Consider the following 567403-nt stretch of genomic DNA (forward strand, 5'->3'; position numbering starts at 1 on the left):
GTAATTTCTTTGTATCACTCATCTTTATAAATGTGTATAAGCACAGGAATACTGCTCTTATGATTCTTTGTTGGTTTCTCTTAAATGGATTTTCCAAGTTTTGTGAATACTGTGAATAATAGTCTAAAATACTAGAATACTGAACCTATCAGCCAACTGCATAAACCTATTTATGCAGTTGGCTGAGTGGCCACCAGCAAAGATGTGAACGGCACAGAGGAAAATGTATCCTTCCTTAGAACAAAGTGTCCTCCCTTAGAACAAAATCCCAGCTACCAAAAGAAAACAAAGACCATCACTGATAAGAAGCAATGATGGTCTTGTTTCCTTCTGTAAGAGTGCATGGAGCTTTTCGGTATCCCAGCCTCCCAGTGGGAGGCTGCCTGCTTTTGACCATGGGTAAGAGATCAAAGTTACATGGGATAAGAGTCTCCCATCCCTCTATCAGTGCCACTGAGAGAGCACTCAAGGGAATTGTGAATCTGAACCAGTTGTGATCACTGAGTTGCTACAACCCTCAGTGTAGAGATACCATTGATCACACCAACTAAAGCAGTGAAGCAGTAAAGCGTAGTGAAATGGAAGGAGCGTGACATGTAATCAACAGACTTGGTGTTACAGCCCAGGCCAAGCATCCGTCTCTGATTGCATGAGTTACTTGACCTCTCTGAGCCTCAGTTTCACCACAGAACTCAGATAAAAGAAACACCTCATGTGTTAAAGGAAATAATGCATGTAAAACTCAGAGCCCAGTTTCTGGTTTATAATGGGTACTCAGTAAATGGAAGATCTCTTCCATCCATGACCCCTGCCCCCATTATTTTTCTGGAAAATTCTTTATCTTTTGGAAAGACTGAGTGCAAATAAAATTTTTGCAAAGATAGTTATTTTTGTCGAATTTCTCAAATCTGGTAAAAAGCTAAAGTCACCTTCTAATTATCTTTTGGAAAGAGACGTCTTGCCCCTAAACCATGAAAAATTGTTGATAAAGGGAAACATTTTCAATTAGCTGAGTAAATGATCTACATCAATAGTGCATGTGGCAAATGGATTGTCATTTAACACATAAGAATCAACTTGAAAATTCAGGAAAAAAGATATTAGAGCTCTTGAGATTGTTTGGTGTAAAAAAGGATTGACATTTGCCTGGTGAGCACACTAAGCTTCAATAGATAATCACCACTTTCTTCTGTTCATTGAATAAGGGAAACACTCCATATGGAGCAAAATGCTTTCATAAACTGTTTAGGTGTGGTAAATCAGCTTGGACATTACGATATAGCATCCCATGTCCTTCCAAATAGTATTTTTTTCTTGCCAATGTGTAAATGAGACTCCAGTCTCTCAGAAGGTGATTCAAGAATAGAAGTACAAAAAAGGAAACTCAAACTGGAGAAGACTCTCTGTCCAAAAAATAATCAATAAATTTGCTACTGAGAAATTGCTACCATCCTTATCCAGGAAGGGGTGGAAAGGTCAGACCAAGTTAACTTGTGTCATAAATGAGTTTATAAAGTAGTCTGTATCAGGAGGCTAATTTAATTGACTCCTTTAAGTATGATAATATACTATACTTCCTGCAATTTTTTTTCCTTTATTAAAATCTTGAAATCAAGCTGAGTATAAAGCACATCATGTCCACTTTCATGGGACAAGCAGTACCAACTGCTGCTGGAGCATAAAAGCACTAACTATTATTATTACCAATATATATCCCCAAATATTTTTTAAATCAGGTACTTTTTCTTCATGACATTTTAGACAATTCCAAGTCATACAAGCAGAAAGGAAACATTTTTGTTTTACTACCTACACCGCTCCTTGACCCTGGACACTTGGAACCTCACTAACTGTCCAGTATTGTTGTTCCCATATTAAAATTAAATAGATATATGTTAAGGACTTTTGACCATATAAATTTATAAACACCTTAAAAGTGCATTCTCAAGTTTAAAACGATTTCTTTCATCACAACTAGTTGTATGTTATCAATGTAGTTCGTATTCCACTGGCTGTCACTTTCTCCATTAGGAGAGAGATAAGTTATTTGGAAGATGATGGATGTCAATTTTAAACAAAATTTTACACTTTTCCTACCACTTTTACAAGAATAACTGGTATTCATGTTGATGTATGGCAGAAGCCATCACAATACAAATGATCTATGTCAATTAGATTTATGTCAGTTAGTAATTGTCCTCTAATTAAAATTTTTTTAAAAAAGAGAAAAAGAATAATTGGTAAATGAAACACAATGGATTAGGAAGACAGTTGAAAACATTAAAGAAAATGCAATCCAGGCACCATGTACCTCCTAGAATACTAAGAGAAGGAATAGTCAGTGCACGATTAAATCCTCATGAAGTTCTCACAAAGAACTGTGTGGTGCACTCAGTAAATGGCCCTGAACTTCAGTTCAGCTCAGTCGTGTCCAACTCTTTGCGACCCCGTGAATCACAACACGCTAGGCCTCCCTGTCCATCACCAGCTCCCGGAGTTCACTCAAACTCCTCAAGCTCTATACATGAGGGAAACAGAGAAAAGCAAGAAGAAAAAATCCAGTGAAATATTAGATCTTGTTTGCTGGTAATCATTGATAGAGTTGGTAATAGGTGTTATACAAAACAACATCAAAAAAATTTAAAGTTCAACTAAGGTTAGGAAACACTGTATTCAACAGAGTGAAACAGTTTTTATTTTTCTCTCCTCTCTCCACCCTCCTTTGTTTTTTAAGTTGAATAATCCCCTAAACCTCTAATAAGCTAAGGTGCACTGAAATCTTCAAACGGTAACAATAATAATAGAATTTTTCTTGTGCAAGAAAAAGTTAAGTTTCCATATTAAAACAGATAGCCTGCTGAACACTTTCCTGAATTTTCCAAGTTTTCTGTAGTGAACCCTGTATTAAACTTTTCATCAGGGAAAAAAAAAAACCTCTCTCTTTTCCTAACCCTTATATTCAGTCCAACAGTAAGTCCTATCCACTCTGCTTCTGAAGTATACCCTGAATCTAACTTCATACTATCTCCCAAGGTCACAACCACAGATGAAGCCCCCACCTTCCTTTTCCTGGATTAAGGCAACATCCCCAATAAATGGTCACTGCCATCAGCCTTGCCAACCTTCAGTCCATCTGAGTCCTCCACAGACCAAACAGATGGAAGAATCTTTCTGAAACATAAAATTGGATTACATATTTCCCCTGCTTGAAACCCTCCAAAGGCCTCTCTCTGAACCAGAATAAAATCCAGACTCCTGCTCTTGGTCCCCAGAGCCCTACCTGACCTGGCACCTGTCTGTCCTCTAGCTCTCAAGGTCACCCCGCTCCCTGACTCCTATGCTCCAATCACTGTCTCCACACAATCCAAGCCCATCTCACTTGTGGGACCTTTGTTCTTGCTGTCTTCTGCTAAGGATACGCTTGTCTGGGATCCTCGCCTGACTTCCTCGTTTTCTTCTTTCAGATCTCAACTCACATGGTCACCTTCTCAGAGAACTTTTCACGGACTTCCCCAAATTAGCTAACGTGCCCCTCCCCCATCTATGTAATCCTCTTCATGGACACTTATTACCAGCCCGGGGTGGTTATATTTATCTCTCTGCATACTTGTCATGTCTTTCTTTACTAGAATATAATCTCCTTGAGAAAAAAGACCTTTACTCAGCTATGTGTCCACAGAGCTTAGAATGAGGCATAGCACACAGTAGGTGCTTAGTACATCTTTGAAAGAAGAAATTCTGGGAAAAAGAAATTTATTGTCCTGCATATGACACAATGCTAATTATCTGATTCTCTGCATAGACTTGTCAGCTGTATGTCACCTTCATTTTTACAGAAAGAGAAACCAACACAAAGAAACGTTAAGCAACATGTCCAGCTCTTAGAGCGAACTCCTGTAGGTGCCCAACAATAACTGGGGAGAAGATAACTACTTTAAAATTTTGCTTCATAATTCCCCAAACCTCAGCAGTACAAACTCCCCAACTCAATAACTACTACCACAACAAAACTTACAGTTTCTCTCTTCTTGCTATTGCAAAATATATTGATATTTCATTCATCAGGCACTTGACTATTCTAAATAAGGGAGTAGTCATTATTTTCAGATAATGTAAGTTTATCAGTTATATTTCAACACTTCATTTAATTATGTTAAGATGTTTCTGTATATTTCTCAGTCTTTTGAAACAATGTATGTTTAGCAGAAGTTTTTTTTTCTGAATAATGCATTCAGAAAAATTTTTGTTATTGTTCTGAGCAAAAGGATTTTTTTTTTAAATCATAATGGGATCAGCTACATAATGTGTAGGGCCCAGTGCAGAATGGGCCCTACACAAGAAGGCGTCTTGTTCAAGACTTGATAAGAATTTTAAGATGATGACAGCAGAGCATTAAAGCCAGGCCCAGGGCCCTGTATGACTGCCCACACTGTGCACCATAAAGCGGACCCTGCATCAAACCTCATATTGTGCTTTAAACATAATAGAATTTCGTAAGCATTTACTGATAATGAGTATCTTTAAGCCTCAGTGGGCAGGGCTCATTTATCTAAATGAAATCAGATGTGATGAAAATAATAATAATAACATTAATTATGTTATGTGTTAAGCGCTGTTTTAAATGTCTTACATGCATTATCCTATCTGATCTTCAGAAACCCTTATGAGTTTCATTTAGGATTTTATGACTGCATGTAACAAACTCAACTGATGTGGTTTAAGCAAACTTATACATTTGGTAAGGGTCGAGTATCCAGAAGGTGTAACTACATAAAGAATTTTAGCAATTTTTATCCATCAGAGTTCTTCAGAAAAACAGAACCAATAGGATTATATATATATATATATAAAACCAATAGGATAAATATATATATAGTGTGAGCATGTTTGTATATTATGTATGTGAAGGAAATGGCAACCCACTCCAGTGTTCTTGCCTGGAGAATCCCAGGGACGGGGGAGCCTGGTGGGCTGCCATCTATGAGGTCACACAGAATCGGACACGACTGAAGCGACTTAGCAGCAGCAGCAGCATATATATATAAACATACATATATATGTACTTATACATACATATTATGTTATATATGTATTTACACACAAATGCACACACAGACACATACTTGCTTATGAAGACATTTATTTTATGGAATTGGGTCACAATATTATTGTGAGTCTGGGGTCTGGTCTATAGGCTGGACGCGTGGGTGGGATTTCTAGTCTTGAGGCAGAATTCTTTCTTCTTCAGGAAACCTCAGATTTTGCTTTTAAGACTTATGGAATTGAGGTCTACTCACATTATCAAGGGTCATCTCTTTTACTTAAAGTCAACTCTAAATGGTAATCACATGTGCAAAATACCTTCATATCAACACATAGACAAGTGTTTGACTGAACAGTTGGGTATAGCCTAGCCAAACAGAACCATGAAATTCACTGTCACACATCTCAAGAACAAAACAATAGACAACCCAATTTTTAAAAGGAAAAATTACTTGAATATACACTTCTTCAAAGAAGCTATACAAGTATCCGATAAGAACATGAAAAGATACTTAATATCGACAGTCATCAAGGAATGAAAATCAAAACACCAGTAAGGTGATTCACCTTATTTCACTTCACAGCTTTGAGGATGACTGTAATAATAATAATAATTTTTTTTAATGGAAAACAGCAAGTACTGGAGAGGATATGGATAAACTGAACTCTCATACAGCATTGTGGAAATGTGAAATGGTAGAGCTGCTATGAAAAACAGTTTGGCAATTTCTCAATAAGTTATACATAAAACCACCACATGACCCAGCAATTCTGCTTCCAGACATATACCTAAAAGAATTTAAAACAGGTGTTAAAATAAAAATCTGTATACAAATGTTCAGAGCAACTCTATTCACAATAGCTAATAGGTGGAAACAACCCAAACGTCCCTCAAAAGATGAATGTCTAAACAAATGTGATATATCCATACAGTGGAATACTATTCAGCTGTTTAAAAAAACATACTAATACATGGTACAACATAGGTAAACCTTGAAAACATTACGCTGAGTAAAATAAACCAGACAAAAAAGGTCACATATTATCTGATTCCATTTTACACAAAATATCCAGAATAAGCAAAGTCACAGAGACAAAAAGTAGATTAGTAATTGCATAGAGCGGAAAACATGAGGGTTTGAAGACTGACTCTAGTGAGTTTAGTGTTTCATTTTGCGGTGATGAAAATATTGTGAAATTACGTAGTGGTGACAGTTGCACAACAATGTATAACCACTTAAAGGATTGAATTTTATAACATGTGAATTACATTTCAGTAAAGCTGTTATAAAAGACTCAAAGGCCTAAATGTTGTGCAAGTCATTTTGACATTTTGGGAAATTTAGGGGCCAGGGCTTTTTTTTTTTTTCCTACTCAACTTCTGTGTCCTATACATAGGTAAGCTGTCTGATGTAACTGCAAAAGGGTGCTCCAGGTAAAGGAGCTGTTTCAGAATAAAAGTGGAAAAGTCTGAAGGCACGGGGGAAGAGGAGAACAGTTCCTTTTGATGGGGTCCTTGACTCTGCTCCATTAACTCCTGTAATGCCCTCAGAACTGCCTCTTGACCTTTCCAGATTCTATAATTAAATTTGAGAAACTTTGGTCAAAGCCATTTGGTAGAGCCAAGATAATGTGTATCAGTGCCTCATATTTAACCTGAAGGACTCTATCAGGTCATCTGCAAGTATTAGAGACTTCCCAGGTGGCGCTAGTGGTAATGAACCCATCTGCCAATGCAGGAGACATAAGAGACATGGGTTCGCTCCCTGGATCAGGAAGATCCCCTGGAGGAGGGCATGGCAACCCATTCCAATATGCTTGTGTGGAGAATCCCATGGACGGAGAAGCCTGGTGGATTACAGTCAGTAGGGTCACAAAAAATCGAACACAACTGAAGTGACTGAGCATACATCCATGAAAGTATCAGAAAGGGGCTAAGGTTTACATTCTGGTCCGAGACCTAGCGATGCAGACAGACATATTGAAGGTATCAAATTTCCTAGACTCGTTAAACTTATTTGTAGTTAAATATCTCAGTTCTATACTTTAAAAGAAAACAACTCGCAGTCATTCACAAGCTTCAGAGAGGAACTTTAATGATAATGAACTGAAACTCACGGATAAAGCTAGAGACTCATAGCTTATGATGAAAGAGACGAGATTTAAAAAGTGACTTATTCCAGGGAAGAACTCAGAGGAGACCATTGTTGATCATGAGCATAAGCTTCTACACCAAAAGGAAGCTCAAGGGGAGAGACCCACGTCACCAAGAAAAGAGGTATTGCTGGGAAACATCCTCTTTTAAGTAAAGAGGTTTACTTCTACTATCGCAGAGAAACAGTTGCTTTTGATACAGGGAAATTTAAAATTATGTAACATAAAATAGTAACATCTTTGTGAACAAATGGAATGAATGCAGATTCTGAAATTGCTTCTGAATTTATCAAGAATATCAATTTCAAAGCTGGTATGTTATGAATTTTTAGAAATTGTTTAGTTGCTAAATCATGTCCAACTCTTTGTGACCCCCATAGACTGTAGCCCACAGGCTCCTCTGTCCCTGGGATTTCCCAGGCAAGAATACTGGAGTGGGTTGCCATTTCCTTCTCCAGGGGATCATCCCATCTCAGGGATCGAACCTGTGTCTCCTACTTGACAAGTGAATTCTCTACTCCTGAGCCACCTGGGAAGCCCTTTTAGAAATCGGATTTTGCTATCACCTTTGTCACTAGCAAAGCCCACTAGAGTCCTTGGAAAAATAAGATGGAATCTAGGTGATAAGATATAAGGTCTAACCACTTCTTTTGCTCTTAGTCTAGTTTTGCTTGCCTATAGGGGACCCTGCAGAGGCCTTGTACTTAAGACATGAGATTAGGGTTCCCAACACAGAGATGTTGCACCTGGCACTGAGATCTGGGGTGCCTTTCACAACACACGCCCTGACCAGACACCACCCCTCCCTCCACAGATGAACCCACAGATAAAACAGTCCCACCAACAGCCTGTCTCGGAGAGTGTGTTCTCCAGAGTGGGAGTTCCCACATCTTCATTTTTTGATTGACGAGCAAAATTTTCTTTGCTTCTGAACCAAATTTGGTCTCCTTCCATTAGCACAAACAACACCCTATAAGGGTCCTTCCCCCACTCTGGAAGGTCAGTAACACTATATGTTGCCACTTTTAGCTGATAACTAGAAATACTTGTTCTTTTTGGGTCATGATTAGGCTGGGATTAAAGCTTTGAATCACACCAGATCTTCAGAAGTCCCTCTTTCTTGAAATGCTACTGTCCTGTACCTTGAAGAAGAGACTGATCATGGGAATTCTTTAGTCTTTGGAATAATGAGAGAGGAAGTTCCACAGAGACCCTTTAATCAAATGTAGTCAGGACAAGGAGTTGGTTGGTTAGAGGTAGATGTTAGTCAAAGAGATGAATCATAAAAATGACATGGATACATACATCAAGTTTGTATTTTTATTTCAGTTCAGGTCAGTTCAGTCACTCAGTCATGTCTAACTCTTTGCAACCCCATGGACTGCAGCACGCCAGGCCTCCCTGTCCATCACCAACTCCCAGAATTTACTCAAACTCATGCCCATTGAGTCGGTGATGCCATCCAACCATCTCATCCTCCGTCATCCCCTTCTCCTCCCACCTTCAATCTTGCCCAGCATCAGGGTCTTTTCCAATGAGTCAGCTCTTTGCATCAGGTGACCAAAGTATTGGAGTTTCAGCTTCAACATCAGTCCTTCCAATGAATATTCAGGACTGATTTCCTTTAGGATGGACTGGTTGGATCTCCTTGCAGTCCAAGGGACTCTCAAGAGTCTTCTCCAACACCACAGCTCAAAAGCAACAAAAAAGCATTTTTATTTAATTACTTACCTTTGGTTGTGCTGGGTCATTATTGTTGCATGCAGGCTTTCTCTATTTGCTGTGAGCGAGACAGGGGGTGGTGAGGAGTGAGTGGACGGCAACTCTTTGTTACAGTCTTCTCATTATGGTGGCTTCTCTTGTTTCAGAGCACAGGCTCTAGGCTTGTGGGTTTCAGTAGTTGCACATGGCCAAGTAGTTGCCCCTTGGCATGCAGAATCTTCCCAGACCAGGAGTCAAACCCATTTCCACTGCATTGGCAGATGGTTTCCTATACACTGTGCCCTCAAATTTGTATTTTAAATTAAAATAGCTTCATTCTTTTGCTAAGCTTTTGACACAAAGGTTTTTTCTTTGAATGTTGGTCAGTTCCTTGGAGTTCTACCTCATTTTTCATGCATAAGCTGCACCCCTAATATATCCTGTACTATTTCCAATTATAATTTCTTTAAAAGGAAGAAAAAACTTAGACATCTGTTGGACAAACTGAGTGCAGAATGCATCTAGATTTCTATAATTGTTTTTCCACCTTACCCATTGCCTAATAGCTTACTTTTTGTTGAATCTTTCCAAATTTTCAACCAAGTTTTCATAGAAACAACTTCTGTTTTTGTGTTCACATTTCATTTTTTATGTAATATTTAATTTAATTATTAATAATAATGACATGTTTAACTAGCATGAAGTAGTCTGAAGAACAAATAACTTGAGTCTTGGTGAGTGTAGATTTCCGCTGATGGTAGCAGTAGTTCTAGAGTGTGACCTCTGGCTTTGAGAGCTCAGGTGCTCTAAAAGTGAGTCAGTTTATTTCCCTGAAGTATTGGTCAGACTCTCAGCAATGTGTCTCAGGGCCAACTGGAACTTCCTTACACCTCCACTTTGGCTACCCAATGTTAAGAGCCAAGTCACTGGAAAAGACCCTGATGCTGAGAAAGTTTGAGGGCAGGAGAAGAAGGGGGTGACAGCGGATGAGATGGTTGGATGCATCACCAAGTCAACGGACATGAATTTGAGCAAACTCCAAGAGATAGTGAAGGATAGGGGAGCCTGGCCTGATGTAGTCCATGGGGTCACAAAGAGTCAGATACGACTTAGCAACTGAACAACAACTACACCACCAACTCTGCGCTGCCCAGTGTCTCCCTTTTCTTTACTGCTGGCAGTTTCTTTGCAAGCCCAAGGCCCTCTTTCCTCAAACAGCTTAGCTACTAGTAGTGGCCAATTGAGTGCTCGGTGCCTCCTCAGCTCCAAGGTCCATAGGATGTATGAAAGCACAGACTGGTCATCATCACAATGTTGTGATGCAGCTTTTTATGCACATGCCCAGAGTTTATTTTATAGTCTGTGGCTGGTTTGGCAACATAGCTCTGTGACCTGGAGGAAACTTTCTGAAACCTGAATGTTAGGTCCAGATGATAAGGCTAGCCCAGAGCAGTTTGTGTCACCATGTGAAGTAATTTGTTCTTAGAATGAAATAGTAGGAGCACAAAATGAAGTGAAAACCCCTTTGGGGGCTCCCTCAGCCTAGCTGACTTCACATCCTGGACAGCTGACCTTCATTACCAACCTAGTACATTTATTTCCCTTGGTGGAACAAGGAAACATGGATGTACATTCATTGAATCATGGCAAACAATACTATCTCATATCTTTGTTGACACTTACATCATTTAAATACGAAAGGGAAAAGTCAATTTGCAGAGTATTATGTGACAGAATATATGGTCCCAACCATGCTTTAACCCATACTTGGAGCCACCTGTTCCACAGAATACTAGCTTCCCTTCCATTCCTTTTCTAACCACCTTGCTGAATAGCTACCCTGAATTTTCTTTTGGAGAGGGGTGCAGAGAGAGGACAGGGGAGTGGGCAGATACATTGTGCAAGGTTTAATGTGAGCATTCAGGGAAAGGGAATTCAAGAGGACCAGGAAATTCTTGAGAACCACCAATATTAAGAGTGGAATGAGGTTTCAAAATGATGTGTATATAATAGGAAAGAGGTTAGAAATAAATAGCAATTACACATGTCAGAATATCAGAGGAGGAATAACAGACGCAGAGAATGTATAGGAAATACTGGGTTGGCCAAAAAATTCGTTCAAATTTTTCCATAACATGGAAAAATCTGAACTTTTTGGTCAATCCAATAGTTAAACCAATAAGCCAAGGGCTGCTAGATTGAAGGTGATCAGGTCAGTGGGTCCTGAGTGCCCCAGGATGCACTTGCAACAGAGAGAATAGCTTCCGGGTCACAGGCCAGGGTTCCAGGTCCTCATTCCACATTTTCCCTTTGCCATCTTCTTCAAACCCTTTTCAAATTACAGCACGATTTTACATTTACATTGATTTACATTTACAATGATTTACATTGGTTTTGTGCTCTTATTTGCCTCTCTTGTTACCAAAGAATATTCTTCCCATTTTCTTATTTGTCCCTCTTTTTTTTTTTTTGCTTTGACACTTATATTTCATTTTATTTTTAATTAATTTATTTTTTATTGAAAGATAATTGCTTTTCAGAATTTTGCTGTTTTATGTCAAACCTCAACATGAACCAGCCATGCTGCTGCTGCTGCTAAGTCGCTTCAGTCGTGTCTGACTCTGTGCGACCCCATAGACGGCAGCCCCAGGCCCCCGCGTCCCTGGGATTCTCCAGGCAAGAACACTGGAGTGGGTTGCCATTTCCTTCTCCAATGCATGAAAGTGAAAAGTGAAAGGGAAGTCGCTCAGTCGCTCTTAGCGACCCCATGGACCGCAGCCCACCAGACTCCTCCGTCCATGGGATTTTCCAGGCAAGAATCAGCCATAGATATACATATATCCCCTCCCTTTTGAAACTCCCATTTCCCTCCCCATCCTACCCCTCTAGATTGAAGGACTGATACAGAGCCCCTGTTTGAGTTTCCTGAGCCATACAGCAAATTCCCATTGGCTATCTATTTGTAACATGAAAACTTATGTTACCCCATATTTGTTCCTCTTAAGGACAAAGTTTGTTTTCTGGATCTTTGTAATACTAACTACAAACTTCCTAGCCCCAGTGCTCCTAACAGTAACCCAGTGAACGTTCCACTTTGTCCCTGTGTGAAATCCCCCCAGGAACACCTCTTCTTCTCTCCTAGCCCAACTCTAGCTAGATTCACTCAGGCCTTATCAGCCCACAGACCTATGTTACATATTCAAATGAAGCCATCTCCAGTCTCTATTCTGGTCTTTTGCTGTTGTTCAGTTGCTAAGTCGCGTTTGACATTCTTGTGGCCCCCATGGACTATATCCCACCAGGCTTCTCTGTTCTTATACACCTGCACATTCTCCATTAACTGTATAATAATACATAATATAACACATAGAAAAAATATATAACGCACAGCAACTGTTAGCTCCTCCCTCCCTAGCTTCTAGGAGTCTGGTCACCCACACACCTCATGATACGTATGGTTCTGTTGGTAACTGATGGAGAAGGGTCACTGCATACGATGACAGCATCTCAACAGAGACACCCCTTTACACACCTCTTCCCAAACCCCAAGTGTCTCCTCCTGCTGACAGCTGCCACAAGGCCCCTTCTCAGACTATCCTGAGGGTACCCAGGTTATTTCTGGTTCTGTCTCTTGGTTATGCAGAACAGCTCTCTTTTCTTTTATTGATCTCTCTACTTATCTATTTACTTATTTTTGGCTATGCTGGACCTTCTTTGCTATGCTCAGGCTTTCTCTAGGTGTGGCGAGCAAGTGCTTCTCTTCATTGCAGTGCACAGACTTTTCATGGTGGCTTCTCTTGTTGTGCGCTAGATACATGGACTCACCCCCATGGCATGTGGAATCTTTTTGGACCAGGGATCGAACCCGTGTCCCTTGCATTAGCAGGTGGATTCTTAACCACTGGACCACCACTAGGAAAGTTCAGTTCAGTTCATTTCAGTTGCTCAGTTGTGTCCGACTCTTTGCGACCCCATGGACTGCAGCACACCAGACCTCCCTGTCCATCACCAACTCCCAGAGTTTACTCAAACTCATGTCCATTGAGTTGGGAATGACATTCAACCATCTCATCCTCTGTCATCCCCTTCTCCTCCCGCCTTCAATCTTGCCCAGCATCAGGGTCTTTTCAAATGAGTTAGCTCTTCGCATCAGGTGGCCGAAGTATTGGAGTTTCAGCTTCAACATCAGTCCTTCCAATGAATATTCAGGACTGATTTCCTTTAGGATGGACTGGTTGGATCTCTTTGCAGTCCAATGGACTCTCAAGAGTCTTCTCCAACACCACAGTTCAAAAGCATCAATTCTTCAGCTCTCAGTTTTCTTTATAGTCCAACTCTCACATCCTTACATGACTACTGGGAAAACCATAGCTTTGACTAGACAGACCTTTGTTGGCAAAGTAATGTCTCTGCTTTTTAATATGTTGTCTAGGTTGGTCATAACTTTTCTTCCAAGGAGCAAGCATCTTGTTTATTTCATGACTACAGTCACCATCTGCAGTGATTTTTGGAGCCCCCAAAATAAAGTCTGACACTGTTTCCCCATCTATTTGCCATGAAGTGATGGGACTGGATGCCATGATCTTAGTTTTCTGAATGTTGAGCTTTAAGCCAACTTTTTCACTCTCCTCTTTCACTTTCATCAAGAGGTTCTTTAGTTCTTCTTCACTTTCTGCCATAAGGGTGGTGTCATCTTCTTATCAGCAAGATTGCTGGGAGAAATATAAATAACCTCAGGAAAGTTCAAGCAACTTTCTTTTCCAGGCCCTGAGTCTTCTTTTCCACCTTGTAGAGGGCTCATCAAAGCACCTCAGTTGGAGACTGGTCATCTTCAACACGGATATTAAACTGAAAACTTCCTTCATTCAGTTCTTCAGATGAGCTCATGCTTCTGATTCCCACTGGTTGGCCAACTTCTGTTTTGCCCACCATATCCAGTTCTTAACTGGCTCTTTCACATGAGCTTCTCTTTCTCCCTCTGCTGCACCAAGTCCTTTCTGGACTTCAAATTGGAGGCAAATCTCCTGTCTCTACTTTTAGAGGTCTTCCTCAGCCTCAACCCAAACTGTCACATATTGCTACCTTAATATAGTTTATGATAAGATTTATCAGCAGTAAGAATTGTCACTCAAACCAGACAGCAAAGTCACTCTCCGGGGTGTCGTTCTTGGTAACAAAAGAAAGTGGGGATTTCATTTAGTTTGCAATAATGAGCTTTTCCCTTCCACCGTCACCCAGGTTATCTCTAATGCTCTCCACAAGCTATCCCCTAGGGTTGCTTGGTATACTTCTGGGTTGCATCCTGGTTATCTTACTAAATTCTTTAATTACCTCAGAGTCAATACCATATCCGTGATCACGACACCCTCTTAGGAAACCTATAAGGAACTCTTTAACTATAGGCTGAGGAAAATATCCCAGAGAGTGTATTTAGAAGGCCACTTTCCCGGGCCCCTTACCAACAATTGCACTTCAGGAAACTAGGAAACTGCCTCTTTGTCTGAAGCCCATATTAGAGAACTATAGTCTGTCCCAAAGTGGCTATTCATAATGTAGTTGGCAAGGAGACTACAGGAGTTACGTATTTATATTCATTTACATTTTAAAAATACATTTATTGTTTCTGTTCAGTCACTCAGTCATGCCAGACTCTTTGCGACCCCATGGACTGCAGCACCCCAGGCTTCCTTGTCCTTTACCATCTCCCAGGGTTTGCTCAAATTCATGTCCATCGAGTTAGTGATGCCATCCAACCATCTCATCCTCTGCCATCCCCTTCTCCTCCTGCCTTCAATCTTTCACAGCATCAGGGACTTTTCCAGTCGGTCAGCTCTTCACATCAGGTGGTCAAAGTATTGGAGCTTCAGTTTCAGCATCAGTCCTTTCAATGAATAGTCAGGGTTAATTTCCTTTAGGGTTGACTGGTTTGATCTCCCTGTAGTCCAACAGACTCTCAAGAATCTTCTCCAGCACCACAGTTCAAAGGCATCAATTCTTCAGTGCTCAGCCGTTTTTTATTGTCCAGCTCTCACATCCATAAGTGACATGGCAAAAACCACAGCTTTGACTAGACAGACCTTTGTCAGCAAAGTAATATCTCTGCTTTTTAATATGCTGTCTAGGTTTGTCATAGCTTTTCTTCCAAAGAGCAAGTGCCTTTTAATTTCAGGGCTGCAGTCACCATCTGCAGTGATTTTAGAGCCCAAGAAAATAAAATCTCTGTTTCCAATGTCTCCCCATCTATTTGTCATGAAGTGATGGGACCAAATGCCATGATCTTAGTTTTCTGAATGATGAGTTTTAAGCCAGCTTTTTCACTCTCCTCTTTCACCTTCATCAATAGGCTCTTTAGTTCCTCTTTGCTTTCTGCCATAAGGGTGGTATCATCTGCATATCTGAGGTTATTGATATTTCTCCTGGCAATCTTGATTCCAGCTTGTGCTTCATCCAGCTCAGCATTTTGTATAATGTACTCTGCATATAAGTTAAATAAGCAGGGTGAGGTGAAATATACAGTCTTAACGTACTCCTTTCCCAATTTGGAACCAGTCTGTTGTTCCATGTCCAGCTCTAACTGCTGCTTCTTGACCTGCATAGAGTTTTCTCAGGAGGCAGGTAACGTGGTCTGGTATTCCCATCTCATTAAGAATTTTCCACAGTTTGTTGTGTGCTCTACACAGTCAAAGGCTTTAGCATAGTCAATGAAGCAGAATTCAAGATGGTGGAGTTAAAAACCCATACAATAGCAAAGTATTATTTATAGATATTACTTCAGTTCAGTTCAGTTTAGTCGCTCAGTCGTGTCCGACTCTTATCCTCCTGCCCTCAATCTTTCCTAGCATCAGGGTCTTTTCAAATGAGTCAGCTCTAGAGATGTGTTAGGGACCCTAGAGCCAGTGTTTGAGACATAAACATTATCAGGGAACCCTAATAATAACAAAATGCCCTAGAGATTGTTTGGTGATTAACAAGTGTCTTCAGGGGCCATATTTCTGGGTATAAAACAACTGGAGAGTAGGGGAATGGAGTTTCAGTTCAGTTCAGTTCAATCACTCAGTCGTGTCCGACTCTCTGCGACCCCATGAATCACAGCACGCCAGGCCTCCCTGTCCATCACCAACTCCCGGAGTTCACTCAAACTCATGTCCATCGAGTCAGTGATGCCACCCAGCAATCTCATTCTCTGTCGTCCCCTTCTCCTCCCACCCCCAATCCTTCCCAGCATCAGAGTCTTTTCCAGTGAGTCAACTTGTCGCATGAGGTGGCCAAAGTATTGGAGTTTCAGCTCTAGCATCAGTCCTTCCAATGAACACCCAGGATCGATCTCCTTTAGAATGGACTGGTTGGATCTCCTTGCAGTCCAAGGGACTCTCAAGAGTCTTCTCCAGCACCACAGTTCAAAAGCATCAATTCTTCGGCGATCAGCCTTCTTCACAGTCCAACTCTCACATCCATACATGACCACTGGAAAAACCATAGCTTTGACTAGACGGACCTTTGTTGGCAAAGTAATGTCTCTGCTTTTTTAATATGCTATCTAGGTTGGTCATAACTTTCCTTCCAAGGAGTAAGCTTAGGATGCAAAATAGTGATTTAATTGAAAGGAGTATTAAGTAAATGAAAGTGGCACGTACATGGAGAAAGAGTGAGTTGATGACTAAGTGTGCTTCTATGAATATTTCTTTTATATATAATTTTTTTAATAAAAGAGTGCTATATTTTCACTGTAGAAAATTTTTAAATTTCATAAAAATAGGAAGAAGAAGATAAAATTATTGACAAAGCTTATAAGCAATTATCACTGACATCTTGCATAGTGTCTTCCTATCTTCTCTTGGGTTTGCTCATGTTTGCTTTTTCTCCCTCAGTCCTTCTCTCTCCTTTAATCGTTGTATTTTTAAAACTAGGAACATACTGTGCATACATATTTGCTGTTTTTAATTTTTTAAAACACTTTACCATGCTGTTAAATGGCCTAAAGATTATTTTAATGGTTTAATAACATCTCAGCAAAGAACAGTAGATAAGAGGATGTGGGCCAGTTTGCCTGATTTCAAACCCTGGCTCTGCCTTGGGTAGTTTATTTAACTGCCTTGTGCTTTCATTTCCCCATAAGTTATATGGGAATAGTAGCACCTAACTCATAGAATTAGACTAAATGAGATAAAATACTTGGAACTCTGCCTGCCTGGCACATAGCAAGAACTTGAAAGGTTCAACATTATTATCCCACATGTATTATGATATTTAAAGCCCTCATTTATTTTTTGATGTTTTATGTTTTTTAGAATGTTTGTGATTCCTATAGGACCTGATTTTAGGGTCAGAAAATCCTTGTAGGTGAAGCAAGAGTTTATATGTTCAGTAATTTCCATGGCCCGTCTGCTTTGGCTCTTTGGTATTCACATTTATCCTAATACTTTTGTTGCTGTTGTTCAAAATGCCTTTCCGTTCTAGATTACTAACATCTGGCGCAAACAATTAAGACCATGCTCTCATGACAGAGGCAGCAATCACAGTTTTTATTCCCTTGATCCTAAGACTATAGGACACAGATAACACAGGTAGGGATTCAGTTCGGTTCGGTTCAGTCACTCAGTCGTGTCTGACTCCTTGCGATCCCATGAATCACAGCACGCCAGGCCTCCCTGTCCATCACCAACTCCCGGAGTTCACTCAAACTCATGTCCATCAAGTCGTGATGCCATCCAGCCATCTCATCCTCTGTCGTCCCCTTCTCCTCCCCCCCCAATCCCTCCCAGCATCAGAGTCTTTACAGTGAGTCAACTTGTCGCATGAGGTGGCCAAAGTATTAGAGTTTCAGCTTTAGCATCAGTCCTTCCAATGAACACCCAGGACTGATCTCCTTTAGAATGGACTGATTGGATCTTGTCGCAGTCCAAGGGACTCTCAAGAGTCTTCTCCAAAACCCCAGTTCAAAAGCATCAATTCTTCGGCGCTCAGCTTTCTTCACAGCTCTCTCACATCCATACATGACAACTGGAAAAACCATAGCCTTGACTAGACAGACCTTTGTTAGAAAAATAATGTCTCTGCTTTTTAATATGCTATCTAGGTTGGTCATAACTTTCCTTCCAAGGAGTAAGCGTCTTTTAATTTCATGGCTGCAATCAGCATCTGCAGTGATTTTGGAGCCCAAAAAAATAAAGTCTGACACTGTTTCCACTGTTTTCCCATCTATTTCCCATGAAGTGATGGGACCAGATGCCATGATGTTTGTTTTCTGAATGTTGAGCTTCAAAGCCAACCTTTTCACTCTCCTCTTTCACTTTCATCAAGAGGCTTTTGAGTTCTTCTACACTTTCTGCCATAAGGGTAGTGTCATCTGCATATCTGAGGTTACTGATATTTCTCCCGGCAATCTTGATTCCAGCTTGTGCTTCTTCCAGCCCAGCATTCCTCATGATGTACTCTGCATATAAGTTAAATAAGCAGGGTGACAATATACAACCTTGACGTACTCCTTTTCCTATTTGGAACCAGTCTGTTGTTCCATGTCCAGTTCTAACTGTAGTTTCCTGACCTGCATACAGGTTTCTCAAGAGGCAGGTCAGGTGGTCTGGGATTCCCATCTCTTTCAGAATTTTCCACAGTTTATTGTGATCCACACAGTCAAAGGCTTTGGCATAGTCAATGAAGCAGAAATAGATTTTTTTCTGGAACTCGCTTGCTTTCTCCATGATCCAGCGGACGTTAGCTATTTGATCTCTGGTGCCTCTGCCTTTTCTGAAATATGCTTGTACATCTGGAAGTTCACGGTTCACATATTGCTGAAGCCTGACTTGGAGAATTTTGATCATGATTTTACTAGCGTGTGAGATGAGTGCAATTGTGCGGTAGTTTGAGCATTCTTTGGCATTGCCTTTCTTTGGGATTGGAATGAAGACTGACATTTTCCAGTCCTGTGGCCAGCGCTGAGTTTTCCAAATGTGCTGGCATATTGAGTGCAGCACATTCACAGCATCACCTTTCAGGATTTGAAATAGCTCAACGGAATTCCATCACCTCCACTAGCTTTGTTAGTAGTGATGCTTTCTAAGGCCCACTTGACTTCACATTCTAAGATATCTGGCTCTAGGTGAGTGATCACCCCATTGTGATTATCTTGGTCGTGAAGATCTTTTTTGTACAGTTCTTCTGTGTATTCTTGCCACCTCTTCTTAATATCTTCTGCTTCTGTTAGGTCCATACCATTTCTGTCCTTTATCGAGCCCATCTTTGCATGAAATATCCCCTTGGAATTTTTAATTTTCTTGAAGAGATCTCTTGTTTTTCCTATTTTGTTGTTTTCCTCTATTTCTGTGCATTGATCACTGAGGAAGGCTTTCTTATCTCTCCTTGCTATTCTTTGGAACTCTGCATTCAGATGCTTATATCTTTCCTTTTCTCCTTTTCTTTTCGCTTCTCTTCTTTTCACAGCTATTTGTAAGGCCTCCTCAGACAGCCATTTTGCTTTTTTGCATTTCTTTTCCATGGGGATGGTCTTGGTCCCTGTCTCCTGTACAATGTGGGATTATTCTCTTAAATAAGACTTGTTATCTTCATCTTCTGTTTTTTACTACCACCAAAGGACGTTCTTAGTTTGAAGAAGAAGAGAATTAACTAACACAAACTTGGCCAATCTGCTGAAGAGATGAAAGTGTCTTAATCAACCCTATTGGTGGAAAGTCACCCTTAGCTCACTGTTGTTATATACAACAACCTTGTTGTCTGTGTATACTTTCTGATCTTGTTGCTTGGACTGTATCTTAGAGTTTCCCTTAATATGAAGGCTCTCTTTCTTATATGTGGATATTGGTGATAGGACTGTTTTGTGAGATGCATGTAGAAAATGTCTACAGCTTCCTTCAGTTCAGTTCAGTCGCTCAGTCACGTACGACTCTTTGTGACCCCGTGGACTGCAGCACACCAGGCTTCCCTGTCCATCACCAACTCCCAGAGCTTGGTCAAACTCATGTTCTTTGAGTTAGTGATGCCATCCAACTATCTCATCCTCTGTCATCCCCTTCCTCTTCTCCTCCTGCCTTCAAGCTTTCCCAGCTTCAGAATCTATTCCAGTGAGTCAGTTCTTCGCCTCAGGTGGCCGAAGTATTAGAGCTTCAGCTTCAGCATCAGTCCTTCCAATGAATATTCAGGACTGGTTTCCTTTAGGATTGACTGGTTGGATCTCCTTGCAGTCCAAGGGACTCTCAAGAGTCTTCTCCAACACCACAGTTCAAAAGCATCAATATTTCAGCACTCAGCTTTCTTTATGGTCCAACTCTCACATCCATACATGACCACTGGAAAAACCATAGTTTTGACTAGACAGACCTTTGTTGACAAGGTAATGTCTCTGTTTTTCAATATGCTGTCTGGGTTGTCATAGCTTTTCTTCCAAGGAGCAATTGTCTTTTAATTGCATAGCTGCAGTCACCATCTGCAGTAATTTTGGAGTCCAAGAAAATAAAATCTCTCACTGTTTTTCAATTGTTTTCCCATCTATTTGCCATGCAGTGAGGGGACTGGATGCCATGATCTTAATTTTCTGAATGTTGAGTTTTAAGCCAACTTCTTCACTCTCTTCTTTTACCCTCATCAAGAGGCTCTTTAGTTTCTCTTTGCTTTCTGCCATAAAAACGGTGTCATCTGCATATCTGAGGTTATTGATAACCTAACTAACTTTTCGTAAAGAGACCAGAGTTTCCAGTGTGATATCTTTGCCCTGGTCATGGTAACACCTTGTGATTCTGTTGTGCTTGAGTTGCAGGGACCACCCTATTGCTTTTGCTCTGTGGAATCTCCCTTGGGAAACTTCACCAGAGCAAGCTCTTCCTCCACTTGGCCTTTTGACCTTTTTGGTCAGAAAACTTCTGTTGAACTTTTAAGTTTTAACTGGCTCAGTAAAGACTTGTGTCATATGACTGCCATCTACCTTATTTTCTCTTGTAATTCTCATGTCAACTTTTTGGCCTGTTTATTTTTCCTAACAGTCTCAGTGATGTACACATGCATGCTAAGTCGCTTCAGCCGTGTGCACCTCCTTGCGATGCTATGGACCATAGCCTGCCAGGCTCCTCTGTCCATGGGATTCTCCAGACAAGAACAGTGGAATGGGTTGCTGTGCCCTCCTCCAGGGGATCTTCTGCACTCAGGGATCAAATGCACGTCTCTTATGTCTCCTGAATTGTACTTCAGGTTTAAGTACTGTATCAGGCATTTGGTGAGTAGCTTAATATTCCATGCAGTTAGTGGGAATTCTAGCAGGAGCCCCTGAGGCCCTGTCAAGAGGTTTGCTCTTTGATATGTCTTCTTCCACTATCAAGTTTCACTAATATCTTTACTGCGCAAGAAGGAAGTCTTTGGTTCTTCATGTTGTGCTGAGGTGGTGGTTTAGTCACTAAGTTGTATCTGACTCTTTGAGACTCCCATGGACTATAGCCCATTAGGCTACTCTGCTGCTCTGTCTTACTTGGGATTTCCCAAGCAAGAATACTGGAACAGGTTGCCATTTCCTCTCCAGAGGATCTTTCCAACCCAGGGATTGAACTCCGGTCTCTTGCATTACAGGCAGATTTATTTTTTTACCCAACTTGAGCCACTAGGGAAGCATATGATCTACTAGTGATGGCTATGGGAGAAACTGCATGTGATAAAGTAAGCAATCCAACACTGCACAAATCTGTGTAATAGCAAATTAGGAGGAACAGTACCTAGACTGTAGATATACATTTATTTCTCTCAGCTTTTATTTTGAAAAATTACAAACCTACAGAAAGTTTTCAAGTACAATAAAGATCCATATAAACTTTATGGAGATTCCCTAATTATTTTGTCACATTTTATTTCTCTCTGTCTCATAATATGCTTTTATATATCCACACATAAATATAAACATTGTTATTATTGTTTTGTTGACACTTTATCCCTGAGAATAAGGATGTTCTCTTACATAATCATACAACTGGAAATTTGACATTGATATGATAACATTATATACTATACAGACCATGTTCAAGCTTCTTCAATTGTCCCTTTAGTCTCTTTTAACTTAAATAATTTCCCAGCCTTTCTCTCTTTTGCAACATTGATTTACATATCTTGTTGTTGATGATATTGTTGTTTTACAGACTGCTTCTCAATTTGGATTGCTCTGATTGCCTTCTTATAATTAGATTCAGGCTAAACTGGGACTTGGGGAATTGAAGCAGGACCACTACACAGGTGACTTTGTGTGCAGTAAATAGGGACCTGCCTCCTGATGCCAGCTCGGACCTCACTGGTAGTGCTCCATACAGTCTATTGGTGAAGACAGACCATATTTCACCATTATTTCTCCATTGTTAAGGGTATATTTTCCTTTTGTAGTAAACAAGAATCTATCAGGTGAAATTGTCTGAACATCCCATTCCCCAATTTTCTTTCACCCAATTATTTTAGCATCCATGATAATTTTTGACTAAATAATTGTAATTATTATGGTGATTTTAAAATGATAATTTATTATTTTTTCTACATTTATTAATTGGCTTTTTTTTTTTGCTAGAGAAGAGCCTTCCCTTTCCCCCTCTCTTAAATTTATTTCCTATGCATATGAATTCATAGATATTTTAAACATTTAATGCATTTTGTCAATTCTTGTCATTATTCATGCTGATGCTTGAATTATTCCAAATTTGGCCAATAGGAACCCCTTCAAGTTGGTAGATATGCTTTTGAAGAAGACTCTACTGAAAGTCTGGATTTTGGGCAATTACATTCAAACAAGAAGATGGCATAAAGAGGTAAATCTCATTAGCTCTGTGAATTAACACTCCATATGCATTTTTTCACTAATTCTTAGAAAAGCCTATAAAATAAGCACTATCTGCATTTTTAGGAGTTTAAAAATTTGATAATTAATATAAATGCCCTGATATGTAGAAATTACAGCACAGATTGACATTCAGGGTAGAACACTCAAGAATATCAACAGCATATAAATGGAAGCTCACAACAAGGCCAGAACCAACATTTCCTTTCTTCACACCTGAGAAAAATACCTTTGCTTTTGGTATGTGTATGTCTGTATGTGTTTAACCATTTCTTTAGTGATGTTTATCTAGAATCACATAGCGTATTTTGGGTAGTTAAATACACATTAACTGCTTAGCTAACTTTATACAGTAGAAACTTGCAACCACTTCCACTTAACTAACTTGCCAGATTCACAGATGATCTTCATTCCCTCTATGGACTCAATTTTCTGATCTGCACAACAGGCCAAGAACATGTGGGCAGTAACTACTGTTTAGTATACCCAGTTCCCACTTCTGCTGTGGTTTACTAACCAAGAGTTCATTGTGTTTTTTTCCCAAGCCTGTTTGGGTTAATTAGAATTGTGATTATAGTATTTTTTAATTAAATTAAGCATATTTTAATTAAATATTATGAAAATCAACAAACTAGGATAACAAAAAATGAGAGTAATTGTTATTATAAAAATTAAGTTGAATGCTTTGGAAAGTCTTAATAACCCCAGATCACTATATATATATAGTTAAAATAAAGGTCAGCAAAAAAAGTTTAAAAGACCACAGTAGGAATCCAAAAAGTCCCAAAAAGTTCTACACTCAGACTGCTTCAGAAATATCTGCTTTACTTTAAATAAACTGAAACGAGAAATAATTGCATTACAGATGTGATTTATGCAAGAAAGTCTTTAAAATACAGATTTACACTTAGTGGGGAAAAAAGACCTTGACTCTACATCAAAATATCGCCTAAGCATATTTTGTCATTGTATTTTTTAGGATTTGGGACTTTAACCAAATTTTTTTATTAATTGACACAGTGTTGCTCTGATCAAATCAGAGTTGTATACTATAAAGTTCTCAACCCACAGGGATTTAAGTCATTCTTAATTAAGTTTTCTGTGTCTTTAAAAAAAAAAATCCAGTTAAAGAACCATTTTAGGTACTGTTAAAAGTCTGAACGTGGACTATAAACCCAACTAACCCCTGCAGCCTAGCTTCTGGTGCCCAGAATAGACACACAGGGCAAACAGTCCCCTGGTAAGATGATGTTTAAACATGGTTTATGTATGCTGAACATAACCCAGTAGAAAGCACTCTGGAACTTTATATGCTACCTATATATCATGTTACATGGTGCATATCAGTGATAGGTTAAAGTCTCTTGAATTTCTGTGTTTCTAGAATGGCAATCACTTCTTATATCTTGCTAAATTCCTAACACTATCTTTGCTTCTCCTAAATAAGAATGTAAAAAAATAAATGTCTATTATATAATGGTGCAATTTTGCAAAGGCAAGGATTCCCTAGCCTACGGATTGGGTGCACCATCCTTAGCTTTAGTCCTTTCCTATTCCAAGTTCAAGCTTTTATTTAGCCTCTGGCTAAGACTGGTATTTTACCACCAATCTAGAGCAGGGCAAAACTATTGCTGTTCATCTAGTAGGTGAACTTAAAATGTATTTTTTAAAATTTTATTTAGTTTATTTTAAATTCACACAAAAAATACTTGTGACCGATGATGACTTTTCCCCTCACTTCTGAAAATATTCTTATTCAGAGGCCACGTTCAGCATCTAGATTGTCCCTGGGGGAGTGAGAGGAATGTACCTAAATGCCCCCTACCACACTCTGCTCTCTAAGTGAATCTGTAGTATAGTACCAATCTCTCCCCCTGGGCTGGAGAACTAGCCTCGCTCTTTCAGCAGGCAACTGTGACTGATACAAAAGCTGGGGCATCAGAGTGTGAACAGAGCAATGTCATGTCACATCATGTCACATCCACCCACTTCCGTGGAGCCCCACTGTTGGCTGAATGGAGTCCAGCCTGCAGGCTGACATCCAAGTCCAGAGACTCCAGGACTGCTGCTCACCTTCCAGCTTTAGTCCAGCTACTCCCGCGTACATACAGCCTGCCCCAGCAAAACAGGAAACTCTCCTCTCAAGTCCTGTCTTTCCCTGAACTGTTTTCCCCACTCAGCTCTTAGCAGTCTCATCTCTACTGATGGAAATTTTATCCATCCATCAAGGCCTCAAGGTTCTAGGTCATATATTGCTTTTCCTTGAAGCCTTCCTTGATTTATCTAACCTATGGTCTTCTCTCTCTCCTTTGAACCTTTCAGGCACTGAATATATTCTGTGTCATCTACTATCATTTTTTACTTTGCCTCCAGTGGTATTTGGGAGGAAGCACTAGATTTTCCTCAGTTTACATTTCCTGCTGTATGTTGCCCAGTCAGCACGTTAAACACAGAAGGTACTTAACATCTATTTGATATTTGATAGATTTTAGATGAATTGTCCAAGATCTTGATTCCATAACCAAGTAGTGAAATGCTGGAAGAGTTTAGGAAAAATTTTTAGCAGGTAAAGGTACATAGATTTGGAATGAAATTATTCCTCTACGAACCATGAAATTCTCTCAGCTGAAAGATAACACTTAAAATTCAGATAGAATAGCTGACTTCCAGAGATATTCCTTTATGTATGCTATAAATAGATTCAGTGTTTATTCCAAGGCAATTTTTTAATTTATTGAACTCTAGAAAATACATTGCTTCTCTTCTTTTTTCTTGATACTTTTCAATTCTTGTCTTTAATATTTTTGACTCATACTATTACATTAATTAATTATTAAAATGCCAATAGTTGCAAAAAATGACTTAAGATTGTCCACTTTTTTTTTTGGCATTGAGTGGTCAAACACACAATCCTAAAGATTGATACTTCAAATAAGTACAGGGAACTACTCTTTATATAGAAGACATTTCTATAATTTATTTTTGATACATTCTATAATGATATATCTATTTCTGCCTAGCTTTTCTGTCACAGAGTTGGGTGGCAGGCAGCTGAACAAGCACTAAAGAACTTTCTCTGTTAACTTTATTCTGCTGTTCGGGATGAATTGTGACATTGACAACATTATGGATCATGCAACATCCTCCCTACCACCCCCTTAATTTTTTCTAGTACTTTTTCCCCTAGGGGCTGAGAGGCATTTCAAGGCATGTTCAGTGCATTAAATATATGTGTGTGGTCTGACTAAAGTTTCAGGATGGTATACACTAATGATCTCATTCCAGATTCTGGCCTCATTTTTATCTCTGGGTGTGCAATGCACTCAGCTAGACCATGATCAGCCAGATACATTCTCAGTTTCACTCATCTTGCTTATTTGCTGAATGGCTTGGACTTCCCCAGTGGCTCAGTGGTAAAGAATCCGCCTGCCTCCTGCATTGGAGGCTTGATCCCTGGGTCAGGAAGATCCCCTGGAGGAGGAAATGGCAACTGACTACAGTATTCTTGCCTGACAGGTTACAGTCCATGGGGTGGCAAAGAGTCAGACATGTCTTAGGGACTAAACAACAACAACAATGATCTATAAAAGAAGATCCTGTCGCATACTTTTAGACAAGTGACTAGAAGTTCTAAATGATATGTAACAGGTGATCAGTATTTCTTTAGGGCAATGCCTCCTTCATATAAATATGGGGAACTAAGTCTTAAATCCCTCTCTTTTGTCATCTTAGGGTTTTCAGAGCTCTCATATAATACAAAGGGCTTTGCACTATTCCTTCTGCTTAAAATTATCTTCCTACAGATATCCACATGTCTTACTCTCCCCTCCTTCAGATCTTTGCTCAAATGTCCCCTTCCTTCCCAATGGGAGTTACAATATATATGGAATGAAGTGGTCAACCAATTGCAAAGAACGTATCTATTTTCCTTACCTGCTTTTATTTTCTCCACAGAACTTTTTACCACTCAGTGATTATATACATATATTTGTTTATAGCCTGCCCCCTCCTTAAAGCTACATGGGGGCAAGAATCTTTGATTATTTATTAATAGCTCAATGATCCTCAACCCCTAGAAGATGCTTGGAATATGACAGTACTCAATAAATATTTGCTTGGTGAAAATGAGTGTATTTAGTCTTTTCCCCCCTTTGCTTATTTTTCCAGTAGTCTTTTCAAAACATAAATCTGATCATGTTACTCCCATGCTTATAAGCTTTCACTAGCTTCCCATTACCTACAGAGTACAATTCAAATGCCTTAGCTTGACATGCAGAGTCCCCGTTTCTCTCCCCAGTCTCTCCTCTTTGCACTTAACCCCTCAGCAGCATCCAAACCTGCCCTGCTCCTCACATCTCTAAGCTTTCATGCACATTGTTCTTTTCACTTACAGTGTCCTTCCCATCTTTCTGCCTGGGCAACTCCTGACCATTCATCAGGACCCAGTTGAATTTGGGGCTCCCCTGTGAAACTTTCTTTCTTTATCCTAGGCTCCTAGTTTTATTACAGTACATGGGGTTACAGTTATTTACATGAGTTTGAGTGTACTCCGGGAGTTGGTGATGGACAGGGAGGCCTGGCGTGCTGTGATTCATGGGGTCGCGGAGAGTCGGACACGACTGAGCGACTGAACTGAACTGAACTGAACTGATTCTTCTACTAAATTGTGATGTAGCCTTTGTCTTCCTTAGTCCTGATAATTAATGAGATGATGTATGTAAAGCTTGGCACAGTCGTAAGGACACAGTTGGTGTATAATCTCCCTTCCTTCCTTTCTTCCTGACAAACTTCCTTTCCTTCCTCAAACCTGGGTCTGCTCAAGTTATGACATATAAACTCTTCAAAGACTGGAAACATTTTATAATAATCTTTGAACCCTAGTGAGTTCTATAAAAACTGACACTTTGCAAGAATTTTTAATGGAATGATGGATGGATGGTTGGATGGATAGATGCGTGGACCACCATAGGCTAAAGTTTTAGGTCCTTTCCTAAAGCATCCCTTCCCATTTTTGTTGAAATACTACTTTTGTGCATGACTGATTAATTACCATTCTTTCATGTATGTACAATTATCCCTCAATTGCCCAATGAGATGATTTCACATATTTGGGGTCTGAAATGAAAGTTGCTCAATCATGTCCAACTCTTTGCCCCATGGGCTTCAGCCTGTAAGTCTCCTCTCTGTTCATGGAATTCTCCAGGCCAGAATACTGGAGTAGGTAGCCTTTCCCTTCTCCAAGGAATCTTCACAACCCAGGGATCTAACCCAGGTCTCCCGCATTGCAGGCAGACTCTACCAGCTGAGCCACCAGGGAATGGTATCACCATTTGTATCATCATTTGTGGGATACAAATGGTTAATTGCAGACCCAAGTGATTAACATTGAACATCCAAAACCCATGTGTAAAAAAGAAAAAAATAAAAGGTTCATCTGAGGCCAGACTGAAAATCTGGACAAAAAAGACACTGTGTACAAAGCAGCAGCTTACAATTCTTCAACTTCTAAAGGTATTATTCAGTCTTCAGGGAATAAACAATGAGCAAAAAAAAGTTAGAGCTGAATGCACTGGAAATTGTTTCTTACTTGATTCAGAAAAAGAATTAAAAAGACTTGACATAGAATAGAGCGATTTTATCAAGGCAGAGGACACTGTGGAAGAAAGGACACAGAACGTAGCTGAATACACAGGGACAGCAATAAATCACGTTAGTGATCAACATCCCCAGTGTTCTGTGCCCACCAGCAGTGGCCTGTGTTTGAAAGAAAAGTGTAAATTCCTCATTCAGCACTAAGTTTTTGCAATCCTGTGCTGTATTTCTTTACAAGCCCTTCCAGGGATCAGAATATGACCTGATAAATAGCTCCATTTTATTTTTGTTATTAAATACATAGGATGGGAGAAGCAACAGCATTTACAGTGAAGGATCAAGCAACCACAGCCTTCTGTGTAGTGTCTTCAAGTGACTTCATGTAGTCCCATTGTCCCTGCACTTCCTTTTTGTTGGAAATCTCATCTATCACTACTTGATTCACCCAAGCCAACTCCTAGAAGACTCCTACTCCAATACTTTGAACACTGAACTCACTCTATCCAGAGTTCTCTCCTCTTCTCTCATTCCTTCCCTCCTGCTGAATCCAACTGTGCCAGGACCTCTAAGACTTTACCTTAGAAAGACAATAAGATGTTTGTGGCAAAGAATGCCAGTTTTCCTCCAATATTTCCTCCTTTTTCCTCAAAATAATAGAAGTCCACATTTTGTCAGGCTACATAGCTGCTCACATTTCCTTGCTTTCCTTGCAACAAGCTGTGGCCTTATGACTAAGTTCTAGTATGTTGGATGGGAGTAGAAGTGACATAAATACTCATTTCCTTAAAAAGAAAGGTTATTTCCTTAAATGGAAAGGGTGTGCCATTTTGCTAACTAGAATGTGGACATAGTGGTGAGTTGTTCTGAACTGTGTGATTGAGGGCAATGCAATAAGATAAAGAAACTTTGGGTCTCTAATAACTTCCCAAAGCAGAGATACCTACTACCTTAGTCTGTGATATAAGAAAGAAATAACTTTTGTAGTGTTTAAGCCACTCCTATTTTGGATTTCTGTCAAAGCAACCAAAACTATACCGTAACTTGCACAGCATTTCACAAAGTGATCTGCCCACTAGACATGTTTTTCCATCATTGTTTCACAACTTCTTCCATAACCATCAACAGTTCTCAACTTTGGTTTGGTATTATAACACCTGGGACTTCTTTAAAAATCTTGATACTCAGGGCTTACTGAAGACCAATGATATAATAATTTCTGGGAGACACCTCAGAATCAAATTTTTTTTGAGGTTTCCCAGATGATTCCAAATGTACAGTCAAGGTTTAGAAGATGGTTTAGATGATCTGCTGGTATCTTGAGAAGTGATAGAGTTCATTCCTAGCCTAAAGTTGGAAGAAAGAAAAGAAATAGTAGAAAGTAGATTTTAAAAGAATGGTGACTCTTGCTTCAGAACCTGACAGAGCTATCCATTTTCTTGCTTTAATTTTGAAAACTCTGTTTACCACAGTGGCCATATTTGAATATAACTAGGAGATACATTCCAAAGCTGATGATATTTTTATTTTTAAATTTTGATTATTTTCATGACTCTGACTTCTTTCATGACAATATAGAGTTGAACCATACAATTAATATCTTGCAGAATTTGACACAGATCAAAGACAGGAGCCACCAGGAAGGACCGGTAACCAAACATCCACTGTCAAAAAAGGGAAAATTTACCCTAAGGAGTATCTTGGGCACTTGGGAGAAATTTTTCACTCAAATGTTTAAAACACAGAGACCACCTCTCAGTAAGACCCCCAGGCTTGGGTGTGTGCTCAATTACTAAGTCAACTGCAGCCCACCAGGCTCCTCTGTCCATGGGATTCTCCAGGCAAGAATACTGGAGTGGGTTGCCATTTCCTTCTCCAGGGGATCTTCCCAACCCAGGGATTGAACCGAAGTCTCTTTCATTTCCTGCATTGCAGACGGATTCTTTACCCTGAGCCACCAGGGAAGCCCCCTGAGATCTATAAACTGGGAAACAGAGAGAAAGAGACTGAAAAAAGAAAAAGAAAATAGAATGGGGTGGGGTGCAATACTGAGAAAGATGGCAAGGTGAGGGGAGAGAGACAGACAGACTGGCAGAGAGACAGATGTTATAACTCTTGAGGGGCCATTAAGATACAGTTCCTTCACCACACACACCTCTCCCTGCATTCACCCAGCCCCTGTAAATGATTTTTCTGATTTACAGGGCAGGGGAGGGGCTATTCATTTCCTGTGCATTATTCCATTACTTACTAATATCTGAAATCAGACTGAAAGATGGAGTAAACAACGGGAGGAGAGCGAAGTTGTAATTGTATTAATTTATTCTTTCGGATTTTTTTTTTTTTTTGCCAATGTGTTCATTTTATCTGATGTCTGGTATGACAAAAATGCTATTATAATTTATTAAAATTGTAAGGGAGGAAAAAGCACGCTTTTTTTAAGTGCCAAAACCAATAAGCCCTAAGACGGATCACTTTTTTAAATTTAGTAGGGATTCAAAGTCTGAACTAATACACATAGCACATTGTCATCGCCTTTCTAGGCTGTCCTCAAATAATGTTCCTTCTGAAACTAATGTTCCTTCTCAGAGGATATTCAGTGGAATCATGAGGTGGTGTGTCTCTAGCTAGAACCAGTGGGAACTGAAGAGATAGTATTTATAAAAAAGCAATTTGTCACCACTTAGATCCAGCTTTCGGAGAAGGCAATGGCAAGCCACTCCAGTATTCTTGGCTAGAAAATCCCATGGACGGAGGAGCCTGGTAGGCTGCAGTCCATGGGGTCGCTACGAGTCAGACATGACTGAGCAACTTCATTTTCACTTTTCACTTTCACACATTGGAGAAGGAAATGGCAACCCACTCCAGTGTTCTTGCCTGGAGAATCCCAGGGACAGGGGAGCCAGGTGGGCTGCCGTCTATGGGGTCGCACAGAGTCGGACACGACTGAAGTGACTTAGCAGCAGCAGCAGATCCAGCTTTGTCAAAACAGGGAATTATGTAAAGACAACTATCAGCGAGATATAACATGAACAGAGGGCAAATTGCACAGCCCTCATCTGAGTTAGCAGGTGGGAGTTGATTCTTAAGTGACTTGCTCCTGCTAATTCAATTAATAACTGGAAGAACTTGGATTTAGATCAAAGCCTATGTTCTTTCCACAATACCACACTATGGAATACAGTCACTAGGATAGCTCTGAGGCTCTTGCTTTCAGTCATCAGCCCAAATATTCCCAGATCTCATGATGTATTATTAGTATATTATATTGTAGAACTTAAAAATAGGTAATATATCTGCCATACCCATAATAAACTGCTAGCCTAATGAAAGTTTTGATAGAAAATGAAAGTCACTCAATTGTGTCTAACTCTTTGCAACTTCATGGGCTGTAGCCTCTGTCCACAGAATTATCCAGGAATGAATTGACTTAAATTTTGTATAGGCCTAAAAGGACACTAGGTTGATATCTGAGGCATTCCTTCACTTGGGACTACCATAGTAATTTTTCTTACTGATTATTACTACTTACATCACATTAGAAGCCCATCCAGGGCAAAGACTCTATTTTTTTTTGTTTTTGTCCAACTCAGTGCCTGCCACATAGTGGGCACCCCATCAGTTCAGTTCAGTTCAGTTCAGTCGCTCAGTCGTGTCCGACTCTTTGCGACCCCATAAATCACAGCACGCCAGGCCTCCCTGTCCATCACCAACTCCTGGAGTTCACTCAAACTCATGTCCACAGAGTCGGTGATGCCATCCAGCCATCTCATTCTCTGACATCCCCTTCTCCTCTCGCCCCCGACCTTTCCCAGCATCAGAGTATTTTCCAGTGAGTCAACTCATCGCATGAGGTGGCCAAAGTATTGCAGTTTCAGCTTTAGCATCAGTCCTTCCAATGAACACCCAGAATTGATCTCCTTTAGAATGGACTGGTTAGATCTCCTTGCAGTCCAAGGGACTCTAAAGAGTCTTCTCCAACACCACAGTTCAAAAGCATCAATTCTTCGGCGATCAGCTTTCTCCACAGTCCAACTCTCACATCCATACATGACCACGGGAAAAACCAAGCCTTGACTAGATGGACCTTTGTTGGCAAAGTAATGTCTCTGCTTTTTAATATACTATCAAGGTTGGTCATAACTTTCCTTCCAAGGAGTAAGCATCTTTTAATTTCATGGCTGCAATCAGAATCTGCAGTGATTTTGGAGCCCAAAAAAATAAAGTCTGACACTGTTTCCACTGTTTTTCCATCTATTTCCCATGAAGTGATGGGACCAAATGCCACGATCTTTGTTTTCTGAATGTTGAGCTTCAAGCCAACCTTTTCACTCTCCTCTTTCACGTTCATCAAGAGGCTTTTGAGTTCCTCTTCACTTTCTGCCATAAGGGTAGTGTCATCTGCATATCTGAGGTTATTGATATTTCTCCCAGCAATCTTGATTCCAGCTTGTGCTTCTTCCAGCCCAGCGTTCCTCATGATATACTCTGCATATAAGTTAAATAAGCAAGGTGACAAAATACAGCCTTGACGTACTCCTTTTCCTATTTGGAACCAGTCTGTTGTTCCATGTCCAGTTCTGACTGTTGCTTCCTGACCTGCATACAGGTTTCTCAAGAGGCAGGTCAGGTGGTCTGGGATTCCCATCTCTTTCAGAATTTTCCACAGTTTATTGTGATCCACGCAGTCAAAGGCTTTGGCATAGTCAATGAAGCAGAAATAGATGTTTTTCTGGAACTCTCTTGCTTTCTCCATGATCCAGCGGATGTTCGCAATTTGATCTCTGGTGCCTCTGCCTTTTCTAAAACCTGCTTGAACATCTGGGAGTTCACGGTTCACATATTGCTGAAGCCTGGCTTGGAGAATTTTGAGCATGACTTTACTAGCGTGTGAGATGAGTGCAATTGTGCGGTAGTTTGAGCATTCTTTGGCATTGCCTTTCTTTGGGATTGGAATGAAGACTGACCTCTTCCAGTCCTGTGGCCACTGCTGAGTTTTCCAAATGTGCTGGCATATTGAGTGCAGCACTTTCACAGCATCATCTCCAAGACTTGAAATAACTCAACTGGAATTCCATCACCTCCACTAGCTTTGTTAGTAGTGATGCTTTCTAAGGCCCACTTGACTTCACATTCCAAGATGTCTGGCTCTAGGTCAGTGATCATGTTATCGTGACTATCTTGGTCGTGAAGATCTTTTTTGTACAGTTCTTCTGTGTATTCTTGCCACCTCTTCTTAATATCTTCTGCTTCTGTTAGGTCCATACCATTTCTGTCCTTTATCGAGCCCATCTTTGCATGAAATGTTCCCTTGGAATCTCTAATTTTCTTGAAGAGATCTCTTGTTTTTCCTATTCTGTTGTTTTCCTCTATTTCTTTGCATTGACCGCTGAGGAAGGCTTTCTTATCTCTCCTTGCTATAATTTGGAACTCTGCATTCAGATGCTTATATCTTTCCTTTTCTCCTTTTCTTTTCGCTTCTCTTCTTTTCACAGCTATTTGTAAGGCCTCCTCAGACAGCCATTTTGCTTTTTTGCATTTCTTTTCCATGGGGATGGTCTTGGACCCTGTCTCCTGTACAACGTCACGAACCTCCATCCAGAGTTCATCAGGCACTCTATCTATCAGATCTAGTCCCTTAAATCTATTTCTCACTTCCACTGTATAATCATAAGGGATTTGATTGAGGTCATATCTGAATGGTCTAGTGGTTTTCCCTACTTTCTTCAATTTAAGTCTGAATTTGGCAATAAGGAGTTCATGATCTGAGCCACAGTCAGCTCCTGGTCTTGTTTTTGCTAACTGTATAGAGCTTCTCCATCTTTGGCTGCAAAGAATATAATCAATCTGATTTTGGTGTTGACCATCTGGTGATGTCCATGTGTAGAGTCTTCTCTTGTGTTGTTGGAAGAGGGTGTTTGCTATGACCAGTGCATTATCTTGACAAAACTCTATTAGCCTTTGCCCTGCTTCATTCCGTGCTCCAAGGCCAAATTTGCCTGTTACTCCGGGTTTTTCTTGACTTCCTACTTTTGCATCCAGTCCCCTATAATGAAAAGGACATCTTTTTTGGGTGTTAGTTCTAAAAGGTCTTGTAGGTCTTCATAGAACCGTTCAACTTCGGCTTCTTCAGCGTTACTGGTTGGGGCATAGGCCTGGATTACTGTAATGTTAAATGGTTTGCCTTGGAAACGAACAGAAATCATTCTGTCATTTTTAAGATTGCATCCAAGTATTGCATTTCGGACTCTTTTGTTGACCATGATGGCTACTCCATTTCTTCTAAGGGATTCCTGCCCACAGTAGTAGATATAATGGTCATCTGAGGCACCCCATAATATTTATCAAATGAATAGTGAGTTATTGATCAACTCATTCATAGACACAGAAACTCTTTCATAGTTTCTCTATTAAGTACATTAGTCTATCATCTCAAAAACTTGCTTTGGAGATCCAGTGCTCTCTGCTCTCCACAATTTAGGAAAGAAACATGTTAAGTTGCAAAAAGGTGAAGTTTCCTCACACTTTGTCCTTCCTGAACTGGTGGAAATATCTAAAAATGGGAGGAAAGCAATTAGTTTTTTCAGTAGTAATAGTAGTTTCTAGAAATAGCTTATCCATCTTCCATTGGGAACTGTCACCTTTCTAATCACTTCTCTCCTCATGCTGGATTAGTTTAGAAACATTATAGCCAGAGTTCAGTGCACGCCTTTGGTTTTTTAATATCGCAACCACATCACCACAGGTAGTGAAGGAAAACAGCTATATCTAGGAAAGTCATACACCTATTAGACTGTCAAAAAAGTGAAAATTATAGCTCAGAAAATCTTAATTTTCTGTGAAAGTTAAAAAAATGTTAAGGCAAATCTGTGGTCCTGATATTTTTGAAACATGCTTGCATTCTCATGGATCTTAATTGCTCTAATAAAGGAAAGAAGCTCATAACTGGAATCCAAAACATTTGTGAATTATCACTGTGCAAGCTGAGTTTGTTCTAGTGGGGAAAACAACCACTTCAAGAAATTGGATTTTAGTTTTTTAATAGTCTATTCAAATTCATTTTGGTAGTCAAATACATTTTAGGATTAAGGAAGGATGAAATGATCACTGAAAATTTTCAGGCACTAAAATAGCGGTTAACTAGAAATCCAGAACACTCAGAGAAACTAAAATACAGGCCATTCCATGACCCAGGAAAACATGGCTACAGTCACCGGAATGTTGGGGGGACTCATTATTAATTGTAATAAGCAAAACACTTAGGAAAATGTATGCTGTTATTAATCTGATCTCAATCAATATTTATAATTCCTTGGGAAGACATTCTTGAGAAGGAATAGAGCTGTGAAAATAAATTTCTTTACATAGAAATATGAATCTGATAGGTTTCTAGCTATGTATACATAGCAACATGTCAGATTCCCACTAGGTGAGTGTGGGTAGTTCGTAGAAACCTAAAATTGCTTGTTGTTTTTTTTTTTAATTTCATCTTACAGTGTCTATTTTATTTCTCTTCATTTTGAAATAGCCAGGTAGCATACTGGCAAAATCAAGGAGAAGGCTGCTAATTTCAAAGACAGCAAAAGAGAGGATTTTATTCAATTTGATCTGCATCTTTGTCTGTAGAAACATGTTTGTTGCATTTATGTAAAGAACCAATTTAAATAAAACATATGAAATACCTATAATCCAGAACATAATACTAATATTGACTATTAGCATTTAATTAGCTACAGGGGAAAATTCAATTACCATTTGAATGAATAAGGCCTGGTTACCAATTTTTAAAAATATGTATGTTTTAACACTGGAATCCTTTTCCCTAGTTCAAATTTTTTAGCAGAACCACAAAATTTAAGACACTCAAATGTAGTGGATACTAGCTTAAGAAGATGAGAAACAATCAATGCTCCCTTCCAAGGGAGTGCTAACATGCCTCCAGAGACCCCTCAAGCCCCTAGACAGACAGGCTTGAAAATCACTGGGAAAATAATTTGACCTCAAAACCAGGCTCTAGATCTGGCTGGATCACCAGAGTTATACAATGTTGGAAAAGTGATTTTGCCCCTTTGGGCCTCAATTCCCTCACTAATAGACTGAATGATCTCTAAGAGTCCTTCTTGTGCCAATATTTCATTCTGATTTCTAATATAACTATTCACGTAAAGACTTTGCAAAGAAATCTGCTGGGAATAAAATATGAAGAAAGGCACCCATGGTTTACATTAGCATTAAAAGCATGTTGTTTTAAAATATGATGTACTTATTTACTCTTGAAAAATATAACAAAAACACATTCAAACCCTTAGGGTCACATTTCTTGATCTGCAATCATTGTACTCCATCTCCAATTTAAACCATAGCACATCAGTACACATCAGAGGAAACATTTGTTACCTCACATGTCTGCAATAATCTATATTTCAAGGTCCTTAAGATTACATATGTACTATTTTCAATTTCATTGGCAGCTGTCTCATTTTCACCCAGAAAAGTTGCCATTATTATTCTATATGAATAATATGTGATTTGGTCAGTGGTATTTGCTTGGTTAGGTTAAAATATAGTTAAATATATATTTTTATTCTAGAAACTGTACACTTACCCCACAGTATTCTTCACAAGTTGATTTTTTTCCCCTGCACACCTGTTTTATATTATGCAAGTGCATTGTGCAGTATTTGGCATATAAATAAATATTCAGTTATACCTGGTATAATCAGAAATGTTTTGAGTGCTTAGGAAGTTGTATGGGCAATACTGAAGTGATTTCCCAGGCTGGGCAGAAGATAAATATATCTGTGAGGGACTCAATGGGGAGGAAGAAAAGTGTCCAGAGATTTTATATCCAGGTGTTGTTCAAGAGCAATAAGAAGGGAGGAAGGTGGTCTAAGGCAAGAAGACTGAAAGTCTAGATCACAGAGGCAGAGAAGAGCTGAGCTATGAGTTCCTGGTACACAGGTGCATTGTTGAAGGAGAGTAAAGGAAAGGATGCTTGAAGTCAAGAGAAGGTGAAGGCTTGCAAGCTGAGTATCTGTGTCTTGCACTCAAATCCATGTGTTGACCATAGAATGTACAACATTAAGAGTGAAACTAATGTAAACTCTGAACTTTGGGTATTATCATGTGTTAGCATAGGTTCATTGATTGTAACAAGTATATCACTCTGTTGTGGGATGTTGATAATGGAGGAAGTTATGTATGTGAGGGGGCAGGGGCCATATGGGACCCTGTACTTTCTGTCCACTTTTGATATGAACCTAAAACTTCTCTAAAAAATTAAAGTCTAGCTTTTAAAGTGAAAAAAAAAAAAACCCATAAATGTTGAAATCCTAATCCTCATGTGATAGTATTAGAAGGTGGGGCTTTTGGGAGGTGATTAGGTCATAAACACAGATCCTTGGGTTTTGAATGAGATTCAGTTCAGTCGGTCAGTCAGGTCCGACTCTTTACGACCCCATGGAGTGCAGCATGCCAGGCTTCCCTGTCCTTCACCATCTCCTGGAGCTTGCTCAAACTGATGTCCATTGAGTCAGGGATGCCATCCAACCTCTGTAGTCCCCTTCTCCTGCCTTCAGTCTTTCCCAGCATCAGGGTCTTTTCCAATGAGACGGTTCTTTGCATCAGGTGGCCAAAGTATTGGAGCTTCAGCTTCAGCATCAGTCCTTCCAATGAATATTCAGGACTGATCTCCTTGAGGATGGACTGGTTGGATCTCCTTGCAGTCCAAGGGACTCTCAAGAGTCTTCTCCAACACCACAGTTCAAAAGCATCAATTCTTCTATTTGAATGAGATTAATGTCCTGATAAAAGAGAATTGAGAGAGATCCCTTCCCTTCCCTCATGTGAGAATACAGTGAAGGCTCATACTTAAGAGCCAGAGCTCTTATTGGACAATGCCCATGTTGGGATCTGATCTTGGACTTCTCAGCCTACAGAACTGTGAGAAGTAAATTTCTATTGTTTATAAGCTCCCCAGTCTGTGGTATTTTGTTACAAGAGCCTGAACAAACTAAGATAGTGAGGACATCGTCAATCATCAGGTAGGACCTAAAACGGCTGAGGCAGAACTTAAGAGAGTCCACAAATGAACAGGTTGCTTCCCAGGATCACTCCCATATAACCTAAAGTGTTCAAGTGCCGTCCAGATGGCCCAATAGGATGGGTTTCCCACATCATGTGGGAGGTTGAAGGGAAAATTTCCACAACTCCTTCTTATTACTAAAATTCCGTTATTTCCACCAGGAAAAAACAATAATGTTAATTTGATCTTGCACAAGTCATAAGCATTTAAAGTTAGGAGTCACAATGATTCAGGGTATATTTGATAGTGAACTAAAGATATGAATGAACTGTTAAAATGGGAGAATTTTAAAGATCTTAAAGTCCTCTTTGTTCATTCCACATAGGAGAAAATTGAGGCCCAGGAAAAGCATGTGATTTGCTAAGGGGATGAGACAAGTTTGACTACTCTGGACTCTAGATGAATCTCTGTTTTCCACTATACTGTGCTTCTTTTAAGCCATTTAAATTTTGTGCTGATCTGTGAATTGGAGATAATAGATGCCATTAGGTGGCCAGATCTGTGTGAACAAAGAGAACTGCAGATTTGAAACAACTCTGCAGATAATTCTGTTTCCTAAGATGCTAAAAATGTTTTAATGAAAATATCCAGATAAATGAAACCTGACCACTTTTAAGTATTTTTTTAAAATAATTACCTTATTCACCATTTCACGTTACTAAATAATCAATAAATGGAGATATTGGTCTCATCTCTGTGAGGTTCCTATAAAAATTCATTCACTTGAGAAGTGTACCAAAAGAGAGATAAAAATGATCAAACGGCACGTCACCAACAATGAAACTACTTTCTCCTGCTCTGCACTAAGAAGGAAGCATCACTTATGCAGTATTCTTCCCCAAAATGCTTAACCTGAATCCACCCAAAAGGCAATAATCTAATACATTATGGGACATTTTACAAAATGGAGTCCTCAGAAATATCAATGTTGTGAAAGATTTTTAAGAAGTCGAGGGACTGTTTTAGAGAAAAGAAGACTAAGATATAACAACCAAATGTAATGCAAGAGTCTCAATAAGAACCAGGTGAGAAAAAAAGCTAAATTAGATTTGGGACAATTAGAGAAATTTGAATGTACACTTTGTATTAGATCATGTCATTGTATTAATGCTAAATTTCTTGAGAATGACAATGATATTGTGGCTATGTAAGAGAAACTGTCCATAGGAAATGCGTGCTGAAGGATGAAGGGGTAGTGTGGTGTTTCCAACTCATTTTCAGACTCTTCAGTCATAAAAAGTGTGGTGTTTTCCTGTTGGGGAGAGGAAGAAGGGAAGGAGAGACAGTGTGTATAAGAAAATGTTAACGGTTCGTGATTTTAGGTGAAAGGTATAACGGCTTTCATCATGTTTAAAATTTTTCAAAATAAAAAGTTAGCAGGGAAAGTTGAAAGTTTTGTGAGTTGTTTTCCTTCATACAAAATATACCATAGGAAATGAATAAAATGGGAACTGTTATACCTTGTCCAGTAAATTATTACTTGCCTTGGGCAAGCATCTATTAACAAGGCTATTAGGAAGCACTTTATAACTCTTGAATAAAATGCTAAATAAATGACAGTCGAGTTTTATGTGTATCCTAAGGGAGTCTGTCTGTCTCCAATTATTTAGGAGTTCAACTTTAGTAACCACCCATTTCAGAAATGATGTAAATAAGATAATCCATGTTCTAGAATTGCAGAACACCAAAAAGCAGAGACATTACTTTGTCAGCAAAGGTCTGTCTATTCAAGGCTATGGTTTTTCCAGTAGTGATGTATGGATGTGAGAGTTGGACTACAAAGAAAGCTGAGCGCCGAAAAATTGATGCTTTTGAACTGTGGTATTGGAGAAGACTCTTGAGAGTCTCTTAGACTGCAAGGAGATTCACCCAGTCCATCCTAAAGGAGATCAGTCCTGTGTGTTCATTTGAAGGACTGATGTTGAAGATGAAACTCCAATATTTTGGCCACCTGATGCGAAGAGCTGACTCATTTGAAAAGACCCTGATGCTGGGAAAGATTGAGGGTGGGAGGAGAAGGGGACGACAGAAGATGAGATGGTTGGATGCCATCACCAACCCAATGGACATGAGTTTGAGCAAACTCTGGGAGTTGGTGATGGACAGGGAGGCCTGGCGTGCTGCAGTTCATGGGGTCTCAAAGAGTTGGACACGACTGAGTGACTGAACTGATCTGAAAAGGGCTTCCCAGGTGGTGATAGTGGTAAAGTACCCACCTGTCAATGAAGGAGACTTAAGAGACATGGGTTCGATCCCTGGGTTGGGAAGATCCCCTGGAGGAAGGCATGACAACCCACCCCAGTATTCTTGCCTGGAGAATTCCAAGGATAGAGGAGCCTGGCAGGCTATAGTCCATATGGGCATACAGAGTTGGACATGACTGAAATGACTTAACTCGCATGCATGCAAGGGTCCTTAGTCACAACTAATCAGAGGCAATGAACGTGGCTTTTTCTTTCCTCTTCAAAATCCTGCCTTACCCAAATAGATCTATATTTATCATATAGCACATATTTCCCCCCTAAACTGTAGTTTCCCCATCTAACTAGAGAAAGAATAATCTAGCAGCCAGCATGCAACACTCGTGTGTGTGTGTGTGTGTGTCCATCCTAAACAAAAGAAGGGCTTCTAATACACTTGGTGTGTAACAGGGGTTAGGAGCTGACCATGGAGATTTTCCAGAGACCATGATACCTGCTGAGCTAGTGGAAGGTGGAAAGGGTAAAAGGATTTTGCAAAAAGTGGCAGCAGAATGAACAAAAGCAGCTGCTGGCTAATCAGTTCATCCAAAATATAAAACAAGATGTAATGTGCACAGAATGTCTGGGGGGTTTTCCTCCCCTCCTCCCATAATTCCTGTTGTTTTGCCTTTGTTCATTGACAACAATCTAATCACTGTTTCTCTCATATATGAGTCAAATATTTCTGTGCAGATAAGTAACTAAATATTTTTGAGTTATTCTTTGACAAGAATTATCATGATTGGTTTAGAATAGACAAATCAAGACTCATCCTTTGGATCTGGGACAGAAACTGAAGCCAGTTGCCTCAAGCACATATCTTTACAGCATCACGTGGATACCTGAGCAAAACTGGAATTCTGTTAGCAGGGAAGAAGGCAGGGAGAATGTTTGTCAGGCAGGTGGCCGTCAGCATCTGCTAAAAGTGGGGAATCTATTTAGTAAATGTTTTAGGAGACCAACAAAGTGTTCGGTCGGGTCAGGTGAGGTGAAGGTCAGAAGACAAACATGGGCTTGTACCTCTGGGAAATTGCAGTGCTATAAACAGAGACAGAGAATATAGCAGGGAAAGCAGATTTGGAAGTAAGATAATAAGTTCTGTTTTTATTAAGTTGATGCCCTTGGAATGTCAAGGTGTAAGTACACAGCAAACATTTGAAGTTCCAGGTAGAACACTGGATTGAGTAAACATAGATTTAAGAGTCACTGGCATACATTAAAAATGAAAACTATGGAGTAGTTAGAGTATACCGGAGAAGGAAATGGCAACCCACTCCAGTATTCTTGCCTAGAGAATCCTGTGGACAGAGGAGCCTGGTGGGCTGCTGTCCATAGGGTCGCACAGAGTCAAATGTGACTGAAGCGACTCAGCATGCATGCATGCATTGGAGAAAGAAATGGCAACCCACTCCAGTATTCTTGCCTGCAGAATCCTGGGGACAGAGAAGCCTGGTGGGCTGCCGTCCATGGGCTCGCACAGAGTCAGACACGACTGAAGCGACTTAGCAGCAGCAGTTAGAGTACACAAGGAGAATGCAGCATGAGAAAAGCAGGGGACAGAAGAGAGATAAGGAAGAGTGGTTTCAGAGGGGCTGGGAGAGAGCTGTCTCATCTTGGAACCTAGATAGAGAGCTTGAGAAGTGAAGTGATAGACAATGTCAAAAGTAAAAGAGAGGTCCATTTACGTATGGTCTAAAGATACCTTTTACAGTCATGTTTCTAATGTCTTAGGAAAGGTTTTGATTGGCTCCCATTGGGTCCAATACCTAGTCCTGAACCAATCACTATGGCCAAAAGGATACAGTCATCCACCCAAACCACAGACATGAGAATGGTGAATGAGGAGGGTGGTGGTGATTACCAGAATAAAAGGGGAATGGATGCTAAGCAGGCAACAAAATATGTTCACTGCCAAGGTCATTTGCTGAAGGCAAGTGTATTAGTAGTTGAGTAAAAGACTTGTGAAGAATAGAGATTTGAAATATTCCTTAAAAAGTATATGAGAGCTTAACTTGGCTAAATAAGAAGATTGACAGAAACATTAAGGATCCAACTGAGGTTGTCTAAGTCAGTACAGACAAGAGTTCATCCAAAAGTGCTTGACCAGGGATAAACAAAAGCAATAATACTATGTATATGTGAAGAACTGCTTTAAAGAGTGCATGCATTGTCTCGTTTAATCTTCACAACAACTCTGTGAGAGAGATCTAAGGATCAAATTGTGGATGAGTAGAGGAGATGATCATGACATTGAGTCTTCATTGATGGATACAGCAAAAGTAGAAGTTTCAATTCAGTTCAGTTCAGTTCAGTTGCTCAGTCGTGTCTGACTCTTTGCGACCCCATGAATCACAGCACACCAGGTCTCCCTGTCCATCACCAACTCCTGGAGTTCACTCAAACTCTTGTCCACAGAGTCGGTGATGCCATCCAACCATCTCATTCTCTGTCGTCCCCTTCTCCTCCTGCCCCCAATCCCTCCCAGCATCAGAGTCTTTTCCAGTGAGTCAACTTGTCACTTGAGGTAGCCAAAGTATTGGAGTTTCAGCTTTAACATCAAGTCCTTCCAATGAACACCCAGGACTGATCTCCTTTAGAATGGACTGGTTGGATCTTCTCGCAGTCCAAGGGACTCTCAAGAGTCTTCTCAGGGAATCAAGCCTCTGTGAAAGCTAAGATGGAAGTAGGGCTGAAGGGAGGTCAGTGAATAGGCAGGGTAAGAAGTTGAGGCTCTGAGGGTCTCTGTGAGGTTGACTGGGGTTGGGAGTGAGACTTGGAAGGACAGATTGTACTCAGAGAGCAGAATATTGAAGTTTGATATTTTAGGGGGATTTCAGATTCATTTCTGATTGACTTTCATTCCTATCTCTAATATCCAAAAATAGAGTCTAACAAGTTATCTAGACCAGAGTTTCTGGTTGAGTTCAAGCTTTATTTATTTGGTCACACCGTACAGCTTGGGGCTTCTGGGATGGTGCTAGTGGTAAACAATCTGCTTGCCAGTGCAGGAGACATAAAAGACTTGGGTTCAATCCCTGGATTGGGAGGACATGGCAATCCACTCCTGTATTCTTGCCAGGAGAACCCCATGGACAGAGGGGACTGGTGGGCTACAGTTCATGGGGTTGCAAAGAGTCCCAGACAACCAAGGGTCTGAGCACACAGCTTGTGGAATCTTAGTTCCCCAACCAGGGATTGAACCCAGAACCACAGCAGTGAAAGCATAGAGTCCGAACCACCAGGCCACCAAGGAATTTCTGAGTTTGAGCTTTAGATGAGTCATCTTGAGCAAGAAATTTAACTTTTCTGATGCTTTTGTTGCTTTAGCTACAAACTAGAGACAATAAATGCCTACCTCATATGTTATGTAAAAATCAGGTGAACTGATGAACAGAAGACAACTATGTTGCAGTATATCTAGTATATAGTAGATACTCAATCTACTACACATATTCACTATTACTTTTACATTAATACCATCATTGTCATCATCACTGTAATTAGCTTACACATAGTTAAGAGAAGCTTTAAAGAAGCCATGAGAGCAACGCTCAGTGTCCCATTCATCAGGTGTTGTTAAGATTCAAACAGTGTCAGGAACACAGAAGGGACTCAGTGAATGGATGTGGAACCAAAGTTATCCACTGTCTTCCATTTCAGGGGTCATCGACCTCTAATATCTTTGGGGGGGGAAATAGTATTTTTCTCACATCACTAAACAAGTATTTAATGAGACCCACCTTGTATCTGGCTCTATTTGAGGAACTGGGATTATAATGGTGCAAAAACAGCTCTCATGGAGCTTCTGACCACAGGGGAAGCAGACATAAATTAAATTATCTTACAAATAAATGTAAACCCATAACTGTGATACATGCTACTAAGAAGCAGCAATCATGAGGAGACTGACCTCATCAGGAAAAATTTCCCTGTGTAAATGATGATTGAGTTGAGGATGAGAAATAGTTCATTTGACAAAAGGAGAATGGAAAAGCTTCCTAGGTAAAGGGAATAGCATGTGCAATCTTTGTTAGTACCATATCAAGAATAAGACTTGTATGGCTGGAGCAAGAGACACAGAGAGTCTCTTGTGCTGGGTGCTGCTGGTTAGGAAGGTCATAGTAACAGGATTAGGGCCCAGAATCTTCACTCATTCTACCATTCAGGACACCATTTTTCTTGACAAGGTTTTGGTCTCAGCCAAAGAGAAATAAGAAAGGGCTTTAATTTAGCTCATTCTGTCCCTTAATTCTTCATTCACCACTAGCCCAAGATTGCTGTGAAGAGTAAAATTTTATAGAAAGCTTGAGAGTAAGAGAGGGGGAAATGTGGCACAGCTCAGAATAAAGGGACACCTGAAAACTGAGTAACAGATCCTATTGAACTTAAAATGTTCCAAGGTCATCTTTCATTCCACTCTTACCTAGGATGGTAAATTAAGGCCACCTACTCTGTGGTGCTTCCCCTAACTATGCAATCATGGCCACCATTCCTGCTGGTATTTGTTCTCTTTAACCCATGCAAGGCAGGTTCTTAAGCATGACTTCCACCACTACAGATGAAAGCAGAGAGTATGTACATTCATGAAGTCAGGTCCATTTCTTCAAGTTCATTTCTTCCATCACAACGAGTGACCAAGAACTCCTATGACAGCCCACTGAAAACCAGTCAGAGGACTTTGTACAATAAATTTCTTTAATAAAAAAAAAAAAACAAACCCTGAATCACATCATTTAAAACTTTTTACTCACTTAACAAGCAGTTACATAGCACTTAAACTGTGACATCAACTGCAATAGTTGTGTTGACATATGCACAGATGTGTAAACCATGGTCCTTGGCTTGGAAGGGTTCACAAGACAGATCACTTCAATGAAACATTTTGTGATGGCGCTCTGAGCGGTAACCGGGTTTCGTGGGAGTACAGAGGAAAGTAATTCTCTCTGGGGAAGTGGGATGGAGGGACTTCACACAGAAGGTAGCATTCAAGACATGGCCTTGAAGAATGAATCAGAGCAATCCAGGAAGACAGAAAAAAAAGATACAATTATTTGGGGTAAGGCATGTCGGAAAGTGTTAGAAAGTCTGTCTGGGGAGATGAACCAGGCGAGGTGGACAGACTTTATGGCCTTAATAAAGCAATGAGGTTACCAAATCAATTTCTGAAAATGGATTTTAAAGCTCTGGAGATGCCACATGGCATCATAGCTGCTTTAAGAAATTTTCCTTAGATGTTGTATACATTAGTCAAGAAAATTTCAGCCAGTCGTTTTGAGTGTTTAGAAACGACTTTTGTATTTTGTTAGACTGGCACCAGATAAACCAGCAAGATATTTCTAGTCCTGTGGCTTATTCATCGCCTGGGTATTCTGGTCCCCAATCAGAGCACTGGGTAATGACCAGGAAATGACTTTCTTATACAAAATAAGGATGAAGTAGGTGTGCAGGCCTAATAAAATGTCACCATGAAGCTGATTCAGAAGATCTAGTCAATTACTGATATCTCCATGTGTATTTTCCACTATTTGGCTTACTCCTTGGTAATGGTAGGAGCAACCATTTATTGGATGACTATTATGTGTCAGGAACTTTATGTTAATATATAACCCTCACACCTTCTTAAAGTAGGTTTTGCCCCTATGGTAGCCACACACACACACACACACAAAAACAAAAAACGAAAAAACCCTACATTTTATAGAGATAAAGTGGTTGCCCAGGACAGAGTGATTAGAAGTCAGGACTATAATACCACAAGGTTATGGTTTGAAACCTGACTCTGCCACCCATCTTGACCTTGGGAAATTTGTCTGACCTCTCTACAGTCAAGTTTACCCATCTGTAAAGTGGGGCTACGATATTTAAGCACTTTAGAAAAGTGGGTAGCATACTTTGTTTTTTACTGTTATGATTATTAATGGCCAGATTAGAACCTCTCAGTAATCTTCCTCCACCACATATTAACCAATAAAAAATTTGCCCTAGATGAAAGCAACTAGTAAGGAAAAATGTGCTGCAAAACGATTACAGTGCTTTCAAAAACAAGAGAGAAATGACTTCAGATGAGGTCTTACATTTACCTTCATGCTTTAGGATCATGGAAGGATGGCATTATTCTTAAGCTACATGGCTATAGTTCTCAAAATTCGACATGTATATAAATCACTTGTGAAATTTTTATTGAAACGTCAGATTCCTCAACACACTCCTTGAGGTGTCTACTGAGTTTTAGTGTCGTGTCTCTGTTTTTGTTTTTGATTTCTGCTAATTAAATGAGCCACAAGCTGCAACTCCCTGCCATTAACCTGAAGCCCACTTGGATTTCTGCAAACCCAAAGCTTCATTCTCTTTCTTGTTCTCTTGGCTCTAACACAATGCCCGGATTCTCCAGGGTCCAGAATTGTTTAATAAAACTCAGAATTATGTTGCCTTCCTCCAGGTATAGGCAAGTTGGACTTACCAACTTTTAGCCCTTAAGAAATAGCTGCAGGGGTTTAACATATAAAAATAGGAGTTAATTATGCAACAGGAGGAGGACTGATCATACTCTTTGATTTTCCTTTTCTTATAAACAGGGTAAGCAATAAATAAGAAGCTAAGAAAATTTTGCTCTTTGCCTTACCCTTTCAAAAATTCTTCTTGGGATAAATCTGGGGCAAGGAAGTTCTAATATTTTACAGAAATTATAACGCACCAGAACTCACTCTCAGAGGACACTACAAAGCCCAGACAAAGCTGGCCTGGGAGGCCTAAGTTGATGAAGAGTTTCTCCCCAGGGGCCTGTATGCCTCTGTGCCGACCTGTGCTGAATTCTACACACTGTACTCACCCTATATCCAACCCCATCTCTCCCAGCCCCCTAGGCAGGAGGAAACCCGAAATCTGCTCTACTCTAGGTTGCCACTGACAACTGGAAACTCCAGGCCAGGAGACAGCCTCCTGGGCAGCCCGTTTTTGCTCTTTTCCAATCTGTTCAACTCAGTTTCCTGCCGGCAGGAGTGTTCTTTTCTTGCCAGCTTTAAACCACTGAGTGCCCTGGGCATGGGCCCGGGCTCTGGAGCTGCGCCCAGTACTCGGCCTGGTGGCTGGCCCACCGCCCAGGAGTCGTCAAGTGTCTGCACCGGGTATCTGTCCCTTCAGCCGCCTGTCCTCCAATCTTCTCCTTGAAACAGTGGGATGAGAAACATCCATCCTTGTCATTTTTCCAAGCCTACCCAAGCTTTCCAAACTTCTTCGTGCCCTTGTTGAGGCAATGGGCCCAGTGTGGTTGCAAGCCCTGGTTAGATGAGAAGGGAGGGCACCGGGACTTTTAAAGGCATTCAGGGATTCCTTCGGAGCCCTCTAATGATCACGAAACATTTTAAAGGGACTTTGGGTCCTAGGCTGTGGATTCTTCAGGAACCAGAACCTGAATGCAACCTCAGCTTATCAGCCTCTTCTAGAACTTCTCCCAAACGTAAGATCCTTTGATTAAATATAACCTTTTGGAAGAAGGGAGGGAAAAAAAAATCTTGGCTAATTTTAGCCTTAAAGAGCTTGTGTGCAAGGCTGAATCTGTCAAACTGTACCCACAGGATGTTGTACAGCCATTAAACAACTGCCTTCTGGGCGCTCCAGCCAGGTCCAGTGAGGCACACTACAGGGGGGATGGCTGAGAGGAAGAGAAGAGTCAAGTGTGTGGGATGGAGAAGGAACCAGGGAAAAAAACTGACAAGAACCAGAGTCGAGGCTGGAGGTTCCTGCTACGCAGGGATTCCCACATCAGGTTCCTGAGCACAGAGATTTATGCCATATTTAAATCTCCAAAGTTGAATGGGTTCAGAAAACTGTAGGAAAGTAAACATACTATTCAGCCACTAGGTGGGTGGTCATCACATATGTTACGTATCTGAAAATTTAAGTCAGAACAGCTTGAACTTTTCCATATCTAATTCCCAATAGTAGTTTTGAACTGGGTTTGAACTGTTTATAAACAAAACCAAGGCTGCTGCTTTCCTCCAAAAAGAAGGCAGTTTTCTTTCAATATACATCTATATATATATATATATTTTTTAAATGTTATTTCCAAAATCTTAAGCAAGAAAGCCAGGTATTTTTCTAATTCAGGATTCTTGGTTTCCATATGTAAACAGAAAGAGATGCCCAGTCTGGTTTTTAGAAAGCAAGTTTAGTTTGCAGAATACGCATTTATACCCTCTGCAAATTTGGGGGGGAAAGGACTAATGGATCAAAAACCATGTTGCCAACTACATAACAAATGTAATTGCCATGATGACTCTGACTATAGCCACAGCCAAAAAAACACTCTAAACTTTAAACCTACAGTCTAGTTGATAGCTGCTTTCCCACATCTACTCATTATACCACAAGTCACAGAGTAGATGGTCATTTAGAGCATTATTTATCAAATTCCCACGTTCACAATGAGCTGGAGCTACTTTCCACATTCCACTTTTAAAAAGTCACTAAAAATTCTTTAGGTCACAGGAGTAAAATTAAACATCCTGCCATGGATAATGGTAAGTGAAATTGCAGTCTGTGGTCCTGGGTGTAAAGATTAGCTTCACTCCAACGCATTTCCAAATCAAGTAAGTATACATGGTAAACTTTTAAAAAATATTCCTTATGGACAAAGAAATTCCATAACAACTTTAGGGGAAAATGCACTTTAATGCAGTATTAAGCTGTTAGAAATATTTTTTACCCATAAAACTATAATTATTACCAAGGGTTTACTAACCCATTTAGGATTTTAGAATCTTTACTGTCTAATCTTAACATACCGTACTTTTTGGCTAAACACATAAACTCATTATAATATCAACACAGAATTTTTTACAGCAGCAGCAGCACTTCTAAACATGTAAAAACATGTCACAGATTATAAAACAGCAATTGATTTCAAGTGCAAAGTAATCTCAGATTAAAACTGGCATCAGGTTCTAATAAGCATTCACCTTCCAAACAGCACTAGAGATTGGACTGGTTATTAAAAACAAAGGGAAATAAGGAGGACACTAGAGTATACTATTGTGTGTGTATTTTTATATACACACATATATTAATAGAAAATAAATACATATATATTTTTGTTAATAGACAGAAAATTACAACCAGCCCTATGGGAAGCAGGAACATCTCTCTTTCTCTCTCAGAACTGCTTTCATTTTGACCCAAATTTGCTGGCTTACTTGAAATGATTTTGCCTTTCTCATTATAAATTCATTTGAAGTAAAACTGTGGAATCTTGAAATTTAGAGCATCAAAAATTATTTATCTTTAGGGAATGGATTCTGCCATAATTAATTTTATATCCTATTTCTCTTCTTTTGTCATTCATTTGGTGTTAAATTTTCCAAATTTAGTCTAATGCCAACCAGTGATCTGCCTGGGAAACCTACCTTAGCAGGCAGATGTCCAGATCAAAAAATAGCCTATTTTTATGGTAGAAATATAAACAAACATGTACACACCATACAAAATAAGGTTGAAATGGGTGGGGTCACTTGATTGACATCCATTTGTCACTTTCATTGGAAAATGTCATGGGCAGTTTCTACTATGCTTAGACAAATTTAGATGAATGGAGGTGCTAACTAATGATGCCATTATCTATGTAGCAAATGTAAATGAAGGCCTGAAAATCCTGAGTCATTCATGAGAGCCACTTAAATGACAGAGCAGGGAAACTTAGAAAAATGAAAACAAAATGTCTTGAGGTGGCAAATTAATAAAAAAACAACATTTGGATAGGTAAAAACGATAAAATATGCTTAGCTTTTGGAAAGCGATCCAGTGAAGTCCAGTAAACAGGGCCAAGTCTTATGAATTGTAAAAATTGCATTATGTACAATCTTTTTAGCAATAAAAATTATTTTAACTATCAATAACTGAGAGTTGTTATTTTAGGAAAATGAAGTCAATACATTTGTTTTCCTGAGGCAGGCAGGGGCAGTACTGTGCTACTCGTGAACTTCATTAATATTCATTAATTTTAAAAGCAGTTTGGTTTGCTTTGGCAATTGTCTATCAGATATTATGCCTTTAAATAAAAATAATTACAAGAACTTCATTATTTAAAAATGTAATTAGCATGAAGTTTAAAACCTACATTTTCACTAGAGGATGTTACTCATTGGATGGTGTACATTTTTCAGAAGGGTCTGTTTTAATTGAATTCCTGGGGTAAAATTCTAAAAATCATAGTGACTAAAATAACCTAAATGTAACCAAAAGTAAACTGAGAATACTTTTTTTTCAAATGTTTGAATTAATTTCCACTTTAAAGAGTACCATAGTTGACCCAATTAGCTCTGTAAACGAATTCTGTTGTTTGACATTCTTTAGCATTTCACAGTAGACTGTTTTCACCCGTCCACCACCTTAGATCCCCAAAGATCTCAGTGCACATTTAGTGATATTTACCTTATGAAGTAACTAAATCCAGAAGAGCATTGAGCTCACATCACTGTAAAAAGAAATTGTTTCCTCATGCTTGCCGCTCCCATTCAGAGACAAGAAGCTGAAAACTCTGAAAATTATCCTTGTGCAACTAGGAAATTGTGGACAGAAATGCAAAAAGGTTTTATTTGTATATAAGCCCAGCCATAGAAACCATACAAAACCTTGCTCTGCAAAAAGTCCTCCAGCCTTTGTAAATCAGACTTTTTACACCATGACAGATTAACAACCAGGGCAAAAAATTCATGCACGTGGAGTTGGAAATGGAATCCTCCACACGTCCTTCTTGATTCATGTCTACACTGAGGTACAACACTGTTGAGTAGTACTTTGTGGATTATAAGAAAATAAATAAATAAAAATTGAAGTACCACCCAAAGAAAAGAAGTCTGAATAATTCAGGGAGATTTTTGAGGCCTGGCCAACAGGGAAAATTCACTGTAGTGAATAGCTAAACTTTTAAGAAAACACACTTCTTTGTGTGTGGCTTTTATTTTTTAATTTTTTTTTAGGACTGGCTGCTCTAGAAATGTATTTGAATCAGTGTGATTTGTGTTTGTCAAAAGTAACTTCCAGTGCCAGAGAAACACCTCAGTTCTTTAGGTTTTATTTTTAGCTTTTTGTTTTTGTTTTGTGTTTAAGGTAAGCTAGCCCTTTGGGACTAGCACAATTTTCCTGTTTAGGGTAGTCTGAAAAATAGGAGAGATCGTCTTGCTTGTTATCAAAGATAGGTGACTGTAGATATAATTTTTCTAAAACATGGTTAATAACAGACTACCCGCTCCCTAAATGGATTAATCGGCGTCTCTGCAATACCATACTGCACAATGGGTAATATTCTCTATAGAGGTATTTATCCACTCTGACTTATTATTGAAGAATACAGAAAAATTTTGTTGCATCCACAAGTGGACAGATTTCCAATTCAATGAGCCAGGCTTTGGGCTGCCGCTTGCTTTAGGGATACTGAACCCTCTCAGTTGCTCATACCTGACTTGACTTGACATACAGCAGCACCCTCCCTGGGATCTCCCCCGTCTTTATATCTAGTTTGGAAGGAGTGTGGCCTCCCAAACTAGACATAAAGTTAGTATCAGTGTCCAAGGTTCCAGCTCCTCCCCCCAAACCCCAAGGGGCACTAATTCATGAGTGCCTAGGGTCAAAACTTGGCAAGTCAGGCCTTGTCCTCTCCAGTCTGAGTAGGATTGACTGTACCCTGAAAAAAGCACGGGACGGAAAGGGTTAATCACAATCCTCCTCTTCCTCCTCTCCCCGCTCCACCCGGCGACAGAGCCAGGAGTGTCTCAGCGGGGGTGCAACTGGAAACCACAAACGCCCAAACCCAGGAGCAACTCAAACTAAACCTGGAGACCTGGCTTAGGAAAAGGAGTTAAGTTTAGACCAAACGGTTTTATCAAGGTAGCAGAAAAGGTGCTACATCCCTGCCCTCAAATCGCAAGGATTTCTTTGATGTTGCAGTTGAAGCCTCAAAAACACATTTTATGACCCTAATGCCCTTTATTCCCAAAGACCCCAAGGGGTGTGTGTAGAAACGTCCTGCAGGCGTACAGAGCGCAGTGGGAGTGAAGAAAACCCCCGCGGTACACTCCTGGCCACCTGGTCCAGGTAACCTTTGCTGCGGGGTCGGGGCCGCCAGGCAACAACCTTCGCCCCATGACAGGGCATCCTCCAATCCAGCCGCAGCCAAGAGGTTGCAGGACCCCTCCACCGGCCCCGGTCCCCGAGCCCCAATCTCCCACACGCCCTCCGCAGCCCCTTCCCCACTCCTCACCCGGGGGCGGTGGGGGACGGCCCTGATCGCCAGCCCCGCTGAAACCTACCGGCGCTCTGAGCGCCCACCAGCAAATTCCTACCAGCCCCAGCCTTCCAGGAAAGCAAAAGCAAAAAAAAAGACCATGACATCACGGGCAGGTTTATTTGGGTTTGTTTGTTTGCTTGTTGGCTCGATTAAATACTCGTGGAAGGTGAACGTACCCCACACAGGAGAAGTTTGATGTTGACAAACTTCTGGTGGCAGCGAGACAGTGTCAGCACAACTTCCGGGATAATGAGAGCTGCTTTGCAGGGAGCGCGGCAGCGGCGGCGGGAGGCGGCCGCCGGACGGAACAGCAAATGCTATTCAGCCCGAGCAGTTTCAAGCCGCCCGAGCTGGGGAATTACTGTAGTCGAGCTACGGCTCTTACCACCGGCGCTGGATCTGGGCGCGCGTTAGGGGGGGAAGCTGCAGGCACAGGGCGCCCAGAGGGGAGCTTTCAAGTTACTTTGCTCCACCCCTGCACCCGGCAGAGGCTGGCAGGCTGCATGGTAACTGCCAGCATCTCGGTCCCTGCTCCTTTGGGCGGCCGCCCTGGAGCCAACCAACTTTTCTCTCCCCCAAAACTCCCTCTTTGTTTCAAATAGGACTCTCCAAAATTTATTCTTGGGAAGACTGACAGCCGGGGTCAAGAAACAGCTGTTGAAGTTAATGTTTCTTCCTCCCACTTCGTCTGATGGTTGTGCCCTGCCAAGACAAAGTGAGAGGCACTGCCTGGTGGCTTCTTTAAACAGACAAGCATTTAGCCAAAAAAAGTGGGGGGAGATTGGGGGGGATATTTTCCTGCTTAACATACAATCTGATCAGAAATGCAACAGCATGTGCCTTTCAACTTGTGCTGATTACTTGCTGAAAAGATGCTGCAGCTTTTAGTTTTGAACACTTTTAGCACGGGGTGGGGGGTAATGGGATGGCGGGAGAGGTGGTGGACACTTTCCATGTTTTCCGTAAAGGGGCAAAAATGTTAAACCTTCCTCCTCTGACCCACCTCACCCCCTCTAAGAAAGGTAGAATGGCCTGGGGGAGGGAGCAAAGAGTTACATTCCTTCGCAAGGTTTAATTCACATTTCAAATTTCATATCATGATGCAGTACAAGGACTGGCCTAGGGCTAGGCAAATTGTTTTTATTTGGAGACCTAGGCCAACCTGGACCTTGCTGCCAGCTCTTGCTAGTTCTTGGTGGCTTTCTCCAGATTAGGCCCTTCTCCTCTCCAGTTCCCCAACCCAACTCCTTTGCCCAGAGGGCATGCTCTGGGACAAGCTACCTTGTTTTTTTTCTGCTTTCTTCAGGGTGAAGGTTGATTTTAGCACAACCTTTCCTCTGCTCCCTGTGCAGTTTAGGGTGCCCTGTGGGTCTGAGTCTCCATGTCCTGACTGAACCCTCCAAACGTGGTCGTTCTCTGTAGTGGGAGTGGGGGATTGGGAACGCGATTCCTTCCTCATCAGACAACTTAACCAGTCTTCCAAGTGCCCCATTGCCCTTTGGGAACACTCTGCTCACTTGGTGTCGCTCAGACACGGTCATATGAAGACATAAAAGGCCTTCCTACTCCACCACCAGGTTAGCCTGTCACCGCATCGCAATGCAGTGCCATCACAAAGTGATATTGCATCAGACCCAAGGATATTTTAGGAAGCTCTCAAGCTGGGTCCAACCAGCCTTCTGTGCAGGAATCAGGGCCACACTGCCAAAATGAGGGCTGTGGAGATGCTGAACAGGTGGCAATGATGCCCTCTCTATTCTCAGCTCCATTCCCCACTTGCTGCCCCACCCCACCCCACCTCACCCCCCAGACCCCACCCCAGCCAGTCTGATGTGCTCAGTGACCACCCCACCTCTCTCTCTGCCTAGTTCCCAGAGGCCACCGCTTTTTTCTCCCTCTTGTGTCTTTGCAGTGTGCCGGTCCACCGTCTGCTGTATTTCCTGTTTTTCTGCCTATCGTGGTCACTCACTGAGACCTTAAATAGCATTTGTTCTTATTAACTGAATCATCTGAATTACTCTCAAGAGTTGCCCTGGCTGCTGCATGCACAACCTCCAACTTGAGCATCTGCAGTCCTGCTCAACTCGTTTGACTTGGGTGAATTTTTCCCCTTCTCTCCAACTCTGGGTCGCCCAGTTGGGCTGACATGATGGCAGTGGCCATGCATCAGGCACCACCCTCAGCAAGTGCCCGCTTCTCTGAGTCCTACTCATGCAATCCAGCAGTCAGTTGACTTAAATTCCTTTCGCTTTATTGTTCTCCGTCCTTAGACCAGTGCTCAGCATCTAGCAGGGCTATAGGCAGACCTCCGCTGATCCTGAAGTTGTAATTCCCTACTGCTGGCTCCTGCAGTTTTATTACGGCCTCCTTTTTTTCTAAGATTGACAGACATAAACCTTCAGTGTGGAGGTCTGCACCAGCACCCTTAAAGGCTTCTTTGTGTGGAAATGTAACCTCAGGGCAAAGTCGGCCCAGCTCCAGGAAAGGCACATTATCCTGCTACAGGGAATTACTGTGTTAGGGCAGACCTCAGGGTTCCTCCTTCTGGTTGGCTACCTGGCATCCTCCCAGGGACAATGCTTTCTTCCTCTGCATGCATGCTAAGTCGCTTCAGTTGTGTCCAACTCTTTGGCGACACTATGGACTGAGGCCCGCCAGGCTCCTCTGTCCATGGGATTCTCCAGGCTAGAATACTGGAGGGGGTTGCCGTGCTCTCTTCCAGGGGATCTTCCTGACCCAGGGATCAAACATTCATCTCTTATGTCTCCTGCATTGATGTGTGGGTTCTTTACCACTAGCACCACCTGGGAAGCCCCTTCTAAGTAGAATATTTTGTGGGTGGACTTTGGCGGATTGGGACTACTGTAAAAGGAGACCTGTAGCAGCTGTCCAGGGAACTCTACATGCAATCAGAGGAATCAGCTGTCCTTCCTTCAGTGGGTAGGTTTCTAAATGCAACCACTCCTGAAGCCCTCAAGCACGCACCGGGTCAGGGTGCCCCCTGGTAAGGTAGCTGTTTTGGAGCTAATGATACTCTTTAGTGCCTTCGTATCACTTAGAGGAGCTGATCTATTTATGCAGGTGTTGGTTTAGACAAATTACTCCAAAAAGCAAAGGTGAAAAGATACACAATCTTAATTTATCATGCAGGATTAAAGTCAGATTTAAATCAAGTAGAATTATTAAGGGATTTAGAGCTAGTGTCTCTTTCCAAAGGAAAAAAGGACCTAAAGAATACTCTTTGTTGAAGGGTATGGAGGTCAAGAATGTAGCTTCTTATATTTGAAAAGATATTTTCTCTCTCCCTTTTAAATGTTCACGTATATTTCAGTCAAATAGAACAGTAATGGGAAATTCAGAAGTACATCATTAGGCCTTAACTGTTCCATGTGCTGTTGTTTTAGTTGCTTAAGTTGTTTCCAATACCTGTGACCCCATGGACTGTAGCCTGCCAGGCTCCTCTGTCTGTGGGATTTCCCCGACAAGAATACTGGAGTGGGTTCCTGCTCCAGGAGATCTTCCTGATCTAGGGATCGAACCTTGGTCTCCCAAACTAGCAGGCAGATTCTTTATTGCTGAGCCACCAGGGGAGTCTCACTGTTCCATATAGACTGGTGCAAAAAAGAAGAGATGAAGACGTGCACTTATTTTGACAGAAGACTTCCTGTAGGAACAGGGGCTGTGCCTGGATTATGGATCAAATGAGTTATATTAAATAGTTGGTTAGAGAAGATGGGTTCCCCCAGTGGCTCAGATGGTAAAGAGTCTGTCTGCGATGCAGGAGACTCAGGTTCAATCCCTGAGTCAGGAAGATCCCCTGGAGAAGGGAATGGCTACCCACTCCAGTATTCTTGCCTGGAGAATTCCATAGACAGAGGAGCCCAGCACAGTTTCACACTTAGAGAAGATGAATTTGGAATCAGGGAGAGGTTAAGTAAGACACAAGTACAATTCACATGGAGTTTTGTTGAGATGTGGGCATTCAGTCCTATAGCCCCAGGAGCTGGAATTACTAGTTCAGAGAGGTTAACACATGCTTTTAGTCAGTTTCTGAAAATGTATTCTCACAGAGTCAAGAACACGAACAGCAAAGGAAATGGAAACAAGATGTCTTTGCATAGTATTTGAGATTACAGAATATAGACAGAAATAAAAATACACATGCAATTATTTTCCCCTTTCCCTTTCATTCTAAATCTAGGCTAGAGTTTAATTTAGGATTAAAAGTCTGTGTATGGATTCTCTTCTAACTTCTCCTCCAGTTATCCCATCCACATTCCAGTTCTGGTTTTGGGCAGAACTGCAATTGTCCTTTGTAGGGAATTGCAGGAACTCCTGTGCTGGTTTTCTAATGTGGGAAAATGTCGACTGGGGAGGCAAAGACCACCAAACTAGTTTCATTATGACCCAAGGTACACTAAATCCAGCCCTTCGGTGGTGGGCGACCAGCCTAACACACCCATCCTCTACAGAGCTCATTAAAATGTTACTTACATTTTACAGTATGATCTCAATCCAAAAGTTGGAATTTTATCTCGGCAAATAGAAAAAGAATACCCTTGTGCTATCTGGGCCTGAAAAGTTTTAATTTCTTCTGTGGACCTGCTGGTGACTAGTAAAATAAGGTCTGTATTACTTGAGAGTGAGCATTTCAGTTCAGAGAAATTGGCAAGGAAGTAAACAACAAATGAAAAAAACCCAACCCAAGGACACAAAATCAGACTTATCAGCCAAATAGATTTTAACTTTTATCTTCCTCGTAAAAGTGAATTTATTGTTTGCCAAAAGTACAAAATCAACAACTCTGAAGAAGGCATGTTTCATACTTTGGTCTCCAACCTACAGCAAAGGTGATGACTCTTCATAACTATACCGCCTTAGAGCTCTCATTCATGTGACCAAAATTATTCCAGATCAAAAATAATATCATAAATCCCAGACAGTTTTAGGTGAACCAAACTGTCTGGATGCTAACTTCAACCAACCAAATTAAATTAACATTTTAGCAATTTGTTTCCGGCATTGTTCATGCTTCATAAAGAGTCACTCACTTTATTTTGACTGAAGGCAACAAGGCTAAACAAGTGATTCTAAAAAATGGATCACTTCCAGGTCTGGAAATTAAATTTCCTTGAGTTCTTCTGAGGCAGCAAAGATTCTTCAGAATCTACGGGCCCAAGTGTATGATGCTACCACCTTCCCAAGATAACCACTAAGAATTGCAGCTAGAACCAGTTATGAGAATAGTTTTTTGCAAAAGCAGAGACTATCTCTCCGATGGCAATAGGCCAGACATCTAAGACCTCTGGAAATGCTTGACATCTTGCCGTGTATCATCACAATCAAATCCTGGATAGGGTATTCTCGTCTGAGTCTCACTGACTACCAGTAAGGGGCATGTATAGAATAATAAGCGATTCGAGTCTTGGTGCCCGAGTTAGAACTTAACATGCCTGATAACATTCCCTGGAAAAGGGTATGCGGACTGTGTATCAAAGGTGGCAGCAGCTCTTCACCTGTGAATAGCCCGATGATAACCTGGCTGGGAGCCACCTTAATAATGTGGTTTGTAAAATTCTGGGATTATTGCGATTAATATATGGAACTCAGCTGAAAACAAGGAGCCCTTTCTCAGCTGCAAATGGTGAACAGCAAGGGCAACCACAGAGGGTTATTTTTTTAAAGCACAATTTAGGGGAAAGAGAGCTTTTGTTGCCAAATAGCCATCTCAGAAGGAAATGGCAGCCCCCCGCACCTCCTCCCCCGACACACAGCCCTCTCAGGGCCCAGAAGTTACACAGTACTTTTGTTTTCCAAAGGTGTTTGCCCTCAAAAGATCATAGCAATGTAATATTTTCTTCCTTTTTTCTTCTTAACCAACAGGTGAAACCAGAAGTTGTCTTTCTGTACCTGTTCAAAGAAGTAACATGCCAGTCTGAAGAGAAATACACAGGGAGCCTGATGGAATTCCGTCTATGGGGTCACACAGAGCTGGACACGACTGAAGTGACTTAGCAGCAGCAGCAGCAGCAGCAACGTTGATGAACCTAGAGATTATCGCACTAAGTGAAGGAAGTCAGACAAAGAAATAGAAATATATGATATCACTTATATGTGAAATCTAATTTTTAAAATGATACAAATGAACTTATTTACAAAACAGGCTCACAGATGTTGAAAACAAACTTCTGGTTACCATAGGGGAAGTGTGGTGGGGAGGGCTAAATTGGGAGTTTGGCATGAATGTGCGCATGCTGCTATATCTATGATAGGTTTTCAGCAAGGATTTACTGTACAGCACAGGGAACTCTACTTAACATTATGTGATAATCTATATGAGGGGCAAAAACCTAAGAAGAATTAATATGTATGTGTATATATGGGCTTCCCTGGTGACTCAGATGATAAAAAATCTGCCTGCAATGCAGGAGGCCTGGGTTTGATCCCTGGGTTGGAAAGATCCCCTGGAGGAGGGCACGGCAACCCACTCCAGTATTCTTGCCTGGAGAATCCCCATGGACAGAGGAGCCTGGAGGGCTACAGTCCATGGGCTCGCAAAGGGTCAGACACGACTTATTTTATATATATGTATACTAAGCACAGTATATATGAAAGAAAGTGAAGTCTCTCAGTTGTGTCGGACTCTTTGCAACCCATGGACTGCAGCCTGCACCAGGCTTCTCTGTCCATGGAATTCTCCAGGCAAGAATACTCGAGTGGGTTGCCATTTCCTTCTCCAGGAGATCTTCCCGACCCAGGAATCGAACCCGGGTCTCGCGCGTTGCAGGCAGACGCTTTACTGTCTGAGCCACCAGGGAAGCCTTATATATACACATATGTATATAACTGAAACACTTTGCTGTATACCTGAACAATGTAAATCAACGATAGTAATAGTGATAGTAGTGATAGTGAAGTCGCTCAGTCGTGTCTGACTCTTTGCGACCCCATGGACTGTAGCCTACCAGGCTTCCCCGTCCATGGGATTCTCCAGGCAAGGATACTGGAGTGGGTTACCATTTCCTTCTCCAGGGGATCTTCCCGACCCAGGGATTGAACCCAGATCTCCCGCATTGGAGGCAGACGCTTTAACCTCTGAGCCACCAGGGAATCCTACTATACTATACTACAATTAAATTTTAAAAAATAAAAGTATACCAAGAGGCCTTCCAACCCACTCCAGTGTTCTTGCCTGGAGAATCCCAGGGATGGGGGAGCCTGGTGGGGTCACACAGAGTCAGACACGACTGAAGCGACTTAGCAGCAGTACAGCAGCAGCAAGAGGCCTTCAATGTCATGCATCTAATTTTTAACATAATATAAATATAATCATGGAATTATCTAAATCTAATTATGCCAATTAATAAATGCCCTCACTTTTCAGCACTACAGTAGCAGTTGACTTTCTTTTCAGAGATATTTTTCACAAAGAAACAAAGCTATTATCTTTTGGCAGTATTTATTGCAGATGTAACAAAGAGAACCATGAGACCTTGCTTAAGCTGTGACTACCAGGTGGGTAGCTGGGCCCACTCACTAGTAAAGTGATTTGCTCTGAGACAGTCAGGTTTGGGATTCTGACGCTTCTCTCAGCAAATCTGCAACTTATTTTTTTCATAGAACTTTGAGGTTGTCGATAAGTCATTGCAACGTTTAATGCCAAGTCCTTGCATTCTCGGAGATAAAGAAGGCAAAGAAGGAGAGAAAGAATGTGTAGCTCATTATCCACAAGTTATTTTCCTGTTGTTCAGGATGTCGAGAACATTTTTTAGAAATTTTTCAAGGCGATGACTCCCGGGCATTTTCCATAAAAGTGGTATTTTTGCATTTCATGTACTGTCCCAAGAGTGGGTGTAAGAAGCAGTTTGTTTTCACTTTGCAGCAAGAAAAGTGACCTAAATAATTTGTCTTGAATTTTATAATGACCATAGTCGTGAACTGAAACCTTTTTTCCTTATATTTGGTTCTTCTATGATACAATTTTGCAAGCTAATACATAATACATTTTGCCTAAAAGGTTAAGTGATTTTTTTTTCTTTTAAAAATATACACTATTTAAAGGTTCTTTAACTCTTCCAGAATGGGTCATAAATCCAAACTAAACTCTAATGATAAGGGGCTTCCCTGTGGCTCAGACAGTAAAGAATCTGCCTGCAAATTAACCCTGGGTTTAATCCCTGGGTTTGGAAGATCCCCCAGAGAAGGGAATGACAACCCACTCCCATATTCTTGCCTGAAAAATCCCATGGACAGAGGAGCCTGGTGGGGTTCACGGGGTCACAAAGAGTTGGATACACCTGAGGGACTAACACTTCACTTTCAAAATCTAATGACAGTTAAGTTGTACTTGCCTTGTATTTCAAAGTGTTCTACAGAATGAGTTGGTATAATCAAGTGGTAACTAGCATCGCACACTACACTAATCACTCTAGGTTATGTTATATAACACATAGAAAGCACTTTCATCCTAGATATTGAAGATGCCATACAAAGTGAGTCTGTAATTCAGGCATCTTAATGGCAACTGTTTAAAGTGTTTTTTGTTGCAGCTGAATTCAGAACCCAAAGCACTTCTAATTATCCACTGCTTAGGTAGAATACAGGCAGAAGTGAAAGTGTTACTGTGTTTTGTGCTTCAACTCTACCCTAAAGAGGTTATTTCCAGGAGTGGAAGGGAAGACCGAGTCTACAGAAATCTTGGCAAACTCTTATCCAGGAAGACTACAGAGATTTCATGGATCTTGCTGCTGTTTGCCAGGAGGTATTACCTTTCTCCAAATTCCATTCATGCAGCTGGTTGCCTCTTTTCTCCTGGGGTAATACTTCACAATAAATATACACATCAATTAGCACCATGCTGAACATTTCTTCCTTCCAGGTGACGATTAGCCTGCAATGAGGAAGGAGTGGGTCAGAAAAATTAAGAGTGCCAGCTCAACTGTCATAGTGCTGGGTTCAAATCCTGAATCTGTCATAGCAGCAATGTAACCCTGAGTCAGTCTTAAGTTCCTCAATCATAAAAGAGGGCAGAAGATGGAAACAAAATACATATCCATTGTTTACCATCTCACTTCATTAGTATCTCCATCAAACGCACCCCTGAAGCTCTCACAAGATCTTGACGGAGCTCTAAATAACCTTTGGATCAATCGGTGAATTTCCCTTCCCATGGAGGTTCAGGGTAGCATTATTCTTTAAAAATTAATACCTTACAGTCAGTGTAATATCTTACACTCTCATCTAGTATCTGACCCACTGAAACCAAAGTGGAGGCAAAGACTCAGAAGTCAGAGCGCCAGTTTCTCAGGTGTGCCATCATATAGCTGCATGCTGTTGCTCAAACCACAGTCACTGATGACCAACTGTTGTTGCCAGCCTCATTCACTGAGCAGCTGCTCACCTTTCAACCAGACTGTGAGCTTTCTGAGGACAGGTTCCAGCAGTCTCATAGGTCCTTGTATCCCTCTGGGCACTAAATGTAACACAGTACCTTGAAAATAACAGATTCTCAGCCAGTGTTTGCCGTTTCGTTATTTTAAGAAAGAGTTCTGGAGTGTTTATAACAAAACAAGTTCATATTGAAGAATCCTATTATGCACTTTCAAAACAGGTCTATAGAAGCTCTTGCTAGGAAAACCCAGTTTGGACACTAATAACAGCCTATTTCTCTTGCCTTTTTCTTTTTTTTATTCTGGCCCTATCTCAACTATACTAGTTTAAAGTATCTTTAATTCTTTTTTTTTTGAAAGTGTAATAAGTACTCATTAAAACTAAGACTCCCTAGATGGCTTTCTCCATTTTCCACATACCTATTGGAAAACAATTGCTAATATTTTGGACTATATTCTTCCACATTGTTTTATTTAGTTTTGTTTTTGATGCATATACTAACATTTATTGTTATTTCATAGAAATGGTTACACAGTTCATTGACTTTGGGAGCTTGCTTTTTTCATTTAACAATGCATTGTGAACATTCCTCCATGTCAACACACACTTCATTATTACTTAGAGCTGCATAATACAAGTTTCTTGTGATCCAACTATTCATTACCATTATCTGAATCCCTATAGTGGATAAGTTGTGTAGGAAAGCAGAAATTGGTCATAACAGGAAAATATCCACTAATGAACTGGCCACTTACTAAATTAGTCCCCACTCAAATAGCCCTCCCAATTTAATACCAGCATTTATTCCCACTCAGCCAGTCAATTTTGCTGATTGTAGATGTTGTAAACATCCAACAATACAATGTAAATAAAATGCATTTCAGTTGCTACGTAAAATTGCTAATCTTGCAAAAGATGCAGGATTTTATGAAGTCATTGAAAGTGATTCTGGAGAACTGTTCCATAACCAAATGAGTATCCAGCAGTGTTGGACCAGTTAACAGTTAAAGATGAGAAAAACAACAAGGATGATAAGAGAATAAATTCTTCAAAAGGCAAATTATTTGAATATCAAAGGATTAAGATAGGCTCTCGGGAAAATTGATGAAGCCCTCACATCTTTTTTCAAAATGACCTTTGTATGATTCTGCTATAAAAGTCAGTGTGAAGTGAAGGGTGTCAAAATTTGCTATCACATAATTTTGCTAGAAAAATTATTCCCTTCACTAAATCAACACTTAATTCATCCTTTGTTTTTTCTAAAAATTAGAGCATTGTTACAATTAGAGTTATGATATGTATATCTTCAAAGATAAATCATATTTAAAGATAAGATAATCTTTAAATTTTTCAAAACAAAGTTTCAATCAAACCTTTTTTTTATTCTTCATTTTACAACGCTCAACCCTATTTATTACTTTTACAGCTTTCATCAGCCATATTATGGCAAACAGAAGCAACAGACGCTGAAAATAAGGCTTCTAATAGACTAATCAGATTCCCTAGTTCTCTCTCCAAGAGGCATTTAGAAACAGGACTGGCCACTTTGCAAGAAGTAAAGCCCCAGGGTGGCTGGATAATTCACAGGAGGGAACAGGCCTTAAGAAAGAAGACAGGCAGTGGACTTCCTCTGGCACTAATCTGGCACATAGATATTTGGGTCTAATGTAATTTGAAAAAAATAAAAAAGATGTAACCTTATTTGTGTCCAAACTGGTAAAGCAAGTTATACCAGTTAAATGTGGGTATATTAGGATTTATTTTTAGCAATTACCTACTGACTGATATTTGGGTTCTTTCCAATTTTTTGCTACCATAAGCCATGTGGCAATGAACAACAGTGTACACGTATATCTTGGTGCACTTGTATAAGCATTTCTGTAAGAAAAATTCCTAGAAGTGAAATTCCTGGAGTTGGCAAAAGGTATATTAAAAATATTAACAGACTTTAGCAAATTGTCCTACCATTTAATGCCATCTACAGTATAGAGAATGGCTGTTTCTCCGCAGCCTTCACAAAGAGACTACTATCACTTTTTGCCAATCAGATTGCAAAAACATGCTACATCCGTTGTTGTTTTCATTTTCAATAATGTAAATTCTTGATGTGCAAGATAAACTTTGCTTACTGCCTGCTTAGACTCTAGAAAAAGCCTCATTATAGACTCTGGAAAATTTGCATGAGAGATGCACGGGGCATCATCTCACCCCTGGTGATGGGCAGAAGCTAAAAAAATGAGCATGCCATACATTCATCTGTTTTTTAAACAATCCCTCTTTGAAACTATTATACTTGCTGCTTACAAAGGGTAAAGTGTTTATAGTCAGTAGTAGAAGACGGAGATACTTTTTTGCAAATTCCTGTTTTCAGTACTGTGAGTTCCTTTAAAATCTGTGAACAGGTAAAAGGTCAGTAGATCCTGAAACTAGACACCTGATGTCATCCAAGCTCATACACTTTCCATTAGGATTTTGGCCAAAGGAAGTGGCAGCATTCTAAGTGAAAATTTCTTACATATTTGGAGGGCCTAAAAAAGAAGCAAAAAATATCCACTAGAGTATGCATTTGTTACAACCCATAAAATGGTACATAAAGACATGTGCATTTCACTGTGTACAATTTTTTTATAAAAAAGAAACCATAGAGTCCTCAAAAAATTAAACACAGAGTTACTGTATGATCCAGCAATTCTACTTCTGTGAATATTCCTAAAAGAAATGAAAGCAGGGACTTAGATATCTGTACACTCATGCTCATAGCAGCATTATTCACAATAGGCAAAAGGTGGAAGCAACCAAATGCCCAGTGATAGATGAATCAATAAACAAAATGTGCTATGTACATACAACAAAATATATTATGCACCCTGTAGTAGGAATTACATTCTGACGCACGCTACCATATGGGTGAACTTCGAAGACGTTATACTAAGTGAAATAAGCCAGTCACAAAAACACAAATAGTATATGATTCCACTTAGGTAGATACCTTCAGTAGTTAAATTCAGAGAGATAAAAAGTAGAATGGTGGTTGCAGGGGCTGGTGGGAGGGGAGCGTGGGGCTTTAGTGTCTAATGGGTAGAGAGTTACAGTTGGGAAAAATGAAAACTTCTGGAGACGGATGTGGTAATGATTTACACGCCAAGGTGAACATACTGCATGCCTCCAGACTGTATACTTACATATTATTCAAACGATAAGTGTTATGTTATGGATATGTTACCACACTTAAAACATGTTTTTAAAACTCATAAACAAATACTGAACTCTAATGATATGCATGCTGAAGTGTTTAGGGGTAAAATGTACTGATTTCTGTAAGTTATTTTGAAAGGTATCAAGGTATCAAGAAATGAAGATGAGGATTTCCCTGGTAACCCAGGGATAAGAATCTGCCTGTCAACGCCCAGGACATGGGTTTGATCCTCAGTCCAGGTAGATTCCACATGCCACAGAGCAACTGGGCTCATGTGCCACAACTCTTGAGCCTGTGTGCCACAACTGCTAAAACCCACACACCTAGAGTGTGTGCTCTGCCACAAGAGAAGCTGCCATAATGAGAAGCCCATGTACCGCAACTAGAGAGTAGCCTCCACTCACTGCAACTAGAGAAAGCCCAAGCAGAAGCAAGGAAGACCCAGTGCAGCAAAAAAAAATAATTTTTTTTTAAAAAAAGAACATGAATTGATAGATTGAATATGTGATATAAGTATAGCAAATGTAAATTGCAGAATCTAGATGGTAAATATATAGGTATTGACTGCCATTCTTCCAACTTTTCTGTATGTTTGAAAGTTTCTTTTTTTTTATTTTAACAGCCTTCTCTCTTTTGTTGTTTATTAATTTATTTATTTCTTTTTGGCTCTGCTGGGTCTTTGTTGCTGTGCAGGCTTTTCTCTCGTTGTAGTGAGTAGAGGCTACTCTCTAGTTGCAGTGTGCAGGCTTCGCCTTGTGGAGGCTTTTCTTGTTGCGTGCAGAGCATGGTCTCTAGAGTGAGGGCTCAGTAGTTGTGGTGGATGGACTTGGTTGCTCCGCTGCATAGGGGATCTTCCCAGACCAGGGATCGAACCCGTGTCTCCTGCATTGGCAGGCGGATTCTTTACTGCTGAGCCACAAGGGAATCTCTGAAAGTTTTCTTAATAAAATGTTGGGGGAAAATGATTTAGGCTAAGAAAATTAACTAGCAAATGAAAGATTCTTTTTACCACAAATTCACATTTTGCTTTTGTTAATTATGGAATAATTTTGCCATGGAGAGATCTTCAAGCAGAGTTAAGGAAATAGGACTGATTTTATTGTTTGTTTTTAATAACGGTCAGACAGAAACATTTATTAAGCAAGTATGGGACAGGTATTGATTCACAAGTGACTCCATAATATTAAAAAAGAACTCAATATCACCAAAGTTGATAAGTATCTCCATATATCAAAGGAAAGGGTCGTGGTTCAGCTTTTTCTTCTGTTTGTAGGATTTGAGCATGTGCAGAGGGAAAGAATCCCAGCCTACTTGGTCAAATGGAAAAGATGACATAAATAATTTTGATGGGCTATGATGCCATGCAACTCTATGGTGTTTGAGAGACTGAGGTCCTTCTCGTAAATAAATATCAGGTCATTGCAGAAGTATAGTAGATTATAAATAGCAGCTCCTCATCTCCTCATAGAAACATTTTAGAGAGCTCTACATTCCTTTTCTTCAGTTCATTAAAAAGTAAACAGAGAGAGATGGACTTCATTTCTGGGATCTCTACATTGCAGGCACGCTGAGGCAGTTTTTATAATTATAGAAGCATGTGATCATCCTACCCCAGTAACACTCTTGTTGCATTGAAGTAAACATCCCAAGTTTCAGTGTTCAAACTCAGAGCCTGCAGGGGCAGAGGGGGTCACCCCAATGAGTAACACAGGCCAGTCCACGGAGGAATTGTGACCTTCTGGAGAACACTTATCCTGACTAAAGAGGAGTCCATGACTCAGTGCCAACCAGCTGGCCTGAGATAGGCAGATGCATCAGTTTTTTAAGAGCAGCCTGAAATATATATGTATATATCTATTTGGGTTTTCCTGGTGGCTCAGCAGTAGAGAATCCACCTGCAATGCAGGAGACTCGGGTTTGATCCTTAGGTCGGGAAGATGCCGTGGAGAAGGAAATGGCAACTCATTCCAGTATTCTTGCCTGGAAAATCCCATAGACAGAGGAGCCTAGTGGGTTACAGTCCACAGAATCACACGGGTCGGTCACAACTTAGTGACTAAACCACCAACACCATGTTTATTTATGTGTTTATTTATATATACATATATATTTGCTGTGCCACTGGCATGTCAGTTCCCTGACCGGAGATTGAATCTCTGCCCCATGGAGCGGAAGGCCTTGACCATTAGACCACCTGGGAAGCCCTTGAAATCCATCTTCCAAAATTAAATGCAAGCAAAAATTTCACTGTTTTCAACAACACTATGTGGGTCAGACAAAGCACTTTTCGCTTCTGGGGTCTATAGGTTGGCTCCCCGTGTGCAAACCTCCAATGTCTGTGTACAGGATAGGATAGAGTCGGACACGACTGAGCAACTAACACTTTCGCTTTTCAATTTATTTTCATGTCATAATCCCCATTATGTGTTTGAAACTAGAAAAATATTTTTTTTCCATAGGATGATAGCTACCATTCAATGAGTGCTGCCTTTGGATCATTTACTCTTTCAGGCCCCTTATATATTTAGCTTTTTAAAATTTTGCATTATTCTCCCAACTTTACAGATAAGAAAGAATGGGTCCAGAACAGTTGCATGACTTGCCAAGCTGGTAAGTGTCAGAGTCAGGAATCGGAACACATGAGCATCAAGGCTCTAAGCCCAACTGTTCTTAATTCTTCATCACCACAGTGCCTACCACAGTGCAGTGTTCTACCTGGTGCTAAGGCAGTCAGAACAGGCTGCAAAGATCAATACTACCTAACCATAATGTACTTGAAGAACTATTTTCTTAATAACTTGACTGCCAACAGAACCCATCCTCAGGTATGATTGCACTTCTTTAAAAAAAAAAATTTTCCCCTGCTTTTATGTAGGAAAAATATGTTTAATTACCCAGGTGATGCACAGACACATTCTCGGTGTGAAATATCCAAATAACACAGCAGTCGACAAGGAAGGAAGGAAAATTCCCCTTGGCTTTCTTCTCCAACCCCGCTCCTCCCTTATCTCTGCGTCTAACACTGTTAATAGTATGGCTTGTCTCTTCCAGACTTTTCCTATGTATTCACATACATATATGTACATATATAAATATGCATAGAGCTACGTTTCTATGGTAAAGACTTTCAGAATTCCACCTTGGGATGTCAGACACTTTTCTGTTGCAGCCCTGGCAACTTCCTCTGCTCCAAGTCAAGGTTGGGAGGGTGTGGCATGGAGTGGGGAGGGAGATGCCTGTATTAGTTATCTCTCACTACATAACAAACCACCCCACAATTTATCAGCACAAAGCAACGAGCATTTATTATCTCACAGCTTCTGAGAGTCAGGAATCTGGAAGCAATTTAGCAGGGTGGTTCCAGCACAGGGTCTCTCATGAGGTGGCATTCAAGATGTCAACTGGGGCTGCAGTCATTTTGAGGGTTCACTGGGGTTGGAAGATTCACTCCCATTGTCACTCACTGAAGGGTTATTTGCTTCAGAAGGCCTCAGTTTTTCGTTGCCCATTGGCAGGAATCCACAGTTTCTTCCATTAGGGGCTGTTTGAGTGCTCTTGTGGTGTGGCAGCTAGTTTTCCCCAGAGTGAGCACTCTATGATTCACAAGGGAGGATAAGAAAGAAGTTGCAGTATCTTTTAGGACCTGGTCTTGGAAGCCACAAACCTTCACTTCCACCAAATTCCATTCATTAGAAGTCAGTCTCTACATTTGGCCTGCACTTAAGGGGACGGGGTTCAGGTTCTAGCTTTTGAAGGAAGGAATGTCAGAGAATTCATGGACATATTTTCAAACTATCTCAAGGACCATTTTGTGTGGGAAGATAAAGGGATCAAGACAGAACCTTCTGAGTAACAGGGAGGAGGGGAGAGGTGCAGAGATAATGAGAAAGCAGGAGGGCAGGAGGAGGAATAGCATGGCTGGCAATCCTGGCAGCACATTAGAGTCACCTGGGGAAATTTCAAGAGTCCTCCTTCCCTGGGCCCCACTGCAGATCAATTAAATCCATATTTCTGGGATGCAGGCCCAGGTATCAATACCATTTAACAGCTCTCCAAGTGCAGCCTGAGTTGCAAGCCACGTAGGAGCAGAGGTGCTGGAGTCTAGCTGAGACTAGGCTCCAGTCCAAATGATGCCAGTTAAGTAGCTGTGTGATCTTAGGAAAGTTCTTTAGCTTTTCTGTACCTCATCTGTAAAATGGGGATATTAATAGTACTTCCTCACAGGGCTGTCGTGAGGATCACTTGGGTTAATAACCCATTGTCAGTTGCTTTGAACAGTTCCATGCACAGTAAATGCTGGGCACATGTTACTATTGTGATTATTAGCAGCATTCACTGGACTTTTCCTCCCTACCACTCCCCCTTTCGGAGTGCCTAAGCCCAGAGAGGAGGGTAGCTTCCTGTGCTCCATCCTCCTCCCTTTCCCTTGAGAGGAAGGTACGGAAATGCTTCAGCGTCCTACTCGGTGTCTGAAAGCCCTGCTGGCCCTCAGGTAAGCTGAGGAGCTGAGTTGTTGCCTGTTACCTCCAGGTAAGCTGGGAAGCTGAGCTTTGCTACTGACATGGTGGACGTGGCCACAGAAGGACTTCCTGACTTTCAGGAGAGAGTAAGAGAAGGGAGCCCTCTGGGGTACGAAAAGAAGGGAAACTCCCTTCTGTCTCACTGGGAATTGATAGACAACCTATAATTAATACACGTCACGGGAGCAGGATGCCTAGCAATTCCTTCAAGAAGCCTTTCCTGATGGCTATTTCTCTGAACACCTATAATACCAACATGTTCCCTAAATTACCAGCTGCCATTTATTTATTTACTGTCTGTGTTTTCTTTCCTTCACACAGTAAGTTCTTTTAGAGGCAAGAACTGTGTCTTCTGGGAGAAGTGTCAGTAAATGGAGGGAGGGGGAGATGAGGAAGGAAAAGAGATGTCTTGTTTGGATTATAGATGCCTCTTTAAGCTTTAGAAGCTTATGCATGTGTAGTTGGAAATGTACTCTGTTTCTTTAACTCTTCTTTCCTCCCCTCCACCCCATACTACGATACCCCTGAAACACACCTTCCTCTAGCCACCATTTTCATGGAAAAATAGCATGAGTGTTCTTTCTCCTGCTTTTACAGCCAGGTTAATAAATTGCCATGATTACAGGGTATTCCCAGCCGATATTGATGAGGCAGGTACAGAAATAAGTTAATGGGTTAGTGCCTATAAAAAATGTTTCCCAAGCATAAAGGCCCTACTCTGTAGGAAAGTAGATTTCGTTTTTTCCAGTCTGCTCGGAAAGATGGTTTGGGGTGGGGGATAAAGAATAAAATAATTAAACTATAAAACTAAACAACGAGAGGATTGTTGATGGAAGTCCTACAAAATTTTCTCCCTGTTCTCCAACATTGGTGGTAGTGGTTTAATTGCTAAATTGTGTCCAACTCTTGTGACCCCATGGACTGTAGCCTGTCAGGCTCCTCTGTCCATTAAAATAGTAATAATTTGAATAAACTGTATCCTCATTAGCTGCCTTTAAAAAAATCCCTCTAATTCTGCAAGTTTGTAATTTGGATCTTAAAAGTTAAAAATCATTTTAATAAAATGTATCAAGCAGAAACAGTTAAAGCCCTTGCTGTTTGTGTGTGCTTTTATAATATGTGTGAATGACAAAGGAGAGCATGGTATTAAAAACTGTGACAGTAAAGGGCCTGATTTCAGTAGCACTTGGTCTTGGTTTTATAATATAGAGATGAAACATCATGGCTAAAATTTCTGAGGAGGAGAGACCTGATCTTGTGAATACTAGTGGAATCAATACATACTATCTCGTTAGCAAGCAACTAGATGCTAGAAAGAGGTCACTCTAGATTCTGATTTCTCCTGAGTCCATTCATTTCTTCCAATGCCAGAAATCCAGGATTTTACGTCTTATAAACTAGAAATAAAATCAGCCCTAAACCTAAAAATTATTTCAGAGAAATATGGCCTGGATGGTTAAGGTTATAATAACTGTTACTTACATAAATAGCTGATTTTATTGGTTTGGTTAAATGATTCCCACGTGCCCTTCTGAAACTTTCTGCAGTCATTCTTCATTGACTGCCATCTCAGCTATTTGAGAAGAAAAAAATGATGTACTCAAGGCTTCTTCATCAATGAGCTCAGCCAATAAGCCAATGCAGGGTTCAGTGGTCACCACTGACCTTCCCAGGAAAGCTACCAGCCTGAACATAGAGAAAACATGGCACAGAGACGCTGCAGTAAAATTCAAGAGACTAAAATTAACTCAGTGAGCCTGCCTGGTCGCTAAACACTGAATACATTTAAGTGCTATTTTGACAAGAGAGCATGGCGGCTTTTTAAGAATTTCATTTTTAAAACCCTAGTACGATTTTGTTCTTCTAACAGCATCATCCTGTGTCTGTGTTTGTTCCCAGTGAGGTCATTATTAAGTGAATTGAATTATTGTTCTGTTCAAATGACCTGTGAATTCAACAACGTGAGCCGAGCTCCAGCAAGAAATGTTTTATGTATTATTGGGAGATGGCCATCTGTGGCACACACCGGGCCTCCCAACATGCAGAAATGTGGGGAGATAGTTTATGTTCAGTCTTATCTATGATCAGAATTCCATTTGTAAGCTTTTTTTCATCCACTTGTCAACACTGTTCACTATAGCAACACTGAAAATGGCCAGAAATGAACAGATTTATCAGAGCAATGTGAGGTCAGACTGTATGTTTCAATTACTGTATATTGGATTTTTATCATGCATTTTAAATTTTATTCATAAAAATAGGAACAATGTAGTAATAAAAATGGAAGCAGTTTTCTTTGATCAACTTCCAGTTATTATGTGTTACAAAGTGAACAAGCTAGATTGCATGATTTTTATTAGATAATATGTCTCACATTATACATGTATATTTTAAACATAACATTGGTTTTTCATGCCAAGAAACATGGATTAATTTTTTTCAAGCCTGAAGAATACTACTGTTCCCTTTCTTGCATATATAATGGAACAGCATGGCAATATGTAAAGTTAAATTTTAAAATTGCAGATTATATTTAAACCACACCCTCCCAACCTTTTCATATCTTTTTCAAGTAAACTGTTGGTAATACTAGAGGCATGTCAGACCAAATGAATGACTTTACACTAGGTAAATACACCCAGATATTACAGAGTGAAATGATTTGAGGTATCTCTTCTGGCTTTTTCTTTTTTTTGGTAGTTGGTGCTGCATTGAAACCTCAGGTAGCAGTTGGCGTCTCTTCATAATGAAGTATAAAATCTTACAAGTGAAAGAGGACTTTGACAAGCAATGTTCTTCCCTTCTTCTTTTCCTCCCTGCTTTCTTTCTTTCTTCCTTCCTCTCTTTCTTTTTTAAAAATAAAGACCTTCTAAATAGTATAGTGTTCACTTTGCACACATAGCTGTCCAATTAAAATATATTCTGATTTTAATTTCACCTATAAGTGGGGAGTGTTTGTTAGAGAAATGACTGGGATCAGCAAACTGGTCAAGAGATAGGCTTTGTTCACAGATGTATCCCAGGAGTCACATTGCACTCACTCACCTTCAAAGTATCCTAATGAAAATGAGGATAATGATGATGATGATGTGGCAATGATAGCTGGTACTCAATGAATGCTTTGTGCCTGGAGCTGGGCTAAGTGTTTCACAGGCATTGTCTAATTTGCTGTCCACAATAATCCTATGAGAGCAGATAATGCCATCTTTAGGTGAGGAAACCGAGGCTTCAGAACCTAAGAAACTAGCCCACAGTCCCTTACAAGAACCCCATCCTCGGTCTGAGTGAGCTCTCGTGTGTGACCTGTCTTTGAGAGATGATGGAAATAGTAGGCAATGTGGGACCATCCCTAGTTTCCCCCAGTCGGTAGTGGGATGCAAGCCAAGCAGAGGCCATGGCTTTGCTGGGGCTGTGAGAGGCCTCACACTTCTGGTCTGGAAAGCACTCACTCTGGGCTCACCGTTTTTTCTGGGACCTAATGCATGAGTTTGAGTGAACTCCAGGAGATGGACAGGGAGGGCTGGCGTGCTGTGATTCATGGGGTCGCTAAGAGTCGGACATGACTAAGCAACTGAACTGAACTGAACTGAATGCACCTGGCTCTAGCACAGATCACTTCATCAAGTCCTTGCTGTGTCATACCCACCCCTCTGGGATACTTTTGGTTTCCTGGTACAATTAGTTTTTTAAGTTTTTTTTTTTTTAATTGAAGTATAATTGCCTTGCAATGTTGTGTTAGTTTCTGCTGTACAACAAAGTGAACCAGCTATATGTATACATATATTGTGCAAATGTTGATTTAGTGTTTGATTTTTCATATTGTGACTCTTCATTCTTGGTGTTCTGGAACACTTCTACAATGGGCACAATGGAGTGTCTGCTTCGTCCTGAATTCCCCAGGTTTGGTTATTGTTGTTCAGGGGACACCCTGATGGGACTAGAGATGGTGCCTCACCTGCCAGCGACCTCGAATAAGGGGCTCTGCCCAATGGGAACAGCCATGCCAGTAACTGGTCTCCTGGGATTTGGACTGAAAAGTGGGAGAGTATTGATCAGAGAGGAGCAAGTGGAGAATGGAACAGACACTCTGAGAAGCAGAGTTGACATGGAGGGGAGACCAGGAGAGAGACCCCTAGAGAGTAGCTGGCCCTGACCTGTCTCCTTGTTTCGGTGGCTTTCCACTTCCCATCTCCACATATATGTCCTTGTACTCAGGGAGATCTGAGTGCGGCTGTTTCTTGTAGCTACAAGAGCCTGACAGCACATGTGAGCATCCCACGACCAATGCCCTTCCAAGGCTTCTTTCTGCTACCTCTGTCTATGGTGGTTTGATTATAAGAGGGATGGTAGTCAGGATTCTTTGCAAGTGACAGAAACACAACTAAAATTACTTGAAGCAAACAAGCAGGGGTGAGTGGAGAAATGAGAGAAGCATGGAAGTTAGATACTGATAGAGACCGCAGAACTGAAGAAATTGTTGCAGAACCCACACAGCTCTGAGTCCTTAGTGTCTCGAGGCAGAGACTGGCTGCCATGGTTCTCTCCTGCTCCTTCTCTTTTGGCTTTTGTCTTCTTCATTTTCTTGCATGTTCTACACTGTGGTGGGTACGGCTGACAGCAGTTCTTGGACACATTCTTACAGCTTTGTGACCAAAAATGAATGAGAAGTTTCTTCAGCAGTAAACTTAATGAATTCCCAAGGAAGAACTCTGACTGGCTAGACTCTCGTCATGTTCCAAAGGAATATTTGCCAAGGGAAGGTCACACATCCCTGTGGCCCTGGGGTATAATGCTCTGATTTTAAGCCCACCAGAAATACATGCTTGGAGAGTGGGTAGGGCAGTTCCCCAAGGGGACAGGAACGCCTCTCCGTGCAGACAGAACCCTTGTATCGATGACAAGAGCTATGGTGATACAACTTTGCCTTATCCTCCACAAAGGAGCAGAAAAGCAAATGGGCCTTTTGTCTGATTTCTCAAGGTTCTCATACAGACTTCTTCCACACTTCCTGCTCCCACCTCAGGTCTGTAACTCATCTCAGGGATTAGAATCATTACCTAAGACATTCACTCACCTCCGCTTGGTAGTCATCCTCATCACAAGCTCCAGCAATGAATTAGAAGTCCCCAGAACAGGACAGTAGAGACTCTTTTCTTTACACTATGAGCTCATACAGTAGGATGCCTAGACCAGCAGCATCAGCATCACCTGAATATCTGTTGGAAATGCACATTTTTCAGACTTTACCCAAGATGTGCTGAATCAGAGACTCTGGGTATGGGGCCCAGGAATCTGTTTTAACAAACCTTTTGGGTGATTCTGAAGCAGGTTAAAGTTTAAGAATTTCAGTAGACCCTTGGTTAGATGACCTTTCCAAAACATGCCTGAGGGAAAACGGTTGGCTTATCCCTTGTCTCTGAGTGTTCACTTCATGGGGCCGCCATGCACTGTGCCACCATGCATCCATCCATTGCCACTTGCATCAACCTCCCAGATAGACGCCAAAGAGAGTCTGAAAGATAAGAAGGATAGATGAAGCCATTCTGTAGGGTGCTTTTATATGGCTTGTTCACAACAAGGCATTCCTGCGCCGAGAATCTTCAGTTACCTGTATAGGCACAGGCACACACACCTAAACTGTACTAGGGACACCTAGTGTCAGCTGCACAGCTCCTGGTGGACCCCTCTAGAGGCTTTAAAGTGGTTCTTGGAGGAACCTCATCTTTCCCATGCCCCCAGTGGGAAACCTTGCTTAAGAAATCTCATGGGCTTAAAGAGGAAAACTGAGCCCCAAGGGTTTTCCATTTTATATTATTAGAAATCTGAGATTGTGTTTTTCCTACACTGTTCTCGTCATTATAGTATCTTGTAGGGGCTGTGCATACAGGAGGTGTGGAGATGACAGACTCTCATGCCTCCCACAGTTCTTGCTTCAAACCATCAGCACTGGTTTCTGGTCCGTTATTCAGGAATAGATATTTTCTTTGCATATCCAAAAGTTCTTAACATTAAAATATCCCACTTTACTACTCAACAAAAATAAGTGTTCTGAAGATCTGAAAAAAAAGTTTTCTATTTAGAATGTGAAATCATCAATAGGTAACATATAGATAATTGTTTTGGACCAGTTAAATTATTCAAAAATCATAAATCTTAAGAACAAGCAAATTTTATTTTTTGTCCTTAGAATCTTCTGGGCATAATCATGTAATCCACAGCTTCACCTTTGGGCTGATACTGCTTCTGCCAGGAAGGAGTTTTCATCTCAGAGTAAAAGGATTTGCAAGCAAGGTTTCATAACAGAAGTGCCGTCTCAGCCTTATTGGTGGGATTGCAAAGTGATAATTTAATTTAATTACATGATAATTTAATATCCCCTGTGTTTCTCTGCAAGTACTTGGAGGACAGTGTTTGGAGTGGCAGCTAGGTCTTTGACAGTGTAGTTATATTAGTGGCAGTTGAGGTTGTACCCACAACTACTTCTTAGATTTTTTTTTAATCTCAATCTCTGAAAACAGCTCACGTGGAAAAAAATTTTTACATGAAATAACATTCTTTGTCAAGGTTATTCATTTGCATTCTTATAAACAGAGTAGGACTCCAGAGAATACTGGAGTATTTATTTGCCTGACCAATGACTCGAGCTTTCTTCTCTAAATTAGGGAGAAGAGACAGCCCCTGTCCTCATTCCTTAGTTATACCACCAGTCCCCAACCCAAGCCCTGGAAACTGCCTAGAAATCTGTTGTGTTGGCTTCTTCTGTAATTCAGGGAGTAAAAGACAGATAGGACTTATGCCAGATTTCACTTTGTAGTGAATTATTTAAAATTGTTTAAAAGGATAAATATGCTGGAAATTAAATGTGACAGACTGTTAAAAATCGCCCAAGGCAATTTTTAGAAATCTTCAGATTTCTTTTCTGCTACCTTGGGTAAGGAAAAATGGTGATGCTGATAACAAAGAGAGGAAAGTCAGAAGGAAAATTTAACTGTTAAGAGGAGCCTGAATTTACTTCCCACTGGTGAATTTACATGGTAGTGTTCCCATGGTAGTATAACCCAGGACAGTGCACACTGGTGTGCTACCCAAATTCCATGGACAGGACCAAGGCACTTACCCCACAGCTGTTAGAGCATTGCATTTTTTGCTGTTCAGTCTCCAAGTCACATCTGACTCTTGCAACCCCGTGGACTGCAGCACGCCAAGCCTCCCTGTCCATCACCATCACCCAGAGCTTGCTCGTATCCTTTAAATCGGTGACACCATCCAACCATCTCATCCTCTGTCGTCCCCTTCTCCTTCTCTGCTGTCGATTCATAGCCGAGTCCCTCTCCAGGAATTGCCTGCGGCCAAAAGGTGCTTACTTGCTCCAAGCTATGTATCTTTCTCTAGGGATAGCCCACATCCAGTGACTGGTTGATGAGGTCGTACCAAGTCCTGGCCTCTCTGAGGGTCCATCCACCTTCAGATTCCCAGAAGGATTGGCTGAAATCATGTTCCACCTGCACCAACAGTTCAACTTCTCCTTCTGCCCAGTCCTGCTTTTCTCACCTGTTTTTACAAGCATCGCTTTCCAAAGCACATCCTCATAAAATGAGTACACACGTGTCTTCATCTTTGTCTGTTTCCCAAGGAGTCAAAGCTAAGATGCAAAACAAATAAACTAAACAAAGATGGAGATATGGAGCAGGAAGAAGATGTACAAGGAGTTACTTCTTCATTACTTCAATCTTAATCTTTCTTTTTTAATTTTTTTAGGTTATAAGCTTTGAATTTGTAGTATCCCTCAAGGCTGATTTGATGAATTAAGTTAAATAATGCCAGTATGAATCAATTAGTCAAGTATTTACTAAGTACCCATAGATAAATAGTTTCTGACTCCCTATTAAGGGGCAGTTTGTTTATAACATAACCTATTGGCATTATTCAGATGATTATGAGTTTTGAGGTTAACAAGACCAGTTTTTAAAACTGCATAGAAAAAAGACCAAGTAATGTCAAGGGCTTAAAGGTGAGTTACTGACCCAGCGTGGACCTCATCTAATAGTTTCCTGTAAGCAACCAGAGTCGCACACAACCAGCTCCTCATGAAATCTATTTAAAAAGCATACTCTTTTGTTTTTTAATCACCAAAAGAGACGAAGTCTCAGGTCAAATCCCTCTGCGTAATGGTTATACTCCATGTGATCCAGACAGGTAGCTCGGTTTTATAGATAATATTGTGAGAACCATACAGGCAAGAGCCCAATGTAGTATCTCTCATCTCTGTGCCTCTTCCTCATTATCACTCGTCCCGGGGCAGCAAGAGCTGCTCTGATGTTCTGCTGTTACCTCCAGTGGTGAGAGCCCAAAGTGCTGGCCTGGCTGGACTTGGGGAGACCACAGCATTGATGCCCAAAGCAGACAACCTACAGAATGGTTTCTGTGAATCATCTCATTTTTGCAAGACCAGCTGTTCTGGTTCTGCTCACTTTCCAGTGATGTCGTGCAGGCTTGGGTTTGGGAACCCAGAAAAATAGCCAATTATCCCAATGTTTTATTGATTTGGGGGAGATATTTAATTATTTATTTATTTTAAAATTATTGTAATGTAGTTGATTTATCTTGGTGTGTTAGTTGCAAATGTACAGCAAAGTGATTCAGTTGTATATACACATTTATCTGTTCTTTTTCAGATTCTTTTCCCATATAAGTTATTACAGAATATTGGGTAAATTTCCCTGAACTTTCCTGGTGGCTCAGCTGATAAAGAAGTTGCCTGCAATGTGGAAGACCTGGGTTTGATCCCTGGGTTGGGAAGATCCCCTGAAGAAGGGAATAGCTACCCACTCCAGTATTCTGGCCTGGATAATTCCATGGACTGTGAAGTCCATGGGGTTGCAGAGTCCGACACGACTGAGCGACTTTCACTTTCTTTGTGCTATACAGTAGGTCCTTGTTGGTTATCTATTTTATATACAGCAGTGCGTGTGTGTGTTAATCCCAACTTTCTAATGTCCCAGTGTCTTAAAATACTGAAGAATCACACATTTCCTAGACCCCTCATTATTTCAACTCTGGGGCCTCCAGAATCCCTGATGTTTCCTTTATATGACGCAGTATCTCTCAGTCATGAGAATCCACGTGTGCTAGAATTCTGCAGGGGAAGACAGTGTACAGGAAGATGAATTTTAGCAGTTTCTCTCTCTCTTTCCGTAATTTGATATTAAAATAGTGATTTAACATTTTAATGTGGCACAGTTGACAGTGCAGTTTGGTGCAATGAAAAGATAATTGCTATAACATTTTAAAATATTTCATTACGGCATTTTTAATAATAAAAACAGTAAAATGCTTTTGCATTTTAGACTCAGCCTAAACTTTAATAATCATTCTTATTCAAATGACAGGATGTGGAGCACTTGAGTGTTTTACATATATCCGTGAATGATTTAGGGGAACTATGAAATGATATTAAATTTGAAGACTACAGTTTAGTGTATGAGAGAAAAAACCCTAATGACTTCACAGGAGAAATATTTATTGGCATATCGTGTTACCTTTGTTTGTAGCATAATGGTCTCAGAGGGACTAAGTGAGATTGTTTTGATGGTAAATTTATTACATAGTTTTTAGGGGGCTGGGCCTGAGGGATTTTGTTGAAAAGGGTTTTGTGATCCCAGAAGCTATAAGGAACTTTGGCCTCTCACAGAGAGTCTCCACAGAGTGAACCCTTGTCCTTGGAGAACCAAAACAGACGCTGCTGCAGGGAGCAAATGTTTCAAGTTGGTGTCAGCTCACCAAGGAAGGGAGCAAACAGCACATATTTCACTTCTGTCAAAAGTGCAGTATTTCCTTTCGGAGAGCAACCGCAAAGCGTTCTTTGTTTCTTCTCATTAGAAGCTCAGGCTCGAATATGGAGCTGCTTCAGCTGGAACTCTGGCTCTAGCATTTGCTGCCTGCTTGGCCTTAGCAAGTTACCTGACCCTCCTGAGCCCATTTCCTCGTCTGCAAAACTATCCTAGGACTTACCTCACAGCATTGTAATGAGGCCTAAATGAGCTGAGGGACATGTGGCCCTCAGGTCCAAACACTGTGCCTTTGCATATGCTGAACACTCCAGCCATGGTGGCCATTATTATTATAGTCGACCCTTGAACCATGCAAGGGCTGGAAATTACAGACAGCCCTCCTAGTACATGGCTCCTCCTGATCCACAGATTTGATCAACCACAGATCAGGCAGTACCGTAATATTTACTATTTTAAAAATCTGCCTGTAAGCAGACCCATGCATTTCAAACCCGTGTTGTTCAAGGGTCAACTGTATTATAAGTAACTTTTTTAAAAAAATGATTGAAGTATAGGTGATTTACAGTGTTTTGTTAATTTCTGCTACATAGCAAATTGATTCAGTTATATACATATGTATAGCCACATATATATATATATATATATGTTCTTTTTTAATATTCTTTTCCATTATCGTTTATTCATAGGGTATTGAATATAGCTCCCTGTGCCATATTGTGGGACCTTGTTGTTTATCCATCCTGTATATAATAGCTTACAGCTGCTAACCCCAACCTCCCTTTCCACTCCTTCCCCAAGCCCCTACCCCAGTAACTCTTTTTTTAAGGCCCTGTTTTGTCAGCCTGTATACGGGAAGGATCCACAAGGACATGACTTGTGAAACAGAATCTGTACTTTAATGCCTCAAACTCCAGGTTCACCCCAAAAAAAGGGCCTGCGTGAGGGCACAGGTGCATGCTCTCTGGTGGCCACTGCACACCATGAGGGTTTAGATGAGCCAGCTTATGACAGAGTCCCCAAGATGGCCGAGGGCCTTGCAGGGACCCCAGAGATGCTGTCTGGGCCAGGGGGCACAGTGACTGCGTGCAGAGTTCACCGAAGGAGAAAATGCCACACTGCCAACTGCACTTGCAAGAATTTGCCAGGCTCCTTTTCTCTGCAGCTCTTTCCACCTCGACCCCCCTCTGTAAGCTTAGCCTCACCCCAGGTCTGTGACCAATATTGTTCTTATTCACAGGAAACAAGAATAAGAAAAACATTGGTGATTCCACGTCAGGGCCACCCTGTGGCTTCTTTGGCTTTATTTGTGCCAGTTCTAGTAAAGGTAATATGAACAATAACAGCTTATATTTTAAACACCTACTCCGTGCTAGTCCTGTTCTAAGCATTTGACTTTTTCCACCTGCTTCTCACAGAAGCCCTATGAGGTAGGCAGTGTTATTTTCCTCATTTTGTAGATGAGGAAACTGTAGTGCAGAGAGGCTAGGTAAGTTGACCAAAGTCACACAGGTATTAAGTGGCAGAATGGAGATTTGAGCCCAGACTAGCTGGCTGTATAGGCCAGGCACTTAACCACTTCCCCCTCATAAGCTTCTCTTTATTCCTCTGTCTCAGGCCCCAGCTTCTTCTCCCATTCTAAAAATCAAGAGTCCAGCTTGTTCTGTCTGCCTGAGTGTTGTGGTGATGAGCTGCCTGGGGTCTTAGGTCCTCACCATTGAGTCCTCAGGAGCTGCAGCCCTGTCCCCGAGTCCTAGGCCAGTTGCTTCCACTCAATTTTTGGCCTCCCTTGTCACTGCTCAGGATGCTGCCTACTGCCTGTCTTAGAACATTCCAGATACTACCTTTTTGGCCAGGTTCCTTCCATCCCCCATGAGGACTTTGATCTCCAAGTCCCTTGCTCACCTACACTGGACAGCCCACATCTAAGCTCTAGCAACTCCAGGCTTGGTTTCTACTACAATAGTCCAAGCTCCACTCCTGAGGGTGACTTGCTGGGGCTTCTCTCTGCAAGGAGGGCCCTGGCCGTCATTTTCATACCTGCTAATTCTTCCCTCTCCTTCCACTGCTGAGTCTGGAAGGGTATTTATAGGGAGCGAGCATGAGAGCTTTCTCAGGGTACCCTGAGTGAGCAGAGAATTCTCCAGAAGTTCCTCTAGACTAGGCATTACTGGTCTGTCCAACATGCGTAGACAGGCTTCTCACAGTATAGACAAGAAGACAGGGGATGACTAAGCCCTTCAAAGACCAGTTAAAAGTATTCAATGTGCCCTCACACTACATCTTCCTTGGAGTAGGAGAGACAAACTTAGATTTTCTGTATGAAAATGACGTCCCAAGACAGCAAAATGTCAAGTGTCCCATGATGTTTTTCCAGGCCAAATGAAACTGAGTAATAAAATACACCTAGCTGAAAGCAGTAGGAGAGTTAGGAGACTCCTTAGCCATGAAAGCACATATTTGATGAACAGGTCAGAAAAATTCCCCTGTTTGAAAGACAGAATGTTAAACATTTTGAGAGGCGGTGGATTCCCAACCTAGGAGGTGACAGGGCCACCACTTAAGATAATTATCCTCCAGAGCAGGACCACACGTGTCTCAGGGTCAAGGACGTCTCTGACACTGGAGCAGGACCTGGGACATCAGAGCTGCCTACGGACTCAAAGCCCTGGCTACGTGCACAAGAAGTCCTTGAAAGGAAAACTGCAGCCCTGGTTGGTTCAACTGGGTGAGTGTAGAAAGTCGGGTAGGATAAATGTCAGAGCAGAGTTGTTAAGATCAGAAATCATAAAGGAAGATATTTTCAGGTTATTTTCACCCCCAAAATTAAATTCTCTGTAAAGCTAAGAGCTTTAATGAACAAGTTAAAAGTTAAAACAGCAAGGGGCCTTTCTCTTTCTATCTCTTTGTCTCTGCCTAGCCTCTGACTTCCTTGTTCATGGAATTCTCTTCTGTGTGACTCCAGGTGAGACACAGGACCTTTTTTCCACCTCAGGAGATGAAAATGCCCCATATTCACTCTCTCACCTCCCTGGCAAGTAGGAAGCAGGCTGTGACAGAGGCACGCCAACAAGACACTCTGAATCAGGGACAGAGAACAGACCACTCCAGGGACAGTGGGGGCAAGGGTGCCAGAGTATCTTTCAGCATCTCATGTCAGTAAGGCAGAGTCCTCACCAGTCATTCCTGAGTTTAGTTTGGGCAGTTCTCTGTCCAGTCTCCCTTAATGCTACTGCTCTATTTTCACTGTTTCCTAGCTTTTCAAATGATTGTCATCTAGTAAATATCCTTTCAAAATATTCATTTTCTGCTGGAATGAGCCAATCAACTTTCTGTTGCATGCATCCCAGAACCCCTGACAATACACTGAGAAACCTACTTACAGCATTTTACAGTTTGAAGCAAAATGCCCCCCAATACAAATGGTTCTAACAAATTCAATAAGGAAAGATGCATATTCCAATAGAAAACAGAACAAAGGACATGAATAGACAATTCAGTCACAAGGAAATAAACACAGATAAATACATTTTAGCCAATAAACAGAGAAAAAGACTTTGCCCTCACATTCCCAAAGTGCAAAATTTTTAAATATTGTTGAGAAATCATTCTTCCCACATTTTTCCTAAAATCCCCCAAATTAAGTGTGCTAATATTCAAATGTGGTGAACTTGTAGGGAACAAGTTGTTATTGGGACTGTTGTCTAAAATGACATACCCCTTTTAATGAGAGGGGACCTGATACTAGGTATCAAAATTTAAAGTGTTCCTTTTGGCCCAGAAATTTTTCTTGTAGCAATTTATTTATCCTGCGAAAAGGTCTGTGCCCCATGAATGGTGTCTTAGAATACAGAGTTCGTGGAGTGCAAAGTAAATTCATAGTTAAAAGTCATTTCAAAATAACACACCCTTTACTTGTTTGTGTCAAACAGCTTGGAAAGGATGAGCTCCCAGAATTATATATTAGATCCCTTTTCATCTTCTCTCCTCACTCCTTGCGCCTGTATTTTGGAGTTGTGAACCTCAAATACTCTGCCCTAAAGTTCTCTTCCTACCCCAGCCCCAGGCAGCTATCCTCACTCCCTTTGGACAGAGAAGATCTAGAATATGTGTTCCCTGAGGGCACAGGACCCAGGGAGGCTGAAATTATCAGGGAGGTAAAGAATGGGAACATTCATCAATGAATAATCCTTGTTTTAATTTTATCTAAAACTAAGTAGAGAAGGAGTCTGAGACACACCTCAGCGCCTAGTAACCTCCCCTCTCCCTCTACTCCAGCCACCCTGATTTCTTGCTGTTCCTCAGGTCTTGCCCTTGCAGTTGCTCTGGCCACACTGAAATTCGAAATAGACAAATAGGGCTTTACCTCCCATCCCATCCAAGTCTTTGCTGAGATGTCACCTTCTCAACGAGATCTTCCCTGGGCATCCTATTTAATATTACAATGTGCAGCTTCTTAATACTTCCTATCCTCTGCAGTTCAGTTCAGTTGCTCAGTCGTGTCTAACACGCTTCCCTGTCCATCACCAACTCCTGGAGTTTACTCAAACTCATGTCCATCACGTCAGTGATGCCATCCAACCATCTGTCGTCCCCTTCTCCTCCTGCCTTCAATCTTTCCCAGCATCAAGGTCTTTTCCAATGAGTCAGTTCTTCACATCAGGTGGCCAAAGTACTGGAGTTTCAGCTTCAACATCAGTCCTTCCAGTGAATATTCAGGACTGATTTCCTTTAGGATGGACTGGTTGGATCTCCTTGCAGTCCAAGGGACTCTCAAGAGTCTTCTCCAACACCACAGTTCAAAAGCATCAGTTCTTGGCACTCAGCTTTCTTTATAGTCCAACTCTCACATCCATACATGACTACTGGAAAAACCATAGTTTTGACTGCTGCTGCTGCTGCTAAGTTGCTTCAGTCACGTCCGACTCTGTGCGACCCCATAGATAGCAGCCCACAAGGTTCCATCGTCCCTGGGATTTTCCAGGCAAGAACACTGGAGTGGGTTGCCATTTCCTTCTCCAATTCATGAAAATGAAAAGTTAAAGTGAAGTCACTCAGTTGTGTCCGACTCTTCGCAGCCCCGTGGACTGCAGCCTACCAGGCTCCTCTGTCCATGGGATTTTCCAGGCAAGGGTACTGGAATGGGTTGCCATTGCCTTCTCATAGCTTTGACTAGATGGGCCTTTGTTGGTAAAGTAATGTCTCTTGATTTTTAATATGCTGTCTAGGTTGGTCATAGCTTTCCTTCCAAGGAGCAAGTGTCCTTTAATTTCATGGCTGCAGTCACCATCTGCAGTGACTTTGGAGCTCAAAAAAATAGTTTCTCACTGTTTCCATTGTTTCCCCATCTATTTGCCATAAAGTGATGAGACCGGATGCCATGATCTTAGTTTTCTGAACGTTGAGCTTTAAGCCAACTTTTTCACTCTCCTCTTTTACTTTCGTCAACAGGCTCTTTAGTTCTTCGCTTTCTTCCATAAGGGTAGTGTCATCTGAGTATCTGAGATTATTGATATTTCTCCTGACAATCTTGATTCCAGCTTGTGCTTCTTCCAGCCCAGCATTCCTCATGATATACTCTGCATATAAGTTAAATAAGCAGGGTGACAATATACAGTCTTGACATACTCCTTTCCCGATTTGAAACCAGTCTGTTGTTCCATGTCCAGTTCTAACTGTTGCTTCTTGACCTGCATACAGATTTCTCAGAAGGCACGTCAGGTGGTCTGGTATTCCCATCTCTTTAAGAATTTTCCACAGTTTGTTGTGATCAACACAGTCAAAGGCTTTGGTGTAGTCAATAAAACAAAAGCAGATGTTTTTCTGGAACTCTCTTGCTTTTTTGATGATCCAGGAGATGTTGGCAATTTGATTATTTTTCTCCATGGCACTTACCATCACCTAAAATTCTACACCTTTTCCTCAGTCATTCATTGCCCATGTTTCTCCTTCCCTACTAGATTATAAGCTTCATGAGGGAGGGATTTTTGCCTGTTTTGTTCACTGCCTTATCCCCAGTGCCTGGAAAAGAAGCTGATACACAGTAGATACTAAAAAAATATTTGTTAATGCAAAAATACCTTTGTTATCTTTATAGTAAAGAAAATAAAAACACACTGAGTATTTTATAAAATTGTAGATTTGTTAAATATATTACACCATATTCACACAATGAATTCTTAGCATACTGTGGTAGGCACAACAATATTTTATTTGGATAATAAGATATTCTGATAGTATAATGCTGCTGCTGCTGCTAAGTCGCTTCAGTCGTGTCTGACTCTGTGCGACCCCATAGACGGCAGCCGACCAGGCTCCGCCATCCCTGGGATTCTCCAGGCAAGAACACTAGAGTGGGTTGCCATTTCCTTCCCCAGATAGTATAATATCAAGTCTTAAATCTCAGACCTGTAAATACAACCTTATATGGAAAAAAAATCTTACAGTTACCATTAAATTAAGGAATGTGAGGAGGGATTATCTAAGATTAGTAGGTTGGTCCTAAATGCTATCACATTAAATACCTTTTTTTAACAGATTATTTTATTTTTTATTGAACTATGGTTAATATACAATGCTGCTTTACTTTCTGTTGTATCACTTTATTTACAGCAAAGTAATTCAGGTATGGAGAAGGCAATGGCAAGCCACTCCAGTACTCTTGCCTAGAGAATCCCATGGATGGAGGAGCTTGGTAGGCTGCAGTCCGTGGGGTCGCTAAGGGTCAGACACGACTGAGCGACTTCACTTTCACACACTGGAGAAGGAAATGGCAACCCACTCCAGTGTTCTTGCCTGGAGAATCCCAGGGACGGGGGAGCCTGGTGGGCTGCCGTCAGTGGGGTCACACAGAGTCGGACACGACTGAAGCGACTTAGCAGCAGCAGCAGCAATTCAGGTATAAACATACACATATATATTCTTTTCCATTTTAGTTTATTACAAGATAATGAATATAGTTCCCTGTGCTATACAGTAGGACTTTATTGTTCATTTATTTTATGTACGGTAGTTTATATATGCTAATCCCAAACTCCTAACTTATCCCTCCTCCCTCTTTTCCCTTTGGTAACCATAAATTTTTTTTCTATGAATGAGAATCTGTTTCTGTTTTATAAATAAGTTCATTCATATTATATTTTAGGTTTCACTTATAAGTGGTATGATATGATACCTGTCTTTCTCTCTCTGATTTATTTCACTTAACTACGATAAATTCTAGGTTCATCCATGTTGCTGAAAATGTCATTATTTTATTCTTTTTTATGGCTGAGTGGTATTCCATTGTATGTATATATAACTTTTTTTATTTATTTTTTAACTGGAGTATAATTGCTTCACAGATTCTATTAGTTTCTGCTGTGCAACAACATGTATACACATTTTCTTTATCCATTCCTCTGATGAACATGTACATTGTTTCCATGCCTTGGCTATTGTAAATAGTGCTGGTATGAACTTTGGAGTGCATGTATATTTTCAAATTAGAATTTTCTTGTGAGATTGCAGGATCATATGGTAACTCTATTTTTGTTAGTTTTTTAAGGACCCTCCATACTGTTTTCCATCAGTAAAACACCAAGTGGCTGCACCAATTTACATTCCCGTCAGATGTGTAGGAGAGTCCCTTTCTCCACACCCTTTCGAGTACTTATTATGTGTGGATTTTTTGGATGATGGCTATTCTGACTGGTGTGAAATGATACCTCAATATAGTTTTGATTTGCATTTTTCCAATAATTAGTAACATTGAACATCTTTTCATGTACTTTTTATTGACCACCTGTATGTCTTCTTTGGAAAAATGTCTATTTAGGTCTTTTGCACATGTTTTGAATAGTTGTTTGCTGTTGTTGTTATTGAGTTGTCTGAGCTGTTTGTATATTTTGGAAATTAAGCTCTTATTGGTTATATCATTTGCAAATATTTTCTTCCCGTCTACAGGTTGTCTTTTATTTTGTTTTAGCTTCCTTTGCTGTGCAAAAGCTTTTAAGTTTTATTTGGCTCCATTTATTTATTTTTGCTTTTATATCTATTGCCTTGGGAGACTGACCTAAGAAAATACTGGTATGATTCATGTGAGAGAATGTTTTGCCTGTGTTCTCTTCTAGGAGTTTTGTGGTGTCCCATCTTGTCTATACATATTTAAGCCATTTCGAGTTTATTTTTGTGTACAATATGAGGGAGTGTTCTAACTTCATTGATTTACATGTAGCTATCCACCTTTCCCAACACCGCTTGCTAAAGAGATTGCCTTTTCTCCATTATATATTCTTGTCTCCTTTGTTGAAGATTAATCAACTGTAGATATATGGGTCACTCAGAGTATCTTCATAAGAGAGGGGAAGAGTGAGAATTAACGTTCACGTGGAGGAGGAGGTTAACATGAAGATGAACAGAGAGAGACTTGAAGGTTAGAGTGATGTGGCCACAAGTCAAGGAATGCGAGCAGAAGCTGTCATCCCAGTGATACTGATTTCAGACCTGGCATTCAGAACTGTAAGAGGATAAATTTCTATTGCTTTTAGTTCCCAAGTTTGTGGTGACTTGTTAGAGCAGCCATGGAAACTACTGCAGACTCCTGACTTTTAGATTAGAAAAGGAAAGATATACCCATCTGAATGCAGAGTTCCACCAAATAGCAAGGAGAGCTAAGAAAGCCTTTTTAAGTGAACAATGCAAAGAAATAGAGGAAAACAATAGAATGGGAAAGACGAGAGATCTCTTCAAGAAAACAAAGATGGGCTCAATAAAGGACCGAAATGGTATGGACCTAACAGAAGCAGAAGATATTAAGAAGAGATCGCAAGGTTTAGATTACTATCTTGGATTAACCTGTGAATGAAATTTTCTTTCCCAATAGAGACACCTCGTGTCAAAAATGACTCAATCCCTTTAATTTTTTAATAAACTTTTTGAGATAATTGTAGCTTCACATGCAGCAGTGAGTACACAGGGGAGCATCTACCCTGATGATAGTCCTGGCTCCTTGTTTGCCTTCTCTCATCCCACCTGAAAGAGTTTTACTTATTTCAGCCTCCTGAAGGTAAAACTCTAGGGTTCCACTTGGCTTCTGCTGGTACAAGTGTCACTGGAGCCCCAGTTCTTTGGTGTTTCGCTAGAATAGAGCAGTTACTGTCTACAGGTTTTCTTTCTTTCCTGGTGGCTCCTCTCCTTGCCCTTTTTCTAGAGAATGCAGACTTTTTTTTTTTTTAGTTTTCTTCACCTGTACTCATTTGGCATTTCTGGGTTGCTGACCTCTTTAGTTCTAAGTGTGAGATAGATGAGCCGAATGGCAACCCAGGGCATTAACCACTGCATCACTTCTCAGATCCTGAGAGTGTTAAGTTCGCCTCTTCTCTCTGCCTTCCAGAGTCTTCTTATGTTTATTTTACATATATAATGTCCCAGGTTTTTTCCCTGTCTTTAGTGGGAAGAATAGGGGAAAGTATGCCTGCTCCATCTTCCCAGAAGTGGAAATTTCTCAATATTTTAAAGTATATACACATTCTGTTTTATCTGGGGTTTTCTACCTATGGGAAGGGGCTCCTGGTCAGTGGTAAAGAATCTGCCTGCCAATGCAGGAGACTTGAGTTCGATCCCTGGGTCAGGAAGATCCTCTGGAGAAGGAAATGGCAACCCACTCCAGTATCCTGGCCTGGGGAATCCTGTGGACAGAGGAGCCTAGTGGGCTACAGTCCACGGGGTCACAAAACGATAGGACACTACTTAATGACTAAACAACAACCACCACCAGTGGGAAGAACGAAGGAATAGACTATTTGGAAAGCTCCAAAAATCAGAGGAAGCTACTCTTCTTAAGGTTTCCAGTTCTAAAGTCATGCTGACCCTTTCTTAATCCTTAGACGCCTAGTTTCCTTGTATAAAATTATGCTTTGCACATGTTTTTAGCTATTTCTTGTAAGCTCAGTTCCACTCTGAAGTCTTCGGTATAGACGACATCTTATACTTTTTTTTTTCCTAACTGGTTAACAATTGAGGTGTCTAATAATTGTTGATTGAATACATAGAAAGAATATCTACTACAGATCAAGTTGTATGGGAATCTTAGAGAAGTGTGCAGGAAAAAAAAAAAAACTCACCATGTTCTCAAGGGCCTTAAAGTTAGCACAGAATGAATTACCCAGGCATACCTTTTACGTCAAGTCCACCAACTTGATTGCATATGACAGAAATGAAAAGGTTGCTCACTCTGGGATATAGAACCTAACTCCTCGTTTTAGCATATGGTATTCTGGACTCTTGTAAGTTTACTGGTGCTTGAGGGAGATGAAAGCTGGCAGATCCTATAGGTTCATTTGCTCACATATTTCTTTTCAGATTTTTTTCTAGAAAAGGCTAAATAGTCTATGATATCTGGAATCGGCATCTTTTAAAAGTAAGCTCTTTGCCATACAGTGAGGCATGTAGGCTCACCCATACCTTATTCCCATAGAGTACTTCTGAATATGCCTGGGGAAAACCAGGCCAGAGGAACCTATATACAAGTCTTGTATCTGTATCTTATCTTGCAGACTGAATTCTTTCAAGCAGTAACTGATGGTTTTAACAGGCTGTCAGCAGTGGACAGAGGTGGTCATTGGGTGGGAAACCACTATTACTCAAATAATATAGCAGTTCTTTCTGAATACCAGTACCCTATGGACAGCTTTCTTATGCTGATTCTTTGAGGCTGAACTGTCTTATCTGCTTTGGCTTTAATGTGAATGGACAGAGGGACGAAATTATCTTTTCATCTGGAGTGCAAGACAGTGCCAGGGCCGGGGACATTTTGTTCTAATTTTGACTCTCCCTTGACTTTTCTATAAAATGTTTAACCTCTTTGCATCTTCTCATTAGGATGTCATAAAAATTACCTCTTCACTTGAATGTTGTAAATGAGACATAGATATCAGTAGAGATTTTTTTGATGTGAGGTACACTCTTGAGAAGAGTATTGTCCTTGGGTTTCTAAACTATAAAGTTTAATCTTCACTCCCCAGTGTCTGAGCCCTTGGTTGATTAATTCACATAAAATCTTCACACTTTCAACGGTTTTCTCCTTTTTATTCCCAATCCAAATTCAAGGACAATATACAGAAATTAATTTTTGAGTTAGAATGGGAGAAATTGTGTTAAATTCCTTCAGAGAATTCATGTGGGGTTAAATGTATTATTTGGCGGCTCTACCATGCTTTTGCTAGCAGTTGTCCTTGCCATCTTTATTTTAATCCTTTAGTCTGCTTTTGCAGCAACTATTTTCATTTAGATTTTCAAGTATTTTACAATAATGTTTAGTAGAAGGGGAACATGGCCAGTGTACAGATAGTTTACCTAGTTTGATAAACATTGTTGAGCGGGTTGAATTTTCACCAGTGATGCCTGGAATGTGGTGCTTCTACCTGACTGATGTTAAGGGACACATTTGTGATACTAATTCCTATAGTTAACTCTTCTTTTTGAGAGCAGAATCTTTTGGAACTTCCCTGGCAGTCTAGTGATTAAGACTGCACTTACAATGCAAAGGGTGCTGGTTCAATCCCTGGCTGGGAAACTAAGATCCCATATGCTGTGCAGCCAAAAATTCAAGTAAATAAATAAATTTAATACCAAAATCTTTGGTTCCTCAGACTGAAGAGCACATTTAAAGTTGTGATGAATCTGAAAGACAATCTTCCCCTGTTTTTCTTTTGAAAGTTTGATTTACATCACTTCTCTTTTATGAAAGACCTATTTTAGTACCTGTTTTCAAGAACCAAAAGAGAATTTTCACTTTTATTTAAAAAGGTAATTGCTTCTTTGCTTCACATCATTCCAGCTTATGAAAGGTTTCTTAGGAATGCTCTACTTTCACAGAGAGGAGAAACCTGTATGTAAAAACTTGGTACTTTCACATCCCTTCTCCCCAAATTCTGACCTTGACAGCTTTTTGGATGAATTCTGACTTGCACGTCTCTATGTACCCCCAGGGCATTATGAGAAAAAATGAAAAGATGACTATGAGAGTAATTTGGTAGCTCTAAGGGTAGTTTCACGTTGTACCCTTATACTCTCCGAAACCACTGCCATCGCCATCACCACACCACCTTCCCCAGTGTCGTGGCACTTTCAGCTATTGCAAACTCAGTTTCTTTCCTCTCTGATTCAGTCAGTTCAAAATTCTGAGTAATCTTTCTCTCGCATCACTCCAGTCTTCTTCTTCTTCAAACTTCTCCTCTGTCTTCCAGATTAAGCAACCTCACATCTTCTAAAGATTCGTTTTCTCCTCTAAGGTCCTTTCCTTAACCATCACCAGTCTCAGAAATGCCCAGTGTCAGTGGTGGCTGGTGACAGGAGCTGATCTCTCTCCCTGTTGTCTGTTGGCCTCTGCCTTTCCTGTCTTCTACTCTTCTCAGCATAAATGCCCTCTGTTTGAATTGAGGGTTCCTGCAGGGAACTGGCTTCCCTCATCTAATTTGGTATCGGTGCCATCATTGCTATTTATGGGAAGCACGGTAGACAAGAACCATGTTCTTGTTCCAGAAAGATGGCATTGGGGACCAACCCTCCTAGGCTGCCCACTGGAGCTGTTTTCTGAGTTAAAGGACAATGGTAGTGAGCCATCACTCACACTCTCCTGTATCCTCTTGTCCCTAGGCATACAGTTGAGAAACAAGTATTGTAGTTTCTTCTGTCACCCCAGAATAGTGTTTTCCTTCAGCTTCTTTCTACAGCCCTTTCTGTACCTTTCAGCTTCTGGTATGTCCAAGTACCCCATTTTCAGAAAGTGGCTGGTTCCAACTTTTGATGTCTGAATTACAGTCTAACCAGTAGGTGCTTAAATAAAAATGTTTGTTTTTTATAGAGTTGAAGCTTATTTAAGTGTATCAATTCAGAGAGTTTCCCTCAAGACTTTTTGACTATCCTTTCTTTCTGTTCAAATTGTAACTGCTATTTATTGCATAGTCTCTATGTACCAGGCTCTATGCCAGGTCCCACGTTCATATATATATGTGTATACACACTCACACATATAGATGTCTTGCAATGATCTTGCTTTTTATACAATCTCTATTTTATGGTAGAGGAAATTTGGCATTGAAGAAGTTAAGAAATTTGCCCTAGGAAGCAATACTAGCAAATGATAAAGCCCAGATTCACATCAAGGCTCCCTTTTCCACCAAACCACTGTGGGGGCCTTTCTCTCTACCCAAATTTAGTGCCCCATACTACAAAAAACTTCTTTCCTTTTCTCTAATTTTTTGACTTCTTAAGTTTTTGTTGTAGAGAAAAAAAGAAGACATTTGCTTAACAAAATTAATTTATGTTATGATATTGATGACTCTTACCCTTAAAAGAATTTGTCAGGTTAAGATAATTATTAATTTGTGGAACATGTGGGAAAATGATCTTGGCTGGGTCCCTTTCTGTTCTTTCTTACTTAGCTCAACTCACCAGAAAGCATTCTCACCAACACATGCATATATTCATGTATACAACACCCCCACCCACCCCCATCCCCACCCCCTTTGAAGACTGAAAGGTTGACAGCTTGAAGCTTGCTTTGGGCTGACCCCATGTTTAACCAATTGAGCTAAGTGGCTCACTAAGTATTGATAGGCTAAGACCTGAGCTCAGGCTTCTATATGGGATTCAAGGTTTATTTTAATATTATTAGTCTACTCAAAAAAGCTACTGGCCTTTCCAATTAGCCAGAGAATATAAGACATTTTATGTTCAATACTTCAAATTTAACCACCAGAGAGAAATTATTTGAAAAGAGAATTGCTAAGGCACCTGACAGAGGAGGCACTACATCAATATATAGTCTTTTTCTGTCTCTCTCTGAATTTCTTTCTCTTTCTCTGATGCTTACCAGTCCCCACTGAAGTCCTCTATTGAAAACTTTGAATCATTTTTGTTAACTCTATATAATTAAATATCTAATCATATCCCTAAGTCTCTTTGAAAAATGTTTTATTTTAGATTCTACAAGGAACACATAATTACAGGCTCACTTATATTAAAAAAACAAAAACCCTAAAACAATACAGAAATATAAAGAGTAGAAAAATAAAAATTCTTTATCATCTTCATGCCTGTTTCATTTCTTTCCCCCAAATAAATCAGTATGCATAATTTGTTGTATAGATGTCTGGACCTTTTTCTATCATTTACATACAGTTAATTTATATGCATATGTATTTTTAAAAAATTATTATGTGTCTGAGTCCATACTTAATATTATCTGAGGTTTACTTTGTTTCATGTACCAGGGGCGCTTGCATGTTCTCAGTCCATTCCTTTAATCCCTTCAACCTCAGTTTCTCAATTTTACTATAAGAAGCATAGGCTCACATTGGACTGGCTTTTGAAAAATCAATTGTGCCCAGCTTTTTGCAACTCCTTTTTCAAATGTCAGGTTGGTAGTGTAAAGTTGGCTATGGTAGACATATTTATACATGAAAATTGGCAAATACTACAAGCCAAGGCTCCTCTAGGCCAGTAAGCTAACACTAACACCCTGACCTTCATGGCATATCTAGCTGGAGCCCCTCCCTTTCACTTCTGGCACACGCTACATCATTACTCAAATTTAATTTTGGTTCTTCCCTTCCACTGCGTCTCTTCCCCTTCCTCACCATCCTTCCTGAGAAAGAAGTAATCAGGGTGTACATTGGTCTATACCGGCAGTAGATTAAACCGGAAAACGGGGCTCTGTGTCCCATTAAACAACGTAAGTCACATCCATGTGAGCATCTTGGGCTGACTCCTCCCTCATAGTTAAGCATTTACCACCACACCACTGCTTACATGGTAAGTTGTTGTGAAGATTCAGTTAAATGAATTGTGCCTGGTTCTTGCCTGGAGAATCCCAGGGATGGGGGAGCCTGGTGGGCTTCCGTCTATGGGGTCACACAGAGTCGGACACGACTGAAGTGACTTAGCAGCAGCAGCAGCAGCCTGGCACATAATGTGTGTTCAACAATATGTTAATTCCTTTCCTTGTTTACATAAAGAAGCTTCAGTTCAGAATGGTTTAGTGACTTGCTTCAGCTTGCACAGCTGGTTACTGGCAGAGCAGGACCTGGGACCTCTGACTCACAGCAAGGGTGGTTCTCTGAAACAAGTGATTCTCAAAGTGTGGTCTGAGTAGTCCTGGGCAAGTCTTCCCTTTTTCAGTTACATATTCATATAAGGCTAGGTTTTCTTCATATATTTTAATTAAAACAGCGTAGCACAGGTTAAATGCAGACACAGGTATGAGAATCCTACCATATTCTATTAAGCCAGGCATTAAAGAGAAATGCAGAGAAGTAAACGAGCGATACATTTCTCACCAATTATTTTATTTTGAAAACAACTATTTTTTAATTAAAAATATATTATGCTAATACTTGTTCACCTTATTATTTTGAATGAAACTCATATATATATATATTTAACTATCTCATATTTCTAATATGATGCATATATTTCTCTAAAACATAGTATCTAGAGATATTACCTACATAAACAAAACCTCTTTTACATTCTTAATTTTTAAGAGTATAAAAGGATCCTGAAACAAAAAAATCTGAGAACTGTATATATATATGAAAGCATCTTGCCCTCTAATACTTTACAATGTTTCTGTGTGTCAAATAGGGAGAAGGAATTACAACCATGAGCAATCTTTAAACTCTTGATTAACTTAAAATGTGCTAGAATAAAGCATTTTGAATCTGGGAATTTTTAAAGAATGCCTGAGTTGAAAAACAATTGGATTAAAGTTAGTGTGCTGAGGAAGGCTTACTCTGGCCTTAGCAGTTTTCATGGTTAATTTTACCTGTAAACTTGGCTAGATCACCAGGTGGCTGGGTCAAACATTATTCTGGATATTTCTATGAGGGTGTAAATTGCTGGGTGGAATTTACATTTTTGTTTTTGGCCTTGCTGTGCAGCAGGTGAGATCTTAGTTTCCCAACCAGGGGGGAACCCATACCCATACCCCCTGCAGTGGAAGCCTGGAGTCTTAACCACTGAACTGCCAGGGAAGTCCTCCTGAAATTTACATTTAAATTGCTGGACATTGAGTAAAGCAGGTCGCCCTCCATAATGTGGGTGGGCTTCATCCAATTAGTTGAAGGCTGGTGGCTCAGATGGTAAAGCGTCTGCTTACAATGCGGGAGACCTGGCTTCGATCCCTGGGTCAGGAAGATCCCCTGAAGAAGGAAATGGCAACCCACTCCAGTGCTCTTGCCTGGAAAGTCCCATGGACACAGTCCACAGGGTCGCAAAGAGCCGGACACGATTGAGCAACTTCACTTCACTTCACTTAATGGAACAAAAGACTAACCTCCCTAAACAAGAAGAAATTCTGCCAACAGACAGCCTTCAACTGTAGCCTCAGCTATTTTCTGGATCTCTAGCTTGCCGAACCATCCTACAAATTTTGGACTTTCAAGCTTTCATAATCCTGTGAACCAACTATTTAAAATAAATCTCAATTCACTCTCTTCATCCCACCCTCCTTCTTTGGTTCTGTTTTTCCTCTGGAGAATCGTGATCATCATAGCAGTAAAGTAGGGGCAGACCTGGGGTGGGGGGCTGTTTGAGGCCTTTTAGTTTCCATTAGGTGAGTAGTAGAAAATCACTGCAGGCGGTGACTGCAGCCATGAAATTAAAACACGCTTGTTCCTTGGAAGAAAAGCTGTGACAAAGCTGTTGTTTAGTCGCTCAGTTGTGTCTCTTTGTGACCCCATGGACTGCAGCACACCAGGCTTCTTTGTCCTTCACTATCTCCCAGAGTTTGCTCAAACTCATGTCCATTGAGTCAACTATGCCATCCAACCATCTCATCTTCTGCTGTCCCCTTCTCCTACTGCCCTCAATCTTTCCCAGCATCAGGGTCTTTTTCAATAAGTCAGCTCTTCACATCAGGTGGTCAAAGTATTGAAGCTTCAGCTTCAGCTTCAACATCTGCCCTTCCAATGAATATTCAGGGTTGATTTCCTTTAGGATTGACTGTTTTGATCCCCTTGCTGTCCAAAGGACTCTCAAGAGTCTTCTCCATCACCATAATTTGAAAGTATCAATTCTTCAGTGCTCAGCCTTCTGTATGGTCCAACTCTCACATCTGTACGTGACTACAAGAAAAACCATAGCTTTGACTATATGGACCTTTATCGGTAAAGTAATGTCTTTGCTTTTTAATACACAGTCTAGGTTGGTCATAGCTTTTCTTCCAAGAAGCTAGCATCTTTTAATTTTATGGCTGCAGTCAACAGCATATTAAGAAGCAAAGACATCACTTTTTTGACAAAGGTCCGTATAGGGAAAGCTATGGTTTTTTCAGTAGTCATGTATGGATGTGAGACTTGGATCATAAAGCTGAGCACTGAAGAATTAATGTTTTTGAACTGTGATGCTGGTGAAGCCTGTTGAGAGTCCATTGGACTGCAAGGAGATCCAACCAGTCAATCCTAAAGTAATCAATTCTGAATACTCATTGGAAGGACTGATGCTGAAGCTGATGTTCCAATACTTTGGCCACCTGATGAGAAGAGCTGACTCATTGGAAAAGACCCTGATGCTGGGAAAGATTGAGGGCAGGAGGATAAGAGTGCAGCAGAGGATGAGGTGGTTAAATGGCATCACTGACTCAATGGAGCAAACTCCAGGAGATGGTGAAAGACAGAGGAGCCAAGTATGCTTCAGTCTTTGGGGTCGCAGAGTCAGATATGACTTCGTGACTGAACAGCAACAAGTGAGGAAGCTTCTGTCCATGGAAGGTGGAGGCATCTTTCTCTACCTCATTTGCTTCAGGGCCAGGTCAGAGGGTCTTTAGCTGAGGATGGCATGCTTTGTGGGCAGGCCAGACTACAGGCCCTGTTCCCCTTTCTGTTCCTTACCTGCTCTGCCACACTCAGGGGCTAAAGTAAGGCTCCTTTAGGTCCCTTGATTCTATTGGAAATTTCTTTAGAGGAAAAATATGTGTGAGTGTGTTTGTGTATATATTTCCACAGAAACATTTCAGTGAGAATAGGTTGGAGTGTCAATTTTGTTACATGCTATCAGAATCTTCTGAGGGTGGTTGAGGATCGGGTTGTGAAAGGAGCATATGGGCAACCACATGTTCGGTGAGAAGACCAGACTCTGAATGAGGGAGCAGGGCAGACAGACAGAGGGCTCAGGTCCAGACATTTCACCACTCTCATGTTTGCTTAGGGTTGTCTGTGTCCATGCAGTTGTAATTCAGTATTTGTTTATCTTTAAAGCGAGGCATGTTGGAACTAGTTTCCTGGGGGATTCATCAGTTGAGTATCTTAGACCTTTGGCCATGGGCCATAAAATGCACTTGACCTGAGTATGATATAAATACCTTCCACTCCATTGATGTATTGATTTGTTTTCATTTTGCTGTCTCTATGTACCATAGCATCCATATCACAGCCTAAGTTCCCGGAGGACTAGGGCTGGCTTAGAGAAACTCTCTCAGCAAATAAGTGCCCAAAGAGGGAACACCTTCATGTTTATCCAGGACCTAAAATGTGATAGGCATGTAAATGTTCAACTTATCTGATCTTCACCACACTTAATAGATAAAGGAACTGAGCCTTGAATTAATTCTACATGTAGTGGGGAATGTTATTTTAAAAGCATTTTCTGCGGTCTTTCCCCATCTTCGTAAGTTAGGGGTTATTGTTGGTCAGTATGTCTCTTTGAAGCTCTAATTCCATTGAAACCACGCACTGAGAGTGTGACTCACAGCCTAAGGAAGCAGGGTGGAACATGAGTGAGAGAAGAAGGGAGCAAAAGGGAAGGGGAGAAAGGACATAAAACCTCTTCAAACTGGAAACTGAAAAATGCTGAGTAGTGTTGAATGTACAATTTCCATCTTTTTCCCTATTTCTGAGTGGGAATAGGAGTTGGAAAATAAATTGTCAGTATTTTTCAAACTTCTTTGATCACCACATACAATAAGCAATGCATCTAACATTGCAACCAGTAAACACAGGAGTGTGTATACCCCACTCCCCACATACACATACACACACCCCCATCATATGCACATCACACACACATAAAACCAGCTTCATGGAAAACACTTATACTCTGTTCTATTACTGTTTTAAAAACGTATTTGTTGGACCTATAAATTGATTCCATGACCCATTAATGGTTGTCAATCTTAGAAAAACACAGAGCTATAGAAAACTTATTCTTTGACCCACCTAAGTAATTTGCTCAAGATCATGTAGTGTAAAGAGATGGTTGGATGGCATCACTGACTTGATGGAGCAAGTTCCAGGAGTTGGGAAAGGACAGGGAAGCCTGGCGTCCATGGGGTTGCAAAGAGTCGGACACAATTGAGCGACTGAACTGAACTGATGTAGTGTAAAGTGGATCTGGGGTTTACCCCACACTTATTATGCTGAGCATGAAGGAGCCCCAGGAAGGAGAAGCCCCATCCATCAATCAGAGGTACCCAAGATATAGCCAGAGTTCATCTCTCAGACTTTCCCAGTTCATGTGGGATACACACTTTCTCCCCCTACTACTGGGATCCCATCTGCTTTCAACTACAAAATGTTTCTTCCTAGACAACTTGTGGAACCAGGGGGCTGCAGGCAAAAATCTGAAGAACTTTGAGAATTATCAAAGAGAATAAAAGAAAAGGCCATTTCCCCTACTGTAAGGGGAACTTCCTATGCAGGTGTAGCTTGTTCAGGAGAAAACTACAGCATAGTAATGCACCCTGTTCAGGGAGGAAAGAAGGTAAACAATCCTCTTCCCTCTGGATCTGTTCTATTCTAATCCTCCCCCTGGCCAGGCCAGAGTCCATCAGGAGGAGGAGAAGTAGGAGAGCTCTGAGGCAGGGCCAAAGAGAGCCATTCTCCCTCTGCTGACTTGCCACCGCCCCACTACCCGCCCAATCTGCTTTATCCCCTCCTTGTTTCTTTCTTTCACATTTTCCCCTCATCAGTTTTACTTTGGAGTTACTTAAGATAATTGAAGGAAAAACAAAAAAGCCAAACCTCTCTTTCCAAGAGGCAGGTAAGTGATAATGTTCCTTTAGAGAAAGACTGGTTGCCCAGGCATCTGGCTTCCCAAGCATCTCCTTTGACCGAGCTGAAGTCTTTTATCTTTAATACAAGCTCTCCTTTCCTTTTGGAGTGTTTCTTGAATGTGATGATCCCTTTGGGGAAGACCTAGAATAAAACTGGTCTGACATCCCCTCATTCTTCCAGTTGCTTGTCTGCTCCACTGCCTCTCTGAATCCTTTCATTCCTCCTGCTGGACCAGGGAAGGGGGTTGGCGGGATGAAGCTGTCAGCTTCTGATCGCCCAGCCCTGGGGGACCTGGCCTCTGCCTCAGTTATTTCCTCTTTCAGGCTCTCAGCTCTAGTCACTCTAGTCACTTCTTGCCGTTCTGGGAACAAAACCAATTCCTTCCTGCCTCTGAGCCATTACATGAACGATTTCTCTTCCTGTAAAGCTCTTTCCTTGATTTTTCCCATAGTTCATTCTGTCTCTTCCTTTAGGGCCCAGCTTAGAGACCACATTCATAGGGAGATTTTCTTCAATCATATCCTTTAGAGTAGGTCCCCTTTGTTCTTTTCTGTCTTAGCCCTTGCTTTCTCTTATGATACCAACCACAATTTGTTAATAGTTTACTTAATTGTCTTTGTTTCTGCTTCCTCTACCATAATGAAAGCGTCCAAAAGGCATCATCAATCCTACACGAGACAGTGTGCCCCCTCCCCCCTGTACATTAAGAAATCTCATTTGTCTTATGATTAAGACACTGTTGGCAACCTTCGACAAAGTAAGTTCTTTGCCAGGCCTTTCTTGCTTCTCCCCACTGAAATTCATTCATTCGCTCATCCAGTCAACAGATAACGTATTGAGCATTTTATTTTGCCCTAGATACTGTGACACAGTGATGAAGAAGGCAGTACTTGCTCACTTCACTCTGTGTAACGGCGGGCAGGAGGGATCATTCTCAAGTGCATTTCTGTGCTAAAAATCTTCATTGGTTTCCAAATGCCCTCTGGATGAAATCCGAGCCCTTCAGTATGGAGAGCAGCGTGTGCCCTCCATGACCTGGCCCCTCCTTCCTCCCCATATCTTTTGGTGCTCAACTCCTGCCCTAGGCTCTGTTGGGTAACTAATTACAGAAGGTCCTCTGGAGGGCAGGCAGGTAGCAACAACAAAGATCCCTTGGGTTTTCATTTTCTGTTCTCTCTCTCACACACACACACACCCACACACAACCCACACACAAACACACCCACCCAGCCTGGGGCAATCACAACCATGGCTTCTGGGTTCTCACAGAGAATCTCAGTAGGTAGATTTGTCTGCTGTTGGTCAGACAGGTTTTGCCCCTACCTGCTGGGTTGTGGGCTTTTACTAATTGAGATCTCAGTCCCAGTGTAGCAGGTCAGGGGTTGCACTGGCCCTTTGACTTGAGGATACATCTCCGTAGAGAAGCCCCATTTTTCCAGGTCATATTAATTCACAATAAACTGGAAAATTCTGAAAAAGATGGGAATACCAGACCACCTGACCTGCCTCTTGAGAAACCTGTATGCAGGTCAGAAAGCAACAGTTAGAACTGGACATGGAACAACAGACTGGTTCCAAATAGGAAAAGGAGTACGTCAAGGTTATATATTGTCACCCTGCTTATTTAACTTATATGCAGAGTACATCATGAGGAACGCTGGGCTGGAAGAAGCACGAGCTGGAATCAAGATTGCTGGGAGAAATATCAATAACCTCAGATATGCAGATGACACCACCCTCATGGCAGACAGTGAAGAGGAACTCAAAAGCCTCTTGATGAGAGTGAAAGAGGAGAGTGAAAAGGTTGGCTTGAAGCTCAACATTCAGAAAACAAAGATCGTGGCATCTTGTCCCATCACTTCATGGGAAATAGATGGGGAAACAGTGGAAACAGTGTCAGACTTTATTTTGGGGGGCTCCAAAATCACTGAAGATGGTGAAAGCAGCCATGAAATTAAAAGATGCTTACTCCTTGGAAGGAAAGTTATGACCAACCTTGATAGTATATTAAAAAGCAGAGACATTACTTTGCCAACCAAGGTCCATCTAGTCAAGGCTATGGTTTTTCCAGTGGTCATGTATGGATGTGAGAGTTGGGCTGTGAAGAAAGCTGATCGCCGAAGAATTGATGCTTTTGAACTGTGGTGCTGGAGAAGACTCTTGAGAGTCCCTTGGACTGCAAGGAGATCCAACCAGTCCATTCTAAAGGAGATCAATCCTGGGTGTTCATTGGAAGGACTGATGCTAAAGCTGAAACGCCAATACTTTGGCCACCTCATGCGACGAATTGACTAACTGGAAAAGACTCTGATGCTGGGAGTGATTGGGGGTGGGAGGAGACGGGGACGGCAGAGAATGAGATGGCTGGATGGCATCACCGACTTGATGGACATGAGTTTGAGTGAACTCCAGGAGTTGGTGATGGACAGGGAGGCCTGGTGTGCTGTGATTCATGGGGTCACAAAGAGTCGGACATGACTGAGCGACTGAACTGAACTGATTGTGGCTGGTGGTGTCAACAATGGCATGAACTGTGCCTGTTCAAGGATGTGAAATGTCTGACAAGTGCTACAAAAGAAGTTGTCAGGAAGTACAAACCTAGGAGCTTTGTATCAAGGAGTTTTTCTTCTAATAAGGTAGGAACCCAAGGTACTGCCTTTGTATCAAGGAAAAGCTTGGATTCCTACCTTATTAGAAGGGCCAGAGAGGAGGGAATTGAAGTCTTCGCGATTTGTAAATATTTATTTCTCACTTTCAAGTTCACCTCTCTTCTGGATTGCTGTGATAGACCCTTATAAAACTTTCCCTTTTTCATTTTTTGTGCTACTTAGGGCTTGTTTTTAATTTTCTTCCCTTGGGGTAGTACCATGAACAAAAGGAATTTTTTTTCAGTTTTTCTGGAAACTTTCAGTGGCTTGTCTTCTAAATGCTTTATGCTTCAGCTTCTTCATCTATAAAACTGAGAATTAGGAAAATTAATGAAACTTTGTCTCCTACAAAATGTTTTATAGGATAGGTGCCATGCGAGTAATATGCTATGGAATGATAGCATTCTGTTAGTGTTTATATTGATAAACATAATTTGAATTCTTCACTAATTGGAACTAATCCTTTTTATAAGGAAAAATCTTTCCAATTAAGTCACTGGTGTGTGACCTTTGGGTGGCTGAACCCTTCTTTTGCTTTACTTCTAATAAAACGGGTTCCTACTCTTATTTTTGAGCTTCCCTCATAGCTCAGTCGGTAAAGACTCTGCCTGCAATGCAGGACACCTGGGTTTGATTCCTGGGTCCAGAAGATCCCCTGGAGAAGGAAATAGCAATCCACTCCAGTATTCTTGCCTGGAAAATCCCATGGACAGAGGAGCCTGGCAGGCTACAGTTTATAGGGTGGCAAGAGTCGGACACGAATTAGCGTCTAAACCACTCTATTTTTGGTAAATTCTTAATTTGCATTTTTTTTGGCCAGTTTCAGTGAAGAAGTCTCACCTTATATGTAGTCTTTCTAAACATTGTTATTTGTATTAGAAAGTGTTCTTTGATATTATACCTCTTCTGATTATTGAAAGTCACTTTATAGCTGAAGGTTAATAACAATGTTTATTCAAGGTAAGGCTACTATGTGCTTTAAGATTTTAAATCAAAGGCAAATAAGCTTTCATTAAACCACTATTTTAATAGATCATATCTTATTTTTATCTTGGATTCATAATGTTCCTTCTCTTTAAGAATTAAAACTATTTTGAACACTACGAGCCCCAAACGGTAATGAACTACCAAGCTATTTATACTTATAGTTTTGTCCTCAGTAAATGTCCACCTGGTTCTAACACTGACTGATATTTTAATGCTATTTTCCCACTCATAATAAGCCTTTAAACCCTTGTATAATCTTTTCATTCCTTGAAAGGTCAAAGATTTTCCAACATTCCTAGATATGCCTTGAATCTAAATCTGTTGCTTCTAAACAGCATTCATCACTGAAGTCATATATATACATGATATTATATAAGTGGGAGTATCACCTTGTCCCTAAGTGGCACTATTACAATTAGCAGCCACAGAGGGCCAGAGTATGGCCTCACCTCCTGCGATCTGTTTACTAACTTAGGGTTTGGGGATGTTTTGAATTTGAGCCCATTTGGCTTTGGATCTAGACAATTCTTTGCAGTCAGAATCACCCTCACTCATTTCTTCTGACTCAAGAAGACAAAAAAAGTCTAGATTATCCTTCCCCCATCCTAAACCACAGGGTTCCAAATAAAGCAGGGAGAGGTGCTGTTCTGTGAAACTCTTTCTGCTCCCTAGATACCTTGTTGGTGGTGGTTTACTCTCTTAGTCGTGTCCAACCCTTGTGACCCCATAGACTGTAGCCTGCCAGGCTCCATTGTTCATGGGATTTTCCAGGCAAGAATACTGGAGTGGGTTGCCATTTCCTTCTCCAGGAGAGAAGGATACCATGCTGAATAGATTAAAATCCTGTGGGTGGGTTTCAAGATGACTCTTAAGATACAGAGTCTGTAACTGTCAATTAGAAAGTCTTAATAAAAAAAACAAAGCAACCCATCCTGTGAATCTCTGGGCCTGGTACAAACTTGAACTGGGTCCTCCAGGATGTCTCTAAATTAATATGGTTGTTTAAACACCCTAAACAAAATCAGTCTTCATGCCTCAAATAATCTGCCTAGAAATCTTTCTGGCTGGAGTGCTATAGAATCAGGCACTGCTCTAAATGGCCCATAATCAGATAAAGTTCCTTGTCTCCTTGATGGATACTTTTGGAAATATGTGGGCCTGAGTTTAACTCATATGAAGTGTTTATCCTGATAGCTGACTTGTAAATGTCTAACATATTAGTGTATACTTTCTTTCTTCCACAAGGATTTAGAGTATGAGAAGGCTAGGGTAAATATGGCAGAAGCATGACCAATAGACTCAGGTCAGGCCATAGTATTCAGCAGCATTTTCCTCTTCAAGAATAGCATCCTAGACCCTAAAGGGACCCCAGTATCAAATCTGTGCTAGCTGCCACCCAGCTGTGCTGTATTAGAAGGGGGAGAAGAACAGTACTGATTCTGAAACTGCCCCAGTGCAAAGTCTGGGTGATGATGATCAAAGTTCTTGGAAAAAAAAAAAAAGCCTTAAGGATTGTTGAAAAGTGGGAAATTTTGAGCAGTAAGCCATCTGAGAAGCAAAAATAATTGTGTAAATTGTCACAGTTGTCCACTAACAAAGCTTTTTGTGTAGTCCTGACAGTCACGCTCAAGTCACTTATAAGTACTGATGGTGTGAGCTAAATTGAAAGTTGTTCAGTCATATCTGACTCTTTGTGACCCCATGGACTATAGCCCGTGCCCTAGTTCCTCTGTCCATGGGGTTCTCCAGGCAAGAATACTGGAGTAGGTTGCCATTCCCTTCTCCAGGGGATCTTCCTGACCAAGGGATGAAACCCTGGTCTACTGTATTGCAGGCAGATCCTTTACCATCTGAGCCACCAGGGCTATAATCTATTTAAAACCAAAACAGTAGTCAGTCTTGTAAAATTTACTAAATTTTTTAGAAGGAAGATCAAGGAAGGTTTTATCCTGCACATGATACACTCTCATAAACCCTCTTTTTATTCAGCAGTGTGTCTCTGCTCAAGTCTCTCTGGCATGCCACTTAGACCCACACCACAGTAGACCTTCTTTTATTTTCTGCCCTTCCCCCCACTACAGTGTATTACTGTAATGTAATACTCAGCCTTCCAAAGCCCACCTCTCCTCCCTCAGTCTCTTGAAACTGCTTTATGCATAGCCATTTCAACAGACTTCTCCACTTTCTCCAAACTTGCCTAGTCACACACAGGAAAATAACCTCTTTCAAAGTAACCTTGAGTTATTTATGCTTATGTGATAGGCTGGCATTGGTTTATCTCAAGATGTAACCAAGTGAGTAGGCTAATTTTTGCAGAATCCTCTCTCTCAAGAAAGAAAGACAGATCTACAGACAATTCAGGGTTACTGGTACCTAGGAGCCCAACTTGTTTAAAAGTGCAAAGAAAGATGCAGGAAGATGTATACTTTAAAAAGCATGTGTAATAAGTGTTCCCCTTGTCAATGAGCTTCCCAAATCACAAAACGTGTTACACAAAAACATTATCAAAGTAGACCTAATGAAGATTTAGTAGTGTAGATGGAGGAAAGAGTTTTTAATCACATACCACAGAGGAAACAACTTAATAAAGCCCCCATTTGTGCCTTTTTCTTCAAAGTCCCTTTGTAGGCGGGCAGACTGTTGGAATCTTCTTTGACTGCCTTCCTCCAAGAAGCCCTTTCTTGCACCTGCTCCCCTTCCCCTTTCCACAAAGCCTGGACCCCAGCACAAGCCTTCCTCTTACACCAGAGCAGGATATCAGTGTTCACAGCAGAGCAAGCCTCTTCCTGGAATTCTCACACCAGCAGGCAAGAAGATAGTGTTTTCTTCATTTGTTATCTACCCTCTATTATTTTAAAAGTAATATTTGTTGAGTTTCATCAAATAGATTCAGATTCATCTCTTCAATAGATAATTACTAAGAGTTTTTTTATTTGCCAGGCAATGGGCCAGAAGCTGGAGCTACAGCAATGCGCAAGACCCAGTACCTACCCTCAAAGAGCTTACTGTCTAGTAGGAAAGAAGGACAAGAAAACAAACATTTCAACTCAAAAGTGCCAAGTGTGATATTAAGGGATGTATTGGTTGTTAGGGGAATATTTTCAAGAGTCACCCCACCCCTTCTTGAGAAAGGAAAGTCCAAGGAAGCTTTGCAGGGAAAGTGCTAGGGAGGCAGCGGAGCGTAGAGACAGCTTTCCAGTAAAGAAACAATGGGCCCAAGACCCAGAGGGGAGAAAGAACACAGTCCACCCCAGGCTGGGATAGGGCAGTGTGGTTGCGTACAGTACAAAGAGTGAGGAGGGGAACAGAGGAAAAAGGTGAAGCTGGAGAATGAAGCATGGCTGATCATTTACAACTTGTCATGCCACACTGAGGAGTTTGTTTGGTCCTTTTACCTGAAGTTAGTGGGAGAGATTTTGAGCAGGCAGCCTGCATATTTCGATTTCAATTCTTTAGGGAAAAAAAACCCATTGGATGAAATATAAGCCAAACCAAAGCATAGGTGTGATAACGCTGTTTGAATTGTGTACAAGTGCTGTGAGGGGCTGGGTAACTCCCATGGCTGATGTGGGCTCTAGAACAGGTGGTCTGGGGAGTGAGGAGACACTTCAGTAGTGCAAATACCCTACCTCCTAAACATATTGGTTTTATTCCAATGCACATCCTTTAATTCTTGAGAACTTTGAAGACAGTATTGCTCAAATATCTTTAAGGTCCTAGTCCCATTTATTTATCTGAAGCTCCTGGTGGCTTTCTTTTTTTGTCAGGGATATGAATCTGGAGGAATATTAGAGCCCAGATGGTAATGTCCTTAAATAAATTATTATAAAATTTTCAACTTTGAGGAAAATCACCAACTACAATAATGTTAGTAGTTGTAATCTAATTTTAGTGTTATTTCCTAACTAATCTACAAAATCCCCAAATCCTACAAAAATGTTGAAGAATGGGTTTGCATAATCATTTATTTCTTTTTTTGAAAGACAATAGCGTCTCTTCTCTAATGACAGCAATATAACAAAAAAAAATTTGAATGTAGTAAGAGATTTGAGCATGTAGAAAAAGAAAATACTTTTGATAGATGTCAGATTTTAACTTGTCAACAAAAAACTGTTAGAAATAAAAACTAAATAATGTTAAACACTTGCTGTGTGCCAAATGTGATTTTTGTATTTAGTGATTTAATACTCAAGATAGTTCTAGGAACTATATACTAGTAGTACCACCATCCCCATTTCACTAATCAGGAAGCAGAGGTTCAGGAAAGCCATGCAACTTGCCTAAAGCCATATAGTTATAAAGTAGGACAGCTGGGATTTGAACTGTCTCCTGAGGTTATGTTTTATTTCTTGTTCCCATAATCCCTCTTCTTAGAGATCTTAGGGTATCTTAGCTCCTCCTTTTGGGCTGGATATTGGATACCAGCTTGGCAAAAGGCTAGAGTATAAACATGTGTAAATGAAGACTAGTACAGAAAGCATAACTTGTATTTGATAATCCAGTAATTCCTTCAGCAATTCAAGATTTTAATTTTATTTTTTTTATTGGAGGCTAACCCACTCCGGTATTCTTGCCTGGAGAATCCCATGGATGGAGAAGCCTGGTAGGCTACAGTCCACGGGGTCACAAAGAGTCGGACACGACTGAGCGACGGAACAGAATGGAATTACTTTACAATAATATATTGGTTGGTTTTGCCATACATTGACATGATGTTAACCTCCAGAGTCTTCCATCCTCTCAAGATCACCATTTATCAAAACCTGTTGGGTATGGCCCAAAATTATTTATCTTTCCTAGATTTGTGATTCCATCCTATTGAATTATTTTCAATTCTCATCAACCTGTGGGCCATTATTAATTAAGCAGGACTGAATATTTCTCCCAACATGAACTGCTTTCAGTTGTTGGGAAGATAACTTCTCGTAGTGCAAGAAGTATAGAGTGTGTGGTGAAAAGAGGCTCTTATTTTGCATTCTAGCCCTATCATTTACTAGCTGTTTACGCTTATAGAAATTAAACTTCCAGGAGCTCTTGTTTACTCATCTGTAAAATGGGGATCATTAGACCTACCTTGCAGTGTTCTTAAAGATTTGACTAGTTAACCTCTGCAGGTACCTGTCAAGCATTTGACAAGAGCAGCTTTATTTGTAATGAAATCTGCTTTCTCTAATGCTACACACGTTAAACTAATACAATAGGTCTCTCTTCTCTGGCAGAGTTTGTTCACAGATATTTCCTGTTTCATACGTAGTATTATATGAAACCTTTCTGAATAAAAAATTCTTTCTGATTAAAAGAATGACTAGTCAGTCTTGTCATGATGATTAGAGGGTAGGGTTTACTGACTCCAACTGCCATCTATAAAATGTGTCTATCAGAATCAGATGCCCACTTGGCTCTATTTCACGTTCAGAACTAGGTGGTTTTTCAGTAGGATGTCATTTGCTGGAATCCTGGTGGCCGCAGTCAGTTTGCTGTTGGCTTGAACTCATGCCACAGACTTAACAGTGATATCTGCCTATACAGCTCAGGAAACGGGTTGGTTTTTAGGCACAATGCCAAGAGTCTGAATATAACACACATTTGAACTCAGACAAATGACAAGTTTATCCCCTTGTTTGTTGGTTTATGGGTTGATTGATTTTTACAACACAAGGCTTCTCTCAGGATCAGCCAGACCTCCCTCCCTGGCAATCTGGGGAACTAGTGAGTATTCCCACCCAGGCACAGTGGGACCCAGGAGACCTAAAAGACTTGGTGATTCCCTCTCCTTTAGATACAGTTCATATTCCATAAAATGAATCATTTCAGGTACACAATTTCACGGTTATTAGTATATTCTCACCCTCTAATCATCATGACCAGAATCACTAGTCATGATTGTACAACTATCATCCTAGACCTAGTGATTCTTTTCCAAATACATATACCTGATGGAGAAACGAAATTTTTCCTTAATAGCTATTTACCTTTAAATAAGTTGCTGGTGCAAAAAAAAAAAAAGTCCAGAATTCTGTTTGCTGTGTTCTGCTCTTCAGCTCACTTTATTTTTCATATTAATATGAGTTCATTAATATGAATTACAAGCATATTCCTTTTTATTTAGATGTTTCTTCTACTTCCAGTGATAAAAGAAATAATTGTGAAATACATACAGCCTACATGTTTAATTCTTTTCTTCATGAGTATGCAAAGCATATACCCAGAAAAATATCCTTCCAGAGTGTAACACTCAAGCTCTCCCCAATTCCATTACCTTCTAATATTGTCTTTTCTTGTCAGGTAGAAGTATAGATACTCATGTTGCTCCCTTGTTTTAGTGATCCCACTCACATTTGGTAGAAACTGTTTTTTGCTTCTCTTATTAATCTTTCCACATTTTAAATTTTTTATTTTCAATGTAGGCACTATGGCACTACCTTTTCCAAATGTAGATAGTTGAAACAGACAAAATATGTTGTGGTTTGCATATAAAAATAATACTATAGACCAACCATATTCAAATACAATTGTTTTCCACTAGTAATAAAGGATGTATGTCAATAGTACGATCACAAATTTAGGGAAATATAAATATCCCAGGCCAGATGATTACCAGCCAGTTAATTCCACTGTAAACAGCATTATGGTGACACAACTAGCCCTTCTGTTATTGGATGATAATAAGTTGGTTACTTTTTGAAGGAGGCATCAAGGATGCAAAAAGAGCCTAAAAGATTTCATATGACCGGCTACAGTTTCACACTCAATTCCTTCAAATAGTGATAAAAATGGTGATGAAAAATGAAGTCCACACTAATTTCAGTTCAACCATTCTAGTAGCGCCATTGCTATAGACAAGGGAAATCAGTCTAATCCACTCTATAACCAATAATGGCTTTCACATTCTATTGTAAATTGTGCACTTGTTCTAGTGTTTCTTAAGCATCTCCTATGTATGGAACTTTGTGTTGGGGACTATTTTGTTAAGGACCTTGTGATTCAGTAGAAGAGCCCAACTATTTTCATATGACAAAGTTATAGTCACAAGGTCAAATTCCATTATAACTGAATTGACATAACATCCAAATTCTTTTATTTCACTAGAATTTTATGGTAGTGAAGATGCTTGAATAAGTAAGTTGCTGGCTCAGGCTGAGAAATTTTTATAATAGTGAAGTATTCATTATGGTGATATTTATTGTAAGGAGATCTGAACTGTAATATAATACAATTACAAGCATAAATATAATTATGAGTGTGTAAGTGCTGAGGGAATATAGGAGAGGAGATTAATTAGAGACAGGTGGTTCTAGGACTCCTCCAAGGGCTTCTGATTGATTCAGGGGGAGATCCTGGTCCTCTCTAGACCTCTCTTTGCTCTCAAGGGACTCTCTTCCACTGAGGACTTATGATGGAAAAGGTAGGGTCTTGGCATCTACCCCCAAATCAGAAGGATCTTTTGGCTCCAGTTCTTAAAAGTCTCATCTTATTTCTTTAAAATAACTAACATTACTAGAAAACACTGTATTATCCATTAAAGAACTTACCTTGAGATGATGGAAGTTTTCCCAATTTTGAAAAATAGCTTTTCAAGATGAAGTCACATGCAGATGACTGGGGTCAAACCCCCAAACTCTGTTAAGGTGAGGCATGCTTAATGATGGACTCCATAAGTTATAAACATTATTGAGTCCTGATTTAGCCCTGAGGAGCCTGGTGGGCTGCAGTCCGTGGGGTCGCTAAGGGTCGGACACGACTAAGCGACTTCACTTTCACTTTTCACTTTCACACATTGGAGAAGGAAATGGCAACCCACTCCAGTGTTCTTGCCTGGAGAATCCCAGGGACGGGGGAGCCTGGTGGGCTTCCGTCTATGGGGTCGCACAGAGTCGGACACGACTGAAGTGACTTAGCAGCAGCAGCAGCAGGGGCACCATGGTCACCCTTACCTGAAAGGTCATGCATGAGATCTTATATCCATTAGAGCAGTATATAACTACTCCACATCTCCTTGTCCTCCCACACACCTACACATTCCACTGTCTTATATAGTTGGTGAGAGACTTTCCTAACATTGATCAATGGGTGAACCACTGGATGTAAGCTTTGTTTTACAGTAAGTTATTTGAATAGATACAGACATTTTGACCATCACTGACGCTACAGATACTTTAACAACTAACTCCCAAATAATGATAGAGGAGGTTTTTGCTGGCTACTCTCAGCCCTCTTTGCCTCAGGGAGTAGCAATTAGATGTTGCTGCATGACCTTATCTAGACTGTCCTTGATCTTGGGGTTATTTTAATGTATCAATACAACCGTGAATAAGAAGCTGAAACAAAACTAGTCAAAGCCCAAGAAAGGAGAATTTTGTGGAGCTTTAATTCCAGAAGTACTATAATCAAATATATCATGCTGACCATCAACTGTCAGGAACATTGAGTCCCAACTTCGGCTTGGTGATGACTCTCTCTGCAATCCAAGGTGAGTCCCTTAAACCCTTTGCTCCTCAGTTTCCCCACCTGTTTTATCAAGCATCTGAGTGGGAAATCATTTCATAGACTCAAAAAAAGAAACTTTTTAGGAAAACAAACTTCAAGTCTGGGTTGACTGTACAGCAGTACCAAATTACAGTCTATTGCCATACAGGGTTAGGAATCAGCAGTTAAGCAGAAGTTCCAAGAATCTGCATTGTTAAAGTGCCAACAAGCAAAAGGTAGTTTGTCATGTTTCTAAACCACTGGTAAGATGGGAGCAGGCTGAAGCAGGCAGCTAGGAAAACTGTAGGCAAGATGTAACAGAGCCCGGAGGTTAAAAAGAGGAGGTAAGGGTGAAGTGGGATCTCTGGCTCAACAAAGTGGTTAATTGTCATCACATGATTCACCTATGTTTATTTCTTAAATCTTCACCCTGGATTGAGGTGGATAAGGGGCCTCTTTTTTAGCTACAGAGGACTATTAACAGCAAGTAAGGGGAAAGAAAGAAAAAGAAAAAAATGAATGAAAGAGAAGGATTGTGAGTATTTGCATTATCAAAAGTGATCAACAATCAATTCTTTCAAGGCTGCCAGAACCACATTTCACCATTATTTTCCAGCTCCAGCTACCAGCACAAACTCCCTACAAGGAGGCTCAGAGCAGCTATCCAGACGACAGAGAAGGAAGCTGCTGGTTACAGCCGGCACACCTTCTGGATGCAGACAGCCAACAGGGCATCTCACCCTGAAGGTGTCTGTGTGATTACACAAAACCTTCACTTGGTCATTTTTTAGGTGTTTTAATAATGCTGATGCAAAATAAGAGTAAAATTACAGGTGCCAGTTCCCAGCGTAGAATGCTGATAAACAACTTACCATTTTGCAGTGGCTGGTCACATCTGGAGCCTTTTGGGATGCAAAAGTACTGGAAGGATTATTGCAAAACTTAAAGACACTTTTGCTGCCATTACTTTGTTTTTAACCTAAATTAGTGAGGGGTTTGGGGGGGGTTGGAGGGGGAGTGCTCTTTTAGAGAGTCATGATGCTCTTATATCATAAACTTATTTAAACACTAATCAGATAGCAGATGGAAAAGGGAGTTAGGTTTAGAGTAGTTGCTTGAAAACTTTTCTAAATTGACTTTAAATAGTCAGAGACTGGTAAAAAAAACTATGGATTAGTGGATTATGATTTATTAATTTTGGTATGCTATCAAATTTCCCAATTTAAATAACCTGTTTAAACTTGATTTCTCATTGTTGATACCTCTCCTTTGGATGTTGAATTAGCATATAATGAGCACAGCGTAAAAATAATAATATAAATAGAAGTGCTTTGTTCCTATTCTTTATGAAAGTATAGTTTTCCACAACCACAAAAGAATATTAACATAAGAACATAATTAGAATATTAGGATATAGCTGATATTGCAACTCACATTTAATAAAGCTTTTCTCTTATAATATAAATATTTTTCTATATTTTCTATGCACTTTCAGGTTATTTGGGCCTGGCACCAAGGCTAGACATAGATGGATGGAGAGAGGCTAGAGACAGTACCTTTAGAAAAGTGTTTGTGATTCTTGCATGTTTTCTTGTCAGTTTACTTAAGGAATAATTATTCACGTATGAAGCTAGTAGTGCATGATCCTCTTGCTCTCTTTTTGTGCCCCTCCTTTGAAAACATGCGATTTAAACCTTTGACTGTAAACTGATCATAGTCACCGAAGTCTGGTTTCTAGGATATTATTTGCTGTGTCTATTATATGCAGAATCAGACATTTTTATGAATGCATATGGTTTTCTACTGTGTTACATGGACTGACAGGGCTGGAGTGATCTGAAATGATTTGGTTAGACTCATCACCATCCCCTAGAAATCATTTCCTATGATATCATGTACTACATTTCTCACAGGACTTCCTTGTCAAGAATATTCCTCTCCTAAGCTAAATAATGACTTATGGGCTTAATAGATTTTATTACTGAATATTGAAGCAGTGTGCCCAGTGGATGAAACTTTCTAGCTTTCTTCATGCAAATGAGCAGATATGCTTAACAAGTCAATCGTGGGTCTATGCGATGAACTAAACCACTCTGTTGGCTGGGTCCTGCTAGTACATGTAGACACTTGCACACGCTGTCTTGGACATGTATTAGCATCACATGTTACTACACGGAAAAACTAATTTGTTGACAGAAATATGCATATCTGAATTAAAATCCCTTCTGCTTGAAGTCTGATTTTAAGCCACATGTGTTTTTTCTTTTTAAAAATAATGTAAGAAACTTTCTAGCTGACTGGACCAAGAAATCAAAAAGAGCTTATTTTCCTTCTAGTTTCCACACTCTGATTGTTAATCTGGGGTTATATTATGTGGTTTGTTATTTTAAAAATATAGGAGTTACGTGGTGAGTGAGGGAAAGGAGGAGACGAACATTTGTTGAGTAACTGATACTTACTCTTCCCATAAATTACCTCATTTATTCCTTACAACAGACTGAAACGGAAATATTGTTATTCTTAATGTATAGATGAGGAAACTGAGGCCAAGAGAAGTTATATAACTTAACCAAATTTATAGATCTCAGATTTAGAGGAGCCATATCTTCCATCTGAGACTACCTTTAAAATGTATGCTATTTTTATTATCCTGTGGTCTGTGAATTCTGAAGTTTCATTTAGGGAGGACTAAACGGGAGAGAATTCATTTGGAGGGATACACCTCATATTGTTGAATTACATTTTCAAATCTAGTTAGTAAATTTATGTGCTGCAAATTGAACCTGTTCTTGAATCTTCCATGTTGCAGTCTGCATTTTATAGCTGGAAAAACATATCTGGAAAGAGTTTCATCTTGGTAGCTACAAAGGACAGTTGGAAACTTTTGCTTTTGGTATGATAAAATTTTCAAATTTTTTGGTGTTCTTGGTAATGACCTTTCAATTGCAGTATTAATGTCTTAGCTAAAGTTCTACTGGATGCCAGGAAGAGAAAGTCACTCAAAGGGAATCTTTTGTGATGTTAATATGGGTCATCTTCTGGTCATCCTAGGGGAAAAAAAATCAATGTTCAGCCCATATACTGGATTAAGAATGAGATCAGGTACTTCCTTTGTCACCCCTGTGAGCATGCAATTTACTGTTTTTGCTTCTTTCTGTATATCTACTTCATTCTCCAGTATTCTCTGCCAATGCATCGGCATGCTCATGGCTGAAAATGGTCACCATAGATCCCAGTTTCTAATGATCCCAGGTTGCCATCTAAGGACACACTTGAGTCTCTTTAATTTTGAGAGATCTGATTCCTCACCACCATTTGTGTCCTTGATCAGGTGTCCACCAGTGTCACCAGGAAGGGAGGCACAAATGTGATTGCTATATCTACCTCCTTAGGAAGGGTTAGCATATGGACAATTGGGCAGTTTCTAGAGAAAATGGCTCTGAGTGAAGCAAGTATTACTAACATATCTCCAATCATAAATGAAAAGTATGTAAATATGACTTTATAGTTTGGGGAATGTTTTCATATAGTCTCCTTTGATCTGGAATTATCTATCTCTACCTTACACCTAAGGAAGCTGTGGCCAGCTGGCTGAATGATTTGGTGATGGTCATCTGACAAAGAAAATGGAGGACCCAAGACTAGATACCAAAGCCCCTTGGCCTTTCTACCATATATAGGCTGTCTCTGTGTCCACGGAAATGGACACAAGTTTTGTAAGAAGGTTGCTGTGGTGGTAATTTTATATCTACAGTTTAATTCACAATTAGCACTCATGGATGAATTTGCTAATTTAAAACCACAGCCGTTTTTAGCTTCCTCTCATAATACCACATTTTGATGTTGTACCTAACGGTCAGTGCTGTACTCCCCTGGAAGCTTGCAAATACATTTTCTTATATTTATATGGTACAGACTTGTAGGAATTATGGATACCATGAAAAGAATAAGTTGAATAGATTATTTTGGGTTATTCAATAACTGTAGTTCAATTTTATACAAGTAATAGAATATGCCTTTGAAATGTCATGTGATGCTTTTGTGGAGTTGGAATTTTGGCTTAGGGTTTTGTGAAGCTGGAATTTTGGCTAAGGGAGGCACAGGTTCCCTAAAGGTGGGGACGTCCTTAAAATGCATGGAAAAAATGAGCCCTTAGTCCGATCTACACCCAGGCACATTTGTGCCAGTTTTTTTCAATGACTCCTGAGCCTCAAACCAAAATCAAGGGAAAATATTGAATAAAAATTCTTGGAGTTATCTTGTTTGCCCACAGATAATTTCCCTGTGCTAAAAGCTATTAATTTTCCCCAAAATCTAGAGGAGCGATAACATTTTCAAGATGAAAGGATTTCAAGATTCCTATCCTCAAAAACAGACTAGTACTGTGGACAAATTGAAATGCATCAAAATATAAAATATTTCTTTATTTCATCCCTAATGAACATATCTTCTGGCAATGGCCACCATGGCAAGAAATGAATGGCAACTTTTCATGCAAGAGCATTACAAATAAATTCCTATAGGGCTTTCAATATCTGGAAAAGTCTCTAGAAATGGACCTTAAATGGTTACCCAGTTCACGCTCAGATATCAAAGGATTCAGCAAAATAGAAACTGTTTAAATATTAAACATCAAATTTTCCTTCTTTCAAAGGACTAATAACTTAGCAATAAAAATTGTCTTTGAATCTTGCCATCACAAGGTCTCAGTCAGGCAGTGGATTTTAAATAAAAATTTTCAAGCAGGTCTTATTTAAGCAAAATTCACAGCTGAGCAAAGAGAAATGAATTAGTCGCCTGCCCCAAACTCACCTTGAACAGACAATAGTCCACCTCCTTTGCAGTCCAAGCTCCTCCTCTGTGGAGCTGCCTGCAAAGCGAAAGCACCCAGGATCGATGCTGTCAGGGAAATGCATCTGCTCAGAGGCAAGGCACTAATCAAGTTCTCCTGCAGCTGCTGACCTATCCTGCAACACTGTAAGAAGAAAGATGCAGCCATGAAAGAGGAGCCGATGGTGGAAAAGGGAAGGGAAACAATAAAGGAGGTATCCCTGAGCTTGAGAATAATGGGATACCCCAACAATAAAAATTCCTTTGTCCACAGTGATGAGGGAATATTTCGTTAAGATGTTCTCAAAGAGACTGACCCATGTAGAGTGAGAAGCTGAGGGTAAAATGACTTGCTGGGGCTGTTCCTGGGGAGGACCTGGAGCCCGAGTGTCAGTTCCCAGAGGGCAGCCCTGTTACTAGACCAAAGAAGGAAGGTAGAGCCCAGTCAAAAGTAACAGAAGGTGCCATAACCTGGGAGGGGGGGAACTTGGCAATGCAACATATTTTTTCTGTACTTGTGTTCCCCTGAAAAATATTGATTCTACTTTGTTCTCAAGAGAATACTCATAGAGAAGGAACCATGATGTCATTGAATCTTGAAGCTAAAAATAACCTAAGGCTTTCTAATCAATCAGAGACAAGGCATGGGAGATTCAGGAAGATCCAAGAGCTTCCCCAAGGTCACATACAAGTTAGGAGCAGAAAGCTAGGAAGAACCAGTCAGTTTCTCTTAGATCTCAGGACAGTGCTTTTGGAGTTCCAGTAAATTTTCCGTACTTCTGAAGCCCTATTAGCAATAGGGACACTTCACTTCAATAAGTAGGCTAAAATGAAACACTGTGGGGGAGGTGTGTGTGTGTGTGTGTGTTAGTCGTTCAGCTGTGTCTGACTCTTTGTGACCCCATGGACTGTAGCCGGCCAGGGTCCTCTGTCCACGGGATTCTCCAGGTGAGAATACTGGGTTGGGTTGCCATTCCCTCCTCCGGGAGATCTTCCAGACCTAGGAATTGAACCCAGGTCTCCTACATTGCCGGAGAAGGCAATGGCAAGCCACTCCAGTACTCTTGCCTGAAAAATCCCATGGACGGAGGAGCCTGGTAGGCTGTAGTCCATGGGGTCGCTACAAGTCAGACATGACTGAGAGACTTCAATTTCACTTTTCACTTTTCACTTTCATGCATTGGAGTAGGAAATGGCAACCCACTCCAGTGTTCTTGCCTGGAGAATCCCAGGGACAGGGGAGCCTGGTGGGCTGCCGTCTATGGGGTCACACAGAGTCGGACACAACTGAAGTGACTTAGCAGCAGCAGCAGCTCCTGCATTGCAGGAAGATTCTTTACCATCTGAGCCACTAGGGAAACCCACAAAAACTGGTTTTTATAACTAATAACTTCCATAGGAAATATGACATCTATCAACCTATGAAATACATTGTGGTTCTGCAAATAATAAGGCAGATGTGTCCCAGTGGAAATCTGGGATAATTTTCCAGATATTGTCACCAACTGGGTTAGGTGTTATATAGCATGGATTTACATTTGAACTAGTAGATGTCTACAACAAAAACAAGGAATTTAGAGAATCTAAGTCGCATTGTAGACAGTGCCATTTCTTCCAAAGCACTCACTTTATTCCCCTTGATTAATGCATACAAAACTTACAGGCATTGCAAAGAACCAAGAAAGGAGTGGTTTGTCTTGAGTAGTTTGCATTTTGAAAACCTCTCCTCGCGCAGGTTTTTAGGCAAGTGTCTCAAGTTTTCATCTCCTAAAGAACAAGTGAATAACAGTAGAAGCAATCACCCCTTTTTTCTTTTAACACAAGTGGAAGGTTTCATTTAATTCGTTACTTAAAAAAATTATCTTAGTAAAAATCTAAGATGTTACAGTGGATTCAAAGAAAATTCACAAAACCACACACACACGTGTGTGTGTGTGTATGTCTATGCTCAGTCACTCAGCGGTGTCTGCCTGTGTGACCCCAAGATCTGTAGCCTGCCAGGCTCCTCTGTCCATGGGATTTCCCAGGCAAGAATAATGGAGTGGGTTGCCATTTCTTCCTCCAAGGGATCTTCCTGACCCAGGGATGGAACCCACTTCTCCTGCACTGGCAGGCCAATTTTTTACTACTGCACTACCTGAGAAACCCACCACACATAATGTAATAACATATGTTGAAAGAAAATTTAAAACAAATACAAAAACAGGAAAAATGGGCTAATAGCCACAGGTAAATATTGTAACTGATCTCACTGCCAGATACACTTTGGGCTTTTATCATCAAGAATTACATTTTTATTAATTTTCTACAAGTCATAGTTTGAAAGTGAAAGTAGCTCTGTCATGTCTGACTCTCTGTGACCCCATGGACTATACAGTCCATGGAATTCTCCAGGCCAGAGTACTGGAGTGGGTAGCCTTTTTCTTCTCCAGGGGATCTTGCCAAACCAGGGATCAAACCCAGGTCGCACACATTGCAGGCAGATTCTTTACCAGCTGAACCACAAGGGAAGCCAAAAAATACTGGGGTGGGTAGCCTATCCCTTCTCCAGGGGATCTTCCCACCCCCGGAATCAAACCAGGGTCTCCTTCATTGCAGGTGGATTCTTTACCAACTGGGTTTTGAGGGAAGCCCAAGTCATAGTTTACAGTAGCTCAAAGACAACAAAAAGTGAGAGATTGCAGAGAATCAGATAACTGAGAAGACTATGTCAGATGCATATGACTTGCTTTCAATTAAAGACACCCAGTAATGATTTGGTCCATTAAAATTCTTTCATGATTTTACCTACAATTCACATTTTATAGATTAAGAAATTTAGAGTGGTAATAGCCTAACCTGGATCCCTCGGCTGCTGCTGCTGCTAAGTCGATTCAGTTGTGTCTGACTCTTTGCCACCCCATAGACGGCAGCCCACCAGGCTCCCCCGTCCCTGGGATTCTCCAGGCAAGAACACTGGAGTGGGTTGCCATTTCCTTCTCCAATGCATGAAAGTGAAAAGTGAAAGTGAAGTCGCTCAGTCATGTCCGACTCTTAGCAACCCCATGGGCTGCAGCCCACCAGGCTCTTGCATCCATGGGATTTTCCAGGCAAGAGTACTGGAGTGGGGTGCCATTGCCTTCTCTGGGATCCCTTGGCAATAGAGCTTAAATGGCAATCAAGGTCTGTCTAATTCCAGGAACCCTTCTCTTAAACTAAAAGGCAGTAGCTCTCAACTAGGGGTGAGGGTATGTCTCAAGGAATATTTGGCAATGCCTGGAGACAATTTTGATAGCTGTAATTTGGTGGTCCTGGCTTCCAGTGAGTAGAAGCTATGGATGTTACCAAATATCACGCAATATATTGCACAGCCCTCTACAACAAAGAAGCCATCTCTAGGAATGTATCTACTATTGAAAGGTATTATTTCCTCTGGATATATGTAGGTTATAAGTGACTAAGCACCTGCATGCCAAGGCCACTATTAAAAAGTAAAAAGCACTCTTTTTAGAGGCTACTTAAGAATCTTCCACTAGTGTGTAAATCATCAAAGAATTGAAAGGGCTAAGAGCAACAGGTAAAATTCAATGAGAACTTGTAGTAACTGGCACAGTACAAACACTAATGTTCCTACAGGCACTGCTTAAGGTATAGAGGGTCATACCAGAGAAAGTATTCAATTGGCAATCCTTATTATGAAACTTACTTGCATTTGGAAAGAAAGGTAAATGACAAGTGTATATTTCAGTATTTAATGCAGCGTAAGTTAGATTCTATCATATACTTAAATGTTCTTTTAATATATACTGTATGCTAGGTGCAAGAGATACGTGAAGACAGAAGTTTATGAACTAGGCGGGAAGATGAACATGCACAAAAGATTTTAACGCAGCATTTTCATTCCAGGTTCCTAAGGGAAAGTGAGCAAGATTACAGAGGAGTGAGGGAAGGCAACTCAGAGAATACAGGCTGATCCTAGCAGAAAAGGAGTAGAGGAAGAGGGGATTCTGGGCAGATTGTTGTTGCTGTTTAGCCGCTAAATTGTATCCAACTCTTTGCGACCCCATGGACTGCAGCACACCAGGCTTCCCTGTCCATTTTAGAGGCCTGAACAGCGGAGGGAGTGTTGTGTTCTGAGAGCATAAGTGAAAGGGTGGGAGGGGCAAGATGATTCATATAAGATGACAATAGACAGGTAGGTGGGGGTCTGACAAGGAAGAGCCTCCTAACTGAGTTGTTTCCAGAGTTTTGGCTATGATTAATAAAGCTGCTATGAATATGGCACAAGTCTTTTCTGAACACATTTTAAAATTTTTCCGTTGGATAAATGCTTATGAGTGGGACTGCTGGATCATAGAGTAAATGTTCATTTAACTTTATAAGAAGTAATGAAAATTTTCAGAGAGATTGTCCCATTCCATATACTATACTCACCAGCAATTATGAAAATTCTTACTACTCCACACCCTTGCCAATATTGGATGTTATCAATCTTTTAGATTTTTAAGTCATTTTAGTGGATGCATGGTGGCATATCAGTGCTTTAATTGGCATTTCCCTGATGATTAATGAATTGAACATATTTTAATGTGCTTATTGGCTATTTATATGTCATCCTTCGTGGCATTTCCAAGTCTGTTGCCCATTTTTAAAGTATGCTTGTCTTTTAATTATTAAATTATGGACATACCTTATGTATTTTGGATGTAAGTGTTTTGCCTAATCTATGTGTTATGAATATTTTCTCCCACTCTGCAGACTGATTACTTATTTTCTTAACAGTGTCTTTTGATGAGCAGTGTTTTGACTTTGATAAAAGTCCAGTTTATCAATATTCTCATTTATGATTAGGACTTTGGTTGAAAAAAATCATTGCCGACTCTTCATCATAAAAAATTTCTCCTAGTTCCTCTTCAAAGCTTTATAGTTTTAGCTTTTGTATTTAAGTCTATGGATACATCTTAAGCTAATGATTTGTGTTTGCATAATTTTTGCGCAGTTATCCAGTTCTCACAGAACCGATTACTGAATAAAACCATCCTTCCAACTCCGCTGCATTTCTCTGTCACCTTTGTTGAAAGCCTTTTTACCCTACAAATGAGATTCTATTTCCAGACTTCTCTATTTTGTTTCATTGATTTATCTGCCTGTCCTTTTGTCAATACTATTTCATTTTGATTATTGCTTTATATTTTGAAATCAGGTAGATTAGGATTAAGTCTTCCAACTTTGTTCTTTTTATTTTCCCAAAAATTGCTTTTGCTATTCTAGCTGCTTTGTTTTTCCACATGTATTATTGGAATCAGTTTCTACAAAAACACCTCACAAGATTTTGATTTAGCTAGCGATGACTTTATAGAACAGTTTGGAGAGAATTGACTTTTTGACAATATTGAGTATATCAACCCATGGTCATGTTTATCTCTATTTACGTGTTTTTTTTTTCTTTTTCTTCAAACCCCTCAGCAATATTGTATATTTTTTCAGCACAGAAATCTTGTAATTCTTTTATTATGAAATTATACCTATTTACAAAATTTTTGAATCTTATATTAAATTTCATTTTTCAATCCTATTTGCTCTATTAAGAAATGAAAAATCCTCATAGTTTTCTATTTTGGAAAATATATAGAGAAGAAAGTATCAGTTATAATATTACCATCTATAGATAATTATTATTAGCATCTTGGTGAATATTCAATATCTTGTTTATATGCATACCTACATTGACATATTTTAAAAGTATAAATGGGGACTGTGTCCTTTAAAAATTAACTAATACCAGTATAACTCAAGAAACATTAAAAGGGAACCTTCCATTGAATTGTCTTTCTAAAATCCCTATACACTTTCATTGTTTGGAAATCAGAACACATTTCCCCCATAGAGCTCACATTCAAATGACAGGTTATCAATTCAGGCCCACAGAGAAAAACCCTACTTAACCCATAATGGGATCTGTATATTTTTCTAAACCTATTTCTTTAAGGGAACACAGTATCCACATTTTTATTCCCTACATAAGCTTTGGATCTCTTAAAACCTTAAAGGAGAGAGACACAAGATGGAGCTGGTGCAATAGGATGGAGTAGCCTTATCACGAGGCTGGAGTCCTTCAGGGAGTCTATACCAGTGTTGATGCTGAGGTTCTTTTCTTTGAGCTTCAGAAGTCAGGTGGGCTCTAGTGCTTCTGGCTTGTAGGGAAACTAGTTTTAGTCTTCAGTTCTATTCTTCCATTTGAGAGTTGAGGCTGTCTGACTGTTGACTTTACAAAAGGTCATACAGTGGAAGTGAGAAATAGATTTAAGGGACAAGATCTGATAGAGTGCCTGAGGAACTATGCACGGAGGTTCATGACATTGTACAGGAGACAGGGATCAAGACCATCAAGACCAAGGACAGGGATCAAGATCAAGACCAAGACAAAGAAATGCAAAAAAGCAAAATGGCTGACTGAGGAGGCCTTACAAATAGTTGTGAAAAGAAGAGAAGCCAAAAGCAAAGAAGAAAAGGAAAGATATACCCATTTGAAAGTAGAATTCGAAAGAATAGCATGGAGAGATAAGAAAGCCTTGCTCAGTGATCAGTGCAAAGAAATAGAGGAAAACAATAGAATGGGAAAGACTAGGGATCTCTTCAAGAAAATTAGAGATACCAAGGGAACATTTCATGCAAAGGTGGGCTCAATAAAGGACAAGGAAATGGTATGGACCTAACAGAAGCAGAAGATATTAAGAAGAGGTGGCAAGAATACACAGAAGAACGGTACAAAAAAGATCTTCATGACCCAGATAATCACCATGGTGTGATCACCAACCTAGAGCCAGACATCTTGGAATGTGAAGTCAAGTGGGCCTTACGAAGCATCAATACGGACAAAGCTAGTGGAGGTGATGGAATTCCAGTTGAGCTATTTCAAATCCTAAAAGATGATGCTGTGAAAGTGCTACACTCAATATGCCAGCACATTTGGAAAACTCAGCAGTGGCCACAGGACTGGAAAAGGTCAGTCTTCATTCCAATCCCAAAGAAAGGCAATGCCAAAGAATGCTCAAACTACCTCACAATGCACTCATCTCACAAACTAGTAAAGTGATGCTCAAAATTCTCCAAGCCAGCCTTCAAAAATATGTGGACTGTGAACTTCTAGATGTTCAAGCTGGATTTAGAAAAGGCAGAGAAACCAGAGATCAAGTTGCCAACATCCGCTGGATCATCAAAAAATCAAGAAATTTCCAGAAAAACATCAACTTCTGCTTTATTGACTATGCCAAAGCCTTTGACTGTGTGGATCACAATAAACTGTGGAACATTCTGAAAGAGATGGGAATACCAGACCACCTGACCTGCCTCTTGAGAAACCTGCATGCAGGTCAGGAAGCAACAGTTAGAAATGGACATGGAGCAACAGACTGGTTCCAAATAGGAAAAGGAGTACGTCAAGGCTGTATATTGTCACCCTGCTTATTTAACTTATATGCAGAGTACATTATGAGAAATGCCTGGCTGGAAGAAGCACAAGCTGGAATCAAGATTGCTGGGAGAAATATCAATAACCTCAGATATGCAGATGTTCAGTTCAGTTCAGTCACTCAGTAGTTTCCAACTCTTTGTGATCCCATGAACTGCAGCACACTAGGCCTACCTGTCCATCACCAACTCCTGGAGTCCACCCAAACCCATGTCCATTGAGTCGGTGATGCCATCCAACCATTTCATCCTCTGTCATCCACTTCTCCTCCCACCTTCAATCTTTCCCAGCATCAGGGTCTTTTCAAATGAGTCAGTTCTTCCCATCAGGTGGCCAAAGTATTGGAGTTTCAGCTTCAACATCAGTCCTTCCAGTGAATATTTAGGAGTGATCTCCTTGAGGATGGACTGGTTGGATCTCCTTGCATTCTAAGGGACTCTCAAGAGTCTTCCCCAAACCACAGCTCAAAAGCATCAATTCTTCTGCGCTCAGCTTTCTTTATAGTCCATCTCTTACATCCATACATAACTACTGGAGAAACCATAGCCTTGACTAGATGGACCTTTGCTGACAAAGTAATGTCTCTGCTTTTTAATATTCTGTCTAGGTTGGTCATAACTTTCCTTCCAAGGAGTAAGCATTTTTTAATTTCATGGCTGCAATCACCATCTTCAGTGATTTTGGAGCCCAGAAAAATAAAGTCAGCTACTATTTCCACTGTTTCCCCATCTATTTCCCATGAAGTGATGGGACCAGATGCCATGATCTTAGTTTTCTGAATGTTGAGCTTTAAGCCAACTTTTTCACTCTCCTCTTTCACTTTCATCAAGAGGTTCTTTAGTTCTTCTTTACTTTCTGCCATAAGGGTGGTGTCATCTGCATATCTGAGGTTATTGATATTTCTTCCATCTATCTTGATTCCAGCTTGTGCTTCCTCTGGCCCAGCGTTTCTCATGTTGGACTCTACATATAAGTTAATGACACCATCCTTATGGCAGAAAGTGAAGAAGTACTAAAGAACCTCAGTGAAAGAGGAGAGTGAAAAAGTTGGCTTAAAGCTCAACATTAAGAAAATTAAGATCATAGCATTCAGTCCCATCACTTCCTGGCAAATAGATGGGGAAACAGTGGAAACAGTGGGAGGTTTATCTTTGGGGGCTCCAAAACCACTGCAAATGTTGACTGCAGCCTTGAAATTAAAAGACACTTACTCTTGGAAGGAAAGTTATGACCAACCTGGACAGCATATTAAAAAGCAGAGACATTACTTTGCCAACAAAGGTCTGTCTAGTCAAAAGCAATGGTTTTTCTGGTAGTCATGTATGGATGTGAGAGTTGGACTATAAAGAAAGCTGAGCACAGAAGAACTGATGCTTTTGAACTGTGGTGTTGGAGAAGACTCTTGAGAGCCCCTTGGACTGCAAGGAGATCCAACCAGTCCATCCTCAAGGAGATCAGTCCTGAATATTCATTGGAAGGACTGATGTTGAAGCTGAAACTCCAATACTTTGGCCACCTGATGGGAAGAACTGACTCATTTGAAAAGACCCTGATGCTGGGAAAGATTGAGGGCTGGAGGAGAAGGGGATGACAGAGGATGAGATGGTTGGATGGCATCACAGACTCAATGGACATGAGTTTGAGTAAACTCCAGGAGTTGGTGATGGACAAGGAGGCCTGGCGTCCTGCAGTCTGTGGGATCACAGAGTCGGACACGACTGAGCAACTGAACTGAACTGAGTAGTAGCATCAGTTTACCTGTATTAACATTCATTAAAGCTGCATTACATCCTCAAAAAATTCTACGAGGCTGAAATTCAGGAAATCCCACCTCAGGGTCACCACGTTACCCAAGAAACATGGCCCACCAACTAAAAGGTCATCTCAAAATAATTCAGATATTTGCCTCTCTCAAACTCTGTGCTGTCAATACATAATCCACAAAGTATTTGTTTTAAATCTCCTTTTGCTTTCCTGTTGGCTTCATCCCCTGGAGGAGGGCATGGCAATTCAATCCAGTGATTTTGCCTGGAGAATTCCATGGACAGAGGAGCCTGGCAGACTATAGTCTATGGGGTGGAAGAGAGTCGGATAACAGCTGAGCAACTAACACACTGGCTTCATCCTATAGTTTTTTGAGAATTTTTTTCTCTAAACCTCTAGATCATTTTTCCTAGCCATATCCCATGCACATTTTTTTTTACATCTCTTCCCATCCCCTTTCTCCTAATTCTGCATTCCCTAAGCTCAAAGAAGCACCCTCACGATGGCAGAACCCTTTCTGAGTAGATGGGGGTTTGAGGGGGTAGGAAGGGGTTAAGGGAAATGCTAGGAAGGCCTCCACATATCGACTTCCATCACATCCCCTTGAGCTAAGTTTCCTAAGTCAGGAAGAACCAGTGTGGCTGGAAAGACGCCTATGAGTTCCTAGAGGCTAGGGAAAGATAAGACTGGATTTTAATTCTTATATGTAAAGATAGGAGATACTTGAGAAGGTGCTCTAGAAGCAAGTCATTTTCAGGAACTTTTCTTCCTATTTCCTTTGAGCTGCCCTTATTAAACTGTCAGACAAATTGGCTCAGTCCTGTGCTCAATGGGGACCCACATTTGGACATTCTGGGGAGCTGCAGGTCAGGAGGGAGCTGTCGGGCAGTGCAAAACAGGGAAACTGGACTGGTGGCCATCCATGCTGTGTTGATCTTTTGGTCCGATACTTGTTTTTAGTTTCACTTTCTTTTAATTATAGTCTCTCCATATCTGACCTGAACAGCACCATTCTTCTGGTTTGTTAGTTCATTTTAATGATAGCAGCATATTATCATTAGAGTGCCTTCTCAGGTCACAGTGTATTACAGAGAGCAGATTGTTAATTAAATGGTAATGTTTTCTGAGTTTGGAAGTAATTCCTAAAGTTAATAGTTATTAGTTACCTTGAAATTGTACAGAAAAAAAATCATCAGTATATAAAATGTGTGCGTAATTAGCAAGCTGCCCTACAGGAAGCAGATCACATCACTTTCTGTCCAAAAGGAGCAGCTCTGCTGATGAGGCAGTGACATAGTTAAGAGGAACCATGAATCACAAGGGGCCGGGAAAACGGTGCTGCCCGGCTCACACTCAGAAGCAGCATGATTTATGAAGCACTGAGGACAGTGGGAGGTAGGCTGTCAGAAATGCTAAGTTCTCTGTGGAATTATTACATTCCCGTGGAAAGACGGGATGTCATTGAAACGAGGTAATCTGGAGAAGCTTGGAGGTTCTGTGCAACTGGGGAAAGCTCAAAGACACTTGGAAAGGAAGCCAAATTTCTTCAGGCTTTTTCCCATTGGAAATCACACCCAAGGTCTTAAGAAAACAGACTTTCTTTTCAAGCATCAGAAAGGAAATACTTCAAGAAGGGCACCCATGGTGCATGCAAACTTCTGGATCCACCAGTCCCAGAGTGGTCAGAGCTGTGCAGAGATTGCATCGACTCTGTCTTTAAGGTCTATGTTTTCCTCGGCACAATTTTCAGTTATTTAAGATCAGGTACTGTCCATGGGTTCAGGGAAAGGCAGAATGTAAAAGCCAACAGTATGTGTCGATGACTTCAGAAAACATTATCAGTTATTACTTTTATTATTCCTTATGACAGTCATTTCTAACACTTATTATTGGCTGCTCACTAAAGTGCTGAAGACAATGTTGAGTCCTCTGTGTGGCTCATTTTCATTAATTCTGCTATTAATAAAGCACCACCTTCAGTTTAGAGATAGAGAAGGCTTAGAGAGGCCAAGCAACTTGCCCAAGATTACACAATTTATCACAATTTATTAGAGGTGGAGCCTTATATTCCAGTCATTTCCTTTAGCTATTATAAAAGTATCAAGTTTTAATCCAATAAAAAGATTAAAATGACTAAATCTACTTGACATTTTGGAAGGGAATATGATTCACCTTGAAGAAGAATGCTTTGAATTTTGGCATAGCAGACTGACTATTTCTTTTTGTCAAGTCATTTTTATACAACGCCTGTCTAGTCTATAATGACTCCATGGCATGTACTCCCTGAATATAGAAGAAATCAATCTACTGTTAACCCCTCATTGGAATGTTTCCTCAACAAGTGAGAAGTTTATTCAACTTTGGAAAGTTGTATCTGCAAACTATTCCAAAACCACCTCATACTACTTTCGGATCCTTTTTTCCCTACTTGTTCATACACTCAGCTTGTCCATTAGAACTTGGATCATAAAGAGATTTCTTTTAATGGGCTGTGTTGTTTTCTGTCCAGCAGTCATTTATTTCCTTGCAGGTCCATTGCATTTAGTATCCATTTCTATAAGGGTAGGTAGTCCTAGTTCTGATGTATTTAAAATAAATTTTATAATGGTTTCTATGGCAACAGATGATTAGCTTATTGCTTCAAGCCATTTAAAATGATAATCTGACAAAACAAAGGTAAATAATTTTGTTTACTACCTGGTCATTGAAAGGTCTAGGGTAACTTGGTTGGCTGTTTGAAGCAACCTTTTACTTTGCATCAGGCAGCCACCTAGTCAGAAAATTGATTTTCAGAAACAGGAATGGCCACAGAGCAATTTTAGCTGAATCTTTGGGGTAAACAATGCCATTTCCTGAGTGCAAAGTGATTGGACTTCAAAATGAACCATCAAGCCCAAAGGCAAGCTTAGTACAGCAAGCAGGCCTGGTTTCCAGGCTAGGAGTTAAGCTTTTCTCCTCTGATTCAAATATCAGAAATAAGCCTTTCCCATTTATGTGTGATACCAGAATAAATAGAGGTCCCTCACAAAGGAAGCCCTTTGATTCAGCACAGCTCAACAGATGGTGATGGGGACGTATTGTGGCATTCTGGAAAGAGAGCAGGCTTCAGGCGCACCAGAGCTGGATTCAAATCCTAGCCTTGTACATCCTGAGAGAATGGTTTATCTGCTTCAAGGCTCTTTCTTTGCCTGGAAATTTAAGATATTAATATCTCCATGGGTAGGTTGTTTTAAGGACTAGAAATAAGACACATGTGATCTGAGCCCCCATATTCCTATCTTGGAGAAGAAATAGCAGCTAGGAGCTGTTGGAAGCAAATGATATCCTTTACTTGGGTTTCTCAGAGCACAATGAAGGAGGTCCTATTTGTCATCTACAATGGCATTCCCTAAAATAAATTCTCCACTCTCCTCCCAAAGTCTTGCCTTCATAGGGGTATCCTTTCTTTCTCTCCCTCTTCCTCCCACCTCATTAGTTCTGTTTTCCTGGCTCCCAGTTTGTTAATTCAGTATCACAAATGTCCTGGAATCAGGCAAAGGTCTTTGATTCCTCTTCGAGTGCAGAGACTAGAAGCTGTGGGCAAAAGCCAGCATTCTCTTTAGAGAGCAACAGGGATGTAGCTAGGGTTGTGAGCACGCACTGTGAAGAGGTTTGCTCTGTCTCACACATGGGGCGCTCACTTCAGTGCCTGAAACCCAGTAGGTGTTCAATAAAAAGATTCTCCATTAAGGATTATCTACAATGTGCCAGATACTTAGACCTCATGAATATGAGGTCTAGAGTAAGACAAGATCCCTGCTTCAAGGAGTGCAGAGTATCGAAATCATTATTGAATTTTGGTGACTGTTTCAGTGGCTACATCATCACTAAACCAATGAACATGTACTAGATTATTTCCATCAAATATCCTAAGCTAGTAAAACATCTCCATGGTATAAATGACTAATTAATATATTGGTTGTATTCCAGAGAACTAATTTCAAAATCACCAGGCAACACTTCTTGAAAAAACAAAACCAAACAACAAAATGAAACCCACCAAAAACAAGTTATTTAAAGTATACATTTACTAATTTTATCCTTAACGATAAATGCTGAATATCTGTGGGCTGTATGATAACTGGAGTTCTATCAATGGACAAAAATTTTATCATGGCTCTTTATCAATTATGTCATCAATTCTTGGATTAGAATAATAAACACAGATTATTTTATTCATTCCTTGCTTAATTCTTTCATCTTCTATAACTGTCACCCTATTCTAGCCTTAAATTAGCTGTGGAGTGTAAAGTCAGCTACTTATTAACTGCATTTTGCAGCATCTTACTTAACCTCTGAAAGTTTCACTTTTAACAGCTGTTAAATGGGGCTAAATTTGAGGGTGTCTACCTCTTGAGATCTGTTGTAAGGATTCAATGAAATAATGTATTTTTAGCATCTAACGCAGTCAGGCACGTATGGCCAATACTTAACAAATAGTTGTTATTGTTGCCGCTGTGGTCATGGTTGTTTATTATTATTGTCATACCAGTGAATTATAGGATCTGGGCTATATGAGGTACAAACAGGAAATAGCTTTATTTTTAAATTTCATTGCCTTTAAACATGGTCTGTCTTATCTCCCCTTCCTGCCCCTGGGTGACACTTCAGACAGATTCTGTGTACTTTCCTTTTACTTTAGGATATTAGACAACAGTCTCATTTTCAAAATGTAAAAAGTCTAGTCCAATCTAAAGCAAAACTGCCATTTGCCATCTAGTTTAAAGCTTCTTCCCTCCTCCCAGCTCGGGCCTGCCAGGGGGCCCACAGATCCGTGGAGGGGGCAACACAGAGCCTGTTTCTTGACTCTCTTTGCTTCTGTCACCCGTTTATGGCTCCTTCATACTGGTGGGGGTGGAAGGGCTGGAGACAACCAGAAGTGATGGTTGCTGCTCCCCCTTGTACTTCTTCCTTGATTCTCTCATGATAATTCTCTCAAATGGCCTCGGCCACAGTAACTGTCCAAAGCTGGCCCTTTACTTTAAAGAAAGTTTTCACGTGTGTTTCTGGGTTCTCATCCCTCCAGCCTTCTGCTGTCAAGAATGTCAAACACTGCTCTAGTCTCCCAAGAAAGTGATGCTTGGGCTCAGCGTGCTGCCATGGACCCCAGCTACCTCCCATGCTATTTAGCTTATGGGAAATTTACCCCCCTTTCCCATCACATTTTAGAAGCCGGGCTCTTCCATAGCTATTCTCTCTGCCCCCGTCCACCTATAGGTGAGAAGCCTCTCTTTTCCCCAAGCTCCAACAAATATGCAATTTGAGAAGAGAGACGAATCATAGGCCTTTCCACTTCTATCCCAGATTCTTCCCATAATGATTCACTAACTTCTCTTATGTAGGAGGGGAGCATAATTGAATGGACACTCAAAGAACCAGTTAGCAAGTCTAGGCTGGATGAGTTTAGCAACTGTCTTTACACCGTGTGGCCTCCCATTGCCCATTGTCCTTGGCCATGGTGCTTTGGTGGAAACTCTGAGACAACAGGAAAGGTCCCATCCAGTATCCTGTTACATTTTTATTACGCCTGTACTTTTACAACTGTCTCCTAATTGGTTTTCCTGCTGCCTAGCGCCCACTGTTTCATTTCATCCCATACCTAACTGCTAGATTAATCTTTCTCAAAAGATACTGGTCTTGTCATTTTTTTCTTTTTAGTCCATCACTGTGGCTTCTGCAGGTTGGCTACCATCCCAACAAATCTTTCAAAGAGAAAAGAAAAAGTCCAGGGTCCCCTAATTGAATGTAATCCCAGGAGAGTAAGCCAGCTAGAATAGTAGCAGAGTTTCTGGGAGTCCCCAAAGCTCCCATGACACTGGTTTGCTTCTAACTGCTTATTTTGTCAAATAAACCCCCCAGGCTACAAACATAAACTCCACTAATTCAATGAGGTATTTACACTGTGATCAGCGACCCCTGAGGCACTAGAAAGAATGTTTTTAATATACAATTTCAGCTTCATCATTTTATCAAAATCCTCTAAATTTTGAGGAGTGACCCACTGGCTGAACATTACCGGATCACTTAGAGTTGATTTCTCCAAGAGCCACATGCTCTGTCTACACCAAAAAAGTGCCAAGTATTTTGGAATTTTGGAACCCAGAGAAAATCTAATTCAATGTTTCTGTTTTACATGTGAAAAAATGGTGACTCAGAGAGACGGTGGCTTTGCCCAAAGTCATCAGGCCATTTAAAGTACAACCAGAATCAGTAGCCAGGTCTCCTGAGCCCCAGAGTCGGATCAGTTTCATCATCCCAGGGGACACCATGCCAGTTGGTTTCAGTTCTTTGTAAACCACTCTCCAGTTAGCCCTTGCATTGTAGAAGGCCACCCACCTGTAATGGAAAGGGAATGTTCTTTCTAAAATCGGCATTAATGCCTTCTCTGATAGCATGTAGGGAGAAGAAAATGATAACTATTAAAAAGAAATAAAATGAACATTGGATTCAGAATTTGTCTCTAAAGACACTGATGGATCTTTTTGGTAATGAAAGGGAAGGCCCAGGACACATCCCGGATGGAGAAGACTGAGGCAAAACAAGCTGATGTGCTTTAAATAATAAAGTAAGGGGATTTTCCATTTCTGGTGAGAATTGGGAGGAAGATGTTTTGAGAGGCCAAGCACTTGGAAAAAAAAGAATAAGGGGAAAGAAAGATACCTGGAGATGGGGAGAATGAGCAGACCAGGGGTGGGGGAAGTGACTAAAAAGAAATTCCTGGTAGCCAAAACTTTGAAACAAAGAAGTTTTGTATTTGATTTTAAGTACTTTTCTATACTATACTGTACTATGATCACCCTTCTTGATCCACAAATCTTCAGTAAAATTTCATTATATACAACAGTGAGGGTCAGAGGTTCCTGGAACGAAGGGAAGCGGGGTGAGGAACGAAATCATGGAAGAGCCTGACTGCTAGGATGCCATAGTGAGCAGAATAATAGCCCCCAAAAGTGTTCTAATCCCATCTGTGAGTGTGTTAACCAACACGGCCAAAGAGAATTAAGGTTACTAATCAATAGGTAAGGAGAGTTTCTAATGCTTGGGTCTACCCCTTCTTCTCTCAGCTTTATCCCTGCTTCCTACTGTTGGTTTGTTTGGCTATGGGAGTGTCTGCAGTAGCAGAATTTGAGGAAGAACACAGAGCAGGCAGGAAAAATCCCCACGTTAGCTGCTATCTTATTACACGCACCATTCTCGTGCCCCCAGTCCCATCATCCTAGTCTTGGCTATGGGAGTGTCTACAGTAGCAGAATTTGAGGAAGAACAGAGAGCAGACAGGAAAAATCCCCACGTTAGCTGCTATCTTATTACACACACCATTCTCGTGCCCCCAGTCCCATCATCCTAGTCTCGTCTCAGTGTTCCCGGGATCCTTCCTGTCCTTGACTGTTCTGTTCCTTATCCTTCAACGTCTGACTCTGCTCTGTGTCCCAACATCCATCACTGATTTTAAAGCCCAGACTGATTTCACAGGTATCATCACCAGTATCTGTCTTACTTTTCAGGGTAACACCCAATCTCAGAGCAGCAGAGGTGCTCCAAACATTGCACATGGCAACTCAACGTCTTTTCCTACAGCAGTAATTTTCAGAATGTGTTTTGGGGAGCTCTAGTTTTGGGTGTTAATATCCGTTACTCAATAAAAGGTTTTCAAAGTCGAAGAAGGTTGATGAATTCTCAATGGAACAATTTTAAGCAGTTTTCTTTCCTGCAGAACTTCTTAAAGCCTTTAATATGCAAATGTACATTATGAACTCTCTGAGTGGGATATGATATGATATGCAGGATTTCCCAAACTTATTTGACCTTGGAATTTCTTCTTGAAACTTTCTTGAGAGAATATTCTTCTGTGAAAAGTATTTTGTCTAAAAGTAATATATTTAGCTTTTGTGGCTCAAGCATAGGTTCTTGTGAGTTGACACAGAGATAAAGGCATTGTTTTTCTTCTAGGACAGTGTGTTCTAGGTTCTACAACTACATTTTTGGAACCCAGTAGTTAATGAAGTGGAAAACTGTATGTTAGACCCTTCCAGCTAAGAACTAGGTGATTACCCAGAAAACAGAGCTGATGACCACATAGAAAGCACCTTGGATCATAAGTCAGAAAAGCTGGTATCTAGTCTCAATTTTACCACTGTTAGTTGGAGATTCCTGAGCAACCCTCAACATTTCATCCTCAGTTTCTGCAAAATGGAGTGCTTAATTGGTTATATGTCTTCCCTGGTGCCTCAAATGATAAAGAATCCACCTGTAATGTAGGAGACCTGGGTTCAATCCCTGGATTGGGAAGATCCCCTGGAGGAGGGCATGGCAACCCACTCCGGTAACCTTGCCTGGAGAATCTAATGGACAGAGGAGCCTGGAAGGCTACAGTCTATGGGATTGCAAAGAGTTAGACATGACAGAGCAACTAACGCTTAATGGTAATATTAAAACAAAAATAACATCTGCTTAAAATATTTCACAGGAATTTCAGGAGTTTCTAATGAGATGATGACAAGAAATCACTTTAGAAACAATAAGGCTTTTCTTCATAACTGTATGTAAAAATACCATATTATTTCTTATTTAACTTGGTTTTATAATAGGAACAAAGATTCAAACCTATAGATAACTTTCAAACCTTATTTACTTATTTTTTTTGCAAAACATTTCAATCCAAATTATTTTCCCTAACACTGGTAATAAAGAATAACTCACAAATTACAATTTTAGTTTTCTCTTTCTAGATCTTCTCTCTGGTGGAAGAACAGTCTAGTGGCCAAAACAAAGATGCAATCAAGAGAGCAGAGTGGAAGCTGGACATTTAATAAACTGGATAAGATAGGTCATTGTCACATCTGAGCTTCCATTGGGGTCTGTTTGGAAACAGTGCCACTGGGGGCAAATTCCATCCTCAGATTTTCAGGCAAGTTTGGATCCAGTTATTAGCTAAAGTTAATATTCCCTTTGTCAAAAGCTGAGATAATAACTCTGATTGAAAGGGAAAGGGAAAGTCACTCAGTTGTGTTTGACGCTTTGCAACCCCATGGAATTCTCCAGGCCAGAATACTGAATTCTCCAGGCCTTTCTCTTCTCCAGGGGATATTCCCAATCCAGGGATCGAACTCAGGTCTCTCACATTGGAGATGGATTCTTTACCAGCTGAGCCACAAGGGAAGCCCAAGAATATGGAGTGGGTAGCCTATCCTTCTCCAGAGGATCTACCCGACCCAGGAATAGAACTGAGGTCTCCTGCATTGCAGGCAGATTCTTTACCAACTGAGCTATGAGGGAAGCTCATAACTCTGGTTGACAAAGCCTAAAATGTCATCTGTGATACCAGACACCAGATCAGCAGAAAATATACTTCTCCATTGTCCGTCTCATGTGATGGACATATGGGAAAATGCCAGTGCATCATGGGCAACAGCAACGTGAATCTGTTTCTGAGCCCTTTCAGCTCCAGGATAGTAGTTATCTATTAAGCTATGTATGACACAGCATTCTGGGTATTTATTCTTGTGCAATATTCAACTTCTTTGGTTTAGGAACTGACTTAAAAGAGGGGGATTGTAAGTAACCTGCTAAAAAGTATCACTTATCTGGTAGATTCTGGTATGTTGAGCTTGGGTAAGCAGTTAAATTTAATTCCTTGGTTTATTTGTTTGAAAATGGAACATTTACCAGAAGTGGATGTGTCATACTGACAAGTGTATTTTTAAAGCAATCTCCATTGTTTATTGTTTTAATGGTAGAAGTCATGGATGATTCCAGGATGGTGAATTATACAGATAAGTATGGGTAAAGGAGGGCACTGCTTTATAGTCATATATGTATTTGAATTTAGTGGCTACTTAAAGAACGGGAATTTCTCTGTGGTTATCACATATTAGCATCTAATTTAGAGATATTTTCCTTAGATAAATTTAGATAATTTAGATAATTTTCTTTAGAGAAAGGGAATATTAACCTTTCTCTCACCAGAAACTGTACTTTGAATATTCCTTTCTTTTGTTACTTTTATCATATAATGTGAAGAGAGTAACATCTTATGAATAAGTATGGTTTACACAAGACTTTTTCCAAATTGCTTCATTTATATATTATTATCTTTATTTGTTACCTATCTTATTTAAACATGTCACACAAATTCAGTAAACTGAATACATGGTGAACCACTTGTTTCCCATTTCATAGGCACAATTACTCTTGATTTTACCCAAAGTAATTCAGTGTTAAAAAAAGAACAGAACCTGGACCCCTTATTTCTCTGCTGTAGGTTCTGCTTTGACTCTTAGCACATGGCACCCATTTTAGGCATTAGATTGACTTTTTCATCAGTGGTTTAATTAGCACATGTTGTTTGTTGCGGTCGAGAAAGGGGGTGTTAATAAAACAGAAACAAGATACAGAAGAGTTGAGGGAAACAGGTGATTTCATCTTTCAAAGATAACATTCTGTAGAAGGAAGCTTCTGGGTGCTCATTAAGAACACAAGCTTCCATACATGCATGGAAGAATGGGGAGCAAGAGGAATTTCAATGACTTTTTCACGAAATCTGACCCAGAGTTGAACAAAGAGAATTTTAAAACTTTTGCATATGCCATTTTTAGGAGGGGGTGGGGCAGACATCCATCTTTTTCCCCTTTCTCTGGTATTGCTTGAACAAAAAGAATTATTGAAATTGGACTTGTTCAGGTTTTTATAAATCAAGATGTCAGCAAACACAAGCACTAGTCTAGTTACAAGAGACTGTAGTTTACAGAATGAAATGAATCCTGTTTTTTTAAGCTCTACAAAGAACACATTGTTTATTATTGTGTAAAGAAACGTCATGTAAAGAAGCTCTCTGTCAGGTACTCTTATTTGTATTTAGTTGTTTCATAACTCAATTATAATGTTCCCCTCTGTCTAATAATTAGCATATGCATCGTAACAAGCCTTGAAAATCTGTTCTTTTCCCCACTGTGTGTCAGTTAAATTTCCAAACTGTTCCGGAGAACGGACTGTGCCTGAGTAGGTGAGCCTCCCTGCTGTTTTGGCAGCTTGCCCCTGTGCAGGAGTTGAGGGTCAGTTCTTGGAGAAAGGCCCTGCCAGAGGCCTGAGCAGGGACTTCCTGCCATCTGGAACAGTCTGGAGCACCAGGAATGATGTCAGCAAGAAGCACTCAAGTGTCTCCTCTCCAGCTCCCCCTGGGAAGACCATTGTGTCACCCAGTTCCTTGACTGGGGAAGCATCCCAGGCACTCCCAGTCACTTGAGCTCTGTATTTTTGTTGCCTTTCATGCTGAGGTTTTTGTGGCCACTTACCACCTCTTGAACACCCTTTCTATGTTTGAGGAATCGCCACAGTCTGAGTCCTACCTCCCCATTTAATAAGCCCCAGTTGCACTTTCCCAGCTTCTCTTGTAGCACGAGCCCAAATCTGGGACTCAGGCTCAACCAGTCCCACTTGCTGGAGGAGAGGTGGTTTGGGAAGAGAACAGTGAGAGAGGGAGTAGGTGCCTCACAGAATCCATTTTCTGGAAAAAGTGGCAGTGGAGGCTCTGGCTTTGGAGGAGGACACGTGGAAGTTCCAGCACGTGGTGTCCAGTGCTAAGCGTTCACTGAGATGAAGGACTTAGGACTGCATGGGTCTTCCTGTGGCAGTTGTGGTGGATGCAGTGCCTAAAACCATGATGTTCTTTGCAATAATGATAAAAAAAAAAGATACCTAATCTAATTGTTCATTAGATACATACACTCTGAAAATCAAAGCATCAAAGTGTTTAACTTGATTTGTTAAAATTTTTAAAAGTTATTAAGATGATTACTTTTTAAAAATTTTTATTGAAATATAGTTGACTTACAGTGTAGTTTTAATTTCTGTATAGCAAAGTGGTTTGGTTATACATATATATGTGTTCATTTTTGTATTCTTTTCCATTATGGTTTAATCACAGGATATTGAATATAGTTTCCTGTGCTATACGGTAGGACCTTGTAGTTATCCATTCTATGTAGAATACTTTACCTCCTCTAATCCCCAAATCCCAATCCTTTCCTCCCCCACCGCCCCTCCTTCTGGGCAACCACAAGTCTGTTCTCCGTATCTGTGAGTCTGTTTCATCCGTTCCGTTCCGTTGCTCAGTCGTGTCCGACTCTTTGCGACCCCGTGGACTGTAGCCTACCAGGCTTCTCAGTCCATGGGATTCTCCAGCAAGAATACTGGAGTGGGTTACCGTTTCCTTCTCCAGGGGATCTTCCCGACCCAGGGATCGAACCCGGGTCTCCCGCATTGGAGGCAGACGCTTTAACCTCTGAGCCATCAGGGAAGCCCTTCTGTTTCATAAATGTGTTCATTTGTGTCATATTTTAGATTCTACATATAAGTGACGTCATATAGTATTTGTCTTTCTCTTTCTGACTTACTTCCCTTAGTATGATCATATCTAGGTCTGTCTGTGTTGTGGCAAATGGTATGATTTCACACTTTTTATGGCTGAGTAATAGTCCATTGTGTATATATGCTACATCTTCTTTGTCCATTCATAGGATATACTTTAAAGTGCATTATTTTATGTAGGTAATAATATAGCTTGTGATAAGTAAATTGAAAGACCAAAGCGTTTGTGGGAAACTGTTGTGACATGATTACTCTTCAGATAGTTTAGGGGTACATGTAAGTTTATATTTACTTTGGATATTATCATTTACCCATTTTTGAGCTAATTTCTCCCTCTTTCTCCACTCTCTTCTCACATCTATACTATTGTACTAATCTGATTTTGAGGGGTAAAAAGAAGTTCTTTGGTACATCCAAGTCATCTAGGTGGAAATGTAGAACTCCATTAGCTGGATTGGAGAAAAGGGTTACAATAAGATTACACTAAACCTATGTGAAAAAAGGAGCAGAACACCCAATCAAAATCAGTGAAAAATAATCTTTTAAAGTAAATGCTATTTTATTATTTTATAAATAATTTGCATAGTATGAGAAAAAAATGGTATTAAGTGAATTTGTTTAAAAATTACAAGTCATTATTGGTGCATGGTAGTGGATCATGACCACCTGTGACGTTAGCTGGTCCCAAAATTTGAAGGTATGCCTGGAGAATATTATAGGCCCTTTCTTTTCAGAGAAAAAAAATCATCAAATGTTTTCTTAGCCATAATGACATGCTGTATTACTGTAACATTACAAATTTATGGAATCTTAATCAATGAGTTTTAGCCATAGTGATAAATTCTGAGGAATGAGGATTTATGAACTCGGTGTATAGTACTAAGTTACAGAAATGACAGTTAAAGATCTTCACTATTTTCTGTGCCTTGCTCTGCATGATATTGAAAAAGACTGATATTTTGAGCTTTGATGAGCCATTCTTTCTCTAGTCATTCTATTGAGTTTCAAATTTCTCTGATTCCGTAGTGTACCTCATTCCATGATTTCCACATGATAGAATATCTGTTATGAGTACTATCCAATTATCAGTGATTCAAGCAAAGAGAATTTAAATGTTTTGGAAGAGGTCCCTCAGATGAGACTGTAGCTGACTAGATGGAGAAAGGAAAACACAGTTTTCTCCTATCTTCCAAAATGCTCTACGTTACTTTCTCCTATTCCTTCTAGTTCTATGAAGCTGCTTAACTGTGTGTTGTATTATTTCTGTGACTTTCACCATATACATGGAAAGGAAAAGAAAAATCAATATCTTTTCTTCCTGCTTTTCTTCTAATTCCCATTGCTATTTTATTATTTATAACTGATTTTAAACTCGGTTTTAAATTATTTTCTGAACACCATTTTGGTATTTCTATAATTCTGAATTGATGAAAGTGAAAGAGGAGAGTGAAAAGGTTGGCTTGAAGCTCAATATTCAGAAAACAAAGATCATGGCATCTGGTCCCATCACTTCATGGGAAATAGATGGAAAAACAGTAGAAACAGTGTCAGACTTTATTTTTTTGGGCTCCAAAATCACTGCAGATGCTGATTGCAGCCATGAAATTAAAAGACGCTTACTCCTTGGAAGGAAGGTTATGACCAACCTTGATAATATATTAAAAAGCAGAGACATTACTTTGCCAACCAAGGTCCGTCTAGTCAAGGCTATGGTTTTTCCCGTGGTCATGTATGGATGTGAGAGTTGGACTGTGAAGAAAGCTGATCGCCAAAGAATTGATGCTTTTGAACTGTGGTGCTGGAGAAGACTCTTGAGAGTCCCTTGGACTGCAAGGAGATCCAACCAGTCCATTCTGAGGGAGATCGATCCTGGGTGTTCATTGGAAGGACTGATGCTAAAGCTGAAACTGCAATACTTTGGCCACCTCATGTGTCGAGTTGACTCACTGGAAAAGACTCTGATGCTGGGAAAGGTTGGGGGTGGGAGGAGAAGGGACGACCGAGAATGAGATGGCTGGATGGTATCACCAACTCTGTGGACATGAGTTTGAGTGACCTCTGGGAGTTGGTGATGGACAGGGAGGCCTGGCGTGCTGTGATTCATTGGGTCGTGGAGAGTCGGACATAACTGAGCAACTGAACTGAACTGATAATTCTGAATATAGCACTTCTAAGGATAAGAGATCTAAGTGTGCAACTGGAGTGGTGTGGATTTGGTTCTGCTGAAGCCAGGAAGGCAGTCTGGACACTCTGATGGATAATATTTGCTCCAGAGAACTCCACCAGACTGGTTGAAGCACGATCAGGCCTACACTGGGCTTGACTTCTTCATAAGAGAGTGGCTTTGTTGCCTAGACTGTGATAGCAGCTGTGTAAATAAATATTTTGATTATTCATTTGGGAGAAGAGGATTATTTGATGACTCTCTTGAAGTATATGTAGGCTTATTATGAGGAGGAGGTAATTTCTTCCCATTGTTATTGCTGATTCAATGAGGGAAAGTACATTGTATCAATAGTTAAAAATAAGAAAGACTTTCCTCAGTGGAATTAAGGTATATCATGGGGATTCCCACTTTGCAGAGGTGACTCGATGACATCAAAATCCCTGTTGTCACCTTTGAATCTATGAAATTCGAAATGATGTCATTGCAGTGACCAACTGCCACCATGAAGAGGCTGTTGAATTGGGCATTCCATTCTGCATCACTGTCTTCAGGTAAGAGTCAGAGGGTACCTGCTGTGAGTGTAGGACTGTCTTAGGCTCTGCTGAAGAATCACAGCATTATCCTTGTGCATGTGTCTCACTGGGGAGACGACAGGAAAAGTTAAGTTCTAGTAAAAGTAGCTTTTTCTTATACATGATACTGATTACAAGCGCAGAGAATGGCTTTCAAAGGAATTAGGAACCAGAGTAAGCAAGGCTATTCAAAACAAAGGGAACAGCATGTAAAGCGATGGAGTGCTGGCAGAGGTGCCAGGTCATTTTGTGCATGGTTTCAGACAATGTAGGGCATAGACAAGCTCTACTGAGGAATAAAACATTTATAAACATTTCACTAAGCACCAAGTCCTATGCGGACCCCTGAGCATTTTCTCATTCAGTCCTCATAATAACTCTAACATATGGTTAGAAACATCATCTCGGTTTGCTGTTGCTAAAATGAAGGCATAGAGTGGTTAAGTGACTTGCCTAAGATGACATAGCTAGCAACTGATGGAGCAGGGAATTCCAGCTCAGGTTGTCAGAATTCAGCTACTGGGACTAAAATTTAATTCCAGAAACATTAGTTATCACTTCCTAAAAGCAAAGCACAAACTGAGGTAGGAATTGTAGAGTTTGAGAGTAGCAAAATGTCTTCAAAAGTATATTCTCCCTAATCAAGCTCAACATGTAGGTCTACTGTAAATGTCTGTGAATTAAAGGTCTATTTTCAAGGAGTATATACTCTGGCAAGGAAGACAGACATGTATACATAACTACAATGCACAGAAGGCTACAGGCATTGATCTATCAGATTGGATAAATCTGAGGGGGAGAGAAAGTTATCCTATAAAAGGAATTGAGTTTTTGAGCAGGAGAGTGACGTGATGAAAACTTATTACTGAAAGCTTAATCTGCTGACTTGTGCTCCTTGTTTCTTTATTGTCAGCAACATTAAGCCACTTGGAACTCCAAGTAAGTTAGATACACGGTATAGAAAATAGGAGGAAATATTTCTCTCTCTCTCTCATGTCCTGCTCACCAAAATTCTGCTAAACTGGCTTAGATGCTGGAATAATAAATTGGAGTAAAAGCTGAAGCAAAAAATCTGAAGACATGTTGATGCTTTTTGTTCAATCACTATTGTTCCTAAGAATATAAGGAGCCCCCTGCCCCTACCAGGCTGTAGGGGTTGGGTTCGGTTCAGTTCAGTTCAGTTCAGTTCAGTCGCTCAGTCGTGTCCGACTCTTTGTGACCCCGTGAATCACAGCACACCAGGCCTCCCTGTCCATCACCAGCTCCTGAAGTTCACTCAAATTCACGTCCATCAAGTCGGTGATGCCATCCAGCCATCTCATTCTCTGTCGTCCCCTTCTCCTCCTGCCCCCAATCCCTCCCAGCATCAGTCTTTTCCAGTGAGTCAACTCTTCTCATGAGGTAGCCAAAGTATTGGAGTATCAGCTTCAACATCAGTCCTTCCAATGAACACCCAGGATTGATCTCCTTTAGAATGGACTGGTTGGATCTCCTTGCAGTGCAAGGGACTCTCAAGAGTCTTCTCCAACACCACAGTTCAAAAGCATCAATTCTTCGGCGATCAGCTTTCTTCACAGTCCAACTCTCACATCCGTACATGACCACGGGAAAAACCATAGCCTTGACTAGATGGACCTTTGTTGGCAAAGTAATGTCTCTGCTTTTTAATATGCTATCTAGGTTGGTCATAATTTTCCTTCCAAGGAGTAAACATCTTTTAATTTCATGGCTGCAATCAGCATCTGCAGTGATTTTGGAGCCCAAAAAATTAAAGTCTGACACTGTTTCCACTGTTTCCCCATCTATTTCCTATGAAGGGATGGGACCTGATGCCATGATCTTAGTTTTCTGAATGTTGAGCTTTAAGCCAACTTTTTCACTCTCCTGTTTCACTTTCATCAAGAGGCTTTTGAGTTCCTCTTCACTTTCTGTCATCATAAGGTTGGTGTCATCTGCATATCTGAGGTTACTGATATTTCTTCTGGCAATCTTGATTTCAGCTTGTGCTTCCTCCAGCCCAGCGTTCCTCATGATGTACTCTGCATATAAGTTAAATAAACAGAATGACAATATACAGCCTTGACGAAATCCTTTTCCAATTTGGAACCAGTCTGTTGTTCCATGTCCAGTTCTAATTGTTGCTTCCTGCCTGCTTAAAACTCAACATTCAAAAAACAAAGATCATGGCATCCGGTCCCATCACTTCATGGCAAATAGATGGGGAAACAATGGAAACAGTGGCTGACTTTCTTTTCTTGGGCTCCAGAATCACTGCAGATGGTGACTGCAGCCATGACATTAAGATGCTTGCTCCCTGGAAGAAAAGGTATAACCAACCTGTCATATTAAAAAGTAGAGACATTTTAGTTTTTGTCGATGTCTGTATAGTCAAAGCTATGTTTTTTTCCAGTAGTCATGTGTGAATATGAGAGTTGGACTATAAAGAAGGCTGAACGCTGAAGAATTGATGCTCTTGAACTGTGGTGTTGGAGAAGACTCTTGAGAGTCCCTTGGACTGCAAGGAGATCCAATGAGTCCATCCTAATGGAAATCAGTCCTGAATATCCATTGGAAGGACTGATGCTGAAACTGAAACTCCAATACTTTGGCCACCTGATGCGAAGAACTGACTCATTGGAAAAGACCCTGATGCTGGGAAAGATTGGGGGCAGGAGGAGAAGGTGACAACAGAAGGTGAGATGGTTGGATGGCATCACCAGATCGATAGACATGAGTTTGATTAAGCTCTGGGAATTGGTGATGGACAGGGAAGCCTGGCGTGCTACAGTACATGGGGTCACACAGTCGAACACGACTGAGTGACTGAACTGAACTGAGGATATATATTCATTCATGTTTGATCATTTTACACAGTCAAACACGACTGAGTGACTGAACTGAACTGAGGATATATGTTCACTCATGTTTGATCCGGAGAAGGCAATGGCAAGCCACTCCAGTACTATTGCCTAGAAAATCCCATGGATGGAGGAGCCTGGTAGGCTGTAGTCCGTGGGGTCGCTAAGGGTCGGACCCGACTGAGCGACTTCACTTTCACTTTTCACTTTCACACATTGGAGAAGGAAATGGCAACCCACTCCAGTGTTCTTGCCTGGAGAATCCCAGAGACGGGGGAGCCTGGTGGGCTTCCGTCTACGGGGTCACACAGAGTCGGACACGACTGAAGTGACTTAGCAGCATGTTTGATCATTTTAGTTATCCGTTCATGCAGTGGGTCTGTCATTAGATGACTACAGTTGACCCTTGAACAACATGGTTATGAACTGTGTGGGTCTACTCATACAGTGCTACATCATTCAAGGCTGGTTGCATTCATGGATGTGGATCCACAGATATGGAGGAACCAAGTATATGGACGTTATATGCAAATTTTTGACTGCCTGGAGGGCCAGTACCCCTAACCCACCTATTGTTCAGGTTCAACCTGTATTTGTTCATTGAGTGCCAGTGGGTACCTGGTACTGTTGTAAGTCTTAAACATAGCAGAGTCTAGTATAATTACAGTAAGACAGCTGTCCTCATGGAGTATGTAAGCCAGCAGGGTTATTCATACCATAAGCCTTTCAGACAGTGACACGTGACACTGAAGAAACCAAAACAGAGCAACAGGATGAAGAGTGACAGGATGGAGGAGTAAGCTCTTTAAAAAGGAATCTCAGTAAACCTCTCTGACATTCCTGCAGACTTGAGTAACGAAGAGCCAGCCATACAAAGATCAGAGGGAAGAGCATTCCAGGCAGAGGAATCAGCCAGGATAGAGGCCCTGAGGTTGGAAGTTGGAGGAAGAGGCAGCAGGATCATGGGCTTTTGCTACGAGCCACATTCAGAACTTTGAAAAGCATATCTGAAATACTTCTTTAAATACTATGTCAATGAAATATTTTAACAATTAGCAATTCAGTGATTCTCATCATTAACATTGTTCTTAATAACCATTTAAAATATTCCATCTGAAAAAAAATGGATTTTTAAAAAATTAACTTGAGTACAAACTGACAAATAGCAAAAAAGAAATAAAAATCATAGATAATGGGGGAATCCAAAATATGGATGAAAGGTTTCAGAAGATCACCTTGAGCTTGAGAAGGGGGAGGGGTGGTAGTGAGGATTGGAAATTAAAGGCTGAAAATCATGTACTATTTATTAATTTAATAAATCTGTCTTGATGTCAATGTAATCGAATGCTGCCACAAAATAATGGTCTCCTGCTGCTACATAAATGTTGAGACCAAGCTCTGATGTTTATTTTCAAGACAGGAGACATTGATCCTTCACTAATAGAATATTACAAGTTTATTTCTATTATGCTAAGTAACTGAAGTTGATTTCATTGTTGGATTTGATGGATGTTGGTGCTGTCATAGTTCAGAATGGTCTGGGGCTAGGAGGCCAAGAGGATGAGTATTTTTTCTTACCTAATTAGGCATCCTTGGATTTCATTTTAATATAAGATCAATAAAAGAAAACTTTAGGGATATTTAGCCTCTAGGATCTTTCTTCTGATGCCCCAGAGATTGAGACTATTTGGCACAAGATTATTCTGTCCTGAAACGAAGAGACTCTAGAGCCAGACAGTGAGTGAGTTGGATGGGGGCCCCACCCAACTGGAAAGGCAACAGGAAAAGTGATGAGAGGAAAAGACAGCTACAACAATAGAAGGAGGAAGTGAAGCCAAAAAAACAAGAGAAGAAGGAAAAGTAAAAGTGAACTACCACAATTCACCAGGAAAGGAAAACCACACAGGGGAAAGAAAAAACCCAAAGGGAATTGCAGTTGGCTGATTTAGATGCGGGGGACAAGTTTTTGACCATTTCCAGAGGTAGGGCACTTATTTACAGTGATCAGTGAATGGATGTCAATGGAATCCAGTGAGTCAGGTTTCCCTTTTCCTAAGCAGAATGTGAATTAAAATGAAGACCTTGGTTTTGGATATCATCTTCCATAGATCATACAGCCACCTAGTTCTGGGAAATGTGGTTGATATTTCTCAGAGGAATGAACAAAGTGAAGATTGGAAATTAGACATGAACTGACCAATTTAGTCAGAGTAAGGAGAATACTCATCTCTTTTAAACATAAAAAAAATAGATTCATGCCACATCATTTTTCCTCTTAATAACCTATAGTGAGCCAAGGGATTTACCTTGCAACAGTCAAAATGGGAGGAAATGATGTATTTGATAAAAGACAAGGCGGTAATAAAGCAGGGTGTGGCTTGGTGTTTTTGATTTTACCTAATCAGGGGGTTAGCTGTAAGAACAGAATTCAGTGCTGCTTACCATGCTGAAGCAAGGTCCCGTAAGCCCTGCTCGAGTGGCCTCGCCTATATTTAATCCAACCTGAATTCATAGAGAGGCTTGCCCTTCTAGAATCATGGTGCGTGAAAGAGTAAATGCTTTGAGGCAGAGCATTGCATGAGATACTCTATGTAAAGCACTTAGATAGTATCTGGCAAGAGCTTGATAAATATTAGTGTTGTTAATATAGAAGAAGTCTATAGTGTGGTCTGAAAGAACTGAAATTCTTGCATGGTGAACCATATAACACTGCCAAGTCAACCATATTTGACTTGCAAATATAGCAGTTTCGTGTATTTCAATCTAATGTGTTCCCATGAAACCTGCCGATTTCTCTCACCTTTTGTGCTTTTGTCAGGGGTTAAGGGGTGAAGAGAGGGAAGAGGGAAGAGAGGAAGAATGGGGAAAAGAAGGAATGGGAAGGTGGGAGTTTACATGGGAGGGCCTTTTGAAAACCTGCACTGACAGGAAGCTGAAGTGGTGAGATGTAGCCCTGTCCCCGCAACACCTCTCACAGCCCTTTAGTGAACTCTCCAGGTTTTTAGAAAATTCCTGAGACATGGATGTGTCTTCTCATTCCACAAATGATAAATGCTCCTTTAAAATAAAACACCCAAACCATAGAGTAGCTGCTGCTGCTGCTGTTGCTGCTAAGTCACTTCAGTCGTGTCCGACTCTTTGCGACCCCACAGACGGCAGCCCACCAGGCTCCGCCATCCCTGGGATTCTCCAGGCAAGAACACTGGAGCGGGGTGCCATTTCCTTTTCCAATGCATGAAAGTGAAAAGTGAAAGTGAGGTCGCTCAGTCGTGTCCGACTCTGTGCGACCCCATGGACTGCAGCCCACCAGGCTCCTCAGCCCATGGGATTTTCCAGGCAAGAGTACTGGAGTGGGGTGCCATTGCCTTCTCCAAGAGTAGAACTGACAGCTCCTAAATGGACACAGTGCCAAGGCAAAAGCAAACGAAACAGTACAAGAACGTTGCAGTACATGGGTAACTCTTCCAGAGAAGTGGCAGAAAGTGCCCAGAGCTGGGTTCTTCCATGACCACCCTTCTCCATGGACTACCCACATTCGTCACCAGAGTGACCTCTTTGTTTGCCTTCCTACTAGAAATGGGACCAGGCTGAAAAGCCAGGCAAACGGACATGGTGCTTGTGAAGCCTCTAATTTCTGGGCATCTCTGCACCAAATATTGTATTAAAGAAAAACATTCCAGAGGTCAGTATCCTTGGTCAAAACTCTCCTTAACAAAGCAACATAGCCCTAAGTAGTGTCCACAGGCCTGTGGACCCTGATAAAGTTTCTCCTCAAAGAACTAAAATCCCGAGAGTGTTACAGGATAGGAGGCACACTCAGAGGAGCAGTAACAGACCGTAAGACAAAAATGTATTCTTCCTTAAATTTCTTAACACTGGTCCTCCAGACCACAGACAGCTTGGGTCTGAGAAGTTGGGTGAGGCTAATGGGGATTGCCTTGTAGTAGTCAATAGCTCAGCTCCATGGGGCAGGGACACTTCTCTCTTCTGCATCAAATATTTAGGTCCAAAGAAAAAGGCCTGAGGAGTTTTGAAAGATGATAATGGGATTATAACATTATTTATCTGTTGAGGAATTTGGTTTGTACAGGTATAATCTAATGATGATGCTAGCAGGTAGCAGTTACTACCACAGAGTACGTATAAATCTTCAGGAACTTACTGCAATATATAAGATGGAGTCCAACGGTTTCAAACACTTTTTGAATACCCCCAAAATAAAATATTAAAGTGTCCTCTATATCTCTGGGAAGTATATATGACCCTGATAAGACTGTTTATTACTATGACTGACTGTTGGCGATGACAATACTCAGCATTTATCTTAAGCAGATTTTTAACACTTAAACCGTTTCAAGGTAAATAAAATACCATAGTGATATATTTGTCATCTTCCTTTTTTTTTGCCACACTTGGTCGAGGAGATCCAGTTATGTTGGAAAATTATGAAAAGCAAATGTAGTGCTATTTTTTTCTCCTATGTTTCCACTCCCAACAGAAGGAAATGACACTGCCTGAAATGTTGTACAGCTTCCCTCTTGAGACTGGGGCTTTTGTCAACTCCAAGAGTGCAAAGACATCACATTGGCATAATCTTAGTAGGTGAAAAATCATTATGAAGATTTAGGAATGCACTAAAAAAATATAGTAATACTTTTGAATAAGGAACACTCTTTGGCACACTTCCTATTACATAACTTTCAACATTTAATGACAAAAATCCAGTCAGTGAACACTGCAACACTTGGAATTTGTTTTGCAAAATGTGCTAAAGTGTAAGAAATTGCCATACATGGTAGCCCTGTTTTTTTTTTTTTTTAACTTTTATTCGTCTTTAGCTTATGCACAATTCTTTGAATCAGAATTATTCCAGTTTCTAAACTGCAAATTCTTGACAGTGTTAGAAAAACTAGGCACCCTAGAGAAGGAACTATTTAGAAGTGGTAGCTTTGCACACTGTCTCTCTTAATTCATTGGTAAGTGTTTATATCTAAATTGGGATTTTAAAAATCTAGGGCAATAGGTTAAGAAAACAGTCTTGCCTCAGATTAACTAATGTTAAACCAACAGTCAAATGATGTTAATATGAGGCCCCATTTTACTTATTATTCTGGTATGAGAGACCATGTTGCATAGTATATTATAGTTGTAATGACTCCATTCATTCCATTACTTTGGTACATGGCATGTGGACAGTTTGTAAATATGAGCATGCTGGTCTCTTCTGCTTAGGAGTGAAGTTTCAAACAGTAGTCTGAGTGACAAGCATCTCAGCGCTTGCTCACATTCCTCTGCGGAATAGTCACTTCTGAGAGAAAGAGGTGTGGCTTCGTGGTCTGGGAACAGGACTGTCAGCCAGGAACACAGAGTTCTCATCTTGGAACTAGTATTGTTTTCTCTATGGAGCAGATAATGCTCATGAATTTTTCTTAGGACTCAGTTTACCAGGTTTAGAAAGCTGGTCAGGAAAATCTAATTAACTGGCATATATTCTGCTAAGTGACTTCACATGAAAAGTGATATGAATGTGAGGAGGGAGATGTTATTTTCATAAATGAATGAGTTCTATAAAACAAACAATAGAACAGTTTTGTCCTTCAGAAAAATTATCCCCTCAACAAGAAAATCCATTTTTATGTATAAATAGTTTAAAATTTCTAAATAAATATTTTCTACACTAAATGTTTTTCTTTTTTAACACGCCAAGTATTTTATGTGATGGAAATAATTAAATTCATGATTAGCTTCTATTTAAACATAAAGTGATAGTCTCTTTGTTCTGTGCATTAATAGCAAAGGGAAATCTTTTCTAAAGTTCCATGCACTGTAAGAATACAGACATTATTAAACTCAATGTTTTAGAGAAAAATTAGAGTCTAAGAAACGTATAGTCAATCTAGAGCTTCAGTAGGATGGTATAATAAACTTCCTGTTTTAAAATGATAAAGACTTCCAAGAAAAAGATGCAGGTTCCAGAAAGAGAAAATTGTGCATATGTGCCCAAACAAAACGGGAGGGAAAAAAGACCTAATGGTTGAATAACTCTGGTGTTCTATATCTGACAGAATAAGGTTTTTAAAAAAATCAACCTCAAATGCAAATGATCCATTCTGATGGCTCAGCTGATCAGCATTCCCCTACTCTAAATCTAGCCACCCCCCCCACCCAAATTAATCAGCCTTATATACGAGGTTAAAAAACCTCCAAACTTCTAAAAATAAATAGAGATTCTTTACAGTAGGAATCTTAAAGTGTCCTAATTCTTCACCCTTGTAAAAAATGAAAACAAACAAAACATGGGTCTTCGATTCTGTGTCTGGGATCTCAAATTTGGCTCTGAATATGTGTTTCAAATCTCATTAATTAGAATATTGGCCCCGTGAGATACAGTTGCTGATGCAAAGAACACTCTTTGTACTCAAAATAATTTGAACAAGGGCAAAGAAGCATTTTATTTACATGTGTAAACATTAAGAGAAAAATAAAACAGAGATGATGGTTCAGGTAGCTGCTTAGATATTTTAAAGATAATTGATTTGATTACTTAAGCTGTAAGGTTATGAGCTAGAGTAACAATCATGTTTTCACTTTGTGTATTTGTTGCATGATAACATTCTTGTAAAGGTAACTCTGACATTAACTTGGCAAGTTCTGAACTAAGACCTTTTGGCATTTTATTATTTCCAGATACTAAGACCAAATTGCTTTGAATCCCATACCTCACTGTGCAGATATTTATTTTTTAAATATCAGAAAACATGCCATTATTCAAAAGACTCGTCCATGTAACAAATCTGGGTAAAGACCAATCAAATGAATAACTTACAGCAATAAATAGCAAACAGCCCTTCTTGTTTTCTTTCTTCATTTCCCTTTCTCTTTAGGAAATAGCAAATTAAACCATGGCTATTTGTGGTCTTGCACTATAAGAGCACATGTAGTCATATATTTTCATCCTATTAACAAATCTATTAGCTCAATGGATAAAAAGTAAAGTCTACTGTACAGATGTCTTAGTGTCTTACATCGGGAGGGTCATCTGCTTTGTAGAGCCACAGCCTAAAAATCTTTCTCTGAAAGACGGTGCCTGTTGGCTGTCTGTAAATGGGTACTGAAAACAGTGTTCAACAGTCCTTGGGTTTACAAAAATATACAGATGCCTGGGTCCATCCTCAAAGTTTCTGATTAGGTCTGGGCTGGGGTTCCAGATCTGGTATTTAAAAACAAATGAACAACAACAAGAAAAAAGTTCTAAGGGACTTCTAATGTGTCGTGACTGAGAATTAGGATCACAAGACCAGTGCAAAGATAATATAGAACTTAGGTAATAGTACAAAGCCAACTCTTGGTTTTAAACAGAAACCTTACCTTATTCCAGGTGTGGGCAGCAGCTGCCAGAGTTCCCTCCTTGACAGCATTCTCTAACCAATATCTAATAGGGAATGTTCTATGGGTGATGGAGCCTGGGGATGCTAATAATTTTCGGAGTTAAAGCTAATGGAAGTAAATTAAATTGGAACAGCAAATTACATAGAACCAAACTTGAAGGTAGAGTTTGTAAACAGTGACAGCCTGATAGACATTTGGGCACTTTGAACAAAAGTTTGTTAAAAGAGGGAGGTTATTACTACTTCTTTAGGGGAAGCACACTGATTGAAACCTCCCACCCTGGCCAGGCACCATAGTAACTATTTGCATCAGTTGTTTTACGACAGGAAGTCCTGGTAAGGAACACGGAACTAATAAGCCACCACCAATGGAAGAGTTCGGGAAAGGTCAAAAGGAGACACCACATGTCTGACCACCTCCCAGAATCCTTCTCTCTGGCATCCATCTTGGCTGAACAAGGCGGGAAACACCAGGAAGGACTCTGAGTCAGAATGATTGGCTAAAGACAACCCGGAAACTAATCCCATCACCATAAAACTCGAGACTGTGGCAGAGCTGTTCTCCTGGGTGCCCTTTCCCAATAAAATCTCTTGCTTTGTCAGCACATGTGTCTCCTCGGACAATTCATTTCCAAGTGTTAGACAAGAGCCCAATTTCGGGCCCTGGCAGGGGTCCCCCTTCCTGCAACACTTCCAAGTACCTCAGAGCCCAAGAATGTCCTGTCCCCACCACTGCAGGTTATTGTAAACAGGAGAATTTTGAATAAGAAAAGGTAAATTACTTAAAAATCAACTTAAGCCAATGTGACTTTTTTGACTTTATCTTCACTTCTATTGGCTGAATTTTTGCCCTTTTAATAAAATTTATTTTTCTTGTATCCTTTTGTATTAGTCAGTCCTCTACTGTTATTGTCATCTTTTGCTATCATATTCTACGGCTAATTCATTTAATCTTGTTTGTTATTATTTTTCTTTTTACACTTTACCTTTTCCATTTTTTTTCACTTTCCTTAACATAGCAGGTCCCTTCTCTTCATTTTTCCCAGTGTTTGATTTATGTTTGGTTGCCAGCACCTTTTCTGATTCTTTCATTTTTACTAACTGCCCTTCCTTAACCTTCTGTTGATGTTATATTCCCATCACTTGCTGTCAATGCCCACACAAGCCCATTTCTTTGCATTCCATCTATCTCAGAATCTCCATATACATTTTTATGATCCTACTACTAAAAGTTTAAAGCTGCATGTGAGGAAAAGAAAGGTACCTTTCTCCATTTGAATGCTATTTCCTCTCCCCTCCATAGCTGTTCCATGTCTTTTTTATCCTTTCTTGATGTTTTCCCCTATCTGACCCCCAACTACACCCCACTTCCCCGTCACTCCCTATTTGACGCCCATCTCTTCTTTTCAACCGTGTTTGCACTCTTATTTTACATCCAAGGACCTCCACAAGATAAAGGATGGAGTTCAGCTGGGAGCCAGGTTGTGTGTGTTTTCAGAAACTTTTTTGCCTTTACTGAAATGGGATTGGGGCCTGGGATCCATGAATATTCTTGGGCAGCCTTTCAGCTCTGGCAAAAGCTTTGTACACCTTGGAGCACGGCTGGGGCCTCTTCTGATGGACAAAGACAGGGACGTTTTTAAAAACCTTCTACGGTCCTTTCCACTCCAAAGGTCAGGATGAGTTGGCGTCAACGCCCGAGGCTGGAGAGGCAGGCCAGGTGGGGATACCCGGGGCCCTTTTCTGCAGTAGGTCTGGCATGTCGCGGGGCTCTGATCTTAGGAAGACAAGGTAGGGGCCCCTGAGGCCCCAGGAGTCACTGGGCCACCTTTGGGAGGCAGGCTCACCTCTAAAGAGAGGAGCCAGGCCCGAAGCCGAGTGCTCCCCCGGGCTGCAGGGCGCGGCCCCAGGAGCCAGGCGACGCCACCCCAGCGGCGCCAAGGGCCGGAGGCACAGTCCCTCCCCGGAGGGAAGGCGAGTCGCTCCCGGTCGCTCAGCCAGAAGGTCGAGGGAACAGTGCGCGTGTCCCCCGCCAGCCGGCCCTCTGGGAGCTGGGCGGGGGCGACACCGCAGGGAGAAGGGCCGAGGACCGCAGAGATCAATCCTGGGTACCGGCGCGGGGTCCCAGACAGGAGAGGAGCGGGAGAAAGGGGCTGGTGGGGGAGGCGCCCCAGGGCGGCTGGGGCCGTAGAGCTGCCTGTGTACTCGGCGGGCGCCCCGCAGTCTGGGGCCGCGGCGGCTCCGGCTCCGCCGGCTCCTGCCAGAGACTCCAGGCCGCACTTTCCCCTCCTCCCGGCGCCTTCTCTCCAGTGAGGAGCCGAGCGCGGGCGGCGCGGGGGGAGGGGCGGCGGCGGAGGGAACAGCCAGTTGTTTAAAATCCTTCTAGAGCAGTTTCTAATTCCCCCCTTGCGCCGGGGTTCGGAGGGGGGTGGGGGGGGAGCGGAGCGGGAGGAGGGAGGAGAGCGGAGAGGGAAGGAGGGAGGGAACCCGGGAGGGAAGGAAGGAGGGAGGAGACTGCCGCTTAGGCTGTAGCCGCCGCCGCGCGCTTCGGCAGGTCGGGGCGGGGGGGGGAGGCCTGTCAGTCTCGTGCGTTGCCTGGGCGAAGGGGGCGGAGCTTTGGCGTGGGGCGGCCAATAGTGGGGGTGGCTGCGTGGGTCGCCATGGGGACGGGGCTGTTCCCGGGGAGGCTGTGATGGGTTGACAGGTGCGTGACAGTGGGAGCTGCTCTCGGCACAAGCATGTACGGCAAAGGCAAGAGTAACAGCAGCGCCGTCCCGTCCGACAGCCAGGCCCGGGAGAAGTAAGTGTCTCCGCTTCTCACCCACCTCCGCCTTCTCACGCGCGCACACACACACACACACACGCACGCACGCACTCGCACACTCTCTCGGAGACACCCAGACACACAGACACTCTCTGCCGGGGGAGAGCCGGGGGGTGGGCTGGCAGGGGGAGGGGTGCGCGAGGTGGGGGGCGTGCGGTGCGGGGAGCGGCTGTTTCCCAGGAGGGGCGCGCGCGGGTCTGGCGGCCGTGGGGTCTGGCGGGCGGGCGGGAGCGAGTGTGTCGGGGGGCGGCGGCGGTGCTGGCGGCGGGGATGGAAACTTGTTTGGGTGATTGAGGGAAATAACCCGCGGGTTCACCTCCTCGCAAAGTAACTTTGGAGCTGGGGTCCGGGGCTGCGGGTAGCGGAGAGCCCCCGGGGGTGGAGGCCGGGGGAGAGGGGGCAGCTGCGTGGAGGAGGGCACGCGGCGGGAATGTGGGTGTTCGGGGGGGGCGGGCCGGGGTCGGGGCGGGCAGCTCGAGGGGCGCCGCGGCGGGGGGCTCGGGCGCCGGGGCCGGTCGCGCCTGGCGAGGCGAGGGCAGCAGGGCCGGGCGCGCGGCGGGCGGAAGCCGGGCGTGGAGCGGCCGAGCGGGGCCCCGCGGGGCGCGGAGACGCGCGCGGGGCGCGGAGGGCGTGTGAGGGGCGTGGGCCGGGTGGGCGTCGGGGCTCTCCTGGGCCGGAGGAGGGACGCCGCGTTCGCAGCCCCGTGCGCCGCGCGGAGCCCGGGGCAGGGGGCGCCAGGGGCGCCGCTGAAGTTTGGGAGTCAAAGGACCGAGGTCCCGGGGAGGAAAAGTGTGCTGGCGAGAAGCGGGAGCCGCTGGGGTAGGCTGGCGTTTCTGCCGCTCGCAGTCGACCCAACTCGGCGGCGGCGGCGGCTGGAGAACTTTTTTTTTTGGAGACTTGCAGCCTCCCAAACGTAGAGGGCCGTGGCGGTCGGGCGGCCAGCGGGGAGCGCGGGGCGCAGAGGGGTAGCGTGGGGGCCGCGGCCGCTGGCGCGAGGAGGGCTGTCTGCGGCGGGCAGGGGGCAGGGGTCCGAACCCGGGCTTGCAGGAAAGGTCGAAGCGTGGAGCCGGGGAGGAGTTAGTTGTTTGGTCGGTGTGGCGGTGAGATACAGGTGTTAACTCCGGTGGGAGCCCAGGGGAGGCTGGCGAGAAAAGAGCCCCTCCCGGCCTGGGATGCCACCGTCACGGCACGCTGCGAAGCAGGGTTGTTTGCTTCTATTCTTATGTGCTTGTAACGGTGATTCGGTTGTTACTAAAAATGAGAGCGCATAGTGCCTGTGACCACTGAGGAAGAACCCCTCTTTTCTGTGCAGCAGCTCTTATGGCGATTCCCACTAACCACCTCCATTCTGAGGATGAGGCGTATCCATGTCATCGGACGCGCTCTGCCTTTCCGAGGACTTCAGACTGGGGAAAAGTCTGAGAGCATCTCTCAAAAGCTACTTTAGTCACCTTGCACAAGGAAATAGCTGCGTAAATAAAAACCGAATGTGCAGAAACTACCGGGTTTCCCTCCTAGTTTTAGGCAGTTAGTAGTCTTCTGAAAGTTTCTTGTGCCCTAGGGTTGGGAACATTTCCTAATCTTCGTGTTGGCAGCAGTAAACGCAATTCCTATAGGATTTAGGGGCGGCAGGCCTTGGCATATCAAAACAAACCAAAAAAAGATACTCCCCTTCCCCCCCACCAAGCTATTTTCTGAGCTGTATTCAGGATCTTGTTGCTGTGACAAGGAGTATGTAAAAGATTTAGCATTGTAGGTTGGTTAAGAAATAGCAAGTTACTGGAATTGAAGTTTTGAGATAGCGTAATTTGTGTGCATTTATCATTTAGTGGCAATATATCTGAGAAAATAGATTTAGGGAAGATGTTTTCATAATTACATAGTATTTGGATTTCATATTTTTGGGAGTGAAGGAATAGAAATGTGTATTGAGGTTTATCTTACTTATTTTCAGGGTGGTTGAATTTGAGAATCAAATTTTGGGTTTTACTTGAACTTCCAGGAATGGCTGAATTTAATCTATATTATGATAACTTTGTAAAAAAAATTTTAAAAGCATCTAGCATAATAATGAGGAAGTTGAACCTGGTGTGCCTTGAATCTTTTCTAGCTCTAATTCTGTGGTTATGTCATGAAAACAAATAATTGCCATTTTGCTGTCAAGTCTGCCAAACTGAACACCAAGTAACATCTACACTTGTAAGCCAGGTGGTGAGAGTTCTGCTAGATGGTGCTATTTGATTTAAATAAATTTCTTCCATTCATTATAATTGGCAGCAGGAATCCTGGATTGCTTTGCCTTACAGACTAAATATAGGTAAAGAGGCCACTTTTGGAGAATTGACAATGACCATTCTGAGTTAACTGTTGTTGCATTAATTTCTAGGCGAATGTTGTTTGAATCTAAGACAAACATTTAGCTAGATTCTGTTTGATGCAATAAATTTCATTTTGCTAGAAGAGTTGATCTGATTACTCATTTTTTGCCCTTTATGTGTACTTGGGACTTTAATGGCACTGTTCCACAATAACCTACTGACTTCTGAAGATATGGTATCTTGAAGTTGTCTTTAAAATGGATATCACCAGATTAAAAAAAAATTTTTTTCAGGCGGCAGACCTCAAAAAGTGCCCAAGTGAAGAATGTTCTTTTATATAGCAAATTAGAATTGTACTGACCTTAAAAGTCTCAGAAATAATGTTTTTCAGTAATGAATATGTAAACATTTTACAATAAAAACATTCTGAAGAATGAGTCATCATTAAAAAAATGGCATGCACATAAAATAAAAATACTGGTTTTATAATCCAAGACATACGTTTTCTTATGAGTTCATAGAGGAGACCAGACATGCCCTTATCTATATTATATCTTTGCTCTTTCTTTCATTAAGTCACTATGTGGGATACTTGAAATTAATTTGTAGATTTTATGCAGGTTCTATATTTTCGCTATACATTTCTGAACGTAAAAATGACTGGAGTCAGGTTAATTACTGATTTCATTGTGTTAAAAGTCAGACGGATCAAGTCTATACAGAAGTTTGGATTAGGTTTAATTATAGACAGGGTGATTGAAAAAACCCTTGGAGGGAGGAGGGATGTTTGTGTAGAAATATAAATTCTGATCCTGTTAGGTCATTTCCCCCTTTAGCAGGCTTTCTTTGTAACATTGTACTGCAGTCTCAATTGCAATTAAGTAACTATACAATTGCTTGTTTAATATCTGCCTTCCTTTAAAATGTAAGTTTCTTGAGGGCAAGGGATAATACTTCGGATTTCTTCTCTGAGGTGTCCTTGGGACATTAGTGTCTTCAAATGGCGAAAGCACCAACTAAATACTTAAATAAATGAAGATGTTAGACTCGGGGGCATTTTTTCAATGTGAAAAAAAATTTTTTTAGTGACCTCCAAAATAAGGACTTTGGAAGTTTGAATTCCATATTCTCTAGCTTAGGGGTATTTAAAAAATAACTGATAACAAAAGAGTAATCATTATTTAAATTGTCATTCTGTGTGTAAGTCACTGTGTTCTGCACTTTATTTTTTCTAATTCTCGCAAAAATTCTGCAAGATAACTGATTTTTTTTTTCTCCATTAAAGAAATAAGAAAACTCTTGACTAGTTGAATAACTTTGCCCAGGGATACACTACTAGTTGGGTTTCTAACAAAGATATCTCTGCTTAAAATCTGTAGTTGAAGATGAAAGATATATTTGTTTCACTATCCTAGTTTGCCTTCTTGATTTAGGGTAGATTGCTACAGATTTAGGGAACAGCTTTACATAATCAGATATAACAGACTTTAAGTATTTGATCAGATATGTAGTCTTTACATTGGTGCGTCTTATGTGGATGCCCTCTGTTTTGACAGAGTGCAGACTTGTGTGTGGGGCGGGGAAGACAAACTTTAGGAGGGAAAGTTGAAAGCCTAAAATAATGAAAAATTCTTGTTTCTTGAGATTTTTTCCTTCTGGAACTTTTGTGTGATCGTTTTAAAGTCAGACATTGTAGTGAACAAGTTCTGTATGAAATGTTGCTGAATTTTAGACCGCTCTATACGCCACCACTGCCACAGGCAGAGTGCCTGGCACCTGCGAATAGATGTGTGTGATACTATTTGTGAAACTAATTTCACCTTTAAAATTATGTAATAGCATAGAAAGATGAATGTGTTATAAAACAACGTTGAACAAAGATACTAAATAGTAACATTAAGTTAAATTTGTCAGAAACTATAGAAATCTGTACATTTGACCTTGGGCTCTGAAAAGTAACTTCCATTTTTAAACTATGAAAACAACATAAACTCATTTTTAAGTGTTTAAAATCTATTGATCATTTAAATATGATTTCATATAGACTGTCATGACTATGCATGAAATAGAATTTAGTCAAATGAATTTTGGAAATTTGGAAAAAAACAATAAATACTACTCCATGTAAGAGAGTTTGTAGATCAGCTAGCATCAGCATGACCTCTTTTTTGTGATTAAATTGCCCCCTCTAAAAATGGTAAACTTTTCTTCTTCCTTGCTTCCTTTTTTTCCTGAAGGAAATAAGGCAAGTGAAGTAATACAAATCTCGTCAGAAACTTGATTGACAAGCAGTTAATTCATTTAACACAATTCAAGATTTCTAAAACTAATGAAGGAATAACTTTATGGGGATTAAATTTTCTATACGATATTCAATTGACTCTTCCCTTCTCAATCCTCAGGATGTTTCCTCCAAAATAACTTGTATCTAATATGTCAGCTCTGAGAGCCTTACTTTTGATTGATCTCCTTTCCATTATTTTAGAAGTATCCAAAAAATGATTTTTTTTGAAGGAACAAATCTAAAGAAAAAAGTTTAAGATGTTGAGAGTTAACTTTTAGTATTGTTTATTTAGAGAGTTTATTACTCTTAGAAATAGTAATAATGTTGAAATGTATTTTTTCAGAGCTGTGAAAGAAAAAAAAAATAGGTTTATTTCCACACCCTACAGCCAATTTGCCATATAAAACCAATGTAGGGTGAAAAAAATTAAGTTTTAGTTACTTTGCAGTAGTGAACTAAATGCATATTACATCATCAGTTACTTCTAGAAAATAGAATTATTTTGTTTTAAAATTGAAACATACATTGTAGAGAAGGGTTGGAATACCGAGGTTGCTGTTTATTAACACTCTACCCTAATAGTGTAGAATCAGAAGTAAAATTTGGGGAATTTAGAATGTTCTCTCTTCCATAGAGATCACAACTGTTACAGTAATGTTGGGGCATAGGATTGAGGCTTAATGTACTACACTTAAAAAACAGGAAACTACTTAGAATGTTTAATTTAAAATGTGTATTGAAGATAATTTTATTCTGTAATATGTGGGACTATTCCCTACCATTGTGTGTACTTTATTGCTTTGACGTTGGTATGGGAAGGATAGAAAATATTTGTGTACTAGCGATGTATTGTTGGTTAGTAAGCCTTTGTAAACATGCTAAAATATTACTTTATTAATAACCTACTGCTTATCAAAGGAAGGCCTTAAAATAACACTGGAGCAATAGAATAAGATATATTTTGAAATCTGAAAAGAGTTTGGAATTAAAAGTAAGTGGTTATATTTGGATTTTAAAATTTGCTTGTCAGATTTTATGTACGTTTTACATGTGTAACATCTATTAATGTAACACGTGTATACAAGTTAACATGACTTGGACTGTGAGTTATTTGACTATAATACCAAAACCCCTTGTATACGCTAAAGAGTGATCCGAAAGGTGGTCTGCCAAGATTTATATCCTGCTTGTTTTCAGTAGTACAGAAATAGTAGAGGCTATTCTTCTCTGAACTATATATCTTAGTCACTGTGTGAGATGTTGAAAAACAGGTAGAAAAATGTTCTAACCAGGGAAGAGTAGTGTTTTTCCAGATTACTTTTAATAGCCGTACAAGTTGCTCAGATTTTTATTGGTCATAATGGGTAACTGGTAATTTTTGTCAGAGTGGGTTAGTAAAGATTTTTGAGAAGTGGTGCTAATAATGTTTTTGTAATGTTGATAGAACCAGAAATTTATCTGAGTTCACAAGAGCCTGGGCATTTCCAGGCAGTGAAGGAATTAATATTTGTTCTTTGTTCCTCTTTAAAAGAGACACTTCAGTTGGTGTCACTTCTTTAGTAGTGACAAAACCACCTTCATATTTTACTTTAAGAATTTTGATTATTCTGTTTCATGTAGGACCCATACCGCTTTCCAATAGTAATGAGCCATCGTAACATTTTAGATCACAATTCATTGGGAGTGAGCTTAAACCAGTGACCTGGAAATCTCTTATTTTTGATCTTCTGTGTTAATTTTGCTTCATGGCATATCAAACAAGTACTTGACCACAGAAAAAAATTGTAGAAACTAATGTATGCACTTTCTTTAAAAAAGATTTTTTTTTTGTAATTGTATATATAACACAGATTTAGTTACTAACATATTATGAATTTGTAGTTAGTGTAATCTACTTCCCTGGTGGCTCACATGGTAAAGAATCTGCCTGCGATGCAGCAGACCTGGGTTCGATTCCTGGGTCAGGAAGATCCCCTGGAGACAGGAATGGCTACCCACTCCTATATCCTCACCTGGAGAATTTCATGGACAGAGGAACCTGGCAAGCTATAGTCAATGGGGTTGCATAGAGTTGGACATAACTGAGCAACTAACACAACACAAGGCATCTTAAAATACTAATGAAATTTTGTGAAGATAAGATAGTAGATGAAAATTTTTATTTAGCTCTGTGTAAGTTAAGGGAGGAGTTGATGCCAAAAACAAGGTCTCACCTGAAATTAATATGATTATTTTTCTTTAGTGATCTGATATTTGCCTTGATTCTTCTTTTTACCTACTTCAAACTTGAGGAAAAAAACCAAATCTTCTTTACTAATATAAAAAAATAAAGAAAGTGAATGAGTAATCCTGTTAAAAATGATTCTGTTTAAACAGGATTAAAGTGAATTTTTTCTGTAAAATAGCAAAATCCCAAATACTACATAAAGAGTTTGTGGAGTTCTGTCATAGAAAGTTAAATGTTTAATAGCAACAGTAACAGCAGATGCTATCATTTGAGTATTTGTGTATATTTGCCACTTTACTTGGGACTTTCCAGGTGGTACAGGGGTAGAGAATCTGGCTACCAAGCATGAGTTGTGGGTTTGACCCCTGGATGGGGAAGATCCCCTGGAGAAGGAAATTGCCTGGAGAATTTCATGGACAGAAGAGCCTGGCAAGCTTCAGTCCATGGCATCACAAAGAGTTGGACATGACTTAGTGTCTGTGCACTTTAGTTGCGTTGTCTCATTTAATCTCAAGAATCCACTAGACTGTAGGTCCTGCTTTCTGTTAATGTTACAGGAGAAACAAGAGACTTAAGAGATTATTGTGCTTTTGGTAAAGAAAGAAAGTGAAAGTGAAATTGCTCAGTCGTGTCTGACTCTTTGTGACCCCGTGGACTGTAACCCACCAGGCTCCTCTTTCCATGAGATTTTCCAGTCAAGAATACTGGAGCAGGTTGCCATTTCCTGCTCCAGGGGATCTTCCCGACCCAGGGATCGAACCCAGGTCTCCCTCATTGGAGGCAGACACTTTAATCTCTGAGCCACCAGGGAATCTTTTGGTGGTGGGTATCAAAACAAGAGATAGAAAATGGCTTAATTGATCAGGGCTTAAGAATAATTCTCATATAACAGGAAGTCTAGAAGAGGTAGTTTCTGAGTTGATTTAGAGACTCAAGAACACCAAGAGATCAGCTTCTCTGCCTTCTTCATTTTTTCCCTCCCATGAATGCAGCGTCCCTGCATCAGGTTCCCGGAGTCACTTCCTCATACAGCTAAATATAAAGGGAGAAGGGGCAAGGGTTTTCCTTTATGGCTTATTAATCAGAGAGAAAAGCTTCTTCTTGAGGTACTTAGCAGATGTCTTCTTGTGCCTTATTGAAGAAAACTGTTAAGTTCCCTCTGCTAAACCAGTTACTGGGAACGGTAGTGGGATAACCGTAAGTGACTTAAATCGGTCATCCTCCAGGCTGGGAACATTCCTCCCTTGTATCTGAACTACCTAAAGACAACTGGAGGTCTTTGGCAAGGAAGCTGGATCTTGAAGATATGGAGAGAATGAAATGGGTCCTTGCCTTATGGAGCTTACTTTCAAGTTTGAAAGAGAAGCATATAATAATAAACAAGTAAATATTGGGACATCTTATGGAATAATCTGAATGAAACTTTTGGCTAACCCAATATATACAGGAGGCAATTTCAGATAGAAGTACTAAAAGGGTAATAAAGTAATGTAATTGTAATCCAGAGAATGACTGGGAGGCTGCGTTAGATTGGGTGGTTCAGGGGAGACCTAAGTAAGCAGAGACCTGAGTAATATTGAAAGAGTCAGTCATGAGAAGATTTGGGGTTAGAGCATTTTAAACAGGCTAAACTACCATTGAGGTAACCTCTCAGCATCAGCATAATTGCTCAAGGATATATAAAATATGAGTCAAAATTGGGATGAGAAGCTATTCTTCCTAGAGTCTGGTTTTAGTTTTTATCGAGCAGTTGGGTGGTGAGTTTAGTTTATGTGGATTTTCCTAAATAATAAGGTTGTCTATCTCTTGTCTTCTAAACCCCAGGGATGTAGTTGTTCCTAATGAAGGCAGTGGAACATCTGGCTTTTATAATATTATTGATGGAAGAAATATTTAAGATTTATTGAACACTTAAGGCCTGTTGGTTTGAGAAAGGATGGTACAACTGGATAATTATTTCTCATAAATTTCCTATATTGGATAAGACCCCCTTGCTGTGCTTCATAGCAACCTCTACTTTTCGTTTTTCATGTTGTCACAAATTTATGGATCATTTGTGTGAAGTTTTGTTTAATGTCTCATCTGGTTAGGTTGGAAGTTCCCTGATGAGAAAGAACCATGGGTATTATCTTCACCACTGTAGTCTTATTGGCTAACACAGTGCTTGGAGTTCCGATTAGATATTTGTGGAATTAATGGATCAAGGATGTAACTGGTTATAAATATATCACAACAGGATATCACTATATTTAGCTCATTTTCTCCCCAATATTTAGAATCAGGATTAGTGTGTAGTTCCTAAAGAGTTTTCTCTAATATAGGCGTTTAGTGTTTTCTGTGGCTTTCAGGACTACAGGAGATTATCTAGTTGTATCAGTATGAAATACATGTACATTTTTAATATGAACTTTTGATAGAATAGTCTTTTTGTGTTTCAGCAAATTAATAGTATAGATGGAATTATGCTTTAGAGTTTCAAGGCATTTTAATGTGCTTTATTTAAATCTCTCAATAGTTCTATGAGGTAGGTGATAATTCCCATTGACTGTAGAGCTTTGTACATGGAAATTGACTTACCCAACTGTGGTGATATAGGTAATACATGGCAGAGTTTAGTCATATTTAGATTTTTTTGGTTCCTAGGTCAGTGTTTGTTTCATTATACTACAGCGGCCTCTTTTAAAATAAGAGATTCATATATATTTTAAGAAAGCTTAAGTATGGATTTGATTCAACAGAGAATTGTGGACTAGAAGATAGTTAAAAGTTTATGTCAATACTTTCAGTGAAAAATATTTTTACAACGTGGGTTATACAGAATCCTATATAATTACTTAACTCCAAAAGTGCTACACTATAAGTAAAATCTGTTATTTATTTGAACTCCATATGCTTTGGTTATATAAATTGATTAGTTTGGGATTTGGAGGTAGTTTGAATTTCTAGTCTGTGAAGATTTATGCTAATTTAGGTTGATGAACTCTATTCTTTTGCTAGTTAGCTTCAATTTGGAGAGCTGAGGTAGTGTATTTTTTTTCCTTCTGTGCCTCTCTCCAATAAGGGAGAGAACGTTTTTTTGATATGGATTATTGATAGAATATTCTTTTCTTGTTTTTATGTTTATGGTTGTAAATATATATATACCATTTACCACTTTAACCATTTTTAGGTGTAGATTTCATTTTTTTTCACAATGTTTTATGCTATTTGTCATTTATAATTGCATTAAAGTTATGTGATGATTACACTGTATCAGTGCATTTAAGATATAGCTATTTATTAGGAAGCTATTAAAGGTTTTGTAATAAGCATTTTTTCCCCTTGAATTAAACTGAGGGACTGATAATATTATTCTTTCTTTTAGACATGTTGTAATGAATAAAAAAACACCAGGCTTCCCTGGTGGCTCAAATGGTAGAGAATCCCTCTCCAGTGTGGGAGACCTGGGCTCCATCCCTGGGTTGGGAAGATCCGCTGGAGAAGGGAATGGCAACCCACTCCAGTACTCTGGCCTGGAGAATTCCATGGATAGAGGAGTCTGGGGAGCTACAATCCGTGGGGTTGCAAAGAGTCAGACATGACTGAGCGACTTTTTCACACAATGAAAAAATTTCAGTGAGGTGTTTTTTTTTTTTTTTTTTGCCATAAAATACATATATATACAATAATACACAATATACGTATGTGTGTGTATATGCTGGTTATTAATTAAGCTCATTCACATTGTTGTGCAGGATCATCACCAGCCCTCTCTAGAACTTTTTCATCTTCCCACACTGAAACATTATATTCTTTAAATAATAACTCCCCATTTCTCCTTTCCCCCAGCCCCTGGCAGTCACCTTTCTGTCACAATGAATTTGATACTTTGGTGGTGGTTTAGTCACTAAGTCGTGTCCAACTCTGGTGGTTTAGTCGCCAGGTTGTTCCAGACTCTTGCAACCCCATGGACTGTAGCGCGCCAGTCTCCTCCTCTGTGGGATTTCCCAGGCAAGAATACTTTGTGTGTGTGTGTTTAAGTCGCTCAGTCGTGTCCGACCCTGTGACCCCGTGGACTGTAGTGCCCCAGGCTCCTCTGTCCATGGGGATTCTCCAGGCAAGGATACTGGATTGGTTTGCCATGCCCTCCTCCAGGGGATCTTCCCAAATTATGGATCGAACCCAAGTCTCCCACATTGCAGGCGGATAATTATGCAGTGTTTGTCTTTTTGTATCTGGCTTTTTTATTTGCTCACTTTATCCACTCATTAGCTTCTTAAAGTTGATATAAAGCCCCATCTTACATAGGGGGAAACTGAGTCTCACTGAGGTTATATACTTTGTCCAAGGCCAGGTAGTCAATTGTATAGTATGAATTCAGACCCAGGTTTCTGAGTCCACTGTCGATTTTAAACATCTTGCCTCAGTATGTTTTATTGCCTCATGGGAAAAAAATAATGGGAGTCACGAGGGTAGTGAATGGGAGGGGATTGCTTGGATAGTTCTCTTTACACATATCCATTTTTACTTGGGGTTGGATGCATTGAAGAAGAAAGAGGTTAAAGGAAACATTTTACAGCTGCTAAAAAGGTGGGCAGAGTTACAGCTACCCAAAGTGGTCCCTCCACACATAGCTCCAAATTTGTTAGCCGGTGTCTTGAGATTTAACAGCTTGGATACAATGCTTCTCAGAGAGCACGATGCCAATTAAGAGTTCAGCTTATAATTTCAGGTAGAGCTGTTTCTCCATTCTTTCTGTATCTAGAGGCAAAGTAATCTGGAATGAATTACTTTACTTGGTAAATTTTAGAGACAGAAATAAATAGAAGAATATGTAATGTGTAGAAAAAATGCTTTCTCCTCTAATTATGAGTTTCCTTTCATTCTCTCTTCTAACCAGCATATGGCCTGTTGGGTTTTTTTTTGTTTTTGGACTAGGGCATCTGGAAGGTTCCATGTGGTCTAGGAGCAATAGTACAACTATACTGAGTCTTATTACATAGTCATTTCTATAGTACTGACTATTGGAGAAAATAGAAACAATTCCTTTGTTTCACTTTTTCACAGTGTCATGTGCTATTTGTCATTAAAATGGGATTAAAATTATGTGATTATTATATTCTATCAGTGCATTTAAGCAATAGCTGTTATTAGGAAGCTATTAAAGGTATTTCAGTAAGCATTTTTTCCCCTCAAATTAAGCTGAGGGACTGATACTATTATTCTTTCATTTAGAAATATTGTAAAAATATTGAAAAAAACTTCAGTGAGGATTTTTTTTTGTGTGTGCATATATATGTACATATTTGTGTACATACTGGGAATAGTTTTCAGGTAGAAGTTCATCTTGGGAAATGACTTACTAATTCATTTTTAATTCAGATTGTTGCTCAGTCAGTAAATTGGATTCAGGGCCAAAAAGATTACAGTATAGGCAAGTTTTTAAGTAAAACTTTAAATGATGTTTCCATTTCTTGTCTTTGTGTTTTTTCCCCACCCAGCACCTTGGATTTTTACTATGATACGCTAAATAATGGCAACTCAAAGATGGCCACATCCTAACCCTTAGAACATGTGACTATGTTACCTAGGAAATGAACTTTGCAGATATGACTAAGTTCAGGATCTTGGATGAAGGATCTTGAGATGGGTTACTTCCTCCCTAGATGATCTGCATGATCTCAGTGTAATCACCTGGGTCCTCGTAAGAAAGACTCTAGAGGTTCAGAGTCAGGCAAGGCCATGTGGTGACAGAAGCAGAGAAAGGGATTGGGAATGCTGCAGGTTTTGAAGGGAAAGGGTGAGACCAGCGGCCAAGTAACGCAGTCATCCTTAACAAGCTGCTGCTGCTGCTGCTAAGTCATTTCAGTCATGTCCGACTCTGTGTGACCCCACAGACAGAAGCCCACCAGGCTCCCCTGTCCCTGGGATTCTTCAGGCAAGAACAAGACAAGGCAAAAAATGGATTCTAGACCCTTCAGAAGAAACAGAGCCCTGCCAGCACCTTGATTTTAGTACTTCTGATCTCCAGTGTAGAAGATAATAAATTTGTGTTGATTCAGCCATTACATTTCTAGGATTTGTTACACTGTCTTTCTCAGTTGCTGAGTCGTGTCCGACCCTCGCGACCCCATGGACTGTAGCCTTCCTGACTCCTCTGTCCATGGGACTCTCCATGCAGGAGTACTGGAATGGGCTGCCATGGCAGCCTCCAGGGGATCTTCCTGACCCAGGAATCGAACCCAGGTCTCCTGCATTGCAGGCAGATTCTTTACTGACTGAGCTATGAAGGAAGCTAGCCATAGGAAACTAATACACAATTTTTGCACCCACAGAAGAATCTACTGTGACCATATTAAGCTGGCAGTACCAAGCTATGTCCAGGGTGAGGCTCAGGCAGGTTTTTTTTTGTGGTTTTGGATTGAGAAATAGTTAATATAAAATTTGAGTGTTTTGTTTTCCAGTTTTTGAGATGTTATTGACATATAGTATGGATAAGTTTAAGGTGTGTATTGTGATTATTGGATATATGTATATGTATATATTGCAAAATGATTTTCATAATAAAGTTAGTTAATGCCAAAAAATGATGTTGATGCTTTTCTGTAAGATGGGGAATTATTAACAAGTGAGTCCATGATACAGCAATCACTGGCTAAAATGCTGCTAGTTAGTAATATTTCTGTATTTGTATTAGATCCCCAGTAGGATAGCTCCCTTAAAAGAACATGTGAAGAGAGAGTTTATTGAAGGTATGTGCACAATTAAAACTCACTAGGGATGGATTAACACCCAGGGGTTAGGAACAAGAGAAGCTTTTCCCCTCTTGTTCTGAGGGGAAAAGAGAGCAGTTACCAGAATCCGATGAACACTGTGGTCATTGTAGGTGGGCTCCCCTCCTGGAGTTGCGGTTTTATGATGGGGACCACAGCCATGGTCAAACCCACTGTAAAGAGAGGCTGGGGGCCTGGCGGCGGGGGCTCTTCTTTCTCCTGCCCTCTGATCAGTCAGTGCCTCCTGTCTGTAGAGCCCAACCTGGAACCATCGGGAAAGGGAGCTGAGGTGATGCACTCGGTAGAGATCAGCCTTCCTGGTCACAGCAGGGCCCAGTGTTCATGTTCTAAATTTTTATAGATGTGAAGTAAGTCTTTCAGTTCTTTGGTCAAAATAGCACTTAAAATTAGTTTTTAGAACCTGTTTAAGGACTTTATGATAACTATAAATTTGTATACATTTTATGAGCTAGGGATAATATTTCTTCTGCTTTCTTTCATTCTTTATTCACTTAAATGCTCACTGTCTCCCACAGGTCAGTCTCTGTTGAGCCCTCTTCTGTCAGATCTGAATAACAGCAGTCTCTGCCCACTAGGACTCACTCTCAGGGGAGGCTTGCAACCAGTGGTCACCACTCTGGGTAACACACTGTCACGGGTATGCAGAGCGTCTGTGGAAGTTCTGCAGAAGGACATTGCATCCAGCCAGCAGTTGTGCCATACCCAGGAGATATTTCCAAGAGGATGTTTATTAAATGAGAAATAAGCATTAGCCAAGTTGGGAGAGGGGATAAATAAAAGAGTATTTTAGGGAGAGAGAGAGAAATACGTACAGAGACATGGAGGCATTATGGTGAACTGCAAGCAAGTTGCAGTTGTGGAATATGGGCTTAGTTGTTTCACAGCACGTGGGATCTTCCCAGACCAGGGACCCACATGTCCTGCATTGGCAGGCAGATTCTTTACCACTGGGCCACCTGGATGTGCTGTTGAGGAATACTCTAAACAGAAACTGTCTCATTTGCTTAATTTTACTTTTTATATAATTTGAAAGCTTATTTTTTGTTTTATTACGAAGCATTGGCTACATTCCCTGTGTTGTACAATACATCCTTGTGGCCTTACACCCAGCAGTCTGTACCTCCCACTCCCCAACCCCTATATGCCCTTCCCACACCCTCCCCACTGGCAACCACTGGTGTGTGCTCTGTATCCAACAGGAACTATTTCAAGAAAAAATTCAATGACAACTTGATCAGGGAAATAAGCAATTATATATATATAATGTATATGCACACGCATATATACATTTTTAATTTTACGTATTTGCTTTTGGCTGTCCTGGGTCTTCATTGCTACACGGACTTTGTCTAGATGCAGCGAGCAGGGGCTCCTCATTACACTGGCTTCTCTCGTTGGGAGCATGGGCACTACGTGCTTCAGTAGTTGTGGCCTACACGCTCAGCTGTTCCGCAGCAAGTGGGATCTTCCCAGACGAAGGATCAAACCCGTGTTTCCTGCATGTGCAGGCCGATTCTTTACCCTGAGCCACTAGAGAAGCCCTGAGAGAAGCGATTTGAAAGCAGAAAAGTTACATCGTGTGAGGTTCATTTAGAATAATTGTTCTGGAAGTAGTATGGAGGCTGTGGTGAAGGGGGAGACGATACTGGGAAGCTGCTGTAATGAATCAGCTGCTGTAATCACCATTTTCTGCACTACTGGCAGTCCGATGGGTGTCTTCAAATGGAGAATACATAGGACTTGGTAGCTTAAATGTGAAAAATAAGGGTTTTTAAGAAGGTTATAATTGTGTGTAGAAATTTCAGTCAGACTTCAGGGGACTACAGGAGGAAGAGGAGATAGATTTATTAAGAAGGAAGCTGATATGTTCAATTTGAGGTGCCTTTCAGACCTAGAAATGGAGTGCTTTAGGGGGAATTTGGATATGTAGTTCTTGAGCTGGTTGGGCGTTGAGGGGACAGATGTCTAGGCTAGAGATGCAGAATTGAGAAAGTATGGGGAAGAGCAATAACATTTGTAAGCATAAGCTACCTGGGTTTCAAGCATTGGGCCAGGCAGCTTATTTATATTTTATTTGATTCTCTACAGTGCTGTGAAGTAGGTGTTATCATCTCGTCATCTCCGTTTTAATGATGCGGAAACTAAGGCTTTAATAGGATACGTGAATTAGCTAAGTCACACATGTCAAACCTGGAATCTAAACTTTCTGTCTTTATCAAAGTGAGATAGTCAGTCATACAGAAAAGCGTATGTATCATAAGTGTATAGCATGATGAATTTTTACTGAACACAGCAGTGTTAACCGAGCACCCGTATCAAGACAAAGAACATTACCAGCACTCTGGAAGTTTGACACATTGTACCCTCCTGCCCCAACCTACCCCCCCTCCCCGACTTTTAACAGCACAGATTCATTCTGCCTCTTTCACCCCTTATATATGACCCATTTTTGTGTTTTGAAGCCATAAGTTGGGTGGGAATGAAGTAATTTTTCATGGAAATGTCCAAGGAGAAAGTGTGAAGAGATCAAAGCTGGAACTTTAGGGACAATTGAAAGGATAGGTTGAAGAAAAAGTTTTGAGATTGAAACTGAGAAAGAGCAGTAGAGGGTTATGAGGGGCAACTCCTAAGGAACTGGCATCACAGAAGTCAAGGCAGAGAACTTTTGAGAACAGAAGCATAAGATACTGTGATAGAGGATAGAGAAGAATGAGGAGGTTAGACAGGGTGACTGTTTAGAATAAAAGATCTGCTGTGACCTTAGGGGGAGCAGCTTCATTGGAGTGGAGGTCGCTCATTTCCGTCCGACTCTTTGCGACCCCATGGACTATACAGTCCTTGGGATTCTCTAGGCCAGAATACTGGATTGGGTAGCCTTTCCCTTCCCAACCCAGTGATTGAACCCAGGTCTCCTGCATTGCAGGCGGATTCTTTACCAGCTGAGCCACCAGGGAATACACCCAAGCAAACAGGCAGTGTTTTAATAGCTTGGGTGTAAGGCAAGAAGGGGTTCCCTGGTGGCTCAGTGGTAAAGAATGCACCTGCCAACACAGAACATGCAAGTTTGATCACTGGGTCGGGAAGATCTCCTGGAGAAGGAAATAGCAGCCCACTCCAGTATTTTTGTCTGGGAAATCCCATGGACAGAGAAGCCTGGTGAAAACTACAGTCCATAGGGTCACAGAAGAGTTGGACACGATGTTGCGACTAAACAACGATCAGGCAAGAAAGTGGAGACGTTAAATGTAGACAGCCTTCATTTGAGAAAGGAAGCATAGAGAAGACTGATGGAAGATACGATTATCTAACTGGGTGATTTTGCATGGCGGGTGGGGGGCAGTATTATTTGGCAAGCACTATTTGGTTTTATTATCTTATAAAGAAGTTTTGTCAGTTGCTTTGAATTACTTTTTTTTATTAAAAGATGTCAAAACTAGAATTTTCTAGGGAATATGGAAGGGTAAGAAGAAAGTAGGTAAAGTGAGTGTAGTTTTAGTGGCTGGGCTTAGAAAGTGAATTTTTAAAAATAATTTTTAGGATGCGGTGAGATTCTTTGGTGGGGTTTACATTGCTAGCTTTTGTCAGCTGATTTTTAACAGCCTTTTTAAATCTTAGGAGATTGGAATGAAAGGAACATTTTCAAGTGATGCTTGAGAAATGACTGTGGAATAGTTTAAGAACTTAATAGCTGGCTGTAAGGCTACCGATCAGTTCACTGTTAGCCTTAAAGAAACAGTTTGATGGGAAAATATTTTTTAAAATCTCTGGTTAGCATATTCTAACTCCTCCCTGTAGAGTATCTCTACATTTCCTTTCTGGATTCCCAAGTGGCTCAGTGGTAAAGAATCTGCCCAGCAAGAGGCACGGGTTCTATCCATGAGTGGGGAAGATCCCCTGGAGAAGGAAATGACAACCCACTCCATTATTCCGGCCTGGGAAATCCCATGGACAGAGGAGCCTGGCAGGCTATAGTCCACAGGGGTCGCAAAGAGTTGGACATGACTTAGTGACATTTCCTTTCTACTTTTAAAATTAGTAAAAGGGACAAATGAGAATACTTGAGTAAAACCTCTGTAGTGCCCAATAGTACTCTTTAAAATACTTTTTAGTATTTAAGTAATATTCAAAGTTAAAAATGCAGATAAGCAAAATGAAGAAAATAAAAATAATCATGTAACATTCCTGATTTTTCTCTACATACATACATATAAATTTTTAAGATTATTTAATAAAAGCATCAAAGTTACTTGACTAAAACGTACCCTTTTAAATAAGAGGGTGCGTGTGTGTATGTACGTGTGTACGAAGTTGCTTCAGTAGTGTCCGACTCTTTGTGACCCTGTGGACTGTAGCTTGCCAGGCTCCTCTGTCTATGGGATTCTCCAGGCAAGAATACTAGAGTGGGTTTCTGTTTCCTTCTCCAGGGGATCTTCTCCACCAGGGATCGAACCTGTGTTGCTGGCATCTAACTGCATTGACAAGTGGATTTTTTACCACTAGTGCCACCTGGGAAGCCCAGTTTGTGGGCATTTATCATTTTCCAGTCCTCAATAAATTCCTTCTTCAAAAACAGAAGGTTAAAATAAAGCTTTTAAAATTATTTACTGTGTTCATTTATGGAATTCACTTATTCAAAGTTCTGCTCTGTGCCAGACAGATGGGGATACACCAGGGGGTTAGATACACCCTGGCAGAGAAGTTAGCAGGGCTTTTGGCATAGGGAGCAGGTTGTGCTCTGGAGAAGTGTAGAAGTGAGTGGGACTCTCATCCTTTCTAGAAACAGAAAGTTCATTAGTGCTTTAGTTGTGTGTTGAGGGGGAGGGGTGGTTTTTGAAAAGGTGGTGGAGGCTACAGAGATAAAAAAGCCTAGTTTTTTTCTTTTTACTAATTTTATTTCCTAAAAATCTTTTAATCTTGATTCTGGAACATTATCTTCCCCTATATTCCCCATAAAATTGAAATGTTGAGAAGTCCAGTCTCTTGTCCTATAGAATGACTCAAATTCACTTTGTTTGGTTGTTTCTTTGAGTTGTTTTCCTGAGGTGTGCTCCATATCGCCTGTAAACTGAATGTTGGATTTAGAGAGTTGTATAGATTCTGAAAGCCACGCTAAGTTCTGAATTCACCCTGAGGCTACTTGGGGTTCAAGCCGGGAAGTGCCTTGGTTAGAATTTACTTTCTACCAGCTTGAAAATAGGAAACAGGTCATCTGAGATGTTTTAAAAAAAAATGTCCGTTTAGTTTTACCCAGATGTAATACAAAAGCACAAATGGATTGATAAATATGTTTTATTATTTATAACAGGATAAGCTTAAGCACAGAGGAAAACAAATGGATATATAAACATGGTATAAAGTACTGTTTGTTACTGGTGGTCTGTTTATGTATATTACTATTTCGTGATAAAATTTGTAACATCTTTGCCTTGTCAGTAGAGAAGTTTACAAAATAGGTTGTTAATTACCATTTGTAGAATAGTAACTTCTCATTAATTTAGTTATTTAAGAGTATATTTGAATTTTTAAAATTTAGAGTATACGAATTAGTTCTATATAACATCATTAATAACATATTTGCCTTTTATGTAAATCTCGTGACTGTTTCATTAGTGCGTTGGAATGTATTTAACATGTTTGTTATTTTTTGTTATATAGTTATAAAAGATACAACAAATTAAGGTTTGTCAGCATATATTTAATATAATTTCAGATACACATGAAATGAATTAAAGTTTACAACCATTGCTGTTATAAGCAAAATTCTTAAATACTTTCATTTGATCATTAATTTAGTATGCTTGTATTCTTTTAAAATCAACAGTGAGGAACATGTGTAAGTCAGTTTGATTTTTCTCTTGGGAACTTGAAGAAAGTGGCGTTTATTTAAAAAATCTTCCAGTAAGGGCAGTGGTCTTGATACCAGTTACTGATTGGAGAGGCAGTGATGGTACTGGCTTAAGAGTGTAACATACCATCTTTAAATGTTTTCCGTATAAATACTTCTTAAATATAGATAAATCTATTTAATAGATTTAATAGATTCATGCAACCCTTTCTAAGTCCATATCCTGTGCTGGTTGGTTGTATGGTGTGTACTGAAAGTTTGTTGAGGTTGTGGTTGTACTTCTCATCTGTTTGACTTGTTCTCCTGGCAAGGCTAGGGACTTTAAGAATTGTATATGTGTTGTGTTGATAGTAGCCTGCTGTCATTTAGAGTAGAAGAAAGGAGATATTTTTGTCAGACTGCAACCGGAAACCAAGATGAAAAATACCTTACAGTTGGTTTACCAGCCCTTTATAAAGTCTTGCTTAGAGGTATCTTGCTATGTTTTCTGTTTTACCACATTTTTTTCTTATTGTTAATATGTAATATAACAAATTAAACAATTACCTTTTTATCCATATATTTAAAAATTGTAAAAGGCGGAGAATCAGATACAAGTTGGTGTTATTTTTCCACATCGCCTACCAACTCATTTAAGTAGCTTTAATTAAAATAAAGGATTTAACTCTATTCTAATCAGAAAATGTCATCCTTTTGTCCATTTACTTTGAATGAATAGGTATTTATGATACAACATGCACATTTCTGATAGTCTCGTTAGCGAATACATTTGCTTTTTTTTTCCTCCAGATAATTGCAAGACTGATGATGTTTATAAATTTTTGGACTTCCTTTACAGGGCAGAGAACAAGTTTTAAATGTGTAGAAATTCAGCTAGTTGAAACAAGTACTATTTAGTATTCAGGGCTCTATGTAGACAAAAATAGCCAGGCTTATGGGAGATCTTTCAGTTTCCTAAATTATATTGCTATAGGCAAATACTGTCTAGTGTATGATGTTTGGTCAGATCAAGGTGAGCTATATAGAAAGAAAAAAGGAATCAGTAAAATCTAGGTTAATAATTTCTTGTCAGCAAAGTTGGGGTACTAAAGGAGAATTCTTGAGCCCGTTTAATTTTGAGTAATCCAATTTAAGTAATTATAATAAATTCACATTACGTGTTACATATCACTTATCAGTGCAGATACTTCAGTTTGAAGTCTAATGAGCTTCCACCCTTGTGGCTGTAATGGCTGTCTCTGATCCTTCTCTTCCAGCTGTTGATGTGTGATGAGAATTCCTACAATCGTAATTTAGTGTGACTAAGGGAGACTCATTTTTCTGATGCTTGAAAGTCATGGGCGCTCTCTCTATTTCTTCTGTTTGTTTATTACCATATGACTAGTTCTCTTCTCTGGCTGACTTCCAAGATATATTTTTCATTCAGTGGAATCGAGATTATTGGGGCCTTCATATTTTTCTGTTGATGACTGATAGCATTTGATCTTTCTGATTGACATTAAAAGAAGCTTAATAAGACCTTGATTATTGGGGGATTCTGGGCATATTTATTTTGTCTGACGAAGCCTACAGTTTTAACAATCAATTAAAATATTTCAGATATTTAAATCTTTTGAAATTATCCTAATTGGAGAATTTTAAATTTAGAATTACTTTCTCAGATCTCTTCCAATGATGAGAGAATTATTCATTTAAAATGTATAAAGGTAGAAGTTGAATGTTTCTTGAGTGTGCTGTTTTTCTAATTGTTTAAAATGTTAAGGTACCACTTAACCAGCAATGGATCAGGCTGCTGAAATAGTGAAGTGGGGAGGGGGAATGATGGTGGATGTCTGGCTGGGTTTTTTTTTTTTTTTAATGTTTATTAGAAAGAGCATAAGATACTTTATTGTATAGGTGCATCTATACAAAACTCAATTTCGCCTGTAGTCAAGATTTCTTTCCTCTATGTGAACCACTCAAAGTAACCAAGCTACAAAAAGTTTTATACCACAGATAAAAGCTGCATTCAGACTGCTTGTTGTACTATTTATTTGCGTGTGTAATTTATTGTATCTGTAAAAAGGGAAGTTCTTATAAAAAGCAACAAAACAGGAAAAACAAGCAAATAGTCATTTCTTCTGGTAGATTATCATTCAGAACTTAGTTTAAAAAATTAAGTAAGAGGTTCTATTTAATCTTGGTAGAATTTTGATAGAAAGTTGAACATGTGAAAGCAAAACTACTTTATTTTAAACATTTAAAATGTTATTTGCAAGATGTTTAGAGTAAATTTGCAGAGTTCATTGGCATTACTCTTATTGCATGTGTTGCAGTCTGGGCTGTAAATTATTATTACTTTCTTCCATAAAGACCAGTGGTTTTTAATATATGTTTAAAGAGAAACACCAATACAGTATACAAAGGTCCGTCTAGTCAAGGCTATGGTTTTTCCAGTGGTCATGTATGGATGTGAGAGCTGGACTGTGAAGAAAGCTGATTGCCGAAGAATTGATGCTTTTGAACTGTGGTGTTGGAGAAGACTCTTGAGAGTCCCTTGGACTGCAGGGAGATCCAATCAGTCCATTTTAAAGGAGATCAGTCGTGGGTGTTCATTGGAAGGACTGATGCTGAAGCTGAAACTCCAATACTTTGGCTACCTCATGCGAAGAGTTGACTCACTGGAAAAGACTCTGATGCTGGGAAGGATTGAGGGTGGGAGGAGAACGGGACGACAGAGAATGAGATGGCTGGATGGCATTACCGACTCGATGGACATGAGTTTGAGTGAACTCCGGGAGTTGGTGATGGACAGGGAGGCCTGGCGTGCTGTGATTCATGGGGTCGCAAAGAGTCGGTCACGACTGAGCAACCGAACTGAACACATATATATGGAATTTAGAAAGATGGTAACGATGACCCTATACGCGAGACAGCATAAGAGACATAGATGTATAGAACAGACTGTTGGACTCTGTGGGAGAGGGCGAGGGTGGGATGATTTGAGAGAATAGCACTGAAACATGTATATTATCATATGTGAAATAGATCACCAGTCCAGGTTTGATGCATGAGACAGGGCACTCAGGGCTGGTGCACTGGGATGACCTTGAGAGATGGGATGGGAAGGGAGGTGGGAGAGGGATTCATGATGGGGACACATGTACACCCATGGCTGATTCATGTCAATGTATGGCAAAACCAATACAATATTGTAAAGTAATTAGCCTCCAATTAAAATAAATAAATTAATAAAAACACAGGTAACTCCAACCCTGCTAATGGACTTATGTTATAGCATTGATTGCTAACTGGGACACATGGGTATAAAACAATAAGGGTATTCCTTGGAGATGAAAAAAAAAAAGCTCCCAGCCTTGATATAGATTACCAAGAGCCATATTTTTATCTTTTTCCCCTATGATTTTTATGTATAGAAAGTATGTTTTAAATTTTAATTATCTTTTATATCTTTCTTCAAATAAATGTTAATATTTACTTAAGTAAACTTCATATTTTAATTTTTATACTTTTAAAGTGACCTGATATTTGATCTTTTTTTTTTTCAGGAATAATAAATTTCTGATTTTTACATATCACATTGTATTTTAAAAAAATAAAATATTTATCCATACTATGGATCATGGATTACCACATTATTTTGGAAAAAAGAGAATGATAGTTTCCATATTTAGAAACTAAGAAAAAAAGATTTAAGGAAACAGTTGAAGAGCCTGATGGTTTAACATCATACGCCATGAATTTTTGCATATTTAATTTCTGAAATCTATTTATGTTATGTTTCTGATTGAGTAGGTTCTTCTACTTTTGATATAACATTTTAAGTATTACTATAAAGATTTTCTAATTCACAGAAGTGAATGATATCACAGACAACCTTGATTTGAGGTAAGACATTAAATCAAAGATCATCTTTTGAATCCAATTTTAAGACCTTAAAATCTGATGCTCCAACACATTGCAGTATTAAAAAGGCGAAAGATTTTGTTTTCCTGACATGATAATTGAAATGAAGATAGAACTTTTCATTTCTCCATGTAAATTAATTTTATAATAAAAGAAAGTTCCAGTTTGGGTTTTATCTTAGCACTTTCTCAAGTTATACAGAGCCAACAGGGAGAAGAGAAGCAAAGTTTTGGGAATTAGCCCTCCCAAATAATCTACAAATAAATGGTTCATTGTTCTTACGGAAAAGGAAAGGGATTCCTTTTAACTTGGATAACATCTCTCCTGTAGATGTGTTGAAATCTGGAAGTTGAAAAAAAATCATATTAATTGAACTCTATTTGGATAAAGAAATTGACTTTCTATTTTTTAAGGTTCCTTACTGGAACACTTGAAATGGATAAGCACTTTTGCCTGAAGCTTGTTTAGGCAGCCAGGAAATCTTTCTCCCTTAGTTGGCATAAGCTAAGATACTTTTCCATAGGATATTGCCAAAGATTCATTTGGCTTGGCAGTCACATGGATTTGTGATTACTTCTTGAGAGCAATAATTCTGCTCTGTGAAAATATTAGTTGTTAGTCTTTAAATCCCTGGTCATCTAAAAAAGGTAAAGGGTTTATATATTGTTTGTTAATCAACTATTAACATATTTGAATCAGCTAAGGAACCACCTAAGCAACACAGGATATTAAATTAGTGGTTTCATTCATTATCTTGCAGTACCAACACAGTGGACATTATCTTCTTTTGTAGACAAGGAATCTGAGACAAAAATAATTAGAAACCTAAGGTCATACATTTTAGTGTTTATAGAATCCATATTTGAACCTGTTGTTTTCCATTGAACATTTGTTTTCAAATGAGTGTAGAGTTTCAATTTTGCCAGATGAAAATTTCTGGAGATCTGTTGCACAGCAGTGTGAATATACTTGACACTGCTGACCTTCGCAGTTAAAACAGGTTAAGATAGTAAATTTTATGTTACGTGGTTTTTACTACAATAACAATACTATTAGAAGTGATTTTGGGGGGAATTTACTTATTAAATAGATTTTTTAGTGATGACAACAGGTAAGATGTTCATCATTTTGGTTCATTTCTTATCTAAAATGAATCTGCTGAAATTTTACCACTTAGGAGGAACCTCAGTTTCTACTTAGATTTGTATTGAGCTATATAAAAAGTCTATTTTTTTTAAATTAGCAGATTATAGTTCTTGAAAAAATCTAGTCAATGATGTAAAGTTAAATGATAAGATATAAATCAGAATTATGTACCATAGAATAAGTGTATTTCAGTGTATCACTCTATATGAGCAGTCTGCTTTTCAATAGAGATAAAACTCAAGCCTGCAGATTTTTAGTAACAGGTGTTTTTGACTGTAAAATTTCTTTTAAAAATACAATGTTTTTTAAAAAGAAAATAATTTATTTAAAAATTCTTTCAGAAATAATGTTTATTTTTAAAAACACAACATCTCTGGAAATTCCCTCATGGTCCAGTGGTTAGGACTCTGGACTTTTTACTGCTGAGGGCCCACATTCAACTGATCAGGAGCTAAGATCCTGCAAGCTGCACAGCATGGACAGAAAAAATAAAACCAACAACATCTCAATTAAAAAAACAATCAATTACTGGAAAAAGTGTTTTTCCTGTATCTCTCACATATCTGAGAAATTTTATGCACATTTATTTCGTTAAATTGTTACTTTTTATTTTGTCTTTTAGATTAAAAAGAGATTAATAATATGAACCAATTGTTTAGAATTAGGTATTTAAAATTACGAGATTTAGTTTTTTTCTCCATCAATATATATACCTATCTCTTTGTTTTGAAGGTAAATATAGAGGATTGAGTAAATAATACTCCCCAGTTCATGGCATAGTATCATCTTTGGTTCATGTCAGGCCTCTCTGTTGTTTAATTCACAATCATTTATTCTTTCACTCATTCACGGATGCCTGTCTACTTGCATTCCCCATTTCTGCAACTTCCAGCCCAAAGGAGACCATCTATCTCAGATAAATTCAGGTCTGTCTCTCTTACTGTATGTATAAATATATCTCTCCATAGATGTATATGTAGATACACACAAGAACAAGTATAACCTAATTCAGTGATTTGTAAAAAGTAAATAAGTTTAACATGTCGAAACCATTGAGAAGTCTGAGAGTATCTCATTGACTTTTTAAACTCAATAAGTATTTAAAAGGTAAACTTCATTTTCCATCAAGCACCAAATTTAGTTATTGTTTGGAATTGGTTGTAGCATTGCATAGGGCATCAAATGTAGTAGGGATTCAATAAATGTGTTTATTCCATTTGATGCCACAGTTCCCAGTTTGTAAATTGGCTTGGTCCTTTGCAAAAGTTAATTCATTCTTGGGGCCCTGAATATTTCCATATGACTTGGACATCAGACAAGCAGTCTGAATTTATTACAAAAGCAGTGAAAGATGTAGTGTTAGTTTTCGATCTAGAAGGTGATGATATTCCCCTCAATATTAGTGCTTTTGGTTCACACTGTTGTGTGTGGTAAGTATGTCAGGTTTATCTTCGTTTTAATAAAGGAGAGGCTGTAACTGAAGACATTAAGTAACTTGTACAGGTGACTTTGTTACAAAGTCACCCTCAGGACAAGGACTGGAATCCTTTGACTTCTAGGCCAATGTTCTTAATAGTGGTGTTGTTCAGTCGCTAAGTCGTATCTGACTCTGTGACCTCGTGCACTGCAGCATGCCACACTCCTCTGTCTTTTACTTTCTCCTGGAGTTTGCTCAAATTCGTGTCCACTGGGTTGATGCCATCCAACCATCTCATTTTCTGTTGCCCGCTTCTCCTCTTGCCCTCAATCTTTCCCAGCATCAGGGTCTTTTCCAGTGAGTCAGCTCTTCACACCACGTGGCCAAAATACTGGAGCTTTAGCATCAGTCCTTCCAATGAATATTCAGGGTGATTTCCTCTAGGATTGATTGCTTTAATCTCCTTGCAGTCCAACGGACTCTCGAGAGTCTTCCCCAGCACCACAGTTAGAAAGCATCAATTCTTCGGTGCTCAGCTTTCTTCATGTATGTCTTCTTAATCGTATAACACTTCCAGAAAGAACTGAAGGAGGTGACATCATATTAAATGAGACCCCGTTAGAGTAGCTCCAGTATTTATGTTTCTAGGTAGTGGAGTAACAGGAAATGTTTTATTATTTTTTTTAATTGCTATTCCTTTTAGCAAAATTTAAAAAATCATTGCTCTGTATCATTGCTGCTGCTTTTCTTTTGGGATGCAGACTCTAGGTCAAATTAGTCCATGTTTACTTCACAAAAGAATGAGAAAAAAAGTGGGTATCATAGTGTGGACATTTTAACAGTCTTAATGTTTCTTAATGGAATGTCTTTCCATTTATTGTGTTAAAAATTTTTTTTCATCACTGTCTTTCAGTTTACAGATCTTTTACTTCATTAAATTTATTCCTAAATATTTTATTCTTTTGATGCTATTATAAATGGGTTGTAAAAATGTTGCTGTTCATTATTAGTAGACAGAAGTGATTTTTGTATATTGATTTGGTATCATGCAGCTTTACTGAATTGAATGAGTAAATGTTGAATACATAATGAGCTATCAAGAGTCAATTAATTTACATTCACTATTCTCTGAGAGGAGTCTCAAAATATATACATTTGATGAATATTTCCATAAGAATGATTTTGTCTTTGTGTATACTGTTAGTTGGAGTTACACAGCCATGACTTAAGGGATGTTGTACCAGATTTTGCATGTGATTTCTAATACCCACAGCGATGTTGTGAAGATAGTAGTATGTCCCCACTTTATAGATGATGAAACAGACAGTTGTCACCTGCTCATAGCTAGTTGGTAGTGAGATCTGAGCCTAAGTCTTTCTGTGGCTAACGTCAGCAAGACTCTGCTGCTTCCTCAATTAGTTTCACTCTATTTTGCTGCTTGCTAAATAAATGCTTAAGTTGTCTGGAAAATGCACTTCTGATGAACACTTACCCTTCCCAATGATGCTGGATAAATGAGGTGTTACTGTAATAGGGGCTAATTGAGTGGTTCAGAGAGTAAGTGCAAAAGACATTAAAGAAGGAAAAGGTGTGTGCTGATGTCATGAAGGCGACTTCTTGGAATATCTGTGGAACTTCATTCAGTTAGTGCTGCGCAAGTGTTCAGAATGCTGACCCGTAGGACATAAGGGAAACAACCAAGTACTGTCAAGAAGAGGAGAGGTATTGCAGTTTGGAGAACGTGCTTAGAGATGTTCTCTGTATCTTGAAAGAAATAAGGAATAGTGTGACTGGAAGAGAGGATTTAGAATGTTAAAAAAAAAGGATATTTTTGAAAGAGTGGATGAAGGTGATTGGGGGCAGTATATAGTCTATAAAGAAGTTAATTCTTTTCTGTGGTTGCCAAGAACAATGGCACTGTGGCATGAAGTAGGACTTCAGGAAGTTGAATTTGGTAGCAGTGTGCAGGTTTTATGTTAGAATAGTGCAGCGTTGGTAGCGCAGTGAGTAGGTACGGCATTTCTTGCCCTGGGCTTGAATTCCACCTCTTCTACTTGCTGGGTTGAGTTGGAATGTTATTTCACTTCTTTCCTTCAGTTTCTCGTATGTGAAATGGAAATTGAACAGTAGTATATTTTGTTGAATTCTGGAGTCTGATTCCATGGGTCCAAGGTGTGGGTGGCAATACCCCTTCCCCAAGTCAGATCATCTGATCCTAGGGAACTTTGTGTTTGCTTCACGTTTCCTTTCTTGACCTCAGGTGAAAAAACTTGAACTCTTCAGATAATGGCACACTCACTGTCAGCTTTGGCAAGTATGCCCGTCACTGTCAGCTTTGGCAAGTATGCCCGTCACTCTTGTTTTATTTTATTTGAAACAACTCTCATATAGTCCCAATTTTGATTCTCATTCTTTCCCTCCAAAGACATTCATGCTAATGTTTTTGAGTATATTCAGTCAGTTCAGTTCAGTCGCTCAGTCGTGTCCAGCTCTGCAGCCCCATGGACTACAGCATGCCAGGCTTCCCTGTCCATCACCAACTCCCAGAGCTTGCTCAAACTCATATCCATCAAGTCGGTGATGCCATCCAACCATCTCATCCACTGTCGTCCCTTTTTCTCCTACCTTCAATCTTTCTCAACATCAGGGTCTTTTCAAATGAGTCAGCTCTTTGCATCAGGTGACCAAAATATTGGAGCTTCGGCTTCAACATCAGTCCTTCCAATGAACACCCAGGACTGATTTCCTTTAGGATGGATGGTTGGATCTCCTTGCAGTCCAAGGGACTCTCAAGAGTCTTCTCCAACACCACAGTTCAAAAGCATCAATTCTTTGGCGCTTGGCTTTCTTTATAGTCCAACTCTCACATCCATACATGACTACTGGAAAAACCATAGCCTTGACTAGATGAACCTTTGTTGACAAAGTAATGTCTCTGCTTTTTAATATGCTATCTAGGTTGGTCATAACTTTCCTTCCAAGGAGTAAACTTCTTTTAATTTCATGGCTGCAATCACCATCTGCAGTGATTTTGGAGCCCAAAAAAATAAAGTCTGACACTGTTTCCACTGTTTTCCCATCTATTTCCCATGAAGTGATGGGACCAGATGCTATAATCTTAGTTTTCTGAATGTTGAGCTTTAAGCCAACTTTTTCACTCTCCTCTTTCACTTTCATCAAGAGGCTTCTTAGTTCCTCTTCACTTTCTGCCATAAGGGTAGTATCATCTGCATATCTGAGGTTATTGACATTTCTCCCAGCAATCTTGATTCCAGCTTGTGCTTCATCCAACCCAGCATTTCTCATGATGTACTCTGCATGTAAGTTAAATAAGCAGGGTGACAATATACAGCCCTGATGTACTCCTTTACCAATTTGGAACCAGTGCATTGTTCCATGTCCAGTTCTAACTGTTGCTTCTTGACCTGCATACAGATTTCTCAGGAGACAGGTCAGGTGGTCTGGTATTCCCATCTCTTTAAGAATTTTCCACAGTTTGTTGTGATCCACACAGTCAAAGGCTTTGGTGTAGTCAATAAAGCAGAATTAGGTGTTTTTCTGGAATTTTCTTGCTTTTTCTGTGATCCAACGGATGTTGGCAATTTGATCTCTGGTTCCTCTGCCTTTTCTAAATCCAGATTGAACATTTGGAGTTTCTTGGTTCACATCCTATTGAAGCCTTACTTGGAGCGTTTTGAGCATTACTTTGCTAGCATGTGAGATGAGAGCAGTTGTGCAGTAGTTTGAGCATTCTTTGGCATTGCCTTTCTTTGGGAAAGGAATGAAAACTGACCTTTTCCAGTCCTGTGACCACTGCTGAGTTTTCCAAATTTGCTGGCATATTGAATGCAGCACTTTCACAGCATCATCTTTTAGGATTTGAAATAGCTCAACTGGAATTACATCACCTCCACTAGCTTTGTTTGTAGTGATGCTTCCTAAGGTTCACTTGACTTCACATTCCAGGATGTCTGACTCTAGGTGAGTGATCACACCATTGTAGTTATCTGGGTCATGAAGATGTTTTTTATACAGTTCTTCTGTGTATTCTTGCCACCTCTTCTTACTATCTTCTGCTTCTGTTAGGTCCACACCATTTCTGTCCTTTATTGTGCCCATCTTTGCATGAAGTGTTCCCTTGGTATCTCTACTTTTCTTGAAAAGATCTCTAGTCTTTCCCATTCTGTTGTTTCCCTCTGTTTCCATTTCCTATTGTTTCTTTGCATTAATCACTGAGGACGGCTTTCTTCTCTGTCCTTACTGTTCTTTGGAACTCTGCATTCAGACGGGTATCTTTCATTTTCTCCTTTGCCTTTCACTTCTCTTCTTTCCTCCACTATTTGTAAGGCCTCCTCAGAAAACCATTTTGCCTTCTTGCATTTCTTTTTCTTGGGGATAGTCTCGATCACTGCCTCCTGTACAGTGTCATGAACCTCCGTCCATAGTTCTTCAGGCACTCTGTCTATCAGATCTAATCTCTTGAATCTATTTGTGTCTTCCACTGTATAATTGTAAGGAATCTGATTTAGGTCATGCTTGAATGGTCTAGTGGTTCTCCCTACTTTCTTCAATTTAAGTCTGAATTTGGCAATAAAGAGGTCATGATCTGAGCCACAGTCAGCTCCCAGTCTTGTTTTTGCTGACTGCATAGAGCTTCTCCATCTTCGGCGGCAAAGAATACAATGAATCTGACTTTGGTATTGACCATCTGGTGATGTCCACGTGTAGAATCGTCTGTTGTGTTGTTGGAAGAGGGTATTTGCTATGACCAGTGCCTTCTCTTGGCAAAACTCTTGTTAGCCTTTGCCCTGCTTCATTTTGTACTCCAAGGCCAAACTTACCTGTTACTCTAGATATCTCCTGACTTCCTACTTTTACTTTCCAGTCCCCTATGATGAAAAGTGAAAGTGATAGTTTAGTTGCTCAGTTGTGTCCGACTCTTTGTGACCCCATGGATTGTAGACTACCAGGCTCCTTCGTCCATGGGATTTTCCAGGCAAGAGTACTAGAGTAGGTTGCCATTTCCTTCTCCAGAGGATCTTCCCGACCCAGGGATGGAACCCGGGCCTCCTGCATTGTAGGCAGACACTTTACCATCTGAGCCACCAGGGAAGTCATAAAGAAAGTGAAAGTGAAATCTCTCAGTTGTGCCCGACTCTTCATGGACTGTAGCCTACCAGGCCCCTCCATCCATGAGATTTTCCAGGCAAGAGTACTGGAGTGGGTTGCCATTTCTTTCTCCAGGGGATCTTCCCAACCCAGAATTCAAACCCAGGTCTCCCGCATTGTAGGCAGACGCTTTACTGTCTAAGCCACCAGGGAAGCTATGATGAAAGGGGCAGCTTTTTTTTGTTGTTAGTTCTAGACAGTCTTTAGGTCATCATAGAACCATTCAACTTCAACTTCTTTGGCATTAGTGATTAGGGCATAAACTTAGATTACTGTGTTATTGAATAGGTGCCTTGGACACGAACAGAGATCATTCTGTCATTTTTGAGATTGCAGCCAAGTACTGATTTCAGACTCATCATTTCGGAAAAAAGATGACTTTTCTCTTATCTTCTCCTTCAAGAACTCCAAAATTGCAACTTGCCCCTGAACAACCATCGACAGGAGAGTGTTTGATCCCACCAAGAAAAGTTACCCCGCGGGCAAAGGAGAAGTCCAAGCAAGGTGGTTGGAGGGGTGAAATCGCATTTAGAATCAAACCCCATACCAGCCAGAGATGCTCGGATGGCTGAAACAAACCCTTATCCACACCAGGACCCAGAGACCTCACAGAGACTGAGCCAGAACTGCTTTTGAGTGTTTTGAATATGTGTGTATCTTTAAAAAATATGTTCGTGTTTTATGCACATGTATGTTTTTCATTTATATAAGTGGTGTTCTGTTACAGTGGTGGTGGTTTTAGATCTTTTCATTCAACACTCTAATCATACCTTTTTGGCAACTCTAATGATTTCCATTTTCATACATGTCTTTTTTTTTAATTTGATTTTTAATGTATTTAAACACATTTTGAGCATACCTTCTTTGTACAGTTTTTAAAAGAATTAAAGTGGAATACCTTTTTTTATTTTTTACTTTTTATGCTATATTGGAGTATATATAGTTGATTCACACTGTTGTGTTAGTTTCAGGTGTATAGCAGAGTGACTCAGTTACACATTTATCTATTCCTTTTCAAATTCTTTTCACATTTAGGTTGTTGCATAATATTGAGCAGAGGTCCTTGTCAGTTATCCTTTTAAATATAGCGGTGTGTAAGGTACATGTCAGTCCCAAGCTCCCTGACTCTCCTTCCCCTCGCTCCTTCCCCCAACCGTAAGTTCAGTTTTCAGTCTGTGAATCTGTTTCTGTCTTGTAAGTAAGTTCATTTTATCATTTTTTTAGACTCTACATTTAAGCTGTGTCATACCATATTTCTCTCTGTGTCTGACTTCACCCAGTATGATGATCTCTAGGTTCGTCCATGTCTTCGTAAGGGCTTTGGGGAGAGCTCTGATGTTCCAGGGCAAGATCTCTTGATCTTGGAGTGTACACACTCTCATTTCACTGGGTACTGCCCGCTGGCTTTCCAGAACGGTTTACCTCTGCAGTCTAGCCCACAGTGCATGAGGGCTCCCTCTCCCTCCACTTCTGCTGACACTTGGTATTCTCTCACATTATATTTTTGTGGGTCTGATATTTGTAAAGTGGTATAGCATTACTTAAATTTTCCTTTCTCTGATTATTAGTGAGGTTGATTATCTTTTCATGTACTTGTTATCCAATATCCTTAATCTTCTGTTCTTGCTGTTTCTTCTGCCTAGAAAACTCTTTCTTACTTGTTTGACTTACCCACTTCATTCAGATCTCTGCTTAAATATCAAACCCTTGACCATCTTACTGAAAAGAGTACTCTTCATCACCCTGTGTCTTGTTATATTTTTCTTTCTAGTGTTTATCACAAGACATAGTAATTTAACTTTATTATTCATTTATTTGTTTATTTCTACTGCTCAAATTCCTTGAAGGCAGTTGTGTTTATCTGTGCTGAATACACCTATCACCCTAGCACTTAAAAAAGTAGGTACTCATAAATATGTGCTGAGTGAATAAATGTCAATTTGCTATTTATATCGTTTGCCCATTTCCCCTACTCAGCAAGGATTCCTTGAATATTCTAGACATTAATACTTGTTGACTTTAGACACTGTAATATAATCCATTCCACTGTTTGCTTGTTGTCTGGGTTGGGAGAGTTCTCCAGAAGTTAAGAAAAATATTTGGAAATATTTTTAGATCTTGTGATTCTTAAGTCTGATCTAGAAGGATTAAATAGGTGACTTGTTTTTGTGACCAACCATCCCATCAAGTAGTAGTCTTAATATTTTTTGTGGTATCCATCCAGACTAATAGCTCACAGATTTTGGGTCTTCTACAATTGTGACTATTTTCTGAAGTTTCTGTAAATGGTATTAAGCTGGGTGGTTGACAAATATACTAGAGAATGTGGAACTGAGCCTGTCTGTGTATCTGGTCTACTTTTTCCCACTTAGTTTTGTTTTAAAACCGCTGTTCTACCCAATACTTTGTTTTTTGATGATTAGGTTAATTAGCAGGCATGCCTGTGACTGTGAAAACAAGATAGCAAAAAGAAAACCCCTTGTTACGGATGTTATTTGTGTGTGTTTTACACAGATCTAGTTTTACTTTTGCGTGAAATAATCAAGCAGCATGTATAACAAATAGTTCAACAGTGAAATGCATTAAAAAAAAACAAGTGTAGAGATTTACGTTTTTCCTATGGCTAAACATCTACTGGACTGAACTATGGTTATAGCAAAATTGTGAATTCAAAAAGTGCATTGCTGATGGCATTGTAAAGCAGAGCAAAAATTCTGTTCAGAAGCTTAGCGACGGAGGAGAGGGGGAGATGCCTTGATATTTATCTAGTCAGCTTTCTTGCCTTTTTTCTAGACGATGATAAACACTAGTGATGTCTTTGAAGTCCCGAGGCATTATTTTTGTGTTCTTTGTGTTGAAATTTTATGCAAACATCTGAACAGTAGCTAACAGTTGAGCTTGTAAAGCTTAGCGTGTATGCTTTTATAGCACCTGAAGCTTACTGTTCTGAATGATTCTGACAGCAGTAGTGTGCCACCTTCAGAAGTTATAACAAAGGCCATGCCATCATTTGGATGGGTTGTGATACAGGTTTCAAATTGTGATATAAAAAATAATCAGCATGAGACTAAGGGAAGACCATTTGAAGTGACTGCTCTGATTTATTTTCCTCCAACACATGGTTGTGGTGATACGAGGTAGAGATGGGCTTGATAGCGCTTCAAGGAGGGTTCTTAGTTTAGGAAAACTCTTTAGCTAAGAACATGCCATGCGACCAGAGATTATGAAACAGGTGCAGCCTAGATGAACTCTGAGCCCACAAATACAACCTGGCTGTATTAATCATATTTTTTATTTTCTGTGTTTTATGATACCTTGATATCTTTGGAACCTTGCTGACTGGGGTCAGATTGCCCCTTCCAGCACTAGCTGATTCCTAGAGATAGCTAGAATTCCTCGTGATAGCAGCCCTCTGGGAGTGTGCCTTGCGTTTACAAACCCACCAACCGAGAGCCCTTACTCACCACCTTTTCTGAGCTCTTTCAGGCTAACCTGCCATGCCTTGGCCCTGATAGCACCCAAGGGCCCGGTTGCAGCCAAACCGTAGTAGCCCCTGTGGCCTAGAGGCTGCTGAAATGACTCAGACTTGCCAATCCTGAGTGATTTGCCCTGCCCTACCTTGACTTTCTTGGGAAAACCACAGTGAAGACTTGTGCCCATGTCTTCCCCTTGTCCTTCTGCCTCCTGACCCATCTGGTGTTTCCCCTGTAGCCCTGTGTGGTGCAGCCTGCCCGCCTGCCCACTTGCCCTCTTTAGGAACTGAGAGTAATAAACTCTTCTTTGAAAGGCAGTTGTATCCATTCGCATCATCTTACTGAAAACCAATCCTGTGTACCTTTTATAACATGGACCCAGCTCTCTTCTGGAGTCCCCTTAGCTGCTCTGGTTGAGCCCCAATTCAATTTCATGATCAGGATGAGTAGAAAGATCCTGGGTACCCGTGGTGTCCCCTCTGTTAGTGCGAGGAGCCTGTTCTTCACCTTTCCTCTCTGTCTCCTTCATCGTGGACATCGAGAAGACCACGGAGGGCATGTCTTTTGAGAAGTAATGAGCTCGGTTGGATGAGGGTGGTAATCTGTCCTTTGGATGGGCCTTAGATTTTCTTGGGGGAGTTGGGGGATGTAATGGGCGAGAGAGGAGGAGCATGGTGGCTGTAACTCCTGGAGAAGGGAGCTGGGTAACTTCAGAGGGCAGCCACCAGCAGCTGTCACTGCTGCAGAAGGCATAGGGCCAGATCTTCTAGACTGCTGCTGCTCCAGACCTGAAGGCAGCCCGTGGGCTTCTGTAGCAGGAAGTTATTATCATACTCTGTTTGGAAACCTGTGGTGACCTCATCTGGATCCTAACTGATAAACATGGATGCTTCAGTGGAAACACTGTAGGAGTAAACATAACAAATGTTTACTGAAGAAAAGATGAACTATGTGATTCTGGCAAAAATATCTTTCATGTTTTTCATTAGAAATGTAAGTGGAGGAAAAACAGAAAAATCACAGATTTAGTGTTCACTAAATATCAATTGTATTTTAAGTGAGAGATTTATTTAAGGGATTATAGCAATTTCTAGATTAGAAATGGCCTTAGAAGTTTACATTAGAGTTTCTGTGGCCCAAAGTCCTTTTATGTGTTAATGAAGCTACAGTCTTATTTGTGATGCAATTACTTGTGGCTGCGTATTAGGGAAGACCCCAATCAGTGCATTTTTTAGGTAGGTTCCCCTAAGGATTCAGTCTCATTGAATATTGACAGATTCTCTTTTCCTGTGCAGCACTCCTGGGAATATATGAAGTGCAAAATTTATATTCTTGCCACAGTTGTGTTAATAAATTTAACTAATGTAGAGCCTCAGTTTGATGAAGCTGTGCAACCTTCAGCTTCCACCGACTTCCTGATTTCTGAAGTCTCAGTTGCTTTCCTCTGAATGTAGAGACTATTTCCACTTGGGTTTCCTAGCAGAGCCACGTGAGGCTGAGTGGTAGTTACTGGATGACCTGGTGAGAGCTAGCCTACTTTGCCTGCTTTCAAAGCTAATCCATGTCTATTTTCTTTTCTTTCTTTCTTTTTCTTTTTCTTTTATTTTTCTCAGTTTTTGTGTAGGTTTTTCCTTGCTAGTCTGCCACTTTAGATCTACTCTTTCCAGTTAGTCCTCTGACCTCTGTCTCTGTACATTACTTAAATTATTGCCACAGTGAAAAACCCTGGTAGTTTCTTCCCCCATCTACTATTCTTATGTAAATTCCTAAAAAATATTTCCCTGTTGATAATCTGTCACTGTGAGCTTTCCTTGTCTCCTTTCCCTGCCTTTTTCAGAAGTATAATTTCTTAGTTATTTGATTAATGCCTGGGAAGGTGTGAAAAGTGTTATCAAAAAGAAAAACTTTAAAATAATGAAAAAGCCTACTTAACTTCCTCAGGGTGGTACAAGAGTTCTCAGGGGCCTATAAGATTAGAATTCAACCTAGAATTCTCTGTGACTCATTTATGACTCAGAAGAGGTACCAGGATGCTTTAGCTGTACGTTGAGGACTTTTTTAATGTGGAGAGACCACAACAACATATCCATTGATTGGTTTTGGTACCTTTTAGGTAGGTTTTGTGAATTACTTGGGTGTGGGTTTTAGATCTTATTATTGGAGAGCTAATATACTGGAAAATTCTTCCATTTAAGGATAAGAATAAAAAAGAGAAATGAAAAGTTAAATAGAATCATGAAGTTTTGTTGGGGACAAAATAGTTGAACCAGTAAAATAGTATAAATAAGCATGCAGAAAATATTGACATGTATGATAAGTTGAGTTCTGTGGGGAATAGATTTTCATGTATCATACTTGTTTTAAATAAGTTGGTGTTCAGTCACTAAGTCATGTTCGACTCTTTGTGACCCCATGGACTGCAGCATGCCAGGCTTCCCTGTCCTTCACTATCTCCCAGAGTTTGCTCAAAGTCCATTGAGTCAGTGATGCCATGGGTGGTAAAGAAGAAATGGCAGTGTCATTCCATGGTTTAAATGTCTTGTTTAAACCATTTGGTCCCAGAGGTTGGGGAATTGCTGTGGCCTGAGTTGGTAGGTCTGGGATTTGATTTCACTCTGCTTATAAGTGGCTTGTTACTTTTTCATGGTGCTGGTAGAAAAGAATGCTTGCCCCCAGGTCCCTGGAGGTGATACAGTGTGGTACACTTGGGTGCTGCATATGTAGTGAGTTCTTGCTGAGAAACATGGATGGGGGCTCTGCTGCTTTCATAGTAACTAAGACTACTCTTTATCCTGGAGGGTGATATTTCCTCATCCCTCAAGGTTGCTTACTGCAGACATACTCCTGAGAAGTGACCATGGTACAGAGTGGTCAGGATCTTTCATTTCTGGCATTCCCAGCAAGACATATAGGACTGTTAGAGATCCATTGAGAAGTGTCTCCAACAGGTTGTATTGAGTCAATAAGTACAACCTATTTTCTTAAGTTTTAGAACCATGATTATAGTGTTTAAAGGATAATTAACTGAAGGACATTTTAAAATGGAAAATTCTTCTACTGAGAGTTAAACCATATATTTATTTAATTATGCAAAAGTTAGAAAATTTTATACCAAACTTTATATTACCAATGATGTTAGGCAGTCATGCTGCAAATATTTGGAGGGGAGGAGATTACTGTTTAATAGACTCAGGAAATTCAAAGATTAAACAACATGTAGCACTTTTGTCGGAGAAGGCAATGGCAAGCCACTCCAGGACTCTTGCCTGGAAAATCCCATGGATGGAGGAGCCTGGTAGGCTGCAGTCCGTGGGGTCGCTAAGGGTCAGACTCGACTGAGCAACTTCACTTTCACCTTTCACTTTCACACATTGGAGAAGGAAATGGCAACCCACTCCAGTGTTCTTGTCTGGAGAATCCCAGGGATGGGGGAGCCTGGTGGGCTTCCATCTATGGGGTCACACAGAGTCGGACACGACTGAAGTGACTTAGCAGCAGCAGCACTTTTGTGCGCTGAGGATAGAATGGAGGGGCAGACAGGTAAATTCTGTTATAGGGTAGTAAATGCTGTGATGCCTAGGACGCTGTAGAAACAAGAAGAAGGGCACCCAGCTCTGCCTGGGATGAGGTGGTCAGGAAAAGCATATCTTTAAGTCAGGTCTTAAAAAAAATTAGCAAAATGGGTAAGAAAGGATGATCATACAGGCAGGGGAATTAGAAAAGACAAACGCACAAGATTAAGAGAGATTACTACATTCAGGGACTTGCCAGTAGTATAGTAATATTGCACATGTGGGGAAAAGGTCATTGAAAAAGCTAAGCATGGGAGTGATAGTATCAAGTTTTTTTTTTTTAGTTAAAAATCATAATGTTGACAATGAGGTTGGAAGACAGGTGAGGTTGATATGAAGGTATGGAGATTCCTTATTAAGATAGTGTGGTAATTAAGATAAGATTTGGTAAGATTCTGAGCTTGAAAGCCTTTGACAAAATGGGGAGAGAAGAGGGGCCTGATTCAAGAAAGACTTGAGCAGAATTAACAGGGCACCATTAATGGGAAAATAAGCATGAGGAAAAGGTTGTTGGGGAGGACTAGTTCAGGCCTGAGTATGTTGAGTTTGAGGTACCTATAAGGCACCTGGAGAAGGCAATGGCATCCCACTCCAGTACTCTTGCCTGGAAAATCCCATGGACAGAGGAGCCTGGTAGGCTGTAGTCCATAGGGTTGCTAGGAGACTGAGCGACTTCACTTTCACTTTTCACTTTCATGCATTGGAGAAGGAAATGGCAACCCACTCCAGTATTCTTGCCTGGAGAATCCCAGGGACGGGGGAGCCTGGTGGGCTGCTGTCTATGGGGTCGCACAGAGTTGGACACGACTGAAGCTACTTAGCAGCAGCAGCAGCAGCATAGGGCATCTAGGTAGAGATTTTGGTTGATTATATGGATTTAGAATTTAGAGTTTTGAACAACAGAATAGACATTTGGGCGTCACTTATTCATTCAACAAATGGCTTATTGTACAGTCACTGTCGTATCTAACTCTGAGACCCCATGGACTGCAGCACACCAGGCTTCCCTGTCCTTCACCATCTCCCAGAATTTGCTCAGACTCAGTTCCATTGAGTCAGTGATGCCAGTCTCAGCTGCTGTCATCCCCTTCTTCTCCTGCCTTCAATCTTTCCCAGCGTCAGGGTCTTTTTCAATGTGTCTGCTCTTCCCATGAGGTGGCCAAAGTATTGGAGCTTCAGCTTCACCATCAGACCCTCCAATGAATAGTCAGGGTTGATTTCCTTTAGGATTGACTGGTTTGATCGCCTTGCAGTCCAGGGTACTCTGAAGACTTTTCTCCAGCCCCACAATTGGAAAGCATCAGTTCTTGGGTGCTCAGCCTTCTTTATGGCTCAACTCTCACATCCGTACATGACTACTGGAAAAATAGCTTTGACTGTACGTACCTCTGTCAGCAAGGTGATGTCTCTGCCTTTTAATATGCTAAGTTTGGGCTTCCCTGGTGGCTCAGAGGTTAAAGCGTCTGCCTCCAATGCAGGAGACCCGGGTTTGATCCCTGAGTCGGGAAGATCCCCTGGAGAAGGAAACGGTAACCCACTCCAGTATTCTTGCCTGGAGAATCCCATGGACAGAGAAGCCTGGTAGGCTATAATCCACGGGGTCGCAAAGAGTTGGACACGACTGAGCGACAGAACGAACGAATGAAGTTTGTCATAGCTTTTCTTCCAAGGAGCAAGCATCTTTTAATTTCATGGCTGCAGTCACCATCTGCAGTAATTTTGGAGCCCAAGAAAATAAAGTCTATTATTGTTTCCATTTTTACCCCATCTATTTGCCATAAAGTGATGGGACTGTATGCCATGATCTTAGTTCTTTGAATGTTGACTTTTAAGCCAGCTTTTTCACTCTCTTCTTTCACCTTCATCAAAAGGCTCTTTAGTTTCTCTTCACATTCTGTCATTAGAGTGGTATCATTTGCATATCTGAGGTTATTTACGTTTCTCCTGGCAATCTTGATTCCAGCTTGTGATTCATCCAGCCCAGCATTTTGCATGTTGTATTCTGAATATAAGTTAAATAACTGGGGTGACAATATACAGTCTTGACATACTCCTTTCCCAGTTTTGAACCAGCTTGTTGTTCCATGGTCTAGTTCTAACTGTTGCTTCTTGACCTGCCTACAGGTTTCTCAGTGGCTATCTACTGTTTAAAGCACTATGGTAGGCCCTGAGGAACCGTTAGCATTGCACAGAGGTTTTTCCAGTGTAGTTTACATTTTCATGGGACACAAACTTTTAACAGAAAAAATACAAAGTACTTTATTAAAGTGCTTCCTTGGATTTCAGAGCTCCCCTGTTGCCCAACTGCAGGAGACATTGTTTACATATAATAAAGTGAGCAGCTTTAAGGTCTTGTTCAGAATCAGTGGGGGGTCAGCCAAGGTAGGAGTTGTGGAGATGTGGAGAGAATTGTTTCAGGCAGAGGAAACAGCATGTGCCAAGCCCTCCAGGCAAGAGACTTACTGGTAAATTCAAAGAACAGAAAGACTAGTGTGGTCGGACCATAGGGAAGCAGAGGGAGTAGTAGTATGAAATGAAGCTGGAGAAATTGGCAGGGGCCTGATTATTCAGGACCTCGTAGGCAGGAAAGCACTTTGGAGTTTATTCTGAAACAGTAAACTATTAAAAACTTTCAAGGAGGGTGCTGTGAGATTAGATTTGTGTTTTTAAAAGATTGTGACTGTTATGTTAGAGAATGCTGTGAAAGGGGGGAGAAATAGAGTCTGGGAGATCAACTAGGACTCTAGGCTGGTGGGTAATGATGGTTTAGACTGGGTTGTAGTAGTGGAGATTGATGGAAATTGATACATTCAAGTTATTTTAAAGGTTGAATTAACAAAACTGTGATTGTCATTTATCTTGGTATTGCGTCGTCAGGGAGTTATCCAGAGTGAGGAGAGGAAATGGAGGATGAAATCCTGCAGGACACTAATGTTTACAGGGGATACTGGGGAGAGGAGAGACCCTTGGGTCTAGAGAGAGGAATGAAGTCAGGAAAGATACCACAATTCAAGTGATGAAAGTTTGAGAAAGGAGACCTTTGTTAACCATTTGTTTGCTGAAGAGTCTGGAGAAGACTCTTGAGAGTCCCTTGGACTGCAAGGAGATCCAACCAGTCCATTCTAAAGGACATCAGTCCTGGGTGTTCATTGGAAGGACTGATGCTAAAGCTGAACCTCCAATACTTTGGCCACCTCATGCAATGACTCACTGGAAAAGACTCTGATGCTGGGAGGGATTGGGGGCGGGAGGAGAAGGGGACGACAAAGAACGAGATGGCTGGATGGCATCACTGACTCGATGGACATGAGTTTGAGTGAACTCCGGGAGTTGGTGATGGACAGGGAGGCCTGGCGTGCTGTGATTCATGGGGTCGCAAAGAGTCGGAGACGACTGAGTGACTGAACTGAACTGAAATAGGAAAATGGTTAAATATGTGATGCTGGAGGATAAAGTGGAATAGTATAGTGTTTTAAAGGAGTATTTAAGGACATAAAAATGTTAATGATATAATTTTAAAAATTATGTACATTTTCATATCCTGCATGAACCTGCAATTCTAAAAAAGTCTACTTACATAAGTGTGGAGAAGGAAATGGTAAACCACGCCAGTATTCTTCCTTGTAGAATCCCATAAACAGAGGAGCCTGGCAGGCTACAGTTCATGAGGTCGCAAAGAGTTAGACACGACTGAGCACACACACACACTTAAGTGTGTGTTCATGTAGCACAGTATTCAAAGGCAGTTGTTGTTCAGTCATGAAATCATGTCTGACTCTGCCACTCAGAGTGGACTGCTGCACGTCAGGCTTCCCTGTCCTTCACTATTTCCTGAAGTTTGCTCAGATTCATGCCCATTGAGTTGGTGATGCTATCTAACATCTCATCCCCTTCGTCCTCTTCTCTTTTTGCTTTCAATCTCTCCCAGCATCAGGGTCTTTTCTAATGAGTCAGCTCTTCGCATCAGGCGGCCAAAGTATTGGAGCTTTAGCTTCAGCATCAGTCCTTTTGATCAATATTCAGGGTTGGTTTCTTTTAGGATTGACTGGTTTGATCTCCTTGCAGTCCAAGGGACTCTCAAGAGTCTTCTCCAGCACCACAATTTAAAAGCATCAGTTCTTTAGCACTCAGCCTTCTTTATGGTCCAACTCTTACATCCATACATGACTACTGGAAAGACGATAGCTTTGACTCTATGGACCTTTGTCAGAAAGGTAATGTCTCTGCTTTTTAACATGCTGTCTAGGTGTGTCATAGCTTTCCTTCCGAGGAACGAGTGTCTTTTAATTTCCTGGCTATAATGGGAGGCGCCCAAAGGCAGTACAGCAGTATGTTAATAATAGTTTTATTTGGATGGCAAGATTACTTTACTCTTAGTCTCTGCAGTTTTCATATTGTATGAACATGTATTAAAATTATGATTAGGAAAATTATTTTTTATTTTGATCTAATTTTATCAGTGTTTTATAAACACAGTGTTTAATGCATGCCAAATAGTTCTGTGAGGCTTGTAATGGCAAACTGCATTGTCTACCATCACGCTTCTCTCATTCTGTTTTTTAGGGTTAACTACCTTCAACAGTTTTTAACTGATTTTTTTGCTACGTATTGTTCTGTCTCTAAATAACAGACTTACATTGCTGCTACTTGATTTTTTTAGACACTGTTTGACTTCCACAGTTGAAGATGAAAATTTTGTCTTCTCGCTTGTCCTCTTTCCACATCCGTATATACGTTTCTTTCCTTCTCATCCTCCCAGTGCAGTTATTCTAATTTTGGTTAGAACAGTATTTTATGTTTACATTATTATAATAATATAGATGCTCTTCATAGCTCTGCCATGTCATAGTATTCTATGATTATTTTTTCTTTGTTATATATAGTTTTATTCCTGGAATACACTTATTTGTTAAAAGGTAGCGTAATTTTCTGTATGTTTATCCTTAATTTATCCCCAGAGTCTACCCTATTGTATAAATATCCTCTTATTAATTTTATTTTCTTGAAGATGCATCTCTTGGTCTCTTTTGACTTGTTCTCATGAATACTGGGTATTCTTCTGGTCTTTTTCGTAGTTTGTTATCCTAGACCGTTCCTTTCCTATCATGTCCATCATCCTAGAGATTCCTTTTGCTTCTTTATCGTATTGGATCCCCTGTTATCTGATATTGTACTTTGTTGGGTCCTCCTTTGGTGGAGCACGTTCTCCAGCAGCATCCTAAGTATTTGGTGGCTTCTTTTGATATAGAAAATCAGACCCAGTTCTGGGGAAGTTTTATTGAGTCAGTTCTTAATTTCCTTCCCTTAATTCTTTGGTTAGAATGCCCATTTTCTTCAGATGTTGCGGGAACTTGGATTGGTCTCCAGTTATTTTAGCTTTCCTCTTCAATTGTTTCTCACATCTTTCTCTCTGGTTTTATTTTATTGGGAGATTTCCTCAGTTTTATCTTCCATAGAGTTTTATCTTTAATCATCTGTAGATTAAAAATTTTTTCTTCTTACAGGACCGCTTTCTCTTTTTTAGTATCATCTTGTTCTTGTTTCATGGATGCTTGTTTTCTTTTGTCTCTTTGAAGATTATTAATGACAGTTTTAGGAAATTTTCTTCTCTTTATTATGTGTTCCTTCCAAGTTATTATTTTTTATTTGCTTGCTTTGATCTCTGCATTTCTTGCCTCAGGAGTCCTTAAATGTGTGGTGGCCCTTGGCTCACCTTTTCACTTAAAGAAAGAAGTTGCTCAGTCGTGTCCAACTCTTTGTGACCCCATGGACTGTAGCGCACCAGGCTCCTCCGACCATGGCATTTTCCAGGGAAAAACACTGGAGTGGGTTGCCGTTTCCTCCTCCAGGAGATCTTCCCGACCCAGGGATAAGATTTCTCAAAAGTTGACCAGTAGTTCTGTGTCTCTGGGTGAGGCTTATAAATTTGCAAATATCAGTTTTGTAATCTACTTTTCAGGGAAAATTGCCTGTGCTGTTCAGCTGGGGAATCTCCGATGTCCATATTTTTAAACGATTTCTTTCAGGCTGCTTAGATTCTTCTGAGAAGACTCTGTATTACCTGACTGGGAAGTGTGAGCCTGTCCAGTGTCTTGGAAGCCGGTCTTAGGAAGGAGCACTTCAACTCTGTGCTCCCGTTAGCGTAGCAGCAGCGTCGTGCAGTCCTCTCTTCTAGTGTTCCGTGTCTGTTCTAAACTTGCCTTATGTCGTTCAGTACTGATAAGGCCATTTTAAAAAGATCTCCAGAAAACAAACCTTTATTGTTCTGCAGGGGTTGGGGAGGAGCATTAAGCTATCTGAAGTTTTGGAGAGGTGGAGTGAGGAATTAGGAATATAACAGCTTTTCAGGCAGATATTTAACCAGTCCTCCTGTTTATAATCCTTCTTTGTCTTTTGGAGGTTCTGTCATGCTCATTGAGTTGTTTTTACTTTCCGTTTTTGTCTGTTAAGTATTCACATTTCTAGGTTCTGAAAAGACGTTTACTGTAATTTTGTTATTGTTACCTCATCTCCTAAATGCTTTGTCCTTGTGCATTTAAGCCTTGAAACAAAAAAGCAAACCCCAAAAACCCTTTACTCTCATTTTGGTGGGAGTGTGCTTGTCAATATAAGTTCAGTGTACCACATTAAACCATAAATCTTAATTTTTTAATTGATAGTACTGTCTCCCCTCACCCCCTGCTTTTTAGAAAATCTGGTGAATATCCCTGTCTGTTCACAAGTTCTGTTTCAGCTAAAACCTCATATGACTTATTCAGGCCATAATTTGGTATCTTGCATGAAGAGCTAGTGGTTAATGATAGCTACAATATGTCATGTCTGTGATATCAACAGTGATAATAAAAATAGCTTTAATAGCTTACAGTTGCATACTAAGTGCCAAGGACTGTCTGAGTTCTCCACTGAATGCATTTACACCTCACACCACCTTTTTGGAAAAGGTACTCTTATACCTCCCTTTTGTAGATGAAGAAATTGAGGTATAGAAAGGTTATGTAATTTTGCCACAGTCCATCACCACTAACCTCAGAAGTGGAGGAGTAAGAATATGAGTTGAGATAACCTGACTTCAGAACCCACACACTTAACTGTTGTGCTGTACTGCCTCCATATGCTGTTGTGATTATTATCTCTTTTGTTTGAGATAAAGTTTTAAATTTTCTCCTATCAGGCAGAATGATCAGTTTATTTGTCTGCTATAATTCATATATCTGTTTAGGCATCATTTATCACAAAGAGGCTATAGATATAAAAATATTTTCCTTTCGATGATTTATCTGAAGATAAGTTGTTACTTAGATTTTATCCTCAAAGGTATGTCCTTTAGGTATATCCTCAAAGGCTTTGGCTTCCCTGGTGGCTCAGATGGTAAAGAATCTGCCTGAGGTATGGGAGACCTGGATTCTATCCCCGGGTTGGGAAGATCCCCCTGGAGAAGGAAACAGCTACCCACTCAAGTATTCTTGCCTGGAGAATTCCACAGACAGTGGAGCCTGGCAGGCTACAGTCCATGGGGTCGCCAAAGAGTCAGACATGACTGAGTGACTTTCATTTCACTTCACTTCAGAGGCTTTACTTTTTCTCTCATTATACAAATGGATATATTTCTGATGATCCTCCTTTATTGAACTTTCATTGATTCATACTTTGCAAAGACTACCTTCTGCTTCATTATACTTTTATTTAAACATACGGTGAATTTCTGGTAAAGTGGTGAGCTATAGGAAACTGTCTACTTTTCGGATTTCACAAAGTAATCATCTCAAAGGGGAATTATCCATATTTTAGAGTATTTGGAACAGATATTTCATTGAGAATTTATTGGGCAGAATCAGTCAGTTGGTTGAGTTTAGTTGTTTAAAAACAGACCGGCTTTTTATTTCCTTTGTTTAAGTAGGAGCTGGAAGAAAGATGTTCTTAAAGATAAGCACCTAATTATTTAATTCCCTTCCTGCATCAAGTTGTGAATAAACAATTAACTTTGTAGAGTTAAACTTTCTCTATCTAGGCTTTTGCACCCTCTTAACTATTTCAGTTTATGCCTGAAAGAAAGAATAAAAGGTTTTATTTTTATAAGAGCATTCGATATAGTCATATTCAAGTGTACATTCAAAAATAAATCTCCTTGCTTTTGTTCTTTAGGATTTATTGTAATTTTTTAAAGATATTAAAAATTATTATTTATTTATATAAACAAATCCTAATCAGATTTAATTTTTTTACGTGATTAACAGATTTCTATTCTTGTTTTCATGACTGTTCTTTCTTCCCTGAATATTCTTCCTTCTTTCTTATATTCAAACATGGCTCACTTATTTGTTTTTAGAATTCATCTATCACTATTCCAACTCACTCTGTGAGTGAGGCTTGGAATTTCCTTAGCACTTATGTGTACATACTATATTTGAAACACTGTTTTGTTTCTATGGAAATGTGCTTTTTAGTTTCCTTTTGGTATTATTAAGCATGAGAAGTTATTTTCTAATTCAAGTCTTCAGTTCTTTTTCCATCTGTTAGCCTCTCATAATATACTTTGGCTTCTAGGAAATGACCAATAAATATTGATACAGGAATTTCACAGAAAAGTTTGACGAAATTTCATAATTATGTAGGTATTTATCATGTCATTTAAAAGCTCATCGTCATCTTTTCAGTTCTATTTGAGAGTAACCCTAGCCAGTGCAAGTCTTGATCACAGAGTTTCTTGTTTGGGATTCATTTAGGAAGGAAAGGTGATGTGTGATGTGAAACACTGAAATTACCGTCAAACATCAGGAAGCACTGTGTTTGTGAAGAAGCTACGTTTTTCTCCCAGGGTATCTACTAGACAGTCTTCATTCGTTCATCTCCAGTATTTAATTTACCTTTTACATCCCATTATAGTTGGGCTGCTAGTTACCATTGTATCATACAACTCCTTCTACTCATAGCAGTTAGGATCAAAAGGGAGGTTTTTTTTCTTTTCAACAAATGATTACTGAATTATTGTAGTAGTTTGAATTATTGTGCCAGAGTTCATTGTCATGAAATTTTTCTCTCTTCTAATTTAATAAAGAGTAAATTTGCTATATTTGAGAGTACTATGTAATGCCTGTTCAGTTGAGTATTTGAATTGACAGTGTAAAATTAAAAGCACAAACAAAAAGTATTGGTAAGAATTTGTGTCTGCTTTTCTTCTGATGAATTTTTAATTTTTTAAATTAAAATACTGAATTAAAGAGAACCTCTGCCTCCCAGACAGACTTACTCCTAACATATACAAAAGAATAATTCTCTAAGTGTTACACGTCTGGCTATGGTGAGTTTTTAATGTTTCTTTTCATCTTACTGTTTTTATAAGTTTTTTTTCTTTCTAAAAGAATAATGGTGTATAAAGAAACTAAAATGGACATATTTTTAAATTTTCAGAAAGGTGAAAAATCTATCTTAAATTCTTAGAAACCTCATATCATTTTGAAGTCTCTATTTTTTCTTTTTCTGTTTATGATTTAATTCCTTAAGTTCTTGGAGATCAAATTGGACATAAATATGTCAAGTTTCTAGGGTTTCTCTTTTTCCTTTTTCACATTTTCATATGTCTGTATTTTGTATATCATGAGCTAGGTTAAGATTTGTTAATAACTGTGCATTGTAATTCAGATATTATTAAGGGATTCCTGGGAACTGTGCACACAGTGGTGGAAACAATGAAGGAAACTGTATTGGAGAGGTCATTTGCTTAACTGCACTGCAAAAGAGAAAGTAGGAAAGAGGAACGGGGTAAAACTTAGAAAAGAAAGGTGTAAAAGAGACCAGGAGAAAAAATTCAGAGAGACTTACTTGAATAGTTGATTATGTATTTGCTTCTGTTTCCATTTATGTAATTTACTTGGTCTTTGCTCATTGAATTTTAAACTTCCAGAAAATGGGGGCCATTGCTTCTACTGCCTTTGCAGCTCCCAGATCCTAGTAGTGTCAACTCAGTTATCCATCGAGCGATTATCTGCTCTGTGTTTTAGCCTTTGCAAATATAGCTTTCAAGTTCTTACTGACATAAGTAAACAAAGAGGGTGATAAAGAATTTTTGAGTCATTTCACTATTTCATGCTTACTTTTACACTCTTGTGTAGTTTGGCTCTTAGACTATTCATAGTCAACCTTTAACTTTGATTCAGAATGAATTCGTTGTCTTACTTTTTTTCCCCTTAAAAAAACAAAAGGAGTTTACAGTAAAAGTGTTTTTCTAGTAAATTTAATTGTCTTTAAATTAACTTTTAGTCCCTGCCTCTCCCAGTTAACCCTCCACCTAGGGGTAAAGATCAACCCAGAATACTGTTCTTTTGTGCTTAGTTAAAAGACTATGCTTGGATCACTGGTACTCAGCTGACTCCTAAGGACCTGGGAAATCTTTAGCCATCAAAGACAGCTTTAATTGGGAAACACAGGCCACATATATAAAGTTGATATGAAAGGTATTTTAGTAGAATTTTCAGTATGGTCTAGAACATTAATTTTCTGGTGTTCTCTTATGAAAATAAATATCCAGTTACCTATCTTCAACTATAATTCTCTTCCCCAGCAAAAGAGAACGATAAAATACAAGTGTAGCAAATTAAAGAAAAAAACAACAAACAACCTGTTTTTAAGGCTGCTCTAAAAATTTTGAGGGATGAAGTTTTCTATCTCTAACATTAAGCAATGATTCAGTTAAGAAAAAACATTGAAAAGCTTTTCAGTTAACTCATTAAAGTGTTGCTATATGTGTTATGTAAAGCATTGTTAATTCCAGAAAATTAAACCCTATTGTATTCAATGTACATACAAATAATTGTATCTGCTCTATTGTGCTATGTGCATAACTGTGTCATAGTTTATATGAATCTTTGTTTAATCACTTCCTATTTCCTTTGCTGTAGAGGGAGCTCCTTGAAATTACTACTCATGTCTCTGAGCTCTGGTATCCAATTCCTGGAATATAGCAGACATGGAACAAGATCAGAAAAATTAATCATTATATAGTTATGAATGTTTCTGGGTGGTTTTTGTTTATTTGTTTTTTAGTGGGGATTGCTATTGTAAAAATTAGTAGATAAGGAAATATTGACCATGATATGCTTTAATTTGCACTGTGTATTTGATTTAGATTTTGATTAACATCTGAAGTCATTAGTCTCTCTTCTGGGCTTCTTTGCCGGCTCAGACGGTAAAGATTCTGCCTGCAATGCTGAAGACCCAGGTTTGATCCCTGGGTCTGGAAAATCCCCTGGAGGTGGGAATGGCTACCCACTTCAGTACTCTTGCCCTGGAAATCCCATGAACAGAGGAGCCTGGAGGGCTAAAATCCATGGGATTGCCAAGAGTCGGACAGGACTGAGTGACTAATACTTTAATTTTGTTTCTGAGGAAAAAATGTAGGGATCATATGTACCTTTTTTGTACCTTTGCTTTTTTTCTTAAGTGAATTTTAAATGTTGGGTCATAACATTTTCTATTTAATACTTTGTACTTTTCTAAGAACTGTCATATGTGTTATTAAGCCTTATTTTCACAACAGCCTAAAAGAGGTATAGGTAAGGACACTGAAGCAGACATTGATGCCAGAAGTTACCAGTTTGAAACCTAGGATTTAGGACTTTTAAATTTCTAGCTTATTGCTATTTTACATTTACCTTACAGACACCTTTGTATTGGTTTGATAAGGCTGCTGAAACAAAGTGTCATATAGTGAGTAGCTTAAACAACAGAGATTTTTGGTCTCACAGTTCAAGAGGCTAAAAGTCCAAAATCACATTGTTGGCAGGATTAGTTTCTTCTGGGGGCTGTGAGGGAGGAGCCTGGCCAAGCCTCTTCCATCCTCTCCCTGTGGTTATTTACATCATCTCCCCTCTAATCAGGTCTTTCTCCAAATTTCTTCTCTTTATGAGGACACGAGTCATATTGGATTAGAGGCCCAGCCTATTCCAATATGACCTCATCCTAACATCCATATTTCCAAATAAGGTCACATTGAGGTACTGGGGGCTAGTATTCTAACAAGTCTTTTTTGGGTGGGGACTGTTTAACCAATAACACTTAAACCTTTTAGTAAAAGAAGCCTGACTGGAGGTCAGGACTCTTTTTTTTCCCAATAGCTTAAGCTTAATAGAAACTCATTTGATCTTCATTGCGCTGTTAACTCTCAGATGAAATTAATTTAATGCCAATGGAAGGCACTTTTGACAGAACTCTCCCTGTTCTGGTTCTTAGAGCTATAAAGTTATCTAATGAGTAGTTTGTGGAAATATCCCTATATATAATTTTATTTCCCTGGAATTTTCTTATGTTAAAATACACAAAGTTAACTGAGAACCAAGCACTTCTCTTGGGGCAAATCTCTAAAGTAAATCTATCTGTCACTTCATGCTCCAGCTGTTCTCTTGTGCATCTAAATGGCCCTACTTCCCTGGAGGACTTAAGGAGATGATAGAAGAGTCTCTGAAGGAAATCAGGTTAATCAGACTATCAAGCAGCTAGTTTTTTTGTTTTTTTTTTTTTAAGATTATTCCATAAATGGTGAGAAGACTTCTTGAACAGTAAGATTTAGAGGGAGACAAGTAGCTCGTTAGTGCTATTTAGATAAAATCCCAATTAACTAAACCTGGTAAGCGACCTGTTTAGTTTGATAACACCCTCACCCCTTCCACCACCACTGGTATCATGCTTTAAAGGGAAGCAGTAACACTGTTCTGGGCCACTAGACATTTTACTGCATTGCCTTCATCTTACGTGTATCATCATCATCACTCTTAGGATTGCCAGTGATTAATATTGAAGAAAATTTTTATTTTGAGGCAATGCAAAGTTTTTGGTTACACACAGGTTGGCTTTTTGTGCTTATTAAAACTGGAAAGTAAACAAGTGTCTGTTAGCACAATTTCTTTCTTTTAACTTAGGCTAAACCAAAACATGCTAGATTAGATCCACACACTTGAGTTCTTGCCCTGATTCAGTTCCCAGCTGACTGAATAACCTTGGGCAAGTTACTTCACCTTTCTCGGCTTCCTTTCATATTTGCAAAATGAGAGATCTGCACGTTCAGACGTGAAACTTTATTATTCTGTGAGGTAATTTGTGCACTTACTTTATTTCAGGTTTACTACAGGTTGTAAAGAAGGGTAAGAAATGTTCCTTGTCTTCTGAGAGGTCACAGTATAGACAGATAGAAAACCATGATACACAAAAGGCTAAATGGCAGTATAGAGTAATAATATAAGCTGAAACGTAATAGATGTTATGAGTGATAATGGATCATGAGTACTATGCGTTCTGAGATGGGTAAGATAGATGCCTGTAGGGTGGAAACATTGAAAATAACTGCACAGGATTAGGGGTTGAACTAAGTTCAGGAAGCTGTGTTGACCTTGCGTAGATGAAAGGAAAAGCACAGAGGTTATTGCTGTTGTTTAGTTGCCCAGTCATGTCTGACTCTTCTTGTCCCCAGGGACTGCAGCATGCCAGGCCTTCCTGTCTCTCACCATCATCCAGAGTTTGCCCAGGTTCATGTCCATTGCATCAGTGATGCCATCCAGCCCTCATATCTTCTGACGCCCTTTTCTCCTTCCGCCTTCAATCTTTCCCAGCATCAGGATTTTTTCCAGTGAGTTGACTGCTGACATGAGGTGACCAAAATATTGGAGCTTCAGCATCAGTCCTTCCAATGAATTTTCAGGGTAGATTTACTGGTTTGATCTCCTTGCTGTCCAAGGGACTCTCAAGAGTCCTCTCCAGAACCACAGTTCGAAGGCATGGGTTCTTCGGTGCTCTGTCCTCTTAACGATCTGGCTTTCACAACCGTACATGACTGTGATGTTTAGGTTTGTCATAGCTTTCCTGCTGAGAAACAGTCGTCTTCTAATTTCATGGCTGCATTCACCATCTGCAGTGATTTTAGAGCCTAAAAAGAGGAAATCTGTCACTACTTCCACCTTTTCCCCTTCTATTACAACTCCTAAAAGATGATGCTGTGAAAGTGCTGCATTCAGTATACCAGCAAATTTGGAAAACTCAGCAGTGGCCACAGGACTGGAAAGGTCAGTTTTTATGTCAGTCCCAAAGGCAATGCCAAAGAATGCTCAAACTACTGTACAGTTGCACTCATCTCACATGCTAGCAAAGTAATGCTCAAAATTCTCTAAGCCAGACTTCAGTAGTACATGAACTGTGAACTTTCAGACGTTCAAGCTGGATTTAGAAAAGGCAGAGGAACCAGAGATCAAATTTCCAACATCCCGTTGGATTATCAAAAAAGCAAGAGAGTTCCAGAAAAGCATCTGCTTTATTGATTATGCCAAAGCCTTTGACTGTGTGGATCACAACAAACTGTGGAAAATTCTGAAAGAGATGGGAATACCAGACCACCTTACCTATCTCCTGAGAAATCTGTATGCAGGTCAAGAAAAACAGTTAGAACTGGACATGGAACAACAGACCAGTTCCAAATAGGGAAAGGAGTACATCAAGGCTGTATATTGTCATCCTGCTTATTTAACTTATATGCAGAATACACCATGAGAGATGCTGGGCTGGATGAATCACAGCTGGAATCAAGATTGCCAGGAGAAATGTAATAATCTCAGATATGCAGATGACACCACCCTTATGGCAGAAACTGAAGAGGAACTAAAAAGCCTCTTGGTGAAAATGAAAGAGAAGAGTGAAAAAGTTGGCTTAAATTCAACATTCAGAAAACTAAGATCATGGCATCTGGTCACATCACTCCATGGCAAATAGATGGGGAAACAGTGGAAACAGTAAGAGACTTTATTTTGGGGGGCTCCAGAATCACTGCAGATGGTGTCTGCAGCCATGGAATTAAAAGACACTTGCTCCTTGGAAGAAAAGCTATGACCAACCTAGACAGCATATTAAAAAGCAGAGACATTACTTTGCTGACAAAGGTCCATCTAGTCAAAGCTATGTTTTTTCCAGTAGTCATGTGTGGATGTGAGAGTTGGACTATAAAGAAAGCTGAGCACCGAAGAATTGATGCTTTTGAACTGTGGTGTTGGAGAAGACTCTTGAATCCCTTGGACTGCAATGAGATCCAGTCAACCCTAAAATAAATCAGTCCTGAATATTCATTGGAAGGACTGATGCTGAAGCTGAAACTCCAATACTTTGGCTACCTGATGCAAAGAACTGACCTATTGGAAAAGACCCTGATGCTGGGAATAATTGAAGTGGGGAGGAGAAGGTGAATGACAGAGGATGAGATGGTTCGATGGCATCACCAACTCAATGGACATAAGTTTGAGTAAGCTCTGGAAGTTGGTGATGGACAGGGAGGCCTGGAATGTTGCAGTCCATGGCATCACAAAGAGTCAGACACTGAGCGACTGATCTGAACTGATGGGGCTGGATGCCATGATCTTTCAGTTTTTTTAATATTTAACTTAAGTTGGCTTTTTCACTCTCTGCCTTCACCCTCATCAATAGGTTCTTTAGTTTCTCTTTGCTTTCTGGCATTAGAGTGGTATCATCTGCATATCTCAGGTTGTTGATGTTCCTCCCGCCAATCTTGATTCTAGCTTGTAACTTATCCAGACTGGAATTTCTCATGATGTGCTCAGAGTATATGTTAAATAAACATCAAGACAGTAAATAGCCAGTCCTTTCTCAATCCTGAACCATTCAGTTGTTCCATACTGTTGCTTCTTGACCCACATACAGGTTTCTCAGGAGACGGGTAAGATGGTCTGGTATTCCCATCTCTTTAAGAGTTTTCCACACTTGTTATGATCCACACAATCAAAAGGCTTTAGCATAGTCAATGAAACAGAGGTTGATGTTTTTCGGGAATTCCCTTGCTTTCTCTGTGATGCAGTGAATGTTGGCAGTTTGATATCTGCTTCCTCTGCCATTTCTAAACCCAACTTGGATGTCTGGAGGTTCTTGGTTCACATAATGGTAAAGCCTAGCATGCAAGATTTTAAAGCATGATCTTACTTGCATCAGAGATGAATGCAGTTGTCCAGTGGTTTGAACATTCTTTAGTACTGCCCTTCTTGGGAATTGGGAGGAGGACTGACCTTTTCCAGTCCTGTGTCCACTGCTGGGTCTTCTAGATTTGCTGACATGTTGACTGCAACACTTTGATAGCATCATCTTTTAAAGTTTTAAATAGCTTTACTGGAATTCCATTGCATCCACTAGCTTTATTGACAGCAGTGCTTCCTCAGGCCCACTTGACTTCACACTCCAGAATGTCTGGCTTTGGGCAACTGACCACACCATCGTGGTTAAACTGACCACACCATCGTGGTTATCTGGTTCATTAAGGTCTTTTTAGTATAGCTCTGTGTATTCTTTCCATCTCTTCTTGATGTCTTCTGCCCCTTTGCCATGACAAGGCAGTGATCTGTGAAAGGGAAAGGTCAGAGTACCACCCAGTAAAGCTGTAGAGACCGGAGCCATAAGTAATCTTTGTTTAAATTAAGTAAGGTTGCTTATAAAGTACAGCACATACTAATCATGGGTGTATTTGGTCGCCTGCCTACATGTCCAGATTGGAATTCCTACCACTTTTTTAAAAATTTATTTTTAATTGGAGGATAATTGCTTTAAAATATTGTGATGGTTTCTGCCATACAACAGTGACTCAGCCATAAGTATAAGTGTCCCCTCCCTCTTAAACCTCCCTCCCACCCCCAGTCCATCCCACCCCACTAGGTCATCACAGAACACCTGGCTGCTGGTGTTACAACAGCAACTTCTTACTACCTGTCTGTTTTACCAATGGTGATATATATGTCTCAATGCTATTTTCTCAATTCGTCACACCCTCTCCTTCCCCTACTGTGTCCAGAAATCTGTCCTCTACATCTGCATCTTTGTTCCTTAAGTTTTACTTGATAAAAAATGTTTATGGTTAAATAATTGAAAGATTTTTTTGGTAGTTTTTCAGTATAAAAGTCAGGAATAAAATGAGAGAACTGAAAGAAGGCTTGGCTTAGAAGAATTCCAAAGTTCAGGGCAAAAATTCGAAGTGATTGGTATTACACAGTCATTGATTCAGTTCAGTTCAGTTGTTCAGTCATGTCCAACTCTTTGCGACCCCATGGACTGCAGCACGCCAGGCCTCCCTGTCCATCACCAACTCCTGGAGTTTACCCAAACCCAGGTCCATTGAGTCGGTGATGCCATCCAACCATCTCAGCCTCTGTCATCCCCTTCTCCTCCCGCCTTCAATCTTTCCCAGCATCAGGGTCTTTTCCAGTGAGTCAGTCCTTCACATCAGGTAGCCAAAGTATTGGAGCTTCAGCTTCAGCATCAGTCCTTCCAATGAATATTCAGGACTGATTTATTTTAGGATTGACTGATTGGATCTCCTTGCAGTCCAAGGGACTCTCAAGAGTCTTCTCCAACACCACAGTTCAAGAGCATCAGTTCTTCCGCACTCAGCTTTCTTTATGGTCCTCTCACATCCATACATGACTGCTGGAAAAACCGTATCTTTGACTCGATGGACCTTTGTCAGCTGATTGGTCGAATCTAATTAAGATACATTTAATTGTCTTAGTGTGTTTATGGCTTTTAAAATCTAAAGTAGATATGTAAGCACATTTAAAATTTTTGCTTAGAAAATCAGTTGATTATTTTAACTTTAGTTGTTTCTGGAAAATTGTGTAACATAAATATAAATTATACTTGTGACATTTAGTATTTTAAAGCACTTTTGTGAAGTAAATCTTTTTTTAGTTTGCCACTTACAATTTAAGGAAGATCAGTTATTGTTATGTTTTCTGTTAATAGATTCTTCAAGAATTTTAACGTATTAACTCTCTTTTAAAAGCAGCACCAGTGTTTTATGTGGAGATTAATAACAAAATAATAGAAAGTGTGTTAAACATATTTCCAAATTTCTTTATCTCGCACAACACCAAGCACAAGAATGTTTACATTTTTATATACTCTGTGTTATCTGTTGGATGGCTGGTGGAATGGGTGTAAATGGATAAATTGATACATTCAGATTTGTTTTATGTACATATTTGTATGAATATACATATTTTCCGTATAGATATGGAAAATATGTATATATTTGTTGCTACATACACATATTTGTTTCATATATAATAGATCGTTTATATCTACATATAAAATATTTTGTTTTGAGTAATTTGGATGAGAGTTTTTCAAGGTGTGTACCATTGTAAATGTTCTCTAAGAAAAGGTCTCCATAGCCAAATAGATTTGGAAATGTGGCATATTATGTTTGTGTCACAAAATTGAGATTAGCACATTAAAGGTTCTAAGTGGTCCAGCAATAAAGAAACTTACCCAAGTTTAGCCCAACATTTCCACAATTGTGTGTGTCTGTTTATGTGTATGTATTTATGCATGCAAAATTTGGAAAGCAGTGGGTTTATAATACAATGTAAGTGACAGAACTAAACAGATGGTGATATGGCAGGGAAATGGGAGCTGGTGATGGTATTTCTTAAGACTGGTAGGTAACTGAGAAAGCATATGTAAGCGTACAATTTTTATAGAAGTTAGTGAATAGGATAGTGAAAACCTGCCACACCCTTCGCAAATTGTGATCATGCCATCATTAATTATATACCACAGTGCACGGACTGAGAAAGGAGAGGCAAAGAGTGCCAGGTGACTAAGGAGCATCACCAGCTCTCCGCCTCATCGCTTAGGTAGCACAAGTCCCAGTGCTGCTTCGTGGCCACGGTGATCATGTGACCATTTAACAGGGCTCAGATTGCCTGGCTTTTGCCTGGCTTGGGGATTCACTCAGCGCCTCAGCTTCCAGGTTTCTGCTCACTCATGTGTCGAAGAAACTGAAGCAACAGGAAAGCTCCATTGGCATTTATTCTGATATTTTAGGTAGTAGATATTTTCCGCTCTATCTCAGTACATTTATTATACATGAAAATAGAATAAATATAATAAGGAAACAAAATGTAGAATTTGTCTGTGGGTCCAAGGGAAACCTTAGCACTCAATTCTGGATCTGTAAATTTAAAAAGAAGTATTTAAAATAAGCTGAAAGGTAATCTGAAGTAAGCTGACTTTATTAAACTCCTTTTTGAAGAGAAAGCATTCATAAGCATTAATAATTCCAGTGTTTCTGTTACTAGGAAAATAAACATGAAGACTCAGACTCAATGCTTAATAATTAAGTGAGAGAAGAATTTAAATAACAGAGTTTTAAAGTAATTTATTTTGATTCTTTTCCCCTGGAAATACGTGTTGCATTTCCCTCTGGGCCTCTTCAGATAACCTTATCTGCTTCTCTCGTCCCGCAGAATCACTAAATGAATGCTAAATTTTGTGTGTCCATCTGACAGACAGTGCAGTTAATGGTGGAGGATGCTAGTGCTTTGGGAGTCCTCCTGGGCTGAAAACACTGCATGTGTCTTTTGAAGTCATGACTGTGCATGTGTTTTGTCATGGCTTAATATCTTCAAAATAATTTGTGTTCTCAAAGCTCACTTTTAAATATAATTTTGAAACTTCTATTAAGTTATTTAATTAATTTTTAAAAAGCTGTGTAAACACTGAAGGTTCTTATAATTTAATGGGCAAACTGCTTTACCATTTAATCCTTAATTAAATATTGAACCATTTTAATAAAGTAGCCACCACACGAAGAATACGGAATAAGATATGTGGGGGGGGGAAAGGAGGGTGAAAGACAAAGATCCCTCATTAAAATGACCAGTTTGTCTTTTGCAGTAAACAGTGGAGACTGTGTGTAAATATCTGTTCTTATTCCTAGTTACTGGAGTTTGAGAATGTTAAGGTTTAGACATAGCATGAGAAGTCACATTTCTTATACTGTCCAGTAGTTCAATTGAGATTTTAATGGCAGCTTGGAGTGGGTCACAGATCTCTTAGCAGGCTAAAGGCTATGAAGATATTGTGTAGCTGTTTAAGGGGACATAATGGAAAGAGACAAAAACTAGTTCTGATCTACCTTCCTGTGTTGTTGCTGTTCAGTTGGACTCTTTGCAACCCTATGGACTGCAGCACACCAGGCTTCCCGTCTTTCACCCTCTCCTGGAGTTTGCTTAAACTCATGTCCATCTGAGTCAGTGATGCCATCCAACCATCTCATCCTCTGCCACCCACTTCTCTTCCTGCCCTCAATCGTTCCCAGCATCAGGGGCTTTTCTGATGAGTCAGCTCCTTGTATCACATGGCCAAAGTGTTGGAACATCAGCTTCAGCATCAGTCCTTCCAATGAATATTCAGGATTGATTTCCTTTAGGGTTGACTAGTTTGATATCCTTGCAGTCCAAGGGACTCTCCAGAATCTTCTCCAGCACCACAGTTCAAAAACATCCATTCTTCAGTGCTCAGCCTTCCTTATGGTCCACTTTGCACATCTGTATATGACTACTGGAAAAACCATAGCTTTGACTGTAAGGACCTTTGTTGGTTAAGTGATGTCTGCTTTTTAATACACTGTCTAGGTTTGTCATAGCTTTTTTTCCAAGGAGCAAGTATCTTTTAATTTCATGGCTAAAGTCACTATCCACAGTGATTTTGAAACCCAAGAAAATAAAACCTGTTACAGTTTCCATTTTTCCCCATCTGTTTGCCATGAAGTCATGGGACCGAATGCCATGATCTTTTTGAATGGTGAGTTTTAAGTCAGCTTTTTCACTCTCCTCTTTCACTTTCATCACAAGGCTTTTTAGTTCCTCTTCACTTTCTACCATATGGGTGGTGTCATCTGCATATCTGAGGTTATTGATATTTCTCCTGGCAGTATTGATTCCAGCTTGTGCTTCATCCAGCCCTGCATTTCACATGATGTACTCTGCATTTAAGTTAAATAAGTAGGGTGACAATATACAGCCTTCCCTTATTCCTTTGCCAATTTTGAACACAGTCTGTTGTTCCATGTCCGGTTCTAACTGTTGGCTTCTTGACCTGCATACAGGTTTCTCAGGAGGCTGGTAATGTGGTCTGGTATTCCCATCTCTTTGAGAATTTTCCACAGTTTGTTGTGATCCACACAGTCAAAAGTAAAACAATAAAAGTAGTGACACCATTTGAATTGGCATTCGGTTGTGTGACATATGGGTTCTCCCCACTGGGTTGGAGCACTAGCAGAGAATTCATGCTCAAATGTCTGGATAAAAGAGTAAATTGATAAGTTTGGTTAAAAAATAGCATTCCTGCATTTGTTCAGAACTTTTTGGCATTGCATTTCATATAGTTTGCATTTTCGGAATCTTGTTTTGGGGCGTCCATTACTTTCCTTTCTTTGCTTTGCGTGAAAGCCCTGTGTATGAGTGACACCAAGTAGTAGCAAGAATCTATATTTTTTGTCCCTTCTAAATACTGCAGAATCTTTTTTACTATGAAAAAATTAATTTTGCATTTGTTTATTTCAAGGTTCGACTTATTAGTCTCATGTATCTTTGTTTATAATCGTCCTTATTAATGATACAGTTAAACTTAAGTTTTAATCCTCTATGAAAGCATCAGTTACTATGTACATTGGCATTCTAAGATAAAGGGGTTCAGAGGTGAAATGGGTTTATGGAATGGTACATACTGTGTATCTTGAGAGATTCTGCATTATGCCAAACACTCTGAGAGTTGCTCAGGAAGTAATTATTTTAGTCCAGGGTTTCTTTGGAGGCCAGTGATAGAATAAAATGATGAGAATATCTGTTGCATTACTGGTTTTGTATTTTGCTGAGCTCGTTTTGATAGGACTAAAATAAAAGGCCTTATGAGATTGACCTAATCTCAAAGTTTGTTTTCATTTGAGACATCTTTAGTGGAATCATTTAGCATAGTGTTTGACACATAGATGCTTAATAGAAAAGAATTTGTTCAGATTGATCAAGGATGGACAGTGAAATACAAAGACATGAGGATTAGATGGGCCTAGGTAGTGTTTAGTATTTCTGTAGAGTCCTCCTTCTTTGATTGCTCTGTGAAATACCTCCATTATCCCTTACCTGGTGGCTCAGATGGTAAAAATCTGCCTGCAGTGTGGAAGACCTGAGTTCAATCCCTGGGTTGAGAAGATCCCCTGGAGGAGAGCATGGCAACCCACTCCAGTATTCTTGCCTGGAAAATCCCCATGGACAGAAGAGCCTGGCGGGCTACAGTCCACAGGGTCACAAAGAGTCAGACACGATGAGCGACCAAGCACATTATCCCTCTGGCTTTTTCTGGCTTCACAGTTGGAGTTAGGAGGTGGAGGATGGAGAGACTCAGGAGCTGGAAGACCTAGGATATGAGCTTTAGGAATCCTGGAATCCTGAACCTAGCTACCCCGGGTACTATAATGGGGTTTCATTTAGGACTGCTTTTTCCTTTCTTTTATACTCATGATAGTCTGTGCCTTTACAGGGCCTCAGTTGAAGTTGCTGCTGGATTGTAGATAATCAGGCCAATTGAATTTATGACCATATTATTCTTCTGTTTTGCTTTAGAAATCTTGAAGCCTTGCACAGTTTGGAGGATTACATTTCTGGCTGTTAAAGTCCTGCTTGAAGGAAAAGGAATTATAGTACTTTCATAATGTGGTCAAGTTCATCTATTTATCAATATATTCTGAGTGTTTACCATAATAATAATAGCTACTGTTTTAACCATAAGGTGCTAGGCATTGGGTTAGACACTTTACATGGCTGATCTATAACTGTCACAACCACCCCAAATGGTAATTTATTGAGCAGTTCAATTTTGTAGGCAAGATAGAATCTCTGAGAGATTTATGTTTGTTTTGTTGTAGTTCTCCTCATATGATAGTCTGTAATTCATTTTTTAAAACTTGTTTTTAAAGCCTTTAGTTAGGATTCAGTATAATATTGAAGAGTAACAATAGGGGAAAAGTCCACTTATGTCTTGTCTTTTAAAATTCATCCTCATTTTTACTCATTTACATATTTTCATTTTTTTATGTATTAATAATTTTTGGCTTCCTTTTTTGTATCTTGCTTAGAAGCAACCCAGTGGAACAGAAAGATGCTTGCTAAGACCAAGGACTTAATCTGTTTCCTTCATCTCCGCTTTTCCCCCACTGCTTTTCATTCCTGTGAGTTAGGCATAGGCAGGGCGATGGCAGTTATTGCAGAGATCAGGATTATTGAGGGGGAGGGTAAAGGCTGTGATGCTAAGATAATCATTTTAACTCCCTGTCCTGCTGCCATCTTGGGTAAAACTAGTGGCACCAGAGAGCTGCCTGGAAGTTCTTAATGGTTTTTTCAGTGAATTTTTTTTTCCCTTTCATGATGTGGAAATTGTAGAATGGCTACCCAGAGTAGATGCAATGAGCATTCAGTAATTATGACCAACACTCTACCTTACATTACACCTAGCAGTTATTGATTTAGACTGTTGCAGTATTTTTCCTGTTTTGATCTTGAATCTTTCTCAGTCTCAAACTAATACTTTACAGTGTGTGATGAATAAGGACTTTGTAACTAACAAAAGAAGAAAAGGCAACCCACTCCAGTGTTCTTGCCTGGAGAATCCCAGGGACGGGGGCCTGGTAGGCTGTTGTCTATGGGGTCGCACAGAGAGTTGGACACGACTGACGTGACTTAGCAGTAGCAACTAACAAAAAGTTATATTAGTTTAGTTAAATTAGTGAATACTAATGTCTCAGAGTACTTGTTAAATCAGAATTCTTTTGCTCAGTAAGCTTAAATTATGCACTTCTTTTGCTTTATTAGGGGCTTCCCTCATAGCTCAATTGGTGAATAATCTGCCTGCAATACAGAAGACCCCGGTTTGACTCCTGGGTCAGGAAAATCTGCTGGAGAGGAGATAGGCTATCCACTCCAGTATTCTTGGACTTCCCTTGTGGCTCAGCCTGCAATGCGGAAGACCTTGGGAAGATCCCCTGGAGAAGGGAGAGGCTACCCATTCCAGTATTCTGGCCTGGAGAATTCCATGGACTGTATAGTCCATGGGGTTGCAAAGAGTCGGACACAACTGAGCGGCTTTCACTTTTGCTTTATTCCTTAAACTTATTCCTGACAGACTAAAATTGTAAAAATTTGTTGGACTCTACTGTCAACCATTGGCTAATTCCTTTTTTTTTTCAAGTTGCACAGTGGAGATTGGTGTTTATTATTTTATCTAAACTTGGTGAAAGCATGCATAGTTGAAATAAATGCCTTTTATCTTTCCACTCCTCATGCTATCATCAGTCCTTCCTTACTGCTGAAAATGAGTTATTTGTTTATAGGGTAATTTTGGGTGAGCACTGTCTTACTTTTTTATTTTGAGCTATTTTGTGCCGTTTATAAAAAATAAACTAGTATAAATTGAGAACTGTGAAAATAGGTGGAACATCTAGACAAAGCTGTTTATTAAATACCTGTAGTGTAGATGGCATCATATAGTATATTAGGCCACCTGTTTTACCATTTACATGTGAAGTAGAATAATTAAGTTAGTACGCTAAAATTTTTTTAAATTAATTTTGATGATCTGCTCTTTAGGTTGGTATTTTATATTTAAAATATTTTACTTTCTGTATATTTTCTTTGTAGTTCTTTTGTATTCTGTGTTAATCACAGTTGAGTATTTTATTTAAAAAAATTTTATTGGTGTATAATTGATTTGCAATGTTGGGTTAGTTTCAGATATACATCAAAGTGAACCTGTTATACAAGTACATGTATCCACTCTTTTTAAGATTCTTTTCCCATATAGACCATTACAGAGTACTGAGTAGAATTCCCTGTGCTATACATTAGGTCGTTATTAGTTATGTTTTGTATATAGTAGCATGTGTATTGGAGAAGGCAATGGCAAGCCACTCCAGTCCTCTTGCCTAGAAAATCCCACGGACGGAGGAGCCTGGTGGGCTGCAGTCCATGGGGTCGCTACGAGTCAGGCATGACTGAGTGACTTCACTTTCACTTTTCATTTTCACACATTGGAGAAGGAAATGGCAACCCACTCCAGTGTTCTTGCCTGGAGAATCCCAGGGACGGGGGAGCCTGGTGGGCTGCTGTCTGTGGGGTCGCACAGAGTCGGACACGACTGAAGTGACTTAGCAGCAGCAGCATGTGTATGTCAAACTCTGTCTTACAGTTTATACACCCTGCTTTCCCCCGGTAACCACAAGTTTATTTCCTACATCTGAAACTTTTATTTCAGTTTTGTGAATAAGTTCATTTGTAGCCTTTGTTAGATTCTGCATGTAAGTGATATCATATGATATTTGTCTTTGTATGACTTACTTTTGTCTATTTTAAATAGTCACATAAATTTCTCAATATCATTTTTAGCCTTTGAGGAGATAGTGCCTTGAGAAAGAAATTGAATATAAAAACTAATCAGGATATAAAACACCTGTAAAGAACTTATTTTTCAAAAGGATGTATAGATGAGATCTTAGATAAATTTTTTTAGAAAATTTTACTTGAGGGGCAGATAATTATGGCTTTATTTTTATAATGTCACTGTTTGTTCATTTGACACATTTATCATTTTACTGTATCTTTTGGGTATGTGAGTAATTATTAGTGGATTTAAGGGATTTATACTTAATGGAATGTAATATTTTAATTCAGTGTTTTGCCTTGCCTATTTTGAGAACTGACTTTCTTTCTTAAGCGATTTTAGTTGTCTCCAGAACATTAGACACTAGAACTGGAACCTCAGGTCTTGCTTCACTTTATTCTTCAAAATTTTCTACTAAATAGTTAAAGAAACAGTAATATTAAAAATGTTAAAGCTAGTGATCATAGTTGTTAACTATTACATTTACCTTTTTGTGCTTTAGTTCCTGAAACAGTTGTTTCATTTCAAATGATATTAATCTAATTAAAACAGAAGATCAGGCAAGTGATATTAATGAAGCATTCTATGTAAATAAATGCCAGGTTGTAAATTCCAATAAAAGCTGTCATAGACTGTTGTAATAAAAACATACCTAAGGGTATAGCTATTTTAATGAATGAAAGAAGAAGTGGAACCAAACCCAGCCAATCTGGATAATTCAGTCTGAGAGAGTTTTCTACTGTGACTAGTGTTTTTTTCTTCTGCTTCTCAGCTTTATGTAGAAAAATGTTCTTGGTCCTCCATTTAATTTTTCTGGCCAGTTAAAATTGAATGTTAACTTGCAGTGTTACCAGTGAAAGATGACTTAATGTCTCATTTTTCAACTGGACAGACCTTATTTTTGATAGCCTGTTCTGGATAGGTAAGATTTTGGGTATGAATAAATTAAGATTATTCAAAAATGGAATCCCCGCTCATCTCAGGTAACTTGAAAGATTAAAGAAGACTCCTTTCTTCTCTGTCTCTGAAATGCGCTGTACTCTTCCTTAATTAATCATGGACACAAGTTCATCATGGAACAGTCCTCTTGTGGATGTTGGGTTTCTTCCTGTCCTCAGTCTCCTCCCACCATTTCTGCCCCCCCACCCAGATAGTTGTTGAGAGATTAAAGTGTATCAGATGGTGGGTACAAGATAAAATGCTGAGCAAGACAGTTAAGGCTTCTGCTCTTCAGCAGCTTAGTTTTATCTCCCCGTACTTTTAATTTCTTACTCCAGGATAATATGAAAGAATAACTCTACGTGCTGTCACCAGTGTTTAGGTAGGTTGTCTTTCAAAAGGTGGTTTGTATATTGGCTTGTTTGATACAAGGGACCATATCCCCAAAGAGGAAATATTATGAATTGTAATTATATTCCCAAATGGTACCCATAATATAGCTGAATTCCAGAACTAACAATATTATGGTCTCATCTTTGGGGATATAGATTCCAGCTGTAACTTTAAAATTCAGAGACTGTATTTTGCTTTCCAGCAATTTTAATAACTGAAGAATGTTCTTTCCTCCCCCATCCCAATTTCCATATGCTTTAAACAGCAGGGGTGTTTCCATTTTTTCCCCCACCCACTGGCAGTCAGAGATTTCTTCACCAACTGTGGTAGTGGTGATGGCAATAGGAGAATGAGTGTCCCCTGCAGCTGTGACAGGAAGGAGGTATGGGCTTTGGGCAGTTAGGGGGATGGGTGAAGTAGTTTTGCAGGGGGATAGATGAATGAAAGATCATTCAGGAGGTAGAGACGCTTTTGCACCTAGAAGAGGAAGAATGGGAGTGCAGGGTAAATGGAGTAATAATGGGGTGGATTCAAGATGGCATTAAAGGGGAGTGGGGTAATGTAAGTTGGATGAGTAGAACAGGAAACTGGAGGGGAATATTTAACAATTGCTGCCCAAAAGGGACTGGAATCTTGGCAGGCAGCCTGCCCAAGGACTTGAATTTCTCAGATGTGGCAAATTTACAGAATTAATATTTGCAAGTCAGGTTCTGCCTGTGTGCTCTTTCTTTTTATCGACACTTCCTTTTTTCTGTAATATCATTAAAAAATATTTACTTTTAAGCCAGTTTTATTTTTAACATTTTTATTTATTTGGCCTTGCCAAGTGGTGTGAGGAATGTTAGCTCCCCACCCAGAGATCAAACCTGTGCCCCATGCAATGGAAGCATGGGTTCTTTTTTTCTTCTTCTTTTTGCAATCATCTTCCCTCTATTTATTACTTAAAACTTTTAGTAGTTTAAAAATTTTTTAATTTTATTTTTAATCATCCATAGGTCTATATATGTCCCTTCCCTCTTAAACCTCCCTCCACCTCCCTCCCCATCCCACCTCTCTGGGTTGTCACAGAACACTGGCTTTGGTTTCCCTGCATCATACAACAAAGTCCCACTGGCTGTCTCTTTTACATATGTTAATGTATGTTTCAATACTACTCTCCTAAGTTATCCTGTCCTCTCCCTTCCTCACTGTGACCCTAAGTTTGTTCTTTATGTCTGCATCTCCTTTGCTACCCTGCAAATAGCATCATCAGTACCATCTTTCTAGATTCCATGTATATGCATTAATATATGATACTGTCTTTCTCTTTCTGACTTACTTCATTCTTGATAATAGGCTCTAGGATCATCCACCTTATTAGAACTGACTCAAATGCATTTTTTATAGCTGAGTAATACTTCATTGTGTATATGTACCACAGTTTCTTTATCCATTCGTCTGTTGATGGAAATCTAGGTTGGGAAGTGTGGACTCTTAACCACTGGACCACCAGGGAATCCTTCATTATGAAATATTTAAATGACCATAGATCACATGGATCAGTTTAAAACCATTAAAAAAATTTATTCATTTATTTTAATTGGAGGCTAATTATAATATTGTGATGGTTTTTGCCATGCATTTAAATGAATTGGCCATGGGTGTACACGTGTTCCCCATCCTGAATCCCCCTCCCACCTCCCTCCCCATGCCATCCCTCAGGGTACTCCCAATGCACCAGCCCTGATCACCCTGCCTCATGCATCGAACCTGGACTGGCCATCGAATTCACATATGATACTATACATGTTTCAATGCTGTTCTCTCAAATCATCCCGCCCTCGCCTTCTCCCACAGAGTCCAAAAGTCTATTATTTACATCTGTGTCTCTTTTCTCTGCCTTGATTATATGGGGCCATTGTTACCATCTTTCTAAATTCCATATATATGCATTAATATACTGTATTGGTGTTTTTCTTTCTGACTTACTTCGCTCTGTATAATAGGCTCCAGTTTCATCCACCTCCCTAGAACTGATTCAAATGCATTCTTTTTAATAGCTAAGTAATATTCCATTGTGTATATGTACCACAGCTTTCTTATCCATTTGTCTGCCAATAGATATCTAGGTTGCTTCCATGTCCTGGCTATTGTAAACAGTGCTATGATGAACATTGGGGTACACATGTCTCTTTCAATTCTGGTTTCCTCAGTATGTTTGCCCAGTGGTGGGATTGCTGGGTCATATGGCAGTTCTATTTAAAGTTTTTTTAAGGAATCTCCACACTGTTCTCCATGGTAGCTGTACTAGTTTACATTCCCTCTAACAGTGTAAGAGGGTTCCCTTTTCTCCACACCCTCTCCAGCATTTATTGTTTGTAGACTTTTTGATAACAGCCATTCTGACTGGCGTGAGATGGTACTTCATTGTGGTTTTGATTTTCATTTCTCTGATAACGAGTGAGATTGAGCATCTTTTCATGTGTTTGCTAGCCATCTGTATGTCTTCTTTGGAGAAATGTCTCTTTAGTTCTTTGGCCCATTTTTTTATTAGGTCGCTTATCTTTCTGGAATTGAGCTGCAGAAATTGCTTGTATATTTTTGACATTAATTGTCAGTTGCTCCATTTGCTATTATTTTCTCCCATTCTGAAGGCTATCTTTTCACCTTGCTTATAGTTTCCTTTGTTTTGTGAAAGCTTTTCATTTTAATTAGGTCCCATTTGTTCATTTTTGCTTTTATTTCCATTACTGTGGGAGGTGGGTCATAGAGGATCCTGCTGTGATTTACATCAGAGAGTGTTTTGCCTATGTTTTCCTCTAGGAATTGTATAGTTTCTGGTCTTACGTTTAGATCTTTAATCCATTTTGAGTTTATTTTTGTGTATGGTGTTAGAAAGTGTTCTAGTTTCATTTCTTTACAAGTGGTTGACCAGTTTTACCAGCACCACTTGTTAAAGAGATTATCTTTTCTCCATTGTATATTCTTGCCTCCTTTGTCAAAGATAAGGTGTCCATCATTTCAGTTCAGTTCAGTCGCTCAGTCGTGTCCGACTCTTAGCGACCCCATGAACCACAGCACGCCAGGCCTCCCTGTCCATAACCAACTCCCGGAGTTCACACAAACTCATGTCGATCGAGTCGGTGATGCCATCCAGCCACATGATTCTCTGTCGTCCCCGTCTCCTCCTACCCCAATCGCTCCCAGCATCAGAGTCTTTTCCAGTGAGTCAACTCGTCGCATGAGGTGGCCAAAGTATTGGAGTTTCAGCTTTAGCATAAGTCCTTCCAGTGAACACCCAGGAATGATCTCCTCTAGAATGGACTGGTTGGATCTCCCTGCAGTCCAAGGGACTCTCAAGAGTCTTCTCCAGCGCCACAGTTCAAAAGCATCAATTCTTTGGCGCTCAGCTTTCTTCACAGTCCAACTCTCACACCCATACATGACCACGGGAAAAACCATAGCCTTGACTAGACGGACCTTGGTTGGCAAAGTAATGTCTCTGCTTTTTAATATGCTATCTAGGCTCGTCATAACTTTACTTCCAAGGAGTTCAGTTCAGTTCAGTCGCTCAGTCGTGTCCGACTCTCCGTGACCCCATGAATTACAGCACGCCAGGCCTCCCTGTCCATCACCAACTCCCGGAGTTCACTCAAACTCATGTCCACAGAGTTGGTGATGCCATCCAGCCATCTCATTCTCTGTCGTCCCCGTCTCCTCCCGCCCCCAACCCTTCCCAGCATCAGAGTCTTTTCCAGTGAGTCAACTCATCGCATAAGGTGGCCAAAGTACTGCAGCTTCAGCTTTAGCATCAGTCCTTCCAATGAACACCCAGGATTGATCTCCCTTAGAATGGACTGGTTGGATCTCCTGGCGGTACAAGGGACTCTCAAGAGTCTTCTCCAACACCACAGTTCAAAAGCATCAATTCTTCAGCGATCAGCTTTCTTCACAGTCCAACTCTCACATCCATACATGACCACGGGAAAAACCATTGCCTTGACTAGATGGACCTTTGTTGGCAAAGTAATGTCTCTGCTTTTCAATATATTATCAAGTTTGGTCATAACTTTCCTTCCAAGGAGTAAGCGCCTTTTAATTTCATGGCTGCAACCAGCATCTGCAGTGATTTTGGAGCCCAAAAAAATAAAGTCTGACACTGTTTCCACTGTTTTTCCATCTATTTCCCATGAAGTGATGGGACCAGATGCCATGATCTTTGTTTTCTGAATGTTGAGCTTCAAGCCAACCTTTTCACTCTCCTCTTTCACTTTCATCAAGAGGCTTTTGAGTTCCTCTTCACTTTCTGCCATAAGGGTAGTGTCATCTGCATATCTGAGATTATTGATATTTCTCCCAGCAATCTTGATTCCAGCTTGTGCTTCTTCCAGCCCAGCGTTCCTCATGATGTACTCTGCATATAAGTTAAATAAGCAAGGTGACAATATACAGCCTTGACGGACTCCTTTTCCTATTTGGAACCAGTCTGTTGTTCCATGTCCAGTTCTAACTGTTGCTTCCTGACCTGCATACAGCTTTCTCAAGAGGCAGGTCAGGTGGTCTGGTATTCCCATCTCTTTCAGAATGTTCCACAGTTTATTGTGATCCACACAGTCAAAGGCTTTGGCATAGTCAATGAAGCAGAAATAGATGTTTTTCTGGAACTCTCTTGCTTTCTCCATGATCCAGCGGATGTTGGCAATTTGATCTCTGGTGCCTCTGCCTTTTCTAAAACCTGCTTGAACATCTGGGAGTTCACGGTTCACATATTGCTGAAGCCTGGCTTGGAGAATTTTGAGCATGACTTTACTAGCGTGTGAGATGAGTGCAATTGTGCGGTAGTTTGAGCATTCTTTGGCATTGCCTTTCTTTGGGATTGGAATGAAGACTGACCTTTTCCAGTCCTGTGGCCACTCTGAGTTTTCCAGATTTGCTGGCATATTGAGTGCAGCACTTTCACAGCATCATCTTTCAAGATTTGAAATAGCTGAACTGGAATTCCATCACCTCCACTAGCTTTGTTAGTAGTGATGCTTTCTAAGGCCCACTTGACTTCACATTCCAAGATGTCTGGCTCTAGGTCAGGGATCACGTTATCGTGACTATCTTGGTCGTGAAGATCTTTTTTGTACAGTTCTTCTGTGTATTCTTGCCACCTCTTCTTAATATCTTCTGCTTCTGTTAGGTCCATACCATTTCTGTCCTTTATTGAGCCCATCTTTGCATGAAATGTTCCTTTGGAATCTCTAATTTTCTTGAAGAGATCTCTTGTTTTTCCTATTCTGTTATTTTCCTCTGTTTCTTTGCATTGATCGATGAAGAAGGCTTTCTTATCTCTCCTTGCTATTCTTTGGAACTCTGCATTCAGATGCTTATATCTTACCTTTTCTCCTTTGCTTGAGTAAGCGTCTTTTAATTTCATGGCTGCAATCAGCATCTGCAGTGATTTTGGAGCCCCAAAAAATAAAGTCTGACACTGTTTCAACTGTTTCCCCATCTATTTCCCAAGAAGTGATTGGACCAGATGCCATGATCTTCGTTTTCTGAATGTTAAGCTTCAAGCCAACCTTTTCACTCTCCTCTTTCATCAATAGGCCTTTGAGTTCCTCTTCACTTTCTGCCATAAGGGTGGTGTCATCTGCATATTTGAGGTTATTGATACTTCTCCCAGCAATCTTGATTCCAGCTTGTGCTTCTTCCAGCCCAGCGTTCCTCATGATGTACTCTGCATATAAGTTAAATAAGCAGGGTGACAATATACAACCTTGACGGACTCCTTTTCCTATTTGGAATCAGTCTGTTGTTCCATGTCCAGTTCTAACTGTTGCTTCTTGACCTGCGTACAGGTTTCTCAAGAGGCAGGTCAGGTGGTCTGGGATTCCCATCTCTTTCAGAATTTTCCACAGTTTATTGTGATCCACACAGTCAAAGGCCTTGGCATAGTCAATGAAGCAGAAATAGATGTTTTTCTGGAACTCTGTTGCTTTCTCCATGATCCAGCGGATGTTGGCAATTTGATCTCTGGTGCCTCTGCCTTGGGATGGAGCCAAAGCAAAACAAATACCCAGCTGTGGATGTGACTGATGCTAGAAGCAAGGTCCGATGCTGTAGAGAGCAATATTGCATAGGAACCTGGAATGTTAGGTCCATGAATCAAGGCAAATTGGAAGTGGTCAAACAGGAGATCACAAGAGTGAACGTCGACATTCTAGGAATCAGTGAACTAAAATGGACTGGAATGTGTGAATTTAACTCAGATGACCATTATATCTACTACTGTGGGCAGGAATCCCTTAGAAGAAATGGAGTAGCCATCATGGTCAACAAAAGAGTCCGAAATGCAGTACTTGGATGCAGTCTTAAAAATGACAGAATGATTTCTGTTGGTTTCCAAGGCAAACCATTCAATATTACAGTAATCCAAGTCTATGCCCCAACCAGTAATGCTGAAGAAGCTGAAGTTGAACGGTTCTATGAAGACCTACAAGACCTTTTAGAACTAACACCCAAAAAAGATGTCCTTTTCATTATAGGGGACTGGAATGCAAAAGTAGGAAGTCAAGAAACACCTGGAGTAACAGGCAAATTTGGCCTTGGAGCACGAAATGAAGCAGGGCAAAGGCTAATAGAGTTTTGTCAAGAGAACACACTGGTCATAGCAAACACCCTCTTCCAAGAACACAAGAGAAGACTCTACAAATGGACATCACCAGATGGTCAACACCAAAATCAGATTGATTATATTCTTTGCAGCCAAAGATGGAAAAGCTCTATACAGTTAGCAAAAACAAGACCAGGAGCTGACTGTGGCTCAGATCATGACCTCCTTATTGCCAAATTCAGACTGAAATTGAAGAAAGTAGGGAAAACCACTAGACCATTCAGATATGACCTAAATCAAATCCCTTATGATTATACAGTGGAAGTGAGGAATAGATTTAAGGGACTAGATCTGATAGATAGAGTGCCTGATGAACTCTGGAGGGAGGTTTGTGACATTGTACAGGAGACAGGGACCAAGACCATCCCCATGGAAAAGAAATGCAAAAAAGCAAAATGGCTGTCTGAGGAGGCCTTACAAATAGCTGTGAAAAGAAAAGAAGTGAAAAGTAAAGATGGAAAGGAAAGATATAAGCATCTGAATGCAGAGTTCCAAAGAATAGCAAGGAGAGGTAAGAAAGCCTTCCTCAGCGATCATTGCAAAGAAATAGAGGAAAACAACAGAATAGGAAAAATAAGAGATCTTTTCAAGAAAATTAGCGATATCAAGGGAACATTTTATCCAAAGATGGGCTCGATAAAGGACAGAAATGGTATGGACCTAACAGAAGCAGAAGATATTAAGAAGAGGTGGCAAGAATACACCACAAGAATACACAGTTCTTCTTTGTAAGAAGAACTGTACAAAAAAGATCTTCACGACCAAGATAATCACGATGGAGTGATCACTCACCTGGAACCAGACATCTTGCAATGTGAAGTCAAGTGCGCCTTAGAGAGCATCACTACAAACAAAGCTAGTGGAGGTGATGGAATTCCAATTGAGCTATTTCAAATCCTAAAAGATGATGCTGTTAAAGTGCTGCACTCAATATGCCAGCAAATTTGGAAAACTCAGCAATGGCCACAGGACTGGAAAAGATCAGTCTTCATTCCAATCCCAAAGAAAGGCAATGCCAAGGAATTCTTAAACTACTGCACAATTGTACTCATCTCACACACTAGTAAAGTCATGCTCAAAGGTGTCCATAGGTGCGTGGAATTATCTCTGGGCTTTCTATTTTGTTCCATTGATCTATATTTCTGTCTTTATGCCAGTACCATACTGTCTTGATGACTGTGGCTTCGTAGTAGAGTCTGAAATCAGGCAAGTTGATTCCTCCAGTTCCATTTTTCTTTCTCAAGTTTGCTTTGGCTATTCTAGGTTTTTTGTATTTCCATACAAATTGTGAAATTATTTGTTCTAGTTCTGAGAAAAATACCCTTGGTAGCTTGATAGGGACTGCATTGAATCTGTAGATTGCTTTGGGTAGTATACTCATTTTCACTATATTGATTCTTCTGATCCGTGAACATGGTATATTTCTCCATCTATTTGTGTCATCTTTGATTTCTTTCATCAGTGTTTTATACTTTTCCATATATAGGATTTTTTGTTTCTTTAGGTAGATTTGTTCCGAAGTGTTTTCTTTTCATTGCAATGGTGAATGGAATTGTTTCCTTAATTTCTCTGTTTTCTCGTTGTTAGTGTATAGGAATGCAAGGGATTTCTCTGTGTGTTAATTTTCAGTTCAGTTCAGTCGCTCAGTAGTGTCCGACTCTTTGCGACCCCATGAATCACAGCACGCCAGGCCTCCCTGTCCATCACCAAATCCTGGAGTTCACTCAAACTCATGTCCATCAAGTCGGTGATGCCATCCAGCCATCTCATTCTCTGTCGTCCCCTTCTCCTCCCGCCCCCAATCCTTCCCAGATTCAGAGTTTTTTCCAGTGAGTCAACTCGTCGCATGAGGTGGCCAAAGTATTGGAGTTTCAGCTTTAGCAACAGTCCTTCCAATGAACACCCAGGATTGATCTCCTTTAGAATGGACTGGTTGGATCTCCTTGCAGTCCAAGGAACTCTCAAGAGTCTTCTCCAGCAGCATAGTTCAAAAGCATCAATTCTTCGGCACTCAGCTTTCTTCACAGTCCAACTCTCACATCCATACATGACCACGGGAAAAACCATAGCCTTGACTAGACGGACCTTTGTTGGCAAAGTCGTGTTTCTGCTTTTTAATATACTATCTAGGTTGGTCATAACTTTCCTTCCAAGGAGTAAGCGTCTTTTAATTTCATGGCTGCAATCAGCATACACAGTGATTTTGGAGCCCAAAAAATTAAAGTCTGACACTGTTTTCCCATCTATTTCCCATGAAGTGATGGGACCAGATGCCATGATCTTCGTTTTCTGAATGTTGAGTTTCAAGCCAACCTTTCACTCTCCTCTTTCACTTTCATCAAGAGGCTTTTTAGTTCTTCTTCACTTTCTGCCATAAGGGTGGTGTTATCTGCATGTCTGAGGTTATTGATATTTCTCCCAGCAATCTTGATTCCAGCTCATGCTTCTTCCAGCCCAGCGTTCCTCATGATGTACTCTGCATATAAGTTAAATAAGCAGGGTGACAATATACAACCTTGACGTACTCCTTTTCCTATGTGGAACCAGGACTCCTAAGGGTTTTCTATGTAGAGGATCATGTCATCTGCAAACAGTGAGAGTTTTACTGCTTTTCCAGTCTGGATTCCTTTTATTTCTTCTCTGATTTCTGTGGTTAAAACGTCCAAAACTATGTTAAATAGTAGTGGTGAGAGTGGGCATCCTTGTCTTGTTCCTGACTTTAGGGGAAATGCTTACAATTTTTCACCATTGAGGGTAATGTTAAAACCACTATTTTTATGTATTTGAAAGTCTTTATTAAAATTGTCTTTAAGTTACCTAACCTTTGTGATCTTTTCAAAGATAAATATTATGTCATTTAGCATAAATAAGATCTTAAATCCATTAAAAGAAGAAAGCACTGTTATCTTCACATTAAGGGAGAAGTTTCTAGTAATAATAATGTAGTTAGCTTACATTAACCATATGTTTTTCATGTTGCCTAATTTTTACGTTAAAGTTCCCAGAATATTCATCATGATTTAAAAGAGTCCTGGTTTGATAATTCCAAAACTCTTGCCATATCAAATTCTGGTTCCAGTGTTTGTTCAATCTTTTTGAACTGTGTTTTTGTCCTTTTGTGTACCTTGTAACTTTTTGTTGAAAGGTGGACATGATGTGCTGGGTAAAAAGAACTGTAGTAACGAAGGCCTTTAATAATACAATGGAGAGGTGTGGTGTGTATTCCACAGTCCTAGGATTGGGTCTCAGTCTTTGGTGAGCCTGTGTTCCTGGACTGTGAATTTCACCAGTGCTTCTCGGTTTTTTGTTTTGTTTATTTTTTACCTTCTTAGGTGGGACAGTATGCCTAGAGGAGGCTGGAGTTGTGTATGTTACTTACTCCAAGTAGGTTATCCTCTGATGGAACCCCAACAGTTTGGGCTGTAAACTGGTTTCTCTAGAGGGCAGGCCTTTTTAAGAATAGAATGCTCTAGTGCATTTCATGTGGATGTGAGAGCTGAACCGTGAAGAAAGCTGAGCACCAAAGAATTGATGCTTTTGTACTGAGGTGTTGAAGAAGACTCTTGAGAGTTCCTTGGACTGAAGGGAGATCAAACTAGTCAATCATAAAGGAAATCAGTCCTGAATATTCATTGGAAGGACTGATGTTGAAGCTGAAACTCCAATACTTTGGCCACCTGATGCAAAGAACTGACTCACTGGGAAATACTATGATGCTGGGGAAGATTGAAGTCAGGAGGAGAAGGTGACGGCAGAGGATAAGATGGTTGGATGGCATCACCAACTCGATGGATATGAGTTTGAGCAAGCTCTGGGAGTTGGTGATGGACAGGGAAGCCTGGCGTGCTGCAGTCCATGGAGTCCCAAAGAGTTGGATGCGACTGAATGACTGAACTGAACTGAAGTGCATTTCAGAATGGTCGTTTCCCCCAACCTCTCGCTAGAAGCATGAGGAGATTTTTCTCTGGCATTCACTGTGAGAACCAAATGGGCTCCTGGAGATAAAATTCATGATTGTATGTAGGTCCTCCATGACTGGTTTCCCCTGAAGATTTTATCTCTCAAACTTGTATATACAGAGTCTCTAGCACTTTGCCAGTTACAGTTCAGGTTTTCCTACTCGGGCACTGGTTTCTGGGGAGATTCCTTTTGCAGGGGTTTGCTCTGTGGTTGGTTGTATTTCTCTGTATCTGCCTATCTGCCTCTCCATTGTTGAGGGCAGCGGTTTGCTCAGTGACCTCACCTCTCTTACAGATCTAAGGTTTGTTGATTTTGCAGTTTGTTCAGGTTTTTGCTGTATGATGAAGTCATTGCCAAATCTGGGCAGGCTGCATTTGCCATGTTTAGATATCTGGTCCTTATCCTATTGGTATGAGGGTCTACTGATGACCAAGGAAGCAACTTTAAGAGATTGATGTTTTTCTTAATGATCTTTTGATTTCACAATGGAGAGAAGCGAGAATAAGAGAAAGGAAGACTAGTTCAAATGCTATTACAGTAATCTGGGGAAGTGAGGACATTGCCAGAGAATATAGATATGAGCCATAGACTCTAGGCTATAGAATACTTAGTGGCTGAATTCGTATCAGGCTAGTGTAAGGAATTAAGGATACCACCCTTATGGCAGAGAGTGAAGAGGAACTAAAAAGCCTCTTGATGAAAGTGAAAGAGGAGAGTGAAAAGGTTGACTTGAAGCTCAACATTCAGAAAACAAAGATCATGGCATCTGGTCCCATCACTTCATGGGAAATAGATGGGGAAACAGTGGAAACAGTGTCAGACTTTATTTTTTTGGGCTCCAAAATCACTGTGGATGCTGATTGCAACCATGAAATTAAAAGACGCTGACTCCTTGGAAGGAAAGTTATGACCAACCTAGATAGTATATTAAAAAGCAGAGACATTACTTTGCCAACAAAGGTCCATCTAGTCAAGGCTATGGTTTTTCCCGTGGTCATGTATGGATGTAAGAGTTGGATTGTGAAGAAAGCTGATCGCCGAAGAATTGATGCTTTTGAGCTATGGTGCTGGAGAAGACTCTTGAGAGTCCCTTGGACTGCAAGGAGATCCAACCAGTCCATTCTAAAGGAGATCAATCCTGGGTGTTCATTGGAAGGACTGATGCTAAAGCTGAAACTCCAATACTTTGGCCACCTCATGCGAAGAGTTGACTCCCTGGAAAAGACTCTGATGCTGGGAAAGATTGAGGGCGGGAGGAGAAGGGGACAGCAGAGAATGAGATGGCTGGATGGCATCACCGACTCGATGGACATGAATTTGAGTGAACTCCAGGAGTTGGTGATGGACAGGGAGGCCTGGCGTGCTGTGATTCATGGGGTCGCAAAGAGTCGGACATGACTGAGCGACTGAACTGAACTGAACCAGGTTTTTGATTTGGACAGCTAAATGAACATGTGTTATTAACTAGAGGATGAACAGAGAGTAGTGTGGCATTTAAGTTGCCTGGGGGATATTCAGGTGATTGTGCCCAAAATACATTTGAATTAATTGACCTGGAACTTTTAGCAACTCTGAGTTAGAGATGGAGGTTTGGTGGTGTCAACATGGACTGTTTTCTGTTGACTGGCATAGTAGGTCTCAGGAAAATGTGTAGAATTGAGAACAGGACCATGAAGTAACCTTGGAGAATGCCAACATTTTTGGGATAGGAGGGAGAAGATAAGATATGGAAGAGAACGAATAAAGAGTGATTTGATGTTTTAAGTCTGAGGGAGTTATCAGGAGAGTTATCATATGTACTAACAGAATAAACTAAGACAAGGATTAACCGGTGACCACACTTAACAACATAGCAAGAGTAGTTCAGATAGTGTTGTGTGGAAATCATACAGTGGGAAGGGTGGAGAATAAGCCTGACTTAATCAGCACATGTACTTAGGAATTGGTTAGGTTGCATATAATTGGAAATCCTAAAGAAGATTAAGATTCATTACCTCTTAAAAGAAGTCTGAAGGTTGAGAATCCAGGACTGAAATGGCAGTTCTATGAAGGTGTCATGGGTCTATTCCTCTTCTCTCTTTTTATTCTAGTGTTTTAGTAAGCTTGGGCTGCTATAATAAAGTACCGAAGGCAGAGTGTCTTATGAAGAACAGAAATTTCTCAGTTCTAGAGGCTGGAAGTCCCAAGATCAAAGTGCCATCATGGTGTGTTTCGAGGGAGGATGGTTTTCCTTGTTGTAGACTTCTTGTTGCGTCCTTCCATGGTGGAAAGTTAGCTAGCTCCCTAGTCTCTGCCTGTCAGGTACTAATCCCATTATGAAGACCCCTCTCATGACCTAATTACCTCTCAAAGCTCCACCTCTCAATACCATCATGTTGGAATTAGAGTTTTAACAAATCAAATTAGAATTTTAACCAAAATCAATTTTGGGAGGACACAAATATTCAGTTCATTGTATTTGACATTCCTAAAGTGGTCTCATGGTCCAAGAGGGAGGCTGGAACTCTAGCAGTCATACCAGCCTTAAATAGGCTGAATGTAGGATACGGGAATGTAGAATAATACCCCTTTATGTAAGTCTTTCAACTTAAATCTCCAACTCCTTGGCTAAACTTGAGGCAGGTGAATACACCCAAATTCAAGGGAAATAGGGGAATATTACCTTTTAGCTGGGGCTTCCCTGGTGGCTCAGATGGCAAAGAATCCGCCTGCAGTGCAGGAGACCTGGGTTTGATCCCTGGGTCAGGAAGATCCCCCGGAGAAGGGAATGCCAGTATTCTGGCCTGGAGAATTCCATAGACAGAGGAGCCTGGCGGGCTACAGTCCATGAGGTCTCAAAGAGTCGGACACAACTGAGTGATTAACACACACTTTAGCTGAGGCATAATATTGAGACAGGCTGGGACCTGCAACCCTTTGCTGTGAGTGCTCCAACACTTGCACCTGGATAAACCTCTCCTAAAAGAACAAAATACAAAGAACTATTTAACTAAAGACAACCGCAGACAAATAGTTGGGTCAAACTTTGGACCAAAAGATAAAAAAGACCAAAAAACTCATCTGTCACCTCTGAAGAACCAGGAGCAAAACAGGGTACTGAGCATGCCCCCTGCACTCACCATCACCAGAGGGGTGGGCAAAACACCCAAGTCACCCTTCCACCCAACGCCTGGGCACACCCCTACCCTCACCCCATACAAAGGACAGGCTCACCCCCACTCAGGGAGCACGTGTGCAAAGGAACCAGTTACTTGTTAACGCTCCCTCCTGCTACAGTGGGGGCCCCAGTAAAACCTTGCCTGAATTTATCTGGCCTCTAGTCAATTTCTATTGATTGAGGAAGGCCAAGAATCCTGGTTGGTATCAATATGTCAAGCTAAAAATTGGGTTTCTCACTGCTCAGAGGAGAGACCCCAAGCAACTTAAGAGTTTCTGCTCTGCTGCTGCTGCTGCTAAGTCACTTCAGTCGTGTCCGACTCCGTGTGACCCCACAGACGGAAGCCCACCAGGCTCCCCCGTCCCCGGGATTCTCCAGGCAAGAACACTGGAGTGGGTTGCCATTTCCTTCTCCAATGTGTTAAAGTGAAAAGTGAAAGTGAAGTCGCTCAGTCGTGTCCGACCCTTAGCCATCCCACGGACTGCAGCCTACCAGGCTCCTCCATCCATGGGATTTTCTAGGCAATAGTACTGGAGTGGCTTGCCATTGCCTTCTCCGGAGTTTCTGCTCTAGAGGAGGTTAAATGTGTGTATGTGCGCACGTGTGTGCATGTTTGAAGCAGGTGAATAAAAGCTTTCTTAAAGCTCTGTAAATTTGGTTTCTCTGTTTTTTGGAGCTTCCGTGATGTTTCTCCTGGACATTACTGTGGTTAATCCTAAGGGAACTATTAAAAATAGATAAATAGACTGAGCACCTGACAGTGTTTAGATCTATAAACCTTTCTGCTTTTAAACATTTAATTTTGCAGATATTTAGGGCTGTCACTTAGGGAAGGCAGACCTTTGCTAAAATATTTTGCTTCCATTCTATAAATTATATTTTGATATGCCAAGGAAATACTGAAATGACATAGTAATCTGGCTTAGTACCATGAACCTATTATAAAATATTTTCTATTTAACTGGCTTTGTAATTGTCAACATTAGTGTAATTTATCCTCTTCAACTGTTTTGGAATAAAATGTATGGTTTCTAATTATAGGGTAGATTAGGTTAAAAGGATTATACTAATGTAGAATGTAGCAATTCTCTGCTAACATCTGGGAGAATTTGGAAGGAGTAAATATGTTTAGAAATCACATATTCTTTTAGATAAGAATTTTATTGTGATATGCCTCTTTCCACTTATTGATTGAAATTCTGCATGCTCTGATTTTACCCATCAAACCAACTTACATGGAGTCAGTTGACTAATCTTTAACTCGTATGGCTAGATTTTCCCCATAAGTATAGATAGATAGCATGCTTTTAACTTCCATTTTTGGTTTGGAAACCTTGGGACATAGAGCCATATGATCTGTAGGAACCACGCAGACTTAGGCTATGGAGAAACAGTTAATCTGCTTCATGTTAAGAGGAGCAGCATGTGGGAGTGGTAGTTGTACAAGCAGTTGCTTAGGTTGACTTGGACAGGTAAACTTGCTACTTTTCCATCTTTCACTTGGTCACAGAGTGATATTTCCTGTGGAGTATAATTTCTTCATGAAAGGTATTGACTTAGGTTGTTTTGCTAAATATAGCAGACTAAGCTTTGAGTCCTATATCCTCATCTCAACCCTTTTACCATATAGTTCTGTTGATATGGAAGCCCCTCAGTTGCTCTGGGCCGTATTTTAGTGATACTAGGATTAGGTAGTCTTGTATTGAGTGGCGTTTTAAAGTTCCTCTGATCCAAACTTCTGTTTAATGAATAAAGCCCATGCAGTATCCCCAGCTTCAACCGATACTGTGCCTTTACTTTTTCAGAGATTGGACTCTCATGTTTTCCAACCCCAAAATGATTCTTTTCCCAGCCTATAAGATTGTTGGATAGCTCTAATGGTTACAGAAAAGGTCTTTGGGATATCGAGTTGCAATTTGCCTTCTTATCACCTTAACCCATTGGTTTTAGTTCCACCCTCTTTAACCATGTGAAATAAAACCAGTCCTGCTAATAGCTGACAACCTGTTAAGGGTTTGAGCTTTTCCTTTCTTCAGGTTGTGCATCACTGATACTTCCAGTCATTGCTCACAACTTGTCTTTTTTTTTTCCCCTTGTCTTTCTAGGACTTATTATCTTTCCTTTTCTAGTTCTATACTCCATTAATGCATTTAAGATAAAATTAGCTCTTTTGGCAGGGTAGTCAAGTGCACTATTAATTCATATTAAACTTGCATTCAGCTAAAACCTGTCTTTTAATTGGGGCTATTGTTATATTTGTCAGTCCTACAAGATTTTTGTCAATACAAGATTTTTTATTTAAGTGCAAAGTTGTACATTTATTTTTGTTAACTTAATCTTATCAGATTTAGTGCAGTGTTTCAGAGAACCTGTTCTTTTCAGATACTAATGTAGGAATCTAAATATGTTAGTTATCTCAGTTTTATTTTCAAATTTGATGATTATGCTGTGATTGTGTATCTAAGATCAGGGAGTTAGTTTGATAATTTGTATATTTACTTAAGGAAGTCGCAGTTTCTTAGCTTACTCTTTTCATTGATTTAGGCACCCATGTACGCTAAATGCTTCTTTGTGCAATTGACTGGAAATTGAATGTCTGGAGATTAATTTAGTAGAGGTTCCTGTATATAATCCTATTATCTCTTTTATCTATTGATTATTTTAGCTTCTTATGTAGAGATACATTTTAAACATTTATTTTAGATACGAATGTAACTGAATCAGAATATCTTTATCTAAATGTATAGATATGTAGGAAAAAATATGTATCTTTGACGTATATCCCTTTCTGATAAGCTTTTATATTCTAAAAACCTAAATTTTAGTTAGGAAATGCTATCAGTTCAGTTTAGTCGCTCAGTTGTGTTCGACTCTTTGTGACCCCATGGACTGCAGCACATCCATAAGGAATACCATAAGGAATCCCTTTTAGATGAGGATTTTTCTGAATTACAAATATACACAGAAAAGCTTAGTTTTTATTTTTTTAATTATTTATTTATTTTTTTATTGGAGGCTAATTATTTTACAATATTATATTGGTTGGTTTTGCCATACATTGACATGAATCCTCCCTGGGTGTACATGAGTTCCCCTTCCTGAACCCCCGTCCCACCTCCCTCCTCCCTTTGTAACTCCCTCTGGTTCATCCCCGCACACCAGCCCCGAGCATCCGGTAACATCCATCGACCCTGAACTGGTGATTGGTTTCACATATGACAATATATGTTTCAATGCCAAAAAGTTGAAAAAAAAAAAAAGGTAACTGTGGAGGAATTCTTAATAAAATAACTGCTATAAACTGCTAGTAAATAGATATTTACTTTCATATGTGAACACAGTTTATAAGCTGTAAAATACTATAAATATAAGTTCCTATTATTACTCCATCATGTTTTATATAGTAGAGTAAAACCTTTATATTGCATAGTGATAGTAGAAATCTGTCTCAATAATATTTTGTGAAACCATTTTTATTGCTTTAAGGTATATAGAGAATTTTATTTTGGCCACAGTGTTGTATATAATTTAGGTAATTCTTTCAGGCTATTATCCTTTCATTAAACATCCTCTTTTCTTCCTGCTTATCCCATTTCCCTTAATACCTAGCTTAAGTACTATTTCCTCTGTCAGCTAAAGCCCTTTTGTCAAGAGCCTCTTACAATTGTCTCTTCCTATTCTGAATTCTTGATGTTTTGTTGCCTGTGTGCCAGTCATATGCCACTTTGTGTTTACTGATCTTACTTTTAATTATCCCAATTAACAAGTCTGAAAATTCCTTGAAGACAAATTTTACATCTTCTGTTTTTTTCCCCTTTGGTTTAAGAGCTAGAATAATGGTAGGAGCTTACTAATTGTTGATGGTGATGAGTATTAAGTGTTTATAAAATTTCTCATGTTTCAAAATAATTTTTGTTTCTAATATTGACATTGAAGTCGCTCAGTCGTGTCCGACTCTTTGTGATCCCATGGACTGTAGCCTACCAGGCTCCTCTGTCCATGGAATTTTCCAGGCAGGAGTACTGGAGTGGGTTGCCATTTCCTTCTCCATTTCTAATATTAGATATTTAGAATTATCTTTATGCTACTAACTTGTAAAAATTTTTTTCTTAGTGTAAAGATTCATTCTTTGACCGTATTGCTACAAATTCTGCTGTGGTGGGTCCTAAATTATTATTTCCTTGGTTCTCAGTACTTTACACAAGATAGATGTTTGCTTAAGAGTTGCCTGATAAACAGATATATAACTGGTGTGAAAGATTAAATGCTGTAAACGTCTAAATATTCCAGACTAATGCTAGGAAATGAATTAAGTCATAGGAAAAAAAAACCTATGGTCCTAATTATTTTATATGGAACTTAAAATGAGCTCCAGCTAATAATTAAAAATCAGTTATCATACATTTATACCTTCTGAAAATCAGAGAGAAAAAATTATCCCATATCTTTCCTAAGTTGGGTTTTTCCTTTGAATACCTGCCCATTTCCTTCTGTGGTGTTTTGGGTCCTGTGTCTATGGGTGTATTCTTCTGAAGCATTTCTTTCCAGCTCTGCATGTGCCCTAAGAAGTACAGATCAGAGGCATTGCTGGAATTTGTTAAGAGAAAAATTCTTCCAGAATTCCTGTAGGGAAAGTGGAAAATGAATTACAAACACTTGTCTCAATGACGGAGAAGGCAATGGCAAGCCACTCCAGTGTTCTTGCCTGGAGAATCCCAGGGATGGCGGAGCCTGGTGGGCTGCCATCTGTGGGGTCACACAGAGTCGGACACGACTGAAGTGACTTAGCAACAGCAGCAGCAGCCTCAATGAATGGTGCATATTAATGCGGATACTTGAAATATAGCAATCACAAGGTAGGTCCAACTAAAGACATCACCAAATATGTTATCGCTTGATGAATGTATGAATTTGACTGGGGTTAAGGTCCTCTTGATGAAAGTGAAAAAGTTAGCTTAAAGTTCAACATTCAGAAAACAAAGATCATGGCATCTGGTCCCATCACTTCATGGGAAATAGATGGGGAAACAGTGGAAACAGTGTCAAACTTTATTTTTTTGGGCTCCAAAATCACTGTGGATGCTGATTGCAGCCATGAAATTAAAAGACGCTTACTTCTTGGAAGGAAAGTTATGACCAACCTAGATAGCATATTGAAAAGCAGAGACATGACTTTGCCAACAAAGGTCCGTCTAGTCAAGGCTATGGTTTTTCCAGTGGTCATGTATGGATGTGAGAGTTGGACTGTGAAGAAAGCTGATCGCCGAAGAATTGATGTTTTCGAACTGTGGTGCTGGAGAAAGCTCTTGAGAGTCCTTTGGACTGCAAGGAGATCCAACCAGTCCATTCTAAAGGAGATCAATCCTGGGTGTTCATTGGAAGGACTGATGCTAAAGCTGAAACTCCAATACTTTGGCCACCTCATGCGACGAGTTGACTCATTAGAAAAGACTCTGATGCTGGGAGGGATTGGGGGCAGGAGGAGAAGGGGACGACAGAGAATGAGATGGCTGGATGGCATCACCGACTCGATGGATATGAGTTTGCGTGAACTCCGGGAGTTGGTGATGGACAGGGAGGCCTGGCGTGCTGTTATTCATGGGGTCACAGAGTTGGACATGACTGAGCAACTGAACTGAACTGAAACCTGTGGTGGATCCAGGTTACTAATACCCAGTCAGAATGAAGTGTTCACATCTGTGATCCCAAGTTTGAACAGCTTCAGAAAAGAAGGTAGATCCTGAACTATAGATCTTAGACCTGGTTTTTTGATGTGGGTTGCAACCATCTGGCATGTGACCTGTGGGACACCAGGGAAATGATCTTTAATGATAAGAAAGTGCTATCTATACATATTGCTTCTGCTCTGTGCACTCTTTAAAAAACAGAAATAAGGAGAGATTTTTTAAATTTAATTTTTATTTTATATTGGAATGCAGTTGATTTACAATGTTGTGTTTCAAGTGAATGGTAAAGTGATTCAGTTATATGGTACATATACACATATCCATTCTTTTTCAGATGCTTTTCCCAAATAAATTATTACATAATATCAAGTACAGTTTCCTGTGTTATACAGTAGGTCCTTGCTGATTATTTTTATATAGAGTAGTGTGTATATTTTAGTACCAAACTTCTAATTTATCCCTACCTGCCATGTTTCCCTTTTGGTAACCACAAGTTTGTTTTTAAAATCTGTGAGTCTGTTTCTGTTTTGTAAATAAGTAGGAGAGAGAGAGATATTTAAATGATGCAACTTATTTTCCAATAAGCTCCAATACTTTGGCCACCTGATTAGAAGATCCAGCTCATTGGAAAAGACCCTGATGCTAAGAAAGATTGAGGTCAGGAAGAGAAGGAGGCGACAGAGGATGAGATGGTTGGATGGCATCACCAACTCAATGGACATGAGTTTGAGCAAACTCCAGGAGATAGTGAAGGACAGGGAAGCCTGGCGTGCCACAGTCCATGGGGTCTCAAAGAGTCAGACACAACTTAGTGACTGAACAGCAACAACAACTTATTTTTAGTTTTACAATAAACTTTTGCATGAGATAAAAAAGGAAAAAAAAAGGTAAAACCAGGAAGAAATTCTGAGTCGGTTATTTTCAGTGCTTAGTAGTAAGAGAAATAACATTAGACTGCTTTTAAATGTTTTCCACTCATCTTGATTTCTTGGGATATGTAATTTATTTAGAAAGAAGGTATTTTCTTGGCTATTAACTTATGATTAGAATAAACTCTTATTGTTCATTTGTACTTTGTAGAAAATTTGGGAAGTACAGGTCAATAGAGAGAAGGCTTAGTATGTTCCATATCTTTATGTATATGAGTTATCTGTTTCTCTCAAACTGATATTGAGAATATAAAAAAATAGACTTTTAAGTGTATTTAAAACAAAGGCTGGATATTAATATTTTGTGTGGTTGCATAAACACTGGTTTTGACATGCTAAACCTGTTTTTTCACTTCACTGTTAACGATGAAGAACTTTACAAAGACAATGTTAGAAACAGAGTTCCAGTTTTTCACACCTCCTTAGCACCAGGTTGTAAGCTCTGTTGAAAATTTGATCAGGCTGATCTAGTTTCATTGCTAAACTACTTAAAATCCCATGAGCAGTCTCTCGGAGGCTGCCAAATGCTCCTTGCTACTTGTTAGCTAGCTGTGATCCAGCTAACTCTTGGCATTTTATCACTTAGGAGACACATTTGGATACTGATATGTGTCATTAGTCAACACTGGAATTATACAGTGCATCAGGAATAACAGAATTCTATTTTCTAGATTCAATATGACTTTTTAAAAAAAGAAACTTATATTGGAGTATAGTTGAAACTAACAAACATTTTAGATCAGGTATATAAAAAATGATTCAGTTACATGCATACATTATGTATTATTTTTCAAATTCTTTTCCCAATTAGTTGTTACATAATATTGAGCAAAGTTCCCTGCGCTATACAGTGAGTCCTTGTTGGTTATACATTTTAGATATAGCAGTGGGTAGGAATCTAGATCCAACATGACTTTTTATAGTCTGTTAGGAGAACTTGGGCTTCCCAGGTGGTGCTAGTGGTGCTAGAACCCAGCTGCCTATGCAGGAGACATAAGAGACGTGGGTTTGATCCTTGGGTCGGGAAGATTCACTGGAGGAGGGCATGGCCATCTACTCCAGTATTCTTGCCTGGAGAATCTCATGGACAGAGAAACCTGGTGGGCTACAGTCAGTGGGGTCACAAAGAGTCGGACACAACTAAAGTGACTTAGCATGCATGCACAAGATTCTCTTCGGTGCTTTTTCAATGAATATATATAAATTCTGAATTATATTTTCAAACATGAAATTAACTAATGCAAAATATTTTACTACAGATCCAGTCACTTTCGTATTTATTTTTTATTGTTCTACATGTTCTTTCATTAAAAAATTTTGTGTGTTAAGCTTTTCTACATTTAGGAAAATTTCTTTAGGCTAGACTCTCAAGTAATGGTATTATATTATTGGATCAAAGTGTATGATTAGCAAGTTGTGGTTTATACTTACTGCCAAATTGGTTTTGAAAACTGTACCAGTTTATTGCCATCAGTAGTATTTGAATATCCATTTTTTTTTTACATATTGTTTAAGTGAGAATTTAAATCTCATTGTTGCTTTCATATGTGTTTGTTTGATTCCCAGTAAGGTTTAGTGTTTTCCATGTTTCAAAATTAGTTGTGATGTTTGTTATTGCTTCTGCCCATTTTCTATAAAGTTTAGAATTTTTATTTTCATATTATTAATAGTTATTTCTACATGTAAATTTAATCGAAAGTATCTAAATGTGTCACCCCTCTCTGCTCTCCGCTCCCCCTCCAGAAAGTCAAAGTCGCTTAGTTGTATTTTGCGATTCTTTGTGACCACATGGACTGTATGAATTCTCTAGGCCAGAATACTGGATCTTCCCAACCCAGGGATTGAACCAGGGCTCCCTCATTGCAGGTGCAGTCTCTCCCAGCTGAGCCACAAGGGAAGCCCAAGAATACTGGAGTGGGTAGCCTGTCCCTTCTCCAGTGGATCTTCCCGACCCAAAAATGGAACCAGGGTTGCCTGCATTGCAGGTGGATTCTTTACCAACTGAGCTGTCAGGGAAGCCCCGGAAAACCTGACCAAAATTAAATCAGACAACAGACCGGGGAAAAAATGTTTGCAGAAAACATCTGTGGCTTAATATTTTTATCTAGCCACATATCTTGGATCTTTATGCAGCATGAATGGCACAAAGTATGATCTTTTACTGGAGACCCAAAGCTAACATTATGATTATTAATTATGATTAATAATGATATGTATATAATAATGACCGTTCTATTACAAGAGTTGTCCTAAGGCCTTCTGAAGGGGGCATGGGGGTGTTTGCTCCTAGTCTGATTAGACCACACTGATTTTATGCTTTATTGTTGCCGCCACATGCATATTAGCTGCTCATCATGCTTCTTCTTACAGTTATTGATATTTTTACCAGTAGCTATAACTCAAATTTCCTTCTACTCTTTTTCTAAATGTAGTATGGTATGTTTGTATGTATACATCCTTACACTTTTAACAATGAATTATGAACATTTCTTCATTTAACATCTTCAAAAATGTATTTTCCCATTACCTGCATATATCACAATCTAATTATTTCTCTCGTCGGATATTTAGGTTACCAGTGTTTCACTGCTACACTTTTGCCATAAACTTCATTATAAATTGTTTGGATTTCTGATTAATTCTTTAAAACAGTTTTTTAGAATAAAAATTACTAGGTCAGAGGTTACAAAAGGTTGATTATTTTAATTTCTTCCCATTTACTCCTCTATTTCTTTTAAATTAGATAATAGAAAGAAGTACTGGGTAAATAATCAAACAGAAGAATGTTTATGCAGTTAAAGAAAAAGTCTGCCTCTTATCCTAGGCTCCCACTCCTTAGGGATAAAAAACCCTGCAATAAAAAATATTGTTTGGATACATATGTTTTCACCAGAGGGGGCAGCTTGGGGAGTGACACTTGTTGCTCCTGTGCTTGTGTGTATATGAACTGCCTCTGGCAGAATATACATGTGTATGTATAGTATCCATGGGAGTGTACTGTATAAGCTGTTCTGCATCCTATGTTTTTCACTTGTACGTTTACACTTCAGTATTTTAGGCTTTAGGCGCTGAATGCTTTAATGTTTGTAGAGTCTTTGCTACATTCATTGGTGAAATTTTAAAATATTGTTTATGGCTGTGAGGTTGAATATTTTTCCTTAGGATTATTTACTGGCCATTGGTAGCCATTCTTCTTACTTGGCCTTTAACGTCCATCCTTGCTCATTATTTAAAAATTAAGAGTTTCATGTTCTGGCAGGTTGTAGGATATGAGCAGAGTGTATTAAGCATATTAGCTTTTTGTTGTCCTGTGGGTCATATATCCATTTTTCTCAGTCCGTTATTGCTTTTTAGTTTTATTTGGTTCTTTTTGAGGGATCATCAGAGTTTTAACATCTTTTTGTATATTTTCATTTTTATATATCTTTAATTCGCTTCTAATTATATATTTTGTGACTCATAAAAAATCTACATTTGTTAGAATTATGTACCAAATAAAATGTGATTGGAATTACCCCCTTTCCTTTTGTAAACAGTTTAAAAAATTAAACTGTAGACTGATCCACCCCAACTTACTAGAGATTTTGAATCCATGAAGGCTAGTTGAAACAGATTTCACTCCATCAGAATTGGAGATTGATAGAATTTGAATTGTGAAGTTTTGTCAGTGCCTTTACTGTTCTGCCTCACGAGTGCATATGTGTGTAACTTGCAGACAGTGAACTGAATGTGCATCCCATTTGTAGCTGATATGTAATTGGTGTTTTGAGGGCAGTGCCAAGTGGTTTCAGGCTTTAGCTGTTTTCAGTGTTTGTCTGTTTGTAACCTCTGTCTTTGCTCTTAATTTTAAAGTGTAGTGCCTGCAGTAACCAGGGAGTAAAGCAGGTCTTGAGCTGTTTCAGATTTGGGTCTCTCTCTAGAGTTGCTGGTCAAATGATTTTGTTAACTCAGTCGTTCATATCTATTTGAAATTTAGAATGAAATGAAGAAAAAGATATATGATCCATGAACCTTTGATATACTTTTTTGTTAATCAGTGTTTTAAAAAAAAAGTGTGTCTGCTTTTTGGATCCAAACTCTAGCTGCATGATTACTAATTTTTTTTCAATGTAATTGAATGATATTATAAGCCACTGGGGCTTCCCTGGTGGCTCAGACAGTAAAGAATCTGGCTGCAAAGTGGGAGACTTGGGTTCGATTCCTGGGTTGGGAAGATCCCCTGGAGTAGGGAATGACAACCTACTCCAGTATTCTTGCCTTGAGAATTCCATGGACAGAGGAGCCTGAAGGGCTCCATGGGGTCACAAAGGGTCAGACATGACCGAGTGACTAACTTTCACTTTTTCATTTCACTAGATTAAATAGCCACTCTATGCTTTTTCAAAAGTAGATAAATTTTTTAAAGATCCTAAAAAGGAAAAGGAACATGGTAATATGACAGTGTACACATTTAAAATATTTGTACATTCAGTATTTATCTTTAGATTTTCGCTGTTCAGTAGATATTGAATCTGAATAAAGTGTTTGGTGATCTCATGTCACTGGGTAAGGGACCAAGCTGTGATTCACGTGCACAGATGGACAGGTGTCACTCCCCACTCCCCTGGAAACATTTGTCTTCATACAAAATTAATTTATTACAGGGCTTTTCCCTCAGAACCTTCTGAAGGTTCTTATTTCTGGTGACCCTAATGCCTCTGTAGGAAGCTAATGGGAATCCACAGTGTCTGTACCTGAAGGTAAAATAAATACTTCTGTCACTGTGGCTCTTAGTGGTCCTTCAGGAGCAGGGGAGGATCGAAAGGAATGGCAGATGTGGGAGCGACTGTGGTGTTGGTGACTTGGTAATATGTGACAGAATTAGCTGTGACATAATTAGCTTGGCAATGTGATATGTGACATAATTAGCTGAAACTGTTGCAATCATTGTTACCATTTGCTGTGCTCTCCAATCCTTTCAACAGCACTGCAAGGAAAGTATCCTTCCCATTTTGCAAATGAGGAAACTGAGACTCAGAAATTATGTTTCCTTGAAAGTGAGCATGGGTACTGTAAACAGACGGAGAAGGTCAATTTAATGCTGGACATGGTCAAGTTAAGAGAGAACTTCCTTGCTAGAAATTTCAAACTGATTTGGAGAAGCTGGTTTGTAGCTTGGTAGAAAGGATTGGACTACAGAGATGGGTTTGGAAAATCCTATGCACAGAGGCAGCCTTCCCAGGTGGCACCAGTGCAGGAGGTGTGAGACATGCGGGTTTGATCCCTGGGTCGGGAAGATCCCCTGGAGGAGGGCATGGCAACCCACTCCAGAATTCCTGCCTGGAGAATCCCCATGGACAGAGGAGTCTGGAGGGCTGTAGTCCAAGGGGTTGCAGAGTTGGACACCATGACGGAAGCAACTTAGCACGCATGCACAGAGACAGTAGTTAAAATTCGGAGATTTGCTAGTGATGTATTTCACAGTCACCATGGCAGTGGAGTTGATTAATTGTTCACCTGTGTGATGCTCCCTGCCACTCTTTCCAGATCACAGGTCCTGACTGCCTGGGAAGCATTCATTTTGTTCCAGGGAGGTGATAGAACATTAGGATACGTTAGGCGGCATTGTAGGTAGATTTTCTCAGCCCTGTCCTGTTTTATCACCCTGTTGGTAAAAATACGATGTGCTGCTACAGCTGAGATTTGAAGGATAGGAGAACAGGCACACACCTAGGAAGATGCTTCAGAATCTTTAGTTCTATAGTTTGAAACCCCTCCCTCTCATTGATTCTCTGCCCCCACCAACATATCTTTTAGAATCCCTGTCCTGGACTCATTCAAAGAGGGGAGATTGTTGCTTTAAATTGTACTTATAAAGAGATACACTTTTTGTTACCTAATTAATTGGGGGAAACATAGAAGAAACATATTATCTTCTTTACTATTACAAAAAAGAGATTCCAAGGCAGCAGCTCGCTCGGCTTTCAGGAATGGTTTGTATTGCAAGGACAGCTGAGTTGAGCCCTGGCTTCGGCTGCTCCGCGGTCGGTTCTCTCACCTCAGCCCCAACCTGACCCACCACCGTGCCCCTCTTCACTCAGTGCTCTCAGCTTTCGGCTTCTCCAGGCTTGGTGGGGCATCCTTACCACTGGGCCCTTGACTTGGACCTGGCTTTCTTTTCTAGCCGTCACCGCTGGTTTGGCTCTAGGCCCAAGATTTTACAACCCACAGGAATAACATGAGGCTCTAGGGCAACAGCAGCAGGGCCACGATGCCACTGGCAGGCAATTTTGAGGCTTTGGTCTCTTCAGGAGAAATTCACAGATAGTTTCTCTTTCAAGATGAAACCTGCCATCATGGTCAGGGCCTCATGTGATAGGGTTAGTAGCAGTTAATAGAGGGACAGGGTATGTGGAATATGTGTGTGTGAAGAATGTGTGATAAGAATCACCAGTGGGGTTGGTTTGTTTGAAACTACAGGAACATTTCAGTTCCCAGATCCCATATGATGTATGTTGGGTATGAACCTTCCCCACGGAGCATCACACAGGGACGTGACATGTGCCTCATCTGTGTTAGGGCAGAAGACGAGAAGCACCGACCTAGGAAATGGCATTCAGCTTGAAGAGAATAGATGTTTCTAAATTATATTCCTATACTCACTGTCAACAGCATACTTTTCATCTATGAGTAACTTTAACATGTATCTATTCAAGACTCTGATGCTAGGAAAGGTTGGGGGCGGGAGGAGAAGGGGACGACAGAGAATGAGATGGCTGGATGGCATCACCGACTCTGTGGACATGAGTTTGAGTGAACTCCGGGAGTTGGTGATGGACAGGGAGGCCTGGCGTGCTGTGATTCATGGGGTCGCGGAGAGTCGGATACGACTGAGCGACTGAACTGAACTGAACTGACTGATTCATGGTGCTTACTAACCACAGAATGATTCTCATCTTAAATGTCTGACAGTTTGGGAATGGAGAAATAATTAAATGGACAGAGCAGTGATTATATACAGGCTTTCCCTTTTCATAACAAGTGCATGTTATGTTTTCATAAACATGAAGAAAATACTCATTTTTGCAAATGCCATCAGTCTTTAACAATCATAAATTCACTTGGCAAGATAAATGGTGTAGCTGTACGGAATTGTGGTTATTGTTACATTGTTTTGTTTACTGTAAACCTGGCTCAATATTGGTAAATACAGTGTAGCAGAAACTGAAGTGTTGTGAGCTATCTGGGCATTGGTCCAAGATATCATTAAAAATACTGCCTCAGACTAATTTGGGTTTATGAATAATATTTTGTTAACAGCTTAACTAAAATTGAGCCACATGGTCGAGCTTAAAATTCTGAATCCACTAGTTAATGAGAGTACTATAAGTGGATAGTGCATACTTAATATTCTATATTTGAGTGATGAATTTATATGTACTTTTGTGTTAACATTTAAATTGTAAGTCCCCAAAGGCCTAATATAATCTAGTATCTTTAAAGTTTACCTAATGCTGTGATTTGCAGTTAATTTGAGTTTCTTGTAAACTAAAAAATTGTTGGTTTAACAATAACATCTAAAGAATAAGGAGAAAGTGCTGAACAAATATTACAATGGATGTTCAACATCCATTTTGGCATATGGATGTGTAAACAGCTGGAGTTTATAATAACATTCACTAAAAAGATGGAAGGATATAGTGTTGTTTTAAAAGTCCAATTATTTATTATACTAATAATTATACCTTAACATAGGTTATGGGTTAAATTAATAATTCATATTGGGTACAAAAGAGAATTTAGGGTATGATAAATTAGATGAAACAAAACAAAACAAAAAATCCTTATTTAGGTGTATCTTGCCAAAAGATACAATGTGTCTTATTCTTTTGTGTCCTATTTTAATTAAAGTTCTTTCTGAACATACATGTATAAACTCCCATTGAAAAGATGTTGGAAGAGTTGTTTTTCTGTCACTGTTAGTGTGAAAAATACTTTCGTAATGAAAGGGTGTATGCATTGTTTAAAGACTGAATTTTAAATATACCTCTTCTCAATAAATATTTTATTCTTTTCCCAGGTTAGCACTCTACGTATATGAGTATCTGCTCCATGTAGGAGCTCAGAAATCGGCCCAAACATTTTTATCAGAGGTATGTTGTGTATATTTTCTGTATTGTGTTTTGATATATTATGTATAAGTGAATGAGAAATAAAATGTAATGGTTATTTGAAAATAGTGAATGTTCAGTTATCCAAATGCATAATGTAGTCTTTGTAGATTATTGGAAGCATTTGCAGTATCCCGAAATGCCATTTCCGTGCAAATAACTTCCTACTCAACTTTCTAGCCATTTCCCCCCTCCGAGGAATAGAAATTAATATTAACCTCAGCAACAATAAACAAGAAAGCAAATTTGCTTTAAGAAAAAAAGGAAAACACCATCATATCTCTAGTTTTAGAAATATTTTATTTGGCATTATTCACAGTTTTGGAAAATACGGTTTTTGTTTTTATTTTGTATAGATAATAGTGGGTTGATGACCGAACTTAAGTTAGAAAAGATTTTGATAATCTTGCTTCAAGTTCTTGTTTCTGTTTTTCTCCTTCACAATTTTTAAACCTTAAATTTTAGCTTTCATACAGTGTTACCTTTTCTTCTTCAATTTATATAATAATGAGGAAGAGGAGGACTTTACTGAGTTATAGTATGTGTGAGCATATTATCTATCTTAGTTCTTCTAAGAAATTTGCAAGGCATCTGGTATCATTTCTGATTTATTGATAAGAACTACAGGACTCAGGGAGTTTATGTAACTAGTTTGTGGTCACACAGCTTAGTAAGTTATTGAACTAAAATCAAACCTTAGGTCCATGTTGATTCCAACATGTATCTGTGCTGTTTTTCCCTCTGTATCTGTGCTGTCCAGCATGGTAACCACTGGCTAAAAATGGCTTTTTGAGCACTTAAAATATGACTGATTGAATTGAAAAGTGTTATAAGTATGAAGTTACACACTGGATTTTGAAGACTTGATGTGAAAAAAAGAATACAAAGTATCAATAATTTAAAAAATTTGATCACATTAAAAGCATAATATTTTTGGATATATTAGGTAAAATAAAATTACTAGCGTTATTTTTCTTTTTAAAAGTGGTTGCTAGAAAATTTAAAATTATATCTGTGGCTCTCATTTGTGGCCTATGATTATATTTCTGTTGGACAGTGCTGATCAAAATTATGTTGTCTCTAGTGATTTCATTAGTTTGCCTCTGCAAGATCAGGGACATGACATGCAACCCTTTGACCAAAGTCCCTGCCTGAGGTACAGCTTTCTTGAGATTCACTATCCCCCAACAAGCACACAAGTAAACAAACACACGTATCCCCCCAATCTAATCAAACTAATTAATTAGTATATGTGAACCATTGGGGCCTATTTGCAAGTAAGAAAATTGAGAGGTATGCTCAGAACTTAAGTCAATTGTTTACCATAGAAGGAATATATGCAGTGTAATAAAAATGTGATTTCAAAGTATATTTAAATCAAAACAAGTTTAACGTATCTTTCCCTGATTAAATCATAAATTAGAAGACTTTGGTCTATAACCTTTCTGAGTCACAATCACTGCTTGTTGTTACAAAGGAAGCAACTGAAATTGCAAACAGGGTACTTTTAATAATTATATTCTTAATCACTGCCAACTTATATTTAAAAAAACTAAACTCAGTTATGGGGATTTTATACTTTTGTCTTAATGCAGTTGAAAACTTGATGAAAGGAGTTACTGATCACTTTTCCTAGATAAAGAATTGTTTTGAATTGGCTCAACTTTCTGAATCTTTTTTCTTGCCAACATTCATAATCACTTCATCAAACAAAAAAAAAATGTTGCTTAAAAAAATGTTCAGCTATTTGGATTCAAATAAGTTATATAGATTGAGCAGATAACTAAATACTGTACTGCTGTGCTTCTGAACTCAATGGAAATACAACTTTTTCTAGTGCTATTTGGTAAAAATAAAATAATTTCAGAAGTTTGCACATTTTTAAACAGATATATACCATGATTTTATTTTGTCTGGTTGCATTTGGAATACAAAACTGAGGATTTCTCCATTATCAGTTTGGTTCAATTTCACAAGAGGAATCAGTTAAGCAGAAAATAAACTCCTGTCACCAGGAAGATATACAGTATTACTGGACTTTGGAGATGAGTGTATGTGATTCCCAGGACAGTTACATGAAAACCATTGAACATAAAGCAATAATATATATTTTTGTGGGTACATATTTATGAACGTGAAGTAAATTCAAAGGTCTGAAAGAATATACATTCCAGAGTAGTTGTTTGTGGGAGTGGGGTTGTTAACATATTTAAAAAGGAATTTTTATCCTGCAATAAAAAATATTTGTAGGTTTTTTTAAAGCAAATATACACAAACACACACACATATATTTGCATAGTAAATTATCTTGTTTTTAAAATGGAAGTTTGGAGGTAGATTTGTAATAGGCCACTGCTGAGTATACCCTAGAGTTCTAGATACAGTCATCCCTCCATATCCACTGGGGATCGGTTCTGGGACCCCACCCCCCTCCCCTGTGGATACCAAAATTTCACAGATGATCAAGTCCCTTATGTAAAACAGCACAGTGTTTGCATATAACCTACACTCATTTTTGCGTGTATTTTAAATCATCTGTAGGTTATTTATAATACCTAATACAGTGCAAATGCTGTGTAATAGTTGTAAATACAATGTACATGATATGTAAATAGTTGCCCATTGTGAGCAATTTCACATTTGACTTTTTGAAACTTTCAGGAACATTCTTTCCAAGTATTTTCTACCCATGGTTGTTTGAATCTGTGGATGTGGAACCTGCAGTTAGGGACCATTGACTATAATTTCAGTTGGTAAAATTTCAGTAGCTTGCTATGTTGTCCTCCTTCATGCTTTAAGTTTCCATCATACCAGCTGCTTGTGTTTGTCGATACACGCCAGAAGGCGTCTCTCATCTGGGCTTTACTCAGTGCTGTTCACTGCCTAAAATCTCCCCTTCTCTCCTTGACTAGCTCAGAAGTAGCTTTTTCTTGGAAAGCTTGCTCAGGGCTCCACCTCTCCGTGCTGATAGTGCATTCTTATCATGAAAGCCTTTGCATATTCTGCCAAGAAGCTTGGACTTATCATCTCGGCAAAAGGGAACTTTAAAGTAAAAGAATAGCATCATTAGGTTTGTACTGCAGTGTCTAGGTGAATGGCAATACCCATCCTCTTAAACTGTGGACAGTGTAATCTTTTACAGCTTTATACCCTATTTAGAATTGCTTTCTCTCTCTTTACTTTCACTTGGATCGCCTGGAAAATTTAAGACTGCTTGTTGTAGCATGGGACTTCCCAGGTGGTGCTAGTGGTAAAGAACCCGGCTGCCAATGGAGGAGATGTAAGAGATTGCAGGTTCGATTCCTGGGTGGGAAGATCCTCTGGAGAAGGGCATGGCAACCCGCTCCAGTATTCTTGCCTGGAGAATCTCATGGACGGAGGAGCCTGGCAGGCTACAGTCCATGGGGTCGCACAGAGTCGGACACGAGTGAAGCGACTTAGCACATTGAGCACGTTGTAGAATGACTTCTTGAGTCACTTGTGTAGTAAAGGACCATCTTACCTAAATTCTTACGCTATACCAGATTTTTATCTAATTCAGTACTGTTAAACAGGGAACTTAAAAATAAGACTTACTTATTTGAATTGGATATTTGTAATTAAAAGGAGATGACTGAAGTGGCACCAATTACTCAAGTATTCAATGTTCTCACTCTGGTTCAAGGTGAAGTAGAATGCTTTTTCCAGTTTCGGCTTTCTCCTTCAGGATGAGTGAGGATATGGATGGATATGACATTAGTGAGCCCTTGTCAGCCAGGATTTTCTGTGCTGGGCCACCTCTTTCATATTGTGTGGGTTTGCCTTCTGGACTAAGTTGTGAGAAGGTCGCGTTGGAACTCTAGGCATCATCTGAGCAAGTTAAGATGTGACTCTCAGCATCTAAGTTCTCACTTGGGCTAGCCTTTCTGACAGTGCCCTTAGTTTAGCCTGTCGGAAATTGAATTGCTTTTGGTAGCTTTGGTTATCAGTCAAAATAGTAGGACACTCGTTAGTCCAGCAATTTTTTTTCCTAGTTAAGAGAGATAGGATTGGACTAACAATAGAAATTAAAACATTTGTCTAGCCAGGTTGTGTTGACCAGCTCACTGTTCTCTGATTCATCATAGATTTCAAACCATGTCTAAATCCTAAATATTACTTTGGACTCATTAAAAACTATCTTTTTGCTGGGTTATATTGTTTCATTTTAGATAAGATAATTCCTTTTTATTCCTGAAATTTTGCATGGCATTTGTGCCTCGGAATGAGGCAAATAAAATTAAGAATTAAGAGTGTTGCAGAGATCCAGATTTTCTCTTCTTAATAATTTTACCTTGTTTGTACTATATTGCTGCTGCTAAGTCACTTCAGTCGTGTCCGACTGTAGACAGAAGCCCACCAGGCTCCCCCGTCCCTGGGATTCTCCAGGCAAGAACACTGGAGTGGGTTGCCATTTCCTTCTCCAATGTGTGAAAGTGGAAAGTGAAAAGTGAAAGTGAAGTCGCTCAGTCGTGTCCGACCCTTAGCGACCCCACGGACTGCAGCCTACCAGTCTCCTCCATCCATGGGATTTTCTAGGCAATAGTACTGGAGTGGCTTGCCATTGCCTTCTCCGTCAGGTAGCCAGAAATAGAAGCTTAAAAACATCTAATGGGTGGCTTCTTCAGATTTTGTTAGGAATGCTAAATTATGGAACTCCATAGACTCAAAAATTCTGTTCTCTCTGTTAATTTTTTCATCTATGTGAAGAGAGGAAATAATAGCAGTGATTTCCTTACATGTTTCTTGAACTTTAACTTGGAGGCAACATAGTATAATGGCTCAGAGCAATGACTGTGGGTCCACACTGCTGGATATGAATTGTGTTCTAAATCGTACTTACTTATTCCATTTTCTCAACTATGAAAAGAAGATAATCATAGTAGTACTTTAAAGTTGTGCTGAGGTTTAAATGAGTTAGTACATATGAAATGACTTGAAAGACCTGGCATGTGGTAAGCGCTCAAAAGTGCTATTTTGAAAATTCTTGACCAATTCTTTTCTATCTTGTGTAGTTTATTTCTTTAAAAATAAAACTGTAAAAGAGGATGAGATGGTTAGATAGCATCACCAACTCAATGGGCATGAATCTGAGCAAACTCCAGGAGATACTGAAGGACAGGGGAGCCTAGTGTGTTGCAGTCCATGGGGTTGCAAAGAGTCAGACATGACTTAGTGACTGAACAACAATAATATAAATATATAGCCTATGTGCCATATAGCTCCAAGTGTCTGTCACCTTGATAGCCCACAACCCTCCTACTTCTTAGGGTTACCTTTTCTACCAAAATGACTCCAACTCAAACCCTAATATGACAGATTGTCTCAGGTCCTCTTTAGTATCTCTGGGGCTTACAAGGAGCGGGGGGGAGGTTGTTAACGTTTCACTTGCTATAATTTCTTGCCCTCACTCAGTATTACAGCCCTGCTACTCTTCGTTATGGCTGATACCTTTTCTTTGCCTGAGCTTTCCTGTTGCCTTCATAGCCTAAAGCCCCACTAACGCATTGCTCTTGGGTATGAAGGATTCTTATTGAAAGTTAGGGAAAAACTGAAGACTATTAAGCATTGATTAAGTACAGTACAAGCAACAACATTGACTCGGATATCAGATGCAACTATCCTTAAGTTCTTTGGTCTTCCTGCCATAGAGAATTTCTCACCAGCTGTTGTCCTGAAGACTCCTTCTACCTTTTGTCTTGTTGAGTCCTCGCAATGTTCCCGATTGCTCCTTTTCTGAATACTCCCAGACCCCCAGACTACTCCTTCCTGGAAACTATTAGTAACCTCATAAATCCTTGTTATTTTATTATGTAGAATATTAGCTATCTGTTCTTTACTTTCAAACCGTTTCTAAGAGCTTATGCCTTTCTGGCCCAGAAATATGAAGGATCCACCAAGGAGTTTTCCCAATTTCCCAAGAAAAAAATCGCCTTTATAAAGACTTCTGCATTCCTTCTAAAGCAGAACAGCACTATTCACTAAAATTTTCCGTGATTATGAAAATGATCTCTAATCTCTGCTGTTTAGTAAGTTCTCCACTACTCACATGTGACAACGGAGCCCTTAAAAAGTGGCTAGAGAAATCGAAGAACATTCAATTAATTCTATGTAAAGAGCCACATGTTGTTAATGAGTACCACATTGAATAGCACAGTTTTGAATTACATCTCCTTCAAAGTGCAGATTTTTCTTCCTGTTGTTTGCTCTAATTTTTAAAATTAGAATGTAAAAGCTTTACCTTTTATTACATTTAGTGTATAGCTGCACCTATACTACAGTTTTAGAAAATTAGTATAAAACTTAGAAGTCTCAGGAATTTTTCTAGGAACAAACATCTCCCCAACCCAGGGATTGACCCCAGGTCTCCTGCATTATGGGCAGATTCTTTACCTTGTGAGCCACCAGGGAAGCCTATACATAGGTATACAGATTCTTAACATAGGAACTAGCTTTATTCTTTTATAATATTAATTTTTTAAATATTGGTTTTCAAAAAGTATGAAAGGACTTAAGAATACTCTGTAAAGTTTGGATCTCATGAGCTTCGAATGTACTGCTGTGCTGCTGGCGATGCTGTTGAAGTAGATCTAGATGATCTGAAGTGGTCCCACAATGACAAACCCCCCTGGAACCCCCCGAAAAGGTGCTTACAGCATCCAGAATTGCCCCACCTCTACTTTGTTGCCGCTTCTGCAACAAGCAACCACTTTTCTTTTGGAGCCAGGGGCAGGAAGCTTCTCTTCTTCCCCTGCCCTTTGATCTCCTACTAGTATCTCCTTTTAGCACTTAAGGGAAACTAGCTGACTAGGAGCCTAGGTAATGTAATTTTCAGAATCCAAGTACGGAGTGTAGAATGGAGGATATAGGAAGGTGGGTGTGGGGCTGAGAAGTAATAGGTAAATGACTAGTATACCTTGCCAGAGCAAATAATGCTGAAATAATAAGTGTATGTGTATGTGTGTGTGTGTGTGTGTGTGTATCACAGATTCTTTATTATACACACTTACTGTGCTTTGATTTTTGTTTTACTTGACTTCAGTTGTTTTCTGTCAGTTTGCTGAACTTTACAAATATTCTCTTTTTGTGGTTATAGCATTTTTCATTCTATGACCTGTGCCATAGTATAGTTTACCAGTCCCCTTACTGCTGCTGCTAAGTCACTTCAGTCATGTCCGACTTTGTGTGACCCCATAGACGGCAGCCCACCAGGCTCCCCCGTCCCTGGGATTCTCCAGGCAAGAACACTGGAGTGGGTTGCCATTTCCTTCTCCAATGTGTGAAAGTGAAAAGGGAAAGTGAAGTCGCTCAGTCGTGTCCGACCCTTAGTGACCCCACGGACTGCAGTCTGCCAGGCTCCTCCGTCCATGGGATTTTCTAGGCAAGAGTACTGGAGTGGCTTGCCATTGCCTTCTCCGTCCCCTTACTAATGGACATTTATATTGTTTCCAGTATTTTGCAATTGCAAATGATGTTTCACTGAAAATTGTTTTATATGTAACTTTGCACATGTGACCATATTAATAAATTCCTAGAAGAATTGCTGTATCAGAGAGTATATGTTCATTGAAATTTCCAATTTTCATTTATAAACCGTATGGCATATCTTATTCTTGCCAGTATACCATTCATTCATGATTCAGTGTTTAGCTCTGCATTTTTATAGAAATGCTGAAAACACTAGATCATATTACAGAGACACTGCCTACACAGAAAAGGCCCTCAGATGTAAAGTATGGTGGTAGGCATTGGCCTTGCAGTTTACAAGGTTACAGGAGAATACTAGCTTTTAGCTGGACTGATGATGGAAGGAAGGGAGGTAGATGATTTAAAGAGCAAAAGCCTAAGGACTAGGGAATACATATGCTGCAATAATACAAGAAGGAAAAATAGAGAGAAATTATTTGCATAGCTACCATTTAAGCACCTAAACAACCCTGAAGCCCATGAAACTCAGTACAACAGAAAATGCCTCTTCATAGATGGCAGAAGAATCGTTTCTAAAGTGACTTTTGGTATTTAGAGGTGTTTTCTGGCTGTTCCTCAACCTCATCCATCATTATGTTTGCTAAAAAAATTAAACTATATATATGATTATGACTTCAAAATGAAAGTCCTTTACCTTTTCCCAGAGATAATAGTTGTAAGTTTGGTGTCATTTTTTTCATACAACCAAGTTCATACATACATATGCACACATATGTTTAAACAGGAAATGTTTTATACTGTATGTATTATTCTGTAGCCTTTCTTAATCTCATTTGAAAAACCAGTCTATCATAGCCCTTTTCCCATATAGATTTATCTTATTCTCTTTAATGATTACACACTATTCTGTAGTGTTTAAGTAGTAAATTTTATTTGGCATTCACTGTTGGTGAATGCTTTTCAGGTTGTTTCTAATTTTCATTGTTTGTAGCAGTGCCGCAGTAAATGTGACAAAGTTTTCTCTAGACCAGGTTCTGTTTTCCTGAATATCATCTCATGCTTTCTTTAAATAAGTATTATCTGGAGTAGTGGTGGCTCAGTGGTAAAGGATACACCTGCCAATGCAGAAGACATGGGTTCAATTCCTGGGTTGGGAAGATACCCTGGAGGAGAAAATGGCAACCCAACCACTATTCTTGCCTGGTAAATCCCATGGACAGAGGAGCCTGGCGGGTTACAGCCCATGGGCTCACAAAGAGTTGGACACGACTAAGCATGCATGTAACAGAATAGTAATTAGTTTTTAGGCAAAAGACTACCATTCACTATGGAAACATATTCCTCTGTAGAACCATCTCCTTTTTGTAAATACCTTGCACATTGGTTGTTGTTCACTGAATAACTGTGAAAGGATGACTTTTGTGTTAACTTAAATATTTTTGACCAAAGTTTTAGTTGTTTCTTCCATAGACTTGCAATTTAAAGTGAGAAAGGTGAACTTCACTCATGATATAGAAAATAATATTTTGAGGATGAAAGAGATGATGTTTGTGAAACATTTTGTTTCTCTTAGGAGTAATAAGATGTCATGCTGTTTCAAATACAAATACATTACATTCAGGCTTCCTGTTGTAGAAGACCATATCAAATATAAATCGTGTAGGTGTTTTCCTAGAGTACCTTATCTCCTGAAACATCTGATGACTGGCTGTGGAAGTTGTGAAAATGCAAGAAAATGACTGCTTAGTAGGTGACGTGGTGCAGCAGGACTCTTATTAGACCGTGAGTTTAGTAACCTCTAGCACAGTCTGTCATTCAGACCTAGTCAGTCTGCTTTGACTCTTCATAAGTCATCTCACATTCTCCTTTTAAGTATTTTACAGTTGTGTTAGGTAAAGTCAAGATGAGCTGAGATGAAAAGTAAGGACTCTACTTTGAAAAACTTCCTGTTCATATGCTTAGGATGATTCCAGGGATTAGGAATATTAGTATGTCTGGGACACATCTGTGAGGGGCATCATTATGCCCTTCAAGAAGACATTGACGTGGGAAAAGATGGTAAGAGAAAAGATTGAGAGAAAAGATGAGACACAGGTTTTTGACTAAATTATAACTTGAGCAGGATGTCAGAGCTTTATTTCTCATAAGACTCATTATAAAGTAATCAAAGAGGACACTAATAGATGGAGAAATATACTGTGTTCGTGGATTGGAAGAATAAATATTGTAAAAATGAATATACTACCCAAAGTAATTTATACATTCAATGCAATCCCTATCAAGCTACCAACGATATTTTTCACAGAACTAGAACAAATAATCTCACAATTTGTAAGGAAATACAAGAAACCTCAAATAGCCAAAGCAATTTTGAGGAAGAAAAATGGAACTGGGGGAATTAACCTGCCGGACTTCAGGCTCTACTACAAAGCCACAGTTATCAAGACAGTATGGTACTGGCATAAAGACAGAAATATAGATCAATGGAACAAAATAGAAAGCCCAGAGATAAATCCACGCACCTATGGACACCTTATCTTTGACAAAGGAGGCAAGAATATAAAATGGAGAAAAGTCTCTTTAACAAGTGGTGCTGGGAAAACTGGTCAGCCACTTGTAAAAGAATGAAACTACAACACTTCCTAACACCATACACCAAAATAAACTCAAAATGGATTAGAGAGCTAAATATAAGACCAGAAACTATAAAACTCCTAGAGGAGAATGTAGGCAAAACACTCTCTGACATAAATCACAGCAGGATCCTCCAAGACCCACCTCCTAGAATATTGGAAATAAAAGCAAAAATAAACAAATGGAACCTAATTAAAATCAAAAGCTTCTGCACAGCAAAGAAAACTGTAAGCAAGGTGAAAAGACAGCCTTCAGAATGGGAGAAAATAATAGCAAATGAAGCAACTGATAAAGGATTAATCTTCAGAATATACAAGTAGCTCCTGCAGCTCAATTCCAGAAAAATAAATGACCCAATCAAAAAATGGGCCAAAGAACTAAACAGATGTTTCTCCAAAGAAGACATAAAGATGGCTAACAAACACATGAAAAATTGCTCAACATCCCTCATAATCAGAGAAATGCAAATCAAAACCACAATGAGATACCATTTCACACCAGTCAGAATGGCTGCTATCCAAAAGTCTACATGCAATAAATGCTGGAGAGGGTGTGGAGAGAAGGGAACCCTCTTACACTGTTGGTGGGAATGCAAACTAGTACAGCCACTATGGAGAACAGTGTGGAGATTCCTCAAAAAACTGGAAATAGAACTGCCATATGATCCAGCAGTCGCACTCCTGGGCATACACACCGAGGAAACCAGAATTGAAAGAGACACATGTACTCCAATGTTCATTGCAGCACAGTTTATAATAGCCAGGACATGGAAGCAACCTATATGTCCATCTGCAGACGGATGGATAAGAAAGCTTTGGTACATATACATAATGGAGTATTACTCAGCCATTAAAAAGAATGCATTTGAACCAGTTCTAATGAGGTGGATGAAACTAGAGCCTATTATACAGAGTGAAGTAAGCCAGAAAGAAAAACACCAATATAATATACTAATGCATATATATGGAATTTAGAAAGATGCAAATGATAACCCTGTATACGAGATAGCAAAAGACACAGATGTATAGAACAGTCTTTGGGACTCTGTGGGAGAGGGTGAGGGTGGGATGGTTTGGGAGAATGACATTGAAACATGTATATTATCATATGTGAAACAAATCACCAGTTCAGGGTTGATGCATGTTACATGATGCTCGGGGCTGGTGTGCGGGGATGACCCAGAGGGAGGATAAAGGGTGGAGGGAGGTGGGAGGGTGGTTTGGAAGGGGGAACTCATGTACACCCGGGGCGGATTCATGTCAATGTATGGCAAACCAACCAATATAATATTGTAAAATAATTAGCCTCCAATATAAATTAAAAATAAATAGATAAATTTAAAAAAAGACTCATTAAGTACCATTTTTCATGAACCAAAAAAGATAAAATATTGATCACCTGAAATTTTCAGATAAAAGATAGCATAGATTTTTAAAAAATTTTGAATGTTACTACTTAGGAGAATTCAAGTTAGGATCTGGCTTCCATTCATATAACATGTTCTGGTTCATTGTTTATGTTTCAGTTCAGTTCAGTCGCTCAGTTGTGTCTGACTCTTTGCGACCCCATGAATCACAGCACGCCAGGCCTCCCTGTCCATCACCAACTCCCGGAGTTCACTCAAACTCATGTCCACAGAGTCGGTGATGCCATCCAGCCATCTCATTCTCTGTTGTCCCCTTCTCCTCCCACCCCCAATCCTTCCCAGCATCAGAGTCTTTTCCAGTGAGTCCACTGTTCGTATGAGGTGGCCAACATATTGGAGTTTCAGCTTTAGCATTAGTCCCTCCAATGAACACCCAGGATTGATCTCCTTTAGAATGGACTGATTGGATCTCCTTGCAGTCCAAGGGACTCTCAAGAGTCTTCTCCAGCACCACAGTTTAAAAGCATCAATTCTTCGGCGATCAGCTTTCTTCACGGTCCAACTCTCACATCCATACATGACCACGGGAAAAACCACAGCCTTGACTAGATGGACCTTTGTTGGCAAAGTAATGTCTCTGCTTTTTAATATACTGTCTAGGTTGGTCATAACTTTCCTTCCAAGGAGTAACCATCCTTTAATTTCATGGCTGCAATCAGCATCTGCAGTGATTTTGGAGCCCAAAAAAAATAAAGTCTGACACTGTTTCCACTGTTTTCCCATCTATTTCCCATGAAATGATGGGACCAGATGCCATGATCTTCGTTTTCTGAATGTTGAGCTTCAAGCCAACCTTTTCACTCTCCTCTTTCACTTTCATCAAGAGGCTTTTGAGTTCCTCTTCACTTTCTGCCATAAGGGTGGTGTCATCTGCATATCTGAGGTTATTGATATTTCTCCTGGCCATCTTGACTCCAGCTTGTGCTTCTTCCAGCCCATTTGACTTTATAAATTTAAGTTGATTAACTCTTATTATAGTTTCACCTTTTAGCTCTTAAAATGGCTTTCACATACATAATTTTCTAATCTTCAGAGAATTTCTCTGGTTTTTGAGAGTAAATTACTTTTTTACATCAAAGTTTTCGTTGGTTTGTATTTTGTGTGCATAAGCACTCTAAAAATTCTATCAGTTTCAGTGATTTTAATTATGCTTAAGTTTTACATCTCTTCCTTAAAGAGGGTTTTTTTTTTGTTTTAACATTTAGAATCACTTTATGAGTTTTTATTTTAAAATATTTTTGTTTTTTATCCTGTTGGGATAACTTCTTCCATAGTAGGTGATGAAAAGAATTATTTGAATCAGTCAGTATTTATAGTTGTTTGCTTCTTAGTAGTGATAAGGGCCAATGGGCACATTTTACCGATTGGAATATTATTAAATTATTTTTTAGTTATTTAAAAAACTAAAAGCTATACTTATATATAAGGGTTGTTTGTTCTTGAAGCTGGATCACCTTAGCTAAAATTACAACTTCTTACAGTTTGTCTGTTCTCTTTATCCTCCTTCACTGCTTTATTTTCCTCCATAGCATTTGTCACCTTCTACTCTAGTATAAATGCAGTCATTTTGGGAGGGGATGGGGCAGGGACATTTGTTTGTTATGGTCCATTTTCCCTACTGAGCTTCTCTTTAATGGTGAAGAATCCACCTGCAATGCAGGAGATGTGGGTTCAATCCCTGGGTCAGAAAGATCCTGTGGAGAAGGAAATGAGCACCCACTCCGGTATTCTTGCCTGGGAAATCCCATGGACAGAGGTGCTTGGCAGGATAGTCCATGGGGTCGCAAAGAGTCAGACATGACTTAGCAACTAAACAACAGCAATCCTTCCTTCTGAAATGTAGTCTCCTTGAATGCAAAGATTTTCATCTTTTCTTTTTAATGCTATCCAGTGCTTAGAAAAGGCACTGTATAAATACACACTCAGTTTTGCAGTTTTAAAATTTAATTTGTTAAAAGCATTTAATCAGAACTTTTAATTTTGAGAATATTGACCTTGTTTTAAAATTTTATTATAGTGAACTTCAACTCATCTGAAATATAAATAACTGGAAAGTTAATATCACCATCTTTTAAAATTCTTACACATGCCTTTTAGTTCCATTCCCTCAAATCAGAAACTTATTCAAAAATTCAATCCTTGAAGTTTAATTTGGAGTCTGTACATATTAGGCCCAAGTTCTTGCAAGTGTCTGGGTTAAGTGGTGATAGCTGATTTCCATATTGGTGTTAATAATTGTGATTTTCATGTGCCTTAAGATCCTGAAATACCTTCTGAAATTCTGGCACAGTGGGAAGCAAATTCAGGAAAATAATGGTGGCATCTTCTCTCAGACTGTTCAGTCAGCAAGTTATAATAGAAAATGAGTATTTGTAAAACTTGGATAAAGAATAATAAGAAAATGATTAAAATCCTATATATTATCTTAATAAAAATTTTAAATGGTAAAATATTGCTTTGTCACATGTGTGGGGAAAGTATTATTAGGAGTGTTTAATATCTATTTTATTCATTTTAGATAAGATGGGAAAAGAACATCACATTGGGGGAGCCACCAGGATTCTTACATTCTTGGTGGTGGTAAGTATCTTTTATTCCATTTTCATTAGATTGATGATGCATTTCACGAGGCTTGCACATACCTGTTTATGGTTTTATGCTTCTCATTTATACTTTTTCATTTTCTGCAATTATTTTCTGAAAGGTAGCACTTATAAAAATAAAATAAAAAAAAGCTCAAAACCAGCATTAAGAATTAACTTAAGTCAAGATGGAATTGTGACCAATGTGGACTCTCCAGCTGTAAGTATGAGTTTGTATTATTCAACTCTGGTTACCATAAGAAAATACCATAGACCAGGTAGCTTAAACAGCAGAAATTAATTTTCTCATAGTTCTGGAGGCCAGGAGTCCCGAGTTCAATCTGCCAAGCATGGTCTGTTTCTAATGAGAACTCTCTTCCTGGCTTGTAGATAGCTGCCTTTGGCCATGTGTCCCCACGTGGACACGCAGAGAGAGCGCACAAAGAACAGAATGAGAGACAGGGCAAGCGCATGCTGACTGACTGACCAGCTCTCTGACAGCGGTTTTTGTAAGGGCACTAATTGCATCATCAGGGCCCTACCCTTGTGACTTCATCTAAACCTGAAGATACTGAAGGTGGTGGTGGTGAATTTTTAGAATAGTCTAAAAAAGTTTGAAATAGTTCTAGATAGATTCAGAGATAGAACTGCCTAGGTATGTACACACAAGTGGTCAGTCAGTATTAACGGCTCAGTTGATATCAGAACTTACAAATATTATTGCAGCACCAGTACACCCAGGTTTGTGACTTTTCTGCAGCAGCAGTTATTAGTCTAGGTATCAAATGGACAAGCTAAGCTTTTTCTTTTCTTTTTTTTTAAAAAAATCCTTCATTTAGGAGCATTTCCTGTTCAGTACATTATACACTCATCTCTCAGCATCATACTTAAAAGGAAAAAACAAAAATAAAAGTTCTCTTCTAGTGCCGTGGATGTGGTTTCCTTGGTCCGTTACTTAGTGCCATCATCTTTTTAATCTCTCTCCTGAAAACGTGCTTTACTAGAAGTTCCATGGTGAATGGAACTGCACTTGGTCAGTTATGATTGTGGGTTTCCCTTGTTAGTCTCAAATACGTATGGCAGGAACAGGTGCGGTCCTTTGGTTCAGAGTTGTTCCTGTATTTGGAATAACGGTTCATTGCATTTAAGCACTATTGTTGTGCTTTTTCCTGGGGCTTAAGACTGAGGTCTTGTAACATAATGTTTTAAAAGTCAGTTTTTCGTTTTACATAAACTGTTTTTATGATATCTAGATCTAGACTATAAGTGCTTAACTGCTGAATGTAATTGAGGTTCCCCCCTTATCGACATCCTTATATTTTATATGTTTCCTATTATGTCTATAAAGTGACAAGAAACCACGTTAGAGGTCTGTCCCTATTGGATTAGTGGGCTAACAAAATGAAGATTTTAAGTTTTTCATTATAGAATTAATTCCGTTTCTTGCACCCATTTTTCTTTTAGTCCCTTCCTCATGAATCTAAACTATCCTCTTACTGTAGATGGTTGATAATAATTCACTGAATACCTTGGCTATTTGCTTCTCTCAGACTTCAGTTTTTTTGGTCTTTTTTATCAGTAGGTGCAGCTCTTAAATCTGCTATTGCTCTTCCTTTTTCTGTGGCTCTTAGATTCAGGGGAGCTCTTTCTCTGTGGTTTTCGTATTTTAAGTAATTTTTACTTAGTTATAGATACCCAAGAAATTGTAAATAAAGGGCACATAACTGTTTTAGGCCATATTTATTTTCATGTAAGTCTAGCATATGCAAAAGGTACATTATTTTCAATGTTTTTAATGTTCTTCCCTAAAACTACTAAATGTACCTTTTGAGGTGCCTGCTTTATCGATATAAATGAGTGATTCTTAATGATTTTGAAGTCATGGGGTCCTCTAAGAACTGATGAAAAGCTAAGGATCCCCTCTTTCAGGACATTGCCCAGATCCTAGGCTTTTCTGATCATTGTATGTAGCTAACCATGACTGATGGGCCTTATGTCCAAAAGCGTCCCGACTTTTTTTTCCCCAGTTGTTTCAAAGATCTCTTTGGTTTTTTTTTTTTTTTTCAAAATTAATATTTTATTTTTTGGAGTAATTTTCAGTCAGTTTGTAACAAAATTGAGGAGAAGGTAGAGATTTTCCATATAACTCCTGCTTCCATAATGTATAGCCTCCCCATAATCAACATCCCCACCAGAGTAGTACCCTTGTTGTAACTGATGAACCTACATTAACACACTATAATCACTCCAAGTCCATAATTTACATTACAGTTCATTTCTGGTGTTGTACATTCTGTGGCCTTGAGCAAATGTTTAATGACATGTATCCACAATTATAGTAATATACAGTGTAACAAGTAAGAACAGGGCCTGGGGTTGGGACTCTGAGGAAGGTCAACATTTAAGTGTAAACAGATAAAGAGGAGCCTCAAAAGAAAATACCTAGAGAGGAAGGAGGGTAATCAGGAAAGAATAATATATGGAAACTAGAAAAGTTTTTCAAAGGAGAGAGTAAATTCTGCAGCAGGTATAAGTTAAAAAAAAAGTTTTCCTGAACTAGGAACTAAGGTTTTCTTAGATCTTCTAGGGGAGAACAGTTTCAGTGGAATAGTGAACATGAAATCTAGGAGACTGTTATGTTCCATTTTTCCAGCTCCAGGGTTGTGAAGAATAGTTGAAATATGTGGTGATATGTATAGTAGTTTCAGGATTAACAACACAGAACAGGACCTAGCGTTTTTGTATTTTTATTTTTAGAATAGATTTCAGCATGTATATAGATGGAGGTAGAAATAGTAGGGGAGACTGAAGATGCTGAAAGAGAATAAACATGAACAAAAATGCAGAATAAATTACGGGAGAAATGAGGGTCAGAGGCCTTGGAGAGGAGAGAAATTTCTCCTTTTCGTATGGCTTAGGGGAAAGTGTGTGATTTTACTTTCTGGAAATGTTTTTCTTGTTCCTAATATGATGTCCCTTGTGATTTCTTTTCTTCTTTCAGTTTGTATCATGCCCAGTACTATTGTAATTTTTATGCCTCTCTCCCGTGCTCATTAACTGTGATCAAATCTATCTTGAAAACACGTTTCCAGTTAATATGCTTTAATAAAAGTTCCCAGCTCTCTTCCATGGATTTCAGGGATACAAATGCTAAGGAACTTCTTTCCCCTGAAATTAATGTCCTTTTTCATTTGTATAATTTAAAAATACACACTTTTTAAAACTTCCTATTTAAACTTTTAATGGAAGAAACTTTTAAATTTAATTTTATATATAAAAACCTTTTGGAATAACTTTGGGCTCATGTATTTATATCCTGTAATTAAATATGTATAACATTGCAGAAAAAAATGAACCAATGACTAAGTTTATCATAAGAATCCAGTTTCTGTCACTTGGCAGTGGAAAAGTCAAATTTTGCAGCATGCTAGCACTCTGACGATCTTAGACTCTAATAATGACATCAGGTGTAGCTAAGAATAACCAAATATCCATGTGAAAATAATGGTGTGTGTTGAAATTAGTCAGCAGGCTTACTGGAATGGTATATAATATTTGTAAGTGGCAGACTACTTTTTACTCATGTTGTATGTCTTGCCTGTAATAGGCATTGCATAGCTAATTATTTATGTGAATTTGTTAAACTAAACATCAATATAAGACAATGTAGTATAGAAGGAGGAGTATAATAACACTAAGAAGGGAATAAATAGTGTTAGCAAGAAAGAAAGTAAGCAATAGAAGTGGTCAGACTGTATGGAAAAGTGAAATGTGTTGGAGAGTAGGGAAGGAGTGTGGAATACAAAGGAAGATTTGGAGGAAGACATTGTAAAACAGCAACAACAACAACTTGGAAATTTCCACTAAATACAAAGGATTGGAAAGGAAATTGAGACAACTTTTACTTCGTTAATAAGAAAACTTTTTTCGGCCATAATAACTCTATGAGTCTTTTCTAGAATATTTTTAATACCTGTATGCTATTTTAAAAATAATTTAGGGACTTCCCTAGCAGTCCAGTGGTTAAGACTTCACCTTGTCTCTATTACTGTAGAACTGTGTATTTCTTCTTTGGGTAGGTGTCTTTAAAAGGATATATTTCTTTACCTTTACTCAAGAAAATAATGTATATTTTTTATACATTTTTTATACATCTAATAATGTAGGATTATTAGAAATACTATATATAAAGTTATGTTACTTTAGTAATTTGTTTTATTATCCTTATTCAGTTCAGTTCAGTCGCTCAGTCGTGTCCGACTCTTTGCAACCCCATGAATCACAGCACACCAGGCCTCCCTGTCCATCACCAACTCCCGGAGTTCACTCAAACTCATGTCCATCGAGTCGGTGATGCTATCCAGCCATCTCATTCTCTGTTGTCCCCGTCTCCTCCCAACCCCAATCCTTCCTAGCATCAGACTCTTTTCCAGTGAGTCAACTCTTTGCATGAGGTGGCCAAAGTGTTGAAGTTTCAGCTTCAACATCAGTCCTTCCAATGAATATTCAGGACTGATTTCCTTTAGGATGGACTGGTTGGATCTCCTTGCAGTCCAAGGGACTCTCAAGAGTCTTCTCCAACACCACAGTTCAAAAGCATCCATTCTTCAGCGATCAGCTTTCTTCACAGTCCAACTGTCACATCCGTACATGACCACGGGAAAAACCATAGCCTTGACTAGATGGACCTTTGTTGGCAAAGTAATGTCTCTGCTTTTTAATATGCTATCTAGGTTGGTCATAACTTTCCTTCCAAGGAGTAAGCATCTTTTAATTTCATGGCTGCAATCAGCATCTGCAGTGATTTTGGAGCCCCCAAAAATAAAGTCTGACTTTAGTAATTTGTTTTATTATCCTTATTCTGGCTCTTATAAATTTTTGACCACTTACTAAATCCACAAAGAGAAATATTGTCATAATATTGCATATAATCTTCTGTGATTAAATACAGTTTAAAGGCAGCCATTATAAAATTTTAGTTTTAAGAACTTTGAAGTTCCTTAAGAACATGAAAATAAGTATAATTGCAATACATGATAATTCATAACACACCTGATCCAGGTGAAAACTTTAAGCTGTATCCTTGTCTGTGTATAATTATTACACTTTTTATACCAAAAGGGATATAAGAAAGCCAAGCACAACTTTAAACTGCTTGCACTCTAGTTCAGGAATTGAAATTATTTGAATTAATTTGGTCCTTATTGTTTGCTTTGTATTTCTTGCTTATTGTAGAAATTTAAAAGGAAATAAATGTCAGTACTTAATCTTTCATATATTTTGCTTCTAAGAGTAATCCTCTTTTATTGAATTAATTGTTATAATGCCTAGAGAATGTTTTATCCTAGCTCAGGAGAGAGATCCAGATGAAATGAGACTTCAAAGGTCAAAACAAAGAGACCAGTTTGATTTCCCAAGCTTTATTGTGCTATTGTTAACTGTGCCCTCAGCCCAATGACCTGCCTTAACAATATGTATGCATTTTAAGTTTTTGTGCAAGCTAATTATAGTGTTAGTTATATTATTAATAATACGTTTACTGTAAGACCCTGTGCTTATTTTATACAATTTAATTTTCTAAACAGCCCCATTTTATAGAGGAGAGAATTGTTTCTTGTTTAAACAAATTGAGCTAGTAGGTGGCAGGGCCAGCTTCTATCTCAGATATGTTATATTCCTAAACTTATGCCATTAACCATTTGGCTTAGCATACTTTCCAATTCTCTAGAGAGGTTAATGTACAGTAAAAAAAATATGCGTTGATCAGTAAAACTGCTTTTGTTTATCATTAGGACTTTCAGACATTTGCTTTCTTGATTTTAATCCCTTGTTCATGTTCATTGTTAATTTTATGAAACATGATTGGGGCTATGTGTTTTGTAAGTAGTATAATTATTTTTCCCAACCTGTTCTGTTTTGCTTTTATTGCTCTTGAATAGGAAGAGAAAAAGAAAGTGTGAATTTTTTAATTTTCAAAATGACCAACCTATCTTGGTAATTACAAAGGAAAACCAGAGGCTATTTTAAGAAAATACATTTATTTGGCAGGTGTGACCTAATGGTTAGGGTATTGGCCTGGGGTTGGACAATAAAATTATCTTGAAAAAGTGAATTTCACTGTTAAAAATAAAGTTACTTTATTCCTTAATGATTAAATTGGTATTAAAAAATCTTTTATTCTTCATGGGAAAGTTGTGAAAAGTGTTATAATTATTTCAATCAAATGTTTAAGTCATTCTTAAGACAATTAAGAATGACAGTTTTAAATTTTATTGTCATTTTAGAAAAATCTTAGCATTTCTGAATGATGGCTAGGTTATACCTATTACTACAAGAAGAGCCTTCTCTGAATTTAAATCTTTCAAATAAATGTTTGTCCTAAAGAAGAAAACACATATTCTGTAAGGAATATTTGCCTTCTGTTTTTGGAATTGTGCTTTCTCATTTGACATATGATTTTCTTAATGTTCCTATAATTACTTTTTTAGTGTATTTTGGGATCTCTACTGTGCAGCTCCAGAAAGACGGGAAACATGTGAACATTCAAGTGAAGCAAAAGCCTTCCATGATTACGTAAGTTTCTATACAGTTTTACTAAGCTATATTGTCAGTTTTCTTTTTAACTACTGTTCTTGAAAAATACATTGGACCATCCATTTTTTTCCTTTGGTACTTAAGGAATTATTGTTTTTTTCTTGGGAAATAGGCTTATCACTTTAAAAGTGAAACACAAATGGATGTGTGAGTCTTGTTGAAGAAGCTTAGGGTAAGAGAGTAGTCCTAACTTAAAGCTATTAGAGGTGTTTCTTACCTTTGAGTGTGCCTGATTTGTGCAATTGCCTATTTATAAAAATTAAGTAGTAGTTATTCCACAAAAAAGTCATCATAAGAATGTTATAAAAGTTCTTCTTCTGCATTTCCATTAAAAAATATATAGAAGTATTACATTATTTTTTACAACTTTGAGTTACATTATTATAAGGCTAAATATTTGCTCACTAAATTTCACAGTTCCATAAGTAAATGTATTGTGAATTAAAGGAAATACAAGATAAGAGAGCAGAAATGTCTGGACAAAAAATGAAAATATGAACTTTTTTTAAAGTTCTTCAGGGCAGTGGACTATCCTTGACTACGTGATGTATAGTGAGTGTTTTTTAAGAAGAATTATAAATGTGATTTTAGAGAATTGATGGCACAAGGAAGTAGAATTGTAAAAGAAAGGTGGGGGCCAGGGGAGTAGATTTTCTTCAGGGAAAATTGGCATTTAATAATGGCAAGACTGTTTTGTTTTTAAAATTTATTTGGCTGCACTGCACCAGGTCTCAGTTTCAGAACCACAGGATCCTCAATCTTCACTGTGGTATGTGGGATCCCTTAGTTACATCATGCTAAATCTTAGTTGTGGCATGTGGTATCTAGTTCCCTGACCAGGGATCAAACCTGGGCCCACTGCATTGGGAGCTCAGAATCTTAGCCTCTGGATCAGCTGGGAAGTTTCAGCGAGACTGTGCTTTAAAGGGGCTAGGAAAACACTGTTTGCAGAACTGATCATAAGACATGCAGACTGAGTTTGGGATGGAGGAAAACCAGTTACCTTGGTTTAGAGGAAGTGGAATTAGACCTGGAACCTGAGGAAATACCGATTTTAAGTACCTAAAAATTTAATTTACTTGGGGCTTCCCTGGTGGCTCAGAGGTTAAAGCGTCTGCCTCCAATGCAGGAGACCCAGGTTCGATCCCTGGGTCGGGAAGATCCCCTGGAGAAGGAAACGGTAACCCACTCCAGTATTCTTGCCTGGAGAATCCCACAGACTGAGAAGCCTGGTAGGCTACAGTCCACGGGGTCGCAAAGAGTCTGACACGACTGAGCGACGGAACAGAACGGAACGGAAAAATTTACTGGAGAGATGCATGTTTAGTTGGTAAAAGGGTGGCATCATTCTGTGTAAATACCCTTTATAACCAGAACCAGGCCTCAAAATGGGAAAGGAACTTGTTCTTCCAAAGGGAGTACTTCAGCCTTAGACTGGAGAGTGGAAATAGCCAGAATTATAACCCCAAACATAGCACAAGGAAGAGTACGCAGACTTCAGTGAAAATCTTGGGCATCTGACAGGGACTGTGTAATACTTTAAATGTGTACTAAACTGATTAAAGTGAGACTGCTTGTGATTACTTCATCGGATATTGATTGTACTCATAAAGCTTGCTGTGTGCTAAACACTAGCTCTTGGGGACAAGGTGAGTAAAAGGGATGGTGCTGCATATAAAGAAAAAGCACAGAAAAGGCAGGTAAGACAGGGCCCAGGACATGGCATTTATTTGAACAATCTGATTCTCCTTTTTCACCCTTGGGTAATGGCTGTAAAAGAAAACAGAGACCCAACCATGAAGAGTGTGAAGATTCTGGCTAGAGTAAGATACTCATCTCATCTATCTCTTACATCAAGAAAAACATGCCTCGATTTGGCCTGCCCTTAATGGGATAATTTTGACAACTAGATGGCGTTAGAGAGTACCAGTGTTCTGCTGTAAATGACATACAGTATTTATGGATCTACATCTTAAGAAATCAATTATATAAGCATTTTTTCAAAATCCCATTGTATAGAAAGATGCAACCATCTACTCACCATGGAGATCTTAAAAGGAACACTGAACTAATTAGTATCTCCTTCTTGGAGGCATTAGATAAATCACCATTGTCATTGCCTTAGACATTATCATCATAATCATTTTGCATTCATAAGGTAGTTTTTCAGTATTTCAGAGAGTACTCAGACTTGTTAACTTTGCTGCTGCTGCTGCTAAGTCACTTCAGTCGTGTCCGACTCTGTGTGACCCCATAGACGGCAGCCCACCAGGCTCCCCCATCCCTGGGATTCTCCAGGCAAGAACACTGGAGTGGCTTGTAAACTTTAGAAGCCCATTTAAATATTTCAGGGTTTTTGAAAATAAAGCAATGACCGGAGGTAGGTGTGAAATTAGAATGGATTTTATAGGAAGAATAACTCTTCCTCATTTAATTTGGTCCTAAGAAAATGTAGTTTGGGAAAAATTCAGTATTTGGATTTTGCAATTTGTAATCAGTTAGCACGTGTTTTAACAGGTATTTTATAATTTTATCTTAAACATTAGTTTTAAGAGATTTGATTTCTTAGATGGAATTTTTATTATACCTTTTTAAGTCAGTTTACTTTTAATGGTAATCATCCCTAATGTAATAATACATCTCTAAATTTTTTTTTAATGGAGGTTGCTGTAAAGGTAGAGTTTAGCTTATGTAATTTTATATTGCAGTTGGAGTTTTAGAAATGTTTGTTTCCTGTAGCACACTTTTATGGTAATTTTTGTGGGTGGGATTTCCTAAATTCTTAATAGTAGACAATTTCTGAATGATCAACATGATTCATGTTTAAGGTGTAGATGAAGTTTGAAAGACTTAGGGAAGAAATAGGAAATAGGAACAAACAGATTTTGGTAAAATTCTGTCATGTTATATTGTTATATTAGAGTCCATGGGGAACCATTTTAGAATAGTGATTAATATATATACCCACTGAATTTCAAGGTAGTTCTCAAAGAAACAGTCTTAAAAATATTTTATTTATTAACTGCGTTTTTAGAATTAAAAAATACTTGCATGTGTACTGTCTGATACGTTTAAAAAGTCGTTATTTTATAATCGTCATTTATCTATGAAATTGAATGGATAATGAAAGAATAAACTACTTTTTAAAAAGAAATCATGGAGGCATAATAAGGTAAATTATGAATAATCCTTTTAATTAAAAAATAAGTTAAAATGTTAAAAGTGTTTATCTTTTGACATTGGGATTATGCGTGGTTTTTATTTTTATCTATATATTTCTGTATTTTCCAAGTATCTATAGTTAATTTTATATTCAAGAGAGTTACTTTAAAGCAGATTAAATTTCACCTTATAGTGGGTTCTAATCTTCTAAAATTAGAAAATAAAACCCAGTAAATTTGAAGTGGTCATATGTTTTCATGTCACCATGTTATATTCATAAGCATAGGTAGTCAGTCAGTCAGTCAGTTCAGTCGCTCAATCGTGTCTGACTCTTTGCGACCCCATGAATCACAGCACGCCAGGTCTCCCTGTCCATCACCAACTCCCAGAGTTCACTCAAACCCACCTCCATCGAGTTGGTGATGCCATCCAGCCATCTCATTCTCTGTTGTCCCCGTCTCCTCCCACCCCCAATCCCTCCCAGCATCAGAGTCTTTTCCAGTGAGTCAACTCGTCGCATGAGGTGGCCAAAGTATTGCAGTTTCAGCTTTAGCATCAGTCCTTCCAATGAACACCTAGGATTGATCTCCTTTATAATGGACTGGTTGGATCTCCTTGCAGTACAAGGGACTGTCAAGAGTCTTCTCCAGCACCACAGTTCAAAAGCATCAATTCTTCGGCGATCAGCTTTCTTCACAGTCCAACTCTCACATCCATACATGACCACTGGAAAAACCATAGCCTTGACTAGACGGACATTGGTTGGCAAAGTAATGTCTCTACTTTTTAATATGCTATCTAGGTTGGTCATAAGTTTCCTTCCAAGGAGTAAGCGTCTTTTAATTTCATGGCTGCAATCAGCATCCGCAGTGATTTTGGAGCCCAAAAAAATAAAGTCTAACACTGTTTCCCATCTATTTCCCATGAATTGATGGGACCAGATGCCATGATCTTTGTTTTCTGAATGTTGAGCTTCAAGCCAACCTTTTCACTCTCCTCTTTCACTTTCATCAAGAGTACTTCCCATTAAAAACTTGTTTTTTGGTAAATACACATACTAAGAGAGAGATAGGTAAAGTGAATAGATGTTATTTTGAGCCATTCTATAATTTCTAATAACTTTTTTGATAATAATTATCCCAGAAACATTTTTTTGACTTTTGGTTTTTAACTTTTTTTAATTTGTTTTCTAACCATTGCCTTTTTAGGAATACTGATTTTTGTCATTGTATCATTTTATTTGTGAAATAATTATAGATGCAGTGTTAATTAATATCTTTTTCTTTAAAAAAATTACCCTGTTCATACTTGCTGTGAGAAAAATTTAAAAAGAGAGGAAGCATTTAAATGAGTAAAATTTTTATCTTCTTGCATTTATATTTTAAAATACATTATTTACAATCTGTATGGAGTACCAACTGTAAAACAAGTATACCTTTAGAAATCAGCAGTTAATAGTGTGTAGGAATGTACTTTTAGATGACAAAGCTATAAAAAACACAAGAAAAGATTACTGTACTTGTCAGGACAATGAAAGGTAGAAAGAGGTTCTGATTGAAATGGGGCCTGTGGCCTGGGCTTCTGAGATGGTGGTGGTTACTTTATAATAACCATATGTTTGCTTTATAAAATTGCATAGTGCCACACATTTATTTTGTATGGCTTCTTATACATTTTATTAATTAACTTTAGAAAAAGAATGAGCACTGTCATTTCTAATGTGTTTCTAGGCATTGCTGTAGTTCATCCTTGAGAACTGATGGAGAAAACGTAGGGATGGTTTCCACATAAACCTGTGTTTGTTTCTTCTCTTCTGTGACAGATTCTATGAAGTGTGTCACCTGTTGATTTTTCTAGAGGGGAGTACAGAATAAGATCAGAAATGTTGGAGGAAAATTTAGTTAAGAACTTATTTTGTAAGAAAAGAGAGATTTTAGGATGATTATTTTGGAGATATTTTGCTTGGCCTGTTAGCCTGTTATTTTTAACCTAAGTGAAAACCAGGTTTATCTAAATATAAAATTATTATTATATACATACAATATTATCATTGAAAAGTAAACCATCATTTCAAGTGATTATAAGTAATGCCTGCTACCTTATAAAGTTTTTTGGACTAGCTTTCCTTTTCTCCCCATTAGTATGTTTTTATTTCACTCTGAAATCTCAGGCAGTGCTTTCATGTGGAGCTAATTAATGTTTACTGAATTTTTTTTCCTACTACAGCTTAACATAGAATTGTTTTATTTAATAATTTATTTCTGCTTTCATTTATTTCCAAAATATTTAGCAAAAATGTCAATGCATGCTACTAAACTTTTAACTAAAAACATACACAATGATGATCATTTTAGTTTTTTGGTATGGATAGAAACTTCCTTAATTGTCCTAAAGCAGAGATAGAGCCAAAATATATTATTGCTTTAGTAATGTGGTGGTAATGAAATCGCATTATTACAGTGAGCTCTTGAGAGCAGAGAAAATTAGACCCATTCTTTCCCAGGATCTGTCAAATAATAGATGTTCAATAAATGTCCACAGAATGAAGTAGTCTGTTAATTGGTAAACTGGAAATATTTCAAATCATTCAACTGTTTAGGTATAGTGATAGGCTTGAGTTATAATCGTTGATAAAATGTGGCTGGTTTTTGTATTCTTACCTGAGAGAGTGTTTGTAACATCTGAAAAGAATTATGTTACAGGTTTGTAGAGATGGGGTAGTTTTTTTTTTTAATGATATAAAAACACCTACTATGTACATAAAATAGTAAAAGAATATTTTTGTATGTTAGGAAGATTTTTTACAGATAATTACATATTATTTAGGAAAACACTTGTGTAGAAACTACTGTAGACAGGCGCATTCTTTGCCACGATCCTGTAACATCCTCTGCGCATCTCCTAAAGGTCCCTGTGTATTAGATTTTCATAATAGGATGTTTTCTCTGATAATTTATGAGCTTCCTCAGGGAATAGACTTTGTCTTATTTATCTTTTTCATTCTTTCTACCCAGCAGGGTGCCTGACAGGAGATGTTCAAATCATGTTTTGTGTTTATATAAATGAGTGACTAAAATATTATCTAATAAGTATTCATCACTTCTTATTTTAATATAACTGAATATGTAGTTGCAAAGAGGTCATTTAGTGCTACTTTTACTCACTTTGTATTTTGAAACAAATTGAGATAAAATGGCAGCTTGTAAAGAAATAAGTGAATCAAAGCAGGTAGCAGAGGCTTTATAATCTTGGGAGGCATGGCTCTAGGGAATGTAGTGGTGAACAGAACAGATATAGTTCCCACACTCATGGCAAAAGAGATCTTCTCTCAAGAAGTTTGAAGTATCAAATTGTAAAATATATGTAGACATAGCATTATATTGCTAGACGCATCAGAATTTATAGATATGTAAGAATATGGAGAGAAATAGAATATGGAGAATAAATACATATAACTTTTGATATGTATTCAGTTTTGGCATATAGTAGACATAATTAGTAAATGCTCAGATGGATGAATAGTCTCACATTGGACCATAATTCTCCTAAACAGTACATGTAAAACTAGAATTCTTGATAGACTAGGAACAAATAAAGTTATATTTTAAATCCATTAAGATAACAAAAACTGTCAAAACAGTGATTATATTTGTAGTTCTCTAGTATGAATAGATGATTCCTTTATTGTCCTAAAACAAAGGTCGAGCCAAAATATACTTGTCGGTCAATACTGGTAGTTGTTCAGCTCAACGGGTAGGGACACACAGGTTCCACATCTGCAGAGACAGAGGGCTAAGTGTACTGTGCCTTTTTTTTTTTTTTTAATGTCAGGGACTTGAGCATGGGTGGATTTGGTATCTGTTGGGATCTTGGAACCACTTCCCCCACAGATACCAAAGGACCACTGTAATGAGATTCATTTTTTGCTGTAATATTTTAAAGTTTTTTAAAAACTTTTTATATTGTGTTGGAATATAGCTGATTAACAAACAACGTTGTAATGGTTTCAGGTGAACAGGGAAGGGACTCAGGCATACATATAGATGTATCCGTTTTCTCCAAACTCCCCTCCCATCCAGGCTGCCACATAACATTGAGTAGAGTTCTATGTGCTATATAGTAGGTCATTGTTGGTTATCCATTTTAAATATAGCAGTGTGTACATGTCCATCCCAAACTCCATAACTATCCCTCCCCCCATCCTCCCCGTGGCCACCATAAGTCCGTTTTCTTAAGTCTGTGAGTCTCTTTCTGTTTTGTCAGTTCATTTGTATCATTTCTTTTTAGATTCCATATATAAAGGATGTCATATGATACTTCTCCTTCTCTGTCTGACTTAATTCACTCAAAATCACACTCTCTAGGTCCATCCATGTTGCTGCAAATTTTTGCCTTATTCTTATCTGCTCTATTTCTGCTCTTGTTTTCATTTCCTGTAGGATTAACTTTAATTTCTCTTGCCAAGTATAAGTGATATAAACCAGCTTATATTCTTTATAGCACAACATAAGTTGATTATTTTGTTCTGTTTTTGTGCAAGCTATGTTGATTTCAAGAATTATTTTCACCACTTTACTTGTGAGGTGTGTGTCTTATCAACTCGTCCTTGGGCATAGGATGGCTTCTGAGGGGCATCTAAGTACCGCTAAGAGCTATCAGATATTCTCCCTGTTACTTTTGATCCTGAAATTTCCTGTAGGGCAATATGTTACTTCAGTCATTCAGTGGTAAACATTCATAACGGGAGACAATCAGGGAAACTATAAATGCATTGGGGAAGAATTCTACTTTACCTAATCTCTTAGAATAATTTACTGCGTTATATAGACATACAGGGTGCTGGCGGCTCAGTTGGTAAAGAATCTGCCTGCAATGCAGGAGACCCAGATTCAATTCCTGGGTCAGGGAGATCCTGTGGACAAGGAAATGGCAGCTCACTCCAGTATTTTTGCCTGGGAAATCCTATGGACACAGGAGCCTGGCAGGCTATAGTTCATGGGGTCACAAGAATCAGAGATGCCTTAGCGACTAAACCACCATATAGACATAAAATTCAAAAAGAGGTAAGTGAAGAAGTTAATATGGAAAATAGGTCAAACAGCAGAGCAGATCTGACTTCATAGTTTGTTTCACTGCGAAAAATAATGTATTGTTTCAAAGTATGTTGTTTCATGGATTCATCTTAGACCCTTTTCCTCCCACTGGTGTGATTTTATTAAAGTCTAATTTCTGGTGAATGTGGAAAAATGAAGATAGAAAGGCCTTAATTAACTGTTTTTGAGGCAGATGTTGCACTGCCTGTGATTATGTTGCCAATAGCGTCATAACATAAATGACAGAAATATGATACTCTTTCAAAAGTAGCATGCACATCAAACTTTCTTTTAGAGATTTGAAACTCATAAATTTATTTTGGAGATTTTGAAAAACTGGCTGATATTGAAACAATGCTAGGTATGTTTAAGGAATGATAAGAAGAGCTGTTTGACCAGAGTAGAAAAATCAAACTCCAGATCAATGCTTCGCTAACAGATGGTAGCATTTTAAAACTGTAAGTCATCTTTTTCACTGGTTTCATGCTGAGTTCCCTGGACTTTGGGGTGCAGTGGAAGGACCATTGAAGGTGCCTAGTAGTAAGATTGAGAGAATCCTACCAGAAGGTCCTTGGCTTCCTCTGTGTTAACCAGAGTAGCTCAGTTTTCACCTATTCCTAGTTTCTTATATTTTCTCTTTCTTACTAAATGGAACTCCAATTTAACTAGTTACTTATGCTATAAATGAATATTCTTTTATTTTTATTGGTATATAGTTGATTTACAATGTTGTGTTCCTGCTGTATAGCAAAGTGAATCAGCTATTTTTATACATACATGAGTTTTTTTTTTTTTTTATCCTTCCCATTCAGGTCCCACAGAGCATTGAGTAGAGTTTCCTGTTCTATTCGGTGTTTTCTCATCACATCTATTTTATGCATAGTATGAATAGTGTATATATGTCAGTCCCAGTCTCCTGATTCTTCCCCCTCCATCTCCTTTCCCCTCTTCATGTACATGTTTGTTCGCTATGTCTGTGTCTCTATTTCTACTTTGCAAATAAGATCTATGCCATTTTTCTAGATTCTAAATATATGTGTTAATGTGCAATATTTGTTTTTCTCTTTCTGATTTACTCTGTATGACAGTCTCTAGGTCCATCCACGTCTCTGCAAATGACCCAGTTTTGCTCCTTTTTTATGGCCGCGTCAGCCAGTCCATTCTAAGGGAGATCGATCCTGGGTGTTCATTGGAAGGACTGATGCTAAAGCTGAAACTGCAATACTTTGGCCACCTCATGCGACGAGCTGACTCACTGGAAAAGACTCTGATGCTGGGAAAGGTTGGGGGTGAGAGGAGAAGGGGACAACCGAGAATGAGATGGCTGGATGGCATCACTAACTCTGTGGACATGAGTTTAAGTGAACTCTGGGAGTTGGTGATGGACAGGGAGGCCTGGCGTGCTGTGATTCATGGTGTCGCGGAGAGTCGGACACGACTAAGCGACTGAACTGAATGTTCCATTGAATATATGTACCATTTCTTCTTTATCCATTCCTCTGTTGATGGTCATTTAGGTTGCTTCCATGTCTTGGGCTTCCCTGGTGGCTCAGTGGTAAAGAATCTGCCTATAATGCAGGAGACATGGTTTTAACCCCTGGGTTGGGAAGATTCCCTGAAGGAGAACATGGCAACCCACTCCAGTATTCTTGCCTGGAGAATCCCATGGACAGAGGAGCCTGGCGGGCTACAGTCAGTAGGGTTGCAAAGAGTTGAACCTGACTGAGCACACATGTCTTCTTGGCTGTTGTAAATAGAGCTGCAGTGAACATTGAGGCACATATGTCCTTTCGAATTACTGTTTTTTCTTGGTATGTGCCCAGTAGTGGGATTGCTGGGTCATAAAGTAGATCTATTTTTAGGTTTTTAAGGAACCTGCATACTGTTCTATATACAGTGGCTATATCAATTTACTTTCCCATCAACAGTATAAGAGGATTCTTTTTTCTCCACACCCTCTCTAGCATTTATGGTTTGTAGAGATTTTTGGTGATAGCCATTCTGACCAGTATGAGGTGACACTTCATTGTAGTTTTGATTTGCATTTCTGTAATAATTTGGAGAAGGAAATGGCAACCCACTCCAGTATTCTTGCCTGGAAAATCTTATGGACAGAGGAGGCTGGTGGGCTACAGTCCATGGGGGTCTCAAGAGTCGGACATGATTTAGAGACTAAACCCATAATAATTGGCAATGTTGAACATCTTTTTGTGTGTTTGTTGGCCATCTGTATGTCTTTGTATAAATGTCTGTTTAGGTATTCTGCCTACTTTTTGATTTGGTTGTTTGCTTTTTTAATATTGAGCTTTATGGGCTAGTTGTATATTTTAGAGATTAATCTTTTGTCAGTTGCTTTGTTTGCAAATGTTTTCTCCCATTCTGAGGCTTATCTTTTCGCCTTTAAATGAATCTTTTTTTAATCAAAAACTTTTAAAAAGGTTGAAAACTGCTTATTTGGCCTGACCTAGTTATTTTACTATTTATCTGTTTACAGTACATAAAAAACTTTGTACATACCCAGAGACAGCATCTTTCACTCAGTTGTGTCTGAATCTTTGTGACCCCGTGGACTGCAGCATATCAGGCTTCCCTGTCAATCACCATCTCCTGGAGCTTGCTCAAACTCATGTCCATCGAATTAGTGATACCATCCAACCATCTCATACTCTGTCATCCCCTTCTCCTTCTGCCTTCAGTCTTTTCCAGCTTCAGGGTCTTTAGAGACATAAAGGATATGGTATGCCATTGTTTAAAAATGGAGTGAGGTTTAGCTGGGAAAACTCAGGTTTTCCATATTTTCATTGAGTACTTTTTCAACTGTTCTGGATGAAAGTTTTGTTCTGTCTGTACTCAAGAGTCATTTTTTTTTAAAGCATATTCAGAAAATAGTAAATTCTATTTTAGGACAGTTAATCTGAGGGCGTGTGTAAGAGGAGCTGAAAAAGGGAACGGGCTAATGGTAAAGACTGTGAGGAGGCTATCCTAATAGTTCTGATGTCAGCTGAAAAGCCCTTGAATGAGGGTGGTAACAAATGAAATGGAAAATTGAGAATGAAAATGAAGAATTAAAAAGTTGAGATTGTCTAGTTGTAAGCATTGAGGAAGAAAGAAATTTTCAAAATAATTTGTAAAATTATTTTAAAATAACATGACTAATTAACTGAGACTTGTGATACTGTTATCAGAAATCTGAAATTTGGAATGAAGAAAGAAGGTTCAGTTATAAATGTGAGTTAAATTAACAAGGGAATAAGGGTAAAATAAGAATAGAGTCCTGGTGATAGAACTTTGGAAAGAAATACCTTTAGCAGGTGACAGAAAGGAAGAGGCTAGTGTTAAGACAGAGGAAAAATATGATACGATGAGAGGTGAACACCTATCACACTAGCTAGTCAGGCTTAGATGGCTTGAGTGGTGTGTACTTTAACCCGGGAAATTCACCAGATCTGTTGCCTGTTGCTGGATCTGTCCCGTGTGAACTCTATCCTAGAGCAGCTAATACAATGTGTTGGTGTTAAGGTACTATCTTGAGTTCCTAAGATATTCAAAAGTTGTTTATGGTTTTTGAAGCAAAACTCAAGACTCCTACTATGTCAAATGCCTGGATGATTTTTATGGGCTACAATTTCAGTTTAGAAAGCAGTCATGTATTGTGAAGGGGAGAAAGTAGATTCAAGTTTGGAGAAGAACTAAGTGGACATAAATGATCCAAACCATGGAAGAAACCATCTTCCAGAAAGTTTTTAAACTTAGATTAATAGGTAGGGAAACCCCAATATATTAGCCTGCCTTCTTTGTTTGCAACTTTGCTTGAGTAAACATGTGTTGACTTGCCTGTTAAATCAGTAAAAGTTCTCATACCTCAGGGAGGTAAGCATACGTGAAGACTATAAAAGTCCATCACATTCAATTTGGTGGTCTAGTGGCTTGTACTTAATTAGTACTCAGGATTTGATGAAAGAATATGCATTCTTCAGGCATGCTATTTCTTTTTTTAGTACTTCTTTTTTTTTTTTTTTTTAATTTTTGGCTGTGCTGGATCTTTGTTGCTTTGCACAGGCTTTCTCTAGTTGTGCCAAGTGGAGGCTACTGTCGTTGCAGGGTGTGGATTTCTCATTGTGGTGGCTTCTCTTGTTGGCGAGAGCATTCTCTGGGTGCGTGGGCTTCAGTAGTTACAGCACACAGGCTCTGGAGCCCAGGCTCAGTAGTTGTGGCCCGTGGGCTTAGTTTGGGCTTAGTTGCTCCGCTGCATGTGGAATCTTCCTGGATCAGGGATCAAACCCAGGTCTCTTGCATTAGCAGGAGGACTCTTATCCACTGCACCACTAGGGAACTAGTAGCATCTGTTTCTAAACTAAGTGTCCCGACTTCCGTGGAAACTTCGTACTGCTCCTCATATGTGATTCATTTGATATTTCTTCTTTCTTTCCTTTGATAATTACCCTGTTTATCACCTTATCCCTCTTCCTGATCATCATCGTTTCTTTGTCAGCCCTAAGAGAGAGATGAAAAAGAGAAAATGAAGAAAAATATTTCAGAGCTGAAATTATAATTTTTTATTATGGACAAAAGCTCAAATACATAAAGGGAATGGGGGAATGTCTTTAGATATCAAGAAATAACTCCTTTATTGCTTAAATAGTATATCTTAATTTAATGTGTATTAGAAATTATGGGCATAATTTCCATATGCATTTTTCATCAACACGTAACCGCATAACCAGACTAACTTCCTCTTTGCTCTAACCTGCAATATCCCCATGAAGAAACACTGGAAACTTGTAGTTAAATCTGGAGACCTGTTCCATCACAGGCCACCTGCCTGCATACTCTTCTGTCTTTTCCAGACCTTGAGTATAACCTTTGACTTTTTCTTCCCATTTTCCTTTGTCAGTTTTTTCCTCCCACAGTGCTTGCTCTCTTTCTTTATGTCTAGAATTTTCATTTTATTCACTACAGAGACGGACAGGAAGTAACAAAACAGACACCAGGGAGTTTGCAGACTTTGGAATCTTAGCAAGATTTTGTTTGACATATAAATGGAACTTACCTGGTTTTACCTCCAAAACCACATTCCTGATTATTTATTTATTTATTTAAGGAGTTGTTGGAAAGGTGGAGTGGGTAGGGGTATTTTAAATATCTTATTTGGGAATTATTCTCTTTTCTTGACTGAATGAGAGCTCATTCTTCTTCAAGTTCAAAGCAAGGATTGAGCTGGCACTACTGCCTGGTTCTTTAGAACTTGTGGTATCCTTGGAAACCTCTCCCTTTCCAAGAGGTCTCTCTGAAAGGGCAGAATAAATAAGGATGGTACTTTCCTAGCTGACCCTCAAAGGTTCTCCACCTGGGTCTTCTGCTGCCTTTTAATGCTTAATTTTCCATCATCTTGTCTACTTGCTGGGATTTTCAGGCTAATACTACCTTTGAGAGTAACTAAGCCTTTGTGTTCTTAATGAATGTTTAGGCTTAGTTTCTTCATTGCCAGGGAGATTTAACATCAGGCATTACTATGAGGGAAGCTTTCTGCTTTTTGTTACTATAGCTCCTTTCAGTTTTTTTAGCCCATTCCTGTATTTTCTTATGTCAAAATTGTGCATCCAGTTAGATCATGTACAGAGTTCTGTCTTATCTGAGAAATGTTCATTTCTAGAGCAAAAATGATTGGCTCCCTTGCTCAGGGACCCACTTGCTCAGATCAGTTTTTCAGATACTATCTGAATAAACTCTCAGCCTCCTTTCTCAAATTTAAATTCTGTTGAACAGTGGTCAACTTTAACAGTTTCCAGCAGAGGGAAAAGGTAGGCTTTTATCTTATAATATCCTTGCTTCTGCCTTTGTAAGCTCTTCTGTCATTCAGGATAAAAGCCACATTCTGCCTCTTTAGTGAGGACTTTCCTAATTTCTGTGACCTTAGTAAATTGTCTACTTTATCAATTTAAAATATGAGGTTGCCTTATTTTGTAAATTCCATATATAAGTGATATCATACGGTATTTGTCTTTCTCTGTCTGACTTATTTCACTTAATGTAATACCCTCCAAGTCCATCTATATTGTTGCAAATGACACAATCTCATTCTTTTTTATGGGTGAGTTGTATACCGTAACTTCCATAATATTGTATATCAACTACATTAAAAGATAAAATACAAGATTGTGTATCAGTGCTCTAACAATTTGATTTTCACTTAGACAATGTGAATAAAATATTTTGACTTTCTTCTTTTTTAAAAAAATTTTCATGGAGTTAAAGTAATAGCAAGATTGAATGGAAACGAAAAAATTATCTTAGTAGTTTTCTTTAAAATAAAAAAAAACCCAGAAGGATTGTTTCCCCTTAGTTTAGGAAGTTTAAGAAGTGATAATTATATACAGTTTTCTGTAATTTAAATGTATATGTAATTTTCATGGGCTGTTAGTATCTGTCAGGAACAAACAGCACCCCATGTTTTCCTTATTCATATCAGAAGACTCAATTCAGTTCAGTTCAGTTGCTCAGTTGTGTCCGTCTCTTTGCGACCCCTTGGACTGCAGCACACCAGGCTTCCCTGTCCCATCACCAACTCCTGGAGCTTGCTCAAATTCAGGTCCATTGAGTTAGTGATGCCATTCAACCATCTCATCTTCTGTCCTCTTTTCTTGCCTTCAGTCTTTCCCAGCATCAGGGTCTTTTTCAGTGAGTCAGTTCTTCGCATCAGGTTGCCAGAGTACTGGAACTTCAGCTCCAGCCATCAGTCCTTCCAGTGAATATTCAGGACCAGTTTCCTTTAGGATTGACTGGTTTGATCTCCTTGTAGTCCAAGGGACCCTCAAGAGACTTCTCCAACACCACAGTTCAGAAGCATCAATTCTTCAGCGCTCAGCTTTTTTTGTGGTCCAGCTCTCACATCTGTAGCTTTCCATACAGGAAAAACCATATCTTTGACTAGATGGACCTTTGTCAGCAAAGTAATGTCTCTGCTTTTTAATATGCTGTCTAGTTTGGTCATAGCTTTTCTTCCAAGGTGCAAGTGTCTTTTCATTTCATGGGTGCAATTACCATCTGCAGAGATTTTTGGAGCCCCCCAAAATAAAGTCTGTCACTGTTTCCAGTGTTTCCCTATTTGCCATGAAGAGATGGAACCAGATGCCATGACCATAATTTTCTGAATGTTGAGTTTTAAGCCACCTTTTTCACTCTCCTCTTTCACTTTCATCAAGAGGCTCTTTAATTCTTCGCTTTCTGCCATAAGGGTGGTGTTACCTGTGTAGCTGAGGTTATTGATATTTCTCCTGGCAATCTTGATTCCAGCTTGTGCTCCATACCAGCCCAGCATTTTGCATGATGTACTCTGCATATAAATTAAATAAGCAGGGTGACAATATGCAGCCTTGACGTACTTCTTTCCCTATTTGGAACCAGTCTGTTGTTCCATATCCAGTTCTAACTGTTGCTTCTTGACCTGCATACAGATTTCTCAGGAGGCAGGTTTGGTGGTCTGGTATTCTCATCTCTTGAAAAATTTTTTCCACAGTGTGTTGTGATCCACACAGTCCAAGGCTTTGGCATAGTCTAGACAAGCAATAACGGAGAAGGCAATGGCACCCCACTCCAGTACTCTTGCCTGGAAAATCCCATGGATGGAGAAGCCTGGTAGGCTGCAGTCCACGGGGTCACGAAGAGTCGGACACGACTGAGCTACTTCACTTTCACTTTCCACTTTCATGCATTGGAGAAGGAAATGGCAACCCACTCCAGTGTTCTTGCCTGGAGAATCCCAGGGACGGGGGAGCCTGGTGGGCTGCCATCTATGGGGTCACACAGAGTTGAACACGACTGAAGCAACTTAGCAGCAGCAGCAGCAGACAGGCAATAAAGGGAGGTGCTTAGAGAACTAGGCTTGATTAATTTAGATTAAATAAATCTTTAGGGATTTTTTTGGTTCAACTGTGATTTCTGTAAAACTACTTATTTTTACTAATAATGGGAGTTAATTAGAAATCTAAAAAATGAATAATAGATCTTGTCTGTAAATATTTGTAGAGAAAAAAGTGTGTATGTTTTTCCCTTGAGTAAATATAAGTAAGTAGTTACTTAATTTGCTGTGTGGTGCTGCTCTCCCCATCTCTCTTTTGGAGAGAGTCAATGAATTGAATCAGAGTTAAATTCAGGAGGGTAAATAGTGATTCAGTTTAGACTTTTATTTCTGTAAATTTTATTTAAAAAGAAGGAGGTTTTTTGTTTTTAATGAATCATACTGAGGGTCAACTTTTAAAATAAAGAGTAAGAAATATAAAATTCTACTTAATAAATTTTCCATTATTCAGCTGTATATAATGAACCAGAAAGGAAGAATGAGAAATAAGACCTTAATATTTAGGAAAGTTCTGAAAATCAGAGATTAGTTTATATATTGGACAAGTGATCTAATGAAAACAAAAACTCTTTGATTTAAATATGTAAACATTGTTCAAAGTTATTAAAAAATAATTTAAATTATTATCTTATGAGTTCTTGCTGTCTCTTTACTTCATTTGAAGTAGAGGAAAAAATTCTCTTTAATCAAACTGGTCCAAAATATTAAAAGTAAAGTTATATCATTTTGAAATCTTGAAGGAATTGCCATGAGATTTCTCAAATAATATTTTCATTTTTAATGGAAAATAAAATGTATCTTATAACACTTTACATGGTCAATGATGTCATTTAAAAAATCCGATCATCAGTGCCTATCTGTATGAAATATTTAAATTTTAAATCAGTTAAGATTTATTTCAGTTCAGTTCAGTCGCTCAGTTGTGTCCAACTCTTTGCGACCCCATCAAAGCATTTAATTTTTAAGGCCTTTGTTGCCATTTTAGCTGGGGTTGAAAGCATGGTAACCTTGTGACCACATTGAGCTTACCCTGCTTATTAAAGATATAAGCAAGATTTTGCAAGCTGATTTACCATGTTTTTTTCTGATAGATGTTTAGAGTTTAATTTTAGCTGTTTGGATCTTTGTAGCTGAGGTCCAGGTATCTTAGGTCCAGAGTCTGAACACATAGCTATTTCTGCTACTCACAGCCCAAGGTCCTGAATTGCAGAATGCACAAGCATTAATAATAAATAAAAAGTGTTGCTTATTTATTGGCTACTGAGTTTGGTTTGTTATACAGCAGTAGATAAATGAAGTGAAAGTGTTAGTTGCTCCGTCGTGTCCATCTCTTTGCAACCCCGTGGACTGTAGCTTGACAGGCTCCTCTGTCCATGGGATTTCCCAGGCAAGAATACTAGAGTAGGTTGCCATTCCCTTCTCCAGGGGATCTTCTCAACCCAGGGATGGAACAGCAGTAGATAATCAGAATGTAATTTGGTATGTTCTGATACAGATTGCTGCTGTAACCAAAGTACATGGGAGCAGCCACTGGGTAAAACCTGGAAGGGATTCATGGTGATGGCTGGTGAGGACTTGAAAGAGAGTGATGACAATGGTATTTGAAGCTGGAAATAAGACCTTTATTATTTAGTGGCAGAAAGTTAAGCAAAACTGTTACCCAGGGTATCATGGAAAATAGGAAATGTACTTAGTGAACTGATAGATCTGGCAAAGGAGATTTCCAGGCAGAATGTCTAAAGTGTTGTCAACTGTTTCTTTTAGCTATATCTCATGAGATATGGATGGAGGGAAATGAGCTAAAAAAAGGAATTCTTGTTTTCAACAATTTGGAGGAAATATAAAGGGTTCAGGACAGTTTTCCAGCCTGCAAAGGGTTCTCAAAGTAAGAAGGGGCCTTGAAACAAAGATCACATCCAGAATGAAGTTAAGAAAATGTGGTCTCGAGGCAAAAATGAAACTAAGGTGCAACTATAATATCTTTACAATCTCAGAAAGATTTGAGGTAGTCCTCATAGACTCTTTCAGACACACAAAAAGCCTCCCCAAGTAACTTTGAGGGCTTCCCTCCTAGTTCCTGTCTGTTAAACAAAAGGGCTTCTAAGAATCCATGGCCTTTGTTCTACAGCAGCCTCACAGAGAGCCCAAGGTTGAGAAGGGCTTACTTCAAAGCGATCTGTGTCATGGCTTTTGCCTGAATTAATGGATTCATAAATTGATTCAAAAGAAGCCTATAAAATTTTAAAAAGATTTATATGAGCCTAGACTTGGAATGAAGCAACACAAAATGAAGAGACTTTTAGGTCCCTGTAGGCAGGAAGAAAGCTGAGAAAAGTTTTACAAACACGGGCTTCTTTTTTATGGAAGAGGAAATGTGACTCAGATGGTAGAATGAAGAGAACAGAACCCAGAACACAGAGAAATGCTCCCACTGAATGGGACCCGGGTCTCATGAAGGTACTGGTTACATGGACCCTGCTGGATGTTCGAATTATTACAGACCAGTGACATTGACACACCTCCTAGACTCTACTTCCTCTCCTACCTTTTTGAATGGAAATCTGTTGTGATTATCCTGGCCTGGAAAACTGGGTATTTTGGATGTGTGGGAGGTAAAGAACTAGTCTCTTCAGTCTACAGGTCTTTGTATTGAGAAGAATCGTACTCAAGATGCAGTGCCCAAGAACACCATTTGAATCTTGACCTGATTTAGATGATTAGCTCCTGAATTTTGAATATTGCTGTAATTATGAAGAGATATCTGAGGATTGTGGGGAAGGGAGTGAGTGTGTCTTGTGAATTGTGAAAATTGGGTGGATTGTGCCAGATTGAGTTTTTTTAACTTTTCAGTTAATTATAGATTCACATGCACTTGTAAGAAATACAAATACATTTGTATTATTGTACATTCCATGTACCCTTAGTTTCCCCTGATGGTAACATCTTGCAAAATGCTAGTACAATAACTAGATTTGATATTCAGCAGAATACCTGTAACCAGTCAGTACCTTGATCAGCACCTAGTCCCTCACTGGAAGTACTCTGTGTCCTCTAGTCTTTGGATCCAACATCTTGATAGAATCCACCAATCTAATTCAGATTTTCTCAGTTTTACTTGTACTCGTGTGTGTGTGTGTGTGTGTGTGTATGAGGTCTTGAAGAGTCGGACATGACTTAGCAGCAGCAGCAGCTGCAGCTGAGTGTGTGTATCTAGTTTTGTGTGAGTTTTATCATTTGTAGGTTCTTGCATCCACCACCATATTCAAGGTACACAACCGGAATAACTCCTTCTGTTGCTCTTGTCTAGCCACACCTCCCTCCCCAGTCTGTTTCTGATCCTGCCAGACGGATTTGTTACAGCATTAGCTTATGTTATAAATGCAGATACCCTTTGAAAAATGAATATACATTATATATAGGATCATCTTATTAAACTGGATCTATGGAAATTATCAGCAGAGGCCTTAATTTAGAAATATATAAGGTTGATTTTTCCAAGTTCAGAATTTATCTGTTAATGAAATAGCTGTTATATCAATAAAGACTACTTTAATTTCACTTACTATTTTTTACTACTATCCAGAGATGGCTTAAGACAGTGATATGTGCTTCATTTGCATGTGGTCAGTTGTATTGATAGACTGGACGACAGTGTAAGGACTTTGCTTTTGTATTTTAAAAAATGTAAACCCTACATAGTGATATTTTTATTTTCTATTGTTCAGTGTATTCAGTCAAAGGTAACTAAGTTTGAAGAGTTATAAAGAAAGCATTCCTAAAGGAAAGAATTGCCTTCTGTGCTACATTAATATCTATTCTACTATACTGTTTTGTTGCTTTGGTAAGAAATACAGGCAAAGTAAGTTGTAAGGAATTTAGTTGTCCTTTAAAATTTTTTGATTATAAAATTATTTGTTTTTTCCTCCTTTTTTTCCTGTCTCATGTATTCACCTCGTCCTTTCAGTTTTTTCTATGATTATTTATAACAATGCTACAAGTATTATGAAACATTGGTGTGAATTTTATTTTTTAATTAAGGTATGTGCAGGATCTTTAACTTTGTAGAGCTTTAGTATATGATATGCATTATGTGTGACCCACAGATAGATATTTCTAAAATTATTATTTGTGATTTATCTTATTTTTAGCATCTAATTCTACATCTTTTATTTTCAAAAAGGCAGTTAGACCATCTCAAACCACTCTTTTATTTTACTCCTTCTTTAATTAAAATTTTATTTATTTACCTTGCCAAACAAAAGTCTAGGTCTTGAAGGGATAGAAATAAAACAAGAGTCCCAGCCCTTAAGGAGCTTCTAATAGAAGAGACTAGTTGACAGATGATTATAATAAAATGAGCTCTGTCAGAAAAATAAACCCAGAATTCTTACCTGGAGAATCCCATGAACAGAGAAGTCTGTGATCTATGGTCCATGGGGTCTCAAAGAGTCAGACAGGACTGAAGTGGCTGAGCATGCACGCACTGAGGAAACATTCAGGTCGTGGGCTTTAAACTTAGCATTCACAAGTGAGAGCAGGCTTCCAGGAGGAGGAGGAGGAGGAGGAGGAGGAGGTTGGAATTCGCTAGGCTTCTCTGTGAGTGCAGGAAAATTGAGGTCCTAACCCTGTCTGTATCCCCAGGACCTCTCTTCTAATTGCCAGAGTAGAGTGGGCCCTCAGTAGGTATTTGATGACTGTTGAAAAGCAGAGCTGTCGAACTGCGTTTTGACAGGGAGCTTTGGAATGAGTTGAGTGAAAGATTAACGAAGGAAGGTTGTTCTAGAAAGAGGGAGCAGCATGCGCACAGACTTTTGTCCTTGGTGAAAATCCTCTCCTGAGGCAGACGTTCACTCCCCCCACGGTCCTCCCCGCTTCTCCCCATCTGCCCCGTTCCCTCCCCCTCCTCCCCGCCTCACTGGCCCTCTCCCGCTCCTCCCTTCTCTTCCTCTCTCACCCCCTATGGAATCAGACTGTGACCACTGCCTGTTGTTTCCAGCACACAGCTGTGAGGGACTCTCTGACTTCTCCCAGAAGTTAGATAACAAAATACATAATATCTTCAAAGTCCCTGTGCAAAGGCCTTTTGGTTTAGAAAAATGTGCTTGTTTTTGTTAGAGGTTTTTTTTTTTGAAGAATAAGGTAAAAAATAGAAACTTGTCCTTTTCAGTCCTAAAGAAAGTAAAAATGATGTGATTGGACTCACCACTGAACTTTTTACCTAATGATGTACAGGACCTGTGATTGCCTAGCATCATTAGCCTACAACTTCCGGCCTGGGAAAAGGAAGAGATTGGGCATTCTTCATTTTTCCCTCCCTCCAGAGAATTGTCCTACTGGCGGAGGCTAAATTTCAGGTATCAGGTTTCAAGTACTCTCTTTATTATACATTCCCAAATGCCAACCCTACTGTAAGGTTCTGAACTTTTAAAGACTGTTACTTTGCTCAGAAGAAGAAGAGCATGTTATTGCTTAGTATCACATATGTCTGAAGAATAAAGTCAGAGCCCGATTTCTTTGCATTCTTGGTGGGACAGGGGTAATGATTTTAGTTATTAAGAATCAAGGTAGGGTTTGGCCCAGAAGGCACCCTCTTTTTAAAATTTTGATAAATCATAAACCAATACAGAAGTAAAACTAAGTATGCAATCTTAAGAGATTTCTTGTAGCTTGATATGGCTAGAACAAAAGGTATGAGGGGAATGCTGAGAGATGAGACTGGATCGGTAGAAAGGGACCAGATCAGAGAGAATTTTGAAGACCAACTTAAGAAGTTACGATTTTCTCTGAGGGCAAATTGAAGCTGATGGGAATTTTTACTTTACAGAGGGAAAAACATTGATCCGATTTGTGTTTTTTAAAAAAGGTCCCCTCGTATCAATATGGAGGAAACAAAGGCCAAGGTAGGGATATATATGTAGCTCTCTATTCTCCTTCCTGTGTCTGTGTAACTAAATTATCCCCCAAAATAATGGTGTAAAGCAAAGTTACGGGTCCTTGGTTGAAGAATTCAGAAAGGGCATTTGGTAGGCATAACTTGTCTGTGCTCCATGACATTTGATGCTTCTGTCAAAGTTACTGCTCCATTGTCCTGTGTATGCTAAGTTATGATGAGATGTTTATTGTAATTCCAATCATTGTTCCTCTGTATATAATATGTCTTTTTATTTCTGGATGCCTTCAAGATTTTCTCGTTATCTTGGGATTTGAATGTGATGTGTCTATGTAGGATTTTTATCCTCTTGATATTTTCTGGGCAGGTTGGATCTATGTTTTGTTGTCTTTTATCAGTTTTGAAAAATTCTCATTTAGTATTTTTTCCATCCCTGCCTTTTCTCTTCTTGTAGATAAGTTAAACTGATATTGTCCCATAGATCTTCAATCGTCTGTTCCCTTTTTTATTTCTTTTTACTTTGTGTTTCAGTTTGAGCACTTTTTGTTGACTTACCTTCATATTCACTGCTGCTTTCTTCACCGTGTTGAGTTTACTGATGAATTTGTCAAAGGCAGTCCTCATCTCTGTCACTAGGGTTTTTATTTCTAGCATTTTAATTTGATTGTCTTACCTAATTTCCGTCTTTTTTTCTATTGAAATTTTCCATTCATTCATGCTTGTGGTTCATCTTTGCCACTAGAACCTCTGACACATTAATCTTAGATGTTTAAAATTTTCTGCCTGATTATTCTAATAATGTATCAATGTTTATTTTTATCTCTTTGTTGATGGAAAGTGTATCTTTTTAATTCTTTTTTTTTTTTTTGGTTGAAAGCTAAACATCTTGTATAGGACAATAGAGGCTAAGGTAAATTGTATTCATGTTGCAAAATGACAGATCTCTTCTTTTTGTAGTCTTTTCAAGTATGGGGAGAGCAGTTAGGTTAATCTAGTCAGGGACTGAGCTGGATTTGGATTTGGAGTTGGATTTTGCTTTGCTGTCAGTGTACCACAGACTTCAGATTTCTCTAGCATTACTTTGTGTTCAGGATGGAGGCTGGTTTGCTCAGGAGTTTTATTCAGTATCTAGTCTGCCTTTAGCTCTTAAGTCCCCTGTTCATTTCTGAGCTTTGAAGAGGGTTTTTCTATCTGGCACCTCCTCTAGAAGTTGACCGTGTTGCTTGTTACTAGATGCTTACCTGCCTGGTAGTATTGGACAGAGGATGGCAGTCTGTTGCTCTGATTCAGCCTGTTAGGCAGGGGTTGTTTCCCTGGGTCTCAAGAGTGTCACACTGTGGGCAGTCCTGTCCTGTCGCAGTGGTAGAGGATCGCTAGTAGTGTTGGTTCAGAATTTTTTTCTACCCCTTCTCCACAGTGGAGAGTTTTTTCCCCTGTTCTTTTCTTTCATCTTTAATGGGTTTTCACCTGTGCCCTGAGGGCCATAGGTTTTTGTGATTTCTTAGGGGAAAAGTGAAAGTGAAGTTGCTCAGCCTTGTCCGATTCTTTGGGACCCCATGAACTGTAGCCTACTAGGCTCCTCCGCGGGATTCTCCAGGCAAGAATACTGGAGTGGATTGCCATTTCCTTCTCCAGGGGATCTTCCTAACCCAGGGATCGAACCCAGATCTCCTGCATTGTAGGCAGATGTTTTACCATCTGAGCCATCAGGGAAGTCACCTTTTTTAGGGGAGAGGGGAGTAAGTGGAGCTTTGCGCTTCACCCCTCCCCTCGGCCCCACAGTAGCTGCTTTTCCTCTCCTCCAGGTCTACTACAGGAGGGAGTCTCTCTGGTCTCTTGCGTTCTCTTAGTTTTACTTGTGAGTACCTTGTGAGGTATGTAGAGAAGAGTCTGTGACGAGATGAGCTTTCCTGTGACGTCTCTGGATCTCAGGGATTCTGCATTCTCATGCTAGTTCACACTCAGCCTTTAGCAATTTAGAGATTTTAGCTGAGTCCTTTCCAGTTTGTATTCCCTCTCGTCTCCGCTTCAGGTTATCTGGTGTCCATATCATGTTTCTCCTCGGAGGTATCTGTCTGTATTTAGATGAGCTCTCTGATGGTTCAAGGAAATTGACAGTTTTGTAGATTAACTGCCTTTTTTATTGTAAGGCTGGAAATGATGCTGTCTCCAGCTTTCTACGTCTTATGTGGAAAACATATGAGCAGGTCCCTCAATATATAATCGCGTTGTTCATCTATGTTGCTTATGCTCCTGGGTTACAAATTTGAGCTGAAAAGTACAAAATTCCTACTTTGATTTTCTGTCTGATAAATTCTTTTAAAATTTCTGGCTAGAGCCTGATAGTTCTTTTCAACTGTTTGCTGTTCACACCAAATACATCTCTAAGGCAACTTCTGAGAGACACATTTTGAAATATATTGGTGGGGGAAGGAAATCCCAGTTTTAAGAATTACAAAAATATGGGTCCTAGTGTCAGGTCTTTTAGAATCAGTTCATCTAGAATCAGTCAGTCATTTAGCTGAATATCCTTTTTTCACTTTTAAAAGAGGATTTTCACACCTTTGTTCCTCTTGCAGAGTTTTTGTAAAACTCAACTGAAATGTTGTGTATAAATGATCTCTGAAAAATGTAAAACTCTATACAAATTGTAATTTTATTATTACATTTCCCTATATACTCTTCACCCATGAGTGCATTTATTTTTACCAAGATTAAGTGGACCAGCTATAATCTATCTGACTTCCTGTTTTTGATTTATTTAAAGAACTTTTTATTATTGGTTTAAAGACTCTTAGTAAGGACTTGAATTGTTTTTTGATTTATCTCACTTCTCATCCTCTGCTTCATAGACTTCCCTGTTTTTCTTTTGTGGTCAGAATTTTCTTTTCTCAAAATATCCCCCTTTACCTTTAAAGATCTTTTTGTTTTGTTTTACTTTATTAGTTGCCCATGTAACAGTTTGCTCCTATTTGATATTTTTGAAGTTCTGTTTTTTTGATATGTGACCTTCCATTTTGTATTTGTTTCTAACATGTTGTTGTAAAGTTTTTAGGCATCTTGTCAATAAGTATTTAAAAAAAAAAAAAAAAACCTTTTCTCTGAAAAAGCTATCTCATTTATCCATAGGTTTTTGAAAATTTGGTGACTCCATAGTGTTTTATGCGAAAGTTGAGCTTGATAAACAAGTTTTTACCAAGTACTCACCCACATGTACTTCAGATGTCAGTTGTTGCTCACACTGCATTTAGCATTGGAGACATTCTGCATCTACATGGCAGCAAGGACGTAATGACTGGACTCATCGTCTCCATCTACCACCTCTTCCTTCTTTATAGAAACGCTACATTCCACGTTTCCTCCCTTTCCCCCCTTTCCTCTGGACCTGTTTCCCAATTCACATCTCAGTTTATTCTGTTTCAGGCAGTATTTTTCCCCCTCTTATGTGTATATTGACATCTTATTGAACTTTTCTCCTCTTCTAAACATGGTTTTGTTATTATTAATCTTCCTCTTTTGCTCATTCCTTTATATAAAGAGAACCTCAAACAACCCTAATAAGAAATGAGAAGACTCAGAATATTGTTACTAGTTTATTTGTATTAAGGATGAAATATTCATACATTTAATGGAAATGAGATGAAAACATAGTAACAGCCTGTATTGGGTTACTGTACTAAGACCACTTGAACATTCATTGATTTTCTAGAAGGATTCACAGAGCCCAATGTATAGGCATACTCACTGCTATGAGTAATTCCAAAAGACATAGGGGCTTCCCTGGTGGTTCAATGGTGAAGAAGCCACCTGCCAATGCAGGACATATGGATTTGATCCCTGTTCCAGGAAGATCTCACCTGGCATGGAGCAACTAAGCCTTTGCCCCACAGTGGTTGAGCCTGTGCTCTGGAGCCCGCAAGCTGCAGCTACTGAGCCACAAATTCTGAAGCTTGTGTGCCCTAGAACCTCTTCTCTGCAACACAGAAGCCACCACAAGGAGAACCTGGTGCACCACAATTAGAGAGTAGCCCCCACTTGCCACAGCTAGAGAAAAGCCCACAGGTAGCAGCAGACACCCAGCACGTGTGCAGTCACTTCAGTGTGACCAACTCTTTGCAACCTCGTGGGTCATAGCCTGCCAGGCTCCTCTGTCTGTGGGATTCTCCAGGCAGAATACTGGAGTGGGTTGTAGTGCCCTCCTCCAGGGGATCGTCCCAACCTAGGGATCGAACCCACGTCTCTTATGTCTCCTGCATTGGCAGGCAGGTTCTTTATCACCAGCACCACCTCCCCTTCCTCATTCATTGCAGCATTATTTACAACAGCCAAGATATGGAAGCAACCTAAGTGTCCCTCCACAGATGCATGGATAAAGGTGTGCTATGTGTATACAGTGTACTAGTTCAGTTCAGTTCAGTTCAGTTGCTCAGTCATGTCCGACTCTCCGCGACCCCATGAATCACAGAATGCCAGGCCTCCCTGTCCATCACCAACTCCCGGAGTTCACTCAAACTCATGTCCACAGAGTCGGTGATGCCATCCAGCCATCTCATTCTCTGACATCCCCTTCTCCTCCCACCCCCAACCTTTCCCAGCATCAGACTCTTTTCCAGTGAGTCAACTCGTCGCATGAGGTGGCCAGAGTATTGCAGTTTCAGCTTTAGCATCAGTCCTTCCAATGAACATCCAGGATGGATCTCCTTTAGAATGGACTGGTTGGATCTCCTTGTAGTCCGAGGGACTCTCAAGAGTCTTCTCCAGCACCACAGTTCAAAAGCATCAATTCTTCGGCGATCAGCTTTCTTCACAGTCCAACTTTCACATCCATACATGACCACGGGAAAAACCACAGCCTTGACTAGACGGACCTTTGTTGGCAAAGTAATGTCTCTGCTTTTTAATATACTATCAAGGTTGGTCATAACTTTCCTTCCAAGGAGTAAGCGTCTTTTAATTTCATGGCTGCAATCAGCACCTGCAGTGATTTTGGAGCCCCAAAAAAGTCTGACACTGTTTCCACTGTTTTTCCATCTATTTCCCATGAAGTGATGGGACCAGATGCCATGATCTTTGTTTTCTGAATGTTGAGCTTCAAGCCAACCTTTTCACTCTCCTCTTTCACTTTCATCAAGAGGCTTTTGAGTTCCTCTTCACTTTCTGCCATAAGGGTGGTGTCATCTGCATATCTGAGGTTATTGATATTTCTCCCGGGAATCTTGATTCCAGCTTGTGCTTCTTCCAGCCCAGCATTCCTCATGATGTACTCTGCATATAAGTTAAATAAGCAAGGTGACAATATACAGACTTGACGTACTCCTTTTCCTATTTGGAACCAGTCTGTTGTTCCACGTACAGTTCTGACTGTTGCTTCCTGACCTGCATACAGGTTTCTCAGGAGGCAGGTCAGGTGGTCTGGTATTCCCATCTCTTTCAGAATTTTCCACAGTTTATTGTGATCCACACAGTCAAAGGCTTTGGCATAGTCAATGAAGCAGAAATAGATGTTTTTCTGGAACTCTCTTGCTTTCTCTATGATCCAGCGGATGTTGGCAATTTGATCTCTGGTGCCTCTGCCTTTTCTAAAACCTGCTTGAACATCTGGGAGTTCACAGTTCACATATTGCTGAATCATGGCTTGGAGGATTTTGAACATGACTTTACTAGCGTGTGAGATGAGTACAATTGTGCGGTAGTTTGAGCATTCTTTGGCATTGCCTTTCTTTGGGATTGGAATGAAGACTGACCTTTTCCAGTCCTGTGGCCACTGCTGAGTTTTCCAAATCTGCTGGCATATTGAGTGCAGCACTTTCACAGCATCATCTTTCAAGATTTGAAATAGCTGAACTGGAATTCCATCACCTCCGCTAGCTTTGTTCGTAGTGATGCTTTCTAAGGCCCACTTGACTTCACATTCCAAGATGTCTGGCTCTAGGTCAGTGATCACGTTATCGTGACTATCTTGGTCGTGAAGATCTTTTTTGTACAGTTCTTCTGTGTATTCTTGCCACCTCTTCTTAATATCTTCTGCTTCTGTTAGGTCCCTACCATTTCTGTCCTTTATCGAGCCCATCTTGGCATGAAATGTTCCCTTGGAATCTCCAATTTTCTTGAAGAGATCGCTTGTTTTTCCTATTCTGTTGTTTTCCTCTATTTCTTTGCATTGATCACTGAGGAAGACTTTCTTATCTCTCCTTGCTATTCTTTGGAACTCTGCATTCAGATGCTTATATCTTTCCTTTTTCCTTTGCTTTTCGCTTCTCTTCTTTTCACAGCTATTTGTAAGGCCTCCTCGGACAGCCATTTTGCTTTTTTGCATTTCTTTTCCATGGGGATGGTCTTGGTCCCTGTCTCCTGTACAATGTTGCGAACCTCCCTCCAGAGTTCATCAGGCACTCTATCAGATCTAGTCCCTTAAATCTATTTCTCACTTCCACTGTATAATCATAAGGGATTTGATTTAGGTCATATCTGAATGGTCTAGTAGTTTTCCCTACTTTCTTCAATTTAAGTCTGAATTTGGCAATAAGAAGTTCATGATCTGAGCCACAGTCAGCTCCTAGTCTTGTTTTTGCTAACTGTATACAGCTTCTCCATCTTTGGCTGCAAAGAATATAATCAATCTGATTTCGGTGTTGACCATCTGGTGATGTCCATGTGTAGAGTCTTCTCTTGTGTTCTTGGAAGAGGGTGTTTGCTATGACCAGTGCGTTCTCTTGACAAAACTCTATTAGCCTTTGCCCTGCTTCATTCCATGCTCCAAGGCCAAATTTGCCTGTTACTCCAGGTGTTTCTTGACTTCCTACTTTTGCATTCCAGTCCCCTATAATGAAAAGGACATCTTGTTTCGGTGTTAGTTGTAAAAGGTCTTGTAGGTCTTCATAGAACTGTTCAACTTCGGCTTCTTCAGCGTTACTGGTTGGGGCATAGGCCTGGATTACTATAATATTGAATGGTTTGCCTTGGAAACGAACAGAAATCATTCTGTCGTTTTTAAGATTGCATCCAAGTACTGCATTTCGGACTCTCTTGTTGACCATGATGGCTACTCCATTTCTTCTAAGGGATTCCTGCCCACAGTAGTAGATATAACGGTCATCTGAGTTAAATTCACGCATTCCAGTCCATTTTAATTCACTGATTCCTAGAATGTCCATGTTCACTCTTGCCATCTCCTGTTTGACCACCTCCAATTTGCCTTGATTCATGGACCTAACATTCCAGGTTCCTATGCAATATTGCTCTTTACAGCACTGGACCTTTCTTCTATCATCGGTCACATCCACAACTGGGTATTGATTTTGCTTTTGCTCCATCCCTTTATTCCTTCTAGAGTTACTTCTCCACTGATCTCCAGTAGCATACTGGGCACCTACCGACCTGGGGAATTCCTCATTCAGTATCCTATCATTTTGCCCTTTGATACTGTTCATGGGGTTCTCAAGGCAAGTATACTGAAGTAGTTTGCCATTCCCTTCTCCAGTGGACTACATTCGGCTGTGGTCCATGTGATCAGATCGACTAGTTTCCTGTGATTATGATTTCAGTGTGTCTGCCCTCTGATGCCCCCTCGCAATACCTACCGTCTTAGTTGGGTTTCTCCTACCTTGGTCGTGGAAAATCTCTTCACAGCCGCTCCAGCAAAGTTCAGCCGCTGTACCTTACCTTGGATGAGGGGTATCTCCTCAAGGCCGCCCCTCCTGACCTTGAACGTGGAGTAGCTTCTCTCGGCCCTCTAATACTCAGCCATAAAAAAGAATTAAACCTTGCCATTTGAGACATCAGTGGACCTAGGGGGTATCGTGCTAAGTGAAATACGTAAGACAGAGAAAGGCAAATACTGTGTGATTTCAGTTATATGTAGAGTCTAAAAACCAAAACAAATGAACAAACAAAATAGAAACAGAATTACAGATACAGAGAATGAACAGGTGGTTCAGTTCAGTTCAGTTCAGTCGCTCAGTCGTGTCCGACTCTCCGTGACCCCATGAATCACAGCACGCCAGGCCTCCCTGTCCATCACCAACTCCCAGAGTTCACTCAAACTCATGTCCATAGAGTCGGTGATGCCATCCAGCTATCTCATTCTCTGTCATCCCCTTCTCCTCCCGCCCTCCACCTTTCCCAGCATCAGAGTCTTTTCCAGTGAGTCAACTTGTCGCATGAGGTGGCCCAAGTATTGCAGTTTCAGCTTTAGCATCAGTCCTTCCAATGAACACCCAGGATTGATCTCCTTTAGAATGGACTGGTTGGATCTCCTTGCAGTACAAGGGACTCTTAAGAGTCTTCTCCAGCACCAGAACAGGTGGTTACTAGAGGGGAAAAAGGGTGGGGGAGCTAAGGGAGAGATGAGACAGATGATGAGACATTTGAAATGTGTGGAAATATGAAATCACTATGTTGTGTAAGAGAAACGGATATATTGTTGTAGTTAAAAAGAATATACCTCATAGAAAAAGAGATCAGATTTGTGGTTACCAGAGGTAAGGGGTAGGGAAGGAGGAATTGGATGTAGGCGGTCAAAAGGTACAAACTTGCAGTTATAAAGATAAATAAGTACTGGGGATGTAATGTACACCATGATAAATATAATTAGTACAGCTCTATGTTATAAATGAAGTCCTATTGAAGAAGGAAATGGCAACCCACTCCAGTGTTCTTGCCTGGAGAATCCCAAGGACGGGGGAGCCTGGTGGGCTTCCGTCTATGGGGTCAAACAGAGTCGGACACGATTGAAGTGACTTAGCAGCAGCAGCAAGAGTACTCATCCCAGGAAAAACTCTTCTATTTATTTAATTTTGTTTCTGTACAAAATGCTGGATATTCACTATTGTGGTGATTTCATGATGTATATAAGTCAAATCATTATACTGCACACCTTAAACTTATACAGTGTTCTGTGTCAATTATGTCTCTATAAAACTGGAAGAAAAAAAATGTAAAACCTACACCAGGGAAGCTTGTGTGAGACTCAGTGCCTAAGGTTTTTACTGGGGGCTGGTCATGCAGGCACACTCTCTTAGAAGGAAAACAAGTGTTCAGTATAGACCATGTCGCTTGTACAAAGAGTTTAGGCATAGTGAGCTTCCGTTTTGTGAGTGGTAAGAAGCCTCCGCAGTCAGTTTCCAGAAGACACCTAGAGACCAGGTGTCTTGCATGCAGACCTCTCTAAGGGTAGCAACCTCAAGCCTGCAATGTTGTTTTTTTGGTTTTTTTTTTTTGGCACGCTGTTTTTAGACTTTGAAGGTCCTTCCAAAAAGTATCCAAAAAACTCCATTAAGGTCAATACAGACCTTAATTTTGCTAATTGAGCAAATGCTAGCTTTTGTTATAGGCTGTTTAATGTTATGAAAACAATTTTCCGTTGGCTTTTCTCCGCAAATAGTATTTGTGCTGTGAATTTAAAAGTCTTTTATGAAACACACAGAAATTTTATAGCAAGTTTTCTTACAGAAAACTTCGTTGCACGTTTCAAACAACTGATTTGCGAATGAAATTTAGAAGATCTAGATTTAGGATTTTCTTTCATGTGGTATGCAGAGAAGAGAGAGATTGGATTCCTTGGGGAAGCCTTTTAAGAGGAAACTGGTATTGAACTGAAGATAAGGAGTGTAAATAGAGGAGGAAAAAAAAGACAAAGCATATGCTAGGGAAATAGAGTAGCAGGACTAGGGAAAAACTGAAGATAGGGTAGGCGAGAGGGGGAAAGAAAGCTGTGTATTTTTGCTCTGAAGCAAATGTCAACTCAGACACTTTTTGTATCAGTGCTGTTGACCATATGTTTGCTGCTTTTGAGGACTCTCAAAGTTTCTAGGAAGACTTACTTTTCTTATTTAATAGTTTATATGAGATATAAGTATTATATATTTATCTCTTGTTGTTTCCTAATTGAAAACTACTTAACTCATAGGGTTGTTTTGAAGATTAAATATTATGATATATGTGAAAAAGCTGTGTGAAAGTATTTATGGCCATCATTTAAACATTATAACTGTCTCATTAGGTATGCTTAACATATAATTTTTATTTTGTGTGGAATTCCTGCACAGCAATGTTATCTTCCTCAGTTTGCTCTTACCTGGTCTTCTGCTGCCTCACTGAATATTTATACCAGCACGTTCTCTTGCTGCTAAATGTTGCAGTTCTCCTGCTTTATAGTGTAGGCTCTTAGCATTTATATATGTACTGGTTTGGGTTTTTCTGATTCTTCATATCATAGTAGGTTCCCTACTTGGCCTTTGTTTCCTGTGTTTTTTCTCTGGCATAGTACTCAATTATTTGGAAAGCAACTTTTGTAAGAATGAATCTTCTATGCTTTGTTCCCTTGCAGTATTTTTTAAGGATAAAATAGAATTTTAAAGGATTGTCTAGTCCAGGATAGTAAAGCTATATCATAAAAGTTCTTTCTTCGTACTAAGAAGTAGAAAATGTTTCATGAGAGCCTGTTGCCTAACCTGAAGCTGCCTTGCGTGTTGTAATTATGTATGAATGTCTTAATGTGAAAAGTTAATTCTTTCAAATATAAGATACACTGTAAGAACTATTAGAAATTCAGCTAACTAATCATTGTCTACTAATACAACAAAACTCTTGGCAAACCTCTAGATGGGACATTAAAAATTTTAAACCAAATATTTGAATATGTCATGTATCACTAAAAGCACCACCTAACTATTAATGAATAGCTCAGTAATTGACTGACTTATTCTCTTTTTCCAGATTTATGATGCATATAGTAATATTTGTAATGTTTATTAAATAACACATATCAGTGTTATATTGACTAACTATAATTCTGTTTCAAACTAGTTTTTGAGCATGGAGACTACCATGATATAGTTATTATATTAAAAAATTCAAGAATAGCAAATACAAAAAGCATCTGGTGTGTTAACACTAGTTCAATGGAGAACTGCATTTGGTGAAGCTGAATTTGCAGTAAGAGCTAGAAAACAACTTTGGGTGGCAATTTTAGAATGACTTAGGTATTTGTGTTAGGCAAATATGGGAAAAAATTCCATGTTCTTTTTGAAAGCCAAGAAGCTGTTCTTCATTAGTAGTTTTTGTATCTGTCATCAGTAATCTAATATATTCTAAAACTAGTTGGACAGTGATGGTGGCTTAGTCGCTAAGTCATGTGTGATTCTTGTGACCCCATGGACTATATAGCCCACCAGGCTCCTCTGACCGTGGGATTTTCCAGGCAAGAATACTGGAGTGGGTTGCATTTCCTTCTCCAGGGGAATCTTCCAGACCCAGGAATTGAACCTGGGTCTCCTGCATTGCAGGTGGATTCTTTACCAACAGAGCTATAGGAAGCCCCACAGGAAACCACATTTCTGATTGGAAATGTATAAAAACGTCTCCTTTATAAAATGCAAGAGAAACATATGTGTGATAGTGCCAGTTATTTGTTTGATGTACTTTTCTTCATAGTTCCTCTGTTGCTTACTTATGTTTCAGAATATATGTTCAAAGAGGATAGTAGTGTATCTGATCATATGTGTTTACTATCAAATTTCAATAATCATTATAAAAATTTTTTCACGTATATTCTTCACGTCTTCTGTAAATGAGAAATGTATATTATGAAGGAACTCATGGTATAATAAAAATTGGGTACATATATACAAGGTTCAATATAAGCTGTTTCAGAAGAATGTTTTCTTTTTGTGAATTTATGAAATTACATATTGAACTATATAGGTTTTTAATGACTAAAATGGATTAAAAAGTCTCATCTGTGGTATCATAAATTTTTCAAAATTCAGTTTCCTTAAAATAAAACTTTATTTTGTTACCTGTTTGATTTTCAGTATTTTTTAAAAGTTTATAAAGGGAAAAATAATAGCAGCTCTAGACCTCAACTCCTAACAAAGAAAAATACTTTTGTCTCAAGAAGATGGATTTTCTTAGACAAAACAACCAGAGCTTTAACCTAATACTTAAACAAACTGAACTTAAATTCCAAAGGATAAGCTATTTACTTTGAGACTCAGTTTAAGAAGCCCTTTGAAAAACTGAGGAAAATCAAAGGCCTTAGCTGAGAAAGAACTTGATTGCTGCTGATAAAGACATTTCTATATTTTTAACCTAGTAAGCTCTAAATTTCTGAATTAAGTTTTATTTAGAATTTATAGCTAGTACAAAGTTGAATTAAGTTATTTTGTTCCTGGAACAATTATATGACCTACTGCTATTTTGTACTGGGTTTCCCAGGTGGTTCAATGGTAAAGAATCTGCCTGTCAGTGCAGGAGATGCAAGACACTTCAGGTTGATCCCTGGATCAGAAAAATCCCCTGGAGCAGGAAATGGCAACCCATTCCAGTATTCTTGCCTGGAGATCCCATGGATAGAGGAGCCTGGTGGGCTGCAGTCAATGGTATCTCAAAGAGTGAAACACGACTGAGCACAGCACAGCACTCCTGATTTTGGACTGCGTATTTTGCATGTATCCTTCTTAAAAGGAGTCAGTCAAATAGAAAACCCTGAGGAGACAGGGTACATAGACTTCATTATGAGAACAAGACTATTCTTCTTAGCTTTTTTACAAAATATAAAATACAGTTTATCTCCTGTACTTATATACTTCAAAAAATCATTGTACTTTGTTCAATTTTAGGCAATAAGTAGCTATAAGTGATAGATTCTCCCAGTAGAAACATTTTCCTTTATCTTCTATGGGGAGAAGTCATAAATTTTCTCTCTACTGTTTTTAAAAGGCTGGAATTGAATTTTTCAATTTATTAGAGTTGCTCTTATTTTTACTGGATATCCTTTCTGGGCTCTGAAGTTTCCTATTAACATGGTACTGCCTCTGCAAAGATTATATAGTATGAAGTAACAGATTTTTAGAGCTAAAAGTGAATTTTCGGCTCATCTAGTCATACACTTTCATTTTACGTTTAACCCCAGTGTCAGCTGAAGCCTCCTATCCATGCATTGGCCTCTTTAATACTGCTACATATCTTCAGGGATTATATGCTCATGGTTATTTCCAGCTTCATATTTCTGACCTGTGGGTACTCTTGATCTCACTTGCAGCATACCTCACCACTAATTCTTTTCTCTGTTTCTTACAGACCTAGGCAATAAATGTTATGTTTGAATTGCAATCAGTGGGTGCTTATCAGGTACCAGATCATTAACATTTCTACTAAATCAGGTTGATGGACTATATATTTGACCTATAAAATCAGTGCTTTTACTTAACTTTCTCCTGGGTTGCTTTCTACTCTGGATAAAAAGCAGACTATTTTGTTTACCTGGTCTATAGTTTTTTCTTTCATTTGTTAGATCTGAGATCTTAAATGGTCTTAAGACCTTCATTATGATAATAACTATATTCATTATCTTTAACCATTTATGCCTTAAAATAATGGAGGAATCAGAAGCTGAGTGCAATATAATCAGCATTTGGTGTTAACATATGGTGTCATTGGGTGTCCTTGTCTTCTATTCAGGAAGTTTTTTTTTTTTTTTTTCTCAGCTACATGTGAGTTTTTTTTACTCATCTGCGCATAAGTTTTTTTTTTTAGTTAACATGTTTTGCCTCTTAAATACCTTGACATTGAGCAGATGTATACTTGATGTATTATATTAGACCTGAGATGATACTAAGATTGTATTAGACCTGTGAGCACCGAAGAATTGATGCTTTTGAACTGTGGTGTTGGAGAAGACTCTTGAGAGTCCTTTGGACTGCATGGAGGTCCAAACAGTCCATCCTAAAGGAGATCAGTCCTGGGTGTTCGTTGGAAGGACTAATGCTGAGGCTGAAACTCCAGTACTTTGGCCACCTCATGCAAAGAGTTGGCTCATTGGAAAAGACGCTGATGGTGGGAGGGATTGGGGGCAGGAGGAGACGGGGACGACAGAGAATGAGATGGATGGATGGCATCACCGACTCGATGGACATGAGTTTGAATGAACTCTGGGGATTGGTGATGGACAGGGAGGCCTGGTGTTCTGTGATTCATGGGGTCGCAAAGAGTTTGACACGACTGATCGACTGAACTGAACTAAACTGATATTATTGTTATAATATCTGTAGTGAAATATCAGTCTCTTCCAACAGGCCAATCTACCAGGGATACACAATAATTCTAATACATACATTAATAATAAATAATAATAAATACATACAACACAGAAACAACAATAAAATGTGGAGATATGAACAGAGAATTGGGAGATTAGACACAGTGATGTTCTTTTCCCAACCAAAAAATTAAGATTTATAATCTGAATTTGGAACTAACACCGAAAACCAGTATGGATTTTGATTCTGCATTGGCTGTCTTTTGGTTGAGTTGTCGTTATCTGTCTTCCCTGCAAGGCTTGCTCAGTAGGTACTAAGTAAATATTCATGAGCTTGAGTAGGATTTGGAATTAACATGGCTGATGGCTGTCTGAGGAGGCCTTATAAATAGCTGTGAAAACAAGAGAAGTGAAAAGCAAAGGAGAAAAGGAAAGATATAAGCATCTGAATGCAGAGTTCCAAAGAATAGCAAGGAGAGATAAGAAAGCCTTCCTCAGTGATCAATGCAAAGAAATACAGGAAAACAACAGAATAGGAAAAACAAGAGATCTCTTCAAGAAAATTAGAGATTCCAAGGGAACATTTCATGCAAAGATGGGCTCGATAAAGGACAGGAATGGTATGGACCTAACAGAAGCAGAAGATATTAAGAAGAGGTGGCAAGAATACACGGAAGAACTGTACAAAAAGGATCTTCATGACCAAGATAGTCACAATAACGTGATCACTGACCTAGAGCCAGATATCTTGGAATGTGAAGTCAAGTGGGCCTTAGAAAGCATCACTACGAACAAAGCTAGTGGAGGTGATGGAATTCCAGTTGAGCTATTTCAAATCTTGAAAGATGATGCTGTGTAAGTGCTGCACTCAATATGCCAGCAGATTTGGAAAACTCAGCAGCAGTGGCCACAGGACTGGAAAAGGTCAGTCTTCATTCCAATCCCAAAGAAAGGCAATGCCAAAGAATGCTCAAACTACCGCACAATTGCACTCATCTCACACGCTAGTAAAGTCATGCTCAAAATCCTCCAAGCCAGGCTTCAGCAATATGTGAACCGTGAACTCCCAGATGTTCAAGCAGGTTTTAGAAAAGGCAGAGGCACCAGAGATCAAATTGCCAACATCCGCTGGATCATGGAGAAAGCAAGAGAGTTCCAGAAAAACATCTATTTCTGCTTCATTGACTATGCCAAAGCCTTTGACTGTGTGGATCACAATAAACTGTGGAACATTCTGAAAGAGATGGGAATCCCAGACCACCTGACCTGCCTCTTGAGAAACCTGTATGCAGGTCAGGAAGCAACAGTCAGAACTGTACGTGGAACAACAGACTGGTTCCAAATAGGAAAACGAGTGCGTCAAGGCTGTATATTGTCACCCTGCTTATTTAACTTATATGCAGAGTACATCATGAGGAATGCTGGGCTGGAAGAAGCACAAGCTGGAATCAAGATTGCTGGGAGTAATATCAATAATCTCAGATATGCAGATGACACTACCCTTATGGCAGAAAGTGAAGAGGAACTCAAAAGCCTCTTGATGAAAGTGAAAGAGGAGAGTGAAAAGGTTGGCTTGAAGCTCAACATTCAGAAAACAAAGATCATGGCATCTGGTCCCATCACTTCATGGGAAATAGATGGAAAAACAGTGGAAACAGTGTCAGACTTTATTTTTTGGGGCTCCAAAATCACTGCAGATGCTGATTGCAGCCATGAAATTAGAAGACGCTTACTTCTTGGAAGGAAAGTTATGAACAACCTTGATAATATGTTAAAAAGCAGAGACATTACTTTGCCAACAAAGGTCCGTCTAGTCAAGGCTATGGTTTTTCCTGTGGTCATGTATGGATGTGAGAGTTGGACTGTGAAGAAGGCTGATCGCCGAAGAATTGATGCTTTTGAACTGTGGTGTTGGAGAAGACTCTTGAGAATCCCTTGGACTGCAAGGAGATCCAACCAGTCCATTCTAAGGGAGATCGATCCTGGGTATTCATTGGAAGGACTGATGCTAAAGCTGAAGCTGCAATACTTTGGCCACCTCATGCGACGAGTTGACTCACTGGAAAAGACTCTGATGCTGGGAAGGGTTGGGGGCGGGAGGAGAAGGGGACGACCGAGAATGAGATTGCTGGATGGCATCACCAACTCTGTGGACATGAGTTTGAGTGAACTCCGGGAGTTGGTGATGGACAGGGAGGCCTGGCGTGCTGTGATTCATGGGGTCGCGGAGAGTCGGACACGACTGAGCGACTGAACTGAACTGACTGAACTGATGGTCTTCACTGCCCACCTAAGCAGTGCCAAGAGTGTGACCTAACATGGGTTCTTCACTCTTGAGGATATATCACTGACTCCACTTCTTAGACTACTAGTGCGACCTCTTTTTTTCCCTCAAAGAAATAAATTCTATCTAATTACTGTACAGTTGGGCAGATTTCTATGAAAAAAAGTTTAACAGTAGTAAGTCATTGCTATAGTTTTGCTTTAGTATCTTGTATTGTAGAGACCATAATTTAATAGAACTACAGTTTTTATTCTATAGAAAAACCTCTTTGTCCAACTGTATACCACTCACCCTCTCCCTACACTTCACATTTTCAAAGTGCATACCAAGAGGTCCTAATTTTTTGTTTTACAAAACTTTTTTGTATGGTCTATGGAATAAGAAGCTTTCTTAATTCATTAAATGTTATGTGTAGAACATTAGCTTCTTAACTGAGGGGCTAGAGGGCAAATAAACTGAAAATTGAGTTGAGTCACTGCCAAAATAAGATCAGATATTAAGATTCAGCATTTCTTAAATTTAAAAATTATATTTACTGGTAACTTCTTATGAATCATCTATTGTGCAAAACATGTCTTTTTGTAATGCATTCCTGTGAATTTAATGACCATATGTTTTAATTAATTTGAAAACCATTGCTGGCAGTTGGTCAGGACGGGAACTGGCCAAACTATTCACCAGGCAGTATCTGGGGGCTGTTTGACAGCTTCCTTTCCTGTTGTGAAAGCCTTTATCTGATTACATAATGGGTGTGTGTGTTTGTGCACGTGTACTGAGAGGCCAGGTGCCGTTTTTACTGTCAGCTACTTGAAACTCTATGGTAGAAACTGTATCATTTAAAACCAGTATGTTTCCACTCCAATTTCTCCAGTGGATGATGACAGGGCAGCTAAAATTAAAAACATAATGAAGTAACCATTCTTTAAACAAATGGCAGCCCACTCCAGTGTTCTTGCCTGGAGAATCCCAGGGGCGGGGGAGCCTGGTGGGCTGCCCGTCTATGGGGTCACAGAGTCGGACACAACTGACACGACTTCACTTTCACTTTCCTGCACTGGAGAAGAAAATGGCAACCCACTCCAGTATTCTTTTTTTTTTTTTTTAATTTTTAAAATTTATTTTATTGAAGGCAAATTACCTTACATTAATATATTGGTTGATTTTGCCATACATTGACACGAATCCGCCCCGGGTGTACATATGTTCCCTTTCTTGAACCCCCCTCCCACCTCCCTTTTCCCCATATCCTCCGTCCAGGTCATCCCCGTGCACCAGCCCCAAGCATCCTGTATCATGTGTCGAACCTGGACTGGTCACATATGATAATATACATGGTACAATGCTGTTCTCCCCAGTCATCCCACCTTCACCCTCTCCGGGATGGGGGAGCCTGGTGGGCTGCCTGTCTATGGGGTCGCACAGAGTCGGACAAGACTGAGCGACTTCACTTTCACTTTCACTTTAACAAGGTCTATATACTTTAATCTCTTTTTTCCTCTGTCAGTCCCCTTCTTGTGCCTTAACACTCAGAACTGCTACTTTATCAGTTTTTCGCTTTTGTCCTCATATTTCATCATCCTTATTAACATGATTTCCCCAATCCCTCTCAAGCTTTAGTCTTTTTCACCAGTTGGTCCATTGGACATTTATACTTAGACATGGTTATCCCACTTTATATAAAGTGTTTTTAAAATACTTAAATCCACTCAACCCCAGCTAAACCTAAAAAACAGGACACTTTTTGAAAAAAAAATTAGAGACTTATTATCCCCTTCTAACTTCCATAATTCTGTTTTTGATATCATTTTTCTTCTATTTTTCCATGAGTTGAAACTTTGTTTGACCCTTCCCTCTCTTTCTTTACCAACATCCTGCAAATTATCTTTTGTTTCTGGCTACCTTTCCTTTTATCAGACTGATACATAGTTACTAGATACTGATGTTCTCAAGTAATTCCCCTACTCAAAAAGTTTAATAATTTCTTAGTACTTCAAGAAGAAATCCAGATGTCTTTATCTGGCATTCAGTTTCATGGTGATCTGGTTCTATTCTCTATGTTCATTATTAATTTTCTACTTCAGCCAAGTCTGCCTATTTTACTCCCCTGTGAATATGCATTAAAGCTGCACTCAAATCCATTACTTTTTAAACCAGTTCAGCCCTTTCTCAGTCACGAGACTTTGGAACTATCTCCCTGAGGTTTTCTAATGGTTGAACTCTTTATTCACCTGTTAAATGTAATTCATCCTTTGAGATCCTACTCTAGATATGATTTTCTTCATAAATCCTTTCTTGGTCCTTTGGTATCTGTACTTTTTAACCCTTTATTTTCTAATATATAGCAATGGCTATTAACAAAAACAAATTTTAATTATTGGTGTAATTTGGTAGTACTATATATTGATAGTTGTAAACTTTCAGTGCCTAGCACAATGCGCAGTACATTTCATACAAACATTGAATAAATATGGAATGATTAATCATTTTGCTGTACTTACTTCGAGTGGAAGACAGCGTAGTATAATCACAGAGAGCAAGCATTGTCTTTGGAGTCAGATGGGTAGATCCAGATTTTTATTCATGTTCTGCAATTTAAATGCCATGTGATCATGGACCATAAGCAGTATGTTAATGAACCTCTGCCAGACTCATTTCCTGATCTTTAAAGTGAAAAGTAAACTTTAATTCAAGTATAAAACATATACATACATGTGTATAAACATGTATATTTTTATTTCATTCAGACTACTTTGTGCTGATACATTGGGGTTTTTTTATTTTGTTTTGAAAATTATATTTTGTATTGGTGTACAGACTATTAACAATGTTGTGATAGTTTCAGGTGGACAGCAGAGGGACTCAGCCACGCATATGCACGAATCCACTCTCCCCCAAACTCCCCTTCCAACCAGGCTGCCACATAACATTGAGCAGAGTTCCATGTGCCATATAGGAGGTCCTTGCTGGTTATTCATTTCAAATATAGCAGTGTATACATGTCCACCCCAAACTCCCTTACTATCCCTTCCCCTCAACCTTCCTCCCAGCAACCATGAGTTTGTTTTTCAAGTCCCTGAGTCTGTTTTGTAAATAAGTTCATTTCTGATACACTGAAGATTATTTTTACATTTTAGGATTGGGAAAAAATTTATTGTACCAAAGTTGATTGATTGACCCCATTTTTCATTAAGATACATGCATAGAGGAGTCTGATATGACAGAGAGGCAATATCAGAGAAGGTTGTTGTCATTGCTTTAGGGTCTTATGCCTTGCCAAAAAGTGGTGGCAAGAAGTTCATTCCAGATCAGTGTGTTATTCCTTGACTGCCCCTTTGTATTTCTTTTTTCCTGCCCAGACTGGGTAAGTAGATCATGCGTGGAAAAAGTGTAAGTTAGCTGTTTTTTAAGATATATGATAATAAGTAGTTTTAAATAAATTTTTTTCTGACACATTTTAGAGTATTTCCTGGAATGTTCTCAAGTATCAGGGCCTTTAATCACTAGGGATCATTTAATTTTGTTTGTTAATACAGGATATTGACAAGTTACATAGCTAATTTTAAATAGATTATATTTTCATTATGAAGTATATCTTTTGGTATATTAAAATTTCCCCTCAATTTTTCAAAGCTGAAGTGTTACCCAGACCAAGTTGCAGTGACAGTAAGTCATTATCATGTTGATTTTGTATTATCACAATCATTGATGACTTTAGAAGATAGTCACTCTCGAATGGCTGTTCATGAACATGTATAAATTGGAAGTTTTTTCCAATGGGAGTTGCATTTTATATCTGTTTCTTTCCAGTTAGGGTCCGTGGACAGATTTTTAAACCACTCAGAAGTTAATTTATAAATATACTTACTCAGTTGTGAATCAATGGATTTGTGAATATTCTTATACAGGCAGATTTTTATTTATAATCAAAATTTCATCTGCATTAGAAGAAGCACCAGTGATGTTTCTAAATAAATAAGGAGTAATGTCATCTCATCTTCTTTTAATTCTGTGAAATAACATTTCCTTCTGGTGGCATTTGGGTTTATGTTATATATACTTTTGGTTAAAGCATTGTTCTTAATTTTGTTCATAAGTAATAAATTCCAGATTTAAGATAAATGAAATTACTTATATAAATGAGAGTTAGTCTGGAAAAGGACCAGACAGGAAAGCATCATTCCTTTTGATTTTGATTTCATTATGACAAATATATTATTGGCAGGTTGGGAAGACCTTCTGACATTGCCTATTATAAGTAATATATTAACCTTTGAAAGGAAGTATGCTTTCTAATATCATATTGCAGAAGAGCAGTATAAACTGATTAATAGTATATTAAGAAAATATGTTTATCATAAAATGCTTTTTAGTATTTCATATAACCATTTAGATTCTTGAGCTTTCCAGGTGGCTCAGTGGTTAGGAATCTACCTGCCAATACAGGAGACATGGGTTCAAACCCTGAGTCGGGAAGATTCTCTGGAGGAGGAAATGGCAACCCACTCCTATGTTCTTTTTTTTTTTTTTTAATTGGAGGCTAATTACTTTACAATGTTGTAGTGGTTTTGCCATCCGTTGACATGAATCAGCCACAGGTGTACATGTGTTCCCCATCCTGAACCCCCCTCCTGCCTCCCTCCCCATCCCATCCCTCTGGGTTATCCCAGTGCACCAGCTCCAAGCGCCCTGACTCATGCATCAACATTCCTATGTTCTTGCATGAGAAATCCCATGGACAGAGGAGCCTGGCGGACTACAGTCCATGGGGTCACAGAGTTGGGCACGACTGAGTGACTGAGGACATTTTGATTCTTGAATTGTAGTTTGTGCACTTCAAAAAGAAAAAGATGTTAAAAGAGAAAGAGACTATGAGTAAGGGATTAGGGTGTGTTTGTCTTTTCCAGACCTATGGAATAGCTCGCACTGGGTCTGAAGAGCTACTGCTGAATAGTAGTCTAGGAAAAAGAGTAACGGAGAGATCTGTACTTAGTAGAGGTTTGGAAGAAAAGAATGGTCATAGGCATAGGTTTTTCTCACTTTTCATTTTTCATTTTTGCTAATAGTATTTTTCTTTTTTGGCTGCACCGTGTGGTTTATGGGATCTTAGTTTTCCCCACCAGTGATTGAACCTGGGCCCTTGGCAGTGAGAGCACAGAGTCCTAACCACTGGACCACAGGGGAATTCCCCAGTCTATTTTTTATGATTTATTTTATTTGTGTAACTTACTTTTGTAAATTTATAAGTTATTTTAGTAATTTACTTTTTATAATCTTTCTCATTGTTAAATTTTCTTCTCTTTTTTTGTTTTCTTCTCTTTGCCCTTTTTATATTCCTTCCTACTCATCTTTCCCTCTCATTGCTTCCCAGTCTTTCAGCACTTTTTATTTTTGTCCTTTTCTTTGTTTTCATTACATTGTTTACATTTTTTAAAAATCTAGAAATAATTTAAATTCAACCATATAACATCTCTTTTGAAGTAAAATTTATCTTCTAATTAAATTAATAGGTCAGTGTGGTCTTTGTAATGCTATTCTGATTCTTTCCAAGTTCAGAAATTCGTTGGGATTTTGGAGTGGCCAAGAGAAAACAATAAGAAGAGAGTACTTCTAGTAGAGTTATGTCAGCATGCAACTCTTGAAGCTCTGTAACTCAAACATTCTCTGATTCTTGTTTGGAAGTAGTTGCCAATGTAGTATCTTCAACCTGTTATTTAGTCTATATGTGTGTAATTGCTAATTAAAGGAAAACTTGACTGTAAGGGAGTAATTACAGAAGCATGAATGCTCTTAATATGTTTTTGGAAAGTCTGGAAGTGTGCTCCTGGTGTACCCACATGAGTTTAAGTCCTGTTTGAACCATTTATAAACTGTTTCATCTTGGGCAAGTTTACTTAGTTCCTCTCTCTATATATTTTTTGCTCCAGTTAAATGGGGCTAAAATGTGTCTAACAGAAGTGTAAGAAGGATTAAACAAGGTAATTCATTTAACATTTTACAGTGGTATATAGTAAGCTCAGTTGGTAAAGAATCTGCCTGCAGTGCAGGAGAACTGGGTTCAATTCCTGGGTTGGGAAGATACCCTGGAGAAGGAAATGGCAACCCACTCCAGTACTCTTACCTAGAGAATCCCATGGATAGAGGAGCCTGGCAGGCTACAGTCCATGGGGTCGCAAGAGTCAGACACGACTTAGTGACTAAATCATAAATCATATAGTAAGCACTTAATAATGAGAGCTGCTACTCCTACTTTTGCTATAACATACTTCTGCTGCCATTTTTTTAGTAAATATTTAGATTCCATCTTGAAAGTTAATCTCAACATGAAGCAAAAGAGGTGGAAAAAAGGATGTAATAATTTATATAGGGTTATTATTAAATTTTTTAGCTTAAGTTGTGTGGAAATTGGAAATTTTATGTGGGAAAAATACAAATATGTTTCATTAAAGACATGATTTTGCTTTCCTTGTAATTTTGTTCTTATGCTTTTCTAATACTCTTTGTATTACATGGGATATTTTATTTTCCTCAGTCCTTATTATCTGTAAGCTAGTCCATGATGGCGACTGTTCAAGTATGATTTCAAAGCAACCTTAAAATGAGTGTAGTAGTGTTTATATTAATAGAAGATTATTCATCTTTTGAAGAAATTATATTGTATTTCCTCCACAAATAATTTATTTATTTTTTTCACAAATAATTTATAACTTCTTTTTTTAATAACTTCTTAAGTAATCTTCAAATGTTGGGACATTTTTCACTTGGAGGAATATAAATATATCGTAATTGATATCATAAACATATAAAAATAAAAAAACTTAGAGTAAAAACTGAAAACAGTTTTCTTAAAGCCAGCGAGTCAATGAAAATATTCAGTCTTAAGCAACACAAGAAAGGAGCTCAGATTAGTTTAGCATGATAGTCTAACACTGGGAAGCTGAATACCATGCAACTTAATATAACACCAATGGAAGAGGGATGTTTCTCCTTACTCAGCAAAGACAAGTGTTTCTCCTGCACAAATGCCAAGAGTCAGAGACAGACAAAAGATGAGAGAACCTCCAAACTTACAGCAAAAGCAGAAAGAAGTAATATATGACAAAATGGCTTCGTATAAATGGAAAAGTTTGAGGTGAGGAGTTCCTAAGGTCATGGTGCATCTAGACATCTAGACTCCAGTCAACCCTAATGCCTGGCTTAAAAAGGGAATTACACAAGACCAGGGGAGGGCAATGGCAGGCCACTCCACTGCTCTTGCCTAGAGAATCCCATGGACGGAGGAGCCTGGTGGGCTGCAGTCCATGGGGTCGCTACAGGTCGGGCATGACTAAGCAACTTCACTTTCACACATTGGAGAAGGAAATGGCAACCCACTCCAGTGTTCTTGCCTGGAGAATCCCAGGGACGGGGGAGCCTGGTGGGCTGGCGTCTATGGGGTCGCACAGAGTCGGACACGACTGAAGTGACTTAGCAGCAGCAGCAGCACACAAGACCAGGTCTAGGACTTTGCCTCTGTGCCTTACGATTTTCTTTTTCCAATCTAGTGACTAAAGTTTTGTGATTGGTGGTCAGTGACAAGTAATTCTGTACACACATCACCCACAGAGTTGTCTTTAATTCCTCTCGGTTAATTCTGAGAAAACTAAACCTTATTTAAAAAGCCATCTTCTGGTGTTCATTAGAAACACATGAATCAATGAGCACTCAGATACTCAGACATACTACAGTTTAAGTTAGAACTCTGGTTAATATCCTGCATTAATTACCCATAGCACATCAAATTTGTCATCAGATGCCAACTAAACTGAAGAGTAGTGAAGAACTTCATCATATTTTTACAAGATATAGCTCTCTGATCAATAAAATTATTGCATTTAAAAAACTATTTGAGAGAAGTAGTATACAGTTTAAGCTGCCCTGGGCTGGTTTGTAAGAAAACAAGAGAAGCTATCGTTACAGAAATACAGAAATAAGTAAAACTTCCTTGAATTAAGTTCCAAGGTAGCAAGCAAAGTTAGTAATCAAATGTTTAGTCAGATTATAGCTGACTTGTTAATTCTAGGTCACATTTATGCAGCACCATATATAATTGTGATTTGTATTAATAATATATATTTTATATTTACATGCAGAAGTCATATACGCCTTGTATAATCAATGTTCATAGCATATTTACATGTCTTTTGTAGTAACATGTCATAGCTTTATATTGTAAGGGAGTTTAATGGTATTGGTTTCATTTTTTCCTCTTACTGTGTTATTGACAACATTTATCTTAAAGACTAGGGGTAAGAACACATTCCCTAATTATAGCTTTCTGTGTGAATATACAAATCCGTTTGTGATTGATTTCCTAGTTCTAAAGTAGTTAGGGTTCATGATCAGTGACTGAAGTTAAGAGTTCCCCAGTAATATAGAAGTATATTTTTCACTCATAAATATCTTGGCTGTTATGATGAGCCCACAAATATGAGAATTAGGCTTCTCTTTTCTTGTTGCTATGCCAGCTTCAACATGCAGTTTCCATTGAGTGGTCCAGTTCTACTCAAACCCAGTCAGCTAAAAAGAGGAAAGAAGGGAAAGAAGAGAGCACACCCCTCGCTTTGAAAGGAATGACCTCAAAATTGTGCATGTCACTTATGCTCAAGTCATGTTGATCGGAACTTAGTCGTATGCCATATGAAGCTTCAAGAGGCTGGCAAATGTGGTCTTTAGCTACATGAATATGTGTCCAATTGAAAATTTCTATAGTTTTGTAAGAAAATAGATTATTTTTGGCAGGGTCGGGGCGGAGTCGGGGGGGAGACTAAAACTCCAAGAGACAAGAATTACTTTTTAATGGAAAATACAATTGCCTTTATAATGATTGTACAAAAAAAATTACAGAAAAATATGCTGGCATTTTATTAATAGTTTTTCTTTCCTTACTCTTATGATAATATTAGTTATGTTGTTCAGAAATTGGAAACTTATAATTAAACTGTCTGGAAAGGCCTAGTGTTCATGTAAGTTTTCTATGCTTACATGATAGAAGGATATAAATATATAATAAAGCTTTGCTTACTTATATCTGATTAAGGATATAAATACACAATAAAGCTTTGCTATGGAGAATGAGATTTTTAAAAATTAAAATAGATTTTAGGTAATATTTGGTAAAATTCTCCATTTCTCTGTGTTAAGAAAAACATGTAGAAATATGAAATGGCTTGCAAGGTTAGACATCTAGCTTGTGGTTCAGTTCAGTTCAGTAGCTCAGTCGTGTCTGACTCTCTGCGACCCCATGAATCACAGCACGCCAGGCCTCCCTGTCCATCACCAACTCCCAGAGTTCACTCAAACTCATGTCCATCGAGTCGGTGATGCCATCCAGCCATCTCATTCTCTGTCGTCCCCTTCTCCTCCCACCCCCAATCGCTCCCAGCATCAGAGTCTTTTCCAGTGAGTCAACTCGTCACATGAGGTGGCCAAAGTATTGGAGTTTCAGCTTTAGCATCAGTCCTTCCAATGAACACCCAGGATTGATCTCCTTTAGAATGGACTGGTTGGATCTCCTTGCAGTCCAAGGGACTCTCAAGCGTCTTCTCCAGCACCACAGTGGTAGAGGCAACCACAAGCCCAGAGGCTTCTCTTGGTTGATAAAGAGCACAGACTCTGGAGCCTAGGTTCCAATCCTCTCTCTCTATTATCTGTGTGATCTTGATACTTGAACTCTGTGTTTCACTTTCTCTCTTAATAAAAAATGGATAATTATGGTACTTATCTCTAATTCTGGTTATGAGAATTGAACGAGTTAAAAGGCATAAGATACTTAGAATAGTGCCTAACATATAGTTAGTGCCATATGTGTTATATACTGGTTAATGTTTTAGCAAGTTAAGCTCAGATATTTCACTTGAGTATAAAATTAGTCCAGAGTAAAGAATGTGTTTGAATTTTTAAGTTTTAAGGAGACAAAGGCCCTGCAACTTGACATTGGAGACTGTCAATGATAATACGAACTAAATTCTCCACGAATTGTCTGTGTGAACTTAAAATGGCCGTACTATAATTTCTTTGGAGAGATTTAAAAATAAATCTCAGTTTCTTCTTGTTTTACATATAGGGAATTCAACTAGAACATTTTTACCATCTCAGATCTGAGATTAAGGTATGTAGTATATGCATTGAATTGACAAGAATGTAAGAAATAGAATTCTTGAACAAATTTCCCTTTTCCTGATTGCTGTCTAATCACTTTAGAACGCTGTCGCAGACTCCAGCAGTTATTTATTTTTTAATTTTGTTAGCAGCTTTTGTGAGAATGACTGCTATATTTTTTAAATTACAGTTGATACACAGCGCTGTGTTAGTTTCAGGTGTGCAGCGCAGTGACTCAGTTATACATATGTATCTGAGATATAGTTATATGTATCTTTTAGATTATTTTCCATTGTAGGTGATTACAAAATATTGAGTATTGGCTATTTTATATATAGTAGTGAGTGTATATATGTTAATCAGCAATTATATTTTGCTTCAAAGTGTACTTTGTCTGCTATTACATCAGCTTTCTTTTGACTGATAGCTGCCTCTATATCTTTTTTCTTTCTTTTTACTTTCAAAGTTTCTATATCCTTATATTTAAGGCTTGTGACCTGTTACTGACATGTAGTTGGATTTTTTTAAAAAAATCTAATCTGACAATCTTTTGTTTTTAATCACATTTATTCTGTGTACATTTAGTATGCTTATGACACATGGGAGTTTTAATCTATTATTTAAAAATTTTTATTCTCTCCGTTTTGTTACCTTTTTTGGTTTCATTTTGCTTTGATTATTTTTTCTTTTTTTTTCTTCAATTTTTTAATTGAAGGAAAATTGCTTTACAGAATTTTGTTGTTTTCCGTCAAACCTCAACATGAGTCAGCCATAGGTATACATATATCCCTTCCCTTTTGAACCTCCCTTCCATTTCCCTCCCCATCCCACCCCTCTAGGTTGATAAAGAGCCCCTGTTTGAGTTTCCTGAACCATACAGCAAATTCCCAGTGGCTATTTTACATACGGTGATGTAAGTTTCCATGTTACTCTTTACATACGTCTCACCCTCTCCTCCCCTCTCCCCATGTCCATTAGTCTATTCTCTATGTCTGTTTCTCCACTGCTGCCCTGTAAATAAATGCTTCAGTACCATTTTGCTAGATTCTGTATTTGTGCGTTAGAATATGGTATTTGTCTTTCTCTTTCTGCCTAACTTCACTCTGTTTAATAGGTTCTAGGTTCATCCACCTCATTAGAACTGACTCAAATGTGTTCCTTTTTATGGCTGTGTAATATTCCATTGTGTTTATATACCACAACTTCTTTATCCATTCATCTGTCAATTGCTATCTAGGTTGCTTCCATGTTCTAGCTATTGTAAATAGTGCTGCAGTGAACAATGGAATACGTGTGTCTCTTTCAATTTTGGTTTCCTCAGGGTATATGCCTAGGAGTGGGATTGCTGGGTCATATGGTGGTCTTATCCTTAGTTTTTTAAGGAATCTACGTATTGTCTTCCATATCGGCTGTATTAATTTACATTCCCACCGACAGTGCAAGAGCGTTCCCTTTTCTCCACACCCTATCCAGCATTTATTGTTTGTAGACTTTTTGATGAGGGTCATTCTGACAAGTGTGAGGTGACATCTCATTGTAGTTTTGATTTGAATTTCTCTAATAATGAGCAATGTTGAGCATCTTTTCATGTGTTTGTTAGCCATCTGTATGTCGTCTTTGGAGAAATGTCTGTTTAGGTCTTTTCCACACTTTTTGATTGGGTTCTTTGTTTTTCTGGCGTTGAGTTGTATGAGCTGCTTGTATATTTTGGAGATTAATCCTTTGCCAGTTGTTTCATTTGCTGTTATTTTTTCCTTTTCTGAGGTTTGTCTTTTCAGCTTGCTTATAGTTCCCTTTGCTGTGCAAAATCTTTTAAGTTTAATCAAGTCCCACTTGTTTACTTTTGTTTTTATTTCCATTACTCTAAGAGGTGAGTCATAGAGGATCTTGCTTTGATTTATGTCATCTAGTGTTCTGCCTATGTTTTCCTCGAAGAGTTTTATAGTTTCTGGTCTTACATGTAGGTCTTTAATCCATTTTGAGTTTATCTTTGTATATGGTGTTAGGAAGTGTTCTAATTTCATTCTTTTACATGTAGCTGTCCAGTTTTCCTAGCACAATTTATTCAAGAGGCTGTCTTTGCCAGTTGTATATTCTTGCCTCCTTTGTCAAAAAATAAGGTACATATAGGTGCATGGGTATATTTCTTGGCTTTCTATCTTCTTCCATTGGTCTATATTTCTGTTTTTGTGCCAGTACCATACTGTCTTGATGACTGTAGCTTTGTAGTATAATCTGAAGTCAGGAAGGTTGATTCTTCCAGCTCCATTCTTCTTTCTCAAGACTGCTTTGGCTATTCTGGGTCTTTTGTGTTTCTGTATGAATTGTTAACTTTTTTGTTCTAGTTCTGTGAAAAATGACATTGGTAATTTGATAGGGATCACACTGAATCTGTAGATTGCATTTGGTAGTATAGTCATTTTCACAATATTGTTTCTTCCTACCCAGGAATATGAAATATCTCTCCATCTGTTTATGCCATCTTTGATTTCTTTCATCAGTGTCTTATAATTTTCTGTGTACAGTTCTTTTGTCTCCTTAGGTAAGTTTATTCCTAGATATTTAATTCTTTTTGTTGCAATGGTGAATGGGATTGATTCCTTAATTTCTCTTTCTGATTTTTCATTGTTAGTATATAGAAATGCAAGTGATTTCTGGGTATTGATTTTGTATCCTGCAACTTTGCTAAATTCACTGATTAGTTCTAGGAATTTTCTGATACTATCTTTAGGGTTTTCTGTGTACAGTATCGGAGAAGGCAATGGCAAGCCACTCCAGTACTCTTGCCTAGAAAATCCCATGGATGGAGGAGCCTGGTAGGCTGCAGTCCGTGGGGTCACTAAGGGTCGGACTCGACTAAGCGACTTCACTTTCACTTTTCACACATTGGAGAAGGAAATGGCAACCCACTCCAGTGTTCTTGCCTGGAGAATCCCAGGGACAGGGGAGCCTGGTGGGCTTCCGTCTGTGGGGTCACACAGAGTCGGACACGACTGAAGTGACTTAGCAGCAGCAGCAGCAGTATGTACAGTATCATGTCATCTGCAAACAGTGAGAGCTTTACTTCTTTTCCAATCTGGATTCTTTTTATTTCTTTTTCTTCTCTGATTGCTGTATCTAGGACTTCCACAACTATGTTGAATAATAGTGGTGAAAATGGACACCCTTGTTCTGTTCCTGATCTTAGGGGTAATGCTTTCAGTTTTTCACCATTGAGAATAATGTTTGCTGTAAGCTTGTCATATATGGCCTTTACTATTTGAGGTAGGTTTCTTCTGTGCTCATTTTTTGAAGAGTTTTAATCATAAATGGGTGATGAATTTTGTCAAAGGCTTTTTCTGCGTCTATTGAAATTATCATATGGTTTTTATCTTTCAATTTGTTAATATGGTGTATCACATTGATTGATTTGTATATATTGAAGAATCCTTGCATTCCTGGAATAAACCCAACTTGATCATGATGTATGAGCTTTTTGATATTTGCTGAATTCTGTTTGCTAAAATTTTATTGAGGATTTTTGCATCTATGTTCATCAGTGATACTGGCCTGTAGCTTTCTTTTAGTCCTGAATATTCATTGGAAGGACTGATGCTGAAGCTGAAGTGCCAATACTTGGCCACCTGATGTGAAGAACCAACTCATTTGAAGACCCTGATGCTGGGAAAGATTTAAGGCGGAAGGAGAAGGGGATGACAGAGGATGAGATGGTGGGATGGCATCACCAATGCAATGGACATGAGTTTGAGTAGGCTCCAGGGGTTAGTGATGGACAGGGAGGCCTGGTGTGCTGCAGTCCATGGGGTCACAGAGAGTTGGACACGACTGAGCAACTGAACTGAACTGAACTTGTCTGGTTTTGGTATCAGGGTGATGGTTCCCTCGTAGAATGAGTTTGATAATGTTCCTCTGCAATTTTTTGAAAGAGTTTTCGAATGATAGGCGTTAGCTCTTCTCTCAGTGTTTGATAGAATTCTCCTGTGAAGCCATCTGGTCCTGGGGGTTTGTTTTGTTGGGAGATTTTTTTTTATCACAGCTTCAATTTCAGTGCTTGTAATTGGATTGTTCATAATTTTTATTTATTCATGGTTCAGTTTGGAAGATTGAACTTTTCTAAGAATCTGTCCATTTCTTCCAGGTTATCCATTTTATTGCCATATAGTTGTTCATAATAGTCTCTTAAAATCCTTTGTATTTCTGCATTGTCTGTTGCAACCTCTCCTTTTTCATTTCTAATTTTGTTGATTTGATTCTTCTGTCTTTTTCTTGATGAGTCTGGCTAAAGGTTTGTCAATTTTGTTTACCTTCTCAAAGAACCAGCTTTTAGTTTCATTAATCTTTACTGTTGTTTCTTTTCATTATGTTTTCATTTATTTCTACTCGGATCTTTATGATTGCTTTCCTTCTACTAATTTTGGGGTCTTCTTTGTTCTTCTTTTTCCAGTTGTTATAGCTGTAAAGTTAGGTTGTATATTTGTTGTTTTTCTTGTTTCTTGAGATAGGATTGTATTGCTATAAACTTCCCTGTTAGAACTGCTTTTGCTGCATCCCATAGGTTTTGAGTTGAGGTGTTTTCGTTGTCATTTGTTTCTCGTAATTTTTTTATTTATCTTTTACTTCCCTGGTCGCTCAGATGGTAAAGTGTCTGCCTGCAATGTGGGAGACCCAGGTTCAATCCCTGGGTCGGGAAGATCCCCTGGAAAAGGAAATGGCAACCCAATCCAGTACTCTTGCCTGGAAAATCCCATGGATGGAGGAGCCCGGTGGGCTATAGTCCATGGGGTCACAAAGAGTCGGACACGACTGAGCGACTTCACTTTGATTTCTTCAGTAAGCTGTTGGTTATTTAGAAACGTGTTGTTTAATCTCCATGTGTCTGTGTTTCTTACAGTTTTTTTCTTATAATTTATATCTAGTCTCATAGCATTGTGGTTGGAGAAGATGTTTGATAGGATTTCAATTTTCTTAAATTTACTGAGGTTTGATTTGTGACCCAGGATGTGGTCTGTCCTGGAGAATGTTCCATGTGCACTTGAGGTGTGTTCTTCTGAATTTGGATGGAGTGTCCTGACGATATCAATGAGATCCATCTCATCTAATGTGTCAGACATATAAGACTTGTGTTTCCTTATTAATTTTCTGTTTATCCTGTATGGGACTCTTTGCACCTCTTGGACTTGATTAACTATTTCCTTTTCCATGTTGGGGAAATTTTCAACTATAATCTCTTCAAAAATTTTCTCATACCCTTTCTTTTTCTCTTCTTCTTCTGGGACTCCTATAATTAGAATGTTTGTGAATTTGATATTGTCCCCGAGGTCTCTCAGACTGTCCTCATTTCCTTTTCATTCTTTTTGCTTTATGCTGCTCTTCAGAAGGTATTTCCACCATTTTATCTTCCAGCTCACTGATTTGTTCTTCTGCTTCAGATATTCTGCTATTGATTCCTTCTAGAAATTTTTTAATTTTAGTAATTGTGTTGTTTGTCTCTGCGTGTTTATTCTTTAATTCTTCTAGGTCTCTGTTAATTGATTCTCACATTTTCTTCATTTTGTTTTCAAGGGTTTTGATCATCTTAACTATTATTATTCTGAATTCTTTTTCAGGTACTTTGCCTATTTCCTCTTCATTTATTTGGACTTCAATGTTTCTTCATTTGTGTAATGTTTCCCTGCCTTTTCATTATTTTTTTTTAACTTATTGTGTTTGAGGTCTCCTTTTCCCAGGCTTCAAGGTTGAATCCTTTCTACCTTTTGGTTTCTTCCCTTCTAAGGTTGGTCCAGTGGTTTGTGTAAGCTTCATATGGGGTGAGATTTGTGCTGAGTTTTTGTTTGTTTTTCCTCTGATGGGCAAGGCTGAGTGAGATGGTAACCCTGTCTTCTGATGATTGGGTTTGTATTTTTGTTTTGTTTGTTGTTTAGATGAGGTGTCCTGCACAGGGTGCAACTAGTGGTTGGGTGATACCAGGTCTTGTATTCAAGTGGTTTCCTTTGTGTGAGTTCTCACTATTTGATGCTCCCTGGGGTTAGTTCTCTGGTAGTCTAGGGTCTTGGAGTCAGTGCTCCCACTCCAAAGGCTCAGGGATTGATCTCTGGTGAGGAATGAAGATCCCACACATGGTTTGTTATGGCATTAAGTGAGATTAAAACAAACAAGACAAATGGCAGTTACAAAATCAGGCAAATAATAATTAAAATAATGGAATACACACATATACATATACACCCATGAGCAAAGTCAAAAGAGTCCAACAGAAATACAGTAGATTAACCCAGTGAACAAAGGAAATAAAAAATTTATTTACCAGTTAAGAACAAAACTAACTAAAGCACAAACTAGAAAACAAAACTAAACCTAGGTGCCAAGTGGGAAATAAAGCAGTGAAAACAAAATTAACAAATATGTTGAGATGAAAGGAAAGAAAGACAGGAAAGAAAGAACAGATATACACAGTTAAATAGAGGTAGATGAAGAAGATTTATATGCATTAAAGATTAACTGCAAGGGGAAAAGAAGAGTAGGAAAAGCAAACAAAGGAATACGTGTAGAAAAAATAATATTAGGTTTTAAAAAATAAAATTAAAAAAGGAGAAAAGTAAAAAAAAAAAGAAAACTCCCCAGAACTGCAAAAGCCCAACGTAGAGGCAGAAGTTTATAACAACAATAAAAAATGTGACTGAGAAAAAAAGCAAAAAAAAAAAAAAAGGCTCAAAAACTTAATTAGATTTCCTACTGGCAATAAAATCGAGGGGGGAATAAAAGGAAAAGAAAGAAAAAAAATCCAAAAGGATCTATAGAACAAGTCAAAACATAAGAAAAATAAATGCTTTCCTTGAGTCACTGCTGTTAGAGTCTTTTCCTCCCTGGTAGTCACAGTCCACCTCACCTCCCTAGGATGCCCTCCAACACAGTGCTATCTCTGGACCTGCTGTGCAGGCAGCTCAGATTCTAATCTGGTCCTACTCCTGTGTGTTCTTGCCTCCAGTGTCCACAGCTATCAGAACTAGGACATTTTGTTCTGTGGGAGCTCTCAAAGACCTTTTATATATTCCATAGACACACAGTCTGCCTAGTTGATTATGTGGATTTAATCGGCAGCTTGTACAGCTGATTGGAAGGTTTTGGGTCTTCTTCCTTAGCCACACTGCCCCTGGGTTTCAATTGTGGTTTTATTTCTACCTCTGCATGTGGGTCGTCCTGGGGTTTGCTCCTGAGCATGCCCTAGAGGACTCGGGTTTGCCTGTGAGAGCCATGTGTGGAGGTGGTACAGCTGCTTGGGTCTCAGGGGTTCTGGCAGCACCAGCTACTCAGGGGAGTTGGCAGCTAGGGAAGCAGGAAATATAGTGCTCTGGAAGGGTATGGCAACCAGTATTGGCCATTATGCTTCAGTGCCTGGAGAACCCCGCTGACAGAGAAGCCTGGCAGGCCACAGTCCATAGGGTCGCATAGAATTGGACACAACCCAAGCGACCCTGCGTGCATAGACGCAAGGCGTTTTATTGCCTGTGGCAGTTCAGGGCTAAGGGTAAAGGTGGTACAACTTGGTTTGTGGGGACCCTGGCAGTGCCAGGTGTGCAGGAACACTGGACTGCCTCCGTGGCAGGAGTTACGGCCCTTCCAGAATCTTTTTTCGAGCTTTTTGTAGCTGGCAATCAGAAGGCCTCTTTGGTCAGTCTTTCTCCGTAGCTCTGCCAGTTCAGGCACATAGAGGGGCCCCCCTGGCTGGGGTCCTCGTCTGTAGATTGGCGCATCAGGTACTTAGAGAGGCACCCTGGGTGCGGTCCTCCTCTGTATTTTTCATGCTTTATTTCATTTAATCTTTACAGTACATACTATAAATATAATACATATAAAGTAAGTACTATTATTGTACCTTTTACCACAGATTAGGAAACAGACTTAAGTAGTCAAGATGCACAGTTAATGATAAAATTAATTTTTGAAGCTGAGGCTGTTGAACTCTAGAAACCAGTCTTATCCAGTCAGTGCTGTATATAATAAAGTACAATTGACAGCTGATAAATACATGATAATATTGAGTCTATGATTTATAATTTTGGGTGTATCTGTGTTTATGACTAGGGATTCTAGTCTTTTTATTTTGAAGTTTTATATAACCTTTAAGCCATTCGGCGTATATGTATCTCATTTCTACATTAGCATAGCATTCTCAAACTATCTCAGTTCATAGAGTCCTTAGTACCTCAGTATTCTTCCTGGGGCCCCTTAACACAAACAAACAACCTTAACAGTGCTGTTTATTAAGTAAATAAGTATTTGTGATCTAAGAGTTTAATAGCCATTTAAAAATATAAATTTATAGAAAAAAGATATTTTCATTTTAAAATAATCACAGTTACTTTCAGGGTCTGAGCACCTACTGGGCACTGCACAACCTCTCAAATCTTGAAATCAGATCAGACACCACATGATTCATTTTCCTTTTCACATTAATTTTCACATTAATATCAAAATTGCACTAGTGTGAGCTAGTAGTTCACACAATACTCAACATTTGTGAATACTCCTGTGTTTACCTTAAATATTGAAGATATCCCATGGGGCATGTTTGTGGATTGTGGCATTAGCATGTTTTTATCTTTAGGGGTTGCAAATTTGAAAGAGCCCCTTAGTTCCCAGGTCCTCTGGTCTCTCAGGGGTGTGCCTTCACATTCCAGATATCTGAGAATCCAAGCATTACAGGTATTGATACGGTTGATTTGATTCTAAATAGGATTTTGTAAAGGTGATGAAACGTTCAGTTCAGTTCAGTCACTCAGTCATGTCCGACTCTTTGTGAACCCATGAATCGCAGCACACCAGGCCTCCCTGTCCATCACCAACGCCCGGAGTTTATCCAAACTCATGTCCACCGAGTTGCTGATGCCATCCAGCCATCTCATTCTCTGTCGTCCCTTTCTCCTCCCGCCCCCAATCTTTCCCAGCATCAGGGTCTTTTCCAGTGAGTCAACTCTTCGTATGAGGTGGCCAAAGTATTGGAGTTTCAGCTTCAGCATCAGTCCTTCCAATGAACACCTGATCTCCTTTAGGATGGACTGGTTGGATCTCCTTGCAGTCCAAGGGACTCTCAAGAGTCTTCTCCAGCACCAAGTTCAAAAGCATCAATTCTTTGGCGCTCAGCTTTCTTCACAGTCCAACTCTCACATCCATACATGACCACTGGAAAAACCATAGCCTTGACTATAGACCTTTGTTGGCAAAGTGATGTCTCTGCTTTTTAATATGCTATCTAGGTTGGTCACCACTTTCCTTCCAAGGAATAAGCATCTTTTAATTTCATGGCTGCAGTCACCATCTGCAGTGATTTTGGAGCCCAAAAAAATAAAGACTGACACTGTTTCCACTGTTTCTCCATTTCCCATGAAGTGATGGGACCACATGCCATGATCTTAGTTTTCTGAATGTTGAGCTTCAAGCCAACTTTTTCACTCTCCTCTTTCACTTTCATCAAGAGGCTTTTTAGTTCCTCTTCACTTTCTGCCATAAGGGTGGTGTCAGGACATTTCAAATACTTTTGAAGAGGATCTTTTGGTAACCTCAATAACAGCCTCCAGTACATTTGTTTACATCTGTCTGGGGTTGATGAGCAAAGGAGTGTCTCTGGCTACTCAGACCACCAGTTGCATGTACGTCAGGTAGAAGTCTATGAAGCACAACAATGTACTTTCCCCAAAACTTTAATAATTAGATGATTGACCTTTTGTGGTCCCATGGATTTGTTGGGAAGTAGGGGAAAGAGACTGTCACTGCAGGCATTTTCCTCATTCCCTGCCCCTGGGGACCTAAATTTGGGCTACCAAGTTATAGAGATGACAGGGATGGTAGCAGTGTGCATGTTGAAATCATATCCTGAAAACCAATTGTGTGACATAGTCTATGGGGATGGTATTGTCTTGTTAGTATGGTGTTCTGACTTGCTCGAGATCAGGCAAGTTAAAAAAGGAAAAGTGCCAAAGTCAGATTTCCAGTTATGGCGGTACTTTGGATGAGCCACTCTCTGTAAATGCAGGCTTTCTTATATGATCTCTGAAATTCCTCTTCAGTGCCGAATTACATTGATTCTATTGTTTACCTGAAGCTATAGTCTTTTCACCAGGAAGCCCTTCCTTTTCTGCTAGAATTTATTTGAAAATTTGTAAATCTAATGTAAATAAGCTTCCTTCTTAATGACAACTTAAATCACCCCTCAAGATTTCTCCGTGGAGCCATAATGTTTACTGACATGTTTTCCTGGATGTGGTCTTTAATTGGGAAGCACATCTTATAAGAGAATTATAGCCTCCAAATGGGATAATTCCTGTGGTTTAAAAGTTGCCACAAAGGAATTCACTGGCATGAGAAGCTAAAACAGATTTATTCCACAACACTTGTCCCTGAGGCTCTAAAAATGTTACTATAAACTCAGAACATTCCTAGAGCTACTCAGATTTATTTTCAGATTAATTGGTTATTCGTTATTTTCCTGGAATCCCGTGAATTCATATTCTTTGTAAAGTATATATGTACTAGGCCATCAAATTAGTGTGAGAAGTAGAATACCCTTTTTATTTTCATTACATATCTGGTGTGATACTGTGTGTAGAGAGTTGTAAATTTTTCCAAATGGATGATTTGCTTTTTCTTTGAATCTTTTAAATTAAAAATATTTACTAATTTTTAAAATTTAATGTTAACTGATCAATTTCACTGAAGTGGAAGAGTTGGAAAGGGAAGAAAAGTATAAAATATTTAGTTAGATGGATTGCCATGACTACTTTGAAACTGAGCTCACATTTTTTTTACTAAGTCATTTTTCATTTGTAGTATCAATAGAATTTAGGTCTCTTTTGGCTTGTTAGAAATCTAATAGGAAAAGACCACTGGAAGAATTAGGAAACATCCTGCCTGTAGGACTTCCTGATAAATAATATTATTAAATATTTTAGCTAATTTTATTTACTCTTGGAAACTTTATTCTAATAACTAAAAAAGAAACCAAATCTTTCATATACATAATTGAACTTATATAGTTGAATTTTTACCAGATATATAATCCAACACTAGCTAATTACATAAATATAGCCAAGTTTATATTTAAGTTAAAAAAGTATTAATTTAGAGTTATGACTAGAAAGCAGCTCAATAGGGAAAATATATGTGAGGGGTTTTGATAAGTTAAATATCATATCCAGTAGTAACAAGAAGGAATTGTTCCACTTTTTTTGTTTTTGCTTTTACTTCTTCCTGCACACAGTCTTTTGAGAAGAATGTGACAAGCCTAGATGCTATTCAGTTCAGTTCAGTTCAGTCGCTCAGTTGTGACCAACTCTTTGCGACCCCATGAATCACAGCACGCCAGGCCTCCCTGTCCATCACCAACTCCCGGAGTTCACTCAAACTCATGTCCACAGAGTTGGTGATGCCATCCAACCATCTCATTCTCTGTCGTCCCCTTCTCCTCCCGCCCCCAACCTTTCCCAGCATCAGACTCTTTTCCAGTGAGTCAACTCGTCACATGAGGTGGCCAGAGTATTGGAGTTTCAGCTTTAGCATCAGTCCTTCCAATGAACACCCAGGATGGATCTCCTTTAGAATGGACTGGTTGGATCTCCTTGCAGTCCAAGGGACTCTCAAGAGTCTTCTCCAGCACCACAGTTCAAAAGCATCAATTCTTCGGCCATCAGCTTTCTTCACAGTCCAACTCTCACATCCATACGTGACCACGGGAAAAACCATAGCCTTGACTAGACGGACCTTTGTTGGCAAAGTAATGTCTCTGCTTTTTAAGATGCTATTAGAGGGCTGCAAAATGTGTTTTTGTCTCCTGCACTCCCACCCCAAAGTCTCGCTAAGGGTATCCCCCCAAAGAAATCAAAGGAAGAAACAAATCAACAAAGAAACAAAAAACAAATCTGTTAAAACCTACAAGTCAGTGTGTCAAAGTTTGATTTGTGGCAAAAATTAAGTAAGGGCTATCACTACTATCTTTGGCATAATTGGACAGCTATTAGGGAGACAAAAGTAGTATCATATAAAAGCTAATTAGAACCTCTCTGTTTTCCCCACAGAAGAGACTTCAAGACAAGTTCTCTAGCCTGCCCTAGGAACTTTGGAGTAGCCACTGTCTAGGATAATGTCATAAAATAATGAATTAAAGGGATTCCAGTTATTTGCAGCGAAGAAGAGGGGGAAAGAACAGTTTGTTAGTGGTCTTCAGGAATCCTTTCGGGCTATCATGTAATAGAGCAGTAATTGCGAAGGGCAGAAGTTTCAAAGAGATACAATTTGGCTTATCACAAAGAACTACCTAATGGTCACATCTGTCCACGGAAGTACTCAAGTATAGGTTACAACGGGATACGATGGATTTCTTTGGCGGAAGTAGCCCAGGGACGGCGGAGCCTGATGGGCTGCCGTCTATGGGGTCGCACAGAGTCGGACACGACTGAAGCGACTTAGCAGCAGCAGCAGCAGCAGAGAGGCAATAACCCTGAGGTTAAGATTCTCTCTGAGATCTCCGGTAATGTTAACATTGAGCTGCGTTAGTGACTGATAAGGTAATACTTTTCAAAACTATTCTGTAATAATTTACCCTTATATTTTCTGTGGGTTACCCGTAAGGGACATGGCATAACTTGTGAAGTGTGTTCAGTTCCAGGCTTCTCTGCTTTCTCAGCCAGATGCCTCTGAACAGTGAGCAGTATGCAAACCCAGAACCACCATATGCAGCATCTCTGATTTGGTGGTTGGTGTTCTGAGGGCATTTCTCTGTAGACTCATTTCAGTGTACTGTGATCTTTTTATTTTTCTCTAATTGCTTGTCAGAGATTGGGGTAATTAAAAAAATAAACATACTAAGTACTATTGCTCAAAGACTTGTTTCCACTTAGTGAAGTTAGTTATCAAAAGTTCTGTAATTTGCCTCATTTCAGATAACTGGAAGATTTAGTTTTCAAGAACTCTGATACTATTCAGATACTAGTCAGCCAGAAAATGTTAATTGATCCACCATGTTTGATTATAATATTTGTAACACCATTATAGTATTAATATTAGAGGGAACTTAACCTCTTTTCTATATATATTTGGGGAGTTATGGATATATGAATATATATATATATTTTTGAGATCTGTAGCTTCATTGAGTAAAATTGATACAAAACTCATTATATACAACTTGAAAAGTTTGGGCATGTGCATACATCTGTAATACCATCACCAAAATCAAGGTGTTAAACGTATCTATCGCCTTCAAAAGTTTGTTTGTGTCCCTTTGCGGTAAGAACACTTAACTTGATATCTGCTTACTCTCAACAAATTAATACTATATCAATAATTGTAGGCTCTGTCTATAGCAAATCTCTAGAACTTACTCATCTTGTATGCCAGTTACTTTATAGAACAACTTCCTGTCTTCTCTCCCTTCATCACCTGGCACCTGTTACTCTATTTTCTACTTCTGTAAGCTTGGCTATTTTAGATTTCTCATATAGTTGGAATTATGCAGTATTTGTCCTTCTGTGACTGACTTCGCTTAGTGTAATGTCCTCCAGCTCCGTCTGTTTTGTCACAAATAGGTGGTTCTACTTCTCTTTAAGGCTGATAAGGAAATTCCCTCTTGGTCCAGTGGCTGTTCTTTCTGTGTATTTTTTGTGTATCTATGGAAGTTTCTGCCTTATGGATTTTTCAGTTCACTTATTCTATACTTCGGCTTCAGAATTTCTGTGGTTTTTTAAACAGTTTCTTTGTTTATATTCTCATTCTGTTCATGTTTCGTTTTTCTGACTTCATCTAGTTATCTGTGTTTTCCTGTATCTCACTGAACTTCTTTAAGTTGACTGTTTGGGGGACTTCCCTGGTGGTCCAGTGGTTAAGACACACCACACTTCCAATGCAGGGGGCATGGGTTTGATCCCTGATCAGGAAGCTAAGATCCTTTGTGTCATGTGGCACAGCCCCCCAAAAAAAAGATGATTTTTTTTTTTTGGTCAGGCCATTCATGGGTCTCCATTACTTTGGAGTATGTTGATTCTGTTTGTTTGGCAGTGCGTATTTCCCTGATTTTTTGTATGAACATGTCTTGCAAAGTTTGCATTTGGTGTCTGCATATTTGGAGAAACTTCTTCCAGTCTTTATGGATTAGCACTGGCCAAGAAAAGGCTTTCACCCGTCAGCCCCACTAGAAGTTCTGAGAATGTCTCAGATCATTTCATGATGTGCATATTCTACTCCCTTCCCTGCCTCCTGGGGGAGAATTCTCAGTAAACCTTCTCCCGATCCCATGAAGTGTTGGTAGCCACCTTTTCCCCAGGGTAGTGCCCTGAGACGGAGAAGGCAATGGCAAGCCACTCCAGTACTCTTGCCTAGAAAATCCCATGGATGGAGGAGCCTGGTAGGCTGCAGTCCGTGGGGTCGCTAGGGGTCGGACACGACTGAGCGACTTTACTTTCACTTTTCCCTTTCACACATTGGAGAAGGAAATGGCAACCCACTCCAGTGTTCTTGCCTGGAGAGTCCCAGGGACGGGGGAGCCTGGTGGGCTTTCGTCTATGGGGTCGCACAGAGTCGGACACGACTGAAGTGACTCAGCAGCAGCAGCAGCAGTGCCCTGAGATGCCGCTGGGATGTTTGGTGCATATTCCACTCCTCTCCCCCATTCCCTCCTTCCCACAGAGGGGAAGGATTGTGTGCCTTCTTCCAGTCCTACAGAGCCAAGTAGCCACCCCAGCTGCTGGGAACCTCCCCCAGGCCCCTGAGATCCTGGCTAGCTGCTGCGGTCCACAGTTGTTGCTGGGGCCCATGCCCGCCGCTGCCCTCCACACCGGCAGCTGCAGTCCGCACAGGTCACTGCTGAGCGCCACCTCCCATCCCTCCCTGCTCTCAGCTTTCCCGAGGCATTCAGGCTGTGGTGGAACGGTAGTGCTCCGGCTGAGGTGAAACACGAGCGTCTCTCTGGGGCAGCACCCTGAGGGTCTCGGGAGGTAGGATTCCCCCTCGCCCTCTCCTATGTGAATAGAAATCACACACTGAAGGGATTTTTTTTTCCCGTGCTGAATTGGGAGTCGGGAGAGACACAAGTACGGTGAAATCGCCCTTCTTTACTTGTCGCTGTAGTTAGTTCTTGATTTTGTACTCTCTTAGGGTGCTGCATCTTCTTTGCTGGCTTCTGGGGCTCTCCTCAAGGTTTTCTGGTCTTCATGGGGTTGTTAAATCAGTGTTGCTCTGTGAGGATGAGGACTGGCCCTTCCTGTTCCCCCACCCTGCTGACATCACTCTGTGTATTATGTTTTAACTGTTGGAAGCTTATGAAAGCTCTAAAGTTAGGTATCTAGCCTCTGAAAAGATATTTACTCCATCTTGTTCCTCTGCTGGACAAGTAAGTAGCATTTAAATGGAAGACTTTGTTGTTAATATATTGCCCGTTTATAGGATGTCCTTTTTTTATCAAGGTTTTGAACATTTTTAAGTCATTATAGTGTTATCTTAAAGTAATATTCAAAATTAGCTTAGACTCAGTAGTGATAAAATTGAAATTGTATCTGAAGTTTCAGACTTCAGGTTTTTCTAAACTACTTTACACTGCCATGATTATTACCATAACAAGCTTTAATTTGGTGTCACTTTGAATTTAGGCCATGATGTCAAACTGTGCTAAAAGAAATTCTCTAGTGGCCAGAACTATTCAGTAACAGCTGTTGCTCTACCTGTGAGAGGATTTAAAAAAACCCTGGCAGCAAAAAGCTGTCTGATATGCCTTTTAAATTATTACTGTATTAGTTGCTGCTTATATGTGTAGAGGTTGACTTTAGTTGTGGATATTTTGTGAGGATACTACCGATTTAATTCTGTGGAACAAAGTAGATTTGGCATGACTGTACCAGCAGTGGAAGTTCTCATCACTGGAGAGCAGTCAGATGTTTAGAGAAAGTCATCAGTCTGATTGTGTATTTTATTTTGTTTCGTAACATTGTGGAGTAATGGAGGATTACTTCTAGGATGTAAATGTGTCTCCTGTGCAAATAATTTTTAAGAATTTAACTGAAAGTAGTTATCCTCCCATTCCCCTGTCTACCTTTGTTAAACTGTTTTCACTAAACAAAGGATGGCTAAATTTAATGGCTGGAATAAGACACAGGATACAGAGAGTACCAGGGAATTGGGGGATGATAAAGCTGTTTCTATCTTGATTAAGGTGGTGTTTACACTGTGCTTTTGTCAGAACTCGCAGAAGTTTACACCAAGAAAGAGTGAATTTAAAAAGCAAGATGAAGGGACTTCCTGGAGGTCCAAGGGTTAAGACTTCACCTTCTAATGCAGAGGGTGCGGGTTCAATCCTTGGTTGGGGAGCTAAGCTCCCACATGCCTTGTGGCCAAAAAACCAAAACATAAACTGGAAGCAATATTATAGCAAATTCAATAAGGACTTTAAAAATTGTCCACATCAGAAAAATCTTTCCAAAAAATGAAAAATACATCAATCCTTTCTTTCTTTGGAAAATTTATTCAGTATGTTTAAAGATACTCAGTGCATTTTGGTGCACTTTTGCCTTTCTTTTATTCTAAGACCTAGGTTAGTAGCACGCGTTTAGAATTCTCAACCATCCTCTCTAATTCAGAAGCACCTCAGAAAACTTTGATATTTGGGCAAGATTTTGGTAGATCTTGCCTCTCTTCCCCTCTTTCCTTCTTTCCTCTTATATTTTCCTGTGTATCTTTGTTTATGATATTTTCACACATATGTTTACATTTCTAACATAGACTCTTCTACAAGCTAGATTTTGTTAAGACCATTCATGCAGGGTTAATACCCAGCTTCAAATAATGGCTTGTTATTTATAGAGGAAAAAAAATTGTCACATGTGTACAAAGGGAAATTTTTAAATGGTTGTGTTTTTTAAAATATAAAAAGATATACATTCTAATGACTGTTTTTAAAACTTGCTTCATATTTTAATAATGGTATTGATGTTTGTATGTAGACAACTGTATTGTTTTCTGTCTTCCTTTTGAATGAGAATACACATTTTCAGAATAAACTATGGGACCGAATAAAATTATCTTACTCTCATAAGGATTCAGTTTACAATCTGAGCCTTTTTTGCACACTGCATCAATATTATAAAAAGCAATTTAGCAGTTGTTTATCAGAGTCTCGGTTAATAAACCGAATGAAGATATATTACTCATAGCCTGTTTTTAACAAATATAGCCCCAAATTTTATCTTTGTGTATCTTTTAGTTAAAGAGTCGGACATGACTGAGCGACTGAACTGAACTGAATACATGTATCCAGGAATTTTCATTTTTATTATGGTTCTCTTGGAGCCTGATATTTTCTCCTGTGAGTTCTTACTGCTAAATGATTGATGACATGGAAGTATAATTCTTAGTTGAGTATTTTTTAAGAATGAAAGCTAAGAAATATGAACATATAACTTTTTTTAGCCAGATTAAGAAAGTTGAGTATATAGACTGGAAACATTTTTTTCTCTGAATGTGTGAGATGCTACAAATTTAAGAGTTACTAGCATAAATTCCCTTGATCATTTTACCAAGATTTGCAATGAAATGGGTATTTATTTCATTCATCAAATCCTTATAATGTACTTACTCTGAGGTAAGCCCTGTTACAGGTACTGAAGACTCCACAGTGAGGGATATATACTCAGTCACTTAGTCATGTCCAACTCTTTGTGAACCCATGGACTGATAGCCTGCCAAGCTCCTCTTGAAATTTTCCAGGCAGGAATACTTTAGGGGTTGCCATTTCCTACTCTAAGGGATCTTCCTGACCCAGGGACCAAACACACATCTGCATTGGCAGGTATCTTTTTCTCAATGAGTTTATTATAGTCAATGAAGAGACAGAACTCAAATTGTAATATTACTTGATAAATCTAAATAGAAGCATGTGCACAGTGCTGTGGAACCACAAATGTATAAAATGGGAGAACAATTTTTACAATACTCAAAAATACTACGCCTGTGTTATTTATGTATTTTGGGACTTCAGAAAGTCCTTGTGAGACTTTTCAAAAATTATCTTTTGATCCTAAAAATTTCAGGTCATTGTGCTTATGTTTTTTGTGATGTGAGGATATGAGTTTATTACTGGTATTAGAAATTAATTATGCTATGCTCTATGTATGTAAGACATTTTTTAATAGTTGCTATCACAGGATGATAACCACCAGTCATTACTTCTGGTTATATGACTTTGCCTAGATTTTTTAAAAATTGGTTAATTTCAGATACCATGCCACATTACTAGACTGTTTGAAAAAAACAGTCCCAACTTTTTAATTTTGAAATATATAACTAAAAGAAACTAAAGACAGTAATAAGCAGCTCTTATTATATGGTAAAGAATCATCAAGCATTGCGAATGGAAAGGGATACTGAGAGGAGCAGATGCACAAGAAACTGTACGTAATATTGTATCGTTTCGCCCAGTTGACTTTGATTGGAAGTAGGTTGTGAGAATCATAGGAATTGGTTATTTTCAGGTGCTTTTGAAATTTTAACTAGACAGGGAACACAAAAGTGTACAGATGTTTCTTCGGCAGCAACTGGAAAGATGTTTCTAGCACCGATTTCCATGATAGGGATATGCATGTGGAAAGAGAGTGGGAGAGGAACTCTAAGAGAGCAGGGCTATTTTGAAGCACCAGAGCATCCCTTTGAATACAGTTAATGAACCAAGTAGAAATATTATTTCAATCAAATTGAAATATTATTTAATCACTTATAGCATGCACTTTTTTACATTGTAATGTTCCTGTAATTGGGATACAGTTTACAGCTGAATTGTTGACCAAACAGCAGTCATCATAATTGTCCTTGTAAGAATCTTGTAAGGTGATGTTTGACGCTAGAAGAATCAGGAAACCGGGAGAGAGCTTTTGAATACCAAAGCTTGTAAATGACTGGCTCATTCTTTAGTCCAGTTTTCTCTTGATTTCTCATAACTCATAGCCTTATTTTACATGAAACTTTGATATTCTAAGATGCTGATTACAAGTCTAACTCTTATCTGTCTTTTGCTGGAGAATCAGTCACTGTCTGTCTGTATGAGTATCTTGGTCTTGAGAGAATCTGGGTGGAGTAAGCTGCTTTGGCTCAGATACTTCCTTTGGACCAATAAGCTGCGCATAGTCCTTAGTGATGACAATCTCAGAGAAAAAAAGTTCTGAAAGTGGTTAGGGTAGAACAGGCAATGAAACATGTTTAATATACCATTTTAAGGAAAAGGAGTCTTATTATAAGGACTCATAAAGGGGATAAAGAACCGAATCTAGAAAGCTGTCGGGTACCAAGGCAGCTCTCGGTCGTAGCTTCTGTCTCTCTCATTACCCAGCCTTTTCACGCAGGCCCTCTCCTGGCAGATGTGTTCTCTACACACACACCTCCACACCACAAATGTGTCCTCTACATACACACACAACCTTCTTTCACATGTATACAGTCATTCACACACTACTTGTCTTTGTGTATCGGCTCTTCCTGTTGCTGCTGCTGAGCCAGTTTTCTCTTAGGTCTAAAAATACTATTCAGTCTGACTAGCTAAACAAATTACCATCACTCTTTATAAGCAGAGCTCTTCAAGCCTGCCTGCCTCACAGATCACTGATTAGCCTAGACGCTGGCCGCCCCGAGACGCTAACTACTCATCGATAATAATAGATCAGCGGTGCATCACCAATTGGGGTTGTGGCAATATAAATGAGAGGGAAGCTGGTGGGACTAATTCATGTGGGTTTTCTTAATGAGAACACTATTCTTTTAAAAAGAAGTTACTTTACATTCTCAAATCTAGAACTTTGGGGAAAACTTGGGTTTTAAGAAAAGAAGAGAAAGAGGAAAGAAAAGCATTTTACTTCTAGTGTAATCAACTAGAATTTAATTGACATTTCTAATTTCAGTAAGTTGCATAAGAGAAATTTGAAGTTCGGCCTGTTTCTCTGTTCTGAAAGTTCCTGATTTTTTCCCTAAGACATCATAGTGTGTGACTTTCATCCATTGATGATATTTTTTACCATGTGTTCTTGCTTTCAGTAGGTATGTGTTCAATACATGAAATGAGATGGTCTTGAGAACAGAGAACATGCATGCCCTGTTTTTGCATGATACCTATATATGCAATAGTTTCCCAGTTTTCTATTTTAAATGTTATTTTTACCTACTAAATGGTAGAATATTGCCTTATGTAGTAAAATCTTGAACAGTATCCAGAACTAGTTGAAGTTTGGGAAGATCATGTTTTTCAACCTACAGTCATGATCAAATAACTTAGTATTGAATATTTCTCATTGTCTGATTATGGTGTTTTTTCCTGCCCACTCTGTATATTAATACATAATTTAGATACAATAAAATTCACCCTTTTTCGTGTACAGTTCTGTGAGTTGTGACAAACACAAAGTAATGCTGCCACCACTTCAGTGGAGATACAGAGCAATTCTATCACCTAGGAAAATGACCCCTTAGCCTTTTGTAGTTAACCCGTTCCTAGCCACTGGTGACCACTGATCTGTTTTCTGTCCCAATAGTTTTGTCTTTCTAGAATGTCATAAAGATGGAATCACACAGTATGTAGCCTTTTGAGTCTGGCTTCAATCACTTAGGTAATATAACTGAGATTATTCCATAATGTTGCATGTTATTAATAGTAGTTTGGGCTTCCCTGATGGCTCAGTGGTAAAGAAAGAACCTGTCTGCCAGTGCAGGAGATGTGGGTTTGATCTCTGGGCTGGGATGATCCCCTGGAGTAGGAAATGGTAACCCATTCTAGTATTCTTGCCTGAAAATCCCACAGACAGAGGTGCCTGGTAGGCTACAGTCCATGGGTTTGCAAAGAGTTAGACATGACTGAGTGACTAAGCAACAACAACAAATTAATAGTTTGCCCTTCATATTGATGAGCCATATTCCATTGTATGAATATACCTCAGGTTGTTTATTCATTATTTGATTGAGAGGCATTTGAGTTGTTCCAGCTTGACGCAGTTATGGATTAAGCCAATATAAACAGAGGATTATGGTATATTTTTTCTTTCTTCATTTGGATACATACCTAGGAATGGGATTGTTGTGTTGTATGGTGTTGTTTGACTTTAAAAGAAAATACCAAACTGTTTTCCAAAGTGTCTGTGTTTTGCTTTCCTTCCAGTTCATGAGAGTTCTAGTTGCTTTGTGTTTTCACTAGCAGTTGTTATCCTCAGGTTTTGTGGGGGTTTTTGTTCCTGTTTTTAGTCATTCTGTTTGGTATGTACTGGCTTCTAACTGTGGTTTGTTGTTTGTTTTTTTTTTGCATGTTACTGTTGAATAATGAGACTGATTACCTTTTCATGTGGTTGGTAAGGTGTCAAGATCTTTTACTCATTTTTAAAACTGGGTTGTTACTCTTAAGTTTTGAGAGTTCTTTATATATTCAGGATACAAAAAATTTTAGCAGAAATGTCCTTTGAATATATTTTCTCCCTGCTGTGGCTTGTCTTTTAATTTTGTTAGTAGTGTTCTTCAAAGAACAGAAAAGTTCTTACTTTTGATGAAGTCCAATTTATCAATTTTTACTTTGGTGATATATTAAGAAATCCTTGTCCAGATCGAGATTGCACAGTTTTTTTTCCCTGTGCTTTCTCTAAGAAGTTTCAGTTTCCGGTTTTACTTTCTTTCTGTGGCCCCTTGTGACCCATTTTTTTTTTTTTAATGTATGGTCCAGAGTTTGGATTGGACTCTCGGTTTTTGGTGCGTCAGTATCCAGTTGTTCCTGCCCCATTTGTGGAAAAGACTCTTCTTTCTCCATTGAATTGTATTTGCATCTTGGACTTCCCTGGTGGCTCAGACCGTAAAGCGTCTGCCTACAATGCGGGAGACCCAGGTTCAATCCCTGGGTTGGGAAGATCTCCTGGAGAAGCAGTGGTGACCCATTCCAGTATTCTTGCCTGGAAAATCTCATGGACGGAGGAACCTGGTAGGCTACAGTCCATGGGGTCTCAAAGAGTCGGCCACGACAGAGCGACTTCACTTTCAAAATCACCAGCATGTGTGGATCCACTGTTCTTTCTCCATGGCCTTGTTATCTTGTTTGCTATTCTTTATATAAGTCTTGAAATAAGATAGTGTGGGGCTTCCAATTTTGTTCTTCATTTTCAAACTTTTTTGGCTATCCATTTTTGTATAAATTTTGAAGTCAGCTTTTGATTTCTACAAAGCAGTTCTTTTAGGATATTGATTGGAACTATCTATAAACTGTTGAGTTTATAGATTGAGGAGAAGGGAAATAGTAACAATGTTGAGCCTTCCCATTCTTGAGCACTGCACATTCCTCCATCTAAGTCTTCTTAAATTTCTTTTATTAGTGAATTGTAGCTTTTCAGCACACACTGTTTTGATTTATAGCAAAATATTTTTATGATTTTCATGGTATAATAAGTGCTGTTTTTAGAATCTTAATATATAATCATTTTTATCCCATATATTGATATTCTACCTTGTTAAACTACTAAATTTTAGTGTTAGTACCTGTTTTATGTTTCTTTTGGAGTTTATGTTTAATCTCAGATTTTCCAAAAAAGTATGTTTTAATTCATGATCCTTAGGACATGATGTGGTTGTTCTTACATACAATATCATATGATTAGATGATTCTAATAACTTGTTTTTTCCCTTTTCTCCTTGGTTGTTTTAATGTCAGTTATTTGGTGTATAGACCAATTTAATCAATTATCTTATAAAATGCCATATCCTTATATACTTAAGATATTCATTTACATGAAAAATGACATATAGGAAAGTGAATTTTTCTTAGAGTCCTCTCTGTTAATGTGGTTTGAAAGACTATGTATCTCACTTGCTATGGACCACTAAGATAAATATTAAAAATGGAAAATACATTCTTGCTAGAACTGTACTTTTTTGTACTGCTTAGTCATCATTGTTATGTAAGTAAAAAGGGTCTAAGTATTTTAATCATGTTCAAGACTGCCTTCATATTTCATGTGATTTAAAAAAAAAAAGAGCTGTGACATTGCTTTAGTGAGTTCTCAAGACCTTAAAAATGAATCTTTAATTTGAGCAGATTATGATGAATGAGAGGCATTTACAGTGTACAATTGCTATCTAGATGCAATTCTACTCTGTAGTGCTTTATTGATTTCTTTCTTTCTGCATTGCTGCAACTCAGAATTTCTTCTCAGTAACATAGGGGCATTGGAAACAAAATTCAGTTCTTTCCCCTCAATCTAAAAATTTTCTTAAATTTAGTATTAATAGAATAACTGTATCTAATAATTTGGTTTGACTGTTTTTGACAATATTTGTTTGTGGATGTATTTCCTAAGGCTGCTGTTTTGGACTAGAAGTTTGTTGTTTAGTTACTAAGTTGTGTCCAGTCTTTTGTGACCCCGTGGACTGTAGTCCGCCAGGCTCCTCTGTCCATGAGATTTCACAGGCAGGAATACTGGAGTGGGTTGCAGTTTCCTCCTCCGGATCATCTGGACCCAGGGACTGAACCTGCATCTCCACATTGGTAGGTGGATTCTTTACCACTGAGTCACCAGGGAGGCCTGATCTAGAAGCTGTGAACTAGAATTATTTTTTTAGGGTTAACAGGTAAAAAAGCACAGACCGACTATTGTTTTTTCACATACTGCATTACCATCATTTACTGCCATGAATAAGAAGCAAGATTTTTAAAGATACCTATAGCCACCTTTTAGAGGTAATACTCATCGTTGTTTTCTAGGTTTTAAGAGACTGTTGACGATATTTTACTTCCTTTTTCTATTCTCAGTCTCTTCATTTTCCAGTGTCATAGGAGGTTCATAATATAAATCAGAAAAGAAACATTCTTGAGGAAGGTTTATCAGGGGATTATATTACTTGGTGTGATGTTTTATTCTAGCACTTTTAGACATTTATTAAAGTAGGTGAGAAAACTAATTTATGAAAACATTAATTGTAGAAAAATATTTCTGGGAATTGGAGAAATCCTTTTGATCAGAAGACAGTGCTGAAGTCTGGGAACTGAGACAGTGGTCTTTAACAAAAAATACTATATCAATTTGTAATGGTTCTTAAAAGTTCTGTAATTTCTTAAACATATTCTTCTACTTTCAAGAATGTTACCTATTGTAATACCTAATGAGAACAGTTGGACTGTAAAGAAAGCTGATCGCCGAAGAATCGATGCTTTTGAACTGTGGTGTTGGAGAAGACTCTTGAGAGTCCCTTATACTGCAAGGAGATCCAACCAGTCCATTCTAAAGGAGATCAATCCTGGATGTTCATTGGAAGGACTGATGCTAAAGCTGAAACTGCAATACTTTGGCCACCTCATGCGAAGAGTTGACTCACTGGAAAAGACTCTAATGCTGGGAAAGGTTGGGGGCGGGAGGAGAAGGGGACGACGGAGAATGAGATGGCTGGATGGCATCACCGACTCTGTGGACATGAGTTTGAGTGAACTCCGAGAGCTGATGATGGACAGGGAGGCCTGGCGTGCTGTGATTCATGGGGTCATGGAGAGTCGGACACGACTGAGCGACTGAACTGAACTGAACTGAATGAGAACAGAACTTATTTATAAAACATAGCTTTATTGTCAAGTCTGTTATAATGTATCTCTATAAAATCTAAGTATGCTGTTCTTGTCTGATGGAGTGTGAAGAGAGAAAGGGGTATCAGAGACCAGGGATGGGAAAATATGTACTGAGGTAGTTTTCTATTCATATCTAGCTAGAATTATCTGCTGTTATGCCATAGTGCCTGCTTTCCCTACAGGTCAAAGTTCTGGCTGTCTTTTACATTTTTCTGCAACTCTTTAACAGTACAGAGTGTACACTCACATCTATGTTCTGATCTAAACAGCAGGACAGTGAACTATAAAGGTTTTCTGACTGTTATCTAGGGACAATGTTTAAATCCAAATATAATTATTCACACTCTTAAAATTTAAACACAACATTTTTTTAAAAAATTGGAAATAACATAAGAATCTAGTAGTAGCATGACTCCCATTTCTAACTAAATAGGAAGTATTATACAATTAATCATGGCACATAGTAAAAGACTCACTTGATACACTACCGAATTCTGTTACTCAGTATATTTTGTTAAAGTTTATAGGAAAAGCAGTCTTTTTTTCAGTCACTGATTGTGGGACTTATATATGTTAAAACCACAAAATATTAATAATTGAAAGACAGATCTACACAACTGAAAGAACAAAATCAGAAATTGTAAGCATGTGAATAAATACACAAAATGTTTTATTATAGTTCATATCTCACTTGAAGATAAATGACTTCAGAAAAAATGTAGTGTGTGGTTTATAACATAGGCACATGTACAGTGCACAACAATGATGCAAAGGGTGGAAGGAGAGAAAGGCAGCAGCTGTTATAGGGCTCTTTATGCTACACAGAAAGTGCCAGCACATTCATGAAGTGGTGTCTTAAGTGCAGCTCAGATGGTAAAGAGTACCTGCAAGGCGGGAGACCTGGTTCTGTCCCTGGGTCGGAAAGACCCACTGGAGAATGTAATGGCAATGCACGCCAGTATTCTTGCCTGGGAAATTCCAGGGACAGAGGAGCCTGTTGGGCTACAATCCATGGGGTTGCAAAGAGTCAGACATGACCAAGTGACTAACACACTACACTACTACATACTATATAGACATGAATATTATAAACCCTAGCTGCTGCTGCTGCTGCTAAGTCACTTCATTCGTGTCCGACTCTGTGCGACCCCATAGACGGAAGCCCACCAGGCTCCCCCGTCCCTGGGATTCTCCAGGCAAGAACACTGGAGTGGGTTGCCATTTCCTTCTCCAGTGTGTGAAAGTGAAAAGTGAAAGTGAAGTCGCTCAGTCGTGTCCGACCCCCAGCGACTCCACGGGCTGCAGCCCACCAGGCTCCTCCATCCATGGGATTTTCTAGGCAAGAGTACTGGAGTGGCTTGCCATTGCCTTCTCCGATAAACCATAGAGCAATCACTAAAATAAACAAAGAGTTATACGTAATAACTCATCAAATGAGATAAAAAAGGAATCATTAAAAACATTTAATCCAAAAGAGGGTAAAGCAGAGGAAAAGGGTAGTAAAGAGTAGATGTAAAAAACAGAAGACAGCAAGATGATAGATTTAAACTTAACCATGTCTACAGTCACATGAAATAGAAACTAAACATCCCATTTTAAAAGCAGAGATTTCCAGATTGGATAAGAAAACAAGATCCAACTATGCTGCCTAAAAGAAACCAACATTAAGTATAAAGAAACAAATACATTAAAAATAAAAAGAATGGAGAATACTAAACAAAGTTGGAGTAGCTATAGTAATGTTAGAAAAAGATTTCAAAGAAATATAACCAAGGATATAGATGTCATTTCATCTAATAAAGGGGTCAAATAAATTTTGTGATACACACACACACAATGGATTATTATCTACCCTTTGAAAAGGAGATCCGCCATTGGCAACAAAATGGATGAACTTAGAGGACATTATGCTAAGTGAAGCCAGACACAGAATGAAAAAGAAAAAACTGCATGATCTCACTTGTTTGTAAAATCTAACAAAGTCATATACATGAAATAAAAGAGTCGAACAGTGTTTAATAGGGGTGGGAAGATGGTGACCAGAGGGTGCAGAGTTGCAGTTTTATAGATACTCTCATCATACATGCACAGAAAGGTAACTATATTAATTAGTGTGATTGTAGTCATTATGTATTTCATCATGTGTATCAGATCACCATGTTGTATACCTTCAGTTCAGTTCAGTCGCTCAGTTGTGTCCGACTCTCCACGACCCCATGAATCACAGCACGCCAGGCCTCCCTATCCATCATCAGCTCCCGGAGTTCACTCAAACTCATGTCCACAGAGTCGGTGATGCCATCCAGCCATCTCATTCTCTGTCGTCCCCTTCTCCTCCCGCCTCCAACCTTTCCCAGCATCAGACTCTTTTCCAGTGAGTCAGCTCTTCGCATGAGGTGGCCAAAGTATTGCAGTTTCAGCTTTAGCATCAGTCCTTCCAATGAACACCCAGGATTGATCTCCTTTAGGATGGACTGGTTGGATCTCCTTGCAGTCCAAGGGACTCTCAAGAGTCTTCTCCAACACCACAGTTCAAAAGCATCAATTCTTTGGCGATCAGCTTTCTTCACAGTCCAACTCTCATGTGTGCAATTCTTAGTTTTAAAACATTTTTAAAATAGTTAAGGGGTCAATTCATCAAAAGGATATCATAATCTTAAACATTTATGCACCTATTAACAGAGCTTCAAAATACTGGAAGTAAGAACTAATGGAACTATAAAAAGAAAATAGAGGAACCTTCACACCATTCAAAACAGCCATCCTAGAAGTCGACAAACAATAAATGTTTGAGAGGGTGTGGATAAAAGAGAACCCTCCTACAATGTTGTTGGGAATGTAAATTGGTACAGCCACTATGGAAAACAGTATGACAGTTCCTTAAAAACTAAAAATAGAACTACCGTATGATTCTCCAATCCCACCCCTGGGCATTTATCTGGAGAAAACCGTACTTCCAAAAGATACATGCAGCCTTGTGTTCATAGCAGCACTGTTACAAGAGCCAAGACACAGAGGCAACCTAAATGTCCGTCAAGAGATGAACAGATAAAGAAGATGGGGTATGTATATACAATGGAATATTAGCCATAAAAAAGAATGAAATGCCATTTGTAGTGTTACGGATGGAGTTAGAGATTATCATACTAAATGACGTAAATCAGGCAAAGAAAGACAAATATCATATGATATCACTTATATGTGGATTCTAAAAAATGATGCAAATGAACTTGTTTACAGAATAGAAACAGACTCACAGACTTAGAAAACAAATTTATGTTTACCTAACAGGCAAATGGAGAGGGGTAGGATAAATTAGGAATTGGGGATTAAAATATACCCTCTACTGTTTTTAAAATAGATAATCAACAAAGAACTACATATAGCATGGAAAACTACTCAGTACCCTAATAACATGTGGGAGAAAAATCTGAAAAAGAACAGACACATGTATATGTAAAACCAAGTCACTTTGCTGTACACCTAAAACTAACACAACATTGCAAATCAACTATACTGTAATATGAGATAAAAATTAAATTAAAAGAGAAAGAAATCCATAAGTTGTTATTGGAGATACCCTTCTATCAATAATTGATAGGAAAAAATTGGATAGAAAATTAGTAAGAATATAAAATGTGGGAACAACACTAACTTGGCCTGCTGCTGCTGCTGCTAAGTCACTTCAGTCGTGTCCGACTCTGTGTGACCCCATAGACGGAAGCCCACCAGGCTCCCCCGTCCCTGGGATTCTCCAGGCAAGAACACTGGAGCGGGTTGCCATTTCCTTCTCCAGTGTGTGAAAGTGAAAAGTGAAAGTGAAGTCGCTCAGTTGTGTCCGACCCTTAGCGACCCCACGGACTACAGCCTACCAGGCTCCTCTATCCATGGGATTTTCTAGGCAAGAGTACTGGAGTGGCTTGCCATTGCCTTCTCTGAACTTGGCCTAAGGGACCTTTATTAAACACTTTACCCATAACAGCAGAATATATTATTTTCAAAAGGATGTTAAATATTTACCAAGTTAAGCAGTATTCTTAGCTAGAATCCTTTTAAAACTTAAATCTCATAAATTTTAAAGGATTCTAGTCATACAAACTATGCTTTCTAACCAAGTGAAATTAATTTAGAAACCAGTAACAGGAAAATATTTGGAAAATTCCCAAATGCTTGGAAGCTTTTAACTATATGAAAAGCGACATAAAAATTTGTGGATTGCCAGTAAACCAATACTTACAGGAAAATCATCTGTTTAGAAAAGAAGAAAGGCCTTGAATTAGTGACCTTGGTTTCAACCTCAAGCACATAGGGGTGAAAAAGAGAAAATAAAACCAAAGACAGAAAGAAAACAAATAATAAAGATCAGAGTGGAAATTAATGAAATAAACAAAAACAGAGAAAACCAGTAAAACCAAAAGTTGATTCCTTGAGAAAAATCAACGAAATGGATAAATCTGTAGCTAATTGGTCAGAAAATAAGACGCTGAAACCAGTATCAGGACTGAGAGAGATGGCATCATTACCGATTCTATATGTATTAAGATAACAACAACCATGTATCAATAAATTCTGAAACTTAGATAAAATGGACAAATATAAGTTACCAAAGCCAACTCAAGAAGAAATTGATAATCTGAATAGCTATTAAAGAAACTGAATTTGTATGTAAATACATTTCCACAAAACAAAATCCATATTCTAACAGATTTATCCAAAAGTCTATCAAACATTTTCAGGAAGAAATCTACATGAACTCTTCTAGAAGAGTAAAGAAGAGAGAACACTGCCCAGCTCATTCAGTGAGGCCAGCATTATCCTGCCACCAAAATGAGACAAAGGCGTTCCAATTCAGAAGACTAAAGACTGGTATTCCATGTGATTATAGATGCAAAAGATTCTTGACAAAAGTTAACAAAAGTTATATAACAATATATAAAGAGGATGTATACTGTAAGCAAGTGGAGTTTGTTCTCGGAATATAAGGTTGGTTTAACACTTGAAAATCAGTCAAGGCAATGTGTCATCTAGTAAATACAGGAAAAGCATTTGACAAAATCCAACATTCATTTTTTTATAACCCACAGCAAACTGGGAATAAAACGTAACTTCCTCAATTTCATGGTAAAATACTGAATGTTACCCTCTACAACAATAAAGCAAGGGTATCCGTCCACTTTTACTACTTAATTTCAACACCATACTGAAGGTTCTAGCCAGTGGACTCGGGCAAGAAAAAAGAAAAAAGAGGCAAACAGAAGGGAACAGGTAAAATTGTCTTTATTTGCAGGTGGTGTGATCAGCTATGTAGAAAACTGCAGTAGATGGTGAGTGGGTTGTATGACACAAAGCTAAAGAGGTAAATAGGCCATAAATACTTTTAAAATCTGTCTACATTATGGAGTGCCAGAGTTTCAGAAGGGTATAACCACTAAACTTTTTTCAGCATTGATGAGATTTGCAATTAGTATATTTTGATTGCATTGTATAACTGTATTGAAGAGGGCCTTAATACTCAAGGTAGAGACTTCAGGTAAAGTCTATAGAAATAATATAGATGAAAGTTGATAGTTTCCTTGACTGCATTTGGGAAGGAGAGATGTGCACAGATTTGATATTAGTACCTATTAAGAGTTGGAAGTGACAGGATCTTTACTGAATGTGGAAGATGGGGTCGGAGTTGGAAAGATGGAATGAGTTTTAAACATGTGTAGCTTGACTTGAGATAGCCAAGTAGTGATATACTGGAGCCAGTTTATACTGGTATCTGGATTGAGAAAAGTCTTGATGGGTGATAATGGGCTAGAAGATCCAGAATGGTAATTGAAGTCATGGGAATGAGAGAGATTGCCTAGGGAGAAGATGTCAGCAGAAAGGGGAGCTTAGGAGAGAAACCAGCTTATAAAGAGAGAAATATGAAAGTGAAATTAGGAAGGATGAATCAAAGAGGTAAGAAAAGTGTGCTATGAAAAGAGGCATTTTCAGAAAGGAGGGAGAGGTTCATAGTGTCAAACGCTGCTGAGAGGTATGTAATAACTAACATTTTTGTAGAGGTTGTTAGTTAATAGACCTCTCAGCAGCTCAGCTGGTAAAAAATATGCCTGCAATGCGGGAGACCTGGGTTTCAATCCCTGGGTTGGGAAGATCCCCTGGAGAAGGGAAAGGCTACCCGCTCCAGTATGCTGGCCTGGAGAACTCCATGGACTGTATAGTCCATGGAGTTGCAGAGTTGGACACAACTGAGTGACTTTCACTTTTCATATATAGGATACTGTGGACTAAGCTCTCTTGGAAACAGTTTTGCAATGCTGTATTAACTTTTATCACAATTCTTTGAACTAGGTATTAACATATCCCAGTTTTCCAGATGAGGTGAGTGAGGTACGGAGAGGCTAAACAACTTGCCCAAGAAAACTCTTGGCTAATAGAATCAAGATTTGAGCTCAGATAATTTAACTATGCAATTTATGCTTTTGACCAGCAAGATCAGTGATGAAAGTGACAGACAGATTTAAAAATAAGGGTTTCACTGACAACTTTAGTCAGTTTTTGTGACTCAAATGGGAGCAAAAACCTGTGTCAGTGGATTGAGGAATAAATGAGAAAAATGAGAAAAGGGAAGTGTAGACAATTCTTTCATGAAACTGGGGTGTGAAAAGGGAGAGTAGGGCCATAGGCAAGTACTGTTTTGAGATTTAGGAAAGGCCAGACCTTCTAAGATAAGCAAATCTTAGATTAAATGCTGGAGAAGGCAATGGCAACCCACTCCAGTACTCTTGCCTGGAAAATCCCATGGGCGGAGGAGCCTGGTAGGCTGCAGTCCATGGGGTCGCCAAGAGTCTGCACGACTGAGCGGCTTCACTTTCACTTTTCACTTTCCTGCACTGGAGAGGGAAATGGCAACCCACTCCAGTGTTCTTGCCTGGAGAATCTCAGGGACAGGAGAGCCTGGTGGGCTGCTGTCTGTGGGGTTGCACAGAGTCGGACACGACTGAAGCGACTTAGCAGCAGTAGATTAAATGCTGATGAGAGAAAACACGTAAAGAAGGGAGGATTGGAGAGAAAAGAGAAGGAAGGAAGGGAAGGAGGGAGACAGAGAATAAAGAGTTTTTGGGCAAAGCAATAGGGAATAAGAGTCATAGCAAATATAAATGGATTGAGGGACCTTAGGAGGAGAGAGACCTCTTTTATTGTCACATTGGTGAAGGAGGAAAGCATGGATGTGGATGCATATAAACTTGTAAGTTTCCTGCTGTTCCAACTCCTTCGATCTCAATTTCTCTCTCTTTCAGAGATTTGAAACAGGGATGAAAATTCTGTGTGTCACCAAGTTACTAACTTGGACTTCTGTTGGCTAGAGGGGAGAAGGAAGAGCATCCTTCCACTTTGCTCTTGAAATACAGGTTTCTAAGTCACAGAATGAGCTGGGGAAGTCTTTCTGGTACTATTCTGGCAAGGATGATGTTCAACCACTTTTGAAGAATTCACACTTACAGTTACCAAAGGAAATGAACATACCCCTTGGTGGTATGTGCTGGGATAAATCTGGATTTATGGAAAAGATTGAGTGTAAAGATAATCTGTAAAATATTCAGCTATGGGTGATAGAGATCGTGATATGCAACATTTCTTTTCAAGCAGTCGTCTAGAATACAGGTTCAGCAAACTACAGCTCTCTGCCTGTTTTTAAAATAAAATTTTGTTGGGAACATTGCTGAGACATAACCACATCCATTCTTGGTGTATGTCTGTGGCAGCTTTTGCACTACCACACCAGGGTGAAATGGTTGTAGTAGAGACTATATAACCTATAAAGCCTAAAATATTTACTATTTAGCTCTTTTCTGGACAAGTTTGCTGACCTTTTGTCTACAATAATAACGCAGTAAGGACTTGGAAATTTTTTTTGAGAAAAAGAGAAATTAAGATACTAAAAATGTGAAGGGAATTAGAAAAGTGGAAGCTATTTAGGATATATTGCTAAATGGAAATATCACTTTACAAACCTATATAGATTATACCTTATCTCATTTTTATTTTTAAAAATTTATATGAAAATGTTATAGTTTCTGAATCGTGAGATTACAGTGGATTTTTATTTTCTTACTGGCTCTCATGTGTTTTCTGATTTTTCTACAGTGAACATGTGTTAACTGTATCACTAATAAAAATCATCGAATGGTGGAATAGGATGAGACATAGGAGCCAAAATGAATGAATTAGGAAGAATAGAGACTCTGTCAGGGTTAGACAAAGATGAGACTCCTGGAAGATGGGTAAAGAAAATGCTTCTTGTTGGTTACCGAACAGTTGGAGGAATTTTTAGTTGACATCTCTAATAAATACTTTCAGGTCCCTCAATTCCTTATATTTGACCAGCTCTGATATGAGCACTACCCTATAATATAGTTTACCACAAAAAAGAGAGAAAATAGAGGTTTCTAAGTTATAAATTACATTTAGACTTTGTCACTCATTTCCAGAGATTCAGAATTTTAAGTTTGGTTTATGGAGATGTTTTTAATTTTTGTGACCTGTAGATGATGCTTTATATTAGTGGTTTATATTTAATCTGAAAAATTAAATTATTTAACTGTGAATAAAACCTAGAATATATTTGAGGACTTGTTTTGTAAGCAATCACAGTTGTGCTTTTAAAAAAAAAAAAGATGAACAGCTTTTATTTGGGCAAAACTGAGTCAGAAATTACAGAAAAAATTTTTCAATGAAGTACTGTTATTAACCAGATGAGATGTTACATAATTTTATTGTGATATTCCATTCAACATCTGCACTGTAGCACTACCCATATGCTCACTATAAAGTTCAGTGGATTTTGACAAACATTAAATTGACTTCAGGGGCTGCACTATGCTAGGAGTCATCGAAATAGAAACCAATTTTTACCAAATTTCATCTCTTAAGTCACATATTTTTTATTTAACGTATAACTCTGAATGGTATTTCAGTTCAGTTCAGTTCAGTTCAGTCGCTCAGTCGTGTCCGACTCTCCGCGACCCCATGAATCACAGCACGCCAGGCCTCCCTGTCCATCACCAACTCCCAGAGTACACTCAAACTCATGTCCACAGAGTCGGTGATGCCATCCAGCCATCTCATTCTCCGTCATCCCCTTCTCCTCCACCCCCAACCTTTCCCAGCATCAGAGTCTTTTCCAGTGAGTCAACTTGTCGCATGAGGTGGCCCAAGTATTGCAGTTTCAGCTTTAGCATCAGTCCCTCCAATGAACATCCAGGATTGATCTCCTTTAGAATGGACTGGTTGGATCTCCTTGCAGTATAAGGGACTCTCAAGAGTCTTCTCCAACACCACAGTTCAAAAGCATCGATTCTTCGGCGATCAGCCTTCTTCACAGTCCAACTCTCACATCCATACATGACCACGGGAAAAACCATTGCCTTGACTAGACGGACCTTGGTTGGCAAAGTAATCTCTCTCTCTATAATGACCAAATCATTTGTTTAGGGCAATCTCACGATTGAAGCTTAGACTATAAACTGCTGACTTGGAGATAAATTGTCATGCAAAAAAACATAAAACCAAGCAAAAAATAACCCCCAGAATGTTTGTTCTCTTTGTCTTTTAAAATGAGTAAAATGAGTCAATAGGCTGATGGTTAACTATAATTAAAATGTAACTTGTAAGAGGAATTTTTATGTAACCTTGTTAAGAAAAAAAAATAGTGAATGAGCTTTAGAACCAGGATACATGTGGATAAAGATGGATTTTTACATAAAGTGTAAAATTTAAGCCCGTGTGTCAAATATGAAACTAATTATATAAAATTAAATATATTCAGTAATATATTTATAATTAAACACATGCACAGACATATATGTCTGTGTATTTATGTGTGTAAATTATATCCCATCTATTCTACTATTATGACAATGAATAAAGCAGTGATTTTGAATGAAAGTTTTAGTAAGGATTATATTTAAAAGAAATTTGCTGTTACTAAAATGCAGTACGTTATGGGATTACCTTAAAGGGGAGTGGTAGAAGTCCTGCTGTTTGTTATTTAACACAGCACTGAAGAAATCCACACAATTGTTAGAAGCAAACTACACTGGTCATAGATGTGCAAGGTGTTCTAATAGATGTTATCCGTATCTGACATTTATTATTCAGGTTGGTTTTAAACATCATGTAGACCAGAATCTGATTTTGTTGCTTATGTAAGCATCCTCTCTCTCTCCTTTTTTTTAAATTAATGTGCTTCTCATTTATTCAGGAAGTCTCTAATGGCATTTGAGGAGGGTAAACTTATTAGCTTCCTTCCTGAGTAATGCAATTTTTATTTCTTATCAAAATTGTGGTCTCAGCCAAAAACCAGTGTTGGATGGAAAGAAGGAATAAAGAAGGAAGAATGGGAGAGAGGAAAGGATGGAGGGAGGAAAGGATAGCAAGAAAAGAGGAAAAAAGGAAAATAAGAGTTAGCTGTACATATAATTCATTTGTATAAAAATTAATTATAAATCGTTCTGCCAGAACAAGATCCTCTCATTGTCTCATTTCTACTCCCTGCTGCCATAATGATATCATTTCATTCATATATAATTAAATGAAACAATATGTATATTTTTGGTGATGTAGTTACTGAATTTCTGAGTAATTGAAACATAAAGGAACGTTGTTCTGGTTATACTTTTAAAACCTTTTTATATGACTACTGGAAAATAGCTATCTCAGAGCTTTCTAAGTTAACTTTGGTAATGCTGTGTATTAATGTTATGAGTAAGAAAAATATCCTGTACAAATCTAAGATATGGCTAGTAGGGTAGTAAATGGAAAAGTTCAGTGGCAGTGTATCAAACTCTTGTTGTGGAAAGAGAGTTTAGGCAATGGAAACTACATATTTAATATAACTTTTTATATTAAAAGCTAGAGAAGGTAAATCTAACAGTTTTAGCAGATAGGTATATACAAAAGGTGGAGTGAAAAGGTCTGTTAGAGCGATGGATTTAAAGACTGGAGAACCCTGCTCTGAGGTATTAAAGTGACAGTTTCAAAATCATTCTTAGAGTTTTGAATGGTATCTAGTTGAGTAGTCTTTCCAAACTAGTATAATGCTACAAGTATTTTTAGGTTGCATGCCACTCTTCATTTATCAAAGATCAAGTGTCTAGTTCATTTTCAAGACGTTGCTTTCGAGTTTTCTTCTACATGAAGTGAGGAAAAAGTAAAACCAATATTTTGGAGGTTTTTACCCTTCACCCTTTTAAAATAAATCCTCTTTCTGAAAGGTTCTCATATTTTTAGAATTAATCTCTCAGCTTTTGTGACATGTGAAAATCTGAAAGTTGTCTTCAGTTCAGTCACTCAGTCATGTCTGACTCTGTGTGACCCCATGGACTGCAGCACGCCAGGCCTCCCTGACCATCACCACCTCCCGGAGCCTACTCAAACTCATGTCCGTTGAGTTGGTGATGCCATCCAACCATCTCATCCTGTTGTCCCCTTCTCTTCCTGCCTTCAGTCTTTCCCAGCATCAGGGTCTTTTCAAATGAGTCAGCCCTTCGCATCAGGTGGCCAAAGTATTGGAATTTCAGCTTCACCATCAGTCCTTCCAATGAATATTCAGGACTGATTTCCTTTAGGATGGACTGGTTGGATCTTCTTGCTGTCCAAGGGACTCTCAAGAGTCTTCTCCAACACCACAGTTCAAAAGCATCAATTCTTCGGCACTCAGCTTTCTTTATAGTCCAACTCTCCCATCCATACATGACCACTGGAAAAACCATAGCCTTGACTAGACGGACCTTTGTTGGCAAAGTAATGTTTCTGCTTTTTTAATATGCTGTCTAGGTTGGTCATAACTTTTCTTGCAAGGAAACGTTGTCTTAGAGAAAATAAAATATAAAAGGCATTTAGGAAGATGAGGGTCGTGAGTGTAGGATTATGTATTATGTACACATTCTATCTTGGCCCTGTTGTACCTAATAATACATTTGTGAGCAAAGTCAATTCAGGATTGCTGTTAATCAAATGAGAGAGTTTAAGTGACTCACCCAAGACCACACAGAAATTGTGATAGGGCTGGATAACCACTGGCCTGGAGTGAGAATTCCCACTTTCTCAGCAGAGCTAAGAATCATCATTACGTCTTCTATGAACTCCTACTGTGCTCCAAGTCCTCATCCTGGCAGTTTGTATCTCCGTCAGAAGCTGTGACCTATTTTTAATGTTGCCTTTTCAAGGGAAGAGATAGTATTGCATGCTATGTTACATACATTGGTGTGCAAAATAGATGAAACATTTATGAATTCTGAGTCTACTTTGCACATGCAAGCTCTTTATAATTACTAAATGTCTATCACCATTCAAGTCATAAATTAACTAAAAAATGAAACTATTCCAAACTGCTTATTCTACCATCTCCTTCCCTACAAGCACACCTTTATGTTATTTTCTGTAATTTTGTTTTACGTGAGTGTGTAAAATCTCTGGTTTCTTGAGTGTGTAAAATCTCTGGTTTCTTCATATAGTTTCTGACTATAATTAAATCTACGGTTTATTCTGTTTCTTAAATATTGATATTTATTTTAAATATATACTTTGTGAAACCAATTCAACCATGTGACGAGGGCTAAACATACTTTATAGACTGTTGTTTGCTTATGTATCACTCAATGCAAGAATTAACACACATATTCACACATTCAAAGACTACCCAGCTAACGTTATTAGCTTCATGCTAGATAAGCAGGAGACGCTGGCTCGATCCCTGAGTCAGGAAGATACCCTGGAGAAGGAAATGGCAACTCAATCTAGTATTCTTACCTGGAAAATCCCACGGACTGAGGAATCTGGTGGGCTATAGTCCATGGGATTACAAAAGAGCTGGACACAACTTAGCAGCTAAATAATAACATGAAACAAGATAAATCTGTAAACAATTTTTTTAAATCTCAAATGAATGCAACTGGAAAATGAATGAAAGCAATCACAAATGTTTACAATTTATTGTTTAAAAATACATATCTATGGTAGGTGGTTAGTCAAATGTGAGTTGACATACTTATACCTTCTCATATTTAATTAGTTGTTTTCTTAAAATGGCTTTCCAGGTAGCTCAGTGGTAAAAAGTCCATCTGCCAATGCAGGAGACACTGGTTTGATCTCTGGGTTGAGAAGATCCCCTGGAGAATGAAATGGCAACCCACTCCAGTAAAATGGCCTGCTTCAAGTTCTTTGAAGTTCTCTGAAACTTAACTACCATATAAAGCATAATCACTTTAGAAATATTTAATAGTTATCAACATTTTAATAGTCTCATAGGTATTTTTTAAGAGTACACATAATGTAAAAAGGAAAATGACATAAAAATAAACACAAATTCTTATTATTCTAAATTTAATAGAGTATACATTTTTAAATTCTAGAAAAATTAATTTTTATATGGTTTTCAGTACTGAAATATAATTACTGAATCCTATAATTGACAAGTGGCCATCAAAAAAAAAAATTCCAGTAAGATCTGAGTACTTTACTGGAAGAAATTCTGTTATATTCCTTTATGGAAAAGGATGCTTTTACTTAGTAGTATAGTACAAGTAGATAATTGTCTGAGAGAGTCATTTGTTGTTCAAGCTTTCCCATTTCAAGAGAATGATTCTAGAATTCCAGAATTTTATAGGTTAACTCAGTATAAAACAAGCATTTGCATTTCTGAAAGTTTTAAAATTATGAGTATAATAAAACTGCAAAAGTGGATACAGAAGATGCTTCACTTGAAATACTATTAATTAGAAAACCTGGTGCTTATGCATGTGTTAAATATCTTCTGAATATAGAATCATCAAATTTATTATTATGAAACAGATACATATACTTAAGAAAAATAAGGTCTTGTTTATCTAATTCCTGAAACCAATTGTATTTGAAGATGTAATGAGATAATACAGAACAGAAAAATCTTACGGGCTAGTTAATTAGCTGTTTTTATAGTAAAAAGAAATTGATTCCTAGTTAATTATAATAACATGAGCTTTCTTTTTTGTATGATTACTATTCTTACAGTAAAATATGATGCCTATATTTTGGAAACTCAGAATCTTATCCATGATCATGAAATATAAATAAAAAGCCATATCCTGAAATTATATGTGTTTAAGTCAAGTAGAGTTTATTGATCATGTGAGATATATATAAAGAATGAAATTATCCCATTCAGCTCAGTTAAGAACTAAGGGTTAGTTTGAAGATTTAGATCATTTGGACAAATTCAGAATAAAGGTTAAGTATGCTGTGATCACAGGGTCGCGGAGAGTCGGACACGACTGAGCGACTGAACTGAACTGAACTGAATGGATCAATGTGATATTTTTATCCTTTTAAAATCTTTAAACTGTTGCTTTTCATTTTCTCATTAATAAAACTTCTTTGGTAAAACAAATTGGGATAACTTAATATGTTGTTTTTATAACACTATTTATTTGACACCTAGCTATTAAGTCTAAGGTGCTGAATCAGATTTCAGTAGATAGAGTGTAAGACATTATTGTGGTCTCCATGGAATTTACAATATAGAGTCAAGACCCAAACATAAAAAGTTAAAAAAAAAATTAATGTTAGACTTCAAAGATTAAAATATCATCAAAAGTATAGTTATGCTTTCCAAATTCTAGAAAGTAGATTTGGAGTATAAAATATAGGTAACTACTAATTAGTGTTCAAGTATAGCAACAAAGGCTAAAAATTAATTTGCATTGAAGTTTAATTAGTACATCAACAAGCAGGAGTAAATATATCAGAGATATTCTTTCATATCTTTGAGCTGTGAATCTGCACATGTGGAGATTGGAAGGAAGGATATGGGGAAGTATAACACAGAAAAGAAGGGGACTTGACATCCTCTCAAGAGAAGACTGCTGTCTCAGAAAAGAAAGCTCAGAAAAAGAGGATGAACATACCAAATCCTATTGACCTTAAGATTATGACTTCTTAGGGTTCTTTACAAAATCAAAATGCCATACTGATAATCAGTAAGTGTTCAGTAAAATCACTATCATAATAATCTCTAATTGTGTGTTCTTTTAGTATATCTTTCAATAGATACTGTCAAACCCCATTTGTATATAGGATAATGACGTAGGCATTGTTCTTCTCTCCAAGGGGCCTACAGTTCTAGCTTGGTGGAGCAGATACATGTACAAATCAAGAACAGGATATAGGATATATGTAGGAAGGTGGTAGAAAATAGGCCTGAAAACCCAGTTCAGAACAGGGACGGTCATATAATAGCTTAAAAAACATAGAATTAATTTAGATAAATAGAAATAGATTCATGGAAGACATTTGGATATATCAGTGATATGTTTAGAGCAGAGATGTTTGACAGCGTGATCTGACATTGTCAGAGGAAATGAGGGATTGATTGAAGAGAGAGAAAGACAAAGATAGATCAAATGCTATTTTATTTCAATGGTTCTGTTAAGATGAAAAACAAAGTTATAGGTTATAGGACAAACAAAGTTATAGGTTAAAAGGACAAAGATGATTTTGAAAAATTTTGAAATTTAAGATCTTTAAGCCTTGAAGCCAAATAGTGATTCAGCAGTTAGAAGTTTATTTTGATAATTTTAAAAGTATATGGTATGCCTTGCTTATCAAGCATTTAGGTTAGTCTTTCTCAGATGAAAATGAATATAATGCTAGTTAAGTATGTATAAAATCTCAGCTTATAAAACTACCTCCTAATATTAAACATTTTAAAACATATCAGGACTTGCATGAGGAAGAGAAGGGAAGGACAGTTTTTACTCATTTCCCTTTAATTCATGCAGATGTCATTGAAGAATTTTATTTGAGCAGAAGTAATGTACATTAGATCCATAGTTAAAACATTCTCTAAGAACTATAAGCCTGGTATAGTACTATCTGAACATATATTGGAGTTTCAGCTTTAGCATCAGTCCTTCCAGTGAACACCCAGGACTGATCTCCTTTAGAATGGACTGGTTGGATCTCCTTGCAGTCCAAGGGACTCTCACGAGTCTTCTCCAACACCACAGTTCAAAAGCATCCATTCTTCGGCCATCAGCTTTCTTCACAGTCCAACTCTCACATCCATACATGACCACGGGAAAAACTATAACCTTGACTAGATGGACCTTTGTTGGCAAAGTAATGTCTCTGCTTTTTAATAAGCTATCTAGGTTGGTCATAACTTTCCTTCCAAGGAGTAAGTGTCTTTTAATTTCATGGCTGCATTCAGCATCTGCAGTGATTTTGGAGCCCAAAAAGTAAAGTTTCCACTGTTTCCCCATCTATTTCCCATGAAGTGATGGGACCAGATGCCATGATCTTAGTTTTCTGAAAGTTGAGCTTTAAGCCAACTTTTTCACTCTGCTCTTTCATTTTAATCAAGTGGCTTTTTAGTTCCTCTTCACTTTCTGCCATAAGTGTGGTGTCATCTGCATTTCTGAGGTTATTGATATTTCTCCCAGCAATCTTGATTCCAGCTTGTGCTTCTTCCAGCCCAGCGTTCCCTATGTTGTACTCTGCATAGAAGTTAAATAAGCAGGGTGACAAGATACAGCCTTGATGTACTCCTTTTCCTATTTGGAACCAGTTTGTTGTTCCATGTCCACTTCTAACTGTTGCTTCCTGACCTGCATACAGGTTTCTCAAGAGGCAGGTCGGGTGGTCTGGTATTCCCATCTCTTTCAGAGTTTTCCGCACTGGAAAGGACTCTGATGCTGGGAGGGATTGGGGGCAGGAGGAGAAGGGGATGACAGAGAATGAGATGGCTTGATGGCATCACCGATTCGATGGACATGAGTTTGAGTGAACTCTGGGAGGTGGTGATGGACAGGGAGGCCTGGCATGCTGTGATTCATGGGGTCGCAGAGTCAGACACGACTGATCAACTGAACTGAACTGAACATATATTTCTTGATAGGCCTTATTTCTTTCTTTGGTCAAGATTTGCCCCTTACTAAAAGCCCAAATTATATGAGTAATGATTAGTCTAGCTGAGAATGCCAATCAATCATTATTCCAGTAAATTATAAGAGAATTTTTTGTGAGTGATTTTTGAGAAAATGTATATATTCAGACTCTACAGAATGTATTGTGACATTTAAAATTTTACGTTTATAAGATTGGCATGGTGTTGTTGCTGCTGCTGCTGCTGCTAAGTTGCTTCAGTAGTGTCCAACTCTTCGTGACCCCATAGACTGCAGCCTACCAGGCTCCATCGTCCATGGGAGAGTCCAGGCAAGAGTACTGGAGTGGGTTGCCATTGGCATCTGTTAGGAGGTAAATTTCTTTTGTAAAGTCACTTTTTATAAAAATAATTGAATTATGCATCTGCTGTTTTTTCTATTCTTCAGTAGCCTGTTCAATAGTTACAGTGGAGTCATAATATTTTACTAAATTTAATGAAGAGGAGAAATGTAAATGACACATGTTCTAAGAAAATTAAGGTCTTGTAACAAAGACCAGCAGTTTTATCTTGGAACATATATGAAGAATTCTGCTAATAAAAAGTTTTATCCCTTAGACTTCAAAGATCTGTTACTATAAATGTAACAATCCTAAAAAGTACTAAAGCTCTTGAAAGTTAAGGTTTAAGATGCTGAGAAAGTGTTCACACATCTTGTGGTAGTAGACATTTTCAAATTTCACCTAAAAATTGACTTCTATATCAGTATAATAACTCAAGCTGTATAGCAGTTTGGCTTAAAGACTTGATTGGTTGAGGTATATAATAATCTCATGGATTGCAGAATCAATATAGTGAAAATGAGTATATTACCCAAAGCAATCTATAGATTCAATGCAATCCCTATCAAGCTACCAACAGTATTTTTCACAGAACTAGAACAAATAATTTCACAATTTGTATGGAAATGCAAAAAACCTCGAATAGCCAAAGCAATCTTGAGAAAGAAGAATGGAACTGGAGGAATCACCTGCCTGACTTCAGGCTCTACTACAAAGCCCAAGACAGTATGGTACTGGCACAAAGACAGAAATATAGGTCAATGGAACAAAATAGAAAGCCCAGAGATAAATCCTATGGACACCTTATCTTTGACAAAGGAGGCAAGAATATACAATGGAGAAAAGATAATCTCTTTTAAAAAGTGGTGCTGGGAAAACTGGTCAACCACTTGTAAAAGAATGAAACTAGAACACTTTCTAATACCATACACAAAAATAAACTCAAAATGGATTAAAGATCTAAGCGTAAGACAGAAACTATAAAACTCCTAGAGGAAAACATAGGCAAAACACTCTCTGACATAAATCACAGTAGGATTCTCTATGACCCACCTCCCAGAATATTGGAAATAAAAGCAAAAATAAATGGAACCTAATTAAAATTAAAAGCTTCTGCACAGCAAAGGAAACTATAAGCAAGGTGAAAAGACAGCCTTCAGAATGGGAGAAAATAATAGCAAGTGAAAGTGAAGTCGCTCAGTCGTGTCCGACTGTTAGCGACCCCATGGACTGCAGCCTACCAGGCTCCTCCATCCATGGGATTTCCCAGGCAGGAGTACTGGAGTGGGGCAACGGACAATTAATCTCAAAAATATACAAGCAACTCCTGCAGCTCAATTCCAGAAAAATAAACGACCTAATCAAAAAATGGGCCAAAGAACTAAACAGATATTTCTCCAAAGAAGACATACAGATGGCTAACAAACAGATGAAAAGATGCTCAACATCACTCATTATCAGAGAAATGCAAATCAAAACCACGATCAAGTACCATTTCACACCAGTCAGAATGGCTGCTATCCAAAAGTCTACAAGAAATAAATGCTGGAGAGAGTGTGGAGAAAAGGGAACCCTCTTACACTGTTGGTGGGAATGCAAACTAGTACAGCCACTATGGAGAACAGTGTGGAGATTCCTTAAAAAACTGAAATAGAACTGCTATATAACACAGCAATCCCACTGCTGGGCATACACACTGAGGAAACCAGAATTGAAAGAGACACATGTACTCCAATGTTCATTGCAGCACTGTCTATAATAGCCGGGACATGGAAGCAACCTAGATGTCCATAAGCAGACGAATGGGTAAGAAAGCTGTGGTACATATACACAATGGAATATTACTCAGCCATTAAAAATACTGCATTTGAATCAGTTCTAATGAGGTGGATGAAACTGGAGCCTATTATACAGAGTGAAGTAAGCCAGAAAGAAAAACACCAATACAGTATACTAACACATATATATGGAATTTAGAAAGATGGTAATGATAACCCTGTATGTGAGACAGCAAAAGAGACACAGATGTATAGAACAGTCTTTTGGACTCTGTGGGAGAGGGTGAGGGTGGGATGGTTTGGGGAAATGGCATTAAAACATGTATATTATCATATGTGAAACTAATTGCCAGTCCAGATTTGGCACATGGTACAGGGTGCTCAGGGCTGGTGCACTGGGAGGACCCTGAGGGATGGGATGGGGAGGAAGGTGGGAGGGGGTTCAGGATGGGGAACACATGTACACCCATGGCGGATTCATGTCAATGTATGGCAAAACCAATACAATATTGTAAAGTAATTAGCCTCCAATTAAAATAAATACATTAAAAAATATCATTATACAGGATAGGTTAGTGATGATGAATACAAGCTTTGAAATCAGAACTGAATTTAAAGTGATTTTGGTACATAGTAGCATGTAATTTGGAAAAACTGAGTAGCATATTTGGGAAACATAATGCTATTCATGGCTAGCATAATTATTAAGTGAGATCATGTGATTAAATGAGATCATATAAAGCACTTGGTACATACAAGGCCTAACAACCAGTATATGCTCAATAAATGGTAGCCATCATGATTGTTTTTAATAACATCAGCTGGGTTTATACTTAAGCATTCTCTTTAAAAACCATTAAAGGCAAAAGGAAAGTAAGTGCATTTCGTTTGTCTACCAAGAATGGAATGGACTTTAGATTCTAGTAGCATAGGTTCTTTGCCATAGAATGTCATAGCATGACAAAGAAATTAAAAATAAAATACTCTGTTTTCTTACAGATCAGTTTTTCTCTCCCTGTCTCTTCTGAAACACTTTTGTGGTGTCACATTAAAGATTTTGCATTAACACCATTTTCCCTCCTAGTTTGGTGTATGTTGCTTTTTTGCATTATGCAAGAATTATTCTAATGTTTGTACCAGCTGCCCTGCTGTGCCCTGAAAACACAAAATGTGTTTTATTCATTGTTATATTTCCCAGAGTGAAAGTGAAAGTGAAGTCGCTTAGTCGTGTCCGATCCCTAGCGAACCCATGGACTGGAGCCTACCAGGCTCCTCCATCCATGGGATTTTCTAGGCAGTAGTACTGGAGTGACTTGCCGTTGCCTTGTCCAGTACATCACAACTAATACACACTCAACAAGTATCATAAATGAATCCCCTGAACCTCAGTTATTTCATATACTATGCCTGAGAGAGCTACTTGTTTATCAACTTAATCATAATAAACTATGTGGTTATGTTTTCAGACTTCATTCACAAACCTAATTCTTTCTATGACTATCATTATTACTACTACTAATTACTTCTGTTACTACTCCTTGAAATATTTTTATACTTTAGTCAAGTGGTTATAGAACAATTGTAAATTTCAGTGCATTATAGTAAAAATTTGTTTCTTGCTTAAGTGTGGGTAGGATTGTCAGATAAAATACAGAATGCCCAAGCAGAGTGACATTAGCATAATCGTAGCGTAACGCAACCCTCATTTTTGTCCCCCCGACTTCAATAACAAAAGTCTGACATCCATCCATTAACTCAGTGGCATCATCAACTCGATGGACATGAGTTTGAGCAAACTCTGGGAGATGGTGAAGGACAGGAAAGCCTGTCATGTCCATGGGGGTCACACAAAGTCGGGTACGACTTAGCGACTAAACATTAACAGAAATACCTCTGTGGGAGTTGTGGAATCCAGCAACCTCACCAACCAGTGCATGGGGTAATAGGTAATCGACTTGGGTACCAGCTGTGGAACCTACAGGAGACTGTGAACCAATTCTGGACACTCTTGGCTGCAGTCTTGGAGCACCTGCAAAACAGAGATGAGAGAGCCTTTGTGAAAGTCCAGGTTTCCAAAACCCTATTAGAGATGGGGGAGAAAAAAAGAGGCTGGCTGCATTGAAGTGTGTAAGAGTAATAGCTCCTGTCTGCCAGCATCATTCCTCCTCCAAGGAAGCGCAGTTTAGGGCTACGCTAGACAGCTGGTAGCTGTGTGGGACACTGCCAGAGAGACACATTCCTCTCTCACAACATCTAGAGCATTAAAGAGGGAGCTTCATGGCTACGGGAGGAAGTAGAGGCAGAGAGCAGCATAACGCTCCCAAAGGGCATTAGCAGGATAAACCTGCTGACTGTGTTCTGGACTCCATTAGGACGTTCACCCACCAGCTAAAGGGAAAACTTCACCCATGGATCCCCTCAACTGACCAGTGGACATCCCCAGTGTATGCATGCCAAACCCACACCTCTCCCCATTCTGTCGCTGGCTCCCTGGGTGGCTCCAAGGGCTGCTGTGAGAGCAAGCTCTGGTATGCAAGGAGCTCACTCAGACAGTAGACCAGGGTCTATGGGCAATGGAGAAATAATAAGCTTGAGCTGAGGTGCCACCTTCAGAAAAACAGAGGGCTATTAGCAGCTGGCCCGGTCCATTGTAGAATCTGAAGAAGACCAGCTTAAGAATTCAACGACTGGAGGAAGCAAGAAGCATGGAGCATTTGTGTCCATACAAGGTCAAAGAATACCTCAGAATCTGTATCAGAACTGATAGTAGGTATTTTTAGTCTAAAGAAAGTTAATAAAAATTGGAGAAGGTGACTGATATTTTAAATGCAAACAACAGTGGAAAACTTTAAGGAACGTAAAAAATGAAAATCATGACATCACCAAAAGATCCCAGTAATCTTCTAATAAGCAAATCCAAAGACATGGAGATTTGTAATTCACCTGATAAAGAATTTCAAAATGGCAGTTTTAGGAAAACTCAGCCATTCTTCTTATCAAACAGACTTTTGTCTTTTCAGGTGTGCATTTTCAACATAAACTTGGGCATGTATATTCCTGCCAGTACCACTCTTTGCTCATTAGTTCACAACTTACTTTTTATAGCAATTGTTTCAAATATCTCCTTTCCAAATGTTCTCAGTTTCAGCTTCTCTCAGTGACAGCTGATAACTTCATGTCCTTTTTGACAGGAGACCAAGACCATCTGGAATGAACTTCATGATATACTGCTTTCACCTTGATTAAGATTTATTTTCTTTACCAATAGAGGATTATAATCTTGTCTTTGTTTTCTGTTTCAGAAGAAAGGTCCTTCTTCCCTTTCTAAACTATGCTCTTAATTTTTTCTTTGTCTTTTAGAAGTCCTGCTTTCGAATTATCATTTTCTTATATGCTTTCCCCATCTAAATAAAACCTCCACTTGGCTGTCTTATTCCTTTTAACTACCTTATGATTTCTGTAGAGTCTTTCTTAGCTAAGATTTTAAAATCCATAGCTACTACCTGTATTTCCTAGCAACTTCATTTTCACACCTTATGCTATAGCTTTCACACTACAACCTCACTGTAATTAAATTTCTTTGCCTTGTTAATTCTTATTTACTTCAACAGTAAGAATAATAATTTACAAGAAACCTTCTTTAAACTCTGCAGATGAACTCTTCATGAATTTCTCTTTCTTTTTAGTGTGTCTAGTTCCCACTTTATAGTACATTTGTTCCTTTAAAGCTATAATCATATCTTATTTGTATTTGCAGTGGTTAATATATAAGCTCATAATTAGTTTTCTTAATTGACCTGAAAGTCTGCATCTTTTCCTTTCCTAAAACTTTTTGATCAGTGCGTCATTCAGCATTTTTAATATTCCAAATGATCACCTCTTTTGCCTTCTAAACCTTTCTGGTTTATTCCCACAAAATTCTTTTTTTGAGAGCCTGTATTTGCCAGTGTTTGCTCGGCACCATAAAATTACCACTATATGTATTTACATAGCTTTCAGTGAACACGTCTTTAACATTTTCTGTACTCCTGGGCACAGGAGATTTAGTGATTTAAATAAGGCAGCCCTCCTCTACTGAAAACTTCATTGACTCAAATGAGAGAAGAACATTCAAATGATCGTAAGTTGTACCTTACACTATGCCAGGTAATCGGCTTTCTCCCCTATGACATGAGGTACTTTCATTCATTCATTTTAAAGTTTTCATATGAAGATTTGATATGAGCACATCTATGCTTATAAAAAGGTAATTATTGGCAGCCTTAAATGTGGGCCTGAGAGAAACAGGAAAAAAACAGGGGCTGTTGTAACAGTCTTTCATAAAACATGGGGGAAGACTTGATTTTGACAATGGCTGTGGGACAAGGATGGGAAAAACATCCAAGATATGTATCTAGCTTTCATCTTGTATCCATGTTTCATTTGTGTATTTTCCCATTGGCCTCTCAAATACCTCTACGTGTATATCAACTCAAACTAGAAACAAATAACAATAGAAACGATAGTTAATATTTAATGATCCTTTACTTTGTGTCAGTTTTTCTGACTGCTTTATTTGAATTCACTCATTATTTCTCCAACAATTCTACATGATAGGTACTTTCATTATGCACATTTTCTGAAGGAGGAACCATTGCACTGAGAGTTTCAGCAGCTGACCAGTATCACACAAGATCCGTGTTCTGGTTTTTTGTTTGTTTTTAACCAGAGTACTATATGGCAAATCACTTCAGTATATTTGCCTTGAGAACTCCATGAACAGTATCAAAGGGTAAAATGATAGGATACTAAATGAGGAATTCCCCAGGTCGGTAGGTGCCCAGTATGCTACTGGAGATCAGTGGAGAAATAACTCTAGAAGAAATAAAGGGATGGAGCAAAAGCAAAACCAATACCCAGTTGTGGATGTGACCAGTGATAGAAGAAAGGTCCAGTGCTGTAAAGAGCAATATTGCATAGGAACCTGGAATGTTAGGTCCATGAATCAAGGCAAATTGGAAGTGGTCAAACAGGAGATGGCAAGAGTGAACATAGACATTCTAGGAATCAGTGAATTAAAATGGACTGGAATGGGTGAATTTAACTCAGATGACAATTATATCTATTACTGTGGGCAGGAATCCCTTAGAAGAAATGGAGTAGCCATCATGGTCAACAAGAGAGTCCGAAATGCAGTACTTGGATGCAATCTTAAAAACGACAGAATGATTTCTGTTCGTTTCCAAGGCAAACCATTCAGTATTACAGTAATCCAGGCCTATGCCTCAACCAGTAATGCTGAAGAAGCCGAAGTTGAATGGTTCTATGAAGACCTACAAGACCTTTTAGAACTAACACCGAAAAAAGATGTCCTTTTCATTATAGGGGACTGGAATGCCAAAGTAGGAAGTCAAGAAACACCTGGAGTAACAGGCAAATTTGGCCTTGGAGCATGGAATGAAGCAGGGCAAAGGCTAATAGAGTTTTGTCAAGAGAACGCACTGGTCGTAGCAAACACCCTCTTCCAACAACACAAGAGAAGACTCTACACATGGATATCACTAGATGGTCAACACCGAAATCAGATTGATTATATTCTTTGCAGCCAAAGATGGAGAAGCTCTATACAGTTAGCAAAAACAAGACCAGGAGTTGACTGTGGTTCAGATCATGAACTCCTTATTGCCAAATTCAGACTTAAATTGAAGAAACTGGGGAAAGCCAGTAGACCATTCAGATATGACCTAAATCAAATCCCTTATGATTATACAGTGGAAGTGAGACATAGATTTAAGGGACTAGATCTGATAGAGTCCCTGATGAACTGTGGACAGAGGTTCGTGACACTGTACAGGAGACAGGGATCAAGACCATCCCCATTTAAAAGAAATGCAAAAAAGCAAAATGGCTGTCTGAGGAGGCCTTCCAACTAGCTGTGGAAAGAAGAGAAGCGAAAAGCAAAGGAGAAAAGGAAAGATAGAAGCATCTGAATGCAGAGTTCCAAATTATAGCAAGGAGAGATAAGAAAGCCTTCCTCAGCAATCAGTGCAAAGAAATAAGGAGAACAACAGAATAGGAAAAACAAGAGATCTCTTCAAGAAAATTTGAGATACCAAGGGAACATTTCATGCAAAGATGGGCTCGATAAAGGACAGAAATAGTAGGAACATAACAGAAGCAGAAGATATTAAGAAGAGGTGGCAAGAATACACGGAAGAACTGTACAAAAAAGATCTTCACGACCAAGATAGTCACGATAACGTGATCACTGACCTAGAGCCAGACATCTTGGAATGTGAAGTCAAGTGGGCCTTAGAAAGCATCACTACAAACAAAGCTAGTGGAGGTGATGGAATTCCAGTTGAGCTATTTCAAATCCTGAAAGATGATGCTGTGAAAGTGCTGCACTCAATATGCCAGCAAATTTGGAAAACTCAGCAGTGGCCACAGGACTGGAAAAGGTCAGTCTTCATTCCAATCCCAAAGAAAGGGAATGCCAAAGAATGCTCAAACTACTGCACAATTGCACTCATCTCACACGCTAGTAAAGTCATGCTCAAAATTCTCCAAGCCAGGTTTTAGCAATATGTGAACCGTGAACTCCCAGATGTTCAAGCAGGTTTTAGAAAAGGCAGAGGCACCAGAGATCAAATTACCAACATCCGCTGGATCATGGAGAAAGCAAGAGAGTTCCAGAAAAACATCTATTTCTGCTTCATTGACTACGCCAAAGCCTTTGACTGTGTGGATCACAATAAACTGTGGAACATTCTGAAAGAGATGGGAATCCCAGACCACCTGACCTGCCTCTTGAGAAACCTGTATGCAGGTCAGGAAGCAACAGTCAGAACTGTCCATGGAACAACAGACTGGTTCCAAATAGGAAAAGGAGTACGTCAAGGCTGCATCTTGTCACCTTGCTTATTTAACTTATATGCAGAGTACATCATGAGGAATGCTGGGCTGGAAGAAGCACAGGCTGGAATCAAGATTGCTGGGAGAAATATCAATAACCTCAGATATGCAGATGACACTACCCTTATGGCAGAAAGTGAAGAGGAACTCAAAAGCCTCTTGATGAAAGTGAAAGAGGAGAGTGAAAAGGTTGGCTTGAAGCTCAACATTCAGAAAACAAAGATCATGGCATCTGGTTCCATCACTTCATGGGAAATAGATGGGGAAACAGTGGAAACAGTGTCAGACTTTATTTTTTTGGGCTCCAAAATCACTGTGGATGCTGATTGCAGCCATGAAATTAAAAGATGCTTACTCCTTGGAAGGAAAGTTATGACCAACCTAGATAGCTTATTAAAAAGCAGAGACATTACTTTGGAACAACGGTCCATCTAGTCAAGGCTATGGTTTTTCCCGTGGTCATGTATGGATGTGAGAGTTGGACTGTGAAGAAAGCTAATGGCCGAAGAATTGATGCTTTCGAACTGTGGTGTTGGAGAAGTCTCTTGAGAGTCCCTTGTACTGCAAGGAAATCCATCCAGTCTATTCTAAAGATCAATCCTGGGTGTTCATTGGAAGGATTGATGCTAAAGCTGAAACTCCAATACTTTGGCCACCTCATGCGACGAGTTGACTCACTGTAAAAGACTCTGATGCTGGGAAAGGTTGAGGGCGGGAGGAGAGGGGGACCAAAGAGAATGAGATGGCTGGATGGCATCACCGACTCTGTGGACATGAGTTTGAGTGAACTCTGGGAGTTGGTGATAGACATGGAGGCCTGGCGTGCTGTGATTCATGGGGTCGCGGAGAGTTGGACACAACTGAGTGACTGAACTGGACTGAACTGAACTATACTGTCTGAACCCTGGAGGAGGGCATGGCAATCCACTCCAGTATTCTTGCCTGGAGAATCCCATGGACAGAGGAACCTGGCAGGGGTTGCAAACAGTTGGACACGACTGAAGTGACTTAGCAGCAGCAGCGTACTGTCTGAAACCTGAACTGTTTCTCTCCTGCCTTCTCTTCTGTGTTCATTCCTTTGTATCACCATGTCTGCCATCCATTTTTTCAAACTGAAAACCTGGATTATTTAAAATGCTGGTGTCTGCTTTCAGTTTTTACTCGCTTTTCTTTCCTCTTTTTACTACCAGAGAAATGTCACTATCATCACGTTACTGTGTTGCTTCATATCTTTGAGACATATAATAACTATCAACTCACTCGATCATATACACTGTGGTATAGTTCCCAGCATTCTTGATATATTTTCCAGAATTCCCAGCAACTGGTCCTATCTCATGTATACAACTCTTTCTTCCCCCGATAACCAAGCAAGGACATTTCCTGTCTTCTATAGTTCCTTTGTATTTCATTGCTTTCTTAGATTTTTGTTTTTATTCTGGTCTGAATTTTTGTTTATTTTTATTCCTTTCTATAAGGAATGGTCTTCTTCAAGATTCATCTTAACTATGATTATCTTCTGTGAAGTTAATCCCAATGTTTGGTTGTTTTTGTCTTAATGTAGGTTTCTGTAGCACTTATTAGAAGCTGTTTTCTGAATTACCTGTTCCTTTGGTGAGGCAATCCCTGGGTTGGGAAGATCCTCTGGAGAAGGGAACAGCTCCCCACTCCAGTATTCTGGTCTGGAGAAATTCCATGGACTGTTTAGTCCATGGTGTTGCAAAGAATCAGACATGACTGAGTGACTTTCACTTTGGTGAGGCACTGGTCTCCCGGGTATTGCAGAAAAAACTGAGACTTCTCTGGGATCTCCTTATTATCGGGGGGTTATTGTGTGTGGGACAGGTTGCCATGCCTCAACTTGGGCGTGAATACCATGGTTTCTCACAAAGAACGTGAGATGGTTCCATACCCATGGTTTCATACAAAGAACGTGTAATATTTTTAACAAGGCAGTGAAATACACTACAGTTTATAATAACTTTTTCCCCAATCTGAATGGTGTTTGTTTCCTTCTGAGATCTCTTTTTTTAACTTTCCACTTCAATGCAGTTTTGGAGGCTAGAATGCACACAGTATAGTTGGTTTTACCCCATAGCTGTGTTTTTTACCATTACATATCATAGTTGATTATATGCAGTACCTTGCACAATCAAATAATCATTCTTTCTTTTCTACAGTAAACTTAAGAATAGAATCTTACATCCTGCTCCACTCAACTACATCTGGCAAGTGTCAAGTCTAAAATAGAAACATAATAAATATGTTTGTAAATTTCAAATGGGGGCTTCCTATATTACTGTACCATGATAAATCTAAAACAGCTAATGTTTCTATAGCCGTTCTCATCAGCTAATATGTACATTTAAGCTGTGAACTTTCTCTTAGTACTGCTTTAGCTATCCAAGTTTTAAAATGTAGGACTTTTGTAGTTCCGATCTAAATAGTTTTCCATTGTGGTTTTACATATTTAGAAATATGTATTTTCAGTTTCTAAAAGTATATATTTCTGGATAATTTTTAAATTTTTTAATTTTAAGAATATAATCCATATTATATGTATTCTTGGCTTTTCTATGCCTCTTTGTGGCCTAGTTTGTGATCAGTTTTTTATGAATATTCTAAGAGTGTTTGGAAAAAAGTGTACATTTTCTGTTTGTGGGTTCAGAGTCTTAGAAGTGTCCATTAAATCAAGCTTGTTAATAGTGGTCAAATCTAAATTTTAATTTGTTTGAATATATCAGTTCCTGAGGAGACTCAATGTCTCACTGTGATGATGGATCTGTAATTTTGTTACCTGATTTGTTTTGCTATGTATATTTTAAAGATGTACTACTAGATGCATTAGGATCTGTATAATTTGCTTGTAAATCATTCCTTTTATTCTTAAGAACCTCTATCTACTGATGTTTTTTGCCTTAAATTTTATTTTTAGACAAAATATCTAGTTTTATCTAGTTGAGTAATCACCAATAGTGATTTCACAAAGAAATAAATGGCTATTTTATGGATCCATTTTCAAAATGGTGTTTAAAGTGGAGTTAACTTAATGGTTATATGTGATTGGCAACCATATATTAGAACTTGATCTTGAAAATGAATTATGTGGTCATCTTACAGTAGTCAAATTACTATTCAGATGAAATGATACTAAAAATAATTTGACATTTCCCATGTAATGGCACCACTGATTCATGTTCATCACCTGCAGTGAATGCTAACATGAAGATTGTATAATTTATTTCACTTTAGTGTCCTTTAAAACTATCCAAGCCCATTTAGAAAATAACAAAGCATGTACCAGCCACATTGACTTCTGTCAACTTGTCTTTCAGGAACTTGATATGCTTGCTTGACATAAAATAACATGGGCTAGTTTAGATTTAAGATATTAATTCTATAAGTGACATAACACTTATTTTAGCCAGAACAAAACATGCTATCATAATAGCATGGATTCTGTTCAGCTATTTTTTACTGACCACACACCAGGCATGACTAAACACTGTGTAAACAAAAAGAGGAAAACACCTTTGACCTTTTAGGGCTAAGGATTTTCAAACTGAACAGAGAAAATCTCAATGCAACATGGTTGGTACTACAAGAGAATTTATGCAAGAGTTACAGAAACCATAAATTCTTATTCATTGTTTGTTAATGAAGGTATATATTGCTATAAGTGCATGCTTAAGGTAGCGATCAGTTGTTTTCCGTGTAAGGAAATGGAAAAGAAGGACTTAAATGAAAATAAGTGTGTTTAAAATTCAGTATCAATAAGATTGTTAAAGTAGGTGGGGTGTATGGAATTTCTTCTCTGGAAATATTCTGTAAGAGCCCAGTTATTGGTAAATAAACATTCTTGCCGAATGTCTTACATGTTCAAAACTGAGCTGATGCTTCTTCCCTTGTCACACTTTGCCCTCCAAACCTGATGCACATCAAGTGCTACCCGTCTCATTGCATCCTCGCATTGCTTATGCCGGATATCTGGGTCATCCGTGACATGACCTTCTTCCATACTCCGATTTTATTGGCCTTCATCAATCTTGGCAATTTTTAAATTTTGAAACATATTTTGAATCTATTCACATTTCTTCTCCACTGCTGCCCAAAGACCTCAGCCCACCACAGTGCTACTTAAGAAGAAATCTTCTCTTGCTCCCTCTATTTCATTTTCTCAAGGGAGGTATCAGAGTTAACCTATTTGAAACAATCAATCTGATGATCATATGCATCTGTCTCAAAACCCTTTGTCAACTTATTGGCCCTATAATAAAGTTAAATTCATCTCTCAAACCACACTTTGTAATCACTTATTCAGCCACACTGACCTTCCTTACTGTTTCTTATACTCTGCCACTCTCTTGCATATCCTAGGGCCTTCACTTTTTAATTCTTTTAATTTGTAATAATTCTTTTAGTTTGTAATAATTTAACTCTGTTGTCTCATTTTGCCCCGTTATCACCAACACAGTCTTCAGTTATCTGCTTAAATTTTACTTCTGGGGACAGTCTGTAATCCTCTAAAGTACATCTCCTTTTATTTTTCTAGCATTTATCACTTTGGTAAATAAATAGATAATTGTTTACCCCTCTAAATCATAAGCTCCTGGGAACAGCAATAAGGCCTACTTGTGGTGGTGTTTTTAGTTGCTAAGTCGTGTCTGACTCTTGAGACCCTATGGACTGTAGCCTGCCAGGTTCCTTTATCCATGGAATTCTACAGGCAGGTATACAGGAGTGGGTGGCCATATGCCTCTCCAGGGGATCTTCCCAACCCAGGAATCGAACCTGGGTCTCCTGCACTGCAGGCAGATTCTTTACCAACTGAGCTATAAGGGAAGCCCAAGGTCTACTTGATGTAGTATCAAACATGTAGTGGGCACAAATATTTGTTAGATAGAAAATGCACTAATGAGTGAAAATTGTGAGGGCAAAAAATCAATTAAAAAATATAAGTATACCTCAGACATCTCAATCATGTCATCACTTTAAAAACTTCAAATTTTTGCAATTGAATTCAAAGCCTTTTTATATGGAAAGACTGTCATATTAAAAAAAATTTTAATCAAAATTTTACTCTTATTAACCATTATTTACAAAACACTGGATCAAATGAATTTTGCCTCCTTCCAAAAAGCAAATTAACTGTTTAAGGATAAATATTTCTTATCTTGAGAATATCCAAAAGAATGTGTCTGAAGGCAGATAGTTCCCTAGAAGGAATTGCAGATGTTTTGAGGGGTGTTGGCATACTCTAGAGCCCACTACCACTTAGTAATATAAGATTTTGTGCATTTGTTTTTTGTTATTTTTGTTAAAAAGCCACACTAGTTCTTTGTGTTGAACGTATACTTAACTATCCTTCTCTAAATATTTTAAATAACTCAATGCTGTACATATTTTATATCAGTGACCATCAGTAATTACTATTATTACTCTTACATTGCAGTTGAAGGTTAGAGAAAAAGAATGGTAGGTCAAGTTTGGCCAAAATGTTATCTTAATCACTGCCTCGTGAGATTTACTTTCTTTAATTTAAAGCAGATCTTTAGCATGATTTTCTTTAACTTTCTCTGATCTAATAGAGAGTTCCAGTTATTTACTGAATTTCTCATTTTTAGTATATTTTTAGGTGCTATTTTTAAAATCTTTGATAAGGCATTTTTTATATTATCTCTCCACCAAAACATTACGCAGATATAAAAGCTCCTTTTGCAGGTATCCCTTAATTTGTATATTTATATGTATTAACATATGATAACATTTTGTCTGTGGCAGCAATTAAATACCTCCAAACCTAGTGGCAGAATTAGTTTAAGCCAAGTTAGACTTTAGTCTTAGTAAACAAAGATTTAGAAAACGGGTTCAGTGACTTAGCCCCTGTTTGTAGTTTGGAGGCAATATAAACAAATATTTTCATTTATTATCATTATTTTTATTTTGTGACTTTTATAATCCATATGTTATGCTACTTTTAACAAAACAGTAATTCAGTTCAGTTCAGTTCAGTCGCTCAGTCGTGTCCGACTCTCTGCAACCCCATGAATCACAGCACGCCAGGCCTCCATGTCTATCACCAACTCCCGGAGTTCACTCAAACTCATGTCCACAGAGTCGGTGATGCCATCCAGCCATCTCATTCTCGGTCGTCCCCTTCTCCTCCCGCCCGCAATCCTTCCCAGCATCAGAGTCTTTTCCAGTGAGTCAACTTGTCGCATGAGGTAGCCAAAGTATTGCAGTTTCAGCTTTAGCATCAGTCCTTCCAATGAACACCCAGAATTGATCTCCTTTAGAATGGACTGGTTGGATCTCCTTGCAGTCCAAGGGACTCTCAAGAGTCTTCTTCAACACCACAGTTCAAAAGCATCAATTCTTCGGCGATCAGCTTTCTTCACAGTCCAACTCTCACATCCATCCATGACCACGGGAAAAACCGTAGCCTTGACTAGACGGACCTTTGTTGGCAAAGTAATGTCTCTGCTTTTTAATATACTATCTAGGTTGGTCATAACTTTCCTTACCATCTTTTAAAAGTAAACAATAATATTTCTGTTCAAGTTACTTTCAAGTTCTCTTTTTATTCATAACAACTTTTGGAGACATGAGATAAATGTTGAAGCTTAGAAATTACCCTTTGCATAGAAATCATCCCAAAATATTGTGATGTAGTGAAATAATATAAATTTTTTCACACCTATTAAAAAATTCTGCTTTAGCACATTTGAACTATTTGTTCTAGATAAAATTTAAGAACTTTAATTTGTCGTATTAGATATACGGATAGATAGTCCGTATATCTAATGGACCTAAGCTTCAGGTCCATGCTAATAATGCAGTTAAAGGACAAAAACTCAAAAATACTGACTTTAAATTTCTTCCTACAAAAGCTGTAAATTACAGAAGAGAAAGGGATATTTCACAGAAGCTGTGCCTTTTACATAAACTTTTTAACTGACTCTTATGGGATATGACTTCTTAAAAGATGAGTATAGAATGGTTATCTTCCTCCTGGAAAAATTAAATACACAAAGATGACAGTGATTCTTGCTATTGATACAGAACTATACTTCCATGACTGTAATTTGTTCTGTGATAAAGTTTAAAAAAAGAACTTTTTAAATAGAGATTCTGCAGTCATGCAATCGGAATAAGCGTGCCTTGGATTCTAAGACAAGCTACTGTAAGATGAGAGAGGAAGCAATTGAGAGAGATATCATTGAGAGGGAGTTAAGACAGGTTAGTAGATCTGCCATGGAGATCTTAGAGACTGATAGCAGGAAACAGAGGTATGTGCAAATGGTTATCATTAGGATGCTAGAGAATGAGTAATGGGAATGTTCAGCAGGTGGAAAAAGCTATGCATGGAGAGGGGGAGGGTGATGGCAAGAAACAAGGAGTACATGTCTAAACAAGTTAACTCTTGGTGTCAAAAGAATCCAACTGCAAAGACTGATGACTCAGCTGTGGCAATGGAAGTCCAATGGCAGAACATACTTTCTCAGAATTAATATGAGGAATGAACTCGATATAATGTTTTCTTATTGTCTCTAAGGCATTGAGATGCTAGTTAGATGGGACCTGACACTGAAAGCTCAGCAAATGAAAGTAAGGAATGGGCTTTTTCCTGGTATAAGGATTGGAGCTGGATCCTAGTTTCTTTGAATCAGTGTACAGGGTCAGGGACCATTAGCAAAGTTGATGTGATGGTGAATCCTAAATGATGGTTTCAGTTGTCTTTGTATTTTCCTGTCAGTGGAGCTAGCTTGGCTGGAGTCTAGGTGGGATTGGGGATCCTTCAGTTAATAGTTAAGGAGCTATGTCTCCGTGGATAAGAAGGTGGAGTTAAGAGTCCTGGCAAGTGATTATAACCAGAGAAAAGACACTTCCTGTGCTGTTCTTCTCACTGTGCGTCCACACTCTTAACTGTGGAAGAGAAAAGCCTGAGACATGATTCAAAGCCACTAAAAGATTTGTGAGACCAAGAATACCACAAAACTAAACTTTGTTCAGTTGGGAGATTGGAAAGACAATTCATTTAATCAAAATTATAGTATTTGATAATAAGCACTATGCAGCAAAGCAAATCCAATAACCTCTAAGAACCCATAGAGTTCCCTCATTTCTAGGTGCCTCATGGAAAATGTTTTTCAAAATGAAATAGTAATTTTGGAGGAAGGGTGTTATTAGTTTTCTATTTATGACTTAACAAATTACCACAAATTTAGCAGCTTTCAAGTTTCTTATCTCACAGTTCTCTAGGTCAAAAGTCAGTGTTGAATGGACTGTTTAACTCTAGGTCTCACAAGGCTGAAATCAAGGTCTGGGCCTGCTGGGTTCTTGTTAGGAGGCTCTGAGAAGAATCAGCTTCCACACTTATATAGATTGTTGGTAAAATTCAGTTCCTTGTGGTTATAGAAGTCAGCCAGAGACTGCTTTCAGGTTCCAGAAACCACCATGTTCACAGGCTCCAAGGATTATCCATGGGTATCTTTGGGGGACTAGTCTGTCTACCATAGAGGAAAGTAATTTTTTGCCAAGGGATGACTTTGATTGTCCAATTTCTCTTACCATAAGAGTAGTTAAAATACCTAGACCCCAAACTGGTAAAAGCCTAGGGATTTTTATACTGAATCAATAGTGTAGAAAAAGACAAAGGCTTCCAGCTTTGAAGTCAAAAAGGAAAAAGTAGGGCAACGACCAGAATCAATAACGGTTAAAAACCTAACACATTTTCCTTGTGTTTCCTTTAAACTATGGTATTTTGAAATACCGCTTCAGGTTATTTTAGTAAGCGTTTGACTAAAATGTCCCCATTTTGTTTCGTTTTTAAACAGAAAATTTTATGTGCTATTTGAGTTTTCGTCACAACTCATAATTGCAAGGAATAATCATCATACTAGGTTCAAAATTCTTTGTGATCAAAATGAATCTGTGCATCTTAGATCAGCCCCAGGCACATAGTAGGTATCTGATATTTGGGTTGCATGTACGGATGCGAAGATATCACCTGGAACTAAATTGTCTCAAAGCAGACTCTTTATGTCAGCTCTTTTTCTTCTTTTCATTTATAAAGTTACTGAAAATATGGAAGTAGAGAATAGTTCGTGTGGTGGTGCAGTTCAAGTAGAGAAGAGTTCCCTCAATTCATCTTGTGACGTACAGTCTTGCCACATTTTAAGGTGAATTATTTTACATTAATGCAGCCTAATTTCATTAGCTTATTTCAGTTTTTCATATTTTTAAAATTTATTTTTTATTAGAAAACTGAAATTTACAAACATAAAGGAAGATTTTAGAAATAATACAATGAATACTCAATACCCCTCACCTAACTAAATCTACCAATTAATCAGCCATTTTTCTTTTAATCTATCTTTTCTGATTAAAGTTGAAAAGAGAATTCAAGGAAGCTGATTTCTGAACTATGAAATATGATGGTTTTTGCTAGTTTGAAAATTAACAACTAAATCAAAGTCTGCCTGCTAAAGTATTCTTTAGGAATGAAATCATCACTGTGTTTATCAGAGTACTTTTGCATTTCTCTTGCACTTAAAGCATATTTTAGCATCACTAGCTGCTTCCCTTCTATTGCATATCATATTTCCCATGCTTCTTGCCTTTTGTGTGAAAAAGGTCGCATTTTGTAGAAATTACCAGCTAAATGAAAGCACTTTTTTTCTTCTGCATGGCAAGCATTAGCTGTAACTTTTAGATCAATTATTTTACATTCTGTGTTCCTGGGTACCCAGGAACTACTTTCGATTTCATTTTTAATGTTATTTCTGAGTCTTGCCCTCTTTTGGAAGCCTAAAGTGTTTGAGTATTATACCCTGGATAATTAAGTTTTATGAAAACTACCTATAAAATATTTTTAAAACAAGCCTAAAACAGTAGTCAATGATGCCAGTTCTCTAGACTTTTCAAAGGGTGACTGAGTGGAGTGGACTAGGGTAGAAAGCATGTGACACTAAAAATGAATTTGTGAAGACAGAGAAAACTAATGCCCGGCAATAATGAAAGTGATTTTTAGATTGTTTCTAGGATCTAACTTTCCAAAACAGAAAAACTGGTTCATCATGGCCTGAAAATTAAAGTGTTTCATATGTTATTGAAATAAGAGTTCTTTTTTAAATTAGAAATGTCTGCATTTTATTTAAACTTAAAATTAGGGATTAGGTTTGTCTTAAGTTATTAATAGCATTTTTGTCTTGTTTTTATAGCTATTGACAAAACTGGCAGTGTATATTTTTAACATACAGTAATTTTTATTTATATTACAAACAGAAACATGAAATTTCAGAAAGTGTGTGAACAGTTTATCAGTTATAACATTCTAACACTTAATTTTTTATATCCATCATCTTTGATAGATAATTTTTTACCATTTCCATAATTATAATCATACACCCAATTCTGTATTTAGAATGCTTTAAATACGCAATATGTGAACCGTGAACTTCCAGATGTTTAAGCTGGTTTTAGAAAAGGCAGAAGAACCAGAGATCAAATTTCCAACATCCGCTGGATCATGGAGAAAGAAAGAGAGTTCCAGAAAAACATCTATTTCTGCTTTATTGACTATGCCAAAGCCTTTTAACTGTGTGGATCACAATAAACTGTGGACAATTCTGAAAGAGATGGGAATACCAGACCACCTGACCTGCATCTTGAGAAACCTATATGCAGGTCAGGAAGCAACAGTTAGAACTGGACATGGAACAACAGACTGGTTTCAATAGGAAAAGGAGTATGTCAAGGCTGTATATTGTCACCCTGCTTATTTAATTTATATGCAGAGTACATCATGAGAAACGCTGGGCTGGAAGAAGCACAAACTGGAATCAAGGTTGCCAGGAAAAATATCAATAACTTCAGATATGCAGATGACACCACCCTTATGGCAGAAAGTGAAGAGGAACTCAAAAGCCTCTTGATGAAAGTGAAAGAGGAGAGTGAAAAAGTTGGCTTGAAGCTCAACATTCAGAAAACTAAGATCATGGCATCTGGTCCCATCACTTCATGGGAAATAGATGGGGAAACAGTGGAAACAGTGTCAGAGTTTATTTTTTTGTGCTCCAAAATCACTCCAGATGGTGATTGTAGCCATGAAATTAAAAGACGCTTACTCCTTGGAAGGAAAGTATGACCAACCTAGATAGCATATTAAAAAGCAGAGACATTACTTTGCCAACAAAGGTCCATCTAGTCACGGCTATGGTTTTTCAAGTGGTCATGTATGGATGTGAGAGTTGGACTGTGAAGAAAGCTAATCACCGAAGAATTGATGCTTTTGCACTGTGGTGTTGGAGAAGACTCTTGAGAGTCCCTTGGACTGCAAGGAGATCCAACCAGTCCATTCTAAAGGAGATCAATCCTGGATGTTCATTGGAGGGACTGATGCTAAAGCTGAAACTCCAATACTTTGGCCACCTCATGAGACGAGTTGACTCACTGGAAAAGACTCTGATGCTGGGAAAGGTTGGGGGCGGGAGGAGAAGGGGACGACGGAGAATGAGATGGCTGGATGGCATCACCGACTCTGTGGACATGAGTTTGGGTAAACTCTAGGAGTTGGTGATGGACAGGGAGGCCTGGCATGCTGCGATTCATGGGGTTGCAAAGAGTTGGACACAACTGAGCGAATGAGCTGAAGTGATATCATAAATAAGACCTTCCCTGATGGCTCAGATGGTAAAGAATCAGGAGACCCAGGTTTGATGTCTGGGTCAGGAAGATAATTCCCTGGAGAAGGAAATGGCAACCCACTCCAGTACTCTTGCCTGGAGAATTCCATGGACAGCAGAGCCTGGTGGGCTACAGTCCATGGGTCACAAAGAGTTGGACACGACTGAGTGACTAATACTTCCTTTTTCATATCATAAATAAACTCCTGTTTCCCAAATAATTCCATTTGTAACTATGATTTTTGATGGTTGAAACATGTTCTGTCACTTATTTGTGCTGCAATTTATAGAAGTATTATATTATTAGTAAATTTGACTATTTCTTACTATAAATATATGACACTCATCATGTTTAATGCACTCTGTTTTTCTCATAGTTCAAAATTTATACTGGATAGTATCTGAAAAGAAAGATAAATCAAAATTTATTACTTTGTATAGCACATGGTGTGCGTATGTGAAGTACTTTCTACAAGTGTACGATCAGTTTTCCATGCCACTATTGTTCAGTTGCTAAGTCATGTCCGAATATTTTGTGACCCAATGAACTGTTGCCCATCAGACTTCTCTGTCCATGGGATTTCCCAGGCAAGAATACTGGCATGGATTGTCATTTCCTCCTCCAGGGGATCTTCCTGACCCAGGGATTGAACCCACATCTCCTGCATTGGCAGGCAGATTCTTTATCACTGATTCTTTATCATCCATCAGGGAAGCCCTTCCATGCCAGTATTAACTTGTTAAAATCCTTTCCTAGCAAGATTCCTAAGCATATTTCCAAAGTTATCAAGAATATCATAACTATTTACTTAGTTGCTAAAAACATTTGCAAGGTTTGCCAGATCTTTCCTTTACATCTATTAACTGAAAAAAATTTCCCCTCAACTTTTGTAATTAGAAAAAAATAACCCAGGTATGATCACTGAAAAAGTTCACATCTCACTAGACAAGAAATTTAGAGATCAATACTGTTGGAATTGAAACACTGGGAATTATAAATATCAAGAAAACATCCATCATATCTTTAGAAGAGAAAAACAGTTTACATCCCAAGGGACAAAAGCAGACAGCATGAGACTTCTCAGCAACATTAATACCAGACAGCAGTGGGACAGTGGTGTCTAGTTTAATGTGAGTTAAAAAAGATATTTGCACATATACAGGTTTGGAAATGGTATTTATACATCCTCTAGCCAACTAAGATGGAGAAGTCAATGGCAAGCCACTCCAGTACTCTTGCCTAGAAAATCCCATGGATGGAGGAGCCTGGTGGGCTGCAGTCCGTGGGGTCGCTAAGGGTCGGACACGACTTCACTTTCACTTTTCGCTTTCACGCATTGGAGAAGGAAATGGCAACCCACTCCAGTGTTCTTGCCTGGAGAATCCCAGGGAAGGGGGAGCCTGGTGGGCTTCCGTCTATGGGATCACACAGAGTCAGACACGACTGAAGTGACTTAGCAGCAGCAGCAGCAGCCAACTAAGATATGTATGCAAATTACAACTCATATGAGTAGCACAGCTTTGTTATTTTCTTAAGCTGAAAGGGAAAAAACTAGACAAAATTGGAGTTATTTTTTATGCTGAAAGTATAAAACTGAATGTAGAGATAAAAATTATTACTGAAAGAAGAGGTAATTAAGACAAAAAGTTTATACCTAAAACTCTAGGTGTTTATAATAAGGGTTAAGAAATAAAGAGGGTGATGTAGAATAAGAGAAAGCCACCTTCATTTTTCATAAAGAAAGCTAAACAGTATTGTTTGTCTTAACGTTAGTACCTTTAAAGCTTAAGATAGAGAAAAGTTTCTTCTTTCTAGCTTTAAAGGACATCTCATTAGATGCATATACAGGCCTTTTCTGCTAACAAGTGGAACAGTTAAATAAAATATAAAGTTTTAAAATAAAATGGATGGGAGATGATTTGATATATGAGCACACAAAAAGCTGAGTTTGAAATATTAATTTTAGGTAAAACAGATTCAAGGCAGTGATTATTAAACATGAAAAAGAAAAGTTAAATGGACAAGCAGCAGTTGTAGGGTATTATATATATATTTGAAAGAGCAAGAGGATAAAAATTAGGGACAATATAAAGGTATTTGTCAAATGGATAAAAATATAGACCAAGAACAAGGATATTTAATTAAGTATTCCTGGAATATTATGAAAATTGGTCATTGATTAGGCCATATAAAAATTATTCAAAAGTTCCTAAATACAGAAATTGTGTCTCTTGCATGCATGCTAAGTCGCTTCAGTCATTTCTGACTCTGTGTGACCCTATGGTCTGCAGCTCACCTGGCTCCTCTGTCCATGGGGATTTTCCAGGCAAGAATACTGGAGAGGGTTGCCATGTCCTCCTCCAGGGATCTTCCTGACTCAGGGATGGAACCTGCATCTCTTACTTCTCTTGCATTAGCAGGCAGGTTCTTTACCACTGGCACCACCTGGGAAGCCCATGGTATATCTTACCTGGGCACAATTGGGAAACTGGGAACTATAAAGGAAAATTAAACCGCCATCCATTTGTAAATTAAAGTATATCTTTGGTTACATGTACAAGTTTGATATTAGTGTTCTCATTTTTTTCTAAATCATCTAATCAGTATAATTTTGGTTTTCAGTTATATCCAGTAACTCTTTGGAAAATTAAAATTGTATTTATTGGATGATCTAGGGAAAAAATCATGAATACCACCGTCAGACCTTGAAGGTTCAATCAAGGATAAATTCAGAGCCAAATTTACAATTTTATATTATTTATCTTTTTTTAAAAAAGAAAATATTTACTAATTTATTAAAAAGTTTGAAAATAAAACCTTTTTTAAACAAAGGAAAGTAGAAAAAAATTTTAAAGAATAAAATATATTAAATAGGAAAAAAAAAGTGAATTAATAGAACAGTTCCTGGCAAAGATAATGATGACAATGATGACAACACTCATTCAATTTAGGAGAAAGCAAGTCATATCTGTTAAGGACCAGCAGTTCAGGAAGGCAGGCCAGGGCAGGTAAGCAGACTGTGCTCCACAGAGTCATCCAGAGACTAAGGCTAGCGGGTCCTCCGCCATTGTTCAGGGCATTGGTCTTATAGGCATGACAGAAATTGGATCTGCAATTAAAAGTAAGTAGGAGAAGACAATGGCAACCCACTCCAGTACTCTTGCCTGGAGAATCCCAGGGACGGTGGAGCCTGGTGGGCTGCCGTCTGTGGGGTCGCATAGAGTCAGACATGACTGAAGCGACTTAGTAGCAGCAGCAGGAAGCATCCAGAAAAAGATGTGTACCTCTTCTGCTCACATTAGTAAGAGCTTAATTCTTGGTGAGGGCAACGGAGACTGAGCAGCATCATGTAGCTGGCTTGTGGTCCCTGGCTACGTTTCTCTTACTGTGGGAAAAGACGAAGGACAGATGTTGCTGGTCTACTTGCAGTCTCTCACAGCTGCTACACAGAACCTTTTTAAAACATGTGAAAGTAGTGTGTATATGAATAAAACAAAAAGTCCCAAAGAAATGAAGTTTTCTGGGAAAAAGATAAATGAACAGAATTGAAGTAAATAAGATAAAAAATATAAAAAATAATAAGGACCATAATTACTTCCAAAACTGCCTTTGTATTCAGGCAGTTTTATCACTGCATATTTTTTAACTTCACAAAATAGATAAACACCATATTATGTAAATTTCTTCAGAGCATTGCAAACGAGTTTGCCATCCAGTCCATTTTGAGGAAGCAGAATAATCCTAATGCTTAAAGTTGAAAATATAATCTAGCAAGGAATTTTCTAAACCTGTCTCACTTAGAAAATAGATATGAAGATCCTAAATAAAATATTTTAGCTAATAAAATTATTAGCCTATTAAAAAGATCATCCATAATGATCAAGCATCCGTTCCGTCGCTCAGTTGTGTCTAACTCTGTGTGACCCCGTGGACCCTGTGGACTGTAGCCTACCAGGCTTTTCCGTCCATGGGATTCTCCAGGCAAGAATACTGGAGTGGGTTACCGTTTCCTTCTCCAGGGGATCTTCCCGACCCAGGGATCGAATCTGGGTCTCCCGCATTGGAGGCAGACGCTTTAACCTCTGAGCCATCAGGGAAGCCCTAATGATCAAGCATGGCTTATCTCAAGTACAATGATGGTTTAAGAAAACTGTCAATATATAGTACTTATATCATGCTTCCCAAAAGAAAAACTAAATAATACCAATCAAATATGAAAAGGCAATTTGTCTCTTATTATTCCTGATCTTTGAAAATTGTTTAAAAAACACTAGGCATAGAAATATTTCTTAGTATGGTAAAGAACATGTCTTCAACCAGTAGCCAAAGTATGTAACTGTGCTCTGCATTAAAATTGTGAAGACAGAAAAACTACTACAGAGCCATGCTTAACCACAGTTTTGATTTCTGCAATTTTTGTTATTCACAGACAACCAGGATCTGAAAAAAATTAAAGACTCAGAAATAAGCATTTCATAAGTTTTAAAATGCACACTATTCTGAGTAGTGTGAAGAAGTCTCACCCTGTCCTGCGTCATTCGCCTAGGACATGAATTATCCTTGTCCGGCTTAACCCACCCATTGATCAGTTAGCCGCTGTCTGGGTTATCAGATCCATGTGACCCTTACTTTGCTTATTAATGGTCCAAAGCACAGCAGTAGTGACGTGGGCAATTCAGATACACCAGAAGAAGCTGGAAAAGGCTTCCTTTAAGTGAAAAGTTGAAAGTTCTAGACTTAATAAGGAAGGAAAAGCAATCATATGCTGAGGTTGCTAAGATCTTTGGTTAGAACAAGTCTTCTATGAAATTGTGACAAAGGAAAAAAGACATCTGTGCTGGTTTTCACACCTCAGACTGCAAATGTTATGGCCACAGTGCATGATGAGGACTTAGTTAAGGTAGAAAAGGTATAATAACATTTACGGCTGGGAGACATGAACCAGACTTCAACAAGAGATCTTCCGAACCAGGTGATATCAAGCCATTTTCTGCCGGTAAGGGATGGCTACACAGATGCAGGAATAGGTTTAGATCAAATAATGTAAAAATTACAAAAGAGCTGCATCTGTTGATGAAGAAGCCACTGCCAGAAGTTAGGAAGGAGAGAGACCTCATTCATAGAACTTTTATCACAGTATATTGTTATATTATTTTTAGTTACTGTTGTTAATCTCTTACTGTGCCTAATTTATAAATTAAACTTTGTCATAATTATATATGTATAGGAAAAAACATATACAGGGTTTTCAGTACTATCTGCAGTTTCAGGCATCCAGTGAAGGTCTTGGAATCTATCCCTCATAGATAAGGGAGTCTACTGTATCAACATTTTAAATGTTTCTCAAAACAATACTTGTATCTGCCTTAAAAATAACACAAATGTCTTAATAGTAAATACCAATAATTCTCTGCCAGGTCTCTTCCTACTCATTTCTTCCAGTTTCCAATAAGCATGTCACTGTTTTAGTCTCTGTTATTACCTTCACAATTTTATGTATACTTTAAAGATCTTTTTCCTTTTCTACCAAATGCAGATTCTCAGTGCATTCCTAGGCAGCTGGTTCTGTACCATCCTTAGTAACTAAAACTGTTAGTTATTTAATGTGTATTTTATAATCTACTGCATCCTAGTTTTAATTTTAAGCAAAATTTTATTTTATGCCGGTAGATTTGAAACTTTCTTACAAGAGTATATACAACTTTTTTTTTTCTACCAGAGGCTACTAGTGATAATAATTAAGGTTAAAATAAGAACTCTTCTAGCTTTTATTTTAGATTGTTAAAAAAGGAAAATATAAAATAACAGCATACCTCACTGTTCTTTACATTCAGAAATAGGGAATTAGAGAATGAAAATAGTATTAAAATTCAGTTATATAATAGCATTTAAGAGAAAATGGGAAATTGTGCTAGATACATATACAAGGGAAAAGTAAATAACATGAGGAAGGAGCATAGGCTGACTTGTGCCTTGTTACAAAGTAGAAAGATATGAAAACACAAAGTCCAAGAAAGGAGACTTAAATATATAGCAATTGAAGACTCATTTTGTGGTGACTCTTTAAAGTTCACTGTAATAGTTTCCTTAGGAAAGCAAATAATTGTTCCATAATTTATTTCATTTGAAAATATGTAGGAAAATATTTTTAAGATTAAAAGTAAAATTTTCACTTTCAAAAAAACATTGAAATTCAAGTCACATGGCAAAGTAAGTTAATTTAAGAGCAGTTAGAAAATACAAATCTGAAAGTATATATTAAAATCATATAAATTAAACCAGTAAAAAGAAAAATGTTTTTAATGGTAATTAATATTTTTACATTTGCTCCATAAATATTCACTTAATTAGAAGAAATATTTTAAAACCATGTTATTTATATGTCTTTCTTTTTCACAGGAGAGAGAACATAAAAAGTCAACCCTAAATAATTGCGGATATATTATATATAAAGGATTTTCCATGGTATTCTAATGGGAATTCACACAAATCCAGTGAAGCTAATGCTTTGTAGTAGCTCTTAGTATAATTAAATTACTTGCTCTCCTTTTGTAATTCAGTCACAACCTCCGCCCCAGAATAATAACATACTTTATGAGTTAGAACCAACAAAATTTTTGTGGATCCTCAAGTCATGAGATAAATTTGTCTCGTGAGTTGAAAGTAAACTTGAAACAAGTCTCAGAAATTCCAGCCATGAAACCCAAGAAATGCAGTATTTCACCCTTCTACATAAAGCTTTAATCCCTAAAACCTGATTCTTCTGTGGCTTACAATTTCAAAGCATGTTTTAATATTACTTATATTGCTGCTGCTGCTAAGTCACTTCAGTCATGTCCGACTCTGTGTGACCCCAAAGACGGAAGCCCACCAGGCTCCCCCGTGCCTGGGATTCTTCAGGCAAGAACACTGGAATGGGTTGCCATTTCCTTCTCCAATGTGTGAAAATGAAAAGTGAAAGTGAAGTTGCTCAGTCGTGTCCGACACTTAGCGACCCCACGGACTGCAGCTTACCAGGCTCCTCCATCCATGGGATTTTCTAGGCAAGAGTACTGGAGTGGCTTGCCATTGCCTTCTCCGACTTATATTGCTACTGTATATAAATGAGCAATTTAGGTAGTTTGAAAAATACACTATTTTCCAATCCTTAGAGTAACATTTAATGTGTCTTTTTAGTGTTTATTATCAGACTAGTATTTGTTATTGATCACCGTGGTGTACCAAATGGTACTCTAAGCTTGAGTCCACACAGTACAACAAAGGGAGCAATTATCCCTTGTCAGTAAATCCCAGAAGAATGGATGGATAATTCAGCTCAAAACTGTGATCCACAAAGTGAAGTTTGGACTGAAATGCTCTCCACTAGTGCTTTGTACTGGGTAAATAAATTTGATAATTACTAGTATTCCGTTCACTTCGATTTATGTCCTTAGGCCAAGTCTAGAAGTTGCTGTTACACCAGAAACTAAAGCATCATGCTCTATACTAGAAATCATGGGGCTGCAAAACTACTCTAAAGACATCTCTATTGTTATGGCCACAGTATGATTGTTATGAAAGAAAAATTTTCTAATAATTCTTATGACACTGTGAAGGAATAGGTGCAAAATATAAATATGTAAGACATCTTTAAAATGTAGGAAGGTGATCTCAACAACAGAGTAAGAAGCATATTTCAATCAGTCACCATAATTTGATCCATTTGTTTGGTTGATACATTCATTTCTGACTATTCTATTTAAAATTATAATTCCTACCCTCTTAACTGGAACTCCCTTATTTCTTGCTTTCTTTTTCTCCATAGCACTAATTGTGTTTTTCCCCCCTCATTAGAATGTTAATTCCAAAAAGGCAAGGATTTTTTTTTTTCCTATTGTGTCAGCTATTATGTTGTAGAGTTTGTAAGAGAGTCCTGGCAAGATATGTTTTGATTGAATTTATTAAATAATTTTGAAGTCATAAAATGAAAATTCAGAAGGTATTTCAGCTTTAACTTGCTTAAAACTTCATCTGTTTCATTTGTTTCATTTTTAAATAATAGCTGAAAAAAGCCCTTACAAAACATATACAATGAAGAACTTTGAAGAAAAATCTAGTATATTTTATACCTTTTAACAATGTAATCCCCCCTCAGAAAAGAGAAAAATAAAGGAGCCGATGACAACCTAATGTCTTTACTTGTTAAGTTTTAGTTTAGATACAAACAAATATTTTTCCCTTTAGATAGACAAAAGCTTTTTTAATATACTTACTGTCCTGTGCTGTGCTGTGCCCAGTCGTGTCCAGTTCTTTGCAACACTATATCTGTGGCCCACCAGGCTCCTCTGTCCATGGGATTTCCCAGGCAAGAATACTGGAGTGGGTTGCCATTTCCTCCTCCAGGGTACCTTCCCAACTCAGGGATCGAACCTGTGTCTCTTGCGGCTCCTGCATTGGCAGGCAGATTCTTTACCACTGAGCCACCTAAGCCCCAGTATACTTGCTAGGCAACAAGAATTATAAGAGAAATAGTGTATTTGTACAGCACTAAGCAGTTGCAGCAATTCACTAAATTCTGTTTTTTTTTCTTGTAAACCTGCTCAACGTTGTAGTATAGTTTCTATAAAAGTATAGGTGAGTGTGGTTTACAAACTTGTCTCTTTTAAGTAAGTTTATTATTGCAGGAAAAGGTTTCTGTTCTACAAATAGTTAGAACAATAGTGACATCCTGTGTCTAACTTTTAGTACTAAGAGCAACATCCCCATTATGGTAATTGATGGTCAAAAGATGTAGATCAAATCTTTCTTCCTAGATCTGCCTATAACCATATATATTTAACTAAAAGAAGATAAATGTTTGGTAAGGTTTTCTCTTACTCTAATATTGCATATGAAAATTTTATACAAATTTAGTTAAAATGAGAAAGCAATTTGCCTTTAATTTTTTAAAAAACATGAGTGTTGATATATAATGCAAATTACAACAATATGTGACAAATGGTAGGTATTCAATTAAAGTACACTGAATGAAATTGCATGTTTTTGTTTAAAATGGGATAATAAATTGATGTTTAATCTTAATATCTAAGACATACTATTTCTCCTTTAATACTTATGTGTTTTATCAGAAGTTTAGAATTTTGGCATTCATAGGTAAACACTTTAGATAACCAAGTTTAAATCTAGGTTTACCTCAGGAAAGACCAAAATCATTGGCCTTGATTGACAATAACTTACAGTACTATAGAATAAACATACTTTAGTATCTTATCAGTTTATATACTGGGAAATATATGCTGCAAATATGCTGAGATATTACATCTTCTCATGGAATATTAATGCATGAATGAATAAACTGATGGGAGAAAAGTATAACAAATATACTAGATAATGGATTTGAGTTACTTTCATAACAGAACTGTTGGATTCATACTGATCTGTCTTTAACATATTTTTGATCCCTTCTTGACTGTTCTTAGGATTTGTAATGTATCTAAACAGATTGAGGGATGAAACCCATGGTTGTAAAATAGTTGTATGTATTACTGCTCTATGTAAGAATTAAATCTAAAACCTTGACTCAGTTACGAAGAGCCTGTCCCAAAGTTTTTCATATTCCTATTTCATGAAGCTGTAGGATTCCATGAAATAATTTGCAAGTAAAGCACACTTTGAATTTTTCAATCTGATTTTTCTGTAATCTGTTTATATGAGACTAATCTGTGCAAATCTAATTCCTTTCTCTTATTCAGTCTCCTAATTACTTTTTCATCCTCACCACCCTATTTTTGCTATCTATTTTGGCTACCAATTATAGTATTTATATTAGAAAGTGAATAAAGTGAGTGTTTCCACCTGTTGACAAAGAATTAATCTAAACAGAGTTGCTTTTTCCATCTCGTACAACCATCATTTTCAAACTTGTTACTTATTTACCTATTGGTTGTTGATGTTGCCATTTCATAAGTCTTTGCCTTAAAATAAAGCGTTTCTTTAAACTTCTATCATTTTATAATATTAATTGCCTTTTATATATCACTCAAATATAGCATCTTATTATAGTTTGTAACTTTAAAAAGTTTTGAAGAGATCTGTTTAAACCAAATAACTTAGTCATATACCAAAGTAACTACTATATCTTAGTTTACCTCTGGAGTGGGAAAAATTACCAATATTTGCTCCCAGGAATGAAAAGCTTCCCTTCCTACAGTCTGTTATCATCACTCTTTGGTTTTGTGCCTTCTCTGTAATGACATAGGTTTGTTTCTCCTTTATTCTTTGCAGAGTGCTGCAGCAGCTCCCAGTCCAGTGCTAGGAAACATTCCCCCAGGAGATGGCATGCCAGTAGGCCCTGTACCACCAGGGTTCTTTCAGGTACTCAGAGCAACTCTGACTAGGACTGTTAAGGCATAGGAACTCCTGTTCGATTTTATTGAAAGATACAAAGGAGAATGAGGCTATTGTAATCCTTAAAATAAACATAATACTGTGCAGCCAACTCTTGATTATTCAGAAACCTGTTTTAGTATGTAGATTAGCTCTTCCTTCCAGTGTTTTATTTGTTGTCCAATTTTTATTCGTGTATTTATTTTGCCATTTCACTGTTCAAGTAAGAAAGGTAGCTTAAGTGCAAATTAGCCCATTAAGCTAATGTGGTGAAGATTTGGTGGAAGAAAAGGCTAATGGATGAGGTTTTAGAATAATACATGGATTTTAACTATGTCAGCCATCCATATCTCCACAGACCAAAGATAATCAAGATTTGGCTGTACTTTCACACTATGGCTAAATCATAACCTATTCATTTATCAAAATTATAGGCTATAACAAATATTTTTGTTATAGAATCATTTTTGTGGCTTTTAAACAGATTTTTATCAATATCATTATATAACATGAAATCAGATTTTAAAATGCATATTTTAAATTTGCAACAATCACATTTATTTTAGCAAAAGATGATAATGATTTTTTAAATTACGTCACTTTTATGGCATCCACATTTAAATCTGACAGTTTTCTAACCCAAACCAAAAGAGATTCTGAAGTTTAACTACGTAGTTAATTTTATAACACCCTTTGAGAAAATTAGGAAGAAGTTAGGAGTTAGAGCTACAATTGGAAGGCAGTACAGGAATTAATGTAATAGGCAATATTGTTGTCACTTTTGTGTTTTGTATTTTCAAATTTGTTAATACATACCATCATTACAGAGTAGATCAATGTACTTATAAATGTGAAAATAGAAAAATAAGTAATTTTCCACAGTACAGCAATTGAATAAAAAAGTTATAATTAGAACTGGGTACTAACTCTGAAATGTTAAGTCCTTTAGGATCTGGCTACTCTATATTGATATTCAAAGTCTTAGAGCTCACATTCTGTGTTGAAGCACCTTAAAATATAGAAACATATAATTAATCACTATTTAAGATAATAAAACCTAACAGTAACTGCTTACTGTATGCCATGCTTTTGTTCTAAATGTTTCACATGTATAAACTCTTCATCTTCACAATAACCTAAGTGTAAAGTAAGCCTTATCATCATCCTTATTGCACAAATAAAAAAACCAAGGCATGATAAGCAGTTTGTACAAAGTCAGAAAGTCACAGGACTGGGATTCAAAGCAAGGCTTTCTGAACTCCTGCCCTTGACTTTACTGTTCAAAGTTCATGTGTGTGTGTGTTAGTTGCTCAGTCGTGTCTGACTCTGGAACCCTGTGGACCATGGGATTTCCCAGGCAAGAATACTGGAGTGGGTTGCCATTCCCTTCTCCAGGGTATCTTCCCAACCGACGGATCAAACTTGGGTCTCCTGCATTGCAGGCAGATTCTTTACCTTCTGAGCCAATGTTCATAGTTGATCATTGTTCATAAAATATTTCTAGCTCATTTTATATGTTTTCCTCATGCTAAGGATAGATTGGAGTTAGGGAGTAAATCAGAAGAGTTTACCTACTTACAAGAGCTAGTAGACGCTCTCTGCTGCTGCTGCTGCTAAGTCACTTCAGTCATGTCTGACTCTGTGTGACCCCATAGATGGAAGCCCACCAGGCTCCCCTGTCCCTGGGATTCTCCAGGCAAGAACACTGGAGTGGGTTGCCATTTCTTTCTCCAATGCATGAAAGTGAAAAGTGAAGTCGCCTCAGTCGTGTCCAACCCTTAGCGACCCCACAGACTGCAGCCTACCAGGCTCCTCCATCCATGGGATTTTCTAGGCAAGAAAGTGGCACTTAGAAAAAAACAAAGAGGATGAGTTGGGAAAGAAGCCAAATTCTTCCTAGGGTCAAGCAAAGATGTATAAACCTATACATTTTCATTTTCACATTGTGTAGAATGAGCCATTCTTCCCTTACCTGCCTTCTGCCTAAGTCTTGGTAAGAGTACTTGAAACAAAATTAATTTTTGTTTTAATCCAGTTAGATAAACATTTGACTGCCACTAGATGGCAGGCACTATGGCAGGCATCTAAACATGAATGTGTTTATATGTACCTTCCTAAAGCTCACTGTCTAACCAGTGAGTCATTATTTAAAATAAATAACTGTAATATAGAAAGATATGTGCTGAAACAGAGTAAACTTCTGTGTTGACCTAGAGAACTATTAAGTCTGCCTGTAGATAGGGAAACAGTGGAAACAGTGTCAGACTTTATTTTTTTGGGCTCCAAAATCACTGCGGATGCTGATTGCAGCCATGAAATTAAAAGACGCTTACTCCTTGGAAGGAAAGTTATGACCAACCTAGATAGCATATTAGAAAGCAGAGACGTTACTTTGCCAACAAAGGTCCGTCTAGTCAAGATGGTTTTTCCAGTGGTCATGTATGGATGTGAGAGTTGGACTGTGAAGAAAGCTGATCGCCGAAGAACTGTGCTTTTGAACTGTGGTGTTGGAGAAGACTCTTGAGAGTCCCTTGGACTGCAAGGAGATCCAACCAGTCCATTCTAAAGGAGATCCATCCTGGGTATTCATTGGAAGGACTGATGCTAAAGCTGAAACTGCAATACTTTGGCCACCTCATGCGACGAGTTGACTCACTGGAAAAGACTCTGATGCTCTGAAGGATTGGGGGCGGGAGGAGAAGGGGACGACAGAGAATGAGATGGCTGGATGGCATCAGCGACTCGATGGACATGAGTTTGAGTGAACTCCGGGAGTTGCTGATGGACAGGGAGGCCTGGCGTGCCATGATTCATGGGGTCACAAGGAGTCGGACACGACTGAGAGACTAAACTGAACTGAACTGATTAAGAGAACTATTAAGTTTTCTAAGAGAACAATCAGAGGAACAATACTCTAAAAAGTGGGAAATATATAAGCAAATCATGGAAGCATCAGAATTACCTATGCAGAGGTGTTCAGCGAAATATGAATGGACAGTAGAGGAGGGAGGCAGTCAGGAATTCCTGGAAATCCAATTGGAAGATAAACTCTAGCATCTTGAGAAGGGCCTTGTGTGCCGTGTAAAGAACTTGAGTCTTTATTCACTAGGCTTGTAGGAGCTGTCAGACATCTTTGAGAAGGGCAGTGACGAGAATTAAAACTACAGGGTAGATTAACACTTTGTTAAGCACCTATCATATAGTTGTATACAAAATCCCTGCCCTCGAAAACTTACACTGTGGTGAATGAGAAAGAGAAAAGGGAATTCAAATTTAGAAAGAAATGGCTAAATTAAAAGAGTAGTGTGTGTTTTTAGAGCAAATCAGAAGGCCACCAAACTCAATCTTGGGAGAGCCATTGTCAGAAAATATTGCCAAAACAATAAATAAATCCAAGTTGGCATCTAAAGATGATTAGGCAAAGGAAGCAGGGAGAGATGAAAAGAATAATCTGGGAAGAGGGGGAAAACAATTATGAAGACCCAGACAAGAAAGCAGAGGTCAAATAATTCCAAAAAAACTGGAGCTTAATTATTAGCTAAAGAGAGAATGACTGGCAATGAGGCTCCAAAGGAACCTTGAGGGGGGCGCCTTGTAGGTTAGTTAAGAGTTTGAGCTTGATCTTAAAGGCAGTAATAAGCTATTGAAGACTTTTAAACTGAAAGGAGGCCTGTTCCTATTTGCATTTATTTTTGAAAAATCACTCAGTTATAGGATGTAGTGAGGATTGCAGAGGGACAGTTTTGAAAGTAGGGAGACTATTTAGGGGGGCTGTTACAGTAATCCACATGAGATTTGATGATAGGGACGACAAAATGAGGGGTAAATTTGAGGTGGGACCTCCAATTTAAGATATCCCATAGACCAATGAGCATAAAGGTTTGAAGGCCAAGACAGTGATCTAGACTATAGATAAAAATTGCAGGATTGTCATCATCAAGGACGTGAATCCACAGGTGTAGGCTGACTGTTCAGGGAGAAAGTACAGAATGGGAGAGTAAAGGGATGTATACTTGAACTCCCAAAACACTAACACTCAAAAGAAGAGTGAAGGCAACAGAACCCATTAGAGAGGCTATTGCAGGGGGTCAGCTGGATGGCTGTGACAGTAGCTCAAGAGAGAGGCTCTGAGGACCTATTAATATTTAAGAGCAACAGCAACAGGACTGGGGAGGAAGAAGCAATGCATTAGTTGATTAAACAAGTTGGACTTGGAGGAATCAAAGATGATTCTGAGGTTCCTACTTTAGGCCCTTGGAAAACTTTCATGTCTTTACCTAGTTAGGAAAGATAAGAGGTAGAAAAAGCAGAAAGTGAAGAGGAACTCAAAAGCCTCTTGATGAAAGTGAAAGAGGAGAGTGAAAAGGTTGGCTTGAAGCTCAACATTCAGAAAACGAAGATCATGGCATCTGGTCCCATCACCTCATGGGAAATAGATGGGGAAACAGTGGAAACTGTCAGACTTTATTTTGGGGGGCTCCAAAATCACTGCGGATGCTGATTGCAGCCATGAAATTAAAAGACGCTTACTCCTTGGAAGGAAAGTTATGACCAACCTAGATAGTATATTAAAAGCAGAGACATTACTTTGCCAACAAAGGTCTGTCTAGTCAAGGCTATGGTTTTTCCCGTGGTCATGTATGGATGTGAGAGTTGGACTGTGAAGAAAGCTGATGGCCGAAGAATTGATGCTTTTGAACTGTGGTGCTGGAGAAGACTCTTGAGAGTCCCTTGGACTGCAAGGAGATCCAACCAGTCCATTCTAAAGGAGATCAATCCTGGGTGTTCATTGGAAGGACTGATGCTAAAGCTGAAACTCCAATACTGTGGCCACCTCATGCGACGAGTTGACTCACTGGAAAAGACTCTGATGCTGGGAAAGGTTGGGGGCGGGAGGAGAAGGGGACGACAGAGAATGAGATGGCTGGATGGCATCACCCACTCGATGGACATGAGTTTGAGTGAACTCCGGGATTTGGTGATGGACAGAGAGGCCTGGCGTGCTGTGATTCATGGGGTCACAAAGAGTCGGTCACGACTGAGTGACTGAACTGAACTGAACTGAAGCATGATAAACATCATCCCTTTTTATCCAGGGAGTCCATTCCAGCTAATCCTTTAAATACTCATTTTCCTTATTCAGTAGGCTTAAGTATGTTCATTCTCCCTAGAAATGCCTCTCTGAAATACTGGAAAACTCAAGTCATCAAACCTTTTTTAAAAAGCAGCAGTCTGTTTTTGGTACATATCATGATGGGCTCGGGGTCTGTTTCCTAAATATCAATATCACTTTCCTGTCCTTCAGCATGATTCTGACCACGATGCCTGTTGTTAATGGAGAGTAGCTGCCTTCTGTAAGTAAACACATCATGAAGACATGATAATTCAAGTCCACATACCAGTTTTTAATCCAGTTCCATAGAGATAGTGATGTCCAAGAATTAGAGAGAATGAAAATGGTTTTAAATCCCCATTCTTAGTGAGGAAGTGCAAAGCTTATTTGGGGACAGTTGGAATAGGACTAGACCAGGAAAGGATTGAGCCTAATAGAATTTAATAAATGGAGGTAAAGAAAGGTGACACTTTATGCATTGAATTAATGCATAAAGCTTCACCATCTTCAACAATTCTGAGCTTCACTCAATATGTGATCATACCATAAGAAGTATTTTTGTGACCCCATGGACTGTAGTCGCCAGATTCCTCTGTCCATGGGATTTCCCAGGCAAGAATACTGGAGTGGATCGCTATTTCCTTCTCTAAGGGATCTTCCCGACTGAGAGATCCAACCCGCGTCTCCTGCATGGCAGTCAAGTTCTTTACCACTGAGCCACCTGGGAAGCTCCCCTTTTCCATTATGCTGCTGCTGCTAAGTCACTTCAGTCGTGTCCGACTCTGTGTGACCCCATAGACGGCAGCCCACCAGGCTGCCCCATCCCTGGGATTCTCCAGGCAAGAACACTGGAGTGGGTTGCCATTTCCTTCTCCAGTGCATGAAAGTGAAAAGTGAAAGTGAAGTCTCTCAGTCGTGTCTGACTCTTAGCGACCCCATGGACTTTACATTACCAAATGAAATTATTGCAAACTCTAAATATGTGAACTCATAACACCTGCATGAAGAATCAAGTCATTTCATTTGCTCAGTAGTCTCCGACTCTTTGCAACCCCATGTACTGCAGCACACCAGGCTTCCCTGTCCATCACCAACTCCTGGAGCTTACTCAAAACTCATGTCCATTGAGTCGGTGATGCCATCTAACCATCTCATCCTCTGTCGTCCCCTTCTCCTCCCACCTTCAGTCTTTCCCAGCATCAGGGTCTTTTCCAATGAGTCAGTTCTTTGCATCAGGTAGCCGAAGTATTGGAGTTTCCAGCTTCAGCCATCAGTCCTTCCAATGAATATTCAGGACTGATTGCCTTTAGGATTGACTGGTTGAATCTCTTTGCAGTCCAAGGGACTCTCAATAGTCTTCTCCAACACCACAGTTCAAAACCATCAATTCTTTGGCGCTCAGCTTTCTTTATAGTCCAACTCTCACATCCATACATGAGTACTGGAAAAACCATAGTCTTGACTAGATGGACGTTTGTCAGCACTGTAATGACTCTGCTTTTTAATATGCTGTCTAGGTTGTTCATAGCTTTTCTTCCAAGGAGCAAGCGTCTTTTAAATTCATGACTGCTGTCACCATCTGCAGTGATTTGGAGCCCAAGAATACAGTTAACTTAGATTCCAAAATAAATATGGTTAATTCCCCATACATTTAATAAGTCCATCCTGGAAGACAGTCTCTAGATTAGCATCTGTTAGTAACAGATATCAACATAGTTCAGACTTGAACCCTCATAAACCCTTAAACCGTCATTTTTTATTGAAATGGAAGTGCTTGTATTGTTGAATATGAGCTCAATTAAGTAAAATCAAGGGGTATAGCTGAACATACAAACAAAGGTGTTAGTTTAGTAAAATGAAGCCATTTGAAGTAAGGCACATTCATTTACTTGGAGTCTTTTATCAAAGGAGTAATTTGTATAAGAAATACTATAAATTCTCAGAGTGACCTACCACAGAACTGGTGAATAACTTTAGAATAACTTTCTTAAGTTGAGGAATCTTGTTACTAGGGTCAGAGGGAAGATAGTAAAAGTGGCCATTTGGCAAAGTATTGTTGCATGGTATGAATACACATAACAGACCCTTTGAACTAAATCTGTACTATGGCTCTCCTGTTATTAGTCACAAGTTTCAATGTATGCTGAGAAATTTGAATCATGGATTAAAAGCTTCAGTCTGCTATATTTTCATTCTCGTAGCACTCATACTAAAAATCAGGCAAAATTTGATTTTGTAGTTTTATCAAATAGGCAGCATTAACCCTTGAACCAATTAGATTTTCTTCACATTTGTGTATAATAAAATAGTTTAGTTAAATGCGTTTATAAACAAAGTTCTCATTCATGTTTTTTTTAAATAGACTGTTAACTCTGTCACCTTAAGAAGTATTATAATTTTCTAGATTTGAGCAATAAGAAATCTTCTCTTGTGACTTTATTATAACATACTTATTTAACTTATTTGTACTTATTTAAATTTATTTATTTATAAACTTATTATTGTAACTTTTTATAGTTATTTAAACGTATTTATTATAACATACTAATTAAAGCATTTCTGATTTCAACCAAAAATAAAAAATCTGGGGGGTGAAAATTACTTTATTTTTCCTCCTTTCTGCCCTTACCACATGAAAACTTTTAAGAAAACCACATCTTATATTACTTTGCTGCTGCTGCTAAGTCGCTTCAGTCATGTCCAACTCTGTGCGACCCCATAGACGGCAGCCCACCAGGCTCCCCCATCCCTGGGATTCTCCAGGCAAGAACACTGGAGTGGGTTGCCATTTCCTTCTGCAGTACATCTATAACTTTTATATGAAAACACAATGTAATCTTTTAATAGGTTTAATCTTTGAGTGTACAACTAATGTGGGATATACTTGTAAATATCTAATTCTGAATTCTGTGTCACCTTTTGTTCATTTTTACTGTGTACCATATTGTGTTTTGATTTTTATCTTGATCCATTTGCTATCTTCTTAGTCACTGGATCTGTAGTCTTTACTGAAAACTGTTGAAAACTAATAATATATTGATGATGGATTGTAAATGTAAGGCTTTGTTTGACATGAATAAGATTATATATACTTGTTTAAGATAAAGTATACCAAGTAATTTAGTTTCAGACTGTGGTGGCCATCCATATTTTAAAATCCAAATTGATCTAAACTCCGATATGGGGGAAAATGTGTTGCAGCACATTTGTAAGTCACAATCTGTTTACAGGCAGAGCATCAGCAATGGTAAAGCGGCTTTGCCATCTAGTGGTGGTTTGCCAGTGTCTCTACTTGTTTGGGTATATTTTCCAAAGGTTCTATTTTTAGCAAGACTGCACAATCGCAAGTTGACCTAATGCTTTGACATAGTAATAACGTAATAAGAAGTACATAAAATAGAAATAAATCTCCCCTTTTCTCTATGGTACTGTTATTGGCTAGAAAAAGCTCAATATAAATGACATTTATAAAGCACCAAAGACAAAAACAAAACTCAGGGTAATAATGATATTCTTAATATTTTAAAGGAAAAAGAGTCAAAAAGGAGAAAAATATGTATTTAACACTGCAACTGAAAGGGACAAACAGGAAGAAATGTTTTTACACTATTAAATGTTTCTGGAGGTATATATTTATTTGACTTATTTCTGGACATAGAAAGTGAAAGTTGCTCAGTTGTGTCCAACTTTTTGCTACCCCGTGGACTATACAGTCCATGGAATTCTCTAGGCCAGAATAGTGGAGTGGATAACCTTTTCCTTCTCCAGGGGATCTTCCCAGCCCAGGGATCAAACCCAGGTCTCCAGCATTGCAGGTGGATTCTTTACCACCTGAGTCACAAGGGAAACCCAGGAATACTGGAGTGGGTAGCCTATCCCTTCTCCAAGGGATCTTCCCGACCCAGGAATCAAACCAGGGTCTCCTGCGTTGCAGGCGGATTCTTTACCAACTGAGCTATCCAGGAACCTTCATAACTAAGCATACTCCTCTGCTCTGCTCCTCCTATTCAGACTTTCACAATACAACTGTTTTATTATCAGAGGACTTGTTTTACCCTATTATTTAACATATAGTTAGTGTCTATACCTTACTTACACATATACTTAAATAGTTCCCTTCTATTATTAATCTTTCGATTGTCTTCTCTCCCAATGGTTTGCCTTTCCTCTTATCCCTCCTGATTATGTCTATTTCAGAAGTTAGTCTTAGAAATACTCTAAACCAAGAGAAACTCTTTTTTTCCTTCTCTCCAGAAGTTGTAGATATCATCTTTGACCTCAGGTAACAAACCAAAAGATTAGGAAGTGTATCATTTCTTAATTTGAATGATTACTGAATATCCCAAGTTGAATTGGCTTACTGAACTATAACTTTTAACATTATCAGTATATTTAATATATAGTCTAAAATTCAGTCATTAAATGTAGTATTTCTCAGAATTAAATACACCAGGATATGGAGAGTAGAGGTGGGGAAGGTTATTTATTTACCGAAGTTCAAGAAATAAAGCTGAAGATTCATTTTCTTAGAAATGTAATTTTGAATCTTTAAAGAACAAGGGTTCTAAATACCAAGAACAGAACAAATCTTTCTCTAGTATGAAGATAAAAGCAGCCTAAAAATAATAAAGGTGCCTGGCAGCTGCTGGTTTTGATAATGCTTTCCTACAGTTGTAGTAGTAGTTTTTCCGGCCTCAACTCTTAGAACAAACTGAAACTGCTCAGCATGAGTAACTTAAGTTAAAAAAAAAAAAAAATTAGTTTCAAACTAAAGATCCTACATTTTGACTAGATGGACAACAAGCAAAGAGGGGAGTACCAGGGGTTCAGAGTCTTGGGTTTTTCAGTTAGAACAGAATGAAATACTTTCTTATTAGAAACCGTACTTTTTCTATTTATGAAATGAGTTATTTATGAAAAAGTTAACCTGGCTATCCTAGACCAATGTCTTACTACTGAAAATTCTTCCCAGAATATGTCCATTTTTATTATAGGTCCCTGGGAAACAAAAAATTTATAGCAAATATCCAAAGACAATTTATAACAGAATATTTGTGTTTTGTTTAATGTTTGTTATAGAAACAAAAGCAACAAAAATGGTCATCATTCTTTGGGGAATTAAAGATAAAGAAATGAATTATTAAATATAAAGTAAAAGTTGCTCAGTCATGTCCAACTCTTTGCAACCCCATGGAATTCTCCAGGCCAGAATACTAGAGTGGGTAGTCTTTCCCTTCTCAGGGGATCATCCCTATCCAGGGATTCAACCCAGGTCTCCCGCATTGCAGGCATGTTCTTTACCAGCTGAGCCACAAGAGAAGCCCATCAAATATAAATCAAATTAAATATATTGCAAGTACCCTATATAGGTGGGATAGATTTGGCCTAAGTATACATTAGAATACCTTCAGCTTTTTGAAAAAATAGCATATCGGACTTCTCTGGCAGTCCAGTAGTTAAGACTCCATGCTTCCACTGTAGGGGGCACAGATTCCATCCCAGATGGGGGACTAACATGCTGTGCTGTGTGGCAAAAAAAAAAAAAAATCACCCTAAAAAAACTAAAATAACTTATCACTAGGTGATACTGTTCTGAAATAATTTGTCTTCTGTCTATATCAGAAGTCAACACTTTCTATAAAACGCCAAATAGTAAATATTTAAGGATCTGAAGGCCCTGAAATGACACTGCTCAACTCTGCTGTAGTGTAAAGGCAGTCGTGGACACTGTATAGACTACAGAGCATGGCTGTAGTGAAGGGCACGGAAGCCTGGTGTGCTGCAGCCCATGGGGTAGCAAAGAGTCATCCGTGACTTAGTGACTGAACAACAGCAGTTGCAATCAAGCCTTACTTACAAAAACAAGTAGTGGACCACATTTAGCCTGTGAGCTACAATTTGCCCATTCTTGTTCTTTATGAATATGATCATCATGAGACAGCCTGTGAGAAATCTAAAGGGTTAGGACTAAGAACAGTGTTTCTCCAAACATGTTCTGTGTAACATTGGCAGAGTCCTGGGGGTCACCTGCCTCCTAGTATATCAGAATTCTTGGTGGTGGGGCCATGGTGCTGAGAATCCTTTGGTTTTTGTTCTTGTGTTTTTTTTTTTTTCACAGGTGAGTCTTAACAAGCTAAAATTTGAGAACCACTGGCTAAGATAGCTGATAACATTCAGCATCAAATATTGACTGCCCCCCCTTACCCATGCTAGAGTTACTGCAGTAATAAACAAGCTAAATAGAAACCCTTGCTCACACTCAACTTAGAGTCCACTATGAGAGACAGTCAGTAAACAAGATAAATATTTTAAATATAAGACATGTTAGATTGTGATAAAGACTAGAGAGAAAAATTAATCAGAAAAGGAGAACTGACAATGTAGAGGAAGTTCTGGATGGATTGGCCACAGAAGGTCTCAACAAGAAGATGCTATTTGAGTGAAGACCTGAAGGAAGTCAGGGAATAAGAATCTGGTGTCTGAAGGAAGTGTTGTAGACTGAGGGAGCAGCCAGGGTAAAGTCCCTGAGTTCAGCATATAACTGGCCTTATCCAGGAACAACTAGAATGCCTGAGTAGCTATAGTGGAGTGTCAGTGGGGAAGAACAGTCAGATACACAAATCGTAGGCAGCAGAAAGCCACATCAAGTAGAACTTTGTAGGTCATTTGGGGTCTTGCTGAGTGGAGGGTTTTAGCAGGGTCATCTTGGCTGCGATGCTGAGATTTGTCTATTGGAGGGAATGGTGGAAGCAGAGAGGCCAGTTTGGATATCACTACAAAATTTTAACAAAAGGTTATTATGGCTCAAAGGTGGTAACCATGGTGAGAAGTGATTGGATTTTAGATATATTTTGGAGTTAGAACCAACAGATCTTGGCAACGGTCTGGATACGTGTTGTGAGAGGAAAAGACAAATGAAGGGTGACTGCAAGGTTCTTGACCTGTTCAGCTGGAAGAATGGAGCTGACATTTACTCATGTAAGTAAACCTGCAAGAGGAAGTATGAGAAGAATATCAGAAGCTTAAGTTTGAACTTGTTAAGATTAAGGTGACTATTAGATATTCAAGAGATGTCGAGTAGAGAGCAAGGTATCAGATCTGGAGTTTTATGCCTGAGGCTTGGGCTGGAGACATTTGGGAGTTATTAGCATATGGATAATATGGAAAGCTGTGAGCCTGGATGACATCACCAGGGTAGAGTAGAGAGAGACAAGAAGCATCCCGAAGCTTTGATGTGAAGAAGACAAGAAGATGAGGAGTAACCAGGAAGAAAAATGAGAAGGAGGTACACATGAGTTAGGAAGAAAATCAGGCGCTGTGGGAGCCTGGAAACCGAGAAGAAAAATGTTTCAGGGAAATAAGGAATGATCAGCTGTGTCAAATGCTTCCGATGGTTCAAATTAGTTGAGGGCTCACACCTGATGGTTGGACCTAATGAGGTGGTCACTGGAGACCATGATAAGGCCGGTTTCAATGGAGTGATAGGGGTGACAGTCGCATAAAAGTGGATTCAGTATTTAGCAGGAAGAGAGAAACTGGAGGCAACGAGTGTGTCAAACTCTTTCAAAGAGTTTTACTCTAAAGAAAAAATAAGAGATGAAGCAGTAACTGGAGGGAGAACTGGGGGAGGTCAAAGAAATGCTGCTGTGAATGAGTGTTGGCTATGATAAACTGTCCATCCCGGCCGAGGGACAAAGAAAACAGCTCTGCTGGCACCTGTGAGCAGAGAGTATTGGCTGTTGCCAGGTACCATCTATTGTACCCAACTATCAGGTATAATCTTGAGTTTAAAGACACAGTGCTAGGGAATAGAGTAATCGGATATTCTTTGTACACAGTAGGATGCTTATCAAGAAAGTAAAATAGAATTACTTACTAAAGATACCTTCAACTGTGACTACTGCCAGTTCTCTGTCATTTCTATATTCTATAAATAATCTGACATTACAGATAACTTTAACATCAGTAATATTTTCTCCACTCAAATTTGTCTTCTCAGTTTTATTCTGTACATTTATTCTGTATCTGTTTAAGACACATGGTTCAAAATGCATCCATTAAATTGAAGATGAAGAAGTCACTTCACTTTGTTCAATTGGAATTCTCCCATCTTGCTTATTTTCATACTGTTTGGCATTAGTCAAATTAGTAAGCTCTAGTTTCAAAGCAGATATTTTTGAGCATTAATTTCTGTAAAAATCTGTTCAGTAGAAAAGAGTATTCTGTGTAGTTTGGACATAAGTAATTTTAAATAGACTTCACGTTGCAGGTAAGTAACCAAGCAAATGTGAAGCATAACATTTCATTTCTAAAGAAAGTAAATATATATATATGTAATAATCTGGCACTTGTACCAGAGACCAAGCCCATAGGCAGGTTTCTATAACAAATATTATCACTGCTTGTGAATTTAAAAAGACTGCTGCTTAATCAGTAGAAACTTCCCTAGCATATCAAAATATCAGAAGGATAAGAGTAACATAGCTTTTTTTTTTTTTTCTTCAAACCTAATGGTATGTTTAGGTAAATTAAAGTGTCTGTCTCCAACACTGTCATCTGGAACAAGTTTGGATGGAAGCATGAATATAAAATAGGGAAAATGCTGGGGAAGAGGGAAATACTTTTGCATCCTTCAATGAAAAATTAAGAGTAATTTAAAAAACTTATTGTTTTGGCTTCTTTTTTGAGTCAGCCTGATACTTTTCCCTGAATTATAAATCTTACATATTTATTTTCATACCCATAGTGATTTTTTTAAACTATACTAATAATGTGGGTTCATCTGTCCTTGTGACTTGAGTTAGCGGTAGGAGGCAGCACAGAGCCAAATTCAGCTTATATAGGACTCCAGCTACTTGTCCCACAGACACCAAAAAAAAAGTGTCTTCGTGTATTTATGAATATAAATTGATCTAAAACAGTTTATTAATGTTTTTATAGATTATATTCAAACTTCTGTTAGTTGATTAGCCCAGAAGGCAGCTTGGAGGAAGCTTGGTCATTCACAATTGACAAGTCCATTGCCACAAACCAGTATCTGATATATGGTAATGAAAGCTTGAGAAATTGTCTCATCTTTTTGAAAAGGCCCATAATAGAAGTGAGCAATTTGGATGCTTAGACTAAATCCATATCCAAAGAATCAACCTGCTTATAACTCTGTGCTGAATTAGATTAGCCTTGCCCAAAAAACATCTTACTTTACAGTTATTTTATATGCGTTATTTTAAGTGTTGTTGATGATAGAATATCTAAAATGTATGGAAAATAAACTACATATTTATGCTTATTAGCAGAATATGCCAGCACAAGCATGTCATTTTGTGAGCTAAATTAGTTTAATACTAGTTGGAATTAAAATGTGTTAATCAAGAGTGTCTTATCCACTGGGGTGTCAGTAATGTCTGATGGAGATTTTCATGAAAAACAGAAAAGGAACTGAACGAATTAAGATATATGAATTGTAAAGTAACTTTGACGAAATTCAGTTGATGTATAATTTATGCTTCATTACTTTTCTACAGAAAACTTATGAAGCATCTCATGGAATTATAAAAATAAAAATGTGAACAGTTTTACTATATGTGCAATGGCAGAAACAAATGTACAAGTCATAACACTGATGCTTTTTTCTAAATAATATTCTCAATATTGTTTATTATTGATAGCATATGCTTTAAACTCTTATCACAATTAAGGAAAAAGATTTACTTCTCAGTGAAATTTCAAATAACAAAATAGAGAATAGAAATCTATATAGGAAAATTATATAAAGAGAATTGAACTAAACTAAAAAAATGGGCACAGAATGAATGAAAAAGGTAATGTTTAATTTTTAAGACAATGTTTATGCTTGGGATCAAAATCTCATAGTGAACATATTTTTATTACCTTTACAGGACTATAATTATAACCTTCCATATTTATCAATTTAAAAAAATGGTGTTCAAGAGAAGTTTTTCTGTTGAAAGATTCTAGAATAATTTTTATGTCACAGACTTTTATATTATTTCTGTGTGTCTGCCTAAAACAGTATATAAAAAATATCAGAAGATTAATCTGTCTCAAGTCATATCTGCACAGGACCAAGTAAAGTAGATATTTGATCTTTTGTAATTAATATAGTTACTGAAGATAACCCATATTTTTCTATTTATCACTTTGTACCTTGTGTTTTTGCCTAAATATTGCTGGAAGCAAATTACTTTTTAGCAAATAGCCATTTTTCTTACACATTTTTGCACTGAAAATGGTTATGTGCTAAAGACAATATGATGTTAAGAAAGGAGAATGTTTAATACTTTTACATAGTGCCCAGCCTCTTCTTAATGCAAAGAAAATATGTAAGCTAAAACATTGTTTCTAAGACCTGAGGCTTATAGCTCTTTGAATATATTTAAGCCTAAAAAAAATAGAGTCTCATGAGTACATGCAGCACCATAAAAAACACCCCACTGTGGGGTGTCTTAAACTGGTGGCATTTCTCATAGCTGGCCTGTGCTTCAGAGAAAGAAACCAGGAAGTTATCATACCTTTTTTCCCTCCAAATCATACATGGATTAACCTGACATCCTTCTGTACCAAAAAGTGGTTACTAAATGCTGACACTCTGTAAAACTGCTTAAGAATCACTATTTTCAACCCCGAAACCCCAGAAACAGAGAAACTTGAAAGCAGTAGGAGAGAGTATAAGACCTTCTTAGTCATCTTAGAAAGTGAAGTCGCTCAGTTGTGTCTGACTCTTTGCGACCCCCTGGACTGTAGCCCACCAGGCTCCTCTGTCCAAGGGATTTTCCAGCCAAGAGTACTGGAGTGGTTTGCCATTTCCTTCTCCAGACGATCTTCCCAGCCCAGGGATTGAACCCGGTTCTCCAGCATTGTAGGCAGATGCTTTTACCGTCCAAGCCACCAGGGAAGTCATCTTAATCAGAAATTATCTTATATGTTGTTAATGTGAATATTGTCATTATAACTAGATATGGTCTTGGAGTCTCCAACACTTTGTTCCTTACCTACTTTTATGAAGTCCTCTAAAAGATATGATTTATCCTACATAAACAAGCTGAATTTTCCCTTCTATACATATAAGCATTTTCTCATTAGACAACCAAATATACTGTGCCAATACTATTCCTTAACCTTTGCAATATCAATTGATGCTACTTATTTTTAACAAGACACATAAATTGGCCAGATGAGATTTTATACAAGAGAACCAGACTTTATTACACCTTTCGCTGGTTTTTACAGTCTTTCATCAATGTTGTTCACTCAGTCAGTGAGCCAGCTATGGAAACAACCAAGTGTTTATTGAATGTGACTCTGCAAATTCTCTCTTATAATGTGCTAACTGCTTCCTTCCCTTCTTCCTGAACCTCATTATAAGTTATCACATTATAATGAACAGTTTCATTATAATGATAGTACTCTTCTACTAATACCATATCCATGCACCACCATTCCTAACCTGTCTTCTATTCTTTTCCTGTATTTGACTTAAATAAATGAACTGAAATCAACATATATTATCAAAGAAAGTGAAAGTCGCTCAGTCCTGACAAACTCTTTGTGACCATTGGAATTCTCCACCCCGGAACACTGGAGGGGGTAGCCTATCCCTTCTCCAGGGGATCTTCCTGACCCAGGAATAGAACCAGGGTCTCCTGAATTGCAGGCAGATTCTTTACCAACTGAGCTATCAGGGAAGCCCTATATTATCAAAACTCTACCAAAAATGTTCAAGGGGAGATAGCGCTTACTAGATTTATTTTATATTTCTGTTGTTGAATTTCATTTCATCTGTTGAATGAAGAACACATGCTAATTACTACTTTATGTGCAAATTAACTTGATTACTTGAAATACCATTGTCCTTTCAGCTTTTCAAAGTTGAATGGGAGCAAGATAAAGAATTCTACATTAAAATGGTTGCAAGGTTGCTGAGGGGCCTAGGAGGAAGTGCCTTGTCAGGCAGTTTATTTATGGTCAGTTGGTCATAAGAATGTAGTATGTGTACCTGCCTTTATTCTACAATACAAAGGTGTTACTGTAGTAGGATGTTATATAGCTCTAAGAAAACTAAAGTGGCAGTTAAGAAATTTGGCCTTTGGTTTGCTTTTACATAACATAAGGAGGTTGACCTAGTTAAGTCTAAAAACTTTTTCCTGTAAAATGTGTCAAAAAGGTGTATTGAAATAAAATTCTTTAAATCAGATTTTATTATAATCGTACAATTACAGAACTTATAAAACTTCACTTGAGTAGTTTTGTGAAGTCATTTTTTAAGTGTGTATGTATTTTTTAGATTATTTCCTAAGTTCATATTTTCTTAAACTTTGCAATTATGTATTTGTCATTTTAAAATATTATTTTTTCAAAAATAGAAGCAAATTTTGCAGTTATATCCTCAAAAAAGTATTTTAAACTGTAGAACATACCTCTGACTTATAAATTTTCAGAGTTGTAAAGTGTCCTAAATGTTAGATTTGTTTCTACTAAAGAACTTAGTAGTATTCTCTTCATCACTGATTTGTTCTAAATTGTGCTCTGAAAAGAAAATGTAGTATATAGAAAATGCTTAAGTATAAGAGGGTATTTTAAAGAAGCTTTTAGTTATTTCAGTGATTTTAAAATATTCTTTATTATCAATTTGCTCTTAAAGATCAGGAGTTTCAAAAGCCATGTTGAAATATTTAAAATAAGGTGATTTGTACACTGCTACATCAATTTTAAGGATTCTTAGAAATACCAGTTTTCTTTCATGCATTGATTGCCTTGACATTAAGGTACTTGGTCTGATCTGGTTTTGTGCTCTTTTCCTGAAGTGGGTTCCCTTCATATCAAGCAAGGCACATATTCCCCTGCAGTGTGCTCAGTCCTCTACGAGGACAGTGTGAGCAACGTGCTCGGAAAATGCAGGGAAAGGAGCCTGTGGACCTTCCTTAAAGAAGGGGTGACACTTAAACCAGCCTCTGGAGGGTTAGTAGAAATTTACTTGGCAGAGAAAGGAGAGAACAGAGTTATCTCAAGAAATATTCTGCTGTTGATGATTAATCATATTTATGCTTTCTAGAAACTATTAAAATGTTAGAAGATATTAGTAGGGTTAACATTTGAGCAGTGTGTCATTTAAGATGTACAGCTTGATCATATATATATATGAAAAGAAGTTAGGGCTTAAAATGGTTCTCACCACCTATAATTTCAGGGTGGGTAAATTATTTGTAAAATAATTCCATGAGGGCGGAGTGGGTTCCAGGATTTTCAGAGAAGGAAAGATGAGAAAGAGCCAGTTCCTTCTAAATCTTAGAGAATTGAGATAAAGCACTAATGGCTTATGAAGATCAAATAAGAGGGAGACTACGACTTTCTACTAGCAGAAATGGAAACGCATAAAGGAAAATCTCTTTTAGGAAAGCAGAAGTTTAATATTTCATGAATAATTCTTGATATAATGGAAAATAATAATCCTTTAAGATGGAATGACATTCATTCTGAAATAAATTATGATTCTAAGCGGTGTGATCTTTTCTCTAAAAGACTACTTGGAGGAAATGAGCTGGACACTTGGTTTATATTTCTATTAGTTTTTTTTTTCTCCTTTCATTTAGTCATCAAATAATTTATTGATTTTTCTGGCTTCATATATATTTTTATTGCTTCCACTTTGGCTTATCCCATTCAGTCTATGTAAATCGCTGAAACATGTAGAAATGAGCTTTTATGCCTGTAAATGTTTTCCATATGTCAGGGTACTAACTGTGCTACTCAGTTTATCCTATATATTATAAAGAACCTTAGGAAACCCTAATTTGGGAAGCTTTTTTAGAAGCATAACCTTGAACTTCAGTCATTCATAGCACTACATGTTCTATCAAGTAGAGATGATGTAATATGACTTCTGAGGGAAGGCACCAGATTGAAATATTATTTTCTTTTGGTTTTCATTGATATTTGCCATTTGGTGAGGAGAACGTTCTATTTCTTCCAGATTAGTGGACTGTAGAAAATAGTTTTTCCAGAAAATTGTTTCTCCTGTTAATTATAGGACTGTGAACTTTGAAAACTCCTAAGCAGAAGGCAATGATCTTTATCTGGTTTGTTCACTGATATGTCCAGCCACTGAGAACAGTGGCTTTGTGGGTGTTAACTAGACATCTGGTGAATGAACAAATCTCTAGCATACCTTTTAATCAATAAACATAGGTTATTTATTATATTGACCTTTGACCTGAACAAAGAGCATCATTGTTGGAGTATATTTTTTTCTTCAACTAGGTTTTTCTTTTTCTCTGGAAAGCATAGTAATAAACTTCTCTCAGTCCAGATCAGTCACTCAGTCGTGTCCGACTCTTTGTGACCCCATGAATCACAGCACGCCAGACCTCCCTGTCCATCACCAACTCCCGGAGTTCACTCAAACTCATGTCCATCGAGTCAGTGATGCCATCCAGCCATCTCATTCTCTGTCGTCCCCGTCTCCTCCCACCCCCAATCCCTCCCAGCATCAGATTCTTTTCCAGTGAGTCAGCTCGTCGCATGAGGTGGCCAAAGTATTGGAGTTTCATCTTTAGCATCAGTCCTTCCAGTGAACACCCTGGATTGATCTCCTTTAGAATGGACTTGTTGGATCTCCTTGCAGTCCAAGGGACTCTCAAGAGTCTTCTCCAGCACCATAGTTCAAAAGCATCAATTCTTCGGCGATCAGCTTTCTTCACAGTCCAACTCTCACATCCATACATGACCACTGGAAAAACCATAGCCTTGACTAGATGGACCTTGGTTGGCAAAGTAATGCCTCTGCTTTTTAATATGCTATCTAGGTTGGTTATAACTTTCCTTCCAAGGAGTAAGCATCTTTTAATTTCATGGCTGCAATCAGCATCTGCAGTGATTTTGGAGCCCAAAAGAATAAAGTCTGACACTGTTTCCCCATCTATTTCCCATGAAGTGATGGGACCAGATGCCGTGATCTTCGTTTTCTGAACGTTGAGCTTCAAGCCAACCTTTTCACTCTCCTCTTTCACTTTCATCAAGAGGCTTTTGAGTTCCTCTTCACTTTCTGCCATAAGGGTGGTGTCATCTGCATATCTGAGGTTATTTCTCTAGCTCCTTGATAAAGATAGTTTGTGCCTTAGGAACATACACTGATATCCCACCCCAGTCCCATCTGCACACTTCAAATATTTATTGATGTAGTATGCTAACCTTTACACTTAGGGGTAATGCTGGAAATAATTAACACAGAATCATGGGACTTTATAAATTATTATTTCCCAAAAGACTTTTGAGATCATCTAGTCTAACTCTCATTTTAGATTGAGAAAGCTAAAGCCCTGAAAGGTTTTTAATTTAGGGTCCCTCTGCTAATTAGTGGACATACAAAAACTAGAATCCAGGACCGATTTGACTCCCAGTCAAGTTTTTTCTGCACACATTATAACTGTTTAGCCCATTTTTTCAGAGGAAAGCTTTTTCCATTTAAAATATTGATTCATCCTCCTGACATCTTCAGGCAAATGTTTTGATGTCCCAACTATGAAAAAGAATTCCCCAAATATAAAAAGTAAGCACACTGTCATCGCTAAGGGCTCCTTCGAGGAATCTGTTCTTTCCAGGTTATCAACAGAGAGAGTACTGACAGGTCTGTCAATAGATGTAGAGGCTTCCCAGCTGGTGCTAATATTAAAGAACCTGCCTGCCAACGCAGGAGATGAAGAGATGCGAGTTCAGTCCCTGGGTCAGGAAGATCCCTTGGCAGAGGGCTTGGCTACCTGCTCCAGTATTCTTGCCTGGAGAATCCCATGGACAGAGGAGCCTGGCAGGTTACAGTCCATAGGGTTGCAAAGAGTCAGACATGACTGAAGCAACTTAGCACACACACACATACTATCGGTAGGTAATCTCTTATATTAGCGTTTTACCATAAAATAATTTAAACTTATTTTAATATCTTGAATTATATTTGAAAGCAAATTGACTTCTGAATAGTGAAATACAAATATAGTAGAATGTTGTGTTTCTAATACTAAACTCTTTGAGTTCTGTTATTGTGTCTGCACTTGAACAAGCAGTTGAGGACCTCAGTGGTTAACTGGATAACTTAAGAATCAATCTGAATATTAAGGGCTACAGTGCTAATTTAGTATTAAAATGCTTTCAGTTCAGTCACTCAGTCGTGTCCGACTCTCCGCGACCCCATGAATCACAGCACGCCAGGCCTCCCTGTCCATCACCAACTCCCGGAGTTCACTCAAACTCATGTCCACAGAGTCGGTGATGCCATCCAGCCATCTCATTCTCCGTCGTCCCCTTCTCCTCCCGCCCCCAACCTTTCCCAGCATCAGAGTCTTTTCCAGTGAGTCAACTCGTCGCATGAGGTGGCCAAAGTATTGCAGTTTCAGCATCAGTCCCTCCAATGAAATCCTTTACCCATTTTTTATATTTATATTTTAAGGACAAGTAGTAGATTCTTATCTAAATTAACTAGCTTTTTGCTATTTTTTTTGCTTTAATTGTATAGCAATAGATTGAAAATTGTAAGTGGATTTCAATTTTGTTTTTTACACCCCTCCACCCCCACCCAAAGAAAAAAGTGAACTTCTTGGAGGAGGGCATTCAAGGGGAAGTAAATTTGAAAGAGCCTTTCTCCTAATCTTATTCCAGAGGGGCCTTCAGGTTCACAGCTGAAGGTTCACAACCACATGCACTGCCTCTGTCTCAGTAGTGTCTCGATGGGGCCTCATGTTCGGATAGGAGAGTACAACAGTCCTGTTAAAACACACTTATTCACAATGCCACGGATTAGAGGAAAACTTCTCTTTTTAAATAGTCCATTTATATTAATACTGTAATGTTACTTTACATTCAGAGGAACATACAATCTCAAATTCTCTGTCCCAAATAAGGTGCATTTCAATGTGTACCAGAATTTAGTAACATTAACAATTTCTACCTTGTATTCCATTTTGAAGTGATTTTATTATAGGCAGGAATTATTAGTAACCTATTTTTATTTCTCCACGTCTCAAACACTAAATTGATATTGTATTTTGGCTTACTGACTATGTCATAAAACACTTTGTGAAAGAAAGCCAACCATTCCAAAATCTGTGACACCACACTTAATTATTAAATTGGTTTAAATGAGCCCAGGACAGTTTCATAAATGAAATTAGGTGATCAGGAAAGTAGCAGAGGGAGTGTGAATACTGAGATGAGCTTCTAGTTGACAGTATAGTTAACTAATTAATCCAATTTAGAGCAACACTTCAGAATTGGTAAAGGAGTGTCAACTTTGACAATGTGTAAAAACTAAACATTTTTTTAAATGTTTAAACTGGAAAATCCATTTAAGTTTTATCAGCTGAAGTTGACACTATTACCTGAATAATCCACTGTTTCTATTTAAAATGATCTCCTAAGACTACATTAACATATGAGAACACAGCGAGCAAAAAGCCAAACTGCTGAGTTCTAAAGTTCTTATTGATGTGTCCGAGTCTCCAAAAGAGAAAGTCTATACCACATAAATTTGTTATAATTTTATTTTTCAGATGCTTCCTTTAAAATAACCCTAGAAAATATGTGTAGACATGAACTGCAGGTCTATTTCTAAACATATTTATAGAAAGTATTATAAAAATGGAATTTAGAATTACGTAAACTGCTACAGAATTGCGAGAGACGCCGACTCCGGCGGCACAGACGTGAGAGGTGGCAAGAATACACAGAAGAACTGTACAGAGAAGATCTTCACAACCAAGATAATCACGATAACGTGATCACTGACCTAGAGCCAGACATTTTGGAATGTGAAGTCAAGTGGGCCTTAGAAAGCATCACTACGAACAAAGCTAGTGGAGGTGATGGAATTCCAGTTGAGCTATTGCAAATCTTGAAAGATGATGCTGTGAAAGTGCTGCACTCAATATGCCAGCAAATTTGGAAAACTCAGCAGTGGCCACAGGACTGGAAAAGATCAGTCTTCATTCCAATCCCAAAGAAAGGCAATGCCAAAGAATGCTCAAACTACCGCACAATTGCACTCATCTCACACGCTAGTAAAGTCATGCTCAAAATTCTCCAAGCCAGGCTTCAGCAATATGTGAACCATGAACTCCCAGATGTTCAAGCAGGTTTTAGAAAAGGCAGAGGCACCAGAGATCAAATTGCCAACATCTGCTGGATCATGGAGAAAGCAATAGAGTTCCAGAAAACCATCTATTTCTGCTTCATTGACTATGCCAAAGCCTTTGATTGTGTGGATCACAATAAACTGTGGAACATTCTGAAAGAGATGGGAATACCAGACCACCTGACCTGCCTCTTGAGGAACCTGTATGCAGGTCAGGAAGCAACAGTCAGAACTGGACATGGAACAACAGACTGGTTCCAAATAGGAAAAGGAGTACGTCAAGGTTGTATATTGTCACCCTGCTTATTTAACTTATATGCAGAGTACATCATGAGGAATGCTGGGCTGGAAGAAGCACAAACTGGAATCAAGATTGCTGAGAGAAATATCAATAATCAGATATGCAGATGACACCACCCTTATGGCAGAAAGTGAAGAGGAACTCAAAAGCCTCTTGATGAAAGTGAAAGAGGAGACTGAAAAGGTTGGCTTGAAGCTCAACATTCAGAAAACAAAGATCATGGCATCTGGTCCCATCACTTCATGGGAAATAGATGGGAAAACAGTGGAAACAGTGTCAGACTCTTTTTTTGGGCTCCAAAATCACTGCAGATGCTGATTGCAGCCAGGAAATTAAAAGACGCTTACTCTGTGGACATGAGTTTGAGTGAACTCCGGGAGTTGGTGATGGACAGGGAGGCCTGGCGTGCTGTGATTCATGGGGTCGCGGAGAGTCGGACACGACTGAGCGACTGAACTGAACTGAACTGAACTGAACTCCTTAGAAGGAACGTTATGACCAACCTAGATAGTATATTCAAAAGCAGAGGCATTACTTTGCCAACCAAGGTCCATCTAGTCAAGGCTATGGTTTTTCACATGGTCATGTATGGATGTGAGAGTTGGACTGTGAAGAAAGCTGATGGCCGAATAATTAATGCTTTTGAACTGTGGTGTTGGAGAAGACTCTTGAGAGTCCCTTATACTGCAAGGAGATCCAACCAGTCCATTCTAAAGGAGATCAATCTTGGGTGTTCATTGGAAGGACTGATGCTAAAGCTGAAAAACTCCAGTACTTTGGGCACCTCATGCGATGAGTTGACTCACTGGAAAAGACTCTGATGCTGGGAAAGGTTGGGGGCAGGAGGAGAAGGGGACGACAGAGAATGAGATGGCTGGATGGCATCACCGACTCAATGGACATGAGTTTGAGTGAACTCCGGGAGTTGGTGATGGACAGGGAGGCCTGGCATGCTGTGTCATGGGGTCGCAAAGAGTCGGACACGACTGAGTGACTGAACTGAACTGAACTACAGAATTGGCTTGTGCAAGTCTTCAGTGAATTCATTCTTAATATTTTAATTAATATTCAGCCCTTCGGAGTTGATAATTTGCTTACATTACATGTAATTATGTATAGTATAAGCAAACAATTATATTTATAAAAATGGAATTTTTAATAATTTTTTAAAATTTGTGCTCAAATCTAAGTGTCAGAAATATTCTTCCACTCAATATTGAATAATCATCAAAATGATACTTTTAGCATATTTTTCAGATAGTTTTGGGACTGTCAGAGTCAGCACATCTTAGCAGGCTCTGAGTCATCTAACAAAATAATCAACTTGTGTTTTAATATAAGGACATAAAAGTACATAAAAATATACACCTCATAACATATACACACTACTATTCATAAAATAAACAACAGGGACTTGCTGTATAGCACAGAGACTATATTCAATATCTTATAATAGCCTATATTGAAAAAGAATCTAAGTATATATATATGTTTGCATATATATGTGTGTATCATTGAATCACTTTACTGTACATCTGAAACAATGCAACATTATAAATAAACTATACTTTGATAAAAACTGTTTATTAAAAATGTACACACCTCATAGTCTGCTAGGCTCAAAATATGCAAAGAAATTTCAACTTTGAAATTTATAATCAGTTTTGAATTACAACAAACTCTTAACTACAAATGTCCCTAGGGAAAGAAATGTCTTTACCATTTTAAACAGAACAACAAAAGAAAAGATGAAGAAATTTGGCAACTTTATTAGAGGAAAACAAAAACCAAATTGGGTAATTTGGTCCAAAGAATATACTCAGAATCCAACTTGTATAATGATGTAGCCAGTAATCCTCTTCCTGAAGTCATTACTAAAATTCAATTGCCTAAATTTCTTAATCTTACCTTTTACCAATTATATAGCATTATCTTAATAATAATTCCCATTTTTTAAAAATTTGGCAGTTTTTCCATATATTTTGCAAACGGAAAAAAAATAGGATGGTAATTTTTCTCAAAGCATTTATTCTACTGAAATTAGCCGCAGAAGTAAATTTATGTTTTGTATAATTCAAAAATTCTTCAAAGCAGTTTATTTTCAGATCTGTATTTTACATTTGTTTTGTTTTGTTTATTTGTTTTACTTCAATAGCCTTTTATGTCACCTCGATACCCTGGAGGTCCAAGGCCCCCGTTGAGGATACCTAACCAGGTAAGATTTTATGTGTACTACTGAAGTTTGATGTTTTAGTGTTTTTATTTTTTCTAAAGAGTCAATAAAGATCTTGACAATGTCACATGTATTTCTTTCTTATAAAAATGCTAAATTATCCTTCATCTCATTTTATGGAACTTCTAGTGATGTATAATCTACATCAATGGTTGGCCCATAGTTTTGTTGACTTTTTATGAATAAAATTGTACTGGAACAGTGCCACATTCATTCATTCATGCATTGTCTGTGGCTTCTTTTACACTGCAACAGGAAATCTGAGTCATGATGGAGACTGTAGGTAGCCTGCAACCCTCAAATATTTATTATCTAGATATTTACAGGAAAATGTTTGCTGACCCTTGGAGTCTGCCATATACTTTGATCCTAACCTTCAAAATATGTATGATTTTGGTAAATGCAGATTACACCCTAAAGGATGGCAGTGAAATTTTCTATGAACATACTTAAGTTTATTTTTATATTATACAGTTACAATAACATGGCAGTCATATCAATTTTGCCCAATTATAGTCACGTATCTGGCATATAATTAGCTTCTTCTACGAGAGTTAAATCAGTAGTTAACAGTAGATTGTCCAACTATTTTTACCTACAAGAGCTCTGAGATTTCATAGATTTTTGTCCTCAAATAGTTTATCAATAACATAAATATTTATTTACTAAAGAGAATAGAGCACGGTTTTTACTTGCAGGTATGTTACAGTTTTAAGTTTAGACTAGAGACAGTGTGCATGTGTGTGTGTGTAAACAAGAGTAAATTAAGTGCTTAACTGTTTGGAATATTTACGTTAAGATAATTGTTTTGTCACTTACAGTTGTTTTTATCATCATTTACCCAGATCTGAAGTAAAGCCTATTATCACAATAAATCTTTTCTTTTCTGAAAAATTTCTGCTTGCTTCCTGACCAAAAAATGAAACAAGAAAATTGTGTTTTCTTTGATAGCACATTTGATAAAAATGGAGCTTTGCTTCCCCTCTCCTCTTACTGAAATTAGTGTCCTTGAAATGTCCTAACACAATTGGGCGTGCCAGCACCCACATTCATCCCCAGGGGAAACCTTTAAGCAGGCAGCAAGGCTGGATCATCCCATTGCTACAGTGCTGAAGTCCTCACGTTAGCAGCTGGAGGAATTTTCTCCTTCAGACCGAATCTGCATTCAGTACATAGGGCCAGGGGGACATGGCAGGAAATAGGAAAAAGAAGCACACAGATGCCAAGCGTTCCAACATATGGGGAGTTTTATTTTCTCTGTGGGTGAACCTGTGTATATTGACAGTCAGATCTGCTTATCGGTGCCTGAGTCTTTTAAATTTCCTTTTTAAGGACAAAAGGTTATACCTTTCACTGCAGTTGTCATAGTGTTTCAGACATCCCATCCATAGATATATCCATAGATATAAGAGGTGTGTAAGCCTGGCGTGCTGTAGTTCATAGGGTCACAAAGTCAGACATGGCTTAGCCACTAAACAGCAAGAATCTATATTAGGGAAATGTGAATTTCCCTATGTATGTGAGAATTTTTCTGACTCCATTATTCCATATGAATTATGAAAATATCTTGGAATTACTGTAATTGTATCCATTTGACACTGTTGAAATGCCTGCTACATATAAGATACTAAGCTAAGTTCCACAGCCAAAGAAACTGACAAAATGAAAGACTTTTGGAAAGAGGAGTGGACTGGCGGTAGAAATGTGGAATCCTAAATCTAGATTGTTTGAAATATTTTTGAAGAACTAATATATAATGCCTTTGGATTTTTAAAAGAAGCAATTAAAAAGTTAAAGGTAAAAAAGAGTTACAATACGGGTTCTTTTTTGTCAATAATTTTGAACAGTCTTTACCTAAGTATATTTTAAAACAATTGTACTCTTTTGAGTGGCCCTTTTTTGTCCTCCTCCCCATGTGTAGTTAAGCTTTATTAATCCAGACATCTTTCAAATTTATAATAATTTACATTTATACTATTGTTTTTAAAGAACTTTGAACAAACTGTTAAACTTTTCCTAAAACAACATTTACACTGTTAACTAATAGCACAACATTTTCAAACAACAAAACAGTTCTTCAATTTCATTATGTAGTCATTACAGTAGAATTGGCAATGATATTTTTGGTGATTAATTGGAATGATGTCTATTAAAACAAATGTTAAATTTTAAAATCTAGTCTATTTAAAATGATCAAAACTTTATTTTATTGGTAGATTGTATCTAAGAAAATAAAAAGTAAACTATTAACTTCTTCAGTGGTGTTGACTAGTCATTTGAATATGCAAAAGACTTGCCTTTAATAAAGAGCTTCTCCAGAATTTACAATTAATTATTTCCGAGGTGGTTTTTCATGATTCTGGGCTAAATACACAATGGCTTATACTGTTTATATATTTATAGGACTGAGTGTTTAGAACATGATATAATATCACTATGCCCAAAAATTCAGGAAAGGGTCATAGTGTCTAAAATGTTGAAAGGAAAAGTAAAATTACAAAAATCTGCAAGGTTGTAAAGAATAAATGCCTATGGGAAAACACATGAAACAGAAATTACATTGGAATTGGTTCAGCTGTCAGAATAGGTTGGTGTTGTTGAAGCATCCATAACCTGGAGGTCTTTAACCTTCTCATAGTTTAAAATGTTTAATCTGAAAAATTCAGTGTTCATTCAACACTGCTAAGGAAACCAAGACAGCCAGAAGTACAGAGACTGTTAGTGAGTGGCACCAAGAGTAAGTTATTGATTTATTGACACTATAGAATTAGAATTTCTCACCATTCCTGAAACTCTGTTAACAGGTATATTGGCTCACAAGTGTATATTATTGTTAACTTTCTATTTGTTGCTATTAAGCATCCTCATCATTAGTGTTATTTTCTGTCAAAGTGAAGATCTTTTATAAAGCAAAGAATGTGTCCAAAATTTGTGACTAGTTAGGTCTCAATGGAATACATTTAACATGTTGACAAATATGAGAATATTAACCCACAAAATGTATAAATTTATTTTTCCTGATATTATGGATTTAAAGAATCTAGTGATCATACCCTTCTGATGCATAAAACCATCATCTGGTCATCCTGGGACTGATCAAAATGTTTTTAAAAAGTTAAAATTTGACTTATCAAAAGACAAACACTGGTGACTAAAGAGTTGAGTGTGGGTAAAGAGTCATTTTGAAAGACAACTTGACCTCTATCAAGATTTCTATAGGATTAGTGATAATAGCAAATAGACTTGTCAATTGTTCTAATACTTCAAAATAAACAAGAAAAAAATAAACTTTTGAAGAAAATTATTTCCAGTGATAAAACATGGTATACCAATGAAATTTAGAAATTTAGAATCAGAGTATTAAACTAGAATCACTTTAAGACTTAAAAAATGGAAGAACTTCAAGCTCACAATTGAAAATAATTTTGTTTAATCATTCATTTTCACCCCTCCTAATTTACTTCTTTATAACTTTCAGATAGTATCGAACACTTCTTGAAACTCCCCTCATGCACTCTGAAATAAATATTCCCAGTCCATTTGCTAATTTTTTAGCTATTCAGTTTTTTCCTCTCTTAACTCATCGGTATTTTAAGAAAATTATCTTTGTTTTTGACCTTTTTTCTTCTAAATTCTTGAAATCTAGTCCATTCTTATGACTTTGTCACTGATGATTCCTAAAATTGTCCAATGAAAAATTTCTTTTATTCTTTTGATAAGTATTTATTACTCTGAATTAACAGGCACAGATAGCTTCCAGTCTCTGAACTTACAGTTTATTGGGGATACAGAGCAGATGACAAACCATGAGCATATAAAAGTGAGGTAAAAGGATCTGTAAAAGTACATAAGAAGCCCTTACTTCCTCTGCATGCTAAGATATTCAGAGAGGCAGGGAGGAGTCATATGAAAGTGGTAGATAATGATATTAAAGATAATAAAGATAATGAAAGCCAGGCATCTCACTGTTGGAGAAAATATTGACTGGTACATATAAAAGGAGGAAGAAGGCTAAATATAATCCTTAGTACTGAGTACATGAATTGAAAAAAAATAAGGAAACTGAAAGAGGTTTGGAATAATGAAGTTAGAATGTCAGTGTGTCAGTGGTAAGAAATTAACCTGGAAAGGTAAGCAGGGAATAGATCATTTAGTCAGAAATCAATAAATAGACATTCAGTGTGCTTGTAAAAAACAAAAATCAAAGGATTACAAAATTACTGCATCCCAATATAACAATTAAGGAAATAGTTCTGATCTGGATATAGAAATTCTTTAATAGCACATTTTCTTTGAAATATTTAAAATTTTAAACAAATTAAAATTTTTTTTTTTGTCAAATTAGTGAACATTCATAGAAATTCTTAACCAGTTGCCAGGATTATGTGTATATATGTATATATACATTTTTCATAAGGTCAGTATATTTAAATCATTTATAGCTTGGTCCAGGTCTAAGTGCTGCTCAGGTGACCATTTGAAACTTACAGTTCAGCATGTAACCAGTATTACACCACTGCATAAAATAAACCATGTTTGTTAATCTCCACCTTTCTTCAGTTCTAGTTCTCTTCCCACTCAGCAAATTGTTTGAACTTAATTGGAATATTATTTTTCTAAATAGTTTCTTAGGGAAAATATGACTATTCAAAATAATATCAATTGGCCCCTTGACATTTTAGTTCTGCTTCTATTATAATCCCCAGTGAGTAAAATAATCTGTAGAAATAATTTACATTTAAGAAGAAAAATTAGTTATTTTTGTATACTTAATAGATCGATTTTGGGGAAGGGCATTAAACTTCTCAGGGATAAATAGGAAAATTTTTGCCTAGATTTTGTTCCCAACAATAGCTCTTTTGTTTGCCGCAAAATGGGGCAAAGTGGAATCATTTTAAAACTAAGAAATTATACTGAGTGTACAGACCTATAAAGTTCACAAAATGTAAAATAGAAGTCTTATGAGGACACCTGCGATGGAGGTACTAGGTACTCATTGGTGTGAACTATGCTAGAGGTTGCCATTTTTATGCCAAGACCTGGCCCCAACCAACCGCCAGAAGGCTCCAGAGCTGGAGTGCCTCAAGCCAAACAGCCAACAGAATGGGAACACAGTCCCACCCATCAGCAGACAGGTTGCCTAAAGTCATCCTGAGCCAACAGCCACCTCTAATGACCTCTAAACATAGCCCTTGACACAGTCCTGCCAGCCAGAGGAATAGGACCCAGTTCCACCCACCACTGGGCAGGCAACAGTCCCTCCTTCCAGGAATCCTGCACAAGCCTTTTAGACCAGCCCTATCCACCGGAGGTCAGGCAACCGAAAGCAAGAGGGACTGTAATCCTGCAGCCAGTGGGACCACAAATACAGAAAGTCAGACCAAACGAGGTGGTAAAGAGATACGTTCCAGATGAAAGAACAAGGTAAAACCCCAGAAGAACGACTAAGGGAAGTGAAGATAGGCCATCAACCCAAAAGAGAATTCATGGAATGATGGTAAAGGCGATCCAGGATCTCAGAAAAAGAACGGGCCACAAATCGAGAAGATACGAGAAACTGTTAGCAAAGAACTAAAAAAATTTAAAGAACAAAGAATAAACAGTAGAAAAAATGAAATGAAAAATAACACTAGAGGGAATCAGTAACAGTATAAATGAGGCTGAAGAACATACAAATGAGCTAGAAGACAGAATGGTGGAAATAACTGCTTCTGAACAAAGAACGAAAGGAAATGAGGACAGTCTAAGAGACCTCTGAGACAACAACAAAAAATACACCAACACATTCGTGTTGTAGGGGTCTCAGAGGAGAATAGAGAGAGAAAGGATCTGAGAAAATATTTGAAGATACAGTAGCTGAGAACTGCCCTAACATGAAAAGGGAAACAATCACCGAAGTCCAGGGTGTGCAGATAACCCCATACAGGGTAAATCCAAGGAGAAACATGCTGAAACACAACTGAGAAAAATTAAAGACAAAGAAAAAGCATTAAAAGTAAAAAGGGAAAAGCAACCTGTGAGATACAGGGGAACTCCCATTAAGGTTATCAGCTGATTTTTCAGTAGAAACTCTGCAGGCCATAAGGGAACGGCATGATATATTTAGAGTAGGCATGGTATATTTAGAGTAATGAAAGGGAGAAATCAACCAAGACTACTCTATCCAGCAAGACTCTCACTTAGTTTAGATGGAAAAAGCAAAAACTACAAACAAGCAAAAGTTAAGGTTAAGAGCACTACCAAACCAGCTTTATAACAAACGCTAAAAGAACTTTCTCTAGGTAGAAAAGGTCACAACTAGATACCAGAAAATTAAAAATGGGAAAGTTCACTGGTAAAAGCAGACATACAGTCAAGGTGGGAAATCATCCACACAAATAAGATATCAAATCCAGCAATCATAAGAAGAAAGTTAAAATGCAGGATATTGGAAATGCATTTGAAATTAAGAGACTAGCAACTTAAAACAGTCTTGTGTATACATAAACTGCTATATCAAATCCTCATGGTAACCACAAATCAAAAATCTACAATAGATATACACATAAAAAAGAAAAAGGAATCTAAACACAACACTAAAGACAATCATGCAACTACCAGAGAACAAAAGACAAAGAGAAGGAAAAAAAGACCTATAAAAATAATCCCAAAACAATTAGCAAAATGACCATAAGAACCCATATGTATCAGTATCACTTTAAACGTAAATGGATTAATTTCTCCACTCAAAAGACATTAACTGGCTAAATGGTTACGAAAATAAGACCCACATATATGCTGTCTACAAGAGACCCACTTTAGATATAGGGACACATAAAGACTGAAAGTGAGGGGATGGAAAAAGATTTCTCATGCAAATGGAATTTTTTTAAAAAGGCTGGAATAGTAATGCTCATATCAGACAACATAGACTTTAAAATAAAGACTGTTATAAGAAGGATACTGCATATGATCAAGGGATCAATCCAAGAAGATAATTGTAAACATATATGCGCCCAACATAGGAGCACTTCAATATATATAAGGCAAATACAGTCATAAAAAGAAACTGACAATAACACAATAAAAGTGGGGGACTTTAACATCCAACTTACATCAATAGATCATCCAAACAGAAAATGATTAAGGAAACACAGGTCTTAAACAACATATTAGACCAGATGAACTTGATATTTATAGAGCATCCATCTAAAAGCAGCAGAATACACATTCTTCTCAAATGCACATAGAATATTCTCCAGGGTAGATCACGTACTGAACCATAAAGCAAGCCTCGATAAGTTTAAGAAAACTAAAATTACATCAATCATCTTTCCTGACCACAATGCAATAAGAGTACAAATCTACAAACAAAAATTGTAAAAAAAAAAAAAAAAATGTGGAAGCTGAACAGTGTGCTACTAAACAGATCACTGAAGAAATCAAAGAGGAAATCAGAAAATTCCCTACAGACAAATGAAAATGAAAATACAACAATCCAAAACCAATGGGACACAGCAAAAGCAGTTTAAGACAAAATTATAGCAATACAATCTTACTACAGGAAACAAGAAAATTTTCAAATAAACGACCTAACCTTATACCTAAAGCAACTAGAAAAAAGGACAAACAAAACCCAAAGTTAGCAGAGAAAAGAAATGATAAACTCAGGGCAGAAAAGAATGAGATAGAGACAAAGAAAGTACAAAATATCAATGAAACTAAAAGCTGCTTCTGTGAGAAGATAAATAAAATCGATAAAGCTTTAGGCAAACTCATCAAGAAAAAAAGGGAGAGGGCTCACATCAATAAAAGCAGAAATGAAAAAGTTACAGTGAACACAGAAATATGAAGGATCATAAGAGACAACATTATGCCAATAAACTGGACAACCTAGAAGAAGCGGACAAATTCTTAGGTACAATCTTGCAAAACCAAACGAGAAAGAAATAGAAAATATGACTAGAACAATCACAAGCACTGCTATCGAAACTTTGGTTTAAGAACCCCAAGCCAACAAAGAACCCCAGACCGGATGGCTTCACAGGTGAATCCTATCCAACATTTAGAGAAGAGTTAACACCTATCCTTCTGAAACTGTTTCAGAAAATTACAGAGATGGGAACACTCCCAAACTCATTCTTTGAAGCCACCCTCAAACATGGTACCAAAATGATACAGAGATACTACAAAGTGACAAGCCAGTGTCACTGAAAATCATAGACAGCAAAGCCCTAGCACACCAAATCCAACAATACGTTAAAAGGATCATACACCAAAATCGAGTGGGATTTATCCCAGGGATACAAGGATTTTTCCAATATCTGCAGATCAATCAGTATGATAACCACATTAATCTCAGTAGATGCAGAAAAAGCATCTGACAGAATCTATTAGCAGTTTATAATTTTTTTTAAAAAAAAGCTCTTCAGAAAGTCGGCATAGAGAGAACATAACCTAAACAGGGTAAAGCTATATATGAAAGACGCACACATAGCATCATACTCAACAGTGAAAAGCTGAAAGCATTTCTTCTAAAGATCAGGAACAATACAAGGATGTCCACGCTCACTACTTTTATTCAACATAGGTTTGGAAGTCCTAGCCATTGCAGTCAGAGAAGAAAATAAAAAGAATCCAAATTGGAAAAGAAGAGGTAAAACTGCCACTGTAGAGGACATGATACTGTACATAGAAAATCCTGGCAATACTACCAGAAAACTACGAGAGTTGAGTGAATTTGGTAAAGTTGCAGACTACGAAATTAATACACAAAAATGTTGCATTTCTATACACTAACAATGAAAGACCAGAAAAACAAGTTTAGGAAGCAATGCCATTTACCATCACATCAAAAAGAATAAAACACCTAGAAATAAGCCTACCTAAGGAAGGAAAACACCTGTATTCTGAAAAGACGCTAATGAAAGAAATGGAAGATGACACAAACAGATTGAAAAATATACCATGTTCTTGGATTGAAAGAATACTGTCAAAATGACTATACTCCCCAAGGAAATATTCAGATTCAATGTTCAGTTCAGTCGCTCAGTCGTGTCCTACTCTTCGCAACCCCATGAATCGCAGCATGCCAGGCCTCCCTGTCCATCACCAACTCCCGGAGTTCACTCAAACTCATGTCCATCGAGTCAGTGGTGCCATTCAGCCATCTCATCCTCTGTTGTCCCCTTCTCCTCCTGCCCCCAATCCCTCCTATCATCAGAGTCTTTTCCAGTGAGTCAGCTCTTCTCATGAGGTGGCCAAAGTATTGGAGTTTCAGTGTCAGCATCAGTCCTTCCAATGAACACCCAGGACTGATCTCCTTTAGAATGGACTGGTTGGATCTCCTTGAAGTCCAAGGGACTCTCAAGAGTCTTCTCCAACACCACAGTTCAAAAGCATCAATTCTTCGGCCATCAGCTTTCTTCACAGTCCAACTCTCACATCTATACATGACCACTGGAAAAGCCATAGCCTTGACTAGACGGACCTTGGTTGGCAAAGTAAAATCTCTGCTTTTGAATATGCTATCTAGGTTGGTCATCACTTTCCTTCCAAGGAGTAAGCGTCTTTTAATTTCATGGCTGCATTCACCATCTGCAGTGATTTTGGAACCCAAAAAAATAAAGTCTGACAGTTTCCACTGTTTCCCCATCTGTTTCCCATGAAGTGATGGGACCAGATGCCATGATCTTCATTTTCTGAATGTTGAGCTTTAAGCCAACCTTTTCACTCTCCTCTTTCACTTTCATCAAGAGGCTTTTGAGTTCCTCTTCACTTTCTGCCATAAGGGTGGTATCATCTGCATATCTGAGGTTATTGACATTTCTCCCAGCAATCTTGATTCCAGCTTGTCCTTCTTCCAGCCCAGTGTTTCTCATGATGTACCCTGCATATAAGTTAAATAAGCAGAGTGACAATATACAGCCTTGATGTACTCCTTTTCCTATTTGGAACCAGTCTGTTGTTCCATGTCCAGTTCTAACTGTTGCTTCCTGACCTGCATATAGGTTTCTCAAGAGGCAGGTCAGTGGTCTGGTATTCCCATCTCTTTCAGAATTGTCCACAGTTTATTGTGATCCACACAGTCAAAGGCTTTGGCATAGTCAATGAAGCAGAAATAGATGTTTTTCTGGAACTCTCTTGTTTTTTCCATGATCCAGCAGATGTTGGCAGTTTGATCTCTGGTTCCTCTGCCATTCCCTATCAAATTATCAATGGCAGTTTTTGTAGATCTAGAACAAAAAATCTTAAAATTTGACTGGAAATATGGAAAAATGAAAGACCCTAAATAGCCAAAGCAATTTTGAAAAAGAAAATGTATGGCAAAACCAATATAATAATGTAAAGTAATTAGCCTCCAATTAAAATAAATAAATTTAAAAAGAAAGAAAAGAAAATGGAAGTGAAGGAAGGACTCTGACTCCCTGACTTCAGACTATACTATAAAGCTACAGTACTCAAAACAGTATAGGAGTGCCATAAACTGAAATATATTTGGATCATGGAGAAAGCAAAGGAGTTCCAGAAAAACATCTACTTCTGCTCAATTGACTATACTAAAGCCATTGACTATGCTAATGCCATGACTGTGTGGATCACAGCAAACTATGGAAAATTCTTAAAGAGATGGAAATACCAGACCACCTTATCTGTCACCTGAGAAACCTGTGTGCAGGTCAAGAAGCAACAGTTAGGACCAGACAAGGAACAACTAACTGGTTCCAAATTGGGAAAAAGAGTACAACCAACCTGTATGTTGTCACCCTGCTTATTTTACTTCTATACAGAGTACATCACGTGAAATGCTGGCTGGATGATTCACAAGCTGGAATCAAGATTGCCAGGAGAAATATCAACAACCTCAGTTATGCAGATAATAACTAATGGTAGGAAGTAATGAGGAACTAAAGAGTCTCTTGGTGAGGGCGAAAAAGGGAGTGAAAAAGCTGGCTTAAAACTCAATGTTCAAAAAACTAAGATCATGCCATCTGGTCTCATCACTTCATGGCAAATAGAAGAAGGGAAAATGGAAGCAGTAACAGAGTTTATGGAAAGAAAGCTATGACAAACCTAGATAGCATGTTAAAAAGTAGACAGAACACTTCGCCGACAAATGTCCAAATAGTCAAAACTATGGTTTTCCAGTAGTCATGTATGGATATGAGAGTTGGACCATAAAGAAAGTGAAGTGAAAGTCACTCAGTCGTGTCCGACTCTTTGTGACCCCATGGGACTATACAGTCCATGGAATTCTCCAGGCCAGAATACTGGAGTGGGTACCCATTCCTTTCTCCAGGGGATCTTCCCAACCCACGGATCATCCCAGGTCTCCCACACTACAGGCAGATTCTTTACCAGCTGAGCCACCAGGAAAAAGCCCAGGAATACTGGAGTGGGGTAGCCTATCCTTTCTCCAGCAGATCTTCCTGACCCAGGAATTGAACTGGTGATCTCCTGCATTGCAGGCAGATTCTTTACTAGCTGAGCTGTCAGGAATTGGTGCTTTCAAATTGTGGTGCTGAAGAAGGAGTCCCCTGGACTGCAAGGAGATAAAACCAGTCAATATTAAAGGAAATCAACCGTAAATATTCTTTGGAAGGACTGATGCTAAAGCTGAAGCTCCAGTACTTTGGCCACTTGATACAAAGAGCTGACTCATTGGAGAAGACCCTCATGCTCAGAAAGATTGAAGACAAAAGGAGATGGGGGCAGCAGAGAATGAAATGGTTAGATAGCATCATCAACTCAATGGACATGAATCTGAGCAAACTCTGGGAGACAGTGGAGGACAGGGAGGCCTGAAGTGTTGCAGTCCTTTGGATCACAAAGAGTCAGACACAACTTAGCAACTGATCAACAACAAATAGATCAATGGATGGAGAAGAGCGTCTTCAATAAGAAGTTCTGGGAAAATTGAACAGCTACATATAAAAGAATGAAATTAGAGCATTCTCTAACACCATGCACAAAAATAAACTAAAAATGGGTTAAAGACCTAAATGTAAAACCAGACACTATATAAAACTCTTAGAGGAAAACAAAGTCAGAACACTCTTTTACATAAATCACAGCAGTATCTCTTTGGCTCCACCCCCTAGAGTAATGAAAATAAAAACAAAAATAAATGGGATCTAGTTAAACCTAAAAGTTTTTGCACAGCAAAGGAAACCATAGACAAAACAAAAAGACACAGAATGGGGAAAAATATTTGTAAATGATGCAACCAACAAGGGATTAATCTCCAAATGTCTACAAACAGCTCATGCAGCTTAAGATACAGAAACGATAAAAATTAAATCTAAATAGACATTTCTTCAAAGAAAACATACAGATGGCCACAAAGCACATGAGAATATGCTCCACATTACCAATTATTAGAAAAATGCAAATCAAAAATAGGTATCACTTCCCTTCTGTCAGAATGGTCATCATCAAAGTCTACAAACAATAAATGCTGGAATGGGTGTGGAGAGAAGGGAACCCGCCTACACTGTTGGTGGGAATATAAATTCATATAGTCACTATGGAGAACAGTGTGTACGTTCCTTAAATGTCTAAAATAGAGCTACCATATGATATAGCAATCCCACTCAAGGACATGTAACTGGAGAAAACTATAATTTGAAAAGATCGTGCACCCCAGTGTTCATTGCAGTACTAAAGAGTAGCTAAGACATGGAAGCAACCTAAATGTCCATTGAGAGAGGAATGGATAAAGAAGATGTGGTACATACAAACAATGGACTATTAGTCATTCATAAAAATAATACCATTTGCAGCAACATGGATGGACCTAGTGATTATCATACTAAGTGAAGTAAGATAAGGACAATTATCATATTATATCACTCACGTGAAATCTAAAAGCAGTGATACAAATGAACTTACTTACAAAGAGAAACAGACTCCCAGACTTCAAACGTATGGTTACCAAAACGGAAAGGTGTGGGGGAGAGATAAACTAGGAGGTTGGGATTAATATATACAGACTAGTATACACAAGATAGATAATCAACAAGGACCTACTGTATAGCACAGGGAACTCTAATCAATACTCTGTAATAACCCATAATAGAAAAGAATCATGCATATATTCAATATAATTGAATCACTATACTGTATACCCAAAACTAACACATTATTGTAAATCAAATATAATCTAATATAAAATACAGCTTGAAAAAAATCTTGTGAAATATTCAAATGCATTCTGTAATTGTTAATAGTTCTTATTTTATAAATAGTTACAATACTTACTGCTTTTTATTTTTACTAAATATGCTAGGCACTTGGAGGTGTCCCAGGAAGTCAGCCATTACTTCCCAGTGGAATGGACCCAACTCGACAACAAGGTGACTACTTTAAAAGTTAAATTGATGTGCAGAATCTCAAAGGAAACCCTGTGTTTATTAGGGGATGTATCATTTGTATAGATCTTTCATAATTATATCAGTTGCATTTTTACTTGGTAACATGGCCAAGTAATTATACTTTTTGCTAACTTAATTATTTGTGATAGCACAGTGATAACACAAGGAACAGAATAATTAAATATCCAAAATTTGTGTTTTAACGCTTAACTTCTAAAACTTTTTATATAACTAGCAAGTGAGAATCAAAGTGACTATATCGCTTATAATTTTCTCTGCCTTTTTCAGATAGAGAGGTTTGTCCACCAGAAAGATAAGCAGGAGGAAAGATGATGCTAAGCAGCAAGTGACTTACTTGATAGTTTAACAAACCCAATAATTGGGTCCTTCCATTGACCTGTTTAGGTACCACAAACATGTATGGCTCTGTTCACTGTTCTAAAAGAAGGGAAGCAAATATCATGAAAGATGTATTATAATTCAACACAGAAGAGGAAGATTTCACTTTCAAGACATTAATGGAGAGTGAGGGCAGGGACAGCCCTGTGGTAAGAGGTAGAAGACTGGCTGTGGAAGCCAAGATGAGGTGATGTCAATAATTCAGTCCCTTAGTAACTAAGATGTAATACCAAGCACAAAGACTAATGCTCATTACATTGCTAATATTGTCACACTTTTTTCTCTTTTTAGGTCATCCAAATATGGGTGGGCCAATGCAGAGAATGACTCCTCCAAGAGGAATGGTGCCCTTAGGACCACAGGTAAATAATAAGTGCAGGAAGCTAGAGGCTGAGTTTTTTACCTTTATCTTACACAAACAACCTATATTATTTGCTGGTTCTTTATACATAAAAGACTTAATTTGACATAGTTTTTAAGCTCTTGAGGATATGTTATCTATGACATGTCCAAATAGATGTAACATCAAGCCATATTTCAACAGGTGCTACCACATTTGCCCTTGGTACATTCTAGAAAACACATTATTTAGAAATCCATTATAGTAATTATTACTAAAAAAGATAACTGTTACCCTTTTTATATTGAGGAAATATGAAAAATTATATTAATTATTATAAAGGATAACTAAGATAATTTTAAACCTAATTGAATTAAATAGAATAAGTGGCATAAAATATATTTCTGTAAGTCTTTTAAAGAATGCCACTGACCATTATATAGTACTATATTTTGATTATGAAAACAATAGAAAACCATTTATAAATAAACATTAAAATGGGTCTTGCTGAAAAAGTATAATACAACAGTATACACTAGATGTTATTAGCCTACTTCTCTATCACAATTTCCCAGGAGTATACACCAAGATTGAACCTATTCAGCTGTTGATGACATTTTTTAGTATGCTGCTCCAGGCTGTCACTTATTTTAGCTAAAACCTCTCTTTGTCTCTCTTGGGAAAATTGCATGAGGTAGAAATTAATTTTGTAATGTTATATTTCAAAGAAACGAATCCAGAATTCAGAATTGTACATTTCTTCCTTATAGGTCAGAGGTCAGTGTAACACACCACTGGTTAAAAGGATCGTTTACTTTTCTTATTCTCTCCAAGAACAGTCTATATAAGTGATAGTTTTAGAAGCTTGTTTCATGTATCTACTTTAAAAATGTTAAGTATTTTGATGTGTGCCCAAAACAGGTATTTAAGACTCTAACCCTCTAACCACATTTACCCAGGTAAATGTGACTTATTTCTAGGAGTTCCTAATCAACATGTAGTAATACACAGTTGACCCTTGTCAAAATGTGGGAGTTAGGGGCACCAAACCACTGCACAGTTGAAAACCCATGTATAACTTTTGACTCCCTAAAACTTAACTAACAGCCTACTATTAAGCAGAGATCTTACTGATAACATAAACAATTAATACATATTTTATAAATATATTATATACTGTATCCTTACAATAAAGTAATATAGAGAAAAGGGAATGCTATTAAGAAAATTATAAGAAAATACAATTACAGTACAACACTATATCAATACTGTAAGTTTACATCATCTGTTTATAAGATGAATTATCTGTCAGTATCTATGTCAGTATTGTCTTAAAATATGTAGATACCTGCTTACAAGATTTGTCTAAGATTAAAATTATATATATTGTCTTAAATGATATGAAACACTGTAGATATTACATATATTTAAAACACTAGATGTCAAAAATGAAAAGGCGAATATATTCCTATTTATTTACAGGTATAACAATTCATGCATTGATATGAAGAAGCAGCACTGTGATAGCTTTATGGTAACCTAGTTTAATAATCAACACTTGCTTCATCATAGTCTAGCCTGTACACTAATGAATGAATCATAACATTTTCATGGCGTATAGTATTACAGGCATATTCAGAATACAGTATTTAAATATTGTTAAATTTTTTTAAACCGCTTACATGTGATGGTAGGCTGATAACATGGTTTCTCTAATTAAGGGGGAGAGAGAGAGAAGCATATTCTATACAGTAATGTAGATCTTTGAAAGCAAAATTATAAAACATTAAGAAAACTAAGACATTCATTTTATATTAGGTATCACTCTCCTTATGCCTGAGTGTAGACTTATGTCTACATATAGTTTATGCATTCATGACATACCTTTTCCTTTATTTTCTTGCTCTTTCTAGACTATGCGTTTCATCTGCAAGTTTTTACAAATTGTTGCAAATCCACAAAAATGGTCCAATAATATATTTACTGAAAAAAGCCCACTTATAAATGGATTGGCACAGTTCAATCCCATGTTGTTCAAGGATCAAATGTACAAACTGTATTGGAACATGAAGCACAAATTTTTCAGAGATATCTATTATGTAAATATTTGTGAGATCGTCAAAATAAAAAAATATTATTTAGGCTCATTTATTTCCTATATATTTTCATAAGATCTTATAAAACTCTGATCTAGATATTTAAATTATTTTTTGCTATTTCTGCTCATCTTAGGAATGGTGATTTATGGGACCAACCATCATTAATCTATTAATGGCAATTAGAATTTATAAGATCTGTAGAATAGTTCACTGACTGAATATACTTTTCAATTCAATTCAGTTCCGTCGCTCAGTCATGTCTGATTCTTTGCAACCCCGTGAACTGCAGCACCTCCCTGTCCATCACCAACTCCTGGAGCCTACCCAAATTCATGTCCATTGAGTCAGTGATGCCATCCAACCATCTCATCCTCTGTTGTCCCCTTCTCCTCCTGCCCTCAATCTTTCCCAGCATCAGGGTCTTTTCAAATGAGTCAGCTCTTCACATCAGATGGCCAAAGTATTGGGAGTTTCAGCTTCAGCATCAGTCCTTCCAATGAACACCCAGGACTGATCTCCTTTAGGATGGACCTCCTTGCAGTCCAAGGGACTCTCAAGAGTCTTCTCCAACACCACAGTTCAAAAGCATCAATTCTTTGGCGATCAGCTTTCTTTATAGTCCAACTCTCACATCCATAGGTAACTACTGGAAAAACCATAGTTTTGACTAGATAGACCTTTGTAGACAAAGTAATATGTCTGCTTTTTAATATGCTGTCTAGGTTGGTCATAACTTGTCTTCCAAGGAGTGTCTTTTAATTTCATGGCTGCAGTCAGCATCTGCAGTGATTTTGGAGCCCCAAAATATAAAGTCAGCCACTGTTTCCACTGTGTCCCCATCTATTTGCCATGAAGTGATGGGACCGGATGCCATGATCTTAGTTTTAGTCTTTAATAAACTAAGCCAACCAGTTTTAAATCTATATACAACTTGAAGAATTTTTTTCTCAAAAGATTTTCATAATAGATACATTTTGAATATATGTCAAAAGTTGATGTCTGTAATTTAGTTATTCTTCATTCAGGTCACTGACTTTTTGGCTAGCTCCTCTTTGCGTTTTTGTCATTCCATACCAATATTTTCAACACTTTTAAAAATTAGAGTCTGATTTGAGTAAGTTTTTCAGTATTTGAAAGATATACCGATGTTTACCTAAGCTACTGAACATATGAATACTTAGATTTCATTTGAAAATGCAGAAGTGAAAAAGCATACTGGTCTTTATATTTTAACATGTCAAGCCAAAAATTTGTGTGTTTTGTGTTATAAGTAAATTACAATAGAAAGTAAGTAAACATTTCTTGTGAGTAATCTCTTACTGAAGAGTTTTACTCACTTTATCATATAAGCATGAATTCTTCCTTTGCATTTTCAAACCCAAAGAGAGTAGTTTATTTCTTCTACTTGGATTAATATCCTTACTATCTATTTCTTTATAATTTGGGGGAAGTAAAGTGTTCAGGTGTGAATTTACCTCAGAAACCAGAAATGCCTGCAACAACTAATGTAACACTGTATTTAAGTATAAAAGGTTAAATGAAATTGTTTATACATATCATGTACTTAAATGAAAACAGGAATCATATTCATATGAATGATACAGTAGGTTAAAAGTGAAGAAAAGTCATTTAAATTGAGGGATTCTTATGAGATATTTACTTATAACACCTGGTATATGTAACATATGGATTATAAACTGTGAGATCTGTAATAAAAAGTTAGCTGTGTTTCTTTAAATAGAAAAAAAGACTCTCATGACAGATATTTAATAATACAGATACTATCCAAGAACAGAATGCTTCTGCTTTTTAATTCCTAAAATAAATATATATAATCTGATTCTTAATGCTGCCAGAGGCAAAATGCACACCTAGAATATAGTAAATATATGATTAAAACCTACTGCATGGAGGAAGAAATAAAACTTTGCTCCAAATCCTGGTGTATTTCTACCACCCCTTGCTGCTGCTGCTACTGCTAAATCGCTTCAGTCGTGTCTGCGACCCCATAGATGGCAGCCCACCAGGCTCCCCCGTCCCTGGGATTCTCCAGGCAAGAACACTGGAGTGGGTTGCCATTTCCCCTTAATTTATTTTAAATCAAAGTTCAGTGGTAATACGTGATTTTTAGACTGATATCTGTATCCTTTCGATGGAAAAGCAGAATTACTTATTCAATCAAGCAAAATGTCTTCCCTAATATCATATTTGAAGTCATTTTTCTGTATGACTCTTATAATAATATATTGTTAGCTTGTCTGTGTTCTTAGGCTCAGCAGATACACATGATTAACAGAAAAATTCAAGACTCTCCAACTAGTTCTAGTTCCTTCAGAAATCTAGAGGCTAAGTGAGTTATATGCAAATAGGAACATATCATGACTTCCAAGTCAAATACTTAGGATGAAGAAATAAGATGTTAAGAGGAAGTAAACTAATTCTGTATTTTCACATCTAAGATAGGAAGTGGAATTTAGTTCAGTATAATAACTTTCTAGAAATTTACCTGCCCAATCACGGAAACACTCTTTGTAAACCTTCCAGGCAGAGTCTGAACAGTCCTTTGTCAGGACCATTGCATTGGGAGAGAGATTAAACCAGATGGAATTTTACTGCTGCCTTCAGCTTTAAAATTCAGTGATTCCAAAGTAGCTCTTCCCATTCTGCCTCTGTTACCCATTAGAATGCCTGTTGTTATTCTTTCTTATCTTCCTGTTTTCTGTTTGCTTCAGATTATTTGCAAACTGAAAATATTATAAATTTCTCAAAATATGTATTGGATAATTTCTTATCCAATTGGATAATTTCCTGTAACACTTATGAACTGTGATACATGAGCATTGGATCTTCACAGATAAGTAGAACAGATTCTACCTTCAGGTACTTATTGTTTAACATGAGATGCAGATACATAAAGAAAAACTATTAAACAGTAGGAAAAAAGTCAAAAAAAGCAATATGCATTCTCTGGCAGGGAGTCACTAGGTCAAAAGCATGTAATTTTGTTAAGATTGAGGGCCCAAGGGAAAATGAAAAGACTCACTTAAGTTGGTCCCTTATTAACAGTTTAAGAGTTAGCAATGACAGTTTTTGAGCACCACGTATCTTGCCTTTAATGCATCAGCACTATAATAGGTGTTTTGTATGATTTCATTTTTCCTCCAATAAGCTTACAGGAGAGATGATATTATCACTTCGTAGAGAAGAAAGTTAAGGTTGAATGGATCATTGGGAGAATCTGACCAGTAAACACACGTGTAGAAAGGGGAGCAGAGGAAATGGAGCAGGGGACACAGATTTTCAAACCACTATGTCCAGAGCTATGAGGAAAACAAATGTATCCCTTGATAAAACAAAACACAGACCTTCTAGGATCCAAAACGGGGGCAGTTTGTTTTATGAAGAATTCCTGTTAAAGTCTATCACATAGATTTTGTTCCCAGTGATAAATTTTCTTCTCAGAGACTCCTTGCTAATACTGCTGCTGCCATCCCCATGCATGATCCAGAGGTTAAGAGAAATAGCTCTCTCAGCTGTGGATAGATACCATTCTCCTATTCCATAGCACCTCATTTGAGACATTTAAATATTATTTCTTGAAAATAAAAGCAAATAATGAGAACAACATGTAACTAGGTAGTTTATTTACAAACTGTGGCTTACTCCCTGGAGTTAACAGACCTCCTCTCACTGAATATTTCCCTGTCATGTTAGCACCTACTCCACAGAAGGCCATAGCAGATGAGTTATCATGAGTGTAAAAGTCCACTGCATGTTTCTAAACCACAAGAAAGTCAGTAATCTGGAGGGTCGAGGTGGGGGGAAGGGAAGAAAGTAAATATGATAGGAAATGAGGGCAGCTAAGCCTGGCCTGTGAGTAACATCATAGGGCCATGCTGAAGAATGGACTTCATTTGATAGACAGCGTGGGTCATCGTGGCTTTTAAGCGACATGAAGAGGACTGAGTTTAAGAAGCACAGTTCTGGAGGCAGAATGGAGAATAGATTGGGCGGGCGAGAGGCTTAGTCAGAGAGACCAACTAAGAGAGTATAGTAGTGGCAGTAAGTGACAGAGATGAGTGATGCGAAGGGAGCGGTATTTCAAGAGCTGTCTCACAGGCAGAATCAATAGGCCTTGGTAACTGACTGGATACGGAAATTGAAATAAAAGGAAGAAACATCAAGGAGCTCCCAGAGGTTCTTAGCCTAGACTGCTGCATAGAAGGGGATGCCACAGAACTGAATGAGGAAGGCAATATAAAGAACGCAGCTGTGACAAGATAAAACGGAGGTGACTTTCAGGTATGTTGTGTGGGAAATGGTACCAAATAGAAACAACCAATATGAAGTTCAGCATGTGAGTTGTCTAAGAGCTTAGGGGAGACATCAGGACAAAATAGATTTCAGATTCCTAACATATAAATATGGAGAAGGCAATGGCACCCCACTCCAGTACTCTTGCCTGGAAAATCCCATGGATGGAGGAGCCTGGTAGGCTGCAATCCACGGGGTCGCTAAGAGTCGGACACGACTGAGCGACGCAACAGCAGCAGCAGCAGCATATAAATAATTGTTGAACTAATGGCAGCGGGTAAGTTTACCCATAAATGCGTATTTATTTAGAAGGATGCTGTGGCTAGAACTTGGAGAAAAGTAAAAAAAAAAAAGAAGAACTTGGAGAAAAGCAATATTTAAAGAGTTGGCAAAATAAAAGGAATCACCAAAGGAAACTGAAGAATGGTCAGAAATGTTGGAGGAATAGTAATGTCAGAAAGCCAAGCATGAAGTATAATAGTCGATAGTTCAAAGTATATTAACATGACCATATTAAAATTAATATTTTGGCCCTTATGGAAACGAATATGATATATCCATTAAATGTTTTTATTTTTTGAATGCACATAACATTCAAATATTGACAGAAGTCTGTCGAGTCATAATTCACACGTGCATATTTTAAGTATACTTTCAGTTCAGTTCAGTTCAGTTGCTCAGTCGTGTCCGACTCTCCGCGACCCCATGAATCACAGCACGCCAGGCCTCCCTCTCCATCACCAACTCCCGGAGCTCACTCAAACTCATGTCCACAGAGTCGGTGATGCCATCCAGCCATCTCATTCTCGGTCATCCCCTTCTTCTCCTGCCCCCAACCCTTCCCAGCATCAGAGTCTTTTCCAGTGAGTCAACTCGTCGCATGAGGTGGCCAAAGTATTGCAGTTTCAGCTTTAGCATCGGTCCTTCCAATGAACACCCAGGATCGATCTCCCTTAGAATGGACTGGTTGGATCTCCTTGCAGTCCAAGGGACTCTCAAGAGTCTTCTCTATCACCACAGTTCAAAAGCATCAATTCTTCAGCGATCAGCTTTCTTCACAGTCCAACTCTCACATCCATACATGACCAAAGGAAAAACCATAGCCTTGACTAGACGGACCTTTGTTGGCAAAGTAATGTCTCTGCTTTTTAATATATTATCAAAGTTGGTCATAACTTTCCTTCCAAGGAGTAAGCGTCTTTTAATTTCATGGCTGCAATCAGCATCTGCAGTGATTTTGGAGCCCAAAAAAATAGTCTGACACTGTTTCCACTGTTTTTCCATCTATTTCCCATGAAGTGATGGGACCAGATGCCATGATCTTTGTTTTCTGAATGTTGAGCTTCAAGCCAACCTTTTCACTCTCCTCTTTTACTTTCATCAAGAGGCTTTTGAGTTCCTCTTCACTTTCTTCCATAAGAGATGGGAATACCAGACCACCTGACCTGCCTCTTGAGAAACCTGTATGCAGGTCAGGAAACAACAGTCAGAACTGTACATGGAACAACAGACTGGTTCCAAATAGGAAAAGGAGTGCGTCGAGGCTGTATATTGTCACCTTGCTTATTTAACTTATATGCAGAGTACATCATGAGGAACGCTGGGCTGGAAGAAGCACAAGCTGGAATCAAGATTGCTGGGAGAAATATCAATAATCTCAGATATGCAGATGACACTACCCTTAGGGCAGAAAGTAAAGAAGTATACTTTAGTGTTCATATATTTTTGTGGATTTGTATACTAGTACATTTCTTTCTGGAATATATCATTTTGCAGACAGAAGTTCGCATTCAACTTGCTTACATTAGATTCACCTGTTTGTTTTCAGACTACATAATTGTTCTGATTCTGACAATTTCAAAATGTTGACTTAGTCTTTTCTTTAAAAACAGAGTTTGGGATTTATGAAATGTCTTGCTTGAAAAAGTTCACTTTTGTACAGATATCAAGAAATTAATAAAGATAATTGAATATTACAATTGTAACTATACCTTAATCATTTAATATGCTCCAATGATCATACATATTCACGTAGTTTTTAAAAGACACAAGCCAATGTAACTGCTAAATAGAAGCAAAAGTTTAAGAGTGGACCCTTCAGAGAATGAATTGCACAGGCCTTATCCAACCAGGAGTTATGTAGGGAAATCATTAACCTGCTCTCCTTTCTTTCCCCCCTCCTCTTTGGTTTTGTTTTTTTGTTTTGTGGTAGTCTGACCCTTGGTTATCATTACAGAACTATGGAGGTGCAATGAGACCCCCACTGAATGCTTTAGGTGGCCCCGGAATGCCTGGAATGAACATGTAAGCAAAATGCTATATTGTCCTGTAAAGTGTTCTATTTTCTGTCTTCTAAAGTCACACTAATTTGTAACACAATTTAAGCTAAATTTCTTTGTAATGTAAAATGAAACGATAGTATCAATGCACTAAACGTGAACTGTAGTGTTTGCTTCATTTTCACAACATATTGTTTTTCTGCCTTCCTTTGCAACCTTTAAATTTTTTTCCATTTCAAATGCCAACTTTTAGCCTGATTTTCATGTTCTGTTTATCATAGAAATGAATCTCTTGTAAATAAGCACATAGTATTCATGCAGTCCATACAAAAATATGAAGAGATGACACCAGGACCATGACTTAACTCTCCAGAAGTAGACAATTGAATATTGTTCATTGTAACAGATATAACATGATTCCTGTGAGTTTTAAACTGTTAGAAATATATATATCTATATATGTCCTTCCTAAAGATATATGTATATTTGCTTTGTTGGGACCACTATTAACCCAGGAAGAAGTTTCTGGTAGTTTCTTCTTTATTAAAGAACTTTCCATAGTATAATTTCTTTTGAAAATTCAAGATATACTTAGATAGGGAGTAAACTAATAGACTTTTTTTGTTTTTATTTTTTTACTATAAAGGCCTTCAAAACCAAAGAGAGCAGTTGCTTCTATCAGTCAACAGAATGCAATTTGTTAAGGAATTTAATTTCTTTCTCATTATCTTACTTGCCCCCTCAAAGTTCCATATACACCCAGAACTTGTTAACGGCCTTCATTAATTCATTAGAAGCTCAATTCCATGATGTAACCTAAAGAAAATTTATCAGAAATAATGAAAGAGCTCTGTATATGGCTTGGGTAGTCTCTCATCTATTTCCATATTCCCCATTAGTCCATGTTTTGGTTACTTATCTATCAAACTAAACGACTCTGCCATCATTTAATGGCATTGAAAATATACTGAGGTAGGCTTTGTTTGATGTCCATAGGGATTTGTTTAAGTTTCTGGAACCATTTTCATGGAAAGCAGTTTTGCCTAAAATAGAAAATAGGTTAATAGGTGGATACCAACCAGGCTCAAAACTGACAGAACAAGGGGGAAAAAAGTAGGTCAAATTTTCCTATCCCATCTTTTTTACTTTTAAAGTAAAAATGGATAGACATGAAGTCTTTTCTTAAATTCCTCAAAGGTTTAGCCTTATTAATGACTGCTACAAAAAGGAGTGATATTTTGTGCTTGTATCAAAAGCTGAAACTTTCAATAATAGGATTTAGATATATATAAAATTTACCTAAGATTCTGACTTTAAAATGAAATAGCTTTTAAAGGATAATTTGAATTCTATGTATAGATGTTGAAGGAGTATACATTTTGAATGCTGTGATCAACCCAGAATTCTCATTAAATATTAAGAATGTATCTAATATCATTTGGTATATTACTCATCATGATAATTAGTGATGTGGTCGACTTTAGATCAACTTGGTTTTGCTAGTATTAGAAAAGTCATTCTCATGTGACCACTGGAAATCAAATAGCTACTTAAAATTGTCTAATTTCTTTCTCACATACATTTAAACAGATACTTATGGTAATATTTAATTCCATAGAATATGAAGACTAAATGTATGGCTGAAAAGTTCAAATGACTATTTCTGTTGGTGTTTGGGTTTCTCATTTTAATATATCCAGATATTTTAAAATATTTTTTATTACATATTATGTTACTATTTGTATAATTTCTGGCTTTTAAAGAAATTTTAAGCTTTACAGATTCACATTCCATTATTTATTATTGACTGTTATTTGGGGTCTTATATAATTTTCAGTTTTCTATAAATTAGGATTCCTTTAAGGACAATGACATCATAAATATTTCCCTCTAACAGAGAAAGTTCTGAAATATGGACAATCCAACCAGAGAGACTCATTGTTTTATTGATTTTGGCCCCAATAAAGCAAAAGTGAATTTAAAGAGACATAAATAAGCCATATTATTGTCTCCATTGTACTCAATAAATTTTATTGAAATTCACTCCATAATTTATTATCATTAAAAAAAATTAAATCTTACTGTGTAATGGCAAGTAGGTATTTCTAACTGAAATTATGACTTTCTTCATGTCATTTTGTTACATGTTGGATAAATTAAAAATTAAAGGAAAGGGCATTAGAATTAGTGTTACTTAGGCTAGGGCTTCCCTGGTGGCTCAGTGGTAAAGAAGCCTCCTGCCAGTGAAGAAGATGCAGGTTCAGTCCCTAGGTCAGGAAGATCCCCTGGAGAAGGAAATAACAACCCACTCCAGTATTCATACCTGGGAAATCCCAAGGACAGAGCAGTCTGGGGGTGGCAAAAGAGCTGGGCCTGACTTAGCGACTGAACAACAGACACCACCTTGGGCTGCATTTTTAATCGTCTAGATATTTGTGTTGGGATCAGGAGGGATCTACCAAAGGATCATATCTGGATGTGGTTTCTTTAGTTTGTCACTTTTCATTATTTGATACCAAAATATAATGATAGTAAAAAATACCCAGCCCTGGTCATGAAAGTAAATAAATACCATATTCTAACTATAGCTTTCTCTCTTACTGAAACCAAACCATTTGGAACAAAATTTTGTTTACTGTGTTGTTAAAAAAACATATTGGTCATCTCCAAAGAAAATGGTTATTTTGGTATGATTTTTATATTTCCATGCTCTAAACTCAGGATAAATCATATGTTCAGTTCATTTCAGTTCAGTCGCTCAGTCGTGTCCGACTCTTTGCGACCCCATGAATCACAGCACGCCAGGCCTCCCTGTCCATCACCAACTCCCGGAGTTCACTCAAACTCATGTCCATCGAGTCGGTGATGCCATCCAGCCATCTCATTCTCTGTCGTCCCCTTCTCCTCCCGCCCGCAATCCTTCCCAGCATCAGAGTCTTTTCCAGTGAGTCAACTCGTCGCATGAGGTGGCCAAAGTATTGGAGTTTCAGCTTCAGCATCAGTCTTTCCAATGAACACCCAGGATTGATCTCCTTTAGAATGGACTGGTTGGATCTCCTTGCAGTCCAAGGGACTCTCAAGAGTCTTCTCCAACACCACAGTTCAAAAGCATCAAATCATATGTAGTGTCATTTAAAATTAAAATAAAAGCCTATTTTTAGTGTTTCTATAACTAGTAGTATATATTTCGAATTAAAATTCAATATCAATTTCCATAACTTAAAGTAGAATTTACAAACTGTAACCACAATGTAAATGTTTTCAAATGCATCATAGATTTTTAAAAGAAAACTGTATTTTGAAATAAAGTACATTTGTGCAAATTTAAAAAGAATGTAAGCTTCAGCATTTTAAAACATTTCTAATTCAACTTTGTGTCCCTTGGTATTTTATAGGAACCAAAAGGACAAATAATTTCAAAGAATCTAGACCCTTTAGGTTCTAGATCATACCCTATAGAATTATAAAGTTTACATAGTTATTATCTTGAAATAAAATGACTGAATTATAGAAGAAAAGATATTTTTTCTCTTTGGTAGTCATGGTTGCCTTCATTTCATCATATCCATACACCCTACCAAAAATTAAAGACTTTTTATTTTTTTGTGAGCTTAAAAAGATGAGTTTATTTGGGAATAGCAGAGGAATTGTAATTTGGGACAAGGAAATTGTAGCAAGCTACAATAGAGTCCATTTGGTTTGAGGTCTAGGTAGTATTTATGAGTAGGAAATGTAAAGAGAAGAGAGTTCAGTTAGAATCAGTAAAAATAAAAAACAAAGGAAGACCAGCCTTGAAAACTTCCTAAGTAAACAGCATTTTTTTAAGCTTCATTTTTCTCTTCATTTTCAAATGTGATTAACTGATTCTACTTCAAACTATACTTATGTATAAATTTACATTCAAAATAATGCCTGCATTATAGTTTGTAGATTACTCTCTTGATAATACTGATGGCCCTCAAAAGTAGAGAAAACTCAACTGCACTTAAGAAGTTGTTCTAATAGAACTACTCACTACTATAACTCTCACTTTATTTAATAGTATTTGTAAAACTTAAAGTGTTTTCTAACACAGTGGTAATGATAGGGGAAATTTAGCTTATCCAAATGAATTAATACTTAATCCATTACAGTAAAATGCAATTTATTATGAAATACATGATGAGCTGAGACATTAGTATTTGTCAAACAGTTGAAATGCATAAAAGGTATTTTATGGTTCTTAGAATAAATTTAACTTAATCATTTATTTTTTATTTATTATGTCTTTAATTATTTTAATATTTAGTTTAACATATTAACATTAAGCAAATTTTAAGTAAAAATTATTTTATATTTAATATATCTTATTCACACAGTCTTTGTTTAAACATAATACTTCAGAATTATGAGATTATCTGCATATCATTGCAAACAATTTTTGGCCATGATTTGGATATATATAATATATTATTATGTTGTATGTAAGATAAGGATTTCCTAATTTCTCCACTGTGTTTTATTTAACATCAAGCAAGTCAGATATTTCACTTGATCAGCATATATCCTATGCTTAACCTCAGTTTCTGCCCATTAAGACATTGAATCCTCTATGTAAAATCACCTTTCTAAAGTGCTCCAGTAACTAATTGTAAAGTCATCATCATTATCTTAGAGAGGAATTATTTCTAGAAACAATACATGTGTCCCTCACCTTCTGGCTGTGCATAATATTTTGACCAATATTTTTACTCCGGCATCTTATTTCCCCCTCTATTCCTCAAACAGAATTGGGTAAAATTGTACTTGGGCATCCTAATGGAGCCTAAGGACACAATTTCTCATGCCCTTCCTTGCTGTTTGCATTCCTTGGGAATCCCAAAATAATACTCAAAACAGTTCTAAATATTCCAACCAAACATGGGTAATACAGCTAACTTGGACAACTTCTATCTAACATTTAGAATTTTAGGTTTAAGGTCCCTAGAGTAAGAATCAGGGGACTTTATTTTTTTTTAATTAAAAAGCTCAGTGTTTTCATTGATATTAGAGGGAAAAGGGATTTTGAGTGACCCTAATTACAGAGGACCTGCTAACAGTAGTCTCTTTTTCATCAGGCAGTATTTATTCAGGTTCAGTTAATACTAAAAGCATATGGACAAGAGAACATTTTAACTTAATTAACTAGGCATTAATTTTGTTTTAAAATCATTATGTCTTTTAAGCTATAGAATAGGGAGCATGCTTCTCCACCCTAACATGAAGCAATGTATTGACATACACTGGCATAGATTACCTCCTGTTTTTTTCCCTCAGGATTTACTCGGACCACTGACTTGAACTACAATTATGAAAACAAGAAATGTGATCCCCTTGTTTAATAGTAACAAAATTGTCAGCACTGAAAGATAGACTGACATATAGATGTATAAAGTAATGTGATATTCTATGCAAAATTTTTGAAGAGAAGGGAACTTTTATATACATTTATTTGTAGCTTAATACAAGCAATAATTTTATATATAATAGTATTTTACAAACAATTTCATTTTGAATGATACAGAGAGGACTTATATTGATGTCACAATTATAGTTTGTATTTATCTCATAATTAGTGATTTTTACTCCAAAAGCAGATTCTTATAGTGATTCAATATATGTATGTATATATTTACTGCTATAGGTGATTACCACTTTTAGTGGTTATTATAATAACTGAACTTAAAACTCGAATTAGTAAAAGTAGTTTGATTTGGAAAGAAAGCTGTTTGGGGAATGATAAGTTTTTTGGGTTTTAGTAATTAAAAAAGCTGTGAGAATATAAAGAGTAATTGCAGTCCTGAACTAGAACAGCATGGTAACTGAATTATAAATGTTAGTATTTTATGATGTTGTTGCTTATTGTGAAACATTCAGAGCATGGGTTAAAATTTCATTTATCATATTGTCTTGTAGGGGCCCAGGTGGTGGTAGACCTTGGCCAAACCCGACAAATGCCAATTCAGTGAGTATATATATATATTTTCACTTTCTTTGTGCTTTGTAACATTTAACAACAAAAATCTATTCCTTTTGAAAGCCCCACAATTGGTTATATTAGCCTTTTTTAAGTAATAATTCAAAAGTATTTTTATATGTTCTTAGAAAAATATGTGTAATCTTTGAAATTATGTGATTTGTTTCAAGATGTAAGGTAAAGATGCATTCTATGTAGATTAACAGACATTCAAAAATAGAGGAATAGCGTGATTTATTGCAAAAAGAATACTGCAGTAGCCTACATTTATCATAAAATCTATCATATAATGAATTCACCTTCTAAAATAGCTATAATAATCACTAAATTGCCAAATAAAACCAATTGTTATCAGGTATTATGATTATATTTGCTGTTCTAGCTATACTTAGGCTTGCTCTCTTGCTGCTGCAGGAAGCAGGTATACCTTTACCTTGTGCCTATGGACTAAACTGCCATCCTTACACTTGTATATATGGTATCTATGTATCTGGCATCATGGGAATTTTCCTTATACATTTTGTGGCTGTGATTTGACTGCATAAATATATTTTTTTCTTAGTAATGTCACAAATATAGGCACAGGTTAAAATTTAAGCTTTCAGTCTTAAAAATAATACTTTAAATACACTGACCCAGGAAATAGTTTTCTTGACTTTTGAAACCTTGAATTCAGTATGTGAGAGAGTCCTGCTCTGTCCATCTGTGTAGCATGTGCACTGCACATAGGTGCCTGAGTCAGAGAGTCAGCAGGAGACGGACAGATAGCTGGTTACCAGTCGTGAAGTCTGTGGAGTATTTACCCAGAAGGGATGCCTTTTGCTTATATGCAGAGGTACCTCCATTGACTAGCAGTGGCCTTAATTCTGAATAAACATGAAACTGATCCAATGTTTAACATTAATTTAAATTTCAAGAAAATTTAATGTGAAGTGTGGATGGTCTGGACTTCCCATGTAGCTCAGCTGGTAAAGAATCCACCTGCAATGCAGGAGACTCCAGTTCATTTCCTGGGTATGCAAGATCTGCTGGAGAAGGGATAGGCTACCCACCCCAGTATCCTTGGGCTTCCCTGGTGGATGGTATAGACAGAATCATCCTGAATCTATTGCTAAAGTAGAAATCACTTACTTCGCAATTAAGTAACTGTCATAGTTTTAGAGAAAATGTTTAATCTGTATTACTTGCCTGTCTCTTAGTTCAATAGCTGTGACGTTTGATAATTAAATAAAATTGCTTGGGGTGGAGAGAATGATGATGTTGCTTCTGTTTGGGCCTTCAGTGCACTGTTTCAACAGATCTTATAAGATACTTTTTTACCTGATTATGTTATATATGACTATCTTTACTCCAGTTTTCTTTTCATTTGCGTATATGCTTTTGAATAGTTCACATTTCTATTTCTTTTTTGCTCTATGTGCCTTTCAAATATTAAGACTCTTTAAAATGGCATCTAACTAGCAGCTCAGATGCTTTTTTTGAACTTCCCATTAAAATACCCAAAGGTGCAGGAAAACAATTTTTTAATAACAGTAGAAACTCTGCCCGTCTTCCTGTTGTCAGAATCTGGAACATGTTTCTATTATCTGCACATCTGGTGAAACAGGATTAAAAAGAACAATCGATGACCCACCTCCACTAGGAAGCTTTCCTATATAAAAGCAAAAAGACCTCTCTCCTTCCTCACTACCCACTTAGCCAGCCATCCCTACACTGCTTACACTGCAGGGCGGGAGTGAGCTCACACCCACCACTGCGCACCTTCCCCAGCACCTCCTTCTGTACTCTTAACTGGAGGCCCTATCCTCTAAAAGCCACCAAGGAAGGATTGATACTGAAGGTAGTACATTGTACCTGGCAAGTGTGTCATCTGAGTAAAGAGTATTAGATAGAGGCAGAGATGAGGAAAGAGTTGTACTTTCTTATGATTTTTAAAGTACAGTGAGTCCCTGACATATGAACCTTCAAGTTTCAAACTTTCAAAGATATGAACATGTGTTCACATGTCCAATCGTGTAAGTTAGTCCACATGTCTGGTGTATATTGTCACCTGCTTGCATCCTCCACAACCGGTTGTGCTTTTGTGTACTTTGCTGTGTAGAGTACAGTCATATAGTATCTTTATTTCAAGTCCAGGATGTCCAGAACTTGGCATAAAAGCAGCAGTGATGTAGGTGGTACTGCTAAGAAGTGCCAGCTGTTGTACTGTACTACTGTACTTTTCAAGGTACTATAGTGTAAGATTAGAAATGTTTATTTGGTGTTTCTTTATGTATTATTTGTGTGAAAAGTATTATAAACCTATTACAGTGTAATACTATATAGCCAATTATGTCAGTTTGGGTACCTAGGCTAACTTTATTGGACTTACAAATGCACTCACAGAACAGAGCTCATTCATATTTAGGGGACTTGCTATACTAAAAACACTCTTCAGGATTTCACAGAACCAAGCAGTGTGGATAGAAGAACTCACCATATCAGGTCAGCAGCTCTGCATTATTTTAGATCCTGGGAAACACTGGGAGTTAAGAGAAGGAGCTGTGCGTATCAAATCACTGTCCAACAACCACGCCAAAGTGGGCATTTGGCTAGCATGCTTGTAGGCCCATAATCAATTTGAAAGCAGTCCCTGCTAATGTGATTAATGTATACCACATATGTGTATTCCTACCCTCAAAGAATTTGATGGGATATGGAAAAGTTGTGAGAACTCCTGTCGTTTTCTCTTCACAAAGAGAAAGGAGTCATCATCCTGAGCACTGAAAGGAAAAGCATTCCTCTGAAATATGGTTGTTTATGAGAAGAAAAAATCATAGGCAACTGATAACTTTCTAGCAAAAACATAAGGCTTACACGAAACAAAGCAAAAGTATTCAAGAGGGATTTTTCTTCCCCACATACCATTGATTATCCTGTAGTGACAATTTACCTGTATTATTTTGAATTCCAAGTTCTTTGGACTTTTTGTCTGTATTTAAAATTACAAATAGTTTTCATTTTGTGTCAGTACAGTATGCTCAGGGCTCCTTAGGGTAGCATGCTAAAGGTTGGTTGCTTTGTTTTTGCTGTTTCCAAATATGTTTTATTTTTTTCTTTTAAGAACTTTGTTTCCTAAAAACGAAGAGACTATCTTTCACAGTATAAGGATCAACATTTTAAAATTAATATTGATGTAATCTGTTTTCTGATTTGCACACCTTATTTTGATTTCACCAGTTGTCCCTACAATGTCTTTTGTAAAAAAAGAACATCCCCATTCACTTGTTGAATTCATTTGTCAAGTCCCTTTGTCTCCTTTAACCTGGAACAGTTCCTTTGTCTTTTTTAACCTTGGAGTTTTGTTGATCACAAGCCAGTTATTTTGTACAATGTCCCATAATTTGGTCTTGGCGGATGTTTCCTCACAGTTAGATTCAGGTTATATATATTCGTCAGGAATCCCCAGAAGTAATTTTGTGTTTTACCAAGTGCACCGTTTCAGGAGGTGTGTGATGGTAATTGTCTATTATTTGTGTTACTTATATTAACTTCAGTCACTTAGTTAAGTTAGTACTTGTTACATTTCTTAATGGTTAAATTATTGTTTTTCCCTTTGTAATTATCTGCTTGTGAGACATACTTCAACACTGCCATAAAAATCATACTTTAATCTGCTGCTTTTTGTATCCATTGATAATTCTCTCCTGAATTATCTTTTCACTATGTTGGTTGCCAAATGATTATTTTCTAATTCTGTCTTTCCTTCACTACTTATTACTGGACTCTTTACTAGATGAGTTTTTCTTTCTTCTCCAATCATTCGTGTATATCTGATGTACTTGTGGATTCTACTTTGTCCAAAGGGTTTTGTTTTTTAAATAAAATTATGTCATATTTGCCCAGTTAGAACCCCTTCAAGTTGGGTCATTTGTCCTTTTGACATATCCCTGTTATGCTTTGAGCATTTTGAAGCTCATATTTTCCCAGCCTTAATCCTGATAACAGCCATTTATATAAGGGTCCTTGGTTCCTTTTAGTGGAGAGTGGTATTTAGAGCCCATTGGTGTGACTAGCTTCTAGCCGTCTCAACCAACAGATACAAATATATATATATATATATATATATATACACACACACACACACACATACATATAGCCACACACATCTGTATCTTTCTGTATCTATCCATATTAAAACCAGGAGTACACGCTGCAGCTCTATTTACAATTAGCCAAGACATGGAAGCAACCTAAGTGTCCATCAAAAGATGAATGGATAAAGACGATGTGCTGTGTATATACAATGGTATAGTTAGTTCAGTTCAGTTGCTCAGTCATCTCTGACTCTTTTATGACCCCATGGACTGCAGCATGCCAGGCCTCCCTGTCCATCACCAACTCCCATAGTTTACCCAAACTCATGTCCATTGAGTCAGTGATGCCATCCAACCATCTCCTCCTCTGTGGTTCCCTCCTTCTCTTGCCTTTAATCTTTCACAATGGTATATTACTCAGCCATTTAAAAAAAAAAGGATGAAATAATGCCATAAGTGGCAACATGAATGAATCTAGAGATTAACATGCTAAATCAGACAAATAAAAATATCATGATATCACCCATATGTGAAGTCTGATTTTTTAAATGATACAAATCAACTTATTTACAAAATAGAAACAGATTCCCAGGTATCAAAAACAAACTTATGATTCCCAAAGTGGGAGAATGTGGAAGGGATGGATAAATCAAGAGCTTGAGAATAAACATACACATGCTACTATATACAAGACAGATAATCAATAAGGACCTACTCTACACCAAGAAAACTCTACTCGTCTTCTGTGATAACTTATATGAGAAAAGAATCTGTAAAAGAATGAATATATGTATATGTATAACTGAATCACTTTGCGGTACACTTGAAACTAACTCTACTGTAAATCAGCTAAAATCCAATAAAATTTAAAAGCAAAAACCAGGAGTGCACACTGGTGCTTCAACTGTAATTCAACACAACAGAGTTCATTCTAGACTTTCTGCTTTCCATGTTTATTATTCACTTCTCTGAAAGTAAGAAGTCTGCTTACCATTACCCACAATAAATTTATGTGTAATCTGTATCTGTACATAGTTTTGTCATATATGCTTCAAACAAAAATCTTTTGGCACCCCTTTACATGGCAGCAGGAGAAACACTCTTAAAAACAAATTTATGGGACTTACCTGGTGGCACAGTGGATAAGAATCTGCCAGCCAACTCAGGGGACATGGGTTCAGTCCCGGTCCAGGAAGATTCCACATACTGAGGAGGAACTAAACCCCTGCACCAACTACTGATCCTGGAACTCTAGAACCTGCGAGCCGCAACTACTGAGCCCATGTGACCACTAACCCCACACACCTAGAGTCTGTCTACTCCTCAACAAGAGAAATCACCACAATGAGAAGCCCACACTCCGCAACGAAGAGTAGCCCCTGCTCACCAAAACTAGAGAAAGCTTGCACTAAGCAGCAAAGACTCAGTGCAGCCAAAACGAAATAAATTTTTTTTTAATTTATATTTTTAATTCAGATAAGGATATGATTTTTACTTTTAACTTCCCTTATGCTGAGTATAACAGTATTGGCCTCTAATTCTTATTTGGAAACTTACAAGTCTGCCAGCCTTTTTATTTTTTATGTTTTTCACAAAGAACTGTACATTTGAGCTGAGCTATAAAACAAGTTCTAATCATAAAGTAGCAAGCACTTTTATCAAAAATACCTGAATTAGCTTTGTCAGGAGATACTTTTGATTATATGTACCAACCTAACTAGGCTCATACTGAAAGAGAATACTACTGGATCATGTATCTGAAAAGTCCAGATATAAATTTGCTGGGGGACACATTTGGCTCCAGGGGTTCAAATAACACCATCAGGACCCTGTCCCTATTCATCGCTTACCCTTGTTCCATGAGTCTGGCAAGAAGGCTGTGTGAAGCTCCACATTTGTATCCTCACAGCTCCCTATTAAGCACAAAAGAGCAAAACTCTCATCAATTAAGCACAGGTACTAGAAGTAACTAACTGAAGTAGATTTGCTTAGCTTGGATACATAGGCTTATTCATGAACCAGTTATGACCCAGGAGTACAATGCTCTATCCCCAGGCCTGGTTCACGCATTCAACCCCCTGAGCCCCACCTGAACCACATGGAAAAATAAGGGAGATATGGTTCAAAGAAAATGCAAGGAACAATTGGCAGAAGAGGGGCTGCGCAGAAACAACAGATGATCAGAACAGCATTGTATTCATCAGCTCACTAACTTGACAAGAAACAGAGAAAACTCCTGTAAGGAAAAAGGATCCACTAGAGTGATTCAGCCTAAGAGAAATACAAATATTTTACTCCAGATAGGAGCTTTGCCCTATTAAAAATAGATGCTCTTTTTTTTTGTTGTTGTTTGTTTGTTTTAAAGAGCACTAAAAAATAAAAGAACATTTTCAACTTTACAGTGACACAGAGAATGTCTCCCTCCCTGGTTTCTAGTGAACTGAATTTCAGTGCCTATAAGGTAGTTTTGAATTTCACAGTTGATGAAAACTCCTTAGCTAAAATGTTAAGCTACTTAGCTAATCATTTTTTTTTAATAAAGCCAAAGAAAATCTCTAGGTATTCTGCTATTCATTACGACCATGGCACCAGTCGTAAATACTAGGAGTCAGAATATTTCGGGATTTTTATATTGTTGTTACATCTCCTGAATTTTCTGTCTAGCTTAACCAGACAAACATATGGCCTTAATTTTTATTATCTTTCAAATAAGAGATTTGTGCAGTTCTACGGTTCTGATCATCTAGCTCTATAGTCTTACTTATCTTCTACATCTGCATTTTTATCTTAATGGATATTTTGTATAGTATATGGGAGAGGGGTGGAGGGAAAAGATTAATTATGTTGGGGAAATTCTGGTCCCTGGAGGTGGAGAAAAGCCTGGACAAAAGTAAAGAGAAGAGGGATTGCAGGAAATGTGTGAGGAAAAAATATTAGATTCTTAGTGGCTGGAACATAGCTTTGGAAGGCACAGAAGACAGCAAAGCTGGATAAAGAAAGATGGACCATGATGTGTTCAGGGCTTTGAATGCTGAAAAAGCTGGAATTATCATTTGTGTGGAACAGAGTTTTGTTTTAGGATGATAATATATAAAATGGATACATAGAGAAACAATATTAGAAGAGTAGCGTAACAGGCCTTACAAACTATTGTCAGAGTCTGGGGTAGAGCAGTGGAGCAAGGATGATAAACATGTCACACGTGCCATCAAAAACAACTGGGGATCGTTGGATTTGAGGATCAAGAAATGAACTTGAAGGTGATTTCAGGTCTTTGAGACTAGTTTTCAGGGAAAGATATACCCAATTGAATGCAGATTCCAAAGAATAGCAAAGACAGATAAGACGACCTTCTTCAATGAACAGTGCAAAGAAATAGAGGGAAACAATAGAATGGGAAAGATTAGAGCTCTCTTGGAAAGAGATTGGAAAAAACTGGAGATGCCAAGAGAACATTTCAAACAAGGATGGGCACGATAAAGGACAGAAACAGTAGGGACCTAACAGAAGCAAAAGAAAATTAAGAAGAGGTGGCATGAATGCACAGAACTATACAAAAAAGGTCTTAATGACCCAGATAATTATGATGATGTGGTCACTCACCTAGACCCAGATATCCTGAAGTGTGAAGTGGGCTTTAGGAAGCATGACTGCAAATAAAGTTAATGGAGATGACAGAATTGCAGCTGAACTATTTCAAATCCTAAAAGATGATGCTGTTAAAGTGCTGCACTCATTATGTCAGCAAATTTAGAAAACTCAGCAGCGGCCACAGGACTGGAAAAGGTCAGTTTTCATCCCATTCCCGAAGAAGGGCAATGCCAAAGAATATTCAAGCTACCATACAATTGCAGTCATTTCACATGCTATTAATGTTATGCTCAAAATCCTTCAAGCTAGGCTTCAACAGAACATAAATAGAGAACTTCCATATGTGCAAGCTGGGATTAGAAAAAGCAGAGGAACTAGAAATCAAGTTACCAACATTTATTGGATCATGGAGAGAGCAAGGGAATCCCAGAAAAACATTAGCTCTGCTTCATTGACTATTCTGAAGTCTTTGATTGTGTGGATCACAACAAACTGTGGAAAATTCTTAAAGAGATGGGAATACCAGACCACCTTATACCTGTGTCCTGAGAAACCTTGTATGCAGATCAAGAAGCAACAGTTAGAACTGTACATGGAACTATGGACTGATTAAAAATTGGGAAAAGAGTACAACCAAGCTGTATATTGTCACCCTGCTTATTTAACTTATATGCAGGGTTCAGTTCAGTTCAGTCGCTCAGTCGTGTCCAACTCTTTGCGACCCCATGAATCACAGCACACCAGGCCTCCCTGTCCATCACCAACTCCCAGAGTTCACTCAGACTCATGTCCATCGAGTCGGTGATGCCATCCAGCCATCTCATCCTCTGTCTTCCCCTTCTCCTCCCGCCCCCAATCCCTCTCAGCATCAGAGTCTTTTCCAGTGAGTCAACTCTTCGCATGAGGTGGCCAAAGTATTGGAGTTTCAGCTTTAGCATCAGTCCTTCCAATGAACACCCAGGATTGATCTCCTTTAGAATGGACTGGTTGGATCTCCTTGCAGTCCAAGGGACTCTCAAGAGTCTTCTCCAGCATCCTGCCAAATGCCAAGCTGAATGACTCAAAAGCTGGAATCAAGATTGCCAGGAGAAATACCAACAACCTCAGATATGCAGATAATACCACTATAATTGCAGAAAGCAAAGAGGAACTAAAGAGTCTCTTGATGAGATTGAAAGAAGAGAGTGAAAAAGCTGGCTTAAAACTCAACTTTCAAAAAACTAAGATCATGGCATCCAGTCCCATCATTTAATGGCAAATAGAAGGTGGGAAAGTGGAAACAGTGACAGATTTTATTTTCTTGGGCTCCAAAATCACTGCAGACAGTGACTGCAGCCATGAAATTAAAAGGCTCTTGCTCCTTGGAAGAAAAGCTATGACAAACCTAGACAGCATGTGTAAAAGCAGAGACATCACTTTGTTAACAAGGGCCCATATAATCAAAGCTATAAAAGTTTTTCCAGTAGTCATGTATGGATGTGAGAGTTGGACCATAAAAAAGGGTGAGCACCAAAGAATTAATGCTTTTGAATTGTGGTGTTGGGGAAGACTTTTGAGAGTCCTTTGGACTGCAAGGAGATCAACCCAGTCAATCCTAAAGGAAATCAACCCTGAGTATTCATTGGAAGGACTGATGCTTAAGCTGAAGCTCTAATATTCTTGTCACCTGATGGAAAAGCCCCTGGTCCTGGGAAAGATTGAAGGCAAAAGGAGAAGGGGGTAGCAGAGGATGAGATGGTTAGAGAGCATCACCAACTCAATAGACGTGAATTTGAGCAAACTCTGGAAGATAATGGAGGACAGAGGAACCTGGCATGCTGCAGTCCATGGGTTCACAAAGAGTTGGACAGGATGGATCAACCCAGCAACAACATCAAGGAGGATGGGAGTCACACAGAGTGAAATAAGGACATGGGGGAAATGCAGGCTTAGAGGGTAGGCTGTGAGCTTTGTTTTTGGAATGTTAAATTTCAGGAATTTGTAAAGCACCACCTTTGATTCTTCTACAGTGCCTAATGTGTGTTTCTGTAATTGGGTTTAATGCATTATGTTATAATACATCTATAACATTCAACCTCTGCTGAGTCCCCACTGATGTGTGACCAGCAGTTTTTTATTTTTCCTTAGTCACATGCCCTTCCTACATTCCTTGTTCTTGGCCCCTTTTCTGTCAGCTAAACTTGTCTCTTATCTTACAGTGGAAAATACATAAATAAATAAACATTAGACTCACATTTCTTCAAATTCTGTACTTCAGTATTATCAGACCTTTAATCATATTTCTTTCCTCTTGTCTTAGTAATGTTCTTCTCAATGCTAGCCATTTGGTTTGGTCTCTTTATACCACCTCTTAATGTTTCTACATATCTTGCTCTTTCATTTTTTAAAGGAGTCTTCATCTATCCATTTCCATTGGCTGGAACTTTCCCTAATAGTGTGCCAATTAACAAATCCCGGGACAATCTTAAAGCCCCCAGTCTTTCTCTCTTCTAGAGTTGGAAGGGATAACTGAGAGCAGACTTCTCTCAACCCTTCCTCAGTGTCACACCACAGTCCTGCGTCTGCTGCACTGACTGTGTCACCACCATTCTACTGGGCAGTGAATTCCTCGATACTCTTCCTTTTCATTCCTGTGCAGTGCCAGAAATATAGCAGGTGATGGACAGAGATTGATTAGATTAAACTTCTCAACCGTTTCAGTTCCTGTGAAAAGTACCTGAAGGTTACTAGTGACCTTCCGCTTACCAAAACTAAGGACTTATTTTCTGTCATCATATCTGACCTTTGAAATATTCGACACCTTGGTTTTGTTTTAAATGTCTGTTAATTTCTTTTCTTCATTTAAGTAATGTTTTCTTCCATATTTGTACTAGCATATTCCTTTATATTACTTATTCTTGGGTGTGTCACAGAGAAGTTGGGTTGGGAAGATCCCCTGGAGCAGGAAATGGTAACCCACTCCAGTATGCTTGCCTGGAGAATCCCATGAATGTAGAAACCTGGTAGGCAGTCCATGGGGTCGCAAAGAGTCGGACACAACTTTGACATTTTGTAGAATATTTTCTCCAAGTTTTCCTCCAGTCACATTATCCACCCTTTTTTTTTTTTAAGTTAATTTATTTTTTAATTGAAGGCTACTTTACAGAATTTTGTTTGTTTTTTGTCAAACCTCAACATGAAACAGCCATAGGTATACATAGATCCCCTCCCTCTTGAACCTCCCTCCCATCTCCCTCCCCTCTAGGTTGATACAGAGCCCCTCTTTGGGTTTCCTGAGGCATACAGCAAGCTCCCGTTGGCTCTCTATTTTACACACGGTTTTATAACTTTCCGTGTTACTCTCTCCATACGTCCTGCCCTTTCCTCCCCTCTCCCCACGTCCGTAAGTCTGGTCTCTATGTCTCTTTCTCCATTGCTGCCCTGCAAATGAATTCTTTGGTACCATCTTTCTAGATTCCATGTATATGCGTTAGTATACCATTATCTACCCTTTTTTAATTAGTAATGTTCTTTAATTCCAATCTTGAGCTTTTTTTTTTTTTCAGTTTAACGTTTTCAACTAACACTCCGTTCCATTCCGTTCCGTCGCTCAGTCGTGTCCAACTCTTTGCGACCCCGTGGACTGTAGCCTACCAGGCTTCTCCGTCCATGGGATTCTCCAGGCAAGAATACTGGAGTGGGTTACCGTTTCCTTCTCCAGAGGATCTTCCCGACCCAGGGATCGAACCCGCGTCTCCCGCATCGGAGGCAGACGCCTTAACCTCTGAACCACCAGGGAAGCCCTACTAACACTAAATGTAGTCAAATCCTGTGTTAAGTATTGTGCATGGCACACAATGGGGATTTATTTAATTGAAACTTTGTCTCTAGTCCTGATCTCGAAGGAGTTCTTAACCACTATTTCTAAATATCTGTTGATCAGTTCTAACTCAGTGTCTACTAGAGCTTTCGAATACAACATCAGACATTCCCCAAACCTGTCCCCTGCTTCCTATAAACTACCTATATATGAATTAGTAGCAGCATCGTCCATCCAGTCAGCATGTTGGAAATCTTGGAATTTCCTTCTCACCCAGTTTGTCCCCAAGCCCTGCAGAGTACATTTGCGAAAAGTCTGTCAAATTCTCTTATCCCTACTTATCTTAATCAGCTTTGCCTAGAACGCTTTTTATCATCTCTTGCCTAGACTTTTTGCAATATTCTTCTAACTTGTATTCATGCTCCATGATGCCTGTAGAGTTATCTTACTGAAATACGTAAATTTGAACATGTCTCTCAAAACCTGCTGTTTCCAACAGCATAAATTTAGTCTGACCGTGTAGCCTCATCATTTACCACAATCGCCTATAAGTCCCACACTGCAACAACTGTAAAATTACATACCGTTTCCCTAATAAACTGTATAGTACTTTCACATTTCTTTATTAAATGCTGATCCTTCTCTTTGTGCTTGTAATGAACCCCCACTCTCTCTCTTATTCCCAGCTTCCCAGCTCAAATACATCTTCTGTACCCACATAGTCCTGCTTTTATCATTGTTGTATTTGGTTTCTCAAACTAGGCTGACAGACACTGCTGTTATTTACAAGAGTTCCGATTCCATAAGTGCCAGGGATAAGAGCCCAAATGCTCCTTTTCCTCAAATGAGGGCAAGGACTACGAGGTAGAAAACAGTGAGTACAAGAGTTTGACAGGGCAGAAATGGAAAGAAACTGAACTGGAGGGGGTAACAAACTTTTTAAAGTATTTTTAAATGTTTATTATATTTAATGCTGTTTGAAGAAACCATGAAGAGGGAGAAGTTAGTACTTAGGAGAATGGGATGTTCAAGAGGGGCTAACTTTGGAAATAAAGACTTCTTTTCCCCCTGCCTGAGATGAATGGATGAAATTTTAAATCTATAAATGATGAAGTGTTTAGTTGAAGATAAAGGCATAGCAAGAATTTGATGGCTTTAATGTGTGACAAGGACAAAGTACTGACTCAGGATAGTCTAACCACCAATAAGGGCCAGTTCACAAAAGTCAGTTGTTAAAAATTCAGGAACTTTGTCAGCTGATTGTTAAAATCATTGGTAGCTTGAAATCTGCCTTATAGAAATATTTACACAGCATAAATTGGCATATACTACAGATTGGGAGTTTTTCCCTCAAGTTTACTGGCACACCTCTAGAATACTTTCGGGCTTCCATAACAGCTGAGCCAAAATGCTTCCAGATGTTAGTGAAAACTAGGTTGAAGCTGGAGAACATGATCATGCATTGGACTTTGTCAGCCCTGTTTTGTGTTTCTTGCCAGGCACTCTCTACTATAAAACGGAAAAGTTGGCTAGAGGATGACCAAAGAGTTTGGAATTAACATAGTAGACTTCAGGATAATGAATTTAAGATATTAGAGAGAGAAAGAAAATGCTGGAATTGTGATGGGATAAGATTCTGGTTGGAATATAGAATGTTGTTTGTGAGTGTCATGAAGAACAAGAAAGATGTCAGGAAAGTTGTTTAGATCTTAGGTCTCTGTGCAAAAACTTTTAGGATGTAGTCATGCTCATATATGGGAAAAAACTGGGCTTGGAAGAGGGGCGCGGGGAGGGTATTTCTGTAAAGTAAAGGCGGTGAGTGTATATTCCTAACATCTAAAGAGTGGTTTTTTTAGTCACTAAGTCGTGTCTGACTCTTTTGTGACTCCATGGGCTGTACAGTCTCCCATGGAGACATGGGATTCTCAAGGCAAGAATATTGGAGTTGTTAGATCATATCTTGAAGTTGCTTAAGGATGACAGTAGGCAACAGAGACAGAAGAACATGAGCCTGGTGTTTAAGTTATAAGGAGATGAAAGCTGGAGCCAGCGGATGAGTTGGTGATTTGGAGACAGCAGGTATATTTATTTAAAATAATTAGCAGAGGATGGATGATTGATCATGAACTGCATAAGATCCAAGAGAGCAAAGCTGTATTCATTCCCCCAGTTGAATAAATGTACAGTGCCATGGCTATCCTGATACTCACAGACATAATCATCACCACTCACGATACTGAGCACTCCAGTAACGGCCGTGTGCAGTGCTGAGTTACATATTAAGTGGTCCAAGCAGAGGCTCAGACGCCTGTGGTCTGGGCTTAAAGCCGAGCAAGGACACCAAACAACGAGAAGAGAGTTTTCAAATAACTGAATATTAAAATCATTAGAAAAAGTATAGCTTTGTTGTCTGTCTGCTTTATGATTTCATATTATTTTTATGTTTAATTAGAAGGAAGGTATTGGTGTAGAGGGAGCATTTAGGTACAGGTACTATTATCTTTTCACCATTCTTAAGGTCCTAATTTGGCCCTGGCTGTCTTACTCCAAGAAGATAGTAATTTACTGGCTTTTTTCAGAATAAGGCAAAAATATCTCTTCTGGATGTGCAGATGAAAGATGTAAGCTAGTGAGCATGTGTGAAAAAAAGAATATTTGGATCAACTTCTCTATTAATATCCACACTTAAGGAGTTATTTTTAAATATATGTTTTCCAGTTTTCATTTCTTAAATTTTCATAGCAATGTTATAGTAATACCTTCTAATCTCTAGAAAAGAGCTTGGTTAAGAACTTGATTTGAAGGGAACGAGGGCATATGTTACCCATATTTGATCCCCACAAATTAGTAGTCCTCGGAGACTTAAATTAGCAAAATATTTTGCATTCGTTATATTGTTTTCTAGAAGCTAGTTAGAAAGGAAAAGGGGAAACGGTGAGGTTTATATATCAAGTATTGACCCACACTGCATGAATATAGTAGCCTGAAATCTGTCTCTAAAAAAATAATGTATCCCAGATGCACATAAATTAGAAATTGCATCTGTAAAGTCTACTAATTTGAAAAACTCTGGTTTCTGATTTTTAGCTGCACAAATATATATCTTTCTAGTAATAGAATAAGTGTCACTAGTATCAAGCAGTGAGTATAACTGCCCTGAAAGCAATATAACTTGAAACTGTAATTCTATCTAAATTCTTGACTAATATCTTTTCCCTTTTTTAATAAATTCAAGATAGTTCCGCATTTTATTCAGTTTTCTAGCACTTAGACATATATAAATGCCTTTATCCTTTATTATCCTTTGTGATAAATTTTAAAACTTGATAAAAGTTAGAAAATAGGTTCATTTTAGGTCAGTCTCCTTACTGCCACATGAATCAGAATATGTCTGTTTTTTGTCCTGTTCATGTTCCAGATACCATACTCCTCAGCATCTCCTGGGAATTATGTAGTAAGTACATTTGGGTTTGTTTGCTCATAAGAATTGATGTTACATTTTATTTGGGCAATGAAATAGTTGTCCAGATGTTAAGAAGAGCCCCTGTGTATTGGCCAAGAAGTGAACATCTGATTTGTATTGAGTTGTTTCGTCTGCCAACCTCAGTACATATGCTGATGTTCATTAGTGAAACAGTTATCAATCTGGCCAAAATTGCCCTGAGTACTGTGTTTTACTTCAGCATACGTTTCTGTAAGCCAGTACAATACCCTGTCCAGTCATGAAGAAGCATCCCCAGTTACACAATGATATGCTTGAATTTGCAGTTCTTCATAATCTACACCCCCGTACCATCCCATTGTCATACACAGAGTCTAAGAAGACATTAAACTTTCTCCCAATCACAAAGAGAATCCAATAGCAGAATAATGACTAATAATTTTGGAGAGAGGTGTTAATTTTCACTGTTAGAAATCTAGAGAACTTATCATTTTGTACATGTTAAAAATTTCCAGTGATTTATATTTGTCAAATCAGCGGGTTTTACGTGATCTCTTGAACTTATAAATGACCTTTTAACCATCATCACATTAGAATCCATGCTGCGTCTAAAGGCCATCACAGAAGATAATTTGTTATACTGTTTAGCAGAGAAGCAGGAATAAATGGTAAAATGGAAAATCTTTCCCAAGGAAATATTCATAGGCGGTGGTTAACCAGAGTAGGAAAAAAGAGCACTTTGGAAGATCAATATCAATTGATCAGTTTTACTTTCCATGGAAACAGTGTTCTATGAGCACAGTGAAAAACACACACGGTTTTGGACCTGTGAACTTAGTGCTCAGAATTCCCTTAAGCTATACAAACTAAGAAAGTAACGTTTTTCATGTTCTCCATGAAACCAAAATGAAAGTTAAAAAGTTTGGGTACAACCTATTTTTTCTTAAAGTCAATTAAAAATAAGCTTCATATATAGTTTTATGAAATTCTAAATTTGACATATTTAAAAGTAAATTTAAGCTGTTTAGTAAATAGCAATACATGTAATATTTGGAATAATTAGTGGACTATGTCTGTGCACTCAGAATGAAACAAAAATCTAGCTGTTTAAAAGTTAATTTGACTATGTCCCTCTGAAAATTCTAAAACTCATTGCCTGAATTATCCATTTTGGTTGTGTGAAATAACTGAATTAACTTTCGAGTCACCTAACATCCCTCTCAAATTGATTGTGTACCTACGGCCTTAGGAGCCTTCACATTAGTCAGCATTACCTCTTATTTCTAATTGATGGGATGGCTGAAAGTACAGTGCATCAGAGATGTTGTAGTTGAGACTGGCAGAAGAAATAGCATCAATATATTTTTAAAACATATGAATATCTTTTGTTTTTCAATTGCCTATAAAAACCAATGATACGAAATACAAGAAAATTACAGTAAACTAAATCATAAATACAAATACGCATGAATTATTTCTATCTTTTGGATTTGTAAAGGCCCTCTTAAATCGTTTCTCCTTAACCTCATTATACCTGATGTGATTAAGTCATGAATTGTTTTGAGAAACTTGTCAAAACAATCTCAGTATATTTAACCTAAATTATATTTTGCATAACAGTGAAACGATTGTGCATTCAAAGAAAGTAAATTATGGAGAAAATATATTGCCTCTGCTGTTTTCAAATTGGATTGTTGTAAAGTCTAACTTGTTTTTCCTTATATTGTTAAATGCAATGCCTTATTTTTACTGACATTTTGTGTACTTATTTAGGGTCCTCCCGGAGGTGGAGGGCCACCAGGAACACCCATCATGCCTAGTCCAGCAGGTACTGTAATTGAATGACCACATGGGTATTTCTCAGAGTAAAATAATAGAGTACAGAAACCGTTATGAGAGAGTTGGTAGTTTCCGTATCTCATTGGTGGTTTCACAAGTTTAGAGGTAGAAAGTAGGAGGAAATAGTGCTCTTCAAGTAACTATTTTCCAGTTACTTTAAGCATTTAGAACACTGCTGTTGTGTAGGTAGCAGATTTAACCAGAATGAAAACTGTGTTGATCTGTATGAATTGCCCAATAATTTTATCTGACTAGAAATTTGCTTGAACTTGTGGAAAAGATCCAGATCTCACAGCTTGAGGAAATTTCTGCACAAGTAACACATGAAATACATGGACCCATTAGGTGTAAAACAGCAAATCAGACTCACAGTGTATCTAGCATCTAAAATAGCTGTGGGTGTGCTGTCAATATCATTTACCCTACACGTCTATAGGTATTTATCAGTTAGCTAATCCACTATGTAACGGGGCAAGTTTTTTAATCTTTTAAACTAAAATACTTCAGTATTCCTGGAATCATGTAATATGATTATTTTAAATGCCTCTCTCCTTTGAGACTTAAATACAAACTAGTGAATGTATTGTGTCTTGACGCCTCTAGTGATATTAATAGTACAACCCTCTTAGAAGTGCCTGGCAGCATGTAGCAAGAGCCATGAAAAAGTTCACATCATTTGACTCCATAATCCTACTACTAGAAATGATTTGAGGTATAACCCAAGAATCATGTACAGTGATGCTCATCTGATACAGCCAGCAGTGGACTAGAAACAACTTTCATGCCTAATCTAATTTTAGAGATATTTTTAAATTTTTATGTTTTATGGACTAAAACTTTAGCCGTTAAAATTACTGTCAAAGAACTTTTAATGACACAGAGAAATAAATGTTCATTATTTAACACAACGTGATCACAATATTATTTTTAAATATATTACACTGAAATCTAAAAAGTAGATAAGAAATACACTATCAGTTTTAACTTCTGGGTAATGAAATATGTGGGAAATTTTTATAATTAGAAAATAATTTTTATTATGTTGCACTCAAATTCATATCTTATGAATTTGTTGAAATCTAAGATATATAGAAGTTTGAAATTAAGTATCATTAATCACACCAATAAGTATTTTTAAGTTTTGAAACCGCAATTTAGAAAAAACAGAAGTTTGATTGGTTCAGAATTTTACTTTGCGTCACTAACTCTTTGGAATGAATCGTAAATATTTCATAGATCTCTGCCCTCAGAACATCTTCAGTGAAGTGAAACAGAATTCATTGAAGATAGAATTATATGAATTGAACATCTTGCCCACGTTTTCTTTCCTTTTGGTGGAGTTAAGGTTTAATTTATGACGGTAGCATATGATTAACAAATGTTTTACTTGCAGTACTCAAAGAAAATTTTTGGAGCGACACTAGACTTTGCAGATGATAAGTAATCTGATCAATTCTTCCTTTGAAGCCAAAAATTGCCACCAGTATTGCTGGCTTTTCTGCATGCTCTTTTATGTACTCATTCTTTATCATTCAATCCTCTAATATGAAGCCAGTACGCACCAGCTTCCAAAAAATAGGTGCCAGAATATCTGTAGTTTTTTTGTATATGAAAAGAAATCAGACATTTTAAAAAAAATACCAAACTTATTCCCTCAAAGTTTTTTTTCATTTTCAGATGAAATTCTTTTGATTGGTCTTAAAAGCAATGAATTTTCTTTCTGAATATTTTAAAATATACAGCCCATTTTCCTTTCAAATTAATTACTAAAATTAGTAAGATTAATAAAGGTGAAAAGCCATTTGAAGTTTTCCTATGTTTAAAAAACAAACCCAGCTTTTCTAAAAGATAAGTTTTTATGGGATAGAGTTTATGCCATGAGTTGAATCTAAATTAGCAGATATTTATTGTCTATAGTATACAATATGAGCAAGACATGACCCCTTTCCTCCTCTCAGAGAACTTATAACCTAGTTTGGAGCCGGAGGGAAGAAGAAGACAAAATATTAACTATAATGCAAAGCATAAGTCAGTGGTGGAGGAGCACTCACACACTTTTAAGTATCAGGGGAAGTAAAACTTCTTGGAAGAGGTATCATCGGCAATAGGCCTTGAAGAGTGAGAGTGTCATCTCAGTAAGTGGAGACTGGGTAGCGAAGCCACTTGGAGGAAAAAGAACAAAAATAAGGTGATGGAAAAGGATGCACACATGCAGGAAAGAAAAGTAGCCTGAGTTGACAAGCGTATCAAAGTGAAGTTGCTCAGTTGTGTCCGACTCTTTGCAACCCCGTGGACTGTAGCCTACCAGGCTTCTCCGTCTATGGGATTTTCCAGGCAAGAATACTGCATATAGTATACACAAAAATGTGAAAATACTTAAGGCCACAAAAGTAGATTAGGATCTTATTTAGTATAAACAGAGGTCAACCAGAGGTGGGCATTTCAACTTTCTTAAAAATAGGATTTGTTAATCTAGATGTAAAAAAATAATACTTAGGATTATGGATCACTGTTTATAAACAAAGAATAAATGTCTTCTTACTCTAAAACAATAAATTAATGTGTAATAATCACAAAATAAGAGGAAAAGTAATTGCCCATTTCTCACTCTACGATTATTGCCATAAGAAAGCAAATGATTTTTATCTTCTGCCTTAAATCAGTGTAAAACAACTTTTTCAAAGTAGAGGACTACAATATTTTATTTAAGAGAACTATATAATTGTGGGAAAATAGAAAAACATTTTATAACTAATAGTTTTTAAATATAAAATATTAAGCCTTTCATTCTAGGCTATACATTAGAAACACCTATACTCAGACTTAATTAGGACTAGTAACAGACATGAAATGTAAAATGTTACATGTATTTATATAGATATACACTACAGTTATTTTTATTATAATGAATCAAAAATAAAATGACTGAAAAAAATTGTATTGGAAGTTGTACTAGTGAAAGCTGGCTTTTACTTCAAGCAAGAGAATTTTCATTCCAGTTGTATCCTCTTGTTCTAATCTCTTTATTTGGGAAGTAAGCCAGGATATTCCACCAGCTTTTATTACTAGCTAAATAAATTTTTTAAATTGGTCTATTAAGAAACCTTAATAAATAATAACTAAAAATTTACTAAATATGAATTTTAAGAGATTTTTGTTATAGGTATTCATATAAATTGCTTAGAGAAGTCAAAAGTTTTCCATGTTTTTAAAGAAGGAAAAGTTTACTATAGTTTTTTAGACTTTTAAAGTGATATTCCTTTTGACCTGAACTATTCAAGTGATTATTCCTTATATATTAAGTAAATATTCCTAATTTATGACCTCAGAATGATAATTTCTGGGTCAGAAAATGACTTACAGATACTTGTTTCTGAACATCAGTAATGACTATTTCAAGTGGTACAGCTATTAATATACATAGGTGTCCAGGTCATCTTTGATTATTATTTTGTGATGACTTGGGCATAAATTATAATAAAATATATTAATTCAATAATATTTTGTTTCAGATTCAACCAACTCTGGAGACAACATGTATACTTTAATGAATGCAGTACCTCCAGGACCTAACAGGCCTAATGTAACTATGCCTTTTTAAAAAATTTTTGGAATGTATTTGAAGACTCAAGTCTCTAAATACATTTCTTTTCCTTGATACTGGCTTTGTTTATTATCCAGGACCTTACTGTATATCAAAATATCAGATTCTATGTTCTGGGTTGGAAAAAAACTTTATATATAACATACATAACAAGAGATTTAATATTAGTATAATGTAAATGTAAAATGGAACTTAATTATAAAATGTTGGTCTGTGGCCTTATTTTATCTCGAATATCTAATAATTTATATTGACTATTTGAAGGTGACAGGTAATGTGTAATCATTTATGATCATCTCATTTTGCACATCATTAATTTATTCTGGTGGTTGTGTTTTTTTTCCTGATAAACTCAAAACTAAATTAGGAAATTGAATATACTTGTTTTTTTTTTTAATTTTTGAAATCTGGAGTTTAAATATAGAACTGAAGCAGTTCTACAGAAAGAATTTGGGCATTTTTAATAAGGCATATGGTTGTGATTTTTCTCCAAACGCTTACAGAAAAATGGTCTATGAAACCTACATGTTAACAAAATATATTTATAACAATACAGTTAATATAGATATATGAATAAAAGGTAGCTCAAATTAAAGAAAAAACATGTATAAAGAATTCCCCAAAGTATACCAAAAACGGGTGAAATATTATAATTGAGCTTCCTATCGGTAAGGACAACAAAGGGAAACAAAGTTGTCCGGTGGAGTATGGTACTTGAAATGTGGCTAGTCCAAACCGAGATGTTCTGCAAGTATGAAACACACCCTGGATTTTGAGGACTTATACGAAAAAATATCGTGTTAAAATTTTGTATCGACTATTTTGAAATGATAATTTTGATGACATAACTAAATAAAATTATTAAAGTTAACTTTACCTGTTTTTTTTTAGCTTTTAAAGATGGCTGCTACTAAATCCAAATTTACTTACGTAGTTCACACTTGAACTTTACGTATTTTATTTCTATTAAGCAGCACTGTCTTCAATTACCAGTATTCCCTTTATATAATCAAATAAATTCCTTTTCAGGAAAAAAAACAATTTCCTATCAGTAAGGTCTAATAGGTATTTTCACAGAGATTTTAAAAACATTGAATACCATCATGAACAATGTTCATTTCAGAAATGCAGCACAAATATAGAAGAGCACTTCATACTGTAATTTCATATCTTAAAACTTGATATTTGAAAGGGAAGGAATAAGGGAGGAAACCAAGAGCATATGGTACTGAAGACATTTCTGCAGGCAGCGGAACTGATATCACCCAAGTGTGTTCCTTTCTGGTTCTCTCACTTGTTACAAAGATAAGAGATTCAAAAGAAGTAGATGATGAGCATGTCATTCTTTCAAATATAATTTATTTGAGCCATGGGTAGTAAAAGCCAATGACTGTTGAGGGCTCGGACTGCAGTGTTCTGTGCTTGAAGTATCATACCTACAGTCAGTGGGGCTTAAAGCACAGTGATTGCCAGATAAAGGGACCAAACCAAGGAGGAGCACAGGCTGTTAGCCTCACTGGTACCAGTTTCTCAGCCCAGATCTAAACTATGCTTTGAGGGAAAAAAAAGCTGAAAAACAACAGTAAGTTCAAAGTTAATTTCTCTGACCTCTCATTAGAGGCATACATATTCCAAGTTGTTACTGGAAAATAAAAAACAATCCATACTTTTGCTTTTAGGCAACAGAATTGGCATCACCCTGGGAAGATGTATAAGCATGTGTTATGGGTGAGCACAGTGATGGAAAGCCATGTTATTTCCACACAGAGTCGGTGATATACAGTATGTCTGCTGAGACAGTTTTTTCCCCTGAAGCCTCCTTGATGAGTAACCATCACCACCCCATCTACAAGCACACATACATACACCACACACATACATACATCCAATACTCTGCACCGTACAACAAGGAAGAAATTATTTAGGCATGAGAAATGTTAAGAACAAGTGTTTTCAGTATCTTAGCTGTAAATATGAGGTGATTATAGATAGCCTGTCTTCAAAGAGGAGTCTGAGCTTCCTCCGAAGTATCCAGGGAGTTGAGGCAAAGACTGAGCGGCAGGTCATGGACTTTTCCACCACCCACTCTACCACAGGACATCTGTTCACACATGTGTTGTACTAGGCTCCTAATGTAAGGTTTCACTTGAAAATAAAGTAGCACTACTTTAAACAAATGTGAAATATAACTTCTGTTGAATGCCTAATTGTCATTGAACTGACGGGGTTGAGATTGCCAAGACAACTTAGGTGTATTCAGCTATCCCCAAGGCACTAAATGTACTTAACCTGCAAGATGACATTATTTATTATGCCCATTTGAACAATGAGAGATTGTCTCCTACGAAAAATATATAATGTTCAGTTGTTCTTATTAATAAGCCAATACTTTTAACAGCTTAAGAATTACCTCTGGTTTATAATAGCAAAATTTGTCAGCAGCATAAAAGAGAATACTTCCCTTCTCATTTGCACTGGAATATATGTGCTTTCTGGTTAAGGATATCTTAAGGAAAATTTGGATATGGATAAGGATTAGCTTGAAGATCCAGAACATAGAGAAGATGAAATAAGGGAAATAGCAGTGCAGATAGAGATTCTAGAAAGCTGGGGGAAAATCTAAGAAAATAATCTCTGTAACTTATAAATGAAAATAAGTTGTAGGAGTATCTTAACAGCTTTGAAGATAGATATTGTGACATTGAGATAAACAGCTGTTTTCAATATGATCACAGTCATTTTTTCCATTTTTTAAATAGTTTCCAATGGGCCCTGGGTCAGATGGTCCCATGGGTGGATTAGGAGGAATGGAGTCACATCACATGAATGGCTCTTTAGGTAAGGATGTTAAATCTGATGTTCAGAAATGAATTCAAAACAAAACCTTAATTTGACATAATATCATGATTTACAAAGTTCTGTGAATAGGAGCTCATTTTGAAATGCTTCAGCTTTTACCTACAACTGATAGTTTAATCCATGGGATATTTGCTATGATGGCTGGAGAACATTTGAGAACTCAGATATGTGAGACTTGTTCTATCCAGGCTCATATTCGCAGGTATTTCCTTTAACCTATCAAAATCTGAGTGCTTATGATAAAAGGAGATGCTGCAGCTTTGGGCACCTGGAGGAGTGAAGTCCTCCCAATGGGCCTTTGGTATCTCCCAAGGTCTATAGACATAGTCTCCAAGGAACTTCAGTTCTCGGCAAGAATTTCTTGATTTTGTTTCTCCTTTTTAATGTTTGTCTCTTTTTAAAAAGTAAAACCAGTTATCATATTGTGGATAAATTGATTCTCTTAAGAAAAAACACTGACCATACTGTCTGTGTTCATAATAAAGCTGATTTCAAGTAGTGCAAATAATGGTTGAAAACATTCCTCATTTATGTTTCATTTGGTAAGAAAACAAATGAAGCCAGCTACCTACAAGGTGAGCAAAAAGTTCACAACAGTAGAAACAAGTGGTAAAAAATTGACGTGGTCACACAGCACACTGTATGTGTAGGCAGGCCAAATGCAAAAATAAAGAAAAAAATGTTTGTTTTATATCTATATGTTTATCATCGTCATATATCATAAGCTATTTTAAAAGTTGACAGTGGGGTTGGAGGTTTGTGCAAATCTTTTTCTTTTGAAAAAGAACCATCTTTTACTTAAGTTGGAGAAACCATGCCCATGAGTAACTCAGGTTTACACCGATTTCACAACCCCACCCTAGGTCCGCTTATGGCTCAGCTGGTAAAGAATCTGCCTGCAGTGTGGGAGACCTGGGTTTGATCCCTGGGTTGGGAAGATCCCCTGGAGAAGGGAAAAGCTACCTACTCTAGTATTCTGCCCTGGAGAATCCCATGGACTACAGTCCATGGGGTTGAAGAGTCAGACATGACTGAACACCTTTAACTTTTACCCTAGGTCAGGAAATACCATCCTCTTATATTCTGAAAAGCTGTGTACCTTCAGTAATCAAGAAATTACACTTTATTGATAGACTTTTTTACTTTTAAGGATATATGCTTATTTTTCTAGATTTCACAATATCAATTTGTACAGTCCCATTATGGTATTTACTAGTCCTGTGTGACTGATTTCAAATGAAACAGAATTCAGTTCCTCCATTGCACTGCTGCATATCAAGTGCATATAGTCACATTTGCAGATGGCTGTCATAACAGACAGCACAAAGAAACATTTCCTGCATCACACAAAATTCCACTGGACAGCACCATTCTAGAATTTTACCTTCTAATCTATTGCAAAATAATTTACTTTCCAGTCTTTTAATTGTAATATCATTCATAAAAAGATAGCATTTGGTCATAGAAGATTCTCAGTTATATTACTTACTGGAATAGAATTTTCAGAATAGTTTCACATTTACTTGTTATCTATCATGAATGTTACTATATATTTTACATAATTATATATACATTTAGTATTTAACAGCTTATTATGCTTGTTTATAACTTAATCATGTTAATAGGCTCTCACTTTATGACTGTCTATTGAATGCTGTGCTATTAAAATATGATATTTTTATGCCAGGATAATTATGTAAATAGTTGAAAATAAAGCTAAAATTGTGGCAAGGATTTGATTATTTTTCTTACCTAAGTTATGATTCCGTTTCTTAGGTAAGAAAATAAATTAGTATTGATGGTCCAGTTTTCCTAAGAATTAAAATAAAACTATAACATTATATTTTGAAGACATTTTAACTTCTGATGGATTGCCACACATATTGATTGCTGCCAAAATTTTAATAGTAAAAATACTTCAATTTGGGTTATTATAGTGAAATGTGGTTCAGAATATTGTCAGGTCATGTTGCAAGTGCCCATTCTACATTTTATCAGATTTATAGAAGCATCATTTCAGAAAAGAGATCTGTCTCTTGCTAGTTACATATCTCTAAACATATACACATATGTATATTAGTATACACATGTTAAAATTTTGAATTGAGTAGGATACGTGTGTCTGCTCTTTCACTTTCAGGAATTTATGGTAGCAATAGTAATTTTTTTATACAGAAAAAGTAGATGATTGGGAAGTAGAGTTAGAATTTTTCTTTGAATTTGCCATCAGATGATACTTATTCACCACATAGTATAAAGATAATTTTTTGAGATTCAGAAATCCAGGAGACATGCATTGGAAAATACATACAGTATACTTTATTATTGCATTTGTTTATATTAAAGGAATATTTAATTTATAAATAGAATAAATTTATAAATTTACCTAATAAAGGCTTTTTTTTCATATTTTGTTTTAGGCTCAGGAGATATGGACAGTATTTCCAAGGTGAGTATTGTATATTCTGTGATTTTAATCTGTATTTTATTCCACACAGAACTCTTATTAAGATGATGAGAGTAACATTATGAATTTTGTTCTTGAATAAGAGCTTGAAAGTAGAAGGCGAGATGCAATTAAGTAAAAGTTTAAAATATTAATGCACATAATCTGTGGGAAAGGGTAAATGAGTCTTTAAAGAAGGTTTCAAAGCATGCTAAGATTCATTTACAAGATGTGATATACATGATTAACTAATACCCAGTAAATAACAATCAGTTTAATCACATTATGATGTTGAACATTTGTAAAGCAAACTGACATCGTTTAGATAATCTTGAAAATGTAAAGGAGTCTAGAGCAACATGAAAAGAGGTAAATTTGAAAGAGTGATTATTATATGCATTAAGTATTACATTTATACATCTCATTTGTCATTCAAACCCTTATCAGGCAATGCTGATGTTCTTAATCATTATTATAGTTCCATAAAATAGAGTAAGAAAGTAATTAGAGGGAAGTTATCTTAACAGAAGTAGGAAAGTTACCCTTCTAATAGCACATGTCCATGTTTTTCCTCTGTCAATCATCTGAGTATCTAAAATTAATCCTTTGCTAAGATGCCTTATATTTTTTGAAGAAGAATACCTAAATAGTTTTTAGGTCATGGTGAATTTTAAAATAGTTCTGTGTGGGTCAAATATATATTTAGAATGGCTGATAAGAACTAATTATTAACTACCATTAGAGTGACTCTCTCAGAAGTCTGCTTTATACCAATAAATAGAGAAATTCATTAAAGGATGCCTTCATTTTTAATTCCACTTTGAATTTATATTCATGTATAATAAAGTAAAATTCCTGATGCCAAGAAAAGTAAAATGAAGTTGAGCTATGGATATTTCCAAATTAAGACTTCAAACTGAAAGAGAGAGAGAGAAAGTTTAATTGGCATCCTGACATTATATCTGCATCGCTTGGGTGCTTGGCCTGAGAAGTTTGACATGCAGTTTGGATGTCTGTGTTTAGGAACCACTTGGAAGCTATTTTTTCTTTTCTAAAAATAGGTAAATATATACAGTGGGCACTATCTTACCTCTGTGGGAAATTATATTAGGTAAGCCTTCAAAAATCTTGTTTTCAAAATAAGATTCATTGTATAATTCCATTAGAGACTTCTTTCTCGGAAGCATCTTTACAAACCAGATGACCATGATTATATTGGCTGTCTTGGGTATCTGACAATTGATGTTGGCTGAATTGTGCTTTGTGGTCACAGTAAAATGTCTGAAGTTAAACTTGAGAAGCATATTCTAATATCTAAAGATAATTTATTTTAACAAAGGCGGGAACATCCAGTTTGCTTAAGACCATCTTCCTAAAGTTTCCACTAACATAACCTTGTATACTACATAGATGTAAACAAAATTTTGCATGGGGAAGTACTTTGTAATTATAAAGCACTTTAAAAAATGTTAAGGGCCATAGTGACAAATGAAATACCATCTTCTAATCTACCTTCTTATCAGATTTGTTGCTATGCCATTTATGCTTATTTTTCCATTCCTATTCCCAGAAACAAGTTTTTCCTTCACACTATGTCTACTGCTAGTAACAGTCTCTTGCCTAATGCTGTACTGTTTATTCTTGAAGCATTAATTGACCACCCATTGTGTACTTTTGTGTACTGAATACTGCCTTGTGCACTGTGGGAAAATACAAAAGACTTCTTTAAATACAAACATAATCTTCGCCCTCAAGTGGTTCATATACTTAGGCAGGAAGTCCTTCATTCAGTAAACATGAATGTGCCAAGGCTTTATTCTGGACTTTACAAATCCAAAGTTAAACAGGATATAGTCTCTGCCCCCCAAAAGCTTAGTATAACTAAGGAGACCAAACAAATACAGTAAGGAAAAACTTTTACAAAGGGAAGTTCAAATACATTTTAGTTGACCTAAGAATTATGCCCAAGTAATAAAGTTGCCACTAACAATGTACTAGAAATGACTAGTTGCATCCATCTTCAAATGGACTCCTAAGCATCTCATTTCTGCACTGCCCCACTGCTCATTCCAGGTTGCAGGCTCTAACCAGTCTGTCTGGTGATGGCACCATGATTGTCTGTCCCATCTCCATTACACTAATAGTCACTTTATCTCTAATCAGCAGCATCAAACGTACCATACACTCCCCTCCCAATTTTTTCTTCGCTACTTCTTTCCACTCACTGCTTAATTTTTCAGTCTTTCATGTTGAGCTAAGCAAGGTGTCACTAACTTCATTTTCCCTGTCTTCCTCCTTTCCAACACATGTCCAGCTATCTCAAGAAACTCTCCTCTCTTTTCTCTTATTTCCTGGGCTCCTTCCTTTTCATCCTATTCTTTTTCTAGTCATTCTTTGTGAATCAGAAGACAATCTTATTTCTTAATAAACACTACTGCTTATTTTTGTTCACAATCCTTCTTGAGCCTCCAATTGCATCTTCCTAATTCTCCAGTTAAACCTGTATTTTTTTCTTTTTTAAACTTTATTATTATTTTTAACTAGAGGATAATTACTTTACAATACAGTGATGATTTCTGCCATACATCAACATGAATCAGCCATAGGCATACACATGTCCCCTCCCTCTTAAACCTTCCTCCTGCCTTCCTCCCTATCCCACCCCTCTAGGTTGTCAAGCATCAGTGTTACATTTTTTAAATTTCCTATTTTAAAAAGTTGTTTGACCAACATAACCATTTTTGTGCCCTCTAGTCTTGTCTTGCTAAAGCTGAAACTGCAATACTTTGGCCACCTCATGCGACGAGTTGACTCACTGGAAGAGACTCTGATGCTGGGAAAGGTTGGGGGCGGGAGGAGAAGGGGACGACGGAGAATGAGATGGCTGGATAGCATCACCGACTCTGTGGACATGAGTTTGAGTGAACTCCGGGAATTGGTGATGGACAGGGAGGCCTGGCGTGCTGTGATTCATGGGGTCGCGGAGAGTCGGACACGACTGAGCGACTGAACTGAACTGAACTGAACTGAGTCTTGTCTTGCGGATGAAATCTACTGGAGATACTACACAAAAACAGAGCTACAGTTACGTGCATGTATACAGTTCCTTGCCACCCATGTCATAACCTGTTCTGGGCTGGCGTTTGGAACCATAACCCGTCCCTCACCCTAACCTACAATGCCAGCACTGAGTATGTCTTTCCCTGTATCCTCCTGGCATCCAGGGACCATCAACAGCACTGTTGATGGTTTCCTTAAGACTCCCCATTCAGCAACTTCTGTTGTTTTCACAACGTTTTACAGAAATTACCTCAGATTTCTTTTTTAAAAATGTCCTATGTCATTTCACAATTTTCAAATATACCCAGTGACCTAGATAGGAACAAGTTTCAGAGATCTGATATTTAGTTCAGTTATATATAAGGATGTGTCCTTTTAACTTTCCTCTTAATGTTCTTACATACACCACTGTCTGCTCATAAAACAGCTTAATGCTGAGTCACCACGCTATGAAAAGACTGCATGGAAAACAACATTATGAAGTGTTTTATAAGTATTTAAATATTAATCTACTGTTATTAAACTTTAAATATTTTTTTAAATTGACACTTTGAATCAGGAATCAATATGAATGTAGCCAGACTTTCAGAGTTATAAATCAAGAAATGTTATGACTTATATGTACAATCTAAAAAAAGGTACAAATGAACTTCTCTACACAACACAAATAGAGTCAGATGTAGAAAAGAAGCTTATGGTTACCAGGGGGTAAGGGTGGGGAGGGATAAATTGAGAGATTGGGATTGACATATACACAGTACACTATATAAAATAAATAACTAATATGGACCTACTGTGTAGCGCAGGGTGTTCTGCTCAGTTCTGTGTAATAGCCTGTATGGGAAGAGAATCTTAAAAAAAAAGAATGAGTGTATGTATTTGTATAATTTACTCACTTTGCTATACACCTGAAACACAACATTGTAAATCAACTTTGCTGCTGCTGCTAAGTCACATCAGTCGTGTCCAACTCTGTGTGACCCCATAGACGGGCAGCCCACCAGGCTCCTCTGTCCCTGGGATTCTCCAGGCAGGAACACTGGAGTGGGTTGCCATTTCCTTCTCCAGTGCAAGAAAGTGAAAAGTGAAGTCGCTCAGTCATGTCCGACTCTTAGCAACCCCACGGACTGCAGCCCACCAGGCTCCTCGGTCCATGGGAGTTTCCAGGCGAGAGTACTGGAGTGGGTCACCAATGCCTTCTCCGTAAACCAACTATATGCTCCAATTTTTTAAAAAATGTTTAAATATAAAATGAAAAATTTTTAAAGGAATGATACCTGGCAGAAGTGCAACAGAGTCGGGAGCACCAGCGAGGTCAGAGATGCCGTTCCTCTTAGGGTGTCTTGCACGCTTCTGACTAGGGGTCTGAATATGAGACGAGGATGGAGAGGGCTTATTTCATCTATTTTTTTGAATATGTCAAAGTATACAGCTCAAAAACCCTTATAGAGGTATGTTAGATTATTTTTTACTCCAAGATTACAGTTTGTCCACGATATGACAAATCTGTCTGGACCAAAAAGACTGCTAGACTTGGGGGAAATCTTACAATATTTTTTTAAATAAATTTTCCTTTTTTTGAACTAAGTCAGTATTATCACTCCTTATTTTAAAACAGTTGATTAATAATTTAATGAGTTGTAGCTTACGTAATTACACTTCAATTTTACTTAATTTTTTTTCCAGGAAATTAAGTTATCCCAGTACATTTCAAAGTCCAGTTATTTTATACTTAGGAAACTAACATTTTCATAGGAAAAACAATTGTCAAAAAAACAGAACCCTCTTTATGCCATTAGGCAGTGGTTCCTGGGCCCTTGTGGTTCACTGGCAAATGGATCTCCTATGGACTTCAGAGAATCCATGTTCTCAGATCGTCCCTCTGAGGTGCAGAGCACAAGACACGAGCTGTATTTCCACCAGCTCATCTACCTGTTTCTGCTTTACAGTTTAACCGTATTTTTTAAAAGCCTATATTCTTCTGGGAATAACTCATTCATGAAATTTTCATTTTTATGACATAACTTAAGTCAGAATCCTCAGAAATTTTCTTTAAAAAAAAAAATCTAAAACCTTATTCAGAAACAGAATATAAATGGCAGTGACTCAGGAAAAGACTCCAAAGCCTGGCTTCCATTTGAAATAACAAGTACGAGTTTTTACCCTTGCAGTTTATTTCTACAAGAGTCCCTCAGTCACAGCTGCAGCCCTGTATGCGCATGCTCTGTGTGCCACTGCCACTCTGTATTCCCCATCGAGGTGGAGTGTCAGATGACCTCACGTGGCTAAAATCACACAGTAATAATGAGACTAGAAAATTTGAATAGAGCATAAAGCAATATACTGCTAACTTAGTGTTTGACTAGATAGCTCCTATCAACCATTTTATCTTGAGTTTTGAGTGGGACATGACTGAGCGACTGAACTGAACTGAACTGAACCCAAACAAATGGTTGGAAAGGATTCTAGATCACTCCACACATAAGCCTCCTTTCCCTCTACAAGTACATACTGAATTCTCAAGTTCTAGGGTATTCATTCCTCTTGTTCTTAACTATTGTTAACTATTTTCCTTTCTTCCTTATGGTTCGTATAAAAATAATGGCTAAAATCGTGTTACTTATGTAAAATGCATATAGAATTAAAGGGAAATGTTTATGAAAACAGTGACCTTTCAAGTCTGGTTAGTAAAATCACCCAGGGAAGGCATTGTTCCATCGTATCTAATCATTGGGTAGCCCACTGTGTTCATCATGGGCCTCCTGGGAATGTTTCTTAAACTCTGTCCAGAGTCCTAGGAACTCCATAAACTGAAGGTGAGATTTTGAATAAATATTGATTCTGAGATTAAGATGAAGAGTTATGGTGAGTTATTTGGGGTTTCTGTTTTTTAATTTTCATTTGGGAAAGTATATAGTACTTGTCAAGTTACAAAGAATAAACTGGAATAAATGGTAGAAGTCTGAGGTAGGAATTATATCTACTTTGTCCTTAGAGATGATGCTATAGATTACATGTTTGAAACAGTACACTGTAAAAGGGAAATTAAAATCTTAAAAATGCTTTGTTTTCTAAATCTTGTTTACAGAATTCTCCCAATAATATGAGCCTGAGTAATCAGCCGGGCACTCCAAGGGATGATGGCGAAATGGGGGGAAATTTCTTAAATCCTTTTCAGAGTGAGAGTGTAAGTATTCCCTTGACTACATTATTATATCCAGATTTTATTTCTGAAGCTCTTCTTTAGAATAAATGCATAAATCCGTTATTATGACTATTTAGAGTTCAGTAGGTTGATCTTTTAAGGGTTAGAAAATTATGTGGAATTTCTTTGAAAACATTAAAAAAATGCACTTTCAACTCTGATTCTATGTACATAGTTACAAAAATGAAAAATTTAATAATAATTTTTCTACAGAAAACATACTAGAAACAGGTTGCGTATTTGATCATTTTCATGAGTCTTCACATTACTGAAATGTCTTGGATCACTGCAGAACCAAGTCTGTTCTCAGTGCTGTCCTTGGAGGCTCTGAAACGTGTCTGTAAGATGCTTTTACTTCATACTCTGGACTTTCCTGCCTGGTATGTTAACATGTTGTTTACATTTAACCTGAACAAGATACTCACATCATTTTTTGTGTGACTGTAGTTTTAAACAAAGGCAGCATTTCATGTCTGCATAAAAGTAGACAGCAGCAGAGAAGCAATAAAATTCATTCCTTCATTTAACAGTTGCTGAGCACTCGCCAAAGCAATATGCTAGGCACTGGAGAGACCGAAAGGGCAACATGGTATCTTTCTCAAGGAATGATTACACTATACAATAGTTAACTGTTTTTTCACACTAGAAATACCTATCGAATTTTTAAAAATACAATTTCCCAGAATCCTCCCTAGACCCAGTGACACAGGATTTCCAGGAGTGGGGCAGGGCCCAGCATACTTCCAGATGAGAAAGCTTCATCAGCAGTGCTGATCCACGTTCTCTGCTAAGAATACCTGAACTGGAATGAAGAACTTCACAACCCAAGCTGGTTTCATGTTCACAGGATCAGTGCCTCCAATACACGTGCCGCCATTATTAAAATGATGGAGGATCTACTAAACTATAAACAGAATCAGAAGAGAAACCCTTCTGATTTTACCTTCATTTTGCCCTAATTCAACCTTTACCAGAGATCAGAATTTGAAGCAGTAGCTGGTAGCATGCCTAACTTTTACCCAGAATGGCTACTTCCCAAAATGGAGCCCAAGATTGAGTGCTCTGTGGATTCTTTTACTTCTTGGTATTGACCTAGCACCTCTACCTGGGACAAGACTTCCTGTATTTTTAGACCTGACTTCTGTTAAAACTAGACATAAGATTACACTGATTTTTAGTTTGGCTTTCATTTGCATGCTATATATGACTAGTGGGGACAAGAAAGGTATACATAAAAATTTATATTTAAAAAAATCAAAAGATTAACCCATCAGTGATGAGGAAACAGAAAAATGTGCGAAACTGTATAGTTTGTCATAAGGCTTAGGGTTATGGGATTTTGTTTTTTTAGATCCTGGTTCTTTCACTAGTTTGCTTCAAGACTATGGACAAATTAATTTTAATTAGTTACTATTCTCTTTATCTAATTAGAGACATTAATTTCATTTTGTGTTAATTATTCCAGTAACAAAATTTTATAATTCAGTGAAGTATATGATAATTAATTCAGTTCAATTAGACGTGTGTTGAGCCTGTAGTATGCAGAGCGCTAGGTTAAGGACAAAGTATTCTGAAATAAACATGACACATCCCTAACCTCAAAGAATGCAATCTGATGGGGAACGTGTGTTTACACAACTAATTAAACCACGTGTCAGATTAATAAGCACTGTAATAGATAGAAACCATGTGTTTAAAGAGCACTGAGGAAATTTATTAGCTTTGTATTGGACAGGAAAACTTCTTTAAAGAGATCCCATGTGACTTTAGGGGCAGGGACAAGAGGAACTCTCCCCACTCTTTCTTCCCAGATTCCTTGTTGGTGACTGCTTGTTCGTCAGGGAGGGGCCATCTTCATAGTGGGCATCAGAGAGCTTTTCGTGGTGATCAGAAAACCAGATATAAGGAGAGTTTAAAATCTACTTTGTGTAAACACCAGCCTCGCCCTCTGACCCCAAGTGGACTCTGCACTCAGCAAACAGCAGATCCCTTTGGGACTGTGTACACAACATAGAAAGCTGCTGGAACAGGGCTTCCCCCGCCCCTGGTCCGGCCTTGCTACCCTTGAAGCCATGAGGCAGGTAAAATGCAAAGCTGCTATGCAGAGTTACCCAAAAAAAAAAACCCAAAAGCTCCAGCCTGTCTCCCCTCCCCTCTCTCCTGTCCCCACTAGAGGAGTCCCGCAAAGAGAACTACTTGCATGGGGGTGGAGAACCTGCCTCTGCCTAGAGTGTAGTGCAGCCCTGGAAGCAAGTCCAGACTGACCACCAGCGTCCCCCACTCTCCACCCCGTGAGGGGTCTCCACTATGAATGACGCCCTTGTTATGGATTCTTCTATTGCATTTTGGTTTGCACTTTAAAAGATCAAGAAACAGAGCAGAGAGGAGGAAGGCAAAAGAAATTCACTGCAAATCGTAGTCGTGTGTAGACATATGTAGACAAAACTAGTAAGGCCTTAAAGTTGTAAATAGACTAGGTGTCTCTGCTAAGTTAGCTTTACTATCATCAAGGAAAAGCAGAACTACTTAATGAATTCAAAAAGAAAACATTTCCCATGACTAAACATGCAAATCAGATTCTAGTGCTTAATGCACAAAAAGTCTGTAAAGCCAAAATTTTTGAGCAGTCTGCCTTTTGAGGGTCTGTCAGTCTTTATTTTGAAGTTTAACCACAGAAGAGGCCTGGGAAGGAAGCAAACATCTTTTAACTGGTTGTTACAGACACTGTCCCAGTTATTTCACACACGCTGCTTAATATAATCCATATACAGACGGAAATGTCCACCCAAAGGCAGAAACCTTGAAGTGCCAACACACTTTATGTAGAAAAATGTGAACCAAAAAAATAGAGCCACTATTCAGACTCTGTTTGGGTCCGGGTGTGGGAAATCATAAACAAGCCTTTATTTCAAAAAACAAAGATGCCCCCTAGTGTTCAAACTCTAGAAAATGTTTGGTTTTGAAAACAATACAAAAAGGTTTAATTCAAAATAGTGCTTCATGCCTCTCAGGAGAAAGCAGTCTTATTTCTTGAATTAATTTAGCATGATACTTTGCCATAGCATTGAACTATAATCAGCTGAGCAAACATGCTGTTAAAATCATATTGCCAAACAGGAATTATCAACAAGGCAGTGGATCATTTCTTACTACCCTTACTGCCTTTTGTCATTTTCTGTTGTTGCAAAGAAATCACATATGCCCCCATGTATTTTTTTTTTTACACAGCCACATACACACTAGATTTATTTCACTTTAGTTCAGCTCAGGTACCCGTAATATTATCTCTTATTTAGAAAAGAAAATATCTAGATACTTAGAAATAAACATAAGATCTGAAGTATTCTTAAAGTGTCTGAACAGAAATGCACACACATTGGTTATAGATTTAATGGATACTTCTTATGAAGTCTATGGTACATGAAGTGGGTATAATAAATTCTCTAGTTCATGCTTTACATGCTAAACCAAACACTGATGCAGTCAACAGTTTCATAAGGCCAAAACTGTTCTCACCTGACAGAGGAGAACCTGATATTACAGACTCCCACATAAACGCTAGAATATGTCCTGGCATATTGATGCAGTGGTACAACAGAAACATGCAGTGTGGTCTCAGGACAGTACACCATGAATATTTCATGTCTCTAAGTACAATATCCCATTTAACACCTACTCTTTCTTTACTTCTGGGGAAAAAATGTAAGCTCTTTCTCTTCTGCTTGAATAGCAATCAATAGCAAAATTCCCTTTTGCTTGCACATTCTGTGAGTTTTCCTAGAAATTTTGTGATTTCCCTCAATCTCACTTAGTTGAAGCAGTTTCAATAAAGGCAACAGCAGATAAGTCGTTTACAGACTTAGCAGTGCAAATAGCCCATCATTTATATAGACAGTTACACACAATCTATTTTACTATTCCAAATATACTCAGAGCCTCATCTTACAGTTACTTGTACTTTCAAATTTTAAATTTTATTAGATGCTTGCTAACTTTTCTGAGTTGTATTGCTTAGAGATGATGCTTCCATCCTTTCTGACTAAATCTGGCCCTTTCTTGGTGTACCCTATTTTTCCACTCAGTTTCCTCCCTAAATAAACCTAACTCTCTTTAACTTCCCAATGAATCTCTAACAGATTCTCATTTTAATGTTAAGATTTGCTTAAGACATTTGAAATACTACAGGTTTAAAATCTTAACAATTGCCAGTGTTAAGAAATAGGAACAACCAATAAACATGCTTGGTAGCAGGGAATGTGCACATATATTTGTTTGCATATATGCATGCTTTTAACAGTGTATAATTAGAATGAATACTGTAATGTATTCTTAACAATATTACCTAATGTTACTTGACATATGAATGAACTGAAATAATCCTTATGAAAAAAGGATTCAGGGATTTTTAAAATCCGATTATTCAGGATGTGCATTAAATGAGATGGTCTCTAGAATTAATTATGACTTACCCAGAAAATTTTTCCAACATACCCTTTGAAGTCCTTTCAGAAAAGCTTTAAAGGCTTTTACTGTTTTTAGATTGGCACAATATACCCATTAAAGTCTTTGTCTTTAAAATAATGATTGATGATCTTGCTGTGTTGTTTAAAATTAAATCCAGTTAAATTTTCAGGTCCTAAATCAGACTAGCTACATCTTAAGGGCTTAGTAGCCGTGTGTGGCTAATGACTGCTGTGCTGGACAGCACAGAATAGAACATATCCATCATCACAGAAGGTTCTGTGTACAGTATGATTGATTCACCGATTCTTACTATAAATAACAGTAGCCATAGAGAGCATCCCTGATCTGGGAAGATCCCCTGGAAAAGGAAATGGCAACCCACTCCAATATTCTTGCCTGGGAAATCCATGGACAGAGGACCCTGATGGGCTCCAGTCCATGGGGGTCATGAAGAGTCGGCCACGACTTAGTGACTGAACAGCAACAAATTTCCTATGCCCATTTTGCCATATTCTAGTGTTTCCTACTTTTAATAAAACATTGGTATCCATTTATCTTCTTGTTTAGTCCTGCTCCTAAAGGTCAAATACCAAAATATAATTGTTTGTCAAAATCTATGGATAGTTTGTGGCAGCATGCTGTCATTCCTTGTCATGGAGATTTGCATGGTTTCTCCTGATGAGTTGGGGGTAGATCCCCTCCCAGCACAGGGTCAGGGTGGGCTCCACTTCACAGATCCTTGTCTATGATTGTTTGGGGTTTGGGGCTTTATTTAGCTTTGCTTTTTGCTGCCACTATCAAGCTTAAAGGGGAAGACATTTTCTATCAAACTGAATCCCCTTTGTCTTTTCTGGCAGTCTCCCCTTTTATCAACCTACTCACTGTACTCCAACACGGAAAGTCAGTAACATGTCTAATTTAGCTTTTCTAGACTGAATGGAAATTTGAGGCTATTAAATGATTAACAAGTAGATTTTTTTTCTTGATTGGACCTGTGTTTAAAGGATGAACAATCCTCCTCTTAGGCTCTGGTGACCTGTTTTCAGGCCTAGTCATCTACTTTTACTCAAGATCAATGTGGGGTTTTGGGTTTAAGCCATAGATCAAACTCTGATGACTTTCAGTCCAGACTTCTGCCAGCAAAACCACTGTCACCCTGCAATCTTCCCTGGGAAATCCTGCTTTCTTCATATTAACAAATCCATCCATATCTAGTCCACACTATATACCTCATTTCTGATTCCTATACTGCCTTAGCTCATCTGGAGCTCACATCATCTGTCCTCTCTGCTCCCTTTTCAGAAGGTTCACGCCCTCCTTCTCAGGATCATCATTGTTCCTGGGGAAGCCCTTGCAGAATGGACCAAACCCTCTCACTTTATCTGCCTCTTTCCATGAGGCGCAATCATTAGTGCCACATTAAAAGGAATTCCCTTTTGCCTTGGTCCTCAGTTCAGTTCAGTCGCTCAGTCATGTTCGACTCTTTGTGACCTGTGAACTGCAGCACGCCAGACCTCCCTGTCCATCACCAACTCTCGGAGTTTACCCAAATTCACGTCCATCAAGTCGGTGATGCCATCCAACCATCTTATCCTCTGTCGTCCCCTTCTCCTGCCTTCAATCTTTCCCAGCATCAGGGTCTTTTCCAATGAGGCAGCTCTTCACATCAGGTAGCCAAAGTATTGGAGTTTCAGCTTCAACATCAGTCCTTCCAATGAATAGTCAGGACTGATTTCCTTTAGGATGAATTGGTTGGCTCTCCTTGCAGTCCAGGGGACTCTCAAGAGTCTTCTCCAGCACCACAGTTCAAAAGCATCAATCCTTCGACACTCAGCTTTCTTTATAATCCAACTCTCACATCTATACATGACCATTGGAAAAACCATAGCCTTGACTAGACGGACCTTTGTTGGCAAAGTAATGTCTCTGCTTTTTAGTATACTGTCTATGTTTGTCCAGTTTGAGTAAGCTCCGGGAGTTGGTGATGGACAAGGAAGCCTGGCATGCTACAGTTCACGGGTCGCAAAAAGTCGGACACGACTGAGCAACTGAACTGAACTGAGGACCAGGGCAAAAGGGAATTCCTTTTAATGTGACACTAATAATTGTGCCCATGGAAAGAGGCAGATAAAATGAGAGGCTTCTTCCAAGGAGTTAGCGTCTTTTAATTTAATGGCTGCAGTCACCATCTGCAGTGATTTTGGAGCCCAAAACAATAAAGTCTGACACTGTTGTTTCCCCATCTTCTTGCCATGAAGTGATGGGACCAGATGCCATGATCTTAGTTTTCTGAATGTTGAGCTATAAGCCAACTTTTTCACTGTCCTCTTTCACGTTCATCAAGAGGCTCTTTAGTTCTTCTTCACTTTCTGCCATAAGGGTGGTATCATTTGCATATCTGAGGTTATTGATATTTCTCCCGGCAATCTTGATTCCAGCTTGTGCTTCCTCCAGCCCAGCATCTCACATGATGTACTCTGCATAAACAAGCAGGGTGACAATTTACAGCCTTGATGTACTCCTTGACATACTGGAGAAGGGTATGGCAAACCACTTCAGTATTTTTGCCTTGAGAACCCCATAAACAGTATGAAAAGGCCCTGGTCCTCAGTTTTGTATAAAACATATAAAGTATTTAAGAACTCATATTTACATCTAATCTGGAAACCCCCTTCATCCAGAGACTTATTTCATTTGTAGCAGATGCTTCTCCCATGGCAGATGATCTAGAATATGTTGTCCAGGACAGCGGCCACTAGCTGCATTTAAATAAGTTCAAGTTAAATCATGTTAAAATTTTAGTTCCTAGCCACGTTTCATGTGCTCAAGTTGCCACATGTGGCTAGTGGCTTTCATGCTAGACACCACAGATTGTGGAACATGGCCACCACCGAAGTAAGTTCTGTTGGGCAATGCTACTCTAGAACTCTTCCATCACAGTCTGTTCCTCAAGAGTATGAGGGCACATTGGATCACTGTATACAGTAGCCCAGACATTTAGCAACCTAAATGTTCATCGACAGAGGAATGGATAAAAGAAGATGTGGTACCTATATACAATGGAATATTACTCAGCCATCAAAAAGAATGAAATAATGCCATTTGCAGCAACATGGATGGCCCATGCTGAATGACATCAGACAGAGAAGGAGAAATATCATATGACATCCCTCATATGTGGAATCTAAAAAGAAGTGATACAAATGAACTTACTTACAAAACAGAAACTGACTCACTGACTTAGAGAACAAACTTATGGTTGCCGAGGGTGAAGGATGGAGGAAGGGACAGTTGAGGAGTTTAGGATGGACATGTACACACTGCTGTATTTAATTTTTTTCTTGATCTGTGTGTTTTATTGAAGTATAGTTGATATGCAGTGTTTCCGGTGCAGAGCACGGTGATTCAGGTATACATATACACATACTATTTTTCAGATTATTTTGCCTTATAAGTTATTACAAAATATCGACTACAGTTCCCTGTGCTATACAGTAAACCTTTGTTGCTTGTTGCACATCTGTTTTTTTAAAATTAGAAATCTAGCATATTCACACTAAGTCAAACAAATGGAATCCAAATGTCAAATTAAAAAATTTTTAACTAAAAAGTTAGGTAAAAATTCAGGCTTTCTAAAATATATCTTATACATACTGTTTACATCTATGTATACAAAAGCTTTTCTACTATGCTTGATAAAGGCTTGAGAAAGAACATCAAACAAAAAAGAGATGGAGAAATTGAAAACTAAATGAAATGGGAGCACCAAATATGAAATAGAAAAAGTGAAACTAGATAAAAGTAAAAGATCATTATATAGTCCACGTGTTTTTAAACATGGCTGCTCATTAGAAACACATCTGGAGTTTTGGAGAAAAAATAATACCTGGTCCTTATTTAAAGTAGAGAACCAACAAGGACCTATATTATAGCACATGAAACTCTATTCACTGTTATGTGGCAGCCTGGAGAGGAGGGGAGTTTGGGGGAGAATAGATACACGTGTATGTATGGCTGTCCCCCTGAAATTGTCACAACACTGTTAATCAGCTATACCCCAATACAAAATAAAAAGCTCTACAAACGTATGAGGGTATATTGGCATCATTATCAGAATAACTGCTCTATTTATCATTTTTAAGACTACGTTTCCAAATTTCTGAAAGCCTCACCTTTACCAGTGGTCAGCTTCAAACTGACAAGTAACACGTGACAGCAGTGCCCCTGCTTCCACCCAGAAATGCTTGTGGATTGAGATTGGAGTCAGAGTTTCAGGGAAGTTTATATGCTGAAGTGTAAATCAGACTCTTTAAGTATTGATCTTTTTTCAGTGCTCTAGTGAGGATTTCTTATGGCCAGCTAGAAGTTCAATTATTAATCCAGCATTTACTGAGCACATTTCTGTGTTTCCAATAAATTCATAGTTGTAAGGGGTTTATATTCAAACCTCCCAAAACCCCTTTAAGATTAATACTATCATTAAGCAGATTTAACCGGGGAGGAAGCAGGCACCAGGATGCTGGTAGCCTCCCATCTTAACCACGCTAGCAGAAAGCTAAGACTGTCCTGTCCCTCATACTTATTTCATACAATTCGACCTTGGGCTAGATTTTTGCCCTAGTTGTTCCAAGGGCCCATAAAACCTGAATCTGGCTAGAAGAAAAAAAAGCTAAGGGACCAGGTTCTTTTCAACCCCTTACACTCAGAGAGAGGACAGGACTGGTTGCTTTCCAGAGGAAATAGTTAACATTTCAGGACAGTCAATTCTGTATAATTTACTGTTTTCCTGCCTTCTAAATTTTTATGGTGTATTAAAAGCTTGTTCATAAAAAGCATTAAAATTCACAGTTACTATTGTTTACCAAGGGGGATGTCCGTGGCCTGTAGAATTGTTGTTAAAATATGGATTCTTCTCTCCTAGTACTCCCCTAGCATGACAATGAGTGTGTGATCCATTACCAAGTCTCCTCATGGAAACCACAGTGAGTCAGCCCTTCACAGAACTACTACGGAAGAAAATTATTCATCACAGTGTACAGTTAAACCAAGGAATCTCAGTCACACCAAACCAACCTTTTTATTTCCTGCTCTCTCCCCTATTTTGTGAAGAAAGCGGGTCCAAACGTGATTCGAACAACTGTACGGAGCGGCACATTAGAATTGCCCTCAACTGAACTGCAAATGATTATCTGTGTATGTATATGTGTGGGAAAGAGAATGTATTGTATGTGTGTATGTTATATGGACACATGCACATACATACACTGACCCACAGGACATTGTAAAATACTATCACATGACATCTTAAGTAGAAATGAGTAGGGACTTTTATTCCATCCTTTTTTTCACGTTTACATTTTAATTATTAAAAGTTGCTCCTGCCCCTCCCTGAACTATTTTGTGCTGTGTATATCACTGCTTTATATAAGTTATTTTTTAAGGTGAACTCAGATGTTATGGTTTTGTAAATGTCTGCAATCATGGATAGGAATAAAATCGCTTATTTGAGAGCTTTCATTAAATCGCGTGTGATGCAAGTTATCCTGTGAATGACAAAGTGTACTAAGAAAAGAAGTGTGTCTTCATCTTTATGTCAAATCAAACAATTTTTCAGTAACCTTCAGTGAGTATTTTTGTACTTTTTACGTAGGAAAAAAACTTCAAATCAACAGAAGCTTAGCTGGGGCCTAACACAGTATATTTCTGCAGTAACTGCTCTAGGTGGAATTCTCGGTTTGGCTTAGATGATACAGAAAATCAGTAATTAGCCTCAGTTGCTAAGACCATAGCAATAAAGTGCCAGGGGTCATCATATTTTTAGCAACACATTTTCTCTTTAACACAATAAAGCCCAGACGTAATAACTATTTGCTTGAATTAGTCACTTGTCACCAGGAATGCTCGAGCTCAGTTTTTTAATAAGATACTAATGTGAAATGGTGCCTCATTTTTATTCAGACTTCTTGTGAATATTTTCACATAGACACTGCAAAGAGACACATTCAAATGATCGAGGCTTTTAGCACAAGGGAGAAGGAAAATTTTAATCACACCCCAGGGGTTCTGGAGTGCTGCTTCTCTACCCAAGTATCTTACTAGTGGCAGAATTGACTGTGTGTCCCTACTCACTGGCAGCAAAGCAGGTGCTGTGTTCCCAGGATATAGGACTTTTATTATAGGGAAATTATTGTAGTCATTGACATCAGTCATATATATCTACTTCATATAACTGTTCAGACAACATTAGAAAAATTTAAACAAAACACTTCCCTTATGAAAACACATTGCTCTGTGGCCCTTTCCAGATCTTGTGTGTTTCCTGTGTTCCATCATACATATACACCAAAGTTATAGTGAAAAGTGTGAAGACCGACTTTAGACTCTGAAAGCTAAGATGCTGATCCTTCCTGTTAAAATTATAAACAACTATATATCCAAACTCAAGAGATTTTGAAAAGCATTGTTTAATCTCAGGTAAGGGGCATCCATCTTTCTTGAGGCAAATGGTCTCTAAAGTGACACTTTGGCATTATATTTCCTCGTCATTGATCTTAGATGACTTACTTCTCTCAAATCCACAAGGATTTATTCCTTCTGAAAATAAAGATTTTTGCCGGTGCATGACAGGGATGCTAGGCAGAACTGTTAAAAGGGAAAGAGGAAGTTGAATTAAAATTTATGTTCCAGATTTTAAACTAATCAAACTGGTTGCCATTAATCACACATTGTGCAGAGGCTGGGACTGCACACTGGAGAACAGCTTCAAGCTTTCAAGCTGCAGAGAGGCTTTCATGAAAAATTCGGACCACAAGGTCTTTAAGTCAAGCCAGGGTAACCTGAAGATGACACCTTGTACAGACACGTGAATTTTCCAAGGATAATTTTAATTTTCACTTTATGATAGTGTGTGAAAACTGATGGTCTTGTGATAAGCTTAATCTTATAATGCTAGAATTTTGAAAACTTTTGTTGACTCTCTTCTCCATCGTTACTGATCTTGAATTTCTTTTATTTGCCTTCTAAGAAGGTATTGTTTCTTATTATCAAAGAATCGTGAGCATGATTTTACTTGCTCTCATTTTGGGGGTAATATTGGAATGTGGATGACAATGTGGGTCCCGTTATTTCTAGCATATTTGGTTTAAAAAAAAAAAAGTAAAAACCAAGGTATAGCAATCAATTCAGCTTAAGTATTTCTTTTTCTCTTGGAACCCAGATTAAAAATAGCTAGTCTTTTAAATTCCTGAAACAGTTTAAAATTTGAAGAAGCTGTATACAAGAAAACCAGAAAATAAGGATACTTAATTCTAACATGAAATAATTTTCTCATCCACCAAATAGAAAACAGTATATCTGTATATTAATTTTGTTTAGGTGTTGAATCATTTAAAACTTATCCTTTTCTCTCTTCACCTATGTTTTCCATGCATTTGTGTTGGTCTTTATGTATACTACCCTTTCCTGAGTTACTTTTAACATTTCATCTCACAGTAACATTAGCAATTCTTGCCTACATTGAACATATAAAATATACATGTGTAATATAAAAATAAACAGGTGAAAAGATTAATTCTTATCACTCTGCTTTGCGTTCTGCCTAACTCACCATAGTTGAAAATATATGTCAAGTTATTTCTAAGGTATGTATGTCTTTAATCCGCTGTCTTTCTTATAGCAGAATTGCACATGGGAACAAAGTCTGGAGGTACCATTGATCTGGTAACAGCTCACAGCTTTGATGGGTGAATGTTAGTGCTTCTTCCCAAGTGTTCCAGTTTGGACTCAGTTTCTGATGAACAGGAATTACATAGCTAAGAATCTGAGGTTAAGAATTCTCTATGGCCAGAAAATTAATAAATCTGCTCCATGAGCCATGGAAAGTGCCTACAACAATCATTTCTCTCCAGGAATAAAATAGTGGAAACGTCCATTTCTTTTTTTATGATTCTCTAAGCTCTCTGAACTCTGTTGCATTTCATAGACTCATCAGTTAACATTCTTCCTGTGGTTTGAAAGAGCAAATGAAAATAAAGGAGTTCAGTTTGGGACATGAGGAAGCCCTCCATCTGTCCATACCTTTTCTCTGTCATTTCATTCTGAGAATATACAGCAAAGCATTTAGTACTGAGCCCTTGGCAAGAAGTTTTCCACAGTCCTTAATGCCATGAAGTCTTGATTGGTATTTTTCTTCATGCCTCCCTCCCAATCTTGCATACTCCAGTAGAAATAAAAAGTGAACATTTTTACCTTCTCAGCCCTTACAGTTTTCTTCTTCATACAGTATACGGTTTTCCCAGGGGGTAAAAATTACAGTTTCCACTTGTAGATTTACTGTTCATTGTGTCAGTGACCCATACCTTGAGAAATACTGAAAAGGTGAACCACTATCAACACACTTCCATTTGGCATATTAAACTTGTGTGTGTGTGTACATGTGTGTTGGGGGTAGCAGTGGAAGTTTGCTCACAAAACACTTCCGTTATGACTTGGATTGTGCTATAGCCTAACTGGTAACGATTAATTCCTTCCTTTGATTGTGTTTTATTTCAATGGTAAAAATTAGTTGATTTAAGTCATTTGGGATGGACAGAGTAATGCAAAATATAAACAGATGGCCTCGCCTGCTTCACATCCTTTGCTAGCTTTGTCCACATTAGGCTTTCTTATGAAGGCATTGCATCTAAAGGTAAGAGCATAGGGGACCACCTAAATCCTTGGTCACTTCACTGCCATGAATTGTGCAATAATTACAGTCTTTCAATGTAGACATTTGTCTAGAAGAAATTGAATTGACATTCATCTGTTTCACCACAAGTGTCAGCTTTACCCATGGACTGTAATTCAGATTGAAAGGAAGGACCTACAGATGAAAACACCTGAGACCTCTTTAATTACTTTTCTGAACTTTGTGCTAAAGAGAAATTCTCAATTGAGTAAGTCTCCTAAGGAGTATTTCCTCAAAGTTCCCCGTGTTAAGATAATGTAATGGTCTTCCTGAATAGAAGAAAAATAATTTCTATAAGTAGTTTAATGTAAATACTTTTGCTGTCTACAACCTTAAATATGTAGGCAAATATATAGATACTGTAAAGTTTCAAGTGGGATTAAGTCTTTTCATGTATAGAATTACAGTTCATCTTCCACCACCACCTCTTGTGGATTTACTGTCTTCAGGACTGGACTCACTTCAACTATCTCAGTCATTGAAATGTCATATTTTCCTGGAAATATTTGGCATTTCCATCTTTTAAGTGAGGTGTACAATTAGCATGACAAAGGCAAGTATTAATATTCCTAGAAAAAAGTATTCCCAGAACTTATTTGCAGTTAACATGTAAACTTTATCCTGCTTTCTCTTGTGTGCCAAATGACCTCAGTCTGTTGCTCAGAAAAGGAAATTTGGATTCTTCATAGTGTTCTCAGAACACAAGACAATGTGTTATTATCTAAATTACCATCATGTCCTGACAGGTAAATGCAATTAATCATCTGCTTATTAGAAAGCAATTCAAATAACCTTTCCAGTTTACATAATTTGAAAGTAAATCCACTTTAACCTTAGCAACACTTTAGAAATGCTTTTAAAATAAACAACAGGTTCAAATATGTATGTGACTTTCTGTCGTATTTCAGAATAATTACTTTCCATGCATTGAAACAATTAAAAAAACCTAGCAGGAATTATATGTTATAATGAATAAAGAACATGGGTGTTGTTTCAAACATGAATGGACAAGTCTTTACAAAGAAGATTCTTTTATAGTCATCAGCTTATTGTATTGTTTTACTGTGATTTTAAGAATTTAAGATGTTTTCTTACCACATGTATTTAAATGTTACTTATAATGTCTTCCTGGAAAAACAATTATTTGTAAGGTTTTTATAAATGCACAATTGATGTATAAATATAGTTGGAATCTGGGATGACTCTTCGTAATCTACTATTTTTCATTCTACCATGCCACCAGCTACCCGACACATTTTGTAAATTTAGCATCTTCCTGTGTGTGTGTGTGCACGCACATGCATGCACACATGTGCATTATTACATTTTCAAATGGATTTATCTCTTTTTTTGTGAAAATATCTGAGCTATTCATGTAGTGGGAAAGGTTGCCATAAAGATGTACATAAATATCCATTAATTTCACACATTTTCACATTTAATGTTAAAAATACAGTATTTCATTTACAGTTTCTACCTTTTCATTGCTAGACTAACTTTATTACTTATTGAAAAAGTAAAGGAAATTGTTCATATAAAACTAGCACAAATGCTTTCTGAATGATAATTGTAACTAATGTGGACATCTGTGTCTCTAATTGAATTAGACATTCTGCTTTAGGTAAAACCCAGCAGTCTTGTATCAAAGAATTTATTTATATGTATTTAAATAGGTTATGATGAGTGGCTAGCTTTTTTTAGTCAGATAACTAAACTTTGACTACCAAAAAGTAAGTGATATTATTAGCAAAATTAATGGATAAAAGTTCAGTATTTTATTCCAAGTAGGATTACACATAATACAGAAATGTGAAGTTATATGCACATAATTCATGTAACATTATGCTTCTTCTCAAGTACATTCATCTTTCTAATGAATTACACAGACTGTCGCCTCAGTTCACCATGAGCATTTATTTACCCACATAAAAATTCTGAAGTAGGTTCTGTACACAGCTCTATAGATAAGACTGTAGAAGGAGGATGGTCTATAATTGAGTTTAAAACTAATTCATCCTAGGTATCAGTGGAAATATATAAATTATTTTTTCAATAAATCCTTAAATACTGTTTCTGTAGTATTTAAGAGGATTTAATGTTAATTATTTCTAGCACTATGGTTTTTGATCCAAATGGGATCTTCTAGTTAAGTGATGCCACACATTTGTACATAGTGTTTAGAGAGGAAAAAACTGTAAATCCCACTGATCAGACACCTTACTGAGCTAAAGGTTACCTCAAGTAACTTATTAAAATGACAGTTTTAGCGAGGTGTCTAGATTTCTGGCAGATGGAAGGTAGGTAGCAAGGCAAGAGAAGAGTCCCTGAATTTAAAACAGCTAGAGTCCTATAACAAAGAACTTTTTCAGAAGGTGTTATTTAAACTATTTCTGATTGTATGAAAGTGGCTGTTAATGGTAGTATCATCATGTAGGTTCAGAACAAGAGTAACATAGATAAAAGTCAATAGAACTAGTTTAATTTCTCCTCGGCTCCTTCTGGTGAGTGAGATAACAGTAAAAGAGCAGGAAAGGAAGGGTGAGGGGCTGGATGCACACCCAGTCCCACACAGCAAGACTCATCAAGTGTTCCTGTAGCTCAGTGTGTCCCTCAAGGTAAAATAAACCCTGTACATCTAGAAAGACTTAAAAATTAAAAAGAAATTATATAAGTTTTATTCCCTACAAAAACTGTCTGATGAAAAAATATGGTAGTGCTTTTTACAAAGCCCTCAAGTCAATAGACATTACCTATCCAAGTGTTTATCTGTCTCAATCAGTTTGCAAAGTTTCCCTTGAAGTCTGTAGGGCTCAGCTTGGCTACAGTTGCATTTCTCTCTGCATTTCTCAGATTTTCCTCGCATGATTGTCTCTTTGCATCTTACAGCACATAATTCTTGATGGTAATAGGAAGGAAGCTTTTATACCTACTCATGTCACATGGAAAACTTTGCTTTAAGTGTGCTCACCATATAATCTTGGTTATCACATATACAAAAATCTGAATACAATTTGTACAAGAATTCAGTGTTTCTTGTTTTTGTAAATATTGTTTCAGGGAAAGAAGTAGTTTAAGAATTGAAAAGTCAAAAGTATTCTCTTGATAGTCTTACTGGTGCTCACTGTTTCATCATCGTTAGTCATTATTCACTTATGACTGAAGGGATGTTACACGTAATTAACAGTCTCAAAATTGTTTTAATAGAACACATGTATAAATCATTGAAAGTTCTATTCATTTTAATTTTGAGAACTCAGCATGGTATTTCAATAAGCAGTTACTAGCCAAATGTCATATAGTTACTTCATCTTTGAGAAGTATTACCTAGGTACAATTTTTCGTTCAATTGAAAAACCTCCAGAGAACTGAATTTATACCCATTGAAAAAGACAATACAGTGGACACTTAACGAAGACAGTAAGCCATGTATGAAAGTGTTACATGAAACAGAGCAGCAGCAACTGCGAGAGACACATCTCACCACAGAAGTCCGCACACTAACACCCAAGCCAAAGTGACATGCTCAGTATAGAGTTAATAAGAAATTTACTGACCCCAATAACCAAACCAACACAGGAGCTGTATCTAGTTTGACCATAGGTGGATTAATAAGACCACTATCAGTATTTCTAAGATAATTATCTCCACAAAAATCAGACCATAACCAAATTCTCAATATTGAGACATCAGTGTTTAAAATTCAATCCACTTAAGCAAAAATTCCTTTTGAAATAGGCAACACAGTCTTCTCAGTTTCTTCCCAAAAAAGAGTAATGCTGAAAGATTTCCGGTTGTAAAACTACATAGTCCAGTGAAGCTCAGTTTAGAATGTAAAACATTTGAAGTTCAAATCTCTACCGAACGTGTATGCTACAAGTATCTCTAAAATGAACCTTATAAATCATCTCAGAGGGGAGGTGATCTGGGGTGAGTAGAAGTCTGGCGAACTGTCACTGGTTACCTCTCAGATGACTTAAAACCTTGTTTAATAAGGCATCCACTACTGTATTTTCAAGTTTTAGAAAGATTTGCATAGTGTTTCTGTGTACAAGTTACTGAACTGTGCATCTGCAAAAATGAATAACTAATATCAACCTTTTCCCCTTCACGTATCCAGAAACAATTTTGTTGTTTTGCTCTGGCAGTCAGCACTTTGGAAAACATGAAATGTAGATTGCAAAAGTGTCTGTTCCGGATTACTTCAACCTTCATTTGAAACCTGTTTAAAATAAAATATCTTTCTGGTTCACTTGGCAGTATTATTTCTCAAGTTTCCCATGACATGAGTTCTTGCACTGGGTCTCAAAAATCGAGGTCCCCACTTGTGCATTAAAGAGGCACTGGAAATGTACAATCCTATCCTGCTGAAGAGGAGTTTTAGAGCAGACAGATAATTAAACCACATATATTTTCCATTTGAGTTGCACAAATAGATGTTCTTCTCCTGATAAGTAGGAAATTGGCATTTACCAAAATCACTTAACTGCCACATAAACTTCAGAAGTAAATGCATACAGTTAATCCCTAACCTATTGTGGTGGATTTCCTCCCACTAAAGACAAAAATTTATGCTATAGGCTTTATATTACAGATTGCTTTGTGGTGGATGTTGATTCTGCTTGCCAAAAATAAGCTTTATGATTCCAACTGTTTTCAAATATAAATGCCAACAATTAAAACACTTCAAATCTATTTCTGGCATAAAAGCACATACACAAAAGAAAGGACTCAACCAAGAGAACTATGAAAAATACCTAAGCAATTCAGGACTTGGAGAGAGTCCCCAGTATATGTGCTAACAGTAAATTATTAACATGTTTCAACTTTCAAACTCTATGGGGGTAAATGCTTACTTTACAAATAGAATTTCTATTTTACCATTTGATTAAAAGTTGAAAACATAAATATTCAGAATGTGTTTAGAATTCAAGACGTTTTTTAGTTACTTGGACATGAATTTTTGTTTTCAGTGATTATGTTAAAAGAATATATTGAAAAAGTTGGGACTTAATTATAAGAAATCAGAGGTCTGAGAGGTTCAGATCTAGATGGCAGAGTACAAGGATGTGAAGCTCACCCCCCCGATAAACACATCAAAATACATCTACAAGTGGGACAGTTTTCACTGCAAACTGGCGGAAGGACTCCTGTACAACCAAGGCTCTAAGAAAGACACAGGTAATCGGGCAGAGAAGGAAAGCGATAGGATTGGAACCTGTGCCACTGGGAGGGGACTCAGAGGAAAAGGGGGAATATGTAGGGAAGGGGGGAACCTACTCTGGGAGTGAATGGTTGGAGCCACAGATTGGGCCCTTCAGTGCTGGGGTCCTGCTTGGAGGAGACGAGTCCCTTCAGCCAGCTGGAGGACGCTAGGGCTGACAGGAGAGCGTGGAGAGCCGGAACTCGCCTGGTAAGGAGCGCACGTTCACTGCCTTGCCCCTGAGGCAGAAGAGAGAGAGGTTCGCTCTGGCGACTGCTGGGTTTCCTGCAGCCACCTTGCTGCACCCGGCGTCCTGAGCCAAGCCAACACTCCGGCCCCACTCACATCCCTCCCCAGCGCATCACACGATCTGCAGGAGCCACGACCAGGGGAGAGACTGACCCGGCCTCGGGTGGAGCCTGGGTGGGAGGGCAGTGCCCGTCGTTAGTGACCACACAAGCAGCACATCAGAAGGCGCCGGGATCTCTGACGGTGGCCACTGCACCACCGCTTATCCCCCAGAACACACCAAGAGTCAACATGGGCCCTGCCCGTCCGGGGCAATTCTATGCAGGGAAGGGGCAGTGGAGGCTGGGGGCAGTGATTGGCGGTGAGGGAGAAAGGGGCCTTACAGGGAGGCGGCATCTAAGTAGAGTGAAGGAAACAACTGTGGATGCCTGTAAAGGCAGCACACGGGAGTAACTCAGGCCCCCGTCAGCAGAGGACACTCCTGAGACCCTGCACAGGCCCCACCCGCTTCAGCACTCCCCGACCCTGGGGCACACCCTGGGGAAAGGGTCACAATGAGGGGAACGGGAACAGGACCAGCTCAGACCCACTTCTGACAGCCCCCAGGGCCTCGGGGCAGTGACAGCCCCTGAGCAAAGGGGAAGTCACATCCAGCACCGCTCTAGCCACTCCATCTCTAGCCCCACCACCCGCTGAGGCGATAGCTACAGCAGACCCGAAGAAAGATGTGACTTACATCCCTGTCTAATCTAGCTCATCCACCAAAGGTACTGGGCACACCAGTTCTTATGCTCCCACATGAGAGCACCCCTTCAAGACCACAGTAGCTAACTGTTTCACCTAAACTCACAGAGGCGGAGAAATTAAGCAAAAATCCAGAGGAGCTACTCTCAATTGAAACAGAGCAAGAGAAACCCCCTCAAAACAATGAAGCAGAAATAAACAATTTACCAACTAAAGAGCATAAAGCATGAGTAATATTTGAGTAATATTAACTGAGTTAGAGAAAAGAATTGATGCACACAGTGAACACTTTAACAATGTACTAGAAAATAAATACGTCATCAGAAATGAAGAATTCAACAGCTGAAATAAAAAATACACTAAAAGAAATGAGTAGCAGATTGACACAGAAGAATGCATAAGTGACCTGGAAATAGAACAGTGGAAATCACCCAACCAGAATATCTAAAAAAAAAAAAAAAAACATTCTAAGTGAAAACTATTTAAGGGCTCTCTGATATAACATTAAGCATACCAACATTCACATTGTAAGGGTCCCAGAGGAGAAGAAAGAGAAATCAAAAATGTATTTGAGGAAATTATGACTAAAAAATTCCCCCAAATCAAGAAGGAAACAGATATCCAGGTACAGGAATCACAGAGGGTCCCAAAAAAGATGAACTCAGACCCTTATCAAGACATAACAGAATCAAAATAGCAAAAGAGATAAAGTTCTAAAGGCAACAAGAGTTGTATACAAGGGAATCCCCACAAGGCTATCTGCTGATTTCTCTGCAGAAACTTTGTGGGCCAGAAGGTAGTGGCATGATACATTTAAAGTTCTGAAAAAGAAAAACGTAACCTCGATTACTAAACTCAGCAAGATTATCATTTACAAAAGAATGAGAGATGATGAATTTCTCAGATAAGGAAAGACTAAAAGAGTTCATCCACACTAAATCTACCCTATTGCCTATTGGAGAAGGCAATGGCAAGCCACTCCAGTACTCTTGCCTAGAAAATCCCATGGATGGAGGAGCCTGGTAGGCTGCAGTCCATGGGGTCACTAAGGGTTGGACATGACTGAGCGACTTCACTTCAAATCTACCCTAAAAGAAAAGTCACAGGATCTTATCTAAGAGGAAAACAGGCAAGTATCTACAGGAAAAGGAAATTTCCTTGAGGAAAGGCAAATGTAAGGACTGAGGATCAGCCACTTAAGCCACAAAGCTTAAAAGACAACCACAAAGATTAAAAGACAAAAAGATTAAAATCAACTACAACTAAATAAAACTTACAACAAAGGAAACCACTGACAAAAAGTCAGCCTATTGATGGGGAGAAATTATTTGCAAATATGACTAAGTAAGTACGTGTTAGTCACTCAGTCACGCCCAACTCTTTGCGACCCCATGGACTGCAGCCCACCAGGCACCTCTGTCCATGAGATTTTCCAGGCAAGGATACTGGAGTGGTTCACCATAAAGAGTAAACTCCAAAATATATGAACAGCTCATACAATGCAACATTGAAACAACCCAACTTAAAACTGGGCAGAAGACCTGAATTGGCATTTTTTCCGAAGAAGACATAGAGATGGCCAACAGGCACGTGAAAAGATGCTCAACATTGTGAATCAGAGGCATGTAAATAAATCGAAAGGATAATGGGATAGAACCTCACACCTGTCAGAATACGTACCATCAAAAAATCTACAATAATATTGGTAAGGATGTGGAGAAAAGGAAACTCTCATACACTGTTGGTGGGAATGTAGATAGTACAGTCACTGTGGGAAATTGTATGGATGTTTCTCACACTAAAAACTACCATATGATGTAGCAGTTCTACTCCTGGTATATATCCAGAAAAGATGAAAAAACTAATCTGAGAAGATACATACATACACCCTAGTGTTCATAGCAGCACTCCTTCCAGTAACCATGATATGGAAGCAACACAGGTAACTGCCATCAAGAGACAAATGGAGAAAGAAGAGATAGAATATACATACAATGTTGTTGTTGTTGTTGAGTCACTAAATCATGTCCATGGACTGTAGCCAGCCAGGCTCCTTTGTCCATGGGAGTTCCCAAGCAAAAATATTAGAGTAGATTGCCATTTCCTCCTGCAGAGGATCTTCCTGACCCAGAGACTGAACCTATATCTCCTGCATTGGCAGGCAGATTCTTTATCACTGAGTGTCTGAGGAGGCCTTAAAAATAGCTGTGAAAAGAAGAGAAGCAAAAAGCAAAGGAGGAAAGGAAAGATATAAGCATCTGAATGCAGAGTTCCAAAGAATAGCAAGGAGAGATAAGAAAGCCTTTCTCAGCGATCAATGCAAAGAAATAGAGGAAAACAACAGAATAGGAAAAACAAGAGATCTCTTCAAGAAAATTAGAGATATCAAGGGAGCATTTCATGCAAAGATGGGCTTGATAAAGGACAGAAATGGTATGGACCTAACAGAAGCAGAAGATATTAAGAGGTGGCAAGAATACACAGAAGAACTGTACAAAAAAGATCTTCACGACCAAGATAATCACGATGGCGTGATCACTCACCTGGAGCCAGACATCTTGGAATGTGAAGTCAAGAGGGCCTTAGAGAGCATCACTACGAACAAAGCTAGTGGAGGTGATGGAATTCCAATTGAGCTATTTCAAATCCTGAAATATGATGCTGTGAAAGTGCAGCACTCAATATGCCAGCAAATTTGGAAAACTCAGAGTGGCCACAGGACTGGAAAAGGTCAGTCTTCATTCCAATCCCAAAGAAAGGCAATGCTAAAGAATGCTCAAACTACCGCACAATTGTACTCATCTCACATGCTAGTAAAGTCATGCTCAAAATCCTCCAAGCCAGGCTTCAGCAATATGTGAACCGTGAACTTCCAGATGTTCAAGCAGGTTTTAGAAAAGGCAGAGGCACCAGAGATCAAATTGCCAACATCCGCTGGATCATGGAGAAAGCAAGAGAGTTCCAGAAAAACATCTATTTCTGCTTCATTGACTATGCCAAAGCCTTTGACTGTGTGGATCACAATAAACTGTGGAACATTCTGAAAGAGATGGGAATACCAGACCACCTGACCTGCCTCTTGAGAAACCTGTATGCAGGTCAGGAAGCAACAGTTAGAACTGGACATGGAACAACAGACTGGTTCCAAATAGGAAAAGGAGTACGTCAAGGTTGCATATTGTCACCCTGCTTATTTAACTTATATGCAGAGTACATCATGAGGAACGCTGGGCTGGAAGAAGCACAAGCTGGAATCAAGATTGCTGAGAGAAATATCAATAACCTCAGATATGCAGATGACACGACCCTTATGGCAGAAAGTGAAGAGGAACTCAAAAGCCTCTTGATGAAAGTGAAAGAGGAGAGTGAAAGGTTGGCTTGAAGCTCAGCATTCAGAAAACAAAGATCATGGCATCTGGTCCCATCACTTCATGGGAAATAGATGGGAAAACAGTGGAAACAGTGTCAGACTTTATTTTTGGGGGCTCCAAATTCACTGCAGATGCTGATTGCAGCCATGAAATTAAAAGACGCTTACTCCTTGGAAGGAAAGTTATGACCAACCTAGACAGTATATTAAAAAGCAGAGACATTACTTTGCCAACCAAGGTCTGTCTAGTCAAGGCTATGGTTTTTCCCATGGTCATGCATGGATGTGAGAGTTGAACTGTGAAGAAAGCTGATCGCCGAAGAGTTGATGCTTTTGAACTGTGGTGCTGGAGAAGACTCTTGAGAGTCCCTTGGACTGCAAGGAGATCCAACCAGTCCATTCTAAAGGAGATCAATCCTGGGTGTTCATTGGAAGGACTGATGCTAAAGCTGAAACTCCAATACTATGGCCACCTCATGCGACGAGTTGACTCACTGGAAAAGACTCTGATGCTGGGAGGGATTGGGGGTGGGAGGAGACAGGGACGACAGAGAATGAGATGGCTGGATGGCATCACCAACTCGATGGACATGAGTTTGAGTGAACTCCAGGAGTTGGTGATGGAGAGGGAGGCCTGGCGTGCTGTGATTCATGGGGTCGCAAAGAGTCAGACACAACTGATCGACTGAACTGAACTGACTGAGTGACCTGGGAAGCCACCACAATGTTGTTTTATTGAAACATAAAAATGAATGAAATTCTGCCATTTGTCATAATGGAGATGAACCTACAAAATATTATGCTTAGTGAAATGTTAAGACAGAGAAAGACAAATAGTACATGATATCACTGATATACAGAATCAATACTAATGCAAGTACATAGCAAAACAGAAATACTCACAGATATAGAAAATAAACTAGTGATTACCAGTAGGATGGGAAAAAGAGCATGCTAGGGGACATAGGATCGAGAGATACAAACTACTATGTACAAAATAGATAAGCAAGAAGGATATGTTGTAAAGCACAGGGAAACACAGCCATTATCTTGTAATAACTTTTAATGGAGCATAATCTGTAAAAATACTGGGTCACTATGTGGGACGTCTGAAACTAATATAATATTGTAAATCAAGTATATTTCAGTAAGAAGAAATTAGAGATCTAGAAGAACTGGGATTTTAAGATGTTTGTATATAGAACTGTTTCAACTGGAAAGCATAATCTGCACATTTCTAAGAAGCAAACAGAATTAAGTTTCCCATTAGTTAAACTTTATCATCCTGAGACATTTAGTCAGCATATAGAGATGAGAAGCTGGGTGTGTGAAGTTTACTTTGACCTTTACATTCTAGCAGAGATGAGACCAGAAGAGTCTTGCTGCAAACAGTCAAGAAATTTATGTGCAAGGTTGGTTCCTCTGTCTTCCTATGAGATAATTCCATCCATTTATGCAACCAGAGCACACTCCTTTTCCTGCAGTTAGAATTTGACAGATTCTGCCTTCATTACAAAAAAACTCTTATTTTTCAAGTCATGTTTAAGGCAAAGAGGATGAATTAAGATGGGGGTATGAGGGTTTCCCTGGTGGCTCAGTGGTAAAGAATCTGCCTGCCAATGCAAAAGACACTGGTTCGATCTCTGGTCCAGGAAGATTCCACATGCTAAGGAGCAACTAAGCCTGAGAGCCACAACTGCTGAGCCCATGAGCAACAACCACTGAAGCCCGAGTACCTCGAGCCCGTGCTCTGTAACAAGAGAAGCCACCACAATACAAAGCCCTCACACAGCGTCTAGAGAGTAAGCCCACTCACTGAAACTAGACAAAAGCCCTCCCAGCAGTGAAGACTCAGCATAAACAAAATAAATAAATGATTAAAACAAGATAGGGGTATGAGAATGGAAACTTCAAGAAGGGGACTAAAAAAAAAATCTATTTTCCTTTCATAATAGAAGAGTACATAGAAAGGTACAGGTCAATGAAGAAATTAGTTATCCAAGCAGAGCCTACTGATGAAGGTGAAGAGGAGAATGAAAAGGCTGGCTTAAAACTCGACATTCAGAAAACTAAGATCATGGCATCCGGTCCCATCACTCCATGGCAAATAGATGGAGAAACAATGGAAACAGTGGCAGACTTTATTTTCTTGGGCTCCAAAATCACTGCAGATGGTGGTGGCAGCCATGTAATTAAAAGACGCTTGCTCCTTGGAAGGAAAGTTATGACCAACCTAGATAGCATATTAAAAAGCAGAGACATGCCAACAAAGATCCATGTAGTCAAAGCTATGGTTTTTCCAGTAGTCATGTATGGATGTGAGAGTTGGACCATAAAGAAAGCTGAGCACTGAAGAACTGATGCTTTTGAACTGTGGTGTTGGCGAAGACTCTTGAGAGTCCCTTGGACTGCAAGGAGATCCAACCAGCCCATCCTAAAGGAAATCAGTCCTGAATATTCATTGGAAGGACTGATGCTGAAGCTGAAACTCCAATACTTCGGCTACCTGATGCGAAGAGCTGACTCATTGGAAAAGACCCTGATGCTGGGAAAGATTGAAGGCAGGGGAAGAAAGGGATGACAGAGGATGAGATGGTTGGATGCCATCACCGACTCAATGGACATGAGTTTGAGCAAGCTCTGGGAGCTGGTGATGGGCTGGGAAGCCTGGTGTGCTAGAGTCCATGGGGTCACAAAGAGTTGGAACCAACTGAACAACTGAACTGAACTGAAGCATACATTATCATGATCAAATGAAATCTAACTTGTTTAATGAGAAATTCCTATAACTTTTTAAAGTAGAATTACATTAAATCATGTCAATATGTCTTTCTCTCTCATTTGGGAGTTCTGTTATCTCTAGTACCTACAATTAGTCCTTGTAATTAAGGTATATGTAGATTTTAAAAATTAATGTACCTTTATAAGTAGTTATTAGTTTAAAAAGGATTAATGTGGTTCTTGAAACAACTACTTTATTCCTTAAGGAGTAACTCTGGCACTGGTAAGAACAGATTCCAGTCTTTTCTGAACCATTATTAAGACAAAAAAAGACTCCAGGAAAACATAATTAACTAAAAGCCAAGCTGATACAAATCTTATACTACTGTGGCAAGTGGTAATGGCACCTCACAATCACCGTAATCTCTCCTATAATGAATGATTACAATTTGATTAAAGAATTCTATTTCTCCATTGAGCAATCGTTCAAGATGTTTTGCTTTAGGGCTAGCTACTCTCCTCGCCTCTACCACAAGACCCATCATTCACACTCAAGCCCATGTTTTACATTCAGTTAACAGTAATCTTCCTCGACCTCTTCCTACTTGTATCCCTCCCCATGGGTCCCTCGAGTCCTGTTACAGGAGCAATGTTAATAAACACATACCACCAAATCTGCAACAGGCAGTTCCTTAGTCAGTATAGCACACACCAGCAGCCTACTCGGAGGTGGCAATGGCACCTGACTCCAGTACTCTTGCCTGGAAACTCCCGTGGACAGAGGAGCCTGGTAGGCTGCAGTCCATGGGGTCTCAAAGGGTTGGATACAACTGAGCGACTTTACTTTCACTTTTCACTTTCATGCATTGGAGAAGGAAACGGCAACCCACTCCAGTGTTCTTGCCTGGAGAATCCCAGGGACAGGGGAGCCTGGTGGGCTGCCGTCTATGGGGTCGCACAGAATCGGACACGACTGAAGCGACTTAGCAGCAGCAGCAGCAGCATCAGTCCGCTCAGAATGAAGCCCCACTGCCTGTCTCCCTTGCACCCAGCCTCTGTCAGTTCCCACGGAGACCCATGAAACTTTTAGCTGTTTTAAGTTTTACCCCCAACTTCTTTAGTTTGCATTGTGTCCATTTGGTGTTTGTTTTTCAGGGTGTTTTTCCTCCTTTTATTTTATTTCATATTAGGTAGGCATATGATCCTTGAAAACCCTGAGTTCACTCTGGTTTTTTTATTCCACATATTGTAGCACTGAGACAAATATCTACTAATATCTTATATACTAGCTTTGATTGAATACTGTTAAGTGTTTAGTTTTCTTCCCAATGTTTTCAAACAATGAGGGAAAGGAGGGGATGGTGAGAGTATGCCCTTTCCTCTTTCATTATTGATTCTCTACAGAAAACTAAGATCATGGCATCTGGTCCCATCACTTCATGGGAAATAGAAGGAGAAACAGTGGAAACAGTGGCAGACTTCATTTTTGGGGGCTCCAAAATCACTGCGGATGCTGATTGCAGCCATGAAATTAAAAGACGCTTACTCCTTGGAAGGAAAGTTATGACCAACCTAGACAGTATATTAAAAAGCAGAGACATTACTTTGACAACAAATGTCTATTTAGTCAAGGCTATGGTTTTTCCCGTGGTCATGTATGGATGTGAGAGTTGGACTGTGAAGAAAGCTGATTGCCAAAGAATTGATGCTTTTGAACTGTGGTGCTGGAGAAGACTCTTGAGAGTCCCTTGGACTGCAAGGAGATCCAACCAGTCCATCCTAAAGGAGATCAGCCCTGGGTGTTCACTGGAAGGACTGATGCTGACGCTGAACCTCCAATAATTTGGCCACCTCATGTGAAGAGTTAACTCACTGGAAAAGACTCTGATGCTGGGAGGGATTGGGGGCAGGAGGAGAAGGGGATGACAGAGGATGAGATGGCTGGATCACCGATTCGATGAACATCAGTTTGAGTGAACTCCGGGAGTTGGTGATGGACAGGGAGGCCTGGCGTGCTGTGATTCATGGGGTCGCAACCGAACTGAACTGAACATGGATGAAATGTGAACTCCTTGGTTTATAACAAGCCACCTCCACCTCTCCAATCAACAGTTCCTCAGTGTGATTTAGAGTAAACATATTTAGGTTTCTAGTTCAGTTCAGTCGCTCAGTCGTGTCCGACTCTCCGCGACCCCATGAATCACAGCACGCCAGGCCTCCCTGTCCATCACCAACTCCCGGAGTTCACTCAAACTCATGTCCACAGAGTCGGTGATGCCATCCAGCCATCTCATTCTCGGTCGTCCCCTTCTCCCGCCCCCAATCCTTCCCAGCATCAGAGTCTTTTCCAGTGAGTCAACTCGTTGCATGAGGTGGCCAATGTTTTGCAGTTTCAGCTTTAGCATCAGTCCTTCCAATGAACACCCAGGATCGATCTCCCTTAGAATGGACTGGTTGGATCTCCTTGTGGTACAAGGGACTCTCAAGAGTCTTCTCCAACACCACAGTTCAAAAGCATCAATTCTTTGGCAATCAGCTTTCTTCACAGTCCAACTCTCACATCCATACATGACCACGGGAAAAACCATAGCCTTGACTAGACGGACCTTGGTTGGCAAAGTAATGTCTCTGCTTTTTAATATATTATCAAGGTTGGTCATAACTTTCCTTCCAAGGAGTAAGCGTCTTTTAATTTCATGGCTGCAATCAGCATCTGCAATGATTTTGGAGCCCAAAAAATAAAGTCTGACACTGTTTCCACTGTTTTCCCATGTATTTCCCATGAAGTGATGGGACCAGATGCCATGATCTTTGTTTTCTGAATGTTGAGCTTCAAGCCAACTTTTTCACTCTCTTCTTTCACTTTCATCAAGAGGCTTTTGAGTTCCTCTTCACTTTCTGCCCTAAGGGTGGTGTCATCTGCATATCTGAGATTATTGATATTTCTCCCAGCAATCTTGATTCCAGCTTCTGCTTCTTCCAGCCCAGCATTCCTCATGATGTCCTCTGCATATAAGTTAAATAAGCAAGGAGACAATACACAGCCTTGACGTACTCCTTTTCCTATTTGGAACCAGTCTGTTGTTCCATGTACAGTTCTGACTGTTGCTTCCTGACCTGCATACAGGTTTCTCAAGAGGCAGGTCAGGTGGTCTGGGATTCCCATCTCTTTCAGAATTTTCCACAGTTTATTGTGATCCACACAGTCAAAGGCTTTGGCATAGTCAATGAAGCAGAAATAGATGCTCTTCTGGAAGTCTCCTGCTTTCTCCATGATCCAGCGGATGTTGGCAATTTGATCTCTGGTGCCTCTGCCTTTTCTAAAACCTGCTTGAACATCTGGGAGTTCACGGTTCACATATTGCTAAAACCTGGCTTGGAGAATTTTGAGCATGACTTTACTCGCGTGTGAGATGAGTGCAATTGTGCGGTAGTTTGAGCATTCGTTGGCATTCCCTTTCTTTGGGATTGGAATGAAGACTGACCTCTTCCAGTCCTGTGGCCACTGCTGAGTTTTCCAAATTTGCTGGCATATTGAGTGCAGCACTTTCACAGCATCATCTTTCAAGATTTGAAATAGCTCAACTGGAATCCCATCACCTCCACTAGCTTTGTTCGTAATGATGCTCTCTAAGGCCCACTTGACTTCACATTCCAAGATGTCTGGCTCTAGATCAGTGATCACGTTATCGTGACTATCTTGGTCATGAAGATCTTTTTTGTACAGTTCTTCTGTGTATTCTTGCCACCTCTTCTTAATATCTTCTGCTTCTGTTAGGTCCACACCATTTCTGTCCTTTATCGAGCCCATCTTTGCATGAGATGTTCCCTTGGAATCTCTAATTTTCTTGAAGAGATCTCTTGTTTTTCCTATTCTGTTGTTTTCCTCTATTTCTTTGCATTGATCACTGAGGAAGGCTTTCTTATCTCTCTTTGCTATTCTTTGGAACTCTGCATTCAGATGCTTCTATCTTTCCTTTTCTCCTTTGCTTTTCGTTTCTCTTCTTTTCACAGATATTTGTAAGGCCTCCTCAGACAGCCATTTTGCTTTTTTGCATTTCTTTTCCATGGGGGTGGTCTTGGTCCCTGTCTCCTTTACAATGTCATGAACCTCCGTCCAGAGTTCATCAGGCACTCTATCTATCAGATCTAGTCCCTTAAATCTATTCCTCACTTCCACTGTATAATCATAAGGGATTTGATTTAGGTCATATCTGAATGGTCTAGTGGTTTTCCCTACTTTCTTCAATTTAAGTCTGAGTTTGGCAATAAGGAGTTTATGATCTGAGCCACAGTCAGCTCCCGGTCTTGTTTTTGCTAACTGTATAGAGCTTCTCCATCTTTGGCTGCAAAGAATATAATCAATCTGATTTCGGTGTTGACCATCTGGTGATGTCCATGTGTAGAGTCTTCTCTTGTGTTGTTGGAAGAGGGTGTTTGCTATGACCAGTGCGTTCTCTTGACAAAACTCTATTAGCCTTTGCCCTGCTTTATTCCGTGCTCCAAGGCCAAATTTGCCTGTTACTCCAGGTGTTTCTTTTTCTAAGACTTCTAAAAATCTATAAATAATTTAAATATTATAGATACATGCTCATTTCATCTATGAATTTCTGCAAACCTAATTCATTAAAACATAACATTGCAGTGTTTGTCATCTAAACACACTCAATTACTTCAATATCTGATGTGAGGGAATGGAGAGACTGTTGCTGGTAAGGCAGTCATATCCGGCTAAAATTAGTCACTGGGCATTCAAAAGTAAAATAGTATACATTTCTTTATGGTCCAACTCTCACATCCATAGATGACTACTGGAGAGTGGGACTGTAAGAAAGGCTGAGCACCAAAGAATTGATGCTTTTGTACTGTGGTGCTTGAGAAGACTCTTGAGAGTCCCTTGGACTGCAAGGAGATCCAACCAGTTCATTCTAAAGGCAATCAACCCTGAATATTCATTGGAAGGACTGATGCTGAAGCTCCAATAATCTGACCACCTGATGCAAAGAGCCAAGTCATTGAAAAAGACCCTAATGCTGGGAAAGATTGAAGGCAGGAAGAGAAGGGGATGACAGAGGACAAGATGGTTGGATGGTATCACTGACTCAACGGACATGAATCTGAGTAAATTCTGGGAGATAGTGGCAGACAGGGCAGCCTGGCATGCTGCAGTCCGTGAGGTCGCAAAGAGTTGAACACAACTTAGCAACTAAACAACAATACATTTCTTAACGAAAATAATCAAATCATAGTCCAACATATTACTGAAACCTGAGTATTTGATGATTGCTCCACAACAATCGGGCTTCCCAGGTGGTGCTAGTGGTAAAGAACCTGTCTGCCAGGAGACATAAGAGACGCAGGTTTGATCCCTGGGTCAGGAAGATCCCCTGGAAGAGGCCATGGCAACCCATTCCAGTATTCTTGCCTGGAGAATCCCATGGAAAGAGGGAGCCGAGCAGTCCATAGGGTCGCAGAGTCAGACACAACTGAAGCAACTTAGCACACACGCACAATAATTAATTGGTTACATCCCTGAGATGAGACTTCCTCCTCCATCAAAAGGCAAGTAAAACTACGAAGTGAATATGCTGATTAAAGTGCTGTGATGTTACTCAGTGTCCCAAATGACTCACATGTCTACTCAAAGGCTAAGATTAAAGGGGGAGATGTAGGTGGGATGGAACTGTGTGTAGACCGCACCTCTGGCCAGGTTGGTGGACACAACAGCTGTGGAGCAGAGGGAGGACACACCCCTCTGCTGGGGTCCAGCCTCGGCAGAGTCCAGGAATACCCTCAGGATGAGCAGCGTCGGCGAGGAAAAAAAAGTGAGTCGAGTCTTGGTAGAGTGCAGAATCAAGACTACTTTATTTTTTTCACATTAGTGCTTATTATATACCCTAAAACCAATAATTCTAAAAAGGGAGAGGGATTGTCTTGATAAGATTGTGTCAGTCATAGACCATCTTCCAGAACAGTCAGTACCTTCACGCATAACTCTTAAACAATGGGCTCTTAAGACATCAAGGCCACAAGGCATGAAAAATGGCTTTATCTGTGTAGCAGTTAGTCAACTGTAAAAACTATTAGCAAGCCTTATCTTGGGAGCCTCAGTTCTGCGCAGACTTTGTGACTCCCTAGGTAGCATAGTATCTGTTTCTGGGCTCTACCCCCATACATCTGCAGAGACAATTTTCTACATTAATACTATATACTTATTCATTTTGTTATCAACCTTTATCTCTATGTTTACTTCTAGTGTATTCCCAGGCACACCATAGACAGGGGGCAGGGAGACATATCAGCAAGCACTGGTATGTGACCTTGAGGGCCAAGAGTCTCATGAGCTCCCTCCAGATCTCACCCTAAGGGGCCCTTCTAAACTCGTGAAAGGCTCTGTATCTATTTCGCTTGTGGAGTGTTTAGGCCTATTGTTAGCAGACTTAGTTTTATGCCGGGGGCGCTTTGTGCAGTCCTGAGCATTCCAAATTCTAAATTGACATTTATAACCTCAACAGGGCCAGAAGGGGTAGGATGTTCTGTGTAAAAATATTTTCTTTATTCCTGGCCTGTTTATAGGGCCCATACACCCCCAGGGACTGTATTGCTGCCATGCAAAGGCTTCAAGAGGGATATTTGAGCAGGAGTCAGAATTCTTAGAAAGCACAGAGGACTACCAAGCATCAGAAGAAGAAAAGACGGAGGCCCGGGAGTAGATGATGGGGCAGCCCTGAGAAATCCCTGGAGGTCTGGATGACCTTGCGTGCCAGCTCCTCAAGCCAAGACCTTGTCATGGGCGGGGTCTCTCATGCCGGCTCCCAACACCCCTCCCCAGGGTATGCTTCTTCTCCATGAGTCTGAATGGTACATGGAAGCCTAGAGGTCTCCAGAAATCACAGCACCAGTCTATTCCCAGTGAGCGAACAGCAACAAAGAGCAGCAAACTTCTTAAAGTCTGCATGTCTTGTTTTAAAGCATTTGAGGTATGACTGACAGGTAAAGAGCTCTACATATTTTGTATGCACACATCACTAAGCTTGGGGATAAGCTACACCCATGAGACCATCAGGAACACAGACATACCCTCACCTCCCAAAGCTTCCTCTCACCCAGCTTGTTATGTCCGTGCATGCTAAGAATACAGTATTGTTAGCTCTAGGCACTGTGCTGAATAATGTCCTTGCTCAATGGCTCAGTCATGTCTGACTCTTTGCAACCCTATGGACCGTAACCCAGCAGGCTCCCCTGTCCATGAGAGTGGGTGGGTTGCCATTTCCTCCTCCAGGGTATCATCCCAACCCAGGGATCAAACCCGAGTGTCCTGGATTGCAGGCAGATTCTTTACCTGCTGAGTTATCAGGGAAGCATGCTAAATGATGTCTCCAGAGATTATTACATAATTCAAACTTTCTCTGGCTTCTCTAGTGGCTCAGATGGTAAAGCATCTGCCTGCAATGCAGGAGACCTGGGTTCGATCTCTGGTTTAGGAAGATCTCCTGGAGAAGGAAATGGCAACCCACTCCAGTACCCTTGCCTGGAAAAATCCCATAGACAGAGGAGGCTGGTAGGCTACAATCCATGGGGTCGCAAAGAGTCGGACACGACTGAACGACTTCACTTTCAAACTTTCTACCCTTTGAATATGATCTCCCGATTTCCTCCAGCTCCTGCAAATACCTTTCTACTGTTTCTCAATTGATGATTTGATGACTTTTAGACTCAACATGCAATATTCATTTTTGTGTCTGGCTGCTTTCAGTTAACATAATGTTCCCCAGAACCATCCACATTGTTGGAAATGGCAAGATTCCCTTAAGGCTGAATAACATTTCATTGTACATATACACTGCATGTTCTTTATTCATTCATAAGTGAAAATTTACATTGTTTCCATGTCTTGAATATTGTGAATAATGCTGCAGTGAACACAAGAAGGCAGGTATCCCTTCAAGATCCTATATTTCAATTCCTTTGAATATATATCCATGAGCGCAATAGCTGGACTATTTATGGTGTTCTGGTTTTAATTTTTTGAGGAGACTAAATCCTCTTTTTAATGGTGGCTGAAAATTTTACATTCCCACTCAGAGAGTACAAGGGTTTCCTTTCCTCAATACTTCTCAACACATTATTTTCTAAATAAGCAGCATCCTAACAGGTATGAGATACTTCATTGTAGTTTTTATTTGCATTTCTTAATTAGTGATGTTGAACATCTTTTCAGATACATGTTGGCCATTTCTAAGTATCCTTTGGAAATATATTAATATTTATTAAAGTCCTTTGTTTATTTTTTGATATTGAGTTATAGGAATTCTATTTTGGTTATTAAGCACTTAATAGACATGGTTTAAAAATACTTTCTCCATTCCATAGGTTGCTTTTTTTTAATGCTTACTTTTTCTTTTTTTTTTAATTGGAGTATAGTTGCTTTACAATGTTAATTTCTGCTGTATAGCACAATGAATTAGCCATATGCATATATATATATCCCCTCCCCCAAGCCCATCCCTCTAGGTCACCACGGAGCACCTAGCTGAGCTCTCTGCTCTATACAGCAGGTTCCCACTAGCTAGCTATTTTATACATAGTAGTGTACATACCCCTGGAGAAGGAAATGGCAACCCACTCCAGTATTCTCCCGGGAAATCCCACGGACAGAGGAGCCTGGCAGTGTGTGGGGTTGCAAAGAGTTGGACGTGACTTAGTGACTCAGCAGCAGCAGCAGCAGTGTATCTACATCAATTCCATTTCCCCACCCCCTTCCCTCCCCCCATATCCACATGTCCAATATCCACATGTCCATTCTCTGTGTCTCTATTCCTACCCTGCTAATAGCTTCATCTATATCATTTTTTCTAGATTCTGTATACATGCATTAAAAATTCAAAAAGACACACGCACCTCAATATTCACTGAATCACTATTTACAATAGGCAGAACACAGAAGCAACCTCAATGTCCATTGACAGAGGAATGGGTAAAGAAGACGTGGTACATGTATACAATGGGATATTACTCAGCAACAAAAAGGCACAAAATTTGGAGTCATTTGTAGTGATGTGGATGAACCTACAATCTGTCATACAGAGTGAAGTAAGTCAGAAAGAGAAAAACAAATATTGTTGCTTTTTCCTTCTGAATATTTCCTTTGCTGTGCAGAAGTCTTTAAGTCTGATATAATCCCACTTATTTATTTTGCTTTCGCTGTCATATCCAGAAAGTCATTGTCAAAAATCAGTGTCAAGGAAATTTTCCTCTTTTCTTCTAAGATTGTTGAAGTTTCAGGTTTTACATTTCAGTGAAATAAAACATAAATAGTTGACTCATCCTAAAAAGGAAGATAGAGATATATTCCTAATAAAGAATATAAACTCTAGCCAAGAAAAAGAAACGTTCAGATATTAACTTTCAAAGTTTTGTTACTTTTGCTGATGAAGATATTTTAGTTATTTTTAAAATGAATAAAGACCTGATTAGATACAGTATAGTGTAGTCACAGTGACCATAATACTAGCAGACAGAAACTGCGGGTGATGATCTTGCTGTCATGATATGACTCAACAGGTTGTTGTTGCTGAGCCTCAGTTTGTTCAGATAAACTAGGAGGATGGATTTGAAAAACCTGTACACACTATAAACTTCCAGAAAGTATCAATAGCAATGATAAAATTACCTCATCTTAAAGCCATTGCATTTTGAGGATACTAACCAGAATACTGTATCTAAAACTGCTAATGTCACGGTGGGATCTTGTAAATAGCTAGAAAATTATATTGAGGTAGAGAAACAGTCTGCTAATAAAAGCAAATTTGGAAAACTGGTTTTTCTTTTAGTTCACCACCACTTATTATTTCACTTTCATATGTTAACCAATTTTCGTATGTTACCATTAAAAATCCAGAGAAATTCCCTAAAATAGTGATTTTCTCCATCTAAAACTAAAATATTAATTTCCTAAAGAAAAAAGCAACTAAGAAGGGATGAGTCAGAAGTGACATGATTAAATGTGTCCCCTGCCCAATGCATTAACTCATTTACACATTTAACAGAATTTTTAAATGTACCCACATCTCTATAGGACTAACTTTTGTCCCTTTTACTACATTCTGAACTTTCACTGATCCAAGCTCTAAAACTCTAACCTGGGGAGTTACTAATAATATTTCAAGAGGTTAAAAGACACTTGCTCCTTGGAAGAAAAGTTATGACCAATCTAGACAGCATATTAAAAAGCAGAGACATTACTTTGCCAACACAGGTCTGTCTAGTCAAAGCTATGGTTTTTCCAGTAGTCATGTATGGATGTGAGAGTTGGACTATAAAGAAAGCGGAACGCTGAAGAATTGATGCTTTTGAACTGCAATGTTGGAGAAGACTCTTGAGAGTCCCTTGGACTGCAAGGAGATCCAACCAGTCCATTCTAAAGGAAATCAGTCCTGAATATTCATTGGGAGGACTGATACTGAAGCTGAAACGCCAATACTTTGGCCACCTGATGCAAAGGACTGACTCGTTGGAAAAGACCCCAGTGCTGGGAAAGTCTGAAGGCGGGAGGAGAAGGGGACAACAGAGGATGAGATGGTTGGATTGCATCACCAACTCAATGGACATGAGTTTGGGTAAACTCTGGGAGTTGGTGATGGACAGGGAGGCCTGGCGTGCTGCAGTCCATGGGGTTGCAAAGAGTCGGACATGACTGAGTAACTGTACTGAACTGATTAAAGGATAAAGAAGTGTATTTATGAAGTTAACTTGTTCTTATCAAGTTTTCTGCTATTCTTTTTCATTCATGTGAAGAGAACTCTAAATGTCCACTTGAATGAATGAAGCTACCATAATTACACAGTTGTGTAGTAATGAGATTTTGGTACCTGAAATATTTAGAAGACAAACAGATAAAGATGTCACAGGAAAGCAAATTTAATGAAGAAGTCTCAATTAAAAATACCCCAAGTCTAACAAGCCATGTAATGGTTAACATCAGATGTGACAGAACCCGATTTATTTTTGAGGTAAGGAAAGAGAAGAGGCGGCAGTTGCCAGATCATACAGGAGATTTTGGAAATAAATCACTTTTGTTATTTAATAAAATCTGTTCATTAGCCGATGACTTGTTGTGGATTTGGTTGTGTGATCAATTTGTTTGAAATTAGACTACAATTAAGTTGAAGCACTCTGCACAGATTCAAATGTACATATATCTTGTTTTTATACTTGAATTCACAGTTCACATAGTTTTGTGTTTTACTTTGACTGTTTTTAGAATTATGCTAGAGTTTATATATGTAATTTGGAAATAAATCTTCATATTGGGTTTTATCAATAGAGACTTCTTCAAGGTCAAGATTTTTTGTTTCACCATAAAATGTACATATACATTTACCTATTTCAATAGTACTTGTGTCTTGCAGTTTGGGATATGTTTTAGAATAAAGTTTATTTTACAGAAAAATATATTAATATGTTATATAAAATTATAGAATATTAAAATTATATAATTTTATGTTCTATAATTACAGGATTATATTAAAATGATTTAAAAACTTACAATTATATTTTTAAAATTCAGTACTGAATTTCTGAAGAAACTAAGAATTAAGAAGCAACATTCAGATTATGTATGAATGTAATCATGACAATACTATAAAGGATAAAGTAGTATGAAATATCTAGAAGCTTGTCAATCTCAAGCATTAAGGTGATTCAGAAGTCAGCCAGCCTAGGTTCAACATCTCTTTCAACAACTTCCCACTGTGTGTGACTCTGGACAAAATACCTAACTTTGCTCATTTCCTCAAATATAAAATAAGAATTTTTAGTGTTACCTTATACTAATCCATGCAAGGTTTTGTGACAATTACATGAAATGATGCATATACATTATTTTGCATGCTGTCTGGAACAAGCAACAATAAAGTACTGAAAATAAGTCTAATGATTCTCTTTTATAATTACAAAATATTGAGAGGAAAAATTATTTTACATTGATGCTAAAGCTGAAACTGCAATACTTTGGCCACCTCATGCGAAGAGTTGACTCACTGGAAAAGACTCTGATGCTGGGAAAGGTTGGGGGCGGGAGGAGAAGGGGACGACGGAGAATGAGATGGCTGGATGGCATCACCGACTCTGTGGACATGAGTTTGAGTGAACTCCGGGAGTTGGTGATGGACAGGGAGGCCTGGCGTGCTGTGATTCATGGGGTCGCGGAGAGTCGGACACGACTGAGCGACTGAACCGAACTTATTCTATTATATGAAAAAATATTTAGGGTTTACAAAAAAATCCCAAATTATATATGCATATTTCTTTTAAAACCATCTGGTAAATTTCCTTTTTTCAAATGAAAAAAAATTAAGATTTTGCTTTGTTTCAGGCTATGAAGTGCATTAGTTGACTGAGAACTTTTAGAACTTCAAGTATGCTTTCATTAAAAATCTCATGTAAAAGAATAAATTTTTATTCTATATAGATGTAGCTTTTTTAAAACTTACCTAGTGAAATTAAGCTTTTCATGTTAAGATCAGTTATAGAAAAACATTAGAAACAGCAAAGACAATTTTTATTACTTTGCTATTTGAGAAAGAACAGCAAGGTAGGTGATATAAAAACTCTATTAAAGTGATGTTTTATAGGCTATATTCTGAATTCAAGTGAGATTTGGCCTGATCACAATTTTACATTTATATTCTGTGCATTAATGATCAAGGTGTGGTAGAAAGTCCAGAAGAATGAAAAATTTTATATTTGTTGCACTGTAGACGTTGGCAAGCCACTCCAGTACTATTGCCTAGAAAATCCCATGGATGAAGGAGCCTGGTAGGCTGCAGTCCGTGGGGTCGCTAAGGGTCGGACACGACTGAGTGACTTCACTTTCACTTTCACACATTGGAGAAGGAAATGGCAACCCACTCCAGTGTTCTTGCCTGGAGAATCCCAGGGACGGGGGAGCCTGGTGGGCTTCCGTCTATGGGGTCACACAGAGTCGGACACGGCTGAAGTGACTTAGCAGCAGCAGCAGCAGACATTAATAAGACTGTGGGCCAGAGTACTTGAGAAAGATGTTCATCAAGTGTTGAAGTTTAAAAAATGGTTCTTAATCCTCTAATATCAAGAAATCTAGTTAGCGAATGTGTTCAGTGTTTGCATTATTGCCTCCTACTCTTATTGTGGGTCTCAGCACGAAAGTCACCTCTCCAGAGAGTTCGTTCCCTACCCCTGTAGCTAAAGTTGCCCATCCCTGCTCCATTTCATGATTTTTCTTCATAGTACTTATTTCTATGATAAATTATCTTACTTATAATTTGTTTATCTCTGGCCTTCTCCCACTAAAATGTGAGTTCGATGAGAGCAGGAAACCTGACTGCCTTGCTCACCGCTATGCCTAGAGCAGCATCAGACACATGCATGAATGGAAACAATGAACACGAATCACTAAACTGTAGGTTTGCAGCCTCATCCCTGTTCTGTTGTTGGGGGTGGTGGGGGTTAAAAGTGGATAAAACCTCACATAGAGTCCTATCATTGTTTCCCAGACTTCTATTCTTACGTTATGGAACAATGAGGTGACAATGCCCTTATATTAAAAAGGGTCCCTGCCCTGATCCTGCACTTTATTTAAAAGGGTCCAGGTATCACAAGCACTCTAACCCAAATTTTTATCAAACTATGCAGGTTAAGAAGCAGCGGTTAGAACTAGACATGGAACAACAGACTGGTTCCAAATCAGGAAAGAAGTACGTCAAGGTTGTATATTATTATCCTGCTTATTCAACTTATGTGCAGAGTATATCATGCAAAATGCTGGGCTGGATGAAGCACAAGCTGGAATCAAGATTGCCAGGAGAAATATCAATAACCTCAGATATGCAGATAACACCACCCTTAGGGCAGAAAGTGAAGAAGAACTAAGAGCCTCTTGATGAAAGTGAAAGAGGAGAGTGAAAAAGTTGGCTTAAAACTCAACATTCAGAAAACTAAGATCATGGTAACTGGTCCCATCACTTCATGGCAAATAGATGGGGAAACAATGGAAACAGTGGCAGACTTTATTTTGGGGGGCTCCAAAATCATTGTAGATGATGACTGCAGCCATAAAATTAAAAGATGCTTTCCCCTTGGAAGAAAAGCTATGACAAACCTAGACAGCATATTAAAAAGCAGAGATGTTACTTTGCCAACAAATTTCCATCTAGTCAAAGCTATGGTTTTTCCAATAGTCATGTACAGTTGTGAGAGTTGGACCATAAAGAAGGCTGAGTGCCAAAGAACTGATGCCTTCGAACTGTGGTGTTGGAAAAGACTCTTGAGAGTCCCTTGGACTGCAAGGAAATCCAACCAGTCCATCCTAAAGGAAATCAGTCCTGAATATTCACTGGACTGATGCTGAAGCTGAAACTCCAATACTAATGGGAAGAACTGACTCTTTGGAAAAGACCTTGATGCTAGGAAAGACTGAATTTAGGCAGGAGAAGGGGACAACAGAGGATGAAATGGTTGGATGGCATCACCGACTCAATGGACATGAGTTTGAGTAAACTCTGGGAGTTGGTGATGGACAGGGAACCCTGGCGTGCTGCATGCAGTCCACAGTGTTGCAAAGAGTCAGACACGACTGAGCAACTGAACTGAACTGATGCATGCAATACTCCTGGGGTCTGGCACTCACTGACATGGCACCATTCCTAACCTAGATATCCAGTCTAATGAGCAACACTGTCCAGGTCTCAGAGAAATGCCTTTCCACTCTGCTTGCTCTACAACCTCAAAAGCTGTCTGAATTTAATAAAGGTTTGTGATTTTTAAGTCAGAAATGAACACTGTTTTTAGAGTGTGGGAGGATATCATTGAGAGAATTTCAGGGGAAAATTTCAGTATGTAAAAAGAGAAACCAATTCACTAGACAACTTTACTGTAAGATGGTTAACATCAAGGTATTTCTTGGGAGTTCTGTTTTCTTCATTTTCCAATCCTGCCTAGGGAGATACTTGGGAATTAGGGATGTGTGTGCCACAGTAGCGCGCAGTGGCTGTGTTCTCTCCACAGTATGAGACAGTAACTCATCCGAACTTCGCTCGCTCAAAGACATGGATAATAATAAATTCAGTTGTGTTTTGTATTTTGCCAACTTTCTGCTTTGTCATCATAAATGTGTATTTTAAGACAAGAGGATAGAACATATTTTATTTCACAATTTGCTCACTTGAGTTATAATTTTTAAATATTTAGACATATGGTGTGTGGGCCTCCATTTGGACTCTTGCTCTAAAATGTACAATTTTTAGAAACAGGCTTGCAATGAAGACATATGAAACAGTTCTTTTTCTCCCTATCTGGGCTGTAAATCATAGATGGTCTAAAAGGAAAGGTTTCTTTATATTGGAAGAAATTACAATCATCCTCATCAGATAATTCAATCCTATCTTAATTCTTGTTCTGCTTGAATCTTGTTCTGGAAACTCTTACCCAATTCAGTTTTATGATCTTAAAGTCATCAGAAAACTCTGCTTGTCAAAGTTACTCTATTTGGACATACCAGATTTCCAGGAATTTTGCATCATTCCTAGAAACAACATAATACTTATTTGACATGCTTCCCATGCCCAGAAGATCCCCTGGAGAAATGGCAACCCACTCCAGTATTCTTGCTTGGAGAATCCCATGGACAGAGGACTCTGGTGAGTTATAGTCCATGGGGTCGCAAGAGCTGGACACGACTTAGCAACTACACCACAACCACCCATGTAATTTAACACATGTGTGTGTGTGTGTGTGTGTGTGTGTGTGTCTAAGGTCCAGCCCTCTTAGGTGAGAGGAAAAAATTGACAGGACACAAAATCTTTGTTTTCTCAAGGCAGATCACTGAGAAGGCAAACAAAATCCCCTGCTTACAATTTCTCATCAAGAACAGACTGATAATCCAAAAACGCATGTGAGCCAATAGAGAATTCTGTAGTACATTATTACAAAGAAACGCAAATATTTTGTACCGAAGTTTGCTAACCCACACAGATGCTCTGAAAATTGATCACACTAGCATAGGAAGCAGACACACAATATAGCAGGAAAACATGGAGTTTGACCCTGGATTTTTCTCTTAGAATAATTCCTCCACTTCTCTTACCATCTTTTACCAAAAACACACATGATACTCTCATACGCAGTCATTTTGTTTCACTCTTATTATTTCTAGTAGTTTCATACGAATCAATTTTTGGCTTCCACAGGCTGTATTTCTAGAAGTCTCTTTTACTCACTTTTATATTCATTGCTTTCCTGCACATTCTCCTAATCAGGCTTTGTCATCACCTGGATCTTAAACCTGCGGCATCTTTTGTCCTAGCTTTGCAAAATGTGATGCTAAGGTCTCTACCTTATTACCCTGCTTTTCCATCTTGTCTTCCCTAAGCCAGCAGAGCAGTGGACAGCCATTTGTCACCTCACCTTTTGATTCATCCTCATTGTAAGTTTTTTCAATATGGCACGTACATGTTCACCAATAGATCCAAATATCCCCAGTTCCTCTACAGAAAGGAGCGAAATTCTAATGGTGTCAACCACCAAAAAGACCTGGAAAACCATTTAAACAATAATTTTTGCTAAGAAGTTCACCTAAAAACTTCTACCTCACTTACGTTCATCTAATTCATTTGCTCTTAAATCATACCTAGCTTTAATAGTATATTAAATTTAGTTTACCCAAAACAGCTGCACTGTTGTCAGTGCTGACAATTCTGAAGCATGCCCACTCCAATCAAACCAACAACCCTAAACCAGCTTTTACCTATCGAACATTAATACTATCTCAAACCATGAGAACTTGAAAACACCTGGGCTAGTTTCTGAGCATATACTTAGAGAGTATTCGTCTTTAAACTAATTGAATAGAGATTTTTTTACAAATAAATCTTAGCAATACCATCCAGAGGTTTAAAAACTTACAGTATATCCATTATATGCACACACAGATATATAGACAAATAGACTTTTTTTTAAAGTTAGCCACTTTATGGGGTCGCACAGAGTCGGACACCACTGAAGCGACTTAGCAGCAGCAGCAGCCACTTTTCAGGTAAAAAACTCAAAAGAATAGTTGAATCACCATGACTATCTCAACTGGACTAAGTTAAAGTTGCAAGCTCTGATGGCAAAAGGGTCCTACTGAAGACTTTTATTTGCATACAAAGAGGATCCTTTTAGGAGCTTCCCTGGTGGCTCAGTGTTAAAGAACCTGCAGACTTTCATTCAATCCTGGGTTGGGAAGATCTCCTGGAGAAGGAAATGGCTACCCACTCCAGTATTTTTACTTGGGAAACCCCATGGACAGAGGCGGGCTCCAGTCCCATGGGGTCACAAAGAGTTGGACACGATTTAGCATGCATGCAAAGGATCCTTTTAGAGCTATTTTTGGAGTCTTTAAGTTTCCGCAAACCAATTTAAAAATGCATTCCACTGTCTCCAACAGATTTAAGATCCTCTCTTTTTGCTTTGAAGGTGGATTTATCTAAAACAAAGTTTCCCCAGAATGGCTATTACAATTCCAAATCATTCAAAAGTTCATATATATATATATATATATATATATATATATATATATATATTCCCCGCCCCCCAGAAAGGCACAAGAGCCTGACCCAAGCACCAGGGGAAATTATTTTGGTTTGGATTCCCTAAAATATCTTCCAGAGATAAATTAACTTTAACTTTGCAAAAATCTCGTGTTAAAAATGACTTCTCAAAGTGGTAACTGTGAGGAGTCTTGTTTTCCAAGAGCTCTTGCCAAACACACAGAATCACGCTATCCCTCCTTTTAAAGAGGATGAGTGTAGGGGCACTCATCTTGGCCCCCAAACAGCGGCCTCCTCCTCGCTCTGCACCCAACTCATCTCAGGAGCACCGGGATCACAGTGACAAATGGCTTTTGCAGTTCTCAGAAGGCCCAGTCCTGCTCTTGCACACTGCCTGCACCCCTTTTTATTGAGGCGATTCTTTCATGAGAACAGATCCAGTCATATTGGGACAAGGGGCCGGTTACAGGTTTACAGTCATAATGAAAGCAGCAACACCCAAACCGCGAGCAGCCGTTGTGCAGGTCCAGGGGCCGCGTGGATGCAGCTGTGACACAGCAGATGCTTGCTGAACTGGGGACTGGTTACTCAGGGACCTGCCCGAGAGAAACACTTTCTGGCAGCCTCCCTGGCTCTGTAAAAATAAAATAAAATAAAAAGGATGAGTGGCAGACCAAGAAACTTCAGCAGAGAACATGAACAGAACAGAGAAACAAACAAACAGCCGTGGAACAGTGTGCATGATAAAGTTGGAATGCGTGTTACACAAAGAGTGGCGCTCAGACCCAAGGGGGACTTGCCAGGGACTCTGCAGCTGGCGAGAAGACAGAGGCAGAAAGGGCTCATGGGAGGCAGCAGCCAGTTTGCCCACTGGCCTTGAGTTTGTGGGGTTCATCTTCTTTGAGCCCCACTTCAGGCACCATTAAATGTCCATGGTTCAAAAGTGGCCATATCATAATAAAACCAATGAGTCAGCAACTAATAAAAATTATTGCCCACATTCTGAACAATGGTTTGCAAACCAAGAGCACCCAAATAGAACAAGGAAAAAGAGGCACATGCAGACACAAACAGCATATATAGTGAGAGGCAGCATCGCCACAGAAATTGGTAATTAAGCTAAATTAATGACTAAATCGGTTTTGTCTGCTCAGGGAACCTTCAAGACTGGTCTCCATTTGATTTCAATTTTCACATCACAAAGTACGCTCTCTGTTTTGGGAGGTGGTCAAGTGCATGCTTGCTAAGTTGCTTCAGTCACGTCCAACTCTGTGCGACCCTGTAAACAGCAGCCTGCCAGGCTCCTCTGTCCATGGGAGTCTCCAGGCAAGGATACTAGAGTGGGTTGCCGTGCCCTCCTCCAGGGGCTCTTCCTGACTCAAGAATGGAACCTACGGCTCTGACATCTGCCTGCAGTGGCAGGTGAGTTATTTCCCACTAGTGCCACCTGGGAAGCCCAGGAGGTGGTCACAAGTCAACCCAAACTGAAAGGGAGTGGACACAGACCCCGTCTTTCAATGGGAGGAGTGTCAAGAAACTGCAAGTTTCTAAACTGCCACAATCTTCAGCAGGTTGCAGGCTGTCTTTGTAGCTGCCCCCATGGAGACAGTGAGACTTGCCAGGAGCAAAAAATGACCATAGTAACATAGGTAACCTCTGGTCACAGAAAGATTTCTCCCTATAACAGTAGGAAAGATGTAAATTATTCCAACATCCTTACACAATTCCTTTACCTCTAATCTTAGTCTAAAACAAAGTGCATCCAAGGACTTTCTAATTGCAAAAAGCCTTGAGATGATGGAAACTGCTGGAGAGCATGGGACCAGATTATCTGTGGACTTCATTGTTTAGTCGCTTAGTCATGTTTGACTCTTTTGTGACCCCACGGACTGTAGCCCACCAGGCTCTTCTGTCCCTGGGATTTCCCAGGCAAAACTACTGGAGTAGGTTGCCATTTCCTTCTCCAGGGGATCTTCCTGACCTAAGGATCGAATCCATGTCTCCTGCATTGGCAGGAAAAAATTTTTTAACATTGAGCCACCTGGGAAGATCATGTGTAAGTTACTGTCCAATTCAGCTGGAGAAACTAAAACTCTTGGCCACTAGATTTGATCTCCCACAGGATTCTTTTCCTAATAAAAATCTGTCCACAGTTGTAGAGCATAAGCCAGATTCCCTGGGGGAACAGACTTCAAGCAAAAGTTTGCAGGTTCAAAGTTTACTGGGGAGTGCTTTTCCCAAACAGTACCTGTAAGGGATTGTGTGTTTCCTATAGTTCCTGTAAAAAACAAACAAACAAAATAACACAAACAGGGCTTAACTCAGCACAATTTATCATTTAATAGTTTTAGAGATCAAGGTCCAAAATCAGTCAGCAGGGCTGCCTTCCTCCTGCAGTTCTGGAGGAGAATCTGTTTTCTTGACTTTCTCATCTCCTAGAGGCCACCTCCATTCTTCGACTTGTGGCCCCTTTCTCCATCTTCAAAACCAGCAGCATAGCATCTTCTCTCTTCTCTGATATCCTGATTCTCTCTTAGAAGGACCCTTGTGATGACATTTGGTCTACCAAGGATAATCTCTCCATCTCCACATCTCTAACTTAATTACACCTGCAAATTCCTTTTGCCACGTAAGGCAACGCATTCATGAGTTCTGGGAAGAAGGGTTAGACACCTGGGGGAAGCCAACAAAGACCTCAGCCAATCACACAGAGATTCTAAGACAGGCGTGCTCTTCAGAGATGTCCCAGATGGAGGCAAGAGGCCAGGCCCTTACACTCTGCAAGTAAGCCAGTCAGCAAAAATGACTCCCCCTTGGGGAGGGAACATAAATAAAATCCTGGCAGTTCCCATCCACGAAGGGAAATAGCTGGAAAGGTGCCCAGGTGTCATCCAAGAATGGAGACACTCTTGGTAACTTGGAGAATGAGTGTTTGGGTCCTGCAAGGGGTACTGTGTGCAGCACACCACAAAATTCACTGAAATCCGCCCCTTACCTGCTTGGATCTGCTTGCTTTGTACAGTAAGTCTGATGACCTTGGAATAGCTGCTCCAAGTTTCTAGCTGGTCTCTTTTCCTGGAGAAAACTTACAAGAGAAAATGTATGAGACAAACTGTTACCCCCCTACTGTGGCTGGTTTCAGTTTGTGATGATGCTAATAATCACCCTCCTCAATTACCCATTCTAGATTACCCTTGGCTACACCTCTACGGGCTTAGGTGGTTTACCTGTGAGTGAACAATGTCCTCATCCCTGAAGAGCTTGTTTATCCTGGTCATCATGCCCTTCAAAGGACATGGCTGCTGCAAGATCTATTTATCATCAAAACCAGGCAAGGAAGAACCAAGAGATGCTCCCCAAATCACTGCATGCCAAATGGATTTTTGCCTTCCCCTAAAGTCCAGCCTACTCCTGGAGTTTTAGATCAGTTTCCCCTGCCAGGATGGTGACATCTTTCCTTCCTGCTGGTCTCTTGGCACAAGGAGACTGGAGTGACTGGAACTCTTGCTGGATTCCCCCAGCAGAAGTGTCCCTCTTTGGGAACCAGGAGATACACACTCACAAATCCCTGAGCTGTGAGTTGCAAGGACTAGACTCACACATTTCCCAAGTAGCATTCGTGGCAGTGATTGGGCCCACCCGGGCTTCCACACCATTTCCCAGGCCCATGGGTTCCATCAGGAAAGTAGACCATGGCCTGCAGTGGTCTCCTTACTCCCCTTCTTGCACTTTGCCCCCTGCAATCTATTCTCAACAGAACGACTAGAATGATCCTTTTGAAATGCAATGCAAATCTTATCTTTCCTCTGCTCAAAACTCCCCAATACCCCATTTCACTCAGATTAAAAGCAAAAGTCCTTACAATGGCTTTGAAGGCCCTGCACAACCTGAATCACCCTTCATCACCTTTCTGATATCATCTCAGGACTCTCCTGCCCAATCTGCTCCACACAGCCTCTGCACTTTTCCTCAGACATGCCAGGTACACTCGTAGCTAAGGGCCTTGGCATTGCTGTTCCCTCATCCAGAACACTGATACATTAGTCAGAACAATCTAGGGAATGCTGCAATGACAAACAACTCTCACATTTCAGGGTTAGAGCAACAGAGTCTCTGGGTTAGCTGCTGGCTCTGGCCCATGATGTTCCGATCCAGATGCATCCTCAGGAGACTCCTCTATGTGGACTCCACTGTCTGAAGAGAAGGGAACTGATGAGTCGTGCCCTGACTCTTAACGCCCTTCACCCATTGCTACTTATGTCTCACTGGTCAAATCTGTTCATACTGCAGGAGAAATGAGATGCAGTCCCACCACGTGAACAGTAGGAGGAGGACAGGGACACTAGGGAGCACTCCTGAAGACAGCCTGCTCCCCCAGAGGCCTCTTGGCTCTTCAGTCACTTCCTTCTCACCTTTGCTCAATTGTCAGGGTCTCAGGGAAGCCTTTCCTGATCACTCTGTGTAAAGTTGCAACCATGCCCACCTACCTCTTCCCCTCTCCTGTTTTTTCTCCAAAGCATCACACACACACACACACACATTTATCAGTGTCTGCCTCCCCTTACCAGAATGTAAGCTCTAGCAGGGATAAGCTCTCAACATTTGCTGAGGTACCCACTTGGCTACCTACTCCCAATCATATCAGGATTTTGAAAGATTAATTGATTATGTCTTTTGCCTCCAAACTTCTACTGACCTAATTCAAGTGGCAAGAATAAAAAAGTAAGGAATGATGGCCTATGTTTATTACCTACTCCCAATCATATCAGGATTTTGAAAGATTAATTGATTATGTCTTTTGCCTCCAAACTTCTACTGACCTAATTCAAGTGGCAAGAATAAAAAAGTAAGGAATGATGGCCAATGTTTATGTCCCTTAGATACCCCAGGCTACATATGTGATTCTACAGAGGAGAGGATATGCAAAACAGTTATAATTCCAACAGGCAGAAAAGACATTTTTTCTAAGATTTATTAAAATGTTTGTCTTCGTTAGTTCCAATCTGTAAACCAAGATTTTTCTGACCTATGAATTACTAGGGCTTCCCTGGTGGCTCAGAGGTTAAAGCGTCTGCCTCTAATGCGGGAGACCTGGGTTCGATCCCTGGATCGGGAAGATCCCCCGGAGAAGGAAATGGTAACCCACTCCAGTATTCTTGCCTGGAGAATCCCATGGACAGAGAAGTCTCGTAGGCTACAGTCCACGGGGTCGCAAAGAGTCGGACACGACTGAGCGACAGAACAGAACGGATGAATTACTATCTTCCAACAAAAATTTAATTCTCTCTTCTGTGTTCTCTGCATGTGATAAAATCAAGAGAAAAAGATCCTAAATGAAAAATCCAAGGGATGTCAGTATCTACATTATGGGACATTGTTTTCTTTTCAAATACTAAATGGTAAGTATTAGGATATTGTTTTGGAGAAGGAAATGGCAACCCACTCCAGTGTTCTTGCCTGGAGAGTCCCAGGGACGGCGGAGCCTGGTGGGCTGCCGTCTATGGGGTCGCACAGAGTCGGACACGACTGAAGCGACTTAGCAGTAGCAGCAGGATATTGTTTAATACATTAAAATAACATGGCAAATGGCAAGGATTGCAGTACCTTGAAAGAGACTCCAGAGGCAGAGTTACTTAGGAATTCAGATTCGATTACTGATTAGGTTGGACCATAAAGAAAGCTGAGTGCTGAAGAATTGATGCTTTTGAACTGTGGTGTTGGAGAAGACTCTTGAGAGTCCCTTGGACTTCAAGGAGATCCAACCAGTCCATCCTAAAGGAGATCAGTCCTGGGTGTTCATTGGAAGGACTGATGCTGAAGTGGAAACTCCAATACTTTGGCCACCTGATGCAAAGAACTGACTCAATGAAAAATACCCTGATGCTGGGAAAGATTGAAGGCAGGAAAAGGGGATGACAGAGGATGAGATGGTTGGATGGCATCACCAACTTGACAGACATGAGTTTGAGCAGACTCCGGGAGTTGGTGATGGACAGAGAAACCTGGAGCACTGCAGTCCAAGGGGTTGTGAAGAGTCAGACACGACTGAGCAACTGAACCGAACTAGGTGGACAATGCAGGGTAAATTTCTGACCTTAGTTTCCTCATTTAAAAATTGGAATAATTAGAGTGACTGTCCTAGGCAGACTCTCTTGTAAATTAGTAACTAAACCCCCCAGGATAATGTGGCATTGTATCACGTCGTGTTACTTTTTCAGTCTCCCATAGGGATAGGAACTGACCTGGATCTCTTTGATGCTACTGTGTATGCCCCATAGCACCCAGGCAGGGCTCAGGCCAGGGAGACCTGGTGGGAACCAAGCAGTTGCCTGATATAAAGACACACTGTTGACTGTGGAGGCTTCGTATCTCTAGCCCAGTCAGCTGGATGGCTGGAAAACATTTCAAATTTGCTGTAAGAAAAAAACTGTTTCCAATGTGTGTTACGTTGGTTTTATTAGGATGCTACAAAGCATTGTAATCAAACATTGTTATAAAAGTATATAACCTATTTGAGAAAAAATGACTTAAAAATGTTGTTATGGAGTTGTGTCACTCACCTGATATGAGCTAAAAATGAGCAGTATGGATGTCACTCAGAGACTGGAAAAATAGAAATGAATATTTCCATAGGAGATAAAAGAAAAATAACAAACTACCAGCAATTGTGTAAGAACAATGGGGAGTGGGTATGTATTTGTTAGAAATCTTTTGGTTACACATGACAGATACCCAAACTCAAACATGGTTTTTTTGTTTGTTTTTTTGTTTTGTCTTAAGCAAAAAAAAAGAAAAAGTGGGGGAGAAGAGGCCATAGAAAAGACTTATCTGGTCTTGTAATTGGAAAATTCCAAAGAATGTTGGTTTCAGGTGAGGCTTGACCCAGCCGCTGATCAACACTCTCAAGAACGTGCCTTTCCCTATGTCTTCCCAATGCCTGAATGCCTTTGTACAAGTCACTGATAATTCTAAAAATTCATCTAGCTTCCATTCTCCATTCCAAATCAGAGATCAATTTCTTTTGGGGGAATAACTTCTCCCCTAGTGTGTTTAATCTTCATGAGAAAGTAATTCCAGGTACCTGTCTCAATCTCTACTGAAACCAAGAGAAAAAGATTTTGCTCCTCCTGTGCTCTTCTCTTCCCCAGTCCTAGGGCCATGAAAAGACATATGAATTAAGCTTAGTCAGATAGATGCTCTCTCCTGAGACTTTAGAGCTTAACCAAGGTCCACATGGAAGGAAGAAGCAGAGGCAGGGCCACAACAGAAACTTCTTAATAAACATTTGCCATATGTCCCAACCTTGCAGCAAAGTCTTTGCACCTGCCCACTGTCAAGCCTGGTTCAACGTATTTAGCCAATTCTGGGAGCCCCAAAATCATTCTCCTTTGCTTAGAATGCTTAGGTCCTGCTGCTTACTTGGCAGAGCAACGAAGACTTTCTGGGGATGGCCACGTGGCCTCCCCTCTCGATGTGCCCATGCACTGCATATAGTAGCTTGTGATGCGCCTTTTCCACATCACATTACTGATTTAAATACCAGACAGAGTTCCTTGAGAATGGGGGCCTTACCTATGCTTAGCCCAGTGTCTGGTCAATATTATACATTAAAAAAAATACGTTTAATGAAATAGCTGATGCCTGAATCTCCTTAGAGAGAAAAGACATGCTGGTATTAAACAATTCTAAATTTTAAGGCAGTATATTATTAAGCACAAATCATAAAGGCTCTTTACAAAGTGGGGAACTGCCATAAAAAATAATTTCAGGCTGTTTTATAGGAGGTTATTACATATTCTTTGAGGATCTATGTACCTGTCAGGAAAAATCTTGTTTCATCCTTGAAATTTAATCTGGCGCTTTTCCTCAGCAGATGGATCTCTCTCTAATAGGGGATAAATATCCATTTTACCACCAGGAAATGCCTCTGATGCTTAGGTACAGGCCTCTTCCTAAATGAAATAGGTAGGTTTTAGCCTTCGAGAAGGAAATGGCAACCCACTCCAGTGTTCTTGCCTGGAGAATCCCAGGGAGGGGGGAGTCTGGTGGGCTGCCGTCTATGGGGTTGCACAGAGTCAGACACGACTGAAGCGACTTAGCAGCAGCAGCAGCAGCCTTCCAGCATTGCTCCAGTCACCAAGCCCTGGCTGATGACTCCTCATGGTTAAAGATGTGTTTGGTCCTGCAGGGTGAGCTCTGAGCTCAATGGGGGTCAGCCCCTGCCCTCTCCCACTCACTGCAGAGTCACAGCCACATCTAGACCCATGGTCGATGGGCCCATGGGGAGCCATACTAGTGAGTATGACACGGACATATCTTTGGGGAGGACCATCATTCAACCCACTATAGACAGATAAACCCACACACACTTCATAGCTCTGTCCACAGTAAGGGCCTAGGAGCAGTGACACTTGGACAGCAACAAGCACATTTTGTATGGTACTTCCACTGTTCTAGAGCTTCCCTGGTGGCTCAGAGGGTAAAGCGTCTGCCTGCAATGCGGGAGACCTGGGTTTGATCCCTAGGTCAGGAAGATCCCCTGGGGAAGGAAATGGCAACCTGCTCCAGTATTCTTGCCTGGAGAACCCCACAGACGGAGGAGCCTGGTAGGCTACAGTACACGGGGTTTCAAAGAGTCGGACACGACTGAGTGACTTCATTTTCCACTGTTCTGAAGGTCTGTGATTGTTTAAAAACACAAATCAGGAGTGACCTTCAATTTTAGTAAATGATCAATTGCAAGATATAATCTGAGGAGCTGCCCACAGCCATCAGCTAGTTTCCATACATGTTTATCATTGTTTCATACTTATTAGAATGAATTAATTTTTGTAGTACTTTCATATGTTATTTATTAAGCAATGAACTCTATAAAGTTGGGGACTAAGTCTATTTCATTCATCATTCACTAATGTAAGGCCCCAAACAGTCCCTGGGACACAGTCAGTCAGTCAGTTCAGTCGCTCAGTTGTGTCCGACTCTTTGCGACCCCATGAATCACAGCACGCCAGGCCTCCCTGTCCATCACCAACTCCCAGAGTTCACACAAACTCATGTCCACAGAGTCGGTGATGCCATCCAACCATCTCATTCTCTGTTGTCCCCTTCTCCTCCTGCCCCCAATCCTTCCCAGCATCAGAGTCTTTTCCAGTGAGTCAACTCGTCACATGAGGTAGCCAAAGTATTGGAGTTTCAGCTTTAGCATCAGTCCTTCCAATGAACACCCAGGACTGATCTCCTTTAGAATGGACTGGTTGGATCTCCTTGCAGTCCAAGGGACTCTCAAGAGTCTTCTCCAACACCACAGTTCAAAAGCATCAATTCTTCAGCGATCAGCTTTCTTCACAGTCCAACTCTCACATCCATACAGGACCACTGGAAAAACCATAGCCTTGATTAGACAGACCTTTGTTGGCAAAGTAATGTCTCTGCTTTTTAATATGCTCTCTAGGTTGGTCAAGTAGGCACTCACTAAATATGCACTGATCGAATGAATGAGTGAATGCGAGGATGAAGGTAGCTTGGATTAGAAGAAGCATGGCCTTTGAAGTTAGACAGATCTAGGTAAACTGTCATCTATCATTTCCTAATTGATCCAACCTGTCAATCCTGAAGGAAATCAGTCCTGAATATTCACTGGAAGGACTGATGCTGAGCTGAAACTCCAATACTTTGGCCACCTGATGCGAAGAACTGACTCAATGAAAAACAACCTGATGCTGGGAAAGATTGAAGGCAGGAGGAGGAGGAGATGACAGAGGATGAGATGGTTGGATGGCATCACCATCTCAATGGACATGAGTTTGAGCAAGCTCCGGGAGTTGGCGATGGACAGGGAAGGCTGGTGTGCTGCAGTCCATGGGGTCACAAAGAGTTGGACATGACTGAGCGACTGAACTGAACTGGACCCCACTGGTCACTTTCTCAGCCTAGTTGAGACAGCAGCAAGACTATTGGGTTTGAATCCTGGCTTTACTATTTCCTAGTTGTTTGATCTTTGGCAAGTTGCTTCAGTTTCCTCATCTACAAAATGGTAATTATTAACATAATAATACCCATTATATAATAATAATATAATAGTATATTAATAATAGTATAATACTTCATAGGGCTGTATAGTGTATTATGAGTGACTCAGATGGCTTCACTGCAGAATTCTAACAGATGTTTGAACAAGAATTTCTTCTAGAATATAGAGGGAACACTTCCTAGTTCATTTTATGAACCTGACACCAAAACCAAAGACAGTAAAGAAAAGAGAACAGACTAATTTCTCTCAAAATTGTAAATGTAAAAATCCTTAACAGAATATCAGCAAACAGAATTCAGCAACATGTAAAAAGAATTAAACCCTGTGACCAAGTGGGGCTATTCCAGAGATACAAAGCTGACTCCATATTTGAAAGCAAACCCTGGAGTCCAGCAAATTGTCAAGCAGTGTCAGTGGTATCCAGGAGCCTCCACTGAGCAGGTCCTGGGAAGAAGGTGTGTGTGTGTACTCAGTGGTGTCCGACTCTTTGTGACTCCCTGGACTGTAGCCTGCTAGGCTCCTCTGTCCATGGAATTTTCCAAGTAATACTAGAGTAGGTTGCTATTTCCTACTCCAGGGGATCTTCCAGACCCAGGGATTGAACCTGTGTCTCTTGTCTTTCCTGTACTAGCTGGCAGATTCTTTACTACTGCACCTCCTGAAGGTGAGGCCAAGCAAACCCTGCGAAGTGAAAAAACTGGACTAATACACATGGCTTTTGTTCAAAAAATAAAGTGCTGTACTCCACACATCAGGTGACACCTGGCTTGTACACCTAATGCTTGTCTGTTTGAGAGCTTCGGACACAGAAGGCACGGGAACAAACAGGAGGAAGGTTGGCTTGAGGCTTCGGATGCTAAATGGGACAGTCCAATTCCCTAAGGTCAGCGTGACCCCAAGAAGAAGATCCAGGAGCAAAGACGATGCTCCAGGCAATAAGCTGGCACTTGAAATATACGGAAACCAATTCTGAGTTTTTTTGTTTAAAAACTTCATATTTACACTTTGAACCACATCCCTATAAATTTGAATTTGAAAACATTGAGCTGGCACCCTTCCTAACCTATACCAAAGGTGGAGATAGAGACTGCTAGCTAATAAAGTTCATCTCCGTATGAAATACGTTGTTACTAGACCCTCTGCCTGGGGTTCATCTCATAAGAAGAAAAAGTTCCCAGCTGCCCCTGGGAAGTCTCTGAACATCAGTTCAGGACAGAAAGTATCATGCTCTCGGCACCTTGCCTGTGGCCCCTCAGCACTCTCCATCCCAGCTTTAGTACAAGCTGACAGCTTCCGCCCTCCCTATGGAGGCACAGCTCTCAGCACAGAGCTGCTCTCAGCCCTGAAATCAGAAGTGCTGAAGAGTTCAGCTGGGAAGCAGCCCTCAGCAGTGAAGGGTGGGAACTGGAAGGTAAAAATCCCAGCTCCCACTTCCTGGGAGGAAAAACTCAGGCAGGTTCTTCACAAAGGTTAATATGCTTATGGGACTTCCCTGGTGGCTCAGACGGTAAAGCGTCTGCCTACAATGCGGGAGACCTGGGTTCAATCCCTGGATCGGGAAGTTCTCCTGGAGAAGGAAATGGTAACCCACTCCAGTACTCTGCCTGGAAAATCTCATGGACGGAGAAGCCTGGTAGGCTGCAGGCCATGGGGTCGCAAAGAGTCGGACTCGACTGAGCGACTTCACGTCAATATGCTTATGACTCCCTTGGGAATTGGAATAGTATGCAGCTTCTGACTTAGCAAACTGGGGATGGGGTGATTCTGAATTTCTAACAGAATCCCAGGTGATGCTGATGCTGAGGGTCTGGGGACCACACTTTGACTCTCCTACAAGTGCCTTCTGCAGTTTTCTTCCAAATATAATGCTTGCTCTCAGATTTCTGATGGAGGGTCCGCTTTGGGGAGAAGCACTTCTTTTCCTCCTTGCTTACATTTCCTGTTTCTTGTTTTCAGTTTTCTCAGAGCTTGACCATTAACTTTGCAATGTGACCCAGGGTAAATACCTCATTTCCTCATGTCCAGATTGAGGGGGTCTGACTATCTCGTTTCCCTTCCACTCCAACATCCTAAGATGTTCTTATTATTCTAGTGATTATCATATTCTCTCTACTCTTCCCGAACAGCTCTTCTGCTCTTGCGCATGACCTTCTAAAATCAAGCTGGCTTCAGAGCCAGCTCATCTTCAAAAGATGTCTCTAAACAGAAATGGAAAAATGGAACCCTTTTCTTCAAACATAATAACAGAAATCTTTGACAGATAAAGGATATAGCAAATGTTCACACATGCTGATGCTATTAAAAAAAAAAAAACACTAAGAACAGTAGTTTCAGGCAGAGGCTGTGAAATTGAAAATTGGTGCAAAACCAACAAAAGCTAAGAAACCATAATCAAGACATCTAATTAGGAGATAATACATATAACAAAGCATAACGGTGATTTTGTGTACTTTGTCTGCTTCTTTGGTCATACATTCCTAGACATACATATACAGACACATGCTGTCCTTTTCCAGATAATCATTTTGGAAAGTCAAGTATACACATAAAGCAAGTACATACATATTATTATGTTAGTCACCGTTTTTCACCCCAAACAATAAAACCCAGCCTAAACATGTTTTATTTCCAATAACTTAATAAATTTTCTAAAATATTAATAAATGAAATTTGCACATGTAACTGTTAGGCATTGCTGTGTAACAATCCCCCAATCACAGTGCCAGACAAAAATAAATAGTCAAATCCCATTCAGGAGTCTGCATGTCTGCTGCATGGCTCAGCTTCAGGCTGCAAGTCTGCAGGTCGGTTGGAATGGCTCTGCAATACATGACTGCAGCCCATCACCCAGATGCTCGTGGGCCAGCGGCTCAGGCACAGCATCTTCTCACTGCAGAGGTCAGATGTCCCTGAAAATAAAGGCTAGGTTCAAACTAGTACACTGTTACCTCCTCACATTCTATAAAATGCAGGTCACAAGGCCAAGTCACACACCAGTAACTGCCTCCTGTGGAGTTGTCAGTAGATGGAGTATTTGCTGAATAATAATCCAATCTGCCAAGATGCTATAAAGAACTCTAGAGGCACTTTCTAACGAGCAATGACAAAAGTGATAAAAGTAATAACACTGTTATTTGAAAATCATCTTATAAGGGGACCATCCTGGAAGCATAAGCTTTACTTTGTTTAAAAAAGTCATTTTATAGAAGTCAAACTTCCTACTTACCCAACTGAATGCATCCAACTCTTAAGCTCATATGGGACAGAAACCTACCCACAGAGGATCCTGAAAAGCTATCACGTCCGTGTTTCCTTCATTCCGCTCTTATGTTAAAAGTGCTTTTAAAAAAGAAGCAAAATTACCAGAATCTCCATTTGGATGCTCCAAGCTGGGGCTTAGCAGGCCATCTGCAAAGGGATAAAAAAGCATCACTGATTTGTTGGAGTCGATTAAACTTTGTGGTAAGTCAGGAGCCCTGAGTTCAAGTCAGGTGCTCAACCACCTTAACTGCTCCTTCACATCAGCTGCCTGCCTGACAGCCCTGTAGGCACCCATTTCCTCACCCATGAATGCCCTCCCAGATGCAGCCAGTCCTCCCAATACGGCATCTATGGCTCTATAATATGCTGTAGGTTTTCTGGTGTCACTGTTTCCTTAATGGGGAGTGCTTTATAGAATCACTGATTTCAGCTCTAGAAAGCTTATGTGTGCTAAAGGTTGACAACGAGAAATCTTATTTAATATTCTAGATTCTGTCTCTCATCAAGAAGAAATTCTCTTAGGATTTGTTGAGCTCATTTGGAACGCAGCAACAGTTTATTCTCTACATTAAAATCAAAAGGTTGCCTTCCCTTATTGGGTGACTCTGATATGCCAGCAAAAATCAGCCCGTTTTTGTTTGTTTGGCTGTGGGGGTAATTTCATAGCAAAATGATGAATAACAGAGGGGCTTTTTTTGAGCCATTATATTATCCTAAGAACCAGAAGGTGGATTTTGAACTAGGGATGGGAGGAGTGATTGCCCACCCTACCTGGCAGTGTACAGCAGAAAAAAAATAAAGAAAAGTCAAATACTTTACAAATCAACTTGTAAAGTGAAAGGTCTACATTTCTCTGGAGAAAATTTAACTAATTATTAACTCCCCATCACTTGTCAAGTTCTTTGGGCAGACAGTAACCTCACTATATTACTTGGCAAACACCCATGTCCCCTTAGCCAGGCACACGCCCGTGAGTTTTGTACTTCATCTCACTAATTCTCTGCACAGTCCTCTGAGATGACTCGGGTGAGAAACCCGAGCTGGTTCCAGCTTTTCCAACCTCGGTCGCCCCAGATTCAGTGAAGAGTTAGTTCCCTTTCACTCTCCTCGCGACATTCCTGGCCCCTTAAATTTCACCTCCTGGTGCAGCAGGGCACGGGATGCGGGCTGGGGACAGCGGCTCAGTGCCCTTTGGAGCTGGGGCGGGCCCGGCCAGTGGCCAGGCGGCGCCCAGGCCCGATCGCTTCGCACTCTGGACGAGCCATGGAGCTGGAGCGGCCGGCGCCCGCGGAGGTGCGCATGAGCCAGGCCATCCAGCCTGCGCACGCCAACCCCCGGGGCGAGCTGAGCGCCGGACAGCTGCTCAAGTGGATCGACACCACAGCCTGCCTGGCGGGTAGGAGTGCTGGAAGGCGGGTGTAAGACCAGGGAGACCCGGGGTGCCGGGGTCCGGAAAAGGGGGAGCCTTCCTTGGGGGCCCAGTGTGTGTTGGGGAGGCGAGTGTCCGGGATGGCGGGGAGTGCCTGAGAAGCGGGCTGGGATGTGGAGATGCAGGATGGCGGGTGTCAGGAAAGCAGAGGTCAGGATGTCAAAAGATCTGGGGCAGTGGGGTGCGGGTCTGCGCCACCCCAGGACCCGGAATGGGTAAGGAGGGAGAAGGAAGGAGAGGAGGGTATTTACAGAGTTTTAAGCCTTGTGCAGCTGGGAAATAATGATTGAGACTGTTTATCCAGTACTGGGAAAGTCCTGGACCAGTGGTTCTTAAACCTCTTGGTCTTTTATCCCATTAAATAAGCGAGGCCCCAAGAGAACTTTCATGTGGGTTCTTTTTTATATGCATACTTACCATATGTGAAATTTTTAAAAATAATCTTTTGAAAATAACAAAAATCCATTGCATATTTTTATTGTGAAATAGCTATTTTCAACAAGAACATAAATGTACTTAAGAGAAGTGGCATTGGCTTACATTTCTGCAGATCTCTTTAACATTCAGTTTACTACATCACCCATCTCCCATAGCTGCTTCTGAATTCAGTTTGTTGCCTTCCACACCCTCGTGTAGTCTCCGTGAAGGACCTTTGCACCTGCTGTTCTTTTTGCCTTTGCACTCTTCTCTTGGCCCTTCCTTTCATCCATCTCCACTAAACGTCATTTCTGCATAGCAATCTATCCTAACCACCTGCTGTACACTTGCACCCTTTCATCACTTTTGTCACAACACCCTTTCCGAATTCCTTCACACCGCTTAACACAATCTGCAATTACTTTGTGTATTAGTATGTTCACCTTTGATTTCCTGACTGGCCAATTAGCATGTAAACTAAAGCTAGTTTTCTAATGCTTATTATGCACTAAACAAAAACCTCCTAATTATATGGATGGGTAACTGAATGGATGTGTCCAGAACCTGAAATCTTATTTAGGAAGCCAGGCTTTGCATATGACACTTCATAGACTCAGCAAATGTACATTTTAAGTAGACTATGTTAGGATAAAATATTAGAGCTGGAAGGAGCTTAAGATCACGTATCCCAGGATTCTTATTTTACAGAGGACAAAAGTAAAGCTCAGCTAATTACAAATCCATGCTTTCCTCAATGAGTGTTCATACAATTTCTAATCCCCTGTGTGTTAACCACCCACAAAACTGTCATATATCCGATGCCAGTCTATTTGATTTCTGTTTATTGATAGGAATGTTTGGTTTCTGTCTTAACAGTTTTAATCAGGATTTGAGGTTGTTATAATAACATAATAATGGCGATATGAATACAAATGTAATCACATGGAGGAGAAACCAGTATAGAAATTATGGAGGTTGCTAATAATAACGAGGTTATTTCCATGGCAACTGAATTCATCATGTGAATATTGAAGTGACTTTTAAAGTTACCTCACTCAGTGCTTCTGTCCTGTAACGAAGGAACAATTGCCCTTTTGCAATTTTCATAAAAATTTCTATGCTATTACATCTTTGGAAACTCAGACCACAGCAGGAGTCAACTGATAACCAATTACTGTGGACCGTAATAGTTATATTATTAATGATACAATACTGAAGAAACCTTTATGATAAAGTTGGTTTGGAAACATGGTTAATACCTGTGTTAAACACTCCACAGTAAGAAAAGACACCACATAAGCAAAGGACATTATTTAGCCAGTGAAAGTGAAAGTCATTTAGTCGTGACCGATTCTTTGTGACCCCATGGCCTATACAGTCCATGGAATTCTCCAGGCCAGAATACTGGAGTGGGTAGTCTTTCCCTTCTCCAGGGTATCTTCCCAACCCAGGGATTGAACGCAGGTCTCCTGTATTGCAGGTGGATTCTTTACCAGCTGAACCACAAGAGAAGCCCAAGAATACTGGAGTGGGTAGCTTATCCCTTCTCCAGTGCATCTTCCTGACCCAGGAATTGAACCAGGGTCTCCTGTATTGCAGTCAGATTCTTTACCAACTGAGCTATAGCCAAGGTGTAACTGAATCTTTGGCAGAGAAATGCTCCATCATGGCATTATATTTAATACAATAGGAGTAATAATAATAATAATAAAAAAACTTTTTCTGGCATTTTTCCAACCAGAGTTTCTAGTGACCCACATTTCTGTGTAGACACATTACTATGACAAATAATGATCACAACTGTGACCCCAAAGTACTTCCATGACACCCAGGCACTGCTAGATTCCCAAATGCCTTCTCGATATTTAAAGGAAGATTAAATACATTCACTATCACGTTGCCATTAGACCTCATTTCTGTCAGTGGCCCCATTCTTCTTCTCATTTTTTAATCCTAGAGGCTTTAAGCCATCTATGAGTCATTCTCCACCCTCCATATTTTAAAATATCTCAGACTCACATGTCCTTCTCTGCTTCATTTGTGCATCTTTTCCAGGGTTCACTCTTTCAGGAATGGCACCCAAATATCCAGTGATGCACGCCAAAAATCTATGCATCAACCATCCTTGATTCTGTACCTTGCTTCTCCATCCATATATCTCATCCATGAACCAAATCTTATCAACACTCCCTTGAAGCAGTCTCTCAAACCCAAGCGTCTTGCTAGCCTCCACCGCCACCACCTAGTGCAGGATAAACGCCATCTTTCATGCGGACTTCAGCAGTGGTTTCCAAACTGTCTTCTCCATTCATTCTGGCCTCCGCTCCACACTGCATCTAAAGTACTTTTTGAAGGTGTTTACCTGATCATGTCACTTGTTCTATTCATCTTGTCCCACTGTCTTCCTTACCAAAGGTTATAAACGTTCCTCTTCTAACATGGTAAGTATCTCACACAGATAACAACTATAAACTCTGGAACAAACACTGAATAAAAGCCACGTAAGGGAACTGAAAAGTGAACAAAAGCAGGTTTAAAACATTTGGAAATCAACACTCAGAGGAACAGCACGGTGCTAAGGAACTTTGTCTTTTTTTGTCTTTTTTTTAATGATTTTAAGACCTTCTTTCTTTCCTTAGAAAGAATCCACTATTCTCCCAGCTTAATTTCTGAGGGAAACCCACAGACTTGCAGATTTAAAGAGCCAGAGGATTTGGGGAAAATACAGCTACTGGAATGTAAGGGGGAAATTCAAGACAAGAAAGAGCCAGAGAGGCAGAGCCCTAAAATATATTTATAATCTTTGCTCAGCTCTCTGGTGAACCTTGAGTCTTGTATACACAGGCAGACTCCAGACTTCCTAGCTGAGGCCAAAATAATTAAAAGAGCCGATCCCACCTCTAGGGAGACAGTTTTATACTATGAGTTTAATTAATTTACCCAATGGAAAAAAACACAATACTCTTCAGAGGATCATATAAGAACCCACAATTTCTATAACATATCACTCATAATAACTAGGCTACAATCCAAAATTACTTGATATTCAAAGAAACAGGAAAGCATGACCCATTCTTAAGAGAAGAGACAGTCAGTTGAGACTAAGCCCTAAAAGACTTAATGCTGGAATTAAGCTTCAAGGATTTTTAAAGCGGTTGTCATAACTCTGCTCAAGAATATAGTGAAAAATATGATCATAACGAAAGACACAGTAAATCTCAGCACAGAAATAGAAACTATAAAAACAGTAACTCAATGGAAATTCCAGAACTGAAAATTATAGTATTTGAAATTAAAAACTCACTGGATAGGATTAAACAAAGAATGGAGGTGACTGAGTAAAGTTACTAAACATAAAGATGAATCAATAGAAATTATCCAATCTGAAGAATAGAAGGAAAAAAATGAATTTAAAAAATAAAATGTCTGGGATTTATGAAAAAAATCAAATGCATAAAATGCCTTTTATAATTGAAGTCCCATAGACAAGAGAAGGCATGAGAAAAAAAACAAATATTTGAAGAAATAATAGATGAAATTTTCCCAAATATGGTAAAAGACACACATGCACAGATTCAAAAAGATCATAGGACACCAAGCAAAATCAATACAAAGAAAGTCACATTTATGCACATCATCGTCAAACTATGGTCAAGAGAAAATCTTGAAAGTAGAGAAAAACACTTTATGATATATAGGAAAATAAGGATTAGAATTAGTCACTGACCTCATTAGAATTAGGGCTTTCCTCCAGGCTCAGATAGTAAAGAATCTGCCTGCAATGCACGAGACCCAGGTTCAATCCCTGGGTTGGGAAGATCCTCTGGAGAAGGATATGGCTACCCACTCCAGTATTCTTGCCTGGAGAATCCCATGGACAGAGGAGCCTGATGGGCTACAGTCCATGGGGTCGCAAAGTTGGACATGACCGAGCACCTAACACTTTCACTTTCATTAAGAGTGAGCCTCATCTGGAGGCCCGAAGATACTGAAACAATATCTTTAATACTAAATATTATAAAAATTGTTAACCAAGAGCTTCAAGGCCCTTCAAGGTGTGTGGTTTATCCTCAGCCTTCTCTTGCCTACTCATATTGTTGTTTTCATTTCTTCCACAAAAGCCTCCATCAGGACCTTGGTAGCCACAGTTCTGCCCAGCAAGCCCTCCCTTCTCTGCTCCTTCCTCCACAGCACACACCTGTTTCTACTCCTTCTCCTCTGTCAGATCTCACCTCAAGCATCCTCTCCACATGGACACCTTCCTTGACATCCCACCCAAGTGTGGTTCCTCAGTTACAGACCCTCAAAATATCCATGTTTTCTTCAGATCACCTAACTTATTTTGTTATTATGCACTCGTTTAATTAATGTCTGGCTTCTGCACTAGACTCTATGAGGATAAGGACAGTGGCTGTTTTACATTTCCAGGACCTTACATAGAGCTTGGCACAGCACAGGTTGTTGCTGTTCAGTCGCTAACTCATATCCGACTCTTTGCAACCCAGTGGACTGCAGCACACCAGGACTCCCTGTCCCTCACCAGCTCCCTGAGTTTGCTCAAACGCATCTCCATTGGGTCAATGATTCCATCCAATCATCTCATCCTCTGTTGTCCTCTTCTCTTGCCCTCAATCTTTCCCAGCATCAGGGTCTTTTGCAAACAGTTGGCTTTTTTCATCAAGTAGCCGGAGTACTGGAGCTTCAGCTTCAGCATCAGTCCTTCCAATGAATATTCAGGGTTGATTTCCTTTAGGATTGACTGGTTTGATCTCCTTGCTGTCCAAGGGACTCTCAAGCACCTTCTCCAGCACCATAATTCGAAAGTATCAATTCTTTGGCATTCAGCTTTCCTTACGGTCCAATTCACATCCATACATGACTACTGGAAAAACTATAGCTTTGACTATATGGACCTTTGTTGGCAGCGATGTCTCTGCTTTTAAACATGCTGTCTAGGTTTGTCATACCTTTTCTTCCAAGGAGCGTTTTTCAAATTTTGTGGCTGTAGTCACCATCTGCAGTGATTTTGGAGCCCAAGAATTTAATCAATATTAGTTAAAAGAAGGAATGAAGTCACCATTGTTTTGATCAATCATCATTCCTGGATTACATCCACTTAGCTACTATTCCTCAGCTTCTCTCAGTTTTCCCAGGAAATCAGAAATTTAGGGGTCCTCCACTTTTACTGGCATACTGCATGAAGGACAATTAAAACCAAGAACCAGAACAGATTGGTCCTGTCGAATTCATATCTGTCACACTTACAAAGAAAAATGATCCCACGTAAAATTTGTGGCCCTATGTTGGTTCCCCATATTTTAATTTTTCATTTTTAATTTAATGGCCCTTGAAAGGCTATAATATAGACCATGACAATTGAGTCCCTAAAGCTCATAGTCAGCCAAGAACTTCTCTAGGGAGCATTCCTTGGTTTGGCCTTTTTTCTCAGAGTTCCTATTGCACCTATAGTCAAAATCACTATTTAGAACAATGTATTTGATCTAAGCCAATATTGCCTCATTCGTAAAATGGAACTATTAACAGTATCAACTTCATTAATTAATACGCATACTTAGCTCAATGCCAGGCCAATAATAAATGATAATTATTATGATGATTATATTCTTTGCGATCCCTAACGCCATCTGGTACAGTGCTACATACACATAGAAGACACCCAATATATACAATAAAAAGTTGTCTTTTTTTGCACTTCAGTCATCATTTAAATCACTCAAAATTTGGTAACTCATGTTGGTTACAAAATTGGTTGGCTACAAGGTTACACTTTATTGACAAGAGTAGTTCAATAAACATATCATTCCCTCATGTCTGGTAACCAGAATGAATTTAGTCCACACTTTACAGCATATATTTGCAAGAGTCCCAATCATTCTCCAGAAAAAGGGCATTGACTATGGCTAGGTCTCTGTCACTGAGTAGACTCATTAAAAGATAGGACTGATTCAGCTCAAACTGTCTGAAAATCAATGGGAATTTAACAAATATTTGATACACTGAATTAAACTGAGTCCACCTTGAGCATTTCTAGAGTGTAATATTTTTATGTGTCTTTTCTCTAATTGAACTTCAGACCTGGGAAGCCCATTCTCCCCTCTCCATCACTCACATACACAGTTCTGCTATGGTTAGTTTTCTAGTAACTCAGTTTAGGTCATGTGCATATTTGGAAGAATAACTATTTCCAATGAGTAAAACCAGAATGTCCCATTTTCTACAGAATTAAATCATAGGGAGGAATGTTTCACATACTTGCTCTCTAGAGTACTTTATCATATCTCTTTACCTGAGACTGTCAATATATATTACAATTAAAGTAATCCTCTGTACACAGAGAATGCAGATTCAGTATAATTCACTATCTCTTTCTTTTTCATAATATGGCACTAGGAGTGAAGTCTGCAAAATTAAAATGGAGTTAAAATTTCTTTAAAAAGCTAATGCAGTCAGTCTGTTTAGGTTTTAATTTTTTCTCAAAATTAAATTCTGGAAAAAACACATGTCAAAATTTTTCCCAAAGAGGATAAATTCTGATACTTTTACATAAAGTAAAACCAACAATTAAAAAAAAAAACTCAACTAATTAAATAATGCAGACAGGGAGCATGGAAATAATTGGAGCTCCTTCCTAACCCCTCACCCTACTCAACACTTTCCTCCTCCAGCATAATTAATGCAAGTGAATTTCATACAGATTTAGTAGTAAGTAAATAATGATTAAATACTTACTACATGCCCATCTCTATTTCTCTGACACTGAGACAAATTTCTCTCTGATTTGGGATATGACCTTGAAGTCTTCCGTACTGTTCAGTGCTTACACTGGTTAAGTGGTTTAAATATATTCAGCTACTGGTTACGTGGGATAACAGATACAGCTCTGATGCATTGTTGTTGTTTTTTTTTAAAAAAGAAAAAGAAAGGTAGTACTTGACAAAATAGTTAAAGTTGACACCAACTTATTCAAGTAACTATTCAAGTAGCTAGATATGCTGGGTATTGTGTTGAATTTCAAATCAAAGAGAGTATAAGCTAAAACTCTGGAGGAAGTACAGTAATTTCCATGCAGTATAAAAAGAATTTATCAAGCAAAGGAACTTTTATCCAGTTCATTCAAAAGTGTGGGTACAGTGGTCCTATATTGAATAGAGGGATGAGTTACTTGAATAAACCCACTTGTTTTGTTCCTCTTCCTGCATGCTGAAGCATTTAAACATAACTAATCCAGTCCCCCCGCCCCTTTTTTTTTAACCGATTTTTTGAAGCTGAAAAACATGCTGGCGTTTCCTGTGTCACAGCCTCAGTGGATGACATACAATTTGAAGCAACAGCTAGGTAAGTGGCATTGCTTTATCATGCCTTTCTCCTGGGTTGATCAGTTCATTTACAACATGTATTTGTGGCACCTAAGCTTACTCATTTGGAGTCAGGGATCCAATTTGTTAATAAATAATATTTGAGCTAATGTAAATCAGTAAATAATAATAATTTCAGGACCTACTTTTAGTAAATACTCTTACTGTAAAATTGATAGCCCTGATTTATTAAGAAATAGCTCTCAGTATTAAATGCCTTTTGGTAAAAGGCATTACGGGATTTCTAAAAGCTGATTCTTAAATGGCTCCTTCCTTTACTAGGAATAATTAATGATAATAAGTATCTCTATAATGGTGAATTTCATCATTAGGTTGTTGGGTAAATATTAATTATTCTCAGTAGGGATGTTAAATTATGAAAAACATTTTATATGTGGGAGTGTGTATGTTTTACCATTTCTTATTGTAGAAAACTTCAAGATATACAAATCTTTCAACCATATACAAAAGAAGAGAGAATAGTATCGTGTATCCCCAAGGACCCAACACCTAACTACGACAATAATCAATTCATGGATGATATTGTTTCATCAGTAACCCTCCATAATCCCCCACACACCTGGGCTATTTTTAAGCAAATCCCATAATCATCTCTGAATATTTCATATATATTTCTAAAAATTATGGGCTCTTTTAGAAAACATAATAACATAGACACAATACCATTAACCAAAACTTTCATTCCCAATAGTATTAAAAATGTTTGTTTGTTTTTTAAACAATTGGTCTATTGAATGAGGAACCAATATGGCTGCTATGACCTTTAACATAAATTTTCCTTTTCTTCTTTTCTCTTGCAATTTATTTTCTAAAGAAACCTGGTCTTTTGCCCTATACAGTTTACTACATTTTGTATCTGTTCACTGTGTCCCTGTTTAACACGTTCACTGATACAAGGTTGGTCATTATTTCTATACCTTTCTGGTGGCAGAATTAGGAATTATGTTTTTTTAAGAGGTAATATTAGTAATTCTAATGAACTAGGGTCATATAGTTTTATTTACTGTATTGGATTTTATGTTTGTATCTCTTTTTCTTTCTGAATATCTTGATCCTAAAAGACATAAACATACCTACAAAAAAAAAGGAAGAGAGAAGATTATCTGCTGCTAGTCTGGGACTCTTCCCAAGGACCATGGCATAGTTGCCATCAGTTTTCAAACCCTAGGGAATCTGTCCACTGAGATGCCCAGTTCATCTCTCCAATCTTCAGCTTACATTTATCTATCTGGCACTTATCCATTTATATACAAACAAAATTAAGTTAAATAAAACCACACGCATAAAAAATTATACCTTCAAAGCTAATCCAAAAGAAATTTTTGGTAGGCATTAGAATCATAGATACGGAGAGACCTTTAGAACTCAATGCAGTCATCTTTGTACTGATAAGAACCTGATGCCTAAGCCCCAGAGCCAGCCAAAGGTCAGAAGGCACTTACAGCCTGGATCTTCTTACGCTCTATCCAGTGCTTTCCCCAACCCACTTCTTCTTTGTGATCAGCAACCTTTATTGAACATCTCCTGACACTTGTTCTCATAGTCTGCTGCACCGTCTGAAAGAGCCTGTGACATTCTAGACATTTGCAGATACAAATGAAGTTCTGCTGACTAAGTGCAGACACTACGTGATTTTTTTCCCTCAAGCAGAAAAAGCTGACATGTGTCTTTATCTCAACAAAATTACAGATTACTGAAAATGCAAACTTATTTGAGAACACATTGAAGCACCATTATTAAGCTTAACAACAGTATATTACAATAAAATATCTATTATATACTTTCCAATCCTAAATTCTATAACTTAGACTTAACAAGTAATCTCAGCATTGAATTGTAGTTTGCCGTTTGTACTATGCTGTGTTTGTGTTATCAGAAAGGATTTGTGGCCACTAAAACACACGGGACCCACACCATTAAAAAAAGAAGAAAATTGAAAGCTACCTATAGAAAGCCATATAATTCGGTTAAAAGCCATATTAGATATTTTTAACTCACAAATATATATTGCATATACTAAAAGTACTGGTCTAGGCTCAAGAGAATATGTGAATGATTATGACACAGTTCTGGAGTGTGGCAGTCATTCAGTCTGGTAAGAAAGTCAGACAAATACATAGTCATCAGAATAGCGGATGCATGCCTAGGGTGAGACGTAAGTTCTGGGAGGTACATGTTGACTACACAATCAATGAGTGTTTCATGATGGAGGTAGTATTTAATATGGGCCTTAAATGAGATATAGATTTTCATTGGTGAATAGGAAAAGGACTTCACAAGATGAGGTACATGTAAGAGCTTAAGCACTGAGTTGGGAAGAAGTGGGTGTGCTTAGGAAAGGCCTGGTGTGCTAAGATGATGACCTAGCAGTAGTGTGGGGCTGGGTAACAGAAAGCCTTGAATGCCATGCTATGAAACTGATTTTACTTAGTTGGGGTTTTAGCCGTTCCATTCATTTGACAATTCAGTGTCAGAAGTTTAGTTTGGTGGAGAACCAAGTCCTACGAATTTCTCCTGCCTTCAAAGGCAGGGCAGAGATCACAAGAGATAAAAAAGATGCAAGATGGCAAGATACTTCCCTTTCTCAATGTCTGATAGGCAGAGAGGCAGAGGATTTCAGTAGCATATAAGTACAAAGTACTACAGTAGCTTTGAAGAAGGACTTACTCTGTACCTTGTGCTATTACTGAAAACCTTTGCTAGAAACTTTACTAGAGCTAGGAAGTCAAGGAGGAACAAATTTAAGGAAACTGGTTTGGTTTTCACATGGTAAATGTAGGGGTTAAATTAGGTAATGTGTGTTTAGGTAGCTAACACAGTAGAGCCTCCATAACTATTGGTTGAATCTGCTGAAAGAAGTTTGAAAATATGGCTCTGAGTTTCAAGAATGAAGATGAAGATTTGAGAATCATCTCTGTAAAGATGATAGGATCATGGAAGAGAACAAGTCTTCAGGAAGAGGGTAAAATGAGAAAACAAACAAACATAAATCTGGGGCATGGCTATACTTAAGGGATGGATTAAGAAAGGGAAACCAGTGAAGAAAACTGAGAACGAAGACAGAAAAGTGTTTTGAAAGCCAAAGGAAGAGAAGGTTTCCTGAAGAGGTTGACTGATGCTGTTAAATGAAAGGAGACCTTGGATTCAGCTGTTAGGAACTGACTTTGGAGAGATCGAGTAAGATGTGGAAGCAACACCTAGATTTGAGTGACTGAGAGGGAATGAGGGATGAAACCCCCAGACTTTTAAACCTGGCAAAACCCTAATCTCTGAAGACCCAGCTCAGATGCTCCCTCCTCTATGACTTCTTCCCTGACTTTCTGAATTAGTCACGTCTGCGTGCTTTTGTAATACCTGCTTTTTCCTTCTTTTTGAAAAATTTCATGGCATTACACTTCATCTATATCCTCGTGTCCCAAGTGAATAACAGTCTCCTTGATGTCGGCAACCTTGTCCTATTAATCACTGTATCCTGAGGTCTTAGCTTAGTGCCAGGACTAGTTGGAACTCAGTTAAATGTTATGAGCTGGAAAAAGAAAAATATTATAGGAAGCTTGAATATGGAGGGGAAGAGAAAAGAATCTTGAGATAGAATAAACTCGAGAGTTCAAGACTTTTAGAAAGGAAAAGCCTTGAACATTTTCATAGACTGATAAGGAGTCAAGGAAGGGGCAGAGACTGAGGCTACAAGAGTGAAGAGCTGCCTGGACCAGGCCATCGGTGGAGGAGGAAAGGTTAAGGGCAGGATGGGGTCAAGGGCACAGGTAAAGAAAGGGGTCTGGAAGAGATCTAGTTTTCTTCCTCTGAAAGAAAAGATTGAGAAGAACAGTGAGAATGAAGTTCATCTCCGAAGTAAGGGAGAAAAATTGAGGAGGCTTGTATTGCATAGACCATTAGGTGAGTGAGGGGCCTAAACACAAAAGCTTTGAAACAACTTGTGGTTACAAATAATGTGGAGTGAATGAATCATCTGGCAACACTGAGTGCTCCTATAAACCTAGTGAAGCTATTCCATTTGTTTGTTTGCTTGCTTGCTTGTATGTCTATCCGTTTATTTGTTAACCAACATTTTAAAATATCAATTGCATAGGTTTGCATGTGTTTGTTGTAACTTCTCTTTAGGAAAGAGCTGTGGTACAAGGTGTAGATTTGGAAATCATTTTGCACATCCATCTTAGCAAAGGCCCTTTTCTGTTAAGAGGCTAGTCGGCTGACACATGTATGGTTTACAAAGATCTGCATCTGTTTTTGCTGCTGTCTTGTTATGTTATCATTAGTTTGCATTTTTCATGCACGAGCATTATCAACATGGTAAGATGGAACTGTTCGATGGCATACATATTTAAGTGAATCTTCAAGTCTGAAATGAGATGTGCTAGAATTACTGAGGTTTTGTTTTTTTTTTTTTCACTAGAGTTGGACAAGTTATAACCATCAAAGCAAAAGTTAGTAGAGCATTCAGCACAAGCATGGAGGTAAGAGGCTCCCTTTTCTTCCTACTGCCTGTTGGTGCTCATCTCTTTACTGGTTACAGAGGGCAGAGGAGGAAGCCTGGAATAACGTAGAGTTTGTGAGATTCTGAATTTCAGAAGGCCCTTGAATCTGTACTCAGGCTCACAGGTAAATAAGGAGACTATGTTTCCCTGCTACTAAAATTAAATGTGATGCAATGAACGGTTTTTACACAGAAGGATACACAGAAACTAAACATACAAGGGAGAAGGACACCCTTGGTTCTTTGCCAGGTATGGGTTTTATTTCTTAATTATTCTGACTCTATTAATAGTCTAACTCTACTTTTTCTCCATCTCCTCATCCCTAATGAAAACCAGCCCCACAATTAACTAGTTTTTGAAGGGCAGAGTAATTGGAGCAAGAAGGGAAGCTTAGACTTTTCTTCTTCATCTACTTAGTTTTCTTTTCTTTACTATAGTTATGAATACAAAATTCTCAGAAATACAAAAGTCTCAATACAGGTTAAAATAGCAGGAAAGGATTCCCTGGATCCCATATTGCAACTTGTAGGTTGGTTAGTAGCAGTCTCTTTGCTCTCTGGGCACAAATGACATGTAGGGACTTAAATTTGTATCTTAGGGCTCCCAGGACAAAGTTTCATAGATTAGGTGCCTTAAGTAGCAGAAACTGATTGCCTCACTGTTCTGCAGGCTAGCAGCCTAAGTCAGGGTGTTATGAGGGTAGGTTCCTCTCAAGGGCTACGGGAGAGAATCTGCCCCCATCCTCTCTCCTGACCTCTGATGGTCTGCAGTGATTTGCTTCACCCCGATCTCAGCCTCTGTCTGTACATGGTGTTCTTCCTGTGTTGATGTGTCCACATTTGCCTTTTCAGAAGGACATCAGTCATATGGGATTAGAGGTCCATCCTACTTCAGAAGGACCTTGTCTTAAACAATTACACCCCATTTTCAAATAAGGTCACATTCTGAGGTATCAGATTTGGTGCGGGATACAAATTAACCCAAAACACAACTATTTTGATAATAACCATACCTATGGTGATGGCTTTACCCTGATTTAGTCCTCACTTTCCCTTAGTATCTATGTAAACAGGGTACAAAAAACTTGAAGAAATCAGAAAGGTTATATAAGCTTGTGGATAAAATGAGTCATGTCGGAGACAGTATAACAGTGCTTCTGGATTCTGATTCTCAACTACGGGGCTCTTGATCTCTGCACACAGTAGCCTCTGGGCCTGGCCTTTCTCCTGAGAGAAAGTACTCTCCCTCTATCCAGCCCAGGCATAGATCAAAGTCCCCTTTCTTTCCTCCTGTCCTCTGCCCTGAGACCAGCCGGAATTTCCAAAGGAAGTTTGACTAAATGCTAAGAAAAGAACAGAAAAGAGAAAAAAAGCACCCAGTGAGTGGAAAGCATAGATTTCTGATCTGAAGAAAAATAAATACTAGCCCCATTTAGGGCTAATCTAGTCCCTCTGCAAAGCAGTGGTCCTCTGTGGTCTCCATGAATGTGTTGCGTATTCAGTGAGGTCTGGCTGGAGGGAACACCAGATTCCCAGGGCTGTGTGAGCTCTTGGAATTTTTACAATTTATAATCGTTTCTTCCTCAGAAACTATTCTTTTCTGACTTTGTGAAATTTCACCCTACACAGGTTCAGACTGGTATCAACCCAAACACTCAACAGGGACAATATGCACATACCTGGGATTCTTTCCTTTTGTAGCTCCTTCCTTTCTGGGACAATCTCAGTTGCCTTGATCTTGATTTCTGGGTCCTCATTTCAGTGTTTCCCATTTCCCCTCCTTGGTCATAGTCTGGGAACTGCCTACAGAATGAGAGCCCAGGCAAGTGCTCCCCTCATTAATCTTCCCTTTCCTTGGAGATCCAGCTCTGCATTGCCTGATGTCCTGTGAAAACACTTGCTTCCTATACTTAGTCCAATTTTCCAGTTGTTTTCATGCGATGTAGTTCTAAACTGACCTACTATGTCATGACAAAAAGTGAAATTCTCCCTGGCATATGTTTTTGAGACATTTGGTCATTAACTATTCTAATATAAGACAAGGTTCAAAACTTGCTTTAACTCTCCAAAACTGTTGCTTTGTTTTTACTGTTAGTTGTCTATTTTTCATTTGCCTGTCTCTCTGAAAGTAGAAAGTTATGTGGGTGAGAAATGTTGGGAGTTGAGAATGGACGGTTTAAATCTGGTTTGTCACCATCTAGTTAAGTTACATTTACCAGGCAAATACTAATTTGGTTTCATAAGTTAAGTGATTCACTGACTGATGTTTATTTCTGTACATGATGTACTTGGTGAAGATGAAGAAATAGATACCATCATTGATAACACAGTGCTGAACTAAGATGGGCAAGGTTGCCTACTGTTTCAAGAAGATAGTATTATTTTGCTGGGCTATGTTCCCAGGTTTACCTATACTTCTGCAGAGTGTGATCACGATAAGGACCTAAGCTTCAGAGTTCTTCATATGGGAAATCCAGTCCACTGTACTATCACCACAGCATGTCTAAGCCAATTCTTGCTAATCCTGAAAAAGAAAACTCCTGAAAGAGGAAACAAAGCTGCAAATAACATGACTATAAATAACATTCTATCCACGTCAACTTGGTTATAAAACTGAGACTGAAGATTAAAAATAGTTATGGTACACCTCTCTGATGGGCTATAAGGCATTTGTTAATATCTTATTTTCAAAAGCACATTTAGTAATAATAGGATTTGAAAATGTTTAATAAATGCCCCAAAGTTGTAAGATATAAAACTGTAAATACAGTATGATAGTCTTTTTTGTGTGTGTATACAGATACATATACATACACATCTATATACATATAGACACATTTCATACATATGTATATAACACTGGAAGAAAATTTATATAAAGTTTAGTAATTATTACTTTGGGTGATTGGATTAGTGATAATATTTACTCTTGATAGATTCCATTTTTATCATTTATTTTTATACTTAGCAAAATTTTCCATGGTAAATATACATTTTTCTATAATCAGAGATTTTTTTTCAATTTAATAGAAAATCATGGAGAGGACAATACTGACTAAAAGTAAATTAAAATACTGGTTTTATTCAAAAAGCAAAACAATGGTGAAATGCATAAATGAATTTTGAATGCCGCAGTGTCATCTGTTGTCTGGATGACTGAAAATTTTTTATTTTTCTTTCCACTGTAGATCAGCATCAAGGTTACAGCAGAGGACATGCTCGCTGGCACTGAGAAACTTGTTAGTGTGGCTTTCTCTACCTTTGTAGCCAAACCAGTTGGAAAAGAAAAGGTAAATTTCTGTCTGAAAAGTATCAAGCATATAATTCAGGGACTTATTAACAGAATTACCAGCATCAGAATTGTTACAGGTAAGGGACATTTCTTTCTTACCAGGAATACACTTTCCCAAGATTTGTTATTCACCAATACTTACTGTAACTGTCACCAATACTTATGCAAGATATCATAGTATTAACTACCTTAGAAAAAATGAGAGATGTAGCCAGTTTGTGAAAGAGGGAAAAAACATTGTGTTTTAAGTGGTCTGAAGGTCATAACAGTTTCCCCAAAATATTGCTTACTGGTTTGGTTCTTTTGTGGTTATATAACTCAAAATTGAGTTAAAATATTTTTTAAAGCAAGAGCATTTTAGCTACCAATTGTGCATTATGGTATGTGCATAAAGGAATAATGTCAAAGTTGCTGAGTTACTGAAATTTGAAAATAAGCTGCAGGGCATATGGTGTAAAAACACCCTTAATAGAAATATGTTGGCCTGATGTAGGTATTCCAGTGGGCTTGCCTGGCGTTGGCCCAGAGCAGCTTGTCCTTTGTCTACTGCAGATTTACTATAATTTCTTGGATTTTCTTTTTAGAGCCAGGATACCTAGGGGAGGATCCACACTTAGTATAAGCATTTTAAAATGTAATAATTCAATTTAGAACTCAGATCTTTCACTTGAAGGATCGCTTTAGAAGTGGGCACAGTGGCTTCTCCTAGCTCCATAAGTACTATTCACTTTAGAAGTGGGCACAGTGGCTTCTCCTAGCTCCATAAGTACTATTCACTCTGCAGAAGTCTTCCTCACATGGAAGAGCCAGCTGGGACAAAGCAAAATTTTCCCTGTACCCAAAAGAAGGAGTCACCAGCAACTCCTCACTTGGGCCAGGAGGCACACAGATGGGCCAGGACCTAGTTAGGCCATGGTGGTGCCTGGGTGGCAGGTGTCTCTGCAGTTTTGTATACTGGGACACTTCTTCCACTCTCTGTCTGATATAAAATAGACCACAAGCAAATCCCCATTGCCCAGGGGCACTGTTTTTTCAAACTGAAGTTCGTATCACTTATTGTATTACAAAAATGCAGCTTTCTGGGCTGCATCTCAGACCTACTGCAATAGAATCACTAGTATAGCAGTTTGGAATCTGTACTTTGACAAAGCATCCTAGGGATCCTATGTTCACTAAAATCATTGAGACACTGAGACAGGTCTTGTCAAACATTCTGTTTTTCCTAGAATCCCCTCTGAATCTCCAAACTTTTGTGCATGAGAGAATATGGGGGTTGTTGCAGAGTTCTCATATCTGAGAGCAAGTGACAAAGGAAACCACCTCCCCAAATCATTCTTTCACATGGAGGAGAAAACGAAGCCCATCATTTTCCCCCTCCAGTTTCAGGGACTCGTGGAATAAGAATAGAATAGCCATACTTCAGTCTAGTCTCCGCTGAACCTAAAGATCTGTTTTGCAACAGTGCTTCGGAGAAAGCAAGTGCCCTCAATGCTGCCATAATTGGTTAACTCAGATAACCTTGATTGTAAAGCACCTGTATTTTCTAGTTGGTAACATTCTTACTCAGTAGCACACCATTAAGAGAGCCATGAAAAATCAGTGGTTTGAACCGACAGGGCTTCCTGGGTCTCTGTCCAAAGTGAGTTCATCCCAGGATGAGATGGGCAATGATTAACTCAGACTAGTTCAGCCATGACACAGGCCAGATCATAGAACACTTCCCAAGACTCCACAGGGTATGCTCGTGCAAGGCCTTACTGAAACTAAAGGAAATGGCACAGCAGGAGAAAGAAAGCACAGCAAACATCTGAGAGGTTCAAGACTTCCAGTCAAAGCTCTTAGGGATCTCTTCAGCACACAAAATGTACTTCATCTTCAGATAGGAAAGCCGAAACATTAGTTTACCAGGTGGTCTTTTGCACCCCATGGGTCACACAAGTAAAATAAAGCTATGTAATTAGTTAAACCAGTATAAGCTATTAGTCATTACATTCCTAAACAAGTTGGATGAAGTCATCCAGGGGAGTTTGACTTTAACCACGTATTAGAAATCGCTAGCTATTTCATCGTTATCTTGGTCAAGGGTCAGACTTTACGTGGCCTGTAAATAAGCATGGAGCTCTCCCAGTCCAGCTGCAGCGTGACTCACACACAGGACAGCACTCAGGCATTTCTGGAAGACTTGAGCCCTTGCTTCTGTTGCATCACATTTCCAGGTTTCTGGAGATCAGCTCAAGCTTTATTCTGATATATTGATTCTTTCAGTTTGCTTATTAGATAATGTTCCCATCATGTGATGAAATTTCCAAATAGGGAATATCATGACAGCTTTCTCTAGAATATCTTTCTTCTCTCCCTCTGATATCTTAATTTTTCAAAAGGTAGAAAACATTTCTTGATAAGAATTTAGTGGAGTCAAAGTCCCTCTCCTCATTCATTAATTTGAAGACTATTTTGTAATTCTGTTGAAAATTTTTTAAATCAGGGAAAATTAATATTTGGAAAACTTTTTAAAGGCACATATTATATGAACAAATTATGAAGCCTACATTGATTTTTTTAGTTTAAAAATGTTTTAAGAAAAAAATTAAGACAAAATGTACACATCCATTATTTATACATTAAATGTTCATATCCATAAATACTCTATTTACTTTGAGTTAGAAAATAATGTGGCATATTATTTGTTTTGCAAAGTTCATGTTTCACTTTTATAATTTAACAAGGCAATGAAAGATAAATGTTTTTCTTTTTCTAGATTCAGTTAAAACCAGTCACACTTCTAACTGAACAAGATCATGTGGAATACAATCTGGCTTCTGAGAGAAGGAAAGTTCGATTACAACATGAAGATACCTTTAAAAACTTGATGAAGGAAGGTGACAAGTTTGATGGTTAGTAAATCTATTTACAGGAACTTTAATTATATGATTGTGATCATATTCTGGAGGAGGTTCCATGTGCACTTGAAAAGAATGTGCATTCTGCCACTGTCCTGATCCTTTCTGGTAGTGAGACAGAAAACCAAAGACAGAATAACCTCAATTCAGGTCAAAGTTCCTGACCAAAAAAATGTGGGACAAATGTAACATTGTCCAAGAGGAATGACAAAATACTTATAAACATCCAAAGTACAAGAACTGAAATTGACCTCCAGACGAGTATGTCCCAGTTGGAAACCTGTAGAAAGGATGAGGTTTGTTTACTGTCCTTAACATGGGTGCACAGCCAAAGCTCTGAGCTTAGACTGGTCTCTAGTCTAAACCTGGGAGCGCCCCATTCCCCCAGTGATTGGCAATTACCTCCAAATAGGCATACTTCTGCACCAAGGCCCCCTATACTCAATACATTCCTGCGTACATTTCCTAGATGATCCTTATACACATGTGACCTGCCCTAGTACACAGCTCTATGTACCCCAGTGTATGCCATGTATGTCTGCATAGGAATCAAGTAGATTTTTCTTTAGTTATCTATCAGAAAAGGAGTTGCCTTATATCTGAGTCTTTACAATGTCTCTCACAGTATAAGGTCTTTTCTTATTTTTTTAATTTTATCTTGGTAACACGATATTCAAACAATTACACACCTTTCTTTTTTTTTAATTTAGCTATATATTGTGCAGATAATTTATATTAATTTATTTTTAACCAAAAAAGTGCCATTTGAGTAAGAGAAATTAACCTTAAAAAAATCTCAATCAGTACTAGTTTTGGATGTTTATAAAAAATTACCTAGCAAAATCAGTACTTAAAAAAGACAGAAGTTGGAAGGATTTAAGAACTTAAGATTTCATGTGCTTTTTAAGGATTACTTTAGGAAGCAATCCAATTCTGATTACAGCAATATGGTGGACTTGCAGTCTGAAAAAAATCTAAAATTTCTGGATAAAATATTTACAAACACATCTCAGCAGGCAGAAAACTAAGAAAGAGGCTTCACGTCCACAAATGATCAGAAACGCAAATGCAGCAGGAGGCACAGTCAAGTGGGAAAGCGGATCAGGGAACCAGACCTGGAGCTGAAACACCTCCAAAATGAAACCCTCGGTGGGTCAACTGGAAAACCATGCCTCTGGGAGCTCTGGTCGGCATGCTTTCCACTTAGCCCTATGTGGAATGGAAAAACACTTGTTTCTCTTTGAGGATTCAATCACAACTTCATCCTCAAGCATATCTGGTGTCAGAATTCACATAATTTGTTTGGCTTAGAACAGACCAAGTAAAACCTAGTGTGAATTCATACTGTGTTAAGTACTCACGGGTGATCTGCAGCCACAAACGCAAATCCTCTGTGCAGACACGACTTTAAGCCCAGTCCTCAAGAACTCCCACAGATAGAGATCCAAGGAATGTGAATCATAAGACATAAGTAAGTCACCTGAATTCAGAAAAGCTCCAGACAACAGAATAAAGCCTGCAATGAAAACTAAAGAAATAGAATTTACCACATAAAGAATCTGAAGTAAAAGGTTAATATATTTTAAGAAATAAAAGAGTATCAAAAGTATTATATAGGAACAAGAAAATGACCTAGAACATTAGATGAAGAAGCAAAAAGAATTTCTATGCAAAAAGAATATAAAATAATTAAAATTTAAAACTTAATAATGAAACAGCATCTAAGATAGTAAACTGGAAAGTAAATCTGAAGGAGTTACCTGGAATGCAGATGGATAAATAAGGAAATGGAAACCATACAAGAGATTAGGAGATAGAATGGAGTAAGAATTCTAACAAGCATCTAATCAAAGTTCCAAGAAGAGAGGAGAAAAAGAATTGGGAGAGAAGTAACACTTGAAGCAAACAATACAGATATTTTATTAAGAGGTAACATGAAAGTTTAATATTCATATGAAAAGATTTTGGACCTTATTATTAATCAGGGAAAGGCAAACTATAACCACCATGAGGCCCTATATCACAGCCACACAACTGGAAAAACTGAAGAGTCCACAATATTAATTAAGTGAAAATGAGGAGCTGGGGAAACTACTGTAAAAAACAGAAGTATGAATCGGCACAATCATTTTGTTACCTAAAAACACCCTGTTGATAGTAAGGACTGTGAATGTGGAATAAATCAGCAAAGTTAAGTTTGTTCATCCATCCATCCATTCATTCATTCAGTAAATACTGACTGAGCACCTACATTCTGGAATTCTATTAGGATTTAAAAAAATCAATCCTTACCCAAAGGAGCTCAGGATCTAGGGGGTCAGATAATCAATGATCACACAAATAAACATAAAACTGTGACTGTGAAAGAAAGGTACAAGTAGGAGCTCATAACAGTGGAGTCAGGTGTGGAGGTCAGAGAAGGCTTTCCCGAGGAAGTGGTAACTGAGATGGGCCAAAACAGAATAGGAAGTAAATGGAAGAAGGTGGTGGTGGCCAGCGGAACTGCTACTTACAGAGAGAGACCAGGCACAAACGCCCTGATGCTGAAAAAGGCATTTTAGTTATAGGAGCTGAAAAATGCTGGAATGGCTGGAACGGAGGGAGAGAGAGATTACGAGAAGATGTGATGGGGCAAGAAGGGGTGCTACTGGCATTCAGACTAGCTGGGGCTGGAGAGGTAGGCATAGGCCAGATAAGAAAGGAAGGGCTTGGGGGCTTTTCCCTAGGCCAAGGGAAGTCACTGCATGTTCTTAAGGAGGGGACTGAAATGATCAGTGAAATGCAGGGGGAAAAAGTAAAAGAAAAAGACAGTTAATTAAAAATATAAAATTTACATTAGGAAATGGAATGAAAATCTCTGTAACCACACTTCTCTGCTGACTTATATGTAAATGTGCCAAGAAGGGCTCCATTCCCAGTTACCAGCAACAGCTGGGCATATCTGTGCTCTCACACTGCCAGCTCAGCTCTGCCTCTGAGAGTACAACCGGCATGGTGCCCCTGACCTGTAGCTCCTCCCCCACCTCCGCAACAACAGCACATGAGATTTAAGCCTAGCTGGTGATTCACTTGATGATGCAGGAAGTATAACTGAATACATTTTACTGCTCTGCAGCCAAAGTAAATGATTTCTCCATTGTTGAGAGGAAAAACCAATTTGTCGGTAAATGAAGCAGATATGATTCAAAAGCAGCAGAAAGACACTAAGAAGAACAACATATTATGTCTTTTCTGTTTGTGACTGCTTTCATTACAAAGCAGTCACCAGGGGAGGCCATATTCCCATTCTGAAGTTTATAGTGCTGGAAACTGTTCCAGATTCTGTGTCCATGGCCCCTAAAGCTCAAATCCCTTTCTTTTCATTAACTTTATTAACATACCATAAATGGCCCATATTTAAAGTTATACTTGATAGGTCTTGAGACATGCATACTCCCATGAAACCATCACCACAATCAAGACAATAACATATCCGTCAATCCCCAAATTTCTTTCTGCCCTAACCTGCTATAATCTGCCCCTTCTCCACCTGAAGCAACTCAAATTTAAACTTGCTTATTCTTTTGATCAAAATTCTGGTTGACTTATAAAATAGGTCGAAATACAATCTCTAAAATGCCTTTTCTGATCTGTTGTCTTACCCAATTCACTGTTAAATAAAACCTATTCATTTCCTCAGGAGTTTTAAGTCTTGGGTAATAATATTTAATTTTTAATTAAGTATTATTATTTAATTAATAATATTTAATTTTCAGAAAAGTTAAAAATAATTTTTCTAAACATCTCACGAGTTGAAGGAAAGGTTATAGCCTCAGGTTCTACATTTACCTCTACCATTTTTGTTTATGTCTACCTTTCAGATCCCATTTGTGATGAAGAAGGAACCGTTTCCACAAGGGGCACCTCTGTTCAGAGCATTGAACTGGTCCTTCCACCCCATGCAAACCATCATGGAAATACATTTGGTGGCCAGATTATGGCTTGGATGGAGGCGGTGGCTACTATTTCTGCAAGGTTCTTGGTTTTAACCTTTGGTTTGTGATCTTGAGACTAGTTAGGAGAAGGCAGAAGGGTCTGAGGCTGGCTACAGGGTGAGTCAAGGGAACAAGCAGAGAACAATGTTGCCTTTTATCAAACTGAGAAAATGATCAGTCATGTTCCTGTTTACCGGAGAATTATTCTGTCCTTTCCTGAGGGTTAAAGTTTAAATGCTTGGTTCAAAAATAAAAATGAAATGACAGTTCTTACAGTTGTTCTGAATTATGACTGTTGATCTTGAAACTCTTATAAAGTTAGTTATGACCAAGAACATAGAAAACAGAAGATAGCCATTACACTTAAAAACAGTCAAGATACAAACTTTTTAAAAGGTGGTTCACAATTAGGTCTGACCTCTGATGGTGCTGGTTAGATTCATTATGGCCAAAGGATTAATTGAAAAATATGATGAGAAAAAGGGAAGAACTTGAAAAAGTATTTTTAAATGCTGCACAGTTTCAAAAAGGATAATTTCATTCTTAATGGAGCCATGTAGGTAATTCAGTTCAGTTCAGTTGCTCAGTCGTGTCCGACTCTGTGAGACCCCATGAACCACAGCACGCCAGGCCTCCCTGTCCACCACCAACTCCCGGAGTTTACTCAAACTCATGTCCATCGAATCGGTGATGCCATCCAGCCATCTCATTCCCTGTCGTCCCCTTCTCCTCCTGCCCCCAATCCCTCCCAGCATCAGGGTCTTTTCCAATGAGTCAACTCTTCGCATGAGGTGGCCAAAATATTGGGGTTTCAGCTTTAGCATCAGTCCTTCCAACAAACACGCAGGACTGATCTTTAGAATGGACTGGTTGGATCTCCTTGCAGTCCAAGGGACTCTCAAGAGTCTTCTCCAGCACCACAGTTCAAAAGCATCAATTCTTTGGCGCTCAGCTTTCTTCACACCCAACTCTCACACCCATACATGACCACTGGAAAAACCATAGCCTTGACTAGATGGACCTTTGTTTGCAAAGTAATATCTCTGCTTTTGAATATACTATCTAGGTTGGTCATAACTTTCCTTCCAAGGAGTAAGCGTCTTTTAATTTCATGGCTGCAGACACCATCTGCAGTGATTTTGGAGTCCCGAAAATAAAGTCTCTCACTGTTTACATTGTTTCCCTTCTATTTGCCATGAAATGATAGGACCAGATGCCATGATCTTAGTTTTCTGAATGTTGAGCAGGTCAGGTGGTCTGGTATTCCCATCTCTTTCAGAATTTTCCACAGTTTATTGTGATCCACACAGTCAAAGGCTTTGGCATAGTCAATAAAGCAGAAATAGATGTTTTTCTGGAACTCTTGCTTTTTCGATGATCCAGCAGATGTTGGCAATTTGATCTCCGGTGACTCTGTCTTTTCTAAAACCAGCTTGAACATCTGCAAGTTCATGGTTCACATATTGCTGAAGCCTGGCTTGGAGAATTTTGAGCATGACTTCACTAGCATGTGAGATGAGTGCAATTGTGTGGCAGTTTGAGCATTCTTTGGCATTGCCTTTCTTTGGGATTGGAATGAAAACTGACCTTTTCCAGTCCTGTGGCCACTGCTGCGTTTTCCAGATTTGCTGGCATATTGAGTGCAGCACATTCACAGCATCATCTTTCAGGATTTGAAATAGCTCAACTGGAATTTCATCACCTCCACTAGCTTTGTTCATAGTGATGCTTTCTAAGGCCCACTTGACTTCACATTCCAGGATGTCTGGCTGTAGGTGAGTGATCACACCATCGTGATTATCTTGGTCGTGAAGATCTTTTTTGTACAGTTCTTCTGTATAATTGGGCAGCTTTAAAGAACACTGTAGTCTCTGAAAATGCATTTGGATAGGATCTGCCCTTCTGACAATTTTTGTAACCACAGAAAATTTTAAGGTTTTATTTTCCCAAGAAAATAAAAGAATTTTATTTATTAATATGTCTATAGTTATGACTATAATTAGAAACCTGTGGCTATCCTAAAATTGTGCACAAATATAAGAGCTTGATTTTAAAACGACATTGTCATTCTTAATGACAATAAAGCATTTAAGCCTGCTCTACTATAAAGGCTTACAATGTAATTAACTATGGTAGAATCTGTTAACTTATAATTGGCAGAATTCTTTAGAGTAACTGAATGACCACAGTGGGAATCTAAAATGTAGACAATTATAGTAACTTTCTGAGATCAAATTTTCTTTATAGATTTTCAAAACTTCGCATACCAAAAAACTGTAAAATGTGTACCTTGCAGCCTTTCAGGCTTTGTGCAGCAATGCAGGTAACATTTTTTGTGGGGAAGAAAAATTGATCTTTGACATGTGGGTGAATTTAGGTAACAGTGAAGCTAAGGAACTCGTGTGAATGGCATCAGCTGAAAGTTCTCTTCACTGTTTCCCATGCCAACCTGGGAGTCCCAGCTTCCTGTGACTGTATTTCTGAGCTGTCAGGAGGAATAAAACTCTGAAATCAGAACAAAAGACAGTTGTTTGGCTTTTGGAGATACTTCCATAGGGCACAAAACAAGAACAGGACTGTCACCAAAAAGCAGAAGTACCAGCATCTTGGAAAAGCCACCCACAGACTGGGACATTTTATTTCCTAAAATATTTGCAGATAATATTACAGGACCACTCTCGACACACACAATCCAATTATTTATTATCCTCTTGAGCTAAAAGAGATGTTCATTAGAAATCACCCCGAACACATGTCTATTGCATCCATTAAGCAAAGCAGTAGTTTCTGAAACATTTTGGAGAATGATCACTTTCTTCTCTCTCTCCTTCCCTTTGTTTCAACAGCCGCCTGTGTCAAGTGCATCCTGTTCTGAAGTCCGTAGACATGTTTAAGTTCAGGGGACCATCTACAGTTGGAGACCGCCTTGTCGTCAAAGCCATTGTCAACAACACATTTCAGACTTGGTAAAGCACGTCTGGTGCTCTTAGATTGCTATAAAATGAATTCAAACTTGCACATAAGCAATGTTCTTTATCTCAATCTGGAGGTGAGTATAGGGAATACTTTAAAATAACGACATTCCTTCTAATTTTTTTTGAAATTTCATGTTCAAAATCTATAGACATACATATTAATCCTCTGTTCCACTGAGCACTCCTCACACTAAGTTATGATAAGTTGGTTTCTGTCTCATAATAAGGTTGACTATATTTCCCACTTGATCCAGGATGGTCTTCATTTATGTGTATCATAATCATTAATTCTTCCTTTCACTCTCAAAAGGGTCCCATATGGTCAACCAATTCATAATGGACCTGTCATTTATTACTAGGAAGTCCAAAACACTTCTCAGTTATTTTTATTATTCTTGACACACAGAGAAAAGATTTAACTTGGTATTTTTTTCTTTTTAAATGTAAAAAAGAACATCTGTATTTCCTATCCAACTTCATTGTTTGATACTTTTAAATTATAGAACTATTGTTTTAGAAGAGAAAACTTGACTTTGGGATAATTTAACACCCCACCCCTCCATTACCAAAATTTATTCATAAATGTATACAAGGTTCCACTGACCTTTTTTACTACTTGAAAGTGGGAAAGTAAAGCAGACATGCTCCCAGGAGCTTGTACATAAGATCAATCGTCTTGATGAAATGGATGTTAACCGCTGCATAGATTAGCAGACAACAAAGAAACAACAACACAGGGTCCTCCTTCTCTTCCTTGCCTGGAGGAGCTGGTGGGGTGGTAGGCCAGGAGGCCTAGCATGCTCAGACTCTCTGCCCACTACCCTTCTTGCCCTTCTGCAGTGTTGAAGTTGGAGTGCGCGTGGAGGCCTTTGACTGCCAGGAGTGGTCTGAGAGCCGGGGCCGTCACATCAACAGTGCTTTTCTCATTTATAATGCTGTCAATGATAAGGAAGAACTGATCACATTTCCAAAAATCAAACCCATGTCAAAGGTCAGTTATTACCACATGCAGTTCAGTAATCAGACCACTTATTCTGAGGGAAGCAGTGGTACAGAGCTCCACCCAGAATCTTTTCCTGCACTGGCAACAACCTCCATGTCCATTCCCCTTTGCTTTTCTTTCTTTTTTGCCTCACAAAGTAAAATGATCCTTTTCCTCTTTTTCCAAATCACTCTGGTCTTTTATTTAAATGGCGAAGGCCCTGAAGATCTCACATCTATTCAGCCACATGCTGCTATTAGAAGCATATGTCTTCCATGTCTCATTTCTGACTCTCTTTTCCCGCTTTATATCCAGTTCTCTACGCTGCTCTACATTCATCAGAATTAAGTCTTGTGAAATAAGCTGCCTTACTGCCAGCTCTGACCTGAAGATAGTTCAAGTAAAGACTCCTTGTCCCAGTTAGCCTTTTCAACTGACTTAGGAGAGAGAGACTTAAGGACTGTAGCACAGAAATATTAAGAATGTATTGATTTTACTTTCTTTTTAATATTTATTTAAGGATGATTTTCGACGGTATCGTGGAGCTCTCGCACGCAAGAGAATTCGCCTAGGCAGGTAAGGGACTCAGGTGTAAAATTTTATGGACTTTTATCTGACAAATTACATAGCAAAGAGCCCTCTCTGGGTCTCTATTCCCACATGATATAAAAAGAGAAGCTTTGATATTTTTTGACTGTGGACGCTACTGTGATGAAAATTGTTCTTCCTGATTGTTCCACCAGTAAAGGCAGCTTTTTGTAACTGCTGATTTCACTTCAAGATAGTGTCACAGTTATTGCTATGTGCTAGATACAGGGAAGAAAACTATTATTTAATATTTTCATTTTTTCCAGAAAATATGTCATTTCCCACAAAGAAGAAGTTCCACTTCGCATTTACTGGGATATTGGCAACCAGGTGACAGTTTTATGATCTGAAGTTCTTCATGTAAAAATCACTTCATTACAAAAACAGGAACCCCCTCATTTAACTGGCTCACATTGTGCCTACCCTGGTTAGATGTAGAGGTGAACTGTAGCAGCCTGTCATCTCAAAATGAAACAAAACCAACCTGTGAGTAACGAGTCAGCAGCCAGATGCTTCAGTGCTTCAATGCCTTGCTTGAATTATCTACACAGTTACTGAGTCATAGACTCTGGCTGATCTGCATCAAATGCATTCAAGCAACATAGGACACTGAGAGCTAGTGTCTCATCATGGTCTATGCTGAATGACACGCCTTCTCAACAAAAAAGTATTAGTCATTTTAATGTTTTGACCATGAAATGTAAAGGGAAATCCAAATTTACTTATTACACATTGATTATTAGTCACAAGTCTAGTCAAGGCTATGGTTTTTCCCATGGTCATGTATGGATGTGAGAGTTGGACTGTGAAGAAAGCTGATCGCCGAAGAATTAATGCTTTTGAACTGTGGTGTTGGAGAAGACTCTTGAGAATCCCTTGTATGGCAAGGAGATCCAACCAGTCCATCCTAAAGGAGATCAATCCTGGGTGTTCATTGGAAGGACTGATGCTGAAGCTGAAACTGCAATACTTTGGCCACCTCATGCGACGAGTTGACTCACTGGAAAAGACTCTGATGCTGGGAAAGGTTGGGGGCGGGAGGAGAAGGGGATGACAGAGAATGAGATGGCTGGATGGCATCACCGACTCTGTGGACATGAGTTTGAGTGAACTCCGGGAGTTGGTGATGGACAGGGAGGCCTGGCGTGCTGTGATTCATGGGGTCGCAGAGAGTCGGACACGACTGAGCAACTGAACTGAACTAAATTAGTCACACTGAAGGGTATTCTTGTCTTTACTTAGGATACCAATTAAAATGATACTAATTTCCTAAGCATATATGACTCACATGACTTATCTGAATTCTGAATTAAGAGTCTGAGACAGAAATTATGTTCCTATAACTTAGTTCTAACTTCAACATCATCACTTTGGCTCTACCAGTATCCATTTTCTAAGCAGAAAACATTTGATCACATATCTGTGTACTGAACTCACAGCTTTTCAATTATTTATACTTTAGGTATCCTTGAGTGATGGCAATGTGGAGGCTCTCAAAAGCCTGGCAGCCAAAAGTGGATGGGAGATTACCAGTGCTGTGGAAAAGGTAGGAGGCATTCAGGTATACATACAACTCACTGCCCATCATGAATGAAAGTTATCATGGTAGAGGTTGTTCTGCTACTTCTAATGCTGCTTTCAAGAAGGTAAAAAGATGGCAGAGTACAAGGCACCAAGTCTCCCTATGAACACAGCAAAAATACATCTTTATGTGGAGCAATTCACAACACTGAAAACAAACTGGAGAGTGGCAGGAAGACTCTTATACAACAACTATGGCTATAAAGAAAGATCAACACAGAGTCAGGTAGGAAGAGAAAAAACACCATCAGGTCAGGACCTGCATCCCTAGGAGAGGATACCCCAGCCCTGAGGTCTCACCCCTAGAGAAGGAGCACCCTTAGCTGGTTTTAAAACCAGTGGGACTAACAGAAGGGCTGTATAAGAAACGTAGACTCTACTCTTAAAGGAATCAATGTTTCCTTATTCCTGGGAACAAGGCAAAGGATGCAGACTGAAACTTCCCAGGGCTCTGCTCTACTGCAGTTCTCAACTAAGGCAAATAAAAGATCAGGACTGGAATGTGTCACAGGGAATTCTATCAAACATACAAAAAAGAGGTAATACCTAGCATTCTCAAAATAAATTGAAAGGAACACTCCCAAATTCATTCTATAAGGCTATTGTTACCCTGACACCAAAATCAGACCAAGACACTCAAAAAAAGAGAAAATTACAGGCCAGTACTTCTGATTAATATAAATGAAAAAATCCTCACCAAAATATTAGCAAGCTGAATCCAAAAATATAAAAAAAAAAGGGATCATACACCAGGATTAAATGGGATTTATTCCAGGGATATAAAAATGGTTTAATATTTACAAATGAGTCAATGTGATATACCACATTAACAACAGGAAGGATAAAAATAATATGATCATCTCAATAAATGCATAAAAAGCATCTGACAAAATTCAACATCCATTTGTGATAATAAATCTCATCCAAATTGGTATGAAAGGAACATATTTCAATATAATAAAGATCATGTATGATAAAATTAAAGCTAATATCATACTCAATGATAAAAAGGTAAAAGCTTTTCCTCTAAAATCAGGAATAAGACACCTTTTATTTAACCTACTATTGGAAATTCTAGCCACAGAAATTAGACAAGAAAAAGAAATAAAATACATTCAAATTGGAAGGGAAGAAGTAAAACTATCTCTTGTTTCAGACAACATGATACTATATAAAGAAAACCCTAAGGTCGCCAACAAATATTGGAACTAATAAATGAATTCAGGAAAAGTTGCAGAATACAAGTCTCATATACAGAAATCTGTTTCTTTGCTGTACACAAATAATGAACTATCAGAATGAAAAATCAAGAAAACAACCCATTAAAGTCACATAACAACAACAAAAAAAAACCTAGAAATAAACTTAATTAAACAAGTGAAAAACATAGTCTCTGAAAACTATAAAACACTGCAAAAATTGATATAAAGAAATAAAGATATAGAGAAATGGAAAAATACAGTGTTCATGGATTGGAAGAATTAATATTGCTAAAATGACCATACTGTCAAAATAATCAAAACAGTATGGTACTGGCACAAAAACAGACACATATAACAATGGGACAAAACAGTGAGCCCCCAAATAAACCCATGCATTCATGGTCAATTAATTTATGACAAGAGGGCAAGAAGATACAATTGCAAAAGTCTCTTCAATAAGTGGCAGTAGGAAAACTGTGCAACTATAGTAAAAGGATGAAATTAAAACATCTTCTCCAACTGTATGTAAAAGTAAACTCAAAACAGATTAAAGACCTAAGAGTGGAAACCATAAAACTCCTAGCAGAAAATACATTAAAATGAAATACTCTTTAACATAAGTCATATCAATATTTTTTGGATCTATCTTCTAAGCAAAGGAAACAGAAACAAATAAAAAAAAGAGGACCTAATTAAGCTTAAAAATTTTTGCACAGCAAGAGAAATCATCAACAAAATGAAAAAACAAGCTGCTGAATGGAAGAAAATATTTGCAAATGATATAACCTATATGGGGTTAACCTCCAAAATATAAAACAGCTTATATATAAGAAATATAAGAAAACCAAACAACCCAATTAAAAAATTGGTGAAGACCTGAATAGATATTTTTCCAAAGACATACAGATGGCTAATAGGCACAAAGATGCTCAACAATCCTAATCATCAGAGACATACAAATCAAAACCACAATGAGATCACTTTACACCTGTCAGAATGCCTATCATCAAAAAGACCACAAATAAATATTGGTGAAGATGTGGAGAAAAGGGAACCCTATTACACTGTTTGTGGAAATGTAGACTGGTACAACCACTACGGAAAACAGTGTAGCAGTTCCTCAGAAAACTGAAAATACTGCAGAACAACCATATGATTCAGCAATTCTACTACTGGGTATGTAGTGTATAAATATACACTTATAGATATATTCATATATAGTCATATATACAGGAGTATAATCTATAAAAATATTAAATCACTATGTTATATAACAGAACACTATTTAACACTATGTTAAATTAACAGAACATTATAAATGAACTACATTTCAATTTTTAAAAAGGTAAAAAAGTCTGGGGAAAGTTTTTTTAAGAGTCAAGTATCTTTCCAGCTCTGTCTCTTCCCCTACCTGGGCTGATCTAAGGGCCTTCAAATCACCCTACACATTCCTACCTCCGAGCTTAGTTCTCATATTCCATCTCTTTCTCCTTCTCTTCTCTATCTACCCCAGTCCTACCTGGGCTTCAAGACCTGGGACAAACACTTCTCCATAAAGCCAATCATCTCCTACTGAAGGAAATTATCACTTTAGGAACTCCTTTAACAATTACTTCTTTATGATTAACTTGTCAATTAATTATGCATTATCTCATGACACTCCATAGCCACATTGAATTGATATTTGTCTTACATAGTAATTTTACAAATGGTCTTTTCCCTTAACTAGATTCAGTACAGTTCAGTTCAGTTCAGTCGCTCAGTCGTGTCCAACTCTTTGTGACCCCATGAATCACAGCACGCCTGGCCTCCCTGTCCATCACCAACTTCCGGAGTTCACTCAAACATCTTAAGAAAGCAGCCTTGACTTTTTGTATCTCAGCACCTTTTACAATGCTTTTGCATGTCATCAAATTGAAATAAATGTGTATCATTTGAATTTCATCTACCTTCAGAGGTATATCAGGTGACCCTTTGAAGCTGATGCCCACACTAAACATATTATAAGCTCTTTGAGGACCATTTTGTTCATCACTATCGTCGCAGAACATAGCACGAGCTGGCATTCAGGAGATGCTCAATAATGCCGACACTTTGTCTACGCTCACGTTTCAGTGCATACTGTTTTTCATCATCATTGAAACAGTAGCCTCTAAAACAGGATTACCACATGTTCTGGTTTTCCTTGGACAGTCCTGGTTGTCCCATCATAATTATTAAACATGCCCACGTGTTCCAGTTGGAATAAATTATATGGTCACTCACCCTGCAATAGAAGCAAATTCAGATACTACTTCCTTGTTTTCAACTCTGACTCTGACCTCCTCCGCACGTTTTAGCTCTGGCTGTTTGCTTTTACTATGCCTTGGTGCTCTCTTCTGAATCCTTTCAGGGCCTTCCTTATTTTCTTTGCATCCAGTTAGGTTTCCATCTATGCTCGGTTCAGTGATGCACACAGGTTTAACATAACAAAGTTACATTTAACAATGCTTCCATTTATCCTTTATAAAAGGTGCCTCAAGACCTTGTTTTCTTTTATTAACATGAAATCTGCTTCTTCCATCATTGCTGGCATCTGAGCACTCACTGAGCAGCTTAGTAAAAGACAAACTCATATGTGGAATGAAGGATGAGAACATACTTAGTGAAGTCATATAAATTAAAGTTTCAATTCTTTTGGAGTTTGGACCAAAACCCAACAACCTAAACAAATAAATGTGATTTGCAAGTGTCTAAGGAGAGCCACCAATAATTAATTCTTAACTTTCTGTACAGTTACTTACCATAGAACATTGTATAACTAAAGAAACATTCTTATGTTATCTCTGTTGAATTTGAAGCCCTCCTTTTTTTCAGATTATATTTATGATAAAAATCTAAGTTTTTTCTTTTTTGGGATATCCTCTTCTCTCCCACTTTTTAAAGCTTTTATGCTTTTAACTATCTTTATCCATCATTAAAATAATTAAAATTATTTTTAATTTCAAAATATAGCTTATTTTTTTCTGTCACCTTTTAGCTGAAAAAATTTTCACAACTATTAAGAATTATACTTATTTCTGGTTTTAAAAATCTATACTTATTTTGATATAAATTTTGATAGATGGCAAGTCTAAAATTTCTGGTATTCGTAATGAAAATTGGGTAGTACTTACTGTTTTAATCCATATTTCATTTTCAAGGTATAGTGTTGGAATTAATAATAGCACTAATACAAGGAGCAAAAGATGAGCCCTCATCTTAAAGGAGTTATATTAATAGTCTATCTTGAAAATATCTTAAAAAGTACTAAGACTATCTTGAAAGCATCACACATACACCATACACCATCACACATATACCATAGCTGAAGGATAATTTTAAGGTAGTTTATAAACAAGAGTGAGATTTAGTATTTAAACTACAAAGGTCAGCTCTTTGGCAATTCAAAGTCAGGGAAGATGTTTAAAGACAACTTTGGAGAGGAGTCGATTCTTTCCTCCTTGAAGACAGTGTAAGGATAAATTGCTGGAGGTAAAAGAGGCTTTTTAGGCAGTAAGTAGCTTGAGCCACATCTTGGTAGAAATTAGCATGGGTGAGAGATTGGCCTGATAGGAGTAGCTTTTTATTTAGGCAGTAGCTGAGAGAGGACAGGAAGCCAGAATGGCAAGAACCCTTGACACAGGAAAAAACCCACAGGAAACAGACCAGGGGAGATCTATTCTCATTGAAGCTGGGGAGTGACTGGCTCCAGAGCTGCACCTGACCACGTCCCCTCCCCTTAGTCAATGTGTAATTGACCTCCAAGGACTCTACCCTCTCCCCATGCCTCTGTAAAAACCAGTTTTGTCCTCCTTCCCACAATACAGTCTCAATAACATATCTGTCAACAGATAGTATAAAACTCTAAAACTGAGCTATTTCCACTTGTGCTATTTGTATAAGATCTAAACTCATTAAACAGAATCTTATTAGAATGAAAAAATATATCATTAATAAAACTTTACCAAGCTCCAGCAAATTTTGAACCTACTTTAAGCTTCATTTCATAGAATAAAATTTCATAGAATTGAAATTCATTCTCAAATGATAAAACATTTGAGATGATAAATGGAATGTAACCTGTATTTTTCTAAGCGTGAATGGGAACTCATTTTCTTGGAGAGTTGGTCTTGGAGAATTTTTTCACTCGGCAAAAGTTGGCTTTCCTAAAATAGTACAGTTTAAAGAGAAACAAGACCA

The 567403-nt window shown here is 38.8% G+C and overlaps 3 protein-coding genes across 12 annotated transcripts in view; 2 read left to right on the forward strand and 1 right to left on the reverse strand.

Moving 5' to 3' along the window:
* The first annotated feature begins 154009 nt into the window (after positions 1 to 154009).
* On the forward strand, positions 154010 to 485706 carry SSBP2 (single stranded DNA binding protein 2). Of its 8 annotated transcripts, none has more exons than XM_055428680.2 (17): positions 154010 to 154166; positions 247327 to 247399; positions 261442 to 261503; positions 267994 to 268078; positions 389036 to 389125; positions 414843 to 414902; positions 428188 to 428254; positions 428963 to 429033; positions 437661 to 437728; positions 443638 to 443686; positions 458583 to 458618; positions 460380 to 460434; positions 463958 to 464028; positions 466809 to 466887; positions 469329 to 469357; positions 475503 to 475601; positions 485005 to 485706. In XM_055428680.2, the coding sequence occupies exons 1-17, from the start codon at positions 154105 to 154107 to the stop codon at positions 485032 to 485034; spliced, it is 1086 nt and encodes a 361-aa protein (XP_055284655.1). In that variant the 5' UTR covers positions 154010 to 154104; the 3' UTR covers positions 485035 to 485706. The 8 variants fall into 8 exon arrangements, 7 of the variants coding, with proteins under 7 accessions (XP_055284655.1, XP_055284656.1, XP_055284657.1 ...); XM_088838499.1 differs by lacking the exon at positions 154010 to 154166 and adding an exon at positions 154621 to 155009; XM_055428681.2 differs by lacking the exon at positions 389036 to 389125.
* Positions 485707 to 533002: 47296 nt separating this feature from the next.
* Positions 533003 to 567403, forward strand: part of ACOT12 (acyl-CoA thioesterase 12) — a 40622-nt gene continuing 6221 nt past the window's right edge. The window contains exons 1-11 of the mRNA XM_088838503.1: positions 533003 to 533346; positions 541083 to 541152; positions 545608 to 545668; positions 548877 to 548978; positions 551739 to 551874; positions 555741 to 555894; positions 558701 to 558820; positions 559670 to 559820; positions 560332 to 560387; positions 560666 to 560729; positions 561862 to 561945. Coding sequence (XP_088694629.1) covers positions 533214 to 533346; positions 541083 to 541152; positions 545608 to 545668; positions 548877 to 548978; positions 551739 to 551874; positions 555741 to 555894; positions 558701 to 558820; positions 559670 to 559820; positions 560332 to 560387; positions 560666 to 560729; positions 561862 to 561945 — 1131 coding nt within the window. The 5' untranslated portion in view covers positions 533003 to 533213. The remainder of the gene's footprint in view (positions 533347 to 541082; positions 541153 to 545607; positions 545669 to 548876; positions 548979 to 551738; positions 551875 to 555740; positions 555895 to 558700; positions 558821 to 559669; positions 559821 to 560331; positions 560388 to 560665; positions 560730 to 561861; positions 561946 to 567403) is intronic.
* Positions 558838 to 567403, reverse strand: part of ZCCHC9 (zinc finger CCHC-type containing 9) — a 34407-nt gene continuing 25841 nt past the window's right edge. For all 3 annotated transcript variants that reach the window (XM_088838501.1, XM_055430032.2, XM_055430030.2), the window contains one exon: positions 558838 to 559764. The gene's annotated coding sequence lies outside the window, so the exon portion shown is untranslated. The remainder of the gene's footprint in view (positions 559765 to 567403) is intronic.

The sequence above is a fragment of the Moschus berezovskii genome, chromosome 8, assembly GCF_049115385.1.
Source record: "Moschus berezovskii isolate FMDL1 chromosome 8, NW_MosBer_1.0, whole genome shotgun sequence".
NCBI classification, from domain to species: domain Eukaryota; kingdom Metazoa; phylum Chordata; class Mammalia; order Artiodactyla; family Moschidae; genus Moschus; species Moschus berezovskii.

What these genes read in the sequence shown, in the direction of transcription:
- SSBP2 (XM_088838499.1), top strand. Translation starts at nt 154,621, where the DNA reads ATGTGGGTGTTCGGGGGGGGCGGGCCGGGGTCGGGGCGGGCAGCTCGA. An exon ending in CCCAAACATTTTTATCAGAG is followed by an intron (nt 247,400 to 261,441) that starts GTATGTTGTGTA and finishes TATTCATTTTAG; the next exon opens with ATAAGATGGGAAAAGAACAT. An exon ending in CAAAAGCCTTCCATGATTAC is followed by an intron (nt 268,079 to 389,035) that starts GTAAGTTTCTAT and finishes TATTCTTTGCAG; the next exon opens with AGTGCTGCAGCAGCTCCCAG.